The sequence below is a fragment of the Camelus dromedarius genome, chromosome 4 (genome assembly GCF_036321535.1).
Source record: "Camelus dromedarius isolate mCamDro1 chromosome 4, mCamDro1.pat, whole genome shotgun sequence".
In the NCBI taxonomy this organism is placed as follows: domain Eukaryota; kingdom Metazoa; phylum Chordata; class Mammalia; order Artiodactyla; family Camelidae; genus Camelus; species Camelus dromedarius.
The window spans coordinates 87,891,154-88,467,869 of NC_087439.1; the positions used below are offsets into that span (position 1 = coordinate 87,891,154).

Here is a 576,716-nt window from a genome sequence, read left to right on the forward strand (position 1 = left end):
TCCTATAACCGAACGTAAAACTTGTTCCAGAGCAGAAGCAAAACCCGTAATTAAAATTGCATCAAATGACACAATAACCGAAACACTTAACACCTAAAGCCCTTAAACGGGCAAACAAAGAAATGCAACCTCAGACCTAAGCTCTGGGGAGGGAAAAGCACAACCTTGTTTTGCTGGCCTGCTTTGTAACCGCGGGTTCGGCCCTGAGGTCGGCGATGGGGAGCTCTCCTGCCATCTGATAACTCATTAAGATTTCTGTAACCCCCGCCATCCACTTCACAGAGAGTACATGACTCCTCCACGCCGCGGATCACGAGCCTGGGGCGCTGCTGGGGCCCGGAAAGAAGTTTCTCAGCCGCGACGGGGCCCACTCGCCGCTTCTCCACCCCACCTGCAACCCCTCGAAGGCAGGTTTACGGGTGGTGGGCGGCCAGCTTAAGGCAAAAAGGTGTTATTATTAGCTACGTGTCACTTAGAGCCTGGAGGACGAGACGAAGATACAAGCCCTCCACACCGCGCTCGGCCGCACTTCTTTCCCCGTCGCGTCCCCGGAGCCTCCTTCAAGCCACCGCCACCACACGCGGTCTTGACCCACCCCCAGCCCGCGAGAAAAAAAGCGCGCGCGCGCGCAACTGAGCATGCGCCGCTGCCCGCCGCCCCGCTTTACGGCACCCCCTCCCCCCGACCTGGGGCCACGCCAGCCGCGTCGCGAAGCGGATCACACGCTCTCCCCGCCCCTCGGGATCTGGAGCGTCCGGGAGCGGGCGCCCGTGCGTGATGACGCACGTGGTCGCGAAGACGTGGGGACGGACGCAGGCGGGCCGTAGAGAGCGTGAGTTTCCGCGTCTGCTCGGCGCCGCTCCCGTTGTCCGTTTTGAGCCGCGTCTGTGGCCTTTTGCGCCGGCGGCGGGGCGGGGGCTGCGGGGCGGCGGTGGGCGCCACCCAGGGGCCGGGGCGGGGGCGAGGTTAGAGGCGCAGCCTCCGCATCCTGGGAATCTCGTCCGGCCGGAGAACCGGGACTGGGTTTCCCGGAGCGACTCTATGGGGGTTCCACCGTCTTCGTCCCAGTCTCTGCTTGAGGTCGACTGCACAGGGAGAAGCTCGGAGGATGGGGCTGGCTCTGGGGGGGTTTGAAGGATTCCTTTTGAAGGCAGGGAGTTTGAAGCGACGTTGCATCACCAACAGCTTGCACTTTCGGTTTCTCTTGAAAGAGTAACTTTCCCGCAAGTGTGTGGAAAACAGTCTTAACCTAAGTAGTGATACTTCTCTTAATAGGGAACAGGAAATACACTAAGGGTATTTAACCCTTTTGTATCCAGGCCTTAAAAAAATCTCTCCAAAAACGGATCACATGCACAAATAATGTTTTTCCAAATGGAGCAGAAGCTAAGCGTTGCTATCAAAATAAATTATTGCATAGTCATGATTTAGTCATCGAAATGGGTAGTTCACTCTGACAGCTACACTTTGCTGCTTATTTTTTTTCAGTCCTTTGGAATTGCTTCTTAAAAATCTGTCTTATGTCTCACATTTAGATGACATTTTTTGCTAGTTCTAATAACCTTTAAACCTAAAAACTTCTAATTTGCTGCTGGCGTGGCAGAGCTTGGGAAAGCAAGTAATTTTAGAAAAATAGCAGTGCTTTGGGTTCCTGAATTGTCCAGGACTACTAGCATCAGCATTAGCATCACCTGGGAACTTGTTGGAAATGCAAATTTTGGAGTCTTAGCCCAGACTTAATGAATCAGAAATCTGTTTTAACAAGACTTTCAATTGGTCCCCATGCACCTGAGTACTAAAGTTTGAGAATTACTGACTGTAGTGATAAAGAACAGCCATTGTGTCTTCGCAGAATGAAATTTGAATTCAGTTGAAGCATTTCCTAGGTGTAGGACCTGGGGCAAGTTAGTTAAAGGTTACTTCACAGGGCTGAAAGAATTCAATGCGAAAATGCAGGGAAAATGTTTAACATCAACACACATAGAAAGCACTCAAAGATGAAATATAATTGAGTAACTTGTCAGAACTGCATAAAATAAGGGCATAGGTTATGCAGGAAGGATTCTTTCCTGGGTTAGATACGAGTTGTAGTGCATGAATATTGTGCCCCTTCTGCTGCTTAAGGGGCATTTTATTTATTTATGGATGCTCGGTTGTATACATTTGAGATTTCTGGATATAGGACATTCAGTTAAAAGTTACAGCAGTATGTACTGATTAATAACAATGCTGTAGTGTGTTTAAGAACCGCATTAGTAATTGTGTTAAAGAGTAGTTTTTTTAAAAAAAAATCTTTGGCCTTTTGGTTTCTTCAGCTTAATTATACCTTCTCTTTACCCAGAATTTGGTAAAGAAAGCAGGGTGGGTTACTGACCAGAGATCAGCCTTAGCCTTAGAGTACTATTGAGTAGCGAGTTGGAAACGAGACAAGACTGAAGATGTTTCTGTCCTTATCTTTCTCTCCCGTATGTCGTACATCTCCACAGTAGCACAGAAGGCCTCATCGTAAACACTCTCCATGCCTCTGTTTTCTGGAAGCACTGCAGGAGTTCTGTTGGATGTGCCCTCCAGCTGCTGTTTTTTTACAGAATGTCAGTTGCAGGGTTGACTTTCGTCTTTTTCCTTCCCTTTTCAGGGGGTCATTGTTGGGGGGAGAAAGAGAAATATTCAGGACTTGAAGCAGCTGCCCTAAAGCCTAGACTCATGGCAGTGCTGAGAAGAGTCAGGGCCACACTGTGGCCTTAGCACATTAATTAGCGTCCACTGGTCCTGAGTGTTTCCTAGACTTAGGACCTGGGACAAGTTATTGTGGGTGAGAGAGTTTTCAGAGAAACATGAGTCAGCTTGCACATCAGCTTCTGTAAATAATTTTGTTATCGCTACTGTTAAATTAGCAGTGCCCCATCATGAAGCATTCATTTTTCAAAGGCCACATTTTTCTTGTTCTCTGTGTCAAAGAGGCAGATGTGTAGCGATGGTTTTGGGTGGAGCAGACCCTGCTTTGAACCCTGCCTCTGCAATGTACTGATGTTGTCCATTAGACAGGTTAACACACTCCCAACCTGAATTTCCTCTTCTGTAAAGTAGGTGAGACTGTGTGTGACCACCCAAGGGCATTAAATGGAATGAAATTAAGTACAAAACATGTCTGTTAGACTCAGCAACTGGTGCGCATTGCACAGGGGAGAAAAGATGGTTATCACCTCAAACCTAACTTGATCTTACTCATTTCCCCGTAATATTTTTATAATTAAGATAATTTTGTTATTACCCAACAGTGCTGCTTGCTGCTTTTCTTTTTAAGCAAAATGCTGAAGTGAAGAGTCAAAGCTTTCATGTCATTGTGAATGAGAGAAAGTGAACACTTGGAGAAAGTTAAAACTCTCAGCAGTTCTATCATGTAACAGAGCATCTTCTGTACGTTGTTTTGAGTGTTTACTGGAAGGTCAAGGTCAGGGGTTGATGGATTATCTTCAGTTAAGCGGAACAGTCAGCTATAGAAGGGGGCGCTGTGTTACAGGAGATGAGACCTCGCTCAAAACATGCACCAAAGAATAAGAAAGTGCTGTCAGCGCTGAAATCATTATTGTATTTTGATACAGATGCTTAATGATAGCGAAGGGAAAGTTTTATGTTCCATTTTTTAAATGATCAAAAATTTCATGTAGTTTGTATATATTGCATATGAATATATGAGCCCGGAAACTACTTCAAAGGAGTCATACTAGGTCATAATTTTGTTTACTAGTTAAAATATGGGGTGGAGACAACCTGTACAGTTAAGTTAGGTAAGTGCATGTATGTCAAAATTCTTTTTAAAAACCATTCTAAAGATAGATTGCCTTAAAAAGATAATTTCCTTTTCTGCTGCAATTGTAGTCATCTAGGCAGGGGGCCTCAGATAATTTTAGCAGGGGACCATCTTTGCAGAATCTTACCTGTAAAGCTCAGGAGTTGAGAGGCTTTAAGAGAAGAAAGGTCGAAGGGCACAGACCCTGCCTGTTGGTGCTCACCTTCAGCCTCCTGCAGTGACACTCCAAGGCATGTCCCTGGCACCTCGGAGTCCAGGGCACAGGGTGTCGGACCCTTCATCTGTAGGGTAGAAACCCTCAGGGAATGAGCTGTACCTGAAAAAGAGTGTTGAGAATTCCTGAGTGGAATTCACAAGCTTGTTCTGAAGACAACTCCCAGGGTGTTCAGCCATGTCAAACGTATATGTAGCTCCTAATGCAGAGAAGTTGAGTGATTATTTTTAAAAAAATCCAGCCTTCAATCTGACTCATATTATACAAAAACAGAGAGGAATCTATGCAATTTTTTTTGAGAAATCATCTAAGTTTTGTTTTGTTTTTCTTAAATCCCTCTAAGCTGTGACAGCTGTATCCTGGTTAAAGCTATTTTGTATTTTAACTGGCTGTTGTTTAGCATTACAGATAATGCAAGGAAAAAGAAACAAGTAGTCAGTGGAAATACACGCCTTGTGTTTACTGTCCCTTGGTTTTTTGGTTGTATGAAAGCAGCTGGTTTGCGTTTATACGATAAAGGAAAGGATTTTTCCTAAGGAGTTAATTTTTAGTTAATAGTGAACTTTAGAAAAAATTTCCAATGCCAAGTATTTGTTAGCTTGTTATTAATAAAGGAGTAGCAATATCACATTGTCTTTTTTCACACGTAGGGGTGGGATCCTGGTGACAGCTGGAGTGTGGGGGAGGGGCAGTCACGTTCAATCAACCAGCTGCTCTGTGCAGCATCATGATGGTGATATTTCAAAGCCGGTGGATGATTTTGGCTGTATTCAGGAGAGAAAATATATCACATTTCTGGGAAGCAATAGATAGTGTGTAAGAGCCCTTTGGGATCTAGCTGGTAGCCAGCTAACAACGTGTGCGTTCAGGTTGGCATGTTGGTGTTATTTACCATTTCCTCTCTTGGACATTGTTACATGCACATCATAATTATAAAGCAATAAAGTCTAGTTCCACGGGGGTAAAACGCTCATTAGTTTGTGGAGAGGAAGGGAGAATGGAAAACAAACTTTGCGGTTATGCTGTGTGCTTTTACATGATCTGCTGTTTCATTTATTCTTCCCAATGTCTCCAGGAAGTAAGGGGAATTTTATTCATTCATGGGTAAAGAAATCGAGGCTCAGCAGGACTGATTATGTGATTTGTCCAAGGCCACGTACTAGTAAGTGATGGCATCCGGATTTGACCGCGAATCTGGCTTCAGCTCCGGGAATGCTGTCATTACACCAACAGCTGTTTCTCCACGGTGTTAACTTGCTTATGCATTTTTAACCCAGAGTCACAATATCAAGATAGTTATGAATGAAATGTAGATACATATTACAATGACTTCAGTTTCATATAAACAATATATTGGGGGGGGTGTGTCTTAGCAGCTACTTCTAGTTTAGGATTTTTTTTGCCCTTGAGAAAAGCCTCTAGGGCAACACTTGGAAAGAAATTTTGATCCCTTTTTATATTACAGATATCAGAAATTTGCAGTGATGTGTATTGTAATAAATCAGTTGTGATGCTAAGTTTGAACAGAAGTGGGAACAGTATTGCATGTGCTGCCCATGAGGGGAAGTCCCTTCTTTGACGCCAAAGTGTTCAGGGCTGCTTCTTTCTCTTTCCAAGGGATGTTGATTTTGTTTTAATAAGGGACCTTTTAGCTTTCTCAGTGTTCAGACTGTAGCTGTATGTCCACCAAGTGATGACTTAAGTCCATTTCTTTTTGTGAAATGGCTCCACTGCTTTGACTGAATTTCCTGGGTCATTTCATCTCCCTTCCTCCCCCATTACCCACAGGATAATGCCTGCCCCAGTGTTTTCTTTCTCTCTCCCCTCCCCCACCCCATATCAAACTTCCGTCTTATTTTTGCTGTTTTCCAAGCACTCCACGCACCTTTATATTACAGCCCTGGTGCAGGTCTTTACCACACTGTTTGTGTGTCTGCTTCTCTCTCAAGGCCATGGTTGCCTGAAAGGACGGAGCTTGTCCCTTAGTAGATGCTCGAATATTTAATAAATGATGGACTATAGACAGTGATACATAAAATTATGTGCTTAATGTTTTTATTGCTATAGTTTCACATCCATTGGTTTCCTTCTCTGGGTACGTGATTAGACAGATACGAAGATTTACGTCCGTTAATGAACTGCATGATGGTGAAAAGTGAGGCGGGGGATAGCTTTCCATGGAAAAGCACGTAGGATACTTCCATATTCTTTCCTGAAGGCTGTGAGACTGAAAGAAGCCTCTTATTCCTGTTTTTTCTTTTTTCTTTTTCCTTCCTTCCTTCCCCCTCCCCCCCTCCCGTCTCTCCCTCTCCCTTTTTCTCTCCTTTCCTCCCCTCCCTTCCTTCCTTCTATCCTTCTGTGAATCTAAGTGATTCATTGTCCTGAAGTTCTGGTCATAAGTTTTTATAAAGTGATAACATTTTATTAAACGTGAAGACTAGTCTTACTTTCAATGACGAACAAAGGGAGTCCAGTGTTTTGAAAATCACTGCAGTAATTAGGTGTATTCTTTAAAAACATCAACCTTGTATAAGTAGAAAAATTTTAGACCATCAGTTTTCCCTTTTGAAATAACATTATTCATCCAGTGTCTGTTTATACAGTAAGAGTATGACTGAAAGAGGATTTTGCCTTATTTATGCAGGAGTTACCCATCCTCAGCTCTGTGCATGCCTCTTCCTTTGGGAATAGCACGCCCGTCGCAGACCTTTGAGATGCTGTTTATATCCCCTACACGTTTTGGTCCTCCCATCAGCTAGAGTGTTGTACTCAGTAAAAAAATGAGAGTTGGTGATGCTTGAAATGAGCTAGGATTGCTGCCAGCCCTTGGCAAATGCCCTAATATCTGGGTAGGGTTCTTTGACTACAAACAGTAGAATTTAAGTTAACTAAGTTATCAAGATAATTTATTCAAGAACAAGAGGTTTATTGGAAGTATATGGATAAGCTCAGAAAATCTACAGAAAAACCCGACCATAGGACAGCAGCTAGCTGAGCTCTTGAGGCTTAGGTAGACCTTGGTAGATCTGGAAAATTCTTTAAGTTAATGTTTTGAGTGTCAGATGGAGGCGTTGTTGCTCTTTGTGTCTCTGCACGAGTTTTAGATTCCAGGGAGAGAGTTGTTATTCCAGCTCTGATCACTGTCATTCTTGAATCAGTGTAGGAAAAGCACCCTTGATTTCTGGTCCCCCCAGAAATGGGGGTCCGATGGGAGTGAGAGCCATCTCTCACCTGCTACTGAAAGAATGAGGTGTGCAAGCTATCCCACCACCTGGTAATTAGTGGACGTCCCGTGTGCTTGTGGAACATAAACATCTCTGAAGTCTGGCATGCTTTTCCCCGCTTGACTGGTCCTTGTGCTGGGAGGATTTCAGTTACATAAATAATTCACTCACAATTCCTACACAAGTTAATTTAAATGGGGTTATGGCTATCACCTTTTTTTATTGACTTTAGGTAGACAAAGAAGTCTGGTGTGGAGCAAATGTGAGAATGGAATTGCTTAAATCGTCTCGAAGGGAGTGATGGTGGGGTGCTGGCATGGCTGCTCCCTGTGTGCCTCTTGGTTTAAGGACCTACGTCTGAAGGGCTGTCAGTCGGGGAACTTTAATGAGCCCTCATTACACTAAAACTTGTAGGCTGCGAGAGAAGGAACCAGCTTATGATTGATCCTGGAAATCATAAGTGGTGATGGATCCGAATTGGAGTTGACACTAATTCACCTCACTGTGGAGCAAAAGTCAAGATTATATACAAAATCCAGTGTTTCATTTTTCCTGTATGAAGATAATCTGATCATTTCTGTGAAGACTAGCACTTTAAAAAAGACAGAAAAATAAAAATTTTGCCATCTGACATAGAGTTTTTTTTAATCCTGAAATCCTGAGGCTCGTTAAATTCTCAAATTTAATGCTAATTTAAAGATGATCTTGACAAAAACTCTGGTTTGAGATTTTATTATAAAATTTAGTTTAAAAAGTATTTCTATTTTCATGTGCCCTTCACATGCCCCATCATATTATTATTAAAAAAAAATGTGTAATTAAATCACATGATGCTGTTTAAAAATGTAGGATCATAGATAGCCCAGAAAAATGCTAATTGTTTACTAAGTTATAAAAACACTTTAAAGCTATTTAAAATTTTTAATCTTAAGCCTTATTTTAATTCATGTGTTTATATGGGTTAAAGTACTATCATTTCCCAATTTATGATTATATATAATCTCATTTAAGTGTCACAACACCAGATGAGGCTGCATTATCTCCTTGCACAGGTCAGAAACCAGCAGCTAAATAACTTTGCTGAGGTTATGTAGCTGGTGTACTGTGGAGCTCTTATCAAAGATCATGCCCTTAACTCCTGTCCTGTCCTGCATACGTTACTATTGCTGGTCCTGTGTATCATTTTGACAAAAAGCACTGTGGTGTTTCTTTTTCCAGAGCCTCTCTGTTTACCCCCAGTTCCTGGACAACTTCTTTATGTTCGGAAGCTGTTCAGATGTCTTGTATTATCCGTCATCTTTGTTTCTGTTTGCTGTGAACATGGCAGTGGCTCCTGTATTGCAGGAGTGTGTCCTGTGAAGGCTTTTGTCCTTTGTGTCTTAGAGCAGCCTGACAGCCTTTCACGTTGAGTTCAGCAAGCTTGCTTTTCATTTAACAAAGCTGAGAGTTACTTTCTAGGTGAAAAATAATTAAATGCTTTTAAAGATGTATTTGATTAACAGGAAGCTGATCTGTGTAAATTAATTATAACCGTAATGATGTCATAGCCTTGTCTTTTGGTATTAACCAGGTAATTGACCAGAAGTTTGGAAGCTTATTGTAACTGACAGTTAGCGATTTGACCTTGTATGCTGTCTAGAAGTGAAACATGCACAGTGCATGTAAATGCAGTTGGTTCACTGAGCTGCATGTGTTGTCAGAGCATCTGATCTTGGGTTCTTACTTTGCTGGAACTATTACACTCAAACTGAATATTATACTGGTATCTCTTATGAAAATCATCTGGCCAAACACAGGTGTTGTCTGTATATTTCAATAATTATAATCCGACATGAAACCTTGGCACATTTAGGACATACGGTCAAGTCAACAAATGCCAAAACTAAATGAATCTTGGTTTTAAATTCCATGTGAAGGAAGGTAAAGCAACTTTTGGTGGAGGAGACATAAGGGGGAGAATAAGGGGCATATTTGATAGATTGAAAGAGAATTTGCCTTCTCTTATTCAAATTTGTCTGAGAAAGTTCAGAGCATGTGGTATGTAAATATTTGAGTGTTGAGAGCCTCTAACTTGGGTGATTTTGGTTAATAAATGGGATGGTAGGAGTAAAACACAGAGTGGAGGTGAGATAACAATGGCTAATGAGCAGCAGTCCCTGGGTACAGGTCCTCCCTGCCACACACTTTAGACCAGGGTAGTAGTCAGCTCGGCTAGACGTGACGTCATACTATGAGAAATCATGCAGTAAAAACCACAGAGCTCATGGTGCACATGGTCTTAGGAGCAGAAAACTCAAAAACTTTGTCAGTGGTACATTAGAAAAAAAAAAGGAGGAAAAATAATGGTAGCATAGTTTTACACCTGTTAAATGTTATAGAAATACAGAAGTGCTTACTATAAGAAATATGGCGCTTTACTTTCAAAAAGTCCTGAACTTTGCTTGTGGAAGCAGTTGTCGGATTGCAGCTTGTGAATTATTGTCAGGCGGGTTAGCTGGATTGGATGTCAGGCTGTGATTGCAGATGTGGTTGGAGGTAACTCATAAAATACTCAGTGAACTGAGGTAGCGGGTGGATGTTTGAGGTGTGCCAAGGTAGGCATTTTTGAATTCCTGTGCAGCTTTCTTCAAGGGGTGCAGTTTCTCGCATTCACCCAGGGATTCTTGCTGATGAAATAGTGCATCATAAGATGCAGAATTTGCACTGTGCTCAAATTGTTCCCAGATATATTAATTGCATTTGAACAGACTTGCTTGTTTCAAAACAAGTGCTGTAGTGGAACTGACTGGCCTAATGATCTTAAACTTCACCAAGTCTATTTAATGTTTTTCCTGTCTCTGCGCTCACAGCGCATGCGTGCTATTTCCTCCCTTTAAAATACCTTTCCTCCTTTTATCCATTTTTTTCTCTTTTAAAGTCTGGTGCAGGTGAGGAAGCTTCCCTGACTTATCCTCTGAATTGAACTGACTTCACATTTTTCATCTTGGCCCATATTTGTACATTATTTACCTATTTTCAGAAAGTATCGGTTTTATAAAAGACAGAAGCGAGTAGTAAAGCGGCGGGGGACAAGAAGCAAACAAATGGCTGAGTAGCTCTTGGCAGAAGAAAGCATATGTGTGTATTAGGTGAAATGAAGCTTTTTCTAGCTCTGATGGGACTTTGCACAAGGAGCGGTAAGTCTGGAGGGTGTTTTACACGAATGCGAAGATGCTGCCTCCTGGCAGTCCCTTGGGGGAGTAGGACCTGTGTCAAGGCCTCTCATAACATAAAGGCGCATTTCTGCAAAAGTCATTCTCCAAAGGCAAAGTGACATGAGCTGACCGTGCAGGTTTTGGAGATTTGGCAAAACACAAGAGCTAAAAGTTGAGAAAGTGATCCTTTGGACTAATAATTCTAAAAGGTAGGAAAGATATTTTTGCCACCCTGTGGCTTCCTTCTCAAATTGAACCTTATTTTGCAGGTTAGGGCCTGAGAGGGTGAAAGAGTGCCAGGCAGGGCGCACGCCACATCCCCCACCCCCACCCCCTTCTTCCCAGAGTCCTTGCCAGGCAGCTCCCGGTCCTGGCGGGAGAAGGTCGGAGAAGGCACAGGGGCTTTTGTCCCTCAGCTTCTCTGTTTATATGGAGTGTATCCCCAAGTGAGAAAAATGACATTGGGACTGTTGCTACTTCTTTGTTTTTAATTTGATTTTAAAAACAGATTTTTGTTGTTTTTTAAGCTATGATGACAATTACTAAAAGAAATTGGGTACTTGAATGTTACTTTGTACTACTCAAATATAGATCTACAAGTTGAATTGTATCAAGAAATAATTACATTTGGTGGAGTAAAAGTTTTATGTCCTGAGATTTTCCACATTTGAAATATTTCAAAATGCATATACATTTTGGTATGTTTAATGGAAGTGGCCAACTGCACTTTCTTAGGAAAAGATTACTCTTTATGCTCAAATAATCTTCCTAATTCTTTCGGGTAGTTGAAGTGTTGTATCTCTTATTAAAAGGCAGTGGGGGCTGACTTCCTGCCTCAGCTCTGACATGTAAAGAGCTCAGAAGTCATCAACCTGAGGGTCACAACAAGAAGAACCCTGAGCAAACTGAAAATCAATGACTTTTCTTAGATTCTTCAGAAAATCGAGGTCACAGGGTAAATTCGCACCCTCCAACCTGGAGGCACAGGCTCGAATTGCAGATCACAGGCAAGACTGAGTAGGAGAGGAAACATTATTTTTTCCTTCTACGTTCCTAGGTTCTCCACTGGGGCCCTATCCGGTGGACTGACAAAGGATAGACTTATAAGAGAAAAACAAGCAAACTTATTAGCATATGTGTCGTGCACACAGTGGAAGTACCCAGTGATGAGAAACTCAAAGAGACGGTTAGAACCTGGGCTTGTATAGCATTTTAACAAGAGAACAATACATTTTTAGAGAAGTGACAAGGCAAAGGGAAGAGGACTTTGAGTTTCTAGGGCAGCAAATAGTAGGAAGGCAAATAGGTGGGGGAACTGGTGGCAGATAAGGGCTGGTTGGTAAGGTTTGCTGTGTAGATTTTTGGGAGCTGGTTGTAAGCTTTTCTCTGGTGCTGAACTTCCGTTCTACCTGGTAGACAAGGGGGATACCTTTGTAAATTTATGTCCCGCTTTTAAGCAGGTAGGGGAGGGTAGAAAGCTTTAGTTGTATCTGCTTTTCTTAATTGCGTTCAACTCAAGATAATCCTTATGTCTTATGGGATTGCGCGTTCTGCTGTCCTACAGTCAGCTTACCTGGAACTGAAGCCCTCCCAACAGCAGTAACTAGTCGGAACATTTAAACGGTCATCTTGATGCACTGCTGGAGTGTGAACATAGGCTCTCTTGAAAGTTGAAAACTCTCAACTTCTCTGCAGACAAATGTGACTCAGAACTTCATTTGAAGAACAAGGACTCTGGAGCCAGGTCCAAGCTGGACCTCTAAGTCCAGCAGGTCCTGTGTTCTTGGGTGAGGCGAGCTGGCTGAAGCTGAGCTGGAGGAGTGTGATTGGCGTGGGGTTTCCTGGGCAGTGAGGTGTTTCCCATAAATGCTGGCTGGCTTAGGTCTAGACTTGGGACATGGGCAGGCCACCGGGGCGGCCTCAGTTTTGTGGGTCCTGATGTAAGAATTAACTGTGTCAGGTGGTGGCACACATGTAAACTTTGAGAACAACACTACCGAAGATTAACTATTACTGTAAAGTGTGTAACTTTAGCCAATGATTGGATTTTTGTATTTGATCTGTATTTAGAAAAACTGTAAGTCAGTAACAAGGGGTTATTTCTATTTAAATCATTAAAACAATAGCTAAGATTTCATGAATATTTACTGTGTGCTTGGCATTATTCTAAGCACTTTGGTGTTTTTAAGTCATTTAATCTTTACGAGAATTCTTGGATCAGGTTTAGCTGTTACTGTCACTATTCTGTTTTCCATAGCGGGAAACTGGGGCTCAGGTTAAGTGACTTGCCTAAGTTCACATAGCTCTTAACTCTAAAGGCAGCCATTGAGACCAATCAGGACTCCAGTTATGTGCTCTCCCCAAGGTGCACTGAGGACACAGTGTGGTGGAGATGAAAAAGGCCTTTGGTGACATCCAGGTGGCACTGGTGAACCATACACTTAGAAGGCATTGTGGAAGATTAGTGAGTGCTGACGTGATCAGGGAGTCGATATTAAGGAGGCAAGACAGGGGCTGGCTTTGAAGGATGGGGCAGAATTGAATGGGTTGGGGGGAGCAGGTGGGAGTGTGTCTCAGATCAGGGAGTGATGCCCGCAGCACTGTCATGGCCCTGCCCTCATCCCCGTGCCCTTGGTGACTCTGACAGACTCCCAGCCTCCTGCACTGCAGTTCTTTGCCTGAGTATTTTCTCAGATCCCTGGCCCCCACTTTTCCTGCCCTGGCAAGCCACCAGTGATAGGGCGTTAAAGCAGACCCCTAGCCCTTTGGGAGCTAACACTGAGACACTTCCATGCCAGCTCCCAGGGTCCCTAGTGAGGTCAGGCCCCAGGCACCCATAGTGAGGGCTCACTTGATAATGCACATATTGTAGTGGGTCTCATTTTTGACAGAAGCAATATCTAGCTTAAAATGTGTGGCTTTACCTTATCTTTTTGGCAAGGTCTTATTTTTCATAAAAGAAGCAGCCCTTTGCTAAATGGGAAGTATTGAAACTTCATCCTTTTAATCGCTTTTTTCTCACTTATTACTGAAAATAGCTCTAATTAAATTTTACAACATACAAGTAGAGATTGAACTAAAAATGAAACATTGTTTTAGTCCTCTTTAACACTTAAAAAAAATTCTTTTAAACTTGAGTTTACCCACCAAGAAGCAGTTACGTGAAAGAAAAGTAGTTGACATCTTGCTTAAGTATTTCTATTGAGTTAAAAAGATTGGTTGTGAAGCCGAAGTTTGAGCTATTTCCTGGCCTGCCTAGAATTTCAAGGGATTTTTATGTAACGCCTTGTAGACATTCAAGGCATTTGTTTTGTGCTGTGTAAGTGTGGACATTGGCTTTCTTGAGTGATGGATAGGCAGGACGATGGACACCTCTCACAGGGATGGACAGTAGCTGCAGGGCTGCATTTGTGAGAGACCGAAAGTTGAAGGGCTCGCCTGGCAAGCAGCACTGTCTGCTGGTGATGGACTTGAGTCCTAGTAGTCCAGTGTATGAGCATTGTCATCTTGGTTTCTTTATCTATACTAAAAAAAAGATAAAGTAGGATTTCTGCCTCTTTTTTGACGGTTTCACACCAAAACTGCTGAAAGGATTTCCATTAAATTGGGCGGTTATGTTTTGAATGGTCAGATTTAAAATATGAACTGTGGAAAGTATGTGAAATTCACTTTGGTGACCTCTGGTGGTGAGAGAGCCCCATGGAACTGCCCGCCTGTGGTGATGGGCCATAATTATTTAGCACCTTGGACAGAGACATTTAACTTCCAGAGACTGTCTCAAGGGCGGAAGCTCCTACTTCTCATCTGGACAGATCTACAGAGCAGGCTTCAGAATGGCTAACAGGACAGTAAAGTGATTTTTTTGCCAAGTTCTGGGTAGGCCAGCCAGTCATAACATGGAACTATTTTTGTCGTCACAGACTGTGAAAATTGAAATGAAGCAAGTATACTTAACTACTTCGTGAACAATAAATAACTGTGTAAATATTAGTTATTATTGGAGAATAATGTTATTTATGGCTGTAAGGAGAAAACTGGGAACGCTGTTTTCCACTCTGGAAGGGGGTGTGGATGCCCCCATGCTTTGGGTCCCTTCCCTGGGCTGTGTTCTGGCTGGTGAGATGTGCTGCTGCCCACAGAAATAAAAGGCAGGACATGGTCTACAATAAAAACAAAACAAAACAAGAAAATGTTACCCAGGGCTGTGGTAGGTAAACATTATAAGGCTGAGATGTGTATATATAACATTGCCGGAAACATCATAAAGACATTTATATACACATCATAAGGGTGAAATGCTTGAAATTGATCAGATGATGATTTTATATCAGCTAATACTTATAAAGTCCTTATTATGTTTCAGGCATTGTTCTGTTTGTTTTCCATATATGACTAACTTACCAATAACTCTATCGGGCAGGTCTTACTATTATTTGTATCTGTTTTATAAATGAGGAAACTTAGGTAGGTCTAGATTGATGAAGAACTTGCCCATGGTCATACAGTTCCAAGCAGTTGAGGCAGGACTTGAACACAGGCCATTAGGCTTCAGAGTCATTCTGTGAACTAGGATTCTGTTCAGTCTTACAGTGATGAAGTACAAAAAGCCTGTTCTCGGTAAGAAAGCATGACGGACTGGAGACAGGGGATGACACGATGAGATTGGATTTTAAGCAGATTGAATCAGGCCTGATGGAGTAGATTGGGGGAGAAGTGTCAGGTGATACGACCTTGGGTTGGATTTGTCATCACATAACCTGTGACCTTACCAATGACCGCTTGGTAATCTGGGACCTTCTTTAACTTCTTATGTCATTTTAGTGGTCTTAAATCCTAACTCCCCAGAGGTTGGGTGTTCTGTCTTCCACCTCCTTGGTGTTGATACTTAAGACAGGCATCATAAAAGATAGGTGGACACTGTCCCACTGGGTATGGGAAGTCTTGTAATTGTGTACATTTGGAGAGATGGTGTATGCAGGAAAAAGGGAAAGAGGAGCTCTTGGGTGTTAAAAGCTAGGTCTTGTGTGTTTAAGCCGGATCTGGTAGCTTAGAAAGATTTAGCCTGTTGGCCTTGGAGAGGTGGTTTAATGGGTGTGTCGAGTTGGGAAGACTTTCTGTTGTGGTCATGATGGTGAAGTGTATGAGGCTGCAGAACCTTTATATAAGTGGAGATCTCAGCAGCCCTGAAAATGGGAAAGTGCTCTCAATTCCCAGTTTCTTCCGGAACAGAGTCCAAGTTGTAGCTATTTCCTGAAACAGATACTAGGATTAATTACTGAGTGTCACAGTATTCATGAGGACTACATTCCTAGTACCTTCTTAATATAGTTTGATTCCAGTTTTCATATTTTATTCATGAAGTCAGTTTTCATTCATTTGATTGTCTCCATTTCTTTGTATCTCTCTGCCTCTGATGTGAAATAAGAAAACAGAGTCCTAACCTGATTCTCTTTGATTTTTATCGTTAATTGTAGCTCCTGAAGCCATGTAACAGATTTAGATGGACAGAAAAAATTTGCCATTTATTTGCAACTTGTCATTAAATGATGACTGTGCTCTAATGAGGAGTCCACGCTGGACCCCCAGAACCCCCCATTTACTAGTCAGCTCAGGCAGATGATGCATTCTGGTAGAGTGAACACAGTGTAATGATGTGAAGCCAGACCAGCTGCAGCTGCTATTACATTTAGTATTTAAATACTAACTTTTAAAAGTATAATTTGCATGTTATTCACACAACTATGTATTGCATTTAACAGCTATGTATTGCAGATAAGTTCTGTAAGCTTTTTGAAATGCATTCATATATTTGAAAAGAGGAAACATTTTGCAAGAATTCAGTTAATAAATTCTTGTTTTCTGTTAAATGCAAATACGTATTATATGTTGCCATTTTCTTATTTTCAAAAATATCTTGAAAATCTGCATTTTGTAATTGGGTTTTCTTGGGGCTTAAGAAAGCTAATACCTTTTAGGAAAAATACAATTATGCTAAGAAGTGTTATTGGAAGAACAAAGAATTTTCTTATTATTATTGTGCTGGACTGAAACGTTCCTATCTATTGGCCCTGTAGTAACAGGTAGTAAAAACAGTTTCTTACGTTTGGATTAGGAAAGCCACAAATGATAAGATTCCTGAGAGAGTTGCAGGAGTGAGAAGAAATGAGCCAGTTCAGTTCGTTCCTAGAGAAAGCAGACGGTACTCACAAACAGTAGGAGAGAGAAAATACATCTAGTTGTTTTGTGTATATTTTGCCCGAGTTAATGTGATATTTATGATGCACTAATTTGTTGTTCAGCTCTTGTAATTTAAAAAGCAGAAGTTTTTATGTTGAGCATACCCAGTCTGCTGTTTCTATATCTTTTTTGCTTTGTTTGAAACAATAAATCATACTAACCTTCTGCATCTTTCAGAACGATTTTACAGTATTTAGAGTCGAACACATTGGCCTAAGCCATGTCTCTGCTGTTGAAGTACGTCCACACGTACTTTTATCACATCACTTCGCAGGGCGATGGTAGTGCTAAAGTCCTGGCAGTTTGACTGGGGTGATTTCTTTATGGTGTCGTCTTTCTTTCTGAAGCTTTCTTTTGACCGAAGCTTATTAAAGTATTTCTTGGAGAGAGAGACAGAGACAGAGAGAGAGACAGAGACAGAGAGGGTACATGCTTGTCTGTATGAGTATGTGTACCTATGCATGTGAGTATTTATATCATGTTTTAAGCAATGAAAATTTAAGCATGTGCTCAGCATCATTAGTCCCTAGAGAAATGCAAATCAGTCCCACTTCACATCCACTAGGATGATTATAATAAAAAAGGTGGATACAAACAAGTACTGTTGAGTAATGAATTTGGAGCGACTGGAACCCTCATACGCTGCTGGAGGGAACGTCAAATGGCACAGAAATCTGGAAAACAGTTTGGTAGTTCTTTAGAAAGTTAAGCGTAGCATTATCATCTGACCCAGCAATTCCGTTCCTTGGTATAGGACCAAGAGAACTGAAAACATAGGTTTCTACAAGAAAATTACACATGAGTGAGTGTACACAGCGGCATTATTCACTATAGCCAAAAAGCGAGAACAATACAAATGTCCATCAACTGATAAATCGATAAACACAGATACATTTAGGTGATGAAATATTATTTGGCCATAAAACAGAACTAAGTATTGACACTTCCCGCAGGGTGGATGACCCTTGAAAACAGTATGCTAAGCGAAAGAAGCCCAGCGTAAAAGGCCACATATTAGTCGACGAGCGGTTGCCAGACGCTGGGTGGGGTGGGAAGCTGAGCTGAGAGTGACTGCTGATGGGGCCTGGGTTTCTTTTGGGGGTAATGAAAATGTTCTGGAAGTAGTAATAATTGCACAGCCTTGTGAATATACCAAAAAAACCCCCGCTAAATTGTATACTTTAAGACAGTGAACTTTATGGTATGTGAATTATATCTCAATTTTTAAAAACCAAAGCTTAAGCACCTAGAAAGTCAGGCATTAGCGAAGTATTGAACCTAGGTGGTAGCAGAGCCTTTGTACATACGTGCCAAGTGACTTGAACGAACATGCATTCTCCTCTATGAATTCTTTTTCAGAGCATATACTTAAAATGTATGGAACTTAAAAGAAATTTACCAGAGGCATGGAAAGAGTGATAATGACAAAGCATGAATCTACCTCAAATATGTAGTGATAAACCTTTTCTTGATTCTTTAAAAAAAAAAAAAAAAGCCTTGCACGATTTTAAAAGATCTCAGTGAATAATTTTAAGATTTGTTGCACTTCCAGTGACGTGGAAGGCTGTTTTCAGAATAGTGTTCGATTACTCCTGTTAAGACTGTTTTTTTCTTTCTTGTGAAAATAATTTGGTTACTATCAGATGCCAAATTGGGAATGTCGTTTATAACTGGTGTGTATTCTTGCAGTGTAATGGCCTGAGTTCTTCTTGAACATTTAAACTGAAAATCAAGATCTGTATCACCGAGGTAGGTGATAGTTGTGAGACAGTTCCTGCTGTGTGTGTAGAACTGGAAATCACCGTGATTAGTTTCTTCCCCCTTTTTGTAAAACTCCTTTCTCTCCCCTGTGAGACGTGTTGGTTTCCCAAGTTATGAATTCAGTCTCTTTTGTTTGTTCTAGCCACTTATTTTTTTCTTATTACATACCTGTTTAATTTTTAATTTCTCATTAAAAGTAAATATGGCTAATTTTCCTATCAATATTTTAAGAGGTCTTCCGTTTCTCTCTGTCACAACCCTGATAAAGTGCTGTCTGGTGTGGATTACTACATAATTAAAACGCCTTTTTTATCAAATAGTTCTGGCAAAGCAGCCTATTAATATATTTTAAATGGATCAGAGGTTTATTTCTGTAAAGTTTAGATGAATGTTATAAACACTGTTCTGGAACTAAAAATGGTGAGAGGAATATTATGTATAGTTCTGTGAGGAAAGTTGCTGCAAGTGCAGGAAAAATACATAGAGATGAACACCTCATAGGTATCCAGACCTTTTCAGTCGGTGTCGCTTATGTAGAATGTAGATACAGTTAACATGCTAGTCTTGAGTCATTGGGTAAATACTAAGCTCTGACTACGTACCAGTCTCTGTGCTGGGCTCTGGGCAGTCAGACGGTGGTAAAAACGGGTAAGATAATGCTGCCCTCGGCATTTATGCTTTAACCACGGAGCTCCTGGTATGGGAGCACTCGTGTGGCCGGGTCATAGTGACCGAGGCAGAGACCAGTGAGAGGTGAGACCGGGGGCGTAGGCAGGGCACTGGAAATCAGGAGTAATTTGTGGTGTGATTATGGTCAAGAGTTTGCACTTCACTCCAGTCATTGGAGGCTGACTGCAGGGGACTCTGTCTTCAGTTTTATGGAGATTCCTCTGAGCAGCAGTGGAAAACGGTTGGCAGGGAGAAGAGGAGAAGCAGAGTTGTGGCAACCCAGGCAAGTTGTGATGGCGGCTCCACCCCTGGAGTGGTGGCTGTAGAGCTAGAAAGAGGCAGGTTGATGCCAGCTGTTGGGAAGAATCAGCACAGCGTGATGGGTGGGATTTGGGGGCAGCGGAGTGAAGAGAGCGAAGGAGGTGTCGAGGATGGTTTCTCCGTCTCCAACCTGAACAGCTGGGTAGCTGGAGATTCTGTGTCCTGAGACCTGGCACATGGGACAAGGAGCAGAATTGAAAGGGACCATCCAGTGTTCAGTTTGGGGCATGTTGAGTGTGCCGGGGAGGGTGTGTTTATGAGGTAGGGGAGGGGTTGAGTGCAGGGACCAGCCTGCCCTTCCTTGAGCAGGTGTAACTGGTTACAGTCTGGGTCCAAGACATTCAAAACCAAGCACATTGCACCTGTTCCCAGCTCATCAGTTATGCCCCTGTGCTGTCTCTTACAGCTCAGCTCTCTAAACATTTCTATGTATTTGATGAACAGGACAAAACAATGTTCATCTTACAGTAAGTGCTCGCTTGTTGTAATCTGTTGTCTTTGGTGTTCTAGAACTATGCCTACCTGGCCCACAAGGTCAAGGTACAGATTTGATCTTCTCATGAACCAGTCGGATTTTCTGTTACCTTGTTACATACAGGCTGCATCCCTCATATCAAGGCTGACTTGATAACTTACTAGGAAGGAAACAGCCATGGAGCCGGTATGAAGTAGTGCAGATTTATCTTCGCTACTTAAAATTCAAAACTTTATGTTCTAATGACCTTTTGAAAGCAGAGTCCGACATACTATGCATTGTTCACATTGGTTACGGTCATCTCTGCCTGCACACTGAGTGTACCAATCCTTTTATTCATCTTGTGATTTTCTGCAGCCAGTATTTTAATTTTCTCCAACAAATAGAAATGGGCCATTTAGGGGCTGGGACTGCAAGCGTTTTGGTCTTTGCCGTATACCTCTAAGCCTGGCATAGGGACTGACATGCACTTGGCACTTGGTATTTATTAAACAAATGAGTGTTGGAGGGAGTGGCTGAGTAGTCATTCTGTGAGAAGGAGGGATAATTCCATTTTCAGAAACCAAGAGTTCAGGCATAATCTTCTTCCTGTAAGATTATGTCCCTGAAACCTACTGAGAAATCAAGGCTGTAAGATTTAAATTTGGGAACCATCCTGATATAAAGACTTACAGAAACCCTGAGCGTGGAATTCTATGAGTGTGTGCAAAAGAGAGTAAGGATGGGGGGAAACTGAAAAGCAGAGAAGGGGAGATTGAAGTGGGGATGCTGCAGGGAGGGAGTGTCCCAGGGAAGCAGAACAGTCAACAGCCGGCAGGTAGAGCCGAGAGGTGAGAAGGGATGGAAACAAAAAGGAGCCTATGGATTTGGGCAGAAATCAAGCAAGCATAACAAGTGAAATGAGCTTGGAAAATTCCACTATCCTTTCCTTTATATTCTTCATCACTAATGATTTCCGTCGAGAGGGGTGTTTTTCTTAAGCAAAGACATACTTTTGATTTTCTGCTGATACCTGGCATCAGAGGACACTGGTTGTACTGATATTGAAATGTTTATTTTGTGACTTCTTGTAAGCTGGTTACTTAATATCAAGGCCAGATTTTTCCATTGCTCCTGTTACAGGTAAGGATGTTTGAGATCTAACCTTATTGAGCGGAATTGCAAACATGTCACAGTAGTTGGAGGTTTGAAATTCAACTTGAACGTCAATGTGAAAAATATAGTCTGTTTCTCCAGAATTATCTGCGAGCTTTTCAGCTGAAATTTTATTAAGTTCTCTGCTCCACGAGAATGCTGCCGAGCTATGATAGTAAGCCCATGGCAGTGCAGAAACTTGGGTGGTGCCAGTATTGGAGGTATACACACAACACACACACATATGTGTCATTCTTCCTTGGGCATTTCTTTTGGGTGTGATGTTGATAAGAGTCCATGTTGGGGCTGATGAGGGGTACATTTGAGCCTTTTTAGGATGCTCCCATTTGCAAAGCCTTTTTTCACATAAGTGAGATTACCTTTTAGTAATGAATAAAGTAGCTACCATTTATTCAGTACCTACTTTGTTCCAGACACATTACAGTAATCCTGGGAAGGAGGTATTATTTCCAATTTAAAGTGAAGAAATTAAAGTTTAAGTAATTTGCCTAGGTCACAGGGCTAGTAAGGAGGAGAATCCAGCGTTTTTTAACTCGAAAGCCCATGCACTTGTCTGAATTAGAATCCTTAGGGTATCAGAATCAGTTATGTATTTGGTCGGGAGCCGAGGAATCTCCACAGGGAAATCAGAAAACTGCTAGATGAGAACTTTTTCAGCATCCTGTCCCCCAATCTGCCTATTTACCCATATCTGCAACTGACATCTTTCTTCTTCCTTCCTGTTATGATGGACAAGGCTGTTCCCTCTAAAGACTCGATTCTTTTTATCTCTGGCATCTTTAGTCTGTGTCTCTTTCTTTAAGCTTCTTCCCTGAAGCATAACCCAATTCCTTTCCGAAGCAAATGTGTTCTGTGTTGGTTAGTAATTGCTGCATAACAAACCACTCCAAAACTTGGTGAAGTTCATTTGAAATCTCATCTATTTAGCTCACTATTCTGTGGGTCACCAAAGTCGCCCGGGCTCAGCTGGACTTACACAGTTGTGGTCAGCTGCTTTCAGCTCAACAGCTTTGCTTCTGAGGCATTAGTTGGTCAGTGACCAGGGCTGTCGGAGATTAGAGCGTGTGTCTTCCATCATTCAGCGGGGTAGCCTGGGCTTGTCCACATGATGGCCTGAGAGGGTTTCAAGAGGGAGCAGAAGCCTGCAAATCATCTTGAGGTCTAGATGTGGAATGGGCGTCCCTTGTTCCTCATTCTGTAACCAAAGCAGGTCCCAAAAGCCAGCCCCAGGCGTGGAGAAATAGCCCACTGAACGTGGCTGTCTTCCTCCTTGCTAAATGCAGTTTACCCTCCAGACTGCAGCCACCTCTGGCTGAGTGCTGTGCCTCGGGTCTGGGCTCCCTCTGTCCCTGTGTTTAGAACATTGTGTGGCAGTTGTTGATTTACTTCTTAGTAGAAAATGAGTTACTTAAAGACAGTGACGGTTTCAGTCCAGGATTTGGCACACAGTAGGTCACTTTTCAAAGTGGAAGTTTTTGTGAAAATAAAGCACTCTAGCAGTTGCTATCTGCCCACATAGAATAGAAGATAAAATATGCTTGCATTTTAAAACTTGCTTGCTGATGTTTAAAAACTTTGGAGCAGACTCTATCTAAAATATCAAAATTGAACATTTCTTTAAAAAACTGAAGGAGGTGAAGAATTGTGTACAGCACTCTGAGAAGAAATCATTATTGAATATTCGCACACTATCTTTGTATGTTTTTCAAATTAGGTTACGAGTTTGTTTGTAAGGAAGACAAGTCACATTTTCATGGCGTATTTGTCAGAAAAAGCATATCCATCCATTAACTGGTCCACTGGGATTTGGGATGACATTTCTACTCTAGAATGTAAAATGAGGAGGGACATCAGCCAGTGTCCTGGATGTTATGCTGGAAAACACAGAAAATAATTGTTTATGTTAGATGGGAGAAGAAATAGCTGTATATACCTACATAGAGAGAAATACATATGTAACGTAAGTCCGTATTTAAGTGAGTATGTCTTGTCATATACTAATTCTTAGCTGATGGATTTTCATGTGCATTTTATTTTACCTTTTAGGTTCAGCTGCCTGTATATCTTCCCAGATTCCCAGAACCTGACCGCATCTTCGCATCCCTGGCTTGACACCTAACCATGCAGCGGAGATCAAGAGGAGTTAATATTGGGCTGCTCTTGCTCCTTTCTCAGATCATCCATGTTGGTGTCAACAATATTCCACCTGTCACCCTGGCAACTTTGGCCCTCAACATCTGGTTATTCTTGAATCCTCTGAAACCGCTGTTGAGCGCCTGCCTTAGCGTGGAGAAATGTTACCAGCAGAAAGACTGGCAGCGCCTCCTGCTTTCCCCTCTTCACCACGCGGATGATTGGCATTTGTATTTCAACATGGCGTCCATGCTATGGAAAGGAATCAAGTTGGAAAGAAGACTGGGAAGTAAATGGTTTGCCTACATCATTGCCACATTCTCCCTACTCACTGGGGTGGTGTACTTGCTCTTGGAATTTGCTCTGGCGGAATTTATGAATGAACCTAACTTAAAAAGGAACTGTGCTGTAGGTTTCTCAGGTAAGGCAGATGGGCTTCTAAGGTAGCATGCGTAAAGACAGTGAGGGAGATGCAGCTGTTGGGATTTTCTGAAGCCTGAGTCTCAGTTGGTGAGGGAACTGAATTCCGAGTGGCAGAGGGCTGCTGGGGCTTGGATTTTGGGGAATAGACTGATTGAAGCACAGGAGGGACACTGATCTTGCTATCTCCCATTATGCTGCATCATTCGCTTTTGGACAACTTAAGACTAGGGTCTGCCTAAACGTAGTTTTGTAGAAGTCGTAGTCCTGGAAGTATGCCCTGGCTCCATCCTAAGAAGATGAGTGCGACTCTCAATAACCCCATTAAAATAAGTGCACCCTACCATGGCATGCTCACCATGTTTTAAGAACCATGGTAGTCTCTCTACACAATTCATGCTATTTAATTCATGTAACAGGTCCATAGGGAGGTGGCCGTGCCTTGATTTTGTAGGTGAGGAAGCCAGAACCCAGAGAAGTTAGTTAACTTGCTCAAAGTTACACACCTCGTAAGTGGTGGAGATGGGATTTGAACCCAGCCTGCACGACTTTTAACCACATGTCACATTGCCTATCACTACTCCCCTCACTATTTTTTTTTTTCATGTGTATCTTATAAATTGGCATCAGGACTTGAAATATGTTCTCAAAATTATAATGTGAAGGGGAGGAGGGAAACAGTCCTAAAATAGAAGGAAACCAAACCTTCCCTCTGCTTTCCCTGCCACCCTCCCCGCTTCCATCGAAGATGCATCTGATAATGGGGGAGGAACCAAAATACGCTGTTCCTTCTGCATGTCTTTCCATGAGGGTCAGAAAAACACACATCCATGTAAAAAAAAAAAAACACTCAATGTTTGAGTTAAAAATCACGTAGCATAAAATGAATGATTTTGAAGTTTACAATTCAGGGGCATTTAATACCATTGCTGGTGTCTTATTGCCATTTTGTGCATTGTATATTTAGTAGAATACTGAAAGCCAGTGTGAACTTCTGTGTTAAGAAACGTTGAGGGAATGATTGCCTTGAAGACTGTCTCTCTACCAAATGCTGGGCTGACTCGTAAGGAATAGAATATGTTTCAAAGCGAAAAGCTGGACGTGCTCGAATAATCATGTTCACTTTCAGTTAGTTTTTTGCCAGCGTTGATCGTCTCCACGTTTGGGTTGATGTTTGTATGCTCTTTACTCTCTTCTAGGAGTTCTGTTTGCTTTGAAAGTTCTTAACAACCACTATTGCCCCGGAGGCTTTGTCAGCGTTTTGGGCTTTCCTGTACCCAACAGGTTTGCCTGTTGGGCAGAACTTCTGGCTATCCACTTCCTCTCACCAGGGTAAGTGTTTACCCTTAGAGAAACAAATGAAGGACGTGATGTTCTGGGTAGAAAAGAATTGCAATAATAATGAGGTAACCACGTTGTCTTTTGCAGTGAAGTTCATTCTTTAACTGTTAGGACAGAGTCCAGCTTAAAGGTTTTAATGTCTGACATTCCTGGGTTTGAATCCTGCCAGCTACTGAGCTGTCTGGTTTTGGTGCACTTGCCTTAGCTGAGTTTCTGTTTCCTCACCTTTTAAGTAGAACCTGATACACAGATTTGAGAATCAGTGTTAACCAGCCTATTCATTCATTCATTCTAATAACAGTAACCCAACGAGGCACATAGAAACCACATAATTATAAAGATAGAAAACCAAAAGGTATGTTGGTCCAGTGCTTTTAAGCCATTTTAGTTGTGAATTGCCTTGGTGATCATAGGCTCTTTAGACAGAAGGGTTCACTCACAATCTTGATAAATCAAATAGGTCAACTCTGAACTGTTTTGGGTGGAGAGGAAGCATGGGGCCCCACTCCCTTTGCCTTACCCCTGTGTCACTGTGGCTGCCTCAGAGGCAGCTCCATGGAACCCTGGAGCTTCAGGGAACACAGTTGGGGAACCACTGATGTCTATGAATTTCCTTTGCAGATGAGAACAAGGAAATTCAGGCGGTCAAGGGACTCATCAAGCAGCTCTTGGTAGATCCTAGACTAGTTAGGATACAGGCCTCCTGATTCCTGGTCTGGGTGTTCCCAGGGCACTAGGGGAGTGAGAGGGGTGGCAGGGTGGGGGAGAGCTCTCTCACTTTGGTTCCTTGTTCTGCTTTCCTTTGAGAAAAAGGAGAGTGAATTGTGTTATTTTCCGACCTCTTCCACCAGCTGCACTTCTCTTAATCTGTATAATGCAACTGGAAGCCCATGGTTGGTTTGTTTATTTTTACTGTGGGGACATGGACGCTGTTTGGAGAAGAAGGTGGAGATTCAGGAAGACTCAGAAAGAAGTAAGGAGGAGAGTTTTTGCTGCTGTCCTTTTCAGACAGGAGCTTTTCTCCTTTGCTTTTGGTTTGTGTGGCTGTGTAGGGTGTCCTACTTTATTGGAGAATATTCTCCTCGGGCTGTGTGTCAGCCCAGGAACCTTGAGTCCTTCTTTAATGCTAATTTCCCATCGTGGGCAGCCATTGCCAGCTGGTCTGTAAAAGGCAGTGATGTGGCCACTGAACACCACTCATTTGCAACTGTATTGTTATCTTGTGACAGTTTCACGAAGAAAGCCTAACAAAATCTTCAAAGTTCTCTTTGAAAAAGGGTCCAGTAAAGTCTGTCCCTTATCTGAACAGCCGTCTCTATACCTTGTCACTCACAGCTCCCTGACTTGCTCGATGTGACTTGGTTCTCTGTGTAGACGGGGGACTCTTGTATGTGAGGGCAACACCCAACATTCATATGAAAATCACTCCCTCCGGTACTTGAACTTTTATTCTATAATGAATCCATTGAATAGCAGCGCCTTTAATATTCTCATGCGACTGTTTCTGAAGACTCTCATCATGCATTTTATTTTTTTAGGGTCTCCCCGCCCCCCCACCCCGCCTTTCCATAGAAAAGGCATGGTTGCATTTTTATGTAATACGCTTATTCTGCGTGGAGGGACCTGGTATTCTGAGCCTGGGAATTAAATGGAATTTCCCTATCTTTGAAGTTTGAAACACTAAATCTTTGGGTTTTTACGATTTGACTACTTTGAATGATAAACTTCTGATACCCAAGCATCTACTTATGCTGTGTCCAAATAAAGAGTGAGCCGAACGCTGGTCCAGGAAACCTAAGAAGGGAGTGCTTCTTTGAGATGGATCTTGGAAGAATGGGAGAAACCAGGGCTCTCTTTGCTCTGCATTGTTACTCTCCTGGTGGTTGTCAATTAGAATTTTCATTGGGAAAACACTGTAAATCTTTAGAACAAAGCCTGCTTTATTGACGGACTTAATGAGCTACCCTTGGGAGAAGAAAAAAATCTGCCAAGCAAACATTTTGGACCTCTGTGTTTTATGAAAGCCACAGAATTAGTAATTTCCCCCAGCTAGGGAGTTTTATGGAGGGAAGCCACTCCAAACAGCGGCCGTCAGGCACCACGAGGGTTGTGGACTCGATCAGCAGAGTGAAGTAATCACACCCATTTGCTGGGGCTTTTCTCACAGTACTCGGATATCCCTTGTTTCAGAGATTGCTTTGCCTCACGTGGTCCTTTCCTTTCACTGCATGTCCTGGGCCCTGCTAGGTGGTTGTGTTGGAAGAAGTGGCCCTGTTCCTGAGGTGGCACAGGGGAGATGTGCAGGCTGCTTCTGGATGCCGCCTCCTCACAGGCTGGGCTCCTGCCCTTCCCACCTCCCACCCACTGCCGTCTTCCACGCCCACCCCTCCACCATCTTCTTTTGATGGAAGGAAGGGGGGATCTGATGCCAGATGTGACCTTCCAGCCCAAATCATGAACCTTTGCTGTTTCTTATGTAAGCTTAAGGCTGTCTAGTCCAGAGCCTGAAGCTCAGAGAAATAAACGTTACCCAAGTAAGATGGCCACTCGGTGACCACACTAGAGGACAGTGGTCCAGGATGAAGGGGCCTGGGCTCTCATGCCAGCCAAAGGACCTCAGGCAAATCAAACAACCTCTCTGAGCATCATTTACCTCATCTGGGAAATGGGAACGTGACTCACCTTCTCTGTTTCATGAGTTAGTTTTAAAGAATCGAAGAGGTAATCCATATGAAAAAACTTTATAAATGACAAAGTGCATAACTCATGGCTCTTATTGTGAGATAAATGACTGAAAGTGTGTAGTGTCCATGATTTTTTTTCTTCCTAAAATTAATAAAATAAACCAGATGTTATTTAACTTTGTTTGCATGAGCTCTGTGTCTCCCCGTTCCTTGTTCCTCCTTGATTTTCCCATCTGGAATGACAGTGAGCAATTTAAAAATTCCTGTAAGCTACTCTTAAGCACAGATGAAGCAGACTGTGACTGCCTTGGACCCAAGGAGAGTCCTCAGTATAACATGGCAGTTCTGAAAGCCTTGGCCCCTCGGCTTTGGGCACCACCTCACTGCTAACGTTGGAGGAGATATTACTGTGACCCTGCTAAAAACTTGTTGGTTATGTTGACCAAATCAGAGAAAAATAGATTTAATATGTTTTTGACTTGTTCCAATTTTTTAATTGTAAAGACTTTCAAACATTAAGAAAAGTCGCTGAGCCTTTGGAAACTAAATTGCAAACTTCACGATAACTTGGCCTCTAAAAATTTCAGCATACATCTCCTAAACCACATTACTGTTGTCAGACTGAAGAAAATTAACAGTAATTCCCCAGTGTTGTCTAGCAGTTGGTCTATATTCAAGTTTCCCCAGTTTTCAAAGTGCCTTTTGTAACATTTTTTTGTTTGGAAATAGGGGGTGGAGGTGATGAGATGATGAGGGAGGACCAGGGTCCAATCAAGGTTCACATGTTGTGTTTGATGATATTTCTTTGTTCCCTTTTACTCTAAGGCAGTCCCTCTGCCTTTCTATTTTCACATGACTTTGCCAAATAAAGGTCATGAAAAAGTTTTGAAGAGACTAGATCTCGTCTAGGCTTTATAGAAGGTCCCATGTTCTGGATTTCTCTGCTTGTTTCCTTGTAGAGGTATTTAATTTGTTCCTCTAGCCCCTTTCTGTAAACTGGAAATTAGGTCTAAAGGTTTAATTACATTCAGATTAAACTGTTTGGCAAGAACACTTCATACAAGTTATGCTGTTCACTCCATAATGCATCACATCAGAAGGACATGATGCCAGGCTGTCCCTCCCCTAGGAATTCTAAGTTCAATCATTTGATTAAGGTACTCTTCATTGTAAGAGGGCGTATGTCCCTGTGCAGTTGATGGGGTGATATTTGGACATCGTGCAGATGGCTTGTTCTCAGCAACCTTTTGCCTTATTGTTTGGCACATATCAGTGATGATCTTTGTCCAAGTTGGTTATTTCAGAGGGAGCTGGGAATGGTGATTTTCTGATTTTGTCATTCCCTCTACATTTATTAGATAGAGTTAGTCCACGGTTGGCGTTTAAGACACAAAGGTAAGGAGTTGAAGAAGATGAGTGTTCTATCAAGGGCATATGTTAGCTTTGTGGGCTTGAAGCTTTTTCAGTTGTGTGGGTCCTTTCTTAAAGAAAAAGAAATTAGAAGCAAAAGTAAACATTTAAAATGAGAAAAGAAAGCACAACAATATATATATTTTTAAGAACTAATAAATACTATGAACATTACAAAATCTGTAAGCATATGTAACATTATACTAACTCCCTGGCATGCCTCTATAATATTTTCCCCCCGCAGGATATCTGATCCTTTTTGCTACATAATCTGATCTCTTCTTCATATGACAATAATTTGGCAATAGCATTTCTGTGGAGGGAATAACACGGTACATCAACATTAACTTTTTATTATTGAGAGTTTAGAAGAGTTGCTTTCACAACTTACCATGTAAATGTTTAGAATCATTGTACTATTTGGGAAAACTTCTGTCAAGCTGCTTTTACATACAAGCTGTAAAATTTCAGGGCTTTTCAAGTTTTCTTGTGCAGTGACCCATATCAGATGTTCTTTGAATTGATTTAAATGTCATCCCTACTCCTTAGGGGCTTAGTATGAGATTTACGTTTTCTTCACTGGTATCAATACTTGCTGCTGAATCAGCAAGCAGTGTAACAACTTTACTGATGTCCTTATGATTTACTCCTCTTCATTAATTGGATTCCCAGAAATCCAAGAACCTGTTCATTACTTCTCTTCACAGCTATTGATGTGATTTGAAAATATATTTGTTTGAAAGCCACAAACACAGGAATTCTGATAAAGTTTATTTTTGTTCTTGGGGGAAGAAAAGGGAAAGTGGATGGTCCATTTATACACCGTGCACTGCGTTATTAAGTGTATTCCTGATGCAAGAGAACTTCTGTTTAATTTGTGTTTTGACTCTGTAATAAGGGAACCGAATGCTCCCCCTACAGTTTTACGTGCTTGGTGCTTGGAAGAATTTTCTAGACACTGGGTTCCAACTCCAGCACGATGGCTGTGCCGCCAGTGCTGGTGGCTTTGGGACACTTGAGAGTGCTGCAGGACTTCTGCTCCTGTCCTCCCGTTACAGCTCTGGATAAGGACACACAGTGGGTGTGAAGAATATTTCTGGAAGCCATTTATACACTAGAAGTGACTTAACCCTGCACCAAAATGACCACGAACCACATGAATGAACCCCACTGAACCCAAACTAAGTGCACCTTCAGTTGTTCTCCTTTAGTTGAATCCCAAAAATGTCTGTGACCACTCCAGTGCCACCTGACATGGGAGGAAGTATGACAGGGGAGGTTGAAATGGAAAGAGGTCTTACTTTCATGAATTTGACAAGAACTCATGCCCATGTGAACGTGCTGCTGGGACCCTCCCATGGCTCTGAAGGGTTTCTGGCAAGTGAGGCACCTGATGTTTCACAATCTTCTTGGCAAATTCGCTCGTGGGCTCTGTTCAGAGAGTTGTCCCAGTGATGACAATGGGAAAGGGAAAGAAATGCAACCTAAGAGGCCTGGCCTGTGGGCCGGTGGGATTGGGAGACAGGAGGTTGTTTCAAGTTTGAAAACTGAGAGAAGTGACAATAGGAGCTGGCGGTCAGAGGACTAGACGTTGGGGTCTCTTTTCCTGGTGATGTGGTCCAGAGCGTGCGTGAAACAGGAATGGTGGAAGAGAAGGTCAGAGTCACGGAGGATCAGGGGCTGTGAGATGAAGGAGTTGAGTGAGTTATCTGCATGAGTGGTGAAATCTCCCTGGAAGATCATAGGTGGTGGGGCAGAGATGAAGACAAGTTACTGCCGAGCAGTCTGCGGATGTTGGGAATGACCCTGGAGCAGCAGCAGCGTCTGTGTTAGTTTCTTGTCACTGCTGTAGCAAAGTACCGCAGACTTGGTGGCTTCAAACAACAGAAATCTATTCTCTCACAGTTTTGGAGCCTGAATGCCTGAAATTAGTTAACACTGAGCTGAAATCAGCGTGTTGACAGGACTGTGCATCCTCTGGGGGCTCTGGGAAGAGTCCTCCTCTCTCCCAGCTTCTGGTGGCTGCCAGGATTCCTGGGCTTGTGGTCGCGTCACCCCAAGGCCTCTGCGGTCACATTGGCTTCTCCTCTTCTACCTGCGTCCAGTTTTCCTCTGCCTCTGTCTTACAAGGACCCTTGTGACAGCGTTCAGGACCCACCCTGGTAATCCAGGACCATCATCCCATCTCAAGAGCCTTAAGGTGAAAAGTCCTTGCCTATGACGTAACACTTACCAGTTCCCGAGATTAGAACGTGGATGTCTTTGGGGGTGGGGTCATTACTCGCCCGCCACATCATCAAAGATCGGTGGGAGGCAGAGACTCAGGCTTGGAACACCAGCCGTGGGTCCGGGCCTGTGGGAGAGCATTTCCCTTCCCGCGCCTGCCATGCCTTTTGTTCTCTTCTTCCTCGTGAATTCCTGGTTATCATTCAAAACCTACCTAAATCAAATAATATCTATTCTGTGCTGCTTTCCCTAATTCTCCAGGCAAAGTTAGTTGCTTTTCTGTCTTCGCTCCCATAATGTTCATAGATTTCTCTACCATAAGCACTTTCTCTCAGAATTGTGTTTTTTGATTTTCCTCTTTAGGCTGCGAGCTTCTTGAGACTAAGGACTCTTATTCATCTTGTATCTTAATCATCTTCATGACACATAGTAGATGCTGAGTAAATATTAAGGGGATGGGAAGAGATAAATTGGGAGTTCGGGATTTGCAGATATGAACTACTATATATAAAATAAACAACAAGTTTATACTGTACAGCACAGGGAGCTATATTCAGTACCTTGTAGCAAACCTATAATGAATATGAAAGGAATATATATGTATGTGTATGTATGACTGAAATGTGATGCCATACACCAGAAATTGATACATTTTAAACTGACTATACATCAATAGTAAAAAAAGAAAAAGGAATAAAATTTACTGTTGAATTAACTTAGGTAATTTAAAACCATCAGTGTGATGGTTAACTTTATATGTCAACTTGACTGAGCCCTGAGATGCCCAGATACCCGGTTAAACATTGTATCCGGGTGTGCCTGTGCGGGCATTTCTGGATGAGATCGGCATTTGAATTGCTGGACCAAGTAAAGCAGATGGCCCGGCCCTTTGCGGGTGGGCATCATCCCAACCATTCAAGGAGTAAATAGAACAACAAGGCGGAGGGAGGTGGAGCTCTTTTCTTTCCTTCTGACTGTTTGGGCTGAGACATTGGTCTACTCTGGGGCTGAGACCTACACCGTCGGTGTTGCTGGTTCTCAGACCATGGACTTAGACTGGAATTGACACCACCTACTTTACAGGGTCTGCAGCTTGCAAATGGCACACTGTGGGGCTTCTCAGCCTCTATAATCATGTGAGCCAATTCCTTATAATAAATATATATGTAAGTTTATATAAAATTTATATATAATTTATATATGAAGTAATAAAATTTTAAATATGTATATTAAATTATGTGTACATATGCATGTATATAATTGGTCCTGTTTCTCTAGAGAACCTTGATTAATACAATCAGCGAAGGAGGTGTAGTTTCTGTGGTTGCTTTTGGCCTGAAATCTCTTGCTAGATTCCCTTATGACCTCTGTCAGTTATTTTAATTTTAGTTAATTTTTTTCAATTACAAGATGGATCCGTATCTCATTGTTTTAGAACTTGATATCTCACTCAAATGTAAGAAGGAAGTAATCTTGAGCAGTTTCAAATTAAATCTGGAGTATAAGAAGAATGTTTCTTCCCTCTTACACCTGCACTTTTGGGGTCCTTGTTAACGGCTGACGCAGATCAATATTCCATCCTCTCCCCTCAGCAGCTTCACAGTTTAGTAGAAGAAACACAGATGAACAACTAACTGAAACAAAACAGAAGATGGAAAGTTTAGTTCAATAAAAGCAGATGAATCAAAAAGGAGGGTAACTAACTCTGATCTGAGGAATGAGGAGGCTTGCCAGAGGAGGGGGTGTGTGTGTGCGTTGAGTTCTGGGAGGCCATGGGGTGGATGATGAAGGAGAATGCTCTTTGCAGTGGGAGGAGAGAGAGCAAAGCCCAGGAAGTGTGGCAAGGTCCTGAAACGCTGGGAGGTAAAGCTGGCTGTGTCTCCCTAATGTGTTCTCTCAAGTGCTAGTTCCCTGGGTGCTCCCTGGAACAAAGTTCCCTGGTCAGGAAACTCTGCACAAGTGTGTTCCATGTGGCCATTGGCCACAGGGGACCTGAACACGTGAAAGGTTCTGAAAAGTGCTGCAAGAATGAAATCAGGGTGACTAGTTTCCCATATTTATTTGAGGACGGTACCCTTTTGGTTAGCACAAGCATGAAGCAGTCTCTCCAGAACAAGTGTCCTTCAAGGTATGTTTTATAAACACTCGCTAGAGAGTTGAGATGGGACCACACTGTAGAGGGCCTTGGATGGCAAGTTAGTGAATTCCGGCCTGGCTGGTAGTCAGATGGACTTTGGTTTCTAGGGAGGAACAACCATAAACCATGAACAACCTCTCCAACCTTTAGGAGAGGCCAGGAGTAGTGTAAAAGTTTGAGATTTCATGCCAGGGGCCTCGTCAACCTGTTGGCATAGACTAGAGAAGAGACTGAAGACTGGAACTAGGGAGGCTGAGAGAGTAGAAGGGAAGAGAGAGGGCAGGAGAGAGGTTTCCAAGGCCCGCTTGACAGTCCCTGGGTCCTAATGACTCTCATGTGTTAGGGACTTTCTGCATGTCAGCCGCCACCATGAGCTACTAATATCTCCTGATTTATTGTCTTTCATCAGAACAAGTATTAATTCATGAGGCTTACTAATGACCATACCAGCTCTCAAAATAGCTGTGTGTATATGGATCTGCATGTATGTGAAGATGTGTACTAACAGATTTAGACTTCTCCTAAACCAGAACATGCTAATAACAGTTACTATAAACAACGTTATTCATAAAAATCCTTTGAGAATTCAAGATAAAGGGGTTATCTAGAGCAAAGGAGACAATGAAGTATAAAAGTTAACGTATTTTCCCAAAAAGTGTGACATTCCTTTCCAAGCTTTTTAAATGTGGAAGTGTTTCTAATAGCTTAGTAGAAAATAAAACAAAAACCAAATAGATACTGGGTTAAAATATACATTGGGGGTTTGTGTAAATAAGCAAGTGGCAAATATGTAAGTCCATTCGATACCCAAATTAATTATGCTTTGGAGAGAAAGGTCCTTTAACAAAAATGCCTTGATGGATGGGAGCTAAGAGGAACTGTGGTCTTAGGGCTGGGCCAGTGTTGTGGTAGCTCGTCGAGAGGAGAGAGGGCTGCTGTCTGAGATTCATGGTTTTCAAGGGTGGATCAAGTTGTTTTTCAAGAAGTTATACCAGTTTATTATGTGTCAGTTTTAGTACAAATTTATCTGTATTGGATGCCATCATTTTTTAACACAAAAAAACAAAGACAAAACTTTTTTTAGTAGGTATAACTTGGATGTTGCCATGTTGTTTGGTGTTCGTGTGTGTGTTTGTGTGTATACGTGAATTTGTTTATTTCTTGCCCAAGATAAGCATATTCTGAAGCCTTGCTTTTCTGTTTATATGACACAGTCACATCTTTTGTATCTACTAGGGACAGTTGTGTTTTTCTACTAAACTTGGATGTCAGATGTGTATAGAATTGAAACTCACCCTCTTTTTTATTTCATGCAAACAGCTTTTCACAGCCTGTTAGAGTTCAGCTGGAGTCAACATTCCAGGACCCTCCCAAGCAGGTTTCTCTGCTGCGTTCCTCAGATGTCCATTTGTACATTTCCTCCCTTCTCCCTTACAGACTCCCATAAAGGAAAGTTATATGTGTTATGTGAAAGAGTTGGCTAATTTGTTTGTCCCCCAGAAGGGCTGACAGTTGACCAAAACTGAAGGTGAGAGCAATTCTTAACCAAAGCAATGATTCCCTTGAGTTAAGTTTTATGAGATGAGGAGAAATTTTGAGGCAGAGAACTTTCCCTCCCACTAGAATTGGAACTCTTTGAGGGGAAGAGGGTGTATTAATCATCTCTCTAGCTCTGGAGGCCAAGCTTGTGGACAAAGAGAAGACCTAGCCTTGTCCTGAACAGCTGGACGCAGTGATCAGGCCCACCCCCAACCACTGTAGGATGAGCCTCAGGCTGAGTAGGAGGTACATTAGGAACAGAAAAGAATTTCATCTGGCTACTCAGTTTTCTGCAGTGTTTCTTTTTTAAGAGATTGAGTGTAACAATTTCGTTTAAAAATTGGTTATATTGCATAAATGATTAAACTAAAACGAAAGCAGTAGCGAAAAGAGGGTGAAATCTAATTTCTCAGCTCCTGATTGAGAACAAGGTATTTATTCATTATCGAAAAGTTGAAAATATGTAAAGTATGATGAAGAAAACAAATTTCCCATAGTCTCCTACCCAGAGACAACTACCTTTGGCGTTCTGCCGCCACACACCCCACCCTCATACACAATTATTTCCTACCTTCTCCTTTAACTTACTATAAGCACAGTTCTTTAAAAGCCTCAGTTTTAGTGGCTGTGTAATGAATCTTGTTGTGGTTCCTTTATTTTCTCATTCACTAATTTTACATATGAATTTTATTACCTGATGATCCAAATTCCAAGTGAGGATGTCTGTCAAAACATTATTTGTTAGTCTTGGCTCCCAGGTCTGAATGTGTCCTTGGAGTAGATTTCCAGAATTAGTGTAGTGAGTTTGAACTATTTTCGTGACTCTTATACGTATTTCCAACTTGGTGTCTGTAAGTTTGCTCCAGTTTAAAGTCTACCAACAGCACATGAAAGTGCCTGCTTCCCCACTTTTTGGCCAATCTGAATATTTGCTATAAGTTTTTTTGAAATTTGATGTGTAACAAAAATTACTCCATTGCTGTTATTTACAATTCTTTGGTTAGTGACGCGGGGCAACTCTTCATTTCCTTTTCTGTCAGTTCTATTTCCTTGTCTGTGGTTTGCCTGTGTGCTCTACATATTTCCAAAAAGCTACGATTGCTGATTGTTAATGAGTGGTGATATTAAATTTCAGTGGGTTCTTTATTAGATGATATATGCTAAGAGACCTTAAGTTCACAGTACGATTTTATGTTCTATGAATAATAACTTAGACAATGCTTATGGGGATTTTTTTTTTTTGCTAATGTTAATGGGTAAGATTTATTCTAAACTGTAGCTAAGAACAGAAAAGTCTTTTACATTGAAAATAAAGAGATGATTTGATAGGTTGTTTTGTGGGGAGATTGAAGACACAAGTTTTATATATTTATGTATTTTAAGTAAATTCTATTTGTTAAAATGACTTTAATTTACAGCAAAATTGTGAAGATATACAGAAAGCTCCCATATAACCTGTACCCATTTTCACCTAATTTTGACATCTTAACATTAATATGGTGTATTTGTTGCAATTAATGAGCCACACGACAGATTCTTAATTAACTAAACTCCGTACTTTATTCAGATTTCCCAAATTTTTACATGACGTCCTTTTTCTGTTCTGGGTTCTTCTCTGGAATACCGTGTGACATTTAGTCTTCACGTCTCCTTGGGCTTAGCTCGGGCTGCCATAGCAGAACACCATAGGTGGAGTGGATTAAACAGCAGAACTTAATTTTCTCAGTTCTAGAGGCTAGAAGTCCAAGATCAAGGTGTCAGCATGGTTGGTTTCTGTCCAGGACTCTCTTCCTGGCTGGATGATGGCTGCCTTCTCACTGTCTTCACATGGCACTTGGTGGGGACGGGGACAGGGGTGGGGTGGGGGAACTCTCGCTTTCTGGTGTCTCTTAGTGTAAGGGCATTGATACCGTCATGAGAACCCCACCTTCATGACCTCCTCTAAACCTAATTATCTCCCCAAGGCCTCATCTCCAGATATCATCACATTGACATATTCGAGTGGGGACAAAATTCAGTCCTCCTGGCTGTGACAGTTGGTTTTGTTTTGAATGAACAGTTATAATCATGCCTGAATGTCTATGTGTATAAGCATTAACTGCTTTTTATTTGCCCTCTTATAACTCAGAAGCAGTGTTCAGTTAGCCATGTGGCATGGTTTCTAAGCAAGTTATAATTAGGCGAATGAATACATATTGTTTTCTTCTGTAACTAGACAGTCCTGCTGTGGCTCCATTGTAAAAGGTACACGTCACTCACGGAGGTAGATATGAAAGATTTCCATCTCAACCAGAGCGCACCAGCGTGGAGACTCCTGCTGTCTGTAAATTAGTCAGACCTTGTTTCAGGCTTGCTTCACCCACTTGGCTGGCTCGGAATAACAGTGAAGAGCGGTAGGTAGAAATAAGGAAGCAGCTGTTTTTCCAGTCTAATGCAGAGTTGTCTGGAATAAGGTTCACTACCCAGGTTGAAACTAATTGGCCATCATGCTGTGATGTAATTGTGGGTGTGTGGGTGAGAGCACCTATCTAATCTGTACTTAACTAACCAGGCTTGTTAATGATCAGTTCTGGGGACTTGGTGACAGGTGCGAGACTTGGGTTTACTGTACTGGCTGTCTCCTGTAATGAAGACTAGAGGTTATTTTAAAAGACAGAATTTTTTAAAAATCAAAAAGTGTCGTATGCCCTAGGTTAAAAGGCGATATCCGTAAGTGCATCTGATTAAATTAAAGAGCTCTGTGTTGTGTGTTTTACAGGAAAAGGGTGTTTTTTTAATCTGTAAAGTTAATTACCAATTGTAGCAATTATATGAGTTGATTTTTTTTCTTACTAATATATATATTTTTTTTTATTAAAAGAGGGATGAATCCTGTGAAGCACATTTATTTCCCTTTGGAGTATTTAGAATATGTACTTTGGTCTACTTGGAATTTTTTTCAGGAGACACTATTGGAGATAAACGTTACACAATTAAACATTCACTGTCAACTAATAAGATGATAAATCACATCTCTGGAGATTTCTGATGTATTTACTTAATTCTTCCCATTTCATTATAAGGAGAAATGTTTTTAAATAAGGAAGTTCTTTATATTTGCTAATTTCTTCCTTCCTCTTTTCCAGTATTCAGTGATTTTTAGTTAAAAGTCCTGGGAGTTAAATAGGCAAGAGGACTGTTTTCCATTTACATTCAGGTTTGGTTCAAATTATGCAAAGTGAAGACAGTCGGTGCTATGAAATGAAATCATTAGCACATCAGTTATTCTGTGATAACCAGCTGAGAGCAGGCTGCAGACTACATGAACATTCATTCCTTCCATTTAAAGTTGGCTTCTCATTAGCTTATATGAGAGATAAATAATTTGATTCTAACTTACCTCTCTTTAAGTGGACATTTGTTCCCCTCTGAATTCAAGAGGAGAGCATTTTAATTTTGTAGTCATTTATAACACACAGGTCAAATAAATAACACGTTTTATTTCTAGCAATATATGTGTCTTCTATTATTTATATTACCATGATTCTTTGATTCTCAGGCACACTTTTTTCCCCTCCATCTTTCTAGGACAAAATAGGTCACAAATGTAATAAATATAACATTATAAATCAGTGGGGAAAATAAGAATTATTTAACAAATGGTACTTGAAGAATTATCTAACCATTTGGAAGAAGCTAAACTTTCAGCTTTAACTCACTATAGTCCAAAACAAATTTCTTACAGATTATGTTTGAAAGATTGAAGAAACAGCATCTGAAAGATATGTAATAATATGTGAGGGAAACTTCAGTTCTTGAGTTGGGAAGAAATTTCTAAACATAAAAATAATGAACATAACCTTAGATGAAAGCAAAAGCAACTAGTTTTCCCAGATTATAGATTATAGATTATAAATTAAAACAAAAGGCAAAAAATGTAGAAATAAATTTGGAAAAAGAGGATCAAATCTTTGTGACGAATAGTACTACCTACAAGGAAAAAGTCCATCAAAAGACAATTTATAGAAGAAGATCAGTGGCTAAGAAATGTATAACATAAAATTTCATTGTTGACCAAACAAGGAAAGTTAAAATAATCTACTTCACTTGTTAAACTGACAAGATTAAAAAATTGTCACTGTTGTTAAGAATTTGATGAAATGGGAGTTCACATAAACAACTGATGGGACTGTGTTTTGATACAAACTTTCTGAAAAGTAATTTGATGAAATACATCAAGAGGTGTAAAAAGCTTATACCCTTTAAATTGGTAATTACCTTTCTAGAAAATTGTCCAAATTATAAATAACCATAAATACAAAAAAGGATTGATGTAAGTATATTTATTTTCATGAAGTGTTGGGAAACTGGAAAACACTTAAATATCCAGTAGTAGGTAAACAGTTCAATTAATCATGATGTAATGGAATATTATATAGTCATTAAAATGTTATTTTCAGAGATCATTTTCATGGAATTGGAAAATCCTCAAGATAAGGGTAGAAAGTAGAATACAAAGTATTGTATATGATAAGGTTTCATTTTTTCCCAAAGTAAGAAGAGTCATAAAAAGGACTAAATAAAAACATAAAAATAATTATTAGTTATTAACTCAATGTTATAGAATTATTTATCATTGTTCTTTAACCTTTTTTGGGGTCAAATTCTCTATAGTGAGCATGCATTATTTACAGTGGAAAATTGAGTTATTAAAATAGAAATAGTGTATTTTCATGAATCTTAACTTGCTTGTGCCTCCCAAGTTCCAGGAGGGCAGAGCTGTAATCTGTCCATTCGCTGCCTATCCTCAATGTCTTAAACAGTACTTGGCACATCATGGTTACTCAGTAAATGTATGTTTATTAAATAAAGACAGTTTGGGGTGGCTGGCCCAACTAAAGACAATAGGCAAAGTATAAATTGCTGAGTTACTGACTCAAGTTCAGAAGTCTAGAGTAAACAGTAAGGAAAGAAGTCAGATCCAAAATCTGAGTGCAGAGCTAGAAGGCAAAGTCAATTCAAACGAGGAAAGGGAAAACTGAACATTCAGGAGGCTTGAAGGACAGCTCGGCAATGGGGCTAGAACAGTGAAACTGCCCCTCGGTGCCCCGCGATGCATGGCCCCGTGGCCCAGCCTCATCCTACGTGGATACCGTACAACATGCCTACCTGAGTTGTGTACCAGGCTACAAAGGCAGCTTCAGTCGCCTTTATATACAGACTTCATAGGCCATAATCTCTGATCACAAAGTAATAATAAAGACTTTAAATGTGAGCAAAAGGAAAAAAACAATCTCCGTAATCATAATCACTTGGAAATTTAAATAAGTCCCTGATTAAGAGGAAATTTTTTAAAAACTTTAGAAATAAACAGAACACTCCATGTGAAACTCTTAAGTGTTTTTCATATTATAGCAAGAAATTTTTAAAAGTAAATAAATGAAGTTCTCAACTTAAGAAGCTAGAAAAGGAATAAATAAAAGATTAGCGGAAGATGGGCTTAATAATGATAAAGGCAAAACTTAATAAACTGAGCAGGAAAAAAAATGATAGATAATTGGAGGGCCATATCTTTAAAAAGACAAATGAAGTAGGCAAGCTTGTGGCAGGTTTAATTAAGAAAATTAGAAAGAAAACTTGAAATAGTAGAAATGAAAAAGGATATGTAAGCATTGATATGGAAGAAGCTAGATCAACTTCTAAAAGGATATATATTTGGATACAAATTTTATTTCTGTCTTAAGAGACCGCTTTTTAAAATTACTAAAGTCTTAGACTGATATTGTTAAAACCAAAAATTCTTTTTAAAAGAAAACATTATGGAGGCTTTGTGATCCAAACAGTATTCGATACAGAATTTTTTAAGAAGTCTTTGAGTTTCTCTGATGTATTCCACTAGCTTCATCAGTATTGCATCCAAAGTTGTAGAGTTTATTTGATGAGATCCTACTGAGTGTCAGTTTGTGAGGACTTTGATCCTGTAACTTTTGAAGGAAGGTGTCCGAGTATAACTGACGTGCAGATTTTGACCAACCAGTTAATTTTACTTTGCGGGTGATGTAAATTCATTGTATGGTAGAAAGCAAGTAATTTGAACTCTGAACAAAGGGTCACATTTCTTCCTGTTTCTCTCAAGTGATTTTGTGAAGTGTGATGCACCAGTGGGTAAAAATACTTTAGGACTTGCTAATGAAAGACTGTGTGTACAGAATCTGCTTTTCTAGCACATATTTTTATAGATGTTGAAAATGCTGTTGTCAAACGGTATTTTAAAAACTGTCAGGTGTGTGTGTGTGTTTTTCAAATGAGTTTTAAATAATTCAGCACTATGCGGGCGGCAGAAAAATGACTTTATAAACTTGCCATGCTCTTTTGTACTGAATACACAAGTAGAGTCTATGAATTAAAAATGAACATCGTCCAGTCCATCTTTTTACTAATAACCAGTGTAGTGTTGATGGAAATTGGCTATTACTAGTGTTTCCTTTTCTTTTTCTTTTCTTTCTCTTTTTCTTTCTTTCTTTCTCTCTCTCTCTCTCCCCCTCCCTTCCTTCCTTCCCATTAGAGAATCGCCTTAAAGTCATTTCAACATAGGTACCACGAGTGCACTTGTGGTGAAGTAGGTTGCTAATAGGAACCATGTCTGGTTTCTCTGCCTTGATGGCTGACTCGTGGCAGCCTCTTTCTGTTTTTCCCCCTCTGTGTGCTGCTGAAAGAAGGGTGAAGAGAGATTAGATGTGGAAGGCCATTCACCTTGAGAAAGTGTGAGATTCCTCAGGGCTCACCCATAGTTGGTGACGGAGTAGCACTGTGGAACATGAAGGGTACCCACGTTAATTCAAGAGTCCAGTTGGGAGTGGGAAAGTAAGGATCATAGACTATTATGAGTCTTCACCACATTTCTCATTGACTCATTACGCCTGACTCCTGGATTTCTCCTGATCTTACTCAGGGGAACGTGTTCATATGGAAAAGCTAAGTGGCGTACATGGTACTGTATACAGTTCTTCCTCCTGCCAGTGAAAAACCTCCTGTTGGGTTTTCGTAAGGCAGAAAACTTTTCTTCATCACGGTGATTATTATGGCTTTTATTTGGTCTTGTTTTCCTCGGGCATTTTACACTAATAATAGTGGTATTATTCATCTTCTGAAATTATCAAATCTCTAATGTGAGACTCTCACAGCTAGGCATGAAGTGACTTTCATGGCAAAAGATTTAAAGTGTCTTTGCAAGGATCGGGAAATGACTGAAATCACAGCCACAGAGATTGGAAGGATATAGCGAGACACAGGAAGTGTGAACACACCTGTCTTGGAACATTGACTTTAAAGCTTTTTTCATTGTAGCAGTAATTTTAAAGATTTGCCATAAGAGGTGGTAAAAATTCATTTACAATTCGTAAATTCCACTCCAGTGTCTCTTGGAGTCCACCACATATGATTGCTGTCAGGTGTCTTGAGTATATTGATTATACACTCTTTAACAGACGTTAAAGACGTTGTTTGTAATGGTGTTTCAGATGATACAGGGTTGTCTTATACTGAGAACAATGGTCCCCCCTTATCCTTGGGGGATGCCTTCCAAGACCCCCAGTGGATGCCTGAAATCATGGACAGTACTAAACTATATACATATTTTTTCCCTTCACATACATACCTGTGATAAAACTTAATTTATAAATAAGGCACAGGAGGAGATTAACAACAATAACTAATAATAAAATTATGACAGTATATTGTAATAAAAGTTATGTGTATGTGGTCTCTCTCTCAACATATCTTATTGTGCAAATTTAATACCTTTTCCATCTTAACTAAGCTCTTATCATGCACTGTGACAACGAAACTTCTGCAGTTGGAGGTGTGACAGCAAAACTAGCACAAATTTCTTTTTCCTTCTTCACAATTTCATGAATAGAAAATTCGTTCTCATCGTAGATTTTAACAACCTCAGCATACAATTATTTCTCTCTCCTTATTCAGTTGAGAACTTTCACCTTTTCGCTTAAAAGAAGCACTTTCCAACTTCTCTTTGACATACCCGATTTGTCAGCATCACTACCCTTGTGCTGTGGGGCTTTTATTAAATAAAATAAGGGTGACTTGAACACAAGCACTGCATTACTGAGACAGTCAGTTTGATAACCCAGATGGCTCCCAGGTGTATTTACTGGACAAAGGGATGATCCACGTCCCGGGCATGACAGAGCAGGACGGCGATGGGTTTCATCAGGCTACTCAGAATGGCACACAATTTAAAACTTCTGAATTGTTTATTTCTGGAGTTTTCCATTTAATATTTTTGGACTGTGGTTGACTGTTGGTAACTGAAACTTTGGAAAGTTAAATCATGGATAAAGGGGGCACAGCTCTATTCAATCTGAGAAGACTCATGAGAGCTGTTGTCCCCTACCTGGGTGAGAAGGTATGTTCTTCCAAGATCCTTCTGAGAGGCTTCATTTTGGATGATGGCTCAAGGTCCCCTTTGGATCTGCATTTCATAATTTTTGCTTGTTAGTTTCAGTTGAATTTTCTTAAGGTTCAGCTCAGAATCAACTGTTAAAAAAAAAAAAAGATGACGACGAAGACTGGATAAGGAACGGCAGCAAAAGATCTTAGAAAATAGTAAAGATGACTAAAACCACCTGGTGAAACAGATCTTTCAGTAGATGTGAAGGAGGCACACACTGTTTTTTTGAAAAAGTTTGCTGAGGCGTACAAATCAGAAATCAGAGTATTTCATTTTTTGGAAGTGTTTTGTGGATAAAACATGATCCATTATATTGTTAGACTTGTGCTACTTGACAATTATATGGCTCCTAGCCGTACATTTGGAATCTTGTTCTCATGTTCCTCACTGCAGATTATACATCCTAATTATGCTTTCCCAGATGCACAGAGGCTGCGCAAAGGCAGGCAGAAGCTGTATCCATACAGTGAGCTGTATCCATTAATGAATTTTCTTCTTTGAAGACACATTTATTGAGTTCCACTCTCACTTTCTCTTAGCTCTCCAGTTCATAACCCTGGCCCTTGGTTTTACTTTTCTAAGATTGAGTTGCACATCTGGTGAGTGGGACCAATTAACAGTACCCATCTCATGGGTTTCTTGGGAGATCTAAAAAGGTAACACAGAAAAGTCCTGAAATCAGTGTCTGGCTCATTGGAAGAGCTATCACCACTTCAGTGCCCCTGAGTGGTCTTCTGTGGTTACAAGAAGAATGGCTGGTAAAGCTCAAACCAGTTTGAGCACATCAAAGTCCCTGAGAATAACAACTTACTGCATAAATCTACGGATTTCAAAGAGCTCTTGGATAGATCTAGTAAATCAGTACTTAAAAACAGTGTTTCTCAATTTAGAAAGGTGGATTTTGGTTCACGTTTAATACCTACGATGTGTTAGGCATTATATGGAACACGTTTATATGTATTTTCTCCTGTAATTCTTTTTTGGTGGGAGAGGGAGGAAATTATGTTTACTTATTCTTAAAAGAGGTACTGGGGATTGAACCCAGGACCTCGTGCATGCTTTACCACTTGAGCTACGCCCTCCTCGCTCTCCTGTAATTCTTGAAATATTTGTAATGTCTCCCACACATGAAGAATGGAGCCATGTCTAATACAAGGGTGTAGGTTCTGGGAATTCATTCAGTGACTTGAACGTCTGGGTTAATATTTCTTTAGTGTGGTAACATCCTTTTTTGACACTTTTATTAGAATATTCAAATCTTCCATTCCACCCGGAGTTCCAACACTGGAATTAACGTAGTGTAGAGCAAACTTCTCTTTGAGTCTTTGAGATTTGTTGGTTCTACATTGCCTCTGTCTTCTTTGGACACCTTAATGGAGGTGTTTTTAATGACAATTTAAAGAAACCTGGCGCAAACTAATGTGATCAAAATAAAGGACCTCTACTGGCTTACATAATTAAAATTTCCAGTGGTACATTTCATGGTTTCAGAGACTTCAGATGTGCTGGGGTTCAGCTCAAGCAATGTCACCAAGATTCTGTTGCTATCTCCTGGCTCTGTTTTTTCCCCTGTGTTGGCATCTGTGTTAGTTATCTATTGCCATGTAACAAGTTACATTAAACATAATGGCTTAAAACACATATTTATTATCTCATGATGTTTGTAGGTCACGAGGCTGCATGTGGCTTCTTCGGGTCTTTGGTTTCAGGCCTTCTCACAAGACTGCAACAAAGGTGTCAGTCAGCACTGTGGTCTCATCTGAAGGCATGACCGGGGAAGGATCTGCTTCCCAGCTTATGTAGTTTTTGAAAGAACTCAGTACGTGTGGGTTGTTGGACTGAGGGCCTTGCTGTCAGGTGTCATCCAAAGCCCATCCTCAGTTCCTTGCCGCCTGAACCTCTCCACAGGGCAGCTCACGATAGATATGGCAGCTTCTGTCCTCAAAGCCAGCAAGGATGAGTCTGCTAGCAAGGCAGAAATTACAGTCTTATGTAACATAATTGTGGAAGTGGCATGCTATATTCTGTGGGTTAGAAGCAAGTCATGGTCCCATCCATACTCAGGGAGAAAGGAGTTTTGAAGGGTGTGAATACCAGGAATCAGGGATCGCCAGGGCCCATCTTAGAATCTGTCCACCATAGCTTCATTCTCAAGAAAGCTCTCTCCACATGGTGGCAGAGCTGACCAGCAGCTCCCATCTTACATCATCCTAAGGGTAGCAATTCTAGAGAAAATAGAGCCACTTCTCTCCTTGACATCCACGTATGTGCCTGTACCTTACCAGTCAGGATTCTTGGTTGAAAACCGTAGATATTAATTCTGGCTTTCTTAACCACAGAAGGACTTACTGGAAGGATAAGTAGCTTCTAGAATTACTGAGAATACTGACATCCTGGGCTGGAAAGACCTGTGGGAGCTGAATGGACACTTGTTGTCACTGCCGCTGCTTCACTGGACTCTAGTCACTAGGTTCTCAACATTAGGTATGAGGAGTATCTCATGGGCCAAGTATAGGTCCCGTGTCTGTGCTCTGGCTGCCAGGAAGGGAGATGAGGGAATGTCCACTCTTCTTCGGCCTCTGTCGGAGGTGAGACTGTGTATCTTTGTGACAGCGTTCCTGAGATAAGCCCATGTGGGTGTCCTGGCTTCACTAGGGTTTTTTTGTCCACAGATGTTCAGCCTAGCATGTTGTCTTGGGCAAACAAATTCTACTCTCATGGGCAGTGTTCAGCACTTTGTAGCTGGTGGTTCTGTGCTCTTAGCATTAACCGTGCCTTACAAGCACCCCGGGGAAGCTGCTGAAGGAGCAGGATGTGATGTCCATGGCTTGCCCAGGTCTCTGAGTTACGACAGTAGGTGGGGCATTAGAATTTGATTCAGACCAGATTTAACCACATTTGGAATTTACCTTTTCTGAAATTACAGGCTAGCTTTATGATCCAGTTTTGTCTCCCAGTCTTTCTGTTGGATTTAGGGATTCGGGGATTCCCTTAGCTCTTCTCCGTCATCGTCTTGGACCATGTGTCTGTGACTCTTGAATATGTGAGTCCATTAGCTAGATTATCATGTTTTTGTAAGTCCAAAGAACTCGTAAATCTTCTGGAGTAAGTTCACATGTTTCCTCACATGTATTTTCAGAGTTGCGTTTACTCTCTTGTGGCGTTACAGAATATATTAAAACCAGTTTACCAGGAGGGGAAACAGATGTTACTTCTGTGGGGTACTTTGTTAGGGTAGAGTATTGCCTACACTCGAAATGTTTTTCTTGTTGGCCTACTGTGCCAGCTGAAATCTCATCATTAAAATCTGAATTTTGGCTTAAGATCAGTGGTCCTCAACCTTAACACGTTAAAATCTCCCAGGGAATTAAAACTAACATCATCAGAAAGTAACCGAACACACGCAACAGTGTTAGGGTCCCACGCTAGAGCAATTCTGCAGACTCTCTGGGAGTGGAGTCCAAGGAGCTGTGACTTTTACCATCTCTTTAAGAGATTCTAATGTGTAGCCAGTGTTGAGAACTCGTGGATTCAGTCTACCACCTGGCAGGGGCAGCCCGTCCATCTGTGTTTTGGCGCATATGAGCACAATGGAGAAGTCCCTTCCACAGTTAACAGCTGAGACTGTTCCTTGCCTTTTTCTCTTCCTTGTGCACCCCGGGATGAACTCCTATTAATTGGGGTCACCTAAGCCAGCCTCTTTCTGCAACTTCAAAGAGCCCAGTTGCCATAGGACTGTGGGATTTCTAGTCATGACACTGTTTCTGAAAATACTTCCAAGAGGCTGAGCTCACAGGAACGTCTATTTGCTTCATAACAGTAGCACATGTTTAAATCAGGCTGTAAACATTCCAACTTCTCTTTCATTTTACATTTACTTTCTGGAGGTGATCTGCACATAATCATTTGCGTGGTTTCCAGAAATATTTCTGTCTGTAGTAACAGCAGATGGCGGAGCGTTTTTCACGTGCCAGGTTGCGTTTATTCTACCATAGCGCAATGTGGAAGTGATCATGGCCTCTTTCAAACGTTCTAACTCCCCGTGTGCATTTCAGTTGTGGTGGGACATTCTTCTCGCATATCAGTTCAATATGTTGTAGATTTACTTGGAATCCTTGGAATTTGTGCATGGCATAGTCACATGAGAAGTACTTTGAAAAGAAATATTTTTGAGGCCTAATGATTAAAGGTCATCGATTCCACAGACGTTTCATAAGCATTAGCTGTGCACTAAGCCAGTGGTTTTCCACTGGGATCGGTGGCTTGGACCCCAGGAAGGATTTTGGAAATTTGCAGGGTCGTTTTTAGTTAACGTAATGATTAGTGGGGGTGCTCCCGGCACTTGGTGTGCGAGGACCCAGAGGTATTAGCTGCCCTGCAGCGTGCAGGACAGTCCCCTCCAACAAGAACGGTCCTGCACACCCGCCCCCACCCCCAATCTGTCGAAAGGACGTTAGTGTAGGTGAAAAAGCTGTTTGTGATTATCTGAGCTGAAAACCTAATTGTGCTTTTCATATAAACACAAAGATTTTCTGCTTTGGCATGGACTTAATATATAATGACTTTTCCAGGAAAATTGTAACTCGAATTGTAAATGTAACTTAAGGGAAAATTGTACTTTGCTTTATTTGGTGTCAAAAGTTAGCTGCCCTCACATAAAGTCATGTCTCTGATGGAGTCCTGCCTGTGGTGCTTGAGTCACAGAAAGCCCGTCTGTGCCCACCTGCATTTGTGAGTCTCACCTCCATGCAGACTCCACGCATAGGGGCAGGCAAAGGACAGCTTCGCGTGTCCTCTGCTGGCGGTGTGCCTGAGCACTCATAAATTCATAGTATGTTATCATGAATTAAACATTGTTTTTCTTATTTTCACAACTCGGGCATTATATTGAGTTGAGATGGTGTGTGTATGTTATGTGTCTGTATTTTTTTTTAATTTCTTTTGGGGGGGGTGGGTAATTAGGTTTTTATTTATTTATTTTTTAATGGAAGTACTGGGGATTAAACAAGCACACACTATACTGCTGAGCTATATCCTCCCTTGTCTGTTTTTGAAAGTGTGTATGTGAATATGCTATTTATAAATTCCATTATAAAAAAAATAGAGGAAGCATTAAAGCATATTTGGGTCTAAGGGGGCGATGGAGGTGTCAGGGTTTGGGGATTGGGATCAGGTTTGCTTGTTACGGAGACTGACTTGTCACATGATGGTGGAAACGGGCTGGGACAGACCAGGCAGAGAGAGAGCTGAGCTAAGACAGTGGCTATCGGGGCAGCTGGTAAGGTTCTCGTTGATTCCCCAGGTCAGACCTGGGATTCAGTCCCCAGCCATCTAACCACTTCCCTAGATTGTCCCAGAGGCTGGGGTGACATGGGGTGGCACAGAGCAGACGGAGAGATTTGGGGGCAAATAGAATCTACTCGACAGTGAATTTGGGAGATACAGGAATGGGAACTCCAGGATGTGTCTGATTCTGTGAAGTGTCTGGTGAGGAAAAGAACACAAGCCTCACCTGCAGAATTAACACAGACTCTCTAACATCCGTGCCCCAGTTAAGTGTAGGTGGGGAAACGGTTATTCATTTATTTTCTGTGTAATTTCACTTACCTGTTGCTTTCATTTAATTTGGCACAACTCCTCACTTTGTTTGGAAGAAGACTTGAATCACAACACAGATTCTGAAGAAACAGTGATGTTACAGAGCTAGCAAATATGATTTTCATCTGGAGTGCAATTTAAAAACACTAACATGTGCCAAATGGGAGAAGCCTTCTTAACGCTTTACTCCGACAACAACGATGCCTTCCCCATATTATCTGTTGCTGTTTTTATGTATTTCCTTTAAATCTTGTCTTTAGATATGTATACATGTATTTGTATGTGTATAATGTATTTTATGCCATATACTTAAAAATGTAATGTTATAGTCATATTTTATACAGGTAGTCTAGGAGTCAAGTAAAATGAAATATGTGAACAATATTTTGAATTATTCTTCCTCTCAATTTCCATCTGGGTATCCATCCACCTACCCACCCAGCTATAGGTTTCTTTTGTCTTTTTTGGGGGGGAGGTAATTAGGTTTTGTTTAATTTTTTATTTAATGGAGGGTACTGGGGATTGAACCCAGGACTTCATGCATGCTAAGCACGCACTCTAACCACTGAGCTATACCCTCCCCCCCCCCCGAACACTCTATGGGATATCTCTATTTAATTGTCCTGCAGGCATCTCAGGATAAACACATCAAACACATCAAAACTTACCTCTTGAATTCAACCCCTACCCTGCCCTTTTACCCCCTCAGCTTCCCCATCACAGTAAACGGTTCCATCATCCATCTCATTGCACAGACCAAAAGCCTGGATCTCTCCCTGCACTACATCAGCAAGTCCTTTTATCTCTGCCAACAAAATAGACCCCAAACCAATCATTTCTCTCTACCTTTACTGCTACTACCCTCTTCCAGGCAGCCATCACTTTTCACCTTAAGCCTCCTTCCTGGTCTGCTTACACCAGCCATTCTCACCTCTCCAGAGTCTGCTCTTAAGAATTCTCCTGCTTAATATTCAGTATCTTGTAGTAACTTATGTTGAAAAAGAATGTGAAAACAAATTATATATGTTCATGTATGACTGTAACATTATGCTGCACACCAGAAACTGACACAACATTGTAAATTGAGTATACTTCAATAAATATATATACGTGCACACACACACACACACACACACGCACACACGCACACACACACGCACACACACACACACACACACAGAATTCCTCTGTTTAAACTTCTCCGTGGCCTCCCAGTGTACTTTTGAAACAACCCAGATTCCTCCCCATGGCACAGAGGCTTATGGGATCTGACTCTGGCCTGCTTTTCCAAATTCATCTCATGCTCATGTCCTTACGCTAACTCACTGTACTCGGCCACCTGATGGCCATCTCCGTGTTTCTAAGACCCCACGTTCTTGCCTGCCTCACAGCTCTTCCATGTGTGCTTTTTCTCTGCCAGAAGCTCCCATCCTCACTTTGGGACGCACTAGCTCCCAATCCTGTGGAAGTCACTTTAGATGCCATTTAAGGAGCCATCCCAGGTCTCTTTAGTGAAAGTAGACTTCTTTTCCTACACTCACCACAATTGGCAGTTCGTGCGTGTGTGTCTGTCTGTTTCCCCCACTAATTGTAAGCTCCGTGAGGCAAAGACTGTGTTTGTCTTGTTTATGTAGTAGTCAGTCAATATATGTTTGATGAATGAGTGAACGAATGCTCCTTCCTTAAGCCAGCTCATGGAATTATCTTGCTGCCAGGAATTGAGAGCCAAGGCATTGCTAGGCATCCTCTATTACATTGGAAGCTCTTTTGTAAAAGAGGCTTCTCTTACCTTTGCAATACTTATTTTTGTCCAGATCATGTTTGTCTGGGACTCAGGTTGATGTTAGCGGTCAGCTCCCAGCCCTATGTCTGAGGTTGGTGCCACGTTTATTAAACCAACATGGATAATAGAGGTTGCATTGCCTTTAAGGGAGATATAATTTTACCTTTGAGGCCAAAGGTGGTGGGAGGGGGCACGAGGGCACTATATTGAGAGAAGCAAAGAGAGAGAACATGTAGACCCAGTCTGTCCCAGACTGCCATTGCCAAAGACATGGCCTGGTGTAGTGGTTGAAAGCATCACGGATGGAAAACAGGTCCTTTAAGGACAGTTTATCTTGGGAAGCAGCAGTCCCATCAGGATTTTCCCTCGTGGCATTAATGTTCAACACCTGAAAAATTCTTGCTACATGTTTTTGCTCTACTGCCAATCTGGGACCTTTAATTAAGATTCCCCAAATCCCTGAGCTTGTGATCAGCTCAGCCCCTACCTGGTAGTAACTGCTTTTACAGGAGGAAATTCTGGAACATACAGCACAATAGGCCACTTCTCACTGACTGCCTCTTACCTTACCTTATTATCTTACCTTATCCAACACTGTGTCTCCATCAAGTTACATCCTTAATGAGGTCGTTTGCTCTGCGTACACCGTGAGATTATATCTTAGAAGTAATACATTTTCTGCTTTCTGAGGTATGCCTGAGAGGGTAGCCTCTTCAACTGTGGAAAGAATTTTCCGTTTAACAGAGGACCTTTATAGCTTGTCCCAGCTTTCAATCATAGCTTTAGTTTTTGATTCTTTAACAGTGGCACGTGGCAGTAGGAACATTTGCATAACAGCTTAGCTCAGCCTTACAAGTAGCCTCTTAAAGGAGTGAGGGTCAGTTGATGCTAGCATGATAGGAAAGAACGCTGCATTCGTGTTGGTGTTAATAATATCTGAATATAGTTTGCATAATTAAAATCCACAATCGTATACTTTTTTCTGGCTTTACTGAGATATAATTGACGTGTAACCCACAATAATATCTTCATCTTAGCTTTGCTCCAAAATTATCTTTCCATCTTCTCTACCCCATATAAGTAATGTGTAGCAACATTGATTTCATGTTTGCTTTCATCTTTTTTTTTTTTTTTTTTTTTTAGTTTTTTCTGTAAATACATATTGAGCCCCCTCTCTGTGTCAGGAAATATCCAGAGAGTAAGAGGGTAAAAAACAATGGCTGATGATTTTTCAAAATTGCAGAAAGACGAGACCTCAGGTTGAAAGAGGACAGCTAATCTCAAGGAGGGTAAACAAATCTGCAGCTGGAATGATTGTTGTATAAAATTGTAAATCCAACATAAAGAGAAAATCTTAAAGGCTGAGAGAAGAGACGGATTGCCCCTAGAAGGATGACTCCTTGACGGACAGTGCATTTCGTAGCAGCAGCAGTAGATCCTAAACCTGTCATCAAAATGGGATGCAACAATAAGGACCTTCTGGATCACACAAAGACTAGCAGAATTTTTTACTCTCAGACTTTAACTGAAAGAATTACTGAAAGTGGGATTTCAGAAAGAAGGAAATCAAACCCAGATGTAGGTTCCACCCTTACAGAGCAGTGGCCCAACAAAGAAATCAGACGTGGTCATAAACTTAAGTAAGCTACGTAAATGGCTGCCTCTGCATTAGGATTTGAATACAAACAAAATGTTTTTCCAGTTGCATATATAACTGCTTAGACTTGGTACTGATGTTTGAAATTCTTCTGTTTGTGACAAATTGCTTTCATTTCAAACAGGGATATTTAATGAGAGATCAGGGGATAGGATCCAAGCCATCTATGAACTTCCTAAAATATAGTGGTGTATTTTGCATATGTGTAGTTTTCCTGCAGGCAGGATTCATGGCTTTTATCAAACATTTAAAGGGGTTTAGAACCTGGACAAGTTTAAGAACTCCTGGATTATGGTCTTGTCCCCTATTAAAATGAAATTACGTCAGTACTGAACTTGCTTTGAAGATGAGATAGGATGATCTGAATTTGAATATTGGATCCGTAAGTATTGGTTACGTTGTGGCACTGTTGAGACCCTGGACAGATTATTTGTACACTGTACAGTGTGCAGCCTGTGCGGCCAAACACAGCAGCGGTGATGCTGACTCCCGTGGCTTTATCTCACCGTCACAATCGGTGTTTGCTTCTAGCTGTTATAATTTCCTGAAGAGAGTCACTAGTGAGCTATCAGAAAAAACGGAGCTTCTAAGTGACCAATTTTAGGGTATAATGATAGGCTAGTGCTGTTGTTTTGGTAATTGAGCGCATGTTTTGTGTAATACGTTGTCCCAGTGTGCAGAGGGGAGGGTGGGGGAGGCGGTGTTCTGTTCAGCTATCCTCTCTCCCAGTGAGGTTTGATACTAAAACAGCTATTAATTGGTGGCCAGTATAGCTTGTGTTTTTATGGTACAGTTGTAGTGTATGTCAGATCTGTGCGCGTTACGTGTAATTTTACTTCCACTTCTCCACTCATTCGGTGGTTGTTTACTGAGTGCTAGTGTCAGGCCGTTTACTGTGCTCAGTGTAGTCAGGGATATGGGGTGGAGTATGGTGGTTCTGTCCCTGAGGAATTACCTTGGATTCGGTTAGAGGGTGACAGATCATCACCAAATCCTCAGTCCCAGCCTAAGACCTAGTTAGGTCAAGAAGAAGCTGTTCTTAAGAACAGAGTTTTCCCAGCCTGCCCCTTGGGGTGTCAGCCTGAAGGTATAACTAAGATCAGAGAAGCGTGCTGAGGAGCCGCGGGCATCCTCAGATGCCACAAATGTCAGAACATCTGTTTAGCATGCATACTTGTGATCATAATAACACAATCTGTTTCTAAAGCTGTTACACCAGAAGGTAGATCCCAGACACTGATCAGATGTGTCTTCTTCCCCCAAAGCCCAGGGCCTCCTTGTGGCTTTGCAGCACCCCCAGGGGCAGGGATAAAGTGCCCTAATCTTAGGACTGGGGTGCCCATCCTGCTGGGGAGAAGATAGTTTCCAGTTCCATTTCCATTTCCTGTCTGCAGGTCTATTTCCTCTCTCAGGACATGGAAATCTCTTAGAGGGTGAAACGAAGTGGTTTATCACAAGGTTACCTACAGCAAGGAGCCAGTTAATATACCTCTTAAAGTGAGCTTATATTTCCTTTTTCAGTGGTGGAATCCTCCCCCTTTTTGTGTGTAATGCTGAGAGAGTCTCAATTTCGATTGAATAAGGTCATAATCTCTTCTTGTTTTTACTTTAAAAGAAGAACATTTTTATAGAGCTTAAACGAAATGACAAGGACAGCTAGAGTTTTGAGACGGGACTTCTGAAGAAAATGCTGAATTTTAAAGGATATTGCAAAATGGTCTCTGGTCTGCCAGCCTCCCTTCCCTAGTTATCTGCAGTTAGATTACAACTCGGGCTTCCGCAAACCCATTTAGAGAGATAAGAAATTCATTTAACTGTATTGTACTCTGACTTGTAAATGAGATTCAAGGTTGATTGTTTAATAGGTTGGGGTTTTAAACTGAAATTCTCTCCCATGTCATTTTATATCTATGTGATTCACCATAAAGATTGGTTTAGAAAATTGCAAGAATACTGATGTTCTTTTATTCTTTTCAGTTAACTTGAGGTTACGATTTTTAAAAAAATTGATTCTGGCCTCTTCTTTGTTTCCCTCAAACTACCACTTTCTTTGCCATTCCTAGAACTAGTTGGAGCATTTATTTAGCCTAAAAATAGAATAAGTACAATTTTGGTTTTGTTTGGAAAAGCTAAAGGCAAGCACACTTCATACTGTTCTTCCCCGAAAATGGGAAACCAAGTGTCTGATCCCATGTTTTTATCATCAGGTTAAACATACTGTGAGGTAGATATATTTGATGAAAATAGTAGCTCTCCCGAAGGGAATGCTCGTGTGTGTGTGTGTGCGCGCGCGCGCACTGTGACTTTCGGGGTGTGTAGACGTGTGCAGGGCCTTGCTTGGGGGGTAGGAGGGTTAACTACTGGGATAAGCATCCTGTCTACAGGAGGCTTCCTTCTGTGTCTTCTCTGAAGTCTTTATCCCTTACCTGTTCTTTCCTGAGAGCCAGCAAGTCTCCCTGGCCTTTAGACAGTCACATTCACAGTGGCCCCCTTGCCGGCGGCATCAGGGGCCTCTTTGCCCTGTTCTTTGCTGCCCTGGTCGCCAAGTGTGTTGGATTTGACTCTAGGTCTCGCATGGGTGAACATCAGCACCACAGCGCTGAGGCAGAAGACGCAGCAGGTTTAACTTGCCTCCTGGTGCCCCTGGTGAACCCATCCTGGGACACATTAAACACCTATTTGAGAGTCTGTCCTGTGCCAGGCACAGTCTAGGTGTGTGAAATACACGTGTGAGACCCCCAGGAGTCACCACGCGCTTGGAGTTCGCGTCCGGCTCTTTGGTCACTTTCCGTTGCCCCCGCTTCTGGAGTCGGGGGTCATTTCCCCTCACATGTTCATACCTATGACGTGTATTCATGTGCTTGGCCTTTTTTGGTTTCTTTTTCTTTTTTTTCTTTTGCTTCTAATTTAGTGTAACAGGTGGATAAGACACCGCTGCTGCCCTCAGGGAGTTTGGAGGAGAGGGACAGACAGGCGCACGTGAGCACTCTGCTGCCCAGCAGGCCTGACACGTGCTCTTGTGAAGGCCGAAGTAGCGGCTCTCAGGGGGGGCCGGCAGAAGGAGAGAGCAACTCTTCAACTAGGACAGGGTTCTTTATGACAGGAGTGCTGTTCAGCTGAGCCTTGTGTTCACCTGTGAACGCCTGGGGGATCTGGCAGTGGGCTGGGGGGATGGATTTGGCTGGAGGTGAGGCTGGAAGGAAGGGATGGGCAAGGCCAGGGGTCGGAAGGCCTTGACTGCAGGCCAGGGCATCTGGAGACAGAGGAGTCGGTGAGTCCCACAGTCCCACAGAAGCCATCACTTGGCTTCTGTTTTAGGAGAATAACTGATAGCTGGGTGCCGGCTGCATTGAGAGCAAAAGCTGAGGGGGGAAGGGAGCCCCACTGGGTGATTTTCTTTCATTTATTCTTTTACTCATTCAACATATACTTAGCTGAAGCTTGCCTTGTGTTTATAGTTAGAGGGGATTGCCAATCTCAGATGCTATTTTAAGAAGAGTGGAACCAATTTAACGCTCAATCTCATCATTCAAGCTTGAAGTTTACATTTTGGGTTTTGTTTTTTTTTGGTTTTTTTTGCTGAGCGACTGCAGGATACATTTTGGGGGGCGGGGAGTGGACATCTCAGTCTCTTCTGCCGAGTTGCCCTTGCTCTCTGCTCACTGGTCAGCGGGGTTGAAAAATGTAGCAGTCTGCTCTGCCGTAGCACAGGTAGCTCCTGTCCCTCACAGTGGCTGGATGAGTCAAGATTTAATTAAGAGAAAACCGATTTCATTTATGTTCTGTGATAAGAGCTACAGAGAAAAAATTTAGATATATGATGGGTTGTCTTGTCAAAAGGCTTCCGCTGCTCCAAAGGAGCCAGCCTACTTCTCTTGGTCAAAGAAGGATGTTGCATTTTAAACATGTCGTGGTTGTTATTTGCTGTACTTTTTTTTTTTTTTTAAAGGTAGGAAATGTTGTTCTTGGGACTAAGTTAAATGATGCTCAGCATAAAAGATGTGATGTGGAACAAAGCCTGCAGACTGTGACTAATTGACATGCACTGGGCTAATGAGAAGACAGTGTGTAATCAGCAGCGGAACACATACTCACAAAGGCTCTCCTTCTCCCCCAGGACTTCCTTCGCCGGGCATCTGGCCGGGATTCTTGTTGGACTCATGTACACTTGTGGGCCTCTGAAGAAGATCATGAAAACCTGTGCAGGTACAGAACAGAACACCTTTGCAGGACAAGCGGGAAGCTTATTTTCATTTTAATGGAAACAGAAGCAACCCCACATTTCCCTGTGGTGCAGCTTAGGAATTCCCTAATAGGCCCTTTTTAAACCAAGAGATCAGCCAGCTGGTGCTGTTCCTCGCACTGTTCTGCAGAAGAGGCTGCAAACCCAGATTTTAAACCTGAGGCTTTCTTTGGGGACAAATAGCAGTATATATTTATACCCACAGCATTATTGCTACTCACGGAAAACCACAATTTCCTTGCCATTCAGAGAACTAAAGCGGGTTTAAAATATGCTTTTTTCTATAATATTCCAATAATTCCTGTGCATGCAAGGCATGGTTAAAAAAAGAAAGACAAATATGTCCTGAAGTGCAAGGCCAGTATTTTAAAGAATTCAGAATGACCATTGGGTCCCTGGTGGGCGAGATATATTCATGCATGGCCAAACCAAGTCTGTTATTGCTTGAAGCTTGGCTTCTGCTTTTTAATTAAATTTTTTTCCTTCTAATGAATGCTCAATGAAAATATTTTATTTAGAAACGTAAGAATTTTTTGACCTCTTCATTTAAAACACTATACTGGTCTTATAAGAAAACTGTTTTGCAAACACTTGTTCTGTAGACCATATGAGTTCCAATCTTTCATCTTTTATTCATGGGAAATCTTCTGAGACTATTTTACCTTTTCTTGAACCATATATAATTTGTTTTCACGGTTTGTGCCGATGACTGGTATTCCTGAGAACCATATAATATTCATGATATTAGAGAGATTTTCGAGCGTTGTGCCTTTATTAGCTTGTTGTATTCACTTTCGGGTGATTTTTACAGGCTGTGTTGCGTTGAAGCAGATTTTTATTTTGCTACATTTGCCTATTACTGTTTCTAGTGTGTGTGCTTGGAGGAGGCAGCAGGAGCTTCATCTATTGAAAATGTCCTTTTTTATTATATTTTTGATACAACTTAATTATGGAAATCTAGTAACGAGCTTTGTTGTCCAAATGCTCTCCTTACTGATAAAGGAAAAGAAATGAGTCTTGAGAGTCTAATGTTTTGTCTCCTTTTTTCCTGTGTGTCTGAAGATTAAGTGGTTAGTAACGCTTTCTAAGACATATTATGAAATTTAGGCAATCATTTTGTTTTTAAAGAGGATTTTCCCCACAATTATAACATTTAAGCTCTTAGTTTACCTTCTTAAAACCTTGCCTATTTTCTATGGAGACTTACTCTTACATCATTCTATTTTCAAAGTAATGCAGTAGAAAATTAAATACCAAAAGTTGAAACACTCAGTGCTGTTTACACATGGCCTGCAATTTCTCTGCCTTTTTTTCCTGTGAAACCGGAGAAAGGTCAAGAGTGATCTGAGAATTGAGGTGACACAGGAGTCCTGTGGAAAATGATCACGCACGTGAAGGCTGCTGTCCCAGAACTCCTGGGAGAGAGCATCACACTGAAGGTGCCCCCCCGTCGTTCCTCCCTCTCTCCCTTCCAGCAGTGCTGAATTGCCTATCCCATCACCCCTGTAGGGATGAGAGAGGGGAAGTCCCTTAGGAAGGGCGAGAGCGTGGCCCTCCTAACTCCCTTGTTGGGGACAAGTTCTCTCTGTAGCCAGAATATCTCTGCTCGTGCAGAGATGTACAAGTAGAGATGGTCTTTGAGGTCATCTCTCAAAGACCAAGCTTGGACTTTTGGAAGGCAAAGGCCATCTCATGTCAACAGGAACCTTAAGGACCTTCAGAGAGTAAAAGTTAGGGTTTCATCATGCCCCCAAAATACATTCTGTTCACTGTAGGGCTAACCCCAAACAAAAGAAAGAGCTTACTATAACATTTGTTTGGAAATCATTTAAAATGAGGTGTTATCTCACACCAGTCAAAATGGCCATCATTAAAAAGTCTACAAATAATAAATGCTGGAGAGGGTGTGAAAAAAAAAGGAACCCTCCTACACTGTTGGTAATGTAAATTGGTACAGCCACTATGGAGGACTTATTGTTTGATACAGCCATCCCACTCCTGGGCGTATAAATGGAGAAAACACTAATTCAAAAAAAATACATGCACCCCAGTGTTCATAGCAGCGTGGTTTACAATAGCAAAGACGTGGAAGCAACCTAAATGTTCATTGACAGATAAATGGATAAAGAAGATGTCGGGGTGTGTGTGTGTGTGTGTGTGTGTGTGTGTGTGTGTGTGTGTGTGTGTGTGTGTGTGTGTGTGTGTGTGTGTGTGTGTGTGTGATGGAATATTACTCGGCCATAAAAAAGAGTGAAACAGTGCAATTTGCAGCAACATGGATGGACCTAGAGATTATTATATTAAGTGAAGTAAGTCAGACAGAGAAAGACAAATATCATATGATGTTGCTTATGTGTGGAATGTAAAAAAAAATAACAAATTGTATTTACAAACCAGAAATAGACTCATTGACGTAGAAAACAAACTATGGTTACCAGGGGGAAAGAGGAGAGGAGGGATAGATTAGGAGTTTGGGATTAACAGAAACACATTATTATATATAAAATAGATAAACAACAAGGACCTACTGTATAGCACAGGGAACTATATTCAGTTTCTTATAATAAGCCATAATGGAAAGGAAACTGTATATGTGTATGTGTGTGTGTGTGTGTATATATATTTATATGTGCAACTGAATCGCCCTGTTGTACCCTTGAAACTAATGTTGTAAATTGACTACACTTCAATAAAAAATAAGAACTAAAAAAATAAAAATAAAAATAAAAATAAATGACTTAGACCTTTATTACAGAGAATCTCTTAATTGTTGAAAAGGTAGTTACAGCCTTATGGCTATTCTGTTCCATTGGATGATGTATCTAGTTTTATGCCAGTACTGTACTGTTTTGTTTATTGTAGCTTTATAACATAAATTGAAATCAGGAAGTGTTAAGATGGCAGTTATCAAAAAGACAAGAGATATCAAGTGTTGGTGAGGATGTGGAGCAAAGGGACCCCTTGTACACTGTTGGTGGGAATGTAAATTGGTGCAGCCACTGTGGAAAACAGCGTGGAGATTCCTCAAAAAATTTAAAATAGAAATACCATGTGGTCCAGCAATCTCATTTCTGAGTATATAGCCAAAGGAAATGAAATCAGTATCTCAAAGAGATATCTGTACTACCATGTTTGTTATAGCATTATTCACAATAGCCAAGATAGGGAAACAACCCAAATGTCTGTCCATAGATGAATAGATAAAGAAAATGTGGTATGTATATATGTAGAATGGAATATTACTGAGCCATAAAAAGAAAGAAATCCTGTCTTTTTTGACAAAATGGATAAACCAGGATGACATTATGCTAAGTGAAATAAGCCAGAGGAAGACAAATACTGTATGATCTCACTTATATGTGAAATCTAAAAAAGTTAAACTCACAGAACCAGAGAGTAGAATGGTGGTTTCCAGGGGCTGGCAAGTGGGGGAAACGAGGAGATGTTGGTCAAAGGGTACAGACTTCCAGTTATATGATGATTAAGTTCTAGGAATATAATATACAGCATGGTGACTACAGTTAATAACACTGTATTGTATATTTGAAATTTATAAAGAGAATAGATCTTAAGTGCTCTCATATACATACACACACAATGGTAAATATGTGAGGTGATAAATGTGTTAATTAACTTGATTGTGGTAATCATTTCATAATGTATATGCGTATTAAATCATCACATTGTATACCTTTTAAAAATTCACATTGTACACCCTAAACATGTACCATAATAATTTGTCAATCATACCTCAATAAAGCTGGGGGGAAAGCTTATGGCTACAATTAAAATGTCTGTTTCCTTCATCTTTAGGCATTTTTCCCTCCAATACTGGTTACCCGAGACAGCAATACTACTTTAATAACACAGGTAAGTACTTTATTTCATTTAATACACTTAAACTTATTTTTTGAAATTACAGTGTTTGCTGCTGTTGAGTTACATTAATACGAGCTTGAGCTGTTGTAGAGTACTTCCCACATTGTGTACTCGTGCCTCTAAAATGACTCAAAACTAGGTAGAGGGGCAGTTGCATATTTGGGTGTGTTGTTAGAGAACTCCAGGGAAGGAGATAACTGATGTGAAAATACTGTCTGATTGGTTTGAAGTCTCAGATACAGTAAGATTCATACTGGACTCAGGTCCCTTGATTTTCAGCCTGAGACCATATTGCTGGTTAAGTGTGTTAGAATTTAGTTTCAGATACACAGTTCTCCTCCTCACCTGCGTATTCAGGAAGAACTATGCTTATCTAAGGGGCTAAGATAGGCATTCCTCTAAAAGTTAATACCATGTGACTTACAGAGGGGAATGTGTTTCTTCTAGATGTCTATATAAATAGGTAGAAAGGACTTCCTACTGAGGCATATGATGTGTTTTAGGCTAAGGCCCTTACATTCAAGCCTGGAGAGGCTGCACCATAATACCCTGGATCAGCACTAGCAGACAGGATTTAAAGCAGCCATGGGCTCTGGACACATCGGGTGTCTGCTGTAGCCCTGCCTACTGAGAACTGCTGTCACTTAAATCTGGGGTCAGCTCTCTTTCCTGTAAGGGGCCAGAGAGCTACTGTTTTAGACTCCAACAGCTTTGTTGGCCATGTGTTTTCTCTGCTGCAACTAGTCAACCCGTTGCCATAGCATGAAAGAACCATAAATAATTCATAAGCAATGTGTATAACTGTGTTCCAGTAAAACCTTATTTACAGAAATAGGCAGTGGTTTGTATTTGGACCACAAGCTGTGGCTTTTTGACCCCTGGCTTAAAAATATAAGTACAAAGAATTTCATGTATATATATATGGCACTTGTGCTCTATGTTCCTCACCTGGCTTGGCCAGTAGCACGTTGTGAGTGTCACGTTGTACAAGGGCCAGGCCAGCCACTGTGGGAGAGAAAGAAGGAGCTGTAGTCCCTGCCTCACAGTTTATAACCAGGAGTGAGAATGGAGGTGCCATTCGTTTGAAAAGGTGAAACAATAGAAACTAACAGGACTAATTAAGGTATGGAAAGGTGACTGGTGAACTGTGAGTGGGGTGATACAGAATAATGCAGTGAGAGCTAATAATGACATTCCTTGAGTTTTTACTGAAATATCTCTTTCTCGTAAATGGCCCCACCCACTCTTCTGATTTCATTTGTCACCATAGGTTAATTTGCCTGAGCTTGAACTTCATATAAATCTACTCATTTACTAAGTGTTCTTTTGTATCTGGCTTCTGTCCTTGAACTTCATTCTTTATGATCCATATATTATCGTATGTGTCAGCAGTTTATTCTTTTTTATTGCTGAATAGCATTTTATTGTTTCAATATACCACAGATTTTCTAGACATCATTTTGTTAACTGATTTCTAATTTAATTCTCTTGTTAGGGAACACAGTGTAGTGATCCTTTCAATTTAACAAGACTTTCTTTTGGCCCAGTGTATGGTCTGCCCTGGTGAACGTACCATGTGCCTTTGAAAAGAATGTGTGTTCTGCCATTGTTGAATGTGGTACTCTACACATACCAGTTAGGTCAAGGTGTTTCACCATCTTGTTCATATCCTCTATGTCTTTACCTGCTTTTGTATCTAATTTTTCCATCAATGCTGAGAGAAAGGGGTTAGATCTCCAACCATAATTATGTAATTATCTGTATCTCCCTTTAATTCTGTCAACATTTTGCCTCAGATGTTTTGTCTTTCACTAAATTTGGAAGAGTTTCAGGTATTATTTCTATAAGCATTTTTTTCTCCATCAATTTGCTTCTCCTCTCCTCTGGGACTTTAATGACATGCATTTTAGACATTTTGATGGTGTCCCTCAAGCCCTTTAGGCTCTATTTTTTTCAATCTTTTCCCCTCTGGATTCTTCACATTGAATAATTTCTATTGATCTGTCTTCAAGGTCACCAACTCCTTCCTCCATTTTGCTATTGAACCTGATGAGCCTATCCAGTGACTTTTTTTAATACTGTATTTTTTAGTTCTAAAATTTCCATTTGGTTCTTTTTTATCGTTTCTGTGTCTCTGCCGAAAACTCTGTCTCTCTATTCATTGAAAGAGGGTTCACCTTGATCTCACGGAGCATGGTTATTCTGTATCTTCTTTAAAATCTGTCTGATAATTCCAAAATCTGAGTCCTGTCTTGTGCCTGGCACCTGCTGATTGTCCTTTTCTCCTGAGAATTGGTCAGATTCTTCTATTTGTTTTGATTTTGTATGTCCAGTAATTGTGTCTTATATCTGAACATTCATGGTGAGATTTTAGATTCTATTAAAATTCTCTGCAGAATGTTGATCTGTGTTTGTTTGTTTGTTCGTTTCAGTAAGCAGTTTCCCTGGTTAGGTTTAGAACACAAATTCTTTCTTTCTGTGGATTGTGGGTTCCAGTGTCAGTTCAGTTTTCAAATCCTTTACTGTGCTATTTGGGCCTATCCCATGTGTGTACCACTCATGGGATCATCTGATACTTGTGTAGTAAATTATGTAGTAGTTCAGTTTTCAACGCCTTTGCTTCTTTTTTTCCCCTTTGTGTCTATTCATTGCATGCATAGCTCAGGGATAGGCCCAGGGCTTATGTCAGTTGATCCTCAAAAATAGAAGATTCTTTTGTGTAGATCCACATTTCCATGTGGTATCATTCTCCTTATGCCCCAAGAACTTTCTTAACTGTTTCCTCTAGTGCAGGTCTCTTGGTAATCAGTTCTTCCAGCTTTTGTTTTACTAAAGAACTAAAGAATATCCTCCCTTCTGATTTTCATTTGCACCAATGTTAGGCTATTTTTTGTTGTCCCACAAGTCCCTGAGGCTCTGTTTATGTTCTTTGGTGTTTGTGGGCTTCGGTTTGAATAGTGTCTGTGGCCTGTGTGTTCAAGCTTGCTGATCTTTCTTCCTCAGTGTTGACTCTGCTGTCAGTCCCATCTAGTGAATTTTTCTTCTCAGATATTCTATTTTTCAGCTCTAGAAGTTCCATTTAGTTCTCTTTTATATCCTCCATTTCTCTCCTCATTAAATTCATAGTTTTATTTAAATCAGGAGCACAGTTATAATGGCTGCCTTAAAGTCCCTGACTGCTAATTCTGTCGTTTTGCATCTGCTTCATTAGACTGATTTTTCTCCTGGTTATGGGTCATAATTTTTGCTTATCTAGTAAGTTTTGATTGGATGCTAGACATTGTGTATTTTGTAGTATTGAGTGCTAGAGTCTTAAAGAACACTGGACTTTGTTCTGGCACACAGCTAAGTTTCTTGATGATCAGTTTGATCCTTCTCAGGCTTATTTTTCATTTCTTGAGGGTCAGTCTAAAGTAATTTTTACCCTAGGGTTAATTCTGTGTTACCACTGGGTGTTACTTTTCTGGGATCTCTCCTAAATGCCCTTTATTCAGCAAGGACTCTCTACTCTGGCTGGTTTGAATGCAAAGGTCTTCCAGCCCTATCTGAGCTCTGGGAATTGTTCATTTTATAGCTCTCAGTCATCCTTTGCCTGATCTCATGGAATTTCACCTACATACCTGTGGCTTAATATTCAACATCTACAGGGGACCCCATGAAGATTTCTGGAGGTTTTCCTACACATGTAGTTTTCTCCTTTCCTGTAGTCTGCCCTGCAAATTCCAGCTCAACTCAGGCAGCCTGCTGCGTCTGCTTATGTTCCCCCTCCCTGCACCATCGTCTGGAAAGTGCCTCCAGGCTCCTTTCCTTTATTTCCTTTCTCTCAAGATTCAAAATCTTATACTGCCTATTATACAATGTCTAAAAACATTTGTTTCATATGTTTCCTCCAGTCTTCTACTTGATTAAGTAGAATGGCCAGTCCAGTCCCAGTTACTCATTCCTGGCAGAGGCAGAAGTCCAACTCAACTGTATTAATGCAGTGCATTCAGTGCTTGGCCTTGGGAGGGAGGAGGAGGCTTGCAGTTACTGGAGGTTATCCAAGGGAAGTGGAGTGCTGGGTCTTGATGAATAAGGAGAAGTTAAAGAAAGAAATGAGAGGAAAGGGCTTTTCAGATTTTTATGAAAAGGCCTGTCTGGGACTATCCAGAAGGTACTGGAATGCCACTGAAGGATTCAATCAGTTGAGTGATATTATTGGAGTTACAGTCAAGTTATGTTTTTGATATAGTTCTAAAGGCTTGGATTATGATTATCAATCCTGGCTGTTCATACGAATCACCTGAAGAACTTTTACAACATCTCCATGCCTTGAATTCAACCCAGATCAATTAAATCAGAATAAAGATAGAGACAGGGACTTGGACTTCTTTTTTTTCTTATTTTTTTTTTTTTTTTGAAGCTTCCCAGGTAATTCTAATGGGTTTAGGAACAAAATCATAGGCTAAGATGATTGGGGTTACCTAGGCTTACGGACACAGAGGTGAGTACTGTCACTGCCCAAAGAGGAGGCTTCACTCTGAGGCTGTCACCTCTGATGGTTTGGATGCTCAGAATCCTGGAAACATGGGCTTGGTGCAAGAGAGCTACAGTTGCTGGACAGCACAAGCTCAGCTGCTTCTGTCTGCAGACTCGCCTGAAGAAACGATGTGTGATGATTAGTTGTCAATGAAGCTGATAAATATAGTCATTTGGAAGAGCATTGGGTCCTTTTGGTTGTTGGTTATGGAGGCCAGTTCACACTGACTCGAGTATGAGGTTTCTCAGCCTGTGCGACTAGGAAGAGGTGAACCGGACAGGAAGACCATTTTGGTTCTATCTCCCATTGTGATGTCTCTCTTCCTGCTGACCGTATTCTCTCCAGTAGGCAGGGGACACAGCTTCTAACACCTCAGAGTTGCTAAAGGAAAAGGGGCTTCTCTCCTGGTTCATTTTTTAAATCTCCAAAAGAAACAAGGATGCTCCTCTGGATGAAGAGAATAATAAGAGCACACTACTCAGACATGGCTTGAAAGATAAGTGATTACTAGTCCTAATATCTCGTGTGGCAGCTGAGAAACTGAGGTTTAGAAATGTTAATTTGGCAAAAATCATGCAGATAGTTATAGAATTAGGGCTGAAAATGTGAGCCACTGATTCCTAGCCCCTGCTTTTTCTGTTGTGCAGCGATGTGAGATGGACATTCTACTGATTTAACTTTACAAAATAGGGCAGTTTCTCATACTGACTTTCTTTCTTTCTTTTTTTGGGGGGACTTGAAAAAAGGGAAACCCGCTTTTTTCTTCCTTCATATGAAAAGCATAAACCCAGCAGACACACAGATCAGAGAATTAAAGGCAAAAATAAAAGCCCTTTTTACCTTTCTTTCTTTTCCCCTGTAAGATTACCATATTTATATTTCTTCCTCTGAAGTGATTGGATTTCTTCAAAGGCAGAACCACATAAGGCCAGGTGGCCATGCTAATGGTCATCTAGGGAACTTTTATGAGAGCATGTGTATCTCTTACAAGTAATGATTTATTCTTAATATGGCCGTCCTTAGCTAGAAAAGTCTTTATAGGTCAGAGAACCTCATGAATGTTTAAAAAGCTGTTACCAATTTTTCTAATCTTGGTGGTGTTTCTTGATCTCTTTGGCCGTGAAATCCTGGTATGCGTATAAGGAACAGATGGAGTAGTTTATAGAATAATGATAACCAGGATTTCTTTTATTACAGAGCCAAAGTATATAACTACAAAAGAATATTAAACTAGTATTCATTGCAGGATATAATTTAAACTTATTTATCTTAAGTGTTTGATTGTTAGGTTTTTCCAGCCATGTTTATTATGAAGATTTAAAAATATCTGATTGGGCCAGCAGAGCAGCTGTAGACAATTTTTGGTCCTAGGAGAACTGTTCTCATTATAATAAATATTGATGGGGTTTTTTTTTGTCCTGTTGAAGACTTATGACTGATGGTGCAGAACCTTTAACCACACTAGTCTCTTTGACTTAAGGCATTAAAACTTTCCCCTCCTCTCTCCCCATGTTTTGTCTGACAAGTACCAAATTAGATTTTATAATATTCAGATGTTTAGAGTTGTAGGCTTAATTTTACTAAGGCCCTGCTAGGTTGGCTTTTAAATAAGAAATAACAAGAAGAAAGATGTTTTTATGTATCAAGAAAATGGTGCCTCCAATCATAGCAAACTTACCTGTCAGTTAAAACTCTATAGATGTGTGTAGTATTTCTGGTATCCATGTAGACAGGTATTCAGAGCTTTGGGGTTATTTTGGATTTTGAATTAGCTGAATAATTTTGAGGGTAAATGCTGCTTAGACCTTCTGTAACAAAATGACTTTCCGCAGGGGTTGAAAGTGGTAATGAGCCATGTGGGAAAGTGCCCATTGTGCTTTTTGTGTTGCAATAAAATAATTGGCACTCTTAGGGAATTGGGCAGTCTCTCTATTCAGGCATTGCTGGAGCATCCCGTGGTATTCAGAGACTTATCCATAAATATTCTATTATGTTTTGAAACAGTTGCCCCTTTCTTTTGTTCTTTGTGAAGTAGATAAATTGATTGTGTTTTGACCATTTGCCCTCATATAAAAGGTTTGGGGTTTTTGTTTGTGTTTTGGCTTTTTTGGTGAGAAGCATAGAAAGCAAGATTTGTACAGTGCCACAGTCCCCTTTGTCTCAGGATATGAAATTTGCTAGTGGCTGTTCCCCAAGCAGTGGGAGCTGAATTTTTCTGATTGTTTAATTGAGTAAAGACCAATTTAAGGAAGAGTGTCCATATTAAAAATTGTATCCAGATCCCATCTCCGTCCTAAATCACTGCAAAGATTTGGGAAATTTGCTTATATCCTTATCCTAATTTAAATATCATAATGTTCATATTCTGACATGGGAAGCATGAGAGAGAATATGGAAATTGGGTTATTGGAGCTATTTAGTAAATCTCCACTAATTTTTACTACATTAGAAGCAAGGCTTGTCAGAATTAGTCCCCTAAATCCTGAACAATTTTATTTTATGTTTATCTAAATCATTCATTTTTGTGACTTTGAAGGACATTAAATAAAATAGTACCAACATAGAAGATACTGAAATACACGATAGATAGAGGAGTATTGTAATAATTAGTAAAAGTGAACAAAGGCTCTGAATAGACCATTCTCCAAAGAAGATATACAAATGGCCAATAAGCACATGAAAAGATGCTCACCACCATTAGTCATTAAAACCACAGTGAGATACCACTTCATGCCCATAAGGATGGTTATAATTAAAAAGACAGGTACTAACAAGTGTTGGTGAAGATGTGGAGCAATACGAACTCATGCATTGCTTGTGTGAATAGAAAATTGTAAAACTGCTTTGGAAGACATTTTGGCAGTTCCAGATGGTTAAATATAGAATTACTATATGACCCAGCAGTTCTACTCCTAGGTCTGTACCCAAGAGAAATGAAATCATATGTTCAAATAAAAACTTATATGCAAATGTTTATAGCAACATTATTTACAGTAAGTAGACAAAAGGTAGAAATAACCCAAATGTCTATCAAATGATGAATGAATCAATGAAATGTGATATATTTCTACAATGGAATATTACTTGGCCATGAGAAAGAATAAAATACTGATTCATGCTGTAACATGAATGAACCATGAAAACATTATGCTGAATGAAATGAGCCGTATACAAAACACCACACATTACCTGAGTTGATTTATGAAATTGTCCAGAATAGGCATAGGTCTAGAGACAGAAAGTAGATTAGTAGTTATTTAGGGCTGGGAGGGTTGGGGGTGATAGCTGAGGGGTACAGATTTTTTGGGGGGATGAGAAACTGTTCTAAAATTGATTGCGGATGATGGCAAGACTCTACGGATATACTAAAAGGCACTGAGTTACACATGATAAATTGGTGAATTATATAGTACATCCGTTATATCTCGTGAAAGCTGTTGTAAAAACAACATAACTGATAGACGCAAATACTTTGCATGACAAATATTTGTATAAATACATATAATTACATTAGATTATCAGCCGAAACTAGATTAGTGTGTTTTATTGTCGTTTCATTGCTTATTTGAAAATAAAGACTTTTAGAGTACCTGAAAGTTTTTATAAGAAATAGTTAGACTGTTTCACTTTTAATCTTGTATATTAGGAAAGCATTTTATTTATAACCAGCACCGAAGTAAATTTTAAAATGGCCTTAAGACCAGTTATTAGAAATTCCAAATATGAATTCTCAATTAACCAGATTCTACCTTACTGTATTCTTCTTTCTGGCTTGCTTGTGTTTTTTCTGTAGTCTTATTAGAGCAATAAGAAGTTTAGACTTAAGCAAATACTATGTTGGGTGATATGGAGACATGGAGACACATAGTGAAAGGTAGGAATTTTAATCAACAGCAAAAAGCACACTAATTAAATATTTGAAACATCATCTTCAAAGGGTATGATAATGGAAGGAGGGAAGGGAAACAATTAGACTACTACTTCGCTTTCATTATACTGGAATTAGCTTGGTAATCTTCTGTGGGGAGAGGTAACCTCTTCCAAACAAATTCCAAAAAAGTGGGTGATTAAAGACAAATGTAAGGAATAAACTCAATCCAACTTGAAAAGATTGATGGAAATAGTTTGCAAAAGCCAACTTTGCCATTTGTTAATTGTGTCTCTGAGTTTGATACCTAAAGCATTAGTTACTGACCAGGTTGTCTCTTCTCTCATTTTATCTAGGAACCAGTTTATCGAAAGTGCTAGTAGTAAAAACATGATCTCTGACATAGAATTGTAGTTAGAGACACATTGGCTTGTGTATCTCAATGTAGTTATTACTGTCTGAAGTGTCATACCCAGCACAGCAGTCCTGCAGTAAATGCACTAAATGTTGGTCTGTCTACCTCTCACTGTATGGAGCCACCAGACAGTATAGCGTCACCATCATTTCAACCATTCCCTTGACTCCAGGCAGGACTTCACTGAAAATACTCCAAGTACTAAATAGCTCTGAACTGAAAGAATTTGTTCCGTTTGTCAGTAGCCCGTTCCAGCCCCCTCTCCAGGACCACTCATGCCTTCCTCTTCAGCACAGAAGGACTCATTCATATCCAGTCCCATGTTGGGCACATGGACATGACAGTGACAAGAGCATCGTTGCCCACCCTCAGGGAGGCATTCTCCCTTGGTCATCTTTTCTTATTTTGAAGATTATTACTATAATCAAAGTGAAGGCATAAATTATTTTCTTGTCTTTGCTTACAACTTAAGAAGTATGAGAAGGACCTTCCATGGCAGTGTTCCATAACTTTCTCATTGTGCCTGTAGGCTATTCTGGATATCAGGGTTACTTCCCGTATGGCGGGCCGGAGTACTATGATGTACCCAGGAACTACGACATGTACACAGCAGGACTGAGTGAAGAGGAGCAGCTGGAGAGAGCGCTGAGAGCTAGCCTCTCGGACCCAGGTAGGAATTTTGCGCCCTTCATTTATTTTAAAGCAAACATCACATGGTGAGATGGTCTGAAAAAGAACTATTTGTAGCAAGTGAGACTTTAAGTAGTTTATAAAAAGGCTATGTAGCTGGAAAAATGTGTGCAGATTGTGATTACAAAGAAGGGGGTGTGATGCCCCGTTCCCAACAACCTAAGCTAATGAGGTGCCAGACTATGTATGTATTGTCAAAGTGGTTAGGCCTACTGCACTCAGTGCTTTGGCTTTAAAGTCAAGAACCTTAAAAAAAAAAAATTCTTAGGTGCATGAACAAAGGAATTTACTTTGGAATTCATATCTGCAAAGCAGGCTGTATGTCACTGTTTATCAAAGTGTTCCCTACAAACCTTCCTCAAAATCACGTAGACAGCCTGATAAGAATTCAGAGTCAAGGTTCCACTGCAGACCTGCCGAGCCAGCCTCCTCCGGGGCAGAGCCTAGGCATTTGTGTTCAACCGACTTTCCAGAAAGTTCTTTTACAAACTATTATATGAAAGCCGCTATGTTTATTTGGCCATCTTTGTTCTGGGTTTGGTTTGTGAGTTTGGGTACCACTGTTTTTATTGTTTTAATAGTGACTAAAAGTCACCTCTTCATTCAGTAAGCATTTATTAAGGTCTTATGTTTCATGTACTGTGTTAGGGGATACGGGAAGGTAAAAAAAAATGGAATCTTCCCCTCTAAAATTTACAGTCTCTAGTAGGAGACATGCCTGCTAGATGCCACAATGCGAAAGTATGATCTTAATGTCAGGTGCCTAAGAGAGGCTCCGGTGAATAGAGGCAGTGAGGGAGAGAGCTTTTCTGAACTAGAGCGCTCAGAGTTTCACAGATGAGGGGGCATTCGAGTTGAACCTTCACGAATATGTAGAGTTTGCAGAGATGTGAAAGGGCCTTCCGGGCGGGAATCGGACGCAGAAGCAGGGCGTGTGGTCAGCCCGCCTACACTTTTGAAAGGAGCATTAACAGAAGAAGGGTAAGAAGAGTGGGAAGCTAGGCTGGGGCCTGATCACGGAGGTGGTAGAATTAAATAAGCCCCCAGGGAAAACGGATCTGGTGTGTGGTGTACATGCCGATGGGACTTCTGCACAGGGCAGTGATGTGGTCAGAGGTGTGTTTTAGGAATCTGGCAGCTGTCATTCCACAAACGAGGACTGAGCACCTGTTGGTGGGTCCCCGGCCTCACACCAGATGATGGGAATTCATAAGTTACCACCACCTGGTGTCTGACTTGAGGGACTAGTCCTAGCAGCAGCGGTGCACATGGAGACAGGGAGTCACAGCAGGAGGGAAGACAGATCAGAGGATTGCTGCATAGTCTGAGCAGGAAATGAAAGCCTGTTATGAAGGTAGCCACGGAAACGGAAAGGAAGAGATAAATCAGGACTTCTCAGGTGAAGAGTGTCAGAACTGTGGTGCATCAGTTGTCTCGTACTGCGCAACATCACGCCGACACACGTGGCTTAGCAGAACAAACATTTCTTCTTGCTCTTGCGTGGCTGGGTCTGCTGGGCCAGGCTTACGTGATCGCAGCTGGTGTGCTAAGGTGTCTGCAGTGGTCACCTGGGGCTGGCTGCTCTGAGATGACCTCCTTTATATTCCTGATTGACTGTTGTCTGAAGCAATGGCCTACTTGACTTACCACCCAGCGGGCTGGCCCAGGCTTACTCACAAGGCCTCAGCACGAGGGTTCCGAGAGAGAGTGTGGGAACAAGTAAGGCTTATGCTGGTGCATTGTCAGTTTCACTGCCTTTTGTTGTGGAAGCAAGTCGGAAGACCAGACGAGATTCATGGGGTAGGGAAACAGACTCCACCTCTTCATGGGAGGAGCTGCAGGGTCCCACTGCAAAGCGAATTGACGGAAGGAGGGGTGGAGAATTGGGGCCATTCTTGTAATCACTAGATCACATGCAGACGACTAGCTTCACAGTCACTAGAAGCATGCCTTCGCCTTGGAATCCTAAAGGCTGGGGGCAAGGCCCCAGAGGCTGCCTTTTAACAAATTCTCAAGGTTAGTCCGGTGCACACAGGCACTTAATTACTCCTAGGGGAGACATGAAATATCGTGGGAGGTACGAGATATTGGATATTCAGTTTAACTTGGGACAAGCCATAGTCTAAACGGAGCTGTGGTCTGAATTTATCATCTTGGACTATCCATTGCATGTCAATACCGTGTTCTCTCTCGGATGTACATCTTAGAAGTGCAGCATGAATGCTATCATTAATAAAAACATTCATCTCCATCTGCCGCACACGATAAAAAGGTAAGTCAGGGCAAAACTGCTAAGCGTGGACTTTGTACAAACCTGTGTTTAGGACCACAACGGGACAACAGGAGGGGCCTTTTTGGCGTGATGGAACTATCCTCTATTTCGGTTGTTGTGATGGGTACACAACTCTTTGCTTTTTCAAAACTCACCTAACTGTATCCTGCAAAGAGTAAATTTTCCTATAATGGGATTTTAAAAGAAATAAATAAAAATCAACAAGAAACCCAATGAAATAACTGGTAGTCTTGCAAAGATCATCGAACGCTATAGAAACCATTAGTCAGAAGATTGTTGAAAAGTGGTGGTTACTCACACGGCTATGAAGTGTCACCTCACAGAAGACGTGCTCACAGGAAAGCGAAATAGAGAGATTTGGCAAGTCAGTTGCCACGTGCCGCCGGTGGTCAGACGTGGCGGCCTTATTAGTGGGACGGCCTGGTACTGTCTCCTGGTGTGATGCCATGGGAGGGACACAGCGTCGTCTGTGACACAGTCTTACTAAAAATGTTTAGCCCGACTCTACTGAAGTCTTCCCATGTAAGTGTCAGTATACAGGAAATACCTGGAACAGAGGACTAAGCTGAGAAATCAGATAAAATGTTGGACTTCTACAGTTCAATGAGACTGGTCTCCTGGGGAAAAAAAAAAATCAATGTCATAAAAAAAGCAGGATGTGATTTTATATTAAAAAGAAATAACAAGCAGACATAACATGGAAACCTTGAAAAACCGGTTCTTATAAAAGACATATTTTTGAGAAATGGGAGTGTTGTATTTGGACTAGATGTTAGATGTTATTTGGGAAATAATCTAACTTTCTTTGATGTGTCGATGGTGCTGTGGTAAGTAGCACAGGGTCCCTTATTGGGAGACACACACTGCAGTGTTTAAAAGCAAAATAATGTCTGCAACCTACTTTCAGTTTTTAGCCAAAGCAGCTCTCTCCTCTCTCTCTCTCTTTCTCTGTCTCTCTCTCCCCCCGCCCACCCCGTCTCTCTCACTCACTTCCCCCCTCCACAAGTTCTACGTTCAAATCAATTTGGGAAACTGCAAACTACACCCCCTTGAAGATTCAGAATGACACTGGTACACTGAAGATTCTAATTAGTTCTGCAATTAAGAAGCCAATTTATTAAATTAATATTTTCCAAACTTCTTTGACCACAGAACTTCATTTTCAATGAAGTTTCTGAGAGCATATGGAACTATTTCCAGTGAAACTGATCTGAAGAGACTTCTTAAAGTGCGTTATGCAGTTAACGGGTGAAGGCAAAAGGGAAGCAGCCTTACAAATTGTTGATATTAATTTCAATTTTATTTCCCTAAAAACACTTCATGACTGTCTTGTTAAGAATGAGAAACCAAGGAGACATTTACTTTAAAGGACTTTATTGTTTTTTTAGCCTTTTTTCTTGTAGAAAAATATTTGGTTTGAGTTTATTTTATGAAAGTTGACCCTATGGTATGAACTATTCTGTACCTTACTTTTTTTATTCAATATTGTATTGTAGTCATATTTTCACACCACTAAAATTTTTTGAACTTCAGAGCCTTTATACATTTTCTTAAATTTATACCTGAATATTTATTTATTTATTTATTTATTTATTTATTTATTTACTTTGGAGGCAGAGGTGTGCTGCTAATAGCAGTATGTTTTTTAATTCTGTATTTGTTGAGGTTATTATATACTTTTTCTTCTTTAGTCTATTGATGTGCTAAATTTTTCTGATTTTTAAACTTAAAGCCGGTCTGCATTTCTAGGATAAATCTCTCCTGGTTGTGGTATTTTATGGTCCATCCTGGAGAAAATGCCACGTGTGCCTGGAAGAGTGTGTTCTGCTCTGGTTGTGGGGAGTGTTCTGCAAACGTTGATTAGATTAATTGAGGTGATAGTGTTGCCCAAGTCTTCTAACCCCCCGGATTATCTGTCTACTTGTTCTGTTGAGTCCCGGGAGTATTTTGAATTACACAGAATTACTGGGAGTAACACTGAATGTGTATGGTATGGTTACCCCCAGTGCACAGAAGACTTCAGATTGCTCCAGTGTTACGTTGTTTTTAGGATGGGGGCTCATTTGCCAGAGTGTTTCTCGGTGTCTGCTTGAACTTCAATTTCAGGTCTTTTGTGCTGTAACTGGGGTAAGTTCTCCGTCCTCCCTTGCCGCTCTCCCAGTGACACTCTGCTGTTACCGCTTACTCTGTGCTCGTTAGTCTGGTGGGGGGGGCCAATGGGAGGTGTGCTCTGATTAAGCCCTAGTCTTACCCTGTCACGGTGTCCCTGATTTGGAGGTGGTGGCCCTCTCAGTGTCCCTGCCCGCCCCCCCCCCGCCCCCCGTTTAGAGGGTTCTTTTCCTTTCCTCCTCTTCCCTTCTCTAGGCTGCAGTAGATTTTCACCATTTCCCTAAGGGAAACTAGGTTTTTGCCTTTATCCCAGGCATTGAAGGCTTTTGTTCCATGGGGATGATTGGGAAGAAGGATCTAGCCTTTCAAGCAGAGCTTTCCTGCAGTGGCTGCTGCTCTCTCCCCTGGATATACCAGGGGACGCGGAGGAGAAAGGACGCTGCCTCTGACTCTCACCTGTGTTTGTGAGGCCCACGTGCGGTCCTGAGAAGAGCCTGGAAGTGGGTGTGAACTCCTTTCTGTTGCAGCCCCCAGTGTGTTCTGTCAGATGTTCCGTGAATATATTCTGTGAGTTCTGTGTTCCCTTGCTACCTCACACTCAGCCTTTAGCAGTTTGTCGGCAGTTTTGGCTGAATTCTTATTAATGTCCAGCAAAGTCTGTGCCAGGTAAGCAAGTGCTCCTGTACCATTTTAGACTTCTGTTCAGTTGGCTGCCCTACCATCTCAGCTTTCCGATGGGTTCAGGAAAAGGTGTTAATTTGCAAATTGTCCAGAGCTTATGTTCATTATAAGAATAGAAGCTTTTTCCAGCTTTCTACATCCCCAGTTTGAATCTGTCATCTTGGTACATTTATTTATTAGTTTTTGTTTTGTTTTGTTTTTATAAAGGAGATCTTTACCTCATGACGTAGGTAGCATCTGTAGTCCTTCCCAGCCCCCCACCCCTGGGGAACGTCTGTATTCCTTTTCAGAAAGGCTTAGTAAATGCTTAATTCTTTGTTTGAATCCTAGTTTTCAGAGTAAGAAGTAAGTGTAATAGTCACCAGTAATACTGAGATTTGAAAGGGCCAACTAATAGAAGTTCACTTGGTCAAATGCCAGTCCAGTTGGAAACATCCAGTGCCAATTAGTTTCAGACCGTTCTGGAGTTCAATATATTGGAAGAGTAAATTAAAGAATCAAGGTAGCAACTTTTTATCCTCAGAACTTGCTGTTGTCATATTTCTTAACAGTACCTGGCCGCAATCACAAGTCCTAAAGCTCTGCCGGGAATCCTACTACCAGGGTAGCGTTTGTAGAAGAAATATCGCAATCTCTGTTATTTCAAGGGGCTTACACATTTACTACCATTAACAGAAATCTTGTTCTGTTGGCAGCCTCAGCTTTTTTTATAAATGAGTCCAAGAGGCAGCTGATACCACAATAATAGAAAAATTTTGGAAGAGAGCCATGTCTTTCTTTGAGTCAAAAGGCAGATGCCAACTAGGAACATTAGCTCATTGCATTTTCCTCTGCTCCCTCCCCCACATCCTTCCACATATAATTTGTGCCTTTTTTTTTTTTTTTTTTTAATAGCCTGCCACCAAGTTCAGCTGGCGGCTGGGTACAAAGCTGTGTCCTTTTCAACTTCTGTCTGCCAGCCTGGAGCATGTGCACTGGGTAAAGCTGGAAATCCTCACTGCCATGCGGAGTGGCTTGCGCTTCTTTTCTTAGACTCCTCTGAAAGGCAAATGGCCACAGTCACACTCTGGCTGTCTTGTGAAAATCAGGCAGAGTTGTCACCCCCGCCCCACACTGTACTGTTGGGGTTGCTGGTTTGCCATATGTGAAGCTATGGTGGGATATGCTGCAGAGGTCTTGGCTTCAGAATGAAACTGATTGCTGCTTTGTCGCGAAGTCTTTCCGTGTAACATTACCGAGGGAGCCATACTGGAAAAGGGCATTTGGGTTCTGAATTAATATCCAGGGCTTCCTTTGGTTGTTAAAAGATCATTTGACAGTATCCTTGAATCCTCTTTATAAGCATATATGTTCATAGGGACTAATCGAGATACATTTTAAGTAAAAAATTGTAAAAAGAGAGAGAATTTAACTGAGCTGTACATGTTGCTTTTTAACTGAAGCTACACCAAGGTATATAAAAGTGACATTTGTCTTGTTTCTTTTTTATTGTATGGAAATTTTTGAGAAAAAAGAAGGAGTAAATTATGTACATGTTCTTTTACTCTTTTATGGTGTGGTCCAAAGAGAAAGGAGGGGAAGTCAGTGTTCTGAGCTTCAGTCCTGGCTCATCAGTGAACTAGCTTTACTTGAGGTGCGAGTCACTGAATCTGATCAGACCTTTGTTTTGTTATTATTATCTATAATAAAAGGGTTGAATTGGGTCCTCTTCCTTTTCCATTATTCTGTGGTAAGGGACTGAGGAGGACGGGCGTAGCTAGAAAGAGATGGGGATATTGAGAAATGTCAGGAATACTGGCAATACAGGTCTCAAGGCTGACGGATGAACGATCATTTCTGGATAAATTCGCACGTCTGTCTAAGGTGGCTCTAAGCTGATAAATGTATGCATTGGTGGGGGTGTCTTCTTCAGTTGCACAATTACACGAGCCTCCCCTGGCCCAGGGCGGGCATGGTGCAGTTGGCGATTTTTAACACGTGCAGATGTTCACGGCTGGCCTGCTTGGCTTGCCAGGTTCGTTGCAGGCCGGGACAGAGATGTACGGCTCATTCTGTGTGAACACTCAACTTTTTTTTTCCCCTAAGTAATTTAGTGTGTTTTCCCCCAGGAAAACTTTCTCTGTAATGAAAAAGGACCATCTGCCAGATTTCCTAAAAGCAATTTCATTGCAGGACACTTGCTTTGCATTACCACTCTCTACGTTGGAGATACTCATTTCAGTGAGTGAAGTTTGATATTCGAGATTGTATCTAGATGTGAAATGGCGCATATAAAGAGATGAAAGTACATGCTTTTTCAAACCTGTGAAACAACATGTGACTCTCCCCACCAGGAAAATGAGAGGCCCAGAGTTCTGTGTAGGGCGCTGTCGGAAAGGAGCAGGCTTCTGTTCAGGCTCTATGCTTAAAAACATTACCTGTTGGGGGGAGGGTATAGCTCAAGTGGTAGAGTGCATGCCTAGCATGCACAAGGTCCTGGGTTCAAGCCCCAGGACCTCTAAAAAAAAAATCAATAAATAAACCTAATTACTTCCTCCTCCCCAAAAGTAAAAAATTAAAAAAAAACATTAACTGTAGCTCTGTTCTTGCTAAAATAATGAAATAAAAATAATGATACGTGAAATTTAAACATATTTGAGAAATCGACATTAAAGGTCTTGTGTGAATTTAGAATTTGTCCTCTGCCACCGACCCACACAATCACCATTTGCTGAAAGGCGTTATTCGTATGCTAATGAGTGGATTTAACAGTAAAAGTATAAACAGCTCTAATGAGTTCATTTCACCCAGCCATGTCCCCTCCATTCTCCCCGACACATGGACACTGCTTTGGGGCTACTAAGTCTTAACGGTTTCAGAAATATTACCTTGCACATTCATCGTGTTGCTCCGAATCACTGCTCGTCTGTTCCTTCTCAGCAAATCCCTATTTGAGCTCCTTGTGTGTGTGTATGATACAGTTAAGCGTTAGAGGCTACAGAAATGAGTGAACCTCATACTTTGCTCTCAAACCAAAAATATTCCTCTTTTTGCTGAACGACAGGAAATTTAAGTGACTTACTTCATTTCAGCTAACCAATATGTTAGATTTAGAAAAGAGATATAGTAACCTTTGAAATGGGCTGACCACTTACCCATTTCTGAAATTCTCTGCTCGGCAGCTGTGGTTCCCTAGGTTATGTTGGAATTTTGTAGAATATCACGTTTATGAATACGGTGATTTGGGTACTCAAGTTACCTGTACAGTTTTTAATCTCAGAGTTACTGATGTGTATATTCGGTGTTTCACAAGATCAAACTTAATTGGAGAAAACTATTAATACAGCCCTGATTAAGAAACTCATCATTTCTATTAAATGCATTAAGTAGGAAGAGAGATGTCAAATAGTGCTTTATAATTATAGTGGGTATTACGTTTATTAGTCAAACCACTGAGAGTGTGAAGAACTTTCTAATTCCATGTATCTGTACTAAAAAAGGAAGCAAAACTGTATCTTTGGTTTTTTTTGAGCTGATGGCCCGGACTGTTTCATAGACTCAGTGGTTGGTATTTTCAGTGAATAAACTTTTATTCTTTTTTATTGGAACTTAATTCCTTTTTAAGCATTGCTTTCTGAGTACACATCAAAAGTGAATATAACATTTTGCATGACTGTGTCTTAACATTCCGTCTTTAGCTGAGTGGTGGTCTCTTGTGGTGTTCATTCAGAGCCACGCTGGTAAACTTTTTAAGCACGTAACTGCAGTTTAAGTCTTGGGGAGGGGCCCAAGGGGCTGTGATCCTTTGCTGAGCTAATTTAAATTATTTTTTAAGTGGATGATGTAAAGGATGAGACAAGGCAGCACCGTTTGCAGATATAACTGACATGCTGGCACTGAGAGTGACTTTAGGTGTCATCCTGTCTGAGGCTAGATTTTACAAAGGAAATGGACTCAGGGAAGTTAAGAGACTTAATATCCCATCACAGTTTATATCTGTGTCAGTTAACTGTGGCCCAGTTACCATGGACAGTGTCCTTCCCTGGAGATGCTGATGTGAAGGAGGTTGGGTTCCCAGGCATGAGGGACCTGGGAGTCAGGACCTCCCCCCAAGGTGCTGGATTGGATCCACATTTCGAGGGCTCCTGTGAGTCCACCCTAGAGCAGAGCTGAACCCCTGAGATGGCTTCCGCAACAGCCTTCCGGGCTGGCTGCCGATGGACTCTCAGCTTTCTTCTCCTACCGGGGCAGAGTCCACCTGGTCTTCAGAAGGAAAGGAGACAGGTGATGACGTGGAGAGACCGCTCTGCCACGTACGTGCTAACACTTGTCAGATGTGTGCAGTCATTGCCGGGCGGTCCTGCTTTCGTTTCGCCGTGGGAATGAGCTTAGCTTAAGTCCTCTTCCGGAAGTCCTCTCTGAATCCTAGATGTGCTGAGTGGACTTTGTTGAAGGCCTGAGATAGGTGATCACAGGTACTGGAACTCGGGTATTAGGGTCTTTAGAACTTGGAGAACATTTGTTCTGGCTATGAAAGCAGCATATATATTCACTGTAGAAAATACAGATCCCTAAAAAGAAGGCAAAAGATAATCCACAGACCCACCACCCAGAGAAGAACCACATCACATTTGAGGTGTGTCCTTGCAGCTATCCGTAACGTAGGCCTCCAGGAGAAATCATGGTGTATGCTTTGGTGAATTCTTCCCTGGTCAAGGAGGATGGTGTGCCTCTTCCCTCATGGCTGCTGTGCTGGAAGGTTCACCTACCCACACAGAATCCTGCAAAATAAGCATTTGCAATTATAGGCATTGTTTTAGATTGGAAAACAGAAGCCCAGAGAACTTAAATGGCTTGCCCAGGACTGCATTCTAGGTGGTAAACACGAGACAAGAAGGCCAGACTTCTCTATTCCTAGCTGGAATACACATTGTACAACACAGTCCTTCAGAGAAAGCATGTCTAGGCTGCTGTGAACAGTCAGTCACAGAAGAGACCAGCACGATGCTGTCTGTAGCCCTCCGCGTAGTCGGCCCACATGGCTACGCTGGAGTTTTGTTCATGTTCTTGGACATGGACTGGCCGCTGTGATCATCCTGAATCCAGAACACTGAACACTCTGAAGTAGATGTGGCCACTGTACAATAGTCTTAGCGGAATTTAAACAGACAGTATGACTTACACCACGACAGTGACATTTCTCTTACTGTCATCCTCGCATGGTTGGCTGAGCTCTTTTGTTTGGTTGGTTTTGGTGTTTTTTTCTTTTTTAAGCAAAAATTCCTGAGAGGAATGAAAAATTTTGAATTAAATAGTTTATATCAGGAAAAAAAGATTCCCTTCTTACACAAGAAGCCTGCATCTCAGGTACATAATAGGACACACACCAAAAAATAAAAAAGGTTCCTATAAACAGTCACAATCTGCTGGGCAGTCATTTGTTTCTACCAAAAATTATAACATGTGAGTTTGAAAATACAGTTTTTAATACGGACACATTAGTGACATTTGAATTAAGGATATTTGCACTGTTCATTTAAATAGGACTCAAGTTTTCTTCAGTGGCTTTCTCTGTAAGACAGAAAAGACTCATAACAAAAGGATAACCGTGCTTGCACTAAGCGTGCCTTAGGACATCAGGGTTTTGCGTGGAGCTACGCACCACCCGGTACTCCAGCCACTTGTTAATAGGACTCATTCACATGCAGCTTTTCACTGTCTGCTCAGCCTCTTGTATCTCGCTCAGAGTGGCACGTGTTCCGTCCGTTTTGTTGTGTTGTGTTGCTAGTGAGGAAAAAAATCGAGTCACGTTGGTTTCCATTTCTTGCACAATCACAAACGGCTTTCAGAGTGGTCTGGTTTTGTCACACGGCAGCTCTCCCAGGACTCAGAACTATTTATAATTCTGTTGTACTTCGTTATGGAGAGCCAGCTGTGAGAGCCATGCATAATACGTATTTATATATCTTCATGAATCTCAATTAAGGACCAGCGGTCTTCCTGTGTCACATCTGGGTTATTTAAATCTACTTTTGTTGTAAGACAGCACCAAAATTGCACAGCGTTATTAAGATTACTATAAATATTAAGCCAATTAAAATTATATTGTACACCTCTGCTTTGGAGAAATCACAAATGGCCCATCATGCCTCAAAAGGAAAATAGGTCTCTTTCGGTCCTGTCTCCACTTCTCCTTTTTGCTTATTTCCTTTGCCTCCTCATCTCTGCTTCAAACCTTCCAGACTAGAGTTACCCACACACTTTGGGCAAGGAGACCCACGGCTTCGGTTACTAGTAGCTAGCTCTCCCTGGCTGCCACATGATTGCTTCCATAAGGGTTCCAAGACACGCTGGATCCCGTCTTAGCTTGAGGGTGCTTTGGCACACCATTTAGGAACCATGGCATCAGGCCTTTCCATTGGACTTTACAGTGTACAAAATTTAAAGCAGCATCCGTTTTTTCGAGCACAGTCCTTTCGAATCGATGCCGCTTTATCTCAGTGGATGGTATGTGGTGGTTGGAACTCAGAGATTTGGGTCACCAAGGGAAAAGGAGTCTGGCATGCTCTCTGTGGAAGAGCATTTTCACATCGCAAAATACGGTTCTGTGTTACTGGGAAACAGTGGGGGTTGACTCTCGAATCATCGCGTTCAGGATTCTCCACAAATCAACCAAAACAACCCAAAGCCCAGTGGTTTTTAATTTTCAGCTCAGTGAGACTAAAAGGAAACAGTTTGCTTTTGGCTGGGTTGATGCTGAAATAAAATGTACCTTAGCCCAGTGACATTAAGGGAGATAAAGTGTTTAATAAGCGTCTTCTAAAAGAAGTGACATCTGTATAAAACACCTGCTGTCTTCATTACAACTTTAAATACGCTGCATCTCTGGGGGTTAGCAGGGCCCTTCTTTCAGCACATGTTGTGACAAAGATAAACTTTCAACCCCACATAATTTACCATTGTGTCAAGGATGCTTTTTGGTGAGACATACAGGGGTGAGGAAGGAACCAAGCCCCTGGCTAAGATAACTCAGGCCCAGCGAGGCCCATTTTGAACATAGCTTTAACACCGTGACACTTGCCAGGTTATGACAGTGTTTCCTTGCCCCTTGGTAGCCCTAATTATTTGCCGATACCATTTTAATGTTTTATGTATCGGAGAAGCATGGAGACAGTGCTCAGTGGTACGTGGGCACAGCTGTTCCGTGGAGCTCTGGATCTCCGCGTGTGCTTTGAGGAGGGGAGCTGAGGAGTCCCTGCGCACCGCCTGCGTGGGTGCCTTGTTTCTGTTACGCTTTTCTTGTCGCTGAAGCAGCAGCCGGTCCTGCGTGTGGGGACCGGGGAGGGCGGAAGGGAAAGGACAGCAAGGAATGCCTTTCTCGGGGAGCCTTTTAAACCGGTTGCCATTTTGGCAGATGACAGTCTAACCAAGAATAAGTCCCAGAAGCAGCGGCTGTGGAAAAAACCCTTGTGGCCCCAGAAGATAGTCTTTAATCAGCAATGTGGTTCGTCGTATTAGCCTGAGGGGAAAACAACTCAGCACCAAACTCTGCCGTATCATAGATGGGATCGTTTGAAACCAAAATTGAAACATCTGCTGGTTTTCAGCTGGTTTTTAGCTGTGCAGACCGCATGCTCTGTCCCTGAAGCAGCAGCAGCTGTGAAGCTGCTGTGTGCCCTGTGTCTCCGAGACCTTGACACCAGGCAAGGGGGACATCTTTGGAGTTAATGAGCAATTAGGACACTCTTTCCTGTCAATTAACTGGCAGAATAATGAGATCAAATGAGCACTGTCCTTAAAGGCGCCCAGACTTGTATTTTCTAAAAAAGGCGTCTTTCTCTGCTGTTGGCCGTCACATGAACAGACAAACAACTGTTTAACAGGGAAATAAATTTAAACTTGCACCTGTATCAAACAGAAGAGAGAGATACACAGACAGGATACCATTTAACCAAAACTCACAGGTCTTCCTCTTGAGTGGCTGCTGTGATGTCGTGACATCTGTGGGCGCCTTCACTGCCTCACAGATCGGCAGAGAGAATGTTCAGGGAGTCGCATCCTTTCTCGTACGAATGAATGTATGAATGAATGTATAATTCCTTAAGTTCGGGGCAGTCAGGATATTGATCCTAAATTTGAATGAGTGGGTTCCAGACCATGGGCCATCTAAGAATTTTGATTTTTCCCTCGAGTGTGATGAGAAGTTACTAAAGGACATGAATGAAGGAGTGAGGGGGAAATGGTAAAGGCCCGAGATGAGAGGATGACCCGCTGTAGGCTGTAGATGGTGGTGGCTGCAGTATGTTTCCGGTATGGGGACCAGAGTGGCCAGGTGGGTGGGAATACGACTGTGAAAGGCCCAGGATGTTGTGTTTAAGGGGGACCCTGGGGACAGTGGAAGCCATTAAGAGTTGTAAGTAGGGGGGCAGTGAGCTCCAATCAGGATTTTAAGCTCACTCTGCATGGGGATGGGGTTACAGGGGAGAGAGATGGAATTTAAGTGAATTACTGCATGCCAGGCACCATTATAAGTGACTGATGTATGCGTGTTGATGTGTGTGTGCACGTGTGCTTACGTGTGTGTATATGTGTTCACTCAGTCCAACAGCCACCAATGGGGTGAGTGTTAACTATGTACCCATTACAGAGACTGAACTGAAGGGAGGCAAACTGAGGTCTCTTAGCTAACAAGACAGCGCCGAGAGTTAGGCCCAGGCAATCTTGGGTCCAGAGTCTGTGTACTAATCTTTACCTCATTCTGCCTTTCACATTGTATTGGTAGCATCATCATGATATTTTAATTAATAATGAGTATAGTTGTCGTTAGTATTCTAAATGCTGTTAGGATTTTACTAGTTTAGTGAACTTGTTTTTTGTATCCATACTCATTTCTACTGGAATGAAAGTAGAAATTTTAGTGAGTTACAGTTTTCTGTAAAATATTCGTCAAAAAGTTTCAAATTAAGTTTTTCAAAGAGAGGTTATTAATGTCTTCTTGGTCAGCTTTACGCTTCCTTTGGGGATTTCTCGCACAGATTTCACGGTTGGGGGTTTTCCAGGCTTTGTGGAGACCTGTGAGGGTCCAGGGAATGTGAAATTCCCAGATGTTTTCCAAACCGCAGGTAACACTCAGCTAGCTGTAGATACAATCTTCCAGTTCAACAGAAAGACGCTATTAAGTGAAGGAGCGTGGACCTTTATAGAAGACACAGCTCGCTGACATCAAGGAGAGTTAAATTTTTCCCTGACTTCAGCGACCTTACTTGATTTCTGGAGAAAGGAGAATGACCGTTGATGTCCAGTGTGTGTCAGTAAAGGAGCCGTGACCGTGGTGCAGCCAAGGCCTGGAAGACGAGGAGACCAGACATGAGTTAACCAGCACGTGTTAAGTAGCTAGAGGAGCTGTTTCAGAAATTTGGGATGTTCTCAACCCTTGGCTGCCTGTTGGAATCAGTGCCTTGACCTCCAAGTAAGTCAGAACCCACAGCCGGTGGGGGGTGGAGGGGGCGAGGGCGTGTGCACGTGTGCGCGGGCCTGGGCATCGGGGGGTTGCTTGCTGAGCTCCCCTGGTGAGTCTGGCAGGTGTTTCCTTCAGGTGGGGAATGCCTTGAGGACCAAGGTGAGAGGTTCCCATTTATCTCTGTGGCACTGTTAAGATCTAGCAAAATGCAGTGTGCACTTTTGTATTTTTTTTAATTGAAAGTACACCTAGTACCATCCATTTCAACAGTTACCTGCATGTCTAAGTTTGTTCTATGGTTTTTAGAATATATGGAAAACCCATTTTGTGCCAGATATGAGCTAGGTGGCCACCCCTCTTCCCCTCAAATGAAGATAAACAAAAACCAAGCTCTCTGCCTTCAAGGAACTCAGTCCAGGGGAAGAGAGAGGCAGAGAACTAGAAAGGCATAAACAAAAGTAGCTATTACCCGCGTGAAACTGTTGCTAATCAAGGAGAAGAGTGACTGGTGGTTGGGAATATTTAGGAATGGGGTGGATGGGGGATGGAAGGAAGGAAGGAAGGGTTGTGGATGGTTTCCTAAAATGTTTCCATGACAAAAAAAAAAAAAAAACAAAAAAAAAGAGAGAAATCATTAAGACCAGCTTGCATCACATAGGCATCCTTTTTGGAAATCATGCAATTCAGAAATTATAAAATAGCATGTTTGTTTTTTGTTTATTCTGTTCCCTAGGCATGACTGATATGGAATGTTAGCATAAACATAATGCAATGAACTTTAATGATTATTGCTTGTAGTGTTTTTTTTTAATTATTTTGTCTTTTAACATGTTTCTTATTACAGAGGAGTGCGATTTCTTTTTCAGGCCGTTTACTGGTTAGGAAATTTGCAGTTCACAAGAGCACCAATTAGAGATGATTATAATCTGATGGCATGGCTGTGTGCCTTTGAGGAGAGCTCAGCTGACACTTTCAGAAACAGTGCAAAAAATGTTAGTTAGTATGAGCCCTGCACCAGCAGTGTGGCCCTGTAAGAACTACACGGAGTTCTCGTTCATGCAGTTACTCCTAGGAATTACAATAACTCTGTAAGAGCCTTAGAAACAGCCTGGTCCTAACCACCGAGGCACACTGCACCCTAGAAGGAGAGGTTATTGGCACACAGGTGAACGGTCCCTGAGCTCATCCTGGAATCTGCCTCATTATACTCCCCATTCAGAGCTGTTTCTACCACATCCCCCGAGTTCATTTTTAAGCATAAAATGCAACCAAAAAATAAACAGTTAGTTGAAGAGCAGTAACGCACGTTCTGATCGTTACTAAAGATCCCCCACTACCTAGGAGGACTGTCAGTAGGACCCTGTGGTACCTACACTTGCTTTGAGATGTGTCCAGTGAGCAACCAGAGTAGCAGTGGGGAAATAAAATCCTTGAAAATAAGTTTAATGGGTTCCAGTGATGAGCTGGATCGGCTTGCGTTCTAACGTGGCATGATGTTGGGAACTCCAGTGGAGTCTCTGGTACCTGGCATGTCACTGAGCTCTCTTGTGACTGGACCCAGATTTTCTTTCTATGCACTGATTATTTTGACGCTATGAATTTTTGGCCAGATTGGTTTTTAAGACATTGCCTGATTTTTAAGACAAAATTAGGAGTCATCCACTTACATTTTATGAATTTTGTAACGTTTGTACAGAAATGGATTTTCAGCGGACATCAGTTCTAGCCTCGGCATCTTGCTGTATGCAGAACTCTTAGCTCTGTGAACTGGGAGGGACCTTAGCGGATGCTCTCCGTGGTCCTTCCCTAAACGCTTCCCACAGCATCCGTAAGGTGGGCCACCTTCATGCTGTCAGAAATGTGCGTCTCTGGAAGGACCTTTTAAAACAGAACCTAAAACGAGAATAACTCTCTGTTTTGTGGACTGTTGCCAAGTTGGTACGTAAGGGGATTAAAATTGAAACTGATTAACTGGCCTGAATCTAAAACTGTCTTTCGGTAGTTATCTTATGGTAGTTATCAGGGAAAGTTTAGCCAGCCAGCAGAACAAGCTTTGCCTATCAAGAATTCAATTACTGTGTTTTTAAATATATGTAAAAGGAGAAAAAAAGGAAAAAGGAAGGGAGAGCTTAGAATCGGCGTACCCCTCAGCCTGTGATGAAGCCCTTGGCTGCCTTGCTTTCACGCCTCGATGAGGTGTGGGCTTCACAGTCAGGCCCCAGTTGGAATCCCAGCTGTCTGTCCTTCCCCAGGAACAAGGTAGTTAGGGCATTTATGGGGCTGCTTGGCCAGGGAGTTAAGCCCTCCTCGTGGGGCTGGGGTGGCGGCCGCCGGAGACTGGAGAAGAGGGCATCGGCCCAGAGAAGGCACTCGATGGAGCATCTCCGTATTTCTCTTCCTCCTCTTCCACATGTCTCTCCACTTAATCTTAAGTCGCTTAGGAAAATTTTTCTTTTGGCATTCCTTTCAGTCCTCTCAGAGATTTCTCCAAAAAGATAATAATGGTCATGAGCCCTTAAGCACTGACATTTAGCCACCCCGTTTATGTCCCGGGCACACCGAGTACATTACATGCATTTTTTAAATTAACTTTTTACAAGAACTCGTGAGGTGGGGCACAACTGACGCTTTGAAATTAAATGTAATGGGCCTGGGTTCACACCTCGACTCGGTCTCTGACTCCAGAGCCTGTTGCTCCAAGGATCTCATTCTCGGAGCGCGCGATACTGGTTCTGCCCCCATCCCAGGTGATGATCATGAAAACACGAATAGCACATACTATGTGCACTGGGCACTGCTGTAAGCCCTGTATGTGTATTGACTCACTAAAGGCTCACCACAACCCTCTACAAGTTCAGTGGCTGTCCCCATTCTTCAGATGAGGAAACCAAGGCACGGAGAGGCTCAGTACCTTGTCCACTGACCCGAGGTCACCTGGAGTTAAAACTGGGTCTCCAACTCTAGTTCTTAATCCCCCAGCTGTCCTTCCGCTTCCTCTTCTGCAGTTCTTCAAACTTGCTTTACCGTAAGTCTCCGACTAATCAGAGAGGAGACAGGAACTCTCTCCTGCTCACCTGAACCATCCTAGCCACTCTGTCTCCTTTTCCAGTAACTCGTGAAATTCTTTCCTTATTCTTGCTACAGTCCCTCTAAACTAGCGATTATTGGGTATTTCAACCCAATGTTAACCCAAGACTCAAGCCTAAGCAAGGAGGAACAAATAGCAAATTCATTAACTGGGAATCTATTCACAGTTAATCCCCGAGGCTCCTTGTGCAGTCAGCGCTTCTGCATCGTTTAGAGTTGCTAATAAATGAAAGTCTTTGCATCTTTCTGAGTGTCTTGATATTTACCAGTCTCATATTTTACTGTTGAAAGCGGCTTCAACAAGCATATTCATGTGTTGACCGTTTTAATTAATACAAGTAATTAGTCCTGACAGTAGAACTGTGACAAGAAGACCCATTCATAAATTTGCTAATTATGTCACTCTGCTCAAAATTTAATCACAGTCTAGTCTTTAATCATTCCTGTATGTGGGCAAAAGGCCATCGAACTGAATTCTTCAGACTGTCACATTTATTTCTGATAAAGGAAGTTTGTCCAAATTAATTTATCATTGGAACTTAATATTCCAGGATGCAGTAACTGGTGAAGAACAGAGCCCTTTCTGCAGAGAAATAAACAGGAGAATGGGAAGAGCCAGGCAGGGAAGGAAGGAGGGACAGAGAAGCCCTTTAGTAAGATGCCTTCTTGCCTAAGTCGACAACGGTTCGTGTGCTGATACTCTGATGCTTTTCTGAAAATGAAGGTAGTTTCATTTAGGCTGTTGGTATGTTGATGGTACAGAAAATTTGAAGACAGTTTGTTACTTTGATGCAGAGTTGAGCCCTCCTCTCTCTGATTGAAATAGCTTTGTCAAGGATGTTTGTTCTGGAGCAGGGTTCTCCAACTCCGCGTTATTGACCTTGGGGGCTGGATAATTGCTGTTGGGGTGGGATGTTGAGTAGCATCTGGCATCTACCCACCAGACAGATGCTGGTGCACCTTTCCTCCCAGTAGTGACGGCCACAAATCCCTCCAGACATCGCCAGTTGTCCCCCAGGGGGCTAAACTGGTCAGAACCACTGCACCAGGATGTAAGTGTAGATCAAAAAGAATCAGGTCTTGGATAGAGTCAGTTGTAGTGGGACCAGTCAAGCACGTCACTTTGAAGTAACTTGGTGTGACATCCAGATTTGGAATGATATTCCTCGAATTTTAGTACCTCCTTCTAACCTTTTCGGTGGCAAGTTCCCTCTGGTCTCTTTGATAGTAAACAGAGTGGCTCTTGGTAGTAGAGTTGCTGTATCTAAAACTCCTTTGCTTCTCATGTTAAATACACTGGGCTCTTGGCTTCCATGGATTTAGTATGTAGAGTTTTGACCACTTTTAGGTGGCCTTAAAATTCTAAGTACTCAGCTGCAGGGGTTCTTTGCTGCCTTTTCAGGGTATTCATTCCTTCCCTGCTTGTCTTACGTGCCTCCATCCACAGCTTATGTCCCTGGTCCTTTGTTATAGTTACTGTCTTACAGGCACCTTCCATGTCCTTGCTGCTCGGTCCCTCGTCCACCAATGTGGGAGAGTCCACAGACTCGGGTGAGCCCTGCCCTGGGCTTCTTGGCCCCTGCATCTGGCAGCTGAGCCCAATTGGAGGACATGACCCAGCAGAGCAGACTGAGCCCATTATAAATGACGTCAGCATCCCACCTGCCCTCGCCTTCCCAAAGGAAATAGAATCCACCTGTAGGTAATGCCCCCAACATGCCATCATGAAAACTGCAAACCTGCCTGTATCCACCCTGATACTTAACACGTCCCTCCTGACAGCTGGGCGGGAAGTCGCCTTCCTCTTACCGAAAGCTAATGCATCAGCTCTCTTAACTTCTCAGGAAAACCTGTGGTTACTGATGACCCCTCTCTCCCTCTGTCTTCAGCCTTTCAGTCTGCTAGATCCTTCATCAGCGTTTAAACTTCACTCCAGCCTCTCTCCTCCCTCACCTCCAGAGAGAGGCCAACAACACAACTGCCTTTCATTTACCATTTTTCCTTTCCATTTCCACTTTCTCCAAAGAACTGCTTATTGCCTTCACTTTTTCAACTCTGAATCTTGCCTCCACACCTTCAGTCTCTGCCGCCCCTCTTACTCTTGTGAAACAGTTCCAGCCAAGTGCCCCAGCGACCTGTGTTGCCAAGGCCTGGACTGCCTCTTCCCCAGACTGACTTAACATAACTATTCACTCCTTGAGACCCTGCCTTTCCCCTCCCTTTTCCCCGCTGCTGCCCACCCTCCTGGCTTTCCCACTGTGGCTCTGCTCTGACCGCGGGCCTTGCTCTCCCCTGCAGGCTCAGCCCCTCTGCTCTCCCCTGAAGTACCAGTTCTGCTCATGACTTCATTCTAGGTCCCCTTTTCTTCTCTTAAGGCTTTGGTTACTATTTATATTCCAGAGTTATCTCCTCCGCTCAGATCTCTTTTCTGAAATCACATATAAACTCAAGGACATCTCTAATGCAGCATGGCCAGCACCTTTCCCACCTCCCCAACTTGTACCTCCTAAGGTGTTGCCTCCCAGATGTTGTCAGTAACTGAGAGGGCTTGATGCTGACTCAACATGTGTCCCAGATCCTTCCACTTCTTTCCACATCCCCTAGTCAGAGTCACCGTTATTACTTGTGACTGGCTGGTAGAGGTGAGGACAGAGAGATCTAAGAACCAGGTCACAAGGGCCTTTTAGGCCAGTCGGAGGACTTTGGTTTTTCTCTGAGTGAGATGGGAGCCATTAGAAGCTCTTGAGCAGAGGAGTAACCTAATTTAACTCAGCTTTTAAAAGGCTCACTGAGGCTGTTGTGTTGAGAATAGCCCATGGGGCATCAAAGTGGGTTGAATGGTGACCCCCAAAAATATGTCCACCTGGAGCCTCAGAATGTGACCGTAGGTAGAATAAGAGTCTTTGCAGGTGTAATTAAAGGAACAAGATGAGATCATCCTGATGAGCAACGTTGGTGGTGGTAATATTCGTGTGGTGAAAAAAAAACAAAAAAAGGCCGGGTAGGTAAAACAGAGCCTGACCATTGTGGACTTTGTCTAAAATGTGCATCTTTAATTTGGAGGGGGAAAAGAAGAAGTAGCATTCTCGTGACGTTAGTTCTAAATGGACTAATAGGAAATAAAGATGTCCTTATGTATGCAGTCCTACCTGCTTGTCGCAAAGATGTGGCAGCTTTGCTCTGAGCCTACGACAGCTCAATATTTTTTACAGAAGTAGAACTTAGACCTCTATTATTGACGCTTGAGATGTTGGGGGTGAGGGAAAGTCATTTATTATAAAATTATTGTGGGTTTTGCCTAAATAGGGAGAGACTTGAACGATTTTCAGGAAAGTCATTCCAGGTCTCTTGGGCAGTGGCCGTTGTAGCCAGTTGACTTGGTCGTCAAAGAAAGCACCAGAGAAGGGATGCTAAAGTGAGCACCGTCGACAAACTTCTTTTTTAACTTTTTTTCCCCTAGAGCTCTGCTCTACAAACAAAGCTAGTTTTGCCAGGCACGTTTCCCCCTAACAGTAAAGCCCTATGCATCTTGAAGGAAATGTAACCCATGTGTTCCTGAGTCACTTATGCCCAAGTCATTAAAACATTATTTTGTAAATGTGATTTCATGTTTGAAGTCATTGTAAAGTATTTTTAGTAGATTTCCGTTCTTCATAATGCTAAATTTTCCTTGGTTTATTTTCTTGTTTTATTTAAACGCACTGTAGATCATCTTAACACATATCCCCTGGTGAGACACAAAGGGAATCTTGAAGCCAATCTTGAAGCCAAAGGTGAAGTCTGACACATTTGAAGCAGCCAGCCTCCATTTGCAGAGGTTTATAACTGTTAGCCCTCTTCTGTTTACTGTGCTGTGTCCAGGGCTGCCTTTCACCTGGCCGTGTTGTGGCCCAGCCCTCCGCCCCACGCCCCTCCCTGAAAGAGCGCCCGTGAAGAAGAACAGGGAAAAGGACAAGTGACAGAACCACACTGCCTCCTGCGGGTGTTTCTGTGTCATGACCATGTGATCCTCTCTCCAAAACTGAGCTCATTTTCCCCTTTTACCTACTGACATTGCCGGCTGGGGAGGTTAAGGTGTTTCATGAAATGTCTACAAAAGAGAGAAGTAAAACTGAATTTAGGAGCCATCTACAGCTTCTCATTCTCAGGGCGGGATTGAGATTTGTCCCCGTTCAGAGCACTGGCTCCAGAGGCCACAGGTGTAGCTGCCAGCGTAGTAAGAGACACCCACCACTAGGGGGAGCAAAGATTTACGGGGTTAAAACTTCTCGTCTCCCTAAGCTTATGAGACACTTCCCCACCTTTTTTTTTTTTTTTTTTCCATTTTGTTCTTAAAACTGCCCTGCGGGCCATGATTTCTGGGTTTTGGTTATTTTCTCATGAGGAAAATGAGGCTCAGAAGGGTCACTTGCCTAGATGTTTCACAAGGTGATTGGCTACTGAGCCCGTCTCCACTACACTGTGAACTCCAGGAGAGCAGAGGTGTATCCGTCCTGAGGGGGGACATTTGAGGACTTCTGTGAACTCTCACTTTTGGAAGCCCCACTTCCCCCCACCCCGTATCATTTCAAATGTGTTAAAAATGTGACATCCGATCCATAGTATAGAAATACACATTTAAGTAAATGACTATAAATATATGTATATCGTATTTATGAGTTGAGATATAAATGATTGATATGGTACATTACATAGGCATTTAATGAAATATTTATTACTTTTCAGCTTTATAGTTTCTTTTTCACTTAGGGAGCCAATTCATCATTTTGAGATCTCAGACTTTTTTCTCAGGCTTAGTCCCTGAGCATTGTTCCTACAGCAGATAAAGCCATCCCCCTGCTCTTGTTCACTCTTGTGTGCCTCTTTCCTATCACAGAGCCCCCGGGAAAGTGCTGAATGAATATTTGTTGGGTGAATGTCCGACTGGTGAGGGAAGGAATGGAAGAATGAGTCACGAGTGAAGAGTTAAGTGGTGAAGTCTGGTACCAAAGCCCTTGATGGCTTATTCCATTTACACAGCCGTCGTGGTGGACTCGCCCCAAACTGTGTATTCAAAACATAGCCCTTATCATTTCTCTCATTGTTCTTTTCCGAGCCCGTTTTCTCCTCCATCACAGCTGAGACACAGAAAATTATAGACCACAGGTTATTTGCATTTTGGTAGCTTTTAAGAAGGAAGAGCCACTTTAGGGGCATGATCAACTCTTTACTCTGTTTAATCATTAGAGTTTACTGTATTTGCATTGCCTTACAAGCGTGGGATAAAGGTGGCTATAATTAATATTCAGACACTCGAAAAAATTTCTTAACAAAACCAAAGGGAGGTTTTTTTGTTTGTTTCTTTGTTTGTTTTGCCTGTCTGGCTTTTTTGGTTTGCTTTGTTTAGAATTCTAAGTGTTTGCTCATATTTCTCATGTGATACCTGTATTTTCATGCGATGTGACTTTTTTTAATGCAGTGGTGAATCTTCATGGTCTCTCTTCAAAGCTCTAGGATTTAGTAGTGGGTGATTTATTGAACATGATGGAAAGCTGAAGACAGCCTCCCTCTTATGAAAGAAAGAACCACAAAGGGACGACTCAAGAGGGGTCAGAGAGGTGAGCATTAGCCAGAGGGAAGAGCCATCCTTTCCTTCCGTGGTTACTCCTCTCGGCTCATCCGGATCCCCAGGATCTCTAGAAGCCAGGACGGAGCTCACTGGGTGGCCCCAGAGCCCCTGGATGGGCCAAGTTTGTGGGTCAAGGCAGGAGCTGAAAATGGTGGAGCTTACCCTCCATCCACAAAAATTTGGGGGGATTCAGTCATTCGACCAATACTCCTTGGCCACCTCCATTAGGAAAACCCTGGCGACCAGGCAGACTTGTCCCTGGAGTCCAGACACTCCGATCAGGCTCTCGCTTGAGGGATATTTGACATGGCTTTGGTTTCTCTTTCTCATTTTTTGGCTGGATTTTGTTGTGTGTGCACAGGTGACCTCGTGTGTTCAAAAGACTGAAGCCTTCTGTTTGTAAATCAAGGCTAGAGAGGGAAGGAAGCCTGTAACATAAAAATTGGGGATGGAAAACTTCAGTTTCTCCACTGCTATGTTATTTTTCTGTATTGCTTTTAAAATCTCTTGGTGGACCTGGACCTCAGAGCAGAGGGATGCAGAACGCTTCATGAGTTGTGTTGTCCCTCTGACCCTGTCTTTCCTCGTGGGGGTTCCTACCTGGACTTCCAGCCTAGGCAGTCTTGTTCACTTTCGGTATTTCCTTTTTTCAGGATTTATATATTTTCGATTGTCTTGAAATGATTTTTCTCTAAACTCATCTAGACCATTTAATCTGTGGCAGGAATCCCAAAGTATATTCTCCCCAGAGAAAGAACAAGGTTTGCAGGACATCAATTTAAGGAAGTACTTACTCAGGAAAATTGTGGGAAGTGTATTCTTGGGCTAGAGATGCTGGTGACCATGAACTAAAGAAGTTGGGAAGGTGGTATTTTTCCATTCCCTTTGCCACTCAGCTTCCTTATGCTTTGCTATTTACCCAAAATGATCCCCCTGCGAAGGCTGGTATTTACTTACATTTAGGGCAAAGCTCCACTGGGAGTATTTCCAAAAACAGCTCCCAGATAGATCCTCTCCCTCCCCGCTGCCCAGTCCCCTTCAACAAGAACTTTTCCAGTATTTTATATTTGAGTTGTTTTCTTTTTAGAAAAGAAGGTAAAAAATAAAAAATTGAAAAAAAGAAAAAAACTTGACAGAGAATAAACAAATTGAAAAGCTCTAGAGACGGACATCCTTGGAAAGGCCAGGCCTTTTGTTATCACTGCTGTTACTGCCTTTTAAGGAGTGGTCACCAATGGAGAAGAGCCTTGACCTCCTTCGTTCACTGACAAGAATTGCTCCTGATCAGATCTCCCTGGCAGCATTTCCATGGGCCTCACAACAACTCCAGGGCCAGTAAATAGGAACATTCTGTTCACCCTTCTCCCTGCCCTCTCCAGGGAGTCCGCTTTGTTCGCATGGACTGTTGGTGGCAGAATGGCTGCCTCGCCCACGATGGACGCAAGGATCCGAGGAGAGGTGGCCCGCACTGCCTCCCAGCCTCACCCTCGTGCTGGCCAATCCCTCAGTTTTTCTCACCTGGGGTCCCTTTTATGCAGCACTGGGTGTAACAATTTAAGTAAATGGTTAGGATTCTGACCCCTATATGCCCATTGCTCAAAGTTCTTAGCATACTTTGCTGTCAAACATCAGTCTGAAAATTGGTTTGAAGTTATCTGGACCATCTGCTCGCTGTTGAATCACATAAGAGAGAGGTCCGCTGAAGACACAGAATTCCTTGATGGAAAGTTAACTGCCTACCAACCTCACACTGGAATACCTGTAGCTTGACTTCAGAGAGAAGCCACGGTTCTAACAGGGTCTGGTTATGTGTCAAGTGAGCACGAGTGACGGTGCCCTGTGGCCGGCTGAGCTGGTGGGGTGACCCCTTTTTATTTGAAACCTTGCTGAGGTACATGTATTGTTCAGCATGTGAATCAGAGGCCCGTTACTGTCACCAGTGAGGACGAGGAGAACTAGGTTCCAGTTCCAGAGTTACCCCAGTGAGCCGAGGGACCCTGTCTTAACTTCTCTGAACTCTGTTTGAGGATCTGTAAGACAAGGCGGTGTCTAGATTAACGTCCAGGGCCTGGCTAGCCTTAGAAACTCTCCATACATTTGAGACTGGTTTTACTGCACTGATCTCATGGACGTGAATATATGCACTCATTTAAACCATACATTTATATTCATCACAGCCCTAAATGAAAAGCTCAAGAGAAGACACGGCCCGCCACTCATCCTTTATAGCCCCTCAGTCTAGATTGGGGCCTGACACACAGTAAGTGCTTTCAGTTAATATTAGTTGTATTAATTCAGGGAAGAGTGGAGAGGCAGGTTGCTAAAATTAGATAGTCTCATAAAATTTGGTGGAATTAGACATTACAAGATGTAAACCAAAATGAAAGAGAGGTTAGGGAGATGAGAGTGCAAAATGAGCTGTGTTCTCCCCTGAGCTGTGACTGATGAGAACAGATTCCCATTTGTCCGTAACCGTCAGGGAATTACATCCGATGGTGCACACCTGGTGCCTGACTCCGTACCTGGCGCACAGGATGCTCACAATGGGATGTTCGCAGTGGGATGTTCACTAGTGTTAGGAGGAAGAAGAGGAGTTTTCTGGTCAACAGAAGATTGTCAAGGCAGGTGGACCATCACTCAACAGAACTAAAATTTGAGAGCGCACATCCCTTCCACCAAATCATGCTGGACTTAACATTTGGCTCGGAGGATCCTGCCCCAGGTGATGTCCTCCCCAGGTGTCATCCTCGGTTCTCTGGGCACAGTGGTGTGGGTGTAGAACACGAAAGAAGTCTAGCCGAACGAGGGTTCGACCCCACAACATTGTGTGACTGTTACTCTTTTGAGTCCCGAGCAACCAGGTGATAACTTCTGTAGATGAAATGAAGACACACAAAAGAGACATCTGGTTATTTGACTCTTCCGGTGAGGCTGAAAAAGAAATGGGAGTTCACCCCTGAAGTGATCTGTGATCTGCCTGGAAATAGGGATTTCCTATTTCCCTATTTCCCTAGTATCCTATCCCTAATAGGATACTCTTCTGTGTTTAGTACCCGACTCTGAGGACGGGGTGGAAACTTGCCTGCAGCACCAGAGCTAATGACCCTCCAGAGCTGAGGGCAGCATCGTGTAAGTGGAGATGCTCCTGCCAGGTACCTAAGCCGGGCCTGGCTCAGGTGTCCCCGGTGTCCCGTTGCTCCCTGTATGAGTTTTAGGCCATGTGTCTCTTCTAGGCTGTACTCCTGTGACACAGAAAGAAACCAGCCTGAATTCACATATCATGTTGCTGTCTTGTTAAGGGCAGAGGGGAGAAGGGAGGTTAGGAGGGCATTACCTGGCGCCTAGGTGTTGCTTCTAAACCTGCAGGCTCTGTGACCCCCGTCTCTAGGCACCTGGATTGACCACAGTGCTGTTCTTGTGATTTTTTTTTGCACTTGGTATTGCATATAAAAATGTGTGCTTCATTTATTCTGCCCCCTGCCCTTTAGAGAGGCATTGTCATTTTTTTCTAAGAAGCCCCAACCAACAGGGCAACAGCAAGAGGCGGTGTGCTTGTTACAAGGCACAGGTGCCCAGGGCTGCGACAAGGCTGGCCTGACAAATCGGACTCAGAACACAAGTCACCGCTCTCCTGAGGCTCCTGTGCAGAAGAGGGACCTTTGTGGTTCTGTTGTTCTGCGCCTTTGTTTTCTAAATGAGGAACTGGGGGCCCAGCGAGGCAGAGCACCTTCACCAGAACCCGCACGTCTGGTGTCCCAGCTCTGACTTGTGTCTGCCCTTCAGCCCCTCCTCCATTTCGTTTCGCACTCACTGTGGTCTTGCCCCCGTGGCTGCCTCTTCTTTTTCTCTGTAAACATCAATACGAAATACATTCGCTTTGCTTTTCAGCCTTGCCCGCCCCCTGCGTGTCCAAAATAGCCGCTGGAATGCATGAGACTGTTCTGCCTTCAGATGCTTATAATCCCAAAGAATCCCTTCTGGTTTTTTATAATAAAACTACTTGGATGTCGGTATTTTATGCTGGGAAGGCGAGCCAAGTTCACGATGCAGCAATTACAATGCCATGCATTATGTATAATTGGTAACGCGCCCCAGGAGCGCCGGTAAAGCGTGAAACGCCGCCCCGGCCCCGGCGCGTAGTTAGCGGGACCGGCGCTGCCCAGGGAGGGGCGCGGGCGCTGTCGTCCCAGGTCAACAAAAGTAAGGGAAAGTTCCCATAAAGCGCTGCACCCCGAGTTATACAAAGAGCAGCCCCTCATATCAGGCTGCAAATACGCCAAGAACTTGGGTTGCTAATTGAGGAAACCTTTTGAGATTTAACAGCTCATAAATCCGCGCAGGGAGCGCCTCATTGTTCTGAGGCTGTAAGTCTTGCCTTTGAAATGTAGCAGTTGTACTTGTATAGCACGTTCCTCCGAGAGCACCACTGTAAACATGAAGGGTTTGCATTTTAACATCAATTTGAACAATGTGGTCTGAAAGGAGTTGGCCCACATCAAAGGGAGGCTGTTTGGGCATGTTCTGTACATTCTTTTTTGTTTCGTATTTGAAGCTACCAGTGACTCATCGAGGTACATTCCACTTAAATCAGCCGTGCCGGTGTGGCGTCCTCGCCACCCTTGTTTTTCCTTCCCAAAGAGGGTCTGTGTCAGAAAACAGGTCTAAGCTTCTTGCCAGGGTAGTTGCCCTAAATCTACAGTCTTCAGATCCATAGAGACAATTCTGGAAACGTTGTTATACTTGGTCTAAACAGTAACAAATCTTGTGCCTTTTCATAGTCTTTTTTTTTTAACTCAAAATCTCCCCACATCAATGTGCAATTTCTTCTTTTTTCCATGTAACAATTACAGTTCCCGTCCCCCCATGCCCTCATAGCCTTACTTTTTTTTTTTTTTTTAAGAACCCACTCATTTTTTGCTGAGCCACTTGGCTAATGTGAAGAAAGTGTGGATGATAAAGGAGAGACGGGGAGTGGGTTTCCAAGGCAGCATAGTGGACTGTGGGGAACACAGGACTTCCACCGACCTCTGGGGTCCAGACCCTGGGAAGTCACACTTCAGTCTGACCATCTGTTAAATGAAGACAGTAGTTACTCCTCTGCACCTCCCTCTCTCCCTCCCATTCTTGTGCTGTTTGTTTATTTATTTATTCCTGGGGGGAGAATGGAAACACAGACCCTCACTGTTCTCAGCCCGCAGAGCTCACCACCTAATGAGGACATGTGGCGTCAGGATGATCAGAGCCCTGTGTAATAACCTGCTGCAATATCGTGTACTTTGAAGAAAGGGGACTTGATCCTGGGAGAGATTAGAGCACAGGGGTCACGGTCTCTTTCCTGAGGGTTTGGTGTTTGAGCTGAGAGCCGGAGGAGGCGGCGAGGGATCACTGCGGAGTCTGGGCTGATGGAGGGCAGGCTTACGGGGCAAGGTACGAAGTTTGATCTTTATTCTTGAATAAAAGGAAACTCTTGGAAGTCTTTGGGCAGAGGATAAAGTTGATGAGATGTGTGTTTTGGAAAAGTTGTCCAGCTACCCGGTGGAGAATGGCTGGTTGGATGACCGGAGCGGAGGCAGGACATCATTTAGGGGCTGGGGCACCAGCCCACACTCATGGAACAGGTAGCTGAAGCGGGGCTGGTGCCACCGCACATGCAGGGGAAGGGATGAGTTTGGGGACCATTCAGGTTATAATGGCAGGATTTGGTGAGGAAGGGGAAACTGTCCAGGGTGACTAGGGTCTGGGCATGTGTGACTGACCATTGGACACCAGGGACATCTCTGGTTTGGGGAGCCTGGATGGGTCTAGTAACAGGAGCCACTGACCCTTGATTGCTTTGGGCCAAACACTGGTGTCTTTTAATTCCTTCCATTCCAAGCACATCTGTGGGATAGGTTTCTGCATCGCACAGGTAAGAAAATTGAGGATTTTTTCTCAGTTGAGAGAGGACACCGGAGCCCATCCTATCCACCGCTTCTGACCAGAACCGGATGGCAAAGGGCACTGTTATAAAACACCAATGTCCACTTGACCCAATCTTTAGAGCTTCTTTCTTACAACTATAGATAGGCGTTTCAGAGCTAGCTTTTTATCCGGCCACAGCACACACAGGGATTTCCCAAAGATGCTCAGAGAGCAATGCCCCACTTACTGAATCCTCAGTGATCCAAGGTAATTACAGAGTCCTAACTTGGAATTTATAAAGTTCACAAACATTTTGTTCTGGGGCCTCCTTTTCTGTTTATAAAATAAGTTTTATTTTACCAGAAATTAATGAACAGACATATAAGGTTAAGCCATTTTTGTTACTAAGTATCTCCTCATAGCACAGGCCGTTTTGGGGTCACTTCGGAGCAGTTCCAGGTTAGTTAGAGGCAGGCTGTTTCAAGGGTGTGCACGCAGTCTGCGAAAGCCCGCAGGTCCTCCAGAGGCTGGAGGGCTTGTTTGTTAGTGACGTTTCAGTCCCAGGGCACAAACATGCACACAACACACACACACACACACACACACACACATCACACGCACACGCACATTCTCTCTCTATATTTGATGGATCAGAACCTGGTGTGGATGGGGGTGAGTTCATCAGAGAACACACAGAAAGCAGCGATTAGGCCCAGGATCAGGCTACATACCTTCATGTACAAAAACGAGCATGTTTTAAGATGACTGTCCTGCTTCTGGGACGGTTCATCACATGACAGACATTCACCACACCCCACTTCCGGGCCACCTCCGATCCTCATAGGGGATTTCTCAGCTCCTGGTACGAAGAGCAAGGCTCCTGCCTGTCTGTGTTTCTCCTGATGGCCTCTCACTGCCGCTTACCTCACAGAGCTCGTCCGTCTGAAGGGCTGCGATGGTGCCGTCCTCGCCTCCCGAGTCATGCCTGCCTTGGCCGAGGAGCTGACCCCGGTTTTCTGAGCCACCAACCCTTCAGACTTCACGGGGCTCGTACTGCTAACCAGGCTGTCATTCTTCTTTCAGGTACTTTCTCTCTCGTCCCTCCAGCCCCCTCCTTTCCTCTCCTGCCTTTTTTTTCTTTTTCTTAACCCGGTGAGTGCATGTGGCCAAGGTCATGGCATGGCTCGGTCTCCCTGCAGAGTTGGGCCAGTGGTTCTGCTGACCCCCCTCCCCTGACCCTGCCGTCGGGCACGTGGTCCTGCACACTTTGCACCAGTGCCTCAGGCAGTCACAGTGAGCTCACGGTGGCTCCCTCCCCTCTTAGGGGGGGTGGGTGGGGGCAGTCCAAGGAGAGCGTGGAAGGGAGGAGGACCAGGCCACGTGTAAGTGGGGGGCTGGGAGAAGATGTAAACCCGTAAACAGAACCACTTTGATTAGTTTTGAACTACATCATTTTAATATCACCGCCTCCAGGATTGTCTTCTTATCCAGATGGCACCCGTTTCTCCCTTTTGGTTTGGAGTTAGAGTGATACAGATCATCCCAGCAAGAAACGCTCGGCTCTGCCAGGCCCCGGGCACCACAGCAAGAGTGAATGCTGAGTTTAGAGCCAGTTCAGATATCCGTATGCCCCTCCGGATCCGTAACCACGTCTGCACCTCTCCCAGGGCCTTGCCAGTCTCCTCTGCTCCGGAAGAAATCTGCTATGACATAGAAAGTGCTAGATGCTGGCAAGTAATCCCCGGGGTTGCGGACCATCTAGACAATGAGCAGCCCATAACGTTCAGTACAGCAGCTCCTGTAGAGCCCTGATAACCCTAATAACCCTAACTCTGCTTACGACGTGGAATGCTCTGTTGACTGGAATTTGTCCTAGTTTTCTTTGGCCGATTCAGAGCCACAGGCCTCTGGCTCCACCTGCTGGCAAATGTAAGTCCTGGCATGAAACCCAGGGTGGATATTTTCAGTTGAAAATAAAAATCTGAGCTGTAGCTCAGTGATTCTCAAAAGCCAGTGTAGCTCAGAATTACCTGGGAGCTCATTAAAAATACAGTGGCCTGGGTGCCGTGCCAAGCCGGCTAACGAAACAGATTTCCTGGTGACTCACACACACACCAGCGCTCGAGAACCGCGTCACCCAGATATCAGGACCTGCACCGGCGAAGGCCAGGGATGACCCCACCGTGTCCTGCTCAGCCCCAAACAGGGAAAGTGACAAGCCTGCTTGAGGTACCCACTCCTGCCTCTTCCCGTCTATCCTGGTAGCTATCCTGGTAGCTCTTGGTGAGGAGAGTCAAAGCTTTATTCCCTTGGCATTCAGGAGCTCAACCAAAACATTGAAAAGTGGAGGAACCTGGCAAACACGACTTAAACAAGTGCAAGGTTACATCACCAGGGATGAGTCATGCGCTCGCATGATGCGATGGGGCAGACACTTCAGCTCTGTGGTCTTCCCAAACCCTAACCCCAGTCTGCTGACGAGGAAGAACATTCTGCAGGCTGGTACTCCTCAAGAGGGTCAAGGTCACGGGAAATAAGAAAAGACAGAGAGAGAGCCAGAGACCAGAAGAGAGTAAGGAGACCTGATGACTAAATGGGCTGTGGGATCCTGGGACAGAAAAAGGAGATTAGTGGAGAAACTGGTGAGATCCAAGTGAGGTCTGGAATTTAGTTAATAGTAATATACCTGTCCCTGGAAATGGTTGGTTTTGACAACTAGACTGTGGTCATGTAAGATGTTTGGCTGTAGTATCTTGGTTAACTTTTCTGTAAATCTAAAGTTACTCCAAAATAAAAAGTTTATTAAAAATTAAAATGTCAGGGGCTGTGTAGGGGGTGAGGAGGACACTGAATTAGACCAAACAAGTTGGGGGACGTTGCTAAGGAGCACAGGACGGCCGGTTCTCGGCCCAGCTGTCAGAAGTCACAGCCAGGCTGGCCGAAGGGCAGGCAGCATTCTCCAGAGTAGCTGCCCAGACTGCAGGCCGGACAGGAGGCCGGTGGCTGGTGTGGCCCATCTTCACTCTCCCCTCTTAGACCAGCCAACCCTGATGTCTCTCTGGGAATCAAGCCGCCGTGGGAGCTTGCATCTCTGTGTGGAGGTCTGAAATGTCTAGTTCAGCCCCTTGGATAGATGAGGAGGCTGAGGCCCAGGGAGAAGTGACTTGTCCAAGGTCCTGGCGGAGCCAGCATGCAAACCCACATCTAGTGAAGTGTGTTCTTCCACAGTGATTCTCAGTGATTCGAGACATCATCTGCAGCAGGAACACCTGGGTGCTCCTGGAAATGCAGATTCCTTGGCTCCAGCCACTGAATGCATACAAATCTCTCTGGCAGTGAGATCAAGCAATCTGCATCTTTAACAAGTTCTCCATTGTTAACGAGCACTAAGGTTTAAGAATCACTGCAGCAAACTGGATAACCGTTCCATTCATAGACTCTCCAGGACTGCCTGGCTTTGCCCAGACCTTTTGCATTTGAGCTGCTGAACGGCTGGGACCCCAGCTCTGATTCCTGCCTTCACTGGCTGGTTAGTTGCTGTTCTGTGGGAACTACACTCACAGGGCAGGGCTGCTGAAAGGCAGCATGGGGAGAATAGAATCCAGCCGCCCCCACTCTTTTAGGATGATGCCATAGCAGGTGGCAAGTAGCAGGGCTGGAACCAGCGTGTCTCTGGGGGGAGGCAGTTTTATATCTTTTTGAGCTCAATTTATTATAGTTTAAATTGTCTCTTACCCACTGCCCTCTCCTTTTTTTTTTTTTTAAACAATTAAATTAAAACTTACTCAAAGATAAGCCCCTGATCAGGAAGTGAGAGGAGCTTGGCAGTGGGTCTTGTGTCCAGCTCTGTGGGGACTGTCCCATCCTCCTCCCACCATGGCCCCATTTCAGCATCATCAGGAAGTCCAGGCCCTAAAAAGGGAGCAGAAAGCCTTCTCCGCCTGAGGGGTAAAGGTCAGGGGTCAGAGCTGGCAGAGGCCCCCATGCCTGGGGAGTCCAGAGACTGGCCCGGCAGCCATTTGGGCCTTGGGAATCCTGTGAGGCCAGAGGGTCTGCGTCCATCAAAGATGCCGGCCAGGCAGGCAGTGCAGAGCTGACCCTCACTGCAGGCCCTGCTGGGGCCCTGTTTGCGGGCAGATGTGGGATCTTGATCAGAGACTTGCGAGGAAGCCGCAGGCTGCAGCTGCCCGTCCCAGGCGGGTCAGGCACATTAATATTCCGAAGGGTCTTCATCCTTCTAAACGTGGTCTGCACTCATATATAAATATTTCTTATCAGAACTCTCTGCCCACAAAAGACTTCCGTATTCTACTTTCCGTTTTCTTTTTGTTGTTGTGAAGTATGTTCTCCAAGCTGTCCCTCCAGACAGAGCCCATATCTGATTTCTCTGCTCTCCCAGCCAGGCACTTAGGGCCTCGTGTGTACGAAGCAACAAGAATTTGGAAACGAAGGGAGCCCTGTGTCTATTTTTCCAAGACTTTTCTTGTATCTGTCCAGTGGATATCCCTGGGTGGTTTTAAATTGAAAAAAAAAAAAAAAGATACAGTCCCTAAGTTTACGGACCCTGGAAGGATTCCTCGGAGATAGTCAGCCTCTTTTCAGTTTTCAGAATCAGCTGATGTGATTGGGTAAACTCCATCTGAGGCACCTCCAGACTCCTGACCAAAGGGCATTTTGTTTTAGATCAAAGGAAATCTGAAACATCCCAAAGCCCTTAAATGTGTATAAAAGGAGTTTAGAAATCATTCCTAATCTCATTAAAACCCTCTTGATAAAGTGTTAAGGTGGTGACAGCATTCTGAAGGGATTTTAGGCAAGATTGACTTAAAAACTGGAAAATCCCTTTAGTATTAAAAATCTATATCCATTTGTTTAAAGAGATACATGTTTCTTGTTACAGTGATTCCTAGTGGGAGACACGCTCTCCTCCTCAGCCCCTCTCCCGGCTGCCCCTCCAGCTCACGAGGGAGAAAGTGCGTCAGGAATTACCTCTGTAAGAAGTTATAAGCTGTTCTCTGTTTGGAAGACACCTGATGTAATTAATTACCAAGGCTGACTTTTGCAGCTGGGCCTATTGCAAAAACCTTGCCAAAGGAGATCCTAAAATCTTCTTATTTTTAGTGAGCCTTTTCTAAAGCAGAGTTAAGTGTTCCTGCTGCTTTTAAAACAGATCCTGCCTCCAGATCACGTATTGTTCAGGTTTTCAGATTCTGGTTCAGGACTAAGAAAGGTAACTAACACATCTCACATCTGGAGCAGAATAGAAAGGAATCTGGGCTTGAATCTTGACCCAGCCACTGACCAGCCGTGTGGCCTTGACAAGTTCCTGGAAATCTTTAAGCCTCAGTTCTTCTATCTGTAAAATGGACAAGGAAATTCTACTTAGAAGGGTAAGTAGAGTAAAACCCACAGATAGCAATATGGTTGAATCTCACACACATAATGTAAAATGAAGCTACCCACAGAGGGTACACATTGTACGACTCCATTTATGGGCAAAAATAGACAAAACAAATCCCTGCTGTCAGAGGTCAGCAGACCGCTTCTGGAAGGGAGCATACGGAGGCTGATGAGTGCTGGAAATATTCTGTGTTTTGGTCAGGATGTTGGTCCCATGTGTCCAGTTCATGAAAATTAATCAAACTGTACACTTTTTAAAAGGAGCAGAGGGCAAGTAAGGTGAGCATGGAGCCAACATTCATTGTCTGCCCCCTCGACTGTCTCTTTTTGTTCCAGAGGTCAGACCGTACAGTGTCCATATGGTGAAAATCACGGGGCCCGACACAGTGGACCCAGTGTTTCAGGTTGCTCCAGCTGCTAACTGGACTGTATCTAGCCTGTTGATTTTAAGTCGGTTATACCATTCAAGGTCCCCAAAATTAGCCAATGAGAACAGGGAGAAAAGTGCAACAGGAAAAGTAGCACCTGAGTTGATCTCTGTTTCCAAGCTTCTCCTTTGGGGATTCCAGATACGGTTTCAGAACTGAGAATCCACACTGTTGTTGACTTGGTTGGTTGAGGAGTGGAAATGTGAATTTTTCTCTCTCAAGTCAAATCTGTCACCTTTCTTGTAAACCATAATGAGACTTCCATCCGTATAAAAGTTACAAAGTTTTAGGTGAATTTCAAACTCTTAAAAAGATGGATGGATGGATCATTATAATTAGTGACTCAGAAGGTAAAGCGGTGTTTGTTTTCCTTAAGCATCTTGTCTTTTCAGAGTGTCCTGCTAGCTGTTGGATTTGGGGTTTCTTCCAGGCCTTTTTGGTCTCAGTAGATGACTTAGCAGTCGTCCTGTCAGAAGGCATTTTGGAAGCTTTATCATTCGTGGAATTTTAATAAAGTAACACTTTTGCAAGAGAGAATACGGGTCCCCTGCTGCTGCCCTCATTTGACAAAAGAGGCCCCAGAGAATACTGGTGATTTATTTAGAGGTTTCTTGGTTTTTAAAAAAGGAAAAAAAAAATGGAAAAGTGATTGCCTCTTTAGGTCCCTAATTTAAGGGAACGATATGCCATCCTGCATATAATTTCATTTTAGTATAATTTCACTGAGCGGCACAGAGGGCTCATCAGATCATGGGCAGGATCCATGAATGCCAGCAAATTAAACATCTCTATTTACAGGGATGGCGAACAGTAGGGAAAATGGCCATCAACGTGTGGCGTTCTTCTCAGCAATTCTTATATGGGTGACATTGCTTCTCCTCCCTCAGATGGAAAACGCGGAGGCTATTGCATTATCCATCAGGGTAGAGAACTGAACATTTTCCCATCAAGAACCACAAGTCAGTAAATCTTATGATCTCGCTGCTGGTGCTATGATTGAGCTGTCTTCTTTAACCGGGCGCTATTCCTGAGGCTCTTGGAGGCATGCTCACTGTTTCTTTGAGTAAAATTGAGGGCTGACCTCCATTTACAAGAACACAGAAGGAAGGCGTGTAAATGCTAATATTCTGTACCAGGTTCCTCAGAGCAGGGCTGTTTCACCCCGACCTGTAAATGTTCAGTGCATGATTTAACTCAGTGGAAAAAAAGGTGGTCTCAGCTGGGCTCTCCAGCTTTCCCAAGGCTCGAAAGTCTCCTTGTTTCAAAAGCATGCTGGCAACTGCAGGTTGTGAATTACCTTTTTGTATCTGTTTCTTAGAGGGCAAATGTTTAGTAAACAGTAGACTGCACACTCTGTACAAAGCACTGCTGGTTGGTCCTCAAACAGAATTGGGCTCTGTCTTTTAAGAAGTGATGGGTCATTTTATTTTGTATCTGCCTTACACAAAGTTAGCCAGTGATACTGACAAGTAGGCATTTAACACAAGATTCTCCGTGATGTTAGAGGTTAAAAATCCTAACATCCTCTGCTCCTGGGGCATTAACTGCACGCCTGGCACCTGGCTAAACATTTTATATGCGGCATCTCTTTGCATCCTCTCAACAGTCCAGCAAAGGTGCTACTCTTACTGTCTCCGTTCTATATATAAAGAAACTAAGGCCAAGTGAAGGTAGACTAGTTGCTCAAGGATGTGGAGCTGTAAGTGGAGGAGTCAAGGTTTAATCCCAGTCGTCCAAGCTCAGAGTCGTTGCAAGGACCCTGGCAGGGACCTTGTTCCGCAGCCTCCCCTGACACGTGGACCAACCAGAGCCTGCCAAACCCAAGTCTTGCCTGGGCTGTCCCTTCTGGTTCCAGGCAGGGCTGGAAGCATCTCCCACTTCCGCGCCAGCACAGTTTCTGCTACACCCGTGGGCCCTCTAAGCCTTTTCCCACCCAGCTGAGGCGCGCCCAGATCCTTTTCTGTGTGCTTACTAAAACCTAAGTGCACCTTGAAAGCACATTTCTAAGACCCTTTGAGAAATGCCTGTGGAGGGTCCGGAGGCCAAGGAGAGAAGTGACAGATCATGTGACACATGCAGAAAGTACAGAAATGGTTTTTAAAAATAAATGAGAAGTTGGAGAATTGGAAGACCAAGCAGAGCTGAGACTGAGTGCAGCAGCTGGGAGGCCTGGTCCCCAGTGTGGCCCTGACCCAAAGCACAGATGCGACAGGCCGGGTGGGTGGCTGACGTCAAGTACGCAGTTGACTTCAAAAATACCAAAGATTCATTTAGACTTGGAAACTTGCCAAGAAAAGAACTGCGATTAAGGAGAATGTAGGGTTCACAGCCTGAAATGAAGCGGTAAGTCATTCTTCAGGCAGTCGGCTGGCTTTGGCATTATCAGAAACATTGAGTCCAAAGGATTTAAAATCCCCATAAAACATACAACTCGGGCGTTGTTGTTGTCGTTGTCTTGTTGTCCTGCCCAGGGCCATCCCAGTGGAAGCAAAAAGCTGAACCACTCGAGGACTCGGTAGACTTGAAGGACCGGTGTGGGATCTTTGCGGTCACATCAGTGATGACAGGAGGGTCCTGTAGAGTTGACAGCTTAGACTGGCTCTCCTTCTGTTTCTATTTCAGGTAGCAGTGAGCGCCCCACATACCCACGAAGCAAGGGCCTCTCAGGTTTGGCAGGAGGATCAGGCAGAGCAAGATGACGTGATGCATAATATTCTCAGCGTGTCTGGGGGGTTGGCCATGTGGGGCTGGGGGAAAGGGGAGGGGGGCTGGAATCGTAGTCCTGAGAGCTCGGTTCGAGCATTTGCTTCCCCTCACGCTAGCTTTGGGACCTCGGGTGTGTCCCTAACACTCTCCGAGCCTCAGTTTCCTCATCTGTAAAACTGGTGTCGTAAAATGGGGACTCAAAGCTGAGTGAAATAGGGTACCTTAAAAGGCTCTTGGGACAGAGCGATGACCGTTCCTCTCTCGATGTGAGTTCCCTGCTTCAGCAGCGGCATTTCTTCTGAGCAGGCTGCCTTCGCCTTTGGAGAATTGAACCGCCGGAACCTTCACAGTCGGCCTCTCTCTGACTTCTCCCTGCATTTCTCCTCGTGGAACAGGCGTTTCCTTGTGGACACTGTGGTCCCCTTTGGGAGTCTGAGTGCCTCCATGGGCTCGGGGCTCATGGCCTGGAGTCACAGTGCCACGCTGAGTTTGCTTCTGCCTCTCCCCACTACCTGGCCTCACGGTCCCCTGCCCAGCTGGGACAGGGTGTCACACGCTGGCCCGAGCTCCTAAGTTCAATTTAGAACAGGCCTGTTGTTAAAAACAGCTGTGAAAGGGAAAGCAGGATTTGGAGCCCCTTGTAGAAAGCAGTTTTAAGCAATAAACTAATGGTGATTAGATTTATGAGCTTCTCTGTAATTTCAGAGCACTTACCACTTTGAACAGAGAGAAATTCCTTTACAGATACATATGGCCAAAACCCTCTCCAGTCAGACTTTTCATCCTACAGTATTCATACAGTCTTGGTGGTGGAAGTCTTACATGCCTGATCATAGGTTTGAACATCATCTTTAATGAAAGTTGGTTAAATGACATATACTTCACTTATCAAAACCCCTGAAGCGGAGTTTACCCAGCGGGAGTGGGTGAAGAACTCAGCGTCCCCGTTCACTTTGGGGTGGTCTGGTCAGGAAGTGTTAACAGGAGTCTCAGGAGGGATAATTCCCTCGTGGTCTCAAAAGGAATGGAGAGCCAGGCGTGGGTAAGTGTTGGGGTCTCTATCACAGTGGGGAGCAAACACATAAAAGGGGGGCCCTTTTAACGGACTTTAAAAAACTTCCTCATTGTCTGACAACTGAAATTCCAGCTTAGCCAGCTGACTCGGCTTCACACTGCTCTCTCTAACATCTTTTCATCGTAGTCTTAACCATCACCATGTCGCTATGTTACCTGTCAGCATCTCTGACAAGAAGCCATGCTTGGAGAGGGAGCAGGAGGGGTCAGCTGCCCACCTGTTCTCCCTCCGGGCTCCCGCCCCCTTGCCCACCCACCCTTCCCAGCTAGGCCAGTGCTTCCAGAGCCAGCTGTGTCGGAACCTCAGAGGGCAGCGTTGGCTGGCTGACTGGCTGTAAGATGTACCTTTGGAAGTCATAGGCCGATGCTGCTGGGTCGAGCCCCTGTGTTTCTTGAAAGTTCCTGTGTGTTTGGGATTGTGTCAGGCACTGCGGAGCGGAGAGAAGTGTCAGAAATACACCCTGCCCTTTAAGAGCTCGCGACCCTAGCAGGTGAGCGCAGCAGTGTGAGCCATGGCTGCCCCGTCCGGTGGGATGTGGTGATGTTGCATGAAGACCACCGAGAGGAAGGTGCTGGAAGCTGGGGAGGTTGAGCTGGGAGAGAGCTGTTTCACTGGGGGTGGCCAAAGGGCAGTGCAGCTTGGTTGGGGTGTTGGAAAATGAGCAGGACTTGTGCTGGGTGTAGGCGATGGGAGCAGCCCTTTCCGAGTGAGCTGACAGGGTTAGCAGAGGCTCAGAAGTGGAAACGTGCAGTCTTCCTGGTCCACACGCTGAAAAGTGAACTACTGTTTGCACATCTCCATCAGCGATGCCCCGCGTGGCCGCCCCACGGAGGGGATGCAAGCTCTTTCGTTAGATTTTGGTCGCTGGTTCCCTGAGGTCAAAGACTGCCTGTGGTCTTTCCTTTATTGTCCCCCTTAGCGCCTGGAAGAGTGTTTTTTATGCAGTGATTGAAACGCTTGTATCATTGTATGTGATCCGTTTGCAGCCCCAAGACACCCTTTCCGGTAATGATTTCCATGGTCCTTCATATGATTCTCAAATATTATGCCTGCAGTTTCGTCTGCCTGCCCAGATGTTGGTCATTCTGGTAACGCAGCCCCTGCTCTGTGGGCCATGGTGACCCACAGGTGCTTGTATGTTTCGGGCAGGTGTGGTTCCCGCCAGCTGGGGAGGTGCCGGAGGCAGCAGGTTAGAGGGAGGGAAAAAGGAAACCCAGAGACTCGTCAGGAGAAACCTGTGAGCACACTCGGCAGGGAAGTCATAGACGATGACAGGTTATTTCTGGACATTAAACAGAATAAACTCAGCCCTCGAGACATTATGGAAATTAAATGATGCAAATTATGGAGCATGGTGGAAGAAAAACATAAAAATGGGAGGACTATCAAGTTTCAGAATAAGTCAAATTAGTTTCATGGACTGGACCTCGCTCAAAATGTTGGCTTGAGGTTGAAATGTAGTACTGACAGCTGAAGGTGAAGCATGCTTGTTGTATTTCTGTTTCACACTGAAGTAAAGACGACACCCAGGCCATCTTTTTCCCCTTGGATCCTAGGAGGCGGTGCCTGTAAGTGCTGGAACCGTGGGTGGGCAGCGCCTGACTCTCCCCTGTGCTTTCTCCCTCCAGGGAGCGGCAGAAGCAGCCCTCCGCCCTATGGGTTCCGTCTCTCACCAGAAGAAGAAATGAGGAGAAGGCGGCTTCACAGATTTGACAGCCAGCGAGGTGGCCCAGCCTCGTGAGCAGATGTGGTCCAGTTGTGTCATCATGGCCCTGAAGCCCCCACTTAGTTTTAAACAAAGGCAGGGGCCACCGCGACCTTCCCAGGTGGCTCACGTCTTCCGCGGCCCGTCATCCTCTGGCTACTGTGAGTCTAGATTCACAAACAGGTGGTTTGTGTCTTGAAACCAGGCTCGTTGGATCCAGCTCACAGCTCCCTGGGAGTGGCCCTCCTCCTGCCTTGTTCCCTCTCGCAGACAGAAGGTCAGCCTCTCCGTGTCGGGTTGGGTTCCGCACTCCTTTCTCTCACTGCCAGCTCAGCGATGCCCCTGCCGTGTGGGTCTCTGACGACCACGACCTCCACAGGGAGGCTTGTGTTCACCAGCCCGGCAGAGCAGGGCCCCTTTCTGCTCAGTGCTTGACTTGGCAGGACGCTGGGAGCCATCCCTGGTCCTCTGGGCACGTTGCCATGGTGACCTTCCAGGCACAAGATGTGGCTTCCATCCCAGGATGTTGTTCTGGTCTCCCTTGGCTCGGCCCCCGGGGCCCCACGTCTGGGCGGTGTCTGCAGTGAACCTGCTTGGCTCTTACGTTGCTCTGCCGTCCCAGGGTGTTTTCCTGGAAAAACCTGAGTAAGACCTCGGATGGGAGACCACCCACTCACTCCACAACGTATCAGGGGGCACCAACAATTTGGGCTCACAGCAGCCTCTCCAGTGACAACATCTGTTCCCAGAGATGGGACTCGTGTTGAACGAATCAGCAAAGCAGCCGCAGGTGCCCCGTGCAGAGGAGAGCGACCAGCGGGTTGGTCACTGCGAAATCCCTCCTGAGGAAGTATTTTTTTCTCATAAAAGTGCCTTTTAATTGACCACTGTACCAGCCATTTGTCCTGCACAAGCACCCAAGACACTCCCCTAACCTACGGACTCCAAGTCACTCAAGGTGTTTCCTGGTGCTTGTGTTTTATGAATAAAAGGGAAAAGTCAAATATCACCAATGTCTTATTCACTGAGATATTTATGTTTAAAGAGAGTTTGATCCAGAAAAGGATCTTCCTATTTGGATTGATCTAGCATTTGTATCATTTTCTGATTATGAAAGTAATATATGTACCTTGTTATATACACAAATCAAACATCTGGAAGGAAATATACCCACGTGTTAACAGGTGTTATTTTGGAAGGTAGAGTATGTAGGATTTTGCTTTCCATTTTTGACAATTTTATACTGCTCTCTTTTTTAAAAAATTGTGTGTGTGTATTTGTATTTGTATTACTTTTGCAATGGGAAAACCAGTTTATATAAAAAGAAGAAAAATATCATCAGGAAAATGGACTTAATAAGTGTTGTGTCTCCATCACAGTATAAGCAGAAATACAAAAAAATACATGGACAGTGTAAAAATCACCTGTATCCCCACCACTCCGAGGTACCCAAGGTTAACATTTGGCGAGTACTGCTTTCTTAGTCCTCTTTGCATACATTTGACAAATTCAGACACACCAACTGTGCAGCTTTACATCCTGGTCCTGATCGGAATTGATCCCGGAGAGGCTTCGCCTCTTGCATGTAAATGAGCTAAGAAAATCACCTGACCTGGGAGCACTTTGACCTGCCGGCTGGCACGGTGATACCTGAGCTGTTCTGGTTAATTTGTAATCGATATAAAGCTACATTCAGCATATTTATAGTGTCAGTCATACCTCTGCGTCTTGTCCCTTCAAACGTGTTGAAATTTATCTGTTCAAGCTAAATGTCATTCCCCTTTCTCCCAAAGCCTTCAACTTTGACTTCCATTACCTCTGTTGGGGGTGACCTCATTTTCACACGCCATCTTCTCATAGCACCTTGGAAAGGTGATTCTGCTATAACACTTAGATCTCCCCGTTATTATTTGCGCACAACTAGAGAAAGACGTGCCTTCTGCACAGGAGCACGGATTGTGAATGGCTCTGGGACGAGGCTTGTATCTTGTTAACTACACTTTCCACCCTGCTCTCTCAAAGATTGGCTCCTGGCTTCTGGTAAGGGATTATTAAATGTTAGTTTCTCATCAAAGTGTTTTTTTTCCAACACATTAAAAGTCCAGCCACTGTATATAGAAGTATATGTTTTTTACTGCTGTTGAGTCCAATCATAGTAGCTCCTGGCTTTACTTGTCAGATATGAAGATGCTGGAATTGGATTTTGGATGATGTAACTGTAATAATGTACACCTTCTTTATTTATGGAGTGTGACATCAAACTCTACACATGTGGGAAAGGTCATTTTAGTTATAAATACAAACCAGTTACCTTAGCACAATGAAGGTGTGCTAACTCCCACAACAATGAACATGTTCTGGGAATTACTGTAACGACTTTATTCAGTTAATAGGTTTGCCTGTAACCAATGCTTATTATTTTCAATTTCTGTCTTTTTTTTTTTCCCCTACAATAAGGAGTCTTCAAAGTTTTGCCGGAAAACTGGAATTGGGTTCAGAAAAACAAAACGAAAGCCAGTGTATTTGACTAATTATCTCAAATAGGGAACAGGCATTTAGGGCTGGTTTTAAATTTGGTTTCTTGGCTTAATAGTAATTTGCCGATTGTTACACAGCTCGTTCCCATACTGTGGTTGTGGTCAGTCACCTTATGAGATCCCTTAACTCAGAATCTTTCCTTGGTTCCCAAGATGAGGGGGCGGTTAAAACTGCTTCTGCTTCATGACCTTGAATGTATTTATTGCCTGTGGTCCCAGAGTGGTACATGATTGTTCAAGGCTTCTCCGTCCTTGAAGCTTCCTGCTGCGGAGGCTCAGACAGTAAATGGCTGGTTTTTGTAGGATTGGGTTCAGTCTACGCATTTGACACACATTCTGCTGCCTGAGAAGTGAGCTGGAGGGATGAGAGCCACCGCCCACAAAGGACAGCAAAACAGGGAGAGAGTGGCAGAGGCTCCTCCTTCCCAGTCCTCGTTTCCCTCGAGAGATTCAGTAAAGACTTGTAGTCAGTTAGTCATTTAAAAAAACAAAACAAGAAAACCTGTCTTCCTTCCCCTTCCCATGGATCATTGCAGTCATTTCCTTTTTTTTTTTCCCCTGGTCTTTCATTTTAGAATCACAGATTCTGCTTAGAAGGACCTTAAAATCTCTCGGTTCACTGCTCTGCTCAATACTTAAAATGCCTCTTCACCCAGTTCTGGATAGCTCTGCCACTTCGTCTTCCAGATGTACTTTTGAGATGCCGCTCACCGTCTCGGTACCTTTTACCGTCTCTCAAGTTGCCGACGGATGAAGGTCCGACTCCTTAGCCTCAACCCTGGGGCTCCAGCCAGCCTCCCGACCTGAGAAGACCTGTGACTGTAACAGAGTCTGTGCTTCTGCTAACTGGGCTCATCGTCCAAGCTGTGGGTTTCCTGATCCTGTGACTTAAATGAAACAGCCTTTTCCTCTCTCTCGGCCCATCCAGACCCTCCCCGTCCTGCCCCCAGACGCCTCAGCCCAGAGCTCTCAGCTCTTGTGGCCCACTTAGACTTGCTGGTTATCCGGCAAGGGGAGGGGGGGCTTTCTCTCTAGATTGTAAGCTTCACGAGGGCAGGGACCACGACTGTGTTTCTGTACATCTCTTCATAGTACCTTGAACAATGCTTTGGAATGTCTGGAACGTCAAAACCAATAAACACGTGTGCACTGAAACAGACGCTCATTTATACCATCACCAGTGGGACATGTGAAGAGAGGTGCCTGCTGCTGACTGATACTGTTGAGGTTTTGTGTGTGTGTGTGTGTATGTCTGTGTGTGTGTTCTTGAATCAGATCAGGAAAGAATCACTTGAAGGAAAGCATTTGCCCATAGCAACAAGACAAATTCAGGCCTTTCTCAAGGCTTCCTGGGGCAGCACGGTCACCAGATGGTGGGGAGAGACCTCCCTTCTCCTGTGTCTGTCTGAGGCATGCCTCACGCCATGACTGCTCCAACCAAGTGCACAAAACTCAAGAAGATTCCAGGACGTCCAAAGGGTATGACCAGGGGAGTCCCTGTGGATACTGCCAGATGTGGCCACTGTACTTTGGCAGGAATGTATTTGCTGTGTCAGTGCGAGCCTTTTTTTCCCCTTCTGTGATATTTAGAGGCAGCGAGAGAGTGATCTTGACGTCTTGTTCAGATGTTCAGATGAACTGGCAAATGTGAACGTACGAATTACACTTTTATCAAGGAAAACCGGACCACTGCTAATAGAAATCATTGAATTTAATGGTTATACCTATTGCTGCTTGGAAAGAGAATGGTGTAATAAAGTCGGTAGTGTTGTGTGGCTTAAAGAGGCTGTTGGAATCTGGGGCACACAGAAACAAGGACAGTGACTCTTGCCTCCAGACCGAATGAATCATACTCTGCATTTTAGCAGGTCCCAAGTGTGGATGAGCAGATAAAGATGTGAGGGGTGTGTGTGTGTATAAAGTGGGATATTATTCAGCCATGAGAAAGAAGGAAATCCCGTCATTTGTGACAACATGGTTGGACCCTAAGGGCAGCCAGACGGAGAAAGACAAATACCGTATGATCTCACTTATTTGTGGAATCTAAAAAGAAAAAGTCAAACTCACAGAAACAGGAGACTGGTGGTTACCAGCAGGTGGGGGAGGTGGGGAGATGCTGGTCACAGAACACAAGCTTTCAGTTATAAGACAAGTAAGCTATGGGGATCTAATGTACAGCATGGTGGCTATGGTAATAATACTGAATTGTCTGCTTGAAATTTGCTGAAAGGATAAATCTTAGTCTCACCACAGGGGAAAAATAAGAACATGGATGTAGAAGGGAAAAAAAAAAAAAACTAGCCTCAGGTAGTTTGTAGGCACCAAAGTGCGTCTCAGATTTCAGTATGCACAAAGGCATTTCAAGATGATCATCAGTTATCTGCTAAGACTGCTACAACCATCCTGGCAGATGGAGAACCCATCTCCTCCCATTTTCAGCTTAGAGCTGGAGACTCAGAGCAGTGACGGCAGAGATGCAGGATTGGCAGCAGGTGCTCAACAGCGTCCCCTGCTGGTTCGTTGGGCTGAGTGGAGAAGAGAGGAAGGGACCTCAGCAGGAGGAATGGGTTTGAGGAAAACAACCCTGCAGCCGCACACCCACCTTCCTTCTGCAAACAAGATGCCTGTCACAAGTGCCCGCGGGCCAGCCTGAAGCTGCAGATGAGGAGGTAACTCTGGTTACTCCTCATTTTTCGGGGGAGCAGAGCACATGGTGGGTCCAAGCTGCCCACGTGGGCGCCGGGCCAGATCCACCCTCTACTGTGTAACACGTGTTGTAAAGCAGACTGGTTGCTCTGGGACCAGAACAGCTTTTCACTCCTCATTGCAAAGCTTTCCCTACTTTTTCCAAACAGATAATGTTGATTACTGGCTGAGAATCTCATCTTCAGCTGATAAAATTATAAACTCTGGGTATATAGTCTTTGAGGAGACGAGCCAGGATGGGCATTGCTGGCAAGTGGGAGAGCAGAAACGGCTAAGCTGGGCTGGCGCCGCAGTGCCTGAGTCTCCAGGTAAGACCTCCAGAAGCTTCTTTCTCCGGCTTGTTCCCCTGAATGGTGGCCCTTGTACGTCAAGGGCCTGGGAGGCCTGGCGTATGGATCTGGTCTCCCCCAGAATCACTGTGGTCTCGTGTGTTCCCCACTACCCTCACTCCAAGAACAGCTTGAGACAGTCATCAGAGCTGGGTGGGCTGCCTGAGGCCCCGTGGCACCGGGCTTTGAGTGATGGCAGCAGTTTGGGGCCCCAGAGGGACATCTAAATGGGACCTTCTATTTTCTAACCAGTCCACCAGTGGGGAACCTCGTGGGAGGCAATTGTGCAGTGGGTAAAACACACTCTTCAGCAACAGACGGACCAGGGTTCAAGTTCTACTGGGTGCTGTGTGACCTTGAGCAAGTTCCTCATTCTCTCCATACCTCAGTTTGCTCATCTGTAAAATAGGATAGTTGAGAGGTTAAGGGGAGTCCCGATAGCCAGGTTCATACAGTTCCCATCACATAGTAGGTGCTCAAGAAATGTTAATTGAATGTAATTATTTATCAAGTGAGAGATTAGACCAAATGCCACTGAAATTCCCTCCTACTTAAAAAACGTAACTCCACAAGGCTCTGCACGGCACCGATCCCCAGCTCAGCAACGTGGGCTCTCAGAGAACGTACTGCCCCTCACCCCTCACTTCGGTTACTCTGGGTATCAGTAACAGTACCTTTTGTTTTATATCTCTTTGCATTTACATTGCTTACTTTTAATTCTTATAGTAACCCTGTAAAGCAGGTGTATCCTTCTCCTTTAACTAATGGGACAGACAGCTGAGACCCACAGGATGAGCCCCGTGCCCACGGTGCACGCAACTCAGCAGTGGTTTTTACTGACCCTCCAGCCCTGAGGCCCGGGTTCACATCCATCCCCCACCCCATCACTGTGTACAGGACAGTGCTTCCTGGAGCCTCAGAATCCCATGCATTTTCTAAGCCAAGGGGGTCATTTTCTACCCCCCTGCCCATGCTTGTCCCATCGGCAGATCACACTTCAACCATGTAATAACCTTTCCCGCTGTCCCCACGAAGCCAGCCCCAAGGTTGGCCGTATTGGCTTGAAAGAAAATTAACGCACCAAATAAAACACCATTGTTTTTGGAGGTCATCACAGAATTTTATATATAATAAGTGATATTATAAATTGTAATACAACAGAGATTTAAGTGTCAATAGCAGACCAGGCATTCTGCAAATTTTACATGTTGAAAACCTTTAACTTTACAACCATAGGTTAGAGAAAGGGAAACAATTTATCAGACACATTTCACATTGTTTTCCTATGAATCATTAAATATTTAAGCACCATAAAATTCAAGCATCTCACATGGATGTGGCAGCCAGACTTGGTAGTTTAAAACGCATTATGCAGAGTCTTTGGTAGATAATAACGGTGACAATCGCAGAGCACTGATTTTTAATGTCAATTGTTTTGTTCCCTGCAGAACTTCCTGATAATGTCCCTGCAGGAAATTGTGATTTTGTGTGTGTGTGTGTGGTACAGTAACTTTGAGAACTGAAATAAAATAGCACTCCCAAAGTCATGAAGAATTGGCCTGGTATAAATCATTCTAATCAGTAAATTCATACGCCCTGTGAGAATCATTATGTCATTCTCCTATGTAAAAAAATCCCCAGAAATACTTTCATACGCAATGGCTTGTTTTAAGTAGAAGATGTGACCATGATAAATGTATGCGGACTGCTATGTGCTAGACAGATAATCGAACTTAATTTTCATTGCAAGAGGAGGTGTGATGTCCCCTTTGTAAATGTGGAAAAGGGGGCTCAGAGAGTTGGTGTAACTCACCCAGGGTAACACAGCTGGAAAGCAACAGAGCTGGATTCAAACCTGGGTGCAGCCAACTCTAAAGTTCCCATCTTTCCACTATTCTTGCAGCCACGCCAAATAAAAGTCATAACTATCAGATTAATCTGAGGAGCCGACAGAAACACAAAGCTAATGTAATTTCCTGGAACACACAGAATGACTTGCTTTATTATAATCTCTAAGAGGCTCAAAATAAAATCCTTGGTAAAATCCAGTTTTAGTGGACCATTCTGTTGACCGTTTTCCTGAGCACAAATAGCATGTATACAGACTTAGTTGAGGTGAGTGTGCACTGGGACGCTTGTCCATCTTGAGGGGGTAAGGTGGCAGCACACACTGAGTCACATCACAGTTCAGTGAACAGTCTCATTGTCAAGTCTCTCAAATCTTATTTCTGAAATTTCAGTTTATGGCGAAGTAAGCTATTTTTCAGGAGAGGGTGACGGTTAAAGTTTATCAGTTGGCTTTCCGTCAATAGTTCTAAGAGGAGGTGGTGGGTGGGCAGATAGGTTGTCATGTTAAAATATTGTGAACTAAGAAACGGTTTATCCTTGTAATTAGGTTGTTGATGAGAACCCTAGACCCAGAGCTGAACATCTAATGCCTAGTGACGCTAACTGAATTGTCAGTGAACAAAGAATTAAGTGTTAACAACGGGCTCGGCTCTGCGTAGGCTCTGGGCATACAGGGGTGAGCAAAGCGTGGTCCCTGCCCTCGCGGGCTCACATTTTAGCAAGAGAATGAAGGAGCAGTGGGGCAAGCGTGAGGTGGTGGACAGGCCCACGACCGGTCCTGGGAGCAGCAGAAGGGAGGCCACGTCTCCTTGGGAAATTTCACTCTCTCTCCTCCCTGCCAACTCATTCCGTCTAAGATAAGCAGCTGTCTGCCGGGTAAACTTATCTGAGGAGCGACTTCCCTGGTAGAAAGACCAGGGCAAAGTCACGGGCAGGAGCGTGCCCCTGTGATGAGCAGAGGGCAAGCTGCGGGCAGTTCCCGCAGGACTGTCACCCCAGCGGAAGTCATCTGGGCTTCAGAGGCAGTGCGGCCCCTGAAGGACATGAAGCCAAAGAGAACGAAACCAAGTCTGCATCTTAGAGAAGGAAGATGGGGATTTGAAGCTGGAAGCATCCGCTGGGTGATGCCTACTACAAGAGCAGAGGCGAAAGACAAAGGCTGTGCTAAGACAGGTGCAGTGAGGCGGCAGCAGGAGGGAGCAATCCACAGGAAGTGGTGACCGATGTCTAGGTCTAGGCGTCTGAGAGGAGAGAGGGAATCTGGGGAATATGAATGGGGCTCCACTCGCTGAGAATACAAACCCGGAAGAAACATCCCGTGCCTCAGCTCGCCACCCAGAGCAACCCCCTTTGGGCAATCCAGAGGCATTCCAACCAACCAGCTGGGGGAGGGGGCGTGGGGGAAGGAAATTTTAAGGCTAATCACCAGTAATGGATTAGGAGAGCAACTCTGAAGCTTTGTTCATCCATCAGAGAGAGATGATATTTCAAAGAACATTGATATGTAAGCAGGTAAAGAAAATAACAGCTTAAAATAACGTGGTCCCCCAAGCCAAGTTACTATTTTTTTCTGTTGTGTTGCTTTCTTGGCCATTTAAAATAATTTTTCAAAATCAAAAGGCAGCGTTTGTCCTGCATTTAGAGCGGGCCCTTGTGATACCAGGATTCTGAACAGTCTTATACACTATCCCAGACTCACTGTGGAGTAACTTGCCCACTTAATTCAGCCTGTTGTTTGTTTTTTTTTAATTTATTTGGCTAGCTTGTTAAGATAATATTCTAACACTAAACTTAAAGTGTTTAAAATAGCAAGCAAGGTGTATTTCTCAATGGCCCATCAGTCACCCCTTACCTCTTCCCAGGAACTGTTCTCAGACCAAATTCATGAATGACCCAGATGGATTTTTAGAAGGCTTGTGTTTGAGTAATCTATGATAAAACTTTTGGAAACAAAAAAGTGTAATTATAAATAAGGTTGAAATTGGCTTGAATTTCAGGTGTACAAAAAATATTTAACATGCCCTAGCAGAGCTTAAAAATTAATCAATAGGTCAAATGAACTAGGAAATATTCTGGTACATCAAGAAAATATTTCATCTTAAAATGTACATTTTTTTTCTTTTTACCAGAAAGTAAACTTAAAATAAATTGCCATTCTGAGGGGCAGCCCAGAGCAAGATTCACTTGAAATATATTCTGCATGTAAGAGCACCGTCTCAATCAATGTTTGGCAAGAAAAACATTTCTTATAAACTAGTTTTAATCAAGTATTAATTATTTTTTGAGTGCACTGAAACTAAGCACTAAAATGAATGTCACTTTCTCATGAGAAATTTTTTTAGTTTTCTCTAAAATAACACTTTTTAAAGTGAGGAAGGCAAGTTTCCTAAAAATCTTTTTCCAATAAGCCTTTTGATTTTTAGCATTAGACCCCTGAATTCCTGGCAAAATAGAAAACATATCCTTTGCAATACAGAAAACTACTCATTGTAAATTGACGTATCTTCTAAACTTTTATAAAAGATGCCAAATGTCAAACTGCTGCCTTGGTCTAATACTGATATAAAATACATGAATGTTTTTCAGGTTGGAAAAACAGGATACTCCTGTAAAGGACCAATAACAGGAACATGAAATTCAAATTGTAAGTTGTCTTTCTTTCATTTAAAATAGTGCCAGGTCTTTCTGGTGGGGTGACGATGACTTAAATGAATCTTCTTACCTAAGTTTAATTAAGTCGGTCCTTAATTTTCTCCCAAGTGCATAATGATAGCTCTGTCACTTCCCCATATGAGATGCCATTATGTGGATGGAGGGAAAGTGTCCGTTGCGGGAGGTGAGGCAGCTCTGTGGGCACTCCGGGGGAGATGCTTTGTGTGAACGTCACCGCCTGAGTGAGCCCCGTGTGGCTTCCATCCCATTAGCACACATGCACGCTCAGCGGACAAGCCAGACCCCGACTGGGGAAAAGCGCTCTGTTTGGAAGTTCACTGCAGTGGGGAGTCCATTTTTGTGAATCACTGCCTTAATATTCATTAATAGCTTTTAGGCTCTTAATCCCTTATTGAACATATTTTTTTCCATAATTGCTACTTTTCCAAAGGGTTGCCCAAGTAGGCATTTCTATCCTCTGAAAAATGCAGAAGAGAACATAATGTTTTATGTTCATCTGTGATGTGCTTTATGCTAATGTCGCATCTCTGGGATACAGCGACCGTGGTCCTTCCTGGCATAATGAATCATTCTGCTTTGAAATGAACTGTTAAGGCTGGCTGTGTGGATTTTTTTTTTTTTTAATTTCCTTGGGTCATGGTTTTACAATTATTTAAAGTGCATGGAAAAATAGATTACGGAGGCAATCGTTTTGAAACGTAGGAAATCTCTACTTTCTAGTTTCATTTGTTGGCCTATTTATTTTTTTCCTGTAAAATCCATCCAGAAGCCCAATGTATTATATAGAGTAATTGACTTCAATTGTTTGAGTTGCTATTAACCAATGAATGAGTTTGCAGTAATGTAATTTGTAACGTGGCCTTTATCATCTCTGAGCCTTCCCCTGAATTAGCATACTTTTAAATAAAGCCAGCGTTTCCACCATCCAATAAAATAAGAATATCTGGATTTCATCGGGATTGGTCGGCACAGACAAACCCACACGTGTACACTTGCTCAGTCTATCCTGAACAGAGGAAGGAAACACAGCACTGTGGGAGTAACCACCTCGAAACAGAAGGAACAGCGGGAACGGGGGTCCAAGATGAGCACCATTGAATCTCTTAGCACAGCCCAGGACGCCTTAGCCCCCTAGGAAGTTGGAAGTGTCTCCTGACCACCTGACGGTGACCTGCGGGCGTCTAGCTCTGCTTCACACAGACTTGGCACCTGCTGATTTTCTGGCGCTGGGCCTGGCCTTCTTTCAAGGTGTCTGGTGATGGTGCCGAGGAAAACTGCAAATCAGGTTTCACCGTCGTCAGCCAGAAGCTGTACTTATTTGCAAAAAAGTGGCAAGTTCCCTGCCGGCCTTGGCATTCAAGGAACGGCGCGGCTCTGAAGTCCTCCAGGCAGCTGCCAGGTGACATGAGGGCCTGCCCGCCTCCTTGGTCCCCAGCTCCTGTGTGCTGCCCGGACGACAAGAGAGGATTAGGGCTCAGACACCCACAGACAACCCCAGGCCCATTCAGTGACAGGCCTGGGCTGGACTGGACATCCCTCCTAAAAATTATTCCAGGAAGCAGCAGCTATGCTCAGCTTAGGGAAGGAGGCCAGGAGATGTGCAGGGGGTGCACGCAGAATGAAACCACCAGCACTGAGAGATGAAGCAACTCCATCTTCTAAATTCTACCGAAGTGATAAAACTGAAAACTGTATTCGATATCTTATAGTAGCTTACGGTGAAAAAGAATATGAAAATGAATATATGTGTATTCGTCTATGACTGAAATACTGTTCTGTACACCAGAAATTGACACAACATTGTAAATTGACTGTACTTCAATTAAGAAAGGAAAAAGGAAAAAAAGCATAAAAATAAATAAATAAATAAATAAATAAATAAAACAGGATAGAATAGAATAGAATAGAATTAATTGGCATTAAAAAAAGAGAATGGCCTGCATCTCAACAAGCTATGGGATGTGGTGGCCTTCAGGACCGCCTGTCCTATGCTGTCTGTCTGTACAGGAGTCACAGAATTTCTGTCCAGGCCGGACGGAAGGGGCGAGGAAGGGGTGTTACAGGATGGTGCACTCACCATCAGGAAAGAGTACCCGATCCAGAGGCTCCTCCAGGCCCGTGGACACGGTGGGATGCTCTGGTCCTGGCTGTGCACCGCCACGGCCTGCGCGGGGGCCTCGCACACGGCGCAGCGGCTGATGTACGGCCGGATCTCCTCCTCCGAGAGCGGCATCAGGGGCAGCGGCGCCGTGCTGGCCAGCCAGTAGGACCTGTCGTTCCTCCGGGCATAGTGGCACACCTGGTGGATGTTGCAGTAGGCAAAGGGCAGCGTGCTGAACACGGGAAGGCACGAGCCCGCCAGGCCTGGGGAAGGAAGACAAGGTGATGTACGAGTAGCCTGTCCTGGCGCCACCTTCCGCTCGCAGGCCATCTGGGGCACACGTTCCGGCGCCTGGAGGCCCTGGCCGGAGCCTCCCTCCGTGGCCGTGAAAGCGGGTCTCACCGGCCAGCCCTCCTTCACTCAGCCGCTCCTCACTTGTTCAGGAGCCTGGCCCAGCGGGGGAGCTGGAGGAGCGAACGGGCAATGGGCCAACAGCAGGGCAAGCTGCATGGAGAAGGTTGGGCCCCTGGGGCTCACAAGGAGGCTGGCTGGTTGAAGTGACTCTGAGCTAGGACCTGAACTATGAAAAAGATCTGGCTGCTTTTGGAGACTGTGGTGACCGAGCCAAGGAAAACCCTATTTAGACAGCAGTAAAGAGGGCCAGGGATACCAAGAAAGCATAGAGCTCAAAGATCTTAAAGAAGTGCAGTGGAACAACAACAAAAAACATAAATACAAAACAGAAACAGACTCACAGACATAGAATACAAACTTGTGGTTGCCAAGGGGGCGGGGGGTGGGAAGGGACAGACTGGGAGTTCAAAATGTGGAACAGATAAGCAAGATTACACTGTACAGCACAGGGAAATACATACAAGATCTTGCGGTAGCTCACAGAGAAAAAAATGTGACAATGAATATATGCATGTTCATGTATAGCTGAAAAATTGTGCTCTACACTGGAATTTGACACAGCATTGTAAAATGACTAGAACTCAATAAAAAAATGTAAAAAAAAAAAAAAGAAGAAGTTCAGCAGAGGGAAGGTGGGGAGAGGATGTCTGTGTCTGTCTCTAGGGTGTCCCGAGGAAAATCAGGCCAGAAGATGCAGGCTGTGTCAGTCTCGTTAAGGAGTTGTGGATCTTATTCCAAGGGCTCTGCAGAGCATGGTTCGACTAGGGCAGGAGAGGTGGCCCTGGGGTACACATGTAAGGAGCTGCCCCTCTAGGCCTGCACCCTGTCACCTCCCTTACTGACAGCAGGGGTCGTGGCCCAGTGAGAGCTGTGACAACACTCACCCCACCACCAACTGTCGCCGTTGGCACAGCCCTCCTGCACCCACTTGTTCAACCATCATTATTCTGGAAAGACCGTGTGTGCTGCACCCAGGTACTTACGCCTCAGCTTACAGTCAGCTCCTGTGGCTTACAAATCTACCACTGAAAACTGACTAGTAATGACTCTCAAAAAAAAAAAAAAAAACCAAGGGATGACTCTCAAAATAAAGTTGTGATGTTGCTTAAGGGTATACGTCTGCAACTAGTGGGTAAATAAGTCCTCGTGATCTAACGTGCAGTGTAATGAATATAGACAACGGTATTGTATCACATCGTCCCATTTGCTGAGATTAGATCTTAACTATTCCCACTACAAAAAAGGAAATGATAATTACATGATATGAGAGAGGTGCCAGCTATTGATACGATGGAATCATATTACAATATATACATGTACCAGATCAGCATCTTGTACACCTTAAACTTACATCATGTTACATGTCAAATGTATTTCAATTAAAAAAAATTGGAGCAGGTTGAGGAGTTGGTGTTGGCTAATGCCACAGCATATGATCGCCAGGGGGCTATGATGCACCATTTTACTCCTAAACATAGGAACCGACCATGTCTTGATTTAATCATTAACACTGGGAAATAAAAATTGCATTTTATATCAGAGTTACACTTAACTAAAAGGAAAAATTATTTTTTAACCAATAATAAGTAATCAGATAATAATAATTACAGCCAGAATGAACTTATTTGGCATCTCATTGCATCATTGGTTTAACAGAATTATTAAGTTCTTAGAAATTAATATTAAACTATTTTTTAGTTGAGAGTTAGCAGGGTAGTTAAAGATGAGTGATCATGTAAGATGATGAATCCATGAAATTAACTCAAAAGTTTTAAGCCACGGACCTGGGTGGCCATGTGGCGTCTACGTACCAAGGTCTTGATTGTGAGCCTTCTCCTGTCCTTCCAGGTATAACAGACTATACCCCGTCCAGAGCCTGGGCATGCCCGCGGGGCAGGTGGGTTCTCCATCCGTCTGACTGTGGAGAACCAGGAGGAAGCCGCTGAGGTACCCGAGGCCAAACCCTTTGGGCCCAGGATCCCCTGGGGCTCCAGGAGGGCCTGGAGGAACAAAGAAACATCAATTAGTAAAGGTGGTTTAGGGAGTTCAATTTAACAGCCACTTCTGAGCATCTCTGTCTGGTGCTGTGCCAAGCATGCAGGGACCAGGGAGGAATGTCCCCCTCGCCCGACTGCAGCGTCTACAGACAGCTCGTTCAGCAAGTGCCCATGCTGTTCCAAGCACCGTCCAGCTGCTTGGGCTACATTAGCATAAAAACAGACAAAGATCCCTGCCCTCCTAGAGCTCACATTTCTACCTGAAGAAGAGAAATGACAAACAACACAAGCATCATCAAAAGGTAAACAGTGAAATACTTAGAAAACGGTAGGCACTGAGAAGAAATGAGCTAGAACGGGGTACACGCCCCGTGTAGGGGCTCCCCGCCTTCCCCGACTAGACTGGCAGCCTGCTCATCCAGAGATGGGGACCTCCACGTCGGTCTTCCTGAAACCCCCCAGACTCGTCCCACGGTCCCGCTTTTGCGTCAGTCCCATCCTAAGAAGGACAAGAGCTCAGAATCCACATGTTTGGCCTTGGAGCTCTTCTTCATGAGGGAGGTGGAAGGAAGGCCTCGTTCTAGAGATCTCGTTGGTAGATGGGAAATGAACAGAGCGTGAGAGGGTCTGTCTCCTTTGGCGTCTCTGAGGGGCTGGCCCATTGCAGGAGGCCCGTGCCGATTTCCAGTTGCTGAGAGCAACAGGTGAAGTTAGACTTTGAAATCAAAAGGGGTATTTTTTTTTAATTGTTTCTCGAAGATGGGCAGTTCTTTTTATCTGTACTGAAAACCAGAAGTTACAGAGCAGTGGCTTGTGGACTGACTCAGGCCTGCTCACATGTTTTGTTTGACCCGCCAAGATTTCCTGAGTTAAGGTCTCAGGCTAGAAAAGCAGAGTGCGGGGAACGCTGGGCCCGCATTTCTGCATGAAAACCATCTCCACGTTGCCGAAGCTGAGATGCAGCTTTCTGACCGCAGCTTCCATTTTCTTGCAGCTCCCCAACCCCCGTTCACCTGCTTCTCATTACTGAAATCCTTCTCATTAAGGAAGTCCTATAAAATTCTTTATAAATTTATCAATGGCTTATGATAAAATGAACTCAGGAAACCAGAGGCCAAGTGATTCAACCACTGTCGCCGTCCCTAAGATCATCACAGCCTCTCAAAAGTGATCACACAGCCAATGCCAGGCTCCCCTCGGAAAAGCAAAGAGTGGAAATGGCTGTGCCTTTTATGGTCATGTATAGTGTTTTGGGAAAATAATGGACACAGGGCTTTGTTTTTATGATGGTTGAGAATCAATCAGAACATGGAGGACACACCCCATTCTGTTCTGGAGGCTTTGTCTCCCTAAAGCCTGATGACTGGGTGTCTAAGGCGAATGCCTACGAGGCCAGGGGTCTGTATGCAGTTGTCAGCTCCCCTGTGCCTGAGAGAAGAGGAGCCGAAATTCCTTACCTGGTTCTCCTGGGCAGCCCGCTTCTCCCATGTCCCCTTTCTGTCCTGGAGGCCCAGGGAACCCTGGGAGGCCGTCCTCGCCCCTCCTGCCATCCGGCCCGGGCTCCCCTTTGCACCCTGCGGGAAAGTTCACGATGGCAGTGGTGACAACAGTGTGACCTCCGCCAGGCTAGCATTCCCTGTGCCGGCCCTGGGCCTCCCCTGCCCACCAGCCTGCACCAGCTCATCTCATCCCGCAGCTACGGGAGGTGGGGTGAGACCCTCTCCACTTGCAGCGGGGGTAACTGAGGCTCTGCGAGGTCAAGTTACTTGATAAATTAAGGCCAATGAGCCAGTAATGGGCAGAGGCAGGATCTGAAGCCGGACCAGTGAGGTGATAAGTGAGATGTTTTCACATTTCCTTCATATTCTTTTTTGTTTTTATTTTTTTTAGATTTAAAAAAAATTGAAGTATAGTTGCTGTACAATATTCTGTAAGTTACAGGTGTGCAATATATAGTGATTCACAATTTTTAAAGGTTACACTCCATTTTGTTTTACATTAAACATGTATAGCTTTTGTAATTAAATATTATCCTTAATCATGATTTTTTTGGAAGTCTGAATGGAGTGAATAAAACTTAATGCAGCCAGTTGAGAGTCAAGTTAAATTTAAAGCAAGAATAGCAATATTTACAAACAGCTCTTACATGCACACCAATGTTCATAGAAGCACTATTTACAACAGCCAAGACAGGGAAGCAACCTAAATGTCCATCAACAGAAGACTGGATAAAGAAGTTGTATAGAACATATATACAATAGAATATTACTCAGCCATGAAAAAGAAATTCTGCCATTGCTGCAACATGGATAGACCCAAAGATTTTCATACTAAGTGAAGTAAGTCAGACAGAGAATGACAAATATCATATGATATCAGTTATATGTGGAATCTAAAAAAAATGACACAAGGTGAGGGGTATAGCTCAGTGGCAGAGCATATGCCTAACATGCACAAGGTCCTGGTTCAATCCCCAGTACCTCCATTAAAATAAATAAATAAATAAAAACCTAATTACCTCCCCCTCCAAAAAAAAAGAATAAAAAATAAATTTAAAAATGACACAAATGAACTTATTTACAAAACAGAGACTCACAAACATAGAAAACAAACTTATACTTACCAAAGGAAAAAGGAGGGGGGTAGGGATAAATTGGGAGTTCAGGATTAGCAGATATAAACTACTATATCCAGAATAGATAAACAACAAGGTCCTACTGTAAAGCAAAAAAACTATATTCAATATCTTGTAATAACCTATAATGATAAAATATATGAAAAAATAATATATATCTGTATAACTGAATCACTATGCTGTACACCAGAAACTAGCACAACATTGTAAATCAGCTATACTTCAATAAAAAACAAAACCAAAAAAAAACTCTCAGCTCTTTATGGAGGGTTACAAGGTGCCAGGCAACAGGCTAAGCCCTTTATGTGGATTATCCAATTCAGTCTTCACAGCAGCCACGGGATGAGATGCTCCCACAGGCCAGGCCGCTGGAGGGAGACTGAGGCTCAGAAAGGTCACGGCGCCGACCATGTGCGGAGGGGAGGCAGGCCCAGCAGGCCGAGTGCGGGGGCTGTGCCCATCATCGCCAGAGCCCGCCTGGTGGCCAGCCTGGAGGCTCAGGTGTGCTCCCTGGGGCCAGAGCCACCACACTGATACCTGAGCGGTTCTTTGAGTGTTTGGTTCCTTTTGGCCAAGACATGACTTCATCAGCCTCAGTCTCCTTCGGTCTGGGCAGCAGACTTGGTCCTTGCCCGTGGTGGGGAAGTGGATGGCCCTTGGCCCTAGTTACCTGAACGACTAAGCCCCTCCAGGTTTCCATCTCTGCCTGTGTTTCTCTCTCCGGCTCCCCCTCGCTCGCTCATTCTCCTGTTCTCTCTGCCACCAGGCAGCCTACAACCACCCACCGAGTCCGAGAGGGCTCACTTAAGCAGCTGTCCCTCTCTTCCGCTCTGGGGACGTGTTCTTAGCGTGGGAGCCACCTGACGGGGTGGGGCAGGGGCGGTCGTGCTCAGGTGACCTGACTTCCCCTCACCCCGGCCTCCTGCAGCTGCCTGAAATGCATCCCCCAAACCTCACTGCCTTTACGTTTTGTTCTCCCATCGCCCACCTGAGCACAGCCCCACGGACCTCCCCCCGTCACCCCACAACCTGCAGCCCCTCCCTCTGCACCCGACTGCACCACGTTCATTGTGGGCATTAGGTGTGTTCCTGGCTTTTGGGGGGCTGTCATCTTTCTCACCTCTTGGATCATAAACAGATTCTCTCGGAATGCCCTGCAGTGCCTGGACTGTGTTCTTACATGGTCATCATTCAGTAAGCAAGAAAGGACCTCCTCCCCTCATCCATCTCCTCCCCGGTGCGGGGAGATGCCCTCTTCTGTCTGGTTACTGGGCAGAAGCCTCCTCCTGGATGGAGCTGCTGTCTGCGAGCTGGCGCCTCTCTCTACCAGCTTCAGAGAGAACACCCATTACTTTAGAAGGAAACTAGGGCCCCACGGTGAGCTCAGAGCATTCTTTTATTTCCAACCCAGTGAGATGAATCCAACACGTGGCCACTGTGGGATTCTGGAAAGGGCTGCCCAGGACTAAAGGGTCAGCAAACCAATGGGTGTATCATGACAAGACAGCAGGCCTTCCTTCCCGGCACTGACCTGCGCTGACCACACAGACGGTCAGCCCTCTCTCAGAAACTCACAGTCTATGGATGGTGCCCAAGATAACAATGAAGTTCAAGGGTGTACAATTTGCCCATTTGATTTTTTCCTTCTCAGTGACTTTCCCTGGTTATTCTCCACAGCCCCAACAACGGGTGAGCCCAGCCACCCATCTGGGCGCAGCTGATGCTCGGTTGAAACAGCGGGACTCAGCCCCGGGTGCCTGCTATACCTGAAGAGCTTTCCCAAAACACCAATGCCCGGGCCCTGCTCTCCCCGCTCTGAGTCCTGTTGGTCTGGGAGGAGGCCCGGCCATCAGTACTTTTCCAGTCCCCTCCAGGTGACTTTAACCTAGAGCTAGGACTGAGTCACTCATGAAGGAGTCACTCTTCACTGACTCTTTTAAGGACAGCATTCATACAATGCAGCTAGGCCTTCTCAAACTTGAATGTGTGTACAAATATTCCAGGCATCTTGTGAAAATGCAGATTCTAATCAGGCAGGTCTGGGGTGTGGCCTGAGGACCACACTTTGAGCAGCAAGGATGTAGCTGGTTTAGTCACTGGGTTATTAGGCCAACCTGGCCCAATTGTGCTCCTGCGGGCTCCCTGTTGGACAATGCTGGTTCCTCGAAGTCCACTCTTTCCTGATAAGCTCTGCTTTGCCCGCTCTTGCTGGGGTCTTAAATTCCTCAGTCCTCCACACTGGAATCACCTCTCCCTGTCCTGTTATCCTAATGCCTTTTATGTGAAACACCCTTAAAACAAGAATTATAATCTCTCGTTATTTAGAACTACTTATGCTCTGCCAGCTGTTTCTGCCATGAGGTTGTGAGACCCTGGAAGGGGGACACGCACATCTCATTCACATCTGTACTGCCCTCCACCTAGTGCCGTGCTTTATAAAGAGGAGAGGGGTGTGGAAGTATTGGCTGAAATGAATTTGCAGAAACCCATGACAGGCTACATCTTCTACTTGACAATTATTTTGCTAAAGCGGGGACGGAACCAGCCCCCAATATTGCAAATAGGTACACAACAAGGCAGCTTGGTTTTGAAACAAGATGGAGTGACTGGCTGAGGGCTTATGCATGCAAAGAGTGCCAAGGAAAAGAGAAGTTAGGTAACTACTCTGAATTCCCAGTGCTCATGGGCTGTTGAAAGAAGCTGGTCCCATCAACGCCCAATGAACTTACTGCACAAACACAGACGCAAAGCAGCAAATTCGAACAACAGAACTCCATGCTAACACGAGGAAGGCTCAGGGCTGCTCTGCATGCTACCCAAGAAGTACACAGACTCCGGCAGACCCTTAGCTACTTGGGTTTGGGGGAGACACAAGGGAAACAGATGGCACCAAATTCAGTTCTACTTCCAAATCCTTTAGCTCTGAGCCAGAAAGAACCAGACCCACAGCTGCGAGGTGGGAAAAACGGGAAAGGGAGTGATCTTGTGCCTCTTGGGTTATCTGGCACTTTTGTTTCTAGAATTTGTTATATAGAATCACAGGCACTGCCACCACTTGGTCTAAAGAGATCGGTGACCTACAGATGACCAGCTCAAACTCCCTAATCTCTGTAAGTTACCCAGCAAGGTGGGGATGTCTGAAGAGAGAATGAACCATTTGGAGGAGACTTTTTAAAGGAATGGTTTGGTTTGGTCTAAATATTTAAATAAGAATCCTCTACCGTGCCAACGACCGAGCAATGCTCAAGTCCCCCGGGTGAACAGTGCCACCCACGCCATCACTTAAAGCGACCCTCCTGCCCCCTTTCCTCTTCCTCCCCAAAGTGGAACACTTCCTCCTGCCCCCTTGTAGCTGTTTCTGCTCCACTGAGCCCCGATTCAATTGGTTTTAATTCAAAGTCAAACCAACATCTATTAATGACTAATTAATGATGGCGCATCTACCCTGTGGTGCTAAGAGGTTTCAAAATTTCATGTCCAAAAGCCGCCCAAGTATAAAATATTAAAGTACAAGTTCACCATAAAAACAGAAGGGAGCTGCCAATCCCATTATTATCATGGTTAAGTTTTTGGATAAATGTAGAAAAAACGTGTAAGTAAGGGGATCTTCCACGCTTCATCCCTACGAGTTGTTGAGGTTCCGGACAAAAAGCTACATAGCAAAACGCCTGGATTTTCATTTCCGCCATCTGTGATGCAAGGGACGAACAACCAGCGTGAGGCTCGTACCTGGTCCTGGGGGGCCTCTCATTCCCGGGGGCCCCATGGCTCCTTCTGGTCCTCTTGGGCCTGGTGCCCCAGGAAGCCCCGGGATTCGGGGGCAGGCATCCTCGTCTGCAGGAGGCCCAGGTTCACCTGAAATTGGAATCACCACTCATGTGAGGGACCTAAGCTCCTTCTGCTGTCTCTGCTGGGGCGGGCTTCTGACACTACGCTGAAATCTAGAATGTTCAACAGTGCGAAGCATTGTCTTGTTCACTATGTGCTGCATGAAAACTTTTTCCTAGGAAGCTTTTTGTTGAATGAACGAAGGACTGTAAGAATGAATGAGCAGATGGGATTTCAGTCAGAGGAAGCAAAAGAATGAAAAGTATGAAACAGTGAAAGTTGGCTGAGATGGCACTAGTTTGGGGGCCTTCAAAGGATTTGCAATCTTTGGGCCATTTCTTACTAGGTGCCAGCATGGGGGGAGGGACCAGTGGGTTCCTAAAACCCAGTTTAATGTTGCTCTGATTCATTAGCCTACACTGCGGCCAGCTGGACTCCCATGGTGTCCACTACTCAAGGAGACAGAATTTCAGGATTGCTAGTCACTGAAGCAGTGACTTTCAGCCTTGAGTGCACGCTGGAATGTTCCAGGGAGTTGTAAGAATACTGATATCTGGGCCCCAGCCCAGAAATACTGCTCTAATTGGTACAGGATGTGTTCTGGGCAGTGCCCTCAAGCTTGATTGCAGAATAAACCCATCTGCGGAGCTTTTCAAACATACTGATGCCGGCACTCCATTGGGACTTATTAAAAAGGAATTTCTCGGGGTGGAACCCAGGCATCACTAATTTTTTAAACTCTCCAGATAATTCCAGTGCCTGCCAGGGCTGAGAAGCACCGCTGTAAAGCTGTGGTTCTGATGTTACCACATCAGAATCAGGCTTGTCAGAGCCCAGAGTTTCTGAGTTAGTGGGTCTGGGTGGACCCCAATATCTGCACGTCTAACATGTATGTAATGTGCCCAGAGGAGGCTGATGGAGCCCTAAACCACCCAGGTTTAAAATGTTTTTTCTTCCTGGTTACCTTCACATCTTTAAGACTTTTTTTTTCCCCCTAAATCTTCATTCAGTCACCCTGCAAACATTCCACAAGGGAAAAGAAATAATAATAACACCCTAATGATACCAGCTAACACTTACTGGATGCTTCATCGGGCATCAGACCTCATGCTAAGTGCTTTGTGATTAAATTCTCCCACCCAGCCTGTGTGTGAGTGTGTGTGTGCACTACTGTTATTAGAATGTTACGGGAAAGGAAACTCAGGCTTGGGTGAGTAAGTGACAGTGAATACACAGCACAGTTTAGATTAAAATCATAAACCATAAACTGCCTTAAGAACTCAACATCTGCATGATGAATTCTATGAAGTGCAACGTATTTTAAAACACACTGTTTTATTAGTTATGGGTTTCTTAAAATCCATGCAAATTTGCAAAATAAGTTTGAGAACAACAATGATAAAGCAGTGAGAAAATCCTCAAAAACATGGCCATAATGAGAACATAGCCTATACAGTGATTGCTGGGTCTGTGCAAAATGGACTTGAACCCTATAAGCTGTTTGGAATTGAACCCCCTGTAAAATGTTGTATGAAACCAGAAGTAACACCAAGTCGGAGGCGTTTTTACGGACTGTACAGTTTAATGTAAAACTTGTCTTTTCTGCTCTGGGTGACTTGAGAGCGATGTGTGTGGGCATTTCCTCTTTTCCCTGAATAATCGGGTGCATGATGGTGGGAATTTACCGGTGCAGGTGGAGTGGAGGAAACAGGTAAGTGAAAGGGGGTGGGCGGGCAGGGGTTTGGCTGATAATTCACATGTAGGGTGTTGATGCTATTTCCGGTGAGTTCATACACTCAGCCACAGAGTAAACACTAAAAGGGCTGAAGTGAAAACACATTAAATACATGCTGGTAATTTTTAACTACGAACATTTCTTAAAATTCTGATTTTACTTTTCTTTACTTTTTGATAAACCAGAAGCTGAAAGAAAGGGGCTGAGGCATCTCTTCTAAGGACCCTAAAAATAATCCACAGCGTCTCTATTCAAGGCAACGTTCCTTAGGGTTAATAACAGACGCCTGGAATGAACACATTCACGAGTTTCCTTTTCTTCTTTGGAGAAACTCTTTTTATTCTCTTTGAAAATGCCAGCCACAGAATAGTATGTTGCCCTTGCACTGTGGAGGATTACGTGAACACTGAGCGGAGAAGAAGAATGGCATTTTCATTTTTACACACAAAGAAATTTGCTCCTTGAACATGGACTTCGGGCTGGAGAGGAAGGCTCGTCACAGCCCCTCGCTGGGTGGCTGGGACCCAGCTTTTCATGTTGCTGATCCAGCTTGTTTTAGGGACGTTCTCTGTATTTATGTTGTAGGCTTTATACAGGAAACTTACACTGGCATGTACTGTAGCATTTGACAGAGAGAGCGCTTGTACTCTGTGCCTGAATGGAAATTATTTAAGCTGAGTACCTACACTGGCTTGACAACCTGTAATGAGGCTCGGCACGGGGACCCCCTAATACGGGGTTGCTGTATCTGTACCGAGAAGCAAAGGCATTAAAACCTAATATAATTGCAGCACCTCATCTAAAAAATTAACAAAGCTTAACTCACAAAGATAGTAAAAAAAAAAAAAAAAAGAAAGAAAGAAAGAAAAGGCAAGTATGGAAATGACTGGACACAAGATTTAAAGGAAATTATTAATTTTATGGCAACGCTTACCTCTGGAACCTGGAGAGATCCAAGAAACGAGGCCACACAGCGATTTTCATATGGTGGAGAGAGATTTTAAATGCGTGAATTAGGACAAAAGTGAAACAGATCATCTGAGAACGTAAATACTGATTTGAGGACGGTACTGATGATAAGCAGATTGACAGCATCTTATTTACATAAAAAGTCCGCATCACCGTTATTGACAAGAACAGCTGTGATTCACGGAGTTTTCGTATCTAGAAAGACCTGAAATGAAACTTTCTTGCACAACGCAAAATTCGAGTTGATTTCTTACAGCAAATATGTCCTAATTTAATGTATAATAGAAACTGCATTCAACGCGGCTTTCTTATTCTTTGGCCTTGAGTGCTAATTTTGGAGATTGCAAAATGTTTTGAACTGACTCCCTAATATTGATTTAGGATCTTGAAGAATATTACTTCTGCCAATCTCAGATACACAGGTCTGTTTGCCCTTCCAACTCTTCCTTGGCTTATAATGATTCTATGATGAAAACGTGTTGTCTGTAGAGCTTAAATCGAATAGCTTTTCATCTTCATAGGAGCTAATGTATTTTACAGAAAAAGTTAAATAAAACATATAGGAAAATCAATGGGAGGGCATTCAAGGACAGGAACTGAATATACAATCTTCGCATCCAATAATCAAATCAGTCTTTGCCTCTTATGTGAGGGAACACAGATTTATTTACCTTAGAAAAATGTAAAAATCAAGTCCTAATTTTCAAACTTCCTTGTTCTGTTAATAAGTAAGTTTCTCAAACCTGAGACTTCATAGTGTGGCCTGAGATAAATCCAATCTTTATCCAAAAGGGCTTAACTTATTAGAGTTTGCTAGTAATTTCAGAGCGATTACTTTCTGAAAGATGACCCTCATGGTAAATATCTGAACAAAACGCTGTGTGTAGGCTGCTAGGTGAAGGTGACTAGGCATCAGAAGCTTACCTGGAGCACCCGAGGTCCCTCGTCTGCCTGGAGGTCCAGGTAAACCCTTCTCTCCAGGGGGCCCAGGAATTCCATGTGGCCCCTGCGGCCCTGGGAATCCCATTGGTCCTAAAAAGAGTATATGAAGACGAGGACACGGGAATGAAGCAGTATAAAGACAATGACAGTTTGATGGGCTGCACTCAGAGGTTCACTTCGAAACAATGCAGGACAAAGTCAGTCTTAGAGTGCAGAGTAGGGCTTCTGCAGGGCTGCGAAGGGCTGCCTCTGTCTGAGGGAAACACATCGAAAGGACTTTCATTCCATGATCAAGACGAAACTAAAGTAGAGTGAAAAGCTCAGTAATCCTGAACTTTCTCCGGAGACCATCAAAGGGCTGCGACTGAAGGGCAAATAATGACAGGTGCCCCCCTGCCTGGGGACCACGTGCCTCCCGGGCCCATGTTCCCACCCTTCTCTTGCTCACTTTCTGTCTCAGCTGCACCGGCCCCTCTGTGCCTCGCACGTGCTGTTCCTTCTCTCCTCCCCATCCACAAAGTCCTCCTCACTCTGCAGAGTGCAGATCACGCCAGGGAAGCCATTCCTGGAATCTTAACCCAAGCCCAGCTGCCTTTTGATAAGCACTCAGAGAAGTGTGCTGACTACTCCACTCAGAGCATTTACCTCAGTCTCTAACAATGGATCCTTTAATGTGAGTGTTTCTGCCTTCCCCTATGAAACCCTGTGCTTAACTTCATTAGAGTGAGGACTCTGTTTAAATGTGTTCACAACTATACTTCTGTAGGTTACTAATAGATATTTATGGAATAGATCAAATATCTCCCATCATGTAAGTCTTAAAAGGTTAACTGAGGAAAACTCCCTCATCCTTTTTAACAGTTAAGCACTCTTTGGCCCTTACGCCTCCAGTAATGCAAGTTAAGAAGCATGATTAGTGGTTCCACCACTATTTCTAACTCTTTGTATTTATATGGTTTGCTATTTCCCTAATCCTCAAGTATATTTCCAGGTGGAGGTTCATTCTCTAGGGTAACCACTGGGGAGGAGGACTGTCTTATTTGGGAGAGGAACAAGGTTGTATAGCCAGCCCCCTCCTCCTTCCTCTTAGTGACTACAGTGCTGTCATGTCTTTCCATTTCTGGGGTTTAATAACTGGAAGCCCAAATACCTGCAGGCATAAGCCACATTCTCTAAAATTGATTTTATTGCTAATAAAGATGAAAGGGGCTGCTGTGTACTGTTGTAGAGGTTGTGCACTGCGCAATCCCAGGGACACCATTTGCATTATAGTCATGGCAGCCTCGTGGTGATTTTGACCTCCCCTCTGCCCTAATCATTTGTCTTATTGCACATTTGGTTCAGAAGTCAGGCAGGGTGCTAGTTATTGGACTCCTGCAAACTTCAACTTCTGCTCCTCTCTGGTATCCAGCTTCCTTATACATAAGGGAGGTAAAATGGATAATCACTGTTGGACTCTTCTCAACAAAATATTCTATGAACCTAATAATGCTCTAAAATTCTCGTGGCCAAGAACTAAGATCCCCAAATATTAGCAGTTCGGTAAAAATTAATTAAAATAAATATTTTAGCCTTCAATAGTGAGGGAATTCAGTAATAAAGACCCTTTTGTGAATATGTAAAAGCAAAGTTGGCAGACTAAAACTGAACTGTCCAATATAGAAGCCACTAACCACATGTGACTAGTGAACACTGGAAATTGGCAAGTCCAAATCGCGTTGTGCTGTAAGTCTAAAATACACACCAGATTTCCAAGGCAGAAAGGAATGTCTTATTTGGGAGAGGTACTAGGTTTGTACAAGCAGCCCAAATTATCCCTTTGATAATTTATATTGATTTTATGTTAAAATAATATTTGAATATATTATGTTAAGTAAAATATGAAAGTTCATTTTATTTCTTTCGACTTTTTAAAATGTGGCTACTACACCTTTTAATTACATGTAGCTTGCATTAATTGTCTACTGTTCAGTTCTGGTCTAGACAATTATCAAGTGCATTATTAGGGGCTAAAGATGAACTTGTGTTTCTTCTTCTTACTTGTCCAACTGTTACCCAAACTTTAGGACTCTTCAGGAAAGCCAGGACATTCTGGAAAATGTAGTCACTATTTCCATAGGAAATAAGAATTCTCTCACAGTGTGGTGCACACCCCAGACCCTCAAAATCCAGATAACGGAAGTCAGATTTGGCTACTTAAAGACCAACTTGCATTCATACCTTTCTGGCCGTCTTTACCATCACATCCTGGGAGGCCTTTGTGTCCTGGAGGGCCCGGCGGGCCGGGGGGACCTGGCGGCCCCGGCAGGCCACAGTCACCTGGTTCCCCTTTCAGAAGGTCAACGCTCCCAGGGGGCCCTGGAGGTCCAGGTTTTCCTGACCACAGGGAATAGGAAAAAAGTTTCTTTCACTCAAAGACAAACATGCATGCAGGCTGCCTGAGAGCTTCTAAGGGAAAGTAATTGAATGATTTACAGTCAAGGATGCAAGGAATTAGAAGAAAAGGAAAGTCAAGTGCATCAGAGGTGAAACAGTGTGTCTCAGGGAGCCCCAGGTGAGAAACGATGTAAGCAGTCTGTTAGTAACTGTTAGACAACGTGAGCTAAGCAAAGCCTTCCTTCTCCTCAGAGCCACTCCTTTGGGAAGTATCGGTTTATGGTTCTTCTTTGTATTCCCACCCCACTGCTTTAACACAATGGATGGAAGGATGGGTGGATGGATGGATGGAGGGAGGGAGGGAGGGATGGATGGAAGGCAGAGAGATAATAGGCTTTTGAAAAAATCTGGCTGATGGAAAAGTAATATCCACTCAATTCAACTTAAAATTCTATTTGAAAACCAGTGTCTACACATGGGAATTGAGCCCAAATTCTGTTCCTACTTAGCTTCAATACTTCTAGCACATTTTGAGCATTTTCCTTTTTTTTCCAGTGTAAAATAAGATTATGTATTTTACCCCATTCTTACTAAAATTCTAAAGATTGAAAGGCAGTGGGTTTGTGCTTCTCTGGAAGAGCTCTGTGAGCTGGTGGGAATGTGACTGTCTGCATTTGGCAAAACACTGCACCGAGCTATGCCCTTTTCCCAACTCCCTGACCTGCTTGGGTCCAGTCTTACTTTGTTAAACTTGCTAGAGTTTGTGCTGGTGAACTGATGAGAGGAACAAAATCTACTGTTAGTAGGCACGGGAAGAGACTCTGCTTCTGTGTGTGCGTCAGGTCTGGGTCCTGTCACTCTGGGCCAGCCAGCGGACATGCTGTATGTGCAGGTGCTGAGACCAACAAATAGATGAGAGAGCCTCCTGCTTGCCCCTTCTGCACCCTCTGCTCAGCATCAAGCCGGCGATGGGAAAAGTGTTTCTCATACCTCTTGGACCATCGGGGCCAGGAGGTCCCTGATCTCCAGGCAGACCTGGGTCCGGAATGTCACCCTTAGGAGCTCTTCCTGGGGCACCTGCGGGACCAGGCGGTCCAGCTCTCCCTGGAGGGACAAGGTCAGATGTTAGTCTTATTACATTGGAAGGTTTGGATTTAGTCATTGAGAGAAGGGCAAAGCGTGCTGCTTCTTACCTGGGGGGCCTGGGGGGCCTGGGGGGCCTTTTTCTCCAAAAAGTCCTGGAGGAGAAATTCCTGGGCTCCCGGGGTCTCCTGGCTCCCCTTTTGGCCCAGGTATTCCCGGTGGACCTGGTGGGCCCATTTCATGTGAACCTTAATGAGGAAAACAGCATTAGCACTGCATGTTCTCCTGTGTGTCCCTGTTGTGGCGTCTGCAAAGAAATTGCGTCCAAATAAGCACATGACAGGGGAGCAGCCGGTTCTTCTGGGACCAGCCACTGGCTGCAAGGGCGACCCGAATGGCGGCGACCCTTCCTGGGTTGCCATCTGCTCTCTTAAGACCCATCACGCTTGTCCAGCAGAGACAAGATTTGAATATTTCCCAGATTCAAAAACACGACAGCTTCAACCTTTCCAATGGAAAGAGTGAAACAAATGAGATCTGACAGTAAGTGACTGTGAACAAACTGGTTTGAAATTCAGTGGTGGAAACTGGCAAATACATAGAACCATTGTGCAGTTTCACGGTGAAAAGGGAGAACTTCACTGGTTTCTCGTGGAGGGCACACATTTTATCAGACTATTCGGAAGAGCCACGAAACGCATCCTAAGTGACCTAAATGACTTCTTGATCTTCCAAACTGTATAAAGGTTTTGTCCCTCCCCAGCGACAGATCCCAACCCAGCAGCCCGACAATTCAGTCCTTTTCCTGCAGTCCCTCGAATCTGCAAGTCTGATTCCAGTTACCTTGTCTGATTGTGCGCTGTTTCTCTGAAAAGTAATGCAACCAACGTGCACTCTACAGAACCAGCTGCACTGTGGATGATCAGCTCATGTGTGATATCAAAAATCACAGCCATGTGTTCAGGTAACTTGTTTGAGCAGCAGGCTATGGAGGGAGGCTAGAAACGCTAATTAGACCTGCGTGGTCATACTTGGCATCACTACACTTAAAACAATACCCCCAAAGTCCCGACTACTTTATTTGTTATTCATAACATTTTGAAATCTAGCTCCAACTGAGCAATTATTCGGAGTATTTTTAATAGATAGTCACCAGCAGTATTAACAAAAGTCACTGTTAACCAACCATTCCTTCTGAAATAGGGGTTTCTCAGGGGTCCTTTTTATTTGTCATCTTCAGCACCAAAAACAGTTTCAACATTCTGTCTCTAAGCTAAACCAGTGTCTTAGTTTCGCACCCAAATCTCATGACGGGAGGAAACACCAGCGGATTTCCTGGTCCAGTGATTGCAGTTCAGCCTCTTACAAAGGGTTTTCTCTTACCTGAAGCACCTTTGGTTCCTTTCTGACCCTTTAAGCCATGCAAGCCGTTCAGGCCCGGCGACCCGGAAGGACCTGAAACACATCACAGGCCTGTGACCCACAGGGGAAGGCTAGCTGGCCAAGGTCTCTGGCTGCATCCTGCAGGCACCGTCCGGCGGAGGGTCAGCTGATGGGGACGGATTCTCCAGGCGGGAACCATGAGATCTCACCACCTAAACGTCATTATCAGGGCGGAATCCATGCCAGTGGTCATCATTTAACACCTTCATTTGATGGACGTTTTCTGTTAAGACAGCTTAACACACACCTTTCTTTGGTTTTAACACACTGCTGGTGGTTTATGACCGCACCATGAATCTCTCTCACCAGATACAACCCAGAATTACTGAATCTTGGTATAGGAAATGACCTCCAGTTTTATGACAATAAAATCATCCTTGACAAGGAAAGAGACTGGGTGGGAGCAAAGCTGGGCCATCTTTCCCCCAGACTCAGAACCTTCCCACGCCACCCTGGTTGGTACATTCTCCTTTCTTCAGAATCTAGTCAGATAAGTGCCATAGGACAATGGGGGCAGGGGGGCCTGTGGCATTCTGGGGAATACAGGCCCGATTGATTTTTTTTTTTTAAGCAGAAAAAACAGGCCTGCAGGTCAAGTGTGGCTGTAGCTAGTTCTTTGCAACTACTTCTTTCAAAGAGAACCATTCTGATGCCTCTTTACAGAGACTAAATTTATATCATGATGATCACTGAGAATGCTATTCTCTGTACTCAGACAAGATCTCCTTTCAGAACCTTCTGTCAGTTGTCACTGTCGTTCTCCACAGATATACTCATCTGACTTTACAGATGTTGTCACTGAACACTGAACACCTATACGTTTATAGAGATCTTTATATCTATACGTATAATATACTTACTATATATAATATGTATATTTATAATATATAAATCTATAGATTTACAGGGAAGAAGTGAAGGGAAGGAGGAAGGGAGGGGAGAGGCAGATCGCTAACAGGAACAGAACATCTCCTGGCTACTAATTCTTCTGCCAAGTGCTTCACGCACGTCTCACTGGTTGATCTGGGAAAAAGAATCTTCTTTTCAGCCCCAGGCAGCGCCCGGTCACCTTCCTATTTCATTAATGGATTTCCATCCAGGAACTGTTCTTTCTCATCCAAGGCTAGAAGCCCCTCAGTGCACAGCCAGCCTTTCACCCACTTTAGGGTCACACGCCTCTACCTTGCCGTCTCACACCCTCAGCTGATGACTAACACCCGGAAGTGCCCCTCATCCTCCCCAGGACACCCACACGGAGCTCCCTCGATGCCCTTCGGCCGGTGCCCAGCCCACTCTGCACAATGCACCTGTCTGCGGTGACTGGTTTACTTTGAGTAAATCAGTTGAGGGCAAGATCAGGTCTTGTTACTCTTTCTACGCACTGTTTGGCATATCTCCTGACAGTAAGTGCTCAATAAACGTTTGTCGAGTGAGTGAATGAATGAACGTACAAATTTGGAGCAGGGAGGGTGAGGGACTGGATGGGTGGAGAGAAAGTTATAAAAAAGAGTGGACTCCAATCTCTACTTGCACGTCACATCTGTCATTGATAGATTTATGGGCTGTGGAAGATTTGGGGAAGTTAGAGCTATCCCCTGTGTATAAATAACTCAAGTGCTAGTTATTGTCTCTTCATTAAAGCACGTCCTCTGTAGACATCCTGTTGGAAGATGGATCAGTTAGTTGGTTCCATTTTATTATTTATGGGTACTTGAAACAAAGTTATTCTATTTTTAAAATCTAAATGTTAGATTGCTGCGAATGAGCCATCTTCTCTTTTTTTTTTTTAAGTTGAAGTGTATTTGATTCACATTGTCGTGTTAGTTTCAGGGACAGCACAGTGATTCAGTTGTAGGTTCATTACAGGTTTAGCTACATTCTCTTGCACCCCCCCCAAAAAAAGTAAATGCACCCTTATTTTCCCTAAAGCTTGTATTTCCTAAACATTTTTACCGGTTCTGGCTGAATTTATTTTCCAATTCTCTTTTCTATTTCTGAGCAAATGTTTCAAGTTTGCACCAAAAGAACACACAGACCTTCTTCATCTGCCAAATCCGGATATTTATTGCCATCTATCTGAAATGATGATACATTTTTTGAGACTACTTCACTATTTCAATGTGTTTTGATCTCCAGCTTAAGCCACCAGGATTAATGGCTTGGAGGACTTGGCTGGGGGTGGAATGTCTCAGCTTCTGCCAACTCTCCATTGTCACATCAACACATCCAGACCCTGTGCTGTCACCATCCCAGCCCCCCACCACTGCTGAACTGGCCGACTCTTATCTGACCCAACGTTATCTTTCTAAATTGAATGCAGTTACATCTGGGTAGGGTTTTGAGGGCAATTTTTCCTTTTTATTGGAAGCTTTTTATCAGCCCCATCTCTAAATCAGAAAGTTGTTCATGCATAAAATACATACAGGGCAGATGAGAGGCAATTAGTCTAACAAAGCACATTCCTTGGTAATGAGGATTTTTTATTCACCTCTCTGGTCGTCCTCTTGCTTAACGACCATCATTTGAGGCTGCATCTCACTGCAGCTCACAGGCCGGGGGCCCTCCTCTAACCAGGGAGACTCAAATCTCCCACCCCAGCCGTAATCATAATTGCAGTTTCCATCTGTGTTAGGCAGCAGACTCTTTGGGACCAGATTCCCACTCTGAGGTTTTCCTTTGTTCGAAAGCCTGGAAATGCCACTTTATGCCCCAGGGGCCTCTAACGGCCTTTATACTTTTTATAGGGTGACCAACTTGTCCCTGCCTGCCAGTGGCTTCCATCTTCCAAGCACTGAAAGTCCTATGTCCTGAGCATCCCCGGTCCTGGGCACACCGGGACAGCTGGTCACCCTAACTTTAAAGATGGGAAAGAGAGACCTTTCTTTGTGACTACAGGTAATGGTTGAACAAAGTGGAACACTTAATCAAAACCGATTCTGAAATAAGACTGAATGGTTTTTTAATTCAGAAAACAGATGAGTGCCTCCTAGGAGACGCACAAGATCTAAGACATGGTGTCTTAACCATGGAGTCTCGGTCCCCAGATGTACTCGGTGACAAGCGCTGACGAGACAACGAGGAAAAGAAAGAAACAGCCTCTGACTTGACAGAACAAACAGGCAGTTACCCTGAGTGGTAAGTGCTGTGGGGACAGGGCAGGAGGGGACAATCTGGCCAAAAAAAGGGAAGGAGGATGTTTCCATGATTTTCACAGTTCTAAGGTGCCTGGCACGTCCATGGCTGAGAAAAGCCATTTCCAGGTGCTTTTTTTCTTATGAAATAGTTTACCTGCCACCAACCAAAATAACCCCGCCCACAGTCTCTACACGTTCTCATGCTGAAGATTACTGTCTTTAGCTTTCCTTTGTCCAGTCTTATTTGAATGCCTAGCTAGGAATCAAGCACCTTCCTTTTAGAGGCATAGGTACTGGAAAATGTAAATCTAAGAATCGAGCTGTTTTTATATATGTCGAAGTTAAATTTTAAATCTGCTTGAACACAAGCAGGACTCAGGATCCATATGGCCTGTCCTGGCCAAGCGAACAACTTTGAGTTCAGCAGCTGGTCTGTTCAAACAAGATAATCAGTCCCCTTGACTTATTTAGAACATACCTCAAATATTTAGTTTCTCAGTTCAAAGTGTTTCTGCTGGAGTGCAGTTCATTTTCCTATCAGAGTGATAAACGGCAACAATGGATTTATACTGTAGACATTTTCATTCTTAGGAATGTCTCTCACTGTTTTGTGTTTTTCCAAACAAGACTGGTAGTTCCCTGGGCTGTTTGCAGTGAAACAGTGACACTGCGTGGTCAGGAAGCAACACTGCAGGATCCATCTGTGCACTGCTGTGAATATTTGGGTTGATATATTCATTTTTCTCACCTTCTCTTCTTGACAAACTTACTATTTCAGAGCACTGAATTATGGTGCAATTGGAAATAATTTTGTTATTCAAGCAAAGTCGTTAGCCGTTAGTTTTTCAATAACATCATACTGAAGTTGGGTGATAAATGTAAACTAATTCAAGGCAAGGAAGGAACAGCAATAGCAAAATAAATTTTGTCATTTTTGTCAAACTGGGTGTGTAGAATGGCACCAAGCCACTTGAAAATCTTGGCTTTTTTCTTAAACTAGGAGAGTTGGAAAAAGTGGCGATACAGCAGAAGTAAAATAGTGGGAAATGTTTTCTTTTGGTTCTTTACCAATTTTGTCTTCCAGACACTCAAAAAAGCATCAAAGACTACCCCACCGGGGCTGGACGGATTGCCAGAGACAGGAAACCGCCACAATAGCCAGAGGGACTCCTAAAATAACAGAATGATCATTTTACTTGGAACCCTAAACTTATCACCAATCATGACACTTCATGTGACTAAAAATGCCAGTGAAGACAAGGAAAAAGAAGAAAAACAGTACGAAGATATTTTGTCTTGTGATGGGAGCTTTTCCCGTCAAGTTACTTGGCTGTGTAGAAATATGTACGTGTACCAACTCTTCAAAATAAATGGCTTCCCTCTCTGCAGAGGCACCAGGTAATATTTACTACACTACTACTTGCTGGAAAACTGGAATTATCTGAAATCTGTCTGATGAAGGAAGAGGTAAGAGTGTGGGAAAAACATTAATTGGATTTTCAAAACAATAAACTGAGTAAGCCCCAAAGAAGGGATTTCCCATTCTTCTGAGAGCAGGTACTTCTTATTTTATCAAAATTTGGTGTATGAATGAGCCAATGAGCAGAAGGTAAGTGGGAAGAAAAGGAAGGAAGGAGACAGAGGAATCTTGGTTACAGAAATCTACCGAGACTTGACCTTCAACCTCAGTTGTTCATTCCTCTATTTTTCCATTAATTAATTAGTTGTAAGTACTTATTTATTTGTAAAAATAAATTTACATATTTTATATATTATATATTTGTATATTATATTTTTAAATTTATTTAAAATTTTATTTATTTTTATAGATAAATAAATACAATAACCAACCAATAGACTTATGGGGAATCTATTGGTGACAAGGATATAAAAATAGTTCTTGCTTTTTTAAAAATTATATTCTACTTGGTGAGAAAGACCTCTAAACCAACAAGGGGGATACAACACAGATGTTATGCTAAAGGTATACATATAAAACCTATGGAAAAACATTTTTTCCAAAGTGAAAGAAATGGACTGAAAAGGAGGAAGTATCGTGGATGAATGGAGGGGCATAAACATTTGTTAATAACAAATTATATCTATTCTATTCTATTCTATTCTATTTCACCAAACTTATAACCAGTCTGCTATACTTCTAAAGGCCAAAAAACTTAACCAGGAAAAAAGGGTTTCTTTATCAAACAAAGATAATGAATACTAGTTCCTCTTTCTCCTCAGCATCTTATTTTTTCTCTCTTCCTTCCACTTGTCATGACTGGCAGATATATATTTAATATCTATCTCCCCTACTAAACTCTGAGCTCTGCAAACGCAGGAGCCATGTCTATTTTCTTCAAAATTGTGTGCCTAGGGTCCAACACAGAATCTAGGACACAGCAAGAGCTAACTGTCTGGGGAGAGAATAAATGGATGGGCCTGAACTTTATGGAAAACTCTGGAAGTAGTGCCCTCAGAAACGAGGTGGTGGCAGCAGCATTTCAGCAGAGGTGGGTCAAGACTCTAGAGGAGTACTGCCCAAGGAAGACAGAATAAGCGGGGCCGATGGGCATCCTGGAAATGAGCCAGGCCCCAGAGCAATGTCCCTGGGATGCGGGAGAGGTGCTATGAACTTGCAGAGCATCGCTGGGCTTGGAGCTGTCTGATGGGCTGGCCTTCCTTTTGGCTTACCTTTTATTCCCGGAAGACCTGGCATCCCTGGATCCCCCGTGAGGCCTCTCGGCCCGGGGTCCCCCATTTCTCCCGGAGGCCCCCTCAGCCCAGGCACACCTGGATTACCTGAGGACGACAGGAAGGTTTGACAGACACCCAGATGATCTATGAGTTTCATTAACTGGGAAGGTCATCTATGTTCTTAATACATGGGTCACTGGGAATATTATTTTATTACTTTTCCTTCCTAGGCCTCCTAACTTAACCTCAGGAGGAGAAAATACATTTCTGATTGATTAAGGTTGCCAATTATGATTTGAAACTTTCACTTTATTCTGAATGGCAGGAAAATAAAATGCTGTGTTGTATGTGTGCTGTTTGCCTTAAGTCTAAAGGAAAGAAGGAAACCAGCATCCTGAATGGCAGGTGCATTGGGGTGGGGGTGGGGGGGGGCACTGGAAAGAAGCTCTTCTCTGTCAGACCATCACTTTGTGCCTGGCATCCTCCTAGGCATGTAACAGCTGCCTTCATATACTCCCAGACCAACCCAGTGATATCAGACTAGCTCCAACTTACAGGTGAGGAAAAGGTAATTTTAAGTGACTTGTCCAAAGTCACAGGTCTAGAAAATGGCAGAGCCAGACCTGAACCAGGTCTAAGTGAAGGTTGGCTCCTTCCAATACACCAAGAGACAGAGGAGTGCCCGGAAATGTCCAAGCTTCTTTCAAGGTACCTGGATACCCTGCTGGTCCAGAGGGGCCAGGTAGTCCTGGCCTTCCCGGTGGTCCTCCAGGTCCTTGAATACCAGGCAAGCCCTGCTCTCCAGGTGGTCCCAGAAGTCCTAAAGAAAGAAGGACCAAACATCTGACTAGTTGTAGATTGCTCTTCGAGGCGGTGAGTCTATAAAATCTCCAATTTCAGCCTTTTCTTTCCTATTCTTACTTTTTAACATGTACAGTTTTTCTATTGAAAAGATAACATTAAGGAAAATTTGAAAATAAACACTTCTAAGACCCAAGAGTTTATATTCTGATTTTAATTAGCATTGTATTGTCATTTTCCAAGTTTGATATCATTTTCCTAATTATTGTTTTTAAACAACTGGCTCATAGCTTATTGAGTTAACCCTAATTAAATTAATTAATCTAATTTTCTCTCCTATTAGCCATCCAAGTGATTTCTAACTCTTGCTGTTGTGCATAATAATCTTCATATATCTTTAATCAATTTTTTTCTCCTACTAAACTATTTCTTTAGGAAAAATTCTTAGGAGTAGAATTTTTAGGTAGCACAGTACATTATTTTGGTTCTTTTTTAATGCATTTTTAAATGCTGAAGTATTTTAAAGTAAATCACAGACATCATGGAATTTCATCCCTTAATATTTCAGGAGGTATGTCTGAAAAATAAGAATGTTTACCTAGTGGCCAAAATAACATTATCACAGCCAAGAACATTAATAACAATCCTTAACATCATCTAATACTCATTCCATACTTGAGTTGCCTCACTTGTCCCCTTAATGTCCTTCACAGCTGGCCTGTCCACACCGAGTCCCAGTCCAGAACCTCACATTGCATCTGGCGGATACATCTATTAGGTTAAAAAAAAAAAAGCCTACTACAGTCCCCAGTTGTGCTTAGTCTTCTAAAACAGACCATTCAGCATCAGGTTCTTGATAAAAAATGGTTGCTAAATGGTTTGGATAAGTGTTCCACCAACTCACACCGCCGCCTGTAACCCACCCTCAGCCCCACGATCACAGCTCCAAGAGTGTGCCGTGCGCTCACTGATAACTTTTTAGTTTGTCCGTTTGTTTTCTTGCTAATTTAGTAAGGATGAAATGCTATTTCCGACTTACTTTAAATTACACTTCTCTGATGACTGGGGAAGATGACTTCCCATGTGTTTTATTTATAATGTATGACTTTAATCTTTATAGGATCAACCAATAGTCTGTGCTGAAAATGACCAGTTGAATCTACAGATAAAATATGCAGTTCTGTATTTACCAACCCATGGGGCTCACAGTCATTATTATAACACATAAGAAACAAGCTCACTTTAGTCTATACTTGCTCCCTGATCAAATTAAGGTCTACGAGCTTCATAGTGTATTATTTTATTTATCCTGAAAATATTCCTGCAGTAAATGTAAGGCAGCATTTTCCCAACTCCAAATGAAAAAAACTGAACTGTTGAAAGGCTTGCCTCTCCAATCACAGTTGTATTAAGAACAGAACTCCTGAGTTAATCTGTACTGTATTTTCTTCCAAAATAAAGGAGTAGGAGGGAGCACTGAACACAGTGTAATCATATCAGATGCCCCGAGACCGGCTACAGATCTATGCCTTCTTGTTAGGCTTGTTCAAATTCAGTGCAGATTTTTCCAGTCAGTGGAAATTGCATATTTAGGTAAACTCTGTGCTGGTGAATAACATATGATATAATTTTAAAAATTTAAGCTAAAGCTACAATTTAAATGATGCTAACCACACAAGACCATGGAAATTACACTCTGGCAAATTTTCTTCAAAAAGTTAGCCTATATGTAAAATAATTCAGAGTTATGATTTTTAATTCAAAACGTTAGGTAATATCAAAGTCTTCCATTTTGGATGACTCTCAGCTTGTAAAAATCTTACTATCTTATGGGTTTACACAAAAATACCAGTAAGTGTGGAAAAATCTCTTAGAGCTTCGCTGACTGATGATGACGATGATGAATTAATTACACTTTACATTTGGGTAGCAATTTTCAGTTTACAGATTGCTTTCAAGCAATCTCATTTGATCTCAGAACAACCTGTAATATGCATAGGGCCAGTTTACAAGTGGGGAAACTGAGCTCCGAGATGACGAGCAACTTGCCCGAGACCGCATGCTTGGTGATAACAGAGGTCGACTTTGAACCACTGATTTTCCTTTCTGAGACCTCGCTCTGGTGCTTATTACAAATCTCCAGAATGCTAACCTCAAAGCTATTTTCCCCTCCAAACATAACACATAACCTGTACATTTCAGTTAAAATATTATATTATCTAAATAATCTCTTTGACCATGCCACAGGTAAAAGACCCACAGGAAAGGCAGTGGGGAAGGAATTTTTTTTTTGCCATTATAATAGCTTGCTTTTCTGTTAGACTTCCATTTTAGCAACCTTATGGTAGAAAAACAAAGAAATAAATTTCCCATAATATTTCTGCTCAGACATTCTTCCTATTGTATGGGATGGCATAGGGCTATCACCAAAGAGATTTTTAAGCTAATGCACAAAATTATTCATATGAGATGATTTAATTTACAAGGGACCCATCTAAATACACTCCTGGTTTCTAACCTGCCCACTATCAGTTGAATGGCACTGGGTATCACTTACTGAACCAGTCATCTGTGGATAAGCATTTGTTCTTTCCACACAGCAGATATCCCTGTGTGCTCATTTTTGTACACTGGCCTGATTACTGATTGGTTTAAGATATATTCTTACAAGTGGATTTACTAAGTAAAAAGGTGTGTACATTTTGTCCGCTGTGGGTCGTCTACTGTAGAAGCAGCCTCTACTGGAGACTAAGAGCTCACTGGTACATCACAGTCTGTTTGTTCTGATGGATTACACGTCAGTTGTTACTGATAAAGTACTGTTTTGAATAACTGAGCTGTGTGGTTGGTGATGAGGTTTTACTTTTTTCGGTTTGGTTTACTTAGTAAATGAGGTATTCAATGATATGTCAGCAATAACACTGCTCTGCTTTTCTGAGTAGGAAAAAGACAGGGCTGGAATGACAACCTGCAGCTGTAGTCAGGGGAGTGGTTATTGCTAATGTATCATTTTTGGTTATAGAAATTGCAAAATAGTCCAAATTCTGATTGCTAGCTATAGTCATTTTTGACCCTGTCCAAACCCGGACATGCCTAGGGAGGTGTGTTGTTAACATCATAGGTCATGGGAGCCATGGTGGAAAAAAGATGGTGAATCCAGGTCAGTGTGTGTACATAATCCTTCTGATATGTATCTCAATGGGTAAAGAGAGAAGGAAATATTGATATGATCATTGCCAGCTGGAAGGATGAAGTAATCATTCTGTTTTTTCAACCAAATATTTCTTTTTTGTTTTAATAAGAAAACTATGTAACTATACCTGGAAATCCAGGGCTACCTGGCTCACCCTTTGGACCAGGTGGGCCAAACTGATCTGCAGGTTCACCTTTGTATCCTGTAAGTGATAAAGTGCACATAACATTATTAAGAGAATTTAATTTTGTTCACACAAGTGACTTAACTTTCATGATATTTGTCTTTATAATCTATCTTCAAATGTTCCAGGAGAGGATTTTTGAAAAAATGCTTTTTTTTCCCTACATAAGAACAAATAGAAACGTAGATGCAAGATGTGATTTAAACACACACACACACTATTTTATAGTTCATAACAATCATAAACTGTAAATCTTAATAAGTTTGAGTTTTTAAATTTTCTTAAATAGCTTCAAATTTATGTATCTATTTAAAAAATTACTTGGCACTGATTGACTGCACCCTTATATTGTTTTTTAGAAACAGGAAGCAGAAATTGTCACTGTTTCAGCTGCTGTAATCACATTTCAGGCTCTCGGCAAGGAAGCTCAACTCAGTGTCCTTGTCAAAAAAAACAAAATCACAAAAAGCCGTCTTACTGATGACTTCACAAGAGACAGCACATTCAAAGGCCATTGTAGCGGTGACTCCCACAGTCCCACAGAGCTGTTCCACTCTGCCGCTGCGTCCTTCCAGACACAAGGACTTACAGTATAGCTGGGAGCCCATTACAAATGGAGGACTCAAAATGGAGAGGCAGGGAAGGCAAGACAATCGAGGGGGTTACTAGAGAGGAAGAGAGCTAATTAGGCATGTTTTAGAGGACCTGCCTACTGAAACCCTTTTTAAGGGGACGCACACTTTATAGAAGGTTCTCTGACACCTGACCCTAGTCATAATTGTGGCTAATCATTTGAGGGCAGGAATCTGGTCCATCCCAGTCAGCCAGTCTTTCCTTGAGAAATTGTAATAGAAAGTAAGAATTTGAGGTCTTTTGATATTGAGGCAGAAATTGAAAGGATTTTCATGATGTAAGTTATCACGATGTCCTGATAAAGAGCATGTTACAGTGTAATCCAAACACATCCAGAAAGATCAAGAAAGGATACTGAATAGAGAGTGATAAAACTAGTTGGAAGGCAGGTAAATGAAAAACAGACCATGGGGAAAAGCAGGAAAGGCTTAAGAGAGAAACCATAGGTTGCCCAGGGGCTAGGCTCCATCAGCCTATGGTCTGGCGGAACTTTATGTTTTATCTTTTGGCTCCATGAGACAGCTTTTACTCCAGGAATCTTCAGTGCATTTCACTTCCTTAAAAACATGGACAAAGACAAGTAGGAAGAAAATGAGGAGAAATAGGTTTGTACTTTGAGAGAGACAGAGAGACTACAATAAATGCATAGACGAGTAGAAGAGGAGTGAGTGCTGAACGCTGATGCTGTAAAATGTCAAAAACCAAATATGAAAAGGTCCCTATTTGTAACTATTTCTGAAGAGGAAATCTATATTATCCTTTTGAGTAAATAAGTGTACATGGTTCATTTTGTTCTTCTTACAACAATTATGTTAGTTATGGAATGTCTCTCAAAGTGTAAAACATGTTTCATTGTAGTAAAGGAGAGGATTTTTCGGTAGTCCATTAACTACTGTTCTATATTTTAAAGTTATTTACTTTAATCTGTATTAAAATAAAATATAACTACATCAATTCTGTGAATTCACAGATAGTGAGGTTAAGGCTAAGGTTTAAAAGGTGGATCATTTTAAAGATTTAAAGAAAAATATTAACCCAATGGTATACAAAAATAGTAAAAATATCAAAACTTCTATACAAACAGTGCAATTTAAGATATACTGATTTTTGTTTGTTTGCACTTGTTTGTCTGAATAAAGGGCTAATGAGACCTCTTTCTCTAAGGACATTTTTGATCTTGGGTTAACTTTCTGTTTCTGTTTCAATGGAAACCTGAAAAAGGTAGAATGTCAGCTGTGTTACAAGGCAACATTATTTTTGTCACAAATTAAACTAAGGCCTGTGGGGCCAGATCCAGCCTGCAGCCTGTTGTAAATAAAGTTTTATTGGAACACAGCCACACCCCCTGTTTGCAGACTGTCTAGGGCTGCTTTCACACTATATGTGCTTTCATGCACAGCTGCAGCAGAGAACAAAAAGCTGAAATTATGTATGATCCGGCCCTTTGAGAAAAAGCGCATTTGCTGACCCTTGGATTACGGTAAAAATAACCCAACTGTAAATTATGCATGGCCTGGGAATTCTGAAGTGAACTATTCACACCTGGCAGCAAGTCCTGGCTTTGACTTTCTCTGTCTGTGACTGTTGTGACCGGGACTCTAAAAGCTGGACTCACGGAGTCCTCAGAAGAGATACTGGCTCCTCTGGGCATGGCGCTTCTACGCTAAGGTGGACACTGACCGCCAGTGTGGATCTGCCCCCTTGCACCTGAGCTGCCACTTAAGGAGCTGCAGTCACGACAAGGACTGACACGAGGATTCCCACCAGGGAGGAAGGCATGACGTGCCTGCAGCTGTGCTGTTTCCTGTATGGTACCCTGGGATCTGAATGACGCACGAAGATGATGTGGGTCTGGAGTGTTTCACTATCTAGTAAAGTCTAAAAAGAACCCTTTGAATGTTGCAGTTTGTTTGATATACTTTACTTTTCATGCCAAAGGTACTGGCTTACAGTGTTACGAGCACCCAGGACTATGAGCTTGATTCATGGCTGCTGTGTTCCCAAACCATACCTTTAGGTCCTCTTGCTCCATCAACTCCTGGACGTCCAGGGGGCCCTGGAGAACCTGGCTCCCCCTGATAGTTTAACGAAACAGAAGTAAGACTTTAATTGGGTTTCAAATACACATGACACATGCTTGACATGATCTAGGTATAATTTTCTCTTAACTAATCTGGCTTCTATAATTTTCAGTGGTAAGGAAAATTGGAAATGCATTGCAAGCCTACTGCTACATGCATCTAGTTTTTCAAAGTTGATAAAACTCTTCTAGAATTCGTGATGCCTGTATGTGGCATCCCCTTCTCTCTACTTGATTGCAGGACAGTAGTTGCATCACATAACTTCAATTTTAAGCTCTGAATGAATGAATTGGTACTGAACAAAATATTGTTATAAATGATTTCATACCAAAACTTTAAAAAAATCTATTTTATTCCAAAAGATGGGTAGCAAAGTATATTATACATTTTCCAGTAGCTATGATGTAGGCTACTGCATTTGTACTTCCTGGTTTCTCAAGGAGTGTTTGGCTCATGATTATAAAGACAAAATGTATTTATTTTGCTATAAATATCTGGGTATCAGATACAGCAAGGCCTGCATTTGGAAAGGAAGGCTAAGAAACCAGAATTCGGGTCGTTTTTCAGATGACTCCTTGTTCTGGTAAACCAGCCACCTTCAGGCGAGTCTCTGTGACCTGTTTAAACAAGGCTGAGGTTAGTATGTGGAGTATTTGGAGTAAATGGCTTGATCACTGGAACCAGATGGGAGCACTGGTCAGAAACTACAGTCACATCATGGTCTTCCAAAAGTCCTCGTTCCTCCCTCGACCAACTCCTTACCTTTTAAAAGCTAGTGCACTGGCAAACTATGATGCCTTACGAGAGCATCCTGAGAGCAGAAAGGTTTTATTACTTCTTTCTTCCCCAAATAGCAGCTGCTTACCTGGTCACCTGGAAATCCAGGAAAACCAATGATCCCTCTCAGCCCAGGTGAGCCTGGAGGGCCTGGGAGTCCAGGAAGGCCTGGCTGCCCAGTTCTCCCGGGCTCCCCTCTGTGAAATCCAGGTGGTCCATGGCTTCCTGGCTCTCCTCTCCTCCCTTGCATCCCAGGATGGCCTTTAGCACCTGACGGGTGATACACGTGGGTGATACATTTCCTTAAAGAGGTGTTACAAGCCGCTTCAAGGAAATCTTGGGCTGGATGATAGTTAGAATGTGGGTCCTGGTCCTCAGTTTAGGAGATGAAGCCATCTCTTAGGGATGGGGAATCCTAATTCCTGCCCTAAATGGCATCACAATGGTGTCTGGTTTCAGGGACCTCACTAGAAAAGGAGCTGCCCGTGAAGAGACTCAGAGCCACCCCAGGTGGGAATGAACAGCATCACTTGCTTTAACACACTCATTTTATAAACGAGGAAGGGCTTACCCAGCGAAGCTAAAACATTCATCCCCTAACAACTAGTTAAGGAGGGGGCCAGCACCAGAACCCAGGTCTCATGCAGATTAAGTCTAAACTTGGAAAGAGAACACAAATGTGGTTGTCAAAATCCTTGCTCTGCAGTGTTTCCGAGGACCAGGCAATTTGGGGAACTTGTTAGAAAGGTGGAGTCAAAAAAAAAAAAAAAAAAAAAAAGGCAGAGTCAGATCTGCCCCAAACCTGCTGATTGAGTATCCACATTTCAACAACGGCCACAAGGGATTTGTATGCACACCGAAGACTGAATAGCACTGACTGAAATGCTTTGGGCAGTCATTGTGCCACTCATTTCAATACCAGCTACTAAAACCAGGAATACTGTAAACCTGGAACCAGTATTTCACGTATCTGGACTGATCCTAGTTTGGAATATCCAAATCTATAAACGTGTATGAGCTAATGCTAAGTTCTACCGTGTGGTGGGGGAAGTACCATGAGGTTCACTAGGGTCTATTTATATTTTTATCTCAAAAAGTGACCTTTCCTAACCTCAGTATGATAGTATTCTTAGGAAAGTTGCCTAATACACATGCTTGTTTGCATGATCTGTAAAGAAGTCAACTTATTTGATATGGTTAAAAAAACGTAAGTGTTTACCTTGTTCTCCTGGGAATCCACTATCTCCAGGAGGCCCAGGATCCCCAGTTTTCCCTTTTATGGAAATAATATCTATTTCTGCTTCATCTCCTGGGGGTCCTCTTGCTCCTTTAGATATTAATTACACAAGAACAAAACAAATGGAAGCATCATACACACGATTCTTCTGTTACAACTTTTCTTGTCCAGTTTGCAAATCCCCATTTAATCTACTAAATAGTACTTATGTTCATAGATTGCACGATGTCAACATTGTTGATTGATTTCCTAAAAGAAGGGCCATGCCTTTCACATTCCTCTCCCAACTTGTCCAGACACAGGGTCTGATGTACACGGAGTGATCGGTGAATGTTTGCTAAATTCAACCGAACTGGTTTCAGAATCTTAAGTGAAAAAAGACAGGCTTGAAACATTCCAGGTCTAGAATACACCCCTTTGTCCTGTAAATTTTGAATTGTCCATCTCATATTTTCCAGTTCTCTGTCTTCCCTTTCCCTTGATTTTCCTTACATTAAAAGAGCAGACACTTAACTCGGTTCTCCACTTAGAGAATTCTAAAAGATAGAAAGGGTATATGATATTTCTCCTGACTTTTGCAAACGCTGTCCGGTTGTAGACATGTGCTGGAGCGGACTTGCACCAGCTTGGTGAGAACCAATTATTAACAAGTCAGGAATCCTGTGAACGAGTTGTTAAATCATCGGTAGTTGTAAATGAGTCATGGTGCGAGTATTCTGGGTGGAAGTATTTACACCATGGCAATCAGCAAACACTACAAAATCAAGGCATTTCAAAAAAAAATTATTTTGGAGAGCCAGTTTATCAGCACATCACTGGCATTAACCCAATTTTAAATATTTTTAGTGCAATAATTGTATAGTAACATAATAGCACAGCAAACATCACTTGTCTAAGCTAGCAAAAAAAATGACTCTTTGATTCCTTGATTCTACAGAAATAATTTACAGCCTAGTGCAAAAAAATAAGGGTAGATTCAATCCACTAAGAAGTAAAAGTAATTTGAGTTAAATATGAGGCCATTCGCCCCCAGGGGCTTTAAACTTTAAACTTTGTTTCTAAAAATTAAATAGTCGTGAAAAATCTTTCTCTAAATGAAGTTTGGGAGAGACACCACTCATGGCCCAGATAAAAGTGAAGTCCTCCAGCTCAGAGGTTAGCACACTACAGCCCGTGGGCCAAATCCTGCCAGTTTGTACACAATCCGTGAGCTGTGAATGATTTTCACACTTTTAAATCATTTGGGGGAGGGACTCAGAACAAGAAAAATATTTGATGACATGTGAAATTAAATGAAGTTCAAACTTCAGTGTCTGTAAATAAAATGTTACTGGAACGTAGCCGTGTGTGTTTGTTTACATGTTGTCTCTGGCTGCTTTTGGGCTAAGAAAGCCAAATTGTGTCATTTCAACAGAGACCATACAGTCTGCAAAGGCTAAAATATTTATATCTGGCTTACTTAAGAAAAAACAATTTTTTTTCATTAAAATTAATTAAAACAGGGTTTGAGGGCCAAGAGTCTTGCCTGTACCCACTTCCTAAAAGGTTAGGAAATTTTCTGAAACCCAAAAGCTATACATCAAAGTCCTTGTTAATTTTTTTCTATTAATAGAGCAATTCATATACCATAGTTATATATGATGAGATTGAGAGGTAAGGAAAATAAATTTTGTTTAAAATCCCAAAGCAAACACCATAGATCCGAAAGCCTGAGGAATTCGAGCTGCAGGATGGTCCCATTTTATTTTTCAGGGATCACACTTACAGATTCTGGTCAAACACTAGAAACAACCCATGTTGCATCGATGCGCTGTCAGCCACATTTACCTTTGACACCTCTCAGTCCTGGGTCTCCTGGGAAGCCAGGCCAGCCCTTCTGTCCGAGTTCTCCCTTTCTGCCAGGGTGTCCATCTGGGCCAGGTGTTCCTCTCTCTCCAGGAAAACCCAGGAAGCCAGGCAGCCCCTGGGGTCCTGATGAACGAGAGCATGAATTTGTAGGAAAACGATTTAAAGGCTAGTATGGCTCCTAGATCTGTGTTCCTGGCTGTCTATACACAGATGCCAACTCCCCGCTAACTCTAAGCTTGTGCTGAAGGGAACTCAGCCTCACTGCTTGTAAGAGTCAGACTGTCCCACCCAAGCCTCACCCTGCAGACCTGAACTGTAGGTCCTTTTGTTTCCGAGTCCTGATCCCAAAGAACTTTAAGAGAACTGGGTGTCGGGGAGGTGGGGTGGAGGCTGGGCGCCCATCCAAAGTGGAAGCGCAGCTGCCTTGACCCTATACCTTATCAGTACTACCTTTGGGCAGAAGTGTTTATGGGGTCTGTGAACCTAATCCCCTACCCCCTTTTCCCATTTACCTAAACCAAAGCATTCTGCTACTGATAGCAACAATACAGAGGACAAGAAGCAGGCAGAAGTCACTAAGGACAAGACAAAGTCAGGCCAACATAACAGTAGATTCTACAGTGCGGTCATAGGTCATAGACTTCACTTGGCAGTGGATTTCAAGTTTATAAAATGGGGGAAGATAATGGAACAGTGCTACCCACCCTTTGGGCCTGGAAGGCCAGGCAGCCCATCATCCCCAAAGGGACCTGGGAGTCCCGGAGGTCCTCGGGGTCCATCTACCCCTGGCCGTCCTGGGACTCCGGGAAAGCCCTTCATTCCAGCAGGTCCAGGAGGTCCCATGTCCCCTCGTTGTCCTTTCCAACCTGGGGCACCTGTGACAAACCACAGTGACAACAGTGTATGAAGATTGAAAACAGGCTTCACTCACAGGCAGGAAAAAATACCCGTGGTAGCTTAAATTGTGTATCCATGGCCAAGTCAACAATATTTATCAGCTAAAATAACAGTAGCAACTCTCCATCAGTCTAAGAATTTATTTTTCTGGCTGCTATAAAAAGAAAGGCAGATTACTTGAATAAATATTTCCCAATTGAGATGCAGGACTATTATGAAGGGTCTTTTAAAATGGAAAATGGATAAGGATAAAAGATTCGTATTTACTCTTAGAGGGGGCGGGGGCGGGAATCAGCCTGGCTTCAACCCTTCGAGAGGGCGTACTTCTGCATTTGGATAAACACAGCAGAATCTGAATAAAAGGTGACGATATGAATGGTGAAATAAAGATCACACTGGAAAGAGTCCCCAGCACCTTGTGCTGAGAAACACTTTTTCACGGGTCTCTTTGAGTTGCTCTGATGTCTTGCTGGGTGTGCCAAGAACACAGGGTCCTGACCGCTCCTTACTGCGCCTATTCCTCAGGACTGTGTAGGTAGCGAGCAGCCTTGACAGACGATGACGCTTATTCCTTTGTAAGCAGGGTAAAGCCCCACACCCAGCGCAGTTCTTGACACCTGCCGACACTTACCTGGGCTGCCTGGAGGCCCGGGGAGCCCCGGTTGCCCTGGCCTCCCTGGAGCGCCCCTTTCACAGGAGTGAGCGGGTAGGCCTGGGATGCCTGGAAACCCGGCACTTCCCTCTCTGCCTCTGGGACCTTTGAGACCCGGGAATCTGGGCATGCCAGCTGGCCCTGAAACGACACAGTTCATCTGTGACACTCAGGGCATGAAACTATATAGATGGTCTGCAACGGTATTCATGTGCATCAACACTGAAAGTTAACACTTTGACCCTGGCTCAGGGCCCCAATGAGTTAAGTCTCTGAATGGATTTTCCTATCATAAAAAATGATTTGAGCTTCAGCTCCAAGTGCTTGGGAAAACCATGCATTGCTAAGAGAGTGACTTGATAAGGTTATACAGACAATGCAGAGGTTGTTTATATGAATTTAGAAAACTATGCAGTCCTTCCTGTTTTTAACTAACCTCTAACATTGTGGCAGACTTCACACCAAACCTCCGCGATGCTTGTAATCCCAGTCTGCATTGTCTGAATTTGCATTTTGTAAGCAATTTCATCACTTGAACGCCCACATTTTTATTTATTGGAGAGACACCATCATAATCTTCAGGGGGAAAAAAAAAATCTTCCCTAATTCTACATCCTAACCTAAAAATCTATTTTATTGTTTCATGTTTTCATTGTATTTTGGTTAAAATGTTTACATTTTTAAAATAGTAATCCCACCGCACATTCAATTGTTGGATTATTTCATATTGCATGTTAACCTGCAAATGTTTTCCATTTTGTTATAATCTTTACAAATATAACGTTAATTGCTAATAGCTGAATAGTATTCCTTTGAGTGTGTGTGTATGTATATATTAGTTAATTCTTTTTATTGTTTTCAGTTGTTCCTCTATCGTGGATAATACTACAATGGTATTTTCATATTAACCTTCATCTTCTTTTGAACACTTCCCTTAAATACATTTCATAAGTAAGACAGTGGTATTACTGAGTCAAAATTATTTTCATTGACTCACATAACGCATTATCGCATTATGTTTCAATTAAATGGGTTTTAGTAGATAAATGTTTCTGACTTCCAAACTATGGAATAAGCTCCCGAAGGACAAAGAATGCGGCTTCCTCCTCTGCCCTCCGTTATCCCTGTGCTGTTGTACTAACATGGGTACCTAATAAGCACTGGCCCATCCATCACTAGAAAAGAACCAGGGCAATGTTTGTTAAAGTCTGATCTTGGGTCCACTTTTGGTCACCATCCCCCAAGAGGCTAAAGTCCAGACTGGACTGCTGGGCCTCACCCAATTCTAAGGTAACAAATCACAATTTCTGAGGCTGGGGCTCAGAAACCAGTGATGTTAATGACCCCTCCAACCCTGGCTTAGTTTTTTTTTCTTTCTTTCTTTTTTAACTGGAGGTACTGGGGATTGAACCCAGGACCTCATGCATGTTAAGCATACACTTCACCACTGAGCTATGCCCTCTCCCCCGTAAGTATGTTAAAATCTGCCAATCTCAGTGGGGGATCTTGAAGAACCCATAGTGATTTCAGAAAAGAACGTGCATCAGTGCCGAGGCCACCTCCCCATCTGAAGTTTCGCTATCCCGCCTGCTGCCCCTGCTGGAGTGAGTCTCTCCACCCTGACACCTGTCTGATGAATGCAGCGCCTGCCAGGACTCAGCTCCTGCCCACTCCCCGCCGGAGCTTTCCCTGGACTCCAGCCCACACTGCTCTGCCTCCCTGAGCCGCTCTTCTCCTGCCCTCCTGCAGCCTGGCAATGGCAGTGGGTGGCTCACATGGTCCCCGCCCTTCAGCTTTGACATTGTGCTTGAGTCCAAAGCAGGCAGATGTCCAGTAGCTGCTGAATTAAACCGAACCAACTGAGCCACAGTGAGCTGGATTGGAAAACAACCAATGATATGCATAGGCAACATGGGGGATACAGATTATTTGAAATGTAACCAGTGCTTTATACAAGGGAAGACACCGGGGTGGAAATGTTACATTCTAGAGTTTGAAGGCAAAATAGGCGGAACGCTTTTCAGTGACCAGAGCCAAGCCGGCTTTATGGACCACGAGGACAGAGCAGCCCTCATACCTGCAGCCCCTGGGCGTCCAGGATCACCTCTGAGTCCCTTTGACCCTGGAACTCCCGAAAGACCCCTCTTTCCTGGGGGTCCTGGGTAGCCATAAGCAGGGTCTCCTGGGGGTCCTTTCTGACCATTCACTCCAGGTGAACCTGGAGAGCCTGGGGGCCCAACAGGGGAGGACCCCTTTTCTCCTTCAAAACCTGGCTCTCCCACGTCACCACGAAAACCTATTGAACAACAACAACAACAAAAATTGTTTAAATCATTATATGTACAAATATAGAGCCAACATACATACAAGTATATTACCTTGAATGAAAAACACATTGTTTTTAAATGCAGGGCTACTTACTAAAACAAAGAGTAACTTAACAGGCAATATTGTTTTTTGCTACCTTTTGTCAGGAGATAAATTGTAACTCTGTGTTTCCTATGAGCCATGGTGTTTCCCTCATTGCTTTCATTTACTGGCTAACAGTGTCGGGACCGAGCAGTACTTATGATACAAACCAGTAATAGCCTATAACTCATGCTTCGGGTTTAAGGAGCCCCGAGAAGTCACAGAAGTGTCATAACCGAGAAGTGATCCAAACATAGGTGAGAACTTAATGTATCAGGAAAAACCATCCCCCCATCACCTAGGGATCCCTGGGCCATTCGCTGAGTGACAGCGCTCAGCATCCAGACATCCCTAGATGAAAAGCCCTTATTTACCAGGTGGACCCGGTACTCCTGAGATTCCTGGTTTGCCACGCCGACCCTTTGGCCCATCCAAACACCTCAGCCCGGGAGCGCCCGGACGACCTGGAAATCCCTTTGGACCTAAACAAGAACAACAGAACACGGGACTCAATAAAACACAAATCAAATTAGGGCAAAATAAGGTAATTAAAAAAAAATCTAACATTAGGTCTTTCTTAGGGTATTTCTACTTTATGGAAGGAATGGTGTGGCCCAGCCTGGTTTACATAATCATTTTACGAGTCACGGGCTCCAAATAAGCCTTTCATAGAGAGAGACTGTGGTGAGGTGCTTTCTCAGAAGCCACACTGTAAAGAATTCTTCCTGAACACCTCGGAGACGTGCACCACCATTCAGATGGATCTTCCGGTACTTTCCCATCTGAGCTCAAACTCAAATATGTGAGTATCGCCTTCCTGATAAGAGAAGAGAGGTAGGTGGTGGCCAGTGTGCGGCTTGATGAGAAAGCACCAGAATAAAAGCCAAAATCCATCTTCCTTCATGTCACTGCATTTGCTCTTAAATGAAGTACAAGCAATAAGCACCTGCAAAAGGAATTCAGATTTTTTTGTAAACCTTCTGTGATTTCCTACTAGGAGTTATCTCAGCTAACATAGCATATAAATCATGGACTTCAAAGAAAATGCACCTGCTAACTTAAACTTTGAGGGTTTACTTCCTTTGAGGCCAAAGCTGCTGAAAGTGATCGTAAGCTTATTTTTAATCCATCCAAGACAAGGTACCAGCAAATGTGAAAATGAACATTCAGTCAACCACTGACTCTTCACTGATACAGAATTATACTTCCACACCCTTGCCATTGCCATGTGGTTAGTGGAGTGCATTTCCCACACTTTGAGCTGGGGCTTGGACATGTGACTTGCTTTGGCCAATGGGCTACTAACAACCGTGAAGCAATGAGAGGTATGAACTGTGCCTGAGACCTGGGCCCGCCCTCTTGCATTAGTGCAACCAGGTGAGCAGAGCACACCCTGGCCCCACAATGAGATGCGTGTTGCAGACCTGCCCCTACTTGGAGCAAGGGGCCAAGTCAATAAAAACCTTCTTAGAGGGAGGGTATAACTCAGTAGTAGAGTGCATGCTAGCATGCATGGAGTCCTGGGTTCAATCCCCAGTACCTCCATTAAAATAATAATTAAATAAACCTAATTGTCTCCCCCACAAAAAAAACCCAAAAAGTCCATTTTAGATCATCACCCACTACAGACCCATAGGAGAGAAAATAAATATTTTCTGTTAAAGCCACAGTGACTTGGAGGTTGTTACACACCATTATTGTGATGAAAGCTAATAATTATAGAGAGCAACAGAGAGTCATTCATCATTCAATCATTAAGTACATTTTTGTTTTTTAATTATATATATATATATTGCTTTTTTAATTATATATATATAATTTTATATATATAAATATAATTGAAGATTGTCATTCTAAGTGAAATAAGCCAGAAAGAGAAAGAAAAATGACATTAAATACTTTTTGTAATTGTGTAGAACAAGAAAGATTACCTTTAGTGACCGTGTTAGTACTTAATAGGTCAATTTCAGTGAACTCTGAATAAATGAAAAAGAACTAAGCAAATCCCTTATATAGATTTTTGGGTTTAATTCAGCTATAAATACAATTGAGTGAAGTGAAGTGGCTGCATGAAAGTGCAATCAGGGATGTAGGTGCATTTTTCAGAGTGTTTCTGGTCAGGAGTTTGAGTCTCTTGGAAAGCAGACTAAAGTAAAACATAATCAGAAAGCAAATGATCAGTTTTCACTCTTGGGGCAAAGGTATAGAAAGAAAATATAGTTTTAAAACACTCAAAGGGCAGACATTTTTGCTGATATGTGATCAAATCAAGGGAAATTTTGTTGCACAGAAATACTATCCAAAATTCTCCCAAACAGTGGACTGGAGACCCAGTGTGAATGGCTACAAATGCTGTTTTCCTGTGGCCCCTCAAAACCTCAAAATAAGTTTAGAAATAGCTGGAAGAAAGAAAGAAAGAAAGAAAGAAAGAAAAAGAAAGAAAGAAAGAAAGAAAGAAAGAAAGAAAGAAAGAAAGAAAGAAAGAAAGAAAGAAAGAAAGAAAGAAAGAAAGAAAGAAAGAAAGAAAGAAAGAAAGAAAGAAAGAAAGAAAAGAAAGAAAGAAAGAAAGAAAGAAAATAAATACAAAACAGAAACAGACTCACAGACATAGAATACCAACTTGTGGTTGCCAAGGGGGCGGGAGGTGGGAAGGGACAGACTGGGAGTTCAAAATTTGTAGATACTGACAGGCATATGTAGAATAGATAAACAAGATTATACTGTATAGCACAGGAAAATATATACAAGATCTTGTGGTAGCTCACAGTGAAAAAAATGTGACAGTGAATACATGTATGTTCATGTATAACTGAAAAATTGTGCTCTACACTGGAATTTGACACAACATTGTAAAATGACTATAACTCAATAAAAAAAAAAGTTAAAAAAAAAAAAAAAGAGAAATAGCCAAACTAATTCCCTGAGGATTTGCTATTGGTCTAATCTGTCTTGCCGGTTCTTTCATTTTGAGAGTGTCTATGACAGTAACTTCTCCTTGATCATACCTGGAGGTCCATCAAAACCTGGAGGGCCTGGCCTCCCAGGGTAGGTTACATTACAAGGAATTGTATCACCTGGAATGAAAAAAAAACAAAACAGTAGTATTCACACAATTGACAGTCCAATGCAATGTGAATCTCAACAACAACTCGGTCAAGATACTTTTACACACAGTGTACGTGGAGTTCAAAGGAAAAGGCGACTCCCAAGTATCACTAGATGACTTGAACGACTTTTATTCTGAATTCCTACAGGATCTGTTCTGAAATCTGAACTTCAATGGTCAGAATAGTAAAAAGCATAAGAGGAATAAGAAAAAGTTTGATTCCAAGAAATATCAGCTTAATAACCTACAAAAAATGGATTTATAGATCTATGGCTATCAATACAGTGGACTCAGAAGCTTTGATAAATCGTCAAATAGCAGCAAGCATCCAACGCTTAGCTCCAGAGATCTGGCTCCTAGTTTGGATATGGGGCAACCATGCAATGAAGAGACTGGGAGATGTATTAACAACAGCTGCCATTTATTTAGGACCTGCCATGTGTCACATGCTTCAAATACCTTGTCTCTTCTTGTAATGCTTCTGCAGTGGGGTTTTTTGTCATCCCTCATTTTAATTGGTGAAGAAAATAAAACTTCAAAGTTGTGCCTCTGAGTTCTCTCCTTTAGAATGGAATGTTCCCCTTTTATAATAGCAATTACATCCCATAACGTATTGCATTATATGCTCTCAAATCAAAAATGTACCATATGGATCAAAATAATGTTAGATTTTGATGGTCCCAGACCATGATCTTAAGCCATAAAAATAATGTTAGATTTCATGATCTTAACCATATCGAGTTCCAAGGTACTTGCCTGTCAAAGCAAGAACCAAAAATGTGATTATATTATAAAATGTTGCAATTAACTATGTAACCCAAGGTTTATGTACATATTACAAAAAAAGAAAATCTCAAATAAATCTTTTCCCAACATTTAAAAAAGTTTTCAGCTATAAAACTACAAGACACTTTATTGTTTGAAATCCAAATAACTGCAAATATATTTAAAATCCCTTCTTTTTTTCTCCCTAGAATTCTTACAAATGAGTTTTCATGGACAATGCTGTATTTTTAAAATGAAATGTCAGTAATTTTTATTAAATTATATTGTATTATCTCAAAAGATTATAAAAACGAGACATGCTAAATATACATGTATGTAATTTTCATACAGTCAGATTGTCCACGCTGATACTGAGAAATGAATGCAAGGCAGTTTGCCAAACAAATAAAACAGCAAACACATCTTAGCATTTTACAGGTTTGTTTTAAATATTTATTGTGCGGTAATGCTCGTTCTTTTGACAACATTCAAGGTTTCAATAGTAGCTTGATGGAATTATATTTAGAGGTTCTGCCTTAGATGTAATAACTTTGCCCAGACGATAGGCTTACTTTAGTTTCCAGGACTTCACTTGACATTCTGCCACAAAAATGTTCAAAATTACCTTTCTGACCCTTCTGGCCATCAGGACCCCTCTCGCCCGGGAAGCCTGGAGCTCCTGGTAGCCCTTTCTCCCCTGGTGGTCCAGGGAATCCCAGTCCTGGAGGCCCCCTGGGTCCTGTTTTCCCCGGGGGGCCCGGTGGTCCAGGAGGTCCTTTATCACCCGGGACTGCATCTTCATGATCCCCCTGGGAACATTAGCATCATGAGTCAATTACCAATCTTTGAAAGTCCATGAACGCAAAGCTATCATTGCCATTGTAGGCTACAGAAATGCATGCATAAAGCCAGTAACTCCAGAAGTTACTTAATAGCAAATGTAATTTAAAATGATTAACTTTGATCCCTCTTCATATTTACATATATAGTTACGTACATTCATATATTCTTGGGGTTTGTGTGTTATGCCTCAAATATAGAAAGTTATGTGTGTTTTGTCTTAAATACAGAATAAGAAAATTTATTTAGAACCACTCTGCATTATCAAATATAATAAAATACAGAGATACATAAATTAAGGGAGGTAGTAAGCTTACAAACTGAGTAAGTTCTGGTGTATTAGAAACAGGTTTTCTGCATTCTTTTGAGAAGATAACAGAGATGGACTCTAGGCCCCTCCATGTCTGTGGGCCAAAGGCTGACAAGTCCTTTCTCCTCCTGCATAAGAATCTGACCTTCAGTTAATGGTCTAGTTCTGTTCTGGAATCTGCACAAAAATTGGATGTCAATCGCATTATGAGACAACATTGCTTATGGTAAAATTAATCTCTGGCTGCAAAACTTGCATCTGTTCTGAAAGAACTATAAAGACCAGTGTGGCGCCTTTGTTGGGGCTTCCTTGAGTGCGGGTTCCTGTAACTGGCCAGTTCCCTGCGGGGTCCTGCATGCGGTGCTGTGGAGATGACAGCTCCGGGGAGTAATGAGGCTGTCAAGTTGGGGCTGCTCACATTTCTGCATGTGCGGATCGCATCACCTTCACCCAAGCTGAAGGAACAGCTGCTGGGAGCCTTGAGAATGAGAGACAGCTGACACTGCCTGGCCCGCTCGCAAGTTGAAGGTCACGCCTTCTGTCCTGAGTGGCCTGGTCCCAAACATGGTCTGTGATAGTCTTGTGAGTCTGGACTGTTTCAGTGAATCTAGGCAGATCCCCCCACCCAGTGGGTGTTAAAGGAATTCCTCTCCCAGTTTGATCTGTAAATACACTTTGAGTTTTTACAATTCGGTTAATGCATGATGACTATTACCGCTCAGTGGCGGTGGTTTCTAAGTCTAGTAGCACCCCCTTATCCATGGTTTCACTTTCCCAGGTGTCAATTACCCATGGTCAACTGTAGGCTAGAAATAGTAAAAGGAAAATTCCAGAAACAAACAATTCATAAGTTTCCAACTGCGCTCCATTCTGAGTGGTGTGATGAGGCCCTCTTTCTCCATCTCACTAGGCACACGAACCATCCCTCTGCCCAGCACATCCATCCGCTAGTCACTTGGCAGCACCCTGGTTATCACATCGCCTGCCATGGTACCTCAGGGATTGTGTTCAAGCCACTCTTATTTTACTTAATAGTGGTCCCAAAGTACAAGAGGAGTGATGCTGGCAATTTGGATATGTCAAAAAGAGCTGTCAAGTGCTTCCTTTAAGTAAAAAATTGCAGGTTCTTGACTTAATAAGGAAAAAAAAAATCATATGTTGAGGTTGCTGAGATCTATGGTGAGAATGAGTTTTATATTCATGAAATTGTGAAGAAGGAAAAAGAAATCTGTGCTACTTTTGCTGTCGAACCTCAAGCTGCAAAAGTGAAGGCACAGCGCTTAAGTGCTTAGTTAAGAAAGAAAAGGCATTAAATTTGTACAATAAGATATTTTGAGAGAGACCACATTCGCATAACTTTTATTATAGTGTATTGTTAAACTGTTCTATTTTAGTATTAGTTGTTGTTCAGCTCTTACTGTGGCTAATTTATAAGTGAAACTTTATCATAGGTATGTATGTATAGCAAAAAACACAGTATATGTGAGGTTGGGTATTATCTGCAGTTTCAGGCATCCACCGGGGGTCTTGGAACCTATCTCCTGCGGATAAGGGGGGATTACTGTAGTTTCTTCAGCGGGAGAATGAATTAAACAGGGATTACCAAGTCTAAAGCAGGGAAGATTTTTTACATACTTGATATCAGCTGAAAGACCAGAAAGCTATAAACACCATCTAATCCGATTTCCCAACTTCGGTCTCTTATTCACACATATTTCATCAGAAGGGGTTCCTATAGAATCAGAACATGGTCCTTTCTTTTCACAGCACTGACAGAGGCAGGTAGCAGTAGCTACTGGAAACAGGATGTACTTTGGAATAAGGCAGACTGGGGTTTTCACACCTGTTTAGCCTGCTTGATGCATAGTTGACCTTGAGTAACATACCCTAAGCCTCCATTTCCTTACTGTAAAATCTGAAAGATAACTGCTCTTCGGAAGACAACTGCTACAAGTAAAACGTCTAGCTGAGCTTCTGCGGCATTAAAACCGTTCAAAAATAATTTGTATGTCAAGATACTCTGAGTTCCTAAACATTGCACTATGTCTCTGAATCTTTTCTTACGAACTTCATTCCCTACACATGGTTTCCACCCAAAACATATTTGAAAAACGCTGAAATATCATTTATCAGTGGGGTCTTCCATGAGCCACAACGTCCGTCCAGTGGATTTGTACTAGACCATCCCTCTTTGCTTGTCACATCCCATCATGTGCTTCTTCACTGGGGAACTGAACTAAAGGAATTATCAGGACCTGTGCGCTGTCCTCCACCCTACAGAGTCAACTGAGCAGAGCTCAAGCCAGGGCGGGCTTTGTAGGTACAGGGGCCTCAGAAGAAAACAAACACCATGAAAATGAAACATGATTTTTAAACATGATTGAGAAGGGGAAATAGATGATTCATGACCATATAAGGAAGTGAAGCTCTGTAGCAGGACGAGATTATACACACCGGGGGTCCTGGGTCCCCTTTTTCTCCAGCATATCCATCTCGACCGTGTTGTCCCTGCTGGCCTGGAAATCCAGGGGGCCCATCAGGACCTCTTTCTCCTTTGCGCCCTGGGAACAAAGGCCAAAAGATTCAAGCCCTTCTCAGCAGTGGGTGAAGTAGAAGGAAACAAGGACTAAAAATAAAGGCAATGACCTTGACCCTGTATGGGCTGGTAGAGATTCCTCCGAGTGTCTCTCTGAGTGTCTCAGCTGACAGAAGTCACACGAAGACAATCATGCAAAAGTCAGAGGAGAGACTGACAATTACCAAACCCACTGAATCTCCTATCTGGGAAACGTTTCTTCCTCCATTCCAACAAGGACGTTGTGTGTGGAGGTGCCAATCACAACAGCATCTTCCCCTACTTGTGTGATGCCAAACATGGTACCCCATCCCCTGGCCATAGAGAACCGGGGAATGGTCCATGGTTGGGCATGTACCCCAAGCTAATCCAATCCCTTCTGGACTTTTTTTTTTTTTCCTACTTGGAGCTGAAAGAAATAGAGCTCTCTTTCACCTCTGACTGTAAGAACTTGGATCTGCCTCAGGGCACCTATGCACAGCCCACAGAAAGCCAGATGGGGAGGAAATGCAGCTGGTGCGATGAAAAATGCAAGATGCAGCTGTCCCAGTGCAAATTCCACATCTAACCCTTCACATTTTGTTTAGGGAGGTTAATAAATTACTTTTCTAAAAATACGACTTCAAGCTAGGTTTTTGTCACTTACAACTAAAATATTCTTAATTAATACAGGATGCTACAATGCAGCATACCGATAAACACCAGTCAGGTCAAAGGAGGTCTTGCTTCAAACCCAACTCACAACAACGAGGATTTGAGTATGTGACTAAAGGATTAGTTATGTCTTCAAATAAGAGACAGAGAACTAAGCCTCAATATTCACACAACTCCGAAGGGCAGGGAGCATCTTTTAAGCAATATCAACAACCCTAAACCTTATTATAGACCTGATCTGTGGTCACAGGGGAAATTAATGCTAGAGAACGGTTCACAGATCACACACAAACAGCAGGGAGCTAACTGATGGGTTACGCTCACCTTTGACTCTTGACACAACCATGTCGCCTTTCTCTCCTTTGCTTCCAGGTGGTCCTCGTGCACCAGGTCTTCCCTTGGTGGAAAATAAGAGGAACAAATCGGTTGAATTGTGACGGGTCAAAAAATGATTTGTATACATCGAATCACTCTCTTCTTTCCTTCTAAACCACCTGTTCTAGATTCTAGTCTGGCACCCTTGGTGTCATTCTCTTTCCTGCCTTCCAAGGTGGCTCCTCCCGTACAAAACTGAGACTCTTAGGCTGCAGGTAAAAGCTGGTGGAATCTGAATAAGGTCTGTACGTGAGTCAAGAGAAATGTATCAATGCCAGTTTCTTGGTTTTGGCAATGTACGTGGTTATGTAGGATATCACTGGGGGGACGCGGGATGAAGGGCACTCTCTCTGTATGATTGTGCAACTTCTTGAGAGTCATCAAATAAAAATTTATCTCAGAATAATTTATAATTAAATTATAATTAATTTGGGTGTTGTAATGTAGAACTGGGAGGAAAAAGGGGGGGGAGGGTTAACCACAAGAGCCGCCACTAGAGCTGAAGGGAGAGGTTTAAGAATGGTTGTGTGTGATGAAAACACTGTGATATTGAAGAACATTGATGAAAAAGAGAAGGAGAGACAAGGACCCTTCCTGTCATCAATATATTCCTGTACGGCAAGTAAGCCCCTCCTTTTGGCCAAAGAGCTCATCATCTGTTGACCTCAACTCTGCCCTGGGTCATGGTTTTGTAAGTATTACCTATTGTTAAGTAGTAAGCCATGTCCAAAATCTGTAATCCTACTTTTGATGTACTAGGATGACCAAGCATTACAGTAAATACGGTTATAGAAGCACTATGCATAGCTTAACGTTCCTTACCTGGTAGACCTCAATAAGCAAGAAACCTAGACAAAAATCTGGAAGGAGGTGGAAATGACTGAGCAGGCCAGACGCCTCCTTGTCTTATTTTCATACAGTCTAACAACATGTCCCAGCAAGCTTAATTGTCTTTTTAACTGGCCTCCATTAGTTTATAAGCAGTGAACTACAAAGGGGAGAAGAGGTACCAGTAGAGATGAGCATGATGACAGCATCAAGCAGTTAGAGTGAGGAAAAAGACAAAAATGCACACAACAGGTAGAAAAATTGAAGTGGATAAAAACAGTTTGGAGCCATTTAATGCAGAGAAAATACAGCTCCACACACACCACTCAGTCCTGCCAAGAACATCGCTCTAGTACAGCGTCCTGTGTGTAATGATGTCTGTGAGGCACCAGCAAGGTGAGTGGAACAAATTTCTTGGTAGAAATAGCCAAATTAAGCAAGAAAAGAATTTTAGGAATCCTAAAGTGGGAACATGGGTTGAGTGTTGTCTTAGTTCTTACTTTTACTCTATGTGCTAAATCCAAAGTGACAGCGAGACAGGGCCAAAATGTATGGCATAGAGTATCCAATCCAAGCGATGGTTAATTAAAATGTCCTTCTAATGTATCAGCCATCAAGACAGAAAGCTGTTCACACAGCATGTGAACCGCTTTCTCTCCAGAAGGAGAACAGCAGTGGTGTGCTGAGGTAAGCAAGACCCTGTACCCTGAAGAATGAATTCACCCTGGAGTCTGAGCAGTTTACTAGCCAGCTCCTTGGAGATTCAGGGTGTACTCTGAATTGCCCTAATGCTCTGCAGATGGAGAATTTCAAGCACTAGATTCAGATCACAGACTTAGCTGAACTAGTAAGAAAACAAACAAACAAACATCACCAGAGCTGTCTTCCGCTTTCACTGAAGAGACGTTTACTGAGAACCTACTAATTGCCAGGCATTATTCTGTGTATGGAGGACACAGCCGTTAACAAGACCGTCTTGCCTTCATGGCCTTAGACAGCATGCGAGATAAATGCTCAAGCTAAGAAATTCCTGGGGCAAAGGTTCCCAGCTGCCTTGGCGTCAAGAGCTATTCTAAGACCTGAGTTCACGTAACAGGTGTGTTAACACAGCAACAGAATCCTAGCAGCAGCAAAGACGTCCCCGAGGGCAGCACAAACTAGTTGTTTTATTCACAGTCCAGATTAAGGACTTCAATGCCCAGAGGGACCATGTCCTTCCGACGGAAGCAGGTGGGCAGGTGTGGTGGAGACCGGAGCACCCAGACCTCCTCTCAAGGGCGCGGCCACCTCTCAGCTCCCAGCAACAGCAGGAACACACTGACCAGTGCTGGTGAACTTTCAGTTTTCCAAGGGCAGCCATAAATCTCGTATTTGTAATACAAAAACGAACACTGGAGCACAAAACCAAACCTGCCAGGGAGTTCAGACTGAGCCCGTGGCAGTTTGCAACCTTTGGTTTGTCCTGCAACTCTTCAGGGGGGGGGCGACCCTGGCCATCTGGTTCACTGGTGTGTGCCTTGAAGCTCTCAGAATATAGGGCTGAATTGAATTCTTACCAATGAACCTGCAGAACAGGTGCTGTTATATCCGTTTTGCAGGAAGACCACAGAGCTCACCTGTGTCAGAACTGGAATTTGAAACTTGGTCCACGTGCTCCTAAGCCCCGTGCCTTACACTAGAGCATCCTGGTGGGAAACCCCCAACCCAGGAAGCACTCTTAGGCTAAAGCAATGCATACGAAGCTTTGGTCCAACCACAAAAAACATTGCAAAGAACTTAAACTTACTTCTCTGTTTTCTGTTTTCCCACCAATCTGTGGCTGGACCAGCAGATGAGAGAAAGTGTACAGAGGGATGAGAAGACCCAATAGTGGCTGTCCATGGGTCCGTCAAGCTCTCTCCTTCTGTCCATCCCTCCCTCCCTCCTTCCCTTTCATGTGCCCCATGAAAGGAACCTGGTCCATAAATGTGGCCACAATGTGATGAACTTAATACAGAGAAGTCACAGGGATAGAATCATTCACAGAACAAAGACATCAGAAATACGGTCGGTTGAAAGAGGTAAGCCCAGGAGCAACTGAATTACATAAACCTTCACCAGGAGATCCCTGGATCAACTAGGAATCCACACTCCAAGATGTGAGCTCGGAGAAGCAGCATAATGTCAAGGTATAAAAATATTCTGGAGCCAATAAAACATTCACTAAGAAGATTAAGTAACAACACACAAAAAATGAGTATCACAAAATGTTGGATTGAAAAAGCAGACTATAAAATGTGAGCTACTTAGTAATGGCAGCCATTCTCATTCAACATACATGTATTAAAGACCTCGCTTCTTGTTAAATCAACTTTGCAAGTGTGCTTTGCAAGTATGACAAGCATGGTGCAGGGGGAGCTTAACCATCACCCTCACTCAAGGCTCTCAGACTGGAATCTTATTTTATGAGATTTCCTGGGAAGAATGGAAAGGATTACTTTAGGGTTGAAGGTTAGGCTCCAGGCCACCCCAAGATGACAAGGGCTATCTCCAATCTCCAGAGGAGTGTCCCAGGGGGCAGTGATTTTACTCTGAGGGACAACGGTGACTCCATCTGAGTCACATGTAAGGGTCCCTTGGAATGGCCAGCAAATGAGAGCCAATGCGAGATCTCGTCCACTCTCCAGCATGAAATATCACGCAGACTCTGACAAAGCCAATATTGATAGCTCCAGCCCGATCTCTCATCTGAATCCTTCACTGGAACACCACTCCACAGCCAACTCGACACTTCCACTCACTGGTCTAATTGGCAGTTCCCAATGACATTCCATCCCTTCTAACACCACGCCTGCTCCTTGCCTTGTCTGCCCCATCTTGGCTCCAGCCTTTCCTTCTCTTCTTTTCATATCTCAGGTCAAGTCAAAGAGCCAGTATGTTGGCTCTGTCTTCAAAATAGATTCAGCATCTCACTGCTTCCCACCACATCCAACACTAACATGGAAACCTGTCCACTGTCATATTTCACCAAGATTACGGCGGCAATCTCCCAGCTAAATCTCCCGCCTTCTTCCCTTGTCCCCTGTGGTCTGTTGTTAACAAAAGTACTAGAATGATCCAGTTCTAACTAATGTCAGATGATGTCTCTCTCTTAAAACTCTCCACTGGCTGTTCCCTGCCGTTCGGAGCACAAGATCTGATCCACCCCTCGGACAAAACCCCAAGCTCTCCTACCCTCCAAGCCTCCAGCCATTTCTTTGACTTTATCTCCTGCTCTGCCCTTGCTCTCTTCCCCAGCCGCTAGATGGTGATGGCCTTTACTGCCATCTGCCACACTGTATGTTCACTTGTCTGTTACATGGTGTGTGTCCTCCCAACAGGGTGGAGGAGGGCAGAGATTGTGTTTTGGTCCCTGCTGTGTCCCCAGCACCTAGAATAGCTCCTGGAGCATAGTAGATGCTCAATAAATATTAGTTTAATAAATAAATGAAAGAATGATGAATAAATGAATGAATAAAAGAATAGAGATGAATTTTGGTCATTGATATATTTATAGATTTGAAACATAAAATACATGTCACACTATGAATTAGAAAGAGGGATAACTGAATTCTAGCTCTAGCTGTCTCTTTCAACTAGAAAGATGGATACTGAGAAACGTTACTCACTGGAGGCCCTGGGGATCCTCTGGCACCAGGTGGGCCTGGGTAACCTTTTTCTCCAGGCCACCCAGGGAGCCCCAAGTCTCCCTTACTACCTTGCCTTCCAGGAAGTCCAGGGGGGCCCGGTGGGCCCATGGGACCAGGCTGGCAGGCACAGAGCCCTGCAATTCCTAGACAGAGAATAAAAGGCATTGTCATTATTTCCTGAATGAAATCCCAATAAAGGTTTTTACTGTACAAAACCAATAGTGCAAATAAGAACAAAAAGCATTTGATGTGCACAATTCTTAGCGCAGACAATTGATAACGTGTGATGTGGGGAGCACAGGGCATGGTCGATGGGGGTGGACATATTTCTAGACAAATGGGGTGTTTTGGGTCTTAATAAACTCATCCTGACAAAATCTAGGGGAAAAAGCGGATGTCCAATTCTCCTGAAGAAACTTTAAAAATGAGGCGGGGGTGGGAAGGGACAGACTGGGATTTCAAAACGTAGAATAGATACACAAGATTATACTGTATAGCACAGGGAAATATATACAAGATCTTGTGGTAGCTCACAGAGAAAAAAATGTGACAATGAATATATATATATGTTCATGTATAACTGAAAAATTGTGCTCTACACTGGAATTTGACACAACATTGTAAAATGATTATAAATCAATAAAAAGTGTTAAAAATAAAAAAATGAAAGTTTAGAAGTCTCTTATTTGGTTCCTACTTTAAAAAAAAAACTCTTAATTTGGCTCCTTCTGCAAAAACAACAACAAAAAATGGGTTAGAGCATAAACTCTAAACATTTAAAGAATCCAAATAATATGTGAAGAGAGACCATGGACTGCATTGCATAATACAACTGATAATTCACTACAACACACCTTCTCATCAGGACCTTTAGTCTAAAAAAGTGTCTTTAGGACATTTTTTCAGTTCTCCTACCCACCTGACTCAGTTGGTCAAAAGGCATCAAATAATTTAAGGTGTAGAAACATAGACCTAAAGGAACTTGATGAGTCTATGAAATAAGGGACCCACAGAGAGAAACCAAAATTAAAGATCAAAACTGTCCTATCTCTGCTTTCTTTCAAGGAACTGAGAGAACCTCATGGAACAAGTCACCACTCTGAGGCAAGTTTCAAGGCAGGAAAGTATCTCCTTTATACTCTGAGATATAAAGATTTGACTTTTTGATAAGTTCTAATCATGTCATAAGCATACAATGAGGTAAGTACTCATAGGAGTAATTAAGGTGAGGAAAAAATCTAAATGAAATGCCACATCATACATTTCGTTATGCCTCCCGATCCTCCATATGTGGTTGTTTTTTAGAAATTTTACCTTTGATGCATACTTGCCTTTTTCTCCTTTTGAGCCTCTTCTTCCTGGAGGACCCATTCTGCCTTTTATTCCTTGTGGTCCAGGATGCCCAACACTACAATATACAACTTTACAGTGGGAAAGGGGGTGGACAGAAAGAATCACACAATTTTTTGAATATCTTCAACAGAACAAGTAGAAGTGTCTCTTGCATGCACATCATCCCCTCAACCTCATTCTTTTTTTCTATTCTTTTCTTATGCTTTTTTCTCTCTGATAGAAGAATATGTTCACAAAAAGACCATACAATTGTCATAGCAAGTTTCTGCTACCATAACCATTGATAAAACCATCCCTAATCTCAGCTGTAATTTAGTGAATTGCAGATCAAGGTAATGGATAACAAGACAAACAAATATGCCAAAACAAAACAAATAAACAAAAAACCTAAGAGTAAGTATATGGCAAAGACATTTTTCCCCCTTCAGTGATCAATAATTACCTAATAAAGAAAGCATACAGCAGAGTTTGTAAAAGCAAAAATTCAGAGACATCTGATTAAAGATGACAGTTAAAATGTAAACAATAAGTTTCTTGCCCTCCCTAATTACTAGTAAACAACAGGCAGTAAAAGAATATTACAAAAAGACATAATCCTGCAAGACAAAGGAAAAGGGAGAGGAAACAATAGCAAAAAAAAAAAAAAAATGTAAAAAAGATTTAGCAGACCTTAAAAAGCCGAATTCCAAGCAGGCTGTGGGGAAAGCAGAAAAAGAAACACAATTTACAGGAGAAATCATTCCCAAAGGTTAGGAATTGGTACCTCTAAAATAGAGTTAAGAGTGAGGCCCAGACAGGATGATTTGGTTTTTGTCTTTTTTTTTTTTTTTTTAAAGCAGCTAAATAGTAAGAATCCCTTCTCAAAAATTGCAGCAGGAAAGAACAAACCACCTCAAAATGGGAGAAACATACAATGCAGTAAGAAGAAATCTTTAAAATGAACTATATAGCTTAAAAAGCAGATGAGGGAAGACATTTCATCCCTGAAACATGAACAGGCTGCTGCAAAAAGAAATATTTAAAAGAAACAACAAAATCCTCAGAAATTTTTAGAAAATGATTATGAAAGTAGAAATTTAAAAATTCAGGAGCAGGTTTGGATGATGAAGCTGAGGAAGTCTACCAGAAAATTACAGAAAAATTAAAAGGTGAAGAATAATAGAATGAAGATTAGAAAAAAAGAGACATGTAGGATTGATTCTCTAAGAGATAAATATATTGAGTCCAAAAATAGTAAACAGGAAAAAAAATGGAGGAGAGAATATCTTCAAAGAAATACTTCAAGAAATCTTTCCAGAAATGAAGGATTTGTGTTCAATTGAAACTGTTCAGAGTGCCTGCAAAATAATCTAAAGGTACCTGCACTGAGGGAAATCATTGTAAAATTGAAAGACACCGAAAACAGAAAAATTCCTATAAGTTTTCAGAGAAGAAAAAAGATTTTAAACAAAGGATCAAGTATCCAAGTATTATTGGACTTCTCAGTAACAACATTAGAAAACAATAGAAAATGCCTTCAAAAACCTGAAGGAAAAATAATTCCAACCTAGAATTTTATGCTCAGCCAACCTATCAATCAAATGCTGCAGGAGAATAAAGACATTTTGGACAGTGACGATACCTCAAATTTACACACTTTCTTGCAAAGTATAATGAGACAGTAAACCATTCAAAGAAATATATTTGTGGGAAACAAGGGGATCCAGAGAGAGACTGAGACAGAGAGAGAATTCCTCAGATAAAGGTGAAGGAAGATCTCAAGGTCGTATCTCAGTATCAGCTTTTAAACTGCAACCCCCTAATCTGAACAACTCAAAAGGCTCCAGGAGAGATTTATTTAAGGAGATAATACTGGTAATGAGTTAGAATGTACGATTAAGAGATTGATACAATTCTAGATAGTTTGAGGTTGAATTAGCAGTAAGTATGTTGAAAACCAAGCAAACATATAAGAATCTAAGACTATTATTAACCAAAATTTATGCTGGGAAAGTAATAATACAAATTATTACATGGCTAAACTGGCTAAACTGGTGAATAGCATTTATATAACCGCTCCATGTAAATACTGAATATTTATTTACCTAAAATGATAATGATAACTATATTGATAGGTTGTAGGAGTGGAACATATCCACATGTGTGGTGGGTAGGGAGAGAGAGGCAAATTCATCTTCTAGAGAAGAAAGTCAAAAGATAATGCTCAAATTGAAAAATTAAGAAACAGCAATATATGTATGTTGCATGGCAATACAGAGGCAAATAATAAAAGATCCAGCTAATTGTGGGGAAATAATTGCCCCTGGGGAGGCAGGAATAAGCCAAAGGTTTGCCTGGGATGGCAGTTCTTGACAACAGGCCTTCATAAAGCTGTTTGCCTCTTAAGCCAGGTCCATATATAACTCTGACAAAAATGAAAATATATTTTAAAAATAAAAATTGTGTTCACTTACAAAATTTTATCACCACACTTAAATTCTCAACCAAATATTTTCATATACTTTAATTGGTGTGGTAGTCCAAGACCAGTCTACTTTTTTTTGTATTATGAATAAGACTAACTTGATTATGAAATATTAGATAACTTTTTAAAATTTGAAAAGTCACATTTTCTGAATGATACTGCAAATATCAAATGCAACATAAATGCCAAGGAGTGTGAAAGGAACACTTTACCTTCTGGTCCTGGAGGTCCCGGCAGCCCTGGTGCTCCAGGGAACCCAGGGGGTCCCTGGTTCCCTGGTTTTCCTGGAGCAGAATCAGCTCTCCCAGGAATCCCAGCTGCCCCTGGAAATCCTGGGGGACCAGGAAACCCTCGTGGCCCAGGGGGTCCCATCATGCCTTCAAGAGAAATCAAGAATAAAAACCACATACATTCTCAGATTAAATTCTTCTGTAGAAGAAGTCAAGATCAATACACTCTTCTTGGGCTGTGGAATTTTTTAAGAGGTAAAAAAATAGTTAAAAATTAACCAGGTATCCCAGCCATCAAAATGCCTCACCTCCTTTGAAACAAGCACACAAGTAAGTGATAACAAAGGCTTGAGGAATCAGACTTTCTTACCTTCTCTCCATTCTTTATGGTTATTGAAAAAGAAATATATATTATTTCATTAAAAATACTTAAAATTTTTTCCACTTTGATAACTTGATAAAAATGATCTGTATAAACATATTAGCACATGTAGTGAATTAAAATATGGACTCACAGAAAGATAAATACTGTATGACATCAGTTATATGTAGAATTTTAAAAATACAACAGACTAGTGAATATAACATAAAAGAAGCAGATTCACAGAGAACAAACTAGTGGTTACCAGTAGGGGGAGGGAAGTGGGAAGGGCAATATGGTGTAGGGGATTAAGAGACACCAACTATTCTGTATAAAGTAAGCTACAAACTATTATGTATAAATATTGTACAACATGGAAAATATAGCCAATATTTTATAATAACTATAAATGGAACATAATCTTTAAAAATTGTGAATCACTACATTATACACCTGTAACATAAAATATTGTACATCAACTATACTTCAACAAAAATTTTTAAAGGAAAAAATGAGATAATACATTAAATCATGTAGATAGGTACCTGGCATTTAATTTTAAGCCCTTTGTTTTTATCATTATCATTGACTAGTAGAATTTAATAAGAAAGCTGGCATTGCCTTTTTAGGTACTAAAATGTCATATTTGGACATGCTTTAGGTATGCTGACATGGAGACAGCCTTCTAATCTTTTACCCCCAAATTAAAGAGAGTATATCTTCCTAACACAGCCCCCCATAAAAGGGATTCACACAATGATCGATGTAACATATAAAATACCATACCAACATAGGTTGGCAGGAAAGTATAGAGATGCTGAATTTGAACCTGGTGTCCTCTCTCTAGTCACAGGTACTAAAGTAGGTTATTTAACTTATTTAATCCTCTATATCTACCTCAGAGGCTTGGAATGAGGATTAAATAAAGTAACCCACATAAGGAGCTTTCTGCAGTATCTGGCAATAGCATGTTCTCAGGAAACGATTGGATGTTCAATGTGTTCTGAGGAGGTCAAAGCGAGTAATAAGGCAGCAGCTAAATCCTGCTTCCTCTGCAAAGCCTACCCCCTCTTGCCGGCGGCTTTGGCTTAAAGACAGCCAGAAGACTTCGTGTGGGAGTGATCATCTCTCCCGCCGCTTCTCCCTAAGCGTGCCTGCTTCCAGAGTGTCTCTGTGGAAGACTGCCATTTTCAAAGATAGCGCCACAGTAGCTCTTGTCCCTCATGCTCATGTAGAACCTCAACACCCCCCTGGCAAGAGGTGGTGTGTTCCTCTTCCCTTAAGTGTGCCAGCCTTTTGTGATTGTTTGCACTAATGGAGTATAATGGAAGGACACCACATAATTTCCAAGGCTAGGTTATTAAAGATGATTCAGTTTCTGCCTTGTGAGCTGAAATGCCTGGGGCTGGAGTCCTGAGCCACCATGGAAGCAATGTCACTGCTTGGAAGCCACCATGCTGTAAGGAAAGGATAAAATCAGTACAGAGCCACACAGAGAGGCTTGAGAGTATATGAGAGATAGAGGAGAGAGATGGTCGGCCAGCCCTCATGCTTCAGCTTCAGCTTCAGCCACTCTATGGCTGCAACCATGTGAAAATCCCTGCTCTAGAATCGCTCAGCTCAGCCCTTTCTGAATTCTTGAACCACAGAAAGAGCGAAGGGTAATATACTAAATATTTTTGTTTTAAACCACTAGGTTTGGGGTTATTTGTTCAACAATAGACAATTGAACCCCTGTGGGCCATCAGTAATGTAGCATGCAAATTGAATTGAAGGCTTTCATTATTGTGTGTGTATGTGCTGGGGCTTAACACATGTTTTTAAACATTATCTTTACTCCTCAAACAGCCTTGCAAAGTTTATATCTTATAGGTAAGACAGAAAATTTATGCCAAATATGTGTAATAATAATCATAGCTAACATAGTGAGTTTTTACCATAGGCCAAGCTGTATTCTAAGAACGGTATACATATTACTTCTTTCAACTGTAACAAGAACTCCATTTTGCAGGTGGGAAAACTGAGGCACAGAGAGGTTTAATAAATGCCTAAGATCATACAGCTGGTAAGTACTAGAACCTGGAAAGTTTTCACTCCATTGTGTAAACACATAGCTATTTCACTATATTACACTATTTGGGAAGGCTGGGATTCAGCCACAGGTGTCTGACTCCAAAACCCTGCTTATCTCATGGTAAACACTATTGATGATTATAAAATAAAATACGTATAATAAAGGCTACCTACATTAGTGTACTTAAAACAAAATGAACATGTATTCCTGTGGAATTGGCCACCCTCTTGTCTTCATAACATTCCTGAGACCTGACTCAGAATCTCTACCATCAGCCATTGGATGGACCCGGATGCTGCCTGCTGTCTTGCCTTGGTGCCAGGGAAGATGCTCAACCAGCTTCCAACAGGGAGAATGGGTTACAGCGCAGGGCATATCGCAGCTTTGACCACCCACTTGTAGGGCATGAAATCAGTTAAGTTGTGGTCAGCACTAAAAACTCTGTTTTCAAAAGAAAAGAACGGGATAGAAAAGAGACTGCATCGTATACCCCAAAGGCATTATTTTGTGAAATCTGTGTTTCAACCATATGTATCTATGGATACATGCTTGAGTGTAATGTAATGTAAATGCTACACAATATAAAATTATGTCTTACTATGGGTTGGTGTCAAAATATGGGTTAATTCTTTTTGAAAAGGTTTTTGGAATTAAGAAGCTTCCTGTTATACTTGGTTTTGAATCGGCTAAAGACGTGTGTTACTTACTCCCATTGGGTTTTGATTTCAGTCTGCTGGAGGCACTATTTTATTATAAACAACCCCAACAGGAGAAATCTAAGAAGAGGGTCTCAGTGCTTCCTGAGAGTCCTGTATGATTAATATATCCCCGGGTCAATTAAGCCATGGCCGCGATATCTAAAGATTAAATGTACTAAACAAAGCTTTTTTATTTACTGCTTTTCAGGTCATCAGATCCTACAAAGTGAAAATGGGATTCATGAAAGATTAAACAAGAACTTTGTAGTTCACAGTTGAGTATCTCAGGAAATTTCTTACTTCTCAGTAAATGTGACATGAGACAGACTGGATAAAGTTACATTTACTCAAGACTTTCCTCCTCACACGTTTAATCAGTTCTCCTGGGTTCACAGAATGCAAATACCCTCCAAACTTTTATTCCTAATCTTCCTGGGAATATTAACTAAGACAGCACTTGAAAGAGATCAAAGTCTTTCGTCAACAGGATTATTTTTCAGGCTTTTCATCAAATAGTACCATGAGCCATAGGAGTTTCGAAAGGGGTTAGGCTGTTGTTTTTTGATTTTGGGGGGAGAGGGGAGAACTGGGGCTTTTTGTTGTTTTTTTAACTAAGTCTGTATCAAAGTTTTACTTTTTAATTCATAGTTTGTGTCTCTACATTTCATGCAGAAGATATAAGTTGGGGCCTAGGTGGATGAACTAAATTTTAACAAGCAGATGTCCATAGGGAGAGTTTTCCAGGAAGGTGGGCAAGAGATAAAGAAACACACTAACTCTAGCAGCGGCTTCAAAGTCTTATCTGCATGTGGTAATCTTATGGGGAGCCCCCGGTGCAGATGAGGATGGAGCAAACCTGGCACGTGGAAGAATTCATACCTGCACAGACTTCCCCCGGTCTACCTGGGGGACCAGGCAGACCAGGTGGTCCCACCATCCCCGTTTCTCCATAGCGGCCAGGGCACCCCGGATCCCCTGGGGGGCCTGCCAAAGAGAATGCCATGCTGTATATAAGGAACATACACATACATTTTAAAATTCACACACAAGTACTTATCATGGTAATTGAGAGACTCTTTTGCAATTTCTCACCATATTTGAAATGAAATATCTTAGATTTCAGGCTTCGTCGCCCCTCCTCCACAGACATGTGAACTTGTTGTAACACTGTCTTTGTCACTGATCTAGGCTGCTTTTTCCCAGGGGGGTGGCATCTTGGCTTAGTCAAATGCCTTTACACATTTTTAACGATTGAAAAACCTATTTTCTGAAAGTAACATAAAAGTCCCAGTATACGGTTTACACACTAAGAAAAAATTTGATGTCTTATGCTGACAGAGACGAACCAAGATGCACACCTCTGTTTGCACTTGTGCAACTGTGTTTTCCTGGTAGGATTCGCATATGTAACTACAGCCTAGGGTGTAAACTACAGGGTGACAGGGCCAAGCTCTTATCTGGGGACTACTCACATGGCATCTCTGTGCAATTTATAGAGAAACTGAATAGAACACAAACCTTTGAGTGGAAGAGATGGAGTTGCCAGAACACCTGGTGGTCCTGGGCGTCCACGGTCTCCAGGATCCCCCTGAAATCATTCATTCGTTCACTTTTCAAATAGTGATGTCTGTCTCATGTGTCCTGGCTTTAAGTAAATATTAGAAGGACCCAGAGTGCATTCATATAAGAAGTCAAGCTTATAGGCTGACTAGAGAAATACACAGTTTATGGAGTTCTAAGAGGAACAAAGCAATATGACCTCCTACCTACGGGCAGAAGTAAATAGCCAAATGGCAGAGTTCTTACAAAAGAAAAAAAAAAATCAAACTCCAAAAATGATTCCATAGGGGTACAGCTCAGTGGTAGAATGCCTGCTTAGCACTCACGAGGTCCTGGGTTCAATCCCTAGTACCACCATTAAAATAAATAAACAGACAAATAATAAATAAACCGAATTACCCGCCCCCTGCAAATGATTCCATGCCCATAAATGGGACACCTCTGAAGCCATGAAGTTTCTTAGATGTACTATGAGCATCCGTGCCTAGCTTGCACTCTAGGACAGATACAGGATCTGAATCTACATTTAACTTTAGCAGCAGATATTGTCCCCCTTAATTGTGTCCCCTTAATGACACTGTGGCTTGTCCTCCACAGGTGCTGAAGGTGAGGTCACCAAGGTTACAAAGAAAGAGAAAACGCAGTGATGGTCAAAGCAAAGAGCTCTCCACGGCTCCTTCTGTTTTTAATCATGATTCTATATGATCTCTAAAGAATTTTTGAAGCTTTCATTATTATTCACCTTCAAAACTATCATTGTTCGAGCATAAAATGTAATCATTACAACATGCATTAAAGTAATAGATGTAAAGCTAACTTATTGTTTAATGATTCTTGGAAATATTAAAAAAATAAATTAGATGACATACAGGATACAGAGTGTTATCAGGCTGTACTCAACCAGGTTCACTTTTTACCTTTGGACCAATAAATCCAAATGGCCCAGGATCTCCAAACAGTCCTTGTTCTCCCTACAAATAACCAAAAACAAGTCTTCTTTAAAAAAAAAAATGTGATTGGGTGAAAAATCATCTCCTTCTCGTCTAATTTGAATGACACGTGCTCACTGAGATTCTGCGCAAAATCTCAACATGGCTTTTGGGTTGCATCAGACAGTTTTGTGCTTTAGTTTTTGTACCCACAGCGAAATCATGTAACATAAATTTGTTTCCCTTTCCCGTTCCTGTGTGTGAATTTACAGGCCCTGGTATACAACTTTTGAATGATGCTGAATTACATTTACTAATGAAAATGAATTTATCATCTCTATAATGGTGGGCATTTACCTTTAATCCTGGAAAACCTGGAGATCCATAGGAACCAGGGTCACCCTAAGAAATTCACAAAAATCATCACAAGCTTAAATCAAAACACATAAACTGGTTCAGTGAATTATTTTTCACCTTATGAGATTGCTACATGGGTATTTAATCCTGTCTGCAAAAGTAATTGAATAAAAGGATATAAATATAAAATGGATTCCATTTCTTTATAACATTTGCTATTTTAACTGATCTTTAATCTTATTCCAATTCACATCCTTGCCAGGGCTTTGAATTAAAAACATCACTTTGTTGTTTTTGTTGCTCTTCCATTTTAATTTACTTAATTTAATGTTTGCACTGGGATAAGTATCTTTTTTGTTTTTTTTAAATTGTTTACAGTGTTGTTTTAATTTCTGGTATACAGTATAGTGATTCAGTTATATATATTCCTTTTCGTATCCTTTTTATTATAGGCTATTACACTGAACATAGTTCCGTGTGCTATATAGCAGGACCTCGTTGTTTACCTATTCTATACATAGTCGTCAGTAACTGCAGATACCAAACTCCCAATTTATCCCTCCCTTACGTTCCCCTGTGGTAACCATAAGTTTGTTTTTAATGCCTGCAAGTCTCTGTCTTGTAAATAAGTTCATTTGTGTTTTATTTTTTAGATTCCACATGTTAGTGATATCATATGATATTTTTCTTTCTATTTCTGGCTTACTTCACTTAGTATGACAATCTCCAGGTCCATCCATGTTGCTGAAAATGGCATCATTTTATTCTTTTTTATGGCTCAGTAATATTCCTATGCCCACTGGGGTCTGGCCTTCATAGCCACTCTACTAATGGGAAACCTATTAGTGGCATGTCTGGTGATGTTTTAGGCTTGATACTGTGGTTTTTTTCTAGCTACTGCCCCTAGATCAGTACCTTCTTTTATCAAATAGGCTTAAGTTAACAATTTCAAGTTACTATCACTGACACTGAGCCAGTCAGGAAATGCCACAATTCCTGCCAATTCGTCCATTGTCTGCTTGCCTGTTTTATCTAAATGATGTCAGTGGAAGGGATGTTCTGAGACATTTAGCTATCACACCGTTCTTGCTGACTAAAATTCTTCTTTGAGATAATATTCACTTTTGGACTTTCAGAAATATTGATCTAGTCTTATGAGAATGTGAGAGACAAATGCCTCCAGACTCACTGAAGTTCAGGATGGTGTGAATGGTCCTTACCCGAGGTCCTGGGAACCCAGGAATACCTTTCTCTCCTTTTGCTCCAAAACCAGGTTCTCCCTTAAAGAGACGAAAACATTTAGAGAGGTTCAAACAGCAATATTTCAGCAACGTGGGATGCAAAAACAAAATGAAAAATAAAAATTATCGCCAGCAGCTTAAAGAAAACAATTACTTTGGGAAGTGAATAGAATAGTGAAAAATTCTAGTAACATATATCAGCATTTAAAGCAATGATAATAACCACGTAAAGATATTTTTTAAATTAAAATAGCTCATCATACAAAGAAGGTTATTTAAATAAATTACCTTGGGTCCTGGTGGTCCAGGAGCTCCAATCATTCCTGGCATTCCTTTGATGCCCTAAAAACCACAGAGGATACAATCTGGCTTACTCTTATTTAACACACTGAATTCTATCTCTTTCAGAAATTACCTCTTTCAACAACCATTTGACTAATATTTGAAATAAGGGATTACTCTTCAACTATCACTAATTAGCAGCTAAAATCCAAGCACATCTTTAAACCTGACACTCTTCAGGCCAGTTCTGTGTGAGAAGTATAACATGGTGGGCCCCGAGGGGGACCACCCTGGAGCCATGGAGGCAGATGCAGCCTGGGAATGGGAGAGGCTCATTTTGAGCTAGGTAGTGAAATTTAATCCAGTGACTGAAGACTGACAGCAGAATCTGCACGTGGCATCCATAACATCAGTGCCGGAGGCTGACACAGGTATTAATATTTGCCAAGAGTCCGTTACATGCCCAGTTCTAAGCATCTGTCACCTTTTCAATGATCAAAACATCAAACCCATATGCAAAAGCTAAGGGACAACTGGATTTCCAGTGGTCTTTTCAGCCCACATATCAAAGACAACATTAATGGGACACTGACTCTGGGAGGACAGGTCACGGTCCAGCAGCCCCAGCGAGGTCGAGGTCTGCCTCACAGCAGCTGGGTGAGCTTGAGAACACTGGCATCCTTTGCAAGCCCCATTTTTCAGCTCTGTACCATGAGGCTAATAATAGTACCAACCTGTAAAGGTTGCCTTGGGATTGAGGCAGTGTCACAGGCGGGTGCCCAGCTTTGCACCGGCACAGGTATGTGTTCAAGAAGAGCTGGCCATCCCTACTTTACCAAGGGATCATATGGATTGGCAATTACCTTTTCTCCTTTATAGAGACAAAAATCAGGTGGCTGCACCAAGAGGGTGGGTCCCGGAGAACCTTGCTGGCCAACTTCACCCTTTTAAAAAAAATCAAGATAGTAAGAATTTCATATTAACTTTGTTTTGAAGTAAATTTTGAAACAATGAAGACTTTTACCCACATATTGTGATAGGACACTTACAAACCAGCGCCATGGATCTAAAATAAAAATCATGGCAAATACATCATGTGATTTTTTTAAATTTATTTTTCTTTTTTATTGAAGTATAGTCAGCTCACAATCTTGTGTCAATTTCTGGAGTACAGCATGTTGTCCCAGTCATACATGTACGTACATATATTCCTTTCATGTTCTTTCTCACCACAGGCTACTACAAGACATTGAATATAGTTCCCTGCGTTATTCAGTTTAAACTGGTTGTTTATCTATTTTATACCTTGCAGTATATGCACATCTCGAACTCCCAATTTATCCTTTCCCACTTTGCCCATTAAATATTTATTGTTTTTCATAAACAACACGTACCTATTATTAAAAAATAAATTAAAAAAATAAAAGTAATCCATAATCCTACCATCCGGAGGTAACCTCTATTAAAACTTTGGTATAGTTTTTTGAGTGTGCTTGTGTGTATATAACTGTGTACATACACATGTGTGGGCATAATATGTGTATATACATGCATATGTGATAAAATGGTGTGTTAACATAACTTAAAATTTATTATAATCATAATGATACTAATAATATATAAATTTAAGTATAGATCATAGCTTAAGCTGTTATATTTTATTAAAGTTTTAAATCGTTCAACATATAACACTAGTTTTGCACATTTTCCTGTTATACTAGAAATTCTTCAAAAACCTGATATTAAATGTCTGTACCATTTTAGATACCTATATGACAATCTGTAACAAGAATATACTATCAATTATTAAGCCATTCCACTTTGCTTAGATTTAGGTTGTGGCTAATTCATTAATACTTTACATCTCTCTGTATAAAATCATCAGCCAAACGTTTTCATTTAGGCCATTACAGATGTTATTCTCTTGAAGAAGAAAATGTTCCTTAAATTGGTTTTGCCACGCTACAACTGTAAATTCTCACCCTTAATCAGAAGATAATTACTTTGTCCTTTTCCGAATATTTCTGTTATTCTGCACTGAGCGTACAAGCTAGGCCCTTACTGAGTGTATTCCTTTGAGTGAGTTCCTTATCAACCTCCTGATCCCTAGTTTCCTTAATTCCCCTAAACCTTACTTTCCGTCTCTGTGAAATGGGCATTATGATACTGCCTACCTCAAAGTATTCTTTTATTGCATAGCTAATGCACATAAAATTCATACTGCTTTCCGCACTGAGCGGAACAAAGCCAATCCTCAAATACGTAATTATTAAAACCACTCATTTTTTTGGTAAGTGAGGAGTGGGGGAGAAGAATACTGTTTCAAATTTAAACGAAAAAAAAATACAACCAATAATTCAATCCCAGCCTGCACCTGGGAAATGACAGATGAACCAGGAGGTTAGGTACCTGGGTTTGGTGTTTTTGTTTTTTTTGTGTTTTTTGATGTAGCCTAGAACCTAACACAGTGGGGGTGTAGTCGCTGCTCCAGTGGTATCTGTTGTGTGAATCACCAGTCAAACAAATGCATAAACAACATGTATTTTTCTATTGAGCAAATGTATAATGTGCATCGGTAAGATAACCATACTTATTCTTGCAGCTGGAATAAACCTATACAAAACCCACAAAGGCTGACAAGCGAGGAGCCTCCTCAGAATGACAGTCATGTTACTATTTCTTCAAATTGTAACAGTACCATATACTCATTGTAGTGAAAAGGGCGAAGAAGAGAAATAATGAAGAACAAAATTTAAGAGCGCCACAATCCCATCACCTAGGGAAATTAACTAACAATCTGAATGGACAGTGTTCCTTAAAATGGGGTGGGCCAACGTGTTCCTGGACGCTCTAAGAGTTCTGCATCAAAATTTCAAAATTATGCCTTCATTCACCTGGCAATCCAAAAGAATTTTTAAAAAGCACATTTTGGATAATTTGAGCAGCCACCTCTTAGCCAAATACTTCTGTGTTACTCCTCTGGCCTGGCTGTCGGCGCAGAGGTCTCCCACCCGACAAAGCCTGCCTCACTCCACCACGCGGTGCTTCTCAAACCTGGACGTGTGGGCTTCGGGGTTTTGACAGACGTAATCTCAGGGGTCCACGATTTCCAAGTTTGAAAAACACTGTTTTACTCTATTTTTTCTCCCAGCCATTTAACTAAGTTAGTGGTTCTCAGAGCAGGGGGTGAGGACAGAGGGGCAGGCTTGGACATGTCCTCCCCCAAGGACATTTGGAAAGATCTGGACACATTTTTGGTTGTCACATCGGAAAGGAAGGGATGTTACTGACATCTGGGCGGGCAGAGGCCAGGGAAGCGGCGAAACATCCCACAGTGCACAGGACAGCCCCGCAGCAACGAAAGATCAGTGTTGTCATGGCAGAGGAATCCTACCCTCCATATGCATCTTAATGACTTTTGCTGTTGTTTTGGTTTTACAAAGTCAGGCTTATGCTTCTGTAACTTGTACTTTCTGCTCAACATTCTATCCTTGGTGTTTCCTCACATCATGACGTCTTCCAATGTATTTTTGGTGAGTGTGTCATTCTGTCAAATGGCTGTACAGCCATGCTGGAACTCAGTGAGAGTGGGGATCAGGGCTGTCTCGCTAAATGGCCACACCCAGCGCCAATCCTAGTCTGGCACAGAGTGGAGGCTCAGTACCTCTTTGCCCACAGTTGTTGAAAGAGCCCCTCACCAACTCTTAGACCTTCAGATCGTTTCCAGACGAGCTGCCACCTCAAAGCACTTTTCTGAAGCTTGTCTCTAGTTTTCACGCTTCAGCAGAAAGGACTGTGGGCGTCAGCGGTGAAGGGGGTGGGAGATGGTGTGTTGCTGAATGCTTTTGGTTCCAGCTATTTATATTTTTATTTATGTGTGAAGTTTAAGATTCTGATGAAATGTGTAAAATTAAGCCAAACAAATCAGTAATTAAAAACTGTTACTCCAGATATAAGATAATAAAGAAATGTCCCATCTCTTTCGGCTAGGGTGGAAGTGTGCCACATAAATTAATTTGAATTTACTGCTAAATTTTGTTAGGACTGTCATTTTAGAGTCAAGGGTAATGGTGCCATAATAATGCAGCTAAGATGTTCTTGGCCATAAAACTGGGCAGTGACTCGATAATGGACACAAGTCCGTGCACAGGGGGATCCTTACCGGGTCTCCCCTTTGCCCCTTTACTCCGACGCCGGGATTACCCTGGAAAAGAAAAGAAAACAGAAACTAACTGCTTTCGAATATTAAAAGGTAATTATGAGCAAGTAAGATTTCTGGTTAAGCCATTTGTTGCAGTTTATTAAATACTTCGGGAATTTTAAAAAAGAGGAAAGACATGATTCCGACAAATGTCAGTGGTCACTTATCTTGCTGTCCATGGGCTTTATTTGCATATCTGACTCACGGCCACCTACCTTCAAACCTGGACTCCCAGGAGGGCCCGGAGGTCCCTAAATCAACAACAAAAACATACACATCACTTATCAGTCATGGAAATGAGGATGTGTCTTTGTTGGGTGTCCCAAGCTCCTCTTCAGGAAGCTGTTAACTTTGAAACACACAAAATGGACCCTCTATCATGGCCGGGCTGCTTGTTCCTGCCCCCTCCCCCCCATCTCCCCGAGGACCTGCGCTTCGAGATGGACTCACAGTGATGGTGGTGGGTGTGTGCTTGTTCATCAGGTTATAATATAGTCTCTCAAACAACCCACCTGTGCCTGACCCAAGACTGCAATTTTGTCTTTTTTTTTTCTTTATTTAAATGTAGAGTCTGGGCTTTTAGAGGGACGAGTCACCAGTGTTGTACTTACCGCTAACCCTGGCTCTCCTGGATATCCCATGGCGCCCGCTGGCCCTCTTGCACCCCTGGGTCCCTAAACACGGGGAAAAATCAGTGCAGGTGTGACCCAAACCCATAATCATCATTCACAGTTCCGGACACACCTGCCCGCTAAATCACCTTGGACTGCAGCTCTGACAGATGCAGAAAGGGCACGGGCTGGCGGGCAGCTGCACTCTGGGGTGTGTGACTAACCCCTACGTGCGGGATGAAATCAAGACCCAGAGATCAGTCTGCTTATTCACAACCGAATCTTGTCGAGAACAAAGAAGACTTGTTACTCCTAAATTCCACGTATGCTGTAACTTTAATATACATGAAGATGCCTTTAAATATCAATATTAGTTAACATTAACAAAGCTAAAATATTAGTGTTATCTATACTCTTTAATATAGCCTTTAAACGTGCCCTGTAAGGTCAATGTGAACAGGAATGGCCCCAGTTCAAGATCAAGGCAATTCAACCATAAACGATTGTCTGGAAGATGTTAAGTTGTGGCATAATTACACACAAATGCACAAGGAGAGGTTATAGCTGGGTAGTTCTGCAAGTAGGGGGAGAGACTGTGTGTTCTCTCGCTCACGCTGCCCACGCCGCATGATTTGCCAGCGTGCAACAGCGTAGCTCTGTCCTGGAGGATGAATCGCTATTTATTCTAACAGCAACACCCAGGTCTCCCACTGATTACGCAGAACTGAGCTTCTGGGGTAGTAGGAGAACCAGCCTGGGAAAGTAATCCTGTCAACCGCCAGAAGCTACCAAGCAACATTGTAAGCGAACCACTGGGAAGTAAAATTGCTTTCAGTTTTAATCTTGTGAACATTAATTGGAAAGACAAATATCACTGAATGATAAACTCCAGGAAGATGAAGACGGGGCAAAATATTAAACGTAATACACAATTGCTGACTCAGCAGGCAAAAGAATTTTCACTGGACATGTATTATTTAGGTAGTTTCCAAGCAGAATTATCTCCCTAAATATTAAGTGACTCTGTCTACCTGAGCGATACCAAGTGATCATTGCCAGACAGAAAGGGAAGGGAAGTGGGAGCTCGGTGAGATTCAGGGATGCTCCATGGGCATGTGACCTGTGCAGTCACAGAGGGCCTCAGGCTGGATTTAACGCTCTCCTGTCACCATCCTGAAGTCTGTAATATTTTTCAGACAACAGACCTACATTTTCACTTTGTACTGGGTGGGCCCGGGTCCTGCTGGGACACACCCTAGTGGGGATCATCGGCTATTTGAGAAGCAAACAGAAGCACATGGCCTGCCCGGGAGACTTACTGGAAAGCCAGGAGGTCCTGGGTCCCCTCTGTCACCCTGCAATAATATGGATACATCGCATTAGATGAGCAACACCATCTCCCTAAAACACATAAGACGTAAAAGTAGACACACACACAGGAGTTATCTGGACTGCCTGTGCAGTTTGTTCAGGTTTTCAGTGATGAAAAGAAAGCTGTGGGAAGGCTCTCTGGAAGCACTTTTCTGTCTCACTTTGTAAGCCCAGAGCCCTGCTCCTACTCAGCCGAATCCAGGAAAAGACAGCTGAGTCGTGAGGACATGGAATCAAGATGAGATTTCATCTTCCAGTGTAAAATGTTCTAAATTCACCATCCAGTAGTCTCATTTTATCAGAGTTGAACTGTCTCTCGTCTGACTGCCAGACCTTGCCTCTCTTCCTAGACGCCTTGCTATCTCCTCAGAGGAGATGTAAAGGAAATCCATGTGGAAATCCTGTCACACCTGCCTCAGTGCACATCCACTGCCCTGTGACTCTGCCCTGAGTCTCTAGCTACTTTAAAGGATCGAAGGGTGTATCTTCTCTTGAATACGGGCTCTTTTTAAAAAATGTAAAATACAATATATTGTAAAATAGACATATGATAAAATTTAACATTTTAACTGTTTTTAAGTGTACAGTGCTGTGGCCCTAAATACATTCACAACGTTGTGCAACCATCACCACCTTCCATTGCCCAAACGTTTTCATTTCCTCAGTGGAAACTCTGCACCCATTATATATGAGCCCTCCCAGACCCCTCCCCGCCCCCATCTCTGGCAAGCACCACTGTACTTTCTGAATCTATGAATCTGACTCATCTAGGAACCTCCTCTAAGTGGAATCACACATTTTTTTGTGACAGCTTATTTCACTTAGTGTGATGACCTCAGGGTTGGTCCATGTTGTAGCATGTGTCAGAATTCCCTCGCTTTATAAGGCCGAATAATATTGTGTTGCATGTAAATACCAGGTTCTGCTTATCCACTCATCAGTGGGTAGACACTTGGGTTGCTTCCACCTTTTGGCTCCTGTGAATATGCTGCTATGAACATGGGTGTACAAATAGCTGTTTGAGTCCCTGCTTTCATTTTTGGGAGTCTATATCTAGAAGTATAATTCCTGGATTACAGGGTAATTCTACATTTAATTTCTTGAGAAATCACCATGCCATTTTCCATAGCAGCTGCACCCTTCTACATTCCCATCAGCAATGCACAAGGGTTCCAACTTTTCCACATAATTACTAACACTTACTATTTTCTGGTTTTTTTTAAATAATAATCATCCGAATGGGTGTGAAGTGGATACAGGCTCTTAAGATCACTGTCACTCCAAGATTACTGATCTGCCACTTTTACTGGAGATCCTCTGTTTCTCTTTAAAGTGAGGCATTCTCTCTAGACATCTCCCCTTCTATCTCACTTGCTCTTTCTTGCACAATTACCAAAAAATTCCCACCATAGTTAATACCATACTGTGTGTTAAGGTTTACAACACGCTGCAATATGAATTATTGTAAAAGATCATCAGCATTGAGAGGAAGGCAGGGTAGGTGTTATCTGAATTTTCGTTCACAAATAAGGAAAATGAGGCTCAGAGGGGTTAAGGGGGTTGCATAAGTCACAGTATAGGTAAGGGTCAGTTCATTCCATCCAATACATCATACTGGTTCTCAGAATGACCCTGCTTTTAATTTTTTTTTGAAGTACAGTCAGTTACAATGTGTCAATTTCTGGTGTACAGCACAATGTCCCAGTCATGCATACACATACATATATTCGTTTTCATATTCTTTTTCATTAAAGGTTATTACAAGATATTGAATATAGTTCCCTGTGTGGAAGAAGCTTGTTTTTTAAATCTATTTTTATATATAGTGGCTAACATTTATGAATCTCAAACTCCCAAATTTACCCCTTCCCACCCCCTTTCCCTGGCTACCATAAGATTGTTTACTACGTCTGCAAGTCTGTTTCAGAATGACCCTGCTTTTGATGCTAAGTTTATTAATACATCATTTAAGCTATAAACAAGAACATAGTACTTGCTGTTTAACAAGAAAGAACAGGCACAGAGGCTACAAACAAATACTGTGAGCTCACTTAAGGGGCCAACACTCAGGTGTCCCCACTCCAGGTGGCACGGAACTTGGGGTCTAACAGAAACAATCTAGGATGACTTTTATCTAATTATTGTAGAATAGCCCTCCTTAACAGAAATGGACACATCTTGAAAATGTACCGCATGTCTCCTCTTGATTTATCATTATCAAGTGATCTCTTTCTGCTTATCCAGGGCTACTCAAATTAGAGAGATGTGGTGGTCATTCAAGAGTTTATTTCTGAATATTTGTATATCATTCTCTGCTAAAAACACAAAAGCTTTGAATTTGCCAAGGACAGTGCTATTAGTGCTATTGCATAATTGTCAAGTTCAGTAGTGGTGACTTATTATACTGGGTGACAAGTATTAGTATCAAAATATTCTAGCTACAAATCAATGAATGTTTCTCAGCTGGGCATGATTTCCCTCCAGGAGATACTTGGTAATTTCTGGAGATTTTGTTTGGGGTGTGTGTGGTGGGGGAGGTGGTTACTGGCATCTGGTGGGTAGAGGTCAGGGACACTGTTCAACATCCTAACAATGCACAGGGCAGCTTCCACAATAAATGATTATCTGGTTCCAAATGTCAACAGTGCCAAGGCTGGGAAACCCTGAAATAAATGTCCTCATTACAACTCTGCAAGAATCATTGGGAAGTATTGGAATTTTATAGCCAGAGAAGCTAAAGCCACGTGTCTTCACACGAGAAGTACAGGCCCTCCCGGAGGGTCAGGGTAACGATCCAAACCAGCTTCCTCAGGGACACTTCAGAGGAAATCTCAGTTCATGTGTTTCCTGCATGGGTTTACCCATATGAAAAAAAAATTTTTTAACTCACCTTGATCATAATACTTACCTGAATACCTTTTACAGTACCAAAAATGAACACGGAATTTCCTTTTTCTCCTTTTTTTCCAGGAAGTCCCTGAAAATAAAATATTCACTTAAAGGGGAAACACTATTACTATTTCAGTATTTTCTTTTCCAAATAAAATATTACTCACCAAGAAAATTAGCATTATAATCATATTTCACTAGTGGAGATTTCTTTATTCTCATCATTACCATTGTCCTAAGGTGCTCACATATATTCACTCCATATTTGGTGAAAATCTATTAAGGAATCTCCTAAGACTGACCATCTACTAATATGTATAATAATATATATAATGCCATATATAATATATAATGCACGTATGTATAATATATTATAAATATATAATATACATTTTAATAGATTATATATAATATACATTACTATACTTACAGATATTTACTAATTATTTTTCCTCATAACATAATACACATAATACTTGGATTATTCTTATAGGTAAACAATTTTGAAACTGTCAGCTAATAATTTATGCCCTAAGATTAGGGAAAAAAAAAGATTTTATCCATTTCAGTATTTTTATTCAAAACATAGCCTGTGTATACTTTGAAAAATTAATTTTTAAAAATCATTAAGTGCTCCTTTCTGGAGTTTTTGTACGCAGCTGCAAGTTTGTTTACTTAGAGTTTTTTTAAAAAGTGAATGAAATATCTCAGTGTATTTTTCCTCCATAATTTTCATACTTAGTATCCTAAGATAGCTTAACTTGGTTACCACATAAAAATTCTACCATTGTCATATATCAAGTTTCCTATGAAGGACATGCAGATTTCAGAATTAATCCCTCTCAGGAGAGGGCTTAACTTTGCTTTCAATGGGAGATACCAAACCATTTTGTGGTCAGTTACATCAACAATTTCCTTGAGAAATCAGATTTGCTTCCACAGGCCATTCCTGCTTCTCACGGTTCCAATATGTGTGAGTTTCAGTCCCACAGATAAGTTACATTACGCCAGTCCTCCAACAAACTGGTTCAAATTTCAGTTCCCACTGTGTATTAACTGAATCACTGCCGAAAATACAGACATCACTGGAAGCTCACTGGTCCACAGACCACCAATAAGGAACAGGTGCGAATCACGATAGCTGATGGACTGCATCCCTCCTTTCAAAGCCTGTCAGCGACTCGTCACTAACGTCTGTTAGTCAGTCCACACACAGACAGCGAAACGTGTAGCTGTGTTGCCCCTTGTCTCCCGGTGATAAACCCAAACAACATTTCATAAAAACAAATCACCAAAAGAGAGCATTGGCCGACAAAAGTTGAAAATGAAGTGGGGAAATGAAAAATGATAATACTGGAGATGAAGTCCAACTAGAATGTAAGTGGGGCTATGGAAGAAACAGCTATTGTGGGAACGCTGAGGCTGCTGTCATTCAGGCCAGAGGGACTCAGTGAAGACAAACTTATCGACATAACTGAGGGAAGCAGTTGTGACCAAAAGGATGAAGATAACCAGAGGAAGTGACACAGGCAGAACAACTGCATGCTAAAGGAACTCCTGGAGATATTTCACAACACCGGAGCTGGTCCAAACTTAGAAACGAGTATGATGATTCACCAAAGCATATAAAACCCAATTCACTTCATACCCTAAGTTACAAGGCCAGAAGGCAAGCACAGTTCAAACTTGATAAGTTTTTACAAAGAAAGAAAACCCTTTAATCCTCCATGTTTCGTCTGTTTTAGATTACAATGTCCTAAATAAACAGTAGTTTTTAAAATTTTTCCCTATATGCTTATAACTGGAAGTAAGAGAGTTTTTAATGTTTTCAACAAGATAACTTAAAGATCATAGAACAATAGTAATTTTCCCACTGGAGGTTAACGTGGCTTTGTGTGCCCTCAAATTGCATATTATTCTTAAAATCTTACACTCCTGTGCAGATTGAGGACTGCTGATACATGAAATGGGTCAAGGGAAAGAAAACTGCTTTGCAAAGAGACCAGTAGGACAAACGTCCGTATTGCAGTCAGTACTACATGCTGTGTTAAAGCTAAAATGGAGAAGCCCGCTCTCTTGATTGTTCATAGATGCTCAGTAGAATGAGGTGTGATCCAGTCTGAAGACTTTAAGCAAAAAATGTGCGTTCAGCAGACTGCACTTGAGCTTTCAAATAGCCGAGTTTGAAAACAAAGGGTGGTTGAGAAGCTTAACAATGAAAGTTAGTTGTTACTTGGTTTGTCACAAGGAAAAAGTGAAGATGGAAATTTCTTTTCGAGTTCTGTGCTCAGATGGTTACCACAAGAATCTGGAGCAAAATGAAAATGCATAGAAAAAAGCAAGAGGCCTGTGGTGGTGATGAAAAAACCTTTTAGGAGTCTTGGGAAATGACATTTAATTAGGGAAGTGGAAAGTCTGAAAAACAGTGACTGAAAGTCAGTATTAAATCCTCTTCAGTCTTTATTTAAGTGAGAAAAAGGAAAAGAAAGAGAGAAAAAGGGGATATAAGTGGTGAAGATTAGTTCTTGCTAAAGTTATGTTTAAAATAAAAGTTCAAATTTTTGCAGGAAAAAATTAACTAAAAGCAGTAGAGTTTTCTTAAGTGCTAGATATTGTCAGCTGTTTCTGGACCTCCATTCCAAACCCCTACCATTTATCTTTTTGCATTATGGGGGTAGAAAGCTAAAAACTACATTTCCCAGACTGCTTTGCAGCTGGATGTGAAGTAGGTTCCACCTGGGAAATGTACTTATGAGATGTGGAAGGTAGGAGTGAGGAAGACATCCTCTTTTGATACTGCTGATGCTGTCAAGCAGGAAGGCAGGAACGTGAGTGTTGCTGGTGTCTTGACATGGGGATGAGAGGCAGTGGCTGAGGTACAAGGGCAGCTTCCGAAGTCTGAATCTCAGCTAAGTGTGAGCCCTTGAAATCCGTAGTCCTGGAGTAACCCTGGAGTTTCAATCCTCCAGCCATTACAATAAGTGCCAAATTCCCTGTATTGAACTCCTTTCTGCTTGAAATACCTAGAGGGGCTTACATGTCTGCAGTGAACACTGAGTGATAAACAATGTAAGTTTTGCTAACTGGTGTCCTGGCTCCCTTCCCGTCTTATCCATTCTCTGTACAGCAGCCAGCAGCATCTTCATAGAACATCAGTCAGACCCAATCGCCTCCTTCCTTAAGGCCATCCAGTGCCTTCCCACGGGCATGGGAAAGAAAACCCTGCCTCTCTTTACACAGTCTACAAGGCCCCCTGTGTTCTAGGTCCTGCCCACCTCTCTGTCCTCATCCTTCAGTCACCCCCGTGTGTTCATCATGCTCCCAGCACACTTGTGTTAACTCTGTTTCTTGAACACATCAAGCCTGTTCACACTGGAGGGCCTTTTCACTTAAGAGTCCCACTAGGATGAGCTGTGGCATCTTACTGGGGGGCCTTCTGGGCCAAAAGCTCCTCTTTCTCCTGGAAACCCTGGATCACCTCTTGAGCCATTGTAGCCATCTATGCCAGGTTTGCCTCTGGATCCAGGAGGCCCCGGGTGTCCCTACAGAAACAAAATTACAGGTGAAGAATTTTTGCAAGAATACCGTAACAACAAGGTTATGCAATATGGGTCCCCAAATACGGTGATTGGGACGTGCATGCTGTTAAATTTTGTGAAATTTCCTTCCCCTCTCCACAACTACTATGTAGCAAAGAAAAAATTAAGTAAATTTATTTTAATAGTTCCCAATTTAAATTAATTTAGTTTGAAGGACTTGGGGAGATTTGGGAGGAAATCTTCCTTGAAATCCTTAAAAAGACTCTAATGAATTGTGAAGTCCCCTGAATACCTCTTCCTTCTTTCATTTGGTTTTCATGTTAGCAATGAGAGTTTTAAGCCCACTTCCACCACTGGGAGTTACTAGCATATAAAATCTTTGGTAATGAGCATACATTTATTTCTAGAACATTGTGACGTGACAAGCATATCTAGCTCATATTTTGGAATGCTTTTCTCTAATCTCTTTCAACACCTTGCTTGTCAAGTAAAGTGTTTTGATCTCAGAGTTATTACATGAAATTGAAATGCAGGTACCCTGGCATTTACTAAAATGAGAAAATACAAAGGAGTTTGCCATATATATAATATATATTGTGTATTATATAAAAATATATATATTTGAACATGTGCTTTTAAGGACTTCGATGAGTGTTTCTCTCTCCTTAAAAAAAAATGGAGAAAATTTAAGGATACTTACAGGTATTCCATCCAAACCTGGAAATCCAGGAACACCTGTTGGACCCTAAAATCCCAGAAAATAAAGCAATGATATAAAAGCTACTAAATTATTAGATTAACAGGTTGATTAACTTGAAAATATGAACCATTAACTCATTTTTTTAAAAACCCATAGCAGTCATTGTCACTTGTTTTTACATTAATGAGCTCGAATGCAGCATTTACAGATCAACACTTTGTGCTTCTCTTTTTGTACTTAGGAAGCCAACTTGGCCACATCATTTCAAAGAATAGGTTCCAGATCCTATAAACTGGACATTCAACTTCTCAGAGTCTGTTTATCCTAGAGAAACACACACTGAAATGCAAACACAGGTAATTTGCAGGACTGTCTCTGCACACCTACCCTACACAGAGCTGGGATAGGACTGCAAATTCTCATCAACAGGGAATACACTGTAGGTTTATCCATATTATGGCCTCTAATACAGTGTTTTTAAAGGAATAAGTTCAATCTCTATAAACGGATACGGAATGATTTGTAAGCCGGATGGCTGAGTAACAAAAGAAAGGCTCAGCATGACACATATAATATCATTTAGGTTTTTAAAAAGCCATTTAAAGAGTACAACCCCTCCCCGGGTCCACGCATGTATGTAAGTGCCTAGAATAGATCCAGAAAGGCGGGCTTCTCCAGAAGAGGGCTAGGAATGAGGGCTGATTATGGAAGAGGAGTTTAGACCATTTATTATAAGGTGCAAATAGGTATTACTTGTGATTTAAAAAAAAAATCTGGCGTATTAATGCTGGTAAGTGGTTAAAGGGACTTTTTCACTTATGAAAAAGCTCACCTTGTCACCTTTGTCACCTGCTGCTCCAGGAAGGCCACTGTCACCTTTCATCCCTTTCTCTCCTGGAATTCCAATGGGTCCTGGAGGCCCCAGGGGCCCAATAGGACCCTGTGGCCCAGGTGGTCCTGGGTGACCCTAAGAAGAAAGATTAAAAAGGTGGGGGCGGATGATTCTTAAGTAGCATTTTCTAACACAAATATACAGTCACTTGGATTCACAAAAGGCTAGAAAATTAAAGATGGAGGAGACTCTAGTAATAGAAGCACAAACGATCAACCAATTACAAAAAGAAAGAAAATTGTTGTCTTTTTCAATCCGAATTGAAGCTGTACAAAAAAATCTGAATTACTGCATGTACACACACACACACATCTATAAACCGATTATAACTCTCTTACTATTTTCATTTCACCATTGGCATTTATAAATCCCGAGCTATTTAGTGAAGTAAGGAATTTTTAAGAATCAAAGTCTCAGTACCATGATGTTAGAGACACGAATTAAGAGTGAGGAAAAATGGCCAGCCCTTCTGTTTACTTCAAATAATTTGTCTGCGCTTTTAGGGAGAAACATTTCTGTTTTTTAACTGTTTTTATCTAATTTCTTATTCATAATTTGGAAGTAGGCTCTCCATGTCACATTATATTTATGCAACTTTCTTTCCACAAATGAAAAGGCCACCTCTTATTTTAGGTGAAGTCATTTCATGAACTCAGTTCTCCTCCTGAACCCCCAGTAGGAACATTTCTGGCACAAAGATGAGGAGCTCCCTGCTCCCTTGAAGCCCATTCTCCGAGGCATTGAGATGCCCTGGTGCAGTGAATTCATGTTCAGTTGTTACAGCAAGTCTCAAGGCTCTTTCTATTTGGAGTAGGGAAGTTGCCTCAGAGGGGCACGCTCCCTTGACCTCCACCCCCGTGATGTTTCTCCCTCCCATGTCCCAGGCGCCGGTCTCTCTCTCCACAACCCCTGCCTCCACGGTTCCCTCCAGGATGGAAATTTTAAATGCTGTGGATCCTAATTCCCCCATGCATCTCAGCACAGGCTTCTCTAACTTCCAGATGATCATACTTTCCGGATATCATAGCTGCCTCCTTGACATCTCCTTAACACAAGGGTACCTCTGGCTTAAAAAAAATCCAAAATGGAACTCTTGATTGTCCCCCTGAATCTGAGCCTCCATCCACCTTCCCTATTTACCCAGAATCCAGCCCCAGAATCCCGGGAATCATCCTCGATAATCTTTTTCTGCCACACCTACATTTAATCCATGATCAGCTCCTAGCACTTCACTTGCAAAATGGATCTGAAACTCACCCATTTCATTGTCTCCCTGTTGCTATGCTGGTGCAGGCCAGCATCCTTGAGAACATTGCTCTGGCCTCCTGAGTGGTTCTCCAGCTTCGTCTTACCCTCCTCCCAGCCTCTCTCCAGAGAGCAACCCGAGTGACACTCAAGCAGAAATCAGATCACAACACACAACTGCTTTTTAGAGTTTCCTCGTCTTCCCACTGAATGTAAAATAAACCTCATGTCTCCATCAAGGCATCCTGTCCACTGCCATCTTAGCATCCTAGCAAATCATATTTTTAAATTATGAAGAAGAAACAGTGTAATGTGTGTCCAGGCTCTGCAGTCAGCACCCTGCACGTGAAGCCCAGGATTACTTACTAGCTGTGTGACCTTGGGCATGTTTCTTAACCTCTCTGTTCCTCAGCTGTCTTATCTTGTCAGTGGCTTGTGGATATAAAAAGAATAATGCCTGTAAAGTGTTTAGCATAGGGCTGGCACAATACTGCTAGCTATTATTATACATTACTGTTATTACAAATAGTTTATTGTTACTTAAACGGGGGGTGGGGGGGAAGCCATATAGCATATGATCCCACCTGCAGAGAAACAAATGGACAGACATTTTCTCTAAATATGTTTGTAAAGGAACATTTCTAGAAGGATATACAAGAAACGGCATATCATCACGTCTCAGGAGTGAGAAATGCAAGCCGGGGCAATGATTCATTCTGTTTTGTGAGCATCTTACCATCAGCAAATGTGACTTTTATAATAAATATTAATTACCATTTCTCTTTCATCATTCAGTCATTGGCTCAACAAACATTACCAACAGCCTTTAACATCTGCCTAAATTTTATAAATCAAAATCTATTTGTACTTGCCCTTCTTTACAAGAGCTATTATTTCTTGAGCATCCAAAGAACGACTGACAGCTTAGAATTTTCAAGGAAGTTTAAATGTATAAATATGTGTTACAAAAAATAAATAAATAAAATTAAGATATAATTATATGGGTGCAAAGCATTGGGGGGCATTTTGAGGGCATGCCAATTCACTCTAGATATCACACAATTTCTGAACTACAATCTAAAAGTAAGAATAAATAATGACTTCAGCAGAACTTTTCTACCTGTGTTAATCAGTCTCACTTGGTTTGGATTAATTACCCTAAGTTAAAAGCTCCCATTTTTCCTAAATATAAGGCTCAGGACATAACTGCTTTTTCATTAAGTTTGGAAATTATCTTTTTGTCTTACATACGGTTCACACAAAAATTCCTCAGTTTTCTTTTGTGAATGCTGCACTTGACAATAATGTATTATTTTAAAAACGACAAAATGCGTATTTGAGCATAAAAGGGTAACAGAAAGGACACCCAGTTCACTGGCTAGAAATCTCCTGAACGTGTTTCCTTCTAGACACGCGATGCCCAACCCAGGGAGATAACGGAACTTTGAGGAGGAAATGAAAAGCAGTAGAAATGTTCAGCACAGCGGCAGGAATGGTGGCACTCCGTTCAGTACAGATATGTGTCCTGATTTGGGAAAATGCCCTCTAAAACCCCCTCAGACAGCAATGAAACGAGGGATGGTTAGATTAAACTCTTCGTCCCCACTTCTTCCCTCCTCCCCTGACCCTGATCTGCCACGCCGACTTCCTGGCCGTGTCTGATCAAGCACTGTTCTTTCACAGGGTCCTGTCCCAGAAGTGTCCCTCCCAACCCCTCCAAGTCATCTGTCAATCCTCCCCTGGAAAGACTCCGCTGATCTCCTGCCCTCCCCAACACCCTTCAGAGTCAGATGCCTCTCCCAGACGCCTCTCTAGCCACACATGTCACCGGTTACTGTGATCGCCTCTTTGTCTGTGTGGCCCCAGCCCCACACCCACCCGACCATGAGGGTCCTGGAAGGCAGAGTCCAGATGCCCAAGGCCATGAAGTAAGCAAGGTAGAGAGCAAGAAATACTTAATAAAAGAATGCGGTCAGACCCCCATCCACCAAGGGAAGACTGTAAATGAGGGGAAGGATCTGCTTTCCCCGGTCTCTGAACTGCCATCCCCAGAAGTCTGGCTGCCAGTAGTTAGCGGATCTGAGATGATTCCACACTGGGGTGAGCAGAGCAGGGGTCCTGAATGCAGTGATGCTGGTGTGTACCGCTGTTGAGATAGAACTCAGGCGTGTTCTGTCTTCTTTCCAACTGCAGTCAACAGCAAACACAACCCCTACTTTGCCAGTGAAATAACTAACAGACAGTGCTAAATGCCTACCTTTTACAGGGAAGACTCTGTGGTTTGCTTTATATGCAGTGCTGTTTTTTCATATTAATCGGTACTTTATCATAAGATAATTTTTTTGAAGAAATACACCAAAACTGGTGTAACAGTATTAAATCTGTCAGAAAGCTGCTCACAAAAACTTTCCAAATAGCAATCTTTGAAATAGTCATTGCTAGTTTGCCCAACTTGAGTAAATAATTTATCCACAGTAATGTAGAGAATAATTCCACTTTCATTAAATTATTTCATATAAAAGGAGTCAGTTTGAATAAAACTATGTTTATAAGTAAATATTTGAGCTTACTCATTCATCAGGCTGTACTAAAATTAACTTCAGGATGAACAGGCATAAACAGCAAGCCCAGAAAAGACATTTCTAGAGCTACAGAATTATTAAATAATGGCTGGAATTTTGCACCTTTAAAAAAATTTTTTTTAAAGAAATACCCATGATATGGATTTGTGGCACTGCATTCACTGTAGCAAAAAAGAAAAAATGCCCAGGGGAATAATGACTGGTTTTCAGATGTAGGATCCCTGATTTTTTTTTTTCTTTTTGTGCTACTGTGTGCATGGAATTGCCTCTGCTGTTTATGACTTTCAGCGAGAGACAGAGAAGTGAGAAAACAGACTCACTGAATCCAGAAATGACAATCGGCTTGACAGCCGAGGAAGCTCTGGCATGCCATGGGAAGCCACCAGGTCATCGCTTTCTATCCAAAGGCCAAGCTGACACCGAGTCATCAGACCCGTTACAGGCGCCTCCCCACTGTGGCCACAGCAGCACCGGGTCCCGGGCCAGCTGTACAAATAAAGGATGAAGGCGATCGGAGTGGACAAGGAATCGCACGCCTGCCCGGCTCTCTGAGGCCAGAACATTCCTTTAGGATTCTCCCTTGTTAATCATCTGTGTCAGACACGTCTCTTGAGCTGGGCTAAGATCAGACTATTTTTATTTCACAACGACTTAGGGAGACGAGACAAACAGATAAGAGCATATGTACAGTTTAAAAACCAAAAATCTTCAAATCAGCCTTTGAATGAATGAACGAGTAAATGAAGAAGAACGATGCTTTTATTATTCTAGTTACATTAAGCTGGGTTATGCACCTGCTCGTGTGCATACTTTACCCCATTTAATCCAACCGGCAACACCGAGAAATACAAGTTATTATCTCTGTATAATGAGGAAGGCCTACTAAGGGGGTATAACTTACTCCAACTCACTCACGTCCCCAGTAAGTTTGAGTTCATACCTCGATCAGTTTCTCTCAAAATCTCTCCTCCTTCCCTGGCTCCAAACTGGCACATTGGAGGGTCCCTGCACTAAACCACACTCACAGCATGCCTACAGCAACATTCCAATGGCTTCCAGCCTCATCTTATTTTTAAACTTCTAAAAATGTATCTTGATGTTCTCCTATAAAGTTTTTTTTAAGAAAACAATAGTATTCATCAAATTAATTAAAGACCTCTATTTTTGTGGTTCTCAAATCTAACCTTCTAGTCCCAGCCTATATCTCTGACTGTTTTCGAGAAACTTCTTTGAAACTTCTTCCCTGTAAATTTACACTCATCATGTCGTAAGCTGAGCTCACCACTCTCAGACTAGTTTCCCTGCCTTTTTCTTCCAACTCAGCAGACGGCAACCTGGTTCCTTCCAGCATCTAAGCTCACCACCACCCAGCTGTCAGCGCTGGCTGACCCTCTTTCCCTCCTTCTCCATGTCTGTCCCATGACCGAGTCTATCACATCTTTCTTTGAATTAAACCTCAGGTGTCTGTCTTTCTTTCATCCCACTGTGGAGACCCTGGGTCACAGTCTGTCATCTTACATGGGTTATCCAAGCACCAGCCTCCCCCGCTTCCCTAAATCCAGTCTCCTCCCCACTTCCACATAAAGCTGTCAACTAATCTCCAGTCTTCCCTTGGCTGTGTCACTGCTTTTGTCAATCCCTGCAGTGAATACGGTCTACCTTCCTCCACCCCAGCCAACCCTTTTCCCTGTGGTGTCCACACCTACACCCTCTGCTCCAAACACACTTCTGCCGTTGGTTTGCCTGAAGTAATAGCAGCCTCTGTCCAACTGTAGCTCAAATTCAACCTTCCTCTAACCAAAACGACAATGGTGATGATGGTGATGATGATGGTGGTGATGGTGATGATGGTGGTGGTGCGAGGGTACCACTCACAGAGCACTTCCTCCATCCTGGGCACTAACACAGCACTGCAGTTCTTCTCATGGAATCCTTACATCCTTAAAGCAGAAAGTCATCCTGTGTCTGCCTTTTCATTCCCAAATGAGGAAGCCAAGGCTCAGAGAGACAGAGCAAGTGACCCGAAGCCACCCGGCTATCACATGGGGAAACAACGTCACACCCTCTCTTCAAAGTTACCGCTTCCCTTTTAACCCCAATCCTTATCAATCTCACTCTCGTACAAACTCTCACTTCCACCCTCAAACAATTAACACCTAAAAAGGTTCATCACCTATTTTTCACTATTGTTTGCTGACTACTACTTTAATTAGCTTGGGGTGATGTTGTCTAGTAAGATTCTTGATCCTTGCACATTTTTTTTATTACCACCTCAGCACCTTCGCTACTGCCTTGCACAGTATAAATTCTAAACATACACTCACGGACTTTTTATAATTAAAATTAACAAAGCATTCAGCAGCAACCTCTGCCTTGTTTATGCTTGACTGTAACTCAACGAGTAGGCCACTAGGTGACACTATAACACTTCTTAAACCCTCACACAGGACTTCAATGCCCAGCCTAAATCCTTTAGCTGGTCCTTCCAGGGCCCTCCTCTATCACACGGAGGAAAAACATGTTGGCGATCTGGAAGGACTGTGAAATAAATAAAAAAGATGTTACTCAAAGAATAGACAGTCTAAGCAGACTGGACTTCAGAGTGTTTTCTTGTACCTAAAGTCCACCTCACTGAATGAGGGGATAAATTAATCAGTTTAGCCTGGAGTAAGACTGACTCAGAATTTTCATCTGTGGTTTTTTTTGGGGTTTTTTTGTTTTTTTAATGGCAGTAAAATTATTATTATTTATTTTTTCAGAAATGTAAGCAAGACAGTTCTGCGGTCTTCCAAACCAGTCAGGTCATTTATTAAAGACTTCTTTGAGCAGTAAGGTGTATTTTCTGTATCTTTTTCCTTCCACTTTTATTGAGATACAGCACCTTGTAAGTGTAAGATGTGCAGCATAATGATTTGACTCCCACACATCATGAAATGACTCCCATGGTAAGTTGAGTGAACATCCATCATCTCATAGAGAAACAGGTAGAAAAAGATCAGCTGCTTCTTGAGAGCCAGCTTGGTGCAGTGGAAAGAACACTGCACAGAAAACCAGAAGACACGGCTTTGCCACTGAGCACTATGTAAGCTCACCCCCTGAACCAGGTCATGGAAGAGCGGTTTTCCTATTTTCAAAAGTGGTGTCACATCAGCCCAGCATCGTACACCTGCTGTGGGACCTGGATGGGCTATGCTTGGAGCTCTTGCCCAGGGAACTGGAATCCAGGCGTCTCTCGTCTGTCTTCGCAATAGTAATCTTAAACTTAGCCTCCTGAGACATTTTCCCTAATATATCCCCCAACCCCCCGCCACTACTAGAGTCTCCGAAGAGCAGCCAGAATGATCTTGTAACATAAATTCAGCTAGTTCCCACCCTTCCTAAAATCTTTCAGAGCCCTCATTATTCAGGATAACCTGTAACTGCTTTTTCAACTGCATCCCTTACCACCTGGTCCCTCATCTACATGATCAAACCTGTCTGATCACTGGTGGTCCCTCAAACACAAAAGCCCTGAGAAAGAGAGGCTGTTCTCTCTGCCCAAATGCTTTCAGTGGTTTGAATGGTGGCCACAAATAGATATGCCCACACCCTAACCTTGGAATTTGTGACATCCCCTTGGATGACAGAAGATGGGATAAAGTTAAGGATCTCAGAGGAGGAGCTTGTCCTGCCTTATCCAGGTGGGCCCTCGGTGCCATCACATGTATCCTTCTAAGAGGGACCAAGGGGAAGATGTGATACAGACACACAGAGGAGAAGGCGACGTGAAGATGGAGGCAGAGGTAGGAGTGATGCAGCCACAAGCCAAGAAATGCCAGCAGCCACCAGAAGCCGGAAGAGGCAGAGCATGGATGTCCCCTGTTGCCTGCCTCTGGAGAGAGCATGGCAGGCGACATCTTACTGGTGGACTTCTGGACTCTAGGACTTGTGAGAAAATAAATTTCTGTTGTTTCAAGCCACTAGGTCTGTTATGGTCATGGTTACAGCAGACCTAGGAACTAATGTAACACACTAGGTGACCTCTGGTTCCAACAAGGCCAAGCTCTCCCCGGCACCGCCCACCACACATACAGGCTCCTGTGCTAAACCAAGTTGGGGCACCAAATTACCCCCCCAGGGAGGGAGCCAGGATCTTGGTCTGTTCTTACCCCTGATCCCAAGCACCGAGACCACCTGACCCCGGCACTCATCAGGGACCCAGAAATAATGGCAGGAGGGTGAATCTGTCTCCTGCTGGACTCCACCTCCATCCCACGGGGACCATCGTCTGTTCCCTAAGCCTCAGAGCCTCCTCAGATGCCATGGTGAAGGCTTGATGGCCACTGGCTGAATGAATGGAATGAATGAATGGTTATTTGCTGAATGAATTGCAAATAAGATTGTATAACAGAGTGGGAGAAAAAAGAATCCTGGAGACATAGCTGTTTCCCTGTGGATTTCTTGGCTACTTGCTAAAATGGTGCTTGAAAGGAAAAAATATACTTTTCTTTCCTAAAAACTCTGTAATTCAGCGTCTTAACTAATTTAGTCAGATGCTACCCTTGCGCTAGACAGGCATTCTCAGAGTCACAAACACCGCTCCCTGGGTTCCCATTTGGAACACTCCCTGCTTTGAGGTGCACCTGATTTCTCACCAGCAGCAAGGCTGCCTCCAATTTGGTAGTGACCTTGACCCTCTCAGGTTCAGCCTGGTCCCACACTTGCTGAGCTCTGCGCCCGCTGGGCCTGGCCACAGCTCACGCCGCCGGGTCGCCCAGCTCAGCAGTCGTGGTTGCCATGGAACTGAACTCCACACAGGAGACTGAGGGCTCGGCTGCAAATCATGGCCATCTCACGAGGAGCCTGACCAGGGCAGACACGCCAAAATCGACCTTCAGACCCAATCTGAGATGTTGGCCTGTTTGGAAAATAATACAGGCAAATCATTTAATAAAAGTAGCAGGCAAATAAGCTGGTTTTCTCTCCTTTTTCAAACACAAATGCTGGATTTAAAGGGAGAGACTGTCGGCAGACTGAAAGCCACGTTAATTAGTTGGAGTTATTCCTTTATAGAGATATCAGCTCCTACTAATACCATTAATAGGCTAAATAATATAAAGTGACAGGGATGCATCATCCCTCCACCCACCAGGTCACCCACGCGCTGTTCAGAAATACATCCTCAAGCACTGACATAAGAGATCCATTCTTTTAACTTGGGCAGGTTTTTCATCCTTCAAAAATTCAGGTTAATATTCATGGCAGGGGGAATGCTTTAATAAGCCGGCAGCTTTCAGATTAAATTTTACCAGGAAATCTCTTTAATTGTTAGGTGCTATGGTTTTTTGTTTGTTTTGTCTTTTAACTCTGAATTCTGATGCTTTTACACGACAAATGCACTGTCCAACTCCTCACAGTCCCCAAGGCTGGGGGCCCCTCACTCAGGTCACCTGCTGTCCCCTGAAGGCACCTGAGTCTGTGACCTCAGGCAGGGCTTCATTTGTTAGAGAATTCTCCAGTGGGATGTAATGAGCTAGGAAGTCAGTTCTTGGAGAAGAAAGGCGTCAAAACATGAAGGGGTGGGGACAGACCAAGTCTGCAAACTTCTCCACCGTCATTGGAACTTGTTTCCATCAAAATGTAACGTAAGTGACTTATGAGAACTTCGGGACATGGAAATAATTGCTCTGAACCGTTTATCAGGCTACAGTTATAGAATGTACTAGAACACAGCTGTGTGAGTGATAAAAGAGACTGAGTTCAAGAACTCTGTGTGAAAATAAATTAATGATATGAAAAATGTTAATAAGAGTTAGAATTTCCCAAGGAAATTCTGTTTTTATCATGGAATGCAAGCTCGTAGGAGTGCAAGGCATAAATGAGTGAAACTGACAGAAAAACTACGTGTATATACGCTAGTGATTTAAAGTTTCCAAAGGAAATGTGTGATTTTGGTTTTTGAACGAAAAACTAAGACGGGCCTTGAGTTTTAAGCCATTTGACCTTCTTGTATACAAACCCACCAAATCGCAAAGTTCTATGGAGTTAACCTTTACAAGACTCCCTTGGATGGAAAACAACATAAATGTATTTTATTCTGGAAAATACTACAGAAGATGTCTTTGTTATCATGCTTGTTACTAAAGTAGAACTTATAAAAGTTCTCATTCTTGTCTAGAAAGACATGCAATTTTCCCTGCAAGGAGACATCCATCAAAAACACAGAGATTCCTCCCTTGAAACTGACAAGAAGCAATCTAAAACCCCGCCCGCGGCCACCTCATTCACATCTTTCAAGAGGGGCTACAATGAGGTTTATGGAAATGTGAGGCAGTCACACAATGTTTTGGGAGCCCATTAAGTAGCTGTCACATGCGGAAAAGTCACGCCCCACATCATGGAGCCACGGGCTGTTAGGGCTGGGAGGGGCAGGGCAGCTCTCTAGGACACACCCTGCTGCCCAACGGAGGGCTCTGAGGCCCCAGGAGACCCAAGGGGTAATCCCCAGTGTCCTGCCCTCAGACTTGAAGTCTTTCCAGGATGTTCCTGAACCTTCAAAAGGTCTAAGTACAGCAACGGGCATATCCGTGTCTGTGGCTCAACGTGCTTATTTCTGGCCCTACCTGAAATTCACAAGGAAATCGGAACCACGCAAGATACTCATTTACTAACCGGTTTAAATGTTGTGTGGGGGGAAGACTCGGAGAGACTCCTCGCTAATTCTGTTCCCCCTTCTCTTGGATATGACAGGTCTCCTGACATACACGCTGCAGGCGGCCTGGCCACCAGCTTAGGCTCCCAACTCCTGTCCAGGTTAAAGTCTGAATTGTTAAGTTATTGATTAATATGTGTGAACTACCTATGAGGTGCCATCTACTGTGATCATCCCAAAGAAATACCTCAAAAATGACCCCCAGCTCTAAAAGGGGAGAACCAAAAGTAGGCAACTTCTATTTCTAGAGGGTCCACTATGGGCCAGGAGCCAGTATAAGCACTTCACATGTGTCTGCACAACCACCTTTAGGGTCCAATCAAGAGGGTCAGGCACTTCCACACAAATGGAGCTGCAGGTCAAGGTAGGAGAAACACCGCAGAGGAGAACCAGGCTCACACTGGGGGCATCCGCACTGGCTGGGACCTGGGAGGGGCGGGGGCCTTGGGGTGGGGGGATAGTGTCTCCACTGAGCTCCTCTGGGGAGGGCAGAAAAGACCAAGGCAGAGTGGAAGTGGGAAGGCATTCCAGGAAAGGGTAGAGAAGTGGGGATATCTAGATTACGCTCAAGGGAGAGTGAGGGGCTCAGCTGGTGGGAAATAGCTGAAGGGAAAACGAGGAAGACAGGTGTCAGGGGTAGACGGTGGGCCTCTAGTGGTACCATGGTGGGACTGAAGGGCCTTCTGCTGGTGCTGAGGGAACCCCTCTTGGTTCCCTGTCTTAGATGCGTCCCAGCTCCTCTTCAAACTCCAGCCTCTGTCTCCAGTTGAAACCCTCAGCCAGCCTGTCTCCCCACCACTCGCTGTAGACACAGCGGTTTTGAATTGGGGCCGAACAAACCACTCACTCAGCATCAAACCATAAGAGCGGAATCATTTCCTTCCTAGAAAGGCCTGGTGGTTCCCCTGATGGGCTGCGCTGCCTCGGGTCGAGCCTCAATCCTTGGAATTTGGTAGAGTCCTGTTTTTCAAGAGATGGTATGTGAGTTGACTCGCCTCCTCCCAAACCATCTCCTAGTCATGCACAAGCCATGCTCCCAGATTCCCAGCTGGAAAACGTCACCAGCAACTTGCAGACTTCATGAGGGACACATCTGTTTCAGGAAGGGCAGAGGTTGACCAGTGTTCTGCACACAGCTCTCCCTGACCACCCAGGAACAGCGGTGCAGACTGCAGGGTGCAGCCCACCCCCGTGAGTCCCCAGGACCCAGGGCGCTGAAGACTGGGCTACAGGAGGGACAGTGCACCCTCCCCACATGCAGCTGCTTGTGACTGCTGAACAGCCCAAGGACACAGAAGACAGAGGACCGAGGGTGTAAATATGAGGAGACCCAGGTTTGGGCAGATCCAAGTGGCCACTAAGGTTCATAAAAGTTATGGCTAAAACCGGTGCTTGAACCTGAGTATAATCAATCCTCTTCTCATTGATTACAGGGCAGATGCTGGGCTGAGGCCGCTGGAGGTGGTTCCTGCCTCTTCCACAAACTAGCAAGTCATTTACAACTCTTGGAAATTCGGATTCCTCATAGTGACCGATGGATAATCATCATCCTGGCTTCCCAGAGCTGCTGTGGGATTAGAGCCGGCACTACTGCATTTGAGGATGGATAATCCTTTGGTGTGGGGCTGCCCTGTGCATTGTAGGTAATTGGCAGCCTCCCTGGCCTGGAACCTACTAGAACCAGCAGCATCGCCCTCCGTCCAGTTGTGACAGCAAAAACAAAAAACCAAAAAAACTCTCTGGACATCATTCAATCGGAGGACCACACTAGCTGGCTTCATCAAAGCACCTGTCCCTCTTTGCTTTGTGGTGCCCACATCCCATTCCTGCCACAGAGCTGATCACGCCACTTCTCCTGGGCCCCAAGCTCGAAGGGTCTTAAAGTTTAGAGGCGCTGATTACTTTTCTTTTTTCATTTGTACAATCTTGGCAGGTTTTCACTGACAACCTCACACAAAGGCCAGACTTCTTTCCCCCGAATATCGTGTACCTTGACATGAAAAAGCTAAAGCACTTCTTAGACTGCTCATTTTTAGGGTCTTTGTTTCCTCACAAATGCAGTTTTAAAATTATATCATGAAAGAGGCTGGGGAAAGCTCAAGATGAAGTCTGATCACCAAAGTTTTTGACTTACTGAAGAAGAAACAAAGCAGTTTAAGCAGAAAGGAATCTGCCATAACTTCAAGTCAATAAGGTCACTGCTTATAGCAAAGAACTCGACAACAGAACTGCACACATATTGCACACAAACTGTGTGAAGACAAAGCTATGCTGCGGGAGAAATAGATGGTCCCTTCTCTCTGGAAGGTAACATTTCACATCCTTGTAGACTGATTTTTACCGAACTGTGCTTTTTGAGCAACACACACAGCCCTGTGGGATCAATTTGGACGTGTTTCAAACTCATCATTGATCTGCCTCAAAAATTTTCCAAATCTATTACCAGGGGGCTGCCCCAGAATTGTCCTCCTGCCCCTCCTTCAAATAGAAACCAATTACTCATATCTAAGTTTCAAGAGGAAGGTGCAGAGAGGAAAAAAAACAAGAACTGGTCATAACCAACTAAGCCCAAGATGCTGGAGAATTCGATTTCAGTGGACCTCGAGCCTCATTATATGTTCATTGTAACGCATTAGCTGCTCAGTGACACACCCACCAGCACCATGACAGCTGACGATCGCCATGACAACAGCCAGAGAAGCCCAAACAGGAACTGAAAAGAAGTGTTGTCTGGGTCCCAACCACATCCCTGTCCTCGGGTAACTCATGACTATTCCTCCCACTCCTTTCAACTCCCTCCCTTTTACCCCGACCCGTCTATATATTTGGTGTCTTCGCCCAAACTGGGTTGAGAAGTTGATATGCAAACTAGGTTCCCGCTTCTCCATTATTTGGCCACTAAAAGAAGCCTGCGTTGTTCCAGTCTCAGCATTCGTTTAATTACTGGCTGCATGAATCCAACTGGAAAAGGAACCTCCCAGGTTGGGACAGGGTGTCTCGGTCCAGGCTAGGATCGGACCAGTTCGGTTACACTCCTGCAACATACTCCTTTTCTTGTAAGGTTGTGGGGGTATTTTTAACCAAAAGGATGGTTTGAGCTAATACGCCAGCACCGATGATGAGTTAGGGCCTGCCAACTGCTGCTGTCAGAACATAAGAGAGAGGTTCATGAATGTTCAAGGGCCCCAAACCAAGAGAGCTCACGTGCATTGCAGGACAGAGGCTCTGGTGTGGTCATCAAGATTGGGTGGCCTTGAGCAAGACGCTCAGTTGCTCTGTACTGGAGTCCTTGGCACTGCAAAGCTGACACCATAAGATGATCAAGGAACTGTCTGTAAGGAGTCAGTGAGCTAAACAGAGCACACAGAACAGTGCCTGGCACTTGAGCAGCATGGAGTAAATGCAGCTATCGCTTCGATTACAGAAAGCTATTCCACAGGATTTCAACTGGTGTTGTCTAAAAAGAGTCCTGTGGTCAAACGTCTGGAAACGCTACTTTAAACAAAGTGAATTTTTTTTTTTAAACTTACTGCAGGACTTCTCAGAGCCTTTAAAATGCCAATATGCAACATGAGTATCAATATGGCGACCAGCATGTACCATTTGCACCAGGACCCTTTCTGTATAAGGTGATTGAACACAATTTTAAGAGAACAATACATTTTTGATGACTCTGGGTAGAATGTTGTACAGAAGATCTCTACGGCTTATTTATCTTGCACAACTGAAGCTTTATGCCCTCTGATTAGTAATTCCCCATTTCCCTCTCCCGCCGTCCGTGTTGATTTTTGCATCACTTACCCGAGACCCCTTTTCAGGAAAGCACTGGCAAAGAGAGCAGTCTCTTCCCCCACAGGGACCAATAAACTTCTTTCCACCCTAGAAAGTGAAGCATCTGATTTAGTTTACCAGTATTCATCACCTAGCTGGGTACAAGATATAGATACCTCGTAACAAGCACTCTTATTTATTTAACTCATGAAAATTCCGCAGTATCATTTTTACCTCTGAATCTGTGACAAGACTAGTACTGATATATAAAAAGCCATTGAACTTATTACCCTGTGGCCGGATAATAAGGAGATTAATGATTGTGTGAGCAGGATAAAAGTTTTTCTGAGCTAGGATTTTTCACAAACCTTGTCTGAAGCTATTTGGCTTTAACCAGAATCTTCTGCAGTTTCTCTCTCCTGGTAAGATTTCATTTACTAAGCTGTGAACAAGCTTATAGTGTTACCTATGTAGTCGGGAAAACCATAAGTACACAGTGGCATCTAACTGAAAGCATATGCTTGCTTTTTTTCTAGGAGCCTCTTCCTTTACCTCCAAGATCAACCAGGGACTCAAGAAGTCCCTCCCAGGTCAGTGCAGCAATCACAGCCTTGGACTCGGATTAAAATTGTTCTTTCAACAATTTGCTGTTACTCCAAGATGATGCCTCTAATGTGACGCTCAACCAGAAAGCTCCTGAGCTTGAATAATTTGAACACTTTCCCTACTTTCAGCTGAGGGTGTGGGTAGGACCTCACGCTTCTGACAGATCTTTGAAAACTAACAACTTAAACTTGAGCCTTTAGACCAACATGTAATGGGAAAACATAAAGCAGGAGAACAGATCTGTGCAGTTCCCAAGAAGATATATACATATAAATAAACAAACACACTTATACATAAATATGCATGAATATGTATATGTGTATGGGAGGGACAAGAGTCTAGGCAGTATGTATTTTTCTTTTCAGTCATACAATTAAGACCCCGTTTTTTTCTGGAAAAAAATACGCTCAGACAGAATTTTTAAAATCTTTAAGCATTCATGAAAAAGATGTCTTTATAAAAATAACTTTTATGAGCCATTGAAAGCATATAAAAATTTGAACCTTGACAAGAGCCAAGCAATTAGATAATTAAGTTAAAAAATGTATTTGAAGTTTCAGTTCTTGAGTTTGGAGTAACATTGTTATCTGTGAATGCAGAAACATTAAGTTCAAGACCCTGATAAGGCAAAAAAAAAAAAAAAGAATTAAATGCTCCAGGCCAGGTCAGGAAAGCATGAAAGTACTTAAAATAACTAGTCTGAACATTTGAGTTCATTTAAGGTTGGAATTCATTACTATGTGTTCAGTGAAATATCAAAACAACCAGAGAAAAAAAGGTCAGTTGATTAGATGTCTTGGTAATATAGGCAAGTGTGTTGTTGTTTTGTACTTAATTGTGCCAAGCGTCACTAAGATGTTTGTAGCAAAATTACGTTTCAGAAAAGAATCAGTTTAAAATTAGCAGACTCTAATAAAGAAACAGGAATAGTCACATATAAAGTTTTGACTTGGATGAATAAAAGAAAAAAGCAAGAGGTGATTTTAGTCTCTACAAAGTTCTACATCAGACGTATCCTAATAAACATCACTTTAAAGAGGGGAGACCTTTACAGAGGAAGCAACTTCACCTCAGAAACAGATTGTATCTTCCCATTAAAAAGAGATAAAGACAATGTCTCAGATAAGTCAACATTCAAAACATAAATCATATTCACTGGGAATACACTGGCATTCTCAAAAACCAATGCTAACCTTCTTCAAAGGGAAAAAAAGAAAAGTCACTATCTGTTTTATCTCAGATATTTTTCAACAAGTATTTGTTGCATAGAAAGTTCAAGAAAATATTTTACTGATTTCTAGATTAATAACGTGTCCTGCATTGGTACTTTAATTATCTTTTTTGAAAAACAACATATGCACATAGTAACAATTCAAACAGCACAAAATAGTGTAGCGGAAGCGGACATTTTCTCTTCCAACTCTGGCTCCCAGTTCCTTCCCCCAGAGGTAGTCACTGTCTTCGACGGGTCTGGGCATTTATGGGCAGATTTACATAATGATCACACACACACACTTTTGGTGATTTTGGCCATGTTTTATCTTTACCCAAACGGTGTATGTCTTTGTACCTTGCTGTTCTCACTTAATCACATGTCTTGAAAATCATTCTGAGTGAATATACACGGCTATCCATCAAACAAAGCACTATAACTTGTTTGATCAAGTTGATGGTCATTTCATTATCTCTCTTTTTTTGCTACCTCAAACTAATATTCTCGTGCGTTTGTATTTATGCATAAGTCAGAATAAACATATGATAAATTCTAAGAAGAGAAATTGCTGTGTCCATAGGCATGTGCTTTTAAAATCCTGATGGATAATGCAAATTGCCTTCCGTAGATACTGCATCAGTGTCTGTCTCTACCTTTAAAACCAAACTACAGCAAAGCCACTCTCTGTGTGAAATCTCTAGACTCTCCGTATACCACAAGCTGGTAGGAAGGTCCAGGATAAAATAATCGTTGGTCCAGGAGTTCTATGCACCCACATGGAACATAAGGAACAAAGAAAGTGAAAATTCAGCATGTTATAGAATTTTACATAGTGAAAAAAGAGTATAACAAAAATAAACTTAGAAAAGTCAGTTAAGAGAAAGAGAAAAAAATCCACCCACATATATTTCAGTGTGTTTCTGTTCGTCACTGCAGGTGATGCTCTCAGATGCATGCGAACTAGGCATGCCTACGTCCATGGGAGAAACAGTCCTGAATAGGTTAAGGGATAAATCAGTGGCAGAGCCAGGAACCAAGGGCCTCTTATTCCCTGATGCATGTGCTTTCTGCTCCTGGTTGGAAGGGAAAGGAGAACGGATGACAATTTTCTGTTTTGATTTGCTTTGCAAAGGCCCATGATTACTTTCATCACAAAACTGGACTGGGTGTATCTGAGTTATAAATCAGCCCAGTTCTCTCAAGAGCAGCCTGACTACAGGCAGCCCACAGTCGGATTTCCCGGAAATGTCTGAAGTTGGGTTTAATAACTTAGATTCTTTGGCAAGGAAGCAGAAGAAAGAGGGCTTATTACGGAATGTTCTAGGTTTATCCTTCTCCGGAGTTAAAATGTTCAAATTCAGTCTTACATTTGATTTCATCTTGTAATGGCCCAGCCACTTCCTGCCCAGCTCTGAAAAAGTTTCTAAGAAAGGGTTATGTTGTAAACAAAGAACTCCCCAATATCTAGGCAATTTGGTAAGCAGTCTTGACTGCAGAACATAAAAGAAGTCTTCAAGTTCATCTAAACCAACCCTTCATTTTTCCAAATGCGAAAACAGTCCCAGAGAGTGACTTGCTTAAAAATACAATAAAAGTAATGCATTCAATAAAGTGAATTTTCAACACGCAGTCGGAGCTCATTCGCGTACTTACCCCATATGCGTGTTGTACAGAAAAGAGAATGAGAATAAGCGACCTGCGAAAAAGCAAAAACGCGGATTAATTTAAACTGTTCTTTTTCATGCAAAACAAACTAAAGAGAAAAAAAGCAAAGGAATTAACTCTAGAAGAAAAATTCTTTTTTAATTTCTAATAGGCTGCTGTCAGGAGATGATTGTCATCGGGACAAGATAGATGTTACCCTCTCTCTGGACGTCATCACTGCATTTCCTCTCTTTAACCACTCCGGAAGTACTCAGACCCTTTGGCGTGGTCCTCATTGCGCTGGGTACCGCGAGGACACTAGGAAGGGGAGGCTTGGATGCATGAGTGAAGGGACAGGGCTCTCAGAATGAAAACTAGAGGAGAGAGGGAAGGAGGCAGCTTTGTCCAGGGACAGTGCAAAGACTAGTGTTTCCTGGATGCTGTGAAGTGGAACCAGCTGGAAGCAGGGAAGATGGCAAAAACTGGGCTGGGGAGATGGTCTAGGAGATAATACGAACAAGTAAGGAAAGAGTTAGGTGGTTCAGGATCCTATAAGTGAGTCAGAAATCCAACTGGGGTAACATTATTATTATAAACAAATTTTAACATGAGAGATGCAACCAAAAAAGACTGAATGCTTGTGTCCCGCTGAGATTCATATGTTGAAATCTTGACCCCTCAATGTGATAGTATTAGGAGGTGGGGCCTTTGGGAGTAATTAGGTCATGAGGGTGTAGTCCTTGTGAGTGGGGTTATTCCCCTTATAAAAGGGATCCAGAGGGCTCTCAAGCACCCTCCTCCTACCGCATGAGGATGCGATGAGAAGCTGGCAGTCTACAACCCAGATACCCTGATACCCCGATCTCAGCCTTTCAGCCTCCAGAACCCTGAGAAATACATTTCCATTGCTTATCAGCCCCCCAGTCTGCGGTATGGGTCATGGCAGCTGGAACTAAGACAAACACTAAACATTGCTTGCATTAGCCTCTCGCTCACATTTCTCCAGGAGCTTCCACATCCATCCTCTCATTTAATCCTTAAAACAGCTCTGATGGAGTTGGAGCTTCATGTCACAGCATCCCCCTGGATGGGAAGAGAACTGGGGACCAGGCTTGAGCTGGGATTTCCCTGCCATCCTCATCCTCTGCTGCGTGTAGAGCCTTCCTCTTTGATGAACATGACAGAAATCTACAGAGCCAGGCGTCTGGGTGAGACCTGGACTAGGAGGTAGGAGCCTGGGGGTGGGTCCAGCCCACACTCACTGGCCTCCACACTGAAGTCCCCCTTCCCTCAACCCTTCTATTGGAATTCATGACATTTCCAGGAAAGGCCAGGTTGGCATTTCAGTGTCATTCAATTCAGTAACAGAGTAAACCAGAGAATAAAAAAAAAGGGAATAAACTGTTTTAAATCAAGTTAAAGTATTTATAACAACTGGTGGTTAATCAGGTTCTTATCTCTGAGGACATTTGTAAATAAGGACAAGTTACATCTTACAGTAATTTTGGCTTCTGTGTATATGGTCTATTAAAATTGCAGGCAAGGCATGCTTTTTCCACATTTCACACAAGAGCAAACGGACTCAGAAAGGTTGGCTAATGTGCCCAGAAGGTTGCAGGCAGGATAACTTGAAGGATGTGGCTCAGGACAGATCTGAACCCCTGTTAACGTTCCCTCTCCCCATCCTCTGCTTGTTCCTCCTGCTGCTGTAGATATTTTAAAATAAAACAATTCTTTTCTTTTCTTTAAAGAGCAACTCAAAGTTAAGATTACTTTGCAGTTTCCTTCACATCCACTCTGAATAAATAAGGCTTGGCTGCAATTCTGAAATAAACGTTCTCCTTCCCATCACCCTCTCTTCCTTCACGGCCCATAAAAATACATGTTCCCAGCTTCAACACGACTCATATTCTTCGCTAGTCAATCTTTCCCTGTCTTAACTCCCAGCACATGCTGTCGGCAATCTATCCATTTCCTGAACAATCTATCCATTTCTTGCTGCTGCTGACACAAGTTACCACAAACCTGGGGGCTTAAGACAACTCAGATTTATGATCTTATGGTTCTGGAGGTCAGAAGTCTGAAATGGGTCTCACCAGCAAAAAACCAAGCTGTTGGCATGGCTGTGGTCCCTTTTGGAGGCTCCAAGGGAGAATCAGTTCCTTGCTTTCCCCAGATTCTGGAGGCAGCCTGCACGTTCTATGGCTTAGGGTCCCTTCCACCTTCAGGGCCAGTAGTGACCAGTTGAGTCTCTCTCCAGCTTCATCCCTCTGACCTCTGCTGGCTCCGTCACAGATCCCTCTCACTCACTTGTCTGCCCCTCTCTGTCACTTCTAGGGACCTTTCTGATTACATGGGTCTACCCAGATAACCCAGGACAATCTCCCCATTGCAAGGTCACCTGATTCGCAACCTTAACTTCATCTACAAACATAATTCCCCCTTGCCACTAACAGAACACAGTCACAGGTTCCAGGAGCCAGGATGTGGACTTCTCTGGGGTCATTAGTCTGCTTCCCACACTCACGAAGTGCATTGTCCTAACTCTGCCCATGACAGGGACCCCACTGCTGGACACATGGGAAGGTTTTTGCTGTTCGAACTTAGTGGATAGGTAAACAAGAATCAGTGCCCTTGTGCATCCTCCCAACGGGTGATTACGTGGGGGCAACTCAGGGAGAGTAGAGAGCACTGGTATTTAATCATAAAAATGAATCCCAGAACGGCAGCAGGCATAATCCATAGGTTTCTGGAATCATTTGGCTTTTTGATACATGAAGCATTCAAATAATTTATATTCACAGAACCAACATTTAGGAGAAATTATTAAATAAAAGCCAGTGGTCATACTTAAGGACACTCACCAGGAATCCGTGGCCAAGGGCTTAATCCACCTGAAGGAACACCTTACCAATGCCATGTGCACTGCTTACTTCATAGTCAAGTCTTGGTGCTTAAAACAAATTCTGCCACTCTTCTCTTCCAGAAGACTCTCGATTACAAGTGAGGTTCTATGTCCTGGGTTTAGACTCTGTATATGTTAAATATAAATAAATCTCTTAAAACATTATATTATGCATTATCATGTTGAAAATAATTACTTTCATTTTTCAGAGTTAGTGATGGAAATATTTCCCAAAAGGAAACTTCAACAGTGTTTTGACACAACAATCTTCAGTGATGGTTAAACTGAGTACATTATCTATTTTTACTCTTAGAAGTAAAAATATTCCCAGAAGTTTGATGCCATAAATATATTTTTGAAAAATGAAAAGATAGATGTTTATAATACTTGCATAAAAATTATTGCTTCATTTTGCTAAGCAGAATTTTCTTCTCTTTAATCTTTTCCCTTAAAAATCCAAGCTGAAATTCACTCAAGTGCCTTTTTTTAATTTTTTGAAACTAAAAAGGAATCCCCTAGTATAGAAATACACTTTCGTATACAGACAGCAAACACATATAAATGTGTTTTCCTATAAAATGGTACAACTGCAGTGGAAACTATTTTGGCAGCTCCTCAGAGAGCTCTACACAGAGTCACCATGTGAACCGGCAATTTCATTCTGAGGTGTGTACCCGAGGACTGACAACAGGTGTTCACACGCCACGTAGACTCAGACACAAACATTCACAGCAGAATTACTTGTAATAGCCAAAAAGTTTGAACAACCTACTGCAACTGATGAATAAGCAAAACATGCTGCATCCGGACAATGGGACACTATTTGACCGTAAAAAGGGATGAAGCACCAATCTGTGCTACAGCATGGATGCACCTTGAAAACACTACACCAAGTGGAAGACGTCACACACTGTATGACTCCACGTATATGAAATGTCCAAAATACACAAGCCCATAGAAGCAAATACCAGATTAGTAATTATCAGAGGCTGGAGGAGGAGAGAATTGGGAGGTACAGGGTTTCTTTTGGGGGTGATGGAACTGTTCTGGAATTAGATAGTGGTGATCGCTGCACAGCCTCTAAAAACCACTGAATTATAAACCTTTAAAGAGTTAAAATGGTGTGTTTTATTTTGGGAACTTAATCTCAGTTTCAGAAAAAGAAAAAAAAAATACTTTGACTTAAAGAACTGTATACTTTGATAAAAGATCTATTTGGCTCAAAGAATTGAAATGTCTCATCTTTAAAACTTCGGCTTCTCTGAAGACCTGTACCTGTAAGAACTGGGTAGAGAGAAGGAAACTGGGAGTGTAGAATGTTACAAGCTTTTTTTTAATTTCTGGATAAAATCTGGGTAAGCTAACTCACCGCTGTATTTCTGAGAGACTAGTTCTCCAGGCAGGTGGTAGAACGACATTCCATGATAGTTTCAAAACCCAGTGGAAACAGAATCACTTTGAGTACCTAGGTATTTTCCACTCCCAAATCCATCATTTTAGATAGTTTCTCGTGGTGTTACAGAAGTAAGTCTCAATAAAACAAATGAATGTTTTACAAGGAATATACAAATGGGTCTGAATCATTCACAATGTATTTAGTATTTTAAACAAACAGGAAACACGGTCAAAAATTAAAGAAAACCAAAGATATTTGCATTTTAACTCCAAAATAGATACATGATGCAATTAATCTCCACATGTATTGTGATAAAGGGTGCATCAAAGGAGAGCTTATCAAAATACAGTGTTGCTGTGGTCACCTTTCAGAGGAAGAATGCCTGATGGTAGCCCTGACACCTACGAATTTCTCAGTACATTTTAATTGAATAGCTGGCTGCCTGGCTAGCTGGCTGGATGGGTGGATGATGGATGGACAGCTGAACCAATCTGCAGAAACCTAACTGGTCTCCCATTATTCAGTGAGTCTTTCCAATGTGAAGGGACATGAATTAACAGTGAAAGGACACTGCTGTGCTGGGAGTAGCCAATGCATTTCCATTACCGTGCACTTAGTTACCATGTGAGCCCTATGACAGCAGGGATTTTTGTCTTTTTTCATTCACAGATTTATCCCCAGTGCCATCATAGTGCCTGGAATACAGTAAGTGCTCAGTATATATTTATTGGATGAACAGACTTATAGAAAATACTCTGTGAACTTTAGAAAATGTGAATCAAATATCTTTAGTAGAGGACATAAGAAGAGGGTAATTTTGAATATACAAGAGGAAGTAGAAGAAGGCATTCATTAGAGGAAGTAATGAACCAACACTTACAGAAGACCCTCTGCCAAGAGTCTAGTGACTCTGCTAAGAGTATTGCCCACATCAAGTTACTCGTTTTCACCACAGTTTAGTAAGGAAAGTATCATTCTCGTTGTGCAAGAAAAACAATCTAGGTCAGTTTAAGTAACTTGTGCAAAGTTACAGAGCTGGTAAATGGCAGAACCAGGGTTTCTGGACGCCAGCATGTGTCCCTTCTCCCAGCTGACACCCCAGAGTGGCAGCCTGCAGACTTTCCTGCTCTCCAATTCCCATAAGAATTTTGAAAAACCTATGCACTCCCTCATTCCTTCTTTTTTTAAGTTAACATCTAAAAACTTTATTCTTCTTTTTAAATAGTGGCAAAGAGTATAATTTGGAGCATTGTAAATGGTGAGCTATAAAATAAAACCACTGCAGCACTATTTTGGATGTAGCCAATAGGTTACAATGCCAGGCAGCCTGATTTTCACCATCGTCAGTATAAAATACATGCACAGTTTTTAACAGTATTTTCCTTCTTGGATTTATATTTATATTCCCCTCCCCCATATATATCCTAGTGCGATATAATTTTATCCTTGAAAATCATATCAATCACCCCACCATACTTCTCTGCAACAAAAATATGTATATAAATTCAATATTTTAAAATTTCTTATGATCATAAATCTCTGAGTCTTAAAACTTTTTTTCTCCTGGTTTGGCTCATCATTATGATTGTTAGAAGTATATAATTCATCAAAAATATAAATTTAAATCTTGATAAATAATTACTAAACATTAAAAGTGAAACTGTCTTGTTAAGGTAGTTGGCAATGAAAGAACTGGGCTTTGGGGTTTCTCAATTAGTTTATTTCGCCCTAGATTAATACTACTTCTCACTGGACTGAGACGGGTTCAGCAACAGCCTACTTCCATTTTAATTTTTAAAGCAAGCCGTGAATGGAAGAATTTGTTCTGCAAAAGTCACTCAATTCTTAGACGTTCTCTTGAATTGTATACTGAAAGCAATATAGAATTTATCACCAAGAATCAATCTGAATGCTCCACCAGCTGATCAAGTCTTCCTTCAATTGTGATAAAAGCAAAAAGTGGGAAACCACCTGGCCCAGGAATCAGATGCTTTCTGTTCTCAACACCTGCCTTTACCCTCTCCATCTGGCCCCACAAACAGCTCTTGCGCTCTGGACAGAGCAGGCTAGTAACATTTGGGATGGATGGGGTGGGGGGGAATGGGGTGAGAGAGAAGGGAATGGGGGGAAGAGGGTGGGGAAATGGGGGTGGGGAGAGTGAGGAGGAGGGAAGGGGGTGGGGGAAGGGGCTTGAAGGGAATAGGGTGGGGGGAAGAGGGTGGGGAAAGGGGATGGGGAGAAGGGAGTGGGGGGAATGGGGTGGGGGAGAAGGGAGTGGGGGGAAGGGGGTGGGGGGAACGGAGTCGGGGAGTGAGGTGGGGGCAGTGGGGTGGGGGAATGGGATGGGGAAGGGGTGGGGGGAATGTGGTGGTGGAAAGGGGTGGGATGGGGAAATGGGGTGGAGGAGGAGGGGGTCGAGGGGGAGAGGGTGGGGAGGTGGAATGGTGGGGGAAGCGGGTAGAGGTATGCCTTTCTTTGAAAAGCAGGACTGTTGTGAAAAGGGAGGTGAGAACCTGTTCCAAAGGCCCATTTTCAGACAGAACAAGTCTAAGAGCAGTGGAGAATCTAGAAATTGATTCCTTTAATTTTCCAAGCTCCTTGCATAACTCAAGAATCTTTTGGTCTCCCAAGGGTACACGTACCTCCGTTTGAAGCTCTCTGCTTTAGATGAGCTGCCAAAGGTAAAAAACAGCCGTCTTGTTCACAGTCTTACCTGGAGCAAGCCTCTTATGGCTACATGCTCACCCCATGCACCTGTCCAGCCAGAAAGCAAGCCACCAAGGAGTCGCAGCGATTTTAGGTCTGTTGTCCTGCCAGGACGCAGCTCCTAGGTCACGGCTAAGCAGAGGCCCATGTGGCTGTTAACCGGACACCATAAACAGCAGTATGTACAGCACTCTACAGTTCCCCAAATGCTGCCACACATGGTATTCACACAATCCATGAGAATTCTTTCATTGCAACTGCCTGTGTTAAGAGCAAAAAAACTTTTGCCTCAACCATGCTTTTGAAAGCACCAATAAAAATACCCCATCACTCAGAACAGCATCCCTCTAACCTGTCTTCTCACAAATAAATGGCTCTCCAGGATTGGCCAAGGCAGCGTGTTTCCACTGGAGTTCATTAAAAAAATAAATAAATAAATAAATAAATAAATAAATAAATAAATAAATAAAAGCCTAAATGACCCAAATGCTATGCCACTAAAACATCTGCAAACAATTTTGGGAGACTGCTTACCTAGAGAACTTTTGCAAAAGTTCTGTCTCTTTCAATGGTTATGCCTTAGTTTGCCAACTGTTACTCTCAAGAAGGGAGTGTTGACTGCTACAGAGTGCTGCATCACAGCTCCCTCAGGCCCCACCTTCAGCCTTTAATTGGGAGTGTGGCCAGGTTTTCATTACCCGATTCTGTCTCCACAAACACTTGTAAGGTTGGGGATAACCACCTGACCCATCCCATAGCTTGGCTTAGCAACACAGAACTCTGGGCTGGAAGATGCTACAATAAAGTATTCTGAACAGGTCCTCGCAGACAGCTGAAATCAGGACACTGAGAGAAGAAAGGGAGATGAGGGAGGAAGGAGGCATCCAGAGATGCCCTGAGGTCCAGGTGGGCATTAGAAAACTGGGACAAGTCAAGGCCAGGTGCAAGCTGGAGTTTAGAGGAAACAGATAGCCTGAGCTGTCATAAACAGCTGTTTCCAAGAGAGGGAAATGCAAAAAGTAAAAGACAGGTGGTCTTATGAGAGGATGTGAAACTAGCTCATTCCTGAGAGCATCTGGTAGTCAGTCCCCTTTCCTGGAGCAGACTGACCTGTGCAGCCAGGTCTGATAGAAAGCGCTGCCTGCACTGCAGCTGGTCTCCAGGCTGGGACACTCCACAGCGAGCTCATCTGGAGACTCCTCCCCTCCACCCCCAGCAAGGACGCTGAACGTGAGTGCCCTGGGCCTTTGACGTCCGGCTCACTCACTGACCCAAGTCCGTAGGCTCTTGCCCAGCAGTGTATTTATATCAGTCATTTCTCGCACACATATTCAGCAGATATCATTGCGTTCTCTTCCTCCAACTCTCCAGGTTTATTTTTCTTTCTTCACTCCTTTATGAAAACTCCTGGACTCAAATTCCCCTGGGACTCCTTGAGTCTCTGCTCGATGTTTTCCAAATGCTAGGTCTGGGAACAGGATCTGAGATCTTCCAAATCATTATCTGTACCATGGGGAATTTGTTTTGCCTGCAACCCAATCTTGAATAGACATACACCCAGCTGGGGTTCTCATCAATTGGGGGGTGGGGGAGGGGGGCAATGGTCAAGATCAGAGGACCAGATAAACAGGAGACTGAGTAATGGAATCTTCCAGTCACAAAAGGTAGCGGAAATATAATGTCTTTTCTTTTCCCAAGTAACATTAAGCCTTTAAGTTCTTTTTAATAATATTTGTTCTTTCAAGTGAAATCATTTCCTATTAACTCAATGACTACACGGTCTTCCCTTTGACTTTCTGACACTGAGATATCTGAAGACTCTCTTTCCCAGGCTAAATTTTTTTGATGGTCTGAACACCTATTTTTATATACCTTTACCTTTCCAAAATAGAATTCCTAAAGGATCAGCTTTTGTGAAAGAAAAAAAAAAAAAAAAGCAAGGGGCCTCATGAGGGGTTAGAAAAATGCTCCCAGAAAAAGCATGGCATGCCTGATCCACCTCAGTGGCCAGACACTTCCTTTGAAGCTTACATTTTCCCAGTTAAGAGATCATCTGACCTTTCCCCAGCGTCTAACCTGGGTACTTGGTTTTGCCTTTCTAAAATCCCATATCTTTGGGTTGACTCCACATGCAGACTTTCAAAACCTTCAGGCTGATTTGAGCTTTTTCCTTTTTAGCAACAACAGTCAATCTCATCAAACATCACAAGGTTTTTCAAGCAAGTCACAAATCTGTGTGGTCCATGGACCACTGGAATGTGGCTGGAGCTTCATGTCCTCAGAAAAGGAACTGAGGAAAACTTAAGAACTACTCAAGTAAATTCTTGAGAATATCTCTAAGTTCCAACCTGACCAGAATGTTGCTGGATTGCGGTCAAGCCCGCCCCCAACTTGCCTTCCCTCCAGGTTCCATTGAATTGTTTGAGAGTGCCACAGAGTCCTCAGTTGACCTTGAGTTTGCTAGCCCAAGGACAAATGGACCGTATCTCAGCTAATCTACCGTTCTGCCAATATAGGCTTTTATTACCATTTTCTCCATGAGGTATCCTCCCAATATCAACAGAATATTTGACAACAATCATAATAATTCACCACGTGGGAAATACATGGAGGTGATACATGTTCCATAAATAGACAAGTGATTTTCAAAACCGGATGCGCCCTTTACCTCCAAGTTAAGAATAACATTCTTAGCTCAGAATGCTGTATGTCTCTTGCCAAAAACACCACTCCCCCAGGTTTCTCTTGGCCCAGCAGGGCTGCATAGACTGGGTCTGAATTCTCTGGGAATGGCCTTTGGCATCAGCTCTGGCAGTAGCACCTTTTGATCCCACCGGGAAGGGCCCAGCCCCGACCACCTGCAGTGAAAGACCGGCATTTGCCTTTGATGACTTCTTCCCTCCTCTACAGAGACCGGCTACCTTCTTCTCTTGGTACCTTGTGGGCTCACAGTGAGGGAGTGAAAGTAGGGCTCTGGAGTTAGAAAGACTTGCGCTCAGATCTCGGTCACGTAAGAGTGTAGCCTTGAGCAAGTCTGCATCCCTCCCCCTACCCTGAGCTCTTGATTTCTAGGATGTAAAATTAATGCCTGAGAGAACTACGCTGAGTCAAAATTAGTGCCTAGCACAGTCCCTGCATATGGTAGCAGTTCCATAAATGTTTATTTCCTTCCTTCCAATTTGTTATGCAGGCAAAAAGAGCTCCCTATAAGTTAAAGAAGGGTGAGAAAACTGGGAACTGGGGCAAGTCTGGCAGACCCGAGGAAGGGGGCAAGGCTTGATCTGGGAACGAAGGAAGATCCAGAGAAATGAAAAGGAGGAGTAAGCTGTGACAGTCCCTCCTAAAGTTCCTTTTAAACATCAGGAGAAATTATTGAGAGAGATGACACTTCAGTTAGTGTAGAAGAAAGGTGCAAAAAACTAAAACTAGACTTAATATATGATCCAGCCATCCCACTCCTGGGCATGTATCTGGAGGAAACTCTAATTCAAAAAGATACATGTACCCCAGTGTTCACAGCAGCACTATTTACAATAGCCAAGACGTGGAAACAGCCTAAATGTCCATCAACAGATGACTGGATAAAGAAGTTTGGTTTATAGTACGATGGAATACTATTCAGCCATAAAAAAGAATGAAATAGTGCCATCTGCAGCAACAGGATGGACCTGGAGATCATCATACTAAGTGAAGTAAGCCAGAAAGAGAAAGACAAATACCATATGATATCACTTATACATGGAATCTTAAAAAATGACACAAATGAACTTATTTACAAATGAGAGCTAGACTCATATAGAAAGCAAAATTATGGGTACCAGGAAGGAAAGGGGGTGAGGAGGGATAAATTGGAAATTCTGGATTTGCAGATACTAACTAACATATATAAAATAGGTAAACAGCAAGGCCCTACTGTATAACACAGGGGACTATATTCAATACTTTGTAATAACCTACAATGAAAAAAAAATATATATATATATATAACTGAATCACTATGCTGTGTACCAGAAATTAACACAGCATTGTTAAATGACTATACTTAAATTTAAAAAAAAGAAGAAGTTGTACAGAAGAACAAGTCTAGTCAGGATCAGAGTTAACATAAGCGAACTGCAAGAGGACACTAAGGAAAGGCTGGCATCTGGTTTTATCAACCAGAAAGCTGGATCCTTCCTCTGCTTTTCCCCCTACTCCTCCTGCCCCTCTTCTTCTCTTCTTTTCCTCTCCCCTCACTTCCTCTCCATCTTCCTTACCATAAGAAACTATAATAAGCAGCATTTTCATCAAGCTAATTATATGCTAAGCACTGTACTAAAGGTTTAACACAGATCTTCAATCTTCACAATAACCCTATGAGGTAAGAAATATGATTATGTCCTTTTACAAGTAAGCCACACAGTTATTAAGAGACATTTCAGGATTCAAACTCTAAAGCCTTCCCTATTAACCACTACCCTACACAGCTTCGAAATTCATGAAAATTCACGGGTGAATTTAGGGAATTCATCTCTGGGAAGAACTACTTTTGCCTTACAGTAGTAGCAGGGACAGTCACTTATAAAGGCAATGGTGCACAGTGACACAGGCATTCAGTTTCCTGTGAATTCCAGAAAGTCTTCATGTTTGGAATTTCAACTCTAGAAACTCCTATGGGACAGGTGAAGATCTTAGAGACACCATTTCTAACTAGACTATAGGAAGATTAAAGCCATTCAGGCAGCTAAGAAAGCAAAAAAAAAAAAAAAAAAAAAGAAAGAAAGAAAAAGAGAGAGAGAGAGACAGAGAGATTTCACAAAAGTGTCCAAATGAACTTTCAGGTTAAATAGAGATACTGGGGTGGGTGTGCAGTTGGTTCCAAAATAGGAGGAAAGCTTTGTCTTGGTGGAAGGAGCCCTGTACTCACCTGAGCCCTAAGCCCTTTCTAAGGAGAGCTTAACTGCCTCCTTTTCCACATGGCTCCATCCTGTCCTCTGCCCACCTCGGTCTGCCCTGCTTCTGGCAGGAGCTGGTTCTAGTGATTGAGTCTCCTTAGCAGCTCTTTCCCTTTAGGACAAGACCTGAAACTAGATTCCTCTAGGAATGCTTCCACCACTCTGGAACCTAATAAAAGCTTCAAGGGAATTCCTCAAATCTGGGCTTAAGAGCTATGCCATCCCATAGTCTGCTGCAGATCAAAAACACTCAGTGTTTCATTGTGGACTTTACACATTGGAAAATGACTGAGCAAAACCAAGGAAATGTGGGGTGCACTGGGTGCTGATGTAATGTGGGCAGAGTGGCCAAGACTAGCAGCAGTTGGAAGTTTCACAAAACCATAACGGATTCCATTATTAAAATACGATGGCTTTCGCACTAAAATTTGAAAATGAGACTTTTTTTTTTTTTGCAACTTCAGGAATTGAGGATAGGTAGAGATCTATATTAAAATTCCATAACAAAAATTTTAAACATACGGGAACAAAATAAAACAATACATAGAATATTGATTACATATGAAAATTACAAGAGTTGTAAATTCAAATCTACTAAATATGTAATAATAATGTTTAAAATTTAAAGTGTTTTCTATTAACTAGCCTGGCATCAACCAAAAAAAATTTTTTTTGAATAATCTCCATATACCTTTGATACAACATAAGCACCTGTGATTATTATTCACTCAAGAAGTATCTGTCACTGTCCCATTTTGTATCAAATCCCATGTTAGGCATTGTGAATACAAAAACAAATTTGATTTGCCTAAAGTAATTCAATATTACTTTTAAATTGATTGGGGAAAGTTGAAGATGTATATTATAATCACTAAAGTAACAACTAACAATAGTGCAGAGAGATACAACGAGAAGTCAATAAAAAATTAAAATGAAACAGTAAAAAATATCTGAATAACACAAAAGAATTTGCTAGAAAGAATAAAAGAAACAAAAAACAGATGAGACAAAAAGTAAATGAAGAGATGGCAGACCTAAAAATAACTGTATCAACTACATAAAAATGTACTAAAAACGTCTATTAAAAGGCAAGACATTGGATTTAAGACAGAAAAAAGAAAAATCCAAATATATCCTTCCTATGAGATATATGCTTTAAATTAAAAGACACAAATATACTGAAAGTAAAAGGCTGAAAAAATATACACCATGCAAATAGTAAGCATAAGGAAAGCAGACTGGCTATATTTACAGCATGTAAAATAGACTTCAAGATGGAAAGTAACACTTAATAATGATCAAAACATATCAGGAGTCTATAAATATAAAGAATATATGTACTTAATAGAGGCATTTCAAAATACATGAAGTAAAAACTGAAAAATTAAAGAGAGAAACAGATAACTTCTCAAACATAGTTGGAGTCTAACTCTTCTCTTTGTAATAGAATAAGGTAGAAAATGCTACCCAAGACCCAGAAAATCTGAACAATTATGCTGTCAACCACCTTGCCCTCATTTTTATACATGAAATGCTACTCCCAACAACCACAGAATATGCAACCTTTTCAAATAGATATGGTTTGTTCACCAATCTAAACTAACTATGTAATAGACTATGAAACAAGTTTCAACAGATTTCAAAAGACTGAAATCTTACAGGGAATTAAATTGGAACTAAACAATAGACCACATAGGGAAGTTCCAAATATTTGGAAAGTAAACAACACATCCCAAATAACCCACGAGTCAAAGAAGAAAATATTTTAAACTAAATGATAATGAAAACAACATATCAAGATGTATGGGATACAACTTACCTGGTGCAGAGGAAGAAACTGCTTCTATAAATGTGTACATTAGGGGAAAAAAATAGTCTAAAATCAATGACATAAGTTCCTATCTTAGGAAACAGAAGAAGAAGAGTAAATTAAACCTGAAGTCAAAGGTAGGAAATACTAAAGCTAGAAGAGGAAATCAATAAAGTAGAAAGCACTCAAGCAAAAGGGAAAACATCAATGAAACACAAAGTGGCTCTTTGGTTTTTTTTGAAAAGGTAAATAAAATTGATAAATTGACAAATTACCAATGTCAGAAATGACAAAGGGGAAACCACTACAGATACACAGATATTAAAAAGATAATTATAGAATCTTCTGAACAATTATACCAGTAAATCTGGCAATGCATAAGAAATGAACACATTTCATGAAAGACACTAATTGTCAAAACTGGCACAAGAAGTAATAGAAAGTCTGAATAACCCTGCAATGATTAAATTTGTGATTAATTAAATTTGTAGTTAAAAATCTTCCCCAAGGAAAACTCCAGGGCCATTTGGCTTCACTGGTGAATTCTGTCAAATATTGAAGACAGAAATAATACCAATTCTTCACACACTCTTTCAAAAAGTAGAAGACAGAATGTTGGTCAATTCATTTCATGAGTATTTTAGTATTACTCAGGTATCAAACAAACAAGGATGTTACAAGAAAACTACAGACCAATATCTTTAATGAACATAGATACAACTCTCCTTAACACAATACTAGCAAGTCAAATTCCATATTTATACAAATACAAATGACCTAGGGTAGGATAAGCTATTTTTCTAAGAGAGCAACAAAGTTGGACCACCTGATTTCAAGACTCGTTATAAAGCTATCATAGTAAGAACAATGTGGGATTGTGAAAAAAAGAGACATGTAGATCAATAGAATAAAAAGACCCAAGCACAGATGACCAATTGATTTTCCACGAAGACGCCACAGCAAATTAATGGAGAAATTACAGTCTTTTCAACAAACAGTGCTGGAACAACTGGATATTCATATGGAAAATAACATTTAAGATATTTCCTTACCACACATCATAACCCCAAATTAATCCAAAATGGATCACTGACCTAAATGTAAAAATGCTATAAAAGAAGAAGATTTAAAAGAGAAATATTTGCAACTTTAGCATGGGTGAAGATTTCTCCATAACAGGAAAAACACAAACCATGAAAAAGTTGATAAATCAGACTTCATTAAAATAAAAACACTTACTTCTAAAGAGGCACGAATAAGGAAATGAAAAGACAAGCCACAGAATGGGAGAAAACATTCACAATAAATATTTCTTGTATCCAGAATAGATAAACAGCTACTACAATTCAGCAATAAGAGAAACAATCAATTTTTTAATGGGGAAAAGATTTAAGTAGACACTTCACAGAAGCTCTGTGAGCGGTTAATAAGTACATGAAAAGACATTCAATATGACTAGTTTTTTAGAGAAATCAAAAGCACATTAACCTGTCACTGTGTAACCATTTGAATAGCTAAAAATAAAAAAGCTGGTAATACTAAAAGAATGCATCAAAAATATATGGAGGGCATGTGAGAATGAAGAATAATACAGATACTTTGGAAAACCCTTACTTTTATAGTTAAATATATATCTACCCTATGGTCCAGCAATTTCACTCTTAAGTATTTACTCAAGAGAAATAGGAACACACATCCACAAAAAGCCTTGTACAAAAATATTCACGGTAGCTTTATTTGTAATAGTGCCAAACTGGAAACAATTCAAATGTCCTTCAACAGGAAAATAGATTTTTTTAAAGGTGATGTCTGTGCAATGGAATACTACTCAACTATAGAAAGGCACAAACTGCTGATAGACACAACATGGATCAATCTCAATGTCATTCTGTTGAGTCAAAGAAGCCAGACACCAAAGGATGCATGCTGTATGATTCCGTTTACATAAAATTCTAGAAAATGCCAACGAACCCATAGTGACAGGAAGCAGATCAATGGTTGCCTGGGAATGGGCAGGGAGAGAGGGATGGACTGAAAAGGGAGGGACAGGAGGACACGTTGGGGAGTGAAGGGAAAGCCCTGTATCACGATGGATCCTGCTACGGGCTTCACAAGGTGTATGTATCTGTGAAATTCCTTGAATTGTGTATGTTAAATAGGTACAGGTTTTTGTACATAAATTATACCTCAATACATTTATTTCTCAAATGCCAGTTACTATATTTAAAAATATAATTTCTGTATCTGCCCGTGTAGCACAGAAAAGTAAAATAACATGACACTGTTACTGCGCTGTATAATCAAAGTCTGGACAAAGGGCTGACCTTTGACCTAACAGTCACCAAACATTTCCCCCACTCTTTCAGGCACGTGGCAGATTATTTCCCATCACTTACAAAATGAAGTATGACCACTTTGGCCAACGAGAAGTTCAGTGGAAGTAGCACGTGTCACATCCAGGCAGCAGCTTTTAGAGCAGTTTTTGATTCGCGGCATTCTCTTCTCCTTCTGAGGAGACCAGAGAAGGACTCGAGTGGGAATTTCCAGGGGTTTCCTGAGGGGCTATTTACGCAGAGGTCCCCCCCACCCGGACCCTTCCCCATCTCCCCACATCCTGTGATGGATACATTAGTGTAAATGTGACTATAAGCCCCGGAAATCTGGGAGTTGTCTGTAACTGTCCCCAAAGTAACCTGTTCTTTCTGATACAACGTGCAACTTTATTCTGACAATAATGTAGAAGGCAGATTTCACAGGCGAGAACCTGCAGAGGACTAGCTAGATGGCCACCGTAATCCACACGTGTTAAGCGCAGACGCGGGGCAGGGGCCATGACCTTAGAAAAGCAGAACGAGAATCTGGCAAGAACTGACATGCACTGATAATGACTCTGAGATTCTAAAGGAATCTGAGTTTAATCGTTTAAAGGTGTTGGAAAGAGAAGGTTCTTGAAAGAAGAGAAATGACTAAGTGAGGAGACGGAGTAAAAAAAGATTAATTTAAAATATAATTGAAATCAAATTCTGTCTTTTAAAAAGATTGAGGAAGGAGCTATAGGCAGCCTGGAAAAGTGTGTCTTGTCAAAATGCTGAGGCACATTCCTGCACAGTGAAGGCTACAGAAAGGTCATAAACTTTGGAAGGAAACAGACCTGGGTGTGAATCCTGAGAAAATTTGTCAAGGCATCCAACTTCATTCATTCAGCAAATAGTGAACAAATTCATTCGTTCATTCAATAACAGTAAAGAGCACCTGAAAGTCCCCTGTCCTTTTGGAGTTTACCTTCAAAAGTGGGGAAGCACACACTACCCATTTAAGCACTGTGCAGAACTCAGACATGATATTGTGATTATGAAAAGGGGACAAAAACAATAATACAGGGCTTGTCAAAGGCGATTACCACTTCATTTTGTTCAAAACCCTGATCTGGCACCAAGTCAAAAGCAGAAGATCTCTGTGTCCTTTGTATTTACAAAAAGAACCATCCCCACTTTCCTTTTATCACATTTAAAAAACCAACCATGAAAAATCAGCTCTCCTGACTCCAAGATTATTTTTTAAAAATCAGAAATTCTGGTTACTAGCACAACATTGTAAATCAACTATACTTCAATAAAAGAGAAATTCTGGTTAATTAACACCACCCAGTGAGCACATCAACACTGTACTAAAGCAGGGCATAAGCATGTGGGGAAGAGAGGAATGGGTGGTTAAATCTGGCTTAGAGACAAGCCACCACTGCTTAAAGTTTGATGTGTGGATGACCCACCTGGAGACTGGTGAATGCAGGCTCTGATTCAGTGGGCCCGGGGTGGTGCCTGAGATTCCTTCTGCATATCAAAGCAGCTCTCCAGGATGACAATGCTAATGCTCCCAGGGATGACAAGTAGCGAGGTTCTAGATGCCTTAAGAGTCTGTTGACCTCAAGGAAGCTGGCAGGGTATGCTTGACTCTTGCCCCCCTATTCCTGCGCTGAGAAAAGCATCTCTGCTCTGTGCCATCATTTCTCATCAGGTTCACTTTGATTTCCTTTATGCAACTAAAGAATCAGATTCCAACATGTGACTGTTTTGGGAAGACCCTGGGCAAAGGATTTCTAATAGATTATCAAATCAGAGTCCTGCAATTTCTTGAGGTAGGTACCATGATTATACTCATTTTACAGAAGAGAAGAACCCAGCCCAGGGAAGTTAGCCCACACTAGTGAGTGTGGAAAGGATTCAAATTCCTGAGTCTACTCCAGAGACCACACTCTTACCCACTGCTTCCTCCTTACTGTATTTACATCACAAGTGTCTTCTTTCCTGCTACTTTGTGGCACCATAAGTGACTTGCAGTTGACTGCTGCCACCGCCTCTAAGTTGATAAAACCAAGTCTGGACTTCTGTCAAAATGACTTGGTTTCAGGAAAAGGCAGTTGAAATCCAAATTAAGAAATCTTCTGGAATTCAGCAAAAAGAAGGAGCATTGAACACTAACACTGAGGATTGTTGCTGTTTTTTTCCAGGAAGTGAGGCAGTCAGTTCACACAAGATTGCCATTTGCCTCTTGGAATTCTTGGACACTGTTATTTTATCAACAAAGCACCTGATGTCATACTTAACAAGGATGACAGAAGAAGGTTCAATAAGAGCCCTCCCTATCAGTGGGCCAAAACTAGTACATACCACACAGTGACGTCTATGGTCTGGACACTCACGAGTCTTAATAAAGAGTTTAATATGTGTTCTTTTTATTATTCTACGAGAAGAGACCCTGAGTCAATGAAACTAACTGAAATACGCATGTAAAACAGTGGCTTTCAAACTTGATTGCACGTGGGAATCTCCAGGGAGCTCTAAATACACTGACCCCAGAGTCCCGCTGCTGGGGAGTGTAACTGGCTTGGAATGGATAAAGTTTCAGGATTTTCAGAGGCTCCTTAGGAGATTCTAACATATAGCCAGAGTTGACAATCACTGGCATAAAAAACAGAGAGCAGAGTATATTTACTCTACAGCCAAATAGGGGGTGTGTGTCTTCATTTATTCACTGTCAGGGTTTCACCTACTTACACAGGTACATAGGTCTAATATACTAATAGACCCCATTCTAATTGCAAGCAAGTAGTTTTCCACAATCAGTGACCAAATCACACATTTCACACTTGGTGTTTGATAACCAACTCCTGCAAATATCGGCAACACTGATCCAAAGTAGGGGTTCTAAACCTGCAGATGGAATTCAGGTGGTCTGTGAACTTGAATGGGAACAAATACTGGATCTGTATTTTCACTAAACTTCCCTGGAAGCTCAGCATCGCCTTTAGTTACGCGCACAGGCAACAAACCACAATGCTATTGGCAGTTCTTGAGAGTTCGCACCCCCTGGTATTTTTATGTCACCTTTCAGTTTTGCAGTCATCAGTACTTTGAGATTACAGTTGTTTAATAAGTTTGCTGTTAGATTTAGGTATTTAGTGCAATAATAATGATGCATTTATGTTACTATATCATGACTTTAATACTGTCACAATTTATTCCAGTAGAAGTGATTCTGATAATTGCATTATTCTAAGAAGGATCGAAATGTTTCACCAGAGCCATCGTGGTCAAGGGCACAAGAAAAGGGCAGGAGCCCTGCTCTAAACACGGTGCCGTAACAAGCTAGATACTGCAAGTCTGCATCCCAGTCCGCCTCCGTGAAGGGCACTCTCAGGAGGGAGACACCCCGACAAAGTTGGCTCTTGGCTTCCCCTGCATTTCCGCAGATAAGATTTAGCCAGAGCCAGTTAACGCAGCAGAGAATAGGATGGGCTTTCTCTTTCCCCTCAGCTGCCTCTTGCTCTTGGCATTTGGGAGCGCCCAGACTGCCAGGCTGGTAACTCGAGCCTCCAAATTAATCAAAACACACAGCGCCCAGTTCATGCCCAGGCAGACAAGCCGGGAGCCAGACAAGCTCTCCTCTGGTGACCCCCGGGCCCAACTCCCCAACCCCGCCCGCCACCCCACAGGCCCCACCCTTGGATGCCCCGCTTCCTCCACCTCTCGCGCCCCCAGGCGGGTGCTCGGGACCCTGGGGCCGTGATGACCCAGACTGGGTCGTGGGCGCCTTACCTCGTGGGAACACCGGCCGCCCCGGCAGCCGCCTCGGCGCCCGCTCGCGCAGCGCGCCCCTCCCGGCTCCGCCGCGCCCAATTCCACGCGCGGCTCGGCTGCCTCTTCACGCCGCTCTCACCGCCAGGTCGGGCGGCTGCCAGATGGAGGCAGGCTGAGAAGGGGAAAGAGGCGAGTTGGCACCGCCCAGGAGCCGGAGCGAGCAGAGGCGCCCGAGTGCGGACGCCCGGCGCGCCTCCCGCTTAATCTGAGCACGGCCGCTGGCCACTCCCTCCACCCTACTCAGCCGCCTCCCCATCGCACAACCCCCAAGTTCCCCACCTCCGACCCGCACCCCCGGCCCCGCCTCGGCCCCAGAACCTGGGGAGCATCACCTCCTTAACCCCTTCCCCTGGATCCGCTCCCACCTGCCCCGCAGGCGCGCAGCCCTTTCTCGCCTCCTGGGCACGATGCCCGGGTCGGAGGGACATGGCCTGGTGAGTTGCGGGGGGGAGGGGGGGGGCCGAGGGCGGGACCTGAGCCACTTCTTCCCTCCCTTGGAGCCACAGTCAGAAGCCTCGTGGGGAGGCTGAGCCCTACAAAACCCGCCCCAGGCGGGCTGGCCAAGCGAGCTTTGCAGCCGGGCTCCCCAAAACGCGCCGCGCAGGGTAAGCGGTGGCCTGAGAGCCTGCGGGTCCCTGGACACGCCGGGGCTCTGAGCGGACGCCCACCATGCGCCCCGGGCCGGCGCCGAGGCCGCCCGCGCTGCTGCTACCGCTCCTGCTGGTGCTCCTGGTGGTGGCGCCCGCGGCGGGCAAGGTGAGTGCGGGGCGGCGCGACCCCCAATGCGCCCCGAGACAGCCCCCTCGCGGGGACGCTGTCCTTGAACTCCTGTATGGTGGGTGCGGTGACTGAGAGCTCCACGCAGGTCCCTGGGCAGGCAGCGTGGGGACCGGAGCAAGCGGGGATGCCCGGGAACAGGTGGAATGCGCGGGGCTGGAGGAAGAGGAGAGGAGGAAGCTTGTACAGTTCCCTAGGGGTCAGGGGTGGGGGAAAGGCTTCCAGAGGTAGGGTAGGCAGGTAGATGGATGGATGGATAGATAGATAGATAGATAGATAGATAGATAGATAGATAGATAGATAGATAGATAGATAGATAGATAGATATGCAGGCAGATAAATAGATTATATATAAGATATACATGTGGATAGAGAGAGCCACATTGCTAAGAATGAATGCTTGAAAACACAGGATACAGAGACAGGCGATGTCACGCTGGTGAACTGGAGCAGGCAGCATGGCCTGGCAGAGAGCACAGAGGGCTGGAGTCCCAGCCCTGCCGCTTCCTAGGTGTCTTGTCACACTGAACTCTCACCAGTCTGGGGCTCCTTTTCCTCCTTGTCAATACTTGCCCTCCAGTGTTCTATCGGTTTTGTTAAGAAAAGCAAATGCCATCACTGAAAAGTTAATAGATTCTTAGAAATAAAACTCATGGTAAGCTAAATTAAGCAATCTGTCACTGCGGATTCTATTCGAAATCTGAGAGATCCTGGATTCATTTAAGTCCATCCGCGTATTTCTTATTCTTTGCAATTAAAGGTAAATTTGGGTGTCCTCAAATCTGTTATGACTCCTGGAGTTGACTTAACTTGATTTTAACTGGTGGAATTTAACTTTTCAAATGCCTTCTGTGATTTTTCACACTTACAAAACTAGTTTAGGATGACAGTATCATGCAAGTTCTATTCCCAAGGATGAGCAGATGTTTTACAAATTTCATGATTAAGACTATGACTAGAAATTAATAGTCACATAAATACATATTACATGAAAAGATTGTTTGAACCTATAGCTACATGTGATCCAAATATTTTCCATTTAAATTAAATGTTAAATTTTGACATTATACAGACGAAGCTAAAACCACCTTGATCACCTTCATACCTCCCCCCACCCCATCTAAACAAAGGTGTCTACTGTCACCATCTCATCCTTCTTTCCACACATTTTCTGCCCATTTGCATGTGCATATATGGACCCAAAAGCAGTATGTGTTTTTGTTTGTGTTTTTGACATAACTAATACCATATACCTATGCTGTATATATCCTTTTGCATCCTACAGATCTGTTCATGTTAGTATTTAAGATAGAATCACCTCTGTTTCTTTTTGCCCTGTTGTATAGTTGTCCACAGTATAAATATGCCAAAGTTAATTGAGCCATTTCCCTATCAATTTACATCCAGGCTATTACAGTGTTTTATATTCTAAAGGGCTTTGTAATCCATGTAATCTCTTCATGTAGTTGGTTCTAACAAAACTGCGCTTTGTGTAGGCTAAGAATATCCAACCCAGGTAGCTCAGTACTTCTGGGCATGATGGATAGAACTCATCTAAGTCAGTGTACGATGTCTGCCATCTTTAATCCAGGAACAAATTCAGCAGACAAAAAAAATCTATAAAAAATGTATGTGTGTTGTGGGAAGGGCTGGGAAAGTGTCCCAGAGCAGGGTTTGTACATTCTTCTAGATTCCAAAGAAGAGGGGAGGTTAGGGAAGGGTGGAGGAAAAGGGGAGGAATTACACACGTGTCAAGATCAGCCTGAAAAACTGATGCTCTGTGTATCTGCAACCTCTAATTATACCAATTTTCAATTATATTGTCATATCCTCTTATAATTTTTTACTGTCTTGAGTCTCGCCAAATTGTGGAGGCTTCCTGCTGATACGACAATTAATCCATTTATATTATTTGTATTATCTCTTGAAGTAAGTCTCTGTTAAAACATAATGATTATCATTTCCACTGCACCTGCTGAGTTACACAGACAGTGTCATTAGAAATCAGGAAAGGTGCCTTCATCTGGTAGAAAAAAAGGGAGCCTAGCAAATTAACTGAAAACTGATCGGCATGGTGCCAGCTCAGCTCCCTCCACAGGGTCACTCTGATGTTGGGCAAGGCTCTTGACCTCAGTCTCCTAATCTGTAAAATGAGGGAGTTGAAACCCCTGGTGGGGCCAGCAGGTGAGGTAATGGGTGAGGCATTGGGGCAGGGGGCAGTTTTCAGGGTTAACTAATTCTTGGTATTCTAGAATTCAGACTCAGCAGTACCAGAATCCAGATTTTTCAGGAAAGAAGCTGGAAATCTAGTTTCCATTAAAAATCTCAAATTCTAAATGTTAGCCAAAAAAGAAATTGAACTTTACAAAATGCAATATTTTTTGTAAAGGGCTAAAGGAACACAGGGCCAAACTTTGTATAAGTGAGGATTAAATGTAGCCTTTGTGCCGTCATATTTACCATCTTTGTGTGCTGCAGTAGCTAAGGACATATTTTGCTTTGAATTCCTGTGATTTTTACATTAGCATTTCTCAAAACAAAGAAATAGTACTGTGTTCACCCCATAGTCTGAATTCAGGCAGAGCAGACCTGTCCACCCACACGATTTGTCCTGAGGAGCCCTGAGTAAAATCCCTCTGCTCCTTGGCTGCAGGCGTCCAGGTCCAGGCCTGGCTATGCAGCACATCCCAAGGTTTAAAGCTGTCTCCAGGCCCAGTTCATCAACTTGAAACTGAGAGGCACTCTCCTGTGGCCTCAGGCAACAATTCGCACGTCTGGGAGTGGAGCGAGAGAAAGCTCCTTCTCTGATATCTAGGGAAGAGAAGGTTCGTGATTGGAGATATCATGGTTTATCCTTCCTCTTTTTGCCTTAACATTCCAGACAGAACAGCAATATGGCAAGCAAACACCAGGAGCTGAATAACAGCTGCATTTAGAGAGGATGCTTCTCAACTGACTTGGCTTTTAAATTAGAAAGAAACAATTAAGTTGAATTAGGAAATATTCCGAACAAAAAGTAATGTAACCAATTTGTCCATCCTTGAGATTAAGCAAAGGATTAATAAGTTTTGACCTGTTTCTTCTCACATGTCTCCCTTTAGGAAAAGCCATATATTAAAACAGAAAGTCCTGCACACGGTCTTTGTCCCGTCTTCCACCCATGGTTATATTTATGTGCTACAAGTGGGTGTTGTGTGTGTTTCAGTCACCGTAAAAACTAAATATTCTTGTTTTGTGGTCCTTCAAATGTAATAAATGGGTTCACAATATATGTACCTATTGGAGCTTGCTTGTATCACTCAATGTTCTGTTTTTAGATTTTATCCGTGTTGACAGAGATGTGATTTGTTTATGTACATAGAGATGTGATAGTATCCAGTTATATAAATAAAGCACAGTTTATTTTTCCATCCCCCTAAACAGAGTAGGTTTGTTTCCATGTTTTCATACGACAAAGTTGGAATGTACATCTTTGCATGTGTACCATTGTGACAACTAGATTTTGAATTCCTCCGGGGAATTCAAAGAGAGTTGTAAGAGAGAGCGTATTTTAAATTTTATTAGGAATTTTCAAATCAACTCCAAAAGGATTATACTAAAAATGTGCCAGCGTACCTGTTTCCCTATGTCCCCAGCAAAACTTGGTGTGCTTCGATGCCAAGGGGTGTGAAATAGGATCTTGTTTTGACTAGTGAGTTTAAGAATCTTTTCATCTTTTCACTGGCAGTCTGTATTTCCCTCTGAGTGAATTGCGTAGACAACTCTTTGCTTATTTACCTAGCGTATCCTTTGCCTTTTTTGTTGCCAATTGATGAGAAGTTATTTATGTACTTGGGTACTGAACTTTTGCTATTTAAATGTGCAGCAAGAGGGGAGGGAAATAGCTCAGTGGCAGAGCACATGCTTAGCATGTACCAGGTCCTGGGTTCAATCTCCAGTACCTCCATTAAAAAAACAGTGATACAGAATGCAAAAAAAAGTGCCGCGAATACTTGATTCCAATCTTTGGTTTGTCTTTTCCTTTAGTTCTTAGTGCCTTAATGTTTAATTGTTTTCCTCTACAATCTCAAACTTATCCATCTTTTTTCACTGATTTTCATGATTTTGTGTTTTGCATCTTGTTGAAGAGATCCTTTCCTTCCTTGGGATTATAAAAATGTTCTCCTACATTTTACAGTTCACTGTTTTATATTTTAAAATTAAAAATATTTTTATAGTTTTTAGATTTAAATTTTTTTTTAATTTACAGTTTAATTCTTTTATATTTAAGGCTCTCAATCCTGGAATTGTTTTCTACTTCTGGGTTATAATTTTATGTTTTTCTATATAGAAAATGAAATGTCCCAACATTATTATTGAATTGTCCATCCTTTCCCTCACTGTTTTGCAGTGTTAACATCAACAAATATGTGTATCAAGGGCTCGTTCATATATGATCTGTTTGTATTCTTACGTGAGTGTCTATTTAGGGCTTTAATTTTCTCACAATGTTTTCAAGTTTTCTTTTTCTTTTTTTTTTTTTTGATTTCTAGGTATTTGACATTTTCAGTGCTATTATAAATGGTATATATATATTCTTAAATTCATAGTCTAGCTAGTAAAGATATAGTAAAATATAATTGAATTTTATCTTTACTTTAATCAAGCAACTTTGGAATAGTTCAAATGCATTTAAGTCTAAAAATTTCCCCCCAAACACTGTTTGAACTGCATCATACAAATTTTAATGAGCAGTATTTAAAAATCATTAGGTTTAAAATCTTTCCTAATTTTTCTCTTTGTCCTGTGGATTATTTAAATGTTTATTTCTTAATTTCTGAACATGAGGAACTTTTCTAGTAATTTTTTGTATTGAATTGTGGTAGAGATGACATTCTGACTTCAAAAATTTCCACATATGTCAGTGAGATCAAGATTATTGATCATGTTATTAAAGTGGCGATATGTATGCATCTGTGTTTTTTATATATCCTACTCAGTGGATATTTAACCTGAGAGTCTCTATTTTTCATCAAATCTTGGACATTCTCAGACATTTCTTTTTTACATTTCTCCTTCCCCACTCTCTATTCTAATTCTCAGGAGGCATGCTTGGCTTTCTCACTTTTCCCTCCTGTTCTTCTATCTCCTTATCTCAGCTCCCTTTCCTGTGCACTCACATCCTCTTGGCCTCACATTGCTCCAGGGCTCTGGGCACTGACTCCCCCAGCGGCCAGCTTGGCCACAGACTTCACACAGACAAGCCCCGTGTTCCTCCCCTGGCTTCTTGTCTCATCCCGGAAGTGCGGGGCTTCACATCTGCGGGGCAAATCTGACCAGTGGGAGATGGGAGCCACTGGATCAAGTCTTCTCTTCTCCCCGCAGAAGAAGGGTCCTGAAGTGCAGAGGTTCACACGGCCTCTCCATGAGATCCATCATCCGTTACATTTGACATCAAATTGTGGGAACAGACGGAGCTTTTGTCTCAGTGCTGCCTCCTGTAAAATGTCCACACGTTCATCTTTCAATGTTCAATCCTCTCTTCTGCTCTTTGTGATTTTCAGTAGATTTTTCAATCTTTTGTAATTTTCAATAATAAGAAGTCTGTAACTGTTCAACATTGGTTATAACCCCAGATCAATTAATGATCAGCTTTTTAAAAATTTTTATCCATGTTTCCTCATCTCAAAATGGAAGTAAGAGGCCCAGCTTAGAATTTTATGAAGATTTAACACACGCAACCAGTACTTTACCATGCCTGTCACATAGTAATCATCCAATCAATGTTAACTATGATTATTTTTATTCATTATAGATTTTAATTTCAAAGACTATTCTTATTTCTAGAAGTTCTTTTTGGAGTCAGGTCTGTCTGGGTTTGGTTTTATTTAGGGTTTTTTTTTTTTTTTTGGTAGGTTTTTTTCCCCTTTTTATGCCTTTAGTCATTTTACACATACTTATTTTATTTTATCCTTTTGATTCTTTTTCTATGATTTTGAGATTTGGGAGGCCTTCTTGTTTTTTCCGTCTGTTGACTCTCACCCATAGGGAGACTATGTGAGTGAGAGATTTGGGGAAAATAAGCCTCCTCTGTCATCACAGCCTGCACCAGATTGGAGCTGTCCTGCCCTGAGAAGGAAAAAGAGCATAGCTGAGGCTTCTGGGGGATTTTCCTTATTAAGAAGGACTTATGTCCTTTCCTTTCCTGTTCTCAGGATCCCCCTCCTCCAGTCCCCTCCTGCTGCCCTCTTCCTCCAAACATGCTGGACTTGTATTGGATGAGGTAGGGCAGGGTCAAGGCCACAACAGCAAAGCTACCAACTTCGTCTCTCTGATCAGACCAAGGGTCTTCCTCCTTGAGTGTTTCTCTGGGGTTATAGTCATCAGTTTGTTTTCAGGCATGGTCCATGGAAAAACTGTGAATTAAATGCAATTTGTCTTTGTACTTCCCCTATAATTTTTGCCATGTTACCCAGAACACAGTGATGACTGCCTAGGGTTACCTATGACTAAGGTTAAGTTTGTTAAATGTCGCAAACCTGTAAGCGTGTGAGTCTGACAGCAGGGCTGTCTGGTCTGCACGTGCCCTGTGGTCCTCCATCCATGGGCAGTTGACCATACTCATGCTGTGGTCTTCAGCCAAAAAACAGCCATCCACCACAGAGTAAAAGATTTTTCAAGATCAGTGAAAACATGTGGTGCTCAGAGCATTTTTATTCTGTAAAGTTTATATCCAGCCTGAGTCTAAACCTTTTAATCATAACAGACTTTCACTGTAGGTCATTTATTTCACCTCTGTTTTCAGTTTGAAAAAATAAGGAAACCAGAATTACATCAACTTCTTAAGGGAATAGACATTTTCTGTAACAGCCCTACCACCGTGGCTTTGAACAGTTACTTAACCTCTCTGAGTGTCTTCCTCTCTAGAAATCTGATAAGAAAGCATCTTACTCCAAGTTCTACATTCATCTCACGAGATCTAATCACGGGCTCCTGTCTTCTCTAAACACCCAAGTCCGTCTTCCCCTTCCTCCTGGGTTTCTTCATGTAAATTTCAACGAAGACCTCTGGCTTCAGGTACATTTTCTAACCGAGACTGAATTAAATTATATCCGCTTTGTAATTTGCCACTTTACTTGCTTTCGTCGGTTCAGGTAAATAAACATCTACGTCCACGTCATCTAATAGAAATATAATGTGAGCCACACTAGGCGCCACATACGTAATTTAAAATTTTCTAGTGGCCACATTAAAAAAGAAAAAGAAATAGGTGAAATTAACTTCAATAGATTTTATATATTCTAATACATCCATAGCAGTATCATTGCAACATGCAATCATTATTAAAAACATTAATAGATATTTTACAATCCGCTTTTCATTTTAAGTTTTCAAAATCTGGTGTCTGTTTTGCACTTCTAGAACCTTTCAGTTCAAGTAGCCACATTTCAAGTTTTTGTAGCCATATGTGGCCACCATCTTGGACAGCGAAGATCAGGTAAATCGCACACAGATACAAGAGGGGGTTACAGTCCATAAGGATGTATCTCTGGTTGGAATATATTTTGTTTATTTGCCATAAGAGATAAATGTGTCAAAATGACAAACTTTAATTAAAGACAATGAATCAGCATGGATTTTTCCTAAATACTCGTGCAACTTTTTCTCCAGAAAATGAAGATAGCTAGCCTTGGCCACAATGCTTATAGCTATACAAATTACCATTTATTTAATTATATTGCTCCATTGTCAAAATATGAGTAAGTTATGTAGATAAAGAATTGAAGAAACATCACAGACACAGCAAACACTTGGCAAAAACATGGAGAAAATGAGAAGTATATTGAAAACCAACATGCCACACCTTGCCTTTCGTCTTAAGATGTAAACTAAATTATCACTAGAGCTCAGCTAGATAACACGGTTACTGTTACCCTGAACAAATTGCTTCAAAAGGATCTCCAGTTTTCCGCTCTGAAAAGGATGATACTGTATCTATTGCCGGAAAAGTGCTCAATAGAAAATAAGTACCCAGCTTTCTGTTCAAACTGTAGTTATTTTATTATCATTAATAAAAATAGGAAGGAGAGAAAAGGACAAAGACAGGCATGTAGCTAGGTGCTGGGGACTCACTGATAAACCAAACAGCCTGAATCCCTGGCCATGTTGGATTTGGGAACCCAGTGAAGTAGAGGAGAGACGCAAGAACTCGGTAAACAAATGTGCAACTATGGATCGTGGTTCCTGCTGGGAAAGAACAGGATGTGGTGATGGAGGAGAAAGCTTCTACCTGAGCTAGCCTGTCTGAGGAACCAGCTTACGGACTAAGCCCAAGGAACCAGCATGGAGACAGCCTTGGGAAGCACTGAGGAATGTGGTCCAGGCAGGACCCCTTGACAGTGGAGAGAGACGAGATACTTCCACTTTTGCAGCTCCTGGATTGTCAAAGAATAAAACCAAGACCAACAGAACTTTTTTAAAAGGGAGAAAAAAAGCTGAGTTTATTTACTCACTACCAAGGGAATGCATGCCCCTGAACATAGGCTGAGTGTTTTGTTAGAGGTGGGATGAGGGATGGGAACTAGAGAGTCGGGGGCCCCAGAGAGGACGGGCTCATGGTGGTTGTACTAATTAAGGGTGGAAAATTGCTCACCGAATAGGGTAGAATAAGTCCACGGGCCTGTGTATAGCTGATCACGGTATGATTTTAATGTTTGTACTTAACTAATTAGTATTTTAACAAGAAAGAGATGACGCAGTGCATTATGCTGTCCATGAGATAGTTGTCACATTAGCAATGGATGAGTAATGAATTCACACGGCGGCTTGGTAACGGGCACATATGTCTAGTGGTGTGATGAGAACCTTCTTTTGTTCCTGTTGATGTCCCTCTGCCTTCTCTTCAGCCTTACTGGGATGGGTCTAAACTGCTGAAGAGGCCAAAGGGCCCTTGTCTGAGCTGAGACAGGCCCACACAAGGGAAGGCTCTAAGCCAGGAGAGGATGAAATGCAGTTAAGGACCTGGAGGGCTCCTCGCTCAAAGTAGCACCAGCCTCCCTGGGGAGCTGGTTAAGAAGACAGAATGTCATGTCGGGGTCCACGCCAAACCTCCTCGACTTAGAATCTGCATTTTAACCAATCCAAGGGATTCCTGGGCGTGCTACTGTCTGAGAACTGCACCAGCCTTGTTAAGAACCCTGGAGCATACTTCAGTGTGATACAATGGCACTGGAGTGTTTCAGAAGGACTCTAGGTCGACAGAGCAGTTGCTTAGTCTGTCTCTGTTAATTAATTCAGTGCAATTAACTTGATGATTATTTATGGACATGCAAAGGAAAGTTAAAAATCCAGTCCAACAGGGAAAATAAAAATCCAGTCCATAGTCTAAATCTCTGTACATACAATATCAGACTATCAAAAAATGAAACTTCCACATATCATGGTAGATATTATATATGTCTGTATGTGTGTATATGTATAAATATACACATATATATATATTTAAAGAGTATTCTATATTCTCAGAGTTTTGGTGTTAACTGTGGTAGGGAGATAGTGACAAAAAAAGGAATAATTTTCAGAGCTATTTAAAATGCAACCATATAAAAATCTTTTACTTTTCTGACTGTAGTTTTGGGGTAAGTTGGGAATTTTCCATTTTTAATCTTTAAGATCGATGTTTGTTAATTAGATTGTCTCTTCAAATTGATTTCTTAGAGAAGTGATCTCAGTGTTTAAAAATAAGTTCAAGTGTATTTAGAAACCTTGGGAGATTTGTCATTATGTAGACAAAACAGTTAGGTCACTGGATTTTTTTCCCACCAGGATATTTTGTCGTTACGTGAACTTTTCAAAGAAAAAGTTCTAAGAGTGGAAAGTTGAGAAATTTGCAATATTTTCCCTTTGAATCAAATGCCAAAATATGTCTGGAAAGAGGCAACAGGGCTAATATTCATTTTCTTTGTTTAACCAGATGATAGAATAATTTTATGCTGTTTATTTATGTATGAAATTAGGAAAAACTGAAGAGTTCACATCCTAGCTTTAAAAATAAAAAATTGCATGTGTTGTACAAAATTTGGAAAGTGCTTAGAAGTATAAAAAGAAATACAAAAATAAAAATTATCCATAATCATATTACCTATAGATGATTACTGTTAACATTTGGTCCATTTCCTTCCAGACTTTTTTTTCATTCTATTTTTTTTTTAACCTAAGAAAAGACTGGAGAAAATTTTCTGTGTCATTAATTGTCCCAAATATCATTTTTAAATGTCTACAGAGTACTTCATTGCAAGTGGTACCATAACTTATTTAAGTAATGCTCTTCTGCTGATTATTCTGGTTATTTCCAGCTGTTTAGACATAATACTACAATGGAACTCCTTGAAGATAAACATTCACAAAAGTTATATTTGAAATAATTGTGTGTGTAGATGCTTTCTTATCAAATGTCTGATTTTATGCACTTTTGACAGTTAGATGGCAAGGTGATACTATTCTTGATTTACACCTGAGGGTCTGATCCAAGAGCATCATCAAGTTAGTGGAGGAAGTGGATTTAGAATTGGGAGTTCTGCTCTTTGGGGCTCTTCAACAGGGCCCTTTCCTACTAGAAAATTCACAGATAATGGAAAAAGGGTGTCAGATGCCACTTTATCCATTATTTAAATAACTAAGCAATGTTTTGAGATAAAGTTGGGTTTTTTTTAATGCTTTGGTTATGAAGAATGAATGATTCCTGACACTGCTCTCCTTTTACAATCAAAATGCCTATGGAATACCTTTATTATTGAAGTATTATTTAGAAATCTAGAACCTTCAGTCTGGAAAGAATTTAACCTATTTTTATGTTGCTTCCCTTACTGGACTCCTTGAAGACAGGTGTCGTGTCATCCATCTTTGTGGTTCAGTTCTTGACATCCACACTTGGTATAGCTGGTCCTCAATGAATGTTTATAGAATTGGACCTACATTTTATTAAACACTAAAATGAAAAGATCAATAATGAATTAGCAGATCCTTTAATCCTTTGGTATAGTAATAAAATTATTTTTCAAATGAAATATTTTTAAAGATGTACTCCAGTTTTAGTTATTATAACATACTGGCTAGATTCCCTTGCTGTACAATATACCCTTGTAGCTTGTTTCTTTTATACAGCATATTTTGTACCTTTTGATCCCATACCCCTATATCTCCTCTCCCCTCTTTCTTCTTCCCAATGGTAACCACAAGTTTGTTCTCTATATCTGCAAGTTTACTTTTTTGTTTGCTTTACTTTTTAGATTTCATTTATAAGTGATAACATACAGAATTTTGTCTTTCTCTGTCTGATTTGTTTTGCTGAGCATAATACCCTCCAGGTCCGTCCATGTTGCTGCTAATGGTGAAATTTCATTCTCTCTTATGGCTGAGTAGTATTCCATTGTATATAATATATCACATATTGTTTATCCTTTCATTGGTTGATGAACACTTAGGTTTCTTTCATATCTTAGCTATTGTAAATAATACTTCTATGAACATTGGGACGCATGAATCTTTTTAAATTAATGTTTTTGTTTTCTTCGGATATATACCCAGGAGTAGAATTGCTGGATCATATGGTAGTTCTATTTTTAGTTTTTTGAGGAAGCTCCACACTATTTTCCATAGGTGGCTGAGCCAGTTTACATTCCCACCAGTAGTGTACAAGGGTTCCCTTTTCTCCACAGCTTTGCCAACATTTATTATTTGTGGTTCAGATGAAATATTGAATGTTTCATTGATTAATTCAGCTAGATGATGGGAACAAAGACAAAATCAACCTGGCCCCTTCTTCCCTCATGGAATATGTCACCAAGTGAGGGGTTTAGATGAGTACACAGGCAATAGCAATAAAATTACACATGCTAGATATAACAGGACAAACATGCAAAGGCAAAATCTGAGTGGAGTTGAAAAGCAAGAATATAGATCAGTAACTGTACAGAACACTGAACATGTGCACCATGTATTAAGCAAGTGTGTAAGGGCAGTGGAGCCAGAAAGTAGTAAGACTTTGGTGGCTTAAAAAAGTAGCTTATACTCAAAGTAGAGTACTTTAAAATGTTGGAGCGAGTGCAGAATGCAGCATATAGAATTACTGGGCAGTATTTTGACCTTCTTTCAGCCTCTGCCTCAGCTGGAGCTCTTCTGAGTGTTTGGCAGCAGAACTCCAAGGTTTACACACATGGACCGGATTCTCTTTATTTTGACATCTTAGGCAAAATCAGATTCTGAACTCCCCTCCAAAAAGTGATAAAAACTAAGAATAATAGTATATCTGAAATCTCAGAGAAAGATAAGGTTCCTACTAATTGGAAGCCAGGCTATGTGCCCATGCAGACGCCAAAGCTCTCTAATTGCTGCAGATAAGCTGGAGAAGGCCAAAGGATGGGTTTATCCAGTACTGCCTGTGCCTGGGACTGTGCCCACAGAGCCAGTCAGACTTCCTGCTCCCTGAGACCTACTCAGGGCTCTCAGAGATAAAGCATTCAGAGCCCATGTGACTGGAACAAGTGGCATCTCCAGACCCTAGGAGGGCAGTCTGGCAGGCAAGGACATCTGAGGCACCCTGCCTTCCAAGAGAAGGAATTCTGAGCAGCAGTGAGAGCCCCTCATCCCATGCCAGAAGGAAGACACTGTTGTGACAGTTTAGGGCAAGTCACTTGATTTCCAAGACTCTTCATTTCCTCAATCACAAAATGTGGTAATAAAACTATCCCTCCTATCTCCAGAAATAATACAACTGAACGCGTTTTGCACGCAGTAAGGCACGCTACAAATGCCAAGTAGTATTGAGACAGGAATGAGCTTCAATATCAGGAAAGCAGTAGTCCAAATATGTTTCTTATGCTCATTTAATTCTCCTATTATTTTGTGACCTAGTATCAACTTCCTGGAATGTATTAAGGAGTTTCTTATTTTCAAAAATATTATTCAGTGCATTCTTTGCTGCTGGTATTTTCTAATAACATTATTTGGAGACATCAGCAGAAATGGCATCCTCCCCTTAGTGCTGTCTCCATCAAAAAATGAACAGTTTATTGACTTTACACCATCCTGTGTAAATACTGATGCCGAAACTTAGCCAACGATTTCATCACTTTTAGGGTGACTTTCCGAATACCTCAACTAAAATGCGTGTTAATTACAGAGATAATGCTGGATCACCTTTAATATTAATAATCTGGTCCTTTCTTATCTTTAAAAATGTAGGCTCTTCGGCATATATTTAAAACAGAAGCCATGTAAACCAGCTTTGGCACACAGCCTCCCCCAAACTCTATTAATGTGTAATCGGCTGCAACAGGGTAGAAAGTGTAAATTCATTTTTTGCACATTCACTGAGTGCTATTGTGCTAAGGAAACTCTTGGAATAGCCTTCAAACAGAGGATGGATGCTTCAGGAGTTTCAAGATGTAGCTACTGGAACTAACAATCAGACCTGGCAAAAATATTTTTCCTGTGTTGATTTTTTTTCCTAACAATAAAAGTTATTTTATGTCCATTTGTGAACATTAGAAATATATAGATAATAATAAAAACAAAGCAAAACAAAAAGCACTCCTAATATAAGAACCTAGAGGTAGCGAGTGTTAATATTTTGGTATATTTGTATAAAAATGAGGTCATACAGCATGTGGCATTTTGTATCCTGCTTTTTTGGCATTATGTTATATTGTTATTGTTTTCTCACGTCACTTAATATCTTTTAAAAATGAATGCATGCCATTTCATCATGTTTATATGCCATAATTTAACCTAAATTTGGATATTATAGACAAAGCTGTAATGAATTTTTGCCTGTTTATAATTTCTTTTTATAATAGACTCATAGAGTAGAATTATTAATTAGATCAAGTGTTATAATTTTCTCTCTTTTTATACCTCAAGTTCTACTTGTTCAATAATAGACATAATTTAAATACTATGCAAAAAGAAATCAAGATTATGCCAAATCCTATCATGTAAATATAACTAGAGCTCACATTTTGACATTCTTTAGCTTCTTTTTTTAATTTAATCCAAAATATGATTTGGTGTATAATGAGCAGAGTATCTAAATTTTAAAAATTTCTCCAAACTAGTCAACTTTTCCAACAGGTTATTCTGCAGTAATCTACCCATTCTCATTGACGTTGAGTGATCTCAGTTCTGCTCCCAAATGGATGTCTTGTATAAAGTCAGGATTTTCTTAGAACACAGATCTGCTGATGAGATACACAGCTAATGGCCACAAATAAAATATGGGGTTTATGAGTCCTTCTTGTCATAGACCTGGAGTCAGCCTCATGTTAGATTGTTAGATGTAAAGACCCTCACCTCAGTCGGCCCACCATTTCTCAGTGCTCCTTAGCTGTAAATCTGGAATAAGGTAGGCTCAGAGATCCCATTAGCCCCCACCATAGGATGCACCATTGGTTTTAGATCATCCGAAGCATTTGGAGAGAATGAGCTATTTTCAATCCATGTGCCAAAGAACAGTTTTGTCCTCTCCCAACTTAACTCCTCCCACCCCATCTCCTCGTGCTTCTCTCATGCATTTTTATGACCTTCTGGCAGGTGACACTTGGGCCTAGAGTCTACTAGACTGTTTTCTAGGTGTCTTGAAGGCCAGTATGGCTTAAACCATGCATCGGAGTTAGAACAAAATTGATTTCCTTATATCAAATTAAGCAGTAACTTGATAAGCATTATAGTGCATTATAATCTCAGGAGTAGATTTTATATTGATTGCATTACAATCTTATAAGCAAATATAGTGCAGAGAAAAACAGAATTGAAATAAAGGAAAGACCTTAAAACTCACGATTTTGTAAAGGAGGAAGATGTTAGAAATTTTGACCTGCACCTATTGAAACACAGTATCAGTCAGACCTCTCCTGAGTCATCATATGTATAAGATTCAAGAACTTTTCTTTAAGCAAGTTAACATGAATGCAGTGTGTTCAGCATCTTCTGATGAAAAGCCAGAAGGCTGATACCAATTACTGTTAACATCCACCCACTAACACACTGTAAATGATTTACCAGGGAGCCTATTTCAGTAACGCTCACCTTCAGAAAGTAGCAGTAGTCAGAAAAGCTTCACTAAAGCCAGGCTTGTTTTTACATGTGAAAATGCTGTGCTTTCTCATATGAATAAATCACTGAATTGGTCTAAATAGAGTGGGTTCTTTGTTGTTGTTATTATAAGCTTTTCTTGGCCTAGAATTTTCCTGTTTATTCACTATGAAAAAGGGACGGTACTTTTTGTTTCTAAAATTGGAGTGGTGGTTCCTAATGATAAGCAAATGGAAGATGATCATGTTCGTCAGAACCTCAGTGAACCACGACCCCCCCCCCCCCCCCCCCCCCGCCAAGAGATGATCTCCAACAGTTGGTCTCCGGAGTTTTTGTAGAGAAATACACTTGTGCATAGCTATTAGAATAAAATTAAGAAATTGCTAATTCTAATTGTATTTTCTCTCTGAACACTAAATCTATTATTTCTAATATGAGAACCCTTCTCTCATGTAAAACTTTTTCACAGACCCTGACTTGTTTGAGATGATAGTTGTCAATTATTATATAACTCTTCCCACCAAGAACTAGCTGTCTAGCCTCGGCTAAGTTTTTGAGCTTTATTGTCCTTATCTCTAAAAATGAGGACAATATTATGAACCTATAGGCTCCTACAAATGAAGATGATTAAATACGACAAGGTCTGTATGTGTTTAGCACCATGTCTGGGGTGTTGGGAGTTCAGGGAAGTGTTCATGGCCGTGGTGTTAGGTGGCATTTGACCAAATCATCATTTGGTTTTTACTTAGTAGGACCCAGCAGTGAAATTTCTTTCCTAGTGACATTGTGTTTCCAGGCATTGGACTTATGAAAGATCTGACTTTCAAGCACATGTGAAGTAACTTCTAAGTAGTTAGATTCTTGAGGGTTATGCATTTCCAAAGGCAGTAGAGTGGTACTGTTTGCTTGCTTGGTTTGCCATTTTTTTAATTAGGAATTACATAGATAAACCTCTTGCATTATTCTCCTTAAAAGAAGCATGTGGGACAAATGAGCCTGGGATAACAGTGACCAGCACAATAACAGGATGAATCTGGGGAGCTTCTCAGAAACTAGAGGCTAGAAACATCTGAATGTTCCAACCAGAGACCGAAGTAGTGGGTGGGAATGAGGGAAACATAAATCAGAAGGCTCATTAATTGTATTTGACTTCACACCTTAGGTCAAACCAGGCAGAAGATTGACTGAAACTTGGTGGTTATCAGGCTTGGTCAGAAGGACTCACGCTAAGAGGAGACAGTATGTCCAAGCCCAATGAATAGGTGGGCAGACGGAAACCAGGCAACGCCAGAAAACAGGGTGCAGTGGGCGTCTGCTCTTTTCCCCCTGACTGTCTCCTTTCTTCCTTTGGTGATAGCACGTCCATTTTACTTTAGGGAACTGTCCCCCCCGTTGCTTGTCCATCCCCTAGTGAAGGGTTGGCACATGACCCAAGCCGAGCCAGTCAAGTGCCCTCTCCCAGGAATTTGCATCTTCAACTGCAAGTGCAAGGAGCTGATTCATCCTGACAGCAGTGCCCCGAAAAACTTTCCGTTCGTTTTTGTACCTTGATCCTCACAACAGCCCTGCGGCTGGTCTTTTCTGAGGCTTGTTTATTTAACTTTTCTTCAACTTCTGTGTGCTGCCCCATGTCATTCCAGCAAATTCCTCTTTTATCATTGAGTTAGGCTAAATAATTTCTGTTGCTTGCCACCAAAGAACCCTGGCAAGGATTCAGGAATCCAGACAACAGTCTGGCCAGCAGAACTGGTGGGTCAGCAACCTTCTACCCCAGCCAAGGAGCCTCTCACATTGACATGTGAGGAGAAAGTTACCCTCAGAAGCAACAAATTCAGGCCAGCAAGTGCACATGGATGAACTTTTGCTAGGAAACTGATCTGGCAGTGACCCAGGATGGACTGGGGAATGTGAGAACTGAGTTACTGATTAATCCTTGCTTATCACCAAATTATGAAGCACCTTCTGTTTTGTATACATCTGGTATGAGAGCCAGCCCAGGTAAAGTCAAGACTGACTCAATCAATTGATAAAAGAAATGGTAGCTATTGAAATGTTCTCTCTTCCCCAAAGACGTAACTTGGAATAACTGTATCTGACTTAGAACATTCATCAAAGTACCCTTGTTTGCCACCTTGGTTTCATCCCTCAAGAAGTTATGGCCCCTGCCTTTTGTACAAAGAAGGATCTGGTCAAAACTTTTGCTATGATACTCATTTCTAAGTCTATTTTCATTAACTATGTCCTTTTACTTTGTAGGGCCTGCCTTTTATTCTCCACCAGCAATAATCTTTTAACTGCTTTAAATAATTTAATTTGAACAGGTTTAAAGTTCATACCCAGAACCAAACAGACCAAACAGGGCACTTTAAGTATATAAAAAGTCTAATCTTTTTTTTTTTTTCATTATGCACATTTTGGAAAAATTCTCTCTAAACTTGTGTACACATTCTTGACCCTTACTTTGCATAGCTGACTTGTCCGACTCTTGACATTAGGTTGATTTTTTTTTTTTTTAAAGAAGTGGATTCAGTCAACCAGATGGTAAAAAATAAAAAGCTTCTGGCCAAGTGCAAGGTTTAGTTGATGATTGATTAAATGAAGGATGGGTGGCTTGGGGAGATTGGCCACAGGGCTCTCAGCAGTTACCCTAGGTAGGTGGTGCATGGGGCTGCTGGTCAGGACACCAAGGACAGACAAGATCTCCAGATGGACTGGTTAACATCTAGTTGTCTGAGGAAAAGAACAACCTGACAAGTTGTTCTTGCTTTTAACTATCAGGCAAAGCAGTTATTACTGGAAAAGCTATGGATAAGATAGGTTTAAGGTAGTGTGTTCACCTTCAAATATAAAAAGAATATGTATTTCGTTTAATTTATTATACAGTGCACTGACTTCCCTCCTCTCCCATGGAGCTATTTTAATATTTTATAAATATTTGGTCCAGTTGAGACCAGAAGGTGAGGGCCTTGTTGAGGCCCCTGGGTAATTGTGGTCCCCACAGAAGAGGGTGAATATTCCCTGTCAGGGAAGAGGTAAAAAGGGAACTGAAATTTAGAAGGAAAGGCTGTGACCAATCATTTTCAGACTTTAGTCTGCAGAATAGTCTTTTGGGGAGCTTACTTTAAAGTGTGGGTTTCCTGGCGAAATCCTCCTGGTGTGGCCTGGGAACCCACACTTGTCACATCTCAGTTGATTCTAGTGCAAGTGGCCTTGGAGCTCTCTTGTAGAAATACTGATGGAAAAGAGGGGATGCCTGCCTCTCTCTGGGCCGCACCCTCCTGAGCCTGGAATTCCAGACCCTTGGGCCACTGGAAGAGCTCCCTGCTGTTAAAGGAGTCAGCATCTCCTCCTGGGCAGGGAGAGCTCTGGCAAAATAGGACTGGACTATACATGGGAAGCCACAATGGCTAGTTGCATGTCAGTAACTCCATGTTTCTAACCCTTTTAAAAATACATATTTTATTTATATTTTGTGAGGTCTTTGTTTTTTTGTTTTCCTTTTGGTGGAGAGGTAATTAGGTTTATTTATTTACTTATTTATTTTAAGGGGGTACATGGGAATTGAACGTAGGACCTCATGCATGCTAAGCTCGCACTCTACCCCTGAGCTCTACCCTCCCTGCTTGTTTCTAACCTTTTAGTAAAGTTTTCTTTCATCAGTGGAGGAGGGTGGAAAGGAATTATTTGGCATAACTTTTACTATGCATCTGAGCCATCTAGGGCTATACCTCCATCATATTCCTGTTGTGACTGAGACAAGGCACATTACACACTAAGAAGTCAAACAATATTACTCTTTTGATGGGGAGGTTGGTCGATGACTGCCCAGGAACGGGGGGTGTGATGACACCACTGTCTCAGCCGCACCTCTAAGAGTTAAGGGGAGAATGTGATGCAGTCTCCCTCCCCGGTAAGTGTTGATGGCGGCATCAGTGGTTCTGCTCTCCTAAAAGCAGACTAACACAGGTGGCAGCTAATAGTGAGAGGCCTCCCAAGGGGACTTTGAATTTGGGTAACCTCAAATCAAAGCTACAAAGTCCAGCCACCTCTCCTCGCAACGAAGTTCTTCCTCTCAGCCAACCTAGGAGGATCTTAAGTTGGGTTTTATTAAGAGGGCAAACAGTCTCCCTTATTTTTTAATAGGGTTGGTATGCAATGGGAGAGCGTGTAGACCATCTGTTTTTGAGGGATATTCTATAAGACAAAATGCCATTATTTCAGGACACAAGTGAAGACTATGAAAGATTCCCTTCTGAGTTCTTCTTCTTAACTCAACTTGTGAGAATCTTATTAGTACTTATCTTATTAGACTCACTTGGCTGCATTTGAATGTTAATTATTCAGTTTTGTTTTGGACAATGTGAAATATATATGAATCCATATAACAGTAAGTCATGTAATAATTAGACTCTACTGCATGAGGGTTAAACAAAAATGCAATTAATTTAGCTGGGCTGAAAAGCTAGTGTCTGGTTATCAGTATAAAAATAATTCACTCTATACTATAGATGCATCCTAGAAAAAGCTCCAGGCAGAGAGATATCCAAAAATCTAACCATATTGTAAAATTAACTTATATCTTCAAAAGAAAATTTAAATCCATCAAGGAATAAGCACTTAAGAATCATCTTTATATTGAAGTATTTACTGTATCTTTAATACACTTAGCAGGAAAATTAAATGATATATCAGTACTAGCAATACAGGGCCAAAAAGTAGAGAAAAATGAAGAAAATTTAACTCTTGACATCATAAACTTATTTGCTTGGCATTGGGACAAATTTAATTCTTCCTGGGACAACTAGCTAGAAACAGCTCAGAGTAGCCCCTCTCGTTGATGGTCTCCTCACTTACTAGACAAATTCCAGCTATTTTCAGTACACCTGGTACTACAGGAGCACAACCAGGCATTTCTTCTGTCCTTGTAATCAAATGACATACTGCCTGTAAGAGTTTAGAGCATCTTACTCTGGATGACAGAGTAATTCTTCATCTTCTTCAGGAATCAGGAAACCTGACAACCTTTGAGATATTGACTTACCAAGCTGCTGAACGGGTTCTTGTGTAAAATGAGAAAATCAGAGGTAGAGTGAGAGTGAGGATGGGGGAGTGACAGCGATCATGCTCCTCTAACCGGGATGGGTCTGGTAAGTCTGGCAATGCTTTTGCAAAAATGGGCTTTGAACGGTGTGGCCATGGCAAGAGAAAAATATGGCAGCAGGGAAGCACTGTGTGCAACCCAAATGTGTCTGCACGCCATTTTGGATATAGACAGATACAGACATACAGAAATATACATACATCTGGATGATGCTTTTTTCAATGGGGAACAGAGATTCTCCCAGTATCTCAAGAAATTGTTTTCTGTGAGTATGTACACTGAGCAATAAGAGAAACAGGTATGAGGCAGGTCTCATTGATTATGGAAGTTATCTTAGGAATGTGCACGGTTAGTGACCAAGTCACCTCATTGTCCCTTGAACAGCAGGAATTATAGCAACCCCGCAGAAGTTTCTGCCTCTGTTGTTCCTGCCCCAGCTAATGAACCACCTCGCCCGCTACCCTGTGTGTGTGCGTTCCAGCCCCTGGTTTCTGCTGACTCTGCTTCCACTTCATGGTTTCGGCTCATTCACATCTTCTCCTGCCAGAGTGTCTCCTTTCTGCCTTCTGTGTGTTGGTCTGGGCTTCAGCACCCACTACCATGCACCTAATTCCCCACTCCGAGGAGAACCTGATTGGTCCAGCAAATCATTTCATTCATCTTTGCTTGATATAGTTTTCAGGTCAGGGTGTATCACAGGACAATGGATTCACCCATCTTGATTCAACCAGCTGTGCCCAAGTACGTGGACCATAATAAATTCTCTGACAATAATCTCTATTATTTTGCTTTTATGAGGTCTTATGAGAACAATGTCTCAAAATTACTTCCTTTTAAAAATTAAATGTTCCTAACACCAGATAATTATCTGATTGTTCTGCTCCAATAAAAAAAAAGTATTTTCAGCCCAAATCTGACAAAGTTTTCTTTATAGGAATCCTGGCTTCTTTCTTCTTTTTTTTCGGTTGTTAAAGGACCCAATTTTTTAAAAGTCACTTTTAGTATTAACATTGGATTTTTTTAAGTGCCTGGAGTTAAAAAGTGATAACTATTCGGACATTGTACCCTTTCTCTAGGAGATTTTCAGTCTGATTCTGTTGATAAGCAGATATTTAACACTGAAAAAAGGACCCCAAATAGCCTTTTCAAAGCTCAGCGATCCACTGGCTTAACACAAAATACTTTTACATAACCCAAGCCACCAAGAGGGATATCCGGTCAGCTATTTTTAAAGCCTTCCTCCCCCACACCATCTCACGTAACAGAGCTACAGCAGTTTGCTTAGAAAATTGGCACAGGTTCTGTGATTCATGAAATGAAAACCCAGATGAAATGTTTTTCACTTGTTTAAAGCTGGAACTGTTTTCCCATAATTGTGCTACAGTACCAAAGAAATAACTTTCTGAATTGGACACAAATATATGTCCACAGCATACAGTTTTTTGCATTGATAGATCCGTATGGTATTATGTATTGTGCTTCCCAGATGAATAATTTTCTAAATAACTGACTCATTCAACAATTATTTCTAAAGCACTTACTGTGTGCTGGGTGCTGTGCTGCAGCTGGGGGCATGAGAGTGAGAAAGGTGGCCTGCCCTCACAGAGCTTCCAGTCCAGTAAGAGTTAGGTAATTGCAGTGTCTCATGATAGGACTGGGATGTAGCAGTAGCAGGTGCCTGCACAAAGAGAGTGAGAGCCACACTGAGACCTGAAAAATGAAGACAAGCCAGCCAGGGAAGATGAGGGAAGACACTTCCAGTAGACAGAACAGTCCATGCTGGACTAGGGCTTCCTGTTTGGGGGCCAGAGAGAAGATTAAAAAGCCTGAATGTAGAGAGGTAGGGGAAGGAAGCTGGAGAAAAGAGCGGGGGTTCATCTTACAGGGTCATGTTAAGGAATTTGAGCCTGATTGTAAGAGTAACGGGGAACACAGAAACCAGAAATACGATCAGATTTCTAATTTGGAAAGAGCATCCTGGCTGTGGTATGGAAACTGAATTGGAGGCAGGGAGGAACTGAGGCACAGTGGTGATCCAGGTGAGAGATGGAGGTGGTCTGAGGGAGGATATGGTCAAGAGGGTGGAGAGAAGCAAGCAGATCTGTGAGTTTTTTTGGTCTAATCAACAGAACTTGATGATGATAGATGAATTGCTCTGTATCTACCCAAAGTCAGCATCAAAGCACTGCTCTCGACTAAGGACTTGAGCTACATTCATTTTACAAACTAGTGTCAGTGAAAAGTGTGTCTGTTTTACTATATTAGTATGCTTTCCTTTTATCAAGTAAGAATTAAATAGCCCAGAGTTCCAGTTAGCAGCTTTGTAATTATAAGTAACTTGAAACTCTATTCAAAAAAGATATAAACAATAAAAGATTTGTTTTATTCCTATACTTTAAAATTTCAGGGTCATGATGGTTTCAGGTGAGGCTGGATCCAGTATTTCAATGATATGAAAGACCTGGTTTCTTGTGCCCCTACTCTTTGTATGATGTCTGCTTCACTCTAGGTTTGCTTTCTGTCATGATCTCAACAATATACTTCTGTGTTGTGCTATGTCTGCCAGAAAGAGAAAACATCTCCCCACAAAATTAGGAAGTTTCATTTCCTAGAAATCCTCAGGGAAATGTTTTGGAGTCCCAGGCTCTAAAGCAATCACAGTGGCCAGAGAAAAGAATGGAAAGGAAAAGAGGAAAAAGAAGGATGTCAAATGGAGAGGAAAAAAGCAAATATCCATTATATTCAGCACATTTCCCTTTGCATCTTCACTGCCGTTGCTATTGTAAATGAGCAGAAATATTTACCAAACAAGATTTTGAAATAAGTTCTCATCTTTTAGCGCAAGGCACATATAGTTCCCTCCAGAACTGGAAACACACTCAACAGAGCCTTGAATCTCATCCTTTGTGGATTCTGATACTCTTTTAAAACATGGACCTAAAAGGATGCTTCTCACAGCAGTCTGTTATTCCTGAATAACTGAGATCAAAATACTGCTTCAGTCTAACTCAAACGCATAAATAGATGAATGTATTTATATAAACATACATAGTTTTATTATTTCAGATTCAAACATGTTACAGGGACTTTGCATATTCTCTGTAATAAGGCTGAGATATATAACGATTAATTAAAAATAAAATGCATCAATAATTTTCTATCATAAAAGTAGTGTATGCAAATGAAGGAAAATGTGCAAAGTCCTGAAGATTTAAAAAGAAAAAAATTAATCATAATGTCGTTACTTAAAGACAATATCGTTAATATTTTTAGTATTTTCCCCTAGCATTTTTATTAAGTACAGGGTTTTTTTAAATGTAGATGTAAAGATATTTTATATACAATTCGATGGCCATTTTTCTCTTACAAAAATAGACTCCATATTTACCTGGTCTTGAAAACATTTTTTTTTAACATTCACACTTTATTGATTACTTCTCTCTTAGTGGACAAGTAGAAACTCTCACATTTTTTATTCCTCTAAATAATGTTGCTATAATCGTGTTTGTATATAAAATTCTGCTTCAGATTTAGGATTATATTCTCTGTATAAATTCCCAGAAGTGGAATTCCTGTACCAAAGGATGTAAGAGTTTAAGATTCTTGATGTATACAAAAGACCCATTTTTTGAATTTGAACTTCATGCAAAAAAAAAAAAAAAAAAAAGAGAGAGTGAGAAAGCAGAAAATATAATCAGCTTTGTAAAAGTTTTGAAAAGCAGTCCACAAAATGACTCTGCGTCAGCAATGTAAAACTGTTGAATGGCTGCATCTGAGAAGCATTTTTGAAGTACCCCTGGTGGCCAGGCCCCGTACTAAGGACTTAGAGCAAAACGTGCCAAGGGGTTGCAAGAGAAGAATACAGTGACTCAGCAAAACAGGGTTATCAGATTTCAAAGTCGGCCTAATAACTCATTTTGGAGGCAGATGTGGCTGAAGTTTTGCACCATCGCCTTCGACTTCAAGAAATTTCAGTATAATGCTGATAGAAAGAGATTGTGAACTTTCAGTGGATACCACTTTCTTATTTTAGTCATTGAAAAGACTAAAAATAAAGTTCTTTTTCATAATTTAGTTCTGGGACACTAATCATAGCAAGAGCTTAGAGGATTACAAACGCTCTTATAAAGCACAAAGATTTGGCATTAATTTGATAATTTCTTCAAAGGCAGTGGCCTTAACAAAATAGGCTACTGATAGTCACAAAGAGTTAAAAAAAAAAAAGGGGGGGGGAGAAGAGAAGACAAAGAAAAAAGTCAATGATTGAAGGAAGAAAGAAATTTATATTTGCTTAAATTTCTCTGTGAATGTATCACCGTTAATTTCTTCATTCTCTAATGTGCATCTTTTAGAAGAATTTCTTTGCTCTAAATTATTCATATTTGACACCTAAGCAAGACATGCTTTCAGCACACTGTATTAATGTTAAGTAACACTATATCATTCTGATGTAAAATGTTTTTGAAAAACAGATGATTCATTTAGCCCAAAGTGTGACTCTAAGTGCTGACATCCTGTCTCATCTTGAATAGCTTGTCCAAACCTAGCTATAGGGTTGTGAAGAAGGCAAGGTTTGTATCTGGTTGTTCTTTTTCCCTTATCATTTTATTTAATTTATTTATCTGTTCAAAATGCTTTGAAGTATTAGATATGATTTAGTATACACTAAAACATTTGATTTGTTCATTTTTATTTTCTCCAGAACCTAACAATGGGGTAATAAAGTCAGGAGAGTAAGATAAATACCAACTCAGGCTTCAGTTTTCTCATCCACACTTACCATATCTCAGCTCACTGCGGGGATCAAATGGTGTCATACATATAAACAGGATCATCTTGTCCTGGGAGTGGTATTGGAACAGGGAAGTTCTCAAAAGTAGCAGCAACTGCCACTGGAGAGAATGCACGACAGTCCTGTCACTCATATGCCCCAAATCCTTAGTCTTGGAACATGTCCCTTTTGCTGGATCTTTGCTCTGTGTATGTGGGGTGGGGTGGGGGGGGTGTGTGACTGTAAGTGTGGTGGGGGAGCTGGGTGTGACAGAGGTGGCCTGGAAGGCAGAGAGAGAGAGGTGTGATGTATCCTTTGTGTGAAGAGTAAACAAAAGATCCTTGATCAATCAATTTGACCAGAGTGTAGAGCAATGTTTCTCAAACTTTCTATGATGAAGTGACATTTTTGTTTTATATTTTTACTTTCCATTTCCTCATGGACCAATACTTTTGTAAAATACAATGAATATGAATTCTAAGAAAGTAAAGAAGAATATATAAGCCCAAATAATTTATGTTAGATTCAACCAACATAAAATCGCTTTGAACTTCCTAAAGGTTTACTCTCCAGTTCTGTACTTATTTTATCATGTTCAGGTAAGCAACTGAGACCCACGCTTTGAATTGCACTGTTTTAGAGGAACTGAATATTGCGATTAGCAGTTAGTAATTAGAGTTTGATATGTCAAACTCTATCTCCTGCATCTCAGGATACATCCTTTCCAGAAAGAAAATAGAAATAGTTAAGCTTCAGGCTATTAAACAGTTCCATGCATTGGGAAAAATAATAGACGCCTTAATCTTTTTTTGTCCAGTTTTCTTATTTTACAAATCATCATAAATCAATTGTAAACTTGAGCAAAATTGCTCAGGAAAATAAAATCATAATATCATGTAAGTGTCCTGATGAAAAAATCCAGAATTAAGCATTAGCAAAATAAAATAAAATAATAAAAATGCAATATATTTTCACCTAGACCAAGTAGTATCATTCCAGATATGCAAAGTTGTTCAATACTTTTATTTATAAAATTGATCATGTTTATAAGTCAAAAGAGAAAAACATAATCTTATCCCTATAGATACTAGAAAGCATTTGAAAATGTTCCAGTCATTTCTCACCACACACACACACACACACACACACACACACACACACACACACAGAGAGAGAGAGAGAGAGCTTGGAAAAGAAGCAGCAGTTGAATAATTATAATAGCTAATACTTACTGAGCCCACCTACTGTGGGCCAGCATGCCAGCATGGTGGTAAGCGTTTCATAGGTATTAATTAGAATGTCCCAGTACTCCCATGAGATAGGTTACAATTATTATCCCATTTGACTAATGAGGAAATGACAGCATGAGGTATCCCATTTTCCTAATGAGGTGACGTGCAGGGGTCACCAGCTTGGTGGTTGGTGGAGCTGGGATGTTAGCCTGGCGGTCTGGCTCTAGAACTCTGGGTGTCAGCACTCCAGTTTATTGCCTTTCCCATGTCCTTTGTAAATCGTGGAAATCATATTTAGGCCCAGGTGAAGAACAGGCAAAATGCCACTCCCTTGGACATCGCCCGTGTTTGACTCTTACCTGTCACTGGCCTAGCTTGGTGGCTTGTTGTTCTGAGGACTGTTGCATTTTTCTCCTGGTTAGAATAGATTTAATTCACTTCTGAGCTATCTATGTGGGTCATCTTCTGTAAGTGATAGCAGGGCAGTTATCTTCATTTTGTAACCACTCATGGCATTGAAACCCAAGTCTGGAAGTGAGATGTTTGTTTCCTGCATCAGGATGTAATCAAGCAAACCTGGGTTTGTGAATGGCCATCACAGTCTGATTAGAAGTGGGTTCTTAATCTCAAATTTTGATTTTTTAAAATGATCACAATGCTTGTTTAAAAATTCAAATATCATGTATTAAGAACATAAACTATTATGTAGATAGAGTATTAAACTTATGCTTCCGATGAACCAAGTAACAATCTATTGTCTATATTATTACTTCAAATGAAGCCCGTGAGATATACACATCATTTCTTGAGACAATTAAATAGTTTCTTCCTGTATTTTTTAAAAAATATATTCATTTAACAAACTTTCGAGGCCATGTGCTACGGATAAAAAGATGAGAAAAAATCTGACCTCAAGGAATTCTCATCGTAGTGGCAGATAGAAAAGTTTCCAAATTACTTGTAAAACCATTATAATGACATAAATTTTGAAGGAGGGAAGTGAAGAGTCTCTAGCAGCCTGGCTGAAGGTCAGGATTCTTATATGCAGGTGAAGGTAGAAGGAGAAAGGGAGAAATATTCTGTCTTTATGAAAACCCTCCCTCTTTTTTTTTTCCCATGTGAAAGACTTTCAATCTCACATTGAAGGCAACATAGGGTTTTTAGCAGGGAATCAACAGAGATTTACATTTTGGAGACAGTGTGAAGGTGTGAAGGATGGCTGGAAAGGGAATTGAATGACTTGGAAACAGCAGGAACTAAGATGGTCTTACTGAATCAAAGGAATCAAAGCAAGGAACCTGGGAGGAGGTGTACCCCACTCCATCCTACCACCCCATCATTGCATGCAGGCTGGCCCACGGAGTGGGTGTGTGACTGTGGAGGGGACTTCCCGTCTCTAAAAGTTTAGGAATGTTCACAGCAGATCCAAAACTTGAAAATAAGCTGACAAAATTGAAGGTCTATTGAAATATTTTCCACATTTCTAAAACTTTGTCTCTGTTGGTTTAACGCTGGAGAGTACCAGCTGTTTTTAGTCTTAACTAAGGACAGAATGGGGAGAAATGAATTAACGAATGAAAAATTCAGGTGAGGTACAAAGAAGACTGGTAAGCATGGCAATGGGACATCTCAAAATAAACATCCTGAGATGTTTATCACAATAAAAATTCCATGTTCCTCCGGAGGATTTACCTGGGTAATTGCAGACTCTGTCATTTTAGAGCAGAGTTAGTTACCAATTTCCTTGTCTATCCTCTCCCCTCCCCACCCCCACATCCCTTGGGTTGTTTCTATCACTGATACCACTTGGAAATTTTTACCTCTGGAAGTTTTTGCCCCTGGAAATTCTTGCCCCCAGCACACCATTCTTCTAGAAAAGAAGTATTTTAGAGATTTAAGTATAACCAGGTAATCAATGCCCCATTGTAGTTCATTTTGGCTCAGTCTACAACCATGACTGGATCAAAACAGATCTCAGGGACTTATCTCTAATCTGAAGCATTCCAAGGAGATTGATTTGAAACTTCTCTAAAGTCTCTGAAACTACTCAGCTGGAGAAATGACTCAGGGTCAGGCTTAATCCCCTGCTTCAGTGTTCCAGGACAACAACCCATGGCATCAGAATCACCTGGGGGGACTCCTTAAATTTACAAATTCCCAGACTTCAGCCAAATCAGAATGAGGACTGGTTGTAGGGAGCAGACGTTCAGAAGGGCTGGTGCCTTTACCTCGCTCCCTGGGTACTTCTGGTACACATAAAACTGTTAGAAAACAAGTATGAAGAATGGGTCATGCCTTCGATGACTTTTAAGACAATTGCAAAGTTGAGGCAAGTGTTTATCTCTATCTTTTATATTTTATGTGTTAACTCATAAATTAGATCGCATGTTTACTCACAGCCTTGCAGGGACCACATTCTGTAGGCATGAGCATAGTTTGACCTCATAGCATGCGGAAAGTAGAAGGAACCATAGAGATGACCTTGACCAGCCTAAGGAAGCTGAGGATAAGAAGGACTGCAGCCTTTCAGAGGTGCACGTGGCTAAATGCTGGGAGAGCCTGGCTGTGCGCTGAGCCTTGTCTGTCACCTACTGTCTTCAGACATTTCTGTTTGTGATCTGGAGATTCATTGGAAGAGAAAGAGCAGAAACACATTTTGTATCCTTACAGAGTGTGTATGTGTATATCCTAGTTCTAAGCAAGCGCTTTTTCTATTTAATCTAAAGCTACTTTCTATAAGAATATTGGGCTTAAGTGTTCCAAAAGTCCATCCCGGGTACCATCAGACCCAAGCACCCTCCTCTTCCCTGTTGTCTCAGATGATACTGGTTCCACATAGGCTCTCAACCCCTGACTGTTCTCTTATTAGTCCTCATCCCTCTTCTCTTCTACATCTTGGCTCCTTTAGGGCTGGCCCACTAATGGGATTGTTTTTTAATTTAAGTATAGTTGGTCTACGATGTTGTATTAATTTCTGGTGTACAGCAAAGTGATTCAGTTTTACATGTATATATTCTTTTTCATATTCTTTTTCCTTATAAGGTATTGAATATAATTCCCTGTACTATACAGCAGGACCTTGTCATTTATCTATTTTATATACAGTAGTTAATATCTGAAAATCCAGAACTCACAATTTATCCCTCCATTCCCCCCACACCTTTTCCCCCCGGTAACCTCGTTTGTTTTCTATATCTGTGAGTCTATTTCTGTTTTGTAAATAAGTTCATTTGTGTCATTGTTGTTAGATTCCACATATAAGTGATATCATATTGTATTTGTCTTTCTCCTTCTGACTTACTTCACTTAGTATGACAATCTCCAGGCCCATCTATATTGCTACAAGTGGCATTATTTTATTCCTTTTCTTGGCTGAGTAGTATTCCACTGTATATAAATATCCCACATTCAAAACACACCTATGGCACATAATTGATGCTTAAAGAATGCATGTAGATAGATTTAATAGTTCCCCAATCTTAGAAAATAAGAAAGATGGTGGTGGATGTTTCTAATATACACTGGAGCTAGGACTCAAAACTGCTCAGACTCACAACATCATCCATAGCAGATCCTTTGACAGTGCAGGGGAGGAAAACCTCCTCTGCCATCTTATTTTTATACCTGAGGCTTGTGAACTAAACTGACATAAGATAGATTAACAGAAGAAAAGCATATAACTTTTATTTGATGTTAATATTTTTACAGGCATGGGGCTTCACAGAAAAGAAGTGAGAAACCCAAAGAAGTGGTTAGAACTTGAGAGTTATATACAATTTTAACAAAGGGCAATAAATTATCGATAAGTGACTAGACAGAAAAAAAAGGGGGTGTTGGGCTTCTCAGAGTGGTAAATCTATGAAGGAAACTAATGGTTGATAAAGGTTACTTGTTAAGGTTTGTGCAGACTCATCTCGGTGCCACCTGTGTCTCCTGTGACAAGGCTTGTTCTCCTCTTCCTGGGATGGGAGAGGGGAGAGCACCTTCGCAAAGGGGACATGTGCCCTGCTTTTAGGCGGATAAGGGGAGGGCAGAGAACATTTCCTATATCTATTCCTGTTTACCTTCAGCTCAAAATATTCCTTACACCAAAGTAGAATATTTTGAGATGACATATGCTGATCCTCTTCAGCAGCATAAACAGACCGTAAATACTTGGGGTCTAGGTTCTAGAAACCTATGCACACATCCCCAGAGCTGGGTTCTCTAAGAGAATATTTTAGTTCTCTGGCTTTGTCCTTGTAAACTTGTCTCTATGTCACTCACATGACATTAATTCACATAAAGTTTATGGCTTTAATGTTCAACCACCAGGGTCAAATCTCTGCTTATTTTTTGCTTGGTTTTGCTTTGTTTTTTTCCTGAATGTTTACTATCAAAATTTTTAAAATTTCAGAAAATTTGAGTTTTTTTCCCTTTAATTTACTGAAATTTAGGTTAGAAACTATATTTTTTGTATTTAATTTTAACATGAAAATCATGAAATGTCTCAAACATTTTTTAAAATAGTTTTACTTGAACAAATACATTTATTTTAATTAGATTGAGATATTGCCTGATGAGTCTCTGTTCTAGAGCCAATCAGCTCCCCAAAACCGAAGAAAGGAAAAGTTGAACAATATTGACGCTGCATCTCTGTGAAGAGCAAGGGAATATTTCCCATATAAAAAAAATCCTCTTGTTTACAACTTTATGAGTAGTTTTAAGTCATGAAACTTTTCCCCTGAGGAGGAAAAAAATTTTTTTTGCTCTGTTAGTAAAATTTTAACAGTAGTTTGATAGGGGTGACATAGTTAAATGCATTCAAAAAGCAAAATCCAAAATAAGAAAACTGAAAGAAAGAAAATCCAACCTATTTTGGGTTGGAAAAACAAATTTGTCACATCCCTGACTTACATTATATTTGGGGCTGTCCTCTTAGTCAGTGGTTTTAGTTGAAGTCTGAAAGCACACACACAGAAAAGTGAAAACAGAGTGTTCATTTCCAGCTGACCTTGATTTCAATAGACTGTGAAATCCAAGGTGTAGGGTCACTTGTTTAAAGAAACAAATAGTTCATTCTAAATACTGAGAAATACCTGATGTTACTACAGACAGCCGTCAAAAACAACTGCAAAATAGGAAAGCTTCAGAATGGAACAAGAGATTTAAAACTATCTATGTGACTCAAGCATTCCAATGGTATGTATTTCTCCTGTTGGAATTAATGATTCCTGTCTACTGGAAACGGGTAACCAGATTCACTTTGTCCTAAATATTCCCTAACCCCAAATGAGGTATTGGTCTAGTTTGCCATTACCTGTTTTGACAGATTCTTCAGACACCAACGGATGATGTATTATTAACTAAATACTAAAAGGAGACTACAGTACACTTGAAATACCAGCCCTTAACCATTAACCTGAATGCTGGTTAAAAGGACTTCAGGGCTTGCCAGTGCTCTAAACTCTGTTTAACAGTTTGATTTCAAGGTTGGTTAGCAGCACGAAAATCCATGTGCAGAATTCCTTTCTAGAACTATTGTGTTCCTGTGTACTATTAAATAGAGGTTCACTGGAAGTTGATGTTTTGAATGCAGTGTAACATTGTAAGGTGTCAGTGTGAAGGCGTGACAAGTTCTAGCTTGGCTGCAGTGTGTAATTCACCTGTGTTCAGACAGCTGTGTGATTTATACTTGTCTGCATTTTCCTTGTGGCTGTTCCCATGCATTTTTTCATGTTTCACTGTCCTTCCTATCAAATGTTACCATTTTTACTATATGTATTTCTTGAAGCCCTCATTTCTATAACTATGGCTTTCTTTCTTTGGCACCCGAAGTTTGCTGTCTGTTTTAGACTGATGATGTTAGTATGCTGTTGTTTTTTTAAGCCATATACCCCAGGAACAAAGTCTATTTTTATCTCCTAGTTCATTTTGTTTTCAGCAACAGTATACCACAAATATTTACCACATATCAAGCAAGAATATATGCTTCTTGAGTATGGGATGTTCATGACTGGATCTTTAGCATCTAGACCAGTGCCAGGCATGTAGTAAGGGATTAATAAATATTCATTGACTCACAGTCTTAAATAGAACCTGGGGATACAGTAGTGAAAAATGATAAGACCCTTGACAGTGTGAAGCTTACATTCTTCATGAGAACAGCAGTTTACAGCACGAGTATCATTGAGTGGCATCTTGACAGCACATAGTAGATCTAGACTGAATTCAAATCCAAGTTCCATTATTTAGTAGCTGGGTGACCTTGGGAAAATTACTTAGTCTCTCTGTGCCCCAGGTTTTTTCACTCTGTAATAAACTGTAAGGATTAAATGAGTTAATAGAAATAACATACTTAGACAAATGCCCAAAACAGAAACAGACTCACAGACATAGAAAACAAACTTCTGGTTACCAAAGATGAAAGGGCAGAAGAGAGGGATAAATTAGGAGTTTAGGATTAACAGATACACACTACTGTATATAAAATAGATAAACAATAAGGACCTACTGTATAGCACACAGAACTATATTCAATTGCTTATAATAACCTGTAATGAATCACTTTGCTGTATACTTGAAACTAACACAACATTGTAAATCACCTATACTTCAATTTAAAAAAAAATACCAATGCCTGGCACATGAATGTTCAATAAATTTAAGCTATTACTTTTAGGTACAACGTGGTGCTATCTTTATTTTGATCTTTTCTTCTCTTGCTTCTATCTTTTTCTCTTTATCCTTCTTTCTTTCTACCTCACTTTCCCGTCTCCCTTCTTACTTTTCCTTACCCTTTCTCCTACTCCTTTACCATAATCCTGGCAGGGACTCTCCCAAACATGGCTAAATCCACCGTTTATGAAGGGGCCCATGGAAATGCTGGCTCAGAAATACAGAATTCTTGAATTTTTAGAGACAGGCCCACAGAATTCATTGTTGGTACTTTCCCTAAGAATGCCTCTTTCTTAGCTTAATCCTGTTACCCGACAATTGCTTAGCTGGACACAGGACCCCGAAACCAGGGATTTTCATGTTTTATCCCCAGAATTGCCTCAACCACACTTTGTCTTTTAAATTATTTATATGTAGCTTCCCTATTTAACCAGGAAAATGTTTGTGAAGGGACCTAAAAAAATGTTCCCTCTCTGTGTGTCTGGATCCTCGAAACAAACACTTGTGATGTCAAGCATGTTTGTGAATGTATGCCTATATAAACTCAAATCTTAAAAATCAAGCCAGTTTTTAATATTTCTGTATATTCCACTAATGGCTGGTCATATACATGGGTGTACAGCTGTGTACATGTGCAACAGCCTCGATGAAAAACAGGATTCGTATGTCCTCTCTGTTTCTCCTTTAAAATGTGTAAATGAAAATTACAGAAATATTTAATTATATTCCAAATAAGAAACAGGAATTTCCTTAGGCATAAATGGTTATTTTATGAAAGTTGCATGATACATCCTTATGCTATCTCGAAATTTAGAGGTCTGATATATTTTCTTTTATTTCAGAGTTTTAAACGTTCCCATCTGTATGTTAAAAATAAAAGCCCCAAATAAAATTCTTTTGCTCTAGATCAGCTGCCCCTGCAGTAGCACAAACTGTGTGATTTTCCTTTATAACGAGAGAGAATTTGTTTTCAGTGCCTCAGGACATACAATGTTTTTATTAAACCCCATAGTGACAGAACTGATATTTCATATTAGAAATAATTCTTAAAGTTGTAAATAATCCCAGAGATGTGTATATTTTCTTAAGAATAATGATTTGTAACTAAACTTATTATGGATTAAAATTTAAAATAACACAGAAGCAAGTAAATTACTTTATCAATGGTAAGTACTATATTCTGTTTCATAATGATTGAAACTCATGCTAGTAGCCAACTCAATACAACAAATGTTTTTTTGGAATCCTACTAAGTTCAAGATGCTCTCTTAAGGGTTTCATGAGCTTTAAATATTATTAAGACACAGTTTCCACTTTCAAGGAACTTTCGTTTAGAATAAGACAGGGACTGTGTAACTAAATAAAACAGCGAGATGCCAAAAGTCATCAGAGAAGTGTCTTGGGGAGTCAGCCGTCTGTCTGGGGTGATCAGGAACCACCCAGCTGAGGCTCTCGGGCAGTGGTTCTCACCTGAGGACTCACCAATGATACTCATCTGGGCAGCTTTTGAAAATACTGATGCCCGAATTCAGCCTCCAGGGATCTCGTTCGATAGGTCTGGAATGTAGTGTGGGACTTTGGAAGTTTTTAAGAGCTCCCCAGGTGATTCTATTGTGCCATCAGGGTATGGTTCTGAAGAATGGGTTGGATTTTGATAGATTAGGAGGGGGACTAGGGACAGGGCAGAGGAGAGCCAGGGAGGCAACAAAAGGAGTTAACTTGGGAACCACAGAAGGAGTAGAAGGAATTGGCTGAATCCTGCTCTAAGTGTGGCCGATGAACTCACACCATGGGTTTCTCCTGGGAACTAGTTAGAAAGGCAGACCCCCACCCCAGACTTAGTGAATCAGAATCTGCATTTTTAGAAGACCACCCTCCCCCAGATGATTTATGCCCACATTAAGGTTTGAGAAGCACAGGCTGGACCACAGGACAACAATAAAGGTGATAATCACTGGCGTTCACATTGGCTGTGCTGTTTTGCACGTTATCATCTCATCTAAGCTTCCTATCAACCCGTAAGGAAGTATTTTTTATCATTTCCCATTTTCGAAATGACAAAACTGAAACTAAGGAAGGTTTGCTGGGATGCTCAGCTGGAAAGTAGTGGAGTAGTGACTGGAACCCTAGACTCCTAACTGCAGAGCTCTTGCACCACATTCATATAGCAAGTCACCACTTGAGTGGTCTGAAGGGGGTCTGAGGGGCAGTCTGGAGGAGGGGGCCTTGTGAGATCCCCAAGTGGAAGCCTAAATCCGGGGTTAGGAACAGCAGGCTTGCGAAAGGGCAAGGGCCCTACCCCCACCCCCTTGCCAGGGCCCCAGGAGGCAAACCCCAGGGCACGTGCTCTGCACACATAACCCTTCCCACCCTCGTCACCCCTGGCCTTCCACTCCAGGTTTCTAAACTGAAAGGACTTCTTGGTGCCTTAGAGGAAGTGTTCTAGGAAAACAATGACACAAGATAATAATCCCATACCAACAGAATGCCTGGTCAGTCAGACTGAAAACAAAAATCAAATACACACTAAAGGGACATGCATTTCAGTTTAACATGAAAATAAATGCCCCTTCCAAGTATTTCTCTCTTTTCTTATTTACTTTCCTGTCTCTTCCTTCTCTGTCTCTGACATACACATTTGTATTTACAGAAGTTACCTTAATACAGAATTCTAAAAGAAAGAGCACGATGCTAAATAAACAAAGACAAATAAGCAAAAAAAGAAAAAGGAAATAAAGGAAAGAAAGGAAGAAAAGAAGAAAGAAAGAAAGAAAGAGAGAAAGGAAGAATGGAAGGAAGGAAGGAAGAGAAAAAGAAAGAAAGAAAGAAAGAAAGAAAGAAAGAAAGAAAGAAAGAAAGGAAGGAAGGAAGGAAGGGAAGGAAGAAAGGGAAGGAAGAAAGGGAAGGAAGAAAGAAAGAAAAGGAAGGAAGGAAGGGGAAAAGAAAGACGGGACATGGAGAAAGTAAAAGGACTGTAAAAGATCTTGTGCCACATCAAATATTCCTAATACACTAAAATTGTCTTACTTCAAGTTTTCATGAAATCATTTTTCTTTAAAATAAAAAATGGTGTGGGAAGGAAGGAAAGGGAAGAGGCTGAGACTTGAGAAATTCCCAAAGGAAAGCATGGGGGACAGGGGGGAGGGCATGAAAAGTAAACTTCAAGAGTCGAAGTTTTGGCCTAAGCCAGCTATTTTTGAACAACACAAAATATGGCTTGAGACAAAGCAGCTCTGCCAACCACGGTCGTCTGTCACCGACGTGGTGTTAAGTCACCAGCACAATGCTAATTCCTGCTGCATGCTGCGCTGCTTGGAAGGTTATCCGAGGATAATCCTGGGAGATTCCCCAAGAATGCATGTTCTAGGCTGCATCCAGCTGTGTCAGCATGCTCCAACTCCATGATTCCGATGTCACTTTTCTGGGAAGTCTCACCTGCCTTTCCCGTGGGCTGTCTAGCACTTCCCTTCCCTCCCTCCTCACTCTAGCTGAGCTCCACTTCCTCTGAATTAGGACAATTCGATGAGACTCTTACCTATCCTGGAAATCTTCGGTATCTTCTTAAATGGATGTGTCCTGACCAACCCTCGAATGCTTGATGGGTTGGAGCCGGGTAACTGGGATGCCAGGCAAGTTACTTAATCTCTTTTGCCTCAGTTTTCTTGAGTTGGGGATAATAATACTACATTCTCAAAAGTTTGTTGGAAAGGGCCTAACAAGTTACTTTAAGTAAAGTGCATAATACATTGGCAGGCACCTAGTAAATCTGTGCGAATGTGATCCATGAGTCTGACTACCTTTGGGGCATTGCTGAACCAAATCCAAAGGGATGTTGTCTTGTTGCAGAATTGAGACAAAGGCTTCGAAGTATCCTGGTAGGTCTACAGCACGCACTGCAAAGATATCCCACATTAGCAAGTGTGACGTACATGTAAAAGAAGGCACATACTGTCCATAGAACATCATCTGTGCATTTAAAACTCCAGTGTGGTCAACCACAGTGCTGTTCTCCTCCCAGTCTCCCAATTACCAAGCGCAATCCAGAGTTTTATGTTTATTATTTCCTTATTTTTCTCTATAGTTTTGTTCTACATGGGTATTTCTAAACAAACACATGTATGTGTGTATATATATATTTATACATATATTAATTTTGTCCATTTTTGAACTCAGTGTAAATGAACTCCTACTGTATGCATTTGCTGTGACTTGCTTTTTTCACTCTACATGAGTTTTTTTCAAGTTATCCTTGTTCATTGTAAAGCTGTAGATGCTTCATTTTCATTACTATATAATATCCCGTTTTTTGAATGCAACAAAATTTATTTTTCCATTCTACCTTGAAGCATATGTGGGGATTTTCAGTCATTATTAGAAGCACTACTGCTGTGCACGTTTGTACATTTGTCCAGGAGCCAGAGTCTGTCTAGGAAGTATACGAGGTGCGGCATTGCCATGGGGGGGGGGGGGGGTGTGCACGCATTTATCTTGATTGGGAAATGCTACCTTCCTGTTGGCACACAATTTACAGACTCTCCAGCAGGGTATGATAATTTTGATTTCTCCTCGTTTTCACCCACTTTTGGTGCAGTCAGATTTAATTTTTGCCAGTCTGGGACCCACTTTTAATTTTTGCCGAAACAGTGTGTGTGAAGTCATACCTGAGTCTAGATTAGATGTGCAGTTTTTCTGACTACTGATGGTGTTCATGTATGTTTAAGGGCTCTTTTGGTCCCTCTTCTGTGAAAGGACAGGCCACTGCTTTTGTCTCCTCTCTTGTCTTTTTCTTACTGTTTCTCAGGGTACCAATTCTCTCTTGGTTATATGTGTTGCACATTTCATATTACAATTTATGATTTATCTCTTCATTCTTTTTATGGTATCTTTAGGGGAAGAAAATTTTTTCATTTGAATAGAGTAGAATTTATCAATCTTTTTATTTATAATTTGTGCTTCTGCATCTTGTTTAAGATTACCTTCCCTCCCCGAGGTCATAAAGATACACTGTTAAATCTTCCTCTAAAATTTTAAAAACTGTGTCTTATCCACTTGATGTCCTTAGTCCATTTGGGATTGATCCTTTGTAAAGTGAATTTGTGGTGTTTTCTGTGTGGATGGCTAACTGATTCAGCACCATTAATTGAATAGTCTATCCTTTCCCCAGGATCTGCAGTGCAGGCTCTGTAGTGTAAAAGGTTCCTGTATATGCAGGTCGATTCTAGGCTCTCTGTTGGCCTGTCGGTCCGTGGTCCATCTCTACATCAACACCACAGTGCTTCATTGCTATGGTTTTAGATAATAAGTCTTGAAATCTAGAATGGCACGTTCCCTCCCTGGTCCCTTCATTCAGATGTGTTTGCGCTACCAGGGGCTATTACATTTCCTGGCACATTTTAGAACGGTGCTTCTCACTTCCTGTGGGTCTTGGTCATCCCGGGTGCATCCTGCTCCAGTCTTACTGCTAAAAGCATATCCTCCACTGTTACTCTAAGATCTCAGATGCCAGGCCCTAGTGTGGGGTGAACAGGGACGATTTGTAGGGTCCTGATGAAAGCAGTCAAGAGATTACGGAGTCAAGACAGACATCACCCTTATTGTCTGTGTGAAGACTATAAACCTGTTTAAAGTAAAGCTTAAGACCCTTGCACTAGAGATGGTTCTTGACTCAATCACTGTAGCCTTGGCCAATCATAAACAAACCTGTTTCAGTCAAACTTTTTGGTTTGACATTTAAAAACTGGTAAACAACATAATTACTTCCTTTCACCCAAGGTCACAGTGCTACTCTCTGGGTGCTGTTAAGTTTGTTAGAATGTCTTAAATAGCTACAGTGTAGACTGAGACACAAAGCAGAATTAAATTAAAAGAGATAATATTTTATAGCAGTATGGAAACCCAGAGAAGGTCCCTTTACCCAGCCCCAAGTCACACAGTCAGAAAAACAACTCAAGTCTTTTTGCTTTCTGTCCAGTTGCAATTCTTTCTACTCTATATCAGAGGTCAGCAACCTTTTTCTGGAGAGTCAGAAAGTAAATATTTGAAGCAACTGCTCTCATGGAAAGACTGATAGTGTTTTTGCATCTTTAGATTCTTAGCTCAAGGGCCATACAGAAACAAGTGGTAGACCAGATTGGCCCTGCAGGCGGTGCTTCCGCCCCTGCTCTAAGCCACACCCATAAGATGTAAAGTCTTATTTCAGCCTTTTTGGTGATAAGAGGCATATGAAAATAAAGTTAGAGTCCCAGTGAAGTAGAGATTCTGATTGCATTTTCAAAGCAAACACAGATGAAACTATGTTCCTAGAAAGAAACTAACTCTCTGCAATATTATTTGAGAATCAGTTCTGAAGGTGACCTAAGTAAACTGGAGCCTGGTTCATTTCACCTTCCACGTATTGAGAAATCTGCGTGCCTCAGGGACTCTTAGGTACCAAATCACAAAGTTAGAAATGGTAATCGATGTAAGTGATATAAGCGATAAAAATTCTTCATAAGGCAGTGAAACACAATGTCTCAGTATTATAATTCCTTAAATATGCGCACTGGGAAAGCAGGGTTATTAAGATATATTATACATTTTCTCCACTTAAAGATTAAAAGGGTGTGTTGAGTTATTCTTAGAGCTTCTTCAAAACAAGTATACTATAATTGTGAACATATTAGTTACGCCATTAATATTTCCAACGTTCTACTAGAGAAGACTTCTTTGAGAGGGGTTTTGCCCTCCTTACCATCTCTGATGTAGATGTATGTTGTCTCATACATTTGAAAGGAAGCTGCATTTTCATGACAGCTTAGCATCCAAACCTTTTTTCTCTGTTTCTTTCTCTGAATCCAGATGACAACAGAGTGTGTCCAGACTTGTATCTTTTTTCAGTTTTGATTCTTTAAGCCAGAGCCTATAAAAGCACATCACAGTCCTTATGCTATCTTCTGCTGTACAGCTGGCTTTCTGGTCCTCAAATGCCTGTTCATCTTGAATTATAGGCACTGACTGTGTAAAGTGAAAAACATCTCAAAGATCTGTGTGTGGAGAACTTGAGACTGCCAAGTCCTTTGAAACATGGTCACTGGCATGGTTAGCCTCCGTCTCATTTATTTAGTGTCCCGTATTCTGAAGAGCCTTCTTGTGAATGCACAGAGCTCTGTGGTCTGGGCGTCTGCTTTAAGAACCTTCTTATCACATCATTACCCAAGGGCACTATTTACCGACTCCACAAAAATGAAAAGTGTGCCCAAAGATGTTTGTTTTCAGACTGACTCATTCCTGAATGTATGAAACTTACATTCGAATTTTTGTTTCTGTTTTTTGTTGTTGTTGTGTAATTGCCTTAGAAGGTAGGATTGAAATGAGAAATTAACATAAACTAAACCTAAAACAGACATTTCCCAGCAATGAATTTTAATTTTTTATGTTTGTGGATAAGTCAACAGGCTACCATCCTCTCATCTGCATCATTTTTTAAAGGCAAATTGCTGTTATTATTTCATTTCCTGATTATGAAGTAATACACATGCAAAAGTTTCAGAACAATTCAAGAAGGTGAAAAGTCAAATATGGAAGGCACCATAATCCCACCCCGAGAGATAAACATTTTTAACCATTCTATGTATATACTTCCAGAATTTCTACACATAAACATGTATGTGTCACACAAAAACGTGAAATATGATCATGCTGTTTTCTTCACTTAATGTCGTATCTTCTGTCCAAGATGATACATGTGAATGTATGTCATCTTTTTGCATCACCATCAATCCTCCACTGTGCTGATGTGCTATTATGTGTGTAACCAACCCCTTATGAAATCTTGTTTGATTCATGGGCAAATTTATAGTCCCCTCGGTTGTTCCTAGCTTCATATGCGTAGGTATGCATTTCACGACCTTGGCATTCAATGATGGATGCTTTACCACTCACTTGATATTAAAAATTTAATTACAGTAAAATGAATAAGAGAGTGTTTACATGCTACCACATGGGTGAAACTTGAGGCCATTATGCTGAGCGAAATGAGCCAGTTACAAAAAGACAGGTCACTTATCTGTGGTCCTAAGAGTCGTCACATTCATAGAGACAGAAAGAACTTAGTTGTCAAGGGCTGGGAGGAGTGGGGAATGGGGAACTGTTGTCCGATGGGTACAGAGTGCCAGTTTTACAAGATGAAAAGAATTCTGGAGATTAATTACACTATGTGAACACACTTAACACTACTGAGCTGAAACTTAAAAATGGTTAAAGTAGTAAATTTTATGTGATGCATATTTTACCACAACCAAAACTTCTTTAAAATGAGGGGATATTTTAAATATGACATATATTTTATTTAATAAAAAATGTAATATTTACTTCTTAGTTATATAAACACAACCCTTACCTAGCAGTTTCAATTATTTGGAAGATAATACAAAACCCGGACAAGGCTTTAGAACTCCTGAATTTTGTATATAGTTGAGGCCTTCAGACTGTACCCGGAGTCTCTTTATTCTGAATTTATAAGCAGTTCTACCAAACTCTAGTTACTTGATTTCTTAATCAATAACACACATGAAATATTTAGAAATGCGTCAAGAAGTACCGACAGCTACAGGCAGCAGACCAACAGGAGAGAGAGGGAAGGACAGATGTCAGTACCACACACACATACGAATCCTTCCTCAAAAAATATATATATTTGACTACTGAAACCACACACCATTCTGCAATCAAATGACACAGATGCAGTCTCTCAATACATGCAATACCATCACTCAACAAATATTTCTTAATAATCACGTATGTGCCAAGAATCCATTAGGACAGTGACAGCAACAATGCTTAGAAAAGGGAAATTATGTCACTGAAAGTTTATGTACAAAGGCAGAGGAGCATGTAAATACAGTGACGGATGATCAAAGTTGGGGCACTCTGAGGCATAAGCTTCAGTTATCTAGAAATTATACTTCGTAGAATGTTTCATATTTCCCAACCACCCTGGGTTCCAGTGAGACTCCGTTCACTTCTCATATATGGTTTAGTGACTTCATCTACTTCAACTTCACCCACTTTGCTCCTTTGGTAACCAAGCAATCCCTAAGCAGGTTTTTCACCAAGCATCAGGTGTGTGCACTATAGACATGAAGATATAGCTGGTTTTAAACATTTGCAACAGAGTATCTTGATTTTAACCACATTGTTTCATTGGCTATAGCCTTGTTTCATTTGGGCATTTGTGCTGGGGACCACAGTTTATAGATTTGGGCTGTAGAAAAAGCTGATATAGACAGAAAAAAATAATGCTTGATGCACACTATGGCATTCCATGATGGTGAATTTGGGGGGTCTTCCTCTCCTCTTCTGGGGAAGCTGTAAACTATGAAAAATTGTCAATATGTCATCTAGCAGTTTACTTAACATGGGAAGATTCAGAAATGAAATTTGTGGTTTCAGCAATTGAATTCAATAGTGGAGATAAATGTTCAAGCAAAATGTGCTCATTCAAAAGCCATGATCACTGCAGTCACTCATGGGACCTCATTATTATTATTATTTTTTTTTTTTTGGAGATAAAGTACTAAAATTTGGAGGGCTTCAAGTTAAACATTATTTTGGAGATTACTGGATTTGCTTGCTCTGATGTGCAGAATGTTTCTGCAAACAAGACTGTGCTTGCTGGAGGGGAGAAGAGGTTCTCAGAACTGCTGTGATATTCACTTTCATCCATTAAAATGCACAGAACTCCCAGAGTTAATGACTTTTTTATTGCAGTATAGATGATCTACAATGTTGTGTTAGTTCCAGGTGTACGGCAAAGTGATTCAGTTATACATTTTATATATATATTCTTTTTCATATTTTTTCCCATTACAGGTTATTACAAGCTATTGACTATAATTCCCTGTGCTATACAGGAGGTCGTTTTTGTTTATCTATTTATGTATAGTAGTTTGTATCTGCTAATCCCAAACTTCTAATTTATCCCTGCCCCCGTTTCCCCTTTGGTAACCATAACTTTGTTTTCTATGTCTGTGAGTCTCCTTCTGTTTTGTCAATAAATTCATTTGTATCAATTTTTAGATTCCACATATAAGTGATACTATATAAGATTTGTCTTTGTCTGACTTACTTCACTTAGTGTGATAATCTCCAGGTCCATCCATATTGCTGCAAATAGCATTATTTCATTCTTCTTTGTGGCTGAGTAATATTCCATTGTGTATATACACTACATCTTCTTTATCCAGTCACCTGTCAATGGGCATTTAGGTCTCGCTTCCATGTCTTGGCTATTGTAAATAGTGCTGCTATGATCTGTTTTCTCCAGATATATGCCCAGGGGTGGGATTGCTGGATTACATAGTAACTCTAGTTTTTTAAGAAACCTCCATACTGTTTTCCATAATGGTTGCACCAGTTTACATTTCCACCCACAGTGAAAGAGGGTTCCCTTCTCAGAGTTAATGACTTTTGAAAAACCTGAGTGTGACTGAATATCAACATTGTGTGATGACTTAATAGCACTGCCCACCACACTGCTGCTCTCACCGGCCCTGACTGCCAAAGTCATCATATTAAAAACAGCTGCATCATTTTCCAAGTCTGTATATACATATATACACGGATGTATATGTAATTATTTTGAATTTGTCAGAAGAGCTAAACCCTTTTTAGAATTTTCTAAATAAAGTCTCGCATTTGGAAAGATGTCATGTGAAAACATTGCATTTTTTTATTAGGCTATGATACTGATTACATCTCTGTCTTAAGAAGACTCATTTAAACGCACTTTTGTTGTTCTTTGTGTGGTCTTCCTTCCAAAACTAACAGTGAAGCAAGCTATCTAGACGCCTGCTCTGAACAATCAAACTCTATTTCGGCAGCAACAAAAAGATATTTTTAATATTAGGAGCAAAGCAAAGCAAATATTAGGAGAGTGTGCAAATAGAACTCAGAGAGCTCCAACAGATACCTGATGCTTAACATTTAGAAACTGAGTGACCTGAATTTCAATTGCTTTGCATTCTAAATTATGTTATTTTTGCCTACTTGCATTTTTTTATTCTAAAATACAGAATTAATAAAAATTCCATTTATCATATCTCTTTTTTTGTATTTCAACAAAACAGATATCACCATTGTGCAGAATTTACTCATCTTCTGTTCTAAAATAAAATTGCATGGATTGTAAATCTCTGTCCTCTGACCCAGTATTTCTCTCTGGTCTTTGCCTTTTCCATTCACTCTGCTTCCCAGCTCATGCATTCACTCTTCTCTTAGTTCTCCTCCCATATATCACGTTACACTCTGCCAGCTAGTGGATTTTTCCCCCAGTGCTAATCCTAAGGACTTGGTTAATTCTCACGTGGCTTTCTCCTTTATCTGCTCCTAAGATTTTATTTACTTGACTCCTGTCATCTGGATGAGAAGAAAAATCCAGTCAATCATCAAAATGTCCAAAATATCCAAATGTTTGTTTTTCCAGAGACGCAGCTTACACGTCCTTATTTATTTTTGTAGGATGTTTCACTCCAGCTGTCATCGTGATAGTCACGTGCTTATCTCTTCACGGTCTGTCTTCAGTGCTGTGAAACATCGTATATTATTCCTGACATCTGCCTGGCTTCATTTTTAACCTTGCTGTAATTATAATCATATATTTTATATAGTGATACAATTATATAAATTACACTTACCACCAACTTTATGTATTTAGCAGCTTGTAATCTGTCTTATAGAGTCAACGTTCATTGAGCATCTATGGTTTACAGTTGTAGCCCCAGTGCTATCTCAGGGTATCCTATCCTCTGAGGTTTAAAACTACTTGAATTCTTTGCATGTCATCTCAAATCCATGCAAAGTCCAAATTCTGCCCAAGATTTCTGCAAATCCCCTGAGGTCTGCATTTTCTCGGTAGCTTCTCCTTCTGATTTCCTGTGCTTGCTGAAGACTGAATCTCCCCAACATCTCAATTTCCACCACTCTTCTCCCAATCGTGGATCAGAGCAGGACAGAGAAGCCACTTGTTCAGTTTCCCCAGAATAAGGTAATTTTAAAGAACAAACTTAGTTGATGATTCAGAGACAACACAGGGAACTCCACCTGCATTTGTAATGTGTTATTTCTCACTCCGGGTGGTAAGCAAAAGGGTATTTGTTAAATCGCTCTGTATACCCTTCCATGCATAATGACTCGACTCCTGCCATTCCAGTATAGTTATACTCAAACAGGCCCATGATGTCACATGACGCAGCTAAAGAGACAGCATCTCCCCTGGGAGAACTGCTTCTCTCCCCAGACCTGCCCTGTGAACTCCCTCCCCTGCTGGGAACACAGAGCTGAGTAAGTGTGGCCTCCTATGGGAAACTTCATCGGGTAACAGAGAAAAGCATGTAAACAAATAATTACAAAGCAATTAGGTATGGATTATAAGAGCAGTTATGCACAACACAGAGGAGAGAGCCTCTGACAACCTAAAGGATTTAGGGACGTCGTCTTCTGGAAGGAGGTAACCTTTGAACTGCTCCCGAATGAGCCAAACTTAGCCAAGCAGAGTAACGGGTAGTGAGATGAGGGCATGCAGGCCAAAGAAGGACCATGTGGAAAAGCACAGGAATGTGAACGAGAGTGAGCGGGAGGAAGGGCCTCCGAGGCTGGGGGGGAAGAGGGACCAGACTACAAAGAGCCTCATACACCCTGCGGATGAGCATCGTGCTGATGAACAAGTAATTTTAATCAGGGAAGTGACATAATGCAATTTGGGGAATTTACTTACGGTTGGTGATTCATTCCACCTAGCCTCTATTTTTTTTAAATAAATGCTATTTTCTTATTTCATAAATAGCACAGAAAATAGTATCATAGTTTTCCAAGTGAGTCCCAGTTCCTGCTTCATGCTTGATGTGCTGAGGAGACTCTCAACGTGCAGTCTGGGGAACCCCTGACACCCAGTCTTCTAGGCTGCTTACTTCAAATGCAGATCCCAGGCCCTCAGACCTACTCTCTGAGGATGGGGTCCTGGAAAAAGCATGACTGCCAAGGGCGCCAGGTAATTAATGGATATGAAAAGTTGAAAGCTGCCATCCTAAATTTTAGTTGGAATACCATGAAATGAAAGAGAGATTTTCCTGAATTACAGTTGGATTTGAACTGGTTGCCATCAAAGAAGGATGCTAATCGTGACAAATGCAACAAAAATATCCCAAACATTTATATATATATATATATTTTAAAAAGCAAATTCAGGGTAACAGATTCTCTTCTTATCCTTTACAGAAAGTTGTATTCATGATTTATTGGCTTATGTCCAACCCTAATCAAAATGCTCATTGGACAAGGACCTACTGTACAGCACAGGGAACTATATTCAGTTTCTTATAACATATAATGGGAAAGAATCTGAAAAGAAAATATGTATGTGTATGTATGTGTATAACTGAATCACTTTGCTGTACACCTGAAACTAACACTGTAAATCAACTACATTTAATAAAAATTTTTTTTAAAAAATAAAACATAACTGAAAATTTTTTTTAAAAAATGTTCATTGGACAGCATCTACTATCCTCCACTTTTAGGGAGAAGATATTTTCATAGTGGTGACCCACCTAAGCCAGGAATCGTGCCTGAGCCCAATTCAGCCATAAAGAGTTACCCTTCTCTGAGGTGAGGACCCCCCGCCAGACAAAGCTTGCAGGTTTGTGAGCCGGAGGGTTTGCATGCATCACCACCTCTAAGCATTAAGTTTGCAGTCTCTCCAAAATGCAGTCAGCTTCTGTATCTAAGGGAAAATTCAAAGTTCCGGGCTCCAGATAAAATCTGGACCAATCTCAGAATCAGTATGAGATGGATGAACTCCAAGGCCTCTTGCAGTCTGAACCTGCCATGATTTATAACAACGGGGATGGTAGGTCTCCACCACTGACAAGTGGGAGCTCAGGCCACCTCTGGATTTATCTTTATCTGCAGAGAATCGTCAGCTTAAGGTTTCTCCATCACATGTCTGAATCATTTTACTTAAAAAATTTTCCTGTGTTTATTCTGATTGTACTTTTGTTTTACTACCAGGAAGTTAAAACAAGATTGGTAGTTTTCCAAATTGGAGGAAAACATCACTTAAGATGAATTTAGAATGCTTATTCGCTTGAGAAGACAATAAATTATCAAAGTTAAAGTGTCTGTTTTTAACATGAACTTTCCTTTTTATTGTTCTGGGTGAACTTTATTTTTTTCTTGTTAATTTTTAGCAAGGTAAAATATGCAGATAGTAAAATAATAATGATCATTTTTAAATACTTGTCATATTAAAGACTTAGAACAAAAGCAAAGTCCCTCTTTTGGTTCCCCTCTCCCAGGTTCCCCTCCACAGGGGCAACTGCTTTCAGCACTTGTCGTTATTTCTTCCGTTTTTTTGCCTCTAGATTTCTGAAACACAGGCTTATAGCGTTATTTCTCAATGTGCTGATTTTGACATTATGTATTAACTGCATGTATTAGGGGGGAACTCTTCCATGACCCTCCTCCCTCTTTTTCCTCAAGTCTTCTCAACATGCTTATAGCATAATTTTTGGTTAAATCAATAGTGTATGATCTTAGACATTTTGTTCACTGCTGAGACATTACTTTGCATGTTTGTAGACTTTCTTGGACAAACTTTTGTTTGTCCTGGTTTTAAAAGTTTCTACTGTCACCCTCAACAGTTTTATTGCTTCCTTAGTGTCCCCTTGGGGCCCCAACCCTCCGGCTCCAGTCTGGGTCCGCTGTACCACTGTTGTCTGGGACACTTGTTCCAAGTCACGTCTTGCTCCTGGATCCCACGTCTTTCCCTTTCTTGACTTAATTCTCTTTTTTGGTAGAGCACATCTTCCTGTAGTTTCCTATGGAAGGTGCCTGGAAGGTAATATTTTTGATTCATTATACATCTGAAAGTGTGTCTTCTCAAACTCATGTACCATTTGGTGAGTAGAAAGTGTGGGTTGGAAATCGATTTCCCTCCGAATCCTGAAGACCTCATGCCATACCGCCCCCGTGGTCTTGCTGCTGACACATCCAATGCCATTTCGACCTCCACGACGTTTGTAGGTGACTCTTGCTTGTTGGTGCTGTTTACTTCTAGGATCTTTGTTCCCAGTGTTCTGGAAGGTTCTCACAATGTGCCTCAGATGTGTGTGTTTGTGAGAGAAAGACACAGTAGTAGTAAGCCCTCTCAATCTGAACACTGATTTTTTCACTTTAGAAACTTGTTCCTTGTATTTTGGTTTTTTTTTTTTTTGATGATTTCCTCCTCTCTAACTTTGTTCTTTTGTCTTCTGAAACGCCTATTGGACAGACACTGGACTACCTGGACTGACCGTCAAACCTTAGCGTTTTTTTCTTACTATGCATCTCTCTCCCTTTCATCCTATTTTCTGGGAGATTTCCAGAATTTCTCCTTTATTATTTCCATCAAACTTTCTATTTCACTTGGGCCCCTGTAATATTTATTACTGCCTACCAAGTCATCTTATGATTTTGCTGTTTAAAGCAGTAAACACAGATTATCTCATACATTTTCTAAGTGTCAAGAATCTGGAAGCAGCTTGGCTGGTTGGTGAGATCTCAGAATCTTCCATGGAGTTGCCGTCAAGCTGTGGACTGGGGCAGTTGTCACCTAAGACTTGACAGAGTGGGGAGATAAGCTTGAAAATAGGTCATTCACAGGATTGGTACCAGAGGCCTCAGTTCCTCAGTATATGTTATGTGTGCCTCTTTGTAAGGCTCCTTGACTTGACAGCTGGCTTCCCAAGGACAAGTAATCTGAGAGAGAGCAGGCGTCACAGTGTCTCTTCATGACTTATTCTCAGAGGTAACATAACATCTCACCTGCCTTATTCTGTCTGGTCATCCAGACCAACCTTGGCTCAGTGTGGGAGGGGACCACACAAAGGCATGAACCCCTGCACGAGGCACCACTGGGGCCATCTTGAAGGCTGGCTGCCGCAGCTCTGTCTTCCAACTTCTGTTGTTTCTTTTCTCTTTCTCCTCTATGGGTGCCCACATTTTTAGGGCTGCCCCTGTTGGCAATCTTCCATGAACCCAATGCAAATAGTGTTAAAACGGTGTTTCTTGGCTCACGCTCTCCACTCCCTGGGTACCACTTCTGAGTTGGCTTCTAGACTCCAGCTGCTTAAGGCATCAGCCCCTCCCACTGCTGTGTGTTGCCGTTGCATTTTGTTCATCAGGAACATGCATCTTGGTTTTCGAGTTTGTCTGTTTTATTTTCTGGTTTTGTATCTTTTCTTTTTGGGGGACAGAGAATATGTTCTATGTCCACGCAAGCATACCAGCCACTTGACTTGAAGGGTCCACTCACCACCATCTTCCAAAAAGTAATTGACACTTTTCATCTGGTTCTGTCTTCTCACCTGTTTTACTTGTGACTTGATACTTTTTTTATTCTTTATCCATCATCTTATTCTGGTTTTCAAAAGGAGAGGACATAAAGGTTGTTATTTAGTCAATCTTTCTGGATTAACTCTCACATGAGCCTGATTTTCCTGCTTTATTCAGGCTGGGACTGCTACTTAAGCAGTGTCCATGTTTCCAGATAATGTGACATCGGAGTCTTCCCCAGAATCCAAAGAAGGCTTCCATCTGGGAAAGTGGTCTTGTCCCAGCTTCCTAATGTTCTTCCTTGGCTTTAAGGAAGGTTCACAAAGACAAAATGGATTTTCTCCTGAAAATGTCTTTCATTTCCATGATTAAGTACAAGGTTTCTAAAAACTCCTAGCAACCCTCCCAGAACCAAAGCTGAAAGATGTAAGACTTTTAAATTCACTTTAGATTGGCCACTGGTACAGTGAGCCAAGTAGCAGCTTGTGGAAGCGGTGAAGGCATATGGCCTTTCTCCACACGGACAAGAGCTAAGGGCAGCTCCCCCAGGGAGACCGGCCCCGTCTGTAGGAGCCTGCTCTGGAGAGATCACTAGAACCCTGAAGTGCTGGGTTCAGCGGTCAGTTGGCAGGGGCTCATTCACTGATTATCAAATGAAAAAGGGAGAGGTGAGTTTTGTATACAAGTTACATTTTACTTTTTAAGCAATATTATCAAAGATATTTTCTTAAAGATGTGGTCTTAAACACAGGCAAACCAAGCAAGCAAACTAAGGGGCCTCATCTCCCAACATGTGTCTCTGCCTGAAGTTTTTAAAGTTTCTACTGTTTGAAGTTTGAATTTCTCTACCATTCGTGGCATTTGTGGCAGATGTGTGTGTGTGTGTGTGTGTGTGTGATAAGCATTGGTTCTCTTGCAGATACTAACTACTGTATATAAAATAGATAAACAACAAAGTCCCACTGTACAGCACAGGGGATTATATTCAATATCTTGTAATAACCTATAAAGAAAAAGAATATGAAAAGGAATATAATGTATGTATAACTGAATTACTAAGCTGTATACCACAAATTAACACATTATAAACTGATAATATTTTAATGAAAAAATAAAATAAAATAAAACAAAATAAAAAGCATTGGTTCTTAAAAGTCATGTCAGTTACAGGATAGATTTTTTTTAATTAATTTATTAGCATGCCTTATGCAATATGAGATTAACTTGCTGTCATCTTTCAAAGAGAAAACCGTGCAGCAGTGGGTCACTGAACAAACAGTGGCCTACCAGAGCGATATGGACAGAGGAGAGAGGCAGTCAGACCTAGCTGAATGCTTCACAAAGTCATGTCTGAACTGACCACGTAGATTTTCACCAGACTAAGGTGAATGAGAAAAATAAGATTTCTTTAAGAAGGAAAGTTTTCATTTTAAAGGACCATCTTGTATTCTGTGAGCATGTACTTGTTTCCTTTATAGTTTTTTTTTAATTCATTCATTTATTTTTACAGAATGATGACTGGTAGATGATAGATTCACTGTTGATTGGTGGGTGGGGAGGGTTTCATTTACTCATGGTTGTAAGTGGTCATTGTCCTTAAGAAGCAAATTGGAAATAAGACAATCCTTGTCCATTTTAAAAATTATTTTATTTTACAGCTCTAAAAAGTCCAAAACACTAGGAAATTTGGGATTAGATGATCTGCTGGGTTCTTTCAATACCCAAACTTCATAACCTTGGACTGAAGTGTGATGGAGGGGAGGTGAGGCTAATAAGGGTGGATGGGAGGAAAATAGAAAAATTCTTGTCTGACACTCAGAGGCAGAAAACCATCTCTCACTGGAGCTTGGAGCTAATAAATTCCTTAGTTTCTATCTTAATTTGTTTAGTGTAACTTTTATACCACCACAAAAAAATATATAGAAGATAATTGACACCAGGGGTTAGCAAGCTTTTTCCATAAAGAGTCAAGAGGCAAAGTCAAGGCTATTCTATAGGTACCTATATAACAAAGGAGAAAAAACAAATACTCACAAGTATTTTAGCGATGAAATCCAAAACTTTACTTACAGGCACCAAAATTTGAAGTTCACATAATTTTCATATATTACAAACTATTGTTTTTCTTTTGATTTTTTTCAATTGTTTAAAAATACAAAAACCATTCTTAGCTTGCAGGCTGCACAAAAAGAGATGACAGACTGGATCTGACTTGTGGGCTGCAGTGTGCCAACCTCTGGTTTATGCAGCTGATTTCATGAACAACCACGTTCTGTTTATCGCTGGGATTTTATTCCATCATCGAAGCACAGGCACAGGGGGAGGGCGGGGGGTGCATATTCTCCCTCCTCCAATGCCCCAGGTGCCCGGAGGGCCAGTCAATAATGAAATATAGCTTAGAGTTGAGAATACGGCATGGGTCCAGCCACGTGGGTTCAGATTCCCCACCTCCATCCCTGACTGCCGCTAGCCTCTCCATATCCTGGTTGTCTTATCTAGAAGAATGGGCTAATAGGGCACCTGCCTCACGGAACTGTTACCAGATGTCAGGGAGATCGTGCACAGGGCAGAGAGCCCTGATGGGTGCACCAAAAATGTTAATTACTGGTATCATTAACCTGCTTATTGAAGTTCATTTTCTCCAAAGCACCTTTTACATGGTATCTTGTAGAGTCTATTAATCTTATGTAAATGGCAAAGACCTCTTAGTCCCACTGAACGCAAAACCTCTTAGGGCAAGAAGGGAAAAAAAAAAAAGAGAGAGAGAGAACCAGGAGTTAATGATTATAGGTATAAATACCACTCACTGCTTCACGCGGGACAGCCTGAACTTCCTTATCGTGTTGGTTATTCCCAAATGTACCAGGGACCTCTGACTGCCACCTTCTTTGTCAGAGCCAGTGATCTGTACGCTTGCTGTGGTCCAGAAAATCCAAAAACGGGTGGCTGGTTTAGGTGTCTAGACTAGTGATGGCTCTCTGGACAGAAAGAGGGAGTGGCAGTCGCAGTGAGATTTCTGCGCTATCCAAGTGTGGGGACAGTGGCTCCTGGGCAGGGAAGAAGGGGCCACTGCGGGAATGCGGGGCTTGGATGTCAACCTCCATCACTGGAGGGCACGCTGCCAGGGCTCATGGTCAGTTGCTTAAGGCAGACACGGATGGAGGGACCCAGCAAAGGACAGCTCATGGAGTCTGTCTGGCAGCCCGCCTGACTCCGTCAGCTCTTCTTTTCACACACAGAACTTTCGCCTCTGGCTATTGGCTGGGCAGAGGGTCAATAATCATAATGCAAAATCAACAGGGCTGCTCAGTAGAGTGTTAACCAGCTTTGAACGCTGCCAACTTCCCCTTCTGCTAAACCAGGCAGGGCTGGGGTGGGGGAGGGGAGCCTGGAGGGAGGGCTGGGAAGGCCACTTCTGTTTCACTGGGATGCATGGAAACTGGGCATGCGATGCTGGGAGAGGCGAATGAGGAAACACCCAGGCTTACTTGGAAACTGTTTCCTGGCCTGTTAATGAACAATAAAAAATGTATGTGCTTAATCCCATCCCTTATTAGCTTGAGGAGTAAAAGGATAATTTTTATACTGCCTGCCAGGGCTGGAGGGGTGTAATTGTGAGACAGAGTTCCTCCCTGCAGACTAGTAAACATCCTAAGCCCTCAGCTCAGGAGCATTTAAATAGCAATATTAAGTTAATCAATTAGTAATAGCCCACCTGATTGATAGCTCTCTGTAACAGCTGTAGGGGAGGAAAAAGTTTTTCTAGACCTTCTTAGAGTTCCTGGCTGGGTCTGAAAATTAAACTGACAAAAACAGAGTAACAGGAGAAAAGCATACACATTCAAGAAAATTTTTTTACATGTGCATGGGAGCCTTGGAAAGAGAATGAAGACCCAAAGAGGTGATAAGAGTAGGCAGCATTTAGACCTTTTAGACAAAGAAACAATACATTTGTGAAGAATTGATAAGACAAAGGGTGTGGGGTGTTAAATGCTGAAAAAGTAACTGGGAGATAAGGGCTAATTTCACAGGGTTTGTCTGCAGATTCCTCTAGTGCCATCTCTGGGCTGAGAAGATTCTGTTTGAATGTAGGCAGAAAAGGGGGAGCTTTTTCTGCATTTAATGATTCTTTTTCATTTCTGTTTGTTTCTTTTTATTCTGTTTTTAAATTTTTATTTATTTAACCCTTAGTGAAGTGATGGGGATTGAATCCAGGACCTTGTGCACGCCAAGCTCGTGCTCTATCACTGAGCTATAACCCCACCCCCATTTAGTGCTTGTTCATTGCCTTCAGCTCAGAATAATTTGTGTATCAATGAGGTGAATTTGGGGGAGATGTGTACTGGTTTTCTTCACAGCCCTCAGTAGGCATCTTATGTACATGTCTAAGTGCTTTACCAGTGTTAGTACATTTGACCCCACTTTACAGGTGTGAAAACTGAGGCACTGGGAATTACCTCAAGTCAGGTAGCTTGGCAGAGCTGTGATTTAAACCCAGGAAGTTTGCCCTGGAGCTGGTACCCTTAACCCCTCTGCCACATTGCCCAGAACAGAAGGCGATGTACAGGCAGTACATGGACGATACTTGGGTGATACATGGGTGATACACAGGCAATTCATGGGTGATACATGAACGATACACAGGCACCACAGACATTGAAACAGAGAAAAGTGCGAGAGCTGACCGATCAGCATTCCCAAAAGTGCTGGCTCCTTTGGTAACATAATCGATTTGCCACATTTCGTTTAGAAGCTTCAAGTCTCATTGGGATTTCAAACCCCAATGTTTATTTTATTAAACAAATAAAACAAATTGTTTCTAGGCTCATGTACAAATCATATTTGGTTAATCAACTAATATAGTTCGTGTACTCTAAGACAACTGTTTAACAAGTACCACTTAATTCATTTGCAGTTTAACAAAAATACTTTTTAGTCTCTCCTACTGTGGTCCAGGACTGGTACTTCAGCACCGGACAAACAGCTGCAGGAGGATATGTCAGGGAAGGCGGTGGCTAGTTCAGACTGATGGAAAAACATATCAGACGTCAGCGTGTGTGTCCTTAGGTACGAGGTGGTGCAGCAACAAAGGAGACAGGGACAGCTCCCAGTGACTGGGTATCTTACAGAGCACAGCGCACTCCGCAGGCATCCTGGTGACAACTAGATATTAATATCTTCCTTTCCAGGTGCAGTAACTTGGAAGGATTAAGTAATTTGTCCAAAGCTCCAAATAGTAGCTGGCAAATCTGGAAATAGATTCCATACAGATCTGGCTGTAGGCCTGTGGTTTCTGGACTTCTTAACCTTTTAGAATTCTCTACTCTCAAAGTTTATTTTGCATTCTAAGTAAGGTCATAAAAAAATGAATGTGACTGCTAAATGAATGGGTCTCACAAGTTTAACTGTTTAATATGCAACAGTGCTAAAACATCATGTAATCTTGGACCACTTCCTGATGTGTTAATGGTTATTGAGGGCAGGGGAAGAAAAGCCATAAAGTCATTGTTAAGAGCTTTCTGCTCATGACAAATGATTTCTTACTTCATTAAGGTATATGGAAACTAAGAGGTACTTTACTGTTGGAAGAGGAAAAACCATTAAAATGTTGTTTAAGAAATATCCATCATTATGATTTTATGAGTGTATGAGTTAGTACTATTTGGCCATACTGGTTTTTAAGTGCATTAGCATTTGAATACTAATTAATGGTTATATTCCATTAATACAATCATGGTGTTTCAAAAGCGATTCCAAAAAAAAAAAAAAAAAGAATCAGACTCAACAAAAGCGAAAACATGGCCACTGTTATCTTTTAGCCAAAAAACATATTTAAAATATTGAATTATGAATATATATTTGAAAAGATAAAAATTTATTTAAAGAAAAGGCACACAATTTAGAGAAATGAATGTCTTGAGTCTGGGGCTACTGTTGTCATCATCCAGAAACAGCGAGGTGCCTGATTTCACATGGCCCCGTGCAGGGCTCTCTGCAGTCCTTGCTGAACATCTGCCAGAGCTGCCCTGACTCTAAGTTTGAGTTTATTCATTCAGGCGGAGGGATCATCCACATGTCAGCAAAATCGTCATGTCCTCTGAAGTCCTCGTCAGTCCAATTGTGCAGATATATAGGCAGGCCACATCTTGCCAATTCAACTGAAAATTAAAGTTGGAACCGTTTTGGACCAGTTCTGCACACCTGGGCACAGAAACATAGCCCTAGACGTGGCTCTGAAGTCTCGCCAACGGAGCTGATCACCTACATGTGGCTGACACGGCAGATGAGTGGATAGTACAATAGACTCTCTCTCAGTGACTCTCCTTTTGACTGACAGCCCGACTGACCAGAGCTCTCCAGACCTTCTATGCAGCAGACCAGCTGATGCCCACTGCCTGCTGCCCCCTGGTGACCCACAGGCTTTCCTAGCACACCAACATACACCCGCTCCATGGTGGAGTTTTATGATTGCCAAGAGTTAGTGGTTTCTGCCAGTTGTGCTTATTATTATAACAAAGTAATTTAATTAAATATTAAATAGCAAATTGCTTAAATACAAATGCATAAAAAGACATATCTCTGTGAAATCTATGTTGGAGGATTTGATACAAATAAAATTGATAGAAAAACTGCTATTCACTTAAGCATGGCTGAGAAAACATTTAAAAAGTTAGACAGAAACATGGATTCATATCTGGAAGGACTTTGTACTCAGAATGCTCCACAGGCATCTTTAAGCAATCGGCCAGTTTCAAAAAAACCAAAACTGGAAATTACTGGCAGTGTTTTTAAGGGTATGACTTAGCAAGAACGATGCCATAGAGTTCTGAACAGCAGCCCATTCCCAAAGGAAAGACCTTGGCTCTATTTCACAAGAGTGAAGAATTAGTGTGCATTTATATGTTTTAAGTTAAAATAAAATGCCTAAAGTGTTTATGTATCTGTTTAATTTTTATTGAAGTATAGTCAATTTACAATGTTATGTTAATTTCTGGTGTACAGCATAGTGATTCAGTTAAACATATATGCGTATATTTCTTTTCATATTCTTTTCCATTATAGGCTATTACAACATATTGAATATAGTTCCCTGAGCTACACAGTAAGACCTTGTTGTTTATCTATTTTATATATAGTAGTTAGTAGCTGCAAATGCAGAACTCCCAACTTATCCTTATATCCGCCCCCCCTTTTCCCCTGGTAACCACAAGTTTGTTTTCTATGCCTGTGAGTCTGTTTCTGTTTTATAATTAAGTTTATTTGTGCCATTTTTTTAGATTCCACATATAAGTAACATCACATATTATTTTTCTCTTTCTGGCTTATTTCACTCAGTATGACAATCTCCAGGTCCATCCATGTTGGTACAAATAGCATTATTTTATTCTTTTATGGCTGAGTAGTATTCCATTTATATACAGACCACAAGTTCTTTATCCAGTCACCTGTCGATGGACATTTAGGTTGCTTCCATGTCTTGGCTATTATTTGTTTTTGATTCCTGGCTTTCACTAACTTTTCCAACTAACCAACCAACTGGCTTCAAACTACCAAATAAGGGCTCATATGAAAACAATGAAACCAAATACAAGCAAAAGCTAAATATGTCACCCCTGAAAGTTCAAGATCCAAACTCAGGGACAGTAATGTAAAAAATCAGGTACCGTAGTTTTGATGACAAAGAACAGGGATCACAGGTGCTGTGGGTGGAGATAGGAGGCCAGTCCCCAGGCAGGAGGGGATTCAAGGGAACAAGCGTTCACATGCAGAGTCCCACACGGAACTCCAGATGCAGCCGGGTGAGCCCTAAAGCTTCTTGGACCTGTGACAGTCACTCGTTAAGATCGGACCTCATGTGTTGATTACAGGTGAAATCAGTGATTAAAACCAGGCCTCTGGTATGAAATAAAAGATTTGTTAACAATGAAACAGCTTTTTGTTTTCTAATGGTCATCAAGGGCCTTGTAAGGGTCAAGATCTTATTTAAAAACTAGTATAACTTGAAGTTATTGTATCAATGTTGATTTCTTAGGTTGGAAAATTACGCTGTAATTAGATAATGATATACTCTTGTTTTGGGGACATGCGTGCAAAAGTATTAGGGGTGAAGTGCCATGCATGGTGTCCAAGGTCTACTTTTGAATGGTTTGGCAAGAAAGTGTGTGTGTGTGTGTGTGTGTGTGTGTGTGTGTGTGTGTGTGTGTGTGTGTGTTTGTGTAGAGAGAGAGGGAGACAAATAAGAAATTCAGTGAGTGGCCGGGACATGATGTTAACAATTGGTAAACCTAGAGAAGATATAGAGGTATTTATTGGCCTGTTTTTCAGTTCTTCTGAGGGTTTAAAATTTTTCCAAAAAATTTTTATATTGAAACAACTAACAACTGGTTAGCCTTGTGTTAATTTTAACACGTATTAAAATAGCCAAGCTTGTAGTTTCGTTCTTATTCCAGCCATAACTGTTCATAGCTCATATACGGAGAGTCTGTACACATTTATATAAAAAACATCTTAGTCACGGCAGTCCACCAATAGCCACATACATCATATGTCTTGAAATTCCAGGACCAATGTGGATATGAACCGATCCTAGGGGTCCATCTACTCATTGACCCATTCAATCAGTCCACAAGCATTTGTTCAGGAATATTATATACCAGGGTTGCCAGTGTGAACAAGATTGGACAATCCCTTCTCTCCTGGGGCTTAGGGTCATCAAAGAAAATATACATTAAACATATAACAGCGAGTGGTCCATGGAGTCATTTAGAAGGGGGATCTGATCTAGCTCGGAGGAGTTCAGCAAACATTTATTTACTCAAGCTAAGACTGAAAGATTCCCAAGAGTATATAGTGACTATGACTTCTACTCCAAGAAATGAAATTAAGATGGCCTCTATGCACCTTCTTAAGGGTTAGAGGATTGCCAATTTGCCTCCTCCTACCTGTGGTCCAGAGATGCTCAGCATCCAGGTATTGTGTGGTGTCTGGGAGGCAGAGGAGTCAGAGATGCTCACGGTCTCCGTGAAACAGTGGCCGCCATGCTGTGTAAGCCTGGGCACCAGGTCCTTGCCCAGGTCAAGTCCAGCTTCCTCGCCCCAGTATCTGGTCCCCTGGGGTGTAGGGCTCGGCCTTTCCTTTCTGAGTCCCTGCTGTCTCCTCCAGACGCCGTGTGGGAGCAGCATGCTGGTCCCTCCACTCTTGGGACCAACCTCAACAGGTCCTTATGCCTCCAGCAACAAAAGCTAGGAGAAATCTTGTCTTCGGGCAGCTTTTGCTTTCAGCCCAGGGGCAAGAGCATCCTTAAAGTGAGGCGCACACAAACCTGCCTCCTTTCTTGGAATGAGAGGGGAAAAGGCATCACCAGCAAAAAGCAGGTGTGCAAACTAGTGTCTCAAATGGCCTAGTGTTCAGGAATCTGTAGAGAATTAGTTCTATCCTACAGACTGGGGTTTTAGGTGTTGGTTCAGATTGTGGTATCAGAATCGCCCAAGGGGGCTATCACAGATTCCTGAGACGCATCTCCAGGGTTTTTTGACTCAATGGCTGTAGGGTGGGGCCAGGAGTTTGCATTTCTGGCAAGTTTCTAGGTGAGCTGAGTGAGGCTGCTGGTCTGGAAATCCACACGTGGAGAACCAATGAATATAAATATACCAGATGAGAACACTAAATTTAGTAGATATTTAGTATACTTAAATTTGTGATTGAAATGAACACAAAAGCTTCAAAACTTAGAAAAACAAGGTTAAAATAATTAAGTCAGATATGACTTAATGACCCCAAGCATCTAGGAGGGAAAGTGGGAAAATTTAGTCTTCCAAAAAAAATACCAAATAGCCAACTCTTGGGGACAATATAGACTTTCCTTTTCAATGAATCACTTTCCATTCATATAAATTGTGCTGCGTGTAAATGTGGTGAGGGTCAGTGGTGAGTGTGTGAACATTACTGTGGACTTCACTTTCTTGAATAACAGCATTGCTTACTACCACCCTAGGCTTAGAAAAATCTATTAAATTAAAGATATTTTTGTTTGTCTATTTTTATTGGATTGCACAAACAGGGTCCCCACTTTGAGACTATCTGAGGCAATTTCTTTTTATTTTTCCCACCAACCAGCATGTCTCCTAGCCTTTCCCTGCCTCTGCTGTCAATGAATTTTTTTTTTTCCTGGGGAAAACAAGCTAATTTTTAGTTAATATTAACACATACCCCAAAGAAGATAAATACATAGCCATAGAATGTGGGCCAAAAAAATTTTAAATACAGTATTTGAAATGATTTCTCTCTTCATTCCTCTCTGCTGGCAGAAAGGAATTAAAAAATTGACCTATGTTAGAGCTGGCGTGCGCATAGGTGTGAAAGCTGTGGTTGTAAGTCTGTCAAAGTGACTAGTTAAATGGGTAAGAGCTCTCAAGTTCACAGCTAAATTTTTGGTTTTGTTTTTTAATAAGAAAAAACATTTTGATATGAGCATCAGTGAATTAGTTTGTTCTTTAAAACATCATAGGTTCTGATGATCTTTTCTCAGTCTTGAACATTATTTCAGGAAAAGAAAACCTTAGAATTACCTATAGAAAATATCACCATTTATCTTTTGTACAGCACAGGGAACTATGTTCAATATCTTGTAATAACCTTTAGTGGAAAAAAACATGAAGAAAATATATGCATGTATATGCATGACTGGGACATTGTGCTGTACACCAGAGATTGACATATTGTAATTTAATTACACTTTAATTTTAAAAAAAGCCACTCAATATACACAAATATATATAAGTTCATTTTGTTGAATCCAAGAAATTTGCAAACATTCGAGCACTTCCTACCCACGACAATGGCAATTTCAGTTTAACTACATATTGTTCTGAAAAAGGGGATAGCTGACTTGGTCTTTTCCATAAATGAATTAGTTGAAATTCTTAAATACAATAAAAGTGATGCACACTCATCTGACAGTTCTCCTATATACATCTCACTTTGTTTTTTCTACTTTTTTGTGGGGGAGGTAATTAGGTTTATTTATTTATTTTTAATGGAGGTACTGGGGATTGAACCCAGGACCTTGTGCCTGCTAAGTGTGCACTCTACCGCTTGAGCTGTACCCTCCCCTCCATCTCACTTTTCTACTCTATTTCTATTGCTAAATGTCTTACAGCATCACAGGGCTCCTGATAAATAGTGTTCAATGCTCAAAGAACAGAAAAACACGTTTGTTTTTGTTCTGTCAGTCGGGATTCATTAAGCTGTTTTTAAACAAAACCCTTTCTCTTTCTCTCTTTCTAGGGCTGTGTCTGTAAAGACAAAGGCCAGTGTTTCTGTGATGCGGCCAAAGGGGAGAAGGTAAAAACAAAACCTTAATTCTGCTTCTTTTCTCCGCAGAGCTCACCAAGGAATTCACATCCTTCTTTAACTCGCAGCAGAAAGATCAGCAGTATGATATTCCATTCCCCACATCCAATTTTAAAGTAATTGTATATAAACATTAACCTAGGGTGGGGGAGAAAGGAAGCTTCAGATAATTTGTGGAAATACGGGCAGTTGCTGTAACTCTTGGTCTGTAAAGGAAAAAAAGAAAAAGCTTATGAGAATGCCTCCAGATGTATACCCTAATTACATTGTTGCTAAACACAGGGGAACACTGAAAACAACTTGATTCGCTCACTTGGACATAAAATAAACATTGAAACCCGCAGATTTTGTCCTCAGGCACTGATGCAAGGGCGCCCCCTGGTGAAGCATCTTGCAGCAGCACTCTAGCCGAGGCAAAAATTCAGCGAGAGGAAGTGGCTCCATTGCAGAATCCAAGTAAAAAATGAGTGCCGTGAAATCTCATTAATTCGCTCCATTAACTTGCAATTTGTGATAATTAAGACAGAGGCAGAACTAAAGTTTTTCCTTTGTTTCAAAACCCTTTTCTCAGATATGCTAATGAATTGCTTAACAATACTGAAAGGTGACTGCTTAAAAAATATTTTTAAAGGAATATACTTTCAGCTCTTTAGACGAAGTAATTTACATACAATTTTATATGCTAATTATAATAATTACTATATCTATTTTAAATTATTCTATGACTCATGTGTAGTTTGATTTAGAGCTTTCCCTGAAGCTATGAATGTAGTGTATTCAGATCCATGCTGGAAAGCTAGGGTTCATTCTTGCATTCAAGAAGCATGTATTGAATCCCCACTTCGTGTGAGACGCTGTTCAAGGTGTGTGAAGGTAACGGAGCATTGAGAGGGGCCTAGCACATTCTTTTATTTCTTCTTTTACTGAGTGTTTGTGCAAACGCTGACCTGACCTCTCATTTAAAAAATCTGATTTGTTAATTGTGTAAGTAGCTTGACGGAATCTGCCGTGGCCTTTGCTGTTAAGGGGTAATCCCAGGGAGATTGTTGGCAGAACCATGTCACTCATTGGGCCTAAATGCCTTTCGCTCACTCGGATCCCTGGGGGCTTTCCCATATATCATCTCTTAACTATTTTGCTCACACTTTTGGTTTTGTCATTCTTGATACCTCTCCTGTGTCTCCTACACGAATAGCGCCTTGAATTCCTAATTCCTGTGTAATCAAGAAAGGACGAAAGCTCATAGCCTGTGCGCTGTTCTTTCAAGGTGCAGAGCAGTTCTGCACACTCCCCAAACGCACTCTTGTGTCTGATCTCCACTCTCTGTCCATCCCCCCAAAAAACACACTCCATCAACCTCCATCTGTCTAACTGGGGTTTCCCCTCAGTTCTTGATTCCCTCTCCCTTACTCTCTGCTCTGTAGAGTGCTGCCATTTGGGTAAAAGTAGGATTTCTACCAGACCAAGGGCAAACACTTTCAAGCCTACAGACAAATAGTAACAGCTAGAACTTTCCAGTTACTGTTACATGTACTACTGAGTGCTGTTTTTTTTTTTTTTTAATCCAAGGAAAAATATGCACAATGTTATCATTTAAGGCATAAAGAAAAGAAAGCAATGGATATGGGTGTGTTTATTCCTGGGCCTTGCTGTTCTGTGTTTATCATCTTGTTTTGGTTTTAACAGGGAGAGAAAGGCTTTCCAGGGCCTCCTGGTCCTCCTGGCCAGAAGGGATTCCCAGGTCCTGAAGGCCTGCCTGGACCGCAGGGACCCAAGGTATGTCAGCCAGTGAGCTTGAAAAACCCCCAGTCCGCTTAGCCTTCTTTATGCCTCCGCCAGGGCTGCTGAGAACCTGGAGAGAAATCCACACCTCAGCGGGTAGGTGGTCGCTGCGGCAAATTCCTGCTCCGGTCTTTGCTGGGTCTTCCCAGCTGCACAACTGCATCTTATGTGAAAAGGATGCAAGTAACTATCATTATCTTCCAGCTCACCCTCCTCCTCCTCTCTGATCTTCACAGCTTCCACACCTGCATGGAAGGATTAGTTCTTCTTACTTTCCAATCAGGACCCGTTCCTCTGCCTGTCTCCTAGTCACCGGGATTCCCACTAGAACCGGCTTCCAAGGGTGTGTCCTCTTTCTCAGACATTCTAACTTCCCTTTCGATGTGAGTTTTTCTCTCTCTGTCCTTAAGCATGAAAATATTCCCCAGACTGATAGAAAACTTCCTGTAGATCTTTTAGGTCCTATAACCAAACCATTGCCATTGTTCCCTCTGTCTTTCCTATCTCTGTCAAGCTTCTTTCAAAAACAAAATAACTAACCATGCTGGTTGTGGTTCATCTCTATTCACTCCTCAGTCAGTGATAATTTGCCTTCTGCCCCCTCTCCCGAAAACCCATGACCTCCAGATCACCTATGAACTCCAAAAAGCCCAGGCTGAAGGAGGCTCTGTGTCTTTACCTGACCTGGACCCCTCAGCTTTGTTTCAGACTGTGGGGATCACTCTCTTCCCCCTGAAACATGTGTCTTTGTGTCTGGAATCCTCCTTTCTTTGCTTCCCTTCTCCCCCCACTCCTCTTCTCTTAAGCATCACGCATCCTAAGGTTCTTACCAGAGCCTACCGCCTTTCACACCCAGCACACACTTTTATCCTAAAGTCTGTGAGACAACAAAGGGCTTTGTTGAAATAAATGCCCTAGAGGATTTGCTAAAAGCTGCATAACCACTGGATTTGCTGATGCCTCTTTCCTGCTGTGGACTTAAGCCTGGGCTCTCACGCACCCACTGGGCCCCTCCCCAGCTGCTGGCCTCCAGGAAGCTGTGAACTAACGCATAAGTTATGAAAGATAATTATAATTGATCCCCACAGAGCCTTTTTACATTCCATAAGTAATGTATAGAATATTTAAATAGTAACCAAAGGCAACATTTCCTGGGAGTTTATCGTCAGTCAGGCATTGGGACATTTCTTCTTGACTGTATCTTATTTACTGCTCACCTGGACCCCGTCAGTCATGACTACGGGGACCTATGTTATTATCTCCATCTTAGGGATGAGGAAACTGACACTCAGAGCACTTAAGTAATTAGTCCTGGGTTACACAGCTAACAGGCGGCAAAAATCCGAGTTCAAATCTGGTTTTATATGATGCCAGAATCAAACACCTGTAACCAAGGAAACTAAGACTATATCTACAGCTTCCAAGTAAAACTGCAAAAACGTATTGTTTTCCAGGAATTCTACCACGTTGTTGTGTTTGTGTATGCGTTCTGTTCCTTCATTTCTTCTTTTAATCTGAATTTTGAAAAAGTCTTTTGGATTCTGGACATTTAGTGTTTGATTTCAGACATGTTCAAGGTCGGAACATTTTGGGTATGGACTCAGATTTCCCTCCATTTCACTGATAGAAGGAATTTGCCACTTCAACCCTGGACTTAAGATCAGCCTCATGCCAACTCCTTCCTTTTTGTTTTGTTCTCTATATCCCACTCTGCTTGTTTCCTTAGCATTTCTTTAAAGAAGCCAGAGATAAATTAAAATTATAGCTGTAAAAGCTATATGGTGCTTAGTATGGGTTACATGATGAGCAGGTGTTCCATAAAGTCAGTCCAGAAAATCTGTGGACCATGTTGTCATAAATTCATAGATTACAGTGTCATGAGTTCATATATATTAAAGCTTACAGACATAGCCACACATGATCATCTGATCCAAGGCAGACAATGAGAGAATATTCAAACGTGACCAAAAAGATTTTTCAGGTTTATAAATGTCATATCTTAATTTTAGATATTTTCTGCATGAGAAAATGTCTAATGGGGAAGTAAAACCTGCCAGTCACTCTTCTGCCTCCTACAGATGACAAACAGCAGCCAGCAGAAGAGAGAAACGTGGTTGGGCACCCAGGAATTCAAAATTCGCACTTTTAGGAGAGTGATGGAGACATTAGCTACCTTGATTGTGGTGGTGGTTTCGTGGTTGTGCACATCTCAAAGTTCATCAGATTGTACATCTGAAATATGTGTCGTTTACTGTACAGGAATCACACCATCATAAAGCTGTTGAAAAAAACTGAGGGAAAATAAATATAATAATTTAATAAAAAAATACAACAACAACAAAAAAGATAAAAGAAAAGAAAGGCTGGCTTTGGCCTTGATGGTCCAGTCTGTAACAACTCTTCTCTCAAATAATCCGAAATACCGAAACGTATTGAAACTCTCAGGAATGATGAAAAGTTTTTGGACAATGGAACTTTTACACCAAGTGGCCCAGTTAAAACAGTTTTGTGTGAGGCAATTCTCTAAGAAGCAGGCCCTCAAAATGTACGCATTATGTGCTCAAAGCAAGTTTCTCTCTGGGCCAGGCAGTCCTTATTTGTGGCCACCAGGCACGTTTGGTTAATAAAGTATTTCTCGTGCACAGAAATACTGGCTGCCCTTCCCGTCCGTTGCAATTGTGTCATTCATCCTTATCAGCCCTCGGCAGGCAGCTGTCTGGCTAATGTGGGGCTTTCACAGCAGCCGTCTCAGACACTAATGTGAACAAGAATCATCATCAAATCTTGTTGAAATGCAAATTCTGAATCAATAGGTCTGGGAGGTGGGGGAGACCAGCGATGCTGCGTTTCTAACAAGCTCCCAGACGGTGCTACTGTTGGACCCCCCACTTCGAGTAGCAAGGGTTTGAATGGATTTTTGTTTGTCCTTTCTGATAAATACTGTAGCTCCAATGAAACAAGCAAGCAATTGAACCGTGTTAACAATGAAATCATCACAACCGCAAAACTGTTTGGCGTGTGAATAAAACTGGGACCTTTAATTTATGGGCTTATTAGTGCCAAATAATGGTCACAGCGCTTACCTTTTGTTTTTTCATTTGGATTTAGGGCTCCCCAGGACTTCCAGGACTCACTGGTCCCAAAGGCGTGAGGGTTAGTAGTCCAAACAGTCTCTCGTGGTTCTTTGATGAAAATTCATTTTTTTTTTTAAAAAAAGAAGAACTCTGCCCTGTTAAATGTCACAAAGGAGTACGTTGTGTATGATACACTCGTATAGGTGAAGTTCAAGAGCAGGTAAAACGAGTCTATAATGGTAGAAGTCAAAATAGTGGTTCTTATGTCAGGGGTAAGTATTAATTGACTGGGAGAAGGCATGGGGGAACCATCTGGGGTGGTGGAGAGGTCCTGTGTCTGGATGGGGTGGAGATATTACCAAATATATGCATATGCCCATATGTGAGCATTCCTCAATCTGTTTGCGGAAGATTGGAGCGCTTTACTGTATGCAAATTATACCTTGAAACTCTATCCCAAAAAGCCAAAACAGTCTTAATCAACTCTTTTTAAGTTTATATAAATGCAAGATGTACAAAACTTGTCGAGCCTTTTTTTGTTTTGTTTTTCAAGTAGTTTTTAGTCATTCCCAGTTAGAGCTGTGCGATGGGGTTATTGGAATGGTAAATCACTTTTTGTTTATAGGTTGAACATTTTTAGCGGTTTTTCTGCTTTTTGTTTACTGCTACCTTTTCTCTTTTCTGTGCCTTTAGGGAATCACTGGATTACCAGGTTTTTCAGGTCCTCCTGGACTTCCAGTAAGTAATGGGAATAATGTGTAAATGGAATAGTAAGAAGTAATCTCATTTTAATAAAGATGGTAAAGCAGTAACACAAGAAAATGAGTACTGATACACTTGCTACATGGTGCAAATGTCACAGCAGGATCACGTGGTATATTAGAGCGTGGATTTAAAGGACATACAAGTCAAATTGTAAAGCAGAAAAGAATGGAATAGATTGGCCTGGGATGAGATGGGATGGGTTGGAATGGAACAGAATAAAATAGAGTAGAAATAAAATAGTTACCTCTGTTTACACTTCCCTCATTCCTTTCCTTTCCCCCAGTTTAACACACAGCATATTAATGGACTCATTTCATATAGAAAATCCTTCTCTTTTATTTAAAATATCTATGTTTCACTTAATAACTTTTGCTTTTATTTGGCCCATTTTGCTATGATTTTTATTTAAATTATTATCTAAACTAATTAACTACTTAACTATTTAAATAACCATATAAACTTAAATAACTATCTAAATTAGTGCATCTTTTCCCTCCCCATGGGTTCCTCACTGTTTCCACCTGGTCCTGGGACCTAATCATATCCCATTTTTGAGCCTCACTCTGTTTTTTAGGGCATCCCAGGCCACCCTGGACCTTATGGACTTGCTGGTTTGCCAGGATGCAATGGTTCTAAGGTATGTGCTTCTCACACAGGAGATGGTTGGTAAGGTTTTGCTAAATGAATAAATCAGGGTGGAGTAGAAAAGGGCTAGGCTTTCTTTTAGCCAGAAACAATGATATGTGTCTTCAGGACAGAAATATGATGGTTTGCTTTCTTCTTATGCCTTTTTCTTTATTTTCTTCCAGTTTTATTGAGGTATAATTGACATACAGCACTGCATAAGGTCAAGTTATACAGCATAGTGATTTGACTTACGTATATCATGAAATAACCCATCACCTCGTATTGATACAAAATTAAAGAACGCAAAAAAAAACTTTGTGCGTGATGAGAACTCTTAGGATTTACTGTCTTAACTTTCGTGTGCGACACAGAGTAGTGTTAACTCTACTTACCACGTTGTACATTACATCCTTATTTTTATCTTATAACTGGAAGCTTACAGGACCTTTTGATCACCTGCATCCAATTCCCCTTCCCCCACCCACCTTGCTTTCTGATTGTCTTTTTTTTTAATTGACATATAGTTGATTTACAATGTTGTGCTAATTTCTGGTGTACAGCATAGTGATTCATTTATACATACATATGTGTATATTCCTTTTCATATTCTTTTCCATTATAGGCTATTGCAAGGTACTGAATATAGTTCCCTGTGCTGTACAGTAAGACCGTATTGTTACCTATTTTCTGTATAGTAGTTAGTATCAGCAAATCCTGAACTTCCAATTTATCCCTCACTGCCCTCTTCCCCACGGATAACCACAAGTTTGTTTTCTATGTCTGTGAGTCTGTCTCTGTTTTATAAATAAATGGAGAAACGACAGTCTCTCTGACAAGTGGTGTTGGGAAAGCTGGACAGCCACATAAAAATCGGTGAAGTTCAAACACTCCCTCACACCGCACACAAAAATAAACTCAAAGTGGTTTAAAAACTTAAATATAAGACAAGACACCATAACCCTCCTAGAACACAGGCAAAATATTCTCTGATATAAATTGTAGCAATGTTCTCCTAGAGCAGTCTACCCAGGCAGATAGAAATAGAAATAAAGGCAAAAATAAACAAATGGGACTAATTAAACTTATTAGCTTTTGCACAGCAAAGGAAACCATAAATAAAATGAAAAGACAACCTACAGAATGGGAGAAAATATTTGCAAATGATGTGACTGACTAAGACTTGATTTCCAGAATATACAAACAGCTCATACAACTTAGTAACAAAAAAACAAATAACCCAATCCAAAGATGGGCAGAAGACCTAAACAAGCAACTCTTCAGTGAAGACATACAAATGGCCAAAAGGCACATGAAAAAATGCTCAATATCACTAATTATCAGAGAAACACAAATCAAAACTACAACGAGGTATCACCTCACACTGGTCAGAATGGCCATCATTAAAAAGTCCACGAACAATAAATGCTGGACAGGATGTGAAGAAAAGGGAACCCTCCTACATTGTTGGTAGGAATGTGGTTTGGTGCAGCCATTATGGAAAACAGTAAGGAGATCCCTTTAAAAGCTGAAAATAGACTTAACCCTATGATCCAGCAACCCCACTCCTGGGCATATATCTGGAGGAAACTCTAATTGGAAATGACACCTGCACCCCGATGTTCATAGCAGCACTATTTACAACAGCCAAGACATGGAAACAGCCTAAATGTCCATTGATAGATAACTGAATAAAGAAGTTGTGGTATACACACACACACACACACACACACACACACACACACACACACACACACACAATGGACTATTACTCAGCCATGAAAAAGAAATAATGCCATTTGCAACAACATGATGGACCTGGAGATCATCATACTAAGTGAAGTAAGCCAGAAAGAGAAAGACAAAAACCATACACTGTCACTTATATGTGGAGTCTCGTCTTTTAGGGAAATTCTTTCATGGTCTCCCACAGAAAGATAACTGGGGGCTCAAGTGATTCTTTTCACCTGAGGTTGTGAGTGTGTATAAACCAGAAACTGAAGCTTGGAATGCAAGCTGGGTCTTCGGAAAGGAATGCCTGAGCTTTTCAATGTTCACTCTTCTCCTTTGTTTCCTGACTGCACTCTCTTTTTCCCCAGAATGGTGGCCATGAAAGAACTAATTACTAAAGTTTCGAGGAGACAGTAATTAAAAGGGCTCTTGGCACAATTAGACTTTTATGCGCAATTTGAGAAACAGTAGAGTCTAATCCTGTTTTCAATTAAGATAATGGTGTTCTGGCTTTCAGCCTCGTGACCCAGGAGCCATAAGGAATTTGGGTTACTTTGTCTAGATTTACCACTGCAGGGTTGGAAGCGAGAAACGGGGAAAATACCTCAACAGGCTGTTCTAGAACAACTGGGAAGAATGACGAGCTTTGTTTGTCTTCCAGGGTGAACAGGGGTTTCCGGGACTTCCAGGGACACCAGGCTACCCGGGGATCCCGGTAGGTTTCCATTCCTAACTCCCCATCAAAGGCACAGTGTGTGACTACAAGTTTACTTTGGAACGACCATATACAGAAATCCATCATGACCTTGGGGAAACCTGGGGCAGAAATGAATGTATACATGCGCTCAGGTCTGCACTTTGAGACTGTTTTGCATTTGAGACATCCAAGTGGAGATGCAGAGCAGGAAGTGGGAGCTGCTCAGAGGAGGGACCCAGATGGTGGTGACTCCAGGAGTAACAGTGAGGAGGAAAGGGCCTTGGAACTGAGGCTTAGAGAGCTTGGCATACAAGTCTAGGTCAAGGAGAATGAGCCAGAGAAGGAGGAAGGCCCCTGGTGGTAAAAGAAAACCAGGAGGAATATGTTTCTGGGAGCCCAGAAAGATGTCGTTAAATAACAAAAATTCAGCTGAGTAGATCTGACGGCCTAATTGGCTTTACTGGGTGATGCATGAATCCAGCAGCAGCCCATCTAGCAAGCCAGAGAGGCGCTCCATCGAGCCATACGTAGGAAAGGGTTTTAAAGGCAGAGAGGAAATGGGATGGGGACATTATTAGCAAAGAACGTGTCGTCTTAGGCAAGGTTGCTTCCTAAGGGGAACAGAAGGGGCCTATTGAGTAGAATATCTTACTGTTACCAAACCATCTTGGGTCCACTTGCCCATGCGCAGTAAAGCCAATCTGCTGACACCGGGTTGTGGTGAAGGAAAGTGCAGTGTTTACTGCAGGGCACCGAGCAGAGAGTCTGGGACAGCAGGTGCTCACAAAGCCTGAACTCAACGCTTTTCAGCAAAGCGTGTTTAAAGGCAAGTTAAGGGAGGGGTGTCCCAGGGTATGTGATCAGCTCTTGCACGATTCTCTGATTAGTCGATGGTGATGTAACACGGCAGAGTTGCAGGGGTTAACATTATCAGTCCTTAGGGCTATGCGCTCATGGTCATCAAGTGGTGAATTTCTTCCTTTTGGTGGGGGCTTTAGTAAAACAGCCCAGGAATGTGCACCAAATACTGTTATCTGGGTACTTCAGAGAGGAGCTGCAGCAAAGGATATGGGGTGAGGGTGGGGGTGTCTGTCCCTGGAAGGCCCCACTGGGGTCCTGCTCCATTACATTATCAGTGCTGATCAGGAAACTCCAGGTCACGTACCTGGGGAAGGCTGAAACTGTGGTTACGTTAGGTAGTGAGTCTAGGTAGGTTGGTTAGTGGGTCTGCTGCTGTGGGAGTCACTGACATAAGTGACTCCATTTTGGACATTTCACCTCCTTTTTAACAGGAACTTTCAGTAGAGGGGAATGGCAGCCAGCTGCCGAGTCCAGCAACAGGAGAACTAACGTTTTGTCATTGATTTCAGTAACATCACAGTCACTGCAGACTTCCTCAAGGGCTACTTCCATGCCTGACGGAGGCAGGAGGCAGATGTGGGCCTGAGGATGGAGTGGGGATGCACAGAGTGGGTGATTTGCACATGATATGAAGGAGAAATAGGCAGCATTGGTGGGGTGGGTAGGGAAGCTGAATTTAGGGAGAGACTTTGTTTAAATGAGAAAGATTTTAATGTTTAAAAGCCAGTGGGCAGTGTACAGCAGGAAGAGAAGGCAGAATAGCAAAGAGAAGGACAAAGCAAGGATGTTACGCATTTGAATTGTCTTTAATTATTAATATGCCTCTCCTTTTCCTAGGGTGCCGATGGTTTGAAAGGAGAAAAGGTGAGTTATTTGTGGCATATTACTGTTAAAGAAATCTCTGATTGTACATATGAGAGGTACTTCTATTAAATAATAAGATATAAGTAATTACAAATCAGATTTCATAACTAATTCAGACCATAATAATCAGGACATATGTATTCCTATTGAACAACTTCTACTTCCTATAATAAATATGTTTTAAGGAATGCAAGTTTTGTACTATTCTTTAGGAAAATAGGGTCTGCGAGAAGAGAACTGACCTTATGCTCAGGGCCCCAGATTCTAGATCAGGAATTACCGTTCATTTTGATATCTTGGGAAATAGTTTATTATTCTTGTGTCTTTCTTTCCTCCACAGTAAATGGTCAGTTTTAGAAAATATAAAAATGTTTTGAAGTCTTTAGAATGGAATAACCAAATAATCCTAAAGCATTTCTATAAGTATATATTCTGTTTTGCCTTTTTGGGGGGTTGGGGTGGGGAGGTTAATTAGGTTTATGTATTTGTAAGGGAGGTACTGGGGGTTGAACCCAAGACCTTGTGCATGCTAAGCATGAGCTCTCACTGAGCTATAGCCTCCCTCTTCTATTTCCTGGAAAGCACTTTTATCCTTGAGGCAAACTGACTTTGAATAACCATTTGAAGAAGTTTTGAAGATAGAACATTGAGTATGTTTGATGAATTTCATTTTCAAGGGCGCTCCTGCTGAAGGAGAAGGTATAGACCTTGATGGAAAAGGTGACCCTGGCTTGCCGGGAGCTCCGGGGTTCCAGGTACGCGCTTCTGAGAAGATCCCTATTGTTCTCCATCTCTCCCTCTGCCTCTCTCTTTCCATCTCCTTTTTCTTCTTCTCTCTCTCACCCTCCTCTTCTCCCTGTGTCTCTTTCTCACTCTAAAACATTTTTTATAGACATTCATACTTCTTCTATTTACATATTTACCTCCTCTCATTCCAAAACATTCACCTGATTGTAAGAAACTACATTAAGCTCATGTAACCAGATGATTTTAATCTCTTCTTAAATCTCCATCAATCACCCAAGCTTTCCTAAATTTAAGGAGGGGTTTTCAAGGAATGGTTAGGTTCCACTTACTCTGTATTTGTTGAAATCCAGGATAGATTTGTATCACACGTTGAATACAATTTAAAACCTTAATATTAAGTAACAGTCCTAGTGTGATGGTTGCATGATAGTAAGTAACATTGTATTTAAATACATCTTTCTCCGGTTGAATGGTTTGCTTTTGAATCTCTGCATCTGTAGCCTGAAGGTGATCCAGAATAAATACAAAGAAACAGCTATTTGGCGAGGGTGGGGGTAGTGGTTGGAGGGTTGGGGGTTGCTGTGTGTGCTTTGCTTTGTGATTCAAAACGATCTTTTGGTAAACCTAAGTCACAAGTACTAACTTTCAGGTTAATTAACTAGAAATGTTTTAATTTATCCTGAGCAGAGATTAGTATTTTCCTCAGCGAGTCAAAGAGCTTGAGTTAAGATTGTTGAACATCTGTATAGTGAGCCATACCAGCTGTTGAGGAGCTGCAAAACTGAAGAATGATGCAGTCGGGAGCCAATATGGGCTTTTGAGAAAAGATACAGAATATAATGGCTCTTGGATTTTTTTGCTTAGAAAACATTTAAGGGGCAAAGATGCTGAAGGCAGGGCATCCAATACAAGGAGGTAGTAGCAACCTGGGACACGGGTGTATCCCTTAAAACTGTACTGAGTATTGGCTGTGTACTACATTGTGCTGCTGCTGAAGGTGTAACAGTAGGATGCTCAGTTACACACAAAATCCTTATCACATGCCCATTAGGTACCAGGGGCTCTTTAAGCTCTGGGGATATCACAGTGCACAACTCCCAAAACATAGTTTTAAAAAACTCTTGCCTTCACAGCTCTTCCATTCTAGAAGGGGAAAGTCTTTTAAAAATATCAATTAGGAAGTGTGATTTGTGTTAGATGGTAATAGATGCCAAGGAGAAACATAATGCAAGGTTGGGGGGCAGTAAGTGTCCTGGTTAGAAGGAGGGTTGTGGTTTTCGATTGGATGGGCAGGAGGGCCCCTTGGAAAGGAAAACATGTGAGTAAAGGTAAGAAGAGGGAGAGGAAGTACGTCATAGAGATTTCCGGGAAAGAGGATTCTAGGCAGAGAGGGAGCAGGTGGACGGCCCTACGGTGAGATCGTGCTTGGCAAGAGAGAGATACAGAGAGGAAGGCAAAATGTCTAAATGTGTTAAAACTCTTCTAAAGTAAAGCAACTGCTTTGGTCATTTTTCTGGAAATAGTCCCATCAGGATGGTCCTGGCAGCCTGTTACACATGGCAGTGCCAGTTCCACGTGGCCCTCAATGAAATTCACTGCAGCCATGAATGGGAAACGTTACGCTCTGCAGTTCTTACAATAGTTAAATACATTTAACTAATGGCCGTGGTTCTTCAGCGAGAAGTAAATTTAAACTTACTCTTATTTTTCTCTTACTTTAAAGGGTTTGCCAGGCCTTCCCGGTTTTCCCGGACCTGTTGGTCCACCTGGCCCTCCGGGATTCTTTGTGAGTATGAAGCCACCATTGGTCTAGACACCGTAACTAACAAAAGAATTGAAGCTAAAAATTTTAAATGGAGTTTTAGGCTTTGTGCATTATCTGCTGTAATTTTAACTGATGGATTGATTTTTCTAGGGCTTTCCAGGAGCTATGGGACCCCCAGGACCTAAGGTAAATTACAGTTCTTATGTGTATGATATGAATAGCCTAACCATTCTAAAAGCCAAACTCAGTCTGATGCCACATGTGGGTCACTGCCAGCCCCTCTGGAACTCACAGGAATTCCCAGCAGGGAAGTGAGTGTGGCTGGCAGCTCTCCACCAATTACCTCTCTTCTGCGATTCAGTAACCATTTCTGATACAAAGAATCTTCATTCAGTTATAAGGAGCTCTTTATCAGGAAAAGGGCAAGGATTCCTAGTCCACAGGTTTCCCATTTCTGATAATCCTACAGATCTCCCAATACTTTATCCTACTGTGCTGCTTCCCCAAACCAACCTGATCCCATACTAGGAAATATAAGACAACTACTCGTGTACGTGTTAAGCAGGGTCCTGCTGTCTTTTTATTTTAAAAAGGCCAATTGTTAGTATTGGAGAAGATTAAAAAAAAAGCTATTTCTTCTGTCTTCTTAGGTTCACAAACTGAGTAAACAAGATTTAAAAAAGGTTTATTTCATATACATATGGAGACCTCCCAGAAATGTAATGAAAACCCCAAAGAAGCAATCAGACCCAGAGGCTTGAATACCATTTTAACAGAGGGTGATAAATTTGTGGAAGATTGACAAGACAAAGGGAAAGTGTTTTGAGCTTCTGGGGGCAGTACATTGTGGGATGGTAAATATATGGGGGAACCTAATGGAAGATGAGGGTTATTTTAGTAAGGTTTGTTAATACAGATTTAAGTTGGTGCTGTCTCCCATGGTAAGAGTTGTCTTTTCTTCCTGGTACCGGAGAGGGGAGGGATGACATTCTCTCAAAGGGAGATTTATGCCCTGCCTGGGGGCAGGTGGGGGAGGGGAGAGAACTTTTTCTTCATTTGCTGTTTCTCAGTTGCCTTCATCTCAAAATAATTCTTCTGTCAAGCCGGTATATTTGGGGGTGGCTTATTCTGATCCCCTTCATTAGTTTATTAAGTAAGAAAATGTTGAGCAAGGCTGAGCCCCACCAGGAAATTTGTACTAAACTCAGTATCTCAGTATGACGATCAGGTAGCCTTTGTGTATAAGCCACTTCCCAGGGTGCTGTCATGTTTATTATTTCATTGGTGTACACACACACACACATACACCCTGTGAGATGAGTAGGTGCAGATTAAGCGAATCATCAAACAGTAATGGACAAAGCTGAGGTTTAAAGTCTTCTGATTCTTTTTCGGGAGCTTTTCTCTACAATGTATGGCCTCGTGGGGGAAAATCTACAAACTCAAGAGCAAAAAAAGCAAGGAGACATTGGTTACAATGATAGACTGGCTGGCATTAGTGAGGAGAGGCTGTTCACATTAGACTTATCTCATGTCACTAACTTACTGGTGACTCCAGGTGCTTGAATTCTATTCTTAGTTTCTCTATTAAGTTTTGAATTTCAGAATCCTGAAGTTCAGCTACACATGCCTCTTATTTTTGAGATGAGAGAACTAGGGCTTCAGGAAGTTATGTAACCAGTCAGTGGAATCAAAACTAGCCAGAAATATGTCCTCTGAGTTGCGTTCCTCCCCTTACCCCACACCATCTCATGTCATCACTTGCCGTATTAAATAAATCCCTTAAGATTTGTGTACTTCAAGATCTCTACTTTTAAAAGAAACATATCGCCACTCTACTCAAGAAAGAGCTAAAATAATTTTTATAATACTAACATTACAATTAAAATATTAGTGTTCAGTTACAAACATTAATAGGTTTAGACTAATTCATATTTTTTAATTATTTGATTTTATCTTTTCTTACAGGGTCTTATGGGCGATAACATGATAGGACCAAAAGGAGAACAGGTAATATCAATACTATGGTTTATTTGTCGGCAAGATATTTTAAGTTCCTTAGCAATCAAGTTACACATTTTATTCACTGAGTCACACAGAAATGAATCCATTTGCTGTGTCTCAAGTTTCATTTGCTCTGTCTTCTTACTTAAGAACAGAAGAGGAAGAGGAGATCTCGTAAGCATAATAGAGGTGACGGTATTTTGTTTTTGACTCCTGAGTATGTTTGTCTTTAGGGTGTGAAAGGATTAGCAGGACCGCCTGGACTACCAGGAACAGTTATTGTGACACTAACCGGCCCAGATAACAGAACGGTAACTCCTCAATTTTATTATTAGGGTTGTGCCTTTGCATTTCTGGGATGAGGTCCTTGTGATCCCTTACCTCTTTTATAAGCTCGGTTACCTAAGCCCAGCTCAGCCAGCCTGGGTCTCTGGATTTTATTCCTTCCCCATCTCCGAATGGGGAACCGAAAAACATGAGATGGGGAAGATCCTAGGCAAGCAACTTCAAGATCCTTGAAGGTAAAGCCTAGATCTAATGTCTCTCATCGTTTACCCCTCCCTTCTCATTGTTCCTAACATAAGAGTATTTAGTGACTAATTTTGAGTAAAGTATAGCAAAATAGGCATATGGTTCTGATCCAATTGGAGAGTAATGACCTAAAGCTATGGAAGGAGTGGTATCATAATCAAATGGGACACTTTTACCCCCAAGACAATGTGACCCCATTCCTCTCCAAGGACACTGCAACTCTGTTATTTAACATTATCATTTGCTTTTTACTCTTTCTAAGGGGTAGCTAGAAGGACTAGGGAATGGAATTAAACTGAATGCTCAGAAGAAGTGAATCTCAATATAATACACCCATCCTAGACATTACGTTGATCCTGGAATGTCTGGGAGGGGGATGGGCAGTGAGGGGGGAGCTAACAATTTCCTTGTGGATTAACTGAGAAATAAACATAAATCATCCTTCTCTTTTATACTTATGATTGTTTTTAATAACAGCATGATTGCAATATAATTCACATACCATAATTTTCACCCTTTTAAAGACTAAAACTCATGAGTTCTAGTTATAATGAATTTTTAGCAGCATTATTGAGATATAATCCAGATGCCATAAAATTCACTTAGTGTACAGTTCAATGGCTTTTAGTATTTCCATAGAGTTGTACAGCTATTGCCACATGCAATTTTAGAACATTTTCATCACCCCAAAAAGAAACCCCTTACCCATCACTCTCCAAAAATAATTAATTTTTAATGGCAAAAATCATCAAAACAAAACTAACAAGAGTTAAAACAAAATATGGTGAAGTTTTATATGACCAAAGTAATAACTCTCATTGAAGATTGGGGAAAAAATTTGATCTGAGGAAAATAATTGAACTTTCCAGAGGTAATCAGCAAAAATAAAGTTAATAAAGCCTAAAACTTTATTGGCTGAAAATTGATAGGAAAAAAAAAATTTATCTTGACAAAATCAAGATCTGGAAGATTTGACCCAGGGGAAAAAATTGAGATTGAAAAAAATGATGTCCTCAAGAGAAGGTTCACACTGGGAAAAAGATATATTTTTTTAAATTATATTTTTCAAAATATATGAAAAATATGAATAAAATGCAAAACAAACCTGATTAATGAATCAACTCCTCATTGTAACATTTACTCAGAAAATAATTGACCCCAGTGGAAATAACTTCAGTATATTAAAAATGAAAGTACAATACATTAGAAATGATAGGATTGTGCTTATAGAAAACTGATCCAACAATTCAATTAGTCTAATGTAGTTTAATCTAAAAGATACTTCCTTTTTAAAAATGTTTGTCCTCCCCCCACCAAAAAAATTTGAATTAAAATTGTTTGTGTATTGTTTCAGTGGGTTCACTGGTATAAAATTCAAAATGTGAAAAATGACAATGTGTTGTATTAAAAGGTGGTACGTAAGTAGTTTGAAAATACAGTTCACTGAACAGATGGAGACCTTTTCCAAGTACTATTGATAAAATCCGGCTTGATCTGTTTGTAATGACCTTAACTTGTTTTTGCGACAGGACCTCAAAGGGGAGAAGGGAGACCAGGGAGCTATGGGCCAGTCCGGACCCCCTGGACTCTCGGTAGGTCACTTGGAATTATGTGGTTCCCTTGAAACATACAGTAGAACCTTGGAGTGTATTTTGATGTATGATCTACCTTTAAATTTTTTTTTTTTTTTTTTGGCTTTATTAGGTAAGCAAAGCATTTGCTGTGATCAATGCTTTTTTTTTTTTTAATTGAAGGACAGTCCATTACAATGTGTCAGTTTCTGGTGTACAGCACAGTGTCCCAGGAAATCTTAATATCAGCTAAAGCATGTCAGTATTTTACTGCAGAGGTCATAAATACTAGAATTACTTTACGGCCACTTCGAGCTGAAACCCTTTCACTGTTTTACATGCACCCAGCATCACCCATCTAGTGATTTTTATTTAGCATCTGCTTTTTAATTAATATTTGTAAGTAAGATTTTCCTCTTAGATAACCCATCATTTCAACATTTTTAGAAGAGAAAAGGTAATTAAAAAAATCAATGTAGGGGGGAAGGTATAGCTCAAGTGGTAGAGCACTTGTTTAGCATGCATGAGGTCCTGGGTTCAACCCCCAGTACCGCCTCTAAATAAATAAATAAATAAACCTAATTACCTTCCCCCCTCCCAAAAAAAAAAAAATCAATGTAAGTCAAAAATCAATCATTCATAAAACTTGACCAAACTCTCATTAATACAGGGACCACCTGGAGAATCTTACGGGTCAGAAAAAGGTGCTCCTGGAGAACCTGGCCCACAGGTACGTTTGGAAATTCAGTGTCACGTGCAGCCTAAATTAGTCAGTCCTTAGGACTCTTTAGGAGGCAAGTATAAGATGCTTAGCTTAAACTAGCTTTGATTTTTTTTTTTAAGTTTTAAAGATTTAGGAGGTGGAACTTACTTGTTCAAGTATCTGAGAAGTTCAAGGTTAAAACAGGCTTCCAGGACCCCAGAGCCTGAAACGATAGACAGGACTCTCTCTCCATTTCACTTCTGCTCCTTGCTGTGTATCAGCCTCATTCTCTGCTTTGACAAATGATCTTCATCCCTGTAGAGGGTGATGGGGAGGAAGAGGAGGGCATAGAAGCAATGGGGGCCCACTCTTCTACCCAGCTCTATTTTTGAAAGATTTAAACATGTGTATTGTTTAAAAACTCTAAAAATTATACAGTGAGAAAAGTACATTTTTTTCCCTAAGGAAAAATATTCAACTAATATTGTTGCCGAATCCTGGCCTCTGTGCCTGGACACCGAACTGAAATCCAGAGACAGAGTTTTGGGTGGAGCAGAAAAGAGCAGCTTTATTTCTTTGCCAGGCAAAGGTGATCACAGAGGGCTAATGTCTCAAGACTGCGAGCCCCTATTTGGGGATGGGCAGTAGGGAGTTTCACAGATGGAGTCCAAGGAACAGCTTCTGGTAAACACCTGTGAACACACCAGGGCTGCATTCTTCCCTCCCCACCTTGGCATCAAGAAAACCTGGTGACGGGGTCTCTTGTTCCTGTGGTTATCAGACCATGTCCTCCTCCTCCTCCAATGGGCCTCGGTCTGGTGTTTGTCTTCTGTACCAGGAGTTAACGAGTCATATCTCCGGACAATTCTGTGCCTGGAACAAAGGGTGCTTAAGGGGGAGGGTGAGTGCTCTAAGGAAGAGTCAGGCTAGAATGTGCTTTAGCGTGAGGGAAGCCATGTTTTGGTTACCACTATCCGGGTACTTCAGAGAGGAACCACAGCAGAGGTTATGGGGACAGGTCTGTCCCAGGAAGACCCCATAGGGTCCTGCTTGGTTAGAATATGATTTTTAATTTTATCATGGAGGATAAATACCATAATACTTAATCCAGGATGGCGGCTGCCGGCAGCAGTCTCATTGGGTAGGAAGCTCCCAAATATGACTGCCACCAGAGTCCATGACCCCAAAGTGAGAGGCAGCTGCACCCCACCCCCGCCCCACCTCTCCAGGAGACTCTCCAAGACCAGCAGGTCCAGCATCACGCTCTTAATGCCTAATATGCACTTGGGGAATTTAGAAGGAGTTTCCGGTGGCTGCATTTCTTACTCAGCTCCTTAAGAAGTAAGCCACCTTGACAAGGATCACTGTTAAATAGAAGAGCATTAAAAGAAAAAAGCAGAAAGACTAGATAAGAGGACATCAAGCTGCATTCTAAAAGAAACAGCTTTGGGAATCAGATTTTAAATTGTGGCTATTCAGTTAGTGTGGACCATTGAGGCCTTAACTAGCTCTTCTGCAGGAACTGAGGCCCCAGCCAGGTGGAGGCTGGTAACTTCAGGCTGAGCACCGAGTCCTGGAGCCCCGCCTTCTTACCTCACCACCATCCAGTCAGAAGAAAGCCACACACCCTGTAGCCCTCGCCCCAAATTTTGCCTCTAAAAACTTTTCCCCTAACACCATCAGGGAGTTCAGGTTTTTTGAGCATTAGCTACCCCAGACTCTTTGTCTGGTGCCTTACAGTAAATACTGCACTTTCCTTCACCACGAAAACAAATAAACAAATAAATTTTTTAAAAAATCTAAAAAGGTAATCCAAAAGCCCTGTCTGTTTGAACACTGCAAAAAACCTTTAATACATATATCTAGATATAGGCACCCCTGGAGTTCAGGGAGTTGCCAACATTTCAAATATAGACTGTGAACACCTCCCTCCTTCTGGGTTTTCCTGTTCCCTTCTCTGCTCAGTACTTCCTTGATTTTCCTTCCAAGCTTGGATGGGCAGTGCTAACTCTAGTCTTAACACTTAGTCTTAATTTCCTCTCTTCCTTCCATTGACCTGTCCTAATTTCCTACTCTGACCAGCTTCTGCCTTCCCTGGCGAGAGACAGTCATCACATTATCTGTGATTAATGGTTTTTACTTCTAATAACTGGGTGAGAAACCTCTATCAGGCTTTCTTGCCTAAGGTCAAGAGATGATCATATCATTTAGGTTTTCAATGCTTATTAAAATTATCTTTATTTTTTATAGTATGTGGAGGAAAGGGAATCATGTACCCTGTTGGTGGGAATGTAAACTGGTGCAGCCACTGTGGGAAACAGTATGGAGATTTCTCAAAAAACTAAAAATAGAACTATCATATAACCCAGCAGTTCCACTCTTGGGCATATATACCTGAAAAAAACAAAAACACTAATTCGAAAAGATACATGCACCCCAATGTTTATAGCAGCATTATTTATGATTGCCAAGGTATGGAAGCAACCTAAGTGTCCATCAACAGATGAATGATAAAGACGATGTGGTATATGATGAATACCATGGAATACCACTCAGCCTTAAAAAGGAGTGAAATTTTGCCATTTGCAGCAATATGGATGGACTTGGAGGGCATTATGCTAAGTGAAATTAGTCAGAGAAAGGCAAATACTGTATGATATCACTTCCTAAGGAATCTAACAAATACAACAAACTAGTGAATATAATATAAAAGAAGCAGACTCACAGATACAGAGAACAAAATAGTGGTTACCAGTGGGGAGAGGGGGGGAGAGAGGGGTAAGGTAGGGGCAGGAGAAAAAGAAGGGGTTATATGAAATTACATGTGTGAAACACCATAGAATTTAAAGAATCTTTCATTCAATTAAAAAAAATTTTAATAAAAATTTATCCATATTTGTTAAATTACATGCTTTTGTTTTGTTTTTGTTTTAGGGAAAGCCTGGAAAAGACGGTGCCCCCGGGTTCCCTGGCGCTGAGGTGAAGACTTTCCTACTAGACAAAGAGGGGTTTTTGAGAATCGCTAAGCAGTCTTAAGCTTTAAAAAGTCCATAGATTTAAAAAATTACATTTGAGAATCATAGCGTTACGACTTCATAGTGGGGAGAGATCATCTGAGTGCTTTTTTTTTTTTTCCCAAAAAGGAGTTTAAAGCATCCTGCTTCCTACAGAAGAAATCGATTACTGGTGTGTCTTCTGACCCGTTCCCTGTGCTCTTCTCTTTAGGGAGCCAAAGGCAACAGGGGCCTCCCTGGGTTAGCGGGTGAGGATGGCATTAAGGTAATTCCCTTTCTAGCATTTATCTTTAACCTTTTTTTTTTCTGATTGGTTGGCTTTTACCCACCTATCATCCCTGCCTCCCCCTGTCCTGAAACTAGATACAAGGAGCTGCAGTCAGAGGTCACTAAAATACCTTAGCATGTTTGTTAAGAAGAAGTGAGAGAGGCGGCAACTTGATTTAAACACTTGAAGGGCGGTCCTGTGGGAGACGGGATAAACCTGTCTGTGTCAGAAGCTGTCTGACTTGGGACCAGTGAGATTTCAGCTCCCCACGAGGAAGGAGTTGGAAAAGGCCTACAATTGTAGGAAGTTTCTGGTCCTCGGAGGTCAAGGGTCAGGTCCTCGGAGGTTAAGGGTAGGCTGGACCCTCTGAGTCTCAACCCAGGTCCTGAAGTACTGAAAGGTCGTCACCAGTTAATCGTGACCTGTATCCCCCATCATTTGTTTCTGACAGCACATTAAAGACACTTACAAATAACTGTCCTATGTAGGTATATGGGCAGATTCAAGTTTTTTTTCCTATAGTAATACCACTTCCAGTAGAATTCTGAAATGCCCTCTTGAGTAGGTGAGAAAGGAGGCTGATTACAGCTGGGACACTAGGAATTGCCTACAGCTCACAGCCTGGTTTTCGTGTGTCTCTCGTCTGGGTGAGAACAATGGAGTGTGCAGTGATGTGAACATCCTTTGAAGGGAGTGTCATGGAAGAAACCTGGGAAACCACTAGAACATCAGTCACTTCCTCCTGACCTTGTAGATAGGATTCCTGACTCAGATCTGGCCCCCCAGGAAGATAATCAAAAGTCAATATCCCTTTCATGTTAACTTGGTTTGCACATCACATAGAAACAACATCACCTTCAGCATGGATTTATTTAACTGTCCATTTTGCCTTTTAAGTGTACTTAATATGCAAATACTTTTGATTAATGGACTCACAATTTGTCACTGCCTTTCTACATAGGGTTGGAAAGGAGACATGGGCCCTCCAGGATTTCGTGGTCCAGTAAGTGTAAAGATAATATTAATGTCATGTTTGATCAAGTCTTTCAAAGAATCAAGGAAATTTTCAATCAGTGTCTCCTGTTAATTGCTATGATACTTACCTTTTAATCAAACCTAGATTTAAAAAAAACAGCTATTGTCGTTATTTGTCCATTTGACAGTGGATCATTATTTTTATTGGGTCCTATTGGGTCTCTAGAATGTGCTGGGAATGCCCATCCTGGGCTACAGAGAAGAAAACCTTTGTCTGATGAGACCTGGCCCGAGGTGGTCCTATGCCCTTGAGTAGAGCAGAGGGCTGTGGTGAAGGATGGCTGGGGGCACCAGGATGGCCGGGGATTTGGAGGACCAGCTCCCCGCCTTCTCTAGCTGACCCCCATTATGACAGCCCTGCACTTTGAGCAGCAGAAGTTCAACCATGTGTTTAATGCAGGGCCAGCCAAAACCAATGACTCCAGCCCAAACCCCATCGCTGCAGGCAATCTCCCCTCCCCAGTGTGGACGTGGATTTGATGTCTGTCAGCTCCTGACTGTGGGGGTGGGGGTGGGGCATGTTCTAGGTAGTGACTCTGTAGCTTAAGGAGATGAGTGAAAAGAACCCAGGCTCTGAGTTCTGGTAGCTTCCTCTCCTGCTGCAAAAGACAACACATTACAGACATTTTACATTCCATTCAGTGTGCTGAGCAGAGCTGCCATTTATGATTGTGCAGGTGGGACCGAAAGGTCCATGGTGGCAAAGGAGTCATTGGGGAAGTGTGTGTGTGTCCTATTACACATGCAGTTCTCAAACCTTTCAGGGTTAGTAATTTAACTCAGTAGCTGGAGGAGGGTCCCAGAAATCGGCATCCTTACACTACAAGAAAATGATTCAGATGCAAGCAGTCTTAATTAGGGTTGCTGGGAAGATGGAAGAGGCTATTTTGTGCAAGTACTTAGCCAACACTTTGCAGGTGCACACATGTCCTTGTGGATTTTATGATGGAGATTGTTATGTTGATATTATTATTATGAATCCTTTTTTGTGCTTTTATACATGTTGCTTTTTTATTGACATACAGTTGGTTTACAACATGTTATTTTCTGGTGTACAGCATAGTGTTTTAGTTATACATAAATATATATTCCTTTTCATATTCTTTTTCATTATAGGCTATTACAAGGTATTAAATACAGTTCCCTGTGCTATACAGTAGGACCATGTTGTTTATCTATTTTATATATAGAAGTTAGTATCTGTAAATCCCGAACTCCCAATTTATCCCTCCCCACCCCCTTTCCTTCGTGGTTACCATAAGTTTGTTTTCTATGTCTATGAGTCTGTTTCTGTTTTATGAATAAGTTCATTTGTGTCTTTTTTTTTTATTCCACATGTAAGTGATATTACATGATATTTTTCTCTTTCTGGCTTACTTCACTTAGTATGACACTCTCCAAGTCCATCCATGCGGCTGCAAATGGCAGCATTTTATTCTTTTTTACGGCTGAGTAGTATTCCATTGTATAAATATACCACAAATTCTTTATCCAGTCATCTGCCGGTGGACATTTAGGTTGCTTCCATTATACATGTTGCTTAACCACAAAACTCTTGTTACCTCATATTTAAACAAATTAGTGAAGTAACTGGCCCCATGCAGCATGTAAAAAAATAAAGTTAAAAAAAAAAACTTTGATATTTTCCTCTTCTTTCCATCAAGATAAATGTACTGAATTATAAATGAGATTTGTTTTCCAGTTGCTCTTTAGAGAAATTCTTAGCATTCTTAGCTTACTGTGTGTTTTCTTTGCTTTATTCCACATAACTTTGTAGCTTCAGCTAACTTCAGAGGAAGTTCTGTGTATGGATGGATAAGGAGACCAGCCATAGTTCCACTGATCATGTCAGAAATAGTAGTCTTCAGTCCCTGATGGGGTCCTGAAATTTAAAGAAATAATCAATAAAGCATTTTCTGATGTGTAGGTCCTAACATACTTTGAAATAATTTAAGTCCACAGGACAAGCATTTTTTTTTAAGTGAAATAAAGTAGAATAAAAATACCAGAGTTGATCATATGGTGTAGTAAGTTACTATTTTGTGAAACTTTGATTTCTACATAAACATTTAAAAATACATATATATATATTTTTAAATGTCAGTATGTGATTTGGGCCACATCATAAAATGGATTTCAAATTGAAAGCCTATGAAATGAATGATATCATGACACAAGAGCAATTTTTATTTTTAAATTTATCCATCCTAGAAACCTAACTACCCTATCCTTCTAACACATAAACCTGTGAATTCAGACAAACAAGGAAAGTATCATTTTAAGCTAGAAAGGAAGAAATGGAAGTAATTGCATTTGGTGAATTGTCCATAAAAGGCCACCTTTCCTCTATTCATTGCTCTTTCCTTTAAGACAGAATATTATGAGGCATACCAGGAGAAGGGAGAAGAAGGGATTCCAGGCCCACCAGGGCCCAAGGGAGCTCATGGCCCACAGGGTGAGAAAAAAATTTCTTCCTAAAGCTTGCTGATCATTCCATGTCTTTCTTTCAAGGCAAAATGTGTAGTATGTGTTTATTGACCTAGAATTTACAAAAGAGGAGAGATCTCCTAATTTTTATAGGTGGTAGTATTTTTTGATGTCTCCTAATTTTCATATTTTGTAAGAAAATTCCATAGGTGATATACCATAGAAGGTAATTAAGTTATCTCTCTGCAGGAAAGCATAAAGTTCAAGTCCAGTAAGAAGACACTAACACAGTGGGAGGGCAGGAGGAGGGAGTATGTGAAACCAGCAACCTCAGTGGGATTATGAAAGAGAAAATGGAGACCAAAAAGCTCTAATTTGAGCAAATCCACACAAATAGTGACAGGGGAGACTGAGGCCCTGGTTTCCTAACTTCTGACACCATAAATTAAAGTCACATTTACTTATATTCTATCCTTTTTGATAAATTGGAAAGATCCAGGCCAATAGCTCTTATCTCTCACTATGCATTAAAACCCCCGGAACTTCTAAATAAGAACCATGCCAAGGTCCCAACCCTCTGATTCTGATTTAACTGTCTGGAGGAGGGCCCTGAGTACTGGCAGATTGTAAAAGCTCCCCAGATTAATTCTGACGGCAGCAGGATTGAGAACCACTGATCCAGGCAAATTATTGATATACACAAGATTTCAAAGGTGAATTTTACTTAAAACGGTAAACATTCCCAATGTATTTAAACAAATGGACAGAAAAGTATGGCATAGATTTTTTTAAATTGGATAATGCTCATTATAAATCACTTGAATGTGTCAAAGAATTAGAACCCTACGCAGTGTTACAGCTGGAAGCAATCTGAGATGGAACCGGGCCAAACTTCAGATCCTTGATAGTTCTAGCTATTTGATTTCCTGGCATCTGAATCATCCCAGCAAAATGCCAGACACAGAGCAGCCTCTTCATTAGTGTCTGCCGAATTATTTGAAGATGATAAAGTAGCATGATTTATTTTTTTTTCTTAACTGAAGTACAGTTAATTTACAATATTAGTTTCAGATTTACAGCATAGTAATTCAATATTTTTATAGCTTGTACTCCATTTAAAGTTATTACAAAGTAATGGCTGTATTTCCCTGTGCTGTACAATATATCCTTGTTGCTTATTTATTTTATACATAGTAATTTGTATCTCTTAATCCTTTACCCGTATCTCTCCCCTACCCCCTCTTTTTAGTGTTGGACATCTAAGCATAGTTTCTTCTTTGCAGTTTGTCTAAATGAGTGAAGTTTTATAATATTTTACTTGTGTGAGAGTGGAGGAAAAATATGACAAATTAATTATTAATTATTATTATATTGTCATTTAAGATTTCAATAATGGGGGAAGGGATATTTATATTTTTGTAACAATTAATTACTGTTATGTATTCACAGGTCCCAGTGGTCCTCCGGAGCTCCTGGAAGTCCTGGTACGTACCCGTTTCTGATACCAATAGAAATGCCATTAAAAGGAAAATACACTGCTGTCTAGTAAGTTTATATTACTTATGTGAGACAAATGTTTCAGTAATTGATATAAAATTGTTTCCAACTTCTTAATTGTTAACTTTGTGACCCACAGGGAAAAGGGGGGTAGAAACTGACACAAGGTGACAGAAATGCTCTTTTTTACTTCTCGATAGTTTTAACTAAGTGTGAGATAGTAACTTCAGTGTATGAGCAGAAGGCTTGGAACTTGGAAGAGGCACAGAAATGGGAAAACAATAATTTTATGGCAATGGGGTTGGTTAAAATGATAATTTTCATAATATATTACAAGATGCATGAGAATACATAGATCACAGTTTTATGTAAAGCTTTAAGTTTTGTATTATTTATGGTACATAGACAATTCTGTTAAGGGTAAAAATATCCATGGTATTAGAGTGGTTGCATCTTGAGAGAGGAAGAAGAGTAAATTCAAAAATAGTTAATCAAGGATTAAGCATAGTGGCCTTAATTATAACTGACATACTGTAACGCGTCGTTTTGTAAAGGAAACAAAACTAAGAACAAAATAGCGAAGCTTTGGTAAGCCCTGCCATTGATTATCTCTATCTTACGCTGTATATTTAAACTAGTTCATAATTTGAAAATGAATTAAAATTAAGCAGATTGTAGAACTATATGTATATTATAATCCCATTGTGAAAGTAAAGATAAATGAATAAATATTATGTGTACTTGCATATACATGGAAAAACACATGCCAAGCTGTTAACAGTGGCTCTCTCGTAAAGTTGGAATGGTGTAAAAAGACATTTTAGAGGTCTGGCCAACGATTAAAAAGATTTCCTTCCCAGTAATGAATAGGCTCATTTAAAACTCCAGTGAGTAAAAATTAACAAAGCTCTAAAACAGATGTCAATCAGAAGGATTATTTGCCTTCAGATGAAAATCCTTTTGCTCAATAATCAGAAACAATCAGATATTTCCCCCACTGGTTTCTCTGCCCTTTGGTGGTGAGGTGTCTCTTAAGGCAGAGATCTTAACTGTCAGGCAGAGATCGGAGACCTTACCCTTTCTAACATCCTCATCATGGTAGGAGGGAGATGAAGAGGGTCTTGTACCACCTGTCACGGCTTCTCTCCCCGGTGATGCCTGCCTTCCCCAGCACACCCACTGATACAGCTAAGACAGTTGGCGGGAATAAAGTCCAATTACAGTTTTCTCCTTCTCATTTGAGACACTGAAAGATAGGCATTTAGATTAGTCTCTAATTTAAAAAAAAAAATTACAAGCTAGCATATAGTGAAGAATTTCTCATGAAGTCCTTTTAAATCAAAAGACTGCAGTGTATCCCAACCTCTGTTTCAGTCCCTCGTAATAAACTACGTAAATTACCCTGCGGGAATGGAATGTTCTGAGCTCTGCTGTCTTGTGATAGTTTAGCAAGGCCACAGGCGAGAGAAGGAAGGTAACTCATTTTTGTTCTACGTACTTTACATACTTTTCAATTGTACAACTTTTATATGAATGCATCACTTTTTTTGCAGTTGAAAAACAGACATATATTAATCAGGAAAAAAAATTTTAAATACAAGAAATGGTTCTTTTCTCCAAGGGTCATCAAGGCCTGGCCTCCAAGGAGCCCCTGGAGCACCAGGTGTGAAAGGAAGTAAAGGGGAGAGAGGCCCCCCGGGAAGGAGTGTGGCCGGGCCTCCAGGGGCCCCAGGCTGCCCCGGCTCACCAGGCCTTCCAGGGCCACCGGGACCTCCAGGACCACCAGGTAAAGATGCTTGATGGGGCCCCTCTTGTGTCTGTTGCCCAACGACGGAGGTGTGCCAATCAGGACCAAGGACCCTCATGTGCAGCTTGGCCATCAGTGTAGACCTTTGGAGTTCTGTGTCCACTGATGTTTTGTTTTATTAGCTCTCTGTGAAAGCAGCTTTGGTGGAATGGCTACTCTGCAAGCACAGCACATCGTCAGCCTGCGTTGCTATAGAGGGCAGAGCGGGAGGCGGGGACAAGGGCAGTGAAGCAGGAAGGAAGGGACGGGTATCAAGGTTGGCCTTCTGCCAAGTGTAACTGCTCGTCCAGTCTCTGGGGACTGTCTTCCAAGAACTGTATAACTTTGTCTCAGGATTATCTGTCCCAGCGGACAAAGAGGCAAGAAACCCTCCACCAGCGCCTATTTCTCAGGGGTTAAAGGTGTGCCCCACAGGATGTAAGTAGCAACCCCCACCACACACATGCACACACACACACCTCTAGGCTGTGTTTGCATGGCTCCCAGGCATCACATGCATTGGCATTAACAGGAAAGCTCCAGGGCAAGAGGTTACAGGTGTGTAGTGTGGCCCAAGGCACGATGCTGCCAGATAAATGGACCAGAAACCACAGAGCTGCAACCCAGAGGACTGGAAGCGGTACCTGGAGGTTCTGATGAAGTTATCCTTTTCTCTCCATCCCCCGACGGAACCACTTAGCAGTCTGTGTTGGCTGATAGGCACATAGAACCTCATGAACCAACAGATCACTCATTGTATTTTAAAATACCTTTCCTGGCAGGTGCCTGGGAGGTCTGGTGTTTTATACCCAGCCCTCCTAATAGCCTGGAGAATCCTGTATGTATCAGAGATCTTCTTAAGAAAGGAAGAAACATTACTTATAAACAATATGATTATAACAGAAGCTCAAAAAGAATAATCTGGAAAACTCTTAATATAAATAAAATAATTTAGTTGTGTCTGATTATATGAGCAATATTAAAAAGTAAATAAATAAAAGCTTTCTTTTAGGTTAACAGCAATTTAAGAAGTGATCTCATTAATAGAAGACATAATGTCTAGGAACAAATCCTGTCAAGCGATGGAGTGGATCTATGTGGAAAACAGAGCAAAACAAAACTCAACTAAAATGCTTCTCTCTGTGTCAGGGATCTTTAATGATTTCTAGTCCTCCAAGTCTTTCCAGATGTAGGTTTTGTGTCCTGATTTTATCAATGACAAGCCTGATGTGCACAGCTCACATAGCTCAGGAATGTTAAAGTCAGGATCTGGACCTCAGGCACCTGCAGTAGTACTGCCCCCTTCCTGAAGACACCTGCTCCCACTGCCCCCAGAAGACTGTTCTTGTGTCTTACCTTTCGTCTCTAAGCAACACCAACCTGACCTTCCTGTTGAAGCCGCAAGGTCAAGTCCAGCAGAAAGTTTTCACTGAGTCCACGCACCCCCTGTAACACTCAAGTTTATCCTGATCATCAAATTTCCCACATTGCCTTGTATTTGTCAGTTTCCCCTAAGGACTCAAAGCTCTTTGAGGTCAGGAACTGTGTCTTGGTTACTGTTTGAAGCCCAGTATATGGGGGGGCTGGGGCTGAATGTTGTAGGTACTCAAGTATTTGTTGAATTAAAAATGAGTATGAAAATGTATTAAGTATCTACAAATATATAAATGTAAAAGTATACACGATTCTACAGTAAGTATAAAACTGCCATCAGATTTTTCTGTTTTTTTTTTTTTAATTCAGTTTGTTTTATTGAGGTGTAATTGACATACAACATTATATTAGTTTTGGGTGTACAGCATAATGATTCAATATTTGTGTATACTGTAAAATGGTCACCACAGTAAGTCTAGTTAAAGTCTGTCACCATACGCAGTTATAATTTTTTTTCTTGTGGCGAGAACTTCTAAGATCTACTCTCTTAGTAACTTTCAAATATGCAGTACAGTATTATTAACTTAGTTACCATGCTTTACATTTCATCCCCATGACTTATTTGTTTTATAACTGGAAATAGATTTTGCTATTTAGAGATAGCTCTCATCTGTTCATCTTAAAGACCCAGAATACAAAATGGGCATTCTTTTCACAATGGAACAGACACAATATAACACACATAGATTCCATCTAAATTAAATGTATCCACTGTTACCTGTTGCTCTGAAATTTGGGGCAGCTATAGGTACTGTCTTTAAATATTCAGTCTCATCAACATTGCCTTCAACCTATGTTTGAAAAGGTAAGGCCAAAAATTAGATTATAGAACATAATCAGCTATTCACTGTAACATTATAGTACTAGATGAATGTAGAAGACTAGGAACAGCTTTCTTGAAAAACTGCTTCAAGAATGACAAACTTAATTGATGTGAACAGTGATGAGGAGAAAACACATGATACCCAAGTCAGAATCCATTTTTGTGCTCAGTATGTATCAAGCATCTACAATCTGTCAGGAAAATACAATGTATCCGAGATACACAGAAGAATGAAATTTGCCCCTTTGCCTAAGGATGCTAAAGGGATAGTCTTGGAATCACTGAAAACAACTGAATAAGATAATATGGGTTGATTACGTGCCAATAAACACCATATAATGAGCTTTCAAAGAACTACTGCACCAGTATTAAAAAAAAAATCGTGTGTAATGTGAAAGGAGAAGCTGGTCAGTCTTTTCAGTTTCAGATAACCTCCACAAGACTCAGCTTCCAAACAGAGACTGGGGGCGTGGGTTATAGCTCGTGCCTAGCGTGCACAAGGTCCTGGGTTCAATCCCCAGGACCTCCATTAAATAAATAAATAAATAAATAAATAAATAAATAAATAAATAAATAAATAAATAAGCCTAATTACCTCCCCCCCCCAAAACAAAAACAAAAAACAAAGATGAATATGGGGGAAATGCATACAAAATAAAAGACATATTACTAAAACACTTGCTAATTGGAAAAAAAAAATTAACCAGATTTGGTGTTGTCTCTTTGTAGGTGGCATTGTTTTTCGCAGAGGTCCACCTGGAGGTGGTGGACTTCCAGGCCAGATAGGGCCTCCAGGAATCCCAGGAGTGGATGGGCCAAAAGGTTGGTTCAATCAATGATGTCCTGTTAGAACAAGCCATTTTCATCATCATCATCACTGATTTTATTTTCCCCTGAGACAGCAGTGACCCCCCCCCCGCCCCCCGCAAACAGCAGACGGCTTCTTTTCCAAAAGGCTTACCTGAAAGTATTCATTCATCTAGAAATCAACCATTTATTTAGCCCCTGGGCAATAAATCATTGGATGTTCCTAGAGTGTGAGTTTTATCCCATACTCCAAAGAGAGAAACACTGACATAGTGGATGGTTTTTACTAGGTCTTGGGGTTTCCTCTCTCAGGATGACAGGAAGCTCAAATAGACAACATAGGCAAACACAATAGATGAGTGACTTTTTTTATTAATACATACAATATCCTAGATGATTTTCACTACATGAAAAAAATTTTAGGTGGAATAAATGGTCATGTGTTTGGAAAATACCAGTCCTTTTTGAGGCGTCAGTGAGTGTCTGTGTTTCATACAAGTTGTGCTCTCATTGCAGGGGAACCAGGCCTCTTGTGCACACAGTGTCCTTATGTTCCAGGGCCTCCGGGTCCCCCAGGATTGCCAGGGTTGGATGGCGTAAAAGGAATCCCAGGTACAGACCATTTGCACAGAAGAGTTTTCGCAAATACAAAAAGGGTCGACTCACTGGGCAGAAAAAAAAGAAGGGCATCTGATTGCTCGATGTCAGGATGTGGTTCACATGAACTTGGAGGGAGATTTTCAAAATCATACTCTGTGAACGCAAGGTAAACCAAAAATCCCATAAAAACTGGTGCTTCCCCCTATTCCATTTTAGTTCCTGAATTCTAACAAACCGCTGTGTTATCCAGGAACTGTAAACTCGGATTCCTACAGGGCATCAGCGAGTAACTTGGAGGAGTAAAGCAGCCATGCCAAACATGCACCACATTTTTCTTCCACAAAGAAATGAGCTCTCTCCCATTCTTTGGTTTTTTTTCAAGAGACAAACCCTTTCTCAGTTCATTTTTTCATGTCTCCCCTTTAGAGTCCATCATGGGCATATAAACTGTTTCAGAATCTTCTTAACCCCATAAGTGCTATAACTAAGTCCACCAATGGTCTCCATGCTGGGGACAACAAGGGGTGGTGAGGACTGCAGTAAACCAGAGGGGCTGCCAGGCACTCAGCTCCAGCCTGCTGTTCCTTCACAGCATTTTAGGTCCTGTATTAATAAATCTTCCAATTTTTCATTAGAATAATAAAATTGGGATTTTTATCTAAAATCTCATGTTTTTAAAAAATATTATCCATATACTAGAAACTAATACAACATTATAAATCAACTATATTTCAATTTTTTTAATGGGAAAAAACAGCTTTTAAAAAAGTGAATTAAGAATGGGAGATTGGACTTGGAAAAGCAAAAACAAAAAAACAAACAAACAAAAAACACTGGATGAAGGCTTGTCTGAGGTCTCAAGTATATTGTAAATGAGACGGTGCTAAATAAACCTTGAAATTTGAAAAAAAAATAATCATCATCATCAATTTTTGAAGAGAAAAACATTTCATAGCCCCATATTCTTAGGCCCTTATGGCGTATCATTTGTCGACCTAGGTACCAGCCCAGGACTCTCCACCCCAACACTTGCTCCAGGCTGTCGCTGCCTCTACGGTCCTACCTCCCCCTTCCCCGGTCACAGATCTGGCCATGGACATACTCTTGAAGTAGAAAAAGTCTTCATTTTATTATCTGGGTTCCTTTGCCTTTGGCGCCACCTCTCACATGGTGTCACACACAGTCTAGATTCTGCCATCGGCACCTTGGTCTACAGACACCCACTATCATCAAATTATTTCTCTTAGCCCATGAGAGCTCAAGTTAAGAGCTCTTGGTCAGTGCGCTAGGCACTCTTCTAGTGTCAGTGTGCCTCTGTCCCTTATTCCTCATGTCAGACCTAGAAGTAAGTGCTCTCATTGACCCCATTTGACAGATGAGGCAACTGAGGCATAAGATGACATAGCTGATAAGTGGTAGAGCCTGGGCTCCCATCCAGACACTCCTCTGGAGACATGCTCTCGCCCTTTACCCTGGCATCCCTTAATTGCTATGCCAGGGCTGCCCTTTGAGCCAAATTAATCCAAAGCTCTACCTGGCAACATAGAGATTAGGGCATATTTGCATGTTACCATTATCCAGCAGACGTTTGCAAGGACACGGGGTCTTCAGGGAGGCTGGATGTCAGTCCAAAGAAGAAAGGCTGATGGTGGCAGCTGCAGGCACGTGGCCAGCCAACAGAGGACATACCTTAGGGCATGGATCCTCTGTCACCCTCAAATCCTACCCACTTCTTCATAAACACTGTGGTTACTTTGCAGTCACTGCCCACTGACTCCCTGAGGCAGGCCTGAGAGAGAAGGTGCTCCTGGTCAGCACCCAAGTTAAAACAAAAACTAAAAGGGAGGGAGGGCGATAAGGAAAGAATAAAAATAAAGTCATCATTATTTCACTACATCCCCCAGAATGACTTCTGGTCCAAAGCTAAGGATGCAGGTGAGCAGCTTGCTGAGGCTGAACATCCAGGCAGTTGCATTGCTGAATTTTCCTTGGTTTCCTGATGTTTGGGATGCTACAGCTAGAGCTCAAAGACAATACATATGCAGTAAAACTGTTTGGATTAGTATTAAAATTTTGCTTGGCTCAAACCTTGCAACAAATAAAATCTGAATAAACCTTTTTTAATAAGCTGACCTGAGATCCAGCCAAAAGATCCTCTAAAGGGATCATTTATACAAAGATTTAAATACCTAGAGGAAGTATTAAATTGTACAGTAAAAAGCAATTTGGCACAGATATCCAAAGCCTTAGAAAGTTTTGTACCTGTTTGGACCTGCAGTTACACTTTTAGGAATTTATGGTAAAGGAGATCATTGGATAAATTTATGGAAGTAAATATCCAGAGATACATACCAAAGCATTGTTTACAACAGCTAAAATTGAATAAAACCATTGAAATGCCTACAGATAACTATTAGCTGAATAAATGATGCTTCATGCACACAATAAGCTACCATGCAGCCATTTAAAGTGAACCTATAAATCTATATTTATTGACATATGTATAGTATGATTCAAAAAAAAGTGTATATTTAAGTCCTACGAGTTTATGGGTATTAAATTTTATGAGTAATACACATGAAATTTTTAGCAAATATTGTCTTCTGGTAGATATATGCTTGGTTTTTCTTCTTTCTGTATAATTTTTTTTCAATGAACATCCATTACTTTTATCATTGGAAAAAATAAAAGTATCTCCATAAAATTATAAAGACAAGAATTTTAAGAAGCTAAAGTTTAAGTGTTCTTGTTTTGTACATTATCCTTTATTCTTGTAATTTACTCCCATTCTCATCTTGCACTGTGTGTTTTAAGATAGAAATTGTCTCTCTTTCCTCAGAAGAAAACACCGTATTTGTTTCGCACTCTGCATTACCCTGGCTACTCAGAGTTTGTGTTCAATGAATGCTTAATAATTCACTGCTTTGCAGGAGAACAAGGGGCAGCTGGCATTAAAGGAAGCCCCGGAGACCCAGGAAGTACGGGTCCTCCAGGATTTCCAGTAAGATTTCATGGTTTGGAGCTTTAGTTTCAATTTAGAAAATGGAGGAGTTGGGAAATAGGATTGCATCCAATATAGGTTGTCAGTTTGCTGCCTGGTAAGGTGCTCTTAAAATTAAAGCACTTAATTTTGTTGATTAAATTAATATATGAATGATGTGTGTATGAATCAATTAATTTATAAGCATTTTAAATGGTATCAAAGAGAAAAACCAAATCCGTACTTGCCTGAGGGTGAGGTTGAGAACAGGGATGGACTACAAATAGATTTGAGGGGATTTTGAAGAGTGGTGGAAAAGTTTTAACACTGGAAAGTGGGGAACATGGCATAAATGTGTAAATTTAATAAAAAATTATTGAATTATATTCTTACAAGGATTCATTCTATAATATGTAAATTATACTTCAGTAAGGTTGTTAAAAAATTAAAATCAGAAAGTTTTATTTGGATAACTATATTTAAATCGAATTATACATAGATGAATATTAAAATTTACCAATATTCTAACATAATCTCAATTATGATGATAGTCTTATCATATTGAATTATATTATCATATATATTGCATTGAATTGTACTAACTGAATTTTTTTTATATAATTCTGGAAGCAAAAACAAAGCAAAAGAGCTAAAAAGCTTGACATTATATTTGTGGGCCAAAAAAAAGTGGGAAAAAAATTGTATTCATTAAAATTGAAAAGTTCTTGTTGACCTTTTTTTTTTTTTAAGATTGACACAAGAACAACTGTACCCAAATGCAATGCAGACTCATTTCTGTACCTCCCTAGGGGTTCCCGGGTGCTCAGGGTCACCCAGGACTTAAAGGAGAAAAAGGTGAAACATCTCAGCCAGAGGGACAAGTGGGAGCCCCAGGGGATCCAGGGCTCCGAGGACATCCTGGAAGAAAGGGCTTGGATGGAATTCCTGGGACTCCAGGAGTAAAAGGATTACCAGGACCTAAAGGAGAACCGGTTGGTGTCTAGTAACTTTTTTCAAATTATCTTCCCTACGAATGAAGGGCTCTGAAGTTACAATCATTTCCTTTTGAAAAATCATTGGCCATTCAGCACAGTTCATCCTTTTAACTGCAGGATGAGGCATTTTCTTTTTCCTTAATTTTTCAAAAAATATTTTTGGTGGGGGAGGTAATTAGATTTATTTATTTATTTCTTAGTGGAGGTATGGGAGATTGGACCCAGGACCTTGTGCATGCTAAGCAGAAACTCTACCACTGAACTAACCCTACCCCCAAGGCATTTTCAAATGAGCAGTAATAACCTGAATATTTATAGTATTTTGACAAAATAAATAGGTAGCACTCAATGTGGTTTTTTTAGCCCACATAAGATTCTATGTTGGTAATGACCTTGACTGATACACAAATTACAATTTCACATTTATATCAAATGAGTTTATAGGGAAGTTCTGAAAATGATGAACAATGGAAAGTTTTAGTCCACATTTTGAGGACAATGTTGATTCTCTTAAGAAAAAATAAATGCATCAAAGGACACAATTTTTAGGGCAGTCAAATAAAAAGATCAGATGTTTTGTCATTTACAGTTTTTAAGCTTATGTAAATTCTGTTTCTTTTCATGGGATAGAATCTCTCACATGTTCAAGTAAGAGGTTCCTACCAGGATCTTTTTTTAAACACCATAGCGACAGAGGCTGAACCCCCATCACATATGAGAGGTTTGCAGGGTGTGCTGCCCAGCCTGTTTATGAAATACCAGTGTTTCCCAGGGTTACTCAGTGTCATCCAGTAAAAAAGGTTCCATCTCGATCAGGGAAACTTGGCAAACAAATTTAAAGATTCATTCACAGACCCTTTAATATGAGAATGTGAATTGTGACTCCCCAGAATGTGGACAGGATAGGCCGTCTCTCCTAAACCTTTTTGACTACAAAGCACTTTTTGGCTGGGAGCAGCTAGCAGGGCCAATGTTTCAGACTCTCCTTCGGTCAACTGCCAGGCTGCCCTCCAGATGGCAGTTATGCTTCAAGAGGGAATCTGGAATTCTTTTGGTCTAGTATTAACACAGTTCATATGATGCTCCTGTCTGCATCTTCCTAATTTTTTTTATTAGTTCTGGTAAAGATGCCCCAGAAAGTGAGAGAAAATCAAGGAACTGATTTCAGTCTTGTGGCTGCCATCATAAAGGACGGACCACTTTGCCACCCATTGATATTGAACAATGAAAAATCCATTCAAATTTATTAGTTGCGGCCATGTTGGGGAGGAAGCGGAATTTCGATTATTTTGTCAAATTCAACTTCTTTAAAATAGACAACTCATTTTCAAAGCTACAGACCATGAAATTAGCAACAACAAAAAGATATTTTATGAGAAACAATTAATACGGATAGAATATCTCCTCTGTAATGAAAATACCTGGTGAAAACCAGTCAAATAAAGTTTTGTTGTACTAGTTTTATTTTAGAAATGTGCCATTAACGTGAATGTCACCTTTAATGCCGTTTGAGTTGTTGGCCAGTTTGAGCTAAGTTTTCAGGGCTGTTACCACTTGCGTGGCACCCCACTGCAGGACATCTCAGGTGGATCTCAAGAGAGTTAATGAAATGTTGCTGGATTCCAAAGGTCGCAAAACAGCAGGCATCATCACTGTTCTTATTTGAGTAACAATGCCCTTCAAATAACAATTGCTTTCGATTCAAGATCTCAGTGACATCCTAACTGGTATTCAGATTCATGGTGAGATTAACCTGTGTAAGGAGATACTGGATAAATCACTATCCAAACATATTCCTATTGTCACAGGCCCTGAGTGGTGAGAAGGGGGACCGGGGCCTTCCAGGGGATCCTGGCATTCCTGGGTCCCCAGGACCCGCAGGACCGGCTGGACCATCAGACTATGGACCTCAGGGAGAGCCTGGTCCCAAGGGCGCCCAAGGACTTCCTGGAGTCCCTGGACCACCTGGAGAAGCCGGTTGGTTAGTTTTCTTTCCAGTCCTGTTTTCCTATGGAGTGGGTTGATGGTTCCTAGAGGTAGTGAAACTCCCTTAAAATATGAATGAAATTTATAGAAATTTGCTTCTAATAAGTAGACTAGGTCAACTTGTAGATACTAGGAAAGAACATGTAGGGTATGTTAGAGAAAATCCATTTTTTCCCCTGTTACTGAGCAATTCAGATGAAATTTCCTAGGATGGTCTATATCCATTACTGATATAAGTACATGGAATTAACAGATCCTAAGAGATGCGTGGAAGTCAGTTATGATAAACCAAGGGGAGGCAAAAACCTTCCTGACCACAGGGCTCATTCATGTTATTTGTTCTTTTTGATCCAGAACCTAATAAATGGTTTATAAACAAAACTTCAAAATATCTAAGACAAATGAAGAAAAGTTGCTTTGATGTTAAAGTCTAGTAACTTTGGGGATCCATGTGCACTGAGTTGAGGGATTCTGGATGGCTCTGATCCTCAGTGTTTATCTGTGGTGGAGAACATGGCTGAAGATGAGAATTTCATGTTACTGACATTTTTAAACAAATAATGCTACCATGGTCATTTTTTTATTTCTAAAATCACTTTAAAGGGTGAGACCCAGGAAACTAGTGGTCTTCAAATCTTTTTATAACATCCTTCACCAATAAAAAATTTTAAGTGCATATCCCCATAGTAGGTCAACATACAGTTGACCCTTGAACAACATGAGGGTTAGGGGTGCCAACTTTCCACATGTGTAACTTATAGTTGGCCCTCCCTGTATGCGGTTCTTCCATGTATGCAGGTCCTCCATCTCCCTGGTTCTGCATCCACAGGTGCATCAAGCAGTACTATTTACTGTTGACAAAAATCCGTGGATGAGTGGACCCGTGCAGTTCAAACCCATGTTATTCAAGGGTCAACTGTATATTATCAATTGGATGCATGCATTTCTGTCCATACATGTATATAAAGCTTATTTTATGATTTTACATGCATATATATTTTTCTCCCGTCCCTTACCTTTGAGGCTGCTGTTCTAACCCAGGGACCACCAAACTATGGCAGCCCACAGTCCAAATCCAGTCACTGCCTACTTGTGTATAGCCCCCAAGCTAAGATCGGTTTTTATATTTTTAAACGATTGGAAAAAAACTTTTGAATACTATCTTGTGACTGTGAAAATTACATGAAATTTGTTCCAGTGTCCATAAATAAAGTTTTATTGGCACATAGCTATGCTCATTTATGTACATACTATTCCTGGCTACTCTTACACTGGGATAGCAGAGACCATCTGAACCATAAAGTCTATTATTACTATCTGACCCTTTACTGAAAAAGTTTACTAACCCTCTTCTAATCCATCTTCAAATCCTCTTCTTTTTAAAAAATTTTTTATATTTTTTTTCTTTCTGGTGAGGAGGGGAGATCATTAAGTTCATTTATTTATTTATTTAAATGGACGTACGGGGGATTGAACCCAGGACCTCCTGCGTGCTAGGCAGGCTCTCCACCACTACACTATACCCTCCCCCAAATCCTCTTCTGTTCATTATAACTGTGAATCTTTAGTAAAGGACTCCATTGTCATAAAATATATTATCATCAAATTTTCCCCATCACACTACCGTTAACCTATTTTTTCGTATGACTGTATGAATATAGGGACAATACTAATCATTAACATGTTTCTAATTTGGGTCACTGCGGTCAGAACATTATCGCAAATCTTTACCAGCAAGGCTGGTGTTATTTCCTCAATGCATGAGGATCTTAGAGAGGGCAGAAAACACGCCCAAGTTCGCAGCCCAGATCAGCTTGTCAGACCACACTTCGCGTCTTGTTCAATTTACCCTCCTTCTTTGCTGTGGAAACTAGTCACCCAATAAATAAATATCCTACCAGTAGTCACCAACTTTTAGGCTGAAGTCCACAGTATTGCCTTTTAAAAAGAAGGCTTTCGATAGACCAGCATGTTGAGCTATTAATTAAAACAAGGCTTAGACAATAACGGACGCTTGTACATATTTGTCAGTTGAATAAAAACGTTCTTGTGAACTGGCTGTCTTTAATTCAGTTTTGAAGCCTGTGGAAACAGACTTTGTTTTATGTTCCTTGAGGTATATTCACAAACTCCTTATAATCAAATTTTCTCCTTCTAAACAAAGAAAAGCTTCAATATGCAGACCAATCTTACGATTACAAATTTTCTTAAGGTCCTAAGGGAGAACTTGGTATTTCAACACCAGTCCCAGGGCCACCAGGACCTCCTGGCCCCCCCGGCCGTGCTGGCCCCCAAGGTCCACCTGGTGAGTATCCCCTTTGCCACGTCGGGTGCATAGCATCAGATGGTACCCTGACTCTCCTGGTTATAACCCTCCTGTTATAAGGAAAAAATACATTCATTGGCTCCAAATAAGACCACAGGCCAGAGGGAGCAAGCCAACAGACAGGGTGGTTACCCAAATGATTCCCACTGGTGCTTCTAATTCCAAAAGACAGTCAATACAGTTACTTACGAGGAATTGGAGAGCAGAACAATCTCCGTGGATTTTCAGGGGAGGAGCAAGGAATGTGGGCTAAGATAGTTCCCACGGCTTCCTCATTTGAAAACTTAACTTCTTTGCCAACGTGATCTAAAACTTAACTTCGCATTCACGGAGGGAGACTGATATAGTTCAAGATATCGAGAATATTTCTTTTTAGGAGTTCAATTGTATTTTCAAAATTATTTACACCTCGTAATGATTAGTCCATTGGATAGAAATGGGAAGGAAGTTGGGTTTATGTTACAGTTGTTTCTTAATTTCCAAAAAGGTCTGGGATGACACAGAAACAAACATTTTGTTTTAAAGCAAAATAAAGGGAAGTTGCTGATGTGGCTGTATGTGTGTTTTTAAGGTATCCCTGGATCCACAGGAAGATGTGCCTCAGGTCTTCCTGGGCCTGATGGTGAACCAGGAATTCCAGGAATTGGATTTCCTGGGCCTCCTGGACCTAAGGGTAAATTTTAAAAAATTTTAAACATAAAGTCCATTGTCGATATTTATAAAATAGAAATACATATAATGAATAACATAGGAAATACCTATTAAATCCTTTAAAATAATATTTTCTCCCAGCCTTAAAGGGAAGAAAACCTTAAAATAATTTTTAGCAGAAAGGAAGAATTCACGTTGATTTATGCAAATTCATCTCAATCATTTATTTTAAAGTGTGTAGAAAAAAAAACTGGAAGGAAACTCATGAAAATGGTAATGGTGATTCTTCTATAAAGTTGTGGGATTATGAGGAATTTATTCATCTTAATAGATGTCTGTACTTTGTAAATTTTTACATTTCTTCACTTTATAATTTCTTTTATAATAAAAAAAGAACTATTAAATCACAAATGGCTGATTTCCTTCTGTACTCCAAAATAAATTATAGAAGTTATTTTCCTTCTATTTTTCCTCCAAAAAATCCAGATGCTGAGAATTCAAACAATAATTTGAAGCTCCCTGCTGACAAATGCATCAAAGTCCTATCCAGGATGACATATGAGTAATCTTGGTCCCTAGATTGTCCCATAGAACCTCAGATTTTGTAATAATTTCATGTTTACTTCAATATTACTTAAAGTGTTTGTTCAAATATAATCCATTATTTGGTGCTTCACCTCCTAGATTAATATGTATCGATATTTATCATACATCAGTTCTGCCCAGATATGGGAATACTGATCTCAGTTTATGAGTATTTGAAATAGAAAACACAATCATCAACCACAGTAAGAAAAATGAAAGAAAAAAAGAAATGACTGCCTGGAGACTAAACAACATGCTACTAAAAAACCAATGGGTCAACGATGAATTCAAAGAAGAAATTAAAAATACCTTGAGAAAACATAAGCACATTTCTCATGGGGTCCCAAAAATGGCACTGACTCTAGTTTCTTAGATTTTTTCCCAGTGATCTCTGAAATAATGCAGCCTGGTCCATGCTTTTGCCTAGTGCTTCTTGGACTCTTCATGGAGAAATTGCACCTTAGCTTGTAACCCTACGGATTCACCTTCTGGAAGAAGACTATAAATTATAGAACCAGAACTCCTTGAATGTAGAGATTCAAAATTTCCTAATTGAGTCTAAATGAATCCCATGAAATAACTGTGAATTTAAAATTCATCAGACTGGGGGCACAAAAGAACTCTCTTAACGTAGCTTTGCTCCACAAGGCTTTCCTCTTTTGAAACACAGATCAAAAAAAAAAAAAAAAAGATGTGTGTTACTCCTTTCTCAGCTCTCCTATTATAGATGCATAAGAGAAATTTAATTTATTACCTTCAGTGGCTGCTGTAGAGTATTGCGAAGTAATTCTCTTGAGCAACCTGTGTTGAGAAAGCTTACCCGGGTGCTGGAAGCGCTTTATATCGTAATCTAGGTCATGCTTGCCTGGATATAAACACACATGTGGAAATTCATTTGGCTGTACACTGTGTGTAGAATACACTTTCAAAAAAGAAAAAAAAAAGGCAGCCAAATCAAGCAGTATCAGTGGTTTAAAGAATTGCTGAATCAAAATTTAGTGGGCTAACCAACAAAAAATGGAGAAGGTAATTTTTAAAATTGGGAACCAATGTAATCTGATTTGGAATTGAATTTTTTAAATCGCTAGTTTAGCCATTGATTTCTCATCATTAAGACTTTTTTAAAAACATCTAAAGCTCCTTGACTCATAACAACATTAGATGAGAAAGATACTACTTTTATGACTCATCTTACAACCTTTGTTATTTTTTTCTCTGTAGGAGACCGAGGTTTCCCAGGAACAAAAGGATCCCCAGGTTGTCCTGGAGAAATGGGAAAGCCCGGGTTACCTGGAGAGCCAGGCCTCCCAGGAGTCAAGGTCTTCAATAGTTAAGATTCAGATTGATGTGGGGGAGGGGAGGGGTGTTTACAGCCAGCCAGTTAGGATGCTCTGTGTGTAGAAATTATCAACATATTTGTAGATGGTGATGATGATGATACTGAAATTTTCACGTTTCTCTGAACTATTCCTCCCCTTTAGAAAGGAGAATAGAAGGTGTAAGAAGACCAGTTTGCCTTTTTATTTCTTCCTTAATTTTCAGAAACATTCAGAGTATTTAAAATGGGAGAAAGCTAGAAAGAAACATAGGTAGATATGAGAAAAACTGTCAAAAGGAGAGGCAACTAGACTGTTTACAGAAAACTCTACATTCTGAAAAAGTAGAGGCTCTGCCGAATTATTAAGCCTAACTTTATAGAAAAGGTAGCAACTAGAATTAAAAAAGGAAAATGGATGGAGTGGTGGAGACTTTGCAAAAGGGACATAGAACTTCCGTTAGGGAGACATTATTTTCAAGTAAATAGCCCTAAAGACCAATAGTCGACAGTCAGTAAGGGTTTGGAAGCATGATACAGTAAAACTAACATAATTTCTGTGATATAGGGAGAACCAGGACTAGCCATACCTGGAGAACCAGGACCGCCAGGTTTGCCAGGAGAAAGAGGCAACCCTGGGGAAAATGGAGAAACTGGACTCCCTGGACTTCCAGGTCTCCCTGGAATTCCAGGAACTGGAGGGCTTGATGGACCACGAGGTACAACAGCAAGTGTGATTAATTTTCTCCTCTGTGAGCTCAGCTAAAACGCTGCAGATTGAATGTGTAGGTGCTGTAGGGGTGAGGAATTTTTCTCAAGCAAACTGCTTGTTCAATAGACAGAATCTGCAAGGCTTAATTATTTTCCCATTCAACTTTCCATTCCATTGCTACCCTACCTTTGTTCCCTCTTTCTCCCTTTCTTCCTTCTTTCGTTTTTAATGTCCTCTATATGGCACAGAAATGGTACTGAATAGAGGTTCCATTCAGAGGCGAAAGTTATAGGAAAACGATTGGGATAGCAACACTAGGACCTTGGGTTTTGTCACCTGATTGTGTTCTTGGACTCTGTTTTGCAGGGGATCCAGGGCAGACTGGACCACCTGGAGAAAGAGGACTCCCAGGAAGGTGCACAGAAGGTCCCAGGGGAGCCCAAGGACTTCCAGGCTTAAATGGACTGAAAGGGCAACAAGGTAGGGGAGGTCCTTGAAACCAGTCACCAGGTAGGCAGGTGACATGGGGCTCTGAGCATGCTCTGAGCTTTGCTGCTTAACATGAGAACTGTCCAGCAACAAGTCCTGACCACTGTTCAGTAAGAAAAGTTATTGCAGAAACAAAACCCTGCTGTCATGGATCTGTTGCAGTGAGTACTATTTATAGAGTAACAGACCTGAAATTACTATACTAAAACTGGCTTGTGTCTTATATGAGAGAAAATATGAACACTGAAGATATATACAAAGGTATATTTACTTACATATAGACACTCTCAAAAAAGTTTTACTTTTAATTCTTTCATAGGTATCTTAGAGTGGTAAATTTATCCTTATTATTGAAACAGAGTGAATGTACGCAAAGATACATGTTTACAAGTTACAAACTAAAATACATAGTTGGTTGCTTTACAAGCAACATAAAAGAAAGTATAGGAAAGTACATCTAAATTATGAAGGCCAGGTGGTCGTGGGAACTTACTATCTTTCTGGCTCCTCTCAACCAGATCCGTGAACTATTTCTGGAGAAAAAAAAACCCTTTAGAACTCATCTATCATACTTCTTATATGCTCACAAACAAAATTTTGGCCACAACGTTAATTGTTGTAGTGGTGCTGTTAAACTGCTTCCAGAAGCATCTGCTAGCTTGCCTTCATGTGAGTGGCTCTGTGTGAATCCTGCAGGTTGGAGACTGACCATGGCCATAAAGTGCATTCCCAAGGTGTGCCTGCAGGACTAGAAAGTAAATCTAAATTCTATGCTTTCATTACTGCATGAATCATTGAAACACAGAATGTGAAATCCAGAGGGATCTTAGAATTATATAGAAGGGGACCCGAGTCAGTCAATTAGATAAGTGGGTGGTTTACCCAAAATCACAGAGCTAAATATTTATAGCCGTAAAATATATCTGGAGTTGGTGGGAAAAGCAATTGTGTGTTCATTCATTCATTCATTCATTTGTATATAGGCAGAAGAGGCGAAACAGGGCCAGAGGGAGATCCAGGCATTCCGGGCTTGGATAGGTCTGGATTTCCTGGAGAACCTGGACCACCAGGAATGCCAGGTCGTCAAGGTGAGATGGGCCTACCTGGTCCAAAAGGATATCCAGGAAATCCAGGATTTCTAGGGCTACCAGGTATCCCTTTTGTGCGTTTGTTTTTCTTCTCTCTTTTTCCACACTTCCTTTTTACAGTGGCTGCATAAATTAGAGATATGCATAGCTCTTTGACTCTAAGCTTCTCTCATTTAGTATAAGCTTTTCTTCTCAATTATTTGCAGGGGGCTGGGGGTGGGGAAACGGTGACGGTGAGATGCTCACATTTCTCAATTACTCATGGTATAACTATTTTTGCTGTGCAGTCCTTTTTATATATTACTACTAAAATGTGTTTGCTAGTATTTTGTTGAGAATCTTTGCATCCATATTTATAAGCGATATTTACCGGTCTGTTTCCTTTTCATGTGATATCTTTGTCTGGTTTTGGTATCAGGGTATAATGCTGGCCTTGTATAACATGATGGGAAGTGCTTCCTCCTCTTGTGTTTTCTAGAAGAATTTGTGAAGAATTGATATTCCTAAAACATGTGGTAGAATTCACCAGTGAAGTCATCTGGGTCTGGGCTTTTCTCTGTGGGAAGTTTAAAATGACTAGTTCAATCTCTTCACTTGTTACAGATCTGCTCAGATTTTCTATTTCTTCTTGAGTTGGCAATCTGTGCCTCTCTAAGAAATGTGTCCATTTTGTCAGAATTACATAATTTGCTGTCATATATTTGTTCATAATATTTCCGTATAATTCTTTTTATCTTATCACTTTTTATGGTTTATATGTTTGGGAGAGAATATTTCAATAGTCTTCTCATGCCGTAAGGACCTCACTGATCTCTCCTTCAGAGAGGAGCTCAGAATAACAACTTAATCTGCAAATTATCCTTTCATTTGTATTACTGAGCTACTGTCACCTGCCAGCATTGCTCCAGGTCCTAGAGACACATCAGTGGACAAGACTCCACCTCCAGCAGTGGGGGAGTCAATGACAAACACATTCAAGAACAAAGTTCATCTAGAGACAAATGCTATGAGGAAAGTAAAATAAGGGAATATAACAGAAATGTATTGATCAAGGGTTGGGAGTAGGGAATGCTCCAAAATTTCAACATACTCTATTCTCATCCCTGAGTGTAATTTGCTACCAATGACTTCCACATGCATGATGTAAAAAAAGACTGTTTACTGACCCATCTCCTAGACGAATACGATTATTTTCCTATTCACAGAAACCATTTTTTCAACTCTCTCTCTTTCTCTCCATCTCTCTTTCTAAGTATAATTTATTTTATTTTATGGCGTATTTGGCTTTTCTCATTCTTTACAATATGTGCTGCTTTGTGTTGAATTGTTTCCATAGGTGAAAAGGGAGTGATTGGGATGATGGGGTTTCCTGGAAGCCCTGGCCCTCCGGGGCCCCCTGGGAACCCAGGCACCACGGGGCCGCGGGGTGAGTGATAGAACACCCTTCCAGCTGGCAGCAGAAAAACCAACCATATTTTATCCCTTGAGGGGAAAGTATTTGTGAGAGAACTAGACGTGTGATTTTGCAGTTCTCTGTATTCCCTTTTTTCCCATTTGAATAGAGTGATATTTTCTCCGCACAGGCTTATACCACTGTCCTCATGTGGCTGCCTGTTGGGGGCAACTATTTATCAAGTTCTCAGCCCTGTTAATCTTTTTGCTCCATTTGTTTTGTTTTATGGTAAGCTCTGTTAACTTTTGAATCCTTTGAATGCATAAAGAATTAAGGAACTGCTGTTGTTACTCCTGTCTTGTAGGGAGCTTTGGAATTCCAGGAGTAAAGGGCGAGAGAGGACCACCCGGAGCCAAAGGGGAACAAGGAGATAAGGGCACTTATGGGCCTTCTCGAATATTCCAGTTATTGGGGGACAAAGGAGAACCAGGACTTGAAGGTACAGACTGCCTTACGTTTAAAACCAGAACAGCAGAGCTGATTCTGGGACTAAGAAATTATCTAGGAAAATGCCTTTAGTTGACATACGAGAACAGCGAGGACCACTGTTTAATTTCCTGCCCAAGCTCCCAAAGCCATTTGCTGGCTGAGCCTGGACTAGAACTGTGTTTTGTGTGCCTTGAACAGTAATATGTTGCCTCCTCAATGCATAACTTATTTCTAAGTTATTCCTGCATTTTGGTCTGCTGCATTTAAATTGTCACTTGTGACTTTTTAAATTCTAAGTCTTGAAGCCTCCTTCCTGCCAAGTATGGTGAAAATTAAACCATTAGAAAATTCCACATTAAAAACTTCCCTGGCCGGAATAGAAACTTCCACCCCAAATTCTACTATATTTTGTCAACTGCCAGGATGAACTTTTCTGATTGCATCTAAAAACTGCTTCTTATGCTCAGAATCTTTTGGAGAATAATTACTAAAGAGAAAATACATTTTGATTAAAAAATCAATGCCTTAAAAATGCTGCTAAGCATTAGCTGTAGCTGTTAAGCTCAAATTCAAACCTATTCAAACTACTTCACATTATTTAAACACTTTCTATGACAGGTTTTGTAATATGATCAGTACAACCAATATTAAATCAAATTTTAAGAAAGTCTGCCTTGTGGTCTTTCTGATCAAATTTAATCCCAAGTAACTTTAGTAAAATGGAGAATTGCTGGGTAAAATTAAATATTTGCAGATCAAACTTATATAGCAGGGAAAAAATTTTTTAAAGTGTTTGTAATTGCAAAACTATATCAAGTTTTGAGTAATTTGTAATTAATTTTGAGACATTAGATTATATTCAACAAATAAGCATATAAGGATTTATAGTCCAAGTAAACATTTGCTTTAAAAATTCTGTATAGAGTTCTGTAGATCAAGCTGGAAAGACTGAATAGCTGTCTCTCCCAGAATAAGGAAGGACTTCACTGAAGTGACATTTGACCAGGGTTCTGTAAAGTGATTGAATCCAACTAATTTGCCAACTTGGGGGAAAAAAAATCAGTTTTTTTTTTTTTTTCTCTAAAGGAAAATTAGCAAGTAAAGTCCTTTTGGGTCGTCCCCCTTTAAGCTGCTATCAAAGAGATAGTTTAGTTCTGGGTGCAAACAGAAGACTCCATTACATTTTTAGCAATGAAATAGAAAATAATATAAATTTTATAAAACTCTGCTAGAACTAGTCTAAGCCAAGATAGAAAAAAAAAAAAAATACTGGCACAAAAGTCCAGATCTCATAAACTGTCTGACACCACTTCACTGGATTATGCTAGATGATTTAGGTAGTGTTGCAAATATTTTGAAAAAAATATAACCAGCATATCTGTGCCTACGAAAATGAAAATTTGGCTCTAACATCATGAATGCACAATGGGTACTAATTTACAATAAAGAATAATTTCTGTAGAGAAGGACATGCACTATTTCTATACTTCTAGCAAAGTACAGTACACATGGAAGCTGTCCTATGTGTTTCCTTTTGGCTTTTTACGCCCATAACCAAGGAGCAGACACTGAACAACCTCCACCAAAGATCATGCTGTCTAGGCCTCTCTAATCTCAATATCCATTTCTTTATCTGAATTTCTGACTTAAACACATCCACTGCAAATGTGGAAGAGATATTGAGGGTACAAAAAGCACAGTAATCCTCTCTTCAAGATTTAGGCATGTGTACAAAAAGATAATAAATAATACAAAAAGAACTGTTATGTTATTTTAGCAAAGATCTATGAAGCACTTCCCACATGCAAGTACTGTTTTAAGTCTTACAAATATTCACTCATTTAATACTCACAACGACCCTAGGAGTAGGCTATTGCTATGATCCCATTTTACAGGTGGGGAATGGAAAGTTCAAATTACCCAGTGCCATTCTGATAGGAAGTTCAGAGAGGGAACTCACACTGATGTAGTTGGTTCCAAAGTCCATACCCAGCCTCCTCTCTCTGCTGCCTGCTGGGTACCACTGACAGTGAGCCTTGTGGGAGATGAGCAAAGCAGAAAACTCCTCAACCAGGGTAGTCAAAGAAGCCTCCATGAAGGGGGATTTAAACTGTGAGTAGGTTTCAGATGAGTAAGTAATACTGTTGACTTAAAATCTTCCCATGTCTCCCTTTAAGAATTCAAGCTTCTTAGACTGGCATACAAGTTTCCTCATTACTTGCCCTTTGCCTGCCTCTCCAGCCACATGATATTTGTTTACTGAATGATTATTTTTTTTATTCCTTTTCATATTCTTTTTCATTATAGGTTACAACAAGATATTGAATATAGTTCCCTGTGCTATACAGTAGAAACGTGTTGTTTATTTTATATATAGTGGTTAGTATCTGCTGAACAATTATTTTTTGGTACCTATTGACTAGGCTGTGTACCATGTCCTGAAAACACGCAGGTGAACAAAGCAGAGGTTTATCCTGGTCATGAGGAAACTTAACATCTCAGAGGGGGAAAGAGACAGTAATGGTTCTGTGAACAGTTTATGTACAGGGCCAGGTAGTAAATATCTTAGGCTTTGTGGACCACATATGACCCCTGTTGCATATTATTCCTTGGTGTTTGTTCGTCTGTTTGCTTACAACTCTTTAAAAATGTGAAAATCATCCTTAGCTCCCCAGCCATAAAACCTCAAGCCAAATTTGGCCTGCAGGAAGTCATCTGCCAACCCTTTAAAAAGCCTTAAGCCAATGAATTTACTAAACAGTATATATTTTTAGGTGATGATAAAGGACAGAAATGGAAAAAAGAAGGTTACAGAAGAAAATACTCTAACTCTTCATCACTCACCACTTCTTTGCACGTGTTATTGTTTTGCCGTGGAATCCTGTCCCATTCCATGCTTTCTCTCCCCGCCTAGCTCCCACTTGGTCTTCAAGACTGAGCTAAACAAACAAAAAAATCCCCCTCTTCTCAAAATTCTTCGCTGTAGCATATTGTGCCCAACTCTATTACAGAAACTCTCCCACTGGGTGGTAATTTTTTACTTGGCTGTCTCCCCAGTTAAACACTAAAAAAATTGGGGAAGGGAACATGATTTATTTATGTCTCCAGTACTCAGCACAAGACCTGTCTATTAATTAGGTACTCAATCCGCATGTGAATGAATGAATAAATATGTAAGCAGGGAAACAGCCAAGGGAAGTGAATCTGGGTGAGAAAAGACGCAAAGCCAGGCCAGGGACAGATTGCAGAGCGGCTCACGTGCCAGGGAAGGGAGTTCGCTGTTCACTCTGTAAGCAATAGAGATTCAATGAATATTTTTGAGCAGGAGGATAACGTGATCGAAACCGTATTTTAGGGAACGTAGGATGGTGTTGTGGGAAATTTATGAGCCTTCTGGCTTGCAGAACTGGGGTCAAATCCCAGCATTACCACCAATTGATGGTGTGACTGTAGATTAGTCCGTTGACTTCTTAAAGAGTCTCAGTTTTCTCATCTCTACACCTAATCTGGAAAGGCTCAAGAATAGACTGAGATTGTGTGAAGATTAAATAAGATAAATAAAAGAAAATAATGTCTGCCCTATACCAGTTACTTAGTAGATGATTGTAATAAATGGATTAAGGATGGAATAGCCTAGACAAGAATAGTGTGGTAGATGGTCCTCTGTCATTAATTTTTTAAAAATCTATATTTAGACCACTAATTCTTAACATATTGGTTTAAAGTATAAATATAATGATCACTGCTAGTGTTCTTTGAGAACTAACTCAGGCCAGGCACTGTGCTAACGCTTTTCACATATTATCTCATTTAATTCTCTTTTTTAAAATAAAATATAAGCTCAAATCTGCCCATGCTCTTAACAGATATGCTATGTTGTATTAGAATAGTGGCTCATAAATTTTAATCAGGGATATGGATATGTCTGATAAAATTCTAACCTGTATTTTTGATCCATGGTTTTTAACTTTAGGATTTGCAGGAGAGCCTGGGGAAAAAGGAAACAGAGGCATTCCAGGCTTACCAGGTTTAAAAGGACTCCAGGGGTTACCTGGACCACCAGGACCACCAGGTATACTAGCTGATTCTCTAATAGAAATACCAGGAGTTAAGTTTTCCTAGATCTAAATGTAACAAAATGTGTGTCTCTAGACTTACTGGGTTCAGTATGAATTCTGCCTCAAGAAATTTGCTTCTCATAATTTAACCAAATTATAGTCAGCCTGTATTAACTAAAAAATATTAACCTACGTGACGTTCTATTTTGCACTCATAATTTTATTTTGAAAGTGCTGATATGTATTATAAACTATAATTTATCACAACATCACATATCTTAGAAGAAAGTAAGATAATGCTTTAGAGGTTTTCAAACTTACCTCCTTCTATTTGCAGCAAGTTATTGAGTTTGCAGAGTAATTTTTTAAAGCAATTAAAGTAGCCCCCTATTCCCTGTGACACATCAGTGATGAAATTTATTGCATGGCAATGAAATTTCAATACTGCTCTAGGAAATCTATTACTATATGGCCGCAGGATGCGTTCTCTTTCCTGCTGGTATTGGTCCTAGGATGATTTTGATGTTTGAAATCCAGGCCTGGTGGCAAAAATCAAACTTTCTCTAATTTTACATTTTCTGAGTCCCCAGTCCCTTCCTTAATTGAAGGCATAAAGGCAGCTAAACAAGTACCTAAACCAGCTGGTCTGGCTGCTCTGGATTCATTCATTTGTGCCAGCAACCAGTACTTGTTGAGCATTTACTTTGTCAAGGAACTACACAGGACGTCTGACTATTTCTTTGTTCTCAAGGCCCCAGAGGAGATCCGGGCAGCACTGGGAATCCCGGTGAGCCAGGACCACGTGGTGTGCCAGGAAGCGTGGGAAACATGGGGTTGCCAGGTAACACACTAGGTCCTGTTATGAGTCTACAAGCTCACAATGGGTCCCAATTCTAGATTTTTTATGTCTGTCATTTTGATTTTCCACTTGGTAGAAAGTTAGTGTAAAACAACTAGATTAGACAAATACACCATATTCAACTACAACATGAGCAAGAACAGAATAAATATTTACATTGTGTGAGAATCATCCATTAAGACTACCTGATGCATTGGTGCTTCTGAAAAACCAGCCCCTTAAGAGAAAGGTGGTTTGGGCAAAGGTCAGAAGTAAAACCAAGATCACTGTGTTGGCTTATTTTACCAGATTTCTTTCCAAATTTCAGGTTCCAAAGGAATGAAAGGAACCCTGGGATTCCCAGGTCTAGCCGGAAGACCAGGCCTCCCAGGTATTCCTGGTCTCCAAGGAGATAAGGGAGAGCCAGGTTATTCAGAAGGCACAAGGCCAGGACCACCAGGACCAAAGGTATATAGGCCACTGAAGTATTTATGTTTTGATGATGGAGTAAGCCCTTTTAAATATCAACAAGTATCTGGATTCACTGTGGGCAGGGAAATTTGAAGATATTACTGTATTTTTAGGAAGTTATTTATTTTTTATTTCCTCTCTCTACAACTGAGGATGCCTATCACACAGCTTCAACTTCTGGGTTTATTCCCTCCAGTTGCAGCCGCCAAGAGATTTCACCTAACTGTCCCTGCAATTTAAGTGCGCTGCCAGAAGGAGGCAGTGATCACAGGCCCGTAGAAGCTGACAGGGCAATGTTTGTTTTTCTTGTGATACAAAGTGGCCAATCTCTACTATGGATTCATCACACACAGACTTATAAAAATAAATTTCCCAAGTCTGTAATTAAAAAACACTTGTCTTATTAAAATATAAGAAAAGACATAAAATAAAATAAAATTAGGGCATCATTAAAAAGCAGGAAAAATCTTAAGATACATATATTTGTCACTCTTGTTTTAGAACTTTAAGTATCGTTACTGCATTACACAGAAGCTTTTTATCTTGTGCTTGTGCTCTGTCAACTAGAGATTGGATGTCAAAATCCTCACTAGTATGTTGAACCAAGTGGCAACCAAAGGTTTCAGTGGGGCTGAGTTGTTTTTTCAGGTTTATTTCCTTCCAACGTCTCTGCATATAACACACTAGGAGCCAGAGCTAAGTCACTAGAGAATAATTAGTAGAAATTCCCATAAGCAAGGGGTTTTAACGTGGGATTCCATGAAACACTAGGGAAGTCTATTGGATCCAAAGAAGCCTGCTGGTCTCCTGAAACTGAATGCAAAATGTTTGGATGCAAATATTTTGGGGGTGGGGGAGAGTCTGTATTTTTCATCAGACTTACAGGAGTACATGACTCCAAAAATATTAAAATTGTTACTTAGCAAACTTTCTCTCCCTCTTTTGGGCCAATAAAATAACACCTTTCCTAAAGATTTCCACCAATCATGTTCTCCAGCTATAAAACAACAAGAATGAAAATTTGTAGAAACCACAAAGATCCAAGAAAGTAATCCTTTATTCCTTGGTGCACAAACAAATTTCCTTTGCTCTTTATTTTCAGACTAGGTCTTCAGAGACACAGAAAGAGACTCTTTCCACTGAGATATTTTCTGAATGAGGAAATGTATTTGATTTAATTGACAGCTAATTAATAGTTTCATTTAGATTTAAAGTTTTCATAGGTCGCCATGGAAGAAATTTTTAAAACTGTGCATTGAACACAAAATGAGCTAGTTTTATCATGCTGGCAAATCTTAGTAGCAGAGTAGAATATTTTAATCAGCCACCGTTGAGACTTTGTAAGCCATCATCATAGCCACATGTTCTGATTTATCATAAAAGTAAAGTACAGATTTAATGAATATTAAATATGAAAAGCTTTTGTTTTACACGCAATTGACATACTTTTACCTGCACGCAGAGAATTTGAAGGACACACATCCATTTGATCTGTTTCTTTCTCACCCATGAGTAAATCATCACAGTCTGAAATTCTGCACATGTGTGATTATTATCTGTCTCCCCTGGTCTCTAAAGCTCCATAAAGGCAGGAACTGTGTCTATCACCTATCTGTGCATGGTGGCCATTATATACGTGGTAAGAGTTGGCTTCGTGGGCACAGGACATAGAACTCATGTATCCACAGAGGTCCCATACTCATAAGGACTCCATGCTTGGTTCTGCCATTTCTGTCTTGAATTGCTTTTGATTGTTTTTAAAGAGAGCTGCATGTTCATTTTGCAGCGCACCCCACAAATTGTGCAGCCACCCTGTTCCCAGCAGCTATCCGGGAGCTGGCACATAGCAGATGCTCCCCATGAATTGCTAAATGAATAAGTAAATAAAGAAACGCAAACAAATACAGTTGGGACTTAACTCTGATCACATATCCTGCTTATATGAGAATTTTAAAGGTGTTTGACTGAATTTAAGGGTGCTCCAGGATTGCCAGGTGACATGGGAAGGAAAGGAGAAAGAGGGCCGCCTGGTGCCCCTGGACATCTGGGGCCTGCTGGACCTGAGGGAGTTCCTGGGAGTCCCGGAAGTCCCGGCCACCCAGGTGAGCCTTGGCTTTACAACCCCAAAACCTGGAAGCATGATGCTCGGTATGGCCCTCGCCTCCTAGAATAGTAAATAGAAAGCGATTCAGGCTTTTCTGCTACAGTTGCTTTTATTAAACTTTCGTCTTCAAATTCGAAGACGCAGTTAATCACGAGGCGCTAATTTCAGTCCAGTTTGGTTAACCAAAATCTACAAACCTCCTCCTGTAAATGAAACTTTGGAAGTGCTGCCTCGACGAATTCAGCCCAAAGACGCTCAGTGTTGGTTCCATGTCCGGTCTGATGATATTCGTGTTAGTTTTCTAGGGCTTCCATAGCAAATACCGTAGGTGGGGGGACTTAAACAGCAGAAATTCATTTTCTCACAGTTCTGGAGGCTGGCAGTCTGTGATCAAGGTGTCAGCGGTGTTCATTTCTTCTGAGGCCTCTCTCCTTGGCTTGTATGTGGCTGTCTTCTCCCTGTGTCTTTCCTCTGTGTGTCTCTGTCCTAATCTCTTCCTATAAGGACATCGGTCATATTGCATTAGGGACTGCCCTAGTGACCTCATTTTAACTTAATTATTTCTTTAAAGACCCTGCCTCCAAATACAGTGATATTCTGAGACACTGGGGTTAGGACTTTGACATATGTATATGGGAGCTAAACAATTCAACCCTTAACACTGATGTCCAAGGGTTTTGTTATTTTTTCCCCCTGGCATGTTTCCAAGTTGAACATTGGCTTGCTTTCTTATTTGCCTATTATTTGAATCTAAGTTTTCATTTTGTTTGATTAAAAACAACTGCGAAACCATTGGGTTGCAGCTTCAGCTCTTACCTAAAGATACTACGTAAACTACCTTTTCAAACATAGAAATGTTCAATGGATTTAACTCCCAATTAAAGTTATACATCAGATGTGAAGCAGTCCACGTGGCTGGAATCCGCACACCTTTGAAAATTATTGGACACATCTCTGCTGAGCTTCTCTGGGGAAGTAACAGCCCGGTCGAAAGCCCGAGGTGACTGGTGGCAAGAGCGCCTCCTAAAGGCCAGCGTGAGCACAGCTGACCGTGAGACGCGACCGCGGGAGCCTCTGCTGGAATCATTTATCTTTCGGTTTTCTTTTTCCCTTCCCCTCTCTCTTCATTTACAGGAAAGCCGGGCCCTGATGGCGATGTGGGGTCTAAAGGAATGAAAGGCTTCCCTGGCTTTCCAGGAATAAAAGGCCCTCCAGGTTCCGTTTCTGTGCTTTGTCTGGTTCCCTTTTGTGAGGGAAGCCTATCTTCTCCTGAGGTTGGAATCTCAGTACATTTGTATCTCTAACCCACACCTGCTCCTGAGAAGGTGGCTCCCAGTTCCTCAGTCCCCAGGCAGCAGTGCAGAAAAGTGAGGTTCGGTGTTTATATCTACCTAATTCAACAGTCTGCCAACCTACACGTTCCGAAGTGAGATCCTCCTGATAGCATTAGTCTGTCCATGGTTTTCACAGTGAATCTAGCGTCACATAACTACAGTTCTGAAAAATGAACACCTCTAACAGAATTCCACATATCTGGTGTTCACATTAGGCCACTGAGAGGAAGTAAATCCTCTCTTTCTTTAGGAGTTGGGGGGGCGGTTGCTGGGTTTTTTTGTTTTGTTTTGTTTTTTTCCTTTTTTAAATTTTGTTTTTTACTGATGTGTGATTGATTTACAATGTTAGTTTCAGATGTATAGTAAAGCGATTCAGTTGTATATGTATACACACATATATATTTTTTCAAATTATTTTCCATTATATGTTAACACAAGAAACTGAATATAGTTCCCTGTGCTATACAGTAGGCCCTTTTGTTTATCTGTTTTATGTATAGTAGAGTGTATCTGTTAATCCCAAACTCCTAATTTACCCCTCCCCCCCTTTCCCCTTTGGTAACCGTAGTTTGTTTTCTATGCCCATGAGTCTATCTTTGATTTGTAAATGATTTGTAACATTTTTTTTAGATTCCATATATAAGTGATAAAAATTTGTCTTTCTCTATCTGATAGTAAGTTCTCTCTTTGAATGACGTTTTATTTTCTTCAGGCCCTCCAGGATTCCCTGGAAACCCTGGACCAGTGGGCGAAAGAGGTGATCAAGGACGTGATGGAATTCCTGGTCCAGCAGGAGAAAAAGGAGAAACGGGTAGAGCTTGCTCATCATCTTGGACACACTCATTTTACTTTTCATAGACTCATTAGTAACACTGTAATCCTTCACTGCTCCAGAAATTCTTCTCTCACAGAACTAATGATCTTTAACGTATTCTGGGTGTGTGATAATTAAACTTCTTTCTGTTGCCAAAATGAAGTCGACCAAGCTGACTAAGTTATATATATTAATGTATATAATAATATAAACCATATATATATAAAATATTAATCTGTTAAATTTTTCTCTTTCAGGTTTGCTGGGGGCACTTCCAGGCCCAAGAGGGAAACCTGGTGCCCAAGGTGAGTAGTTCTTCCTTCCTGAACCTAGTGACATACATTTTCAAGGACAGAATCTAATTTAATATTCTTGATAGATGAAGCAAGCTTAACATACTAAATTAACGAAGTGCCCCTGGCAACATGAGATGTTTATATTCTTAGTATTCCAGGAAAAGTGCTTCATTATTATCATCACAGTAAAATGAACAAACTACAAATTGTGATTCTGTTTGGAATTTCCTTCTGTGGAAGTCTTTCAACATAAAAAGGACTTCTTATGTATTTGTTTTGTTGTCATTGTTTGCACAGTTTAAATCCATCACCTAAAAAGATGGAGGTGGAGTTCACGGTTTCTCAAGCAGTCTCCTCCCTGCTGTTCTCAGATGCAGTAATAACACTAATCCTTTCCCGCTTTGTCATCTTCATAGGTCTGGTTCCAACCCCCAGAGCCAGCTTGTGGCTCGGGCTACTTACTGTTTATTAAGGGCTTCCCAGTAACGCCGTCAGCATCTCAGACACGGCAATGTGTCATTCAAAGTACAGACAAGCTTTTTTGTTTGACAGACTGCAAGTCTGGAATTCTCATGCCGGTATTTTATAAGATAAGCAGCTTCTTTCAACTTTTTCCGTTTTGTAGAGAAACCTGCCAGAAGAAATACTAGGTTTTTTGCACACTGCACCTTTCTCAGCTGTGGGTCCTGCAGATGGGAGTATTTTATTAGCAAACAGTCCTAAACCCAGTGAAGGCCTCTGGTTATTGATGCTTAAAAGAACCAGCAAAGAATAGCCTGATGCTACTGAGAAACCCCACGGGGCAGGAACTGCCCCCGACCTACCAGCTCAGCTGTGAAAGCAGACAAGGGCTGTTCTTTCCTGTTTGTTTCTGGATGATATGATAATCTTCTGGGTTGAGCTCAGTGTCCCTCACATCTCCCAGCCCCCTTCCTTCCCCATGAACAGGAAGGCTTTTCACAGCCTAGGTTTAGAATTGTGGTCAAAAGGAGAGTTTCTGTTCATTTTCTTAGGCTAAGCTCACCATTTAACCATTTGGAATGAGATCAGTTTAGCACTTCATTAGAAATATACATTGATAAAAAACGATCAAACTTTAAGTTAAGAAGGCTTAAAAAAAAAAAAATCCTAATTATGTAAGTAAATGATTATGCACCTCAGTACCTCCAGGACAGCTAAACATAAGAGAAGAGTTCATTGAGACTTGGAAGGTGTGCATCCTTTTAGTTAGTTTAATTCTCCTAAATCCTAAAAAGAAATCATATTGTAAAACAAGGAAGCAGCTCATGGACATGGAATATACAACCCAAGACATCATCTTGGTGCCTCAGACCATCGCCAGACCCTGTGGTACAAATCCAGCATTTCAGAGCTTGAAGTGAGCTGAAATCAGCTAAATATTTTCTTTTAAAAGCATAAATTACAGGCATAAAAAAGTTAATGAACAAGGCAGACAAAGGGCTGGGTATTCAATATTTATCTATTTTATTTTCATCACTCCAAGCCTTCACTGCATAATCGGTAACCTCCCAAGCTCTTCCTCTGTGCCGTCAGCCTTATCCTCACTTTGTCTTCTTCCTTTCTTCTGTCTCCCATCTTCATGCCATTTATTATTTCTAGAATAAGACAAAGATGGGAGGGAGAAGAGAGGGAGCATTTTCCATGCATACAACACTTCCATCCATGAATATCAAAGCACGGCTTCTTGAAGGTTCTCTGAGATGAAAAATATTAGCATTAAGGTGTGACCTTTTGGGGAGGCCTTCTTTGGTAAACCCAAACCTCCTGCCACCTCTGTCCTTTCCAGACTAGTGTTTGTGACGTGGGGGAGAAGCCACCAGAGGACAGAATGGGGATTGCAGCTTTGTTGTTCCTTTGTCTAGGTTTGGCTGGGCAACACATGAAGCACAAACCAGGGCCATCAAGTTTAGCATTTTAATGCTCTGTTGAATTATCTGTGATTTAATAATGTCATTGCAATTAAAGTTCATCAGATAATGATTGTGGTTAACATGCACAGAACACTTCAGAGCTTACACCATGCTTTTCCATCTGTTTATTCTCTCGCTTGATACTTAAATAACCGAATTAAGTCAGGTATTATCTTTAATTTTAAATTAAGGGAACTGAGAGTTTGTAACAGTCACGTGACTTTGCCAGGCTCAAATGGCCACTTGGAGGCAGAACTGAGTCTAGACTCAGTCCTTGTAGACCTGTATTTCTTTTGCCAGCCTCTTTTAAAAGCATATTGTATGGTGAATCTTAACACCTTTAAGCAAAGAGTCTCCATTATCAGGGATAACCGAGAGTGATAACACCAAGCACAGGGGCATTACAGAAACTTATCAGACCTTTTTCTTTGCAGGAGCCAAAGGAGACAGGGGCGTCCCGGGCTTGCCTGGCCTCCCTGGCAGGAAAGGGACCGTGGGAGATGCTGGGCCTCGAGGGCCCATTGGCATGACAGGACCCCCAGGGCCACCAGGCTTTCCTGGTGCCATCATCCCCGGCCAAAAAGGAGATGAAGGTCCACCGGGCTTAAGAGGAGACCCAGGTAGAGAGTCTACTTTTAAATAAGATGAAAGAACAAAAGTAACATTTGACATCAGAAGCTTTGAACCTTCTCCTCGTGTGACTGTCTTGCTTCTTTTTGCCTCTGGTTTCCTCTGTCTTCCCATCCCCTCCCCCGCATTCTCACACAGAGTGCAGTAAGGCTGTTGGTGTTAGGCAGAGGGGCCTGAAAAATTAATAAATACCAAATTAATGAGCCTGAAAGAGAGAGATGCCTCCATTCACCAATATGTATTGAGCTACTCTGTCAGATGCTGGGTTAGCACAGATCCTGCTCTAGCTGACAGTCACCGGGGAGAAACAGTTTCTGCCTCATGCCGGGTGCTTTGGCTGGCATTATCTCATTCTGTCTGCATTACTGCAACCCCATCACAAGGGAAAGAATGTTCAGGGTAAGGATAAGGTGCAGGGTGTGTTCTTTGTTCAAAGGGATCACTGACCCCTGATCCCTTCCCTCTCCTCCTGTGGCCTTTCTTGGGCGTCTCACGGGCCACAAGAACCTGAGAAGCTCCCTGACTGACAATACTGACAGGCTTTTTGTGAATTCAGGTGAGCCTGGGCCCCCCGGGCCTCCAGGGAGTCCTGTAGAAGGCATAAAAGGAGACAAAGGATTTATGGGCAAGCCTGGCCCAAGAGGTCCACCTGGAACTGTAGGAGACATGGGGCCACCAGGTCATCCGGTAAGTCTGGAAAATCATTTTGATGTCTTATTCTTCTAAATCAATTGCCAGGATCAGATCTACCTGGAAACAATAAATATGTCCCACTTATGATGCTTCTGTGCAGTGCATCCAAAAGAAGACAGAGCCCAGAAGGTTCAGAGAATCAAAGAATCTTAAAAGTTGGACAGATTTGGTCTCTAAGTGGCCTTTGAAAGTCTAGTATGGGACCCTGCTCTATGTCACTCCTGACCTTTTCTTGCGTAGACTCTAAACAATTCCACCTAAGAGTCTGGGGTCACTCTAGATGACAACGTAATTTTTCTCTATTAACATGCTTTGAAATTTGCCATCTTCTAAATGTCTATTTATTTTCTCCCCACAACATACCTTCCAGTGTTTGTAAATAGCTCTCATTTCCTTCTAAGTATTTTCTCTCCGCATAAATACCTGTTTTTTTCAAATTCAAGTTAACCTTTCATCAACCCCACCTCTATTCTGAGTGTATCCTAGTTTGTCAGTACCTTAAACATGCAGCCCCTGGGACAAACACCTTCCAGGAGTGAGAACTCAGTACCCCACGGAGTGGCTAGAGGATGGGGGTGTCTCACCATCCTGGACATCTCACTTGATAACCCAGCCTAGAGCCCCTCATGGGCTGTGTGGCTGCCTGGTCACATTGTGCTCACCACACAAAGTCGTCAAAAGCCCATGTGCCTTTACCTCATGAATTGCTACTATGTTTTCTGCATTATTTTTTGTCTTGTCTGCTTCTTTATTTGCAAATAATGTGCAGAACGTTCACATTTATCTTTCTGAGATATCATTTTGTTCATTTAGGCTCATGCTCCCAGCCTGTTAAGATCTCTCAACTCACAGAATCTCACTCAGCCCCAGGACTGCCTTCCGAGCTTTCTCTTAGCAGTGTATCTGAAAAGCCTGATTCCTCTGGTTACATCAAATTCTTAGAAACTGATGAGGAAATCGGAGTTATGTGATAAATGTTGAGTTTTCACTAGTGATGGATAATGAGATACTTTAGCATGGCTTATTGTAGGAAACCTGTTAAGCTCTCTTAAGCTCTCTTGGTCTTTGGTTTCCAGAATCTACTTTTCTAAAACTTTTTTTTTTTTTTGAATGAGATATTTGCCCATCTCCGGTCTTAGGTATTTCTCATGTTCTCCATGATTCTTTGAAAGAGGCAAACACTAGTCCTATGATCACATTGAAAGTCCGTCCAAGGACACTGGGATGAGGAAAGTCTGGTTTGGAAATGTAATTTCTCTTAAATCCTCTGTGCTTCCAAAGTCAGCCTAGGCTTCCACATTTGCACTTGAAAGAGAATTCTTCCTGATGGATGTCAAAATTGACCCTCTGCCCTTAACAGCTCTTTCCTTGCAGGAAACAGCTCCCTCCCCACCCCAGGGCTGGGCCTCAGGCAAGGTCCTCCTCCCTGGTTACCTTCGCCTGGAGAGACCAGGCCAGACGGAAAAAACCTGAGAATCCCTGATCAGAAGGTTCTGTTTTCTCTCCCTCCTGTTTACTTAACCTTACACCACCTTATCTAAGAGATAAGACTCTTCCTTTCTTGGTCTTCTTGTTCCAAAGACAGCTGGCTCAAAGACCAGTTTTGTTATTGCTGGCATTTTTCATGACCTCCGTTCATTGTTTTCAACGAATAGCATTCCATCTTAATTCATATGGACAGTTTAAGAGTATAGAGTCAACGTGCATTCTGACATATAACTCTTTTCAGAAGCCATGCCCCCTCCCCTCTCCTCCCCTGGCCTTGCTCGAGCATCTTGTGGCCACAAGAGCAATTAGTGTAAGCCTTATAAGGAAGAAGCATCTCCTCCCCATTAGATCACTGCATCCTTGCTGAAAGTATGTGTCAAAACTTGCCTGACATCCTCTTCCTGCTCCCATCCCTTTACTTGTACCACTCTGACCAGAGTAATTTAGAACTCTGATGGCTTAGTTAGAATGACAATGGCGGCTGCAATCCAACAGCAACTCTGTTGTCTTGGCAAGAAAATTACAAACACAACTTATAATTTTCAGTCTAGAAGCCTGGTGCTTGTTCTTCCTGAAAGATCTCCAAATATTGGGCAGTTCAGTTTAAGATACAGAATATCGAATTATATCCAATTCTCACACCAACATACCTTAACATCAGAAGTTTGCCCTTGGGCTGAAGGGTAGTTTTTATCTTCTTTTTTATTGAAAATCATAGCCTTAAGATGAGGTCTCGGTGGCACAGGAGTTACAGGAGGTGAGATACTGGATTGGAAGGTAAAAATGATGTCTGTCAACTTCAGCTTATTGTGACCCGATGTAATATCATATCATATTTCCTTTTTAAAAAAACAATGTTAAGTATTGTGATTTTAAAAATTTGTCTGTGGTTCTGCTCTTTCTTATTTGAAACAGGGAGCACCAGGTGTCCCAGGTCTGCCAGGGGTCAGAGGTGACCCTGGATTCTATGGATTTCCAGGCATGGAAGGTACTGCTTTTGTGCACTGACTGTTCTTTGGATGCAAAGACAATGACCGTGATTCATATTTTAGGGCACACGAATGTTTACTGAACCCCTCCAGTTACTACAGACAGTTGGGGTACAAATAGGACCTCAGTATGAATAAAGAAGGAAGACTCCACCAGCACCCAGCTCCAGGGGACTTGAAGATATAAACCAGAAAAATGTAAAACAGAAACAGTTTAAAGTGGTTATGTTTGAGAGTACTCAGTGTCAGGCTAGGGAATGGGTAACTCCACCAATGGTAACAGTATTGCTTTGAATGGTTTATTTTACCTTGTGCATGTGCGATCATTTTTAAAAGCTGAAAATCTAAAAGAACATACACCAAACTCTTAATGGAAGAGGGTAAGTAAGTTTTTATATGCAGGTTTAAGCATTTTTATGGGGCTTTTTAAATTTTATTATGTTTTTAATCAGAGAAGACATATAATTTGGAGGTTTTTTTAATTTAAAATATTCATACACATAAATTTAAGCTTCAGATTTCAGAAAATAATCAGATCTCCCATAAGGGTGCTATGACCTTGAATGACATTTTGAATATTGGATTTGTTGTCTTAGCTGGTTAAATCCACTGGTATTGTTTTGTGTAAGCAGGGAGTCTGTTATCATAGACTAAACAGATGCTAAACAGTAAGTGTAGCCAAAGTGAACAAAACTGTGTTCCAGGTCCGAGGGAGGACAAGGTGGATTTCAAAGGGAGCCTTTTCAATGCTTTCAACCACTGGCTCTTCAAGGAGCAGATTAGCTAAGAGAGCAAAGCAAGTGATTCTGAAGAATCTCACTAGACATTGGATGGGTGAGGGGGAAAGATGCACCATCTGTCACTCCCCCAAGTCTTAGGAAAGGAATAGCTAAGATTTGAAAAATTACAGAAAGGCTCTGCTAAAGAAAGAAATGTTCTGGTGAAATATTTAGATGAATATAGAGAGAAGATTCATAAAATCAGTTCTTTTGAAATATGTTCCATGAAACACATCCAATTACTCTCTTAGATTTCAGAATAAGACTGTCCATGATGTGACACTACTGAGTTTGCACTTCTCTATTTGGAAAATTTTATCTTCCAAAGGAAAAAATACTTAGGCCTCTTCTGGTGTATGTAAGCAAATGTTAACACTACCCCCAAGTTCTGATATTGAGTGGACAATTTATAGTGTAGTTGCCAGCCAACTTTTGGTAATATCATTGTTTTATTATATTTCTTCTATGAATATCGTATTTAGTATTAAGTTCTTTCTAAATAATTGGATGTAATATCTACATTATATCAAGATTTTTTAAAAGAGCGTATTTCTCCAAATCAATGGTTCTTGGTAAACTATTATTCATGTCAAAGACTGGGAGAGGAATCTTCCCATTCTGATAGTTTACCTTAAAGCAGATATTCTATATGAGCTTATGAGAGTTCCTAACGTCACTGACTTTGGGCTACTAGTAAAGCTAGGGTAATAAGCTGAGAAAGCAGATACCATGACAACCAGTATAATTCACCAGGAAGACAGGTTTTAATGTCACTTCATATTTAATCTTAAGTATTAAATTGGTTTCTGAACTTAAAAAATGAACTCTAAAGAACTCTTCTCCTTCAATGCTAAAATACTAGCTCTTAATGCCTATTTCTAAAATGTATTTAGTAGACATTAAATATGACCAGTTGGGTCCAAATGAAATGATAAAACCCACGTGAATATAATTAAGTTGTAGCCATTGTCACAGAGTTCATAATCTCCAGTTGTAACTCCCAGTAGCTACCCTTAGAGCAGATCAGGAACCTGAGCTAGGTAACCCATTGTTCTAAGTGGAATTACACTGCCTTTTTTTTTTTTTTTTTTTTTTTTTTAAGGGGAGAAGGGTAATTCAGGATTTCTGGGACCACCTGGACCTCCAGGGCGAATTGGGCCAAAAGGACCACCTGGTAAATATTACTTTCTTAGTATTGCCTCCCCAAAGAAAGACTAACTTATCATTAAAGCCATCATCTTCGTATGTTCATGTTAATAGGTGTACGTGGAGACCCTGGCACAGTTCAGATCCTCTCCCTTCCAGGAAGCCCAGGGCCCCCTGGCCCAGCTGGGGAACCAGGGATGCAAGGAGAACCTGGGCCCCCAGGGCCACCGGGAATCCCAGGTGTGGAACTGGAAGCACTGACTTGGACCACTAGGAAGTAGTTCAATAAAAATACCTGTGAAGTGCTTTGGAAGCAAACGATACTTCATAGAAAATGTTACATATTATAGAGTTTTTAATAATCAGCTTTAGAATTGAACTCATTTTACTCCTGACCAGCAAATAAAAGACCTTTTGAATCTATTGAATCTATTGAAAACTGTTGTGTATAGCATGAACCTGAGCAAATACATTTCGGGGCACTCATGCCTTTTTTTTTTTACTAAGGTAGAAGTATTGTCTATCTTCTCTGACAACTGTCAGTCTTAGAGCTCTGAGTATTTCTGAATGATTGCCCAAATAAACCTGAGTCCTTTGTGTTTATACTTTTCTAACACTTTGTACAGCACTTGGAAAAGAAGTAAATACAAATGTATGCTTAACATTATGAAATCTTTTCAAAATATTAGCACATAGAAATTGAACTAACCCCTTTATTCAAGGCTTAGCATATTGTAATAGACTTCTAAATGGAATTGTTGTGTTCTAAGTTTGCCTGAATCACCTGGGAGATAAGAGAAAGATTACTTATTACTTTGATCTATACGAGAGCATAGTGAATTCTGGAACAGCATAAATCAAAATGGTAGCACAATTTTAAACTGCTGTATTTCATATACTCCTAGTTCATTTCTTAGGGTCTTTTTTTCCCCCTGGAAAGTATGGTGTAACAAGTTAGATGACCAGTTGTCCCAGATTGCCCAGGGCTGAGGGTCTGTTCTGTTTGCAGGACGTTTATTGCTGAAATTGGGGTAGTCTTGGGTAAACCGGGATGGTTGGCTACCCCAGCCTTTTATCCTATGTGTTGGTTTTTTGCCTAGGACCTTGTGGGCCAAGAGGTAAACCAGGCAAGGATGGAATACCAGGAATTCCTGGACCAACTGGAGAAAAAGGCAACAAAGGTTGTAAAGGAGAGAAAGGTAATCAAACAGCTGGCTCTTCTCCGTCACTGAAGGAGAGCTATTCTTCATATATACACACAGAGGCAGGAGCCTTGTTGGAGTTTGTGACTACAAGAGTAATCGAGATCTTTCAGTTTGTGTTGTGCAGAGTAGACTAGAAGTCAGAGGCAAAACGTTCTTTTGGAAGAAGACAAAAAAAATCAGATGTTATTGGAATAGACCATTCTTCCTCTCTCTTAACTGGGCTAATGTACTCAAATTTTTTAACTTGAGGACAGATAGACCTAAGGGCACACCAATTCTATTTTCAGAAAGGCCAATATTGTATTCTTAGTTAATAGCCTACTTATAAGAATGGCACAGAAGTACATGGTTGGAAAAATATTACCTTCATATCAATAAAAGAGAAACTTAGTATCCTTTTTTGGAAAAGCCATCTTGTAACTATCCCTTTCTTGAATACAACTCACAGCTCATATGTGCGTCCTGAAAAGAGGCCTCTTAAGTATTTTAATCTGCACATAAGCTTACATGTGTCAATTTAGTATGCCTGGATCAAAATCCACCTTCTGCAAAAGTTTTAAAAACACCCTTCTAGAAAATACTTAGATATCCAAATCTTATGTTTTTAGGATTGCTGACTTTGTTCAAGTAAGAAAAAATTCTAAATGTGATTTCCCAGCTTATTGGCATGTGCCCAGATCTACTATAATACAACTGTAAAGACTGGAGATTTGTCTTTAAAAATTCAAATAGAATGCTAATGATATTAATTGTACTATTAATTGCATAATCACTTATGATTTAGTATTGTCATGAGTGTGCTTTAAAACACTGTTAATCGTTTGACTTTCCCCCAAAAGTGTTCTTCAAAGTGCTAAAAAACAAAACTCTTTTTAATAATTCTATTAATTTGAAACTTTTATTGACCAAGTCTGGGTTTCAGAATGCGACCACAGCAAGACCGAGGGCACTGCAATACAAACTGTGTTGAGAATTATCGGCAAGTAAAGTTAGTCTTGATGCCAGGCACCTCAGGGCAATACAGAGATAAAGAAGACCTGATCTCAAAAAACTCATCATCAAATACACACAAATATCTATAATTAGAGACATTGTGTGATAATAGTCAAGAATATTGTTTGGCCATTTTATAAACCATTATTCTTTAGGACTTCTTTCTATATTTGAGGCTTTAGACATATATATAAACATTTAAATTAGTATTTTGGAACAAGTTGGAGGTTTTGTTTGCATTGCAGCATGTGTAACATGTTTTTTAAAGGCCCGCCTGGATTCGATGGACTGCCAGGCTCGAAGGGGAAACCTGGAGACACTGGGCCACCTGCAAGGGGGACAGCCATGAGGGGCTTTGTCTTCACCCGGCACAGCCAGACCACAGCGATTCCTTCCTGTCCAGAAGGCACAGAGCCGCTCTATAGTGGATTTTCTCTTCTCTTTGTACAAGGAAATGAACGATCCCACGGACAGGACCTGGGTAATGCCCCCCGTTCTCGTTTCCAGCCACTTTGCTCCACATACAGTCTGTACATTTTTATGGCGTGGGGTTCTTCTCTCTGAAGTTAAATGTAAACAACCTGACTATTGGCCTAATGTCTAATATTCATTCTGGAATGTAAACTCTAAAAAGGAGCTGGTTCATAAATGCCAGTCTAGTTCGTCCTGTTCAGTGCAAACACTCTTCACTTGAATCATCTGTCTGCCTTTTAATCTTTAAAGTAAATCTTTTCAAAGGCTTTGTCTGGTTACTATTATATACATATGAAGCACTGGGAATACTCTGAAGCAAAGACATCTGCGTAACCAGCCTCCGCCAGTCCTCAAGCTCAAGACTGATGAGAAGGGGCCACAGGAAGTGTTAAGGGTGGGAGGACGAAGGAGGATTTGTTTCCCTACTGGATCTTTGATTTCTACTGTATTAACACTTTTCAATCACACATTTTGCAGATAGCTCCTTCGGGTTGTTGTTTTGCTCCAGTTTTTGCCATAGGTTATGTTTTAATTAGCCTCCATCAGTAATGATAATCAGAATAACTTTGATTTACTTAAAGTGATACCCAGTCTCATGTTTAATTAGGAACTCTCGGCAGCTGCCTGCAGCGATTTACCACCATGCCATTCTTATTCTGCAATATCAACGACGTATGCAATTTTGCATCTCGAAACGATTATTCATACTGGCTGTCAACACCAGCTCTGATGCCAATGGACATGGCTCCGATTACTGGCAGGGCCCTGGAGCCATATATTAGCAGGTAAAAGGCCAATCCCTTAGTTTTGTGATGGGAGCGGGTGAATTGCTTCGTTTGTGACGGGACGTAAGGCAGCACGTCACGGTGGGGAAAGTGGTGATGCTGCCATAGTCTGTTTCATGTTACAGGTGCACCGTCTGTGAAGGTCCTGCCATTGCCATAGCGGTTCACAGCCAAACCACTGACATCCCCTCGTGTCCCCATGGCTGGATTTCTCTCTGGAAAGGATTTTCTTTCATCATGGTAAGGAGAAAAGGCACAGGAAATTCACAGCAAAGATTAGCCTAGAATCTTACACTCGGCTGGGCGAGGTGTGGCCCCAGGGACAACACTGCCTGACATTGATATGCACAATGTCATGGACATTTGCTTGAAAATATGCAAATATACTTTTTTTTAACTTTAAGTAAGCTATTTTTTGGTAAATAGTGGAGCATTTAAAAAATTAGGCTTCTCAGAAAGAGATTACCCACAAATTCTAAGGCATTTAGGTGAATAGTAGCTACCATATTGGTAATAGAATGCTTTTTTTTTAATGTGGCAGCTGTTTCATATACATCCTCCAAAATCCTTCTGAAGACACTGTAAAGTAGTTTCTATCATCTACAGTTTTACAAATAAGAATGAAGTAAAGTAATTTCCCCAAGATCTCACAATTAGGAAGTGGTAAAACTGGGATTGAAATATGAGTTTGCCTGCTCCAAAATCTTTATGCCTTGTATTGTGCCCCTTTGAAGTTCCTCTAAAGATGGGAACTAAGAGAATAGCCTTTTAAAGAAAAATTGCCCAGATGTAAGTACTAAGTGAAGAAATCTGGGGGTTGACCATTTGTGATTCTGATACCCGCACACATGTGGTTTGGGGTTACTCATAATCTGTGCTGCATCATTTATGATACATTATTCCTCCTTCTTAGTCATCAAAACTAAAGTAAAAGCTGGATTGCTCCTTTCCCCCAAGAGGTCCATTACTCACAGACGTCCATTCATTCCGTCATAAATCCAACAAATATTTATTGAACGCCTACTATGTGCAATGACCATTCTAGGCACTAAGGATACCAGCAGGGAACTAAAGTTCCTGCCCTCATGGAGCTTATATTCTAGTGGTAGACACAGAAGCAAGAAGACAAAATAACAATAATAGTTCTGAGTTCAGATGGTGAGCAGTACACGAGGAGATAAGGCAAGATAAGGGGACAGACTGACAGGGATGAGGTCAGGGAAGGCTTACCAGAGGTTGTATTGAAGCAGACCCCTGAATGACAAGAAAGAGCCTGTCAGACTTGGGGGAAAGGAGCATTCTAGCTTTTACTAAGTTGTTGATTACTATCTTTCAACTTGGAAGGTACCTGAAATGTTAGTAAATCTGGGTGAAGCAGTACAAGTTTAATTCATGCTTTCTGGGTGGTTTTCCTTATTGTCTTCTATTATCAAAAAAAAAAAATTTAGAGCATTGAAAATTTGAGCACTGTCTATTATTTGGATACTTTTATTGTGACAGTTCACAAGTGCAGGTTCAGAGGGCGCTGGACAAGCACTGGCATCTCCAGGCTCCTGCCTGGAAGAATTCCGAGCCAGTCCCTTTATAGAATGTCACGGAAGAGGAACGTGCAACTACTATTCAAATTCCTACAGTTTCTGGTTGGCTTCATTAAACCCCCAAAGAATGTTCAGGTAACTATTCAAGGTCGAGTTTAACCTGATGACTCAACTGCAGAATTATTCAAAGCTTGCCTGTGTTAGATTTTCTTTCCCTGTGAATTTATGTGCTCACATTTAAAAGAAATCTCCTCATGCTGATAAAATCCTATTTAGCTTGGGCACTCCCAGTTGATAAGTGGTCTAGAGTCAACAAGTAGCCATGGCTTGTGTTCCTGTACCAATAAAGACTAAAAATATGATTTCTGTCATTATGAAAGATATTTAGTATTTATATATGAATTTATAGATTACTGAATCAGAATACTAAATGATCTGCTCATCTTGATTTACTGTATTGGAAGACTTGTGAGTGATACAGAGTATTAAAAGGGTAGGAATGGTTTTCATTTCAGAAAAGATGACCTGTAAGTTTGCATCAAGGCCTGCATTTCTTTAGTACTGCTGAAATACAACTAAAATGATAAAGTGTCGAAATGTGTATCTTTTCAGAAATACACTTCTCTGTTATTAAGTTTAGATGAGCTACAATATTCATTAATAAATCTCAAAGCCAGGAAGCATTCCCCTGTTATCTAGAAATTGATGTGATTTGGTTTTTTTTTTTTTTTTTTTTGGTTTTGTTTTTTGATTTCAGAAAACCTATTCCATCAACTGTGAAAGCTGGGGAGTTAGAAAAGATAATAAGTCGTTGCCAGGTGTGCATGAAGAGGAGACACTGATGAAATAAGAAAACAGAACTGTTATTTTTCATCCTAAATAACAAAGTAATGAGGCAGAACATGCATTTATTTAAGTATTTTTCCCTAATTGAAAAGTATGGCTCTATGATGGCTTAGTACAAAGTTTCTATTTTGTTTCCCCACATGGCAAAGCATTCTTTTAAGTTAGTTCTGTGATCCTGTCTCTGTGATACTGGTCTCTAAATCTGTGCTGTGTCAAATTTCCTTATCATAGGCAGTGGACTTTTCACAAAATATCACTGAAATCATATTCTTGTATCCAATGCTCTAAGTAAACGGTGACTGTATAAAGTTTGACGCTGCAAGGTAAGAGCTATTTGGTCCACTGGATTCCCAAGATTTGCCCCTTTTCAGTCTTTGAGACTCAGGGAGGCTGAATCTGTTTTAGATTGCCTGACGACGACCTTCCTAAAACTTTAGACCCGGGGTAGGGAAGGGGATGGAAGCAAGTGGAATACCAGAGCATCGTGAACAGAACTGGACTCTTAGACCTGGTGAATAACCTAAGGTCTGAGGGAACCAGAACTGAACTGAGGTTCGTGGATTGTTTAGTGCTTTTTCAAATATAACCCAAGACTAAGTCCAAAAAGGGGGTTGCTCTGGATGGAATCATAATAGCCTTGGAAATACTGTATGGTTTTGGTTTACATTCTTTAAAAGATATTTTCATTTGTCCACCGAATTCATTTCACTGTGGCAATATAGTTTGCTTATATACAAAGTAGATACAATTTTTACCCTTAGTGAATTAATTACTGCCACACAAATAGCAAGGACACCACTTACTAGATTGCACTTTATCCCCATCCCTATAAATATTGGTGCTTACCTTAATAAATGGTTCAGGAATACATAAAAGAACTTAAGGCATTTGTTGGCTAATCAGGCTCAGAATATTCTTCCTTTGCTCTAAATCTTCTATTTAACCTGGGTGTTTAAAGATTTATTCCCTTGTTACTTCTCTAATTCTTCCTTTATAAAAGCATGTTTTTGATATTACATATTGTTACAAACCATTGAAAGAGCCCATTGTGTACAGATTGTGCAGCTTGGAGGTTGAATGTCTTAAAACTTGCTTTTCAGTGTGTTGATACATTCCCAAGGTTACTTAATTCAACGTAACAAGACTTTATTCAACACCAAGCCATGCCCCAGGCACTGCACTAAATTACAGACACTAAGGGGAGAAAATAGAGACTTGTTTCTGATCTAATACCCCAGGAAATGTAACTTACTGTTTCTGTTAGGAATCTCACATATCTTAGTTTTTTCCCCTTTTTGTTCTTTGTTACTGTTCTTCTATTTCATCATCATAGTTCAGCAGGCTTCAATAAAGGTTTAAAAACAAGATTTATGCCCAGGGAAAACCCAGGACTTCTGGCTTCTCCTAGGTGTTGCAGAAGCCAAGGTGTGGACAATGTCAAGAAAATAAAAATCTACAAAACATTAAAAAAACCATTTACACTGATGGAATCACTATTTGATGCATCTCAGAGGCCAGACATCCAGATAAAGCTCTGAAGATGCTTCTTGAGCCACCGAGGTGGAGCTGGTGGTGCTGATGTTTAAATTCAGGTTATTGCTTCAATCTCAGTTGCTCTGTAAGTGAAGATGTGACCCCAGAGGACAGCACAGACTGTGACCACGGTTGGCATCCTTCACTGCTCATGTGACTGATGTCAAGCCATTTTTACATTTAAACTAAGAAGGGCCTTCCACTTAGACTCACCTTATACTATGACTTTTTTGCTCTAAAAATATCCTACTGTCCTAACTGTCCTATAATGGCATAGGGCCAGCTGAGCTCCACAAATCCTCTGTAGGTCAGCAGTTCTCAAAATGTGGTCCCTGGACCAGCAGCATCAGCGGCATCTGGGTACTTGTCACAAATGCAAATTCAAGGACTCACCCTGGACCTACAGAAGCAGAAGCTCTGCGGGTAAAGCCCAGGAGTCTGTGTTGTAACAAGCCCCCCAGGTGATTTCTCATGTCCTCCAAAGACTGAGAAGAACTGCTCTGGCAAACACCCAGGAAACAATTCTACAGGTACAGCTAGCTACTCGTGCTCCATCCATACCTCTCTTTACAGTCCAAAATCGCAAATGACCTTAAGGTCATCTAGTTTTACTAATAAGTAAAAGCCCTACACTGGTGCTAATGCCGAATAACTGGCCTCTTCTTGTCCTCAAGCCTCCATCTTTTCTTGCTGTCTTATCAGTGTTTAACTTCTGAGGAAGACAAGTAATGATAAAACCTTAAATTCCAGTGACGCCACATCGACAGTTGCTCAGTCACACTTCTAAGATTGAGCATTAAAACATAGCTCATGTGCATTACTTTCTAGATACCTATCAGCAGTTTATAAGGCTAGGAAGATTTAACTTTGTAGATAAAATGTAAATAACTCGTTTCTTTTAAATTTGGGGCGTCAGTTTTGGAATTTCACAGTGTGCTGAAATAATGGATTTCTCAGAGCTCTTTTTGCAAGATAGACATTAAGTAACTTATTTATAAAAGTATTACAATAATGCTAAATTTGAATTTTACTGCTAATTTAACTTACAGAGTTTTTTTATGCATCCAATGTAACTTACTGCTACTAAACTTAATTTAATATTTACTCTATAAGCAAATGAAATATACTTAAAATATATTGAATATTTTATATTATTATATATTGACAAAATTACAATATTGTTATGTACTAATATTTCTGTAATTATAGCTTAAATATTTTATTGTATTGTCTAAGAATAAAATTGAAAAAAATATATCTGGTCTTATTTTTTTCAAAATGCAAACAAGCTTATTTTTTTGGATTGTAAAAATTGTATTTGTTCACTGTAAAAACAACAGATGATATAGAAGTTATGAAGAGGAATATAAAAATTGCCATGACCTAATCCCTGAGCCCACACCCAAGAAAATTAAGGTATTATCCTTCCAGACTTTTTTCCTGTAAATACATTTTTAAACAAAAATGGGATAAAAAACATGCTGTTTTGAAACCAAATTTTTTAATTAAACTTTTTATTATACAATGAGGACATATTTTCATATAGACAAGAACTAATCATTATTTACATGGATTTACTATAGAAATCAATTAATTGATGCACATTTAGTTTTATTATGGACATATTATATGCATTTTATTTCACATTTGTCTAATCAGTTCCTCAGGATAAATCTCTAGGAGGAAAACTGCAGAATCAAAGGACTTGCAATCATAGGCCTTTAAGATATATTTATATATATGTATATATATATATATAAATGCTCTCCAGGAACACTGCTAGAATGTTCAGTTGCATCAACACAATGTAATGAAAATACCCATCTCCTTATACTTTTACCAACACTGGATATTGCTGTTCTTTTACAATTTTGCCTGTCTTGTGTTAATTTACATTTTTTGCTCATTACCGGTGAGGCTGAACATTTATCATTTTAAATTAGTATTTGGGTTTTTTAAACTAGTATATTCAATTAGTACTTTTTTTTTTCCTGTGAAACCCCTAGTCATATCTTTACTCACTTTCTATTGAGGTATTTAAGGGGTTTTTACAAATCAACTGGAAAATGTATAGATTACAGAAATTATGGGTCATATATTTTGATAACTTTTTCTTAGTTATAATGTAAATACTCCTCATTCAAGGAAAAATATTCATAAAATTTCAAAGGTACAGAATTGGTAAAGATGAATGCCTTTAATATACATTATATATGAAATCTCATAGGTAAGGAAACTTCAGGCTGTGTTAAATGACAATAAAGATATAATGAAACGAAAAAACAGAATGAATAGAGGTGCTAGATAATAATTCTAAGAAAACCAAGAAAGTTGTTGCTCAAATAAATATTAAGAAACATTCTCATAATTGGGCTCAAAAAATCTAATTTGAAAACATTTTGAATTGAAAAATCCATTTGAGTTGAAATCCATTTTAATAAACTTATTTTTACTGCTGACAAGTACAGTAACAAATGCTGTGTTTGAGCTCATTTTCTCTACTTAAAAGCCTGTTTAGAAAAAAAAATCTTGATCGTCTCTAAGGAATTCTTTGCGACTTATTGGCAGGGCACACTGGTGGAGAACTAAGGGTGCCTTATTCACCTCACCTTAATCCCAGCTCTGCCTACTGAAAACCAAGAGACAATCAAACACATGAGGAAAAGTAACTAATTCTGAATAACCAGGGTCAATGTAAACATTCAGAAAAATATGACCTTCTCTAGGTTTTTAGAGGCTCTACAGTGTTACTAAAAATGCTGACACTGCTCAAAACATTTTTAGAACTATTGCTTTGGAATTATCTTTACTTTTAATTTACAAGTCAAACAAGAAAATAGATCTCATTACTTTATACTCAAGACCTACAACATGCTCAATATGGTTAGCTCCATGAAGATATCCAGATGAGTGAGATATAGACCTTGATCTCAAATGTGAAATTTACAACCTGGGAGAGGAAAATAAGGGAAATACATAAATAATTATAATACTGAACAGAATGTGACAAGTGCTGTAAGCACCAACAGTGATTCAAAAGTTGGAGGCTTCAAGAAATCATAAGAGAGGGGACATTTTAGGTGGTCCCTTAAAGGGCAGTTAGGATTTCAAGAAGCAGAAGGTGATCAGAGGCAGGATGGCATTCCAGGTGGTAAGTGGTTAAGAAAACATGAAGCAATCTCAGAGAACAACTGATGGTCAAGAATATACGGAATATATACACACATCACGCCCACATATATGCAGTGGTAAATAAAATGGCATGGGAGAAGATGAGGGCCATATTAGGGTTTAGAACACCAGGTTGAAGTTGTACATCATTGGTTGGGACTAGAGATCCACTGAAGATTTTGGGCCAAAAAGTGGAGTGATCATATAAATGGTAACCTCAATATCCAATATTAAATATACTGCCCTTCCAGGCTATTTCAGTTTCAAGTGTTTTTAAAGATTATTGTATTACAGTATGAACTTTTGGATTTATAGAGAACTTCAAGTCATCCATTTCTTTTTGTATTTGGGGCTTCAAATTTGGGATGTCCATGTCACAAACTGTAAAAATAGGTTCTTTGTGGGTCCAATATCTAGAAAGAACTACAGAAAGAAAAATACTGGAAATGGGGCAGTTAAAAGGGTAACAGCACAGATGATGGGTAATGGTCTCCAAGTGGAACAGAGAAAGTAGACAGTTGGCATTTAGGTAGGAGAATCGAAAGGAAGGAGGACTTAAAAGCCAGTGAAAGATGACTTTAGAATTTTGAAACCTGGTGACTGGAAAAAAAAAATCTTGCCATCTCTGAAAAAGGAAATTCAGAAGTTCTCTGGATTGGGAAAAGGGAGAGATTTTGAGTTTGAACCCTGTTGGGATCAAAGCTTCAAGAGAATTTAGGAAGAAATGGCTAGACCTAGTGCAACAGGATGAGACAAAATGGATGTGTTAATTTCTTTAGATTTAAATACCATCTTTTCCCGCAGAAGATTTGAGGCAACTGTGGGTGCAAAGACAGTCAATCATGGTTTGAATCATAAGCAGGAATTTCCACATTAATAACGGAAGAGAAGGAAGACCCAATATGAAACTTTATTACAAAAAGCAAGGGAGCAGTTTCCAGGCAAGGGAGAAAAAGCATCTTTTTTCTTTTTTCTTTAAGAACTTACTACCAGACAGTGTTGGGTGCTTTGACGTACTAGAATCTTGTCTTGTTTAATTTAACAGAATCAAATGATACAAGAAGATTAAGGGTGATCAGGATTAAGGGGAAAGACTTTGCATTTGGTTACTGGATCACAATCTTCATTTGAAAATTATTTCAGTTTCTCTAGTGGGAAAGGGACAGGAGTAAAAACCAAACTGCAAGTAATTTAAGAAGTGGAAAGGTAATAGTGGGGCAGGCTAACCCCCATTTCGAAAGGTTTTTGGTCATGGATGGCTTACCCAGTTTGGTCTCTAAATTCCCCCAAAAGGTTGGCTTGAAATGACTAACCGTTCCTAAAATCAATCTATTTTTAAAGGATGATTTGCCAATATTAAGAAGGGGCCCAAGAACGAAATTCTCGGAGGGCTTCCTAAATTATTTTGAAGAATGGTAACACCTCTATCTTAAGAGAAGTACATACTCATGCGTTTGTCTTTGTTCGACTGTTTGTTAAAATCGAGGAATACAAACTATTCCGTGATTTGGCTTCAGTCAGTCCCGCTGGCGATGAGCACGGTGCTGATTTTCCTCTGGAAAGTTAGTAGATAGGTATTTAGATGCATGTAGTCCTTGGAAACAAAACAAGTCCGCTAACTACCGTGAAACCTAACGTCTATCTACCCGTGATTCTCATCTTGAAGGATTAGTGGACCCATTCAGGGTAGGGGTCACTTCTAAGGAAGACATAGTTAAAGGGCTGAAAAAGTCATCAAAATTGGAGCGTAACGTTTACGAATCACTCTCAGAACTGGCGAAATAGGCAGATTCTAAGGCCTCACACAATCCTGATTTTGATGCAGACAGTCCTGAGAACTAGTTATTTAACTAGCTTCTGAAGGTTTACCTTGTAAACACGAGATTCCTGAAGACCACGAACTCCAATAAGTGTAGCCCGGACCCAAAGAATTATTACCTGCGGTTGGCGCGCTTTGCCCACAACAAAGATGTCTCCGTATGGCCGTCGCACTGCCCTCGCTCCTATGCGTGAACCTTACGTCCGCCCTTCCCTGCGTCACATGACCACGAACCTGCCTCAACTACGGCTCCCGGAAGGGGCCAGTCCCGGAGGTGCTCGCGTCTCTCCCCGCCCGCTCCGGGCCTCGCCGGCGGGTGATTTGCCCGGGCGCCTCCGTGCGCTCGGCCAACGGCCTCTGAGAGCGCCCCCCCGAGTGCCCCGGGAGCCGGCGGGCGGCGGCCCCCGCTGGAGACCCTCCAGCGGGCCCAGGGGTGAGTGTTGACGTCTTCCCGACCCGGGACCCGCGGCTCAAGCCGGCCGCCCGGCCTAGCGCGGCGGCCGTGACCCTCCGGCCGATGGAGGGACCCGCGGCGGCCCCAGCCCGTTCGTGGTGTCGTTCAGGCCGGAGCTCCGACCCCCGGGCCTCTCGCCTTCAACCTTGGCCCTTCCTCTCCCTCAGGGCGTTGCCGCCTCTCAGAGTCCGTGGAACCAAGGGAGAGCAGGATACTCTCCAGCAAACGTTTTTGGGTTAATCTCTTCCCCGTTTCTAGTTCGGTGTCTCGTTTTGTCGATGAATTTAGACTTTTCCAGCTAGAAAGGAATTTGAGGCTTGAGAAGCTCTCAGGGCGTCCTAAGAGCTTCAAGCGAGGTTTGGCTGGTCGTCTTCCCTCATCCTTCCCAGCCCAGGCCCATACTTTCAGTATGACCTTGAACCCGACGCCTGCCGTCTTTAAAAGCAGTTTTCTGTTTTGTTTTTGGTTTTGTTATTTTACTTTGTGGAAAACAACATATTCGAAAAGAAAGGCCTTGTTGGAAGCCCAGGCATCCGCGGGAGGCCCCTGGTCGGGCGGGTGTGTAAGCATCTTTGCTCGCAGGTGTGGATGCTGGGAGGTACTCCTAGGGTTTCCTTCCAGGAGCTGGGGAGCTGGAGGAGAGCTCGGATTCCGGTTCCGCCGAGCCTCTGACTTTCGTCTGAGGACGAGTCCCCCGTCTAAGGTAGAAGAATCCTCAGCCCCTCTCCCGCTGCATCCTACCACGTTAGAGCAAAAGGGCATTCTCGAGGGAGGAGAACCCTTTCAATAGTGGTGTGCTGTCTTTTGGTTGCCGCCGAAGATGAGAAAGCCTCGGGGCCCTTGTTCCCAAATATAGAGCCAATTGTTTACAGGCCTCTCACCCCACTGAGAGACTTCACCTGAAGGATCTTAAGTGTTTTATCTCCCTAGGTGAAAAACATTTGTTTCCGTGTCAATTTCATTGGCTAATGAGATCCCAAAGGAAAAGCCCTTAAGGAAAATGGATTCGGAAAGAATTAGAGCGATTTAGTTGCACCTAGTAGTGTCTTCCCGTGTAATTAGATTGTGTGTGGGACCTGCAATTTTTTTTGGTTTCAAACAGTTGTGAATTGGTTTTACTCTTTCCGAAATGAAATTGTGTTTGCTGTCCTTTCCTGTCAGATAGGGCTGCCTCATTTTACAATTACAAAGTTTAGCTTTTACCGCCCTGCCTTCTTGTGTTGAAAGTTGTTTTCTGTGGATGCATAACCTTATTTTAGAATTCATTCCTTTGTAATTTTCCGAGTTTTCAAGGACTTTTCTTTTAAAATTAACATTGGATTACGACACCTTGATTGTCTAGTACACTCATCCTTTAAGTATAGTTGCTTGAAAAGAGAACTGAAACAAGGTGACCTGTATAAAAACCTTGATCGAGGTCCACACAGTGAGTGACAAACAATTGGACATTTTTTGTTTTTGTAATTGGGGAATTGTATAAATCTTGGCAACCACAGTCAATTTGACCCAAGTTATTTCTGTGACCTCCTGGGCTATTTCTCTGGATCCCAGTGTTCTAATAAAGAAAATGAGAAAGTCAGATTTGAATCGTTGTGTTCCAGTTTGGGGACATTTTCTGCAGGTGAGATGTGACTTGACTCTAGGTGGTTTACAGGTGAGGGGTTTGGTAAGAGTTATGTTTTTGTTACATGTCTATATATATGTACATTAAGTTCATGGTTTAAGGTAGTGATGTAAAGTTTCCTTTTACAATACATTTATGTAAGATTTTTTAAAGTGAAGTTAAAGGAAAATTAAGTGTAGCTAAGAGTAAGTGTACTGTGTGAACATGGGAAAAACATGAAGTCAGTAAGTTACTGATGGTGGGAACCCCTGGACTTAGAAAGTAGAGATGTAAGATCATCTGTGACTCTGAGAGGGATTTTGTCTCCTTACTTGTATTACAGAGAATCATGTACTGAATCATGTAGACTCTAAGTGATAAAACTTCTGGAATTAATAATCTTAACTCAAAATGAGAAATTTACTTATTGCCAAAATATATTACAAAAAATGCAATGGTCTGATGAGGGAAGGAAAAAAAAAGATCTTTGATCTGTTTTACTTAAGCAGAAACCCTAGTAATTGGGACAGTACAATGTTAAATCTTAGTAGAAAAGTTCCATTTACTTTTTAAGTTGCTCGAATTTGCTACAAAAGAATTTGACTTTTTCCCGAAGATGTCTTTTCAGTGTCCACCTTTATGATTTGTCTGTGATACTTTGCAAACTGAGAGAGTCTTGTAGGAGAAGATGTTGCTGTCAAGTGAAATGTTGAGACCCATGGGATGTACTAGTGGAAAGAAGGCTGAAAATGTAGTAAATGGAGTGTGGAGAACAGTACATTTCAGGGAGATAATGTTCTAGCAATTTGTGTATAAAATTTAAATTTCTCATGTCCCAAGGCCATACTGCTTTTGATGTCTTTCTTCAGTTCTATTTCTCAATGTAAGCTATTACTGTGCCTCAGATGCATGTACACAATGTAGGATCATCTCATTAGAATGATGCACAGATGTTGATAATAGAGGTGGCCTGTGGGGAGCTGGGTGGTTATAGGATAGGATCTGGTGGGGCACTTTATTTTCTCTGTACATTCTTGTGTGCTTTGTACCATGTGCATGTGTTACTGGTTCATATACTGAGTGAAAGTTACAAATGAAATTAAGTAAATTTAAAATGAAATACTGAATGAAAATGTGGCCAATGTATTTGTTCCTCCTTAATATGTGTGTGCATATATACACTCATGTGTACACATAAGTATTAAGGTTCTTTTAAACATACATATATTTCATCAGCTGCATTTTCTAAACTTATATCAGAAATGATGACAGTCTTTTATCTTTATTTGCTTTATTGCTTTCTTAATGTAAGATTGTACATCTTTGGTGACTTTGATCATTTGGAGGATTTCCAGCAATGAATCCCTGATAATGGTATTATCTGTTTTCTCAGTTAGCTCCTGTTTTTCTCCCCTAGGGACAAAAGTGGGTCTAAATCCAGCACATGCAAATTGAAGCAAGTTAAGGGATTTAATATGAAGCACAGGCGCAGATAATGCCAAGTAGCAAGCAGTAGTTGGTACACATTTGTGAGTAAACATTTTCTTTTTTGGCTCTTTTTTCTTAGTCTTGAAACCGTTTGCATGCCAAATCCTTAAAAGTCACACATTTTGGTAAATACAGAACGGTGCAAGTTAGCGGTCAGAATTAACCAGTGGTCAGGACTTGGCACCTTAAGCAACTTCTAAGAACTCTCCAAAGCATGTCAGCGAGGTGGAGTTGAAGATGTGTTACACATCTCTGATGTGGAATTTAAGAAATACCCCTGCTATGGCTTACACTTATACTGGCTTTAATTTTTTATTAACCTTATTTATACAGAATATCCTTTGCTGAAAATTTAGGATGATATGGCTTTCAAAGTTATTTCCTTTTAAAGAAACTATTACTTGTACATCAAATTTTAGGCTACCTCAAATATATTTACTTCTGCCCTTTACATTGTCTTCGTGATTTCTTCATTTGTACATAGTTTTAAAAAGAAATGGATTTTTTCCCTTTCAAGATATAATGATTAGAGGAGTTTTATGGCAAAATGTTTTCTTTTAATCCAGCTTCACATTCGTATATACATTTGGTTAGTTTTTCTTTGTCCTGTTTGCAAAATCATTAAACAATGACTATGCTTAAAATATTATTTATGTTTTTTGAGGTATAGAATAACTCTTTTGAGGAGAAATTTGAAAATCAGTTTTGGTTGAAATCCAAAAATAATTTTAAGTAGATATTTACTTTTATTCATAGTTTTCTTATGAAATGAATTGTTGAAATACTGATTTTTATTCTTTCTTTTTTACAGCTGGAAAAGCAGTGTCCGTGTTGTTATGTACACCTCCAAAAAAGTTCAGATCTGTAGGGGAGTTATTGTGTAAAGTAAACTGAACTACAGGGTAGCAGTATTTTAATAGCTATTTATAGACGTGTATTTACTGTGTTAAAAATGAGTAAAAGAACAAGCAATGACACACCACTAGGAAGGTCAGTGACATTTTATTCAGTTGAGCTGGTGTTATAGGCTTGAGACATGGTGGCTTTAAAGCTGATTTCTATAGGCTCATCATGTTCCTTTACTTTTATCAACATTTTGTATTTTGGGGCAGCTTCCTTCCTACTGCATTTCCCTGGAGCATGGATCCTCCTCTAATTTAGAAGGTTACTCAGTCATTTGTACTGTCTTTCCCCTTGAAGGCATGTCATGTTTTTTTAAAAACATACATGTAAATATGATATTAATTACAGATTAATAGTGTGAAACTTTCAGTCCCTCAAAATGAATGCGTACGTTAAGGATTTATTAATGCATATTCTATATTTGGTATTCATTTCCTCTAAGTCATCAGATGTACATTCAGTAAGAGAAGTTTTAATTTGTGTTTTGTGATTTTCAGGGAGTTGCCTATTCTTTTTTTTAGTAAATTTAGAATTAACATTATTTAACTTGTGAGCCTGATTTTCATCATGAGGTTTTATTTTTTCATGCGTGACAGCAATTTCTGATTTCAGTTTTATAAAGTCTTAGCAGCTTTCCTTCAAATAATTGTTTAGGAAATTTCCATTTAAGTTTTATTTTAGGCATGTTTGAGTTATCAGCAGCATGCCTATGTATTTATGCAGAGAGGAAGAGAGGGTAGGTGGGTGCGCATTTGTGTTGTGGTTATACAATAATTTTTAAAATTTGCTCCTAAGCAATATCCTCAAGGTGCAGTTTCTACTAAGAGAAGGCATTATGTTGAGGAAAACGTTTTCTTCAGGCTTTTATTTTTCCTTTGTGCGTGTTTGGTTCTCACAAATGAGAAGTCTCCATGTGCTCTCTATAAGGTATTGTCTTCTGACTTCACTATGTAGAGAAAACTGACATTTTAACACTCAGTCACCCCATCTTTATTTTTTGCCCACAGAGTGAGTGGGGCAACATTTCCTTCTCCTACTCCTGCTGAAATGGCGGAAATTAGTCGAATTCAGTATGAAATGGAATATACCGAAGGTATTAGTCAGCGAATGAGGGTCCCGGAAAAATTAAAGGTAGCACCGCCAAATGCTGACCTGGAACAAGGATTCCAAGAAGGCGTTTCAACTGCTAGTGTGATCATGCAGGTTCCAGAGAGAATTGTTGTAGCAGGTATTTTACGTTTGTTTATAAAGTCTCCTGATAAACCTTTATTTTATGTATTTTAATGACAACTTTTGGGTTTTTCAAAATACTTAGAAAAGGAGCTGGGAAATGCAACTTTACATTTTCTTCAAAATTTTATACATTAATGATAGTCTGAAATTTCAGACAATATTTTTATATAATTCAACTAATTACTGAGGTATAATTTATATACATAAAATATGTGTAATTTTTAAGTGTACAGCCTGATGAGTATACATTTTTGACAAACATATACTCCTGTGTAACCTCTAGTGCAATCCAGATATAGAACATTTTCATTATTCCCAAAAGATTCCCTTTTCCGGGGGAGAATATAGCTCAGTGGTAGAGTACCTGCTTAGCATGCATGAGGTCCTGGGTTCAATCCCCAGTACCTCCATTTAAATAAATAAACCTAATTACCTCCCAGCTTTAAAAAAAAAAATAGATTTCCTTTTTCTGCATCTCATTTAATTCCTACCCCTCAATTCCAGACAACCATGATCTCCTTTTTATAACCAAAGCCTAGATTAGTCTTTCCTAGAGTCTCATATGAATGTAATGATACAGTATATCATTGGCTGGCCTCTTTTGCTTAGTGTAATGTCCTTGAGATTCTTCCATATTGTTGCCTATATCAGTTGTTCATTCCATTTTTCTCTTAATATTCCACTGTGTGGATACACCACAATTTATTTATACATTCACCTGTTGATGGCCATCTGGTTGGTTGATGGTTTCCTTTTTGGTGCTGTTAGGAATAAAGCTGCTATGAATATTCATGTACATGTCTTTGTGACATGGTTGTACCCTGTTTTGTTCCCATAAGTGACACATGAAAGTTTCAGTTGCTCCACATCCTTGCCAGTATTTTGTACTGTTAGTCTTTTTAATTTTAGCCATTTCTAGGGGGTATGCAATGGCAAATACATTTTAATAAAAGCAGTATCTTTTAAAAATCTCTTTTCCTTTTTATTTTATTTTTTATCCCCAGGAAATAACGAAGACATTCCATTTTCAAGACCAGCAGATCTTGACCTTATACAGTCAACTCCCTTTAAACCTCTGGCACTAAAAACACCACCTCGTGTGCTTACACTAAGTGAAAGGCCACTAGATTTTCTGGATTTAGAAAGACCTCTTCCAACCCCTCAAAATGAGGAAGTAAGTACTAGAGTTCTAACATCAACTGAATCTGAAATAACATAGGCAAAGCAAAAGTTGAAGAGGAGTTAAAAGGCTGTATAAATCATATTACTAGCCATATGTAATGAAATCCTCCTGCGTGGACCATTGATTACTATAAATTTTGGTTTACAGATACCCCAGATCAGACACTATACTATTTTTTTAATGTAAATATTGTATTTCAGGAAAATGGACAGTTCTGTGGAAATCATTAACATTCATGTAGTCTTGAAAGGAGAGCTGTTATGGCTAGGAGTTACACTTTAAGCAGTACAGGACAATTTGGGAAGTTTAGCATGGGAAAAAAATTGATGCATCACTTTGTTATAAAAGCAATCTGGCAAACAGGGCAAAGAAAGCTCTTTTTTCCCTTAACACTACCTGTTCCTCCCCGATTGCTGAAAAGTTTCTACTGAGTTTGTTACTGCCTATGTATGGCAGTATGTGGACCAATAAGACATTACTAGCAAAGTTCAGATCTTGCCTTTGCTGTTGATTCAGAGCCAATCTTGTAAAACTTCTTTTCTGTCATTTCTATAGTTGCAACTTACTCATTAGAAGTTGTGAATTCCTGTTTTGTCATGAGGCTAATATAAGACAATGTGCAAAGATATGTTTTTACTGATAATGAGACTGCCTTTCATTTGTCATATATGCCTTTCCTAAGAGGGTAAATCACCCGTGTAACTTAGGGGAGTGCAGTTTCCTAGCACTAGGTATGGCCTTTTCTTAGGTTGGAAGTTTCTGCTGGAGTGACTGAGGTAATCCACTCATAGGTGCCAGTGTAGGCATTCTAGGTATTTACTTGGTGAAAAGTACTAAATTTGAGTATTCCCATAATGAAAAGACACTAAGGTACTTGCAGAATTATTTTTATTTATCAGATATTTTTTGAGCTTTTGTGTAAGACACTATGCAGTGAGACAGTTTCTTCACAGTGGTATGGATGAGGGGAAGACTGTAAGAGCTGTGAATAATATCGTCTTGGAGTGAGGGTTCTGCCTGATAAGAAAGCAAAGATGATCTGTGTTTCAGTCCATAGAAGGATCACGTGGCCCTCAAGAGGCAATCAGCTCATGAGCAGAGGAGAAAAGGGAAAGAATTAGATCTGGTAGCTTCTAGGAAATGGGTTGAAATAAGGCCCTGAGTGCTGATAACATGGATGATTCATTCAGATGCTACTCAGAATACTCAAGTGAGATTCCCCCAAATCCTGTACTCTGTAGTAATCATTGTACAGCATATGCTGAGATGCCCAAATCATGACAGTTCTCTGTGTTCTTAGGCAGTGTGAATGAGGAAGAAGAGACTGTGACACTAGACCTACCTCCCCCCACCAAAAAGGGGTTCCAGTGGTGTCATTGTTCCAAACACAAATAGCCCCCCCCCCCGGGGAGAAAGGGGAAAGGCAGAAGCCTTATTGTTCATGACCTAACATCAGAAGTCACATTGCATCATCTGCAGGAGGGATCACCCACCCAATTTCGAGGGAAAGAAGCATAGATTCCATCTCTTAATGGAAAGAGGTCAATGATAACATTTTTGTGAGAAGAGCATGTGAGATGGAAGATTGTGGCTGTTTCTAGAATGCCAAGACCTTTAAGCTAGTTAAGACTTTTTTCTGTCTAGTTTGCAAATATCCAACCTTCTGAATTTGTTTTTAAACTCAGAAGCCAGGAACATTTATTCCTGTAGTATATGTGTCTTTAAAAACTGTTGTAAATTGTTCTTAAATAATATAAGTGTATAGTATAAATCATAATAGAAATATCAATAATTGTACCAAGTAAGATTAATACTTAAACTAGAATTAATTTTATTCTTGAAGAAGATAGCATTTGAAAGTTTATCTGCCCTATCATAAGTAGGGTTTTTAAAACATGTCTAATATGCATACCTGGCGGCAATTCCTGGTTATGTTCTTTTTAAATTTTGTGAATAGCCTTGGATTAAGATTCTTCTGATGCTAAGCAGCTACTAGGCTACTAAGAATATTTTCTCTTCCTTTCCCTTTCTTTGTGCCTAGCAGATCCGTGCAGTTGGCAGGCTAAAAAGAGAGCGCTCTATGAGTGAAAATGCTGTTCGCCAAAACGGACAGCTGGTCAGAACTGACTCCATGTGAGTAGAACCACTAAGTGTTGTGTCTCCTTCATAAGTTTTCTCCACATATTGTCTGTCACATCCTTTTCTAAATAATTTAAGTCTTTTTTTTTAATCCCCGAATATTCAGAAAAAGGAGGAAATGTGTATATGTTTTATGCCTAAGAACCTAAAGAAAAAAATAATTTACATTATGAATAACATTTACATCATTTTTTTATTTTATACTCTACATGGCCTTAAAATCTGACCATTTTGTTAGCTGTGAGAATTTTTCAATACTGTTATCCTCTTCTGTGTGTATGGTAGTCTTCTGTAAGTATGACTTGCTTATTTTAAAGGACCTCCTTTAAAGTATACTTAAGAAAAATTGATAAGTATAAATGCTCAGTTTTGTGCAGCCTTCAAAAATGTTTATCTAACATGTAGGTTGGGGGAAAAAAAAGGAAGAGACTTTATTAAGGAAACATACTTATTTTCAAGTTACTCAATTTGTCATACGATTGTCAAACATCTAGCCCTCTGCAGCTCTGCTTCTAATGAGCCGTGATGAACAGGATTAGTTTTCAGCTCTCTGCCTACTGAGTCATTGAATTCTTAGATGCCTTTCATTTTCCAAAAAGTTAAGTACGTTGTTTAAAGGACTGTTTGTGTAAACCTTTCTTTCTCGTTTGGTTATATTATCATACCCTGATCTTAAAGCTACCCTGCTATAAGATGTTTTAAATTGGGCAAGTGCTTTTTGTTGTTTTATTAAAATTAATGGGTCTTTAATAATAAAATACCCCTTTTAAAACAGTCAGAATTTTAAGTCTCAAAGCCATTGGTGATTGTAACTTTTTAAATAGATAATTTAGATTGTTTATGTAAATGAACGTTTCTCCTTATTAAGTTTTCAGTCACTTTTCACAAGCTCATTTATCATGAACCATATTTGATATCAAGCATCATGTTAGCTTCTCTGGAAATTTCCAGAGAATCAGGAGAAGGTACGTCCCTCACAAAGCTTACAAATCTAGATAAAAGCAAAACGTTTAAATGTATATACAAAGTAACTTAAGCACAATACAGTTAAGTCATTTATGTTAAACCACATCAAGTTCTAATTTGGACTTGACTAAAGAGTATGGAGATGCAGAAGGGGCTTTGATGGGGATGGGGCCTTTTTTTGTGTTAGATGCAAAGAACTGTCAACTGCTCTGATTTCCTGGGGAATCTAGAAACGTCTCCTAAAGTAGTTACAGTTACTCTGAAGAGTTATATAGGGATATAGTAACTTTAAAAGAATATGTATCTCCTCGGGGAAGGCACGTCTGAAAGGTTCAACCATTATTAATATGAATTTTTTAACGATAATGATATGTTTCCCAGAGGTACCCGGCTGGCAGTGATATCAGCTGGCCCATGGAATCTATTTTTCCAGAATATTTCCAGATATATCACACAAGTGGTGAAAAGGCTGCATAGTTTATGGTAAAGGTAGCTCCTTGATATTTAGTTCCCCTCTCAGAATGATTAAACATACACCTAAGGGCTTTTGTTACTTTCTATTTGTAATTTTTTTTAAGGCAACTAAAACTCTTCTATTATAGAAATATATAGTTTATTTAGGGCCTTACTTACTTTGAAATTTACCAATAGTGAAATAAAAACCAGGGCTGTTTTACTATAGCCTCAGTTTTGCTTTTTCCTCACAAAGTGTATGTTACTGAGAGCTGAGTTCAGTTGAAGAGAAGGGAAACAGCTCTGTCATGTATGAAAACCAGCCCAGTGAAGTAGAGAGTAAATGATTAATTCATAGATACTTAAGCAGTTACCAATAATGTAAGTTCCTCATAACAGAAAAGATTAACAAAGGTAACTAGTATTTGATTTCTCTTTTCTTTAAGTTGCTTTAATGTCATTTTCTAGTTGTTTAATAAAACAGTATCACGTTTTAATTTTTGTTAGTAAAAGTATCATGAATATTTAACTATACCTTTTCACAGTGAAATGCTTACATTACTTTACCATACTTTTTGTGTTAGTAGTTATGTATCTTACCATGTCACGGTAAGATACTTCACCATCTTTTTATTAATAATGTAACTTTTCACTTTCTTTTCCATTGTCTTAATAACATAATTGTATTCTTCTATAAGAGTCTACATTTAATTAACCTTAAAATTTTTACATAATGAGCAAATTATATATAATGTTGGTAATGTGTTAAGGAAGAAACTATTAATACAATACAACTTTATTTTGCCTCTACCAGAGTAATTTGTAGACTCTTCCTGTCTTTACCTACTTTAGTCTTTTCTTTGTTATTTGAGATTAATTGTGTGACATTGTCCATGAACCTCTGTCTGCCTCCACATATTTTATTCCTGGGCTTTAAGAATAGAAGTGCATGTGGGTATAGGAGCAGAAGCACTGGCCTTTGTTTTCTTAATCACTTTCAAGAGACAACAGAATTATTGTCAGCTACTGACACAAAATGATTGACTAGTAGAATCGTTCCTATTTAGCTTTTTCTTTGTGTTATAAAAGCTGAATATGTTAAAGAAGCATAATTATTATTTAAGGTGGCACAGATCAGATTCTGCCCCAAGAAATAAAATTTCAAGGTTCCAGGCACCGATTTCTGCACCGGAGTACACGTAAGATTTTATCTGCTCTGCTTTTCACAAGTAGGAGTTTTAATTTTGCAGGCTTATGTTGTACTAATATTTCACCAGGTAACTGGCATATAATGCCCTAATTCTCTTACTGTTTGGCTTTTAGTACCTCTGTTTCAGGATTTCTCAAGCTGTCATCACACATTTTGTTAAGAAAAAAAATAACCAGACCGACTAAGAAAGTTATGTATGATCTGGGGTATAATGGTGAAAGCAAGATGGAATGATTTACACATAAGGACCAAAATTCCTTTTCCATTTTCTTCATTTTGCTTTGGTTGGCATACTAGTCCTTGGTAGATTCAGTTGAACCAGGTGCAGTGATCCCCGACTTTTTAAAAATTTTAGCATGTTATCTTTTCTTGTTTATTATGACCCAGAATGAACGAGGAAGGAGTCTTAAGTGTAGTTTATCATTTAAGTTTTTTTTTAATTCCATAGATTAAAATTAAGCTTTGGAAGATTATATTTTGAGATCATTAAACCCACTGTTTCTGTAAGTGTGATAAAATGAGGTGTGGGAGTGACTGGCCCCTCAAGGTGGGTGGGGCACTTTGGCGAGCAGTGTAGGAATTCAGCAGCCAGTGGAGTTGTTAAGCCACAGGAGTCAGTCTGGCAACCAATGATTTTTCTCTTATTCTGATTCTCTTATTATGCTTCTGAGAACTAGCGAATGGCCTTTGTGGCAACAAATGAAAGCTTTCTATTTAAAATTTCAAGAGAAATGGTACAAAACTTGTGTTTCAGTGAAAATTTTTTGTCCCCTTTTTTACTATTTCACCTTTACTGTATTTTTGGAAGAGGCTGGAGCCTCACCAAAGAGATTATCCTCACAGTTTGAGAAACACTATTCCTATGAAAACCCATAGGGAAAGAGGTGTTTAAATCTGCACTTACGTTGTAATAATGACATAGTTATGCCGAGTAAATTTTCATTTAAATTTGAGTTCTTACGTTGGCTAGTGTTGTTTACTCAACACTCATTCAGTTAAGATTTCGTGTAAGCATGAGAGAGAGCTGTTACTAATGAAATAACATAGTAAACATAAGTGCTTTTCTTCCAAATGTCCTAATCTTTTATAAAAGAAAAAGATAAAATTGAGTTTTTGATGTTTTGTAATATTACTAGGATCAATTTATCAACATGCATTTTTATTTAATTACTAATATAATGTTTGCTTAAATAATCTCAGTGCCTTTGCAATATGTTTACTTTTTTATTTTTCATAATAGTTCATATGTCAAACAAAAAACAAAAATTCATTCCACTTTGGTTGGGTGGATGAGTGGACAGAGATGAGACTCAGCTCTAAAAACCCTATTTCCCACCACAGTTGATGCCGTGCTGGGCATCTCAGCCAGCAGCAGACTGATTGCCAAAATTGGGTTTATTCTTTTTTGTTCTTAAATTTGTTTGTAAAAATTATTTGCAAGACTGCTTAAAGCTTTGAAAAGGAAGAATTGCTAGAGTATTTCTTCTAATTAGGGTAACCATGGTTATCTTATGATTTAATCATTCAACTTAACTATAGATAGAAATAAATATTAAAGGTCAAGGGCATTTAATCTATACATATGCTGCCCAAAGTGGTCATCAGTGTATAAAATACTTCCTACTCTGTTTTTGCTATTTATGAAAGATTGCCATATAAATTAATGAAAAGTTAAATTTCTTACTAATCTTTGAAACTTCAATTTCTTTTGAGAAACAACCCAAAACCCAAATATGCTTTTGATGCTAGTCTTTGATGAAATAATCTTTGCTAGTATTGATGAAGACTTAATTTAACTTTTATCTTTCTACATAAATTTTTTTCTTCTTAAGCTACAGTTGAGGACCATGTAGGGTTTATTTCATATATTAACATACTCCAATTTTATATGATTATAGAATCTTAGAATTGAAAGTGGTCTTATAGATTGTTTTTAAAACTCAATTTACTGCACATTCCATCTTAAGAATTCTTAGCAGTTAATCTGAAAGTAGTTTGTGCTTGACGACCTGATTTCCTTTGTATGGACGGGAAGTACTTGTACCTTTGGAACTTAATTCCTATTGCTTATTTCTGACAAAGTGAATTCTAGCAAAGGAGGCTTTCTTTCCTTTTAAATTTATAGGGCAAAAATCCATTAAACTTTTTTCGTGGACTTTGGTTCAGTTTGCCGACATTGGTGCTCAAAGATTATAATTCTAAATATTGATCATTACAGACTTCAGCATCTTTGTAAATACAAAATATGTGAAGTTTTCAATTTAAGCCCTAAAATAGGAAGATAAAAAGTTTAATTAATTATATCAATAGATACTCTACTGATTAGTCTTTTAAAACTTGCTGAAGTAAATTAGCCAGGTTTGTTGGCACTGCTATCAAGCGTGAGAGATGGATTGCCTGTTTCTGTTGACCCAGAACGAGCCGTTTTATTCCTACCTCTGGTGACACTTTTCTAACATGAATTCAGTCTGGTTTCTCACAAAGAACAACAGCTTCAGATTTTCCTTGTGCTGCCTAAAGAGAATTCTTGAGTGCAAGGCCAGTACTTAGACTTTGAGTCCCAGATAAACTGATTCTTTTACTCTTCTTGGCTGCCTAGTGTGGGCTTTGCCAAGTACTTGGGTCAGTTGATAAGCTATGTGTATTGGTGTTGATAAGATAGATAGATAGATAGATAGATAGATAGATAGATAGATAGAGATGCATGCCAGGAGATTCTTAGTCTCTGGACAGACATTTAGGGTAACCATCCATGAAGCCTGCGTCTGAAAATTTGCTTTTATCTTGACACCGTTAGGCCTAATTCCTATGGTGAGTCAGCCCTGACAGATTAATTTCTCAATATGCCAAGATTTGGCTTAGATCTTTCTCTTTTAAATAGTCATTCGAAAACATGGTTTTCATATTTATTGTACTTCTTGCTTTGGGATCATCGAGACATTCAGAGTTGTTGACAAGATTGTGGAGAAGATTTTGTTTTTAATATTCTGGGACTCCTGGAATAATATTAGATGACAGCTATCCTTTCAAACATTATCCCACTTATTTTATGATTTCCAAACAAATACATGTTAAGTTAGGAAAGATTATACAAATTGAAATTAAAGAGTTTATCTTTTCAGTTGTTCGCTGTCTGCTCCACTTTCATTGTTTTGGACATAATACCAAGGATGAGGTTTAGTGTGAGGTGTGTTTCCCTGACACTGAGGCAAGTTACTGAGCACACATCCCATAGTCCTCTTCCTGTAACAAACCAGATGCCAAGTCCATATATCAACACCTTGTGTGGCTGATCACGCTCTAATATCAAACAGATCTCTGACTACTAAAAGTAAGAGTTTGAGGTTAGAACTGTAAAATTGCTTTATTCAAGTGTGTTCAGCTTTTTGGAGGCACTGTCAGTGGCGCCAAAGACGTTATGAATCTCAGCTCATGTGAAAGAATTACTAAGATTACTGTCATTGGGAAACACCAAAACGGTTTAACATCCATCTGAATAATTTAAGAAGTATCCTCGCCTTTTCATTGTATTCACAGAATTAGGAGTAGTTTCATGTTTTAGTCCTTGAGTTAGAAAGCCCATGCTTTAATATAACTCAGTAATCAAAATGCTTTTGTTAGCTTTCTGAAACTTTAATTCGTCTTTAAATTTAGTCGTCGTAAACTCAGATTACTTCATTGTGTTTGTGAAGTGTTTGAAATGACATTTTCATGGAATCACGTCCGATTCATGCATGTGAACTTTGGCACCTGTGTACCAGAGTTCTCTTACTCCTCCGGTCACCCGTCAGCTGCAGTGCAGTGGTGCTTGTTAGAGGTTTGGTGTGCTGAACTGGAATCCTCACGCTAAATGAAGAGCGCTGCCTCTCCGGAGCTGGGGGTTGAATATGCTCTTTGCTGTAGTTCTCTCCCCTCTTAAAGTTCTTCGTTCGTATTCAGTGTGTTTAATCTGATGTTTAAAGCTACACCATTACAGATGCTGCATGGTCGTCTTTTTTTGTTTGTTTGTTTAACAATTTAATATGTTTATTAGCTTTGGTTTGACTTTTTTAGGGGAAAATGAAGGGTGGGAAAAATGGGCAAGAAAACTCAGATAATTCTTTAAATATGAATGTTTGGGGAAACTGCTCAGCTGAAGTTTTATAGAAGTCTGACTCGAGTGTTTTTCTCTTCATTTGCTGTGCTTCTGTAAACAGTGTGACACCATCGCCACAACAGGTTCGGGTTTGTCCTCCCCGTATGTTACCTGAAGATGGAGCTAATCTTTCCTCTGCCCGTGGCATTTTGTCGCTTATCCAGTCTTCTACTCGTAGGGCTTACCAGCAGATCTTGGATGTGCTGGATGAAAATCGCAGGTGATTGGCCGTCAGTGATTCTTGCAGCTTTATTGCATATTTTTTGGCCCCTTGTTAGTGGACTGTGGTGTTTTCCTTTTATGTTTGCACTTCTGTCTCTTTCTAAGATCCAATGGTTTTAAACAGCTTGCTTTGCTTTCTTTTAATTTGAAATTATTGTCCAAAATTCACATTTCACAAGGTTCTGTTAGCTTCTCTTCAGCCAGGGAAAGGATTCAGTTGATAATAACTGTACATGAGCAGTGCAATGATTTTTTTCACAGGCTTTGTTGACTTGTTCTAAGTACTTGATTTCATTTTGGGATATGCTGAGGGTTTGAGTGTGGGATACTGGACTGAATTGTACAGATTTTCTGCAAAAAGTCTTTTGATTTAATCATTTATGATACGACTGTGTTTGGATTAAAGAAGCAAATCTGAGAGGATGATGTCAGTGTAGCTGCAAGGACATTTTTTTTTCCCCTCTTAGCTAGGGATTTCTAGCCCTGCATTGAAAATCCCAGGTGCTACTGTCTTTTTTTTTTAATACTGATTTTTTTCAGTATTGGCAGCTTGTTTGACTTTTGAATATCTCGAAGTAAAATCATTAGTAGTATACTTAGACTTGTTCATACAAATACATTTTTTGCCATTATTTCAAATACTTTATTATCCTTGCTTCATTACTAGTATTTTTAAAAAAATGAAATTTGGGAGCTTTTTTTGGCATAATGTAGAAAAGATGCAATTAGTTACATTGCAGCTTCAAACATTTTATCTAGTGATTCTGTGTCAGTGAATTTTCATGATCATTTTCCAAGACTGTTAATTTTTGCATGTTGAAGAATTCCCAATAAATTAAGCTGGTCCTTCCAGAAAACCTTGTCTCTTACCTTAGGAACCGATATGTCTGATGGCTTGCTCTGAACAAACTTTTTCTTCTTAAGTGCTTTTGAGCCTCACACGAGCCCTAGGTGTCTGACCATATTTGATAAGTGTTTGTCCCGCTGCTCTGTTGAGTTCTAGTGGTGTTCTTGTGGGCCCACGGACTTAAAGCTGCACCAAAGAGCATGAAAGAGAAGCTCATGGTGGGGGGATTACATGTACATGTATTCATGTGCAGGTGTGTGTATATATCTCCCCCTCCCCAAGGGTTTGGGGTCCCTCATGTGCTCTTTGGAGCTTCGAGGACTGTCTCTGAATATTTGGAGCCTGTAAGAAGCAGCATGGTTTAGAAGGAAAAAATGGATTCAGGGAGTCAGATTCAGTCTTGATCCAGCCCGCTGGAGAGCCGGCTGCACCACGGCCTTGGACAAGTTGCTTAGCTTCTCTGGGCCTCATTTTCTTCATCTATTGAAAAAAAGGAAGGGTAATAGCAATATTACCCAGTTTTCTGGATTCTCGTGAGGACTCTTCCCTCCTCGCCTGTCTTTATTTAAGATATTGGGAAATGGCCTCAAATTCTTTATTTAGTGTTGCAGGAGATCCTTAAAATGGTATTGAATATGAAGTACCTGCCACTTGACTAATATTTCCAAAGGACTGTTTTCTCCTGCCTCCTTAGAATAGATTTATTCTTCACCAGGTATCCTCTTTAACTTTTTAATTATAATAGAGCCTTAAAAGAGACTGGATTATTAGGTCAAATTATATCATATCAAATCCTATTACAGTGAAAATAGCTGAATAAGAAAGGTATTTATAAACCCTGTATAGACTGAATAATAGCTCAATGACAAAGCCCCAGTGCATGAAAATTATTTATCCCCTCCCCCCACACATACACAGGTCAGTCCAGTATATGAAACTTGTAAAAGCAGTTGGATTTTCTTTTTCTCCATAAAGGAAAAATTTTGCCTCAAGTTCAAAAGTATAAAATCAGAAATCTTACTAATGTAAAATTTACTTTACAGAAAACTATTTTGAGCTTTAAGTGATTTTTAAAAACTGTAATACATTGATAACTTTAAAATCCCTTTTCTGGGAAGGAATTATTTTATTCACTTAAATGAGATTTTTAATAATTCATGAATTAGTTGTATTAATAATTCTTTGCTCCTGGATACAAATCTTGGCACCTGGAGGATCAGATTCTCATTAGTCTTTTTGGATGCTTTCATTTTTAAAATGTTTTTTTTTTCCTCTATTGCATTTAAATCTCTTACGATCTGAGTGTTGAACAAGATTTAATTAGAGTTGTAGGTGCCAAATTGGTTTTTATTTGTGCTATGAGAACTGTCTATCATGACTTATCTGATACAAGAAGTAGGAATGTGAAATTTGGATAATGTTCTTCTTGCATGATTATAAAGTTTTAAGTGCTTTTATGTTCCTTGCTCTGTACATTATTTTTTCCTTTCTGTTTTTTACTCGTGGCTCTTATGCTAATGCAGTATCTTATCTTTGGTTTATGCCATCAGATTAGGTATAATTAAGTTAGAATTATTTGGCATAAAGAAAGAAAAAACCTTAATGGCTGTTTTGTTGTCATAAAATAATGCAGATTCACAGGTGCTCAACGTAAGAACTATTTTTAGTTTATACTTTACGGACACCGTTGAAAGGTTTATGTATTATGTTTTTGTTTTCTCATTGTATGAGAACTTATGTGATCTAAAACCAAGTTCAACATGAAAATAAAGTTAAATCCTAGATGTTTATTAGAAAAGATTATTTATATAGGTCAGTGCTGTGCATTTGGAAAACTGATCTATCAAAAATTTACCAACACCTGGGACAAGCACCAGCTGTGTCCTTTGGATTTAAAATGCTATTTAGTCCTTAGCTAGTTATGAAATGCCCACGTCTTCTGACACCTGCTGGAGCTCCGTATCTCATTGTCCAAAGCAAAATATTAGTATTTTTTAAAAGTAACTTAGTTCCTATGTAAGAACATTATTTAAATATTGACAGATTAGTCATGCTTAATGTGCTTAAGTTTTATTTTTAGAAGGGGCTTGAGAATTTCATTAGCAGACTATATTAGCTTTGAGTGAACAGAATAAGAAACTGTTGTGTAAATAATTTATATTTTTTGCAAGTATCCATATAAGCATATTACTTGGAAGATGTTGAAATACAAAGTTGCAGTTGAAACAGTGTTTGCTTTGTTATTTGCAATGTGTCGTTTCTTTAAATGTGTATAATTCCTGGTGCCCCAAACTGTTCATTTACTGTAGTAGTTTCCATTTTTTAAGCAAAGAAACCTCTTCTACTAAGGCAGACCCTTTATTTACACAAAAAAGTCAGTATACAAGTTACTGCTGGGACTTGGAGGGCCTTGGATCTCATTCCCTTTGCCACTTTAATTACAAAACATATTGTTAAACATATCAAACTTAAAAAGATTTTTTTAATGTATTAACTCATACTTAATGGTAGAAAGTGGTACTTGAATGAAGTTTCTAACTTTGCCAAATACCTGTCTAATTTACTTTTATATTATATGTGTCAATTGCCAGTGTGAGAAGACAAAATGAAATACGTTGTGAAAGGTAACTGTATTATTTTCTGGCTCTGCGTTGTAAAAGGGAAATCTCTGTGGTGGAATATGTTGAATATGGTGGATCCTTTTGAGCATTTTTTTTTTTTTTTAAGCGTTAGGTAGTATACAGCTGTGGCTTCACTTAGTTAACCTTTTTCAGTTTAGTGTGATGTAGAATTGTAGTTAAATAAGTTTTCCTAATGTCACAGAATAAATTAATTAGTAGGATGGAATGACTTTAAAACCTGTCTCAAGCACATGTGATTTCTCACTGTTCTTCAGCCAACAAATTAGAAGTCCAACATAGCTCCCTCAAAAGTCTCTGAATCTCTTATCCTCAGGCTCCAGAAATTTAAGTACAGTAGTGCATTGAGGAAACATACAAGCTAAACATTAAAATTTTCTTATATAAATTGACAGAAAATAGCAATTAGTATTGTAACCAAAATTCTATAACTGTACCCCCTTACAGACAAAAACTAGTGCATTTGGTATTCAGTGTTTACTGTAAGAATTGTCTTGATACTTAAATTCAGGCAAAACCTGATCAGTCCGTAGAGAATGAGACATTCAAAATAAAATGTAATAATTTTTAAAATCCTAATATGGATTCTATACCTCAGCCTCCTTTCTCTGATTAGTAAATATTGCCAATTACTTTTTGGAGAATTGACCAGTGATCACGCAGAGCTTTTGTTTCTGATTAAAAAATAAATAATATTTATTGGCAAGGTGACTGCTTACCTAGGTAGAGAACCAGTTGTCCTCTAGAAATCAATTATGTACTCAGTGAAAATCCCCACGAAGTTTTCCAGTGCGCCCAGTCTTCATTTCCAGCAGCCCTGTGTGTCGCTCCTGTTGTCTCTCAGCATCAGACTCACGTGTCTGATTGCATTTCCTGTGATGTGCTGTAGTATGTGCTCCAAACATGTCCCCCATCTCCTCAGCTCCGGAACTGAGCTTGCAGGTTTGCTCTTGAGAGCTGGGGGTTTGAATGAGACACACCTACATTGAGATACCAGGCACTCAGCAAAATTCATGAGGCGGGAGGCAAGGAATTGTGGGAAGTGGGAGTCACTTGAAATTTTTAGTGTTCAGGGTAGAGCTGTTGATACCAGATGAGCAACCATGATCATGCAGGTGCTACTAACCGGTTCTTGACATGCTTTTCAAGTTGTTGGTGACGTTTTGCCGACTAGAAGAGAGAAATTATACTTTTTAAACCAGTTGTCCTCTGGCTTGAATTTTATAAATTAATATATGATAACCCCCCCAAAATTATTTTATATGTTGATGTTATTTTGCTACATAAATACAGATTCCCTGTGTTTTTTAACCCATTGAAAATACTAAATTTATGAAAATCATAAAATGAAGGACAGAGAGACAAAGATATTTAAAGTATTTGAAATATATTGTATTGTATCAAAACATACAATATAATCCTATTTGACATTTATTTGTCTTGTTTTTGCTTTTGTTTCATTACCACTCTGTTTCCTGATCCTGTCTTGTGCCTTCTCTCGCCAAAACCTGCCTTAGACCTGTGTTGCGCGGTGGGTCTGCTGCCGTCACTTCTAATCCCCATCATGACAACGTCAGGTAAATTTTGAGACTTTGTAATTACCAGGGTGAATAGTTGACTGAATATGTATTTTGTAGGACATAATGCATGTAGTAGCCACGCCTTTATATTACAGCTTGAACTTCTACAGCTTTTCTGTCTGAGTACATTCTGCTTTTCTCTGAGAACAGTGAGTCTAACCATTCATGTCATCTGGCCACCAGAGTCTAAAGAAAAAAACTCAGTAGTTTTGATACTGTGTCGTGTGAACATCTGGGATACTGTTTTTAAATACAATTGTAATAGCTTCTGGAAGATCATGTTTAAAACACAGAAGAAATAATCTTACATCTTGCTGGACAAGCGTTAATTGTTGCCGGAAGTTCTGTCCAGCATTTTCTTTTCAGTTGTTAATTGTCGACAGTGTCACTTTCAGTGTGTAGATAAATGTGTCTGTAAAACATCATCCTACATTGGGGGAAGTCAGCATCGACCATCCAGGAAGGTAAATGTTTAGAAAGGGAATTTAGTTTTAAGAACTTTTGTCATCTGTTGGTTAAGCTTTTCTCTCTTAAATTTTTCCCCTTTCATACTCTCAGATGTGCTTAGCATGAGTGGTTATTTCTTCCTGTCACACATAAGGACAAATAGGATGGTACACACAAATACTTCAAGTTCTCAAGTGCGAAAATCCTCATTTCCCAGCTTCTAGAGTAAAAAAAAACTGGTTGGTATTCACAGATGCCATTACTGTGATTTTTTTTTTTTCACAGCCAATTTTATTTTAAGCAGAAATGTATTATCCGTAGCAGTATATTTAAAACTGGCAGCAGTGTTTATACGATGAGAAGCTGGCACATTCATTTTTAGGAAGAGGAGATGGAAACGTCAGTTTCTCATTAATACTAAGTTCAGGTTAGCGAATGGAAAATGTGTCCTTCATGGTCCCTTAACCACTCTGCTGACTTGTTTCTTTTTACAGTATTAATTCAGTCCACTGAGTTTTTCCTTATGCATTTCTCATAAGTTTGTAATCTTTTACTTTCTGTGAAAGTATTTTCAGCTAGTAATCTGACTTACAGTTTCTTAGAGTTTTTTAGTTTTGCTAAGTACAAGTTTTAGTTTAAAACACGTCTGTTTTAAGTTGAATTACACAGTAAAGTGTTTTGCTATATCCTTAGATTTTTTTTTGCAAATGAAGATTTCCTTTACAGATGTTTAAACCCTTAGTTTAGAATCTAAACTGTAAGAAGTCCCTTTCAGTTATACTTCATTCTCTGTGTTCATCCCACGTCCCTTTACCTTTGAAGCAGTTGCTTCTGTTATTTGATTTTTCCCTCTAATCATCTCATGTGTGACCTCAAAGAAATAGAGAAGTTTTATTTTGAGGATAAAATGTGGAGAAGAAGAATCTTCAACCCTTATTTTTTCCACTCCTTCGATAATTCTGTTTAATGTTCAAAGGAGTAATTAACTCAGACGTTTGTAAATCTGTAGTTCCAGCACCTACTAACTCAGTAGTCACTCCTCTATCTGATGCAGATCCTCTCAGTATTTCAGTATATCTGTTCTATTCCCATAAAGAAAGAGGCAGATAATGAGAAAGCAAGTCCAAGTTAATTTGGCCGTAAAAGAAACATTTAGAAGACGTGAGGTATCATTGAGACTGCAACCTGCATAGTTACCATCAGCGTTCAGAATGATGATACTGAGTGATTATAATGGTAAAAATTCCATTTCACGTAATTTATTTATTAAAGTGTTTTTGAATTATTTTCCAAGGCATTTGAAACAAGATTTTCTGAATATACTTACTTTTAATACGTCTGGATGAAAAGTGTCATTCTCTTCATACACCTTTGTGTGATCATGTGCTTTTGTAATGGGGACTTGCTTGAAGTACTAGGGATACATGATCTATGCGACAGCTCTGTAGATTACGTAGAAGTAACTTTTTAATTCAGTTTATTTATAATCTGGTCATTCAGAAAAGTTAATATGCCATTTTACTGAAATAACCATGTAGGGTTAAAGTAGTGAGGATATAAACATGTGAGGTGAGTTGTATGGTATGTAAATTGTATCTCAGTAAAGATGTTAATTAAAATATATTTTTAAAGTGGAAATCTGGGCAGAGAAGAATAGCATTTGTGTGTATTTGTTTCTCAGAAGTTTATTGTCATTCATTTAAAAATCAGTGCCCTTTTAGAAGTAACTGCATTTGAACAAGAAGTACTTTTTAATGTTTTCTCTAGATTTTGTCTTAGTGGCTTTCCAATATTGTTTTATACACAGCCTCTTGATTATTATTGAGCCAGTTCTGGATCTGAATGTGGTGGCAAAATGTGTTCAGGTGATTTTATAATTGCTTCTGTGGAGACACACTAGAGAGTAAATAATTGGAAATAAGAAGTAAAGAGTAGAAATGGCAAGAGAAGAGGCAGTGAGAAGAGGAGGCGAGATTAAAAATGATCAGTCTTACTTTTTTAGCTAGAGTTCGTTTACTTTGTGTTCCTGCCAGTGGGTCTCAGCAGGGACTTCTGAGGGACCATGCGTGGACACCAGTTGGTGGAAGAACTGTGTATCGTTACGTCCTGGAATAGCAGCTCTCAGACCTTTTCAGCCAGGCATCCTTTTAAACAGTGCCAGTCCCTTTGAGTTGGAAAGTGTCTCCCATTGATATCTTTATGAGACTTTCTGCTCATTCTCAAACTTTCAAAGACATTTTCTCAGTATTGTAGATAGTTGTTATCCTGAGCTCTTTTCTTTCCTGTGTTAGTACCCATTTAGATTGGTAAATATTTTAGTAATACGTACTGGTAATACCAGTCTTTTGAATAGTTCTCTGTGCAATACACAGTACAGTCCGTGACTTACCAGGTACTTATAGTTCTTTTCTAATCTTAAATTGTATTTTTATTTCTTATTGCTAGGTATGGCATTTCAAATATAGATTCTACAATTGAAGGAACTTCAGATGACATGACTGTTGTAGATGCGGCTTCATTAAGACGACAGGTATTTAATATACCGAATATATATATAAACCTAAATTACATTCAGGTAATACTTAAAGTGGTGTTTCCTAACATTTTATCATTTTCTCTCCAGTGGAACCCATGAATGAAAATATTGTATTTATCAAACTATTTATTAAACCAAAATTGACTTCCCCATTTTGATTAAAGATATATTAAACCAGTATTTGCATGTTTTGATCAGCATAAAACAGTATTACCAAAATAGATTGATGTAATTCTAGCCAGTAACAAAGAATCTTAACATTTTAAGCAAACCAGTACAGCCATAAAGTGCTCTGAACCTGGGATGACCCCTCAGGGTTGGAGCAAGGAGCCTGCGCCTTTAAGCCCATCACAAACCAGTCGTTGGATGCATGTTGCCTTCATAAGGGAGCATGAACTTGGGCGAGGCAGTTGTTCAGTGTTCACTGCAGGGCTACTCACAGTAAGGACCAAGGCCGAGGACAGTGCGGTCAACCATTGACACTCCTAGCAGGTAGGGAGTTAGCCTTTTAGTCCTGAAGGGCCTGGGTGACAGATCACAGGGCCCACTCTAACGGGTTAGTTTGTGGGATCGTCTCGGTAACTCAGAGAGGTGGACAGAGAGGGCATGAAACAGGTAAAGCAGGTTAAAGATGAACAACTAGAGTTGAGCGACAGAAGCTCATAAGAGAAGAAAATTTAGGTGAATTTATTAAACTGTCGTGGGTAACACTTTTTTCTATATGTAGCTTTCTTTGTTTTGCTCCAAATGAGACTTCTCAGGTTTGTAATAATTCTTTTGACAAATTAAACTACTTTATACAAATCTGATTACTTAAAGCTCCTATTTTGTTTTTTTGTTTTCATTGCTTTTCACTTAGATAATCAAACTAAATAGACGTCTACAGCTTCTGGAAGAGGAGAACAAAGAACGTGCGAAAAGAGAAATGGTCATGTATTCAATTACTGTAGCCTTCTGGCTGCTTAATAGCTGGCTCTGGTTTCGCCGCTAGAGGTAACCTCCACTCTCAGAAATATTGTCTCAACAGCTGGAAATATAAAGAGTTTGCAAACATCTTCGTTTCTGTCTTTGCATCGTATGCCATTTTACGGTCCATGCCCTGAAAATGTGTTTCTCCCAGAGGGGAAGGGGGAAGGACTTCGATGTGCAGAGGTAGAGAGGTGCCTCCTGCCCCTCAGCTGTGTTTACCTTCAACCAGTTCTGCCATCGTACCTACTTAACATTCTCTGCATGTTTTGTAAATAGGCTCTAGTTTGGTTTTGCTTTTTTTAAGGAATTTTTTGCCTCATCAGTCTGCACAACTAATTCTCTGAATGAGAGACAGAGAATGTGTAGAGAATGGATTTAGAAAAGTGTCTGTAAAGGAAAAATAATTCTTTATTTTGTCCTGTTTCTCAAACACTATTAAACAGTTTCGCTAATAGACATTTTTGCATCCACATTTCAACATGAACATTTCTGAAGTCATGGGCTGGTGTCAGGTTTAATAAAATCAAGCCACCTCATATTTCATGATCACCTTCAATAAAGTAATTCCTAACGTTTTCAGCAGTTTATCTAATATGTGTGTAAAATGTGCATTTTTATTTTTATTTTAGTTTTGCAGATGGTTTTCTATAAAGTACATTTTTACGAAGCCCATGTGTGAGAGATTTAAAAAACCACAGAATAAGGTGCAAATGTAGCGCATTTAATAAACTGTCAACCAAAGCTGTGTTTGTCTATTGAAAGATTTCATTTCATCATACTGTGCTGGGAGCTTTGTTCCGTATCATATTACTTTATATGAACTTAAGTCTTTCCATCTCTGGAACAAATAATGCAATTAATGCCTTGACAGGTGGCAGGAGTCTAACTTGCTTCCTTTCAGATACCTTTGTGCCGGTCGTGCTAGGTGCTGGTTTTGCTACAGCTATTTTATTCTAATCGGTAGTGTCTGCAAAGTGGTTCAGATGAAAATATCTTGAGTTGTGTTGCTTTTCCCTTTTTATTTAGCTGATATGCTAAATCTCATGAGAATTAAATGCATCAGTGAAACCAAGTCCTGGGAACCTTTAATTCTCAAACTCTTTCCCTGTTTTGGTTCAGAAGTGGGTAGAATTTTAGTTAGAGGCAGCATCGCCATGTATCTTAAATATCTTTTTACCAAGGCAGTGAGTTTTGAGAACTCAGGGGAAATTCTTTAGATCTAAGTAGACTGCACTGTTCTATTCTTGCTTCTCCCCTGTCCTTCCAAAAAAAAAAAAAAAAAAAAAAAAAAAACTTGAAGTGGGGATTCTTTACTTCCTAGCGTTTACCATGAGTTTGGTGATAGTTTTTTTTACCCAGTGCAGTCTTCTGACTTTTATAATATTCTAATGATGTAGTTAATTGTATTAGTTCTGTCTTTATATCACAAGGTAATTTCTCTGAGTAAACCTCCCAATTGAAACTACAAAAATGTTTTAAAAAAAAAGGATAAAATTAGTACCTCTTTTATTGGGCAGGCATGAAAAGAATTCCACAAAGGTTAAAAATGAAATAAAAGCAAGAATTCTTGGAGATAAACATAAAAGCTGTATTTCTCCCTGTTTTATCAAACACTGGAATTCTAGGACTTTCTCCCTTAATGGCTGTACAGGGGGCAGGAGTTACAATTCCATGTCTTCTTAAGCAGATGCTAGCTGTAACAGGAGACTCCTGCTTGAATCTGGGACCCCAGAAAACTACTCCCCAGGCAAAAGAGTAAGTGAGAAATCAACGTGCCACCCAACAGGGACAGCAAAGAAACGTGTCTCCACCTTGCCACAGATCTAAAAGACTGCCTGAATCTCTTAACTCCAGAGCCAAGCTCTGCTGTGCCAGCCTCCCTCCCCTAGAAGTTGCTCGTCACTGTAAGAAAGTGGTTTTGAAAGGAACAAATTCATTCCTGGTCAGGAAATACTTCTTAGAGAACTGTTTGAGCTGAACCTTGAAATAAATCTATTATTTCAACAAGCAGAGGATGAAGAAAAGATTCCAGATGCAGGGAACAGTGGGAGAAAGGGATCAGCCAGGGCCAGTAAAGCAGTGATCAGCCTAACACACTCCCTACTCACTCACAGCCACGTCGTAAGTGTGTGAAGTGTAGCAAGTAAGTTGTTCCGCTCCTTTCAGAACTCCAAAGGTTGAGTTATTTTTTTCATTTCTGGGAATACTTGTTGAAGCATTTGCAGGTTTATACTTTGAGAGAGAATTGATGAAACTATTTGCAAGAGAGCGTTCCTTCCTTTCCTGCGTCAATGTCCGTTTTCCAACTTCTTAATTATATTTGACTTTGAAATTGAACTTTACTGGCCTCAAGTTTGGAAACGTCTAATTACCATAACTGTTCTTTTGCTGACAATGTATTATGTCAATAAGGAGAGACTTGGGTTCACACCGCCCTGACCTCAGTAGTTAAGTGGTCACAGCAGATACGCCATAATCCCTGCTCTTAAGGAATGGACCCATTCATGGACGAGGAGGAAAGTAAAGCTTATTAAGTTAGAGGATTATAAAAATAATTGTATTGAGGAGAAGGAGCTTGATATATGTGCTGAAGAATAGGGACAGGAGAGAGTGTTTCAGATGGTGGACGTAGTAAAAAAAAAAAATTGTAAAGATTACAAAACAAGACTGAACATGGGGATGGAAGTGAGAAATAAAAGCAGCTTCGTGAATGACTACGTGCATTTGTGTGTGTGTACACAGACGTGCGTTTGTAAGTTTAGGTACCAGTGAGAGGCTTACGTCTCTGTGTGTTTATGACCCTGTGGAGAAGGGGTTATCTCCCACCCACCTCCAGGGTGATGAACATTACATGCATCACCCCTGACTTGTTCAGTCAAGTACAGTGAGCTGTCATGTTCATTTTACCTGTGTTTTAGTTTTACAGCTCTTAGGAGTTTGACATTCATTTAATAGGCGTTGAGTCTTCACTGAAATCTGAGTACTGAAGATAGGACTCAACTCATTCATTCATGTAACAAAATATTCATAATGGCCCTAGTTGGTATCAGGCACTGTCCCTGGTACTGCGTATACCAGGAGTGAATAAAGGAAACATCCCTGCACCCATGCAGTTTACGCTCTTACAAGGGAGAGTGAAATTTAAGAAAGAAGCACAAATTAAAATGTTGCCATGGTGATACGTACTATAAATGAGAGAACACTAAAGGAAAGAGGAAAGGGAACCCCGCTTTTCACTAGGTGCTTAGGGAAGGCCTCTCAGGAAAAGAGATGCTTGTGCTGATGTCTGCAGGATGAAGAAGACTTAGAGATTAGATGGGTAGTGGGTAGGGCTGGGGGAGGAGAGGCCTTGGTGAGGAACTGAAGCTGAAAAGAGTTGATGAAAGAATGGATGAGAAGGACATGGTCCCTGTTCTCTTAAATTCTCTTACAGTGATGGACTTACAAACAAATACGTGTTACATTGTGACAGGTATGGCAATAGTGGTTTGGATAAGTGCTTAGTTTGTTGGAATCCTGCAGTCTGGGAAGGCTTTCTCAAGTAGGAGATGTTGAAGCTAGACCTTAAGGACAAACTGGTGTTTATAGTAGCATAAGGAGAAGGTACACACAGCAAATGGGTTCAGGGAAAAAAAAAAAAACTTGTAAATTCTTGATATTATGAATTGGGGAAGGGGGCCATCTCTAATACAGGCATTGTAAATTATTTCTAGACCCTTAAGCCCAGTAAACATAAATAATTGAAATAAAATGCAGGAATGATCCTATTCAGAAAATTGCCATTTTCAGTTTTGTCTGTTTTATAACATTTTAATATGGAAAATACATAGATTCTGTTATCCTGTCTTTTAAAGCTTGGCACATATATAAGCCAGGTTTTGAAAGACTGAGTTTTTTCCTAGGTATTTATTGTTTTTTAATTATGAAAAATGCAAACATAGGAAAACCAAAGGTTATATGAATTGAAATATACCTATCACCTAAATACAACAATGAACATTTTTCCATTGCTTTATTTTTTTGGCTGAAATATTTTAAAAACATGTCATTTCCCTCCAAACACATAAATATGCATTTCTGAAAAAACAAGGACATTTTCCTGCATAATCCTAAAACCATTATCAAGCACAAAAAATTAATAAGTCCTTAACAGTACCTAAACCAGTCCTTACACAGGTTTTCCCAGTTGTCCCCAACAAGGTCCACATAATCCATTTAGTTGAATCATGTCTGTCTCTTTGATCTCAATCTAGAATAGTTCCCTCAACCCATCCAATCTTTTATTTTAAACTTGCTGAGAACAGGGGGCTATTGTCTGTTTACTGTCTCACCTTTTGAATTTGCCTGAATATGTCCTCTTTTCCCAGATTTCCTATACGCTGAATTAGGTCTAAAAACCTGATGACATTCAGATGACTGTTGACACTTGAAAAATTTAGGGGTTGGAGGGGTGCCAACTTCCCACGTGGTCAGAAATCCACACGTAACCTGTGGTTGGCCCTCCATATGCATGGTCCCTCCGTGTCCGTGGCTCTGAACCCCAGATTCAACCAGTTGCAGAGTGAGTAGCACTGTAGTATGTGCTGTTGGGAGAAATCTGCCTTATAAGTGGATCCGCACAGTTCAAATCCATGTCGTTCCAGGGTCAACTGTATATATTTATCCCTTTAAAGTGTAAAGAAATAAAATAGAAAGGCCCCATACTTTGACTTCCAGCTTCTGTTCCCTATTGTCCTCCCTCCACACACGAGAATAGTTAGAAAATTCGAAGAATACGGGAGCACAGACAGACACAAGTTGAAAGCTTCTGTCCGCTTCTCCCCAGAGTCAACCAGTGATTTTTTTTCTTTCCATATGAAAATGTGCATTTCCCAACTTGCTTGATGTGTGAAAAGTTGATTTTTTTTTTAAGATCACCTCAAAGGTGACTTTAAAAACAACCTTCTGGATGAAGCTTAACTCATCCAGCTTTCTAGGCAGTGTTCCATGATTGAGCTTCTGGCATCTAAAGAGTGTCTTTTAAACGTCCTTCTCAAATAGTTCAAACTAGTAATTCCATTTTATCATTCGTGAACTACACAATTCGGCCTCTTCGCTTAGAGACCCCACCACACAGGCAGCCGAGGAAGCCGATGATGATCTGACTGAGCCCAAACAGGAGCTCAAGAATTCCCACAAGCAGGAGACCTAAAAACACTGAGAAATGGATGATCCTGTGTCTGTTCTCTGTAGAATTGAAGTGCAAGGTGTATCTTCCCCCGCCCCAGGCCCCTGGGTCACTGACAGCATGGGTGTTGAAATCCGTAGGAGAAACACAAGAGTCGTTGAAGAACCACTGCAGATTGAAGGGTTCTGGGCGATAGGCACTGGAGAAATGAAAGAAATGATAAAAATAAGATATTCAGGAATACCACTGACCACCTGCAGCACTGTGCCCATTAAAGGCCAAGTACAGTGAGACAAAGTGCTTTTGAAATACTGTGCCCAGAAGCTACAGCCAAGATCAGGGCTCTTGAGCTTTGCACTCCCATCAGCTATAAAACGTTTCTTCATTACATGTCCTATCGTTCAACAAGCATTTCCATAGTATCTACTCTTAAGCTGAGCTATATGAAATTTTCCATGTCAACAATGGTTGAATATTAACAGTTTCATGGTCCAACCTATGTAGACAGGCGCTCTTCTCTACTGGCTAAAGAAATGAAAATGAAAGGGCTTCCCCTTTCAAGGAGCTCAAGCCTTAGTGCAGAACTGCAGTGCTGCATCTACTCTTAAATCAGATGTACAGTTTTTACCCACCACAGACATGTTACATGTGTCTGATTAAAGTGATCTGTGCACGTCGTAACAAGGCATGGAGAGTGAGAAACATTTAGCCCTAAAACATCTGTTCTGGCTTGATTTCTCTGGTTTTCCACAGGAAGACTAAGAGTTCTTGTAGAGCTTGCTGTGTCTGGATAACAGAAACTGACGTTCAGCCTGGGAAAACACAGCAGTGTTTCAGCACATGGAATATGAGCATGTTTTTTGCAGTTTGCAGCAAGCATAGGGTCACTCTTTTGTAATTGTTTGCTCTCTGTAATTTCCTGTTTCCCCAGCCAGAGTGGGGATATACCTTGATGCTGTTACCGCCAGAGTTTAGCCTGGTGTCTGGTACATGGCGAGTTGTCACCTGCTGAGGACTAAATGTTTATCACATCTGTGGTTGAAATGTCTAGTTTTATACTCCAGCTCTATTTGTAAAAGGAATTTCTTTGGATTTTTATTCACAGCAACTGTAGTATGCAAATTTTGAGAGATTTTTCTTTTTTTTTAATGCAGCAAGATAAGGAAAAAGGAGGGAAAAATTTTTTTTCATGTAACTATAGAAGTGAGTTCTAGTTATTTGAACAATAAAATATATAGATAACCAATGAATTGGACTGTTCTTTTCTTCCAGTTTTCCAAAATGTGTCTAGATTCAGGCACAGAGCCATCTTACAAGACTGAGCCATTTCCATGTAACTTCAGCATTATTTGTTACTACCTGACAACCTTTTGATTCATTCCTTTGCCTACAGTCTATTTATAGCACATTTGCATAATTCCATTGGCAGCTACTTTATTTCTTTTAGGGCTTATAGGTAAGCCTCTAGATTTTATTAATTTATTGTGTTTTTATTTAATTTTTCAAATTATACAGGTAATGCATGCTTAGGGCTTACAAATTTAATTAGTTCAGAAGTGTAGAAAGCCAGTGCTCCCTTCACTCCCCGAGGGTATCCTCTAGGACCGTTCTCTAAGGATGAAAGTTAAGTTCCTGGTATGTATTTCCAGAAATGTTTTTATATACATGCACATATGCAGCCTAGATTTTTTTAAAAGACAAAAATAATACAACTAATCAACTACTCCTTTTAGACAAGACCATACCCAAAGCTTTCTGAACGTAGGGATTCCTTCATTTCTACGAGATGGTGCCCTTTGGGTTTAACATGCTAAATCCCTAAGAATCTGTCCCATGAGGGAAAACACGGCACTGTGTCAGCACCACACGATTCTAATCTAACTGGCTGCAGGTGTGTCAGACCATCCATGTACAGTTACTCACGTCAAGTTGTTAAATGAAAATTCACAAGTGGAAGTACTGTTGCCTTGAGAGTTACAGATGAGAGGGCCTTCTGAGAGAGCCTGAAAGGACACCAGCAGGCAATACGCAGCACCGATGACAGTGATTACATTCAAAAGTGATGAAAGGAACATCTGAAAAATAAAGTAGGCACATTTGCACGTGCTATGACATGTTCCTGGTCTGTTTCAAGTTTCAGCAGCATTTGCAGTCTCTATAATCAACCGCAGCCCTTCTCCAGCCGCCTTATAGTCCTAGATCTTAAGATCACAGTTTTAATTAGGTATGACATACGAGAAGGCAGAGAGCACGGTCCCTGCCATTTAGTTAGACTCACAGAAAGATCATGGGAAATCTGAACTTTTATGCTCTACCTGAGCCTTGTCCATTTCAGCTGACCACTACAGTGTATCAGGAACCAAGACAGACTGTAAATAACTAGAAAGTAACTATAGTCTTCCATAAATACCAAATGTCAGGAAAAGGTAATTTTTTAAAAATGTAAATTTTTACCTTACTGATATAAATGCATAATATGAATAGAAATATGTACCCTTTAAGTAGTGGTTCTCACCCCTGGGAGCACATTAGAATCACTTATGGGGCTTTTGAAAAAAACTAAGTCAGAATCTTAGGGGAGTCACCAGGCATTGGTATGTTTTAAGATCTTCCCCAGATGGTTGTAATGTTCCCATCAGGTGGAGAACCATTGCTTTAAGACCTCAAGTACAGCCAGGAATATTTACTGTGACTGCTTGTTTATTGATCTACCTGTTTCCTTAAGGAATTATGAGAGCCCTCAGTGTTACTTAGTGTTTTGGGCATAAATAGTGTAAAGACCGGGAACCTTGGAGTCTGATGGATTTGGATACAAATCCACCTTCTAACTCTTCCACTGGCAAGTTGTTTACTTTTTCTGGTGATCAATTTCTCTGTCAATAAAACAGATCATAAAGCTTAAGGGTTTCTAGAGAATTAAGGTAGCGTATTTGAAAATGTTCCGAGTATACTGACAGAAGGTTAACATTAATTTCCTTTACTTATAGCTTAGTTACAATTTTACACATGGTAGGTACATACTAAATGGGGAAAAAAATAACTGGTATCTCCTTTAACTAGTTAAGGACAATTAACATTCTGATCCTAGCGAACCAATGTTGCACATACATAAAGAGCTGAGGACACATTTTCCCTAAGTATTCCACACACGCCGCAAAAGTAACAAGTATTTGAGAGTTATGAAATCGATTATAGCTCCAAGTGTGACTGTTAAATCTCCTTTCTTTGAAAACCTTTAGACTGAAACTGAAGATTGAGGAAAGGTCTGAAAGCTGGCTCCAAAACTAAATTTTTATGGGGGGAAAACAAGATACACTTTTTACTGTCAGTATTATCATCTAATCATTCCAATAGTGTGTTTTTAGGACTGGCCCTGCCCCCGGAGCCACCGGGCGATTCCGGAGATGCTGAGACATCAGTAATGCACTTGTGCTCCCGGCCCAGCCGCGCGGTACTCACCCCGGTTTTGTTGTTGCAACACGCTCTTTTTCTTGCTGCCAAGGACATTGTTGTTGCTGGAATGACCTGGAAATTACATTAACAGGAATGATGAATAGTATTATTTCTCATCAGGTGAAAGAGTGGTGATCTCTACCTTTTATTTGCCAGCAGCTGTGGAAAACCAAGGCTCAAGAGAACAAAAAGGAAATTTGGCAATGCCCTTGATCTTGTGACCCGTGTGAGCCCCATAATCTTTCGATGATAAAGATTAAAGAGGGGGCGGGATGGGGGTTGTCAGGATAGCAGTTTCAAAGTCTTCCATCTATATTCTTACTATACTCTGAGTCATCTTTCAAGAAACGTGGATTTCAGATAGAATTACTTATTAATTATTTTGGAAAGAATGTTTCTGAAAGAATTAGTTGCATCATCTAAAATTCACATTTATTTATTCATTGATTTATTTTGCTGTAATCTGCAACCACTTATCCAATTTCCCCAAAATGGTGCGAATTAACCCGGCAAGCATCCAGAAAGGAAACTGATGGTTTTGTTTGCCTGGCAGTTGGGAACTAAGAATTCTGTCACCACCCTTTTCCCACTTCCCGAACTTTCCTCTCACCCCCAGGGTCACCACTAGTTCCCCAAACTTATGATTTGAGAATGATTTTTAGTGCCACATTCTCCTCTCTACTCCTGTGTTCATGATATGTAATGAGCTCACTTCATGTGGATGTTGGGAGATCTCGTATTCTGTGTCAAGAAGACAATGTGACTGGGGAAAGCTGTGAGAAATTGCGCCACATTCTCAGGACTTAGGTTAAAATGTTTAGTAACAGCTAGTCAGCAGCTCTGATAAGAAATCCTTCCTGGAAGAAGATTCATATCACTAAAGAGTGGAATGTAAATTACTTCCTTCCAATTAAGAAATTTTAGTCATAATTTTTTTTTCTTTTTGCCACCTCAGCACAGCTGCCCTCAGTGGCTCTCTCTTTCCTTCCAGCCCTGTTTCCTAACATTTCGCTGAGTTCTAACGGCACGCCAGGCACTGTTACAGGCGCTGTATGTGTTTTAGTCCATTTGCAGCCTCATATGAATCCTATGAGGTGGTGCTGACTATCCCCATTTGACTGGGGCAGAAAACTGAGGCACAGAAAGTGTGAGTAACTCGTCTAAGAAAGTGGAAGCATTGGAATTCAAAGCTGAGCATTTGGGTTCCAGAGCCCAGACTCAACTACTGTTCCAACCACGCTGGCCAATCCTTACAAGTCTCCTCTGTTCCTTCTTAGAGCTTGTTCCTTCTCATCCCCACCATGCCTGCTTATCTCCTAGTCCTGCTTCTAATTGCTCTCACACCAGCCCTTCTTTCCAAGACCATGTCTACCTCTGTTTTTTCAGAGCAGGTCTAAGATTGAACAGCCTTCCAAGGCAAACTTCACCCCATGTGACCACGTGCTGACTCCGTGTCGCTTACGGAAAGCGCTTTGTGTTTTCATCAAGCTCTGCTTACATATTGCCCTGAACACAAACCCCCGAATAATTCAGAGGACAGGTGTCTGTGTGGCAGCCCGGCCACTGCAGGGCAGCGCTGAGAGCCCAGAAGAAAGGGGAAGAGAAATCTGTGCCCCAGTGAGGTGTCCGTGCTCGTGGGCTCAACTTCCTTTGTTGTAACGTTAGTTAAACTGCCTTCCGAGCCTAAGGAACAAATCACTTAGGACAAGAGCTGGCAAACTATGGCCCACCACCTCTTTTTAATAAAGTTTTATTAAAACACGGCCATGCCCATTCACTTGCTTATTATTTATGGCTACTTTTGTGCACCAGCGGTAGAGTTGATTAGTGAGAGAGACTTGCTTGCAAAGCCTAACCCAGTCACTCTCTGGCTCTTCACCCCAAAAACTAGTTGCCCCTGATTTAGAAAATGAATTGATCTGTTAAAAAAAGTTGGAGCAACATTAAAGTACAACTTGAATGGATAAATCATTCCATTTTCCTTATTGATGTAAATTAAACTGCTTTCTTGAAGCTTAATTTATCTCAGAGATGCTGAAAGAGATGCTTTCCCTTGCAAAGGGGTTTTATAAAGTAACAACGACTTGTTATATATGAATCTCCACCCAGCTGACGTCACGGCATGTTAACACATCTGTGTTACATCGTTATGAGTAAGCTGATAACTCACTGTATTTAAACCATTTCGCCCATTCAGGGCTTTGGAAATTGGAGGGGCTCTTTATAGGATGGACATTAAGATGTGTAAGTGTGTGTGTAACTCAATTATAAATCTTCCAGATAATCTCCTGGGGGAAAAAAAGTTATATTGAGAATACTCTGTCAATTCCTAAGCACGTTTGAATGCAGAGGACTTTGGTGAAATTATTTTTGTCACATCATTTTTTTTTAATAAAGAAAAAAAGTAGCATTGTTTATTTTTCCTTACAGAAACCCATACGTTCATCCAGTTTTGGAAGTAAGGTATATGATTTTATAAATGAAGTACAGAAAAGACTTTAGACCACTACAACTCTGATAGAATTCAAACTTTGGGGAATTCCTCCAAGTACTTAACCATGAGAGTAACTCATAAAGCCATGGCTCATCATAAATAAAAAACTGTATTTTGAAAATTCTTGTTATACATAATTTTTCAATTTGTTTAATGTTCAATAATTTGTTCTCTGTTAAGATTTAATAATTGATGAATTATCATTATGTAATAAGTGAAATCAATAAATAAGCATGATTAATCTCATATAAAAAAAAAGGCCTTTGTATTTTTTTAAAAGAAACATTACAAGTCTTTTTTTTCAGTACTTGGAAAAAAGGATGTATCGATTTTCCATTTATCAGATAATAGAGGAAGATAATTACATAACATTTGTGTTCTGTGTCATAGTTTCAGAAGATGAAAAGGTTCACCTCTGTTTTGGGTAAATCATTAAACTATAAAATGATTAGATATTATGAAGTAATCAGTAATGAATCCTGTAGCTTTTATTATTAACTACTTCCTGCAAAATCCTCTGTTTTTGAAACAATACTAATTTAAAATGCTACAGATTAGAACAATTTCAAGAACTCTGACAAAAGTGCTTATCAAGGCAGTGATTTCTTCTTCATTAACTTTCTGCTTATTTACCAGTGTATTGAGAGTTCAATATTTTGAACTAGTTATTATTTTCAAGATGTAAAGGACACAATTCCCCTTGAAAAAGATTCTTCCACATTCTACATACAGCCAAGGAAATACAAGAAAATACACCTGTATTCGGAGCCCTTCTCTCACTCACCTGTTTGCTTGTGAGCCTGGTCTGGAGTTTGAGGCTCAATTTATAAAGTACCTATTGAACTTTTCAAAGAGTTCTTTGATGCTTTGAAGACATTCCACAATAGAGTAACAGTGAAAGTCTGGTGTGATACCAGTATGTTGTTAACATTTATTGGGGGTAATAAAACAAATCATGGAACAAGAAAGTCCAGATTCCAAAACAGCTTCACATATAATCTTTCTATGCTTCAGTTTCCTGGTCATTCAAGTTTATGGGTTAAGTTATGGATTTTGTCCTTCCCTTTTGTCTGCCTGAGATTGGTGATAAGGATTACGATGCTAAAACTTTGGAGTCAGGTACATCTGAAATTGGGTTTCATACCTACTGTATAACCTTGTTAACATTCTTAACCTTCTGTTTGCTAGTCTGTTAAAATACAAATGTTAGTATCTACTCAGACAGATTATTCCAGGGTTTAAATGAGATAGTGCAAAGTGTAAACCCAGCAGTTGGCACTTGTCTGTCCTCTCTCTGTATTATATCTAGTGATGCAAGAGTGCTTTCATGCAAGCTGGGGAATCAGACTAGAAGCCATAACTGATCATCACTGTAACACACACACACAAACACACACATCCAAACAAAGGCACGTTTCTCTGGCATTAATGAGACTGTCCTCAGGTAGCACCCAAGTAGTATAACAAAACCAAGCCTCTTGAATGCTGAATTTTCAAACTTCTATATCCACATCCCTATTTTACTGATACAGAAACAAAAATCACGGGATAAATAATTTGCTAACAGTAATATACCGGAGACAGAACCAGAGCTGAGATACTCTGCCAGGCCTGACAATAACATGTGTTGCTCTGCACAGTGGGCTCTACCCAGGCTGCTGCATCAGAGTTCCCAGAAGTCCCAGAAATCTGCGTCTATTACAGGTGCCTCAGGTGATCTGTGATCAGGTAGGCGGGGGAGCTCTGCATTATACTGCCCTGCTGCAGATTTCAACAAAGATAGACCTATTCGTGATTATCTCACTTAACATGAAACAAGCATCGTGATGTTTCCGTTGTAAGTAAGACCTGAGTCAAAAAGTCCCTGAGGTCAGGGACCCAGAGTTTCTAGCCCCAAACCTCCCCTCAGTGCAGGCAATGCCGTCTTTGTGCCTCACACTGGTCATCCAGGATATTCGTCGTGCATGGACCCTCCCCATCCCTGCTGAGCACTTGCCACTCCTGCCGCGTTCCCCACAAGTACTTGGAGACTAATATGGGCAAAGGAAAGCTGAGGGAATGCATTTGAAAGGTCCTTAACACTAACTATGAAGCGTGGAAAAGCAGCCTTACATATACAGAAGTATCATAGGTAATAACCCAAACAGCTCTTCTATTATTATTTTTCACCCAAGCTCCCTAGCCTGTACCACAGTTTATTTAAATTGTTGTTCTTCACTGATGCCAATATAAATACCATCCTGACCGCTTCTCACTATATTCTAAGCCTACAGGTAGCTCACTGCGAGGCTGAAAGGTGGTTTTTAGAACATCTTTAGTGAAATAGGATGCCTTTGCCCAAATCCAGTTGAATAAATTTTACTCACCATCAAACCTGCTCCAATAATTCCTGGGAACCACCATTCAAAGCAAGAGATGGGGTTTTGAAAACTATGGTCTTCATCAACTAAGTTGACAATTAGAGGTATTGCGTTGAGAGTTACTCCCAACAGAAGCAGAACCAGCAGGCTGAATCCATTGCACGCCGTCCATCCTTCACAGCAGGTCATGGTCTCCCCTGATTCGACGAGAAACCCTGTCAGGGTGGCTGCTTGTGTGGCACTCTCTTGCCTTTTATCCTGAGCCTTCTAGTTAAAGTTCAGCATTTATTAAAAAAAAATTACAGAAAGCAGTTCAGAGTCCAATAAGGGCAGGGCATTATTATGAGTATTACAGGAAGTAAGGATTGATTTTATATTATGATGGGGTAGAGGAAGGAAGGTGAAAAAAATCTGTAGTTTCTGTTAGATAAATTTATGCATAAAAACAGATGAAAACTTAAAAAAAGACAGGTTTAAGATACACTCTACTAACATATTTTACATTTTATTAGTATACCATATAAAAAGTAAAAACAAGAATATCCAGTTAATATATTTTTTCTTGTTGTATTGATATTATTACCAGCTATAGAAATTCCTTATTTTGAAATTGCTTAACAAGAAAGTGAACATATATGAGATTGAGAGAAAAATATTTTCTCTGAAAAGAGAATCAAATGTTCTCGATTAGTCAAAATGTTAGGGTTCAGTTTCAGGCTGTATACTCATATAAACAAAGGTTTAAAAATGTTTGGTGCCATATTATTCCAGTACTGTAGACTAGTCCCTTTGGAGGCAGACTGAGACTCCCGTAAGATTTGTGGGAGGTTCGATTAACACTGCCAGACTGAAAGTATTCAAACATAGAAATCAAAATGAAACAGGAAGAGGAAGCAGCCTGGAGGGGAGATTATCACTTCTTATTTTCTTCCAACCCTGAATGCTTACTTGGTCGTGTACAGTGCATTCTGGACTGAGGTTCCACACTAGTGTCTCCCTACTAGTTTGTGAGCTCCTCCAGAAAAGGTTCTATCAGTTGGGACAGGCTTTAAAATACAGTTCTCACTTATGCTAATTGGCCATCACAGGTCCACAAGGGGGCTCTGCTCATGGTAGTTACCGAGAGACTCAGAACGGACAGAGGCACCAACCGTCTCTCGTGGCTCCTACCACTGCAGAGACAGAGTAGAAGGATGTTGTGAGCCACATACGAGTGTTAACGTCGCTGTCCAGAAAAGATCCAGGTCATTTCTATTCACATTTTATTGGCCAGATTCAGTTCTGTTTGAGTTCAAGTGTGTGGTAAAATATGAACCAACATGTGTTGTGTCCAGAAAAGAATCAACCAGCTCTGCTATCTACCATGCCATCCTTCTACGTCCGTGTGATCCCCATCCCAGCCCAGAGCACAGACTCAGCAAATGCTATTGGAAATGATGGCAGAATAAATGAGTGAATGAATGCAAAAGTGGAGTCAGTAAGCGCAGGTATAATGGGCTTAGACAGTAGCGCCGTCTTACAGAAGCAGGAGTGCATATTGAGCATGCTACGTTGGGTGTGTCTGGTTTCTACCCTGTGTAGACTGACTGCAGGTCCTGTCTTTGTCTTCTGTGAGATGCCTCTATAGTCTTGTAATAAATTGTCTCCGTTTTAGGACTTATGTAAGTTTCCTTCCCCCCCCCCAAAAAAAAACCCTAAAATTTACCAAAACCAAGAATGGAAAAGCATACAAATAACTTGTTACATGTCATGCTAAAGCAAGAAAAGGAGTTCAGAAAAAGGAAGGATTCTACCAAGGAGGGCAAAGAACTAGGATTCCTCTCAGCTGGGACATTGGCGAGAATTTGACACAAAACTGTGATCAGAAGGGTATTTTGTGTACCAGTGTCAGCTGCAGAAAACCAAGATTGTTCTCTCTAAGGATCAGAAGGATATTTTGTGTACCAGTGTCAGCTGCAGAAAACCAAGATTGTTCTCTCTAAGTTAAGCAGGAAGAAGTGTAATTGAGGAACCGTGTGGACAAAATTGTCGGGAGAACTGGAGGGCAGGCTTTAGAACGCCTCCTGGGACGTGACTGCTGGATGGCCTTGCGGGAGCTTCTGCCTCAGTAGCAGTCAGAAAGGCAGGGAAATCAAGAAGCCATCTCTGGTTTCATGGGTGTACACATCTGTCAGAGTTCATCACACTGTACATCTGAAATATGTGTAGTGTACTATACAGGAATCATACCACAATAAAGGTGTTTAAAAAAAAAGAAAGAAGCCGCCTCTGGATTGGTCAAATTCAAGCATGCACCAAGACAGCTACAAGTCTAGGAAGCCATGATTACTGCTGCCACCACTGCTCCTCCAAACCCTCAAGATCAGTGACAGGACCCTGAAACCCTGAATGTGACATCTGCTGCCGCTGCAACTGCTTCTTAACCTCAGTGAAACTAATATCTGCACCCAGGAACATTGATGCAGTGCAGAAAACTCAACACTACTACCTCCAACCTTCCTTCACAGCCATGGACAGAAGTAGCAGAAAGATGGCCTCCACTTCACCTTCGCACAGGATGATCTAATTGCTGCAATATCCAGACCTTAGATGCAGAGCACTCTGGGAAATGCAGTTTTTTAATTCTTCTAAATTGAATTATATTCTATTTACCATGTTGTGTTAATTTCTGGTGTACAGCAAAGTCACTCATTTATACATACATATATATATTCCTTTTCATATTCTTTTTCATTATAAGCTATTACAAAGTATTGAATATAGTTCCCTGTGTTACACAGTAGGACCTTGTTGTTTATCTATTTTATATATGGTAGTTAGTATCTGCAAATCCTGAACTCCCAATTTATCCGTCCCACCCCTTTTCCCTTCTGGTAACCATAAGTTTGCTTTCTATGTCTGAGAGTCTGGCTCTGTTATGTAAATAAGATTCCACATATAAATAATATCATATGGATGGGGGGGTGTAACTCAGTGGTAGAGTCTGTGCTTGGCATGCACGAGGTCCTGGGTTCAATCCCCAGTGCCTCCATTAAGGGGAAAAGAAAGTGTAATCTATAAAAGTTCTGGAAAATGTAGTTTTAAGTCATTCCAGCCTCTACAGTCCAGAAAGGCATAGGAGAATGACATTGAAATGAATATTGAGCAAGACAACTCACCATGGTGATTTCATTTAAATTGTATGAGAAAAAAAAACTTTCTCTAGAGTATCTGGGATTATCATTTCTATGTATCATTTTAAATGATATGAATCATGTTTGTGCTTCTTCCATGTCTTAGATGTCTAGACTCTCTAGATATACTTACATGTCTAGAATGACATGTTACTTTTAAAAACAAGTCAAAATTACCTGTTTAATTCAAATGAGAACACATCTCAAGAGTGTTAGAAAAATGTGTTTCTCTGAGGGTAGAAGAGAGTTAATATATGGGAGAGAATGGAGTCACAGCCAAGTCATATTTGCGTCACTGGTGAAGACAAGAGGTAATGCAAAAGCACCTTGTTTTGTCCTCTCCCCCTACTCAATGCTTCCCCTCCTAGCCCCCTGCACACCACAGACCTAGAACCAATAAGAATTGTAGTTAAACGCTGGAGACCACATTTCCTGAAATTCTCTGGCTCTTACTATCTTCTGCCCACCCCATGAAAGGTTCATGTGATCTTCATGTAGCTCCAGCCATGCCCTGAATATGCCTCACAGCACCCTGGATAACTACCCCAGGAGGAATTTGTGGGACGGGAACAGGTATTGCATGCCCACTCACATTCTGTCAGACATCATTTTCCTAAACACACTCCAGTCAAATCAGTTGAGGGTTTTATTAGATCATGGGCTTCATGCACAGACATAGCTAATGGTCCACCAACATTCATTTTTTTTACCTTTCATAGTAGAGTGGTTGAGAAGTGTCTGCCTAGTCATGGACTACATTTCCCAGCTCCCCATGCATCTAGGTTGGGCCATATGACTACTTTTAACCAATGGGAAGTGAGGAGAAGTAAGCTATGTTCCTTTCAATCTAAGGAGCTTACAAAGTGATGGACGTTGTCTGCTTTCTTCTTTTTCATCTATAGTTTGGAGAGAAACCAAACTACCCTGGAAGTCAAGTGTTGAAAATATCAGTTTCCATCAACCTAACTTTCTACCATTTAGAGGTCCCAAGTGCCTCCCCACCTAGAACTGCTCAAGGTAGTTGACATCAACAAGCAGTCAATGTCTATTGTGTTAACTCATCGTATTGTTTGTGTCAGTTTGTTATGGTAGCTAGCATTACCCCAATAAATCCAGCGTATCCCTTGTTTTTCACTATATAACCTTTCTGATCTTTGCAATGTGTTGCCAAATGTCAACTCCATCACTCCCACCCCACCTCAAAAGCAACATCAAAAACAAATCAAAACAAGATAGTCAAATACTACATTTTCCTAGAGTCTTATTCAGCAATTATATTTTGGAATATTAGGAAACATTAGAAAACTGTACGGTATGTAAGCAATATAAATAAGAATGTTACCGAAATGCAGGTCCGGCTGCTTGCCTCTGGAAAGCCAATACAGAGAGAGGCACGTGTTGGTAGAAAGGAAAGTTTGCTTATTCTGGAGGCTGGCAATGGAAAGTGGGGTTGCAGACTCCTATCCAAAGTCCAACTCCACCCCCCTCACTGCCAATCAATGGGTAAGAACTTTTAAAGTGGAGTTTTAGGAGCGCACAGGCAGAGGGAGGGGACTACATGCAGAACAGCACAGCCAGTTCTGACAGTCATCTTTAAGTTAGTCATACGGTGGTCTGATCTGCATCACCTCGGTTGCTTCAAGGACGGTTCATCTTCAGTTCCAAGGTTGGTTTGTTCCCATTTATCTGAAGCCAGTTCTCGGAATTGTGGCCACTTATGTCATGACTACAGTCTGGTCATTGTTTAGTTAACTTCCTCTGTCTGGCGGGGGTTTCAGTAGCTATAAAACGGCTCAAAGGACATGGCTCAGAATATTATCAATAGTCCTTGAGAAGGAACTCAAGGTCCTTGACTTTGTTTAATGACTAAACTATTTTTTTTTTGCATGACTGTTCCCTTTTGGTTTTTTATTTTTCTTATTTCTCTAATTAAACGTATTCTTTGACTAAAGGAATAAAAGAGAAAAAAGTTTTGTTTTTACAGACAAGAGGCAGGCAGAGGACATGAAGGGGGGTGGTTTGCACTGGGAAGGCCCCTTAGGGTCCTGCTGCATTTCAGGAATACAGGTGCAGAAGTTCCACAAACAGAATAGTAAGGATTTCAAGATTGAAACATCTTTAAAAGTATTATCTCATTCCCTGAGCTCATTAGTGTGGATTTCTGCACCCTCAGAACTGTGGCGTATTTTTGCTGCCATGTGGATTTTGATTGATGGATCGGACTGGATTGAGAATTGTTTATAGATAACCTAAGCACATTTTAATGCCCACTATAGCCAAAGTAGATACACGGGTCTGTGCGGTAGAGAACCTGTGAATTTCACTGTGAGGACTCAATAGATTCATGTGCTGTTAAAGCAGTAAGCGTCTAGAGGTTTTTAGCTCAAACTTTTTATTTTTACAGGTGAGTAAGATTCAGGGAGGCTAACTCATTCATGATCAGGCTGCTCTAGCAAAGCATAGACTTGAATGTGAGACTTCTGACTTCTAATCAGGTGTCTTTCTATTAAATTACAAGCTGAATATTTAGATGAACAAAAATAAATGAAAGTTCAGAATGTCTAAAAATCTAAGCCCAGGATTGAGCCTGGCCTCCAGTTGCACCTACCCAGAGGCCGGGCAGCCCGCCCCCTAGTGGCAGCACTGCCTCTTGCAACACCTCTGCTGACAGCAGCCCTTCCTGCAGCCGCAGTCACACGAGTGGCGGTGGCAGGTGCGGCGGTGGCAGCAGCCCACTTGGTAGCATTGGCACGTGGTGCAGCTGTCACACTGCAGCCGTCACACTGCAGCCATCATTGCAGCCACCACCACAGCAGCCCATGGCGTCAGTACAGGGGACTCAGGAGAGGGGTGAATGGAGAATCAGGAGGTGAGGGGGGTCTGATGCCGCCTTCTGCTGGGGGGGCCCTTATAGACTCTGTTTGGCTTGGTCTTGACCCAAGCACCTAACTAGTTCTTTGGTTTTTTATCTCATTTACCCTGGGAGAATTTTACAGCGCCTCTGGTTTACTTCCTCAAGGACTTTAGCCTCATAAAATAGCTTATTTCAATTCTGAACTTACTTGTTTTAAAGACATATTTACAATAGGATTATGAGGGTCTGAAATATTTTCCCGTCGCCTTCATTTTCTGCATAACCAATGCAGGTCTGACTCTGAAGTTATGGTCTGAATTGTAAACATGAGTAGAAGTATGACATCTAATCTTTTCCATCTTGATCCTTTAAGAGATGATGCAAAGAAATGCCTCCTCAGGCTGACATCTCTACCAATTAGAGGCCTTGAAATGAACATTTCCCAAACCTCCCAGATCCCACGTTCAAGGAGAAGAAGAATCTGTGGGGCTTCCCCATCCTTTTTCAGGCTTCCTGCTGTCCCTGGTTAGTGTTTAGATTCTGAAAATAAATGAAGAGATTCACTCGAAAGACTGTACTTCAATTAAAAAAAAAAAAAGTCAGCCAAGAGAGGACTCTCTCAGAACTGCAGAACTTTGGGCCACAGAGTCAAGATTTGGCACAGCTGGTGCACGGAAACCATGTGTGATCCCACAGCATGAATGAAGTCCCATAGGCAGACCCAGCGCTGGGACTGTCAGCCCAGAATCGTGGAGCACCATCTTTCTGAGAGCATGGTGGCTTTCTACCCGGGCACGTGAACAGTATGTCGGAAGAACAGATTCAGTATAACTTTGTAGTTGGCAAATTAAATCTGTGTTACCTTGGAAATATAATAGGGAGTGAAGTACAAGTAAATCTTGTTTTTAAACTACAGGCCCTCAGGGAGGCTGCACTGAAGTGAGTGCTTACATACAAACAAGTCACAATCAGAGGTTTCCAGGTGCCCAGCAGCATCCTTAGATCGGAGCAGAGGCCCAGGGCCCTGCACGTTAGGGTCCCGGGTACCACAGCAAATGGAAACAAATCTGTTAAAGAACTCAAGGGCCCCTCTGCCAGGATCCAGAGCTCAGCTGTAACCCTAAGCAGCCGCTGCTGTGAGGTGACTCAGGCGGCTCAGGTTGGGGAAATGGTGGCCACAGCTCTTGCCCTGGGTCCTGGGAACAGGGGCTCCCGGCTTCTGACTGCCGTGGAGGTTTGTGGGCTGATTACTTCAGAGAGTGTGGAGGAGGATTTGTTTGATGGAGACACTTAGGCAAGAGAAAAGACAAAATGACTTGGCAAATCCTTCCTCAAAATGTTCCTGTATAATAATGTATCATTTCCATGAGGAATGGCAAGCATCCATTTCCTTGCTTCTCCTTGAGTTCTGACTCCTTGTTCTGGAGGCACTCCCATGTTCCAGTGGTGCCCACAATGTTTATTTGCACTAGGTGGCTGAACAGTGTTTGCAACATTAAACAATATATATTCTTCCAACATTTGTATACATGTTGCTCTAGACATACCATTCATGAAATGGGCTGTTGATTCATTACACGGGCACTAAATAAACATTAAACGTTAGACTTGTGAATACTTCTACTCTCAAAATGTATTTGCTAAAACTTAATTATGTATTTTTAAAAGTCGATAAGTATTTTAGCTTTGTTTAAATAATTCTAATTTAAAATGCTCATTTCTTATAATTTGATTTTGACTTTTAATTCTGTAGGTAATTTTGAAGATTTTTTTTCCAAGAAAGTTTAAAGCATGTGAAAAATACTTTAAACTTTTAAACTTTTACATTTTCTTTATTTTGTTCTTCTAATGAGAATATATTCAAATTCTTCACAGTTTGAATATTATTACGTTTCATTTTTAATCCTTTAGATCATTACAGTCGAGGTGGGAGGGTAATAGCTCAGTGGCAGAGCATGTGCTTAACATGCATGAGGTCCTGGGTTCAATCCCAAGTACTTCTATTAAAGAAAAAGTTGATCAATATTGTCGATAGACTACCAAGTATTTTTTTAATCTTTATTGTTACAAATATTTAATAATTTGATGAAATGAGGGTAAGGAAAAGCATTCTGGAAAAAACATACAGTAATTTGTGTAGTGTGTGTATCTCTGTTTTACTACTCATCCAAACTTCGTGACCCATCAACAGGATACCCAGACATAACGCAACGGTGATTAAATTCTGTCGTCTTTGACATTTTGCCGAAAGTCACAAAGGTATACATATTTTTTCATATGGTTGTTATGAAAGTATATTTGACCAGGCAAAAGAATGGAGCACATAGTAACAGTCTGTGAACGTGATTTATTGCTTTTTAATACTGAGACCTATAGTTCGCAGGCTTCAAATCTCAGCCCTGCAAAGGTCACGACTGTGCAGCATGTAAACAAAAGTGGAGGGCATCCGAGCTGAGGTACAAAACAGGCACACCAGCTCAGAGCAGGGCGTGCTCGGGACAGCCAGGGTGTGTGTGACTGGACTGTCGGGAGCAGGGAGGAGCTGGGAGACCAGCCAGGAAGGCAGGGGCCATAGTCCAAAGAGGCCTGAAAGCCACTCTTGATTTGCATTCATCCTATGGGTGACTGGTAGCTCTGAAAGGTCAGGCGTGGGAGGAGGAGGAACTCCACGAGTCCAGGGAACAGGTGAGCTGTTCTTCCTGCAGGGCTGCCTGAGAGGATGCTCATAACCACATCTTCTGGCAGGGAAACCCAAACATCTTCTGCTATTCCCCCTCAGTTGAAGGGTGGGAGGTAGGGTTTGGAGAGGTCCATTTCACAGTTTGCTTTCATACGGAGTTGCCCCCCTTTTAGTGAAGTGGGGGCTGGTTACTGGGTTTCCCTAAATTACCTGAGACAGAAAAATATTAAGAAAAAAGAGAGTGCATTCTTTAAAATGGAATATCCAGTCATTCCTTCTGCTTGTTTGTGGGTTGCTATTGGACAAAATGCCCTTCAGGAAGCGTGCTGGACGGTGACACTGGGAGGAAGTCATGATGTAGTCGGAAAGTGCGCTGGTGGCGTGAAGTGGCTCCCTCACACGCAGGTCCCTCGGCTCCGTGTGTCTTTCTCACCAATCAGTTCTTCACGTCTTCTGTTGCTATGATGCGGTGGTCATTCCCCTGATCCTCTCTCACATTCCACGTTTCATTGTGTGAGAACATCACTCACTGAGAGGAAAACACTGTTAATTTAGGGGGATCCTGATTTTAGTCCGTGTTCATGAACCTTAGCATTCAGCTTCCCAAAATGCTCAGCTCTGCCCATAGGTGTGGAGCCACGAAAAGGAAGCAGACAAGAGGTTGCTTTCTCCACCTTCTTATTCAGGAGGAAAGAGGAATACACACCTGGACTGGAATGAAAGGGAAAGCAGGAAGAAACCCGTGGCTCTTTGGGAGTCTTGCGCCTTCGCTCTGGCAGAACATATACCATAGGATATCACTGACATGTGGAATCTGAAAAAAACAAAAAGCAAAAAACAAATGAACTTATTTACAAAACAAAAACACACTCTCAGACATAGGAAACAAACTTATGGTTACTGGGGGGGAGGGGAGTGGGAAGAGATAAATTGGGAGTTCAAGTTTAGCAGATACTAACTACTACATATAAAATAGATGAACAAAAGGTCCTACTATATAGCACAGGGAACTATATTCAATATCTTGTAGTAACTATAACGGAAAAGAACATAAAAATGAACATATGTATGAGTGAAACATTATGCTGGGCACCAGAAATTGACACAAAATTGTAAACTGACTATACTTCAATAAAAATAAATAAATAATACAAATTTTTTTCAACCTCCAGGAAAAGATCTGAGTAGCAATAGATAATAGAGTCATTTATTGTGTATCTGCAATAAATAATCACGAGCAAAATAACAGCAAATTGTCTTGCTCCTGGAGGTGATTTTTCCATACAGTTTCTGATCTACTGCAGGTTGGATGCAGAGGATTTGACTGTTTGCATTTTGTGTATGTAGAAGCACATATGATGATGTTTGCAGTATTCTTTTGAGTCATGAAAATGTGTAAGTCATTGGTGGGAACTAGTTGACATAAAGTCCATTGTTTAACTCAATTCATTCAGCAAGTACTTACTTGAGAATCTACCATGTGATAGCTCTGTTCTAAGCACATGAGATGTATCAGTGAATAAACCCAGTGCAAATCCTTGCACCCCTGACGTTTCCACGCTCATGGGAGGAAACAGAAAATAAAAACCATGGATAAATACTAAGTACATTAGAAAGTTCCAAGTTCAATGGAAAAATAAAGGCAAATTGGGAGAGGGGAGGGTGTTGCTCAGTGGTAGCATGTGTGCTTAGCATGTACGAGGTCCCGGGTTCAATCCCCAGTAGCTCCATTAAAAAAAAAACAACTAATAATAAACAAATAGACCTAGTTACCTCCCCCCACAACAAAAAAAAGAAAGAAGGAAAAGTGAAGGCAAAGTAGAAATGTGGGTTGGTTTTGTAATTTCAAATTAAATCATATCCATAATATGTGCTATGATGTGGCTTTTAGAAAATGAGATAAATGCACATAGTACACATGGAAAGATCCCTTAACCTGTGACATCATGGTGATCACTTGCGGCTGAAATCTTGACCTCGGCTGAGTGCCTGCGTCAGAGGGACAGCTGAGCGGCTGTTTCCGACTGTGACTGCCCGTTCCCTTTATCTTTGCCTGCCAGTGGGACCCTTACCCCTTTCCCCAGTTTCCTGCCACAGACCTATCACATGTTCAGTACGCGATGACTGGTGATTTCTTATCATTGGTGACGAAGTTTATAACACACTCATGATGATGTTAGAAGGCAATTTGCAGACTGTGTTTCCGTAACAGGAAGACTGTATCTTATGGAAGGCTGGGGACCAGCCTCTCTGAACACACATTGTGTAATCAACATGCAGTGTTAGAATCAGGGCCAGATTTCCCTGGAGTGAGTATAAACATGACACCAAATTATCCACAATTGTGTGGATCCAAATACTAGGGACACGTGACACTGTCTTCAAATTAGATTTGTCCAGCTAAAAATCACTGGTTGTCTATCCTATTTTTATAGATTCTCAAGAAAAGAGGTCATTCAACCTCGCCCTGCAGTGGGGGATTTTTTTCCCCATGTAACTAACCTGAATGCTTCTGTAGCCTGAGGCTGGTTCTCCTCTGTCCTCAAAATAGATGGAAAACATCTTGCAAATGTAAGAAATCAAAGAGCACTTCAGGTGTTGACAAAGTTACTAAATTACCTTTTAGCCATTTTGTTTCTTCTTCAGAACATATTCTGTTCCATTATTTTATTTATTTACACTTCCTTAGTTCTGTTTCTTCAATCCTGTCTTACCCATTTCTCCCTTTTCCTGTATTACTCCCTCCCTCACTTCAACCACCCAGTGCCTTTCCAGAGCTTCTGGAATAAAATCCAGCCTTCTTAGGGTGCCTCATGAGGCCCTTCCAGGGGTGAGTGGGTTACCTCTGGCTTCAATTTCCCCGCTCCTGCACCATTTCTCTCTGCTCCAGCCCCGCCAGCCTCTTTCTCTCTCCAATACATGTGCTCCCCCAGCAGGACTTCGTACTCACTGTGTGTGTCAGCTGGAACTGAATTGGGAACACTGTTTGAGGGAGAGACAGACGGAGTTCAGCATTTGTGTTTGAAGGAGGGAAGGATGTCACTCAGAGGATCTGACGCATCTGATCCAAGGGCGGGAAGGGGATGGTGGCTCTTAGCTTCGCAGCCACAGCGGAGCATCAGAGAACCAGGGAGATCAGAGGACCACTGCTGATGGGCACAGCTGCGAAGGGGGGGGGGGGTTACCACAGGGAAACGGAGCTCCAGCATGTGTGACACCACAACCGCATTTGCAAAAGCCCTTATAGACTCCTGCCTCATTAGAGGAAGAATGCTGGCCTGTCTGCCTCCTCTCACACCACTGCCCAGTCCCTGGGCAGACGGTGCACTGCGTGGAGAACGCAGGGGTGGAAATACAGTTCCCAGGCTTCTAGCCCCCGTGTGCAGGGGGAGGACGTGGGGGTGGGGGTGAAGGCGACCAACTGCAGAGCCGTTCCTTCTGTTAACTCCAAAACTGCTCTGTCTCCTCATTCAGATCAGCTCTTTCTAGAAGTCTCTGTCCACTCTCAACCCGGCACGTCTTGCCCACAGGACCCCCTTCTCTCAGCGCTTATTAGTAGCTGAAACGACTGTGTTTGTTTTCCTGTGTAGCCTCTGTCTCCCGCCACTGTAACTGCTGGGGTAGTGTAACAGGAGAGACCAAACCTGACTCCATGTGGGGTCTGCTTCTTTTGCTTTAACCTTTGTATCTGTTGCTTTTGCTACAAGTTAATCACTAAAGGGATGCTGTCTATAAGCTTGAACTATACATAATGGCCCATCTCTGGGAGCCGTGCCTCCCAGGTAATGAGCATTAAGCTAAAATACCCTTGTTTAGCTCACAGGAAACATCCTGACCAGCCCACCTGTGAATGACTGTAGGAAGGAAGAAATTAACACAGCTCCTCCGGAGGCTGCCTGGAACCAGATGTTTGACTTTACTCCCTCCCCTTTTGGTATAAAAGAAGCCTGAATTCTAACTTGGGCAAGACGATTCTTTGGGACTCTAGTCCACCGTCTTCTCAGTCTGCTGGCTTTCTTAGTAAAGTTGTTCTTCATTATCCCAACAACTCGTCCCTTGATTTGTTGGCCTGTCATGCGGCAAGCAGTACAAACTTGGACTCACTAACAATAGAAAACCCTTCGCAGCTGTAGACTCTGCACTCACATTAGATCCTGCACTCAGTGTAGACCCTGCATTCACTGTGTAGACCCACACACACAACAGTGTCTGGCATAGAGCAGAAACAGGATAAACATTGTGCCCCTCCCCACCCCCACTCCTTACTTACAGCCATCTCTAGGAGGATTCTATAGGCAGTGCAAATAGTTTTGACTGACTTTGCAAAGATGGAGCAAAGCATGACAGACCCACACGAGAAGAGGGGGATTCTGAGTGCCTCCCTCTGAGTTCTCAGGAGACCTTTGTTTGGATGGTTGCTCACATGTGAAACTTTTGCCTGTACTTGTGGTGGTCGAGAGTTCCACAGGATCATCTTTGAAAGTCTGCCTCTCTCCTCAGCATGGAGAGAGGAGCCTTGTAAGGTATCGGCCGGCACAGAGATGAAGTTGGAATCTGGGTTCTGCCCTTCCTGGCTATGGAACCTGGGACAGTTAACTGACATCTTGGAACCTCAGCCTCTCCATCTGATGCCTCCTCCCAGGGCATCAAAAAGTGTGAGCTGGTACTGTTGTCACCATTTCTTCTTACTCTAAAGAAAGGACAGCAAACTATGGCCCCAGGCCAAACCTGTCCTCGGCCTGGTTTTGTAGTCTCCCCGAGCTCACAAGTTCTTACGCTGTTGAAGGGTTGTAAAAATAAGAAAGAATGGAAATACGCAGCAGAGACAGTCAGTGGCCACAAAGCCCAACCAATTTGCTACCTGTCCCTTGATAGGAAAATTTTGTGACTCTGCTCTAAAGGCTTAACTTCCCTTAGGCTGTTTTATCTTTAACTTAATTGATTAGAATCAATTTTTTCCTAGTTAATTTTTTCCTAATTAAGGAAACATGATTATTTTTCTGGGAGAATTTCCAAACACTGATAAAACAGGGATGTGTAAGCCGCCTGGGCAGCTATAGGCCTTGAGGAACCCATGTCAGGTCGATACTCTATTCACTTCCGTCATTGGCCTGGGATTTATTCGTCTGGGTGTGTCTGGGAATGCCTAAAATAGCTATAAATGTGCCTTATAAATGTGCCTCTTTGGAAACATTGCATCACACCTTAATGATTGATCCTAGGGAATTTCCAAGGTCATTCTTATAGCTTTGCTGTCAGCCCCGGGTCCAGCTCATTCCGAGGAAAGAGGAGAACAGGGTGGAGTCCACCCTGCCTGCCCCGCTCCACCCTGGCTGCTTCTGCATCTCCCCCAGGGTTCCCTCACTTCCTGTTTCTCCCTCGACTCCCTCCCCAAGTCTGCAGGGGGGACATTTGCAGGAGGACAGTCAGATAGACAGGACATTCATCGCTCCAGATTCTGTTTTGATCTTATCAGCTGCTACAAAAGTTTCTCCTCCCATATCTGTCCTTGTTACTTGGAAAAAAATTCTTTCTGGACTCAAGTTTAACAGGAGTTGAGTTACCCAGGGAGAGGTCTCTGAGGTAGACAGGTGGATCTGTTGATGATAATATGCAAACTCTGGTCTTCAAAAGGCTTTTCTAGTCACTCCACTTGGCTCCTCTCTGTCCCCTTTGTCTCATAGCACCTCCATCTTCGCTCCTGTCTCTGGGACTACTCGAAGAAACCCAGCGTTGTCATTGTTACTTTCTACTGCTGTATTAGGTAGAATATTTTAGTTTTCCTGTAAACTCTCACAGTCAGACTCCTGAAGATGCCCAGCAGCCAAAAGGTGTCACAGGCTGTCCCCTCCTTGGAAGGCAGTTGTGGTTACAAAGAACAAAAGACATATTTTGGTTACAACGGTGACAGGGGGTAGGAAGGAGACGCTCATAGTAGAGGTATCTTAACCAAGATTGTGGGTCCTGGAAGGTGTCCATGGAGGAGACAGCTGTGGGCTGAAGTTGGAACAGGAGCTGGCCGCCGAAGTGTGGGAAAGAGGGCATGCCAGGCAAAAGGCAAGGACAGGTTCAGAGACAGAGGTAGGAACGTTCTGGAATTAGAGGACTTGAAAGAAAGCTGGAGGTTGTGGATTATGGAGAAGGAAGGGGCAGTGGTCGTCATGAGACGGTGGCGGGTTGCGGGGAGCAGGTCTTGCCCAGCATTGCAGGACCGGTTAGAATCCTGGACTTCCTCCTGGGGGCAGTGGGGACGCTCTTAGCGAGCGATGCACGTGCTGCTGTGTGGAGAAAGGGCTGGAAGAGGAACGGGAGCGGGAGACAGTGAGGAAGCCAGGTGCAGGAGGGATGGGTTGGATTTAGGGGAGGCAATGACCAGTGTGAGGAAGTGAACGGATTTAGCATCTGTTAGGAGGACTCTAAGAGGTTGGTGAGGGAGGGACATGGCCAAGAATTGCTCCGGGTTCTGGAGCAGGTATGGGAGAACATTTTCGTGGCTGGGTTGTTTTGGGTGAAGGCAAGATTGTGACATTAGGGTCAGTTGTGTAACACTGGAAATGCCTGTGTGTTGTCTTTGTGGAGATACTGAGTAGGCTGTGGGAAGGGCAGGTCTAGGGCCAGAAAAGGGCCCAGGAGGGGGAGCCCCCACAGGAGCCACAGAAGGAGAGGAAAACCAGGGAGTTTTGGTGCAGGTGCCAAGGAGAGAGAAGGTTTCAGGGGAGAGTGGGCACCACTGGGAAGGCACAGCGCGCTAAGAGCATGGCAATGGGGAGAGGCAGACATGGTGCACTGCATCCAGCAACAGGGAGATGGGGAAGGACGTTTGGGTGGTGTGATGGGCTCAGGGAGACCGGGCTACAGACTGGGGGCCGGGGACAGCCTGTTACACTGAGACTCCTCTTAGACTCTCCACCCAAGAAAGGCCCCTTCTCTGGCCCCAGGAAAAGGAAAATGTCTTCAGGAACCACTCTGAACTGCTGATCAACCTGTCCGGTTAGACACCCTGCTCCTTAGGGGCTGTCCCGGAGACACCTGAGCTGTTGCTGACTCGTATCTAACGTCTCTTAAAGAAAACTGTGAACCCAGGAGCCCTGCCCTTTACCTTTAGCCTCGATTTATGCTAAAGAGAGGTCAGGAAAAAACTTCCCAGAATAATTTAGCCCAGAGCAAATAACGTTCCTCCTACGGGAAGAACACAGATGTGATCACTGCTGCTCGTTGGAGCCCCTGGGGGCAAAGGTCAGGTTTCTTCCGGCAACCGGGCCAATTGTCCTTTGATCAATGAGACTGAGATAAGGGAATAAAAAGAGAGAGAGGCCTCTTTTCGCAGAGATGACAAAGACAGACAGAGAAATTGTGCGTAAAGGGCTATCAGAAATGTCATGCCACCCCAAACACCTCCCGTACCTGCCGGTCACTGCTGGTCACTGACATGGTCTGTAAATTTGCCGGCAAAGCTTTGTTCCTCTGAAGTGAAGGATTATGCCCCGTTAAAAACAGGGTGCACCTGGAAAGACAAATGATGGAGGAGGCATAATGGTCGACAGGGAAAGGCACAGTAGAGGTGGAACAAGGTTCTAGAAGGGGAGATAGAAAAGCACAAGGCTGACTGACTGCTTGAGTTTGCTGAGTAGTGAGCAAAATGGGGTTTTAAAGGCATAGTCTGAACATTTGTGCTCTTTTGTCGAGGAGGCATTTTATCCAGGCTGCTTCGTAAGGATGTTCAGGTTGTGCACTACACACCTTCAGAGGCACTGTTGATTTTGCAGCCAGGACCTCTACAGGAGGCCCTAAGTGCAATTTTCTGAAGGCGAGATGCCCATGTGAAGGGTGGAGCCATAGACTGTACCTTCTTACAATGCAAACTATCTTTGCAGCATATAAACCAGGACAATACACACTGAGTGTTCAGAAGATTATTTTTATAATGGCAGTGGTGGAAGTGTCTTTCATTCTTGTCTCTTCTTTAAAAACCAATAGAACAGAGGTTCAGGTCACCAGTCTCATCCAGGCCACACTTTGGCCAGTGAATATGGGTATTTCAGATCCAGGTATGCGTCAGGCTGTGCCAGAAGCCCACCTTGCCCCTGCTTAAAGGGATGGAGAGGAGACAGCTGGCCAGGAATAGAGATCCAAGGTCCTCTCTCTCTGAGAAAAGATATCTGAGCAAGACGGACAGTCTTACATTGTGATTGAGAGTTCAAACCAGCGGATGGGTGTATTCATACCCTCCACAGTTTGCATATGTGAGTTTGTGTGTGTGTGTGTGTGTGTGTGTGTGTGTGGTGTGAATGGACAACACACATACACAGAAGGATATGGAAGGTGGTTCAAAAGGCAGTACAGTGAATACAAAGATGCTAGGAGCACATCTTCATGCTTCTACTTCATGGTCTGAGTTTCAGTTTAGGCAAGTGACCAGCTCTGCTAGGAGGTAGAATTTTCTGTCTCTGACCTCTTGAATTTGGATTTTTATCATGCCTGATTTTTTTTTAAATTTTCGAAGCTCTGAGGTGGGCAGTTAGTACCATCTTCAAAACCATTCTGGGCCATTCTGGACACTGAGGGCAATTGAGCATGTTTTACTCTCTCTTCCCCATAACACTGCGGTCCTTCTGTGGAAGAGCCGTGAAAGGCTTCATTTTGGCTGCACTTTAGTGGCTGCTGGCAGCTCTGTTGTCAAACGCGCCGTAGACACAAGAGGGCGGTGTGTGCTCAGGAGTCAGCCCTGGGGCGGGCTAGAAATCCACCCTCTGCGGGGATGTCTGACTGAACTCCCGGACCTAAAAGGGATTGATTGATTAAAACAGGTTTGGGAGGGGCAAGGTTGAACCCAAACCTAATCGAACAGGCCCAAACATGAAGTCAGCGTGAGGAGACAGTCTGGCAGGAGCTGGGAGGAATTCTCGTCCCCGGTTCCACACCATGGCTCCGTCTGTGTGGCAATGCAGACTAACGATGGCTGCAATCAAGACTTGGCCTCTGTGGGGACGTCAGGAAAGACAGCCATCCAGACTGCAGGAATCTGCCGCTGTCTTGATCCCTGGTCACAGAAATCTTATTCCAAGAAAGCCTCTCATTCATTTGTGGGAAACTTACTACACACATGCCACGTGCCAGGCATGGGTCGAGGGGCTCAAATGCAGCCTCGAGTCAGCTGGCCCCGGCCCCGCCCTCCTGAAGCTTACTCTCTATTGGGAGGGAGGCTGAGCAAACCAGGACACAAATCAATAACCTCGGGCACATTCACTGTTCCCAGCTTGTAGTTTTGTTTCTCTCTGTGCTCGTCCCAACCAGCACTGTCTACATCATCTACTCTTTTTTATTGAGGTCTAGTTGAGTTACAGTATCGCACAAGTTTCAGACATACAACATAGTGACTCAATATTTTTATAGAGTCTACACCATTCATAAAATAGTGGCTATTTCCCCTGTTCTGTATGATCTGTCCTTGTGGCTTATTTACTTTGTACATAGCAGTTTGTACCTCTCACTCCCCATCCCTATCTTGCCTCTCCCCACTGGTAACCACTAGTTTGTTCTCAATATGCGTGAGTCTGTTTCTTTTTTGTTTTATTCACCAGTTTGTTCTGGTTTTTTTTAGATTCCACATGTAAGTGATAGCATACGGTACTTGTCTTTCTCTGTCTGACTAATTTTGCTAAGCATAATACCCTCCGAGTCCATCCATGTGGTTGCAAATAGCAAGATTTCATTCTTTTTGAGCTTAATGTTCCATTGTGTGCGTGCATCTTCATTATCCATTCGTCTGTTGATGGACACCTTGGTTGCTTTCATATCTTGGCAATTGTAAATAATGCTCCTATGAACACTGAGGTGCATTATTTTTTCCTATTAAAGTTTTCGTTTTCTTCAAATACATACCCAAGAGTGGAATTGCTGGGTCATATGGTAGTTCTATTTTTAGTTTTTTGAGGAAACTCCGTACGGTGGCTGCACCAATTTACATTCCCACCAACAGGGCACAAGGGTTCCCTTTTCTCCACAGCCTCGCCAACATTTGTTATTTATGGTCTTTTTGTTAATAGCCATTCTGACAGGTGCAAGATGATATAGCATCATGGTTTTGATTTGCATTTCTCTGATACTTCATGATGTTGAGCATCTTTTCATGTGCCCGTTGGCCATCTGGATGTCTTCTTAGGGAAAATGTCTATCAGGACTTCTGCCCATTTTTTTTAAATCAAGTTGTTTTTTGCTATTGAGTTGAATAAGCTGTTTGTATATTTTGGATATTGATCCTATTGGTCAGATCATTTGCGAACATTTTCTCCCATTCAGGAAGTTGTGTTTTCATTTTGTCACTGGTTTCATTTGCTGAGCAAAAGCTTTTAATTAGGTTACATTATGTATTCTTATTCTGAGAGAATGCAAGTCACACATTCAACTCCCAGTCATGGCTGCAGGCCACATTTTTAGAGACACCATCTGGCTCCGTTTGATCTGTTTAGTGGAGAGAGGGGATGGCAACAACCTTCTGCCAATGAAAGGGGATGACGATAGTGGAGTCTTTGCCATAGAGATGGTCTCTGGCTCGGCCTGTCTGCATTCAAGTGATTCTGGCTCTACTCAGCAGAGTGAACGCTGTGTGCTCCCTCTCCCACAGACCCATCCCTCACCTACAGAACCAGAAGTGAGCTCTGACCCCTCTAGATCCCATACAATGTGGCACTTTTGTGGGAGAGCCTGGCCACTTCAGATCCCTGCCCATAGCACCCCGCTTTATTTCATCATCAGCTTCTTTGTGTCCTAGAGTCTGCTTAGCCATTCTCCATTTGAAAAACTGGGATCTGAGGAAATGAGAAACAGGTTATAACTGTTTGTAAACTATCCGTCCTCCCCTCACACAGACATCACCCATTAGAGAGAGCACCACGTGAGCCGGCCAGTGAAAACCCTTTCATCGAACCATGAACGGTGCGACCACAAATTTCGTAGGGCCCTGCGGTGTCCCCGCACCTTGCTGTCTCTTCTGAGCCAGGGCAGTGCGTTCAAGTTCAGGGTGTGTCCTTGGGAGCACGTGGCTCACCTTCCAAAAAAGGTCAAAGGGCACAGTAAAAACAGCACTTTAGCTGTGACCTCATACAGACGTCTTCTGCCCAACAGTCCAACAGAGAGCACCTCTCTGTCCACGCGTCGCAATGGGCAGTTCTGCTGCTGATCCTCCACTTCCTGTTGCATCGCTTGATCTTACAATCTCCTGGCACAGGGTCATTCACAGGTCACCCTGGGGCGCCAGGAACTGGCTTGCAATTGCAAAATGCATCCCGACAGCACTGTGCTTCCAACCCCAAGAGGGACTCTGACTCTTGTGTCCGTCAGTTCAAAAGAAATGAAAAAAGAAAAAAAAAAAAAAAAAACAAAATAAGAAAAAAAAAAAATCCCGCAGTTAGTTGGATGAGGATGGAGACTGGGCGCCATGACTTGAAAGTCGATAAAGCTGAAGAAGTTGACAAGAAGGAAGATCTCATTCCAAACACGCTGAGCTTTCTGTTCGAGCTCAGCTTTGGTGAACGGTCCAAATTCTGGCAGACGCACTTCTCTTCATCCGTCAGCAGCGAGCCTTTCGCCAGGATTCTCCGTTCTCTCCACTAGGCACCACTTTCAGAGTTTGCCTTTCCTGTCAGGAGACGTTTAATTCATCATTTTCTTCAGGCCTTGAGAGAATTTCTTTGGAGTAGGAGTGGTGGGGGAGTGACTTCATGACAAAAGTAAATGTTACAGCTCTTCATTCATGTGCAATAAAAAAAAAAATTACTTATTTTTGAGTAGGGAAGATACACATGATCCAAAATTCAAAAAGTCCAAGTGTGACTGCAGCCGGGGCCAACTCCACATTCCTAACCCCTGGTGCCCAGGCACCTGGTTCCTCTCAACAGAAGCAGAGCCATTCGTCTGCCTAGAGATGGTCTCTGTGTAAATTAGGAGAGACAGTCTTTCCACGGCTTTTGAAAGTATCTTTTTCTAATGTCTAAATTCAGATGAATTCTGAAAGCAAGATATGAAACGTACATGAAAATACACTAAATGGACCAAAATGGTTTGTCCAATGAAAGTCCTGAGGCTAGATCACAAAATTCGTTTGGTTTTTCTTTCAATTGCTTCAACAGAAACGTGACTGAACTTGTGGTCAGTCTGGAAACCTTTTCGGTACTCTGGAGTCCGATATGGCGTATTTCTTACCCCTTAATATCCAGTTCATCATTTCTTAGTTAAGGCTTTTATCATATCCCTTTGCAATGGAGAGAAGGGCCTCAATCCTTAAAAGTAAGGGAACAGAGTTTTTTCCTTTTTTTAAGATGAGTTCTTTTGTTATCGAAATCCGGGGGAAAGCTAGCTGGATACCCAACTAACTGTACGCCAAGAGGGCACACTTGGTCTTTGGGAGCATATTAAGTGGTCCGGGGAATCCGCTGGGTCTGGGAGGACACACTTGTTATGCTCCCAAAGCTTGAAGTTGAATGGAACCACAGCAGCAGGTCAACTGACCTGATCTCAAATTAACAGCCTGACCCAGCCCGACCTACTGGCCGAGGGTCTGGTCAGCTCTTAGCCAAAGTTCAGCACTTAGGTCCAAGCAATGGGTCACTTGTCTCTTTTTCTACACCCTACTCCACCTCAAACCACCCCCAGGGAAAGCTCTCCAGGCCTAAGAGTGGGTCAAATTCCCCTTTTTTAATCATTCTACAGCACCTAGAAGAGTAACCAGCACAAAGCAGGCCCACCCTCCTTAAATGTTGACTGAAATAAACAAGAACAACGAATGTTTTCTGTAGTCTATGCCCTTATTTTATTGATCACCATTTTTAAAATTAAAGTCCTTCGCTTCGATCTAGATTCAAAGGTACCTGGACCCTTAATTGTTTCTGTTTGATACTTTCAGAAGTCTAAGAGAAAAGTCGGATTTCCTTGCCAAGGTATCTGCCTCAGAGGCATCCTGGCTTTCAAAGCCCCCTCCTCAGCCTGTGGAGTGGAGGTGATTCTCGTGAGCGTGCCCCAGGGCTGTGCTGGGGCTGGAAGGCCAAGAGTGCTTGTGACCTTGAGACCAGGCCAATGCTTCTAAAATAAAAAAATCGCAGCTTCCCAAATCCTCACGTATCAACACCCTCACTCATTTCTCCAGGGCTCCTCCTGGTTCAGCCATTTATCTGACTGAAATGCTTTATTTACAGGTTGACAGTGTTAGGTGCCCTCAGGTAGCCAAATGTGTCTCTCACAGAGCAGGGCCCCACCTTCTGGTTGCTGCAGGCTGTGCTGCTGGAGGGGATTCTGGAGAAGGGAAGGAAGGCCTCGTCTTTGGGCTCATTAAGGCTACAAAATATATCTGGGTCCTTCAAGGCGAATGTGGTTCTTCTCTCCTCATTCCCTTCCGTTGACCATCCTGGATAAAGTGTGCGGAGCCTACTGGGGACAAATTATTGAGTGCAAAGATGTTAAGTCTTTCCAGTTTTATTCAAGTCGAGCATTCCAGGGCAATAACTCAACCAAGCCGTTCCTACTTGAGAAGGCACAAATGTGGAATGACAAGCAGGAATGCCCGGGTTGCAGCCAAACTAGCCTTCTGAGATCCCTGGGTTCTGAGTAATCCTTGAGAGGTCCTGGTGTAGCCTTAAAGTTCTGGTTATTCTGTTCTGTTCTGACTGCATTTTGACTCATTTGGTTCCCAGGCAAGCCAAGGCAAAGCAAACCTGCCAACTCCTACCTCAAACCCACTGGAAGTGGGATTTCAGGGGGTTTATTTTTTACCTATTGTTCTCCAAGCAGAAGTTCCACGGCACAGGAGGATGTCTTGGTGCCTAACCTCAATCCATATCAACTATTATGGAATACAGAAACCAAGGCCAGACCTTGACATTGAACCCCCAGCTGGGTGGAGCCATCAATGCCTGTAACAGCCCAAGGCCCCCTGAACCCCACCTCTTTTTTCTGTTAGCGCTGCTCCCACCCAGACGGAACGTGTTGAAGTGAGGCATCCTTCCCAGAAACCAGGGGAAGCAGGAGTCCTCCATGCAAGGGAGCAGAAAGGGAGAAGAACGCCTGTTTGTCGACCTTTGTTCATTCTGGCGTCTGCTTTAATTCATCTGGCTGTGGAGGACGGGGGAGGCTTTCCCTGACCCCCTCTGCAGAAGTGTCCCCACTTCTGCCCTCACTGTCAGCCTCTGTACCCTCACCTGGCTTGGTCTTTGCTGCCTGTCTCCCCAGCCAGCATGTGAGCCCCCCAGGCACAGGTTTCGTCGGATCCAATTACTGCTGTACCCCCGGTGCCTGAAGCAGCACCTGTCTCATTTGTGGGTGCATGAAATATTTGTTAAACAAATCAGGAACCCCTGCTAATGCCAGGCACAGTGTCAGGTCCTGTCCATACACGGTACATTTATCACAGGTAGGGGTCAGCATCACCTGTCTCCAGGTGAAGGAACTGAGGAGTAATGAAGTTAAGCCACTAAGGTCACGCAGTTAGTAAATAGTTGACTTGGAATTTGAACCACGGATTGCGTCTGCCTCTAGGGCCCTATCCCTTCTCTTATACACAGAAAACTGAAGCAATACATGGACTGCAAGTGTGTTCACTCTTCACATGACCTCGATTTTCTACACAGGTAGAATTTAGGAAAAGACGGAATGACAGAATATATATTGGAACTAAGTTAGGAAGCTAAGAGAAGCTTCCTGAGGGTCATAATTTAAACTAAACTAGTACAGTCTAACACAAAATATTCTGAACTGAAATTATACATTTCTCAATATCTCAGAGGGTTAAATTAATTTACTTAAAATTCTTCAGTCCTTCCCCTTATATTGATTGAGACCCCAGTATTGGCAACAGGCTCTGTGCTGAGTGCTCAGATACAAAGGGCATAAAAGAGGGGATCCCTGCCTCTCTTGGGTTTATTGTCCATCCAGAGAAGACAAACTCACATACATTTCGAACGACGACAAACTGAAGGATGAGGAAGATGGAAGCAGCGTGCTCGGGAAACAGGTAAGAGAGGGTTCTGATCTAGACAGCGGGGCAGGGAGGCAAGTCAGGGAAGATTAGCCCGTGGAAATAGTTTTAGAACAGAATTAAATCTACCCTGCAGATGATAGCAGTTAAAGAAAAGCAAATAGTAAATAGCAAGGACACACAACACAAAAATTACAAAAGCACTGACTACTGTGAAGATTTCTGGGCAGGAGCTCAGGGAAGGATGTGGCCCGGAGCTGTTTGGAAGGCTTCAGCTTATGGAGGGTAATTGGAATCAGAGGTGTTGTTGAGATCACCTTGGAAGAACTGACACAACAAGAAGGGAACGGAGCCCAGCGCTGAGCTTTAAGACAGTCTAATATTTCATGGCTGGGAAGACAAGGAGGTGCCAGCAAGGCAGGGAAGGGGTGAGCCAGAGGAGTCAGAGGGGATCCAAGAAGTGTGGCCTCACTAGAGTGGGAGGATGCAAGGATTTTTCTAGGTTGTCACCTGTGTGAACTGACACAGCTGGGGGGCGGGGTTTGGGGAGTAGGCAAGAGAGATGAAGCCACTTGGGGAGAGGCCTTTTGGTGGAATGATGTGAGGGAGAGTCCGGTGAGAGCTGGTTGAGGAGGGGCTGGGCAGGGAGGGATGGCGTCAGTAAAGACCAGCCACCTGAGACCTGGGTCCGCAGGCCAGGTTTTACACAACATGAAGACAAAAATGTCATTTTAGCTTGGGTTCTCCCAGAGCAGACCCTAATGTGAAGACTTGGGTGACCCTAGGAAGCACAAATGAAGAAGGAGGGAAGTGGATCAGGGAAGCGAAACACCAGGGAAGAGATCATCACCCGGAGCACCTCTGTCCACTTGTGGATCTGCTAGAAGCCTCGGGGAGTGCACATCAACGCCTTCCTACTGTGGAAATCAAGCCGCAGGCCTGGCCCTGCAAAGTTTCCCTGGAACACAGCCACTGACCCCTTCACATACTACTATGTGCTATGGGCTGAATCGTGTCCCCCCACCCTCCAAGTTCATATGTTGAAGTCCGAACTCCCAGCATCTCAGAACATGAGATGTATTTGGAGAAAAAAGAGGTAGTTAATTTAAGTTCAAAAGAGCTGATGAGTGTGGGCCCGGATCCAATATGACTGATGTCCTTATAAAAAGAGGTAAGAAAGAAAAAAAAAAGAGGAGATTAGAACAAGTTTCTACTGTAGAGCACAGGGAACTTTATTCCATATCTTGTAGTAATCTATGATGAACAAGAATCTGAAAAGGAATATATGTATGTGTATGTATGACTGAAACATTATGCTGTACACCAGAAATTGACAACATTAGAGACTGACTATACTTAAATTAAAAAAAAATAGTGAAAACAAACAAAAAAAGAGGAGATTGGGACCCAGACAACACAGAGGGACAGACACCACGGGAAGACACAGAGAGAAGACAGCCATCTATAGGCCAAGGAGGGGGGCTCCAAAAAACCCAACCCTGCTGACACCTTGATCTCAGACTTCCTGTCTCCAGAACTGTGAGAAAACAAATTTCTGTGGTTTAAGCCCCCCAGTCTCTGGTCCTTCATTCCAGCAGCTTCAGCAGATTAACATACGATGTCTGGCTGTTTTTGTACCACAAGAGTTGCTAAAAGTTGAGAAATTGCAACGGCGGGCAAAGTGAAAAATATTTACTAGCTGGCTCTTTACAGAAAACATTGGCCGATCTCTGTGGTAGATGACCGTTTCCAGGTCACCGAGCCGGTGCCTTCCCAGGCCGGCCTCCTCGTGAGGCCTGTGCCCCACCCCCTGGAGCAAGCGGTCTCTTTTCAGCTGCAAGAGTGAAGTCAGCTGGTTCTTCCCTTTTCTTCAGTTCACGCTCTGTCCCGTGGGCAGCTGCTGTGGGGAAATGCTGAGTCATAAATAATTCTTACATGAATGCCAAGGCAGCTGGAAGGGAAATGTCAGTAGGAAATGATATTGCAAATAAGCGCAAATTTCATAATTCAGCCAATTTTTGAGAATATTTCTCATAGCAGTGTTTCCTTAATTTGAGTGAGAGTGGAATGTTAAATGTGGAAGAAGTTTACCTTCACTGGGGCCTTTGGCCCAGATGTAGACATGATATAAAAATGAAGGTGGGGGAGAAGGTTATAGTGGTAGAGCGTGTGCTTATCATGCACGAGGTCCTGGGTTCAATCCCCAGCACCCCCCATTAAAAATAAACAAGTAAAATAAATAAAATAAAATAAATAAGTAAATAAACCCAATTACCTCCTCCCTCACCCCGCTCCCCACCAAAAAGGAAAAATGAAGTCATGACCCTGCTCTTCAGAAGGGGCCAGAGCAAAGAGAACGGGTGTTGGTCTTCCCTACAAAATGTGACCTTTGTGTCTTTAAATCACCCCATACGATTACAGTCCTGTGACATTCTCTATTTGGGCTTATAATTGAAAGGCTCCAGGAAGCTTCGATTCTGCTAAACAGAATGGCTCATTGGTGTAATATTATCCTTTCAGTCTGCCCTCGCTATCCATTTCATTCCCAGGAAGGCCCCTTCTGGGTACCGCCTGGAGAGGTGGGGGTTGCAAACGCCAGTGTCCACAGGGCCAGGCTGCTGGGTTCAAGAGTGAGGCCAGTCGGGTGGAGAAGGCTGCCTCTTGGGCCAGCACACTGTGGCCATGAGGAAACTCGGGCCAGCTGTTTTTTCATGAGAAGCTGGAAATCCAGATTTGATCTGAAGTTTCCCAATGTCTAAATCTTGGCAATGAATTAAAATTTTTCTTTAAAAAAAAAAAAAAACCACCTAGGCCAGACCTTTTTTTGTCCATGGGCTGGATCCAGCCATGGCCTCCCAATTTATGACTCCTGACCCCCGCCCCTGGCCAGACTGTAATGCAAAGTTGAACATCGAGGGGGAGGGAGACAGCTGGGGGGAGGGAAATAGCTGGGTGGTAGAGCGCATGCTTAGCTTGTACAAGGTCCTGGGTTCAACCCCCAGTATCTCCATTAAAAAAAGAAATGTTTAAGGTTGAAACCGCTCTGAACTCGTGTGTGCTCATCATCACGCAGATCAAAGCCTCGCTTCGGGGTCGGATCTGCACATGTGTGTTTTTGTGGCTGTATCTGACCTACCTAATCTCAGACCCAAATTTCTCTCTCTCCTTTATTTCTGGAGACTGAAACTCTTGGGGTTCTCTAAGCCGCCGCTGCTGGAAAGTCAGCTTCCGAACTGCATGTTCCCAAGCAAGGAATCAGGCTGAGCTGGGCCAGCAGGAAGGATGGGACTAGATTTTTCTGTCATCCTGACAATGTTTTCTAACCCTGGAGTGAGGCTTCCTGACTCAGTCTCTGCTGCTCTTCACATCCGAGTTGCCAAGGAACAGAAGAAAGGATACTAAAAATATAAGCTGTGTCATCTCTCTGTTCTTTTTTCTACAAAGCTGTTCTCCACTAAATGCCTCTACTCAACTCTTGAATCTCCATTTGTTTTTCTCATTTGTTCATTTATTCAATAAACATTTATAAAGCAAGTGATATGTGCCAGACACTATGTTAGGTGCTGGGAAAGCCAGGATAAATCAGAGCTGGCCCCTGTTATTGAAAGGTCTATGGTGGCAGGGGATCCTGGGTGAACCAAAACTAAAGCTCAGGTATGTCTGGTGACGACAATACTATATACTTAATGCTTCTCCCTTGCCACTCACTCCCTCCCAGGTCTGGTGACTGTAGCTTAGAAGGGTGGAGGGGAACAAAACACACTAAATTGAAAGGGAAACCATCGGGTTCCTTAGGACAAAGATTCATCATGGTGGCTACCTTTAAACCAAGACAAGATTTCAGCAAAGGCATTATTTTACTTTATTTTATTTTTTAGTTTTCCTAATAGACTTTATTTTTAAAAGCAATTTTCTATCCACAGCAAAATTGAGCAGAAGATACAGAGATTTCCCATGTACTTCTGCCCCCGCGTACACACAGCCTCCAGACCATCAAAATTACAATCAATGAACTCGCACTGACACCTCATTATCGCCCAAAGTCCGTAGTTTACGTTAGGATTCACTCTTGGTGTTGTACATTCTATGGTTTTTGGTAAATGTATAATGATGTGTATCATTCATACACATCATACACATTCATATACATGATACCATGATGGTATCATTCAAAATAATGTCACCCCTGAAAATCCTCTGGGCTCTGTTGGCATGATTTTTTTGACGTTGAAATAATTAAGAAGAGTTTCAGTAAAACGTTTGTAGCCTAAATGAGGAATGATTTGATCATTTTAGGAAATGAGCAATTGGCACCACATCAGAGTTCAGGGGGAGCTGCAGATTCCAACACAGGGACGCTGAAGGTTTCCTCCAGAAGTTAGCTGCAATTATTCAAGGGCATCAGGTAGTTAACCTGATGGAACGGCTTGGAGCTGGTACCACTGCCTCCCTCCCTTCTCCCAGCATTTACTATTCAAAGCATTTGGAAGCCTTAGTGCTCAACACGTTGACAATGCCATTTTTTTTTTTTAAGAAAGATAATCCTAATTTTTAACTCAGTTTGAAAGTCCTTACAATAAGGAACAGCTATATTTGCTGAGCAGATTTACCAGGAAAGAAAGGGATCTTCTCTCCAAATTCTACTGGATTTGTATTTTAGGAGATCTCAATTAAGAAAACTCTCCTCTGAAAAAAAACACTTGCTGGAACAGCTTTTATATTAAATGTGTGGGTTCCGATTCTTAACTGTTTACAAATGTGTCAGTTTGTGTTTTATTTTATTGTTAAATAAATGTCTATAGAGTCATGGTTGGAATGGGCTTCCAGAAGTGGGTAGGTAGTAAAGGTTCAACGTCAGCCTGCTCCATCTGTGATTGTCATCCAGAAGCCAGGTAAGTCTTACACCTGGGCTCACCTGTCCTTGAGCCTATATCTGACTCAGCCAGAAAAATGGAGATGAGTCAATGGCCTGGGGAGGAAAGGACCGCATAGAAAACTAAAAGAATAATGTAGTTAACCATGTTACAGCTTGGGTCCAAATGACTCTGGGTATGGGCATATTTAAGACAACAGAACCCAGAAGAGGAGGAACTATTTCCTAGTGGGAGAGTGCGATCAGACTGGCTGGGATCATCATAACCCACGTCATTAACAAGAGCAGGGTTGAAATCTGCACATTAAAGACCTTCCTACGATAGCTGAGACAGGTCTAGAGATCTCCCCCTCCAAGATACCAGAGGGAAAGGAGCCAAGAAACTGGGGCTGAGGCCCTCAGTGGTATAGGTAGGAAGGGGAAACTGAAGGAGTGAAAGGCTGTATTAGTAACTGCAACCTAATCCGTACCCAGTTGATAATTAGCTCCAAACCCAAACTTCTCCACTCTGGTTTGCGATTCTGGGGCTGGGGCTCTGCAAACCACATTTTTGCTTTGGAGCTGGCTCCCTGTAAGGCTGTGCCTGGGGGGGTGCTTGGGAGAGACTGCATGGAGGATGGAGAAGGTTATGATACTTCTTGACCACTTCCTGCTCCAGGGAGCAGCACCCTGGCAAGGCTCCTTCACCCTGACAGCAGCAAATCCTGCCCATGGCAACTACCCGATCCTGTCTGCAGTATTTTCACGACTTACAGAGCCAGTCTCATATACTACTCCCTCAGAGACGTCAGCCCCAGCCACCCTTCTTTGAGGGTCTGGTTTGCAGCTGTATGGGGCTTTTTTCCCAAGCATCTAAGTTTCCATCCTGTTGGCCTCTCCTCTTTGAGGGGTCATGGCTGCTTCCTACAGTTGTTACTTCCCTGAAAATTTAGTGCTATCTTTTTGCCATTTCTGGTTTCTGGTCCACAAATTTGTACTTTGTTAACAATTAAGCCCTCTCAGTTCAAATATTTTCTCACTGGACCCTGACTGAAATACTCTTAAAGTTTGCTCTACTCATATATTCATTCAACAAGCATGTAATGAGTTCCCACTGGGTGCCAGGCACTGTGCTCAGTCCTGGGGATGCCATGGTGAGTAAGCCAGACAAGCTCCTTCATTCATGGGGGAGAGATAAACACAACAAACAGCACATGTAGTCTCTTAACCCACCTCCACTTACTGCAGGGAGAGATTTAAACACTCAAATTCTAATGTAAAAGGAAAGTGCTCATTTAGCTTCTCAATGACTTTATCAAAGTGAAGTAGCCATTGCCTCCCACATCATGAAGTTCACTGATGGATGCCTTTCTCAGGCTGAGAGCCATGCTGTCAGACAAACGCTTTCCTCCCACTGGTCAAGACCCACAGGGGTCCAGAGTCACTTCTGTTTGCTCCCAATCCTGTGTCTGCCATTTATATTTCTATTTCTGATTATACTATTCAATGAAATCATATGTAAACCAATAAAATGGAAGTACTCAAAGGATGAGCATTATTTTTATAAAAACTAAATTACATCACGGTTACTAGCAACAGTGACGCAAGAAGATGATATGCATCCGAGAGGGCATTTTATCTCTGTGTGTCCTTTTTAAAAATCCATCACTCCAGTCTAATCAGAGAAAAACATCAGCTATTGGGAGACATTCTACCAATACCAGGCCAGTGCTTCTCAAGACTGTCAGGGTCATGAAAAATAAGGAAAGACTAGGAATCTGTCATAAACCGCAGTTGCCTGGGAGGCATGATAACTGAATGCAATGTGGCGCCTGGATTGGATCCCTGGAACAGAAAGAGACAATAGAAAAAGTGGTAAAATCCAAAGACACCCTGGAGTTTAGTTAATAAGAATGCAGCAACGTTGGTTTCTTAGTTTTGATAAATGGAGCTCTTAAAAGACTGGGAGGGCTGGGTGAGGGGCTTTCAGGAACTCTTGGTATTATCTTTCAACTTATCTGAAAATCTAAAATTACTCCTAAATAAAATGTTTATTTAAAAGAGAAACACTAAATTACATGCTCTGGAAGATTAGATAATGATGGGTTGCTTTTAAACAATGTTGTTGAATTAGGCGTGGGCAAGACCTAATTGTAAAAGACATGGAAAAAAAATTTTTTCGATCTTGCTTTACAAGTTTCCTTATGTTCATGCTCCACTTTGAAACTGAAACCAGACATTGTAAGTAACGCTTTATGGCTGCAGTTCATGCAAGACGGGTGATGCTGACCTTGAATCAAGAAACTCACATTAAGAATGATGGTCTTGGGGGGAGGGTATAGCTCGGGGGGGAGGGTATAGCTCAGTGGTAGAGCGCATGCCTAGCATGCATGAGGTCCTGGGTTCAATTCCCAGTGCCTCTGTTTAAAAAATAAATAAACAAGTAAATCTAATTACCTACCCCCATTTAAAAAAAAAAAGAATGATGGTCTTGCCTCTGGGTTAGTATTTGCCAAGGCAAATGAATGCGTCTTTATTTCTATTTTCACAAAAGTATTTAACATAGACCCATATCACTTTTTATGATTCTCCAATTTTAGTGTCTAATTTTTAATCAACTTACCAACTCCTGGTCTCCATTGCATTAAATAAGGCTGCTTCTACTAAAAACTCAAAGGAGACAATCACAGGATGTGAAGGGCATTCTGAAAGAAGCAGCAGGGTGTACCAGAATGATGAGGTAGGGTTGGGAGGGCTTCTTGGGGAAGCCAGAGGAACTCTCAAGAAATGACATTTGAACTGAGGTCAGAATATGGCTTAGGGAATTTGAGGGGACAGAGTTTAATGAGCGAGAAAGTCATGCAAACAAGTAAATGCAGCCGTGTCAAGAGATGTATGTGCTGATGCGGAGCACGGGGACCAAGGGGAGGGGACTCATTTCTTTCTCTCTTTTCTTCCTTTTTTTTTTTTTTTCCATTTACAGGAATGTTTATTGCATCATTGCTTAAAACAGAAGGGGGAAAAAAAACAGACACAAAGAAGTATACACCAGAAGGAGAATGGGTAAACAAATTAAGGTACAATGTATGACAGAATATGACGTAGCAGCAGAAATGAATGGACAAGAGTTACCTTCCACACATAGTGTCAATTTGTATAAATCATTAACGGTGAGCAGAAAAAGCAAGTAGCAGAAGGATACAGGTAGTATGATCCCACTTACATAAAACGCTTTGGGGTTCAATACTTTTAGTCTAGTTTATAGAGATATAATTTTACATATAGTAAATTTTACTCTCTCCATGCACAGTTCTGTGAGTCATGGTAAATGCATACAGTTGCATAGTCACCGTCACAATCAACATATTGAACACTTCTGTCACCTCCCAGAATTCCTCGTGCCCCTTTGTAGGCACTAAATCCCTCCTCCCCCCAACTCTCAGCCCTTGTAATCATACAGTATGTAGTGTTTTGAGTCTGCCTTCATCTACTTAGTGTAAAGGGTGTGAGCCACACATGTTACTGAGTGTATCAACAGGGTTTTTTTATTGCTGAATAGTATTCCATTATATGGATGCGCCAACTGATTCATCCATTCCCCAGTTATAGTGCATCTGGGTTGTTTCCAGTAAGGTAATAGGTGTCTAGTGATATCTCACTTTGGTTTTAGTTTGCACTTCTCTAATAGCTAATGATGTCACACACATCCTTTTATGTGCTTATTTGCCGTGTAGCTTCTTGTCTACAGGATTTGTTCATGATTTTTTTGACTACTTTTAATTGGGTTATTTGTTTTCTTATTATTGAGTTTTCAGGATTCTTTGTAGTCTGGATACAAGTTCCTTACCACATTTGTTTGGTAAATATTTTCTCCCAGCCTGTAGCTTGTCTTTCCATTTTCATAAGATTGCCTTTTGAAAATTAGATGTTTTTAATTTTGAGGAAACCTAATTTAGCATATTTTTTTTTCCAGCTCACAAATACAGAAGCCATAACTAAGAAAATTTTGCCTAACCTGAAATCACAAAGTTTTTCTCCTATGTTTCCTTCTGGGAGTTTTTTTTTTTTTTTTTTTTTTTCTTCTTTTAGGTTTTGCTTTTAGGTCTGTGAACCATTTTGAGTTAGTTTTTATATAGTTGTGAAGTATAAGTAATCAAGTTTTTTTTTCCTTCCTTGCTTGCTTTTTTTTTTCTTTCTTTTTTTAGTTGAAGTATATAGTCAGTTTGCAATGCTGTGTCAGTTAGGGTACTCATGTCTAACGGGGGATGTCAGAAGAGGCGTCATAGAAGAGGCGTCATAGAATAGGCTGCCACACAGCTGTGCTTTGGGAGAGAAGGCGGCGTTTCCCAGACACATGCTGGAGGCAGCAGAACAATTTCAGGCAGTGGGGAGAGTATTAATAACGCAGAGGTGTGATACAGTCTGTTCTGTTTGGGGAACCATACATAGTTTCATACAGGGGAGTAACACGGTCAGATTCACATTTTTGCAAGACAGTTTAGCAGCTTTGCTCCTTAAAGTGTGATCTGAGAATTGTCAAATATCAGCATTGCCTGGGAGCCTGTTAGAAATGCAGGCTCTCAGGCCCCGCCCAGACCTGCTGACTCAAAATCTGCATTTCAATAAGGATCCTGATGATTCATACGCACATGCTAGTTTAAGAAGCATTGTCTAGAAGATGGATTGGAGGCGTGTGTTCTGAAATCACGAGAGGATTTAAGAAAGTGTTATAATAGTCTGGGCAAGAGACAAGACCTCCTGGGCTAAAGCACTAGCACTGAGGAAGGAGAACAGCTGTTACTGAGGTTTAGTGGTGGAATGATGGGACTTGGGGACTAATTTGATGGGATGGTATGAGGGAGGCGGGGAGCTCATGTGATCTCTCAGCAGTGGCAAGCTAGAAATAGCAGGGGATCGGACTGTAAGTTTACACTGCCATCGCTAAAAATTCAATTATATACATTTACAATAAAACAAATTTTATGAAAAGTAAAGGTTTAAATTCTCAAAAGTCATCACTTCCTAATTATTTCACTACATTTCAGTATTGTCCAAGCTCTGGAGGTTATGTGCATTTACTGTATCTGATGGAAATACTATTTAATGGTGCACTTCTGTGCCCCATCTTCCTAGCTCCACAATCACGGATGTCACCCTAGTAGCTTGAAACTGGCCGTGGGGGGAATATACACAACACAGAAATCAGCCAAAGCTACAATTTAGGGCTCAATTTTTTGTCTTGTTGATTTTCTAGCTCAGGGGTCAGCAAACTTTTCCTGTGAAGGGCCGGATAGAAAATGTTCAAGCCTTTCTGGACCACCCAGTCCCTGTCACACAACTGTGCTGTTGTCATGTGTAAGCAGCCATAGACAATACATAAACGGTGCGTGCAGTTGTGCTCCAGTCACATTTTATTGATAAAAATAGGCAGCAGCATCCTGTTTTATTTGTTTTGGTTTTTTGCCCACCAGCCACAGTTTGCCAACTCCTGCTGTAGACTAGAAAGCGATGGAGAAAGTGTTAATAGTGTAACTTAAATTTTAAAGGGTTTTATGTCTGTGGCCACAACAGAGTAGTATAAGAACTCGAGGAAATAGTCTTCCAATTTTTAAATCTATTATCTGATGCAGCTAAGAGGTCGCTTGCATCATTGATGAACGAGTGAAGTTCTAATATATGTCTTCTGCTTCACACTCACTAATATAAACAAAAATATCTGCTGAAACATTCGTGTTGGGGCTGTACCCACCGAATTAGACCTGAGGCACCCCCCCCCCCGCCCCCCAGCTCCATCAGGGAGTTCTTTCCCACTCAGGTTCGCGCTGCCAATAACAAAACTGAGTTTGGTGCAAGCCAGAAGCCAGACAGGCTTTTTATTCAATGGCCAGAGAATGGAGAGGGGGAGCTCATGCGCTAGAAACACCCTCTCCCCGCAGGGAGGGGAGTAAGGGGATTTTCAGGGTTAGGAGAGGGGCAGCTCATCAGGGTCCTAGGGAAGGGGCAGAGACTTCCGGGGCCGCCGGCACACGCGCAGACTTCCACGCGCCTTTGGACACTGCACAGGAGCAAACCCCAGCTTCGCGCGGAGGTCTTAGCAAGGTCACCACGCAGAGGTAACTCTCGGACACCGCCAGGTTTCATCTGCGCAGGCGCGGTCCTGTGGGCCAATCAGAGCCAGCGGGGGGCAGTTGACCGCCCTAAGTCTCTCAAAACACAGCTTCAAAGAATCTCTGCCCAACACCAGGCACTTTTGATACAGACACAGCTAAATCAGGGCACGTGTCCTTCAGCTCTTGGGGGTGTTGATAGGGAAACACAGATAAATGAAGGCAAAGAAAGCAGTGACCTTTAGCTGGCTTTGCCCGCCATTTTGGATCTAGCAGGTTCAGCCTGGTTTTGTGGGGGCTTCTGCGGCATCCTGTTGATAAAACAGAACCAGCCTGTAGGGTTGAAAAAATAAACAGTTTTCTGCGCCTGGTGCCGGGGCTGCATAGCATGGGTGACAGGGCCACACTCCCGCAGCAGTTGCAACATCGGAAGGCTGTGGTTACAAGAAGCCAGTAAAAGTCAACGAAAGCATTTTGTAAGAATCAATGGGCCTCATGGAATTCACAATAAAGATTACTGCGTATTTTATTATATTTGTAAATTGTTTGCCACGCGTTCTTTCTGTCAGTAAAACTTCTAATAAATGTCGATGCATATAGGGACCCTTTTTGTTTTCTGGAATGCTGCACACCAGTGCTCAGATTTCTGGGTTAGGGGAGAAGGTGGGGGCAAGAGGGTGGGGGAAACAGAAGGAACAACATTGCAAAGAAAATTGAGTTGAGTTTTGACACAGTCCCCACTGTAGTATGTGACTTTCAAAAGGGTTAAAAAAAAGCAGAGCTTACTCAGGGCCCAATACCACATTCCACAAGCAACACTATTTTCTTTTTTTTCTTCTTGTTTTTGGAGGCAGGGTAAGTAATTAGGTTTCTTTATTTTTTTTTAGAGGAGGTTCGGGGGACTGAATCCAGGACCTCTGCATGCTAAGCATGTGCTCTACTACTTGAGCTATACCCTCCCTTCCAACCCTGTTTTCTTATCATATCTTGAGTGGACTCTTCAGCAGTAAAATGAACCTCAGTGCTGGGTTTTCCAAAGCAAATTCTGCAGAATGAGAAAAGTTCATGTGGGAAAAAGGGGATGAAAAGTGGCTTCTTTCCTCTATCTGAGCACATGTCTCTTCTTTAAGGTAAAAATGTTTATTCTAATATTTTAGTCTAATATTCTAGCACTGTAGGGGAGGGGAAAAATTTTACTGTACCCATTTAGGTTCTTCCATGGGGGCCCTGGAAATTAGACTGGCAGAAGACAGATTAACAAGAGAAAACAAGTTTATAAACATGTGCATAATGCGTGAACGTGGGAGTACTCAGTGACTAGGAACCCAAAGGGGTGGTTAGAACTTGGGCTTGTAAACCATTGTAGGCCAAACAAAGAAAGAGGGGTCTTGAGTTTCTGGGCGGGAGAGACGAGTTGTGGGGAGGCAGCCAGGAAAAGTATGGTAAACAGGGGCTGGTGAGTAACATTTGTTATGGTGCCTGCTTCACTGATAAAATTTAAGAGTCCTCCTCTTCCTGGTGCAGGAGAAGGAAATGTCTCTAAAAATGGAAAATTCCTTTATAAATGTAAATTTCCTTTACAAAAGGAAGCCCTGTGCCCTGTTTTTCCCTCCGCATCTGTTGGTTCTCAAAATAATCCACCTGCCAAAGAGGCATATTTGGGGGTGGCAGCAGATTCCGGTACCGTACCTTCAACACTTGAAAAGTGCTTCAAAACCTGGGCCATCTTTAAACCAGCCATTTTCACCATAAGGTAAAGCTGTGTGGGGTCTAAGTTGGAGTTTGAATTGGCCTCTTCTGTTGGCTGGGATGGGGTTTTGTCCTTTTTTTTTTCCTATGCATTTCTTGATTATAGTCCCAGAAAAGAATATTCCTACAACAAGCAACTCATTTTCAAATCCACAGTCTATTCATTTGTAAATGATGATATGAGAATCTACAGGATCCTTCACAAAGATATTACTACTTACCTGTGGTTAAGGTTATTCAATTAAAAATTCTTAGAGATGTAATTTAAGCACACATAAAGTATTTCTATCTATTAGTTTGTGTCTGGACCCTGTTACTGTACATGCTGTGGAGGGTTTTATGGATATTCCCAGGAATTAGTGGGAGGGAAAAAAAGACAGAAACATTTTCTATCTCCCAGTAAGCCAAAAAAAAAAAAAAAAAAAAAGACGACAATAGAAAACAATTTAAATGTTTCCTCTTATCTGAAGAATGTCCGATGAGCACTGTAGGTAATGACTACGACCATCTCAGATCTGGAAAGCAAGTGGGAGAGGAATGGCAGAAACTAGGGAGCAGAAAAGACCTCTGTGCTCCATCTCAAAAATGCTGGGATTCAGAATCATAGGATGGCAAACAGCTGTAGAGAACGTTTGCTGCAGCCTTTTGTCTTGTAGATGAGGAAGCTGAGCCACAGAGAAGGAACGAGGGCAAGCACATGGTTAATTTGATAGAGCCAGAACGAAGGAAAGCCCCCACCTTCCCAGCTCACTTCTCTGTTAGGCTCTGGCCCCTGGAGGCAGCCTGCAGCTTCCTCCCTCCTTGCTAATGTGGGTCAGGTCCAAATCCACACGTCAGTCAGAATCGCTTCTCCTTGTACCAACAGTCTTTCACTCCTGAGGTTTGAGAGTCAATTTCTATGATGTTTGCCGACCCTGCCTGTTGACCTTTCTTCGAGCCTTTGGTAATGCAACGTAAAGGCACCCGAATCTCTTCACAACAGGAAGCAGTCCATTTTGCAATCCTTTTCCTAAGCTGAGTTAATAGCTGAGCTCCTGTGGGACACAGAACAACTGAAATCCTATTATTTAGTGATCAGAAATGGCCCCAGTCCTAGTTTTCATTTTCTTTGAAGCAGGCAATATGCTTTTCTCCTTTTTTCTTTTTTTTTCACTTTTATATACTACAAAATATAGGAATTGTTTTATGTTGGAGGTATCTTTCACTGGTAAGTAGACGTGTTTTTAGATAGAAAATATTTGCAGCTCTTTAAAAAGCAAGCAAGATTTGAATAAGAATTTAGATGCGTTAGTTGCAAACTACTTAAAATAGATCAGATAAAATGATGGAACAGAGAGAGAGAGAGAATTTGTAACAGTTCCGTGATAATCTATTGAATTTCATGCATCAGATTAGGTAATCGATCAATCAATCAATAAGTCAATATAAAACCATACACCTAAAACCAGAAAATTAGTTCATATGACTTATTACCTGAGTAGCTACTTTACAAAACCCGTCATTATACAACATCAAAATGAACAGCAGTTTAAAAACCCCTTTATTTATTGAGATATGGTTACATGCAATAAAATTCATGCATTTAAGTTCAAAGACCTTTAACAAATCAATATATTTATGTAACCATTGTAACCACCACCACAGTCAATATATGGAACTTTTCTGTCGACCAGAAAGTTCTCCAATTCCCATCTAAATTTGGGGATGGGATGGGGAGGTTTAAATTGGGAATTTGGGATTAACAGATACACACTACTATATTTAAAATAGATAAATGAGAAAGATCTACTGTATAGCACAGGGGTCTATATTCAGTATCTTGTAATAATCTTCAGTGGAAAAGAATCTGAAAAAGAACACATATATACATACATATGTATGTATAACTGAATCACTTTGCTGTTTACCTGAAACATTGTAAATCAACTGTACTTCAATTAAAAAAAAGAGTTAAGTTTAGATATGATGAACTTTTACTCCCTATATTAAACAAAATATTTGTATTTTCTAAAAACATAGATTCTCTTGCATGACTACAGGATGATCAGAATCAGGAAATTAACAATGAAACAATGCTATTATCTAATCTACAGACCTTAAGAGTTTGCCAACTGTCCCAACAATGTTTTTTTTTTTAATGGTAAAAACAATTTGATATTTGAATTCAGTCATCTTGTCTCTTCTGTCTCCTGTGATCGGGGACGGATTTCTGAGTCTTTCTTTCTCACAACATTGGCATTTTTGAAGAGTAGAGGCCAGTTATTTTTAGATCGTCCCTCCACTCAGGTTTGTGGGCCATTTCCTCATGCCTAGAATCAGGTGATGGACTTTGGGCAGGAAGACCACAGAAGTGATGCTGAGTTCTTCTTAGGGCATCCTGTCAGGCGACACCTGCTGTAGATTAGTTCCACTGCTGCAAGATTATCTTTGGTCATTTGATTAAGGTGGTGTCTTCCAGGTTTCCCAACTGTAAAGTTACAATTTTACCCTTTATAATTAAAGAGTATTTGGAAGGAATATTCTTTGAGGTCCACTGTATTATTCAGCAACTCAACTCATGAGCATTCTTCTTTGATGACAGTAAAATCTGAACTGGGCCAGTGTCAATGAAATGAACATTATCCTCTGCTAAACTTTTGGTTTTGGCTTCCTACAACCTGGTGAAAAGAGATAACTTAATGTTTTAAAGCTGGGATCAGAAAGTCATCTCTCCAAAGGGATTCTCTAGGGTTCACCCAAGATTCTGAAGACTTGTCTCCAAACCAGGTATCTACTCTACTCAACTGTTGTTACAGATGTTTCAATATCTCAGTCTTCTAGGGTTAACTCAACTGTGATAATTCTTCGTGCTTAGAAAATGAGGAAAGCTTATATATTTCAGTAAGAGTTTCATCAACAGATGCTAAAGTGCTAAAAAAATTTCCCATTTCCTATTTTAACTTGAATGGAAGCTTTCTGATTAATTGAGGTTCTTTGGCGTATACAGAAACCCAGCTTCATCTTTGACAAATATATTCGTAGTATTAGTGTAACATTTATCCCACGTTTAATTTTTTATGCTTTTCCACATCCATGTGAGATTGTATTAATGGACCATTAGGCTTTTACCGCAATAATTTTCCTTGTCGTTTAACCTTCTGGGTTAACTGTTTTTAAACGAACATTCCTGGCATCAAATCATGTGGTAATTAATGGGCAGGAATTATGTTCATTCTCTAAAATCATCTTCCAGAATATTTATTTATTTTGTTGTTTCTTTAGAAGAAGTGTGGGAAAATGTGCTACACACATTTCTCAAAGCTAGGCTGTTACCACTTAAAAAAAAAAAACCCAGCAAAACTACCAGAGTCTAAATGATTACTCATCACCAGGAAAGCTTTTATAGCTTTACATTTACCGAAGCACTGGGCCCTCCAGTTTCGGATGCCTTCATTTCATGTTTAGTTAAATAAGAAATGAAGATTTGAGAGGCTAAGCATGTGAGCATTAAGCACAACTGAGAGTCTGTGGCTTCCTGTTTTTACATCCATGGCCAGACCCGTGGAAGCAGAGGAAAGGCCTTCTCCTTTCTTTCTCAAATGAAATCAGATGTGGAGAATGAGAAGCAACAGTGAATTGGGGGTGTCTGGATGTTTATGTGGCATTCTCAGCCTTCACATCCTCTCCCCACTCAGACAATGGCCATGAAATTCTCTCTTGTTGGTTGTCCCCCAAGGCCTTGGCCAACCAACCCATTGTTCTATGGCTGTGCTATTGTCCCCACTAAACTGGAGACTCTTTCTTACTCTTATTTGTATCTAGGGCACCTAGATAAGTTCCTAAGTCACATCAGGCAGTTGAATGGGCAATTGAATGCTTCAGAAGTTTGATTAATAACATACAGTATTTTACAGGTGGAAGAGACTTAAAATAATCTAGTGTAATGCAACTTTTTATGGAAGGGGAAGTGACTCTGAGTAGTTGGATGACTTGCCAATGTCACCAACTATTTAGTTGATAAAATAGGACTAGCACTTATCTGGTACTTTTTCCAATGCCGTATGGATAAATAAATTTGATTTTTACAGGACTGGACAAAAACAAATTAGAGAGTATGTAGAGACTGGTCCCCCCATGTTTTTCACTTAATGTTGAAATAGCTGAGGTCCCTGGAAGAATTCACCTTTTGAGAATAACGGCCTTTAAGGTCAGAGTCAATGGCTTGTGATGGATAACCTCTGTCAACCTTCATGTCAAAGTGATGTTCTCCAGGGGATCATCAGGACCCTGCTCCATCTAATGACATTTTCCATTTTAGAATCAAGTGCACAGATGACTCCAAGGTCATATCAATTCTGAATCTTTATTCCTAATAGTCCTACTACTTGGAATGCATTCTTGTACTTAGGGGAATCTTTTTCAAGACATAGGTAGATCTGGGTATAAAACAATGTTGAATGAATAGGAAAACTGCAGAAGGATGACAACATTCATGTAAATTTTTTCTTTACTTTTTAGTAAAATTCACTTTTTTAGTATACAGTTCTATGAATTTTGACAAATGCATATAGTTATATTACTACCACCACAATCAAGATACAGAACAGTTTCATCACACACACACACACACACACACACACACACACACACACACACACACACACACATATTTCTTTGTACTATGTCTTGATAGTCAGAGCTCATCTATTTCTCCAGACCCCTCTAACTGGTCTGGCAGCCACTGATTTGTAACGTCACTGTAGTCTTCTCCAGAATGTCATATAAATGGAATTATATGGAACGTAACCTTTTGAGACTGGCTTTTTTTTCCCACTCAACATAGTGTCCTTGCAATCCATTCAAGTTGCTGAGTGTATCAACAGTTCTTTTTTTTTAGTTTTTAAAAATTGAAGTATAGTTGATTTACAGTATTGTGTTAGTTTCTGGTGTACAGCAAAGGGATTCAGTTATACATTATATATATTCTTTTCCATTATAGATGATTACAATCTATCAAATATAGTTCCCTGTGCTATAGAGTAGGACCTTGTTGTTTTCTATAGTTCTTTTTTCACTGTTACATAGTATTCCATCATGTGGACAGACCTTGGTTTGTTTATCCAATCCCAAGTTGAGAGACTTTAACAAAGTTATTTTCAGTTTTTGACAATGATAAATAAAGCTGCTATAAACATTTGTGTACAAATTTTTGTGTGAATGTAGGTTTTCATTTCTCTTAGATAAAAAACATAAAAGTGGGATTGCTGGGTCTTATGGAAAATATGTTTCACTTTATAAGAAACTGCTAAGTTTTCCACAGTGATTATATGAGAGTTCCAGTTGCTTCACATCCTTGCCGGTACAAGGCATTGTCAAGTTTTTGTTTTATTATTAGTCATTTAGTAGGCATAATAGTATTCCACTGTAGTTTAATTAGAATTTTTATAATCACTAACAAATTGAACATCTTTCCATGTAATTGATTACTATTAGTATCTTCTTTGGTGAAGAATTTGTTCAAATCTTTTGCCCATTTGAAAAAACTGGATTATTTGTTTTCTTATTGTTGGATTTTGGGAGTTCTTTATATAGTCTATATAGAAATTTTTTTGTCAGATTTATGATTTGCAAATGCTTTGTCCTTTTTCTGTTTCTTTTTCCTTTTCATTCCCTTAAATTTGCTTTTCATAGGATAAAACCTTTTCATGTTGATGAAGTCCAATTTATTAATTTTTTCATGTATGGATCATTGCTATTTGTATCATAGCCAAGAAAACTTTGACTAAAGTGTTATCTTCAAAAAGTTTTATAATTGTGTGTTTTACATTTAGGTCTATGATCCATTTTGGATTCATTTTGTGTAATATATGACATGTAAATTTTTGAACCATAAAAATGCTGCTCTCTGAAAATAAAAATAAATTATGATCGATACATAAAGTAGGAGAGAGGACCATAACATTAAGTAAAATTTACAAAGGAGTGTTCAACAGGAACTATAACATTTTATTTCCTTAAAGATCATGATCTTGAAGTTTGGGGTACATGTAATTCTCCCTGCTCCCCCTGCTCAATACAACTAGAAATCCTAGACATTACGTACAAAACAAGCATAAGAAGACTCTGAAAGATAGAGGGAATGCAGAGTTGGTAGGAATCTCAGGATCCAAGGAATAACACGGTAAGTTCTCTGGGTTTTCTTTCTGTCTCGTACATATGGCAGACTTGTAACTGAAGTAGTTGGTAACCTGAAAATGCCAACAGGCTGTGCAAACAAATTCCCAACAAAAGTCTTCTCCCTCTAGCCAGAGGACCTGAAAAGGCACAGCCTAGCAAGACAGAAAACTTTTAGACAATAACTGCTCTCCCCCAGCCAAGCCCCACAGAGAAAACCGTGGTTCATCTCCCCCCCCGGGCAGCAAAGGTTGAGTATGGAGCATAGACTTCCACCCTCGTGAGGCTGTAACCACGTGGCCAGCACCCCACTGGGATGGCGTCAGAGAAGGCCCCGTAGGGAGTTAGGACTTGCCTACTGGCCAGGCAGTCATGAGTAACCCCCAATCTCATGATGTGTCGGTGGGGACAACTTGGGGAGCCAGAACTCCCACCTCGGACCAGCAGTAACAAGGAACCCTCAACTCAGGTGGCAACGGAAACCAAGTGGGGACTTGGAATGCTGTCTCCATCTAGCAGTAATGAGGTGGCATCTCCCCTTCCCTTGCCACAGCAGTGTCACAGAAAGCCTGCTAAAATAGAGAGTTTAAAGGAGATCCAGAGCCTTGTAACGTAATACGAAATGTCTGATGAGAAGCTGCTCAACACATCAAGCAATAATAAGCAATTATTATCACACTTAGACTAAAACAACCAGAAATGGACCCACACAAATATGCCCAACTGGTGTTTGATGAAAGTATACTGGAGGAAATACAGCCCTTTCAACAAATGATGCTGGAGCACAGACATGACTGTCTACAGCTAAAAACATGAAACCCAACCTAAGTCTCAAACCTTATAAAAAATTAACCCAAGATGGATCATGGACACAATGTAAAAAATGAAGCTATAAAAATTTTTAAAGAAAACATAGGAGAAAGTCTTCAGGATCTAGGGCTAGGCAAAGCATTCTTAAATTTGTCAACAAAAGCACAATCCCTGAAAAGAAAAATGGATAAATTGAACTTCATAAAATTGAACTTTTTCTCCACAAAAGACCCCATTAAGAGGATGAAAAGACAAGCTACAGAGTAAGAGAAAATATTCACAAACCATATACCTGGCAAAGCACTGGTAGGTAGACTATAAAAAGAGTTCTCAAAGCTCAGCTAAAACATACAAACAAAGCAATCTAATTAAAGAACAGGCAAAAGAAATGAAGAGACATTTCACAGAAGAGGATATACAGATGGCAAATAAGCATATGAAAAGATGTTCAACATCATTAGTCATTGGTGAAATGCAAATCAAAACCACAGTGAGATGTCACTAAGCACCTAGTAGAATGGCTAAGCTGAAAAATAGTGACAACCCAACATGCTGGTATTAATGTAGAGAAACTTGATCACTCTTCCACCACTGGTGGACATCTAATATGGTACAGCCTCTCTCGAAAACAGTTTGGCAGGTTCTTAAAAAATTAAACATGCTAGTACTATGACCTAGCTGTTGCATTCCTGGACATTTATAACAAAAAAGTAAAGACTTATGTTCACACAAAAACCTGTACATGAATATTATTAGCAATAATAATAATAATGTTTATTAGTCATAACCAAAAACTGGGAACAACTCAGATGCCTTTCAATGGATAAATGGTTAAGCAAACTGTGGTACGTTCATTCTGTGGAATACTACTCAGTAAGGAAAAGAAATGAACTACTCACACACACAACAGCTTGGATGAATCCCCAGGGATTTATGCTGAGTTAAAAAAGCAAATCCCAGAGGTTGCATATTGCATGATTTGATTTATTTAATATTGGTAAAGTGATAAAAATATAGAAATGGAGAACAGATTAGTGGTCTCCAGGTTTATAGAAGAGGGTCACAGTGGGAGGGATGTTAGTGTGACTAGACTAGGGCACCACGAGGGATCCTTGGGGGCATGGAAGTGTTGTGCCTTGACTGTATCAATGTCAATGTCTTTGTTGTGATATCGCATTATAGTTCTGCACGATGTTACCATTGAGGGAAACGGGGAAGACTATAGGGCACTGCTCAATATTCTTTTATTTTTAATTTTGAATTTGTTTTATTTCTTATTAAAGATATCACATAACTTCTAAAACAAGGCATCTTATAATTTCCATAGTTTCCCTTACTTAGAGACATCCTACTGGGGATTGGTAATCCTCACCAATCTTTCCTGCTCATTTTTTTTTTAATTTATTGAAGTATTATTGACTTACAATACTGTGTTAGTTTCTGATGTACAGCATAGTCATTCAGTTATACATATATATATTCTTTATCATATTCTTTTTCATTATAGGTTACCCTGATCATTATTAAAGCCTAATATGTAACTTACACCATCAATTTCTGTATTATTTCTTACAACTGCATATGAATTTACAATTATCTCAAAATTTAAGAATTAATTTTAAAAATGAATCTAAAGCAAAAACGGCAACATGTTAGTATTTATTTTAAAAAAGGCTGCCAAGTATACCAGTGCTTAGTATGTAATCTTCTGTATTCTTTGTTTGAATTTCCTTAATTAAAAAAAAAAAAAGCTTCAAGAAGGATGGGTGTAGCTCAGTGGCAGAGCACATGCTCAGCATGCATGAGGTTCTGGATTCAGTCCCCAGTACCTCTGTTAAAAAAGATAAAAGCTTCAAGACTCAGGTCAAATGTCGCCTCTACTCAAGGCTATTGTCAGTTAGAATTACATTAACTGCTCTTTCTCCATGATTCTATGGAAATAGATTCAGAATGAGAGCATCTGAAGTTTAGCACCATGTTGTTCATCTTCTTTTTACACCTCTTCCCATAACCCCTATATTTAGCCCAGTGCCTTGAAGGCAATTGTTACTCTTATTAATACTGTTTTTTTTTTTTTTAAATACTGCGTCCTAGGGTTCCAAATTTGAAAGATAAAAAGGAGGGAAGAAAAAATCACACAACTTGAGTCTTCATTTCATAAAGGAAAACAAAACAAAACGAAGCCTGCCAAAACAAACACAAGTTCTAGAAATTCAAGGAAACCATAAGGGTATTAAAAAGTACCCACAGCGTGCTTTTTCCAAAGCAGTTACTTTGCCCAAGAGGATAGAATATGGTTTGTGGGCTAGAAATTCTCTTTTTGTTTGTTCGAGGCTGGCTTCTTTCTCCATCTTGGTATCATTTAGAATGTTTTCAGTGTCAAGTAACACATATTGAACTTCGGTGGCTCATACAGTGAGAAACTGTCTTGGCTCCCACAACTGGAGAGGTGGCAGAATCCGCTGGCTCTGGTTCCATTTCCCTGGGCTCTATATTTCCTGGAGGACTGATTTCATCCATAGGTTAATATTGAGAAGCTCTGGAGGAAGAAAAAGACCCTGCCTTCCTTGCTTTGCCCTTAGAGTGAAGAGACTTTGCAGGATGCTCCAGGAAACCCCTCCTCTCATCTCATTGGCTCCCATGCGCATTGCGGAACCAACTGCTGGGAGAGGAGGTGGGACTCTGGACAGACCAACGAGGCCCCTCTCCCATCCTGGGGACTCAGCTGCTCCCGAGGACCTGAGGGTTGTCCTGAGCAAAACTGGGATTGTTCAGGTAGGGTGATGGAGGCTAATCCGAAAGTCCGTCCTGATCTCCCTGCCAGCCTTCCCTCATGCTGTAGCTTTCAGTTATGTCTCTCTCCTTCTGCAAATTTATTGTTTTTGTTTCTGTTTACTAGGTGGTATCAGGGTTTAAAATTCTGGGCTGGACTTGAATTTAAGAAAAGAGAAAAACTTTCTTCTGCGTATCTTCTGACCATGATGATAGATGCTAAAAGGCCCCAGGTTGGAGCAGGACGGGGCATGTCACAGACTAAAATGCCACCAGGAGGGATGCACAGGCTGTGCAGAGATGACCCAGGAAAAGCTTCAATTCCAAGTGGGGAGAAAGCCAGAGAGTGCCCTGTAGGTAACAGGAAGCAGGGGTCTGTGATCCAGCGGCAGATCCTCAGTGGCCTGGGGGAAGTCGGTGAGTTTCCCTAAAAGCAATCTGGAGGCTGGGTGGCAAAACGAGATACAGCAGCGGTATGTGTTTTTAAAACACAAAAGATTCCAGATATGTCCAGGAAGAACAGGAAATCAGCCAGGAGGACAGACCAGGGGAGTGATGCCTTCCTGTTCTAGGGTTTAAAGGAAGTAGTGAGAGTACAGCATCTTGAAACAACAAGATATTCAAGCCTATCAGACCACCACATTCGGGTCTGGGGTCCACTAATGAATATTCTAGTTCCACACAGTGTCCATGGATTTGCAGGTTCAATGTTAGTTTAAAGTTCCACTTAATTTCACTTTAAATGAAGCCCTTTGTGTAATGAAAGAAAAGGAGCCACAAATTTCAAAATGAACTTGGGGATTTGAATTGAAAGCTGATAAACACTGAGAGAAACCATTGAAGGCTGAGGAAAATGTTATTTAATGTCTACCACTAATATTAAGAAATTATTTTTTTTAATTGTCTGTCTAGTTTATTTGGAATAGCTTGAGATATTTATGGGACTGGCCTGGTAAAGATTTAGCGGTGATAAAAAGTACTGTGAGCTCTGGAAATTAAAAAAAAAAAAAAGGAATTGGGGCACAAAAAAAAATAAATTTTTCTCTATTCTCCTCTCTGAAAATGTTTTAGAAGAACACATGAGGAACTATTAATAGTGCTTACTTCTGGGCAGTGGGGCTGGAGGTGGGGCAGGTAGGGAAAGGCAATTTTGCTTTCACTATCATTTTGTGTGATAGACATCTTTGCACTTATCATGAGCTTATCTGACTATGGTCATTTATACGAGTTAAATAAATAAAAACAAAGCAAAGGAGTTTATTAAATGCATTCCTGGTTTATAGAGCAAGTTAGGACTGGATTTATCAATTCCTAGTTCTGCTACGATCACTGCTTTTCCTTGGAAGAATTCATGTTTGAGTTATCCTGGGTGGCCTCATTCAGTAGGGGACGAGTGTGGGTGACTGGTTTTAACAACAAAAAGAATGAAGAGTCTAGGCTGTATGCTTTGCAAGTATGTTTCACATACTAAATAGCACCATGACGTCTCCACTAAATCTTGGCTGCACCATTCTCATAAATAGTCCAGGAAATGCCGGAAGATCAGACACAGTTTATTAGGAAATGTAACAGAGTTGTAACTGAACACAAATGACAGACCTTAATTCAAGTTAGCCCAATGGCGCAGAAAGGCTCAAACCTGATTCTATTTGGGGCAGGGAAGGAGGAAGAACGTCATAGTCAAGACACAGTTTTAAAGAAAGGATGATTCTATGACAGACAAAGAGTAAACCACTTTGATGTTTCAAATGCACAGAGGTTCTGCTGCTATTGAGATCAATGAGCTAAACAAACCCCATATATTTAACAAGGATTTGCAGTGGATCTGGCTTGCTTCTCCCAATTCCAAAGCCTCTGAGCTAATCTGGAATTTGTAACAACTCCTTTGGTCTTTGAAAATATGAACTCAAACTAGATTCCTAAAACCGGAAACTCAAAGCAAGCAAAAATATTGGACATGTGATAACTGTAAGCCAATATATTTGTAATAAAAGACTGCTTACTTTTTCAGTGCTAGTATTTTGGTAACAGTTCATAACATAAATTGTTTTATCTGTTTTTTTCCCCTTTATGACCCTTCCTGACCTGCAGTATTGAAATCTACATTACAGAAGAGACCAAGGCAAGTGTAAAATTGCAGGGAAAGTTGGGGGTTGAACAACCTATCAGGAAGATTCTGTCAACCAAAGTCCTTTCGAATCCGTGAAAACAAACCTTTGATTTCTCTCTCTCTTTTTCTTTTCTTACCTTGCCCTTATTCTATCCCTCCATTCTGTCCTAATTTGCTTTTTCCTGTCTTTACTTCCTAAGAAAGAATGAATGATGGATAGGATTTGGGATGACGACGGGAGGATAGGGTATCTGTTGAGTACTCTGAGATGCTTGTTTGCCACCAAACGTTTTTCACTTAAGGTTTTGACTTTAAGGATCGACTCTGCCTATAAAAACTTGAAGAATATGTAGAAACAAAAATATAGGCTTCTGATTAACGGTAGGGCCCTAATGAGAAGGAAAGTATGATGGTTTCCTTTTCCCTAAGTGTATAGTGGTTCCTTTTCCTCAAGTCTCTAGGATGTCCTTTACTTGATGTGAAGTCTTCTGAAATGCAACACAGTCTAACTCTTGAAATACCCAGGAAAGGGGCTTTTGTCTTCTCTGTATGATTGTTAATACTTGCTTATGTTCTGAATAAGAACCAGAATTAGTAGGAATTTTATTTGATGTAGTTTATTTCAGAACAGTGTGTGCTCTTTGGTGCCATGTAGTCACAGAATCTGCTTTGCTTGGAGCTGAGTGAGCAGTTAAACTTCAGGAAAAAGAGCTAAAAAAAGACCTAACCCAGGGTTTCTCTCCCTGGGCACTATTGACGTTGGAGGGCTCTCAGGGGCAATGTAGGATGTTTAGCAGCAACTCTGGCCTCAGTCCACTGGATGCCAGTAGCCCCCTCCCCTCTCCCAAGTTGTGACAACCCAAAATGTCTCCAATTACTGCCAAATGTCTCCTGGGGGCCAAAGTTGCCCCCCCTGGAGAACCACTGACCTAAATGCAGCAGTGTAATTGTTTTACCAACAGTCTCTGGGAGTTATTTCAGAAACTTTCAAAAGTTAAGAACTGTAGCAGGGTAAATTTTTACATCCCTCTACATTTCTCTTGGTCATTTGCCGAAGACGGTGTGTCCCAGTCTCTCCCAGGAGACCTCGGCCCACTCCAGGCATGCACTGTGATGATCTAAGAGATCTTTCTTCTGTCTCAGTGTTCTGGCTAATGACAGCATAATCAATGTGCTGATGCAGAAAACATGCTGAGAAAACAATGGGAACAGGGTCAAATTCTCCCAAAGAAAGATTTTTTTTAGTAGCCTGGGCTAAACATAACACTGCAGTGTTCATTTTTCATAAGGTAGAAAAGGTGATTCAAGACAAAATAAAACGTCATCCTTTTCATTGTATTCAAGTCCTGTACACATTTGTATAGGGATGGAGTTAAGATATAGTCACAAAAGGAGGACTCTTGAAATATGTTACCAGGTGGCTTAAAAAAAAATCACAGCCAAATCTATATATTCAATTTGGCAGAGAAACAAACACCTTTCTTTTTTGGGAAAGACATCACACTATGCTTCCTAGATTCAGCTGAGTTATGAAGTGCAGAAATTGAGACTTGGAGACAAAAAATAAGCCATTTTTTTCCCCTCTCTCCCTCTTTCTTTCCTTCCTTCCTTCCTTTTTTTTTTTTAATTATAGTGTCCACATGCATAAGAAAAGTTGACTCAATGCATCTGAGATTGTGAAATCAAGCATGAGGCATAGATGTGCCAGTACATGCACTGCCTACTGTTAATGCTCAACTCTACACTCAAAATCAGACAGCTCCCTTAGCAAGTTCTGTAAAGAAAGGAGTGTGGATTTTTCTAGCTTCTCTGTAGCTTGACGAACTTTCCACACTGTACAAACCAAGGACACAGATTTGGTCGTAAAAGCTAAACATTATTTCATGAAATGCTTCCTAAAGTGTGCCTGGCCCCCTGGCTGCCCCCATCCACATAGCTTTTTTTTTTCCTCTTTCTTAGTGGGGAGGTAATTAGGTTTACTTATTTATATTATTTTTAGAGGAGGTCCTGGGGATTGAATCTAGGACCCTGTGTAGGCTAAGCATGCACAGTACCACTTCAGCTATCCCTTCCCTGTCCCGTAGCTTTATATGTCTGAAAGCATTTTCTTCTACTAGGGTTGCTAACAGAGGGTCAGACAAGTGACTGGCTAACTGATAAGACTTTCACTTTATTGAAAGACAGCCTCAGGATGCTTTCCAAGCTAGAAAATACTGTTAAAAGCAGTTTGACCTTCAAGCATCCTACGTCCCGAACAAACGAAATTCTCTATTCTGGGTCTGCCTCCTATATTTCCCAGCCTTAGCCCCTGTTGTTTCCTCATCCCGGGATGTTCTTCCCTCCCAGGGTCCCGTGCCTTCCAAATCCTGCTCGTCTCAACTGCCACCTCCTCCATGAAGTCTCCCTTCCCTTATCCCCCCAGACCCAAGGAATCACGCCTTCCTCTGGACTCTGTTAGCACATTATCTCACCACTTTTGTGACACTTCACTTTCTGTCTTGTCTGAGGTTATTTATGCTTCCTTTTCTATTATCCAGAAATCCCTTTGATGGGAGGATCTGCCTCTGGCTCCTTGTTCTATTTCCCGTCCCACGTGGCTTAGGACTTTGTACACTGCATTCAGATCACATGTGACATAAATGACCTTTTATGTCCCAGGTCCGTGTCTGATATTTGTTCTACCCCGAGTAAGTCCTTCTGGGTGGCGAGATAGTGCAGTCAATCTCCTCCCCAACCCCATCAGGTTGAAGAAAGATGAAATCCAGTTATAGTTCAACTCCCTGGACTAATGATGCAATCATTCCCTTGGCAAACCTGCATCAGCATTTTTGCTGCCGTTCTTTCTATCTATCTGTGGTCAACAAGCTCCCTAATAAACACTGGCTGCTTCTTGAAATGGGGCACGTTACTAAAGACACAGCCATTCTTTTTCTTTCTCGATTGTGTAACACACCAGCGTGTGCTTTCATATTTAGAAATCTAAAAACGGTTCCATCACCTAGCTCAGTCCCTCGGTGGGGCTACCACTGCCAGAGACATGTTGAAATGACACTCCTGACCTTTCTGAAAGAAAAGAAAGAACGCTCCAGAAGTGACTTCTTACAAATGAGAATGTTCAACATTCAGAGTTCCTAAAAACCTGCTGGCTTGTCACTTTGTATAAACCCATATTTGGATTAAAGGGACTACTTGAGCTGCATATTTCTCCCCACAGAATGAGAATTCAACCTCTTTAATTTGGCCGGGCTCTGGGTCTGTCTGTTTCCTTCCTTCCGAAGAACAGAAGTCTGGCAAAACAGTTTTAGGTTTTCTGCTAATTTGGGGTCATTGCCTCGTTGGCAGTATTTGAGGTTCATACAAAGTTTATTTTGTGTCCAAGATGTTGTGCCCATGGTTGGATCTCAGATGGGGCTGGGGGAAAGTTAAGGATGTTCTAGTGGACGGCACGTGGAACGACGCCTGGACTGGACACCGCAATTGGGAGTTTGGTTTGAGAAAAGCCAGTTAGCCTCTCTGCCTGCTCATCTTCTACTTGAGAAATGGAGACAATAATAATACAAAGCTTTCAGAACTGTTGTGAGGTCTTAATGAGACAGTGCATGTCAAAATGCCCTGGAAAGTATACAATGCTCTCTAAGTGTCATTTCTTTTCACTACATTGGCTGACGCTGGTACCCAAACCGTACATTAATTTCAAGTCAACAATACTTGGTGTTTAGAAACCCCTTCTCCATGGGAGGTGCAGGGTGTAGAAGTTGAGTAGGAGGTGCTGGCTTTGCCTTCAGAGAGCCTTTAAACTAGAAGTGAAGTTAAGGAGACAAATTTAGTTACATTTGTTTTGTGAATCTGGAGAAGTAGCTTATCTTCTGTGAGCGTGGGTTTCCTCATCTGTACAATGCAAGTAGTAATACCTACTTTTCAAAAACAAGAAAACAAAACACATCAAGTACTGAGCCCAGTATCTGACATATCTCGTTGTCTAGTAAGTGGTGCCTTTCCAAGGGGATAAGAAAAGCACCAGCCTAGGATTGTAAGGGTTCAAATTACTAAACAAGAACCATTACAACTGGTTGAAAAAAATCTGTGAAAGGCTTCACGGAAGATTAAAATCTGGCCTGAGGCTAGAAGGATAAATCGATTTCTGCCTTTGAAGAAAGTGGTAGCAATGTCTACTATGTATCGGTCACTGTTCAAAGCACTTTCCATGTATCATCTCATTTAATTCCTACCCAGATGTGGTTAGCGTTGTCATCCCTATGGTGCAAATGAGAAGATGGAGGTACAGAGAGTTGAGGTGACTAACCCGAAGTCCCACAGAAGGTTGGAGGCAGGGATTAGATCCAAGCAGTATGGTTCCTGAGCTTCAGCTCATAACCTGGGCACAGGACAGGGCAGGGGGTAGGGTGGGGGTTAGGAGGGATGGGGGAAATGGCGGACAGGAAGCACCACAGGAACAGAGAAGATGAAGGAAAACTCAGGATCTTTCTCTCTCGAGATGAAGCGGTGTAGAGAGGAGGAAGAGGCATAGTCAGAGAGAAGTCTGTGTGATGAAAAAGTGTAGGGATGAAAGACCAAGAGGGACAGGGTTGGCCCAGGGGACACAGAGAGCTCCCAGAGAACAGCCTGGCATTGAGCTCAGTTAATGCCCATTGATTGCAAAGGCAGCAAGAAGGAGGGTTCCAGGTTTTGCAAATCCAGGACATCTTGAAACCCGCAGCCTGGGTTTTCTTAGAAGGGTATCTTGTCTAACAAACCAAGGTTAACTCCTCCTCTGTTCATGAAATGCTGGTGACCTTTGACTTTAACCAGAGATGCATCTGAAAAGCTTTCATTTGGTGTCGCCTCTCATCAGGTCTTAGCAATTAGGCGTACTTTCTAAAAAGGTTAGCCTTGCAGTTTTGCTAAGCTCACACAGTAGAATGTCATGGTGTGCATATGTAATTAACCACGCCGGCATCTAGATGGTGAAAAGCACTTCTGTGAAGTACATTGAAGGAAACAATAAACACCCTTCAGTCTTTAAAGTGCAAACTGCCATAAAAATGCACATTTTCCCTCTGAAGTGTACAGACTCAGGGTACATTTACTTTGTAATCATATTTTGCACACTATTGCCTCTCCTCTTTCAAATTCAAGGCTTTTCTGGACATGATTTCATTGGGACTCAAGTGTCAACTTTCTTTTGAATAGAATCATGACATCTTTATACAGCCCAGTATTGTGAACATTGAAATTCACGGTTGCTTCCCCTGCAGAAGTTAATTGGATGGAATGATGGTTATTCAACGGTAACCCTGCCTTGGTGTTACCTTTGGGTCTGTCATCTCATTAACAGTCCAGAGAGCATATCTTACTAAGGCTTTTTGGCTCCTAATCACATGAGCTCACCTCTGCATGCAAAGTTAGGGTTGCTGAAAGGTAGTTAGCGTAAATTATTCCATCATCCCCCCACAAAAGCATCTTTCTTTGGGCAAAATATTTATGCCTTTTTTGTAACTTCTTTGTACATGCATTTCTGCTTTCTGGAATGGAGGAAAACCGGAACTTCGATTAGAGTAGTCCAGGCAATCGTTTGTCTTTCACCAGAAAGACCTGGAGAACTGAGGCAACCTTCTTTGTAAAATAAAATAAATTTTTTAAGTTACCGCTTTATAGATATACAAAAAAAATTACTGTTAAAACCACCTGCTGGAAGTTGTGTCAGTTTTTCTCCTATAAAAATAGGTAAACACCACCATTGAGTCTGTATGAAGCTGAGGAGTAAATGTTATTGATCATCTGTGTTCAGCCTTTTCTGTGATTTGATTCCCCACCCCCCACCCATTTCCTTACTTTAGAAACTCGCTGGAAGTGATGTTTTTGCTACTAATCCGTTGTCATCCCAGAACAATGGCTTTATTCATTCATTTCTTTATTTGTTCATTCAACCATTTGTTTATCAACTATTAATTGAGAACCTATTAAGTACCTAGCACAATTCAAGGCACTTAGAATATGTTAGTAAAAAAGAAAATTAGTGAAAAAGATTCCTGGAGCTTAGATTCTCATGGGGGGGGGTGTTAGATAATAAACAATAAACATAATATGTAAGAATGATGTAATTTCTAGGATGGTCATAAGTGCTCTGGAAAAAATAAAAATAAAAAAAAAGAGAGTAGGGTTAAGGGGATGGAGAGCTGAGATGTGTATGTGTGGGAGGCAGGTTGCCACATTAAATAGTCATCGAGATAGGCCCTGTAGAGTAGGTGAGATGGAGAGGGGTGGGGGAGTTAGCCAAGCAAACATCTGGCGTAGAGACAACAGCTGGAGTAAAGGCCCCAGGCAGGAGCCTGGTGTCTTCCCGTTTGGGCAAGAAGGTCAGAAAGGCTGGGAAGGGAGAGGAAGAGGAAGAGCCTTGTAGAAGGAGAGGACAGGGGTAGGCGGTGGGTGTTACAGGATTTTTTTAAATTTAAGTATCATTGATTACAACATTGTGTTAGTTTCTGGTGTACAGCATGGTGATTCATTTATACATTTTTATATATGTATTCTTTTTCATTATAGGTTATTACAAGATATTGAATGTAGTTCCCTGTGCTATATACAAGGACCTTGTTGTTTATCTGTATCATATGTGATAGTTTGTATCTGCAAATTCCAAACTCTTAATTTATCCCTCCCCTTCCCCTTTTCCCCTTAGGTAACCATACGTTTGTTTTCTATGTCTGTGAGTCTGTTTCTGTTTTGTAAATAAGTTCATTTGTGTCCTTGTTTTGGATTCCACATATAAATGATACCATATAGTATTTGTCTTTGTCTGACTTACTTCACTTAGTGTGATCATCTTTAGGTCCACCCATGTTCCTGCAAATGGCATTATTTCATTCTTTTTTTTTTTTAACGGCTGAGTAGCATTCCATTGTATACTGAGTAGCAACATGACATGGTCTGACTTCCAGTTTCACAAGACCCTGCAGTCCTGGCTGGAGGACGGACAGTAGAGGAAGGTGAGTGTGGAAGAAGGGAGACCAAATGAGAGCCACATTAGAAAATATTAAACCCTTCTTGGTTTACATTAGACTTAGAACTAGAACACAAAATGCAACACAACACAACCTCCTGTTCAGTCCCTCTCTTGCACAGCGGACCTGACTGCCCTCCCAGCGCAGGCTGCCATATCCCCAGCACGTGGCTTCTCCCACTTTGGAGGACCATGAAACATGGGATAACTTGGTCGTATCCTTCGGAGGCAGTACAGCTATACTACAGAACACAAATCACCAAGTCAGGGGGCACTGAGGCAAACACAAGGTTGGAAAGTTCCAGGGGAAGTTCTGGAATGCTCGGTGATGCAAGCAAAGAACACAGGCAAGAAAGGGGCTGGCACTGGGCTCTAAGCCCCATGTATCTCATCTAGTTGTGGGTACAGAGAGCTCCTATTCTTTTACGTTTAGAGTGAAGAGGTGTACAATACCACCCCTACCTTCCCCTGTCACTGTCTTTGACCTTCATGATGCAGCTTAGATTTGTGTCCGTCTCCTTGCTTCTTCTTCAAAATCTAACATCAGGGATATAGTCGAGAGAAGAGAGAGAGAGAGATCCCTGATATCAAAATCAAGACCCAAGACCTATGGGCAATAATAATATTGAACTCGAAACTTTTAAAGAACTGTGTCCATGGTCTATGTAAACATAAGTAAGTTATAAACAAGGACTCTTAGGGCGCACTCTTAATTATTTCACATGACCGAGAATGTCAGAGTGCGGCTGTTAGAAGAAATCCTAGGAGAGATTACTGCCCTAGAAAGGGAGGTCTCTAGGCCTTTGCTGAACCAAGTACAATCATCAGAACGTTTAAATGGGACTACAGGGAAGTACCTCTCACAGGAGACTAGAAACAACATCAGAAAGTCATTTAGCTGCAGGATGGCAAATAGGTTGCAGACCTCATTGCCAACTGGGAGTAACTTCTGGAGTGCTGAGTTGTGAAGGATTCCGAGGCCACACCTAGTGTTGGTTTAGAAATGGTAGGGTGAGGGTGAGTGACGTCTGCTTGGGGCCAAGGAAGCAGGAATGGTGAGTACAGACCACGTCCTGAACGTTCCTGACCGGCCTCTGGCCTCCATGTCTGTCTACATTCAGACCATCTTAGATGGATGAGATGCTATTCTATTTTTAAGAGGCCTGCGGAGGACATTATATAAACTTCTTTTAGAAATGCAAAGATAGCTCCTTAAAATAAAATTTCCTTGTGTTGTTATCTAAGGCCTCGCTGCTTTGATGTAAAGTTATTTCCTTTTGTCTTGGAGTTGGAGGGAACTGGGGGGCTACCATGTCCCGGGAGCCCACTGTGTCCACGGCCGGAGCCCTTGGACTCTCTCCTCTTGCTCTGACCACTGGCTCCTTCAGTCTGGGGCCTCCCTTCCCCCGATTCCCTCTTCCCACCTTTGTTGCCCCCCGCTGGCAAACACGTCTTCTGACTGAGACAGAGAGAGCCTCAGGGAGATGGTGGGTCAGGGAGAATCTGGGTTCTTGTCCTGATTCTGCCACTGAGACCTTTTTTGCTGTATTTTTTGGAGCCTAATTTTCCTCAATTGTAAAATGAGAGGGGCTGTAACCTGGGGACAAGGACTGGCCTGAGATTCTAGTTTATATGTTTGGTGCCTGATTCAGGGAAGGGGGTTGGCATCTTTATCAGATTCTCAAAAGGGGCTATAACCCCAAAACTGTTGAGAGTTCCTGGCTTAGGCAATTTCTAATATTCTTTTTTTTAAATATCCCATTAAAATTTTTTTTTTAAAGTGGCAATTTCTTTTCATCTATTTTATTTAAATTTTCAGAGGGGGGAGGTAATTAAGCACATTTATTTATTTAATGGAGGTACTGGGGATTGAACCTAGGACCTCATGCATGCCAAACACACACTTTACCACTGAGCCATATACCCTCCTTCTCTAATATTCTTTTAACTTGAAACTTTGAATGTGAAGATCCGTTTCCACGTGATTGATAACCATGCATCATGCTCACAGCTAGAAGATGTGGCAAAGTACTCTTCAGATGGCAACTTCTGGTTCTCACCAAGAGTGGACCCATATTAAGACTCTTGGACCTGTATTAATCAGATCTGTAGACACTGACTAAGGTAGACGAAGATGTAACCCACATAGGAAAGAGGAAGTAGGGCTATGAAAATTACCCTTAAAGCTCGTGAGTCATGAAGAAGGAGACATTGTTCTAGAGGATTCCCTTGTCTTTCAGTGACTGTAAATCAAAGGCAGTGCACCTGGGACACCCAGGAGATGGTCCCTGCGGTCCCCTGGGAGAAGGAGCACCTGGTCCTGGATGTGGTCCAGCCGCCTGGCTGCAATCAAGGCTTCAGGATGCTGGGCTGCTGCAAAGAAGACGGCTTAGCCACATTCGCCAAATGTTGTCGCCAGCTAGCTGAAATATGCTGGATGCGTGTGTGAGGGCATGGGAAGAGGAGAGGTGACAAAGGGAAACCCTGCTGGGGGAGGGGACCTGGGTGGAGGCCTGCGGGCCGTGGACAGGGGCACTTTGGCTTGCCTGGCTGTGTTCCTTTCCTAGCGCTGCTGTGACAAATGTTCACAAGCTGGATGGCTGAAAACAGCAGGAACTGACTCTCTCACAGTTCTGGAGGCCGGAAGGCCAAAACTGTGGTGTCAGCATGGCCGTGCTCCCTCCGAAGGCTCTGGGGAAGAATCCTTCCTTGTTTTTTTCCAGTTCCTGGTGGTCCCAGGTCTTCCTCGGCTTGTGACAGCACCCCTCCAATCTCTGCCTCTGCTGTGTGGCCTTTTCCCTGTGTGTCTGTCTCCTCGTCGTCTTATTAAGGACATTAGGCGTTGGATTTAGGGTCCACTCTAAATTTGGTTGATTATACTTTGAGATCCTTAACTAATTACATCCTCAAAGATCTTACCTTTAAATAAGGTCACATCTTGAGGTTCCTTTTTTTAATGATATTGTATCCATGTATTACTTAGGACATTAAGAAACAAAAGGAAACAACAACAAAGGGTGTTTTAGGAAGCCCCCCCCCACACATTTGCTTCCCTCCTCTGGCTGGATTGTAAGGGAGGTGGCTGATGGGGAGAGAGGGATATAATAATACTAATAGCTAACATTTGTAGGGTGCTCACTATCTGCCAGATGCTATTTTAAGTGATTTTTACATAGTAAATCTCTTAATCCTTATAGCAACCTTATGAAGTAGGTGATATAATCATTTCCATTTTACAGATGAGAAAACTGAGGCACAGGAAACTTAAGTTACTCACCTCAGCCCCCAGGGAGATCCAGGATTGGAAACCAGACAGTCTGACTCAGAAACTGTGCTCAGAACTGCCCTACTGTACTGTCTCCTCATGTGCAGGCAGACGTGGCAGACAGAGGTCTGGTTAAAGAAATGTGTCACCACTTCCTAAACACATGCAGACCCACATCCTCCCCTCTCACCTCCAAATAAGATAATAATACAGGAACATACTGCTTCTACAGTTAGATGTGTTTGGAGAAGTTCATCTGCAGAATCCACTGAACTGGACATTGTCAGAGATTTACTTAGAACAAATAAAGATGAGTATGGACTGAGTAAAATATAGCTGTTCCTGCTTGTCACTGACTGCCTTGCAGACCACTCAAAGCACAAGCGATTTCCACCAATCAGCGTGCAGTGTTGCTCAGGGCAGAGTAACCTACCCAAAGGGGTTCACGTACAGTAGCTTCTAGCAAATTGAAGCTCAATTGCAGATGTGACTGACTTGGTACCTTACACACAATACACACCAAGTGAAGAAAAGGGAATTAGTAGGCATATTTAGTAAGAAGAATGATTGTAATACTTATGTATAAAAACGTCAGGTGCTGTGCTGAGTATTTTTCTCATTCATTCCTTACCATAAACTTCTGAATCATTAGTAGCCCCAGGGCTGGGAGGGTGACTAATAAAAAAGCAGTAAGTTATCTTTATGGTACAAACGGCTGTGGACTTGTTCCTGTAAACCTGCTCCAGGAGCTCCCCCACCTCTGAAGTGGACTTTGCTACATGGCTCTCAGCACATTCCGTGAGGATGAATCTGTACTGCAATAATTACCTAAATGAATATTTGGGACATTTGCACTGTGAGAAGCTTGGTATGTGTCATGTTTTAGGTAATTTCCCTCATCTGAGTAACTTCTTGAGGGAAAAAAGGTCTTTCAGGCACATAGCCTGAAGCTCTGAGAGCCGGGTGGCACCCTCACAGAGCAGAAACCTCGGGCTAAACCAGCCCAGGGTGGTGTCCCAGAGTGTTTGTACCCCCAGGGGCCAGATCAAGACTGGGAAAGCACACATTCTGCCCGTCTTTTCCTGCTCTCCTGTAGGGCTAGGGTTTGATCAACAAGAGCATCTCACAGACAATGCTGTGCTGATTACAGACATTAACTTGTGGGCTTCGAAGTCACATCACTGATGTTCAAATCCCAGCTCCGTTGCTTCCCAGTCGTATGACCTTGGCAAGGTCCTCAACTTGAGCCTTAGTTTCTTAATCCGTAAAATGGGTGCAACTAATAAAATCTACTGCTGAAGTCTGATTTGAGTCACTCTGTAGACCATGCTTTGCATAGTGCCTGGCGCTTAGTCTCAGGAAGTGTTAGTCATCGGCACTGGGCTATCGAAAGTGGAACTGTGTGCAACGGCTCCCCTTCTCAGGGGCTGGGGTGTGATGGCAACATCGGTCAACTGGGCTCAGGAGAGTTACCCTTCGCTCAGTTCACCCCGTGTCGTAAAAGAAGCCATCATCTATCTCCAGGCGTTCGGTGAGAAAAAGAAAAGGAAGGAGATAAGAGTTGTTTAGAGACCCCCCCCCCCTTTAAAATGTCTCCATCTGACCCCCTCAGAAACGCAGGGCTGCTGATAGGGTCCATTTTCCTTTTGGGTAGCCTCATGAGCCCTGCTGGTGTTTCTTTTCTGAAACCAGAGCAGGTTTCTCTCCCCACAGGGGCCCCATTCTTTCCCCTGAACCAGAAGGGAAGGTCCCCTTTCTCCTTTCAGTAACGGGCAAGAACAACGTTCCATTGACGACGTGAATGGGACGTTTCTTACCCCAGACTCTCTTCCTGCTGCAGGCGCTTGGACCTTTTCTCTCTCCCTCCGCTTCCGAAGATGGTGATTCATGTTCTCTCCAGGCGACCCGGGCGGCTCAGGATTCCTGATCCACAAACCGGCAAAGGGAGGGGGGCTGCTCGGTTGCAGGGTCTCCACGCCGGACCATCTGATCTGGGGTTTCTGACATGTGCACGTCCCAGAATTTCCCCGCTTCACCGCCCTCCGGGCCTGCCCTGGCCACCCAGCAGCAGCCTCTCCTTTAATACTGTGTTCCTTTACCCCACTTCATTTTGGGTTAGAGTACTTAGCATCACCTGGTCCATTTCTACAAACAAATATACTATCTGATCTCCCCTTGGTGGGAACACAAACACCAGAAGACTAGGAATTCTGTCTCGTTCTCTGCTGAATCCTGTGTCAGTCATAGTGCCTGGCACACAGTAGGTGCTCAGTAAATATTCATTAAATGAATGAATGAATGAATGAAGGCAGAAAGCCACTTCTGCTTTCCCTCGGACATCCAGAAAGTGCCTTTCTGATAAACGGATAACTGACATGTAATTGCAATTGTTCTGGGCTTCCAGAATGGCCGGAGGTTGGATCAGTCATCCAACCGGCACCGTCTTTCTGTGGCCTGGCAAACTAGGGACCCTGGCAAACAGCTTCGGACCTGGTCCCTGTTCTCCAAGCAGATGGCATTCAGCTGGTGAGACAAAGCTCACAAAGGACAGAGTAAGCAGAGCCCAGGCCGAGGAGCAGGGCTTTGACGGGCGGGGACAGCTGGAGGCAGGTCTGTGAGGAGGAGGCCAGGTGACAGACAGCCCGTCAGCCCCACAGCATCGGTCCATCAGGTGTGCGGTTCCCCGGCGCTGTCTGCGGAAGGCACCCAGAAACCACACTAGTGTTTCCAGGAAGTACGCACCGACTACTTTTCTCTGTCGGTTCTTCCCCTCTTCCCTTTCTGTCTCACTGTTTCTTGCAAATTAAAAAGCAAGTCAGGAAGCAATGTTAAAAATAATCAAACCGCAGCTAAGGAAAAGAGCTGTCAAAAGAAGAGGGAAAAATTGAGCATTATTCCGCGGGGTGTTCTATCCCAGCCCTGTGATTATTCACTGAAACCTGCAGGGGCCTGGGGGAGGTCATAGGCATACGTGACTTTCCTTTGCATTACTTAAACGGGCCATAAAAATTAGCATTGGCTCCTTGGTCAGAAGCTGGAAAAAGTCACGCTCTGAGGAGCGAAGAATGTTAATAAAAAGGGAAAACCCACAGCTCCAGTTTTCCTACATTGCACATGCTCACTGCTATCAGGTAATTCCTCTCCGTAATCAAAATCAGATCTAGGCATCAGGGGTCCTGAGGGAAAGGGAGGCCTGAGGCCCCTGAGCATGGAGAAATGGGCTCCCCCACAACCCAGGCCCCCCAGCCTAAAACTGGCTGCTGTAAGGGAGGCCTGGGGAGTTGGCGAGCAACTCTGCACTCCAAGGTTTGGGCTGGGCAGAGTTGATGGAGGGACTGGGGGCTTGGAGAAGAGAGGCTCACCTCAGAGAGGGTTCATGGCCTCTTCAAGTTCTTCAAGGTTCCCAGTACATTAAAAACATGAAAAGATGTCAAAACAGGGCCACACAAACTGTGGCTGATTTTTAAATCGTTTTACTTGGCAGATGAGCCCCTGAAATACACAAGCAAATAAGGCAATCGTGTTATTCTCAGGATTAATCCAGGACTTATTAAAAGGAGTGTGCTGCAGGTGGCAAGGATGAACAGAGCATGTGCATGTGTCCCTGGCAACATCTTCTTACTATTCTGTCGGTCGATATACTAGACACTGTGGATAAGTCAGAGATATTGTCAAAAGTCTAAATTTGAGTACTTCACATAAAAACGGGGAGCCCTCCTCTTCCTCACTCAAATCCTCCAAGTGACGAAGCCACTGCTGGCCATCCTGTGATATGAGTTACTGTCTGTCCTGCTTTGCTCCTGGGAAGACACAGAGGGGCCTCCTCTCTGGGCCTCGCCCATAGGCACTGAGGCTGGGGCCACCTAGGGTGACTTGGCAGCTCCATTGCTGGCTCCACGGGGCCTCTCCAAACACCAGGGTTTGTTCAGGACATTTCCTCTTGAGTCACCCCTGGTGATAAGGCAGGCACGAGCCTCTAAGAAGGTCGGGTTTTGATTCGTACCCCAGAGGTTTGATTTCAGAATTTGCAAGTTCCTTAACAAAACTACTGTAGCTTTGACAGCACTGTAGTCATTCTGGGAGCCAAAGCAGCAGAGACAACAACAAACAGAATGCTGAACCCACCACCTAAGACTGGGGGAAGCTTTATTCTCTGGTTGTCCGTTGCTGTATTTATTTATTCATTCAACCAATATTTATTGAGCCCCTTTTAAATGCCAGACCCCATGCAAGGAGTTGGAGAAATAATGGTGAGCAAGCACAGACCTGCTCCCCACCCTGATGATACCTGAAGCCCAGTGTGGGGCTAGGAACTCTGCCTGAAAATCACAAAGCAGCCACAGCAGCAAGGGCTCTAAAGGAGAGGCATATGGTGCATATCATGGGCACTGAGCTGGTTAAGCAGGACAGGGAAGGATCCCTGAAAAACAGATACTGAGCTGGATCTGAGGGATGCAAAGGGAAAGAGGACAGCGAAGACTGTTTTTGGAAGCAACAATAGCATGTGCAAAGGCCCTGAGGTGGGAGAGAAGAGAATACAGAGAACTGAGAAGGAAGTGGGGCTGCAGCAGAGAGATGGAGACGTAGGGTGGTGTCGGAGGCGTGTGGGGCATAGTGGAGCTGGGGCAGGGCTGGAGACCTAGCATGGGCAGCAGGATGGGGGCTGCTTATGCAGGGCTGAAACCAAGCAGGACCCCGTGGGGCCCTCCCAGGCACAAAAGCCTTTCCACGTCCCCCATTTCTTGTGTGTGGGAAAAAGGTGTCAGCCTCCTAGACCTTCTGAGTTCCAAAGGGCAGATTCAAACAGTTACTACTTAGAGGAGTGAAGGAATGCAGAAACAAAAGACAGGCAGTCAAGAAACCATATGGCAATGATGGGGCAGGGGCCTGGTTCCTCTTCAAGGGATGTACATAACAACCTGATACAGATCTCTGAGATTTTCTTCAGAAACTAAGGCCCCCACCCAGGTGGAGGATGGTAGCTTCAGGCTGAGCACAAGCACATGGACCCCAGACTGGCTGAATCAGAAGGCTGATGATTGAGATTCCTGGAACATCACCCTGTCACCTCCCCACTAACCAATCAGAGGAAAGTCACACACCCTGCAGACCTCCCCCCAAATTTTGCTTATAAAAGCTTTTCCCCCGAAACTGTCAAGTTCCATCTTTTGAGCACAAGCCAACTGTTCTCCCTCCTTGCTTGGCCCTTGGAATAAACTTCCTCTGCTCCAAACTCCGACGTTTCAGTTCATTTGGCCTCGCCATGCGTTGGGCACATGAAGTGGGGTTTGGCCACAGGGCTTCTGGGTCCCCTCGGTTCTCTTTCATCCTGGCAGCAACGTGGAGTCACTGAAAGGTGGGGAGAGGAGACTGAGGATGCCTGAAGCATATTCTCATTTGGAAAGACCACTCTGACCGCAGAGCTAACACTTCTGAAGGTAAATTCTGCTTGGGAAATCTAATAAGTAGAATCAGTATTTGGTTATTGGAAGCAAAGCTGGTGCCTTGCAGTGGGATCTGGGTTTGAATTCCAGCTTGCTGCTTCGTTTCTGGCATGGTCTTGGGCAAACCAGCATTTTGGGGCCTCAGCTTCCTCACGTATAAAACGGGGATAATAATACCTCCTTCTGCATTGTTGTGAGCGTTAAGGAAATTAAGCACATGGTCTTGTTTGACACACCACGCTCTCCCTGGGATTTTAAAAAGTAGAAACCCACTTTGATATTCTATGGAGAATTAAAAAAGGCAGAATTTAGCAGGTCCATAGGGACTTTCAGCTTCACTTGAAGAAAACATTTTGGACTTTACCTGAACTCCCCTTCTCCAGAACGATCATCTGGAAATACCTTCTCCTGACTCTTTAAACAACAACACAATAATACGACAACCACTTATTAAATTGTTTGTACCAGGTGCTGCAGTCATGCCTCCTGATTTGGCATCCATCAGATGATGGACCGCGGAGATAAACAACCAGAAAACATACCTATGACAAGTGAGCTTTACAAATATAAAAACAAATAAGTAAGCCATTGGGTTAAGTGCATTTGTTGGTGATGTTGGGTGCCTTATATTTTGTCAGAGCGGGGCTAGTAAGTAAGCTTTCTCTTTTGCTTAGTCCAGGACTGGACATTTCAATACTCTCCCCTCCTAAACAGCCAGGGACCCCTCTGCAATGGCACTCCAGGTGACTGTAAGTCAAGGGTCTTGTCAGAAAGACTCAGGAGTCAAATTTAAGAGGCTCCCACTAGCCAATGATGAGACAATGTGCATGCTATGGGAATGAAATATATCAAATATATTTCAAAATTCTTGAGTTTTGTAATGACACTGAAAAAATGTTGATCATCATCGCCAGATGATAGGAGTCCAATATATTATTTTGAAAATTGGTGAATTAAAAAAAAAAGAATCAAATATTTACCCTACCTTTCTGACATGAACTGTGCCAAACGGCAGCTGAGGGGAAGTTTCTTCTTTATAGGAAAACTTTTCTTTCAGCTGATAAGCGAAGACGGAAAAACAAAGGTGTGAAGATACCGTTTTGTAATCCATAATGAATGAATGAATCTGGACATTAATCATCAATGGCTGTCAATGTCATAAAAAGACAGAACCCCTCCCCGCGGCCCCACCCTATTATGTGCCTTCTGATAGAATACAAAGTAAACAAAATATGCCCCCCCCTCCTCAGAAAAACTGAACTGGATACAAGTGAACTAGATCCAACAACACATTCTTAGGAAACAGAGTGGCTAGAGAACGTTAAATGATGTTAAATGACCAAGGGTCCAGTTCCTAAAAGAAATGAATTGCAAGGAAAAAATGAGATGGAGGGGCAACTGTAAACCAAAAGGGATTTTATGAGGCATATTACCCAACTACAAGATGTGGATTCAAACAAACTGTAAAAAATCTTTTTTGGCCATTGGGGAGATCATTGGAAACTTGACCACTGATGGGATACTTGATGATTTTAAGAAATTATTATTAATTTTTTAGGTGTCCTAATGGTATTGTGGTTAAGTTAAAAAAAATCCATTGGACAATCCCAAATCTGTCTATCTTTCTTTTAATATTAAAAACATGAATTATTATTAATAGTATGATATTACTATGAAGTCTTATTTGGTCAGTTCATCCAGTCACTTTCAAGGGAGACCCGGAGGCCGGCTCTGGCAGTGAGGAAACCTGGATTCTCATCTCACTTTCCCCCTTCACCGGCTGAGTGACTGTGGAACTTCAGCTCTCTGGGTCTCCCTGTACTGCTCTGGGAAATGAGGGGCAGGGAGGGTTTTTTCTTTTAACGTCCTGCTGGCTGTGGATTCTTGGAGTGATTAAGGGATTTGAGTCCTGCAGTCTGACTGTCTGAGCCAACCCTTGTGTATCCTAGAGTAAATTTACTTAATCCCCCAGAGTTTCAGCTTCCAGATTTGTGAAATGGAAAGAATAACAATGCTTACCTCAAAGGGATTTCGTGAAGATTAAATGAGATACATCCATTCCATAAATACTGAGCACCTAGCCTCCAGCTCTGGGAGGGGCAGAGGGTAGAGTACTGAAGTAAACACTGGGACCTAGGCTGTTTGGAGACTAAAGGGAGATCCCAGAAAAAACACAGTAAACACTAAATACGGAGCAGGATTTCAAAAATCCAGAACTATGAAGAACGCAGGACACAGCCATTTCATGGAGAGTGACCGTCCAGGGACATGGGCTGATTGGGTTGAGGGTTAGGTGCCTGCCATGCACGGATGCACGGCTGACGGGCCTTCCACTCGGAGCAGTAGTTCTCAGCCTAGTTGATTTGACCTCCCTCTACCATCTCTCCATATTTAGCATCGTCTGAGGATTTTTGGTTGGGGGTAGGGTGGGGAGGTCGTTCTGGCATCTTGTGGTTAAAGGCCCGGGATGCTGTTCAGTATCCGACAATGCATAGGATAGCCCCCACTCCCCAAAATTATCTACTCCAAAATGTCGGTAGGGGTACGGTTGAGAAACCCTGCTGTAGAGGGAACAGGAAGGGCAAGGGTACTGAGTCCCAAGTAATGTGCTTGGCACTGTCAGCGTCGCAGCAGTAACTCCTCCTGGCCAGCAGGGGGCGCCATCCGATGCTTGGCCTCCGGCCGCCCGGGGCGGGCCTCCTCTTGCCGTCCCCCTTCCTCGTCTTTTCCCCTCAGGAGAAGTCGGGAAGGTGGCGGCGGTGGCGGCGGTTGTCCCGGCCGGGCCGGTTGGTGTGGCCCGTCAGCCCGCGCTCCGCAGCGCTCGCGCCGCTTCGCCCCGCGCCGCGCCCAGCGCAGTCGAGTCGAGCCGCGGCGGCCGGTACCGCGCGGGCGGCGCGCGCTGACGGAGGGCGGCGGCCGCGGCCAGGGCGGCCGGTGGGACCGCGGGTCCCCGGCGCAGCGCCGCCCGGCTCCCGGCCCTGCCGGCCTCCTCCCTCGGCGCCGTGGCCATGGCGGCTAGCGCGAAGCGGAAGCAGGAGGAGAAGCACCTGAAGATGCTGCGGGACATGACCGGCCTCCCGCACAACCGAAAGTGCTTTGACTGCGACCAGCGCGGCCCCACCTACGTGAACATGACGGTCGGCTCCTTCGTGTGTACCTCCTGCTCCGGCAGCCTGTGAGTGCGGGGCCGCCGGGAGGGCGGGGGGCCCTTCCCCGGGCGTGGGGCGCGGGCGGCGGGCGGCGGGGCGGCGGCCCTGCGGGGGTCAGGCCGGGGCGGCGGTTGGGGCGCGGGCTCGCGGAGGCGGGGGCGGCCGGGGCCGGGGCCGGGGCCGGGGGGCGGGATGCGTTGGGCCCGGGCCGCCGGGCCGGGGATGCGCTTTCTTTTTCTCCGGGCCAGGGTCCAGGCCCGGCAGCCTTTGTGGGTGGGGCGTGGGGGTGGAGTGGGGTCAGGCGGGGGCGCCCCGGGTCAGTCTCTAAGGTCCCCGCGGAGCCCTCGCCGCCTCCCTCGGGCCTCGGGCCTCGGCTCTCCCTGGCGCTGACTTGGCGGGGCTGCAGGGGAGAGACGGGAGGATGCTGGGGAGGGCTGTGCGGGTCCTTTGTGTGCCCCGCCTCTCGGCGCAGGGGCGCGGCGGTCCCGAGCGAGGCACCTGCCGGGCGCCGGTAGTGGGGGTCGGGGGAGAAGTTGGGGTGAGAGAGCAGGGACGCTTAGCCTGGGTTTTTTCCTTCGGGTCGCGAGTGAGAACGCCGGCGCTTAGAAATAGTAGAGGGTTAAAATGTTTTGATGGCAGAGATGTGAATCCCAAGGGAAAAGTTAGGCTTAATTGCAGGAGAGGGAGGCAGAGAAAGCAGAGGTTAGGTTGTGGGGGCTTTAGCTTTGTGGTCTAAAGAGAGTCTTGAGGAGTTTGGGGAAAGTTTTAATGGAAATAAGTGGGAGCTGTGTCATTGTTAATATGGTGGGGATATCTGTGAGATTTCTCCATCAATGTCCAAGTGTCCTGGCCGTGTACAGGAATGGGGAGAGATGAAAAGACAACATTATTTTAAGACTACCGTCTTGAAGTACTGGAACGGTTTGTATTTGTTCTTCTTTGCTTCATTAAGCTTTATTTTGATAATACTTTTTTTTTTTTTTTTGCTGTGATTGAAGTTTTTTTTTTTTGGAGAGTTTACAGATGATTTTCGAACCTTATATGTTGTTTTTATGTACTAATTATCTTGTAATCAAAGTAAGTTATTGACGAAGTGGTAGTTGCTAAATTAATAAAATTCAGGCTTCTAAATTAAAATCTTTGTTGTGCCAAACATCTACTTAACTTCTTTCATTTGTACCATTTCTTCAAATAATGGTACCCTCCCCCCAAAAAAAACTTTATAAGGTTAATACTGAGACAAAGTATATAATATATAAAATTCATACTTGGAAAATGCGAGGCATGCCCAGTAGTACGATTTGCTTTCTTTTTTCTTAAGTTGGGCAAGTTATTAGTTTTAAACCCTGTTATTTTTTTCTCAGTGAACATTTATTGGGTACCTACTAGGTTCTTTGTGAAGCCTTGGGATGAATACAGCAAAATCATTCTCTTGGTGCTTACATTCTAGTGGGGGAGATGGTGACACAATGAATAAATGAGAAAAATGTCACGGGTAAGTATGCACTAAAATAGTATGATAGGAGAGACCTTGTCTAAGAGGTTACTTATAGATTGTAGAGTCATGAAAGCACTCAGAGAAGCTGATAATCACTGATGTTACTGAATTACAGCAGAATTACAGAGCGAGGTGGTATCTAGGAGATAGTCCGGTTCATGCTCTTCATTTACAAATAAAGGTGTTGTTGGGCAACTTTATTTCTAAAATGAAGCCAGTAGTCCAATTTGTTTAAAGTACACTTGACTTTTATTATGAGAGTAATAAGTATGCCCTGTTTTTACTAAACACAAGGTCCTTTGATACATTTAAAGTATTTGCTTTGAAAAAATATATATATCCATTGATCTGGGATTTCTGACATTTCTTTGTAGCCCTTTATAATGATAAATTTAGTTTTTTACAGCAAATATGTAATATCAAGAAATATTTACAAATTGCTTCCTAGATTCTACATTTCAGAAACATATGCAAAAGGATATCTCAGTATAATGACAATTGTTCATTTTAATGGAATTTCATCTCTAATAGATGGGACTCCGTATCTCTGTTGACTGGTGGGTCAACAAGTATCTTTGCTCACTTGGCCTGTGTCACCATACTGTGGGAGGCGTTAGTTCTATTTGGATCCGGCTATCCTTAAGGAGCTTGATTCTAAGTATGTAAACATAGTCATGATACATTGTAGAATTTCATTTCTTTGAATGAGCTATCCCTGAAATACATAAATAGTTAGGGAAAGCTTCAGAGATTTGATGCCTGAGCAAAGACCTTTAAAGACAAGATCCACATGGCAGGCAGTTTCATGTAGTTGAAAGAACAAGTTTTTAGGAGCAAGATAAACCTGGTTTTGAATCCCGACCCCACTTACTAGCTGAGTAGTATTGAGAATGTTGCTCAGTCTCTTTCAGTTTGAATTTTCTCATGAAAAGATGAGGATAAGGTTTACCTTACACATTTCGGATGTAGATTAGTTAGGTTGGTTTGTTTATTTTAATGGAAGTACTGGGGATTGAACCCATGACCTGGTGCATGCTAAGCACATGCTCTACCACTGAGCTCTCCCATCCCCTCTATTGTTTGTTTTTAAAGAGTTTATCCAGTGGCATTGTGATGTTGCCTAGATTTCCCTCATATGGCTGCCTTGAACCAGTGCCCTCAGTGAACTCATGTTCTGTGATGATATCATTGGAACAATAGGGATCGCCTATCAGAGTTCCCAAATCAGAAATCTGGGATCCTAGTGAAGGAAAGATTGGATGCCAGATCAAATGTCTACTGTAGAAATACTGAAGGGATGATACATCCTGAAGATTTTTTCTTTGAAAAGCAATAATGCAGGAAAATAATTGAAGAATAATACAACTATTGAATTTAAGAATAATTATGCTTTTGTTATTTAGATGACATGATATAATTGAAAGAATATGAATTTTGAAGTCAGATTTTGACACCACTAGCTTTGTGACTTTGGGCAAAGTATTAAACAGGGCTGCTGTCTGTAGGTTGACTTGGATCCATTCTCTCAACCTCACTTTATTTGTGATAAGATGACAATAAATAGCTTAAGGTTGTTCTGAGGATTAAGTGGTACAATTCATTGAATATTGAACATGTATTATTTTGAGGATGGGGCTAAGCAGTGTATACACAAATATGAAATAAGGCATGCGAGCTGCCACTCAGAAACCTTAATGTGCCAGGAAAATGCTGATACACAGTAAATGGTATCTACTATCAAGAATTTTAGATTTTAGGATAGTCATATCTACTGTTAAGAATTTTAGGATGGTCACATGCCTTTTACCATTTATTTAGTAGTATCATTGTTTAAATAAATTGAACAAGCATCTTGTTTATATTACTAGACTCCACTAATCTTTTCTTTTTTTTTTTCAGATGACTGTACTCCATGCTTGTATGATGTTCATTCTGAATATGTAACTGAATTCATATTGTGAAACTTTAAAATAGACCTTAGATTTAGATGCAGTTAAACTGTCACTGAGGTAGAATGAGGGTGTTCTAACATTGACTTATCACTCTTTTTCTGTCTACAGAAGTACTTAGAATTATGAATGGCACTCCATTACAGCCAACAATAAAATACTGCCTTCATGTAAAAGAACTTTTAGTTAATTTAAGTACTAGGTTTAGGCCAAATTATTTGTTTTGTGGAGATTGTTAACATTAGTGTAATTCGTAAATAATAAGATAATTGTCTTATCCTTAAAGAATGATTCATAAACTTTTCAGAGAGAATTTAAATAACATTTGAGAAACACATTTTCCTCCTTAATACCAGCTATTTTATGTGGACAGTGAGTGCATTCAAACTTGGAATTTCACAGGTGGATAAAAGTAACCAGATAGTAACTTACACTCTATTAGTTTTGTGTGCATTTTGACTCTTATAGTGAGTCTTTATTATAAGAATTTAAACTTAAAAATTAAAGTTGGAGAGATGGAAAGAGGCATTTAATTTGTTTTTATGCCATTACGAATGTTAGAGTGGATTGCAATATTCAGTACCACATGAGGTCACAGTGGGCAGTGATTTATATTCTTAATTCCTTTTTTTTTTTTTTAGTACTCATAACGTGACTATATTCAGTGAGAGATTTTGACAGCATAGTACAATTTCAATTTAGTGTAAGTGGGAAAACTTTTTGATACTGTTTGAATTGTGCAGGATAGAGGTTTTTTTTTTTTTTTTTTTTTTTAAAACAGTTACTCATTTAAGTCCAGGCACTAGTACATGTGTTGGGGATACAATAAAATATTTATTGAAATGAAAAATAAAGTAATAATTACTGGTTACAGTTACTGAATGTTTGCTATGTGTCAGACATTATTCTAGTAAGAAACATATGAGAAAAGGGGAGGGTGTAGTTCAGTAGTAGAGTGTGTGCTTAGCATGCACAAAGTCCTGGATTCAATCCCCAGTACCTCCATTAAAATAAATAAGCCAACAAACAAAGAAATAAACCAACCTAACCCCCCCCCCCCAAATTAAGATACTAAAAAAAAAATCCTATTAGGAATGTACTGTTACCTACCAAAACTTTAAATTATAAAATTAGCTTATATTCTTATTTACAATATTTATTGTAAATTGTTGTGAATTCTGTACTTGAGGGATTTAAATGGTAGATTTTACTTCATTGGGTTTTCAAATGCAGGACAGGTAGTTTGTGGGTGTATCATGCATTTTTGTTTTATGGTTATGTCATGCTTTTTTAAAATTGTAGCTTTGATTAGCTTCAAATGTATGTTATTTACTTTGAATTTTATTCAGAAGCTACTGTTATGTATTGTGAGTGGAATGAGATATGGTGCTGACCAGTTCTGTTACTGATTTTTTTTAATTTGGCACATCTGTACTGCCATGAATTATTTTGCTATTTTTTGTGTTGAACTGTAATTAAAACCCCTTATCCTATGCATTCAGGGTTGATAGTGGTTAGATTTATCAAAAAAGGCAACGAAGGCAAGCAGTCATAAGAAAGATAACATACACACACACATCAAACTTAGATTTTTAGATTTTAACATATAATTGTCAATTTTGCAGAGCTCTTATGTAACACTTAGGGCATTTCTTTGAATATGGTTCTGCTGATTAGATGCTTTGTCCCCGCAATATAACTTAGATTTACTTTGTGTTACATAAGATTTTTAGAATGTTAAGTTACTTTTAAAGCCATTTTCTGAGTGTAGAATTGTTCTTGATCTTTTTTTTTCAGTGTAGATCTTTTATAGTTTTTGTTAATATCAGTTAAATATCAGTTTTTCATAGTGACTCAGTTTTTAAAAGACTTCACTTAGTTTTCATGGAAACAATTCTCACTCATGTGTCATTGTTTTACATAATATTTAATTAATTTATGTGTTTACCAAATACTATACGAACTGTATTACCAAGTATTATACCAGACTGCCCTTGATAGGCATAAAACTCAGTCGGAAGGAACAGGAGAGAGGGCCTTCTAGCATGAATGTTTATTGTGCAGTAGGTGTTTGCTGGAGGTTTTTCAGCAGGAAGGACAAACATGGATTCATCCAGCAAACTGATTAAGAGAGACTCTTCTGAGGTACTTGTGAACACCTTCTGTCCTTGGAAGACTTTGACAAATGGGTTGGTGACATCGTTTGATCTTAACTTGTTACCAAGGCATTTCCTCTCAAGTTCATCTCTTTTCTTCTCTCATTTGTCTATGATTGTGGCTCAGTGTGATTGTAAACACTGACCTTTAGTCAGTTTTAAAGTAGTGGTTGTACAACTTATCTGGATTAAATTTGTGTTAAAAGTTTAAATATTATTAGCATGTTGGATTAGAAGTAAAAAGAATTGAAACATTCTTTTAAGGAACCTGCCGACCTCTGGACCTCAATTTAAAACTTATTGCCTCTTTAGACCTCTGTGTCTATTTCAGTACACTGGAAGACAAGCAAAACCCCAGGCTGATCATTTTTAGTCTTTTCTGTGCAACGTGCATAATGCTCACATTTTTTTTTAATGTAATCCGTACCTTTATTTATTGATGACGTTTGGTGGATTAATGATGGCCATGGTTGCCTTGTTTGTAACTCTCAATAATGCTCACAGTCTTGAGAAGCTTCTGTGCAGATAATCGGGACGAGGTGCCGTTACCCTTCCCATGTTTTCTCCCACTCAGTAATGCATTTCCCAGTCCCTGTAGTCAGATCATGATTGTCCAGGAATATACATTTTGGATTCCTCTAGTGTGTATAAAAAATTCATAATCTCAGGTACTTTGTTAATAGCAGGTTCCTGGTGACAACCTTAACAGCCTCACACATGAGAGCTGTTGCCATAGAGACACCTGGTTGGACAGTGATTAGAATCGAATTCTTTAACTTAGAATAGGGATGGGAACCTTATTTGATTTGTTTGAAATACGATGAATGAGTTTTTGTTTGTTTTTTAAGTTAGAACGTTGTATTTTTCCAAAGACTCTTGAGTAAGACAGTCTCTTTTTGATTGGTACCATAGCTGTTTTTTAGAGGGAGGGAAGTCATAATAATTACACTTTGCTTGTATTCTAGTTGCTTATTTTATGAGTGAATTAACAAACTAGATCATTGTGTAAGGAATTTGATTAGGATGATGAGGAGAGTTGAAATTCTGTGTAACAGGAATATTTGCAGGGACCAGAGTATTGTTAGCTTAAAAAAGAAAAGACTATGGGGTGGGGATGGGGAGCGGTACATATGGTCACTATCTTTGGGTAGTTTAAGGCCTTTATGTGGAAGAGGTAATAGGTTTGTTCTGCAGGGGGAGATATAAGACCAGATGTGGAAGTTATAGAGAAACATAGATGTTTAGAAAAGGAAGAGGACTTTTCCTTGTGTCAGATTCTAAAAATTCTTGTTCTTCCCCCATTTTTTTGGTTAATTTTGCAAGATCTTTGATGGGGGAAGTACGAAAATCAGCAGAACTAATAATGTGGGAAGATGTGAAAACTTCCTCTTTTTTTCTTCAAATTTTTCTTTATGAATCTTGGCTCTAACTTGGAACAGTTGTTTTCAATTAGGTACTTCTATAAAAAACATTACTAGTGTCAGTAAAGTCTAGATATTTTTGAAATTTAAAAAATTTCTCATGTTTTAAGAAAACAGCCTCCCCCCCATATATATGTCAGTTAAATTTGATTTTGAAAAGAAAGAACTTTATTTTTTATTTTTTATGTTTACTTTTTAATTCAGTTTTTTAGTTTTAATCAGAAGAATACATGCACATAAAGCAAGTGCCTTTAAAAATCAAAGGCTTACAATGATCAACAACATTCACCTGTTTTCTTCCTCCATTTCTGATAACCATAGACAGTGACTTTGAACTCTTGTCTGTTCCCTTCTATATTTACCTTAGTATTTCTAACATGCTTACAGCTATTTATTTATTTATTTATTTATTTATTTATTTATTTATTTATTTATTTATTTATTTATTTATTTATTTATTTAATTTTGGCTTTTATCTGTTGACTTCTGTACTGTACAAGGGGAAAGATAAGGCTTTGGCCCTCTTAACATTCTTCTCACCCTCTCCAGCTATACTCTGCATCTGTTCCTTCAATATACTATCACAATTTTTGATTAAATACTTAGTTTTTATTGCATTATGTGCATACTGTTCTCAGCTAAGTTATGTAGTATATTACTGATATGTTTTCTTTCTTGTACAACCCTTTCCCCCTGAAGTTTATAATTGTGTAGTTTTCTTCATTTGCTCTGTTTTCCATGCACATATCATTAATGTATCCTCAGGTAAGTTATCCCTGGCTGAGGTAGAAAACTTTTTCAGTATGATCAGATGTGTCAGGTGTTTGGTTTTCCTGTGTCCTGGGTACTTCTGTCATCCTCTGGTCTGGAAGTGCTGCTCTCTGGGCCTGCTCTGCAGCTGTCATCCTGAGACTTTTCTTCTGCCTTCTTTCTGGAAATTCCCTTTATGCCTAACCTGTGTTGAACCCTCTCTTTCCAGGACCCCCACATTTCCATTAGCCTCCTGATTAAAGGTTAATGGGAGATCATTTTTGAGAGCTGGATGGCTGAAAATGTCTTATTCTGCCTTCATTTTTAAATTACCAGTTTGTCTGCATTCACAAAGGTGAAAATATTTTACCCTTGGAATTTTTATGGCATCGCTTCATTGTCTTTAAACCTTCAGTATTGCTATTGAGAAATTTGATGCCGTTCTTATTACTCATCTTTTGTGCCCCATTTTCCACTCCTTCTTTGGGAGTATATGTGATCTTTTTGTCCCTGCTATTCTGAAACTTACATTGAATTATTTTGGTTTAAGTCTTTTTGTTCAATGACTTAGACATTTTTTTGTACTTGTTCGCTTGGAAACTCACACATTTTTTTTAGTTCAGAGATGTTTTCTCCAACTTCTTGTGTTTTATTAAAAAGCCTGGCTGCCATTTTTCTAGGAACCAAGATGAGGGAGGCAACTGGGGGCATAGAATCTGTCATTCAGTGCGCAGGGTCTCAGATAAGCCCCCGTTTTCAGCGTAGCGCCCAGCAGCAGTCCGCAGCTGTGCTTGAGTCCAGAGTCTACTTGGTATAGTCTCTTCAGATTAAGTTTTCCCTCAGACTTCTGCCTGGTGCTTGGTGGGAGGAGTCTTTTGGATGTTGGGGAGCTGGGAATCTACTTTTGACCCTATGTAAATCCCCCCAGCCTGTGGCTTGATTCCTTTTGTGAATCTTTCAGGGGCTCTGTGGTGGGAGTTACCTTTTAGTTGGCTTCTCCCACCTCTGCAAGGGCTTATGCTTTGGCTTTCTCTTCTTTGCAAATTCAGTTACTGCTGCTGTATTTTCTAGGTTTTGTTATGAGAGAACTGTAGTGTGCCTTTGGGTTGCTCCCTTGTTCTCTGTCACTCTTTGTGGGTTACTGCTGTTTTATTTCTTTACTATCAGCTCAGTGGAGTTTAGCGAGGTAGTGGAGACATTTTTGGCTTTTATCTGGAATACCTTAATTAGGTTTAAATTGTTACTTGGGTATTATTTTTTTAGGTGCTTGCCCTAAATGTTACAAGGACCTTACAGTGTAGTATTTCTGACTTTCAAAAATAAAACCCCAGAATAACAATTATGGCTTGCACATAGATTATGTGTGTGTATTTTCAGTGTTTTAACTTTGGGGTCTGGAAGATTAATATTTTGGACTATCTAACACATGCAGTATCTTGTCATCAAAAGTCTGTAGATTTTTGATAACCTGTTAAAGGCATCTTCTATCTGTTGTAGATTTTAAATGTATTATTTTTATAATGTGAAACATTGTATGTAATATTTTTACTAAGTAACTAGGATTGGGATAGATCTAAATGTCAAATTAGCTTTATTACTTTATGCCAACATTAACAATCACATAAATTTCCACAGCTTAATAAAAAATTTAACTGGCTTTTCCCCCGGCAGGAGAAAAACAGTTAATAAAACTAGCTAAATAAATAAGCTTTCTTATTCATCCAGCATGCATTGTTATTTGAGTTGAACAAATGGCTATTTGCAAGAGTGTTTGAGACATAGTTAAGAGTAGCATACTGGTGTACATATGGAATGAGTCACACCATCTGGTTGCAGTCGTACCTGGGTGGTGGTCGTTAAAACTAAAACTCGTGGGGATCTGCATATGACTTAATTATACTGCAAAAACATATTGGGCTCCACCAGTAGGTGACTTTGGAATTTCTTGAAACCAATTAACTGGGAAACATGCTTTCAAAATATCAATACTGCTGTTATTAAATGAGTCATTAATTTATTTTTTTCACAAAACTGGAGACTTAGAATGTGTGTTTTAGGATACAGAATGGGTGGTACTTCAGTATTGGCACTGTAAAAATGATGTGGTTTACTTGCCTGACACTTTCATCCAATAGTTATGACTAATGTCATTACAGTAGAGTGTTTTATAAACACTGAATTCACATGACAGCTAGACTAGGCTTAGCAAAAAAAGAGGAAGTGGCACCAACTTCCAGGAATACACCTTACAAATAACTAGATAAATAATTCAATTTTGATTGAGGGTTTCATTCAAGTGATCAAACTTGGTAGATGGAGAATATGATCTGCTAATGAGAAAAATTTATTGTAATTTGTGTAAAAAATGTGGTTACTGTAGATAGTAACATTGAATCTTAAGTTGACATACGTTAACACTGACTTTTGTTGCACAGTTCTGAGTCTTAACACCTGTATAGATTCATGTAACTACCACCACAGTCAGAACGTGGAACAGAACTGTTCAGTCACTCCTCAAGACTCTTCTTAACCCTTGTCTTTTCTTAACCCCTGGCCACTACTGGTCTGTTTTCTAACAATATAGTTTTTCTTTCTGGAAGTTTCATGTAAATGGAATCATACAGTATATATAGCCTTTTTAGACTGCCTTCTTTACTTAGCATAGTACCTTTAAGATTAATTCAGGTTAGTTGTTATATATTCTAGTAGTTCATTTCTCCTTATTGCTGAGTAATATTTCATTGTGTGTTTACTCATTTTTCATTTGAGGGACATTTGGGCTATCTGTAGTTTTTGATGTACATAATAAAACAACTCAGTTGTTTCATACAGCTATTTATATACAGATTTCTGGGTGAACACGTTTTTGTTTCACCTGGGTAAATATTAGGGGTAGAATTATTAGGTCATATGGTAAGTTTAATTTTATTTTAAAAATGAAAGTGTTATTGTTTGATTTGATGTCCCCTTTATACTGGTTTGGAAGATATAAATTCCGTGTTATTTTATGATCAGCATTGAAATTTTTTTTCTCCATAATAACATTCTATAGTTAATCAGTATTTTAACCTTCCCCTAATAATACAAGTGCTTTAAAAATACAAGGTAGTCTCCCTTATATACTATTGTGGTCAGAATGTTAAATTTACTCCCTCTCTTCCACCATAAATAGGATGTTTTGAAATCAGGTGATTTTTGTTTAGGTTTGCCAACACATTCCCAGTTTCTTTGCTCACTTCTTTGCATCTCAGGGCCTTCTTGTCATTTTTCTTCTTAAAATGTATACAGTATACAGTTATCCCTCGGTACGTGTGGGGGATTGATTCTAGGATGCCCCACAGACGTCCAAATTCAAGGATACTCAAGTGCCTTATGTAAGGTGCATATAATTTACACACTTTGTTCTGTATACTTTAAATCATTTCTAATTATAGTTCCTAGCACACTGTGAATACTAAGTAAATAGTTGTAAATGTAAAGTGAATTCTGTGTAAATAGTTGCCAGGCACATGGAAAAATCAAAATTTGCTTTTTGGAACTTTCTGGAGTTTTTTTCTACAATATTTTGATCTACAGTTAGTTGAATCCCTGGATACCGAGGGCCAACTGTATGTTTCCTTAGTGAAGATCTCCTGGGGGCACACTTCAGTTTCTGTTTATCTGAAAATAACATTTTTATCCTACACTTCAAAGGTATTTTTGCTGGGCTCACAACTGTCATTTTTTTCTTACCACTTAAAGATAATTTTCCACTGTTCTCTTGTTTCTGTTGAGAAGTCCACTTTCAGTCAGATCTTGTTTCCTTTGTCTTTTCTTTCTGATTGCTTTTAAGGTGTTCTCTTTATCTTTGAAGTTTCAACAAAATGTTTCTAAGTATGAATTTTATTTGTCCTGATTTTGATAAGCTGTTCTTCCTGCATCTATAGATGCATGACTTTCATTTGCTCTGAAAAATCTCAGCCAGTTGTCTCTTCAAATATTGCCTCTCCTTCATTATTTCAGTTCTGTCTCTCAAAAGCAAAATTATTTATTAGACCTTGTAATAGCCACCCCTCCCCCCTGTTTTTTTTTTTTTTTTTTTTCTAAAAACCCTTGTCTCTTCTGTCTCCTTATGTGCCTTTGCAGCTTTTTGGATTATTTCCTCTTTCTATCTTCTAATTCACCAGTTCTCTCTTTTTGTGTGTCTAATCTGCTCTTTAACTGATGTGTTGAATTTTTAATTTCCACATTAATAATTTTTCATTTCTAAAAGTTCTGACTTTTAAATTTGCCTGTTTATTCTGATAATCACATATTTTTGTTCCATCTTTTGTTTATTTTAACATTTCCTATATGCTGTGTTTATATTTTGTATTTGATTACTAAAGCCTTAGGGAGAGGTGATATAAATCGATTATTTCTACTGATGTAAGCTTAGTGATTTGTTGTTTTGTGATGATTTTTATTGTTAATCTCATCTTTTATTGAATTTAGTATTTCCAGAGCCTGATAGCAGAAATTAGAAATTAGAAATGCATTTCTTTTGAGTGAATTTTCATTTTCTTTTGCTGGAAGCTAGGGATACTACCAACCTGAAGCTACTTAATTCTCCATCCAGGGTCTTAGGTTTAACAGGGATTTCTCAGGTTTACCTCTCTCATCTTGTCTTAGCTATTGTTGTTAATTGCCATCTGAGCAACATTAAAATTTTTGTATAACATGGGCCACTCTTCCGTTTTCAGCTCAGTTTTTTATTTTTTTGTCTTTTTTTCTTTTACTAAGAGGGGGTCCTTAGAGATTTCCCTTACTTTCTAGAAATGTTAACAATTATGATTTTCTTTTCTTTTTTAATTATTTATGAAGTATCATTTTAGCAGAGGAACCTTTTCAAAATATTTAGTCTGCCGAAAGTACCAGTCTAGGTATTTTATAAATATTAATGTCCTTCTGCCTTATTAACTTATATTTTGCCTACCAATTTGTGTTAAGTGTCTTTGATATTATATAGTTTATTCTTGGTTATTTTTTGTGGACACTTTCCTTAGTCTTTTCTAGTTTAATTTTTAACATATACAATGTAAACTTTAAATTGTGTACTTTGTTATTTATACTTTTATAGAAAGAAGTATTCATTTCTATTTTCTGTTATTCTGGAAATAATAAAGTTATGGGAAAATGTAAAATTTTTGTTGGAATTGGGGTGAATTTTTCATTATCTCGCTGGCATGGGAATGCCACCAGCATTTAGTGGGTAGAGGCTGGGGTGCTGCCCTGTATCCTACAGTGCCCAGGACAGCCCCCTCATGATAAAGAATTTTCTGGCCCAAAATGTCAGTAGTGCCTGATTTTAGAGAAATGAAGTGAATATAAATTGTTGATGCTGGTAGGTATATTTGGGAGGAAAGTTTTCTAGGGTTTTTTTAAAAAAACTGAGAGAAAGCCTTGGAAAGGAAAAAATTCTCTTTCATTTTCTTTCTTTAATTCTTCAAGAGACATTCATATCCAGTGCTAAAAGTCCATATTTTTTGACTACAAATAGTTAATTGAATTGTCCATTTTTTTTTTTTTGCTTTTTTTTCTGTTACAGAATAATGTAAATTCATTGTGGAAAACTTGGAGAGAATAGAAAATTATAAGTAGAAAAAGTCATTCAGTCCCATCATCTATAGGCAAAGACTTAACATTTTGGGATGTTTGATTTCTTTGCAGTTATTTTAATATAGTTTTGAGAAAACTATAATTCTCATCTTTAAAAAATTAAAGCATAAGCATAAGTATGCATAGTTACTCAGTTTTGCTGTCACTTATTTAACCACTTCCCCTTTGATAATGAAATGTTTATTATTTTTCTATCATGGATAATGTTTGATGAACATCTTGTACATAGTTAAGCTTAAGATTCTAAAGAATAGATTCGTAAAAGGCTATTACTTGATCATAAGGCATGAATGAGGTTTTTGATACAGGTTGGTGAATTTTTCCTACTGTCATAATAGTGTATGAGGCTATTCATTTTCACTGCAGACTCATTCTGCATTCTTAAGAGATTGATAGAGATGGCCTTTGATTTTTTTTATTTTAACTAAACTTTTATAAACATGTAGTATCCATGTACAAAGCTTTTGGAGGCTAAAAAAGGAACAATTCTTGCCCTGAAAATACAATTAATCTACCAGAATTAATGGAATATAAAAGAGCAATTAGAGAAAGCAACATGAACAAATGTAAAAGTTTGGAGTTACTCAATTTATGTAAGTAATGTGGCCTTGCAAAATCATCTACCAGTTTTGTAAATTGATTCCTGTTTTGAGTGCACTGAAAGAGCTCATTTAAAGAAACTGTAATAAGTGTTCTTGTTACTTTGGAAAAATATCCTTTCATATTTTGGTTATGAATATGTTCCGGTTGTGTTTGTTTCATAACTGCAAAATTTTGTTCACTTATTTAAGTAATATGAATACATTCTTTATGCAGAAATGGACCTTGTGACATGGATGGGCCTTGAGATGTAAGAGGGAATGAGCTCTACACTGCTGTGCTTTCATGAGATTACATCTGTTGAGTACAACTTGACAGGAGTCCAGGAGTTCCCTCATGTAATGATTTGAGAAGTAAAGGGATACAACTCAATTGTTCCAGAATTTCTTACCCAAAACAAACATCCTTGTAGCAGTGCTTGACACTTCCTGATTAGAAAGTTATTCCTTTGCCTTTTCCATTTTTTAAAAGGATACTCTAAGGGAGGTGGAAGAGTAGAGAGTTGGCTGGAACAAGGAGTTGGTATCAGGGAATAAGGAAAGACAAAGTTGCTAATTGATAGGGAGGGAGCAGAGGAATGAGAGAACGCTAATAAGTTAATTCCTTCTTAAATTGTAAGATAGGACATAAATAAATAAATATCATAAATTAATAAGCTTCCCTGAAAATGATGAATTTAATCTTATTCCCATGATACGGATGAATTGGAAAACAAAATGTCATGCTTTAAAGGAGTAATGACTTTCCCAAGTTTTCACTTTTGGAAGTTTAGAAGATACCTTTAAAGTCTTAATTTGTGATTGCTAGTTGTAAAGGTACTTGAAAGTAATTCATACTGTACTTTTTTTCTTTATAGTTAAGCTTGAAAGTTTTACTGGGATGAAATTACTGTGTTCATTTTCTTGTACTGTGCAGTCTTGTGTTTCTGTATTTTGTGACTTACCAGGAGCTGGAAGGAAAGTAATTTATCAGTTTAAAACTTAAAGCAGAACGACAAAACCCAATGTTTCTCTGCTTTGAAATGTAAAACGGATAAGGTGCAACTTGTAATTTAAAGCATGATCTGAAAGGTGTGCCTACCTCTGACAGAAGGGAGGAGAGTCAGCAGGATATAAAAACTGAGGAGCTTCTGTTAATTCTGAAATACTGTTTTGAGTTAAAATATTTTTAATTTCTAGATTATTATTTAATTATTCAAAAATGTTTCTAGATTATTTTTGGAAGAATTTTGGTTTATTTATTATTACATATCAATGTTAACTCTCATTATCATGGATGATTGCAAAATGACTATGACAAATTCTGTAAAAATATTAATAATCTGCTCTAGAACCTGCATTCCAAATGAGGTCTTTAATGGAGGATATGACTCCAAATTGATTTTATGAAACTTTGCATAGATCCCTTCTTACTATGCATAGATTTTTTTTTTTAACCCTTATTCTTGTGGGTAGAGTAGGCCACTTAGTGACAGACAAAATGTAAATAGTTCTTACTCTCTGAGCACATTTCTATTTAGTTCTTCATATGCATGATAAAACATCAAGAAACTTAGAGATACTATCTTCTTAAGGCCATTTATACAGAAAAGGTTTCAAGGTTGTAAAGGGCCTTAAAAGTCATTTAGTCATGTGTCTAGGTATTTCTTTAATCCCTTCGTGTCCCCTACAATTTCCTTTTAAACACTTAAGAGCTCCTGAGGTGATTGAAAATGTTCTTTATTATGAACCCTTATTTGAATCAGTGGAGAGATGGAACTTTTTTTTTTATTGGTTAATAACTTCAAGGTTCTTTGGGTTAATTTTCAGTTTTTTAAAATCATCCTCAAATTTAAAGGTAGTGACTGTTTGATTAAAATATTTGTATAGCTCCAAACTTGACACGTCATAGACACTTTCTTAGGAAACTTTTTGAATTCTTTACCATTGAGCTGGTCATAGATACATATTCTGCTTCTGTCAGACGTAATCTAAAACAGTGTTTCTGTTGCCTAGAAGCTCATGTGTTACAGGTACTGTGTGTTTCTAACTAGGTGGTTACTTGAGTTTATCTTTCAATATTTAGTGTGGGTCTAACCAAATTTACCTTGCCATATTTATTGTGAGGATTACTAGTTTAAAATAATTTTTAAATACTTTTAGTTTATGGATTGGAAGCACTGTTCCAAGTTTAAATATACTAATTAAAAATGTTTTACATTGATGTGTAATTTTTTAAATACTACAGTATGTAATAGTAAATCTGTAAAATATTTTATCTTTTAGGCGAGGGTTAAATCCACCACACAGAGTGAAATCCATCTCCATGACAACATTCACACAACAGGAAATTGAATTCCTTCAAAAACATGGAAATGAAGTAAGTTTTTTTTTTTTAACAGTTTTCAACTTTTGTTGGCAGTCATTTTAATAAAGAATAAGTTGTTTAAAATGGTGCATTTTCACTGTCTAAAAAAGTTACTTTTGTATTCAGTATTTAGGTATTTTAGAATGTACTCATTTAATAACATTTAGAATTAATGTCTACTACATAAATACTTTACCTTAAACCTGAGGTGAAACCTGTATTTAAAATTTGTCAGTATTGAATATAAAAGGCACTTTTGGAGGATGTCTAGTATTGAAGTAATTGTTAGTCTATGCTTTAAAAGACAAAAGAGAGGGAAAAAGAGAATAAACTTTGTGGTACTGTGGTACACTTTCGTTAGGGTGTTTGATCAGCTTTCACTTGAGGTCCCCTCCTTCCTTTTTGTTATAACTTCTTTGTACTCTGCTTTCATGGGCTTCCAGGAATTCCATTCTGGTTTTTGCTTTCTTACTTTAGTTCCATGTTTTGCCTTTAGTAAAAGTGGTGGTCTGGTATTAAAAAAAAAAAAAAAGATTAACAAAGAAAGCAGGCTTATTTTATAATCTTGGGTCAAGGATGAACCAGTTGACCCAATTGATTAACAATAGCCCCTATTTTTTAATAGGAAAGTTTTATCACTTCCTAGAAAGGAAATATTACTTTATTGTACTATTGTGGTTGCATGTGTTTGATAGGAGACAGAAAAGAAGTTAAGTCTTAAGATTGTATTAGATTCAGTCTTTTTGCCATCAGAAGATGTATGCAGGCATTTTGTACTCTACCTCTCTTTCTTCCTAATACTTTGATAGTGATGATATCTTAAAGTTGCTTGCCTACTTGTGATGCATGTGTGTATTTGGTTCTAAAATAGTAAAGAAGTGTAAATTCAAGATTATGAAATATTTTTAAACAAATGATTTAGGGAAGTGAGCGTACACTTTGAAGTTTCCAAATTTTGCCCATAAGAATTATTTTGAGTAATCAAGTTTCAGACTGATGTAGGTGCCTTATAGGAAAAGCTAAAACAAAATGAAAGGGCAGAAGGTGTGTAATGATAATAAGAGTAGAAATATATTTTCAGATTAAAAGACAATTTGAACTGTTTGTCTAAAGTTTGGGATTAGCCTGAAAGTGCAAACTTTAAATTACTTTTTAGAATTTTGGCCTGTAGGCAAAATTTTGGACATCAGAATGGAGTCTGAAATGAAAGAATATTACCCTATTCTTAGATTAAAAATCCAATAATCGTAGTTAAAGTCAAAGTTAATAGAACTGGAAAGATAACAAACAGTCCATTGGAGAATTAAGTAAAAAACATTCAAACCTATCAGTAGATAAAAGTTAGGTGGAGACTGCCCCAAACATACTATGATTAAAGGAACTTTTTTTAATAGTAAATTCTTAACATGAGATTTACTCTCAAAAACTTTTTTAGTATACATGTAGTATTGTTAACTATCGGCAAAGCGTTATAAATAGAGCTCTATAACTTACTCATCTTGTGTAATTGGACTTTATGTCCATTGCATAGTAACCACCATTCTACTTTCTGTTGCCATGAGTGTGACTCTTAGATACCTCATGTCAGTGGAATCATTTAGTGTTTATTCTTCTGTGACTTGCCTACATCACTTAGTATAATGTTCTCAGAGTTCATCCATGTTGTTGTATATGACAGGATTTCTGAAGGAACAGTTTTTAAGACTAACGTCAAAATAAATTTAGAATATATAAAAGAAAATACTTGATTTTAGGCAACTCATTATATCAAAAAGTAGAAACAAAATACGGACAATAGAGATGACTTCAATGGACTTATGAATTTTAAGTCCTAAAAAGAGTCAAGAAAATTGATAGGCCATTTAAAGCCCTTACCATGACAGTCACTGCCCTAGATACTTGGGTGAAGTTTACAGAAGTGTCACACAGGCTTAGCTGACGTAGAACGCATCGTCTAGTTACGGAAGCAGATAAGTAACAAGCAGTTATAACACTGTTAGATAATGAATGATAAGAATAAGAAGTTTCAGAAGTAATAAGGAAGAGGAACTCAATCTGCTGGTGAAAAAGAGAGGATTGGGAAGATCTCACAGAAGAGTAAAAACATTTGTTGGCTTTTAAGGATGACTAGAACTTAGCCTGGCAGGAAAAGATATTGAAGGCAGAGCAAACAAAAGTACACAAAGAAAAAGAGAAATTTACAGTGGTTCTGACTGCTGGAAAGTATACCAACCACTTAATTACTTGTTAAGGAGGACAAATATACTTTCTTGTGTCCCTAAGGACATATTAGAATCAAAATATTGGACTAGGTATATTTGATTCTTTATAATATTAACAGAATCTGTGTTCTTAAAAATTTAAGAGATGTGTGGAAGGTGAGGATTGATACTATGAAATGCAGGACGATTGGCACAACTTGATAAAAAAAAGTTACAGATCTCAAGTGCTTTATTTTCAGTGTATCTTAAACATTTAAATCTTAAGTGTAACATGCGTAGAGAAAAGTATCTAGATCTTTATTTTTCATTTCAAATTATGTTGCCATATTTGCACTATGTGTTATACTTAAGTAGTTTGCAAAGGACCACACTCAGTCATGTCAATTTTGGATTAAAAAGGCACTATCATACGTCTTGGCATGAATGAGTGCATGCCGAAGTTAAAAGATTGGACAGTATATACTGACTGGCAGAAGTCTTGGATCTTCTACCCACACAAGGGAGTTTTAATGTTCTGAGGGGCACATTTGGTTGTCACTGGGGAGTGTTGCTGCTTAAGCAGTCAAGCACCATGATTGCTGGATGACTCACAATATGTTGAACAGAATTAACCTACATTCCACATGCTCCGAATATTCCTACAGATGTTTGTATGTGGGGAAACCTGCTTACCATCATCTGCATGTATAGCTTAAATCTGTTTCACGTGCTTTCATTACAGTTGTGAGCTACTTACTGCCAGAGAAAGTCATGCTGCCATGTCCAGAATCCAGTGTGGGAGAGTACTACCAATTTACAGGGCAAAGGGCAAGGATACAGGGAGGCCATTAATTGAGACTGTCAGTGCAATGACTTAGCACATTTGGTGTACAGATACGGTTTACAAGTAACTTGAGTACTACTTTAGTATTCTCAGACTAATATGGAGCAGACATATACATTATTAGATTATAAAACATATATGCCGGATGTTAGTATTTTACAGCAAAAGTACTTTGTATTTATTTATTATTTACTGAGATGGTTTTGATGTTTTTTCCAAAAGTAAAATATTTCGCAAAAAATTTCTGCATAATTGCCTTGTAATGCTTTTTTTGTATCATGTTACTTTAGGGAAAAAAAATCTTTAGTGTTTTCTTGCATATATCCTCTTTTGTGATAGTGTGGGTAAATCATGGTCCTGTAGTTAAAGGACTTTCACTATTGGGTTAACTTGTGATTATCAAACTTAATGGAAGGAAGACTGGCAAATAGTGCTGTAGATTAAAGTCAATAAAAGGAAAATGTAGAAGCAAACTGAGAGTAAAAGGGTTACTCCTGATGCTCCACAGACATACAGTGTACATGTAGAAATAAAACCATGCATTGACTGACAGTATTTGATCATCTTTATGCTAGACTAGAATAACCCCCAAACCAGAAACTATAGCTTTAAAAAAATCCTTCTTAAACAGCAGATCCTCAGATGTGCTCTTCCTCTGTTGACGTTCATGACTGACTCGTTCTTCCTTCTTAAAGCAAAGATTTGTTAACCACCTACCGTGTGCCAGGGATTGTCCTTGGGTGGTGGGGACACTGCCCGTGATTCCTGCCCTTGTGTGCAGCTTGTAGCCTGAGGGGGAGAGAGACAATAGGAATTATTTTTTTCAGTTCCATTTTGGTGTAAGTGTGAGAAGGAGCTTCAGTTTGGAATTGTAGATACATGGGATTATGGAGACAGTATTTTTCAAGAAGTTGTGCTTAATGGTTTAAATAGGCCTTATCTTATGAGATAACTCTTCAGGCATTTTGGGCAGTTGAATTGCATCTTTCAGAAAGATTGGAACCATTTTATAATCAGAAACAAGCACTGCCACAAAGAATATTATTATTTTTTAAAATAATTTTTAAAAAGCTGCATTTAATTATAGTAGCATTTAATTACTTAGTTAATTGTGATTAGATTTATTTTTAGTGGAGGTACTGGGGATTGAACCCAGGACCTCATGCATGGTAAGCATGTACTCTACCACTGAGCTATATCCTCCCCCCAAAATTATTTTTATATCTAAATTTAAAATACCAACTTCACATGCTGTGACAGTTTTGCTGAAATATTTAGCCACCATTTTATATGTTATATACTCAGTCTATTATGAGGTTAAACAAGACGCTAGTTATTTCCTAAATCATCCTGTATTATAAACTGTAATAAGTGATGGTCGTTCTCAGTACAGAATCTCTATAAAGTGGAAGGCCAGTATAGAAAGAATCTAAGCTATTCTCAGAGCAAAGACAATGAGCTTTTGAATGAATCTCGAGTCACTGCATGGAACTATCATGTAGTTTCAAAGTGTGTTGTATTAATTCCTTTTAAGTTCAATTAAAAATGAAACAGTCTAACTTAAACTGCAGCTCTGTAGGGAAATTGATAAAATTAGCACCAGGCTTGTAAAATATTACTTGAAGTGCAGTGGTCTTGTGAAGAAAGGTTCAGATTTGGACTTGATGAATTGAGAATATTGGACAAGGATACCTCTGAGCCTTAATTCTACTGCTATAAAATAGTAACACTATCTTAATATAGAAAGGCTAGAATGCTTTGAGCTCAGGCAACCTGTGAACGTTCCCAGCGTATTTCTTGTCGAATGATAGAGATACTCAAATATTTGTTAAATCAGAATCTAAGATAGTTGTAGGAGAAGGATCAATATATTTTTTTAAACTTCTTGCTTAGAGTGGTTTCATTAGGGATTTTTCAGTCTTTACAGAATGCAGTAGTGTCATTGATATTAATATTCAGGTTATATATTTAAACTCTTGGAGCATTTTAACTACATGCTGAGCTTTAATAATACTAGTAAAATTTGGCAGTTATTTTAGTAACAGCATATTAAATGTTATTCTTGAGTGGCCAAGTCTCATTATTCCAGGGTCTATAATTACCTTGTTTGTAGCAGAGGTTGGGGAAACTGTTCTTGTAAAGGGCCAGATAGTAAATATTGTAGTTTTTGTAAGCCACTTGCATAAAAGTCTTTGTTGCATATCCTTGTTTGGAAAAAAACTTAAAAAAAAAAACCCTTTAAACATGTATAAACCAAATGATCAGGGGAAGTACAAAAACAGGCCTGTGGCCCAGTTTGATCTGCAGGTGATTGAAGACTCCTGGTCTGCGGAATTCCAAAGTTTTCAGTGCTCAGTATAAATCCTTTTATAACCTTAGTTTTTTTTCCTAGTTAATCTTTTTCTTGCTTCATTCCCAGCAGAAATGTTTAAACTATAGTGCTCTCTGGTTTGTTTTCTGTATGTGCTGTCTGTATCCCAGTTTTCTTGCCATTTTGCTCAAACCATTTATCATGAAATTTTTTTTTTTTTAGTTTCTTTTTAATTGCCCTCATAGTTTTTCTGTATTGGTCTTATTAATCTCAAAACATAGACATTATTTAAGAGGATATTTATATTATTTAAGAGGATATTTATTAAATTTCTGCATATTTATGAAGAAACACTTTAAGTCTGGCTTCTATTTTGAAAGATGAGGTGTTCTTTTTTAATTCTGCTGAATCTAATCGGTGGTAACATAGTAATCTTTAAAATGTTCAGAGTGCATTCTTTGATATTAGTTCTTGGCTTTCAGAGAAGTATCTTACAATACTAATTAACAAAAAGAATGTAGAAAATGTTATCTTTGTTTTGTACATATTGTAACATGTGGATCTTTTTGAAAGATGACTGAAAACCCAGAGTATTGTAGAAGGAGCTGGATGATGGTTTGTAACTATTCTGAGCATTTATTTAACTTTTTGTTGCATTGATATCCCATGTCACATTATTTATTTCCTTATACTTTTTGTTGTGGAAGTGTTCATATATCTATATCTACACAGGTAGACAGAATAATATAACAAACTCTTATCCCTTTTTTATTACATGAAGCAAATGTGAGTATACAATTTCCTCTGTAAATTCATGAACTAGCTGTTATCTCTAGAAAAGGACTTTAAAAATATATATATAACCCATACCATTTTTACATCCATAAAAATTAATAGTAATCTAGTTACCTAGCCGGTGTTCAAGTTTCCATTCATTCCAAAATTTCCTTTTTTCTGTTCCCTTAAGAGTTCGAATCGAGATGCAAGTAAGGCTCACATATTACAAGTGGTTAAATGGGTTTGAAACTCTGACAAAGGATTGGAGGCTAAATGGGTCAGAGTCCCGCCTGCACAGGCCTGGCTGGGACCAGGCAACTTCCTGGGTCCTGTAACACTTGGTCTGTGGGATAGAACTAGATTTGTCCTGGGACAGTGGGGGCCTCAGACCAGGTGATTACTCCAGGACTAGGTACCCTGTATCGTGGGGGCCCTGCCAGCTCAAGTCTCTGGGAAACACAGCAGTTCAGGTGAATTCTAGGCCTGGTAATCAGACTGTCAGTACAAGTTCCCCCTGGTACACATCTGAGTTGCAGTCTTTCACATGCCTCTCTTCCACTCCTCCAGCATCAGCTGCTACCAGGCACCTGAAAATTGTTGAGTTCTTGCTACAGAGCAAGAATGCTAGTTGGTTGCTAGCACAGCAGCTGGCATTTACCTTGTCAACAGAGGATGCCATCTGGATGTTGGGTGCTTTTTTGACCTGGTAAGAAGAAACTTGAAACAAGCTCTAAGATCATAGATTCTTGAGGAATTGGTGATGACATTGAAGGTTTCTTGGTTCTGTTTCATGAAAGTCAAGCCATCCTGCACAGGCAGGATCAGCTTTGGGTAGGAGTAGCCAAAGGTCGTGCCCGGCAGGAACTTCTTGGAGATTTAGGTGGTATCTTTGTCATTCTTCTACGGGGTCATGAACTCCACCAGTTCCCCAGGGATGATCTTATACTGGCCTATGATGCTAGAATCTTTGCAAGGATGGAGCCAGTCATCTTCTGGCACCAGAACTTGTCCTGCTTTGTGCCATCTAACTGCAGCATGGTGCCATGAGTCTTACTGCGGGTGAGCAGGGACTCCTGGTAGTGTGAGTGCAGCAGCTGCTCTGTTTGAGGGGGTCCTGGTTGGGCTACCTGCTGCGTTGTCTTAGAACCCTCTCTCATGGATGGCCATAGCTAGATCTTGTCCCTGGCAGAGGCTTCTCAAAGCCACAGCACAGTGGCCATATCTGCCTGTCTTCTACCTTCCACCTCCCAACATTTTATTATGAGGAGTGCAAATACACATACAAGTTTAAAAATTTAAAACTGCAGGGTACTTTAAACGTTTTGCTATATATGTGCTAGCGGGTATCTGTGGATCTCTCCATTTGTCCATACATCTTACTTTTCTTGTATTTCAAAGTAAGTTGCAAACATTAGCTTATATTACCCCTAAAATCTTTTGTATATCATTAATTAGAATTCAATATTTGTTAAAAACTTTCTGAAGTATAATTTACATACGGTAAATGTAAAAATCTTAAGAGTACCTTTGGAAGAATTTTGATAAATGCATCCAGTCTGGTAACACTAAGCCTTATAAAGGTATAAAGTTTCTTGACATCTCTTCCTATTCAGTCCTTCCCCCTTCCAAAGGCTACCACTGTTTTGATTTTTATTCATACTTACATAAATAAAATGATTAAGAATGTCCTTTTGTGTAAAACTACTTTTGAGAGTTATGTATGGGGATGCATGTAGCTTTCCTTTTTTATTATATGAATATATCAGAATTTGTTCATTCTTCTGTGTCAGATACATGTTTAGTGAATATTTTCTCCCAGTCTGTATCTTTCTCATTTATTTTCTTATTGGTATCTTGACAAACAAGTTTATCTTTTTGATGAAATGTGTGAATTTTTAGTTTTATAGTTACTTGCTTTTTCCTCTCTTTAAGGAATCTTTGCCTACTCCCAAATTATGAGAATAATAGCATTTTGGAAGTTAACTTTTACATCTTTGATGCATCTCAAATTAATTTTAGTGTATGCTGTGATAGAGGTTGAGGTTTATATTTTTCCATGAATATATACAGTTGTTCTAGCTCCATTTGTTGAAAACATTTTGTTCAGTGGATTGCTTTGGAGCCTTTGTCAAAAATGAAATGACCACTGAATTATGGGTATGTTTCTGTGCCTTCTTTTTGATTTCATTTATGTATTTGTTGGCGTTATGCTTGTACCATACTGTCTTGAAGTAAGTCTTTTTTTTTTTTTAATTGAAGGATAGTCAGTTTACAATATTGTGTTAATTTCTGGTGTACAGCGTAGTGATTCAGTTATACATATATGTATATATTCCTTTTCATATTCTTTTCCATTTTAGGCTATTACAAGGTATTGAATATAGTTCCCTGTGCTAAACAGTAGGACCTAGCTGTTTATCTGTTTTATATATAGTGTGTATCTTCAAATCCTGAACTCTCAGTTTATCGCCTCACTCCCCCTCTTCCTTCCATGGTAACCACAAGTTTTGTTTTCATTCTCTTCTGTAAGTAAGTTCATTTGTCTCATTTTTTTAGATTCCACATAAAAGTGATACATGGTATTTTTCTTTTTCTGGCTTATTGAGGTAAATCTTGAAGTCAGGTAGTGCAAGTCATTTTAATTTCCCTTTTTTTTTTTTTAAAGATGGCTTTACATATTGCAGGTCAGGTGTTGGCAAACTCTGGCCCCCTAGTCAAATCTGATCAGTTGCGTGTTTTTACACGGCCTATTTGAGTGATTTACTGGAGTGACATGGAGACCAAGCCTGTTTGTCCCCCTCTGCCCCTGTGTCCAGCACCCCCACCCCGTCCCCATGCTTCCACTATTGGCAGTGAGTACCAGGTGATGGAATCTTATTTGGAAGTTGATGACTCATCTTTGGCTAGCAGCTCAAATTGAGATGACTAGACTCTAGGAGGATGGAAAGGAGCATTGGGATCTGAAATGTCACTGGGACAGAGAATGAAAGTGACCGTGGTGGCTATTAGGATTATCGTTTGTTTCTTACATCAGTTTTGATGAATTGCAGTTTTCAGGGAATTTGTCCACTGTATCTAAGTTGTCATGTTTATTGACATTGTTACTCATAATAGTCTCTTTTTTAATGTGTATACATTCTATAATTTGCTTTTTGTTATTTTTTTCTTCTATTTACTCTGGATTATTTGTTTTTTCTTAGCTTGTTAAAGTGAAACCTAAGGTTACTGATTTTAAAGCTTTTTTTTCCTTATATTTTATTATTATTTTTAGTCTAATAATATTTTAAAGAAATCTCTAAGATCTGCTTTAACTGATTGTGCAAATTTTGTTATGTTGTATTCTGTCATTCAGTTCAAAGTATTTTCTAGTGTCTCTTGTGATGTCTTCTTTGATCGATGGATTATACAAAAGTGATTGATTTCCACATTGGGTTTTTCCAGGTCACTTACTGTAGTCAATTTCTAATTTACCTGTTATTTTTAGTGAACATTCTTTGTATACTTTAAACCCTTGTTTAGTTTTTGAGACCTTTTAGTGTTTTAGTTTTTGTTGTATGGTTTTAACACATAGTGTGTCTTGGTGAACATTGCTGTATGTACTTGTAAAGACTGTGTTTTCTGAAGTTGTTGGGTATAGTGTTCTATAAATGCCAATGTATAGGTTTTTTTTTTTTTTTTTTAATGAAGTGTACTCAGTTACAATGTGTCAATTTCTGGTGTACGGCATGTTTCAGTCATATATATACATACACCCTTTTTCATATTCTTTTTCATTATAGGTTGCTACAAGATAGTGAATATAGTTCCCTGTGCTATACAGAATAAATTTGTTTTTTTAAATTGATTTTTTTATATAGTAGTTAATATTTGCAAATCTTGAACTCCCAATTTATCCCTTCCCACCTCCTTTCCCCTGGTAACTGTAAGATTGTTTACTATGTCTGTGAGTCTGTTTCTGTTTTGTAGATGAGTTCATTAGTATCTTTTTTCTTTTTTTAGATTCCACATATGAGTGATATCATGTGGTGTTTTTGTTTCTTTCTGGTTTACTTCACTTAGAACAACAATCTCCAGGTCTATCCATGGTGCTGCAAATGGCATTATTTTATTTTTTATGGCAGGGTAGTATTCCATTGTATAAATATACAACAACTTCTTTATTCAGTCATCTGTCCATGGATATTTAGGTCATTTCCATGTCTTGGCTATTGTATTTAGTGCTACTATGAACATTGGGGTGCATGTATCTTTTTGCATTAGAGTTCCCTCTGGATATATGCCCAGGAGTGGGATTGCTGGATCATATGGTAAGCCAATTTTTAGTGTTTTGAGGAATCTCCATACTGTTTTCCAAAATGGCTGCACCAAATTACATTCCCGTCAGCAGTATAGGAGAATTTCCATTTCTCCACACCCTGTCCAGCATTCATCGTTTGTGGACATTTTACTGATGGCCATTCTGACTGATGTGAGATGATACCTCATTGCAGTTTTGATTTGCATTTCTCTGATAATTACTGATATTGAGCATTTTTTCATGTGCCTATTGGCCATTTGTATGTCTTCTTTGGAGAATTAATTGTTTAGGTCTTCTGCCCATTTTGGGATTGGATTTTTTGTTGTTGTTGTTATTAAGTTGTATGAGCTGTCTGTATATTCTGGAAATTAAACCTTTGTCAGTTGCATTATTTGCAAATATCTTCTCCCATTCCATACGTTGTCATTTTGTTTTGCTTGTGGTTTCCTTTGCTGTGCAAAAGCTTATATGTTTAATTAGGTCCAATATGTTTATTTTTGCTTTTATTTCTCTTGCCTTGATAAACTGCCCCAGGAGAACATTGCTAAGATTTATGTCAGAGAATGTTTTACCTATGTTTTCTTCTAGGAGGTTTATAGTATCTTGTTTTATATTTAAGTCTTTAAGCTATTTTGAGTTTATTTTTGTGTGTGGTATGAGGGAGTGTTCTGACTTCATTGATTGACATGTGATTGTCCAGTTTTCCCCATACCACTTGTTGAAGAGACTGTCTTTTCTCCATTGTATATTCTTGCCTCCCTTGTCGAAGATTAATTTAATTGACTGTAAGTGTGTGGGTTTATTTCTGGGTGCTGTATTCTGTTCCATTGATCCATATGTTTGTTTTTGTGCCAATACCACGCTGTTTTGATTAGTTCTATTAATTTATATTCAGGCTTACTATTTTTTTTCATCTGTAATCTCTAGTCATCAGATTAAATAATTTCTGTTTATCGCCACCTGACTCTTCTGTTATCTCCAACCTCCAGTTTTTTATTTGGAGTTAATTTGGTATTATCTTTTCCAGATTTAGAATTACATTTGGTTCCTTTTTATAGTTTCATTTCTCTTCTGAGGTTTCATACTGTTTTATTCATTGTAAGCATTTTTTTCCTTTATGCCCTTGAATATAGGGATACTAGCTGCTTTAAATTGTTGTCAGCTAATTCCAAAGTCTTACTGTTTCAGATATGTCTCCCTGATTGCCTTTTCTTTTGATTATGGATGACGCTTTCCTGTTTCTTTGTGTATCTAGTGGCTTTGGATTGCATCTGGAACATGGGAATGGTAGGTTGTAGAGCTTCTGGATTCTGTTTTGTTTATTCAAAAAATACTGGTTTTGTTTGTTCACTTTTTACTTTAGCAGACTCTGCTTCTTTTGGTGGGTGCCAGTTGAAACCTCTGCTCAGTTCTTTTAGTCTTTAACTGCTTTGAGTCAGCCCTGCACGTGCCTAGGTCATGGATGAGCCAGAGATTTGGGCAAAGTTGTTGTGCAAATTTTGCAGCTTTCCTTTTTTGGATGTATCTCTCGCTTTCTAGTTACTGTGGTTGTGAACTCTGTCTTTAGCATTTGTGTATTTCTTTTTGAGTCTTAGCAGCTCTGCTTGGCACAGGCCTGCTTTGAAATGATGATCCTTAAAAAGAGAGCAAATATCTAGAGCTGTTTCTTTCTTACAAGTGGTGACTCCACTGCAGTTTCTGTTTACTTGTGGTTGCTCTCTGGTGTCCTCCTATAGTTTTTATAACGTCCACTGAGTGTGTAGTTGTTATTTGCATAGTTGTTATAGTTGTATTTGGGTTTTAATATGAGCTACTCTGACATTACTGAAAGTGGAACCTGCCCTGTATGCCTTTTAAGTCTTTTTTATTCTATAAGTGTCCCCTTCAGTTGTTTACTCCTATTCTCTCTCCTGCTCCCTTCTCCCCTCTCCCAGTTCAGTCACTTGTTCAGTAGTTTTCCTACTGCCGGGATTTTGCTGATTACATCCAGGTACTGTCAGTGCTCCTCTGTCATCTCAGTTACCTGCAAATAGGTAGTTGGATCTAGTAGCTTCCTAAGGTTCACATTTAATTTAGGCAAGGGGGAGGACTCAGTGTTTCATAGGTTGGGTGGTATGTTCTTTTGTGGAGAGAGACACTTTTTGGGTGTGTTTGTGTATGTTGGGGGTGGGGTCCTAATACTGTATGCCTACATCAGTTAGTAGAAATTGTGAAATAATGATAACTTTGTGATTTTCCAGGTCTGGGGACCTGTGAGGGGATCCTTGAGACCTTTACAGTGGTTCTATAAAGACAAACAATTTTTAATAATAATTCTTAAACTCAGTTTGGTGTATTTACTCCCATTCTCATCATTCTCATGAGTATATAGCAGAACTTTCTAGAAGCTGCATAACATAAAAATACAGAAGCTGATGAGAAATCAGCTGTCTTCTGTTTGAACAGGTATTAATGAAATTTGCAAAATGTGAAGCACTTTTTCACTAATTTTTTGTTTTAGAAAATATAGCTATTTTTACAGTTTAAAGTCATTTACATTACCGTGCAATAGTTTCATCGTTAAGAGTATATTAAAACTGGGGGAGGGTATAGCTTAAGTGGTAGAGTGCATGCTTAGCATGCATGAGTCCTGGGTTCAGTCTCCAGTACCTCCTCTAAAAGTAAATAAACCTAATTACCTCTCCTTGCCCATCAAAATAAAATAATTAAGTAGTACAATAATAAATAAATAAACTATTTTTAAAAAGTGTATTAAAACTATTTCTCATAAATATCATGTACATAAACAAAGCCATTTGTGGTCCTAAATACTTAACTGTTTTCAAAATGAGTTAGTTCCATAGCATCTTCCAACAATGACCAATTAGGATGTGGGTGTGAGTGTATATGTATAATTACATATGATATGTATATATATATATATGTATATCAGTAGCAGTTTCTTATTGATGTTCAGCTGTCCTCACTGGACAAAGGAATAATCTGTTTTGGAAACCTACATAAAACTTACCTATTCTGCAGATCTCCTTTTTACTTAGAAGAGCTTTGCCTAAATATTCCTTTTTTTTCCCCTCTAATATTAACATGTAAGCCATCTGTATTTTGCAAATATTCAAAAAAAACTAAATGTTTCTTCTTCTCATGATTGATTTATGTAGAATATGGCACATACCAAGTTTACTTCAGAGACTTGTTTTGCATTTGGGCCTGTTAGTCTCTCTGTTCCTTTGCCAAGGGCTACATTCCCAACCTTAGTCAGCTGCCTGGCAAATGCATGCCTTCGGTCACCAGGACAACCAGACAATAGAGTGTCAGTCCAAATCAATCACTATCATTGAGCCTTAGATGGAGCTAAACAATGGGTGAGTAGTGCTCATGTTAGAGGTGGCATTCTGGTATTGACGATTCCCCTAAACCATTGATAATTCACAAACAGTTCTTACTTCATATCAAGACAAGTGAATAAAACTGTTTTTAATTTTTAGTTCTAAAGGAAATATCAGGCCAACTTGCCCATTCTACTCACTTGCTTACCTCCTCATTTTTACTAGCTACATTCCGGAAAATGTAAAAAATGTAAAACTTGCTCTGTAGAGAAACAAACAAAACCTTTGGTAATTTTCCCTTCTTGGCGAGTTTCCTTGTTAGATTCTTACTGTCTCAGGGAATGAGAATACTTTGCTTTAAGAGACTTCACAAATTAAGTTTAGAACAAATGTAACCAAAACATTGGTGGGAATTTTTTTTTCTTTTTATAGAAAATGGTCCAAAGCTCATCCAAAAGATCAAAGAAGTAAAACTAGCTGGGAAGAATTTGTAAAGCAAAGAGTAAATAGGATTGGCTCTGGTGGACACCAAATATCTGTTTATAGGCAGTAATTTGCAATATAAACTTGAAGTAATTAATTACAACAATCTGAAACTAGTGCAATAATAGGCCAAGATCTGTAGACTGTATCCCGGGATATACTATAATCTTTATATGTATTATATATATGTATGGAGTTACTATAAAATAAATGAAGTTTGGCAGTCCAGTGTGGAAAGAATTGGTTATTCAATAAATGGAGGTTCAATTAGAATGTACTGATAAGATATACCAAAATAAATTTCAGAAAAATTTTAGAGTTATAATTTAAAAGCCATAAAGGAAGCCATAAAATATAGAAAATAGCATCAGAGTATTTTCTACAAGATACTTATTCATCTTAAAGGGAAAAATGGTGACTTTACTATGGAGAAATCTGACCTATATCATTTTAACCAAGTGATTAAAATGAACATCACCAGGAATGGGACAAATTGACATGTGCCTCCTGATGTGATATACTGAGGAGGATACAACATCAGTTACATGGTATTCCTCCCCCAAATGCATAAATTTAATTATGAGGGAACCTAAATTAAGGGACATACTATAAAATAACTGGGCTGTACTTTCCAAAGATGTGAAGGTCATTGAAAACAAAAACAGACTAAGAAATTGTTCCCAATTAAAGAAGACTAAGGAGATAAGACAGTGATGGAATCCGTATCAGGAGAACCTTTTCCTTTTGCTGTAAGGAATATTGTTAAGCTAATTGGTTAGTCTCTGGATTGGATAAAAACAGTATGATTTCCTGATTTTGATAATTGTGTTATGGTTATATAAAAGAATGTCCTTATTTTTAGGAGATACACATTTAGGGGTAAAAGGTCATGTCTTTAAATGGGTTCCAAAAATGTTTTTGGAGAGAGAATGATAAAGCAAATGTTAACCTTAGAGATTCTTGGTAAATAGAATATGGGACTTCTTTCCACTGCAGTTGCAACTTTTCTGTAAAACAGATCATTTCACAACTGAAAAATAGGCAAAACTAAATGGTAGTGTTTAAGGGTGTATACACTTGGGAGTCAATGTTCAAAAGAGCACAAAGAAGTGATTACTATAAAAATTAATAGCAAATAATAGCTGACTACATATTTAACATTTAAATGTGCGAGGACTTTATGGACTAAAAGCAATGGAAGAAATCACAAAGGTAAAAATTAATAAACTAGCAAAAACATGGAAACTTGTTAAAGACATAGCATACAAAATTAAAAGACAGAGCAATTGTTTTGTTACACATACAGGGTACAGGGTAATTTACGAATGTCATTTTAGTTTGATAAAATAATAATCTTTCTCCAAACTACTGCCACTTCGCTAATGTAATAAATCTTATATTTTGAAGTTCTTTGTAATTTATAAAGCATATTCATGAATAAACGTGTATTTAGGAAGTGGGGGTTGCTTACCAAGCTCACGCTCTTTACTGAAGGAAGAAAGGGGGAAGGCTCCCTCTCCTGGGAGAACCACAAAACAAAACACACAGCTGACTGAACAGGAATGGATGCCTAACCCTAGGGGCCAGTGACTGATCAGATCCCTCCTCTTTTAAGAAATTGAATTAAGGCGCACAGAGGTTGGACTGAAAAGATAAATCACTTGAACTGAAAAGGCAGTATGTAGTTGGACCATGTGTAGTCTTAACAAGTGAACACAAAAAGAAAATTTTTACTCAGATAAGCAAGACCAGGGATTAGACATAGTATGAAAAGCAAAAGTGATAAACTGTGTTTGCGGGGACAGGGGTGTGGAGAAGTGCCTAGGAAACAGGTAGTCAGGTTGCCTGGGTCCCAGATGGGTCCGTTTGCAGCCCAGGTTCCCATAAAGTTTTCGTTTTGTTTTAAGTGTTACCGTACACTTGGTGTAAATTTGTTTGATCTAGTGTGGCTGGGTTTTGGTTCTTTGCAACCTACCTGGAATGCAGTTCTGTCTGATGTTAGAGACATTAAATGAAATAAGGCATGGGAGTGTGCTGTGAGTTGTGCATACTGACTTTTACTAAGTCTCCACCGTAGGTGTCTGAATTAAGAGCTACTGGTCTCCATCACAACTCAGACACTTGCAAGTAAGTTTTATTACTATTTCCACTTTATTTAATTTCTAGTGTCCTAAATATTTGCTGCTTTTATCTTTTCTATTTCTTTGTAATTACCAGTTATTTTGAAAACAAGTGTTAAATACTTTTTAATCTTTCCCTGATACTTAAAATCTGGTACTTTTCTCCTTTATTCTCAAGTGAATGGGTATGTACAGTAAACTGGCCCTTAGATAGTCCTCACTCTTAAAAAGTTCTTCCTCTAGGGAAAAGCTTTCATTTTATGTTCATCTCTGTTACTCTCCATGCACATTATAGCACATACCTCTAAACAGGCTTTTATTTATTATCCTACTTAAATCATTGTTATTCTTGAATGCTAGGATCGTATCATAGTAAGTCCATGTTGCAGCTAAGTCAGGGGTTGATAGACTTTTTCTCTAAAGGGTCAGATAGTAAATATTAGGCTTTTGGATCAGTGTCTGTTGCGACTACCCAGCAAAGCAGACGTAGACAATGGATAAACAAGCGGACATGGCTGTGTTCCAGTGAAACTTCAGCTGCAAACACAAGCTGTAGGCCACATTTAGTCTGGTCGGTATAATTTGCTAACCTCTGGCCTAAATATGGTGTAAGAATTTGGATCAGTGAATTTTTTTTACTTTTGCATGAGTAAGTTGGTAAGTTAAATGTTCTAGGTCAGCATGTATATTTTAGATGGAACAAAGGGAAAAAAAGATAATTTCTACAGTTCATGTATTTCAGGGCTGTTAGGAAGTTACTTTCACTCATACACCAGATATTTATTTAGTGTCAGGCAGGCACTAGAATATGGATAGTGGTGAATCAGAGAGAAGGGTCCCGGCACATAAAATTTACTTATGGGGAGACTGCCGGCACATAAAATTTACATCTAGAAGTTGTGAGATAAAGGGCATGAAAATAAATAATACATCGTGTTAATGTGTATCTGAGTTTTGGTGTGGGGAATGCTGCCCCTTTGAATTAGATGATCAGGGAAGACTCTCTAAGGGGGCCTGTGTGGCTGGAGTGATGATGTAAGATGAGGTTGGAGAGTCAGTCAGGGGTTAGATCCTGTAGGGCCTACCACCACCCGCTGGCAGTGGAGGTGGGAGGAGAGGAAGTGGTTAGCAACCTTAAAGAAGGCTACTGGATGGGAGTTTTCACTTTCAGTGAAAAGACGCAGCCAGGCTACATAAATGCCACATTGAAGACATTAAGAAAATAAATATCCTAACCTTTCCCACCTTCTTTTCTTTGACGTGCTGACAAAGTTTCTGATCAGCTGGATCAGCTGAACTCCACCAGAAGCTAGGAGGCAAGAAAGTCCAGTTGTGTATCCAGACAAGTCAGGTGCCTGGAGAGAGAGTTGGGTAAGAACTAGAGCTGGAAGGGCAGATGACAGCTCCCCAGCACTGCACCTGAAAGTGATAATAAATACGCGCAGTGCAAGCAGTTTAACAAACTCGGCTATAAACACCGAAAGTAGGGAACATCCTTACTAATTCTCAGTTACTCACATATTAAAGGAAGAGTAAGCAAACAGTGTTGCATCAGGCAAATACATATGGGTAGAGGTAAGATGTTACAGTTTTGTAATCCTCTCAGGGACAAAAAATAGAGTGGAAACTTGCTAGAATGGACTTTTACTTTCATTTAGACAACCCCTTATTAAAAAAAAAAGATATGAAGAATAAATGGAACACTACTCTGCTTGCCACCTCTAGGTCCAAAGATATAAAAATAATGAAAGGAAAAGGTGCTCTGGAATTAGAGAAATGTTTCCAATTAGCCATCAACTAGGGTTCAGCCTCTTTTTTATCTTTTCTCTATGGAGACGAAGGATTACTGCTTTCTTCTGTATATGAGACATAATTACAGCAGTTAACAATACCACCCATAAAATACAGGAACAAATAATAGGAAACTTAAAGAATTGAAAAATTCATGAACAAGTAACCTAGTATTTACTTTTTGGGAGCAGAGAGAAAAGTTTAACAGAAATAAATATTAACAGGAAGTAACATTAGAAGCTCTCTGGAGAGTTACTGTTGCTAACCCTGGGACACGATACTCTCACTGTGATTTCCTTACAGCCTACCTACGCGTTAAACAGTCTCTCTTAAATTTCTCAAATTGCCCATATTGAGTGTGCCATCTGTTTCCTGAGGCAACGCTGATTGATAAATACACTTTAAAATATTTTAGATTCTGTCAGTGGTTATTGTGATTGCAAGTCTAAAGTAGATTAGCACTAGAATAAGGGAAAAGTTATTCTGACAGTTTCACTAATTTATTCCATTGGTTGATATGTGATTTTATTTTTAATTCTTCCGTAAGATCTGGTTTTAAGTATTTTCAGTGTGTTTGCTGAACACTTAATATGGGACAACCCATTGTTTTAAGCATTGTGGAGAGTTCAAAAGTAGATGAGACACATGCTCATAATTCTAATGAAAGTCAGTTTGTTATGAGTTTCACGTGAGAGGTACAGAGTGATATAGAAGTTCAGAGAGGGAGATTATTCCATTAGGACAATTTTGATTCTGTCTGCAGCAGGAATGAAGAGAAACCTGCAGTTTCCTGTGTTTCTGGTGAGGCCTCTACTTCCCAGTCCTTGCTTACTTTATCACTCTCTAACCCACCACTGCAAACCACGTAAGAGACCAGGCTCCAAAGTAATAATAACTAGTACTATTTAAAATTGACTGTATATCCCTATTCTGAGTGGAAAACTCATTTAACCCTTTAAACATTGCAATGATACAGGTTCTGTTACTAAACTGAGTTGGAAGTCAAGTGAAGGCAGTCTGATTCTCTAGTCCAGGCTAATAACTACCATAACTGCCATGTTATTCTATAATTAAACCTGATTATCCATCTCCCCCCCGCCCCCTGCCCCAAAGAGACCATCCAAACTAATTTGCTCACGAGTGCAGCCCTTTCAAACTGATGGCTTTGGGATATCCTTCTGGTTCCTCAGTGGTGGTTGTAGACAGCGGCCCCATGGTCCTCTTGTCAATAGATTTTAGCACCTACTGTCTCATCGTGTTATAGTCATACTAGTCAGCCCCCCTCATTTGTTGTAGATTTTAGAACCTTACATAATAAGTGTCCTTTTTTCACCATTGTTAATAATTTCTGCCAATCTCAGTGTCCACATAGATAATCTGTCCTCCTGAATTCCTTGACTTCTTATTTCCAATAATCCTTTGTTGTAGTTTAACCTTTTTATTTATTGGTAACTATATTACTTCTCAGATTTCAAGTTCAAGCACCCTGTTCTCTGACCACCACTGCTTCCTTCTTTCAGCTCATTCCTTCTAATTTCTAACTCCAACAATTTGGGGACAACCATTTAAGGCCTCCAGTCCACTGATGCTGAATTTCTTTGTTGTGCAACAGCCTTATCATGTTTTCTTAACCTAGCTTTGATTCCATAGTCTGTTGTTAAAACCGCTCCCTTTTAACTCCTGTTGTATTTTGCCTGATTAAAACCAACACTCTACCTACTTTGTACTTAAACAGCCGGATGAGTCTGGAGGAAAACTCAACTGTTTGACTAGTTTCACTTTAAATACTCATGATCCCTGAATGGTGGTGCTGCCTGCAGTTTTAGTTGATTCACTCTCTCATTTTCCTTCATCTCTGAAAAACCTTCCCTTTTTAGTTGATGGTGTTTATTATTTTACTTAAAAAATAAAACAAACATGGAGAAAAGAGAACTTTATGCTTTCCTATCAGAAGATCTACAAACGTGAAAGAGTAATTTCAGTAGAATGATGGGAGCAAGAGCCAAGTTTCCAGGGACTAAAATGTGAATGGATCACAAGGAGATAGAGACCATAACATTTTCCCAGATGTATTCCTGGAACACTATCTTTGTTAAATGAATCTTGCCCTATAACAGGTTTAGTGGCTAAGTAAATTTGAAATGCTAAAAACTATATATAGTATATATATGGAAAGGAAGTTTCCATCTGCTGGCCTAGATTTTGCTAAGGCGTTGGTTTTCAAACTTTGGCCTATTTCACAATCACTTGAAGGGCTTGCTAAAATACAGATTGCTAGGTACCACCTCCAGAGCTGCTCATTTCACAGATTTGGGTGGCCCCTGAAAATTTGCATTTACGACAAGTTTTTAGGTGACACTGATGCTTCCAGTTCAGGAAATTGGGAAATCACATTTTGGGAGCCACTTCACTTGACTAAATATTCAACTGCCAAGAGTGATGGGTAGAGTTAGGATTTTGAGCAGTATAGAAAATAGTTATTGTGGGGTAACATAGTCAGAAATAGAGCTAGTATCATGGAACTTGGATAGTGAGGTACCACGAATTTGTAGTGGACTCCAACCGCCAGTTTAAGTAATTTTCCCTAGCAGTTTGGCCTGTCAGAGAGGAGTAGAATTTTAGCAGCAGTTAGTACAGAATTTTGAGGGACTTACAAGCTGCTAATGTGAAATATCTGTGAAATTTACCATCAAACACTTCGTCTTTGCTTTGCATTATGATGAGTGCCAAAACAGTAACTTACGATCTGTCTTTCAGCCCATCTCCCCATTAATACAGTTAATGTTTCTTTGAGCATGCCTCTTGTTTTCTCTCTTGGGAATTTTTAAAATAGAAAAATTGGAAACTTACAGTTCTCTCTTTATGAGTGTAATTGTAAAGCCACAGAATCCTTCAAAATTACATTTTAGGAGAATCATTAGTCAGGTTTCTGCCGTGTGTGTGTGTGTGTGTGTGTGTGTGTGTGTGTGTTTTAATAGTTAATATTTATTGGAGAAGCTGGCCGTCTACAGGGTTTATATAGTATTTCTGGCAGAGCTGCATTACCATTCCTGGGTGTCTGCACTTGGGCTTTTTCATAATGAGATTGTGCCTTCGCCTGGGCCTCACTTGCGTCAGCTGTACTGCCTTAATGATTTTATAGTGTCTGTACTGAGCCCAGAGTAGGAGAGAACTGCAAGCAGTGTTCCTTTGAAACATACTTTGGGTACATGCTAGGAGAGGAAAAGAGTATTGAGCAGGTAAGCTTGAGAAGGATGCTGCTTTTCCTTCTCTGCTTTCTCAAATCTTTGTCAGGCTTTTGAAGTTAGATATTGTATTCTTTTCACAGTGTTACAATTGGTTATTCTTTAAAATAATATAAATTTGGAACTTTGTGGACTTGTTTTTTGTAGCTTTACTGAGGAATAATTAATTATAAAAACTTGCATATGTTTAAGGTGTACAATCTGATGAGTTTTTGGCATATGTGAAACCATCATTACAGTAACAAGCTAACATGCATTTTCATCATTTCCAGGAGTTTTTTTGTACCCCTTTGTAATGGACCTCCTGATCTGCTTTCCATCACTATAGATAAATTTACATTTTATAAAATTTAATTTATTTTTACCTTTCTATATATATTTTATTAAAGTATAGTCAGTTTGAATGTTGTGTCAATTTCTGGTGTACAGCATAATGCTTCAGTCATACATATACATACGTATGTTTGCTTTCATATCTTTTTTCACCGTAAGTTACTACAAGATAATGAATATAGTTCCTTGTGCTATACAGTACGAACTTGTTTATTTTATATTAAAATTTTAAATGAGTTACGCAGTATGTGCTTTGTTGGGGGGTGGTTCTGACGTCTCTCAATCAGCATAATTATCTTGAGGTTTATTTGCGTAGTTGCTTCTGTCAGTAACTTGTTCCTTTTTATTGCTGAATAGTATCCTATTTGCATATTCCAGAATTAATCCATTCACTTGTTGATGGATATTTGGGTTGTTTCCAGTTTGGAGTTATCAGTAAAGCTGCTATGAACATTTGTGTACAAATCTGAGTATAGACATGTGCTTGAGTAAATACTTAGAAGTGTTTATTCAAAAGAGCGTGGCCAGGTCATATGGTAGGTATATGTTTAACTTCCAAGAAACTGCCAGTTGTCTTCCAAACTGGTTGTACCATTTTACATTCTTGAGAGTTCCGGTTGTTCCACATTCTCTCACCAACACATGGTATGTTCCGTCTTTTTAATTTTGGCCATTCTGGTGGTCTTATATGGGTGTCTATGCAGGGGGTCTCAGTGTTGTTTTAATTTGCATTTTCTCCATGACTAATGATGCTGGGCTGCTTGTTTGCCATCTGTGTATCTTTAGTGAAGTGTCTGTTCAGATTTTCTGCTCACTGTTTAAAAGAATACATTGGTTTTTTGGTCTTTTTTTCATAGTTGAGTTTAAAGAATTCAAGGTCTTATACACTTTGCAACTACTTTTTATCAGTTGGTGCCTTGCCTTTTCGTTTTTTCTTTTATGTCTTTTGAAGAGCAACAGGTTTTAGTTTCGATAAAGCCCACTTCATCAGTTTTTTGCTTTGTAGTTCTCTTTAGTCTTTGTGTCCTATGTGAGTTCCACATCACTTCATTTCTTTGATTTTACTAAAAAGTTAAATATCTCAGATTCTCATTTTTTAGCCATTAGGAAAAAAGCATAGGAGGTAGCTATAAAGCTAGAGTTGTCTTTGCCTTGTATATTTGTTATTGTTACAGTTTAATAGCAAATTATTTATGATTTTAGTACTTTTTATTTGTTCTTTTTGGTTGATTTTTAAACCTATCAAGGAAATTGATACTGGTCTGATTGCTCAGTTTTAGGGGGTGAGGGGACTGGGGTTCATAAAGGTTACGTGACTTTGCTAATGGTTTACAGTTTATGATTATTCCAAGACTAAACAATCCCAGGTCCTCCTAAATCCCATTTCACTATTTGTTTCCCTGTGAGGTGCAGTTCTTTGTGATGCTGTTGACAAGATTTTATTGCATACTGTAACATATTCAAGTAAATTTAGTTTCTTCGTTTTTTTCTTCATTGCTCAGTGTGATAAGTATCCATTGAAAGCAATGTTATTAAAATTAAGTAGGTTAGTTTTCTGAAAGAATCTTAATTTTCCCTTAGAATTTCATTAAGATGTTGAATTTAACACTTTTTTTTTAATTCTTTCCAAAGGTCTGTAAACAGATTTGGCTAGGATTGTTTGATGATAGATCTTCAGCAATTCCAGACTTCAGGGATCCACAAAAAGTGAAAGAGTTCCTACAAGAAAAATATGAAAAGAAAAGATGGTGAGTCAATAGTTTGTATTTAGAGCAAAGGTTCCACAAATCACATGAATTGGGGGTAAGAATAGTATGACAGGAAGGAAGGAAGGAAATAGGTAGGTAGGTAGGTAGGAAATAAGGAAATAGGTGGATACTCATTGTACTTCAGCCTTTTATTGGATTTGGTTTCCAAAAACCTTTACTTCTGCTTTATGTTAACTCATCAGTGCCTAGCAGTAGCCTGTTCCTTGTCAGCAGGCTTCCTACCCTTTTTTCGGAAGTTAAAAATTCTTCCTTCTAAACCTTATCTAGCCCTGTTAGCTTCTCTAGACATCTTAGTCTTATAAAGCCTCCTTTCTTAAAATCTTCCTTCATTTAACAAGTGTTTGTTTAGTATCTTTTGTATAGTAGACACTGTGCTAGAGCAGTCGTGTAGCAGTCTTTTCCCTTAATTGCGTGTTGCGATGATTCTTTGCTCAAAATACCCCTCACTGCCCCCCCAGGAAATCATTTTACCACTTGATTAAGAAGGAAGTGTGTATACTTCTCTAACTAAATCTGTCAGATGTTAAATTTTTTTTAAGTTAAAAGAGGCTGGACATAATGGCTCGTAAGCCTTTTAAAGCAGAGCAGGGAATGTATTCGTAGAACTAGTAGTGCTCAGCTACTTTGAGCTCTTCGTTTTTAGCTGTGAGCACAATTTAAGTCAGTTTACTAAGACTCATTAATGATGAATTCTTGGTTGTTTATCAATATTCAATAATGTGTATTTCCTTCTTGGGTTAAGAAGATCAGAGAGAGAGTTACAAATAGAGGGAACAAATAATGAGAAATAAATAGCCTCTTGTTTCCCTGAGGAGCTGTATTTTAACGCAGAGAATAATACCTTCAAAAGCCTGTTTTGGTTGAGGGAGTACTGCTGTGAGTGAGATACCTCTACTTTCATCCACCGTGAGCATATTAGAAAGAAGTGGCCCTGATTTGTAAGTTCTGTGAACTTTGTATTCTTACTGCTCTCTGGAGGAGACTCTTTTTGCCAGGGCTGTATTCAGCATTACTAGAAACATTAGGTGTGAGTGTAGAAGAAAACATACTAGTAAGATTTTAGTTCAGGAAAGAAGAAAAAAACTTAGAAGGTAGGGTGATAGTAAAAACATGGTGCCATAAATGATTCTCTTAAAAGGAAGTATATAATTATCTTTTTATCACTTTAGTTCTTAATTTACTAGACCTTTTATCTCGTAGTTAAGACCTTTCTCCTTACGTAGCCCTGGTCTAATTTTTGATTTTCCCAACAGTTTTACCAACTCAAAGTTGAGTAGGACTTAACTGGGATTTCAGATAGTTTAGCTTCAACTAGCAAAAGAAAAGTGTGTGTAAGAGTTGATACAATTAAAACCGGCAACCCTGCCATTAATAGTAGTAATAATCAGCAGTAATAAAAATTATTCATTCAAACCATAACCAAATAATTATAAACTTCAAATAATTGTAAACTTCAAATAGTTATGTTTCTTGTTATCTTTTCTGTCCTGAAAAACAAGATAGTAATAACAAGAGTAATACAAATACAAACTTTAATTGGTGGGTGGGGGAGAGGGAGTGACCAATATTAAGGTAGGCCAGGCCTGTGCATTTGAAACTCACACTCCTGCATACCTGTGACATGTAACTAGAGAGTGGTGCGGTGGGTTTTTAACATGGCATAAGCACTGTCCAAATGCAGTCCCCCTAAAAATCCTCACCATAGGCAACTACACTTAAAGCACTGAGGATGTTGCTGTCATCTAAAGGGATTTTGAAATTGTTCTTATGACCAGTTTTCAAACTCACTTCCTGTGCTATACAAGCTTAGCTTTTTCACTTTTGATTAAGCAAGTGTTTGAGCCAAAGACTACTATCTGGTTTTATCCTTTAGTAAGACTTGGCTGTACTCAAAAATTGGCATCATCATTGATAGATCAAATTATGGGAAAGTGTGACTTCCTGTTTTCTTTAACATATCCGTCATCTCTCCTATTTAGTGGAAAAAAACAAAGCAGTTTCATTGTTTGTGGTTATTACATAATTTGATAATAGCTTACACATACATAGCTAACACCCGTATCAGAAAACTGTTGTAAGTACTTTATAAATGTTAACTTGTTTATAACTCACAGCAACCATATTTCAGCTTTATAGATGAAAATTTGGACTTCACGGAAGTTGAAGTAGTTTGCCCTAGATTTCATAGCTATTGAGTGATAGAGCTGGGATTTGAACTCTGACTCTGGAATAGCATAGAAAAGCAGAGTTTTTCTACTTCTCCCACTTGCGTGATATGGGGGGTGCAGGAAGGGTAGGTAGAACAAACCCCAGAAATACAGAGAGCAAAGCTCTCACGTGGTCCAGTCCTGGAAGTCAGCATTACCAATATTTGGGCATTATGTTCTTGCTACCTCCCTTCCTTCCTTCCTCCTTTTATCCTGTGAATCCTTACATGACTGGGATCAAACCTGGAAGACCTGTAAAGTCTTGTGGACGTTTTTCCACATCAAGACAGAGTTGTTATATAGTGTTATATTATATAGGTGTTAGCATAATCCCTTTAAGTGTTTTTTCTCCTGGTGGATTTTGGTTTGTTGTCCAGTTTTTTGAAATTTTGAAGAATGCTGTGGTAATATACATAACACATGTATCTGTGTGCACTTACCCAGTTATTTCCTAAGGATAAGTTTCTGGAAGTGGTACTTCTGGGGCACAGAGTGTACCTATTTATGTATTTTAATAGATAGTAGCAGAATTTATAAAGTTTATACTCAGATCAAATGTGAATGGTATTTTAATTTGTATTTTTATTAGGTTATAAGTATTTTGATTTTTGTCTCCCTTTGTGAATTGCTTCTGTCCATTTAAAAATTGGGTTGTTAATCTTATTCTTATAGATTGATAATAAGCCTTTATATTAGGCTATTAACTATAATATAATAAATGTTTTTCCTTTTGCTCTGTTTTCAAATATTATTTGTAATCTTACTATTACTTGTGATCTTACTTTAGTTTTTAAAAATTAGAATTATTAACTATCATCGTGATTAACTGCAGGTCCTCTGTTTTTAAAAAGAACAACTATTTAATAGATTTTATTTATTTTCTTAGAAAAACTGTAAGTAAATAATTGAAACAAGTTTTGTGGTTAGTCTTCATTACCCTTTCTCTGAGTATTTCAATTAAGTTTAGTCTTAAGCTATCAATTCTAAGAGGCTTTTGAAATATGATTAATATCAAAATATTCTATAGAATTAGAATTAGAATTAGTATTGTATAGAATTAGAATTAAGCTTATCATATTTGAGCTTTCCTACATCTTTCTTAGTTAACTGCCTGTTCAACTTTTCATGTGTTTTAGGTATGTCCCACCAGAACAAGCCAAAGTGGTGGCATCAGTTCATGCATCTATTTCAGGGTCCTCTGCCAGTAGCACAAGCAGCACACCTGAGGTCAAACCACTGAAATCTCTTTTAGGAGATTCAGCACCAGCACTGCACCTAAATAAGGGCACACCTAGTCAGGTGAGTAGTCTTTAAGGCTTTGTAGAGGCTTCTACCTAAGGAGAATTGAGTGCCATGAATTTGGGAATTTTTTAAGACAGTAGCATAACCTTGTATACCAGTAGCATTGTGTCTTAATTGTTTTTAATACATTAAAGATTTTTGGTTAAGTGGTTGGAATGTGTTTTTTTGTTTTTGCTATTGCAAATACGAGTTTCTTCTTCATAAAGATTCACAGGACCATTGTTATAGCTATCTGTCATATAACATATAATGGTAAAACATAAATCTGTCATGACCATCAAAGTTAGAACAGTGTAGCCTCTGATACACTTTTACAGGAAAGGATTTCTCAAGCAGTAGAATTTTTTCCCATCCTGATTGTGAAGCATGTTTGTCACTGAAATGCAGGTGGCTTTGCATTACATACCTTATTCTAAAAAACTGAATAGACCTGAAGTCTTTTCAGAAGTTGATGTCTAGAGTTTATGCTTGTGTACTTCATGACAGTTGACTGAGCTGTGACAGATCTGTTACTGTGTGGCATTAAAACATTTGTCCTGCACATGAATGGTTCAGAGACATGGCGCTATTTGAATTAAATTCCACTCTTTTTAATAATGTATATACAAGGGCATCTGATAAATTGCTGTTTTCACCAAAGGTTTGAGTAAACAATGGAGAGAAGGGTAAAGTCAGTATTCTGTAACTTTTCCCATGGATAAAAGATGTGTTCTGTAAAAGCCTTGTCATGCTGTCTTAGCAGTAAGTCTCTCTTGCATCATGAGATGTACCAACTGTTAATAATTATATTTCATTGATTTTTGACTCTATACTTACAATTGAAAGATAATTTGGGAATAGATGTTGAAAATTTGTGCTTTCAAAAAACAGCAAAGAACTCAAAACTACAAATAAGAGATTATGTAATATTTAAATTGTGTTTTAAGCTTGATGAATTGGAACTAGTTTTATAAAAATTTAGATCTGACTGGAAGCTCTTCATAGTTAATATGTGGTTTATAGTCCCCTGTCGTAGGTCGCTCTCAAGGGCAGCAGCAGGAAAAGAAGCAGTTTGACCTTTTAAGTGATCTTGGCTCAGACATCTTTGCTGCTCCAGCACCTCAGTCAACAGCTACAGCCAATTTTGCTAACTTTGCACATTTCAACAGTCATGCAGGTAAGTGTTTTTTTCCAAACAGCTTTTGCCAGAGATACATATATAGTACCAAGAGACATCCATTCGTTTTTAAACTTAAGTATCAGTAAGCTAGTTCTTTTGAGAACATTTGATTACCCATAGCTGTTGATGTGTGATATGTAATCATGTAATTCTGATGCTTTTTAATCACAGAAGAGATTGTACTTAATGTTAGATACTGGTATGACCCCTTTCCAAAGAAAAATGGGGAAAGACTTAAATATTTTTTTATCCTTTTATTATGGAACATTGCAAATATTCAAAAGTGACCAGATAATATAAACTTCATGTACCAGTCATTCATGGCTTATATGGTTTCATGTAGCATTCTACTCATTTCCTCCTCTCATATTATTTTGTAGCAAATTTTAGACATACTAGTTTATCCTTAAATTTTTTATATATGTAGAACAGAAGTACGTTGTTAAACATAACCACAGTAGTATTTTACTGCTCCCTAATTAATAGTAGTAATAAGTAGTCAGATTTCAACTTTTCATTTCAGTTCAGACACACACAGTTTATTCAAATTGGGTTTTAAATAAGGTCTGCACTTTGCGATTGTGAGATATTTCTCAGTCTAGTTTCTTTCTCCATCCCTCTTTCTCCTCTGCAATTTATATACTGATGAAACCAGGTTATTTGTCCTTTAGAATTTTCGGCAATCTAAATTTATCGATTGCACCACTGTGGGATCCTTTAACAGGTTCCTCTTTTCCCTGTATTGTCTATAAATTGCCAGTTGGATTTAGAGACTTGGTTAGTTACAGGCTCTTTTTATTGAATAGGCAGCGATGGTGGAGGGGCAGGCCTGCAACTCAGAGTTTAAGAAGTGCAGAATACTGATCGTTTTTGTAATGTTAGCTATTGATACTCTGCCTAGATCTATCATGCAAAATGATGATACTCTAAATTTATCATCCCTTCATTTATCAGCTGAAATACTTCTTTAAAAAATTTTGGTTAACTAGTGGTATACTTAATATAGGAAAGTCAGTGTATGATTGATTCCAATAAAGATTTCAGACTGAATTGATTCCCTAGCATTTTTTAATGGTGATCTGATTTTTCTTTAGTTTCATTATGAATTCCTAGGTTTAAACATTTGGTGCATCTTAAGTTTGTTGTCATTGTTACCTTTATTAATGCTCGGATTAGCCTGCCTTTGGAGTAGGAATATCTTCAGGTTGGCGTCTGAAGATACAACTCCTTCTTTATTCCCAGATTTAACATGTTTGTTACAAAGAGTTTAATGCACTTCACCAGAAATTAGAAATTACAGGATTCTTTTGTTAAGAATATACAAACTTTATAGCGTTACCTAGGTAATATTTAACAGTTGATTAGTGAAGTAGTTTAGATGTAGTCATTTGTGCCTCTCTAGTGATAATAGTAACGGTCTACGAGACAGTGAAGCCGCATAATGTAGTGCAAAGAAAGGAGCTTTGGAGTCAGAGTGACCTGAGTTCAAATGCTGACTTTGTCCCTTACTGTCTGTTTTAGAAGGTCTGATGTAAACAATCTAGAAGCATACACTGTGTTTATAAGAGAGATATGCGTGAAATCTATTTTGAATGCCAGTAAGTTTTGATGTGTATGTTGTAGAAGGTTGACTCATCTGCATGTGTGAGTGATTGAACGAGCATCAAATAAAATGAAGAGCACTAATTTAAGAACTGATCTGGTCATTTTGAAGCAGTTTTATTTGATAATTTGAAGCTTTGCCATATACTTTTGCATGTATATATTTCACTATTTTATAAGCATAACAAAAACCAGTGCTTACAGAATTGATTTCCTACTTGAATTTAAGGATTTATTTTACTTTTACTCACCTGTGAAATTGTGATGCTATCCCTTTTTTCCTTTCCTTTCAATTTGATGTCCTAGATGATAATGGTACAAAGTGTATCATGTATATATGTACCCAAAAATGCACTGAGATAGTTTGGAAAATTGTAGAGAAGCTACTTTTCATCCACATTTCTTTCTATCAAACATGGAACTTTTTATTTTAACTACTAAAAGCATTTCCTAAGGATAAGATGCTACAGAAGGAAATTATGGTGTAATTTATGTATGTTTGTATGTGTGCTTGCTTTAAAAAGGGATCCTAGGATAAAGATTTCTTTCAGGAGAGATTATACTGAGAAGGGTAGAAAATCAGGAACCTTAAGTTGTTGGGACTGTGGTAGGTTTTTTCCCTCAGCCTACGTTAACTAAGCAGCAAAAGTCCAGAAAGAGACAGAGGAGACTCTCTTTCCTTCCACTCCAGCTGGGAAGTCAGTTCCCTCTGACTAGACGAGAGCCCCAGCTCTCTGTTCCCACCTCTTGCTTTTCGAATGGTGGCCAAGAGAGTTGGTGGAAGAATCAGCAGATAGAGAGTAAACCTTGTGTAATGTAGTCTGCGTTTATCTCAATTTTAGATTTATTGAAATACAATTTGAAATGATGGGTAAGTAACTGCCAAACTTTTTTTTGTAAAATTTCAGCTTAGTTCATGTGTCTCTTGTGGATTTTTTTTTTTTAAGGCACTTTGTGAATATTTGCAGATCAGAGTATTAATGTTATACTTTTCTTTGTAGCTGTATTAGCCAAAAATGGACAACTCACTGCAACTCCACAGACTAATTTGAACCATGATTATACTCATATTTTTAATAACTTCCTTAAAATGCTTTTTGAAAATAATTGCCATTATTTAATTGTAGAAAATGTTAAAATTATAGATTTTTTTTTTTTATCAGATTGATAGATGGTTGTAGATGTTAACCATTTGTCTGCTTTCCCCATACAGCAGAAATGGTAGGACAGATGAGTCTGCGAGGAAATGGTTTAATAACCATGCAGATTAGGTCAGGTTGTCTGAGAGCAGTAGTTTTTTAGCCTAACGTTCTTTCTTACTTATGAATCACCACTCAGATCACTCTTTTCTTACTTCATTTGATTCCAGGAGAATAAAATATATATGGATATTGCAAGAACAAGCTAATAAAACTACTCATTTTTTTCCCCATCTAGTAGAGTTACATTTTACCTTAAGTAGTTTTTAAGTGTAAATCAGTATCATGGTTCAGTCTGAAATGACTTTTTCCAGAGCCTTTGCAAGCACTCTGAATTTTTATTTTTCCATAAATGGTTCACAGATGTAAAGTCATTGATAGGTGAGTTCTCACCCTGAAGTTCTCATTTTAAAAAAAATATATTAGGTGAAAATTTTCTCTTGAGCAGATTGATGTGACAAATGGAATCTTTAGTAGCAAATGATAATTATTCAGATATGTCGATCTCGTTAGCATTGTTTTATAGGAAAACCTGTTCTTTTGCAGATAGTTTAATGACTCAAAAGCCAAAAGTCTTTACCCTTCTTTATTTGAACATTCTGGCTGAGATGGTGTGTGTGGATGTGTGTCAGTGGTGGGGTCATTGTTGTGTTCAGGAAAAGTCATCTTCTACAGAAACATGCATGCAGTTAGACACATAATTAACTACAGGATGTAATAGTTATTTTGCCTGGTAATAAACATATCACAGAACCTATAAACTGTAAACTGTAATTGATTTTTGCCACACCTTATATAGGGATGTCAAACTCAGTTGCCTTGCCATCCAGTTAACACAAATGAGTATTATAATGCACTGTGGAAGGAACCATGGTGACCCTTTCAAAGGAGGAATGTTCCATAATTCCCTGTTGCCACATGGAAATACAGGCTCAGAATTATTAAATATATTGATTTTCTTTTAAGAGAAGCAAGAAATATTATTTATAATGTGAAGTACTCTTTTTAAGTGTTAGGAATTGATGAAAATAATCTAAAATATTGTGTGGGTTAAGAAAGTATATTTGTTAGTTGAATTTGATGTGGGCAGCCAGTTTCCATCCTCTGGTCTCCAGACATTTCTTTTCACCCTTTTCTCATAAGTATCTGTTTCTCATTGAAGAGAAAGGACAACTCTGGGCAAGATTCAGGCTTGTTAACTTGGTACCTTAAATTCTAAACTGAGTTGACTCCTTTGTGCTTTTTGAAATAAGATTATTTAAGAAGCATCTTTACTGTTTTTGTCACATTCTTTTTAGTTTGGATTTTTTTTGCATAGAGATTGCTTGAGGTTCCAGATAATAAGTTTTATTTATTGAATTTATTAGTGTTTAATTTCCAAAGTTGTGTTTATCAAAGTTTCATTCCACAACACTTAAATTTTTAAAGTTACTATATCCAGTTGTTGAAGACAGTGAGTAGATTCAGTGTTTACGAATAAAAAGTGATAGGAATATTACAAAACCCTGCCTTGCTATAACGAATAGGAATTTGATTAATGTACTTTGTGCTTTGGTTGGAAAACATTGGGAAAATATGAATGTGATAAAATAGACTCGACAACAAAATGGATTATGTTGAACTGTTGTTTTTTCTTGATGATGTTTAAAACATGTTAAGTGTAATTTTTTCCTCAGATGATGTTCTAAATATAAATGTAGAATGTTATTATTATCACTATTATTATTATAGACTACATAGTCATATATGTTCAAGGCTATAAGCCATAAACTAGCTTAGGGACCCAATTCCTGTTTCTACAGGGGACAGATGTATTTCATTTGTTGTTCTCAGATGTACACCTGAAGTGTTAAAAAACTTGGAAACTTGCCTTTTGGAGTATAACGCACTCTAAATTTGGCCTTATAAACTTATTTTGTCTCTTAGTAGAATTTTCTTCTCTGTCACTTAGTATTTCAAAACTCTTAAAGAATTTTTTCCTAGTGTTTCATAAGTTACAGAATCATAGTAGTCAGGGTGTTGGATTTGAAAGTAGAGACCATCTAGTGAACCTTCGCGTTTTGTTAGTGAGAAAACTGGTAGAGCCAGAACAATTGAGGGACTCCTCTAAGGGTTTGCAGTTACTTATGCTAGGATGGACTCCTCTGATTCTTATCTTAGATTCCCTTTTCACCAAACTGTCCTTGCTTACTGGTGTTCTCAGCAATGCTATATGGTAACTGTGTTTAAACTTCATTATTTTAACTGGTATAGATACTTCTTCCAAAATATTTTTTTAAAAATTAAATTTTTATTACGTACTAGTATTTCTTCCGTTTTGTTTATTTTGGGGACAGTAAAATTTCAGCCTGTAAAGAAATTGAATTTTGAATTTTACCATATTAAGTAAAAACAGCTAAAATATTGCAAGGAGTCCAGAAAATACAGAATTTCTATGTTAAGCAATAAGCAGCCTTTTAATTTAGGTACTTCTGTGCAGTGCTTGAGAGCTAGGACAAAAGTGTTTTAAAAAGGTTTTCAAGAAGAGTGTGAGCAGTGACATGTGGGATAGCACTCCACACGTCAGAAGTGGTCGGTGTGAAGACACAAGAAGGGAAGTGGCACAGATGGGGAGTAAAAGGCGGGGTCTACTTTAGGTACATTTCCTCCCCTACTGTCCTACCCATTCAGATATATCCAGAACAGCAAGTACATACAATGCTGTTAAGTTCTCTGGATTTTCTTCCTAGAATAATGTTTTACCTTGTTAATGGGCCTTTTTTTTTTCTATGCACGTAGTACTATGTTTAATGAAATTGGGAGATGAAAATGTATCTGGAATTTATTAACCAATTTATCTGACTAACTTTGCTATAAGCATTTTTGTATAGGACTAAATATTCTTTTATACAAGTTTTTAAAATGGCTGCATTGTATTCCATCTTATGATGTTCTGTAATATATTTAAGTGATCCCTTATTGGTAACCATTCTGATTTTTTCAGCACTATTAAAAAAAATTGTTTAGCTGTTAGATTCAGCCATGCTCATTTGCAAAATTGTCTGTACAAAAACTACCCAGAAGTAGAATTGCCTGCAAAGGATTTGAAGTGGCTAACTCACTTTGTTGATGACATTTAATCTTTCTCCCATCTTCTGGACATGCTTTTCATTCTTACCACTTAGCATTCCCTTACCTGTATACTAACCACTTCTTACTTACTCTTATCTTATCCTCTATAAAAATCCTGTCCAGCATCTGTTTTGGCCTTAAAAAAATCTTTTCAATCATTTTATCTTACTTAGATATTTAGGTTGGTGACCAGTTGGGAAATGCCAGTTGGTCTTTTTTGCTAGATAAGAGGTGCATTTATGCTGTAATTTTTACTGGCTTTCATTGTTTCTCAAATTTTAATATGTGTTTTAAAATGAGAGGCTTCTAATAAAATACGAGTATCTGCAGTTTATTTGGTGATCATGTCTTTCTTGTTACACATTTCAAGTTTTTTTTTAACATGCTGTGGTGTGACATAGTTGTAAACTTTAAAAAAATACCAAGAAGAATATTAATGTAATTAAACTATCTTTGTATCATTATTTTAGATTCACATAGCTGATAAATCACTCATCACCATTTTAAATCTGAATTTCTAAGTGTATCCTGTATCCTGCATCTCTGTCTGATTTATTATAACTCATATGTTTAGTGCTCTTAATTCAGATTTTCCTCTAATAGAGTCACTTTATAGTACTATTTCTGAGGTCACTTAAAAGAGTATTGTGTACAAATTTATTGCGTGAATTGTTTTGGGAAATTTCTGAATATCCTTTAGTAAATTGCTTGAAATTGGGTGAAATAAACACTGGTAAAATTTAAAATCTGATTTCTAAATGAATTCTCTTTGGAGTAAGTTGTGAGACATAGAAACTTTCATAAAATTCTTAAATTCATCTATCATATTTTTCATTTATAATTTTCATATTCATTAACATGTGTTGTTCCTTGCCATTTACAGCTCAGAATTCTGCAAATGCAGATTTTGCAAACTTTGATGCATTTGGACAGTCTAGTGGTTCGAGTAATTTTGGAGGTTTCCCCACAGCAAGTCACTCTTCTTTTCAGCCCCAAACTACAGGTAGAACTTCTCCAGCATTATGCTTAAATGTTTACTTTATAAAATAAAACTTGCTAGATACAGTTTTGGAAAATTACTCTAAACTTAAATTCTATGATTATCTGGTTTTAAAATGGTTCTATCTTACAAAGCTCTGGGGAAACCTGATATCTTTCTATTTTTGTTTGTTTGTTTGTTTTTCTGAATACTGGTTATTTTTGTCTAAGTCACATCTGTTCTCCTTTTCCTGCACGTGAATCTTCCTTAAATTTCCGATGCACAGAGGCATTACAGTACTAAAGTTTCTTAGGTTCACAAAACACATTATGATTTAGCTTCTGAATAAAGGAAGCTAATTGATTGCTTCCAGAGAACTAAAAATGTAAGTAATTTTCAGAGCAACAAGCTTTAGAAAATAAGTGATATTAGGTTAGTAGATTGTTTAAAGATCACTGTAATAAACTTGAACATACTTTTCTGTGCAGGAATTGTTCTTAAAGCATTGAATACTCTCCCATAAACTATTGTTTTCAGAAACTCATTGAACCCTTGTTTAGAATCTTTGGCTGATTACTTTTTGTTCAACTTTTAACTCTGTGTATTGTCTTAAAGCCTTTTCTTTCAGTTTTCTTTTTTTTCTTTAAATTTCATCATACACATAATTTCTGGCTGTCCAGCATTTAGAATGCTTTCATCTAGCTGCAGTTTTGGTGAATTTACTTCAGCTTTTCCTCTCCAGGCTACCAACAGTAAGTTCTGTTGTCTAGTAGGCATCTTTTACTAATTTGTGTGCCTTATGCTATATTTCTCAGGCTTTTCAATTATAGGATGTTAATCATCTTTTAATGATGATCCTTCATACGTTCTCACTTTTACCTTCTCTCCACTATCGCTAAACTTAGGAGAACACAGTAGTGTGCGATAAGAGAGTTAAGTTAGTTGATCTAATAATTCAATTTTTAATACTTTGAAGTAAATTTCATTTAGATTTTGAAAGCTTAGTATATACTTTGTTCATCAGCTCCTTGTAACAGATCAGTCTTTTAAATACAAACATTACTTGGTTTTACTTGAAAGCAACTGAAGTTTAATTCCTGAAAGAAATTTTATCAGTATATTTTTGTTTTAGAATGTCTAAAACAACTGATTGATGGAAAATGTTTTATGTTTGTTTTTTTTTTTTAAATAGGATGTAATCTTTCTGTTTCTGAAATAACCTTGAAGTGTGCTTTACTGTCACTTTAATATATAACTATATGTATATACTATCTTGATTACTGAAACTAATGTTTAGGCATAAAGAACCAACATCAGAAGTATAGGATCAAAAGCGTAGACTGAATATATACTAATTTTAGTATTTTGGTGATACGTTAGGGAAGACTCTAAAATACAGAACAGTCTTTAAAATCTTCGCAGGATAAAGTTGATGTAGTAATTAAATTATGTATTGTGTGCTGTAATTTTTTCCTTGAACTATATAGCAGGGCATAATTTTACTGAAGATTGTGGTATTATGTTTACATTAAATTACTGTGTGCAATTAAATAATAGCTCTTCAAGTGAAATAAGTCTAAAGCTCAAAGACCACCTTTTAAGAAATTTTGGATCAAAATAGTGCTTCTTACATATTTTAAATCTCTGCCCTGAGATTTGTTTCAACCAGGTCTTCATTGGAGCTAAAAAAGCTTTTGTAGTGTAAAATATTTTACATCTTACCTAGTTTTTTTTTTTTTTAGGGAAAACTAATAAAAGGTTGTGGTATATAGCTAATGTCCTGTAGAGTAACGAGCTCCCAGCGAGGTCGTGGGGAGACGCTCCCCTGTGAGTCACACACTGGAGACTTGTTGCCCTGCGTGCTGCCAGGGCCTTTGAAAATCTGGTTTTGCAAATTCTAAAAAGTCATGTGTAGATGATTATAGTTGAATGCCATTTGCCAGATTTTAATTTTAAGAACATAGAATTGCTTATAGAACACTTAAATTAGGAAAAAAATATCATATACTCTATCAAAGGATATTGGAAAAAGTCTAGCAATTTCAAGTTTTCTGTTTATTCTGTTACAGGTGGAAGTGCTGGATCAGTAAATGCTAATTTTGCTCATTTTGATAACTTCCCCAAATCCTCCAGTGCTGATTTTGGAACCTTCAGTACTTCCCAGAGTCATCAAACAGCATCAGCTGTTAGTAAAGTTCCAGCGAGCAAAGCTGGTCTACAGACTACAGACAAATACGCTGCACTTGCTAATTTAGACAATATCTTCAGTGCTGGGCAAGGTATCGAGCTTTAAACAAACGAATTTGAATATACATATTAAATAGTTCTCTAAATTTGATTGTATTTAGTTAAATCTGAGGATCTTACACTTTTCTTAGTTGTGTAGAAATTTTGTCTGCACTAAATATTCATGGCTATTTGGCACATTTTGGATCTGAATACCCAATGGAAGGCCTAGAAACTAATTTGTAAACTTCTAGTTTTAAAAGAAGATAATTGACAAAAATTTAATTTTTGTCTTAGAAAGCTTTATTGTTCTAAGGTCATAAAGGGCCAAGAAATCTTATTAATAGAGCTGATTGGAGGATTATTTGGTGATTTCTATGATATATTAATTTACAACTATTTTCTGTTACTATTTTGGTATTTATTAAAAGACAAAACAAAACATGACATTTACAGTGTATTTTGATACTCAGTTTTGGTGTAAGACTGGTATTTTGCATAGTGCATAGTGCAGTGGGGAACAGCAAGGGTCTACTTTCAGACTAGATTTTGCTTCCTGATTTCAGAGCTTGCTTTCTCATTTACCCTCCAATATGAGGGTGATAGAAACAGCGTTGAACTTACAGAGTTGTATTATATGTGTTATTGCACTTAAGGCATTTAGAACAGTGGCTGGCACATAGTAAGTGTTCTGTAAATATTTCCTCTTACTACTATCTCTAATTCTTTCATTAACAACTCTGGGAAAATGAGGTCATTAATAGGTTGTTCACATAGGTCCAGCACTTTATGATACATATATATGTTCACTTGAATGAGATGTCCCATCTTGCAGATGTTAACGTAGCACTCCAGAGAATTTCTTCTTCATGTATAATCTAGACATGTTATTGGTACTGGGTATTAGTTTTTGTTTCAGAAACAGTATTTTGTCTTTATCAGAGTGGTATGTATAGCAACAAATCTTGTCCAGTATTTTCTAGATTATTTATTAGGTAAGACTCTTAAAATCATGTCCATTTATTTGCTTAGCTCCAAATCAGTTTTAAATTTACACGTGTTTCACTGCAGATGTATTTGCTAAGTTGAAAGCATAAGTTAAAATTTTTGATGTAATTTGTTTTTGTTTGTTTGCAGGTGGTGATCAGGGTAGTGGCTTTGGGACCACAGGCAAAGCTCCTGTTGGTTCTGTGGTTTCAGTTCCCAGTCAGTTAAGTGCATCTTCAGACAAGTACGCAGCCCTGGCAGAACTGGACAGTGTTTTCAGCTCTGCAGCCACCTCCAGTAACGCATACACTTCGACAAGTAATGCTAGCAGGTACCTTGTCTTAGTCTGTGTTCCTGCTTTGTGTGTTATCTTTTGAGCTTTTTTTCAACTCTGAATAATAATGTTAAATAATGACTAGACTATTTGGGGCCTAATTTAAAGATACTTAAATATTTTTGTAAGTTTGAGGAAACTGAGTTTAAATTTTTTAATTAGAATATAATCCTTGAGTAGTTGCCATAATTTTATCTTTTTAGTTAATTGAAGGTTTTGTTACTTTTCTTCCTTGAACACTAAAATGTAATTAAGAGTATGTACACATCTCGAAATGGACAGTTATATACATATTTAACTGTATATAACTCAGCAAAGAATCCATTTATAAAATTACTTACTTTTAAGGTATAGTTTTCAGTCATGAAGACTAAACACTGAAGGTCATGTCTTGTAGCCTGGGTTTTTAGAAGTGTTTGCACCAGAACCCAAGACTAATTCTATATCTCTTTTGTCATACTGGTATTTATAAATAGACTTATTTGTTACTGTGTTCATATGTATCTGGTGTAAGGAATTCTTAGCAGCAGGAAGTCTGTCACATTTTAACAACATTAGATCTTTAAAAACTTCTAGTTTTGAGTTCTTCGTTTTTGAGTTGAGGAAGCAGGCCCAGAGGTACAGGTGACTTATCCAATGTTATCCATCTCTGAGTTTTCCATTCCTTCATATTGTCTCCTTTTTTTTTTTTGTTATCTGAGTAGCTTTTTATTTCCCTTTAGCACCTTTTCCAGAGAGAAATAATAGGATTCTAACAGTAACTACTTGAGCCCACCCTCCAGTAATAAATTTTCTGTGTGGCAGATGGGAATAGTTGAACCCAAAGAATAAAATTTAGAGTATTTATGTATTTTTTGCCTTATCAATGTTGTCTGCACTAGGCATGTGTAATAGTGAACTGTAGCACGGTGGCGATAAAATCTGGAAACATAGACAGGTATACATAACAGAATGGTTTATTGGGACCACAGTATACTACGTAAGTGGTCCACAGAGTGTGATCCTTGGAATGTTTGAAGTACCTGAGACCCATTCAAGGGGTCTTTGAGGTTAAAACTAAATTCATAATAATTCTGAGAGGTTATTTGTGTTTTCAATAATTGACATTGGTATGATGGTGCAAAAACAATGGCAGGTAAAACTTGGTGGTGCCTTAGCATGAATTATGGCTGTAGCACCAAGCTGTACAAGTAGACATCTAGTAGTCGTTGCATTCCTTACCGTCACACATTCAGTTTTACCTAGGAGTTCTTTGGATGTAGTTTTTATTATAAATATACTTAATGAAGCAGTGAAGGAATTAGTTTATTAAATCTTGACCCTTAAATATATCTTCTTAATTTTCTGTGTGTTGAAGTAAGATACTCATCAAGTAGCTTTGCTGCATATTGAAGTATGAAACTGTCTTGAGGAAAATCAGTTTGTGTGGTTGTTTGAGTTGTGGAATGAACCAGCCACTTGTCTTATGGAACACTTTCTCCTTGAAAGTGTGACTATAGACAACCATGGTTATTCAGATACGGATATTTGGTACACAGTTTCTCAGAAATGAAATTTTAAGTTTTGTCATTTTAAGGAAAATAACTGATGAAATACACACTCTCAAGCAAATACTAGAATTTTGAGAAAATTAATTGGCCATCATGAGTTTAAAAGCTTCCCATTACTTTTCTGATGAGATGGGTGATACTATTAGTGATTATAATTTTTTTTTATTTTGCATAAGGAAATGTTTTGACATTTTGAAGATTGGTGTCAGGTTTTTTCCAAATGATATAAAATTAATAAAAGATTCATTTAAAGTGCAAGGTAGACTAGTGGATAGTCCTTTGAGAGGGTACATAAAATTTCATGAATATAGTTTAAAATTCCATAATGCAACTATCCTTTAGGAAACTGTCACTGTCATTTTTGGTATGGTATCAAGGAAAATATCCATAGTTATCTGAAAAAGCTATTAAAATTCTTCCGTTTTATTCAACTATGAAACTATGTGAGGCCAGTTTTTCTTTATGTAAACAATGTATCACAGCAGATTGATCTTATGTGAAGCCAGCCATTAAAGAGATTTGCAACAGTATCAGTCTCATTAAGTTCCTTTTGTTTTAGAAAATATAGTTACTTATAAAAGTGCTACTTACGTTAGCATATAACGGCTTTATTGTTATTTTTAAATGAATAAAATATTTTAATTTATATTTTAATTGATGTATTATATATATTGGTAAATATAGCAACTTAAGGTTCTTTGGGGTTCTCAGTGATTTTTCAGAACGTAAATGAGTCCTGAGACTTAGGAACTGATGTGTGATACATAGTATGTTGAATATTACTTGTTTCCACATTCTGTGACAACCTTTAGATTACCCTTGCTGTATTTATTTTTCCTTAAAATATGAACTCTTTCAATATTTATTTTCAGTAATGTTTTTGGAACAGTGCCAGTGGGTGCTTCTGCACAGACCCAGCCTGCTTCTTCAAGTGTGCCTGCTCCGTTTGGAGGTATGTGTTTCTGGTCCATACACCGGTTTTTACAGAGTCCAAATATATGTAGTATAGGTCTTTCTTAGGGATAACGGAAGACAATTAAAACAACAATTTATTATCAGAAAGCTCTAGTTTTCTGTCTTCATAAATATGTAAACAAATACTTTCAATAATTGAACACAAATGTATTAGGATTTTATAGTGTATTTTATAATTTTTTAAAGCTACACCTTCCACAAATCCATTTGTTGCTGCTGCTGGTCCTTCTGTGGCATCTTCTACAAATCCATTTCAGACCAATGCCAGAGGAGCGACAGGTAAGAAATAAATATAAATTACAGAACAATAAGCTTTGGAAAAGGTATATATTATAAAGACACCATGTGAAGAACATCAGAAAATAAGGTTTCTTTATTACTGAAGTGAATATAAAGTAGATGAAATAGTTTGTCCATAAAGACATATACTAGCTGAAAGTTTACAAAATCCTTGAATTTTAGTATTTGAAAAGGGACCCTAGAAGTTATCTAGTGCCGGCCACTTCCCAGTCAGAGCTTTCATTTTTTTTCAGGTGAGGAAGCCCAAGCATGGAGATGAGAGTGGAATTTGATAATAAAAAGTAACGATGTACTGATCCATGGCACAACATGGATGAACCTTGAAGACATTAGGCTCAGTAAGGGAAGTTAGTGGCAGAATACCACTTAGTGTATGGTTCCATTCATATGCTCTGTCCAGGAGGGGCCAATCTATAGACAGAAATCGGGAGGGGAATGTAGGTTTGGAGTTTCTTTTAGTTGGGGGTGGGGAGGATGTTCTAAAGTTAGATTGTGATGGTGGTTGTACACCAAGTGAATATGTTGAAAAACACTGAATTCTATTTTAAGTGGACAAACTGTATGATATGCGAATTATATCTCAAAAAAGCTTGTTTAAGCAAGTCTAAAATATTGTTACAGCAGCCTAGAACTGGACCTTAGCCAGGGCATCACTGTTGCAGATTGAGGTGCAGTAATTATATTGGGTTAACAATCACTGTTGACTAAAAGTCAGTTTTTGCCAGTGTGTTTTGTAGAATATGTGTCCTGAGATGCTGTTATCAGTACTCCATGGAAGGGGTTCTGTACCCAAATACATGGTAAATGCTGGGTTAGACAAAACTGGTATCGTTAATGCAGAATTTCTGAGCCTTTACTGCGCTCTAAGAAAGGCGATAAACACAGTGACCAGACTTGTTTATCACAGAACCCTTTCCCCTCAATTAATAACCTTTTATTGAATTTAGAACATGCTATTGAAAAAATCTTTCTAAGTTAGCAAGAAAAAAATATATTCATTGGATATTTACTCTGTAGCACGTTTAATCATAGCAGCTTTGCCAAGTAGGTGTTTATTATCCCTGTCCCTTCACTCCCTGTTTGTGAATGAGGAAACTGAGGCTTATTACAGAGTTAAATAATATCCTGTAATTAGAAAATGACAGAACTAAGACTCAACTGCTCTAGTGTCTCAATTGCTTTATTTCTACAAATTCAGTTGGTTAATTTTTTGCTAATTTAAAATGCGTAGGCATAATTTAGAAACAGTCGCACTGCAGATCGCTAAAACAGACATAAGACAGTTCTAGTACTTAACAACCTAAGTTTGCTTTCTATTAATTACATTCATTTATATGTAACCTGTCTGACCCCAGGCATGCCAGGTAAGATCTGCACAAGATGTATTTTTCTTCTCTCTCTCTTCTCAGCCGTAATGTTTTAAACTGACAGTGCTGCTCACGTTTCTGGTGAGCTACACTGAATAATCTCCCCTTCGTGATACGTAATTAGTTCACTTGAGTTATCGTTACGCATTTCTGGTTAATGTATGGAGTTGTAAATAAAACAAACACTGTTTAGGTACTTCCTCCAGGATTTGGCTTTTTAGACGTTCAAGGTAGATGCTAGATCATTTTAGATGATCCTCTGAATTTTTGAATGTAACTCGTGAGGCCTAGAAAAGTCTTTTTATTGATACAGTTGTATCTTCACATGAAAAAAAGGTGACATTTATTTAACAGGTAGACTTCATAAATGTTTCTTCATTTGATGCTTGTTTTTCTGGTATTACTCTAATCTCCCGTTTATTTCAAACAGTGTAAATATTAGTGTCATGAATATAGTCGAAATAAAAAGACTGTGGATGTGTTTTTATTACATATTTTTATGCTACCCACTTTGTAATAGTACATTTTAATTTTAGAACTTTTCAATGAAACAAATCTACTTTTATTTTGACAATGGTTATTCATAAGTTAATTGACATTGGTCTCTCTGTGGCTTTCCGTAAGGCCTTTCTGGAGCAATGCATTCTCAAGTGTTTCCTCACGCTCATTTTGGTAGGTGGCCACAGCTGATCCCTAGATTTGTGTGGCGATTTGTCTACCTGCTTGTGGAAGCTTCTGCTAGTGTTCTGGATCCCTGCATGTGGAATTAAGTTTTTCCATGTTTTAAAATGGAGTGGGCATGGATATGTGGCATTGGGAATACATTGTATTAAAGTTACATGAAAATCTTGTGGTGATTTATGTTTTAATGCTGAAAAGCTATTGTATTGCTTACACATGGTCACATTAGAATGTTAATAGCTTTTTCGATTATTTTTCTTAAGTTTGAATTCATAGTACTTTGAGTGACACCTTTTCAATGTACCAAACCATTTGACCACATTATTCCATGGAGTTTGGTTTTGCTTAACTGTATCCAACTTTTGCTTTTTAGTGCTTTCTTAAAAAGCTGTTTGTCAGCCATGTCAGTGCCTGTTGTCTGTTACGAAGCCCTCCTGTTCCTTTGCAGTGTGCTTATTAGTCTAATTCACTTGCTTCCCAGTGGCTTATTTCCCCTTTTCTCTTATCAATAATAAAAAGTAGTATTTAAAACTTGACAGTTTAACTAGGTCCTTTGAGGAAAATTGCACTGTTTTAAAAATTAAGATTATGAAGATTACTTTGGGCAACATCTATAACATGATTTTTTTTAATAAAAGATAATTCTTTGTAGCTTTTTTAGTATTAATTTCTGTGCCCTTAATCAGTGATCAAATTGGTAAATTTTTTTAAATCAGGAAATTCAGTGAATTATGTTTTTTGATAGCATCATGCTGAAAATGTCTCACTTTGTAATTACTAGTACTCTGTATTAAAAGCAACATTATTGGCTCTTAGTTCACTGAGGCCTTTCCTGGAACATACAGTTGGAAGGTTCTGTTTTGAATCTTTACTAGCAATAAGTAATACGTTGTTCTACTTTATGTTTTATATAATGTGAATTAGTTCATAAAGTAATTCGTAAATGGGGGAGTGACAGCAGCATACTGTATATGTAGCTCTAGTTCACACATGAATTTCCCCAACTTGTGAGTCAATGCTTTATTCCATCAGTAGTGGCTGGACATAGCAAGCCATGGAGCAGTACTATATTGGACACAGTGTCGTTTACCCTGCATTCTTTGTCTTTTCTAAGAATGCTTATTTCACTTCCTTTACAATCTTTGAGTAGCTTGCCCCAATTTCTGTAACTCATCAGTCCTAACCTTCTTTTTACCCCTAATCCAAAGCAGTCTTCATTTACTTTCCAAAAAAGTAATAGTAGTTCATATATTATAAATTGTACTACTGTTTTCCTTAGGATCCTTACCCCTTTTTTTAATTTGGTTACAAAGCTGCATAGGTTTTCTGTGGCCTGCCTCTAACCCTATTTCTCCTATAAGTATTGTTATTTTTAGTGAACTATTTTGCAGAGGTTTTACATTTTTTTCCAGGAACACATATATTACATTATAGCAGACAGTTCACTAGATACAATGAAATATTTGACTATTTACTGTGGGCAGTAGAACAAAACGTAAAAATGCATACGCTAGTATACATGTGAATTGCCTGATGATGGGCTTGAAGAGTAGACTGCTGCTTTGACACAAACTTTAATTACTTAGAGAAATTTCCTTGTGATTTCAAATAGTTTCATTCTGATCATTGGGTTTAAGGAGAACAAATTTTATAAATTATGTTTAAATGTATGGTGCTAAAACTTACTACAAAGTTTGTTGGAGTTTGGAATTTAAAATACATCTCAACTGTTTTTCAAGGTAGATGATACCTATTGTATAATGTTGAGTATGAGCAACAAAACCTACCCTTCTGTATGTAAGTGACCAGCCTTTCTTTTCTCCTGTCAGCAGCGACCTTTGGCACTGCGTCAATGAGCATGCCGGCAGGGTTCGGTACTCCCGCTCCCTATAGTCTTCCCACCAGCTTTAGCGGCAGCTTCCAGCAGCCTGCCTTCCCAGCCCAGGCGGCTTTCCCTCAGCAGACAGCTTTTTCTCAACAGCCCAATGGTAAGACCTAACATTGGCTATCTGTAAGTGAACTTTAGGTATCCTTTATGTATCATTAAGTTACCTGTTTGGGCTGAAAGGCTTATCTAAAGAATGCTGTAGCATTACGTGTTGAATGTTTATTACCACACACACACAGAAGCTTTTGATTATTTGGGCCTCAGAAAATTGAGTGATACAGTAAGCTTTTGTGACTAGATTACAGATTTAGGCGAAATCAGAGACTAAATAGCACCTTCTTTCTCAGAATCTCCAGTGTCTTTCTTACTAATTTATCTTCTGTGTTGTAATATGCCTCTTGATGTTAAAAGGAAACTTTATAGAGTGTGTGTTTTACATCAGAGAATCTATTGTTTCTGCTATTTTGTAAAAGTTTTTTTTTTAAGTGACAGACTAATTTTCTGAATAGGTAACTGTTGTGGTTAGTTTATTACTTGTTTTTAGGAAGATTCACTAGAGACCAGTTTTTGTTATTTTGTTTGTTTTTGCCCATTTTGCTCATTTGCCAAAGTTTGAAGTCCCTGGATTTGAACATTATTCTTGAATTACAGTTAACACATTTTCTTTTTAAAAGTGATTTAAAAATGTTTGGAAATATGGTCCACGACAGAGCCATAATGACAAAACATTTCCTAAGGAGTACTGTGATGTTCGTATAGAAACCATTGTGTTGTCTTCACAGCCCCTCTCAGTCACAAGCTCATCTCTTAGTTAAATCCTTTGTCAGCAGTTTACGTAGCTGAGACAAACTGGAATGAATCATTTCTGGAGAGTTACTGTAAGCTCTTTTAAGACGTGCCACTGGAAGGTTGCTATTTGAAAGGGCATGAGACCCAACAAGCTAAGAGTGATGTTTTATTATTGTTACCCTGGTAGGAATTTCTCTGAAACTCATTATGAAGCTTTATAAGCAGCAGATCGTCTCTTAAAGGTATGGGTTATAATTGGTGGTTCTGTTTTAATAAGGTGCAGGTTTTGCAGCATTTGGACAAAGCAAGCCAGTGGTAACCCCTTTTGGTCAAGTTGCAGCTGCTGGAGTGTCTAGTAATCCTTTTATGGTAAGTGAGGTGTAAGCTGTTGCATCGTTTTCAGATTGGGAGGAGCAGGATATGATTCCTCCTAGATGCTCTTTGGTAGTCGAGTGATGGATCGTACAAACTGAGGTAGCCATTGTGCATGGTCCCTTTTTGACTTACGGAAACACACGTTAATCAGTTGCAGATCAAAGCATTGATAGTAAATAAGCTATTTTATACATGAAATGTATCTGCTTTCTTGTTGAAATAATGCTTTATGAAAGGCTGTAGATTTAGTGAACAATGTGAAAAAGGGATGTTAAGTCAGGTTTGGTTTGAATCATAAATGCATTTTTTAGGGCCAAGTCCATTCTTAGAATCTATTAGGAGCATGTAAAATAATGGCTCTAAAAGGCACAGCACAGTGCCTGATACCTATAGCTTTATTACAGTATGTTGCTAATGACAATAATGAATAAATATCATTGTCAATAATCATAGAATCTTTAAGTATTAAATAAAATTTAATTAAATGACATTTAATATCATATTTCCCCCACACACTGCTCTTATTTGTCTGTTTGTTTATTTTGTCTTATGTTTTCCTTTAGACTGGTGCACCAACAGGACAATTTCCAACAGGAAGCTCATCAACCAATCCTTTCTTATAGCCTTATACAGACACTTAAATGGGACGAACTTTTACGTGGTCACATTACATCTCTCCGCCTCTTGCACTGTTGTCTTGTTTCACTGATCTTAGCTTTAAACACAAGAGAAGTCTTTAAAAAGCCTGCATTGTGTATTAAACACCAGGTAATATGTGCAGAACAGAGGGCTCCAGTAACAACTTTTAACCTGTGAATTGGCAAAAAAAAAAAGAAGAAGAAGAAAGTAGCGGTATCATGTATATTACAAATTGGCTAATATTAAGTTATTGCAGATACCACATTCATTATGCTGCAGTACTGTACATATTTTTCTTAGAAATTAGCTATTTGTGCATATCAGTATTTGTAACTTTAACACATTGTTATGTGAGAAATATTACTGGGGAAATAGATCAGCCACTTTTAAGGTGCTGTCATATATCTTGGAATGAATGACCTAAAATCACTTTAACCATTGCTACTGGAAAGTTACAAAGTCAAAATTGGAAGGTTTTATTCATTCTTGAATTTTTCCTTTCTAAAGAGCTCTTCTATTTATACATGCCTAAATTCTTTAAAAATGTAGAGGGATACCTGTCTGCATAATGAAGCTGATCATGTTTTGCTACAGTTTGCAGGTGAAAAAAATAAATATTAGAAAATATGCTATTGTTTTTGTGTTCTTGCTGCAATGCCTTTACCAAAGTGGCCTTAAATATGAGTAGTGAATTGAGAACATCTTGAATTCTTAAATTAGAATTTCAGAAGACTTCTAGTGACTAACTTTTATGTCTAAAAGAGAAAATTTTATAAAAAGGCCATGTAGAAAATTTATTAAAACTACTATGACTGCTATATTCAGGAATATGTCAGTGGTAAAGCATTTAAATGTAGCTTGTTAGATTCACCATAATCCTTCTAATTTCTTTGCAACTTCTTAATTTTGTGAAAATTTGTATATATGAAGAATTTGCATGTATGTGTATTTACAAATTTTTTTTAAGTATCTTGAATTCTCAGACTGCAAAAGGCTTATTTTAACTTGATTTTTTTTTTTTTTAAATATTGTCTTTGAATGTATTGGAAGCAGACATGCGTTAACTGTGACATGATTGCACCTCAATTTTTTTTCCTTTGGACAAGCTGATGTTAATAGGACATTTGTTTATGTTCATTTCTGGGGGGAAAGAAACTGGAACCCAGTGTTATCTTATAGTATACTTTGAAAAGGCAGTGATACTAATGTTTAGTTATATCTTTATGTTAATATTCAAATGAATTTGTTTAAATATTTATATGATGCCTCATTCATCCAGTGATAATCTAGCAATCTTATCAAAACAGAACACAACTGAGAAACTTGTAATAGTCTTTAAAAAAATGCCTTTGAGCAGCCCACATTAAGTCACAAAGTTTGTATGTTAGAGCTCATGCATTTGTTCTTATGTGAAATTCTGATGAATAGGTTTCCCAGCCCATAGCTGATTAGCAGTTCAGAAATGATGGCTTGAAAGGAGGGAGTTAGAAAAATCTGTGAAGAGCATACACTGTTGAAGACCAGTTAGTGTAGGCACAGCCCGCCCAGCCTAGAGGACATCACTATTACATCATCTTCTGATAGTTGTCTATTACTGTAACTCAGTGTCATCAAGAAAAGGTGAAATCACATATATAAATATGTGATACATGTTTGGAAAGTTTTGTTAGAATGACGAAAACTGTGTTTAAAGCTTCGGTATTAAAAGAGGTGAACATGAGTTTCCTCAAACGTCATGCATTCATGTTGAATACCTTTTCCAGTGGTGACTACATGAGTTATTTTCATACTATATTAAAATCTGTGTCGAGTTTTAGACTTGTTAAAACATTGTTCATTGCATATCTGGCTGAATGTATGGTTGTCTGAACTGTTCTGATAAGCAAGAAGACTGGGAAATTTCTGCCCCTTTTCTGAGCAGTATGTCTCTTCTGTTAGAATTAAATGAATGCTGCAAAGGTTTGGGTGTGTGTTGATGTATACTTGAATTGTCTCTGCATTTTGGGGTCTCCTTTCAGACCCCTTCTCATAGAGGGAATACTTAAGAAATGTCTTTGAATTTTTATGTTTTAGATTGTATTGGGTCCCAATTAACTCATGTGCAAAGTTATGCTATACAGTTGTAGGCTGTTACCCAATCAACCTACCAGGCTTTCCATCTAAGAAATAAGTAAATTAAATGGTTATTATTAAAATAATTTTAAAGACTATTTTTTTCTGGGTAAATCTTGAAGTTTGTAATTAAGTGGGAACTCTTATTGACTTTAAATGAGTGCTTATAAAATCAAAATGTTTAGCGTAAAAAGTGATTCAGCTTTAATGTGGATTTAAATCTTCTGTTAGACTTTTGTATCAGATTTGCTTCTGGTCTTATATAGACCATCAGAATTGTGTTGAGTGCTGAAGAGGAGAAAATACTCAAAGGTGACAAGAATGAAGACTCAAGTTCCTGACGTACTGGCTGAATCTGATCTTCTCTCCTGTGTTTGCTCAGGAAAGAAAATTGTCTTTTCTTTTAGGGTGGCAGACTTTACTGATATAGTTTAAAGGCATGTTTTACTCTCGTTTTTGTGAAAATAGAGATTAGGTAATCATTTTCTTCCATAAAATAATTCTTTCTGTAAATTTGAAGAAGCGTCTCAGTGCTCTCTTTACTTGTGAGGTGCCCCTCCTCCCCTGGCTGGCGCAGTGCCTGTCAGTTGGAAAAATGGAGAGAGAGTGGCTGCTTTCACCCTGTCACAGTACCCGGGGTTCTGAAACATTCTGGTCTCAGGACCATCAACTCTTAAATTATTGAGGATCCCTAAGGAGCTTTTGTTTATGTAACTTATATTTATCAGAACTTGCTATGTTGGAAATTAATAAGACATATTTATAAAACATGCTTATTCATTTAAATATAACAGTAATAAACTCATTATATGTTAACATAAATACCATTTTGGATGACAACTGTTTTCCAAAAACAGTTACTTAGAATGCCGTTATTGTACATTTTGCACATCTCTTTAGTGCCTGGCTTAATAGAAGCAGTGGGATTCTCATACTGTTTTCACATTGCAGTTCTTTTTGTATCATATGGCCTGTGGGCACTGGAAAAGCCCACTGTGCACTTGTGAAACCATGAGTGAAGCAGACATACAACATTTCAGTAGTAGTATGAAAATAGTTTTGACCTTGGGTTCGGGGGACCCTTAAGGGTCTTCAGACCACACACTGAGAACCACTGCATTACACTTTAAATTTCTGTGTTTCTGGAACAACAATGTTTAGTTGTAGGGCAAACATCCTACTCCCTAAACTTCTAAGTGTTTTTGTTGGCTTAGTGGGGAAAATTCCAGTTGAAATTGCAAACTTAATTTCAACATTGTTTTCTGGGTTTTCCTCCTTCTATTTTTATTTGAAAGCTTTTCAATAATGATGAAATTGGTGAATATCTCCTTTTTTTTAAAAAAGGATATTGCGAGTTCTGACTTGGTTATTGGTGTTTATTTTGGAATCATTTACTATTCTGACCACTTAGAAATGGTGTAATTGTTTTGTGGGAACTATCAAATAGCTATTTTTAAAAAACCACCTTGCTGAAGAAAAGTTTGAAATGAAGAATAGTTTATTTCTCCCATGTTTATAGTTAAAGAATTTTAGCTCTTTTTGTGTATGTATACCCACACACACACACATACATTTTTAAAAATAAAAGTTGGATTTCTCTAACAAAAATCACTATCCTCCAGGAAGTCAGCTATAATTATAGGACTGTGTTTACTTAAGAAAGAGGTTTGCAAGCCTCCCCTCTCTCCCCACATGGCTTTTAATGCCTTGTCCATTTTTAGGGGAGCACTTCTTGTTGCTTCTCTTTTAAACAAAATGTTTTAAAATTCTCTTGAAGACATAGTGAGTATTTGAAAAGTAGTTTACAGTAAGTAGGCACCACAAGCTGTGGCTTTGTCACTGTTACTTTGGCACACTGAAACGGTGCCATCCCCAGGCAGGCGTGGGCCTTGCTGCTTGGGCCTGTTTGTCCATACGTTTGCGCTCCTGTCCCTAACTTGTGTTCAGCGGCGCTTACCTTGTCTTTGGCCTCCTCTTGCAGTGTCAGACTTGTATCAGAAATTACCCTCTAGGGGACCTTATGAAGGGGTTTTTTTAAAAGTAATGACTTCACAGTAACATGGTGGTATTATGGGATGTGGGTTTATTTAACTCTTTCAGTATGTCAGAAGCTTGCTACGTGCTTTCCATGTGTTATATAGCCCTTCAAGTGGACTCAGACTTTAAGGATGAAAGAAGCAAGGTGTAGGCCAATGACAGAGCTTTTGCTCTGGGGAGCACATATTTTATTGTTGGATTAAAATGTGCCATTTATGTGCAAGATAATTTTAAAATCTTAAGAAATTCCAAGAAAGTTGCTTTCTTCTATATCTTATATTCCATAATGTAACCATTTTTAATTTGGGTTCCATTCATAATTTGATGGAATCAGTAAGTATTCTCTAGGATTTAAGCTTTACTAGTAAATCAGTGGGGTAATTAGTGAATCAGGTTTTAAACTAAAGAGACAGCTGACGTATCACAGTGACTTCTGTTTTGTGAAACGGTCCAACTTTTAAATTAGCCTGTTGTATTGAATTTATCCTCATTAGTTTTTCTTTGTCTATTTTAACACATAGTATGTCATTTAGTAAAGTTCTTGTTATGTATTTGAACAAATGAATATATGACCAAGATGTAATCCAGTGTTGTGCTGGTGAATGTTTTTCTCTCATGAAAAAGTGCCCTGTTTTGTAGTGTTTACGGACATTTGTAGTATAAATACTCTCACCATGGCTGATTTCACCTACCAGTCTGATGTTATTAAACTTGAAGTTAGAAAGAGCGAGTCACCAGTCTCTTTGCAGGCTAACTCCAGCACAGCACTGATGATGTAATTCCACAACCCAGTTCATTGAATTTATTGGTTATTTGGTGATTGTATCCAGTATTTGAAGAACCTTTTGGTTTTTGCTGTTAACTCAGCCAGAATTGGGACACTAGTTTATTTCTAGAAGTGTTCTGGGCACCGAGGTATTTAATTTGGAAAGACCCAAATATTGTGAACCCTGGTTTTAAAAAGTCCAGTTATTGCTTGTGCTAATGTAGAGGTTGCACATTCATGGCATATACTCTGAATTCTATCTGCAGTTGTGTTTTGTTTGACCATTGCAGTGTTTTAAAAACTTGAATTTTGTGTAGTTTGAAGGGTGTCCATACTCTCAAGGTAGCCACTAGCTTACCATTCCCAATTGTATGAGCCTCAAGTGTTCAGATGCGTTCTAAGTTCTTTGAATTGGCCTTGGCCAATCTGAGTAGGCACAGAAGGGCTCTTACGCCACTTTTACCTGTTCTGATTTTGGAGTCCTGTAAGGACTTAAATTTATGATGATATTTTCTAGTGAAGACTTTTGCCAAAAATGTATTTCCTTTCCTGATAGCCTCTGTGCGGTCTGCATATTTTATGCCAGTGGATAAGAATTCATATATTTAGCTGTATTTTTGAAATCTGTGCTTGTTCAACTCACACAGCTCTGGAGTTTACTGAAAACAGAGGGCAGTGGTTGAGGCTTCTGTAACAAGGAAAAGTGATCTTGGATGAATTATTTTAATTGGTGATTCAGATGCCCATTGATTAATTTCTTAATTGGTTCTTTGGAATTTTGAATAGATGTTATCCAAGTTAGTTTTAAACAATGAGAGTTAATTTTAAACTAAATTCTCAACATTTCCCCTCATTCTTGAGTTGGAGGGACAGAAGCAGCAGACACCCCAGGAGCCTTCTAATTTTGACTAAATGACCATGAAGTAGAAGGTAGCAAAGGGTTGTGAATTGATGTTATACAGTGTTTCATCGAATGCTGTGGGTACAATCAGGTTTTTTAAAGACTTTAAAGGTTTTTTTATATGTTACCATAAGATAATAACATGTTTATGATTTTTAAAATCATGCAATATACAAAGGGTATAAAGTGAAAAAGTATGTCTCCTTCCTGTGACTTGATTCCCACATCCCAGGGAAATGTAGTTTCTTGTATTCTTGTATCATCTTTCAGAAATGTTAGCATTTATTTTATATACCTCTCTCTCTATATATATGTACGCCTCTCGCTGTCCTCCCTTATTTTAAATGTATGGTTTTGTAACTTGGTTCTCTTTGTTTAACGTGGTTTATCTTTCCATATTACCACATCCAGCTCTAACTCATTATCTTAATGGCTCCAAGATTTCATTATATGGATCTCCCTTTTAAAGAATATGTTTATAGATTTTTTTCTACTAAAAACATTGTTAAAATGAGAATATCCTTTTGCATATGTGAAGGTTAGTCTTGATTCTGCTTGACTGTAAACTCAATAAAATAGACATCATTGAATTTTGACTCTCACCGGCTGATTCAGTATGATCTTATGCTCCCATTAGGAAATTCTTCCATTTAAGGAAGGAAAAATATCCCTCAGATTGACTGTCTTAAAATAAGATATTTGAAAAATCCTGTGCTTTTTAACTGAACTGTGAAGGCATTCAGTTAGTTCATTGAAAGATTGCACAAGTTCCCATCTATTTTGCACCTTAATTTTTCATGACCGTTGGAGCTTCTAAAAGTGCATTTTGGGACTGTTTTCTATTACTACTTGGTATCGTGCCTTTCCTTGTCTCCATTAGTTTAGGATATGCTTTATTTTTGAGGTGAGAACATAAAATTTAGCTTGGCAAAATCTGCATTTGGGCACAACCACATGTTTTACTCATTATTCCTTCAAAATTAGCTCCCTTTGCCTTAGAAAAGATTTGGGTAATAACTGAAAGTTCAGATTCTCATTCCTCACAAGGTTAGAGTCCATAGAATTTAACATGTATTTACCATTCGTCAAGGATAGGACTTGCTTTCTAAAATAATTTATGAGAAATAACATCAGCCCTGATAACTGATAAAGTATCTTAGCACTTAAGGCTAGGAATAGAGAGAACTTACTGAGAAATCTGAAAGAAAGAATGAGGCCCTTTTTAATCAGCAGGGCATGTCTTGGAAGATGTGTTAATATGCCAAGATTTATGAAGACCGGTCTTAAATGAAGGAGGTGGCCTTGGGTATTGGACAAAAACAGGTTGATTGCAATTTTCGTTTCAAGTTTATGGTAGATAAATTTGGTTAAGTTCTTGTTCATTGTGAAATACCGTTGGAAGAAATTTTTCAAAATAAAGACTCCTGAATTTGTGTACCATTTGAAAGTAGCCTCTTTCCTTTGTCACAGAATACGATGACATCTGGAAAATTGGAAGAATAACCTTTACTTTTGTAATGCACATCATTGCTATTGCTGCCAGGCAGCTCATGCACCTGCTTCTGACTTTTTCCGTTCCATAGTTACACATTGATAACAGCTTTTGTTACTTTTTTGCATTTTAAGTTACAAAACGTCCATTTGTTAAATGCACGTATTTACTGGGAGGAGGGCATAGCTCAGTAGTAGAGTGTGTGCTTACGCATGCAAGAGGTCCTGGGTTCAATCCCCAGCACCTCCGTTAAAACCAATCAATCCTAATTACCTCCCCCCCGCAACAAAAAAAAATTTTAAAGCACATATTCATTACTGAACTTTCAATATTAAGTTTTTTTTCTCCCACAGAGGATGACTTTTTTCTTGAAGTACGTGTTGGTCTAGCTTGGTTTTACGTCTTTTTTTTTTTTTTTTTTTTTTGTAATTGGATTTTAGTTACTCTACTACCTACTGAAATTTAAAAGACAAACAGGGAACTATCTTTAGTCCTTCACACCCCTCATCTTATTTCCTGGTAGTAGTCCCTATTATTTTTTGTGTATCTATCCCAATTATTTACATGTTTGTTGTTTAAATTATTTTCATTAATCACCAGAACCTGGAAGGAAATGTACTTTCCTTAGAATCAGTATTTCCACCATCACCACCACAACTGTCCCCTCCCCTCCCCCTGGGGGAAAACGAGTTTTATTTTAGTCTCACTTATTTAATGAGGAAATATTCAAGCTCTTTTTTTTTTTTTTCCTTAAACAGTATGCTGATAATTTTTACTGAACTTAAGGATTAGGGCTCAGAAAAGTACTAACCCAGAGTCGAGTTTCCTGTGTTTTGGTCTTGTAATTCTGCCATTAGCTGGCATTCAAGCAAGTAATTTAGATGCTTCCAGTTACTCAGCTGTAAAGTGAGATCTCTTCCAGAGGGTCAGACATGATTCCCATCAGCCATTTAGAATACATGTTTAGAGAATAATTAGCTTTGGAAATTGGAATTAACCATTTTAGGGTAACAACTGTTAGGTTGAACTGGTGTATTCGTAAGTTGAAAATATCAAGTATCAGCAACATACAGTTTAATAGTATGGCCACTATTTGTTAATTACCAACTTTGTGAGCTACACATATAATAGCAGTTAATGGCCACAGCTGCTTCCAGGCAGAATTTGTCACAAGAAAATTGGCTTTTAGGTATTTACTTGGCCAAGATTACACAGCTATTTAGTAAGTGGCAGGAGTAGAATTCTGCCTGACTTTAAGATTCATCCTCTCCTGTTAGATTTCTACCTTGAAGCTCTTGGTTCCAGCAGTTTTAATAAGAAGAGTGTGAGTTTAAAACAAAGCAAAACAAAACACTTTCACAAACATGAACGGAATTAAAACTCAAAACTTATCCCCCAATGATCCAATATTTTTTTCTTTAGCCATATGAAATTTTGCATTGTGATTATAACCAGTTAATTTTTAATACTGTACTTCTCCCACATAATTTTCATCCACACTGGAACTACATACTGTTTTTCCTGATTGTGAAAGCAAGTACTTCTGGATTTTGTTCCATGTGTAAGTAAATACAAAGACCTCTCAGAATGGAGTCATGCTATGCTTAACTATTTTGTAACATTTCCCTCAATATATCATGGATTCCTTTCAATTTTAAATATAGATCCTCATTCTCTTCCAATGAAGTTCATCCTTACGATAAACATTGAGATTGTTTCCAATTTTTCAGCATCAGAAGCTTTACCTGTACTTCTGCACACTTGGGATTTGGCATCACGTTTCTTAGAAATGGAATTGCTGAGTGAAGAATGTACATCTTAAGAACCTGGTACATCTCAAACATCTTTTATATTGATTTCTATGTAGTCTTCATGGTTATCATTTTTCATAGTCCAATGTTAACTGAATATCTTGCTGTGTATAACCTTCATTTGTATTATTTCTTGGAGTAAATTATTTTTTTTTCATAGAAATTCCCTTTATTAAATGTGTGGTGGTTTGTACCATCCAGAAAATAACCTCTTCTACCAATTCTTGGAATAAATTCTAAAATCACACTAATGGCTTGTAACGCTTAACATTTTATTCTTTCAACTAAATTACTATTTAAAGGGTTTATTTTATTTTTCACAAATACCAAAAAGAGATCTGGGCCAACCTCCAGCTGTCAGAGGGAGTTCTTTTTAATGCTTGCTAGTTTAAGGCATATGAAATAAGACCTCATCTTTTTTTATTGGCGGGGCTAATTTCCCTATGACTTACTAGTTAGATTTTCTCATTTATGAGTTGTTTAAAAAGTTAACTTACAAATATTAATTCAGTCACCTAAATTTGTATTTTTATTTATTACATTCTATATTGTTTTGGAATTACAGAGGCACAATGGAGGACTTTCCAAATTTTTTTTGTCGGCTTTGCTGTTTTTTTTCTTTTAATACTTTATTATGGTATGATTCCTGTACAGTAAACTACACATATTTCAGATGTACATAAACAGGTGTATACACCAGTGAAACCAACACCACAATCAAGTTAGCTAACGTTTCCGTCACTCCCCAAGAGATGCAAATTTCAAATTCCCTATTTATATCCCTTAACTGCCCCGTAACCATAAGTTTGTTCTCTGTGGCTGTGACTCAGCTTCTGTTTTGTAGATGAGTTCATTTGTGGGAGACTTTTCTGTTGCTAATGATGGCATTTAACTTCAAGGCTCAATAACCTCATTTGTAGTGGGACTACAATTTCCCTTTTGGTTCTGTAATTATTTTTTTCTTTAAATCAGTTAGAGAAGGACTACGTATTCAGATCCTCCAGCTGAACTGATCATTATTCAGGCTCACAGGCTCATCTTTTCTCCCTACCCTGGATTTGCTACACGTAGAAATGGCTAATGGGGAGCGGGGTAGGGTATTAATTTCACTACAATGTATTTCTGGGTCACTCCTTCAAGAGAGAGGAGAGGAATTACCCAGGCCTTTCAGATCAGATGTCCAACATCCTTAGCTGTGGGAATTTTAGATTACAGGAACTTGCAAATCCTAGTGGGCCATTCAGACTTCCAATATTTTGAGCCTCTCCTATTTAAAATATTTTTTAAAATGTAGAACAATTTTGACTTTTCCAGGAATATTTGAGAATTGCCCGCGAGAAGGAAATTACACTAAATGCTGATGTCGTTGTCACGGTAGCTTCCATGTAGTTGGTGTTAATTTGGTGCCACTTTGCTTAGTCTTTTTTAAACATTACTTCCTAGATTCCTCACAGCCTTCTATATAGGAATGACTTCTGTTTTACCGGGCGAAACAGGCTAAGATGGTGATTTTCTTGTTCAAGTAATAAGTGGCAGAACCGAGCTCTGAACCCAGCTCTTGAAGCGGGTGTTCAGAACCGCTCTACCACAGTGAGTGCCCTGGAGGAGATGAGTGTCTAGACGGGGGAAGGCTGATGGGTACACAAGTGCAAATCAAGGGCAGGGAGAGAGGGTTCCGGAGATAGGAGAGATCTCAGGCATGCCTAAAGGAGGAGGAGCCTTGAAGGAATAGCAGAATTTAAAGACTGAGGGCTGAGGGTGAGCAGAAGTCAAAGGAAGCAGGAGGGAGAGGCGTTTGTACCTTGCGGGTTCTCCATATTGATGGAGAAGCAGCTATTTGAAGCACCCACAGCATCTGGTACTTGTGGCAAATACTTCCAAGTTCCTCGGGCACGAAGAACACGGAAAGCAGTGTAAGAGTCAGTAATAGTAATTGTACCTGAAGTTAGTGTAAAACAGTTTTAGTTTGGAATTCTCTGAAGCATGTACATTGCACCTGTTACATTAAAGATGATTCTGGTCACTTGCTGCTCACACTGGTCTGAGGACCTACAGCCCGGACGTGGCCTGGGAGCTTGTTAGCCCCACAAATTCTCATCCCGGGATAGTGATCAGAATCTGCATTTTACTAAATCTTAGGTGACTTGTATGCATATTCAAGATCAAGAAGCACCGATTTAGGTGCTATTTATGTTAGATAAATCATTTTTGTGTTTAGCTTTTAAAATTTTTATGAAAGTCAGTTTGTTATGTAAAAATTGTTCTAGAGAATCTTAAAAGTTAGATTAAGAAAAACTCTTCAAAAGAAATTATATAAAAGCACATTTTAATTAAGTTCCCTCTTAAGAATGTTCAGTTTTAAATGTTACTAGGAGTCACTGCGCTGGCTATTTTATTTATTAAAAAGAATTAGTATAGAAATATGCCAGTATGGAGCCCGTTAATGCATCAAGGTGATGCTGTTAAGATGAGGTTCTGTGTGAAGAGGTGAATTTGAAAAGCACGGGTTTCACTATCACCATGAAGCCAGTCCCTGGGAACGGGAAGGAGGCTCTGCAAACAGAGCAGAAGCACCTGAGGACACCCCAGTGTCCCTTGGTGGTGGTAGTGGAACCATGGCAGTCCACAGTGGAGTAGCTGGCTCAGAAGACTGGTGGCTCAGGAGACGAAGATACATGTGTATCACATCCCCTGCTGGCCCAGGTCTGGCCCAAGCACTGGAAACTGGCTGAAGCGGGTCGGTGGTTCCTATATTGATTTTAAAGAAATGGTGTTTAGAATTGTTTTTCTTTAAAAGCAGGTACTTCACAGCTTATTGTCTCGCATTTTTAAAAAAGTAAAGATATATTTACTGAAGGAAAAAAAATTTTTTCCACCAAGGAAAACTTTTAAAGAGTCCCCCAACCCTCGGGAAAAATTAGATGGCCAATATCAAACTTTCGGTGTAGAATTCTTCCTAACTATAACTGTTCATGTATATAGTTTATGCAACTAGTCTATCGTCTGCTTTTAATTTTTCACAATTGACGAGTATCTTTCAAAGGATGTATGAAGTCATTTCTAATGGCTGTAATCGATGTCTGTCTCTTTTTGGTCAGACGATATATTTCTACACTAGTCCTAAGATTAGGAGTCTGCAAACTGTTTCTTTAAATGGCAGTTAGTATGTATTTAAGACTGCAGGCCGTGAGGTCTCTGTCCCCAGTGCTGGACACCGCCTTGGTGTGGCGAGAGCAGCCCTAAGCAATACGTGAACGAGTGGACTAAGTTCTGTCCCAGTGAAACTGGACTTATGAAGCCAGGCCTGCAGGCTGCAGTTTGCCCACCTGCTCTCACTGAGCCTTGAGGTTGCCTGCCTTCTCTGCTGCGTGATCATGAACCACACTGTCAGCATCTTTGCACAATTGTAGTTCCATCAGTTAATCCTTGGCATGGATATTTCTGGGCCAAAGGGTTTGCAAAACTTTAACTCGTCCTGTTAGAGTTCTCCAACTTTGGGTTCCCACAAGTTTTTGAGTGTTTATTCCTCTGGAATATTGATAACACTGGTTATTTTTTTCAGATCTGTCAATTTGGTAAGCCAAAGATGTTATCAATATTTCATTTTTTTCTTGGATTACTGGTGAGGTTGATATCTTTTCATGCTTTGTGAATTACTGTTTCATGAAGTTTCCCTCTCTTTTCTAGTGAGTGCATCTTTTAAAAGATTGTTTTGTTAGACCTTTTTGTATATTGATATTGAGTAAAATCACTTAGGTATTTTTGCAAATATTTCTCCTAAGTTTTATGTTTTTATGAAGTCAAATCTGTCCATCTTTTCTGTAATTTCTAATTTTGAATTCATGCTCAAATCCTTACCAAACCAATGTTGTATAAATAATCACCTGCATATTCGCATAGTGTTTCTGTGATTTAGTTTTTATGTGTAGATATTCAAGGTTGATAACATTTTTGAACTTTGGGTGAAGGTAATTAGGAGTGATACTAGAAAGTTCTGTGTTGATCAGATAGTGTCATACAGTTCTCGTGGATTTAGAGGTCAAGGATCTGAAGTTTATATCAAAAGCCCAAACAACTGTAAAGCTGTGATCTCCTGCAGCATGAGTTCAGTTTTGAAGTTTTCAAGTACAGAAGAGAAGTGAAGCACACTGGAAGGAAATTAAATGGATATATCTTGAAAGGGATGGGGGAGCTCTTAAAATGAAGGGCAAGTCAGAGAGGTAGTAGGATGAGTGGAAGATAGAAGACTGAGTATAGGGGAGAAGGAATAGGCTGAGAGTAGCCAGTTTTCTTCATTGTATTAAGAGAACGTGTTATCTTTGTGGGCAGACAAGACACCAAAAGTGCCAGTGTTCTAAAATGCTTATGCTGTCCACCAAAGCCTAGAAAAGCATTTTGTTATCGATATCTTGGAGGCATTTAGCCATTAATGTAAGGGAACTTCAGGGGTTAAAATGGTGATTCGCTGGGAAAGGTTGACAATGTAGTGGGACGTTTACATTAGGAAGAGCAGGGCAAGGTTGCCCACTTAGCTGCTTTAGAAAATCCTCAAGGAATCGTGTGCACCCCATAGGTAAAGTCATCTTCGCTACAGGAGCATGGCTCTAGATTCATGGTAGGTTCTTCAGAATGAAAGTGGAAAATAATCAGCATTTATTTTTTAAAAGCAGCAAATACTTCTTGAGAATAGCCAGCTCATAAAGAGTGTAAGGATTAAAGGGACGCATGAAAGAGATTACAATTCACTTAAAAAGAGAACACAGAAACATGAAAAGATAATCAAGAATAAAAAATTCCATTTTTTCCCATTTTCCCCTAGTCTTCTAGAATCATTAAAAGGAATAATTACATGTTTTACTATAGAAATACACATTCGTGCTAGGTCAGAGGTCAGCAGACTGCTGCAGCTGGTGAGGCACCTGTTTCTGTAAGGAGGTGTTATTTGTTTATATATTGTCTATGTGGTTGTCTACGTTGCTCTTTCCCTATAACAATGGGAGTTGTGTAGTTGTGACAGAGACCTATGGCCCCTGAAACCTAAAATCTTATTTACAGAAAAATTTTGCCAACCTCTGCTCTAGATAATTTGGTAAATGCAGGAGATATAAAAATTTTAAATTGTCCACAATTTCACCTTCCAAAGATCACAGTTTGTAATATGATTGGATCTTATTACAAATTGTATGTAATTTGTATATGGATTTGTTGTTTTTACACCCCAAATGTAAAATGGTTTTGTGTAGTTATGCAGTGGACTGAATGTTTGCATCTCCTGCAAATGCATGTATGAAATCCTAGCCCTCAAGGTATTTGGAGTTGGGCTTTTGGAAGGTAATTAGGTCATGAGGGTGGAGCCCTTACGAAAGGGATTAGTGCCCTTTTAAAAGGGACCCCAGAGAGCTCGCTCATCTCTTTCCAACCACGTGACGTCACAGGATGGCACATGTCCATTGCTGCACCAGCAATGTATGAGGATTTCAATTTCTCTGCATCCTTGCTAACACTTGTAATTTTTTATTACACAGCCTTTTTTATTACAGCCATCCAAGTAGGTGTGATGTGATATCTCACTCTGGTTTTGATTTGTATGTCCCCAATGACTAATGATGCTGAACATTTTTTCATGTGCTTATTGGCCATTTGTATATCTTCTTTGGAAAAATTTCTATTTAGATCCTTTGCACATTTTTTAGTTGGGTCATTTGCCTTTTTATTGTTTTAGTTAAGAGTTGCTCCAAACTGTTAACAGTACAAAATGAAATGTATTACACTTACCCCGGGTTTGAAATACATATTGAAAACTCATATATAGGCATAATATTTTGTCTTGCAATTTAAATAGTTTTATGAATATTTAGAAAATTAAGTTCTATCCATGGTTATAATAAAAAGGGAAAATATAAGAAGTGCTAAAAGCTCTACCAACTCTTTAATAGACAGTAACAAAAAAGGGCCAAATACATTAAGATTTTATTATAAGAAAATAAACGATTTCTCTACTTTTTAGGCTAATTAAGTGATATTTAGTCACTTGACAAGCTCTTCGTTTGGAAAACAGATTTGGAAAACAGTTTGGCAGTTCCTCAAAAAGTTCAGCATAGAGTTACCATATGACCCAGCAATTCCACTGCTAGGTATAGACCCAAGAGAAGTAAAAACATACGTCTGCACAAAATCTTGTACATGAATATTCATTGCAGCGTTGTTCATCATAGACAAAAAGTGGAAACAACCCAAATGTCCATCAACTGGTATATAGAAATAAAATGTCATATGACCACACAATGGAATAATTTTCAGCTGTACAAAGGAATGAAGTACTAATTCATGCTGTAACATGAATGAACCTTGACAACATGCTAAGGGAAAGAAGCTAGATACAAAGCCCACATATTTCTGATTCCATTTATTTGGGGTGTTCAAAACAGGCAAATCCCTTAAGACAGAAAGTAAACTAGTCGTTTCCAGGACTTGTGGGGAGTATGGAATAGGGAATGACTGCTAATGGGTACAGGGTTTCTTTTGGGGCTGATAAAAATGTTCCAAAATTAAATAGTGAGTTTTGTGAATCTATGAAAACCCATTGAATTTTACACTTTAAAAAGGAAATATTTATGGTATGTGAATTACATCTCAATTAAAAATGAACAAACAGAAGAAGAACAAAGTACATGGGTAAGTCATTCAAATATTTAATGTCACCTAACTGGACTATGGGGACTTTATCTGATCCCTGGAACCAAACCAGTGCTAGCAAGTAGGAGGCACTTTTTTCTTTTTGGAGCAATTAAACAAGTGAACTAAGTACACATGTCATCCTAAACTGAATTCCTTTGACTCATTTCCCAGGAGTGATGAAGTGGGTCCCTGTGACTCATTTCCTGATGACGATGTGGTTGCCCTCCTTGCTGGCGGTTCCAACCGCTTCCCTTCCCGGAGTGGCTTTTGCCTCCAGCCACTCACCAAATATTATCCACTTGCTCAGGTCATGTGTGATGAGCAGAAGAGTCATAACTGGTTTTGTTCCAGCCCTTTATTGACGAGTATCCTAAAATGTCATATAAGATGCCAAGATAACGTGGATGAAGAAACCAGCTGGGCATCACATAGGGGCTGACGTGGCCTGGAGGCGAAAGAGAAGATAGGAGTGGCAGTGAGCAAAGCAAGGGGTGGACGAGCGCAGGTACAAATGGGAGCTTAGGGAGACCCTGGTATCTATGTTTTTCTGCTGCTTCAAAAGTGATTGAGCAATGACACTGCTCAAATCAAGGAAGAATTTCATTGTCCTTCAGATATTTCCTCACAAATTGATTGTCCTTATCCAGAGAGAAGCAACGGGGCTAGTGGTTCCTGCTAAAATACACGAAGGCATCGAGTCATCCCCACCCCACCATTTGCCCTCGTTTACCCAACAGCCCAGTTCCCGTGACCCTGCTGGTGTTTGCAGCGCAGTAACTAAGAACATATCTGGATTCACATCCCAGCTCCACACCTCAGAAAGCCTTGATCCTTTGGCAGCATTTAATTTCCCTGAACTTAATTTTTTCCTTTGTACAGTGCAGATTTTGATACTGACTATCCAGGATTATCACCTGAGTTAGCTTGCTGTATACATGCCGTCCGTAAGTGGTGACTGTTAACTATATCTTCCTTATTGTCATCATGGGTTTTATGCCTAAGTTTTATCTTGCTCAGGGGCAAAATTTCTTTTAGATCTGGCCTGATTTTTAAGAATAAAATTTGGGTCTATATACTTTCATTAATGTAAGTAAGTCTAGCATTATCTGCTTGACCTCTCCTAAAAATAAATTTGAAATCACTTTGCACATTAATTATATACATCAAGTTAATAAAAATGAAATCTTCAATCCAGATCAAATAAAAGTAACTCCTGCCCTCTTTAGATAAACCAGTAATTCCTTTAATGACCATATATCTAGAGGCTACTTTGTAGTTAAAATGGATCATTCTGTATTATCACTGAACTCACTGGAAAATTTAAGAGCTGGAAGGACTTTTAGGAGCGTCTGAGCCCAATGTTTATGAGGGAAGAAGTGGCTGTTTAGAGAGGGTTAGTGACTTATCGACAGACAGACAGCTGCACAGTGATATGGACAAAACCAGGTCCCACTGACCCCCGTTTCCAGCATTGTTCCACAGCATCAATTCCTTTGATAAGAAAAAGACAAATGATGATACTGATCAGTTGCCCTTAAGGGCTTACCTTTTGTTACCCCTTCAATTATCTGAACTCTCCAGTGTACATCTTCTCACATCCTCCTGACCCATCCTAGCCCAGCAACCTTACAACACTCAGGCTCTTTTCTGACCTCAAGTTCAGAGGTCTTCCTAGAGCTGCCGGTGGTAATTACAGCCTCCCACGCTGTATTCCCAGAGTCTTAGGAACAATTACAGAGAAGGTTATTTCTGGGTAAAAATACTCGGCCCCATATCCTATGGTTCTCACTGAGAAGTGTTTGATGAAGATTTTGGCCCTACCTGCTGGCTCCTGGTGGGTTAGCAATGTGTCCCAGACACCTCTTTTATGTTCCCTTTAGTGGCTCTTAATTTCTAATTCTTTATTCTGTTCTGGGTCACAATAGTTCAAAGGGAAAAGAATATCCACTAACACCCTCCTTGAAAAATATTCAAAAGCCACTTTGAAGCTCTTAGTTCCCGGAGAATTAGGTTTATCCCTTTGTTCGTACCTTGGTTCTGCTGGCAAATCATTTTTACTCCAGGATCAAGATGCTGGTGACTCAACTGAGCAAAGACCCTGTTCCCAGGGGCTAGCGGGGCTGGGAGCAGCACCATTTGCAGGTGTGGGGCTAGTGGGGGGCACCAGCTGGGGGCAGGTCTTCTGTCTGGAAGCTGAGTTTCTGGCCTGTTGAGAACCTGTTGAGACTCTCAGATGAAGGGTGTTAGAATTAACCACACAGATTAGACATTTTAGGTTCCTTAATCCAAAGGTTTTCTTCTTATTGTCCAACTATTGGGCCTGTGGGGTTTTTTGGTAGCCCAATTCTGCTTGTATCTGATTACTATAATTTTTTGGTAATAAGCAATAAAAACCACAATAACAACAAACACTCTAGATGACTAGGGAGATTATTTTAATGTCTTTTTAAAACAGCGTCAGCATGATCTTATATTAGCATGAATTAAAAAATGGAATTCTTGCTTTCCAGGTGACTTCATTCCGAGTTTCCATCATCCGCTCTAATGACCTCCCAGAGGCACGGTCACTTGGGCATCCCTTATGAAAATCACTGATTTAATTTTGAATGAAATTTGTTCTTATTATGGGGCTTTCCTTTCCCTGCTGTTTTAGATAATGTGTCTTTTAAAAAAGTGTTCCCATTTAAAGTCTCTCTAGAAGACACAGTTGTGCTTTTGGTTTTCATCTTTGCTCCTCCACTTTGTGGGTTTTCTGTGAAGAATGTCTTAAGGACACGGCTGCTTTGAGGACTTTAATGAGAAGGGAAGTGTGAGGTCTTCTGTGTCTGCTCCCCATGCCTCACGTGAGACACCGTTCGATACCCATCATCGCTGGCCTTGTCAATGGCCGTAAGCGGATTCTGGGTGACGTGGCCATCTGGTGTCATCCCCTGGAAAGAGGGTGAAGTCATTCATTCATCAAATATTAATTGATGCCTTATACTTTGAAAGGACCTGGGAATTCAAACCCAAAATATATGGTTCCTGCCCTCTAGAACCTCCAGGTAAACAGGCATGTGTTGAGGTTCCAGTAAGGTTGTATAAAAGGCAGCTGCTCAACACAGGTAAGGGAGTAACTGACTCCGTCTATGATGGGGAGGACAGCTGGTCGGAGAAAGCCTCACAGAACCTCCTTGCTTTCTTTAAGTGGGTGTTTGCTGAGCACCTGCCGGCACTGTGGCAGGCACCAGGCACACAGCATGGTGAGCAGGTAGGTAGTTAGGACTCAGCTCTCCTGGAGGGAGAGAGAAAAACAATAAATAAGAACCAATGGAGAAGTAAAAATCCAATGTTTACAAACAATGTAACCTAAAGGGCTACTTCAGATCGAATGATCAGAAAAGATCACTTTCAGGGGTGAGATTTAATTTTAGACCCAAAAGTTGAGCGGGAATCTATTCTGCAAAGATTAGGAAACCATTTTCCCAGACAGAGAAGACGGCTATCCAAGCTGGCACAAGCTTATGTGTCTGAGAAATGGAAAGAAGGCAGGAGGGCTGGTGGGTGAGGCTGACGGAGAGAGGGCAAGGGTCAGATCATGTAGAGCCTTGTGAGTTGGGCTAAGCGATGAAAACAAACCCAGAGTGTGAAGGGAAACCACTGGGGGGTTGTCAGCTGGGGCGTGATATGGTCCAAACCCCAACCACTGTGTGGGAATTGGAATTTAGTGGAGTAAGGGTGAAGTACGGACAGTAGTGGGGAGATTCCACCAGCAGCTCAGAAAAGAGATGGCGGCTGGTACTGGGGCTGATGGTCCTGGAGAAAGAAGTGGATGTTTTCGAAAGAGGAAAGGAATTCGCCAAGTCTACAAGGTGAAGGTAGAACAATCAGACAGAGAAATAAGAATGGGAGGGTCCTTGTCAGTTCTTCATAGTCTGGGATGAGAGAGGAGCTGGGAAGGAGGGCTTTGGGGGTCTCACTCAGCCCAGGTGCCACCACGTTAATCTAGACGTGTTCCTTGCAGCTTTATTTTGTATTTATGCTTTAAACATATTATTTAGAGAGAGTTGTAGATCACATGCACTTGTAAGAAATAAGGCAGAGAGGTCCTGCGCACCCTTCACCCATTTTCCTGCAGCAGTAACATCTTGCATACCGATAGTACAAAATCACAGCTGAGAAACTGACGGTACACTGATGGTGTTCAGATTTCACCAGTCTTACAGGCACTCATCTGTGTGTACTTACTTCCATGCAATTTTGTGGCATGTGTAGATTCGTGTGGACACCGCGGTGAAGACACTACTGTTCCATCACCGGGACCCTATCACCCTTTTGCAGTCACACTCACCCCCTTCCGTCTCTCCTTTTCTAACCCCTAGTAACCACTGATCTGTTCTCCATCTCTCCACTCTTATCTCGAGAATGTGGTATAAATGGAATTACACAATGTGTTTCCTTTTGAGCTAGGTTTTTACACTAAGCATCATTCCACTAAAATCGTCCAAGTTTTGCATATATCAGTAGTTCATTCCTAGCAACAAGTTCATGCTATGCAGTACAGGGAACTACATTCAATGTCTTGTAGTAACTTATGGTGAAAAAGAATATGAAAATGAATATGTGTATGTTCATGTATGACTGAAGCATTGTGTTGTACTCCAGAAATTGACACAACATTGTAAACTGAATATACTTCAATAAAAATATATATACTAGAAAAAAAATTCATTCCTTTTCATGGCTGAGTGGTACTCCAGGGATGGAGGTACCATAGCTTGTTTAAACCTTCATCTGTTGAAGGACTTCTGAGCTGTTTCCTATTTGAGTCTATGATGACCAAAGCTGCCATAAATATTTATGTATAGGTTTTTTTTTTAAATGATCATTAAATTTTCATTTCTTTCAGATAAATGTCTGAGAGTACAATTGCTGAATTATACTGTGAACACATATTTGCCTTTGTAAGAAACTGCCATATACTTTTCCAGAATGGCTCTACCATTTTACATTCTTGCTCACAGTGTATGAGTGACTCAGTTTCTCTGCATCCCTGCCAGCTTTGGGGTTCTCACTATTTTTTATTTTGGCCATTCTGGTAGATATACTGTGATATCTCATTGAGGTTTTAATTTGCATTTCTCTGATGGCTAATGATGTTGAACACCTTTCCATATGCCTACTTGCTGTCTGTATATCCTCTTCAGTGAATTGTCTGTTCGTGTCTTTTACCCATCTTCTAACTGGTTGGTTGTTTTCTGACTGTGGAGTTTTGAGAGTTCTTTATGTATTCTAGATATAAGTCCTTTGCTGGATATGTGGTTTATAAATATTTTCTCCAACTCTATAGCTTGTTTTCTCATCCTCTCAACAAATTCTTTAACAGAGCAAAACATTTTTAATTTTGATGAGGTCCAATTTGTCAATTTTTATTTTATTGTTTGTGCTTTTGGTGTCAAGTCTAAGGAATGCTTCATCTAGCCTTAGGTTCCAAAGATTATCTTCTCTATTTAAAGAAATCTTCGCTGGAAAAATGAGATAACAATAGTGAACTAGATGCCTATTATAATGAGATGGTACTCCAAGTCCAGATGGAAAAAGTTTCTTCCCCTAGACTGATACAGTCCAAAGGTCCCAAACTCGAGCATGCGTCAGAGTCACCTGGAGGACTTGTTGGAACACACATTACTGGGCTCATCCCCCAACTCTCTGAGAATTAGTATTTCTAGCTGGTTCCCAGGTGTTGCCAGTGCTGTTGGCCCCAAGGGCTACACTTTGAGATTGACTAATGTATTCTATCTCCACTGAAGGCTAGAAAAATTGAGGTTGTCGGATATTGTACACACACACACACACACACACACAGACTGAAGACTGTCCTCACGTCTACTAAGAGTTTTGATGAACAGACCCCTAGATGTTCCTCTTAGGTCTACCGTGGACCAGGGAAACATGAGAGCAGGGAAGATTTCAGTTGTACATCTGGAAGATGTTAAGTATCAGGGTAATGGAGCAATAAGATGGACCAACAATGGAAGGCATGGATTTTCTATACCCAGAGCCGTTCTAAAGAAAATGGGTGAAAGGCCATCTTTGCCCTGAATTATTTAGAAAGTCTCCTGTCTGAAGGTAACTGATGACTTTTCTAAAAGTGCCACAAATCACTGTAGATTTGTTCTTCCCAGTTTTTAAACCTACTAAGTGTATTCATTGAATTCTTCAGTTTTATAGATGTTTTCTATGTTAGACTCATATTCACTTAGTTACACATAAGGAGAGATTTCCTGGGTGTTGGCAATCAGGTTCTCATGGCATGCTCTCAGTCTGGCTTGGCTAAGAGTCATTGCAGTCCTGATTCCCGTATCACACAGAGATCTCACAAACGTCATCTTCTTGCACATTTATGTGCATAAATAGTATGGGGAAGGTCCTAGAGCAACATCTTAAACCCATTTTGCCCATTTACTTTGTTTTTTCTTCTCATATGAGTGGAGAATCGCTCTCAGAAACTGACAAATACAAAATTAAAACATTTTCACCATTTCTAAGAATGATGCTGTTGCTGTCTATGTTCTTGTCTCACTGCAGAACGAATTCAGAGACAAGATGCAGAGGTTAAGAAAGTAAAGTGAGGATATGTTAAGGGAGAGATAGTCCACTCTCAAGGGGAGAGCAGGCAGACTCAGGTGAGCAGCTGTGCTGAGTTTCTTTGGCAAGTTGGTTACACAGGGTGTAAAAATGAATGGGTGGAATATTCATTGGGAAGGGAAGGGTTTGAGGTCATATTCCCTGATTTCCATCCCAACTCCACCTTCCCAAGGGGAGGAGGGATTTTTGTCCTTATTTTATCTGAATCAGAAGTATCATGGCGTCAGTGCATGATACGTACTTCAAATCTGCAAGGCTAATTCTATTGTAATGAGAGCATAATGAGCAAAAGGTTACATTCAGACTCTAGAGATTCCTGCCTTTCCTCATCTTTCTTTGCCTGCCTCCAGGCCACTTGTCACCCCAAAATGTGTGATTTCTTATCAGTCCCGAGGTTCCTGCTTTTCTCTGTCTTGTTCACATGATACATGGTCTCCTGCCCTTTGGCCAATGACCCCTTTCCCTGCTTGTATCTAGCTATCTGCTCGCTCTAACAATACTAGACTGAAAGCAAAGAGATTGGAACCTCAGTCTTCAGGCATAGGCCTAACCTGGGGCCAGGGAACGTGACGGCACCTGCACGAACACCTGCTTCCAATCCATCTCCACGCATCCTGGCATGGAGCCACTTCTGCAGAAGAGCCAAGTGCCTGCTTGCCTGACCTGGTCATGACCTCTTCCAAAAGTCACTCTCTGTGATAAGCATTTTGTCTTAAAGGCCACATACTCCCAACTGAGATTTGAAGAGGAAAGATTTAAGGCAGAATTGAAAATGCATTACATTTGTCTTAGAATATCCTTCTCAGGGATATTGTGAGGCCGATTTGGGGTAAAACACGTGCTGTTCCTCTGGAGTGACAGCAACTCAAACTGGGTTCATGTTCCTTCAAACCAAGGTGAGATGTAGGCATTTTGGGAAAGAATAATAACATTCCCATTGACTTCAAATAAATGAGTGTCGCAAACAGGGAGACGAGGAAATGGAACGTGGGTAAATGAGGCTGCTCTGAGACCTGCTTGTGATGGTGTCATAATGCATCTCAGTGTGAGGTGGTCTTGAGAGAAATGAATCTGACAACTAGGGCGATTCTTCCCAACAAGGGTTTCTTTATTTAGCTTGCCTGAATTTACAGAACACAGAAAGTCCTTTCATAGTAAGACAATAAATAAAACTAAAAAACCCAGATCTTTAGCCATCAATGTATGGTACATTATTCTATTTATGATTTACTTTTCAGCAGTCCAGAACTGCTGGGCGGAAGATTACAGAAGAAAGGGCATGTAATTTAGGGGCACCGTGAAAAGAAGTGGAGGCACTGAAGTTGTGTGAAAGAATTTCAGGAAAGCAAAAGAGTTAGTAACTGTGATTCAATTTTCAGTTTGTTCATTGTGTGAATTGCCTCCAGCAGCTGGGCTGTCTTTTCACAGTTCTCGTTGCTCACATCCATAGCAGGGTCTTCTGAAATTAACAACCTATGACGCAAGAGGGGATGACATCCAGGTGCAGACCTTGAGTCCACACCAGTGACTTCCAGGTCAGGGAAAGGGATGAGGAGGGTTGGAGGAAAGTCTTACCAACAAACCCATTCCGGCCAACTCTACCTGATGCTGGACCGGCCCCCTAGTGGCAGCACTGCTTCCTGCAGCAGCACTTCTGCTGACAGCACGTCTGCTGACAGCAGCCCTTCCCGCAGCCGCAGTCACACGAGTGGCGGCGGCAGGTGCGGCGGTGGCAGCAGACCACGGGGGTGCTGCAGCAGCCCCCACAGCAGCCGGAGCAGCAGGGGCAGCAGCCGGAGCAGCAGCCCACCCGGTAGCACCTGCACGTGGTGCAGCTGTCACAGCCGCCACAGCCACCGCCGCAGCCACCGCAGCCACCACAGCCACCACCGCAGCCACCGCCGCCACCACAACCACAGCCACCACCGCAGCCACCACAGCCACCACTGCAGCCACCGCCGTAGCCACCACAACCTCCACAACCACAGCAGCCCATGGTGTCAGTAGAGAGGACTCAGGAGAGGGGAGGATGGAGACTTAGGAGGTGAGGGGGGTCTGATGCCGCCCTCTGCCCTGGGAGCCCTTAAATACCCAACTAAGGGGCTTGGCACATGGTGTGTCATCACTTCCTTGTTGCTGTTTTGATCAGTTTCCGTGGCAGATGCTTCCTTCCTGTTTATTAACACCCTTATTCATGCACATAACTTGATTTTTTTTCTGTTTTAGCAAAACTCACTTCTGTTGCAAAAATGGAATCAGAACTGATGGAAATATTTAATAAAACCCTGCGTTTTCCCAGCACGTCTGCCCGAGTGCAGTTCTTTCGATCAGTGTGAGATGGTCGAAGCCGAGGGAGACCAGCTTCCCCTCCTCTCTCACAGATCAGTAGTAGCCTCCTGGAGGAAGGAGATCTGACTTTAATTTTATCTATATTTTAGTCTACTCAGATACATTTTATGTACATTACCTCATCTAATCACCCTTAAAAAAACAGTAAATTAGATCTATAGAGTCTTTATTAAAATGGTTTTTATAGTCAAATAAGCCTAGGAAATGCTGAACATTATGTCTCCATTTGGGAAATTGGTACTAACATCCTAGAAGTAATAAGAAATCCTGGAGGGGAAAAAAAACCCTTAAAAGCATCAGTACTCAGCAATAAAGAAATTTCTTACTCATCAAGTAGAAAATGTAATTTTAAAAAGAACACCTTCAAAAGAGCAACAAAATTTGTAATAAAACAATGAATAAATCTAATGGTCTGCAAGACCTTTATGGAGACTATTATTAAATTTTGTGAAGGGACATAAAAAAGAAATAAAGACAGGAAGAAAGGGAGAAATATGTAGGAAGTCGCAATAGCTAAAGATGTTGTAAACCTCTTGCCTGGGCCAAGGCGTGCATGCACAGATATCTGGTAAAACATTATTTCTGGGTGTGTTTGTGAGGGTATTTCCAGAACAGAATTGCATTTGAATCAGTAGACTGAGTAAAGAAGATCTATTTTCATATACATCTACACAGAAAGAGAGAGAGAAAGATAGATAAATATATAGATATGTCAGGGGAATCAGTAGATAGACAGATGGATAGATAGATAGATAGATAGATAGATAGATAGATAGATGATAGATAGACAGATAGATAGATAGATAGATAGATAGATAGATAGATAGATAGGAAAAGTATAAGGAGGAGGTAAATTGAGGAGTCATGGAGAGCAAAATTTGGCATATGATAAGAAATGCAAGCCCATTAGTAATCAGAGAGTTACTAACTAAAACCACAGTGTGGCACATTTTTATACCCAGCTGATTATCAAAATGTTCAAGACCAATGATATCAAATACTGATGAGGGTGTTGTGTGAATGGAATTTTCATGCACTGTTGGGTGAAGGTGTAAATTATTACGATCACTTTGCAGAGCAATTCAGCAGCATCTGGTCAGGTGGAAGCTGTGCATTCTGCCATTTACTCATTTAGATCAGTGTGGGTTAATGGGGAGAATAATCCTATTCTATTGAATGAGTTATAATCTTGTTACTATCATTATTTTGATGCCCAAGTTGTCCCAGATTTTACCTGGGGCCACACCTTCAAGCTGACTTCTGTAGCTTTTAAAAATTCCTCCATCATTTTTTGAGCATTGACTTGAAGTCTGGCACAAGATGTTTATTTCAATCTTTCCCAGCCCCAGGCTGGAATCAGGCTTTTCTCCAGGGAATCTGGTTCTTTTACTGGGCAGTGGTATTTAGAATCCAAGCTCGAGGTGCTCGGAGTGCCCATTGCTGGGATTATTTTCTGAATCTATGGACAGTTATGCCGTCACACAACACAGGTGTTCTTAAACATCATGGCCCTTTACCAAACTGTGAGATTAAAAACCACAGGGCTATGGGGGAGGGGGGGTGCACTCAAAAACCTCATTAGTGATTTATTAACAAAAACAGAAGCAATAAAATTCATGATCCCCCTCCTCAATCCCTGTTTTTATTTTGTTTGTTTTATTTTATTTTATTTTACCCCCCCCCAGCTTTATTAAGGTACAACTGATGAATAAATTGTAAGACATTTAAGTGTACATCATGATGGTCTGGTGATGCACCCACTATGAACCGTCATCATTCTCATGCCCGTTATCTAGAGGGAGATGGGTTTGTGACAACGCTTTTTCCAAGTGTCTCTGTCAAGGCGGGGAGAGACAAGAGGCAGTAGCAGCAGGGGGAGGCAGACAGGCCCGGGGAGGTGCTTTCTTGTTCGAAGATGGGAGAAATGCCACCCTAACGGTTATGATGCCGATGAGAAGGATCCAGAAGGTGCAGGAATTCCCCACTGTGTCTGCAGTGCCTAAGACAGGGAAACACTTAGTAGGTGCTCAACAAAGACCTGAGGAATGGAGGACTGAGGAAGAAGAGGCTTGAGGAAGGAGATTTGAGGGGGGGGGGTGCAGTTTGGAGAGCGCAGCTGGAGGCGCTGGCCTTTGATGGGAGGAGGTGGGTGGCGCTTCTCCTAGGTGGTAACGGAGGCAAGAAAGAGACGGGGAGGGTGCAGAGTCAGGCAGGTTTATAGATTTGGTGGTAGAAAATGCCTTCTCAGAGTGAAGGGGCTGGAGGAGGCATCCGACATCTGAAGAAAGGGGGCAAGCTGGGAAGTGGTCATTGCAGGGAGGAGGGCCAGCAGAGGAGAGAAACGGAGTGATCGGGGGTGCAGCCGTGTTGCTGAAAGCCATTCGCAGTGGTGGTGGTGGTGGTGGTGGTGCTGACAGGTCTCAGCTCCTGCTCGTCTCTCCTGTATTCTCCTGCTACACCACCATTCCCTCCTATTTCCCCTGCCCTGGCTCTTCCCTTCTTTTATTATAATGTGACAGAGATACAGCCAAAACAGAAGGGATGACAATGGCACCTTTAAAAATGAGTAGCATTTGGATGCTAGAAGAGGGCATTTTCAGCTAAAAGCACAGCCACAAGGGAGGTTGGGGAGGATAAAAGTTCAAGGTGTCGCCATGTGGCTGGTGTGTTTCCTCTATGAAAGCAATAAGGTCTGCTTTACTGGCGTGACCTAGTGCTGCTCTGCATTCGCCACTCTTGCTCTGTTGACACTGTTCCCTCCTGCCTGCTCCTTCCTGAGTCCTGCCCATTTCACTGCTTTTGTCTCCAGCTCCTTTCTGCTACTGGCTGGAGCCTGAACCGGTCTCAGGCTCAGCCACTCATTGCTCAAAAGGCAATGTTTGAGAGACAAGTGTTGGTAGAAAAAGAAAGATGCTTTATTCAGGAAGCTAGCAACCAACGGAGATGCCAGACTAGTGTCCTCAAAACCATCTCCGAGTTGCCACTTAGAGGAAAAAGGGAAAATGGGGAGGCTTCAGGGGTGTGCAGGTGGGAGCTACATGCAGAACAGCACAGTCACCTCGAGTGATCATCTTGAAACTGGTCATGCAGTGGTCTGGTCAGTGTCATCCTGATTGTTTTAAGTGCAGTTAATCTTTAACTCCAGGGACAGCCTATTTTCATTCCCTTGAGGCCAGTTCTTAGAATCGTGCAAGCCACAGATTCAGTACTGCTCAGGATGGACAGCTTATGTCGTGGTTACAGTCTGGTCATCATGCAGTTAACTTTTTCCCTCTGGTGGCGCTTTTAGTATCTGCAGAACAACTCAGGAATGTGCATCAGATCTATGTCCTTCAGGGAGGAACTGAAGATTCTGTGACTCTACTATAAGGCTGATCCATTGTTTAAATTATCACCAGTTCTCCTGGCCCAACTGCTATCTTGTGTTACTACATGTTCATAGTCTTCCAATCATAAACTTGTGGCGGTCTGGGGCACTAAAGCTTTTCTACAAACAAGAAGAAGGGAGAGGACATAGTGGGTGGAGAGTCTGTCTCAGGAAGACCCTTAGGATCCTGCTCAGTTCCATGTCTATGTGTCTAGTGACATGGTCAGTGCCTAGTACTCGCACCATGAAGATTAACCACCATTACAGTGAAGTGCTCGTTACTCAGCTCTGCCTTCTCATAACGTCTTGCGCTCCGCTAGAGCCTGGGACAGAGGACTAGGCTGTAGGGTCAGTTGAAGACACAGGTAGCTCTTTTAATATCGAAGCATTTAATTTCTGTAAAGTGGTGTAGGGATTTATGCTTGATAAAGTGAATGTTGATAGTTGGGAACATTTTTAAGTAGTCTGTTTCCTCAGGGACCCAAATTCTCTGAACCTCTGCCCAGAGCAGTCCTCGAAGGCTGCCTGGATTACCCTAGTGGGATAACCCTCCTTTTTCAACTGCCTGTCTGCACGAGACTGGGTTTTCTTTATTTGCTTCAACCAGAGTAACAAAGCACGGTGGATTCAGGGCAGGGGTGGATGGGAGCTCCCAGCCATCTCTAAGCCACCATTTAAGCCAGACACTAAAGAGATTTGCAAAAAATGTAAAACAATGTCACCATGCTCACTCACTGTTTTTTGTTTGTTTTAGAAAATGTATTTGTCCCCCAAATGTGTTATATATGTGATCCTGTAATGGGATTGCACTGTTATTTTTAAATAAATTAATAAACAAATGTTTGAAAAGATGTCTCAGTGTTAATCTCTAACACAATGAACAGCAGTCGATACGAGGCGCGCAACAAGAACCCTTGGGTCCTCAGTGCATTTTAAGAGTGTAAGGGGTCCCGAGACTATGAAGTTTGAGAGCCACTGCTCCACCCTTTCTATTCTCTGCGGTCAATGTGCTTTTCTAAACCCATCGCCAAAATCTGAACTGAGGGCAGTCCTGGGAGCTCTCCCACCTGAGGGATGAGGGAAAGCAGTGCTTTCTGTGAAAGTGTGCTCAGTGGTCTAACAGGTTTTCTGCGTTGAGAGTCACATGACTGCTTAAAGCTCTGAGGGGCTCTGTAGTCAAAACGCCTGCCTAGCTCTGTTTAAATGTATTAATTTCAAATGTATTTGCATTGCTCTGTGTTGTGGGTTTTAACACCCTGTGGAACCAGTGTTTCACCAAACACATTTGGGGAGGCCCAGTGTTGACTATCACTTCTGCAGCCAACGATCTGATGTGCGCCCTGTGCGGTGCTGCGGAAGTCAGCCGACAGAGGCGGGAGTGCTTGGGGCGGACAGAGGCGCTTCCTGGGGCTTTGGAAGCCTCACTTCACGGTTGCCTTGTCACCTGCTCTGTCTTAATCACGACCTACAAACATGACTCATGAAAGAAGAATTAACTACAAGGCAGCAATTCGAGGGTGAAGGGGTCCTGAAGATGGATCTGGAAAACGGGGACTTCCCCTGCCGTGAGGGTAATTTTTATAATTTGCTGAGTTCACCGTTTGCAATCAGGGCATCTATCCCAGGGGAAGGAAACAGACAGTATATATATAGCTTCTTTGATCTGGGACATTCAGATCAATGATGGCAATACAGTGATGTTGAAAGTTACCTCCTTTATTTAAGGTTCTAGGTTCTCTTTCTCCCACTGAGAGGACCCCAGGGAATTTCCCTGGAGAGGTGTCAAGGGAAATATTACTGAGCAAGGAAAATGCCAATGGCCAGGTGGGTGTCCCCAGCTCACCTACTCCAAGACTGGCTGTATCTGAAAATAGGGATAGGTCCTTTGCTAAATAATCCTGTTGGGTGAAACAAAGGTAAATTTAGCTCAACCGGAAAGTCCTGACATAATGAGATGAAGGTGTCTAGCAGGCAAGTGAGTAGAAGGAGGCTAAAGACTTCCTAGAGACACTGAAACAAACAATTACAGGGAAGTGGTCATGTGTCTGCCCTCCCCTGTCCCCAGAGTTGCTATATAAGGGCACCCCCAGCAGAGGGCGGCATCAGACCCCCCCCCCCACCTCCTAAGTCTCCGACCTCCGCTCTCCTGGGTCCTCTCTACTGACACCATGGGCTGCTGTGGTTGTGGTGGCTGCGGTGGTGGCTGTGGCTGTGGTGGCTGGGGCGGCTGCGGTGGTGGCTGTGGTGGCTGCAGTGGCTGCGGTGGTGGCTGTGACAGCTGCACCTCGTACAGGTGCTACCGGGGCGGCTCCTGCTCCGGCTGCTGCGGCTGCTGTGGGGGCTGCTGTGGCAGCTGCTGCAACACCCCCGTGGTCTGCTGCTACCACTGCACCTGCCGCCGCCACTTGTGTGACTGCGGCTGCGGGAAGGGCTGCTGTCAGCAGAGGGGCTGCAAGAGGCAGTGTTGTCACTAGGTCGCTGGCCAGGCCCCGTCCTGCCCAGGAGCCGGGAGGCCACACTCTCTTCTGCTGGTAAGACTGCTTTGCCCCCTTCCATCTGCTCCTTTCCCCTAACCCTCCTGTCACAGGCTTTTCCTCTCGGGCCTCCTGGGTCTTGTGCTTTGTCCTTCGGAGATCTTCCTTTGCCCACCCTCAGCGCAGATTCACCCAAACCACGCAAAACCGTGTGCAACAAATACGCACCAAGGGACTGATGCTAAAAGATCACGGGGCAAAGCCAGCGCGCACGAGAGCCCTAATTTATGAATTAACCCTAGTTTATATGCTGTTTGGCTTACTCTTTTTTAAAGATTCAGGCCTGGATTTTGGTCGTTTTGGAGTTTTCTGCCTGCGCACAGTCCTTCCTACTGCTCTGTCTATGTTTGCTACTTCCCATTGCTCAATGAAATGACTTAATCTACAGTCACATCTCTTCATTAGCTGCGTGTTTTGTCAGTTCCTTTGTTAGCAGGGCGACCTCGGCACTGCGAATCCAGTTCTGGCCCTCGCCTCCCCCATCCTCCTGCAGCCGACCCCGGGGTGGGACCCTCTTCCAGAGCCCTTTATCAGAGGGGTGCACAGCCCCCTTTGCTGCTGCCCTGGGGGGGTCTCCGTACTCAGACTCTCCCAAGGATCTTCCGGGGGAGGGATTGGTGATGGTGGTGGGTCTTTGTTTCTTTTGTAAAACCTAAGAAATGAAAAATGGGCCCTATAGGAAAGCAGAACGCCCGCAGCCCCTGCCCTGTGGTGCCTGGTGGTTTCCAAGGAGACTGGGAAGCACTGGCCAGGGCGGCGAGCCTGAGCGCTGTGGATGATTCTACGAGGCTCTCGTTTTTGCTGGAGTCCTTGGCCTTGCCTCCCACGGCTGTGTATTTTCTCTCTGCTTCTGTCAATTTTGTTCAGTAAACCCACTGAGCAGACCCTTGGGGAGGGGAGACCTACGCTGCCCGGCTGCTGATGGGGGGCTTTGTTCAATTCGGCAGGCAGGAATGGGAGCTCCACTGTGATGTCTGGTCCAAGCCCTAGTTTCCAGCCCAGCCCCCCAGCAGGCAGCAGGGGCTCCTCTCCTTTGCCCACTGCTCCACTACCCAGTCCATTCAGAAAAGAAGGGGTGAGTGGTGAGCTCGCCTGGACCCCTCCTTCCACACATGGCTACTTCGGTGCCAGCTCTTCCAGGGGAGCTGTATTAGACCCATTTAACAGGTGAAGAGACTGAGGAGAGGGCAGTTAAGAAACTCACCCAAAGAAATCCAACTGGTAAATCCTGATTTAATCCCAGGTTGACACCAAACCTGACATTCCTTTTCCAACACCATATTGATTCTGGAAGTCTGGACTCGTTTCCTCATTCATTTCCTCTTTTCCCTTTTTATAATCTCCCTAAGTTCATGCATACAAGGCTGTTATCTGGTTGTTCCTCACAAGGCCAGGTGGTCCTTGAAGCCTGCTTCCTGGATGAGAGCCTCACTGCAGCTGGTTCCTCCTCAGCCTTCCTCAGGGAGACTGCTGGGCTGGGCAAGGGCATGCTCTCTGGTTACCTACCCTGGTGATGGCTACTTTATCAGCTCCTTACTGATGGGATGCAGTTGTCTCCTGATGCTTGACATTGGAAGGAAGATGAGTCTCTTAACTGTCTCCAGAAGTGGTCTTCGTTCTGGGTTCCATACTGCATGTGGAGGAGGTGTCCCTGCACCATCTCTACCTAGGAGATCTGAGTCTTGGGCTGGTGGAATTCGGCTATTTTTAAAGTCTATTTGCTTAGGCTGCTTTTAGAGGTGGCATGGTTTCAGCTTGAATCCCATCTCCCCACTAATGTCCCACACCTCTACCCCAGGGCGTTCTCTCTCTGTGCTCTTAACTGTTTCTTTAGAATCAGATAACATACCTGCATTTTACTATTTTTATGTGTATATATATACATATACAAATCTTTAAATATAGACATAAATCTATCTATTAATAGATAGATAGGTAGATAGTTAGATAGATACATCTATCTCCTGTTCTGGTCCACTGATGTACCTGTCTGTTCAGACTCTAGAATGAATCTCATCTCACTGAGCCCTGTACTGTGCTGGGCACTGAGGATGGAAGATGGTAAGTGATGGCTCCTGGCTCTGTGGTGCTCACAGTCTGATGGGCGAGGCACACAAGTGAATGATCAGTACTATACAAGG

At 40.7% G+C, this 576,716-nt stretch overlaps 7 protein-coding genes, 1 long non-coding RNA gene and 2 other non-coding genes across 44 annotated transcripts; 5 read left to right on the forward strand and 5 right to left on the reverse strand.

The window, feature by feature from the left end:
* Nucleotides 1–751: 751 nt before the first annotated feature.
* Nucleotides 752–114,176, forward strand: RHBDD1 (rhomboid domain containing 1). 6 transcript variants are annotated; one of them, XR_004136867.2, is made up of 8 exons: nucleotides 752–832; nucleotides 23,108–23,615; nucleotides 24,814–24,946; nucleotides 56,556–56,644; nucleotides 60,495–60,551; nucleotides 69,892–70,032; nucleotides 100,102–100,253; nucleotides 110,408–110,530. XR_004136867.2 is itself a non-coding variant. In XM_010979090.3 (8 exons), exons 3-8 carry the CDS (start codon nucleotides 23,183–23,185, stop codon nucleotides 110,518–110,520), a joined length of 966 nt encoding a protein of 321 aa, XP_010977392.1. In that variant the 5' UTR covers nucleotides 789–832; nucleotides 18,370–18,429; nucleotides 23,108–23,182; the 3' UTR covers nucleotides 110,521–114,176. The 6 variants fall into 6 exon arrangements, 3 of the variants coding, with proteins under 3 accessions (XP_031308151.1, XP_031308150.1, XP_010977392.1); XR_004136868.2 differs by lacking the exon at nucleotides 110,408–110,530 and adding an exon at nucleotides 107,621–107,715; XR_010380704.1 differs by lacking the exon at nucleotides 100,102–100,253 and adding an exon at nucleotides 113,597–114,176 and having other exon boundaries at nucleotides 753–832; nucleotides 110,408–112,524.
* Nucleotides 114,177–118,025: 3,849 nt separating this feature from the next.
* On the reverse strand, nucleotides 118,026–237,540 carry COL4A4 (collagen type IV alpha 4 chain). Of its 2 annotated transcripts, XM_031452294.2 has the most exons (48): nucleotides 237,112–237,328; nucleotides 220,130–220,296; nucleotides 217,275–217,317; nucleotides 213,833–213,910; nucleotides 199,454–199,588; nucleotides 198,622–198,666; nucleotides 197,808–197,924; nucleotides 194,402–194,470; nucleotides 191,442–191,477; nucleotides 190,123–190,185; nucleotides 189,727–189,762; nucleotides 189,473–189,514; nucleotides 186,174–186,254; nucleotides 185,317–185,370; nucleotides 185,008–185,067; nucleotides 183,788–183,832; nucleotides 183,419–183,472; nucleotides 182,460–182,529; nucleotides 181,821–181,925; nucleotides 177,791–177,955; nucleotides 175,093–175,182; nucleotides 173,741–173,904; nucleotides 169,215–169,287; nucleotides 168,116–168,222; nucleotides 165,137–165,320; nucleotides 163,646–163,714; nucleotides 161,015–161,122; nucleotides 160,309–160,527; nucleotides 158,211–158,372; nucleotides 157,387–157,557; nucleotides 156,662–156,805; nucleotides 154,817–154,924; nucleotides 153,686–153,867; nucleotides 152,751–152,814; nucleotides 150,050–150,124; nucleotides 146,641–146,748; nucleotides 145,926–146,033; nucleotides 140,041–140,112; nucleotides 138,777–138,905; nucleotides 138,565–138,678; nucleotides 137,419–137,574; nucleotides 135,181–135,288; nucleotides 134,222–134,230; nucleotides 131,454–131,579; nucleotides 126,547–126,663; nucleotides 124,904–125,092; nucleotides 122,655–122,941; nucleotides 118,026–122,022 (listed from the first exon to the last, which is right to left on the reverse strand). In XM_031452294.2, exons 2-48 carry the CDS (start codon nucleotides 220,183–220,185, stop codon nucleotides 121,759–121,761), a joined length of 5,061 nt encoding a protein of 1,686 aa, XP_031308154.2. In that variant the 5' UTR covers nucleotides 220,186–220,296; nucleotides 237,112–237,328; the 3' UTR covers nucleotides 118,026–121,758. The 2 variants fall into 2 exon arrangements, 1 of the variants encoding a protein (XP_031308154.2); XR_010380703.1 differs by lacking the exons at nucleotides 118,026–122,022; nucleotides 122,655–122,941; nucleotides 124,904–125,092; nucleotides 126,547–126,663 and adding an exon at nucleotides 237,519–237,540 and having other exon boundaries at nucleotides 131,493–131,579; nucleotides 134,222–135,288; nucleotides 138,768–138,905; nucleotides 237,112–237,265.
* A 162-nt stretch (nucleotides 237,541–237,702) lies between these two features.
* COL4A3 (collagen type IV alpha 3 chain) lies at nucleotides 237,703–368,370 on the forward strand. Its single transcript, XM_031452296.2, is given in 53 exon segments — nucleotides 237,703–237,909; nucleotides 298,394–298,450; nucleotides 300,146–300,235; nucleotides 303,350–303,394; nucleotides 304,009–304,053; nucleotides 304,655–304,717; nucleotides 307,097–307,150; nucleotides 308,831–308,857; nucleotides 309,535–309,612; nucleotides 311,328–311,390; nucleotides 311,520–311,555; nucleotides 313,338–313,379; nucleotides 313,607–313,684; nucleotides 315,434–315,496; nucleotides 316,146–316,205; nucleotides 319,113–319,157; nucleotides 319,404–319,457; nucleotides 320,422–320,463; nucleotides 322,866–322,950; nucleotides 324,372–324,386; nucleotides 324,389–324,406; nucleotides 326,041–326,205; nucleotides 329,192–329,284; nucleotides 329,786–329,881; nucleotides 332,800–332,870; nucleotides 333,659–333,841; nucleotides 335,653–335,821; nucleotides 338,043–338,135; nucleotides 338,728–338,829; nucleotides 340,614–340,711; nucleotides 341,276–341,426; nucleotides 341,786–341,899; nucleotides 342,892–343,059; nucleotides 344,333–344,422; nucleotides 344,754–344,888; nucleotides 348,852–348,950; nucleotides 349,688–349,777; nucleotides 350,103–350,242; nucleotides 352,221–352,347; nucleotides 353,484–353,564; nucleotides 354,396–354,494; nucleotides 354,755–354,802; nucleotides 357,159–357,344; nucleotides 357,911–358,041; nucleotides 360,451–360,523; nucleotides 362,406–362,477; nucleotides 362,564–362,689; nucleotides 363,550–363,648; nucleotides 364,916–365,128; nucleotides 365,729–365,906; nucleotides 366,032–366,146; nucleotides 367,407–367,579; nucleotides 368,202–368,370. Coding segments are annotated over 53 exon segments (5,010 nt in total). The 5' UTR covers nucleotides 237,703–237,822; the 3' UTR covers nucleotides 368,287–368,370.
* LOC135321167 (uncharacterized) lies at nucleotides 356,255–374,997 on the reverse strand. 2 transcript variants are annotated; one of them, XR_010380706.1, is made up of 3 exons: nucleotides 374,933–374,997; nucleotides 360,186–360,300; nucleotides 356,255–356,409 (listed from the first exon to the last, which is right to left on the reverse strand). It is a non-coding gene; the product is annotated as an uncharacterized LOC135321167 (long non-coding RNA). The 2 variants fall into 2 exon arrangements; XR_010380705.1 differs by having other exon boundaries at nucleotides 374,864–374,965.
* A 45-nt stretch (nucleotides 374,998–375,042) lies between these two features.
* MFF (mitochondrial fission factor) lies at nucleotides 375,043–400,395 on the forward strand. 16 transcript variants are annotated; one of them, XM_031452300.2, is made up of 12 exons: nucleotides 375,072–375,246; nucleotides 378,288–378,399; nucleotides 379,170–379,348; nucleotides 380,269–380,489; nucleotides 381,499–381,668; nucleotides 383,719–383,810; nucleotides 386,360–386,434; nucleotides 390,642–390,800; nucleotides 394,241–394,273; nucleotides 395,806–395,865; nucleotides 398,761–398,845; nucleotides 399,711–400,395. In XM_031452300.2, exons 3-12 carry the CDS (start codon nucleotides 379,311–379,313, stop codon nucleotides 399,840–399,842), a joined length of 1,065 nt encoding a protein of 354 aa, XP_031308160.1. In that variant the 5' UTR covers nucleotides 375,072–375,246; nucleotides 378,288–378,399; nucleotides 379,170–379,310; the 3' UTR covers nucleotides 399,843–400,395. The 16 variants fall into 16 exon arrangements, with proteins under 16 accessions (XP_031308164.1, XP_031308166.1, XP_031308169.1 ...); XM_031452302.2 differs by having other exon boundaries at nucleotides 383,722–383,810; XM_064485220.1 differs by lacking the exon at nucleotides 375,072–375,246 and adding an exon at nucleotides 375,956–375,970.
* Nucleotides 400,396–404,894: 4,499 nt separating this feature from the next.
* TM4SF20 (transmembrane 4 L six family member 20) lies at nucleotides 404,895–417,905 on the reverse strand. Its single transcript, XM_010979086.3, has 5 exons — nucleotides 417,810–417,905; nucleotides 413,301–413,491; nucleotides 408,447–408,512; nucleotides 406,911–407,062; nucleotides 404,895–405,186 (listed from the first exon to the last, which is right to left on the reverse strand). The coding sequence occupies exons 2-5, from the start codon at nucleotides 413,481–413,483 to the stop codon at nucleotides 404,895–404,897; spliced, it is 693 nt and encodes a 230-aa protein (XP_010977388.1). The 5' UTR covers nucleotides 413,484–413,491; nucleotides 417,810–417,905.
* Nucleotides 416,254–416,325, forward strand: TRNAA-GGC (transfer RNA alanine (anticodon GGC)). Its single transcript has one exon. It is a non-coding gene; the product is annotated as a tRNA-Ala (tRNA).
* A 62,080-nt stretch (nucleotides 417,906–479,985) lies between the features above and the next one.
* AGFG1 (ArfGAP with FG repeats 1) lies at nucleotides 479,986–550,307 on the forward strand. Of its 13 annotated transcripts, XM_064485235.1 has the most exons (16): nucleotides 481,698–481,872; nucleotides 483,775–484,527; nucleotides 496,653–496,746; nucleotides 520,095–520,210; nucleotides 523,575–523,737; nucleotides 524,743–524,896; nucleotides 531,695–531,814; nucleotides 532,471–532,542; nucleotides 533,860–534,069; nucleotides 535,154–535,334; nucleotides 537,760–537,839; nucleotides 538,049–538,141; nucleotides 540,154–540,201; nucleotides 542,040–542,198; nucleotides 543,165–543,256; nucleotides 543,826–550,307. In XM_064485235.1, exons 3-16 carry the CDS (start codon nucleotides 496,693–496,695, stop codon nucleotides 543,883–543,885), a joined length of 1,602 nt encoding a protein of 533 aa, XP_064341305.1. In that variant the 5' UTR covers nucleotides 481,698–481,872; nucleotides 483,775–484,527; nucleotides 496,653–496,692; the 3' UTR covers nucleotides 543,886–550,307. The 13 variants fall into 13 exon arrangements, with proteins under 13 accessions (XP_064341302.1, XP_064341297.1, XP_064341294.1 ...); XM_064485227.1 differs by lacking the exons at nucleotides 481,698–481,872; nucleotides 483,775–484,527 and adding an exon at nucleotides 480,168–480,403 and having other exon boundaries at nucleotides 543,171–543,256; XM_064485224.1 differs by lacking the exons at nucleotides 481,698–481,872; nucleotides 483,775–484,527 and adding an exon at nucleotides 480,170–480,403.
* Nucleotides 500,911–500,983, reverse strand: TRNAG-ACC (transfer RNA glycine (anticodon ACC)). The gene has a single exon. It is a non-coding gene; the product is annotated as a tRNA-Gly (tRNA).
* Nucleotides 550,308–567,431: 17,124 nt separating the features above from the next.
* Nucleotides 567,432–568,369, reverse strand: LOC135321225 (small cysteine and glycine repeat-containing protein 8-like). Its single transcript, XM_064485422.1, has one exon. It carries the CDS (start codon nucleotides 568,319–568,321, stop codon nucleotides 567,947–567,949), a length of 375 nt encoding a protein of 124 aa, XP_064341492.1. The 5' UTR covers nucleotides 568,322–568,369; the 3' UTR covers nucleotides 567,432–567,946.
* Nucleotides 568,370–576,716: the final 8,347 nt, after the last annotated feature.

What these genes read in the sequence shown, in the direction of transcription:
- RHBDD1 (XM_031452290.2), top strand. Translation starts at nt 23,183, where the DNA reads ATGCAGCGGAGATCAAGAGGAGTTAATATTGGGCTGCTCTTGCTCCTT. An exon ending in CTGTGCTGTAGGTTTCTCAG is followed by an intron (nt 23,616 to 24,813) that starts GTAAGGCAGATG and finishes ACTCTCTTCTAG; the next exon opens with GAGTTCTGTTTGCTTTGAAA. An exon ending in ATACTACTTTAATAACACAG is followed by an intron (nt 60,552 to 69,891) that starts GTAAGTACTTTA and finishes TTGTGCCTGTAG; the next exon opens with GCTATTCTGGATATCAGGGT.
- COL4A4 (XM_031452294.2), bottom strand. Translation starts at nt 220,185, where the DNA reads ATGGCATTGGTAAGGTGTTCCTTCAGGTGGATTAAGCCCTTGGCCACG. An exon ending in TTCCTGAAAAGGGGTCTCGG is followed by an intron (nt 199,589 to 213,832) that starts GTAAGTGATGCA and finishes CTTTCTTCTTAG; the next exon opens with GGTCACCCAGGACCACCTGG. An exon ending in CAGGAGAGCCAGGGTTAGCG is followed by an intron (nt 189,763 to 190,122) that starts GTAAGTACAACA and finishes TTGTTGATTTAG; the next exon opens with GGACCTCCGGGCCCTCCTGG.
- MFF (XM_031452300.2), top strand. Translation starts at nt 379,311, where the DNA reads ATGAGTAAAAGAACAAGCAATGACACACCACTAGGAAG. An exon ending in CAACCCCTCAAAATGAGGAA is followed by an intron (nt 381,669 to 383,718) that starts GTAAGTACTAGA and finishes CTTTGTGCCTAG; the next exon opens with CAGATCCGTGCAGTTGGCAG. An exon ending in CTGGTCAGAACTGACTCCAT is followed by an intron (nt 383,811 to 386,359) that starts GTGAGTAGAACC and finishes TTATTATTTAAG; the next exon opens with GTGGCACAGATCAGATTCTG.
- LOC135321225 (XM_064485422.1), bottom strand. Translation starts at nt 568,321, where the DNA reads ATGGGCTGCTGTGGTTGTGGAGGTTGTGGTGGCTACGGCGGTGGCTGC.
- TM4SF20 (XM_010979086.3), bottom strand. Translation starts at nt 413,483, where the DNA reads ATGACCTGCTGTGAAGGATGGACGGCGTGCAATGGATTCAGCCTGCTG. An exon ending in TTATTGGAGCAGGTTTGATG is followed by an intron (nt 408,513 to 413,300) that starts GTGAGTAAAATT and finishes TGTAATTTCCAG; the next exon opens with GTCATTCCAGCAACAACAAT. An exon ending in TTTTCATTTAACAACTTGAC is followed by an intron (nt 405,187 to 406,910) that starts GTGAGTAACTGT and finishes TCATTTCTCCAG; the next exon opens with TGCCTATCGCCCAGAACCCT.
- AGFG1 (XM_064485224.1), top strand. Translation starts at nt 480,237, where the DNA reads ATGGCGGCTAGCGCGAAGCGGAAGCAGGAGGAGAAGCACCTGAAGATG. An exon ending in ATAAGGGCACACCTAGTCAG is followed by an intron (nt 523,738 to 524,742) that starts GTGAGTAGTCTT and finishes TGTGGTTTATAG; the next exon opens with TCCCCTGTCGTAGGTCGCTC. An exon ending in CAATGCCAGAGGAGCGACAG is followed by an intron (nt 538,142 to 540,153) that starts GTAAGAAATAAA and finishes GCTTTCCGTAAG; the next exon opens with GCCTTTCTGGAGCAATGCAT.